The sequence below is a fragment of the Bufo gargarizans genome, chromosome 9 (genome assembly GCF_014858855.1).
Source record: "Bufo gargarizans isolate SCDJY-AF-19 chromosome 9, ASM1485885v1, whole genome shotgun sequence".
NCBI lineage: Eukaryota > Metazoa > Chordata > Amphibia > Anura > Bufonidae > Bufo > Bufo gargarizans.
In genome coordinates this window covers 83,110,070-83,604,869 of record NC_058088.1, presented here as the reverse complement: position 1 = coordinate 83,604,869, position 494,800 = coordinate 83,110,070, and the positions used below count along the sequence as shown (strand labels likewise).

The 494,800-nt window shown below is 43.4% G+C and overlaps 2 protein-coding genes across 2 annotated transcripts; one reads left to right on the top strand and one right to left on the bottom strand.

Annotated features, from left to right (window-relative positions):
- Positions 1-23,833: 23,833 nt before the first annotated feature.
- On the bottom strand, positions 23,834-326,592 carry TRPC5 (transient receptor potential cation channel subfamily C member 5). The gene is made up of 10 exons (XM_044306574.1): positions 326,212-326,592; positions 228,852-229,373; positions 161,141-161,477; positions 127,615-127,754; positions 124,698-125,020; positions 107,052-107,247; positions 39,244-39,450; positions 39,053-39,094; positions 33,309-33,398; positions 23,834-24,541 (listed from the first exon to the last, which is right to left on the bottom strand). The coding sequence occupies exons 1-10, from the start codon at positions 326,587-326,589 to the stop codon at positions 23,834-23,836; spliced, it is 2,943 nt and encodes a 980-aa protein (XP_044162509.1). The 5' UTR covers positions 326,590-326,592.
- Positions 326,593-418,961: 92,369 nt separating this feature from the next.
- LOC122919783 (syncytin-A-like) lies at positions 418,962-420,982 on the top strand. The gene is made up of 2 exons (XM_044268966.1): positions 418,962-419,506; positions 420,458-420,982. Exons 1-2 carry the CDS (start codon positions 419,492-419,494, stop codon positions 420,980-420,982), a joined length of 540 nt encoding a protein of 179 aa, XP_044124901.1. The 5' UTR covers positions 418,962-419,491.
- Positions 420,983-494,800: the final 73,818 nt, after the last annotated feature.

Genomic DNA, 494,800 nt, shown 5'->3' with positions numbered 1-494,800 from the left:
CACTAGGATGACATTCAAACCACCAAATGGGACCCCCCTTTGTAATGATGAGCATTACTATGAGACTCTAAAGATGGAGACCCTGAAAGATCTGCTGGAGACTCGAGGAAGGACGTCTGGTAATAAGATCAAAGTCATGATGATTGAGGAGTTGTGTTAGTTAGACCAGCAACAAGCAGCTGTCCGAGTTGAGAGTCCTTTCATATGGGACACAAAGAAGCAGGTGGAGTGGCGACTTGCCCTTTATGGAGATCACCCCACGGTTGAGCAGGTGAACCAGGTGATGGATCAGGTGCACAGGCTGGAGCTGGAGTGGGAAAGGCAGATGAGCCAGCAGGATAGGGGGGAACAAACTACCCTATGGGGCATTCCAAGCAGTTAAAGAGGAATCGGAAGATATTGACTAGTTCCTTGAGGTATTTGAGCGGCAGTGCGGGAACTTCTGTCAGGAGCCGGATGAGTGGGTCCCTGTGCTAGTGAGTAAGCTTACCGGCCGAGCACGGACCGCCTATGAAAGCATGCCTGCTGAGGACTGCCAGGACTATGAACGAGTAAAGGAGCGGCTGCTCGCCCGCTATGGAATAACCCCTGAGGCGCACAGAGTGAAATTCGTTAGCCTCAGAAGGAAGGTACAGCAGTCCTTGGTGGAGCGGACCCACTGTATGAAGCTGTCTGTGGAAGGCTGGATCTTGGGCAACTGGGCAGAGACTATTTTGGACGTTATCCAGTTAGTACTGCTGGAGCAATTTTAGGAGTTTGCTCCCCCTGCGGTCACCGAGTGGGTGAAAGACCGTAAACCCAAAACTGCAGACGAAGCAGCAGCTCTTGGGGACGAGTACTTGGAATCCTGTTGCAACTGGCACCTTGACAATAATAGGCAAGTACTGAATGTGCCTACTTCAACCCAAACCCCGTTCCAGCCCCGACCCAGTCTGGGAACCCCTTGCTCCCACAGCTGCCAGGCCATCCTACCCTCTCTCAGCTGCCCAAAACCCTTACCGGGCACCGTCTGAGAACAGAGTTGTGCTAGCAAGACCAATTGTCACACCTTGCCCTGTGAATGTGCGGAGGTCTGTCAGACTGGCTGCACATGTCTGACTTCACTGTTTGTTTTAATTTGGGTTTGAGCTGGATCCACCTTCCCTCAGGTGTACTGGGTTTCATTTAGTGAGGCTTTTTATCCCTTTTTTCAAAAGTGGCCTGTGCGGGTTATTGTTCTTTCCTGGGAGCTCTTCATGTGTGGTGGATTGTCTTTTCCAGCTCTGCTCAAGATAAGTCCTCCGTTATTTCCCTTTGTGTGTTTTATCTAGGCCTCTAGGGAGATGCTTGCTTCCTCCTGGTTTGAAGAAGCAGGTTGCCTCTTCCCTTTTCTCTGCTGCTTAGGGTTTGCCCAGGGTGTTTAGGTTTAGGCACGAGGGCATGTGCATATCCACCATAAGGGTATGCACATGGGAACAGCAGTTTAGGGAAAGCTTTAAGGGATCGCTAGGAGGTGACCCCTTTTCTCCCTAGCTTTTGGGCCTAGTCGTTTCTTCTGTTTGTTTTCCTGTGTTTGGTTATTTCCCCGCTTACCTACCTATCGTGACACCAACCCGTCCACACCTGCAAAACTGTTGCTGTTGCGGGTAAGCAGGACATGTGCAGCTACGCTGCACCAACACCTGGGTTCCCAAGAACAACACTCCTTCTGCCCAACCTCCAGTTCTCTTCCTAGAAACCGAGGACTTTGGAACCCTGCATGCAGTGGACCCAGTCCGCGCTGCCTCTGGAGAGAACTGGGAACACCACTGGCAGGAAGTGTGGGTAAATGGCAAGAAAGCTGAGGGGCTATGAGATACAGGTGCTACTATCACCCTTGTTAAGCCTCAACTGGTCCCCCCTGCTGGACAGTTGTCCAAATTCATAGCTGTACGAGTGGCCGGAGGCAACGTACATTGGATTTCCCTTTCCCAAGTTAAAATGGATTGGGGCAACAGGAGCCAACAGGTCCAAGTTGGAGTTATGCAGGAGTTACCAGCTGAAGTGCTTCTGGCCAATGATTTGGGCTACTTAAGAGCAGAGGCAGAGGATCAGAGGGGCACTTGAGAAGGAGAACCAAGTGAGTGAGGCTGCCCCTAACTGCAGCCCTGACAAGTCCCTAGGTAGTGCCCCAGATAGCGGTCCTGACCCGCCTGATAGGCCGTGGGCCACCTCAGCAGAGTTTCGGAAACCCACGCTTGCTGATCCAACCCTAGCAGGGGATCGAGAACGTGCTGGGGCTGAGCCAGCAAAGCCAAGCAATGGTAAAATTATATGGAGCCAGGGGTTGTTATACCGGCTTACAGAGGGCACCAAGCCCATTAAGACCTAACGAGCAGCTGGTCGTGACCCAGCAGTACCGAATTGACCTCATGCGAGTTGGCCATGATATTCCCCTGGCTGGCTACCTTGGAATAAACCATACCAGGGATCAACTGACTCAGAACTTTTATTGGCCTGGGCTATCCGAGGATTTGAAAATGTACCTGCGAACTTGTGATGCCTGCCAGCGGGCAGGCAAGCGAGGCGACAACTCCAGGGCTAAACTGCACCCCTTACCCGTTATTGAGGAGCCCTTTAGCCGCATAGCAGTCGATATTATCGGGCCCCTTGCTAAGCCCAGCCCCACCAGGAAAATGTTCATCCTCACAGTTGTAGACTTTGCTACTAGGTGCCCCTGGGCTGTCCTGTTAAATTAGATCACTGCCAAGTGAGTGAACGATGCACTGTTTAGTATTTTCTCCAGGGTGGGGTTTCCCCGAGAGGTGCTTTCCGACAACGGGTCTCATTTCTGTGCTGAACTGACCCGGCAGGTCTGGGATCTGTGTAAGATCCACAGTCTGCATACATCCCCCTATCACCTCCAGACCAACCTTTATCGGGTGGTGAAGCAGCTCTGTGACACCACCTACCTCTTGGCCAAGTGTTAAGATGAGAGGATTCAACGAACCTTTCATGTGAACATGTTAAAGGCATACAAGAAGAGGGCAGGGGAAGTAGCTGCCATCTGTGCCCCTGAAGCTGACGACACTGAGCAGCTACCACTTCCCGAAATCCTCAAACAGGAGGGATCCCAAGTAGGGATAGAGGGCATACAGATATCAAAGCAGTTAGGGGATATCCGGCAGAGGCAGGTCAGAGAAGTACTAGCCCGACGTAGGGACCTGTTCTTGATGATCCCAGGAGTCACAGATCTTGCCATGCACCATGTAGAAACCCCAGGGCAGCCTCCCCTCATCAAGGCATCTGAGATCCCCTAGGCTTCTCCACTAGTCCTCGTACGACCCGTTTTTGCGTGGACTACTGGAGACTCATTGACCGGACCATGACTGATGCCTACCCCACGCCCCGTATCGATGAGTTGTTAGATCGCATTGCCCGGGGCAAGTTCCTCACCACCTTAGATCTCTGCAAGGGGTACTGGCAGATTCGTCTGGACCCGGAGACTATTTTAAAGTCTGCGTTCATCACCCCCTTTGGCCTGTACCAGTTTAAGGTGATACCGTTTGGAGTGAAGAACGCACCGGCAACGTTCCAGTGGATGATAGGCTCCTAGATGGCCTCCAGGAGTATGCCTGTGCATACCTGGATAACATTGCTATATACCGCAATACCTGGGAGGAACACTTGGACCACTTGGGTATTGTATTGGACCACGTGCAGGCAGCGGGGCTTACCCTCACGCCTGACAAATGTGTAATTGGGGTAGCGGAAGTCCCATACCTCAGGCACAGAGTGGGTGCCAACGTCCAGATCTGGCAAAGATGGAGGCAGTTGCCGGATGGCCCCGCACGAAGACCCAGGTCTTAGTGTTCCTGGGTACCGCTGGCTATTACCGCAAATTTGTTCCCGCGTACAGCTCCATAGCCAAGCCCCTGACTGACCTGACAAAGAAAAATCTGCCTAAACAAGTCCTGTGGTCTCCGGAGTGTCAAGCTGCCTTCCAGAAACTCAAACACGCTCTGGTTACTGCACCCGTACTGACTGCACCTGACCCCACCAAACTGTTTTGTGTTCACACAGATGCCTCTGCTTTTGGACTTGGAGCAGTACTAACCCAAGTGGGGGACGATGGCCATGAGCTCCCGATGATGTACATTAGCTGCAAGCTGTTACCTCGGGAGGTAGGATATGCAGCCGTGGAGGAGGAGTGTCTGGCTCTAGTCTGGACCCTCAAAAAGTTCCAGCCTTATCTGTATAGGCAGTCTTTCATGGTGCTCACTGACCACAACCCTCTTGTATGGCTTCACTGTGTCTCTAGGGACAATGGCCGACTCTTGAGATGGAGCCTTGCCCTGCCACCCTATTACTTCAAGGTTTAGCAGTACCGACCGGGGAAGCAGAACGAAAATGCTGATGGTCTGTCCCAGTAACTGGAGCTCGAGAACTGAACAATGCTGATCTTCCCAGACAGCCCCTAGCCGACCTGTTGGGAACTGTCCGGGTCTGCCGGTCCTTTGGACAAAGGGGGGGGGGGGGGGAGTATTGTTACATCAGGAAAGAAAGTGCCATGGTTGTGTGTCATGAACTGTGCAGAAATCCTATATTCTCTTCCCCTATGCAGAATGAGGCCTGTAACTGTGTCCACCATCCCCTGCTGAGACTTAGCCCAGCAATAACACATTAACAACTGTACTTAAAGAGGACCTTTCACCAGGAAAAAGTATGTAAACTGACTATACCGACGTGTAGAGCGGCGCCCAGGGATCCCCCTGCACTTACTGTTATCCCCGGGCGCCGCTCCGTTCTCCGGTTATAGCCTCCGGTATGTTCCTAGTTAGGCTCCACCCAGGGGAACTTAGGCTCCACCCAGAGGAACCTGCCGGCGTCTCTTTCTCCTATGCTGTAGCGCTGGCCAATCGCAGCGCTCAGCTCATAGCCAGGCTATGAGCTGAGCGCTGCGATTGGCCAGCGCTACAGCATAGAAGAAAGAGACGCCGGCAGGTTCCCCTGGGTGGAGCCTAAGTAGGAACATACCGGAGGCTATAACCGGAGAACGGAGCGGTGCCCGGGGATAACAGTAAGTGCAGGGGGATCCCTGGGCGCCACTCTACACGTCGGTATAGTCAGTTTACATACTTTTTTCTGATGAAAGGTCCTCTTTAAGGTTGTTTACCTGTAAAGCCTTATAAGGGCAATGGAATGTGATAATGTCATGTTACCTGCCATGAGAGAGGCCGGATTCGAAACTGTTATCCCTCACATCTTGGGGAGGGGGATATGAAAACTGTTGTTTTACCTCAATAAATCAGTTTATGTTCTGAGTTACACTTTCCTACCTGTAATTACACTTTCCTACCTGTAATGTAGACTGCTTTAGTGAGACTTCTGGCAATCTTTGTTCTTTACAATGTATTTTAAATCTGGCTTGTATTCAGTCTGCTTGATGCTCAGATGACCGCCCCATGCACAGATGACACCCTCATGCTCGAATGACCCTCTCACACCCCCATTCTGAGATCATGTGTGTGGGGGTGATTTGACATAGCGGAGATGTGAGCATGGGGTGTCTGATTTCAGGTGTCTTATATGGACACTGGGGTGGGGCTTATTTTGTAGGTCTGATGAGAATTTGGGGGTCTTATCTGAGCTGGCACCCCCCCATACTTAAAAAAAAAAATTTACCCCCTCACAGTAGTATTGCCCTTATTGTACAACCTTCATGGTAGTTTTGTACAGCTGTGTGCCCCCTCACAGTAATTATGCCCTCTCACAGTAGTTATGCCCTCTGTGCCCCTTTCACAGTTGTAATGCCCTCTTTGTGCCCCCTTTACAGTAATAATCCCCATTGTGCCCCCTTTATAGTAATAATGCTCATTATATCCCCTTCATAGTAATATTGCCCATTATGCCCCCTTCACAGTAATGGCCATTGTGCCCCCTTAATAGTTGTAATGCCCACTGTGCTAGTAATGCCCTCTGTGCCCCCTCCATAGTAGAAATCCACATTGTGCCCCCTTGACAGTAATAATGCCCACTGTGCCCCCTTGACAGTAATAATGCCCACTGTGCCCCCTTGACAGTAATAATGCCCACTGTGCCCCCTTGACAGTAATAATGCCCACTGTGCCCCCTTGACAGTAATAATGCCCACTGTGCCCCCTTCACAGTAATAATGCCCACTGTGCCCCCTTCACAGTAATAATGCCCACTGTGCCCCCTTCATCGTAGTAATGCCCTCTGGCACAGTGCCCCCTCCATAGTAGAAATGCCAATTGTGCCCCCTCCACATTAGTAATGTCCTCTGTGCCCCCTCCATAGTAATAAAGTCCTCTGTGCCCCCTCTGTATTAAAAACAAAAAAACACAGTAACTACTCACCTTATCTTGCTTCTGAAGCTCAGTCATCTCTCCCCTGCAGGCACAGATCACTCTGCAGCAATGTGTGGGCGGGGCTTATGCTGATTACTGTGCTACAGGCTCAGCGCGATCCGTGTCTGCGGGCTGAATGGTGGAGCAGGGAGAGGTCTTCCTGCTCCACCATTCACAGTGCCACCAGCCTAAAAGAGGGGAGAAGCGCAGGGAGCAGAGCGGTGAGTGACAGGACCCAGCTCCCTGCACTCCAGCAATGAGCACTTCCATTCTGTGTTCGGGCACCTCCTGAGAGCGGCACCCAGGGCGGACCGCCCCCACGCCCCCCCCCAGCACGCCACTGGAGAGTGCTGCTGAGACTAGCACAAAGTAGAGGAATAGCTGTCCTGCTTCCCTGCGAGCCGCATATTATGTAGACAGATGAGAGAAAGAGCTGGCCGGACTCTCCCCTGCGAGCTGCATATAAAGATGCAAGGAGCCGCATGTGGCTCGCGTGCCGCGGGTTGGCCACCCCTGGCCTAGACCGACAGGTGTCTGACTACATGGGGTTAACGGCCAACGTAGATGCTCTGAGAAGAGGAACCCCTGGACAGACCTGGCACAATTTGCCATGGAACTCTTGGTTTGGCCCTTGTCGAGTGTCCTGTCTGAAAGGACGTTTAGTGCAGCAGGGGGGGATCGTGACCGATAAGTGCACTCACCTAGCTCATGACAGTGTGGACTACCTCACATTTCTAAAAATGAATGAGGCATGGATCTCTAAGGAATTCAACACCTGTGACGACCACGTATAATTGAATTTCCTCATGCCAGCCCACACATGTCCGCCAACACCCAGAACAAAGAATGGTCCTTGTCTTTATGTACAGTGGGGCAAAAAAGTATTTAGTCAGCCACCAATTGTGCAAGTTCTCCCACTTCAAAAGATGAGGCCTGTAATTTTCATCATAGGTACACTTCAACTATGAGAGACAGACTAGGGGGAAAGAATACAGGAAATCACATTGTAGGATTTCTAATGAATCGATTGGTAAATTCCTCGGTAAAATAAGTATTTGGTCACCTACAAACAAGCAATATTTCTGGCTCTCACAGACCTGTAACTTCTTCTTTAAGAGGCTCCTCTGTCCTCCACTCGTTACCTGTATTAATGGCACCTGTTTGAACTTATCAGTATAAAAGACACCTGTCCACAACCTCAAACAGTCACACTCAAAACTCCACAATGGCCAAGACCAAAGAGCTGTCGAAGGACACCAGAAACAAAATTGTTGACCTGCACCAGGCTGGGAAGACTGAATCTGCAATAGGCAAGCAGCCTGGTGTGAAGAAATCAACTGTGGGACCAAAGTAACAAAGGCTACCATCAGTAACACACTACGCTGCCAGGGACTCAAATCCATCAGTGCCAGACGTGTCCCCCTGCTTAAGCCAGTACATGTCTGGGCCAGTCTGAAGTTTGCTAGAGAGCATTTGGATGATCCAGAAGAGGATTGGGAGAATGTCATATGGTCAGATGAAACCAAAGTAGAACTTTTTGGTAAAAACTCAACTCGTCGTGTTTGGAGGAGAAAGAATGCTGAGTTGCATCCAAAGAACACCATAACTACTGTGAAGCATGGGGGTGGAAACATCATGCTTTGGGGCTGTTTTTCTGCAAAACCTCCTTACATCAGCAAGGACATGGAAGATGAAACATAGCTGGGTCTTTCAGCATGACAATGGTCCCAAACCGCCCGGGCAATGAAGGAGTGGCTTCGTAAGAAGCATTTCAAGGTCCTAGAGTGGCCTAGCCAGTCTCCAGATCTCAACCCCATTTCAAACTTTTGGAAGGAGTTGAAAGTCTGTGTTGCCTAGCGACAGCCCCAAAACATCACTGCTCTAGAGATCTGCATGGAGGAATGGGCCAAAATATCAGCAACAGTGTGTGAAAACCTTGTGAAGACGTTTGACCAATGTCATTGCCAACAAAGGGTATATAACAAAAAATCTGACAATCTGATTTGTCTGGATTTTTTTTTCTCATTAGGTCTCTCATAGTTGAGGTATATCTGTGATAAAAATTACAGGCCTCTTTCATCTTTTTAAGTGGGCGAACTTGCACAATTGGTGGCTGACTAAATACTTTTTTGCCCCACTGTATATAAGGCCTTTTCTGTCAGGTGAATGCCTAATATTTGGGGCCTGTACTCCACTGGCCTACAGTAAAATTGTCATCCACTGACCGTCTAATATACCTCCAGCCACATAATCACTTGTTCTTTTCTGTCTGGTGAATGCCTAATGTAAAAAGAGAAAAGGTCCAGCTCGGTTAAAATGTTACCTTTATTTTTCAGTGCAGATAAAAGCGAGTTACACTCCAGTCTACATGTTTCGGATCAGAGACAGTAGTGATCCTTACTCATGACATACACATACTGAGGAGGGGGTTAGATATATAGCGCCTCCACTTGAAAGCAGATGGACACACTAACTACAAGCCCCTCCTTCAAATAAAATTGACAACATGTGATAAAAAGCATGGTTAATTAAAACAAGTGAACACACACAAGTCATGGATCAAAAATTCAGTAGTGTAATATCAGGTCATGTTTCCGATTTGAGTCCACTTGGTGTAGTGGATCCCATTTTAAAAATCCAAAAAGACTCACGATTGAAAAGCTTCTTCTTGTAATTACCACCCCTAGGTGGTGGAGTAACCCTTTCCAGGCCTTGCACTATTAAATCCTCTGTGTTGCCACCATGCACCACTGAAAAATGCAGGCTAACTGCAGACACATTCCTGGCATGTAAATGAGGAATGTCAGATGTGCCTGCATAGTCTAACCTTAAGGCCATTGGTGGTGCAACCAATATACTGGAGGGAACAGAGAGTACATAAATACAATACACCACATGAGTGGTGTTACAGTTGATGTATCGTTTGATAGAAAAACTTTGATTCATGGCATAGGAAAAAACTTCCTTGCCAGGTCGCATATAAGAGCAACACGTGCAAATTTTATGCCCACATTTGTAGCTTCCGATAAACCGCAACCACACTGGAGAAGCTTGTGTCTGTCCCCTCAGAATACAAAGAGGGGCAGAGTCTGTTGCCTAGTGTGGGCGCTCTACGGGCTGAGCACAAGATGCCACCCTTCAAGATACTGCGCCATTGGTCATCTGTTGAAAGTACAGGTATTTTCTTACTACATTACAGATCTGCGAGTATTGTACACTAGGGGAATGCCTAATGTTTGGAGCCTGTACTCCCGTGGCCTAAAATAAAAACTTTCTAGGCTCCAGCAGGGCACATTTTTGAAAGTTTCCCTTTAAAGGGAATCTGTCACCTCTACTATGCTACCCTTACTGAGAGTTTCTAAATGTTCATTGTGTTACCCTAAACATATAAATTAAACGTTTAATTTCATTTGCAGACGAATTCAATAAGTATTATGCATTTTTGTACTTCCTGCCTTTTACGCAAATTAACATAAAAGAGTCATATCTTACTTGTGTGAACAGAGAAGACTCATATTTTCAAGCTCTGACTCATCTCAGGTTAATTTGCATATGTATCAAATATTTTTTTCTACGTAATAAAAGCACAAAGAGCTATGGGGACTGGGTATTGCGGATGTGCTAGTGGCCATCTAGCAACCCATGTCCTCAGCTCTATACCCAAAATCCAAGTGACGGGTTACCTTTAAGACGCATAAAAATGGCCCCTGATTAAAATACATATTTTTTGTGGGAATTTTTGCCATTGATCCCCCCTCTGGTATGTCACTGTCCATGTTGTGGGACTATTTGTGCACTTCTAGTAAGTATTATGTGGCTACAAACTCGCGGTCCGCGAACATTTGATCGTCCCTGCCAATGTTTATCCATCACTATTCAGGATGATAATCTCTGACGAGCAGAGCAAAGAGGAGGATGAGGCAGCTCTTTCCCGCAGTCTGTGGAAGCCACCTTGACACCTGGCAGATGGGCCCGACACACGTTTGATCAAATATTTGCACTAAGGGCTTCCATTGACTCATTTATAGTAGGTATTATACCACTTTTATTTAGAATGATCCCCATTTCTTAGCTCTATTGTTTGTATGTATAATGGTGTCCAGCCATTTTCTTTTTTATAATCATGTTTGCTTCATGGATATGCACCTGTGATTCTAAAGGTTTTAGTCTAAATTTTCTTGTAGACGTACTGTGTACGTCATAATGTGGTGTTAGTTACCGCATCATGACGTGCACAGTACGTCATGAGATGAAATGTATACTTGCAGTGACACCGGCATCTAATCGGGTGCTACGGACAGTCCAGGCACCCGGCAGGGGACCAGTCAAAGCCGTCCCTGCCTTTGGATCGCTGCGATTGGTCAGTCACATTTGACTGACCAATCGCAGCGTTTATCAGCGCAGCTCCGATCTCAGTGAGTGTTGAGGAGATCGGGGCTTCGATGCTGTTTACTGTGCCCCGATTTCCCTCCCCTTCAGGATGGCGGAGCAACCAGGAAATAATGAGGGGGCCGACCTCCCCACCCCTCCACTCCCCGCCCCCACAATGATTCAGGATGGCCGATCGATAGTAGACTGTCAGCTGTAACATACAGCTGACAATCTATTGTAACGGCTGACATCTGTGCTGGCACTGAGGTTGTCCGTTTAACCCCTTCCATGCTGCGGTCTCTTCCTGCAAAAAACATGCCCCTGCACAAAACGATCGGCAGAAAAGCAAAAAAATGACGTTCAGAAAATGGAGACCCAAAAACCAAATTTTATTTTCCAAAATGCTTTATTATGTAAAATGGAAACAAAGTAGACATATTTGAGATCATTGCATCCATAACAACCTGTTCTATAAAAATAGCACATGAACTAACTTGTCAGATGAACATTGTAAAAAACAAAAAATAAAAACAGTGCCAAAACATCCATTCTTTGGTTACCTTGCCTCACAAAAAACATGATATAGAGCGATAAAAAATGATATGTACCCCAAAATAGTACCAATAAAACTGTCACCTTATCCTGTGGTTTCCAAACTGGGGTCACTTTTTGATTGTTTCTACTATAGGGTGCATCTGGTGGGCTTCAAATGGGATATGGTGTCTAAAAACCAGTCCTGAAAAATCTGCCTTCCAAAAATCATACGACGTTTCTTTTCTTCTGCGCCCTGCCATGCGCCCATACAGCAGTTTACCACCACATGTGGGGTGCTTCTGTAAACCACAGAATCAGGGTAATAAATAGTTTTGTTTGGCTGTTAACACTCGATATGTTAAATAAAAAAATGGATTAAAAAGTGAAATTTAGAAATGTCATATCCATTTTACTTTAATTCTTGTAGAATACCTAAAGGGTTAACAAAGTTTGTAAAATTTAGTTTTGAGTAACTTGAGGGGTGTACTTTCCAAAATGTGATCATTTATGGGGGGTTTCTACTATATAAGCCCCACAAAGTAACTTCAGACCTGAACTGGTCCTTTTAAAAAGTGGGTTTTGGAAATTTTTGAAAATTTTTTAAGAATTGCTTCTAAAATTCTAAGCCTTCTAACTTCCCCAAAAAATAAAATGACGTTTACAAATTGTCAACATAAAGTGGACATATGGGGAATGTTAAGTAATAAATATTTTATGAGGTATCACTTTCTGTTTTAAAAGCAGAGAAATAGAAATTTTGAAAATTGCTAATTTTTTTTAAATTTGGGATTTTTTTTATAAGTAAAGGTGAAATATAGTGAGTCAAATTTTAAGACCGTCATCAAGTACAATGTGTCACGAGAAAAGAAAATGGCTTGGATAAGTAAAAGTGTTCCAAAGTTATTACCACATAAAGTGATACATGTCAGATTTTCAAAAATAAGCCTGGTCACGAAGGGGCAAAATGGCCCAGTCATTAAGGGGTTTAATAGAGAGGTTTTTCTACCAATTAAAATTAAAATCTAACCACAGGATAATTGCTGGGAACCTAACCGCTTGGACTACCACCAAACATGAGCATGGGTGTCCCGTGTCCTCCATCTGTATGGAGTGGCAGTCGAGCATGTGAGCTGCAAGTCCATTCAAACTTTAGGGGACAGATGGAAATAGCTGACTGCCGCACCATCAGTCCAACAGAGTTTAAATTGAGCAGCAGTGCACACGCCTGACCAATGCTCCATTGAAATCAGACACTGGACCCCCATTCTCATGATCATTGAGGTCCCCAGAAATCCATATTTATTTTTATTTTTTATTTTTTGGGGGGCATTTACCTATAGACACAAAAAAAACAAAGGTAAAACATTGACTAAAAATAGTCACGTAAAAAAATGCTTGTAAAAAAACAAAAACAAACATTAATACCTGCACTTTTTTGTGGTTGTTGATTGCTTGTGCACATTCGTGGCTGATGTATTGTGGTAACCCCATAGACTTCAATGTAGTTGTTAAAACACAGAAAATCTGCACCAAAAACGGTGTAAAATAGTGCAGATTTATGTGCAGTTTTTATGCAGATTTCCTGCTTACAAATTCCCCTAGAAAATACACAGGTGCAGAATAGATTGTAATGCTTCGATTTTAGATTAGGATGCAGATTTCTGTGTGGATTACATCCCCCATTGAAATGCATGGAGACGAGCTGCAACCCATTGCATTCCATGGTGACACTTTGCAACCCCATAGGATAACATGGGGGAAGTGTTTATGCTGCGTATCTGCTGGTGGACCTTTCCGCCACATGTGAAGGCACCCTTAGGAGAACACGCATACCAGTTTGGAGCTGATAATAAAACCATTGTTTCAATCAGAACAGGTTGTACATATAAATGTTTATTGGCAACTTAATGTTACATACTGTATGAAAGAATAAAAATCTTAATTTCAGTAAGCATACATTTTTGAAAAAAAGATAAGCTTTTATTTTGTCTTTAGTGTACAAGTAAATTACAAAATACATGGAAATAAATACATTTTATATACAAAGTATCTCTGCAGGAATAGATATCTGTTCTGTGGTGTATAATCCAAGGTGCACTCTAAGTGAATTCTATTTTGCGTATTTTTAAATGGACATTCATGTTTTGTTACCCGTCTGTGCTGAAGGATTGGCAAGGCATAATAAATTTCTCTCTCCTATCACTCCCTCAGGACGGAAAGAATTAAGAATCCACTTTATTCATTGCTTGGATCCCTAAGTGCAGGCAAGATGCCATTTTGGTGCATATTGCTGCCATTCTATAAAAATGTAAAAAAATTAAACCATTATATTACACAAATACATGTATCATCTCTGCTATGTTAGGCATGTATATATTTATATATTTAAATAGACTTCTTAAATTCCCAGAGATATTATTTTCTGGCATTACCCATGCACGTCTTCAGAGTTTCCTATTGCGTTAAATAAATGAACAGGTTTGGGGAAAAAGGCTTTGCGGCTACTATTTTGCACAGTGCTGCATTGAACATACAATGAGCAAAGCTCTCTAGACGAAAGTAACAATAACAGATAATGACATTTATACAGAAGGCTGCAGGACTCCATATGGAGCTAGTATGGTACTATTCTACCTGGAAGGGGAGGTGTAGTCATGGGTAATGTGCTTTCCTTTCTTCTCGGTCCTGTAAATTGACATGCATGCTATATACAATATGATAAGCAGATGTGGAGTGTGATGTTGTCCGAGTGCAGTACTGGCCTGAATATTCCGCCATGTAAACCCACCTTCAGTCAGCAAACATAACTGATGCAATCGGCTCTGAATATTTGTTATCCCACCAGTTAGTTAAATGATGTAATTGCCATTCATTTGAGATATTAGCGGGTGTGATCTTTTCTAATGTGCTACTGACAACATTTCATTATCTTATTTTATATGCAGGGAAGTAGCACATATAATGAATCTGTTTGTCTAAGGATCACAAAGCAGCTCCCAGGTGTGTGGCTGTTCATCACATCGAGAACACATCATTTCATGTTTTCATTGCACCTCTCAGAGGTGTGATCTGAGCCAATAAATGGGACCTTGTATGCATGCTTATACATCTGCTTCTAGATCTTTGTGTTCTAGATTAATGAGATTTCTTTTTCTATTTAAATCAAAATCATTATTCTAATTTGTATTTAATATTGATTTTCGTTTGCAAAACAACACTAAATACACCGATATATTTTAGGATATTGTAATGTGAGTGCTTCTAAAAAAAAATTTTTTTTCCATGTCACTATCTATATTAGAAACACCCTAAAATCCTGCCCTTTTCACTCTTGCTCTAAGCCTAAAAGTAGGCTAGTAGTGTTCTGTAGAGATTCCATTTCAGCAGTCATTATCGCCACATACAGGATTACAATGAAAGGTGATCATCTGTTATAGAGCACACAGAATCCTCCAATCACAGTAGGTGATGGTCACGGCTTATCTGTTTCCCTTCCTGCACAGGTCGCACTGCATGTCTATAGACCTCAGCAGTTTCAGACTGGGGTACCTAGGGTCTATTGGTAAAATTCATTCAGGGGACCTACTGTACAGCCAGGTGTTACAATATGGTTATGGGGTCAATGCAGAGATTTCAAGAGGGCAGGTCCCTGGGGAAAGAGGAGGGTGGCTATCCTCTCTCTACGTCTAACTCTGTACCTAGAAGTCATCTCAAGCACCTGATACAACTATAATAATAAGCTGGGTATTTTGTTAAATAATCTCTCCAGTTTTTTATATGAACATAGGCTGGTTGAGATGCTGTGCGCTGCCTATGTATACATAGTGCAGTAATTCTACTATGCCATGTGCCACTTGTGCAGGGGGTGGGGGACGAGAGGCTAGGAATGAGCGAAATTGTGTTTCAAATGCGATGTACAAAGTTTGGGTTCCGGTTATCTAAGAATTCGGTTATGGATTCCGCTACCATGGACCATTAATTATGGTCAGTGGTAGCTGAATCCATAACAGAATTCTTAGTTAACCCGAACCTTGTACGCCGAACTTGAAACACATTCACCTATTCCCTTGTGGGACAGTCTGTGCCTGGACCGCAGTGAATATCTCCTGTCTGTTGAGGCTATGCTCCATTGTTGCTGCTGTAAATATTTTTTTCTGATATCCAGATAATCATGTACAGAAAGTAATCTACAATCAGATTTTTTTTGGGAAAAAGCAACACATTTCACTGTCATGTTCTAATTAATAAAAGGTAAATCGAATCCATCACATTTGATATGCTGCCCTCTCTGTGTTAAGAAGACCAGTAATTCAATATCACATATGTTTTATTCTTTTGATACCCTAATTATGAGTTTTCGGATTTCAGACTTCTATGTAAAAGTGTGCAGACACAGCAGGAACATTTCTACACCACGTACGTGATATATAAAAAAAAAAATTACTGTAGCTTGTACAGTATTGTACTGTGGAAATGCGCATATGTCCTAAGAGAAGGTTAGGGAGGAGATTCTCCACTACTTTCTATGTGCAGTGGATAGCAGCTAGTCTCCACCTACCATGCCAAGGAAAACTGTAAACTAGACAATCAGCAAGCCCAGAGCTAAGCTTCAAATGTTAGTCATTTAAGTGCCCAAAGAGAGTAATCTTGAGCACAAGCTTAGTAAATATGTGTAAAAAAAATAGATATGATTTTTCGAATTGCAGTATTGTGTGTATGTGCAAATTAGAATTGGGGAACATACATTGCATGTAAAATACACAGTGGCATAGCTTCAATGGTGGCAGAGCATGAAATTGCTATGGGGTCTGGTGCTGAACGCCTTTTTTCTAAATGTAAAAATACCGCATTTTCCAGCAGCCATCACCAGGGGAAGCCCAGTTTAAACAGATGTATAAATTCCTATTCGCTGAGCTCCCCCTAGTGGTGGCTTCAGACAGCCTGCTTTGTAATAGAATGGTACTCGCAGCTTTTTCCCTTAAGTTCACCTTAAATTTGTACTTTATTTGGCACATGCTCAGTTACCCTGAGTAATATTGTTAATCCTATACAGATTAATGAATGCTTATAATTAGTAGACATTTTAGGTGCAAACAATTCTAAATTACAAGACTAGGTTTGTAGAAGATTTACATACTAGATATAATATTTTACCCCCCCCCAAAAATATAATTTACTCAAGACTAAACTCCATCAACAATGTTTCCCAGTTCATATATAAGATACATCAAAGAGCTTCACCATAGTTGAAGCCAAGGTGATTACCACCTCACGAGGTTTATTATCACCGTTCCAACAGTCTGCCTAACGAGCCAAGGCAGGCATGCTTCACCAAACCTTGTGCTTTTCAATTTTGACTACATTTTGCAGAACAAGTAGTGGTGCTTAATTCACAAGCAATTTTGTAGGAGCTGCTGGTCCTTCTGCTTCTGACAAACATGTTTCAATGGGTACATGATTAATTTAGAACAATTACAATACTTATATATAGTGCATGGTTTCATTGCTTTTTACATACAGTTGGACTGTGATACATGAATAACTGCAAGAGTGATAATCTCATAAACCCAGTTAAAGATTTCTAGAGTCTTATATACAAATACTGACACACTAAGAATAAATTGAGAAACCATTTCAGCTGGTTCACCTGAAATAGCTCTAAAAGCCTCCGAGCGGGTGCTGGGTTTTGGGAGTAGGCCTTGCTAGATAATCTTAATTAATCACCCTTTATTCTTTCTTCTTTAAAGATCAGCTGAAGGGTGACTGGATAATAATTACTAGTGTTTCCCTTGCACTTCACTGGTCATCTCTTTTCTTTTCAAAATACACATTGAGAAGGAAAATTATGGTTTTTACCTAATTTTATGTTTTGGGAAATAAGGCAAGTATGCTATCAATGCCAGGTCAAGCTTGTTAATATGGTACTTAGCACAAATTAATACTTATGTGTACCATACCTATGGTTTGGTCAATGATGCATTTTTAACCACCTCAGCTCCCCTAGCTTAAACCCCCTTAATGACCAGACCACTTTTTACAATTCTGCACTACACTACTTTCACGGTTTATTGCTCGGTCATACAACTTACCACCCAAATGAATTTTACCTCCTTTTCTTCTCACTAATAGAGATTTCATTTGGTGGTATTTCATTGCTGCTGACATTTTTACTTTTTTTGATATTAATCGAAATTGACCGAAATCTTTGCAAAAAAAAGTCATTTTTCACTTTCGGTTGTAAAATTTTTCAATTAAAACTACATTTCTATATAGTTTTTTCTCTAAATTTATTGTTCTACATGTTTTTGATAAAAAAAAAATGCAACAAGTGTATATTTATTGGTTTGGGTAAAAGTTATAGCATTTACAAACTATGGTGCAAAAGTGTGAATTTCCACATTTTGAAGCAGCTCTGACTTTCTGAGCACCTGTCATGTTTCCTGAGGTTCTACAATGCCCAGACAGTAGAAACACCGCACAAATGACCCCATTTTGGAAAGTAGACGCTGAAAGGTATTCGCTGATGGGCATCGTGAGTTCATAGAAGTTTTTATTTTTTGTCACAAGTTAGCGGAAAATGTTTTTGTTTTGTTTTGTTTTTTTACACAAAGTCTCATATTCCACTAACTTGTGACAAAAAATAACATTTTACATGAACTAACCATACCCCTCACGGAATACCTTGGGGTGTCTTCTTTCCAAAATGGGTTTCACATGTGGGGTATTTATACTGCTCTGGCATTTTAGGGGCCCTAAAGCGTGAGAAGTAGTTTGGAATCCAAATTCGTAAAAATGCCCTGTGAAATCCTGAAAGTACTCATTGGAAATTGGGCCCCTTTGCGCATTTTGGCTGCAAAAAAGTGTCACACATGTGGTATCGCCGTACTCAGAAGAAGTAGGGCAATGTGTTTTGGGGTGTATTTTTACATATACCCATGCTGGGTGAGTTAAATATCTCTGTAAAAGACAACTTTTCCCATTTTTTTTTTTTTATACAAAGTTGTAATTTGACAAATATTTCTCTCACCCCAAAACACATTGCCCTACTTCTCCCGAGTACGGCGATACCGCATGTGTGACATCTTTTTGCAGTCAAGATGCGCAAAGGGGCCCAAATTCCAATTAGTACCTTTTAGGAGGGCATTTTTAGGCATTTGGATTCCAGACTTCTTCTCACGCTTTAGGACCCCTAAAATGCCAGGGCAGTATAAATACCCCACAAGTGACCCCATTTTGGAAAGAAGACACCCCAAGGTATTCCGTGAGGGGCATGGCGAGTTCCTAGAATATAGTTTTTTTTTGGCAGAAGTAAGCGGAAAATTATTTTGTAAGAGAAAAAAAATAAATTAAATAATCATTTTCCCCTAACTTGTGCCCAAAAAAAAAATATTCCAAGAACTCGCCATGCCCCTCACGGAATACCTTGGGGTGTCTTCTTTCCAAAATGGGGTCACTTGTGGGGTATTTATACTGCCCTGGCATTTTAGGGGCCCTAAAGCGTGAGAAGTCTGGAATATAAATGTCTAAAAATGCTTACGCATTTGGATTCCGTGAGGGGTATGGTGAGTTCATGTGAGATTTTATTTTTTGTCACAAGTTAGTGGAATATGAGACTTTGTAAAAAAAAAAAAAAAAAAAACAATTTCCGCCAACTTGTGCCAAAAAAATAAAAAATTCTTCTATGAACTCTCAAAAGTGATCTTTTTATAGCGCCGCAGCGATTTTACGGTGTTTTTGCAGTGATCAGAAAAAATAATATTCTGTCACTGCGGTGGGGCGGACTGAACGCAAGTGTGCGCACAAGATCAGGCCTGATCGGGCGAACACTGCGTCTTTTGTAGAGCCTATAGAACATGTCCTATTCTTGCCCGCAATTGCAGACAAGAAAAGGCATTTTCTATATAGTTCTGGCAATGTGCGGATCCGCAGAATGCGGGAAGCACATTGCCGATGTCCGTGTTTTGCGGATCCGTGGAGCCGCAAAACACATACGGACGTCTGAATGGAGCCTTACAGGGGGGTGATCAGGGAGTCTATATGGGGAGATCACCCCCCTGTAAGGCTCCATTCAGACGTCCTTATGTGTTTTGCGGATCCGTGGATCCGCAAAACACATACGGACGTCTGAATGGAGCCTGACAGGGGGGTGATCAGGGAGTCTATATGGGGTGATCAGGGGTTAATAAGTGACAGGGGGGTGTAGTGTAGTGGTGTTTGGTGCTACTTACAGAGCTAACTGTGTCCTCTGGTGGTCGATCCAAGCAAAAGGGACCACCAGAGGATCAGGTAGCAGGTATATCAGACGCTATTAACAAAACAGCGTCTGATATATCTTTCAAGGGTTAAAAAATTGCATCTACAGCCTGCCAGCGAACGATCGCCGCTGGCAGGCTGTAGATAGACTCGTTTACCTGCCGTTTCCTGTGAACGTGCGCGCCTGTGTGCGCGCGTTCAAAGGAAATCTCACATCTCGCGAGATGACGCGCCGGCGCGTCGAGGAGGAACAAACCGGCCGCCTCCGGACCGCAATCCTGCATTAGGTGGTCCGGAGGCGGTTAAAGAGCCTCTGTCAGCAAATTTGTACCTGTGAAACTGGCTGATCTGTTACATGTGCACTTGGCAGCTGTAGGCATCTGTGTTAGTCCCATATTCATATGTGTGCCCGTATTGCAAATGAGCCTCTAGAAGCGATTGGTGCGTTGCCATTACTCCTAGAGTTTTAGCTCTCTGTAACTGCTGCGCCCTCTGCACTTTGACAATGCCAGTTGTGATCACAGTTACACAGCCTTGCGCTGTCAATCAAAGTGCAGAGGGCGCATCAGTTACAGAGAGAGCAGAGCCTCTAGGTGTAATGGCAACGCCCCGTAGATCCTAGAAGTGCATTTGCATATATTAAAACTTCTGCAATGCGGGCACATATGAACATGGGACCAACACAGCGAGTTTCATAGGCACAAATCTGCTGATAGATGCCCTTTATGTTAGATTTAAATTTCTGATAATGAAATGAATTCTGTGTACAACCATTATTATTGTTGACCGAATCCAAGTATCCAAAGTGGACATCGATCCAAATTTCAGGAAAAATTTGATTTGCCTCGCACTCCATGGTAATGAATCTATTTTTCCTGAAATGGCGGTTAAAAAAAAAACATACCTCATTTGCCTGGAGGAGGCAGTCGTGGCTATCTTGAGTGCAGAAACCGTGAGAAATGTCGCTCGGGGGGACGTTTGAGTCACTGTGCTGGCTGGGTGCGGTGACATCCTCAGTGATAACGTCATCACGGCACCATGCAATATTTTGCGCGGTGTCTTCAATCAAGTTGGCCGTGACAGCCTCTCCACGATCAAATGGATTAGGTGAGTATGTCATTTTTTTTAAACTGGATTAGCCCTGGAAAGGGCTTAAATTTAATCTCAGATGCCACGATCAGCAAAGAACATGGCAACTTATGGGTTCAATGATGGAGTAGGGGTGCAATCGCCGTTCCAAGTCATTGCGCCTGCTACATACAAAGGAATGAACCAGCCGAATCGAATTTCTCATAACTTTACTCATCTCTACTTATTATCACTGTGAGTCACTATTTTGTATATACCGTTCTCTGCTGTGTCTTAAATCTATTTGGAGTTTAAAAGCTATAGTAAATTGTGACCAATTTTTTCACCTCTTCATCCTGGGCTCTCCCACTTACAACAATAAGGAAATCTTGTTATCTAACGCCAACAATCATTTCCATGGTCTGAAGGAATCATTCTAACCATATGTTTGTAATTGAGTTTCTCTGGTCTTGTATACGGAGACTGATATAGTAAGAATGCTAAGTGCAAAGATTTTATTCCTTTCCAACTTTAAATTCTCAGCTTCACTATTGGAACTTTGACAAGACTTTGTCCTATTTGAGTTTAACCTGGGCCAAACAGTAGACTACCAATATATGATATGTGAACCATGACAGATAGCTTATACAGAAGCCTTATTTTTTTGCCTACAATCACTACTGTACTTCTTCATTCTTATTTTAGATGTACTGTAAAGGTTTATTGGATAATAAAATAGTAACTCTTTCTAGAAACGGTGTTCATGAGTTCTTGAGTTAACATTTCAAATATTCGCCAGTCATAGCAATACACCATTTATATTCATCATGACCAAGAAATCACCAAAATTAAAAATGCTAGTGGTGCACAGTGTAGGAGCACACTAATTTCCATAAAACATGGATCTACAATACAATTGTAAAGTTGATCCAAGTAGAACAGTATTAGATCTTTTTTGACATATATAAGCAGCTATACAGTCATGTGAAAAAATTAGGACACCCTTTGAAAGCATGTGGTTTTTTGTAACATTTTTAATAAAAGGTTATTTCATCTCCGTTTCAACAATACAGAGAGATTAAAGTAATCCAACTAAACAAAGAAAACTGAAGAAAAGTCTTTTCAAGATCTTCTGTAAATGTCATTCTACAAAAATGCCTATTCTAACTGAGGAAAAAGATAGGACACCCTCACATGTATTCCCTCTTAAATTGGCTCAGATCTCACACAGGTATATCACACCAGGTGCACATAATTAGTAGATCGTTACTCTGCATGTTGAATGAGGCTTGCCCTATTTAAACCTCAGACATTTAGTTTGGTGTGCTCCTGACTGTTGAAGTGAGAGTGAGCACCATGGTGAGAGCAAAAGAGCTGTCAGAGGACTTCAGAAAAAAGATTGTAGCAGCCTATGAGTCTGGGAAGGGATTTAAAAAGATCTCAAAAGATTTTGAAATCAGCCATTCCACTGTCCGGAAGATAGTCTACAAGTGGAGGGCTTTCAAAACAACTGCCAACATGCCCAGGACTGGTCGCCCCAGCAAGTTCACCCCAAGAGCAGACCGCAAGATGCTAAAAGAGGTCTCCAAAAACCCTAAAGTGTCATCTCGAGAACTACAGCAGGCTCTGGCTACTGTTGATGTAGAAGTACATGCCTCTACAATCAGAAAGAGACTGTACAAGTTTAACTTGCATGGGAGGTGTGCAAGGAGGAAACCTTTGCTTTCCAAGAGAAACATCGAGGCCAGACTGACATTTGCCAGAGATAAAGTTGACAAAGACCAGGACTTCTGGAATAATGTTCTTTGGACAGATGAGTCCAAAATTGAATTATTTGGACACAACATCAGAGGACATGTTTGGTGTAAACCAAACACAGCATTCCAAGAAAAGAACCTCATACCAACTGTGAAGCATGGAGGTGGAAGTGTCATGGTTTGGGGCTGCTTTGCTGCAGCAGGACCTGGTCAGCTCACCATCATAGAATCCACGATGAATTCTACTGTGTATCAGAAGGTGCTTGAAGAACATGTGAGACCATCAGTTAGAAAATTAAAGCTGAAGCGGAACTGGACCATGCAACATGACAATGACCCAAAACATACTAGTAAATCAACCAAAGATTGGCTGAAAAAGAAGAAATGGAGAGTCCTGGAATGGCCAAGTCAAAGTCCAGATTTGAATCCCATTGAGATGCTGTGGGGTGACTTGAAAAGGGCTGTACGTGCAAGAAACCCCTCAAACATCTCACAGCTGAAAAAGTTCTGCATTGAGGAGTGGGGTAAAATTTCCTCAGACCGATGTCGAAGACTGGTAGATGGCTACAAGAACCGTCTCACTGCAGTTATTTCAGCCAAAGGAGGTAACACTCGCTATTAGGGGCAAGGGTGTCCTATCTTTTTCCTCAGTTAGAATAGGCATTTTTGTAGAATGACATTTACAGAAGATCTTGAAAAGACTTTTCTTCAGTTTTCTTTGTTTAGTTGGATTACTTTAATCTCTCTGTATTGTTGAAACGGAGATGAAATAACCTTTTATTAAAAATGTTACAAAAAACCACATGCTTTCAAAGGGTGTCCTAATTTTTTCACATGACTGTATATCATTGCCCTTTTCCCTGTGGCCCTCAACTTGCTCATATATTCCTGCAGTGTTGCCCATATTGTAGGATGCTACAGTTGTGGTTTGCAGGATACTGCAGACAGATAAATCATAGGAATACAATGTTATACAGTCACCATTCCATTTATAGTGGCAATCTAATTCAGTTCTAAAGTGCTGGGAGAGGAGGTTAAAAGATTAACAACTCTAATAAGCGAACATTACCTGTTAGCAGCTTGATATACAGTTTTCTGTGCAAACATGTCAAAACCCATATGCTGCTGGTGGAAATCACAATACAAAATTTGAAATGATGCATCAGAAAAGATAGTTTTGGCTAAATATCTGGAGAAATAGCTCTACGGACAAGCTGTTATATTATAGTGCAGCTCGGTTTGCTACACATGTTCTGCATTCCCCATTAGTGTTCTTCAATAGTCAGAAAGCCCTGCGGATGCTGAAAGACTAACATGGACGCTCAGACACAGCTTAGTAAGCTTTGATATAAAAAGCAAACGAAAATGATAAAAAAATATTGCAAAATAGATCGCTGTTAATGGACTTCCACACTCATCGATATGAACGGGAAGGAATTCCTACATTATTGAATGCTCTGTAAAAGGAAATTGTTACAAATCTATAGTTGCTAAATTTTACAGCAGTCCTATATAGTTATCTTATAGTCTTGTTGTGACCTGCTCCTCCTGCCCGTCTTTCCACTTGTTGATGAACAGATCACATGCATCTCCCCATGAGTCAAACACATCCTCTGTTGAGTCTATCAACTTGGCATTAGAAGAGCAGAGGTCGGAAGCACAGTGTAGGGAGCTGGTATGAATAGGGAGGTGATCGTGACTTGGCACGCCAATGCTCTTATCTTGACTCACCTCATTGAGGTTAATTTCACTTTTAGAGCACTCTGGCTCTGGGTCAGTTTGTTTTACTTCCTGCCACACGCAATGAGGCTGGATAAGACCATCAGAGATGGTGTATACTGGTTCACCAGCAGGCTCTGGCATGTGTCCGTTCATCTTAGAAAAGAGTAAGCCCAGTCTTTTAAAGGACTCCTTCTTGGAACTTGAAAGCCTCTGGAGTTTGTTGCCGTTTCGAATAAAGGAACGCTTATTACTAATGCCATTACTTTTAGGAGCCTCATCCATTATTTCAATCCCAGACATTGTTTTAAAGAGAGCTGAGACGTTAAAGTCTTTTTTTTTGTTGGCTACGTTGAAGGACACACTTCTTGCTTTGGGACGTTCTTCTGGCACTTCTTCTTTTTGTGAGATCTCTGTGCTGCTGGTGGAATAGCTTCTTCTTGGAGGCTTCCTGTTGCCCAGAAGATCAAGAACTTCATAGCGGAAGCTGGAGATATCTTGTTTTAGTTCCTGCAGGAAAAGAGCCAATTTAGAAAAAGACATGAAACAATAGGTGTGCATAATATTTTTTAAATATAATTTAGACTTGGGCAGATTCCTAACTGACTGGTTAAATCACATTATTTGCCTGTAAAATAATGGCGAGTCTCCGAAAAAAAAAGCAATATTTGCACATATTACATAAAGTGCTACATTGAAATCCCATGTGAAGATAATGTTGAACTCAAGTACCTACTTCAAGGACCTCTGTGAGATGTTATTTAAGTAAAGCAAGTTCTTCCCGAGAATCGCACATATAGTACTATTTGCACATATCTCCCAGTGCTATGAGAAGCTTCTGCAAGTGTTGTAATGTAATGTGTGCAACAAATAATGGGATTTCGTCTGATAAGGAGAGAATTTCTAAAAATGATTGTATACCTGGATTCCAGGGAGCAAGATATATGACCAATAAATACAGTTGCATGTCATAAGATGTATGGTATATAGACAGGGGAAATTGTACATTTGGTGTGCTGAGATATTGATTAACCGATTTGTCATTGCCTTCAGACAAATGGTGAATGTTAATGACTATTTTATGTCAGAACAATTGGGTCTAAAATAATCCGTATTATGAAGGCCTATACAGATATATGGAAATGAACATTAGGAGAAGCCATCTTGTCTGGGTTTATAAAAAGGGCAAGATGAGTTCAACCTCCTTTTGGACTGAAAATCACTAACTAGGAGATTAGGAATCTGTGTAGAGACCTTTGTTTGTAAAACTGAGAGGGTTTAGTTCGATGCAGTGCTCATTTAAGAGACAATGGATGGAAGTGCTGAGTTTTAGTTTATTCTCGGTGAATAGAAAGAGGATCTAATTTTACTATTTTTTGTAATGTTCATATTAATCATCATGTGAATGGATTTTGGTTTTTATATGATATGTCCTAAAATTGTATGTTTTAGTTTCAAAGATCATTTATTTGAGATAGTAATGTGTTTTTTTAAATAACTAGAAGTGTGGTAATTATATTATCTTCATTTAGTGTTAGAATAAGGTGAATTTCCACCGTAGTTGCAGTGTGTCACAGAATCCTGTAGAGTTAATTAGGTACACCTTCTTAAAAGTTCTCCTGAAGAGGGATTGTGGACATATCAAGCACATGTGAGGAGGCAGTCCTGTTCGGAATGGGGATTTCTCACTAGTAGCATCTCCTCTTTACAGCAGGAACTAATGATGCACCTATATCCCCCTTCTTAAGGTCTCTCTCATTATGTCTTTTTATGATGTTTATAATATCACCCAGGACAATAATTTATCTAAAAGGATGTAATGTATTTTATAGTCACCACTTGTAAGGAAACATCATTTTTCCCTAATGCCTGTGTTTTTCTAATTATTTTTGCATTGACCCCCTGAGGAGCCCGCGAGGGTGAAAAGTGTTGGGATATTTTATTTACCAACTCTATACACCAACATTCATTTTGTTTGGGGCATTATCATTGCTAATTTATACTTTTTCATATTTTTTCTTTTAGGGCTGTCTAGGGGCGGTACGAGGACAGGGAAACCCCACCATTAGGGGTGGTCCCTGGGCTGAGGTTAAACCAGGATTTGACTAGGGAAAGATTCCTCTGATAGTAATACATCAGCATTTTTACCTTAATATCTGTTCAAGGATCCTTTTTCCTCCCCGTCTACGTAGTATATTTACATTAGTTACTTAACCCGTGGTGGATGTTATATATGCAGTAATAGGTGGGCTGCATCTGCTCGCCCATGTTTTTGTTGTTATCTGTCACCAATTTTGGGCCAATTTTTTTTAGCTTGATCAAGAATAAAAGTTATATTTTAAGGGTCCTATTTCCTCTAAGTTTAAGGATTGTGGACATAGGTGTTATAAGCAAATAAGGTATCTTCACAGAGTAAAGTGTCACATAAATCTGTTTTTATCCCAATGAATAGAGGAGTTTTATGGTGTGTGTCTTGATTTAAATAGGTTTGTTTTGTATTTTTATTGACAAAGTGAATGTCTGGTGGTGTGTATACATAAATGTCTTTTAGGATTAGGAGTTTAGTCATTGATGCACATAGATATTTGCGTTCCATTGTTAAGAATTGTTGTTCAAGGTTTTGGTTAAAAATTATCTTGTTGGAGAAATTAAAAGAAAAACACAAACTTTAACATAGAACTCCAGTGCCATCTATTGGTGGGGTGGAAGTAAGACATGAGTTGTGAAATAGGTGGGGGAGTAACACAAGTGATGACACTAGTTATTGATTAACCCGACAAATCCCATTCTTAAATGGGATAAAAAGGCAGCATGAGCTGATCCTCATCATGATCATCATCCAAGGAGCAATCCATCCAAGGAGCAACTCACCACAGCAAGGAGAATAAGGCTACTTTCACACTGGCGTTTCTGGGTCCGCTTGTGAGATCTGTTTCAGGGCTCTGACAAGTGGCCCAAAACGGATCAGTTCAGCCCCAATGCTATCTGAATGGATAAGGATCCGTTCAGAATGCATCAGTTTAGCTCCGTTCCGTCTGACGATGCAGAGCCAAACGGATCCATCCTGACTTACAATGTAAGTCAATGGGGACGGATCCGTTTTTACTGACACAATATGGTGCAATTGAAAATGGATCCGTCCCCTATTGACTTTCAATGTAAGTCTGGATGGATCCGTTTTGACTTTGACTTTTTTTTTATGAATAATGCAAACGGATCCGTTATGAACAGATACAAGCATTTGCTTTATTGGTGCGGATCCGTCTGTACAGATACAAGATGGATCCGCGCCAAATGTTAGTGTGAAAGTAGCCTAAGAGAGGAGGGAATATGACCTGACTATACTACATTCCTGAACCTTGACCCTGATTTCTTGCAGGCCGATTCTTTGGTATAGTAGAGTTCTATTTGTATTTTAGGAAATTAGTTAATTATATCTATATATATATATATATATATATATATATATATATATATATATAAATGAAATATGGAGAAAACCTAACTCAGTTTTAATCTGAAACATCTGTCGGCTGGGAGAAATCAGGTGTAAATCTTTTTTTAAATATTTGTTTCCAGTTATTATTCTGACATGCGATTCATGTATTTATTATCTTTATATTCTCTAGGTTATTGAGTTTTTCTTAATTGCATAGCATTGTTTATTACCATTTTATTGTCACTGATTTCATATTTTATTCTATTTGCACTGAATTATTAATAAATATATATATTTTGTATACCTGTTTCCTTTTGTCTTCAACGCAGCACAGATAAAAGAGCTCTACTTGGCTCTTGTTTTTTTAAAGAAAATAATTTGGAATCTCCTTGATTATGCCCTTTCCGACACATGACGTACTATTACGTCATCGAAGCCACTGCATTCCCGCAATTTGACGTAATAGTACGTCATGGTGATCGGGCGGGCACCGGAGCGGTGCGCGCTCTATCACTGCAGGAGCACCGGCAGTCCCTGATAGCCGGACCCCTGCTGTATCCGCCAGCATTGTTGTAAAAGCCGATGCCGGTGGATGAACTCCTATGCTGCAGTCCGTGCTGACCGCGACATAGAAGGGGTTTGTGTCGGGTGTGGCGGGGACTCGATGTGTCAGAAGGCAGCCTGATTACGTGAAGAGGCTGCCCAATGCCTTGCACAGCATCGACACCTGCCTTCTACGGGTGCCCAGGAGATCCAGCCTCAGAAAAGAAAAAAAAAAAAAAAAGCCCCTTTACCCTTATTTTATAATAAAAAACTGAAAAACCCCCCACACATATTAGGTATCGCTGGGTCCGTAATGACCGTCTCTATAAATATATCACATGATCCACCCTGTCCAATAAACACCATAAAAAAAGTGTAAAAAAAACTGTTCAGCTAAATCTGCCTTCCAAAAATCATATGACGTTCCTTTCCTTCTGCGCCCTGCTGTGTGGCCATACAGCAGTTTATGACCACAAGTGGGGTGTTTCTGTAAACCGCAGAATCAGTGTAATAAATATTGAGTTTTGTTTGGCTGTTAACCCTTACTTTGCTACTGGAAAAAATTGATTAAAATGTAAAATCTGCCAAAAAATTCTAAGCCTTCTAACGTCCCCAAAAAATAAAATGTTATTTTTAAAATGATCTAAACATGAAGTAGACATATGGGAAATGTAAAGTAATAACTATTATATGAGGTATCACTATCTATTATAAAAGTAGAGAAATATAAATTTTTAAATTTGGGAATTTTTCAAAATTTTGGGTAAATTGGGGATTTTTTCACAAATAAGGTTGAAATATATTGACTCAAATTTATGACTTTTATCATGAAGTACAATGTGTCACGAGAAAACAGTCTCAGAATTGCTTGGATAAGTAGAAGTGTTCCAAAGCTTTTACCACATAAAGTCACACATGTCAGATTTGCAAAAAATTGCCTGGGCAAAAGAGCAAAAACTGGCCCGGGGTAGAAGGGGCTATAGATCCTGACTTGTTTACATAAATAAAAGACTGTTTTTCAGAAGCAGTATAAATATTCTGACATTTATGTGGTATTACTATCCATCTTAAGAGCAGAGAAATTCAAATTTAGAAAATAGCTAATTTTTCAAAGTTTTATGTAAATTGTAATTTTTTTTTTAAAAGGTAAAACATATTGACTCAAATTTACCACTAACATGAAGTATAACAAACTCAGAATTAGTGTTGAGCGAATCAAACCATCTGAAGTGAAATTCAATCCAAAGTTTAAGAAAAATTTGATTCCCAACTAATCCAAATTTCCTTGCGCTTCATGGTAACAAATTGTGTTTTTCCTAAAGTGGCAGCTCCACGTGTTACAAAGTGAAAGTAAGAAGCCTGGATCCCCAATAATGCCCTGCAGACAGCCAATCAGCAGGTAGCTAGCCACTGTGATGTCACAGCCATTTAAAAGCTTAATCCCCCGTGGTCTCCACCATTTCACTATGAGCGGAGCATAGGAGAGACGTGAAAAGCGCTAAGGACAGTGTCGCTAAAAGCTTTTAATTGTGGAATATTGGATAGGGAGAGTGCAGGGACAGTGTACGGAGATCATAGGAAGAGCACAGGAAGACTGCAGGGACTGTAATCTGAAGCTGACGTGATCCATAGGAGATGGTACTCTTCTTAGGATCTTCCTACACTGTCCCTGCACTCTCCCTATCCAATATTCCACAATTAAAAGCTTTTAGCGACACTGTCCCTAGCACTTTTCACAGAGAAATCTAATTGAACAGTGTACTCCTTGTTTAATAAACTATTCTATTAGGCCTTGATGCTCAAATTGGGGTGAATAAGCTGTGTAATATAACAGTTACTGGGGTGTCCATCTGCCTGCCTAGAAGAGGTTAAATTAAACAATAAAATAAAAAACATACTAGTCATGAAGAGACAAATGTACTATATTCCTTAAGTCACTCTGTATTTAGATCATTTGAGGATGATACCCATGCTGGCCCCCTATACCTGCGAAACATCAGTCATGAAGACACTGGGGAACATATATCAAAACTGGTGTAATGGAAAACTGGCTTAGTTGCCCATAGCAACCAATCAGATTTCACCTTTCATTTTCCAAAGGGGCTCTGAAGAATGAAATGTGGAATCTGATTGGTTTACATCAGTTTTAATAAATCTCCCCCACCGTGCCCAAATACTGTACCTGCTATTATGTACACCCAATATATCAGGATACTGCAGATCTATACCTGCTACACTTCACTAGGAAGCTGGATCTCTATACATACTGTTATACTGTAAACATATCAAGAATTTACACCACTATAGCTGGTGTACATAACCACCATTAGGGTACTACAGTTCAGTCTCCCGATGCCTGTCCTCATCATGCCCCTTCACCTTCTGGCTCCATCCACACCTCTGTCAGCTCAGTGTTTCCTGATCCATTCTGTCTGTGACCCCAAAGGTGACTGACACCATCTACAGGGATGTGAACCCTATCAGTCACTTCACCTATTGCTGTACTAGACAGCTGGTCTCCCTCCTATCGCTCTCTGCTCCCGCAGTCCTTCTTCAATTCTGATGCTCCCTGGTCTGTTCTTTATAGAGGACTGCTCAGTGGCCTTACACTTCCCATGGCTGCTACATCTCTAAGAGACGCATTGGCTCCCTGCTGTATCCCGCTATCATGCTCTGAGCTGCCAGTGAAGGGTAATAGAGTGTTTGCTAGCTGTCCGCTCCCGATCCATCATTGTACCCAAATGTTTCTGCAACCTGAAAATGCAAATCAAGATATGTCAAATTTCCAGGGAGAGTGCCTGAAATATGGGACTGTCCCACCGCATCTGGAATGGTTGGGAGGTCTGTTAAAGGGGTATTCCCATCTTAGACATTGGGGGCATAACAGTATACGTAGAATGGAGCCTGCAAAGTGCCAGATGGCGCACCATGCATGTGCGGCCACTCTCCATTTCTATGGGACTGCCGAAAATAGCCGAGCACTGGGTCAGCTATTTCCATTAGCCCAATAGAAGTGAATGGAGCCATGGCTTCGCTTGCACAGTCTGCTTCCCATTCATTTCAATGGGACTTCCGAAAATAGCCTATTCCGTCACTCCTATAGAAAGGAATGGAGGGCGGTCACACATGCACGGTGCGCCCTCCAGCACTTTTCGGGCTCCGTTCTATGTATAGGTGCAAGTCCCAGGTGGGACACACACCTATCAGACATTTTGGGCATGTCCTAGAGCAGGGATCAGCATCCTTTGGCACTCCAGCTGCTGTGAAACTACAACTCCCAGCATGAAAACGTACTATTCTTATAACTCTCGCAGAAGTGAAAGGAGAATTTTGGGAGTTGTAGTTTCAGAACAGCTGGAGTGCTGGAGGTTGCTGATTCCTGTCCTAGAGATATGCCCCCCAAAGTCCATGATGGGACAACCCCTCTAATGATTGCTGTATTGTACTGCTAGAGGCCTAGATAAGGCAGCATAGTAACGGTATACACACAGATAAAGTCCTGTGCACTGGGACTGTACTCCATCACTTTATACAAACCTTATTCACATAGTGAAGATGTAAAAATTTTGCATCAGTATTTTGAAATTTAAAGCAGGTGTAGGACCTAACACGGGGAAAATACTGTATAGTGGAGGGAGTTTAATGCCTTTTAAAATATTCTTTGTACCTCACCTAATTATGGTTTGTGAATACCGAGCAAATCTGCAGTATGGGAATAAGGTCTGGTTATTGAATTTCTTAGTGTCTGACCCATTTCAGCTGCCATAAAGCACACATTTGCTGTACAGTTTAAATAATAGTAACGTCTCCAATATGGCTGATCCCAGGGAAGTTTGAAAAAAATATGCAGACCAGAATACATGAATTATTCCCTTTTTGTGGACACTCAAGCGAGATCGACAGTGTGCTTATAATAGTAGTAAGAAGATAACAATGTGAAAAGAGGGCAGGCAGCAGATTTCATAGCTGCATGATCTTTCATCATAGATGGTGAGAAGACCAGCTGTGAGGAGGAACAATTGCTTTCTGCGAGACGTGTGTATCCAAGTGTGACATATGAATGTTTCATGTGCCTGGCACAAACACACGCAGCTACGTATGTACCATATATCCCTGATTAACTGTTCACATGTTGACTGTTAGTGGTTTGCTCTTAAAACATTACTATGTATTTCAGGCCCAGAACCTAATATGAAATTGTGCTGTACTGGCCCAATTACCCATTAAATGGGTTGTCCAGCTCAGAAAACCCATTAGTTAATAGAGCAACCCCTTGTTCAGCATCCTCATCTTTTGCTCAGAGAAGAGAGTGGTTACAAAGAACATCTCTCTCTGGAGGACCTTTCCTATCCTGCATTACACATATATCACATTGATTTCTATGGGCACAATGTAATACTTTATTTCCCCTGTGGTTTGCGCTGCAGGGCAACTGAACACTTACTACCAGGTTTCTCCACAGATTACAGCTGATTACTGTGGTTCCCAGCATGGGGACACTTTGTACAATTCCAAAAAGAAGAAAAGCTTTTGACATCTGGTCTCATGATGCAGTACTGCGTGGTTACTGTGGTGCTTTGCCAGTGGGTTTTTGGGGTCCAGTGCCAAGGGGGCTGTTCGCCTTCTTTATCTTGCTACAAAGGGGCACTGTGGCAGTGGTCGCCACATGGTGCTGTGCCAAATTAGAGTAGGACCCACTTGAAGAAGGCAAACTTGATGTGGTGAGTGGGCCTATGCATTTTGATTCCAAACGTATAGTAAGTGCCTCAATGGAGACGCTTATAAGTTATGCCGCGATCAATGCATGACATGTGGATGTGCAACCCATGTCTTTTCTTTTTGGAATAGGAACACGTTGCAATCAACTTATTATCAATGGACTGTCCTAACAATTAGGTACTGCCCAAAGTAGACAGCCCCTTCAATAAATATTCGATCACTGTTGAGAACTAGCAAGTACTAATCTATTTAGATGTTCGCATGTTAAGGCCACATGCTTTTGGCCGTTGCTGGCCATGGCCCGTTTGGCCATTCACTTGGGGTTCCTCTCTGTGCCTCTGCACCGCAAAAAAATAGATCCAATATACGTGTATCAAGGTGAAGAATGTCACTCTCCATTAATTTCTTTGGAGGTAAAGAAAGTCAGAGGTTGATATATACCTAATAGATTTTTATGACATCCATATTGCCATCAATAACTAACATGGGAATACCCTTTTAAAGGTGTAATAAAGGTTGGTATTTATTTGTAGAAAATATATATATTACACACAAGATACAAAAATGCTTTATTACCTTGAAATTTTCTTCTGTTAACCCTTCATTTGTTTTTGAATTCCTAATCATTGCTGCAACGTATCGTTTGACCAGATTTCTGATAACTTCCTGTAGTGAAAGAAAATATTCTGGAATATTAGAAAGTTGAAAAAAAATAAAGAAAAGCATATACAAACATGTTAAATGCTAACATCTATTTCTATATATTACATTTTAGATTATTTCTTGCTAATATGATGTGAAAAAAGTAAGAAAATGAAATTATATTTGTAAATGGAACAGTTAATGGAGTTATTAGTTGAACTAGTTATTTAAACATAATGGGGCATTTATCATTTCATGTGAACCTGAAAACAGGCATTAAAAAGTTGCAAAGTTTGGCGCACACTTTAGTTATGCAAAACTTTAAGACTCTTTAGGAGTTACATAATTTGCCACTTTTCAAAGTGGCGAACGGTGTGGGGCAGTGTAGCTGGCCTGTTACATTGACTAGACCAGCTCAATTGTAAGTGCCCAGGCTCCTCTGCCTTCTTTTCACTTTACTCCTCCCCAGCCTCTTCCTTTGCCCTATCGATGAGGCAAGAGACTTGGAGGGCGGGCAAAGGCAGAGACTGGGGAGGAGTAAAGTGAAAAGAAGGCAGAGCAGTCTGGGCACCTACACACAGAACGCCGCCCCTGGGCACTTGCGAGTGCTCATTTGCATATGAATTAAACTTCGTTTTTTCCTGCTGGTGCAAGTCTAAAGAAAAGAACAAAGGTACCGTTACAATCCTGTATAGGTGTGCTACAGAGCCATGTAAGCACTGTATATGACCATATGGAGGTGACAGACTCCCTTTAATAACTCTGTCGCTAGCATAAAGAGATTAATACCGGCATGTAAAACGCTGGTCTTGATAAATGTCTCCAATGTAAGATAACTTGTAAAGCACTGTGGTAAATAAACTACAGTATAGTCAATTATAAACTACCGTATTTTTCGCCCCATAAGACGCACTTTTCCCCCCCAAAAAATCGGGGGGAAATGCCCCTGCGTCTTATGGGGCGAATGCTGACAATTTAACATCGCTGGATGCGATGTAGCGTGAGCTGGGGCCGGGGGAGGGACTGGGAGGAGGAGCTGGGGGCCGGGAATAGCGGCGGGGCGGTGCAATCAGTGTAGTATAGCACCGCCCCGCCGCTCCGGTATACTAATATTAAATGTCTTAGTCGATTAAAATGTATTATTTATGCCCCCTCACTCCTATATTGCTAATCGTACCTTAAATCCTATTCCTAGGTGCTGTAATGCAGGCTGGGCGGGCGGCAGCGTAACTCCTTGATGTCACGTGCCTGCGCCGCCTACTTTATGAACTTTATACTTTATGAATGAAGCAGGCGGCGCAGGCAAGTGACGTCAGCGAGTGACGCGCCGGCCGCCCGGCCTGCATTACAGCACCTAGGATGAGGATTTAAGGTTCGATTAGCAATATAGGAGTGAGGGGGCATATCTAATGCAATTTAATTGAATAAGACAATTAATATTAGTATACAGGCGGCGGCGGCGGTGGCAGGGGGGGGTGCGATCTATTGGATGATCGAGCTGATGGCACAGTTAAGGGGGGGGGGGGTCTGTGGATGCCACTGTTATGGGCTGGGGGGCTGTGGATGGCACTGTTATGGGCTGGGGGGCTGTGGATGGCACTGTTATGGGGTGGGGGGTCTGTGGATGGCACATATGTAACAGTGCCACCCACAGATCCCCCCTGTAACAGTGCCATCCACAGATCCCCCCTGTAACAGTGCTATCCACAGATCCCCCCCCTGTAACAGTGCCATCCACAGATCCCCCCCTGTAACAGTGTCCGTCATCCACAGATCCCCCCATAACAGTGTCCGTCATCCACAGATCCCCCCATAACAGTGTCCGTCATCCACAGATCCCCCCATAACAGTGTCCGTCATCCACAGATCCCCCCATAACAGTGTCCGTCATCCACAGATCCCCCATAATAGTGTCCGTCATCCACAGATCCCCCCATAACAGTGTCCGTCATCCACAGATCCCCCCCATAACAGTGTCCGTCATCCACAGATCCCCCCCATAACAGTGTCCGTCATCCACAGATCCCCCCCATAACAGTGTCCGTCATCCACAGATCCCCCCCATAACAGTGTCCGTCATCCACAGATCCCCCCCATAACAGTGTCCGTCATCCACAGATCCCCCCCATAACAGTGTCTGTCATCCACAGATCCCCCATAAAAGTGTCCGTCATCCACAGATCCCCCCATAACAGTGTCTGTCATCCACAGATCCCCATAACAGTGTCCTTCACAGATCCCCAGTAATAGTGCCACCCACAGACCACCATTAGTTCCAAACCCACCAAAAGCACACCTTTTGGTTAAAAATAATTTTTTTCTTATTTTCCTCCCCAAAAACCTAGGTGCGTCTTATGGGCCGGTGCGTCCTATAGGGCGAAAAATACGGTATCTATGCATTTTCAAACTTCCAGTAGTTAGGAATTTTTATTTACTTTCCTCACAGAAGATTTCTGCACAAATTGGTCATAAAATGTGATCTGTTCATTATTTAAGTCACAACAATAGACAATCACAGTCTTCTTAAACTAATAACACACAAAGCATTAAATGTTAGCATGTTTTTATTGAACACACCATGCAAACATTCACAGTGCAGGTAGAAAAAGTATGTGAACCCCCAGACTAATGACATCTCCAAGAGCTAATTGGAGTGAGGTGTCAGCCAACTGGAGTCCGATCAATGAGATGAGATTGGAGGTGTTGGTAACAGCTGCCCTGCCCTATAAAAAACACACACCAGTTCTGGGTTTGCTTTTCACAAGAAGCATTGCCTGATGCGAATGATGCCTCACACAAAAGAGCTCTCAGTAGACCTATGATTAAGAATTGTTGACTTGCATAAAGCTGGAAAGGGTTATAAAAGTATCTCCAAAAGCCTTGCTGTTCATCAGTCCACGGTAAGACAAATTGTCTATAAATGGAGAAAGTTCAGCACTGCTGCTACTCTCCCTAGGGGTGGCCGTCCTGTAAAGATGACTGCAAGAGCACAGGGCAGACTGCTCAATGAGGTGAAGAAGAATCCTAGAGTGTCAGCTAAAGACTTACAAAAGTATCTGGCATATGATAACATCCCTGTTAGCAAATCTACGATACGTAAAACACTAAACAAGAATGGATTTTATGGGAGGATACCACAGAGGAAGCCACTGCTGTCCAAAAAAAAACATTGCTGCACGTTTACAGTTTGCACACGAGCACCTAGGATGTTCCACAGCAGTACTGGCAAAATATTCTGTGGACAGATGAAACCAAAGTTGAGTTGTTTGGAAGAAACACACAACACTATGTGTGGATAAAAAGAGGCACAGCACGCCAACATCAAAGCCTCATCCCAACTCTAAAGTATGGTGGTAGGGGCATCATAGTTTGGGGCTGCTTTGCTGTGTCAGGACCTGGAAGGATTGCTATCATCGAAGGAAAAATTTATTCCCAAGTTTATCAAGACATTTTGAAGGAGAACTTAAGGCCATCTGTCCACCAGCTGAAGCTCAACAGAAGATGGGTGTTGCAACAGGACAACGCCCCAAAGCATAGAAGTAAATCAACAACAGAATGGCTTAAACAGAAGAAAATACGCCTTCTGGAGTGGCCCAGTCAGAGTCCTGACCTCAACCTGATTGAGATGCTGCAGCGTGACCTCAAGAAAACGATTCACACCAGACATCCCAAGAATATTGCTGAACTGAAACAGTTCTGTAAAGAGGAATGGTCAAGAATTACTCCTGACCGTTGTGCACATCTGATCTGCAACTACAGGAAACGTTTGGTTGAAGTTATTGCTGCCAAAGGAGGTTCAACTAGCTATTAAATCCAAGGGTTCACATACTTTTTCCACCTGCACTGTGAATGTTTACATGGTGTGTGCAATAAAAACATGGTAACATTTAATTCTTTGTGTGTTATTAGTTTAAGCAGACTGTGATTGTCTATTGTTGTGACTTAGATGAAGATCAGATCATATTTTATGACCAATTTGTACAGAAATCCATATAATTCCAAAGGGTTCACATACTTTTTCTTGCAACTTTATATAGCGCTGACATATTCCACAGCGCTTTATAGAGATTATCATCATTTGCTGTCCCCAGTGGAGCTCACAATCTACAGTAAGTACCCTATTAGTATGTCTTTGGAGTGTGGGAGAAAACCCGCCAAATATGGGAAGAATATACAAACTCCATGCAGATGTTGTCCTTGGTTGGAATTGAACCTAGGACCCCAGTTCTAAGCATGTTGAATAATAAAACTTTCAATCTACATTAACAAATCTCTGTATATGCTTATCTAGTTAAACACTGATGGTTGAAAGGTTTACAACCCCTTAAAGGGACCCTCCAATCCCATAATGACATTTTTTTAAATCTGCCCACAGTAAGCCACGTTGCATTTTTTTTACCCCCATATACCTGTTTTTCATGTCAGTGCTTTCCTTCCCCTATTCTCAGCATCAGTGCATCCTGGCATGCAACCAGCATGCTCTGAGCTGTAATGTTTTCCAGCACATGTTCTGCTGGCCTGCCATGCTGTTCTCTCTGCAGTAGTTATGCCTCCTACACTTCCATTCTCCATATTAGTTAAGCAAAGTATATCCTGTAAAACATTATATAGCTAAGCAGCAGGCTGGGTTTGATTTAAAAAAAACTCATCAGGAAGCTGATAAAACCAGGAAGTTCTGCCTGTATACATCTTGTGATCTTGATCATGTGTCGTATACCATGGAGACCAGGGTATATGGGCAAATCATCAGTACAGACAAGATGACATCATAACTGCAACATCGGGGAGGATCGAAGTGCCAGCGCTTGAGGCAGTTGGGGACAAAAATAGTTAAGTATACATTCTTGTACTATTTTATCAGTAATGATGGCTCTGGGGACCCTCTAAGCCAGGGATGGCCAACCTGAGGCTCTCCAGCTGTTGCAAAACTACAACTCCCATCATGCCCAGACTGCCAACAGCTATCAGCTTACAGCAGGGCATTGTGGGAGTTGTAGTTTTACAACAGCTGGAGAGCCGCAGGTTGGCCAGCCCTGCTCTAAGCCATAAAATACATGACTATAATATGACTTTATATAACCTTCCAGTTGTACAGAGCCATAATAACATGCCCATAGAAGTCTGTGGGTCCTTGCTGTATTCATATGGAGGCATAGAGAGACTTTTTTTTTTCCGGATGGATTCCAAATAAATCCAACAGAAAAACCATTGTGCTTTGTCCCATTAGACTTGATAATTATGGAGCTATTTGCCACTAGTACGGAGGCACCTTTGGCTTTGTAGTCAGAACCGCAGGTACCTCATGTGCCTTACTGGAAGAAGATAAATATAAAATGTATTTAAAAAAAACATGTAAATGCAATGGAAGGAAATCGTCCACATTGGAATGCTATTTGTGTCTCTGCCTCTCTTGTCAGTTACCTAATAAAATTTGATCGTTTTATTAAATGCAAATTCTAAATTGCATTAACCTGCCTTAAAGAGGCAGAGAGCCAAAAAGGAGTCACCGGCATTTGCAGAAAAGTCAGACATATTTTATTCTGCTTTAAGCACAGAATGCAGGAGCTTTGTGACAGAACGCACTATGAGGGAATGTCTATTCCTGCTTGTCACAAATGTTTTGAGTCAAGCTTTGCCAAAAAGACAGGTCTGTAACAATGTAATGCAGCAGAGCTTACCTGGTAATGCTGATTTTGAATCAGGTTGTCAGCATGCCGCTCCTGCAATAAAAAAAAATGTATATGTGAATTTCCCTAAGCATCCATTTAATCGCTATGCAGTATTGTTTCCAAGGTTCATGGGACTAAATCGAACAAGGTCAGGGATAATATTTTAAATGAATGTGTTATAATAGGGTAATGTGTCTTACAGTAAAGGTTTTTAGATTTTCATGTTGTCGCTGGAGCTCCTCTTCACGTTTCCCTGGGCACAGCTGATAGTGGATCCACTTGCACAGATACCAGATAGATTTTGGGCTGGCGATAATATTAAATGGAGGTGGCAGAGTACCACCTTCATCAAAGTAACTCATCCACAGTTTTGTCCTTGCAAACTTCCATTCAATGTCAGCATGATCCTGCCAAAGAAATGATGTAATTTAATCCAAGGTGACTGCAAAAAGTGCCATCCTTCCATTGCAGCAGACAATGCAATTGGTTGATCTGCCTTACATTCATATATCTAAATGTTACAGTGTTGGAGTGGAGTTCTTTGAACCTACCAGATAAAATGGTTTTGAGGGCCCATCCTTTATTATAAAGAACATTAGTGTAGACATCAAGCTTCCATTGCATCATTAACTTTGCATATGCAAGATATTAATATCAATTAAAATTAAATGTATTATTGTAACGGTCGCGTACACACACACACAGGGGGGAGGATAGTGACCACTGCGCTCCACCCTCACCCCTAGCCCTGCCTACTTGCCTCACGAGTCCTGATGACAGGGGACAACTGGACGGCAGTCCCTAACTAACAGCAAGAATGGCCAGATGGCTGGGAGCCTCCTCTGGTGCTTACTGCTGTGTATGGCGCCATTTGGGCTGGATGCCTTCAGAGGTATCAGAATCTCATCTACACACTGAGAAGCAATGCGTTCCTTACAATGGTCATCTCAAAAGTCCTTTTCAGCTAAGCAAAGTATACAGCTGCCAAACCTTGGATCTGAAGGCTGTGTAATGGTAGCTTTTAGCACCCGCTAGTTTAACCATTTATTAGATGCCCTTAATTGCTTCTGTATCACAGTGCTTCAAAATGATCTAAGTTTTAACATTTTCCATAATCCTAATCTTTTCTTTTTTATAGTGACAAGAGGTAGCTAGGCATAGTTACCTTTCATGAGTCTGAGAGACATGGGTGCAAAACCCTGTGGCCGTTTCCTTTAATGTTTTTGCCATTTTTATGCTTTTTTGGGGTGTTTTTACCATTTTATACATCATGTTACTTTGAAGTTTTAGTACCATTTTTGCAAAAGAAAAATGTTCAAGACGTCCTCTGGGTGTATCATTTTTCCTACAGGCTACTCTGTAGAACTTTCTAAAACAGTAAAAAATGCAAATCAAAGGCGTAACTAGAAAAAATATTTTAAAGGTTTTGAACACCTTGCTGGCAATTTTCCATGTTTGCAGTTCACTCATTTTGGGGTACAAATAATTGCTTTTTATTTGTTTTTTCTTAAAAATACCAGCAGTTTTTATCCTACAGGGTTAAGTTTCAGCCCATCTGATGGCTGTATCTTATTCACACTGAGCTGATGGCTCCATGTGTAGGTTTCATCTCTGAACTCCTGACAGCTCATAAACACTAATTTAAAGGGGTTTTACGAGATCCTTTTACTGATGACTTATCCTCTGGATAGGTCATCAGTATCTAATCGGAGTTTGACACCCAGGACTCCTGCCGATTAGCTGTTTGAGAAGGCATCGACACTCACAGTAGCTCTGCGGCCTTCTCACAGCTTTCTCTAGGTTATGTGACATCACATTCATCGGTCACATGGCAAAGGCGCAGCTCAGCCCCATTGAAGTGATTGGAGCTGAGCTGCAATACCAAGAATAGCCATCATCAAATGTACAGCACAGTGCTTGGTGAGCACAGAGAAGGCCGCAGCCCTACTGAGAGCACAAATGTCTTCTTAAACAGCTGATCGGTGGGGGGTCTCAGGTGTCAGAACCCCACTGACCAGATACTGATGACCTATCCAGAGGGATACAGAGGTGAGATCTTCATTAATAAAATTCATATTTTTACCAGTGCCCCCACAAAATGAGAAAGTATTAAGACTGGCGTTAGAAATGCTGCGGACATGCCATAACTGGCAATAAGTCGTAACAACACTGTTTAAAATGAATAAGGATTATGACCTTTTACAGATCTGCAAAGATCTGATATTTCTACTCGGGATTTCAAATGTCAAAATATACAAGCCAAACCAGTATAAATGCAGATTTATATTAATTAATTACCCCTTATAACAAATAAAACGGAAATGCTCAATAGCTGATTTGACACTTATGGTAGAATGTGGCACTCGTGTCCTGTTAGTCGGGTGCTCTAGTTGTGGGGTTCCACCCCCCTAGAAAGCGAAAATTAAAATAAACTTAGGCACGCCTTGAGAATTGTTTGAAGTATTGTGTTGATTTTTATTTGGTTTTCATATGCAAGGCAACTTATTTGTGTACTCGTGATGTTTTGGTCCTACATGGACCTTTTTCAAACACTAGTTGCCATAGGAAGAAAAAGAGATAAGTGATGTGAGGACGGTGACTTCTCACCATGTGTTTGGTCTCCTCGCCATTTATTTTTTTCTGAGCATGAGCAGACCGCAATGCCGGATCCGGCATTAATGCATTTCAATGGGAAAAAACCCGGCATTCCGGCAAGTGTTCTAGAATTGTGGACGGAGATAAAACCGTAGCATGCTGCGGTATTATCTCCATCCTGAAAAGGCAAAAAGACTGAACTGAAGACATCCTGATGCATCCTGAACAGATCGCTCTCCATTCAGAATCATTAGGATAAAACTGATCAGTTCTTTTCCACTATTGAGCCCTACCACGGAACTCAATGCCGGAAAAGAATAATGCAAATGTGAAAGTACCCTAAGTTGCAATGCATATGAAAACAAAATAAAAATCAACACAATACTTTAAACAATTCTTAAGGAGTGCCTACGTCTATTTTAATTTTCGCTCAATAGCTGATTTGAGTCAGATCCATAATGACACTAAATAATATCAAATCAGGGCACAAATGCTTACAATGCTACATTTTTGCAGTGCAACTAAGTTTGCCACATGGTGGCAGTATAGTCAATCTAATCTCGTCTATACTTTGAAGCTAGAAACAGCAACAGAATTGGAAAAAAAAGTATCACATATTTATTGACTATATTGTATCAATGACTGCAAATGGAGCATACACAGCATCAAGAGGTCTCTAGATTCACTGCCAGACACAAAAATACAAGGATCCCTGCAAACTGTGGGACTGGATAACTCTAGTGATAACCTACAGTATACCATGCAATATATCTTTACTATAGGGCACCTCTTCATATTTTCTTAGTGACCATAACCTCAAATCATCAGGTGACTAACCTGATGTGTCTAAAGAATTAAAGGGCTTCTGTCACCCCCCATTGTGCAATTTTCATTAGCCGAAATTAGCTATTTGCTAATGTCAGCTGAGTGCAATCATTCATGTCCTACCTTTGTCTGTGGCTTATTTCTTGTAAAAATCATACTTTTATCATATGCAAATTTCTTCACTACCAGCAAGTTGGGCGTGGACTTGCTGGTAGCCGCCGCTTCTAGACACGCCCCATCTCCTCTTGATAGACAGGGCCAGCGAGCGCTCTCCTCCTCCCTCTGGCCCCATCTGCTGCTATCAGAGGATCTAATACTATCCTCTGAACTCACTGAACGCTTAAGGGACCCTTCTAAAAGTACTGAACAATCTCCAACATCATATCTTATCGCAACCTCAATATTTAAAGTGTAGTTGTTATTTCACTTTTTTATTGTATACGGATAAAAAAGTGAGTGTAAGTGTTGTTGTTATGTATTTTATTAGGGAAATATGTTAATTTTATTAGAAAGATGTATGGAAGATGGACATGGAAAAGGACCTAGGAATTTTTGTGAACAGCAAACTAAGCTGTAGAAACCAGTGTCAGGCAGCTGCTGCCAAGGCCAATAAGATAATAGGTTGCATCAAAAGGGGCATAGATGCCCGTGATGAGAACATAGTCGTACCACTTTACAAATCACTAGTCAGATCACACATGGAGTACTGTGTACAGTTCTGGGCTCCTGTGAACAAGGCAGACATAGCAGAGCTGGAGAGGGTTCAGAGGAGGGAAACTTAAGTAATAACTGGAATGGGGTGACTACAGTACCATGAAAGATTATCAACATTAGTGTTATCACCCTAATTAAGACGATTAAGGGGAGATCTAATAACCATGTATAAATATATCAGGGGTCAGTACAGAGATCTCTCCCATGATCTATTTATCCCCAGGACTGTGACTGTGACGAGGGGACATCCTCTGCGTCTGGAGGAAAGAAGGTTTCTACACAAACATAGAAGAGGATTCTTTACGGTAAGAGCAGTGAGACTATGGAACTCTCTGCCTGAGGAGGTGGTGATAGTGAGTTCACTAAAAGAGTTCAAGAGGGGCCTGGATGTATTTCTGGAGTGTAATAATATTACATTTCTTAATATTTTTGCCTTTCTTTGGATCAACTTGCAGGATAACAGGCTGAACTGGATGGACAGATGTATTTTATTCAGCCTTATAAAACTATGTTACTATGTTACTGTGAATTCACTAATTACCCCTGTACTGTGACATCACTGAATTCACCCTGTACAGTAAAATCAATGGATTTATTACCCCTGTGCTATGATATCACCGTGTACATTATCCTTCTTTTATGAAGATATGTTGATTATCACTGTTTGTTATCCCTGTTCTAAGATATTATTCCTGTACTGTGACATCACTCTATATTATCCTTGTTCTATGAAAGTATTCCTGTACTGTGACATCACTGTGTATTATCCTTGTTCTATGATAGTATTCCTGTACTGTGACATCACTGTTTATTCTTGTTCTGCGATATTATTCCTGTATTTTGACATCACTGTTTATTATCCTTGTTCTATGATATTATTCCTGTACTGTGACATTACTGCTTATTATCCTTGTTCTTTTACATAAATCCTGTACTGTGACATAACTGTTTATTCTTGTTCTATGATATTATTCCTATATTGCAACATCACTGTTTATTATCCTTTTTCTGTGACATTATTCCTGTACTGTGACATCACAGTTTATTATTCTCGTTCTGTGATATTATTCCTGTATTGTGACATCACTGTTTATTGTCCTTGTTCTGTGATATTATTCCTGTATTGTGACATCACTGTTTATTGTCCTTGTTCTGTGATATTATTCCTGTATTGTGACATCACTGTTTATTGTCCTTGTTCTGTGATATTATTCCTGTATTGTGACATCACTGTTTATTATTCTTTTTCCGGGATATTATTCCTGTACTGTGACATCACTGTTTATTGTCCTTGTTCTGTGATATTATTCCTGTACTGTGACATCACTATTAATTACCTTTGTTCTATTACATAATTCCTGTACTGTGACATCACAGTTTATTATCCATGTTCTGTAATATTATTCCTGTACTGTGACATCACTGTTTATTATCCTTTTTCTGGGATATTATTCCTGTACTGTGACATCACTCTTTATTATCCTTGTTCTATCATAGTGTTCCTGTACTGTGACATCACTCTTTATTATCCTTGTTCTGGAATATCATCCCTGTACCGTATCAACAATGTGACTTCTATTCCTGTGCACTTACTGTACTATATTTTTGTCAATATAGTTATTATTTATTATCATACAGCTATGTTCTATTACCTAGAAAATGATCTGCATCCATGTTTTTACTTTTGTTATTTAACTTGTGGTGAGCGTTCAGCCCCTAGAAGCAATCTCTAAAATCCTGAGATTGTTAATAATCCAAACATTTCAGATGATGCCGGACACTGAAGGCAGTCCTGGGCTCAGAACCCCTCCTCTATTAGCCTGAACACAGAGCCTACTCCTACTTTGTAGACTCTAAATTAGCTCTTTATCGATAAGTGAGTCACCAATGATTGGCTGAGTGCCAGTAGATAGGAATTCCATAAAGTTGTCCTGATGGGATACCCTTTTATGGTTCATTGTGTAAAAAAATATCCATTTTTATTATACAGGCACATGTCATAAAATGTCAACAAAATTCACTGAATATCCATAGTTTTATGCAAAAAATTGCAAGAAATGAAGGAGGAATGTCCCTTCAAAATAGTATGAGCTCATATTCCAGTAGAGTGGCAACATGATGGTCACCTGCTCTTTGACAAGAGAGGCAGTTCTAAACGCTCCATAAAAACCTTACAATAGTTACTTTTGTTGTGGAAATTTTATTAGGATGTGTATTTAATATATTGTGTATTGTCATTATGTCTTTCAGTGTCAGGGTAAACCATTGGCGTGGATATCTTCCTGTGTATGTCCTGTCACAGCTGCTGGGCGCAGAGGTCTCCGTCGGCGAATGGTCCATGTGCTAAGCACTGGGCTGTGGGCAGGGGAGACTGATGTGTTCAGCAGAGCAGTGTTTTGTTGGCTGATGTATGGACGCCGGCTAGGGCCCCCACGCAAGACGCAGATTTATTGGCTTGGTGTGGATGCATTTGTTAAGAGAACAATATATGAAAGGAACGTGCGTTTGTGGTCTCTAGTGCGCCTGATCAGCCGCTGGAGATAATGACGCTGTCCTGTAAATAAACCTGCATGAGGATCATAGTAATTTTATCTGGCATTGATCACTGAGCAAGGCTGGATAACATTAGCTCCAGTGGTAATGGTAGATTATTGTATACATGTGTTTGTTAGCTGGCTATGTTATTCTAAATGCTTGTCTTCCTATGTCATCACTTCCTGTATCCTTGTCTTGGGCCAGCCCCTTTTACACCTTTTGTTAGTAAATAAAAGAGACAGACTGGGCAAGGAGGGGACGGAGTATTAACACAAGGCCAGAAGATTCCTCAGATGAGTCCATGGTAAGTGGACTCAATACAAATAGTAGTGTGGATCTAGTCATACTAGGATGGTTAATGTTGTGTGCCAAGTCAAATCGCCATGTGCCCAGACAAGGTATTGTGCAGGGAGGCGAGCTATCCGTTGTTTTGCATGCAGGGAACACGAGCACATTGCACGATATTGTGACGTTGCTAATGGCAACAGACACAGGTATGTTAAGTACCCCAGAACCACACCTAGAAGTGAAGTGGTTTTTTCAGCAAGGAGGGGTAATGGTCCCAGACATGCTTCTTTGCAAAGGCAGAGAACCCAGGGACAGCCAAGGTCTTTGATCAATGAAGCGGATTTTAAATCACAATATGAACGGTTAAAATGTGAAAATGTGAAGCTCAGAGAGGAAAGAGATCGGTTCCTGGAATTCAGTAGAGTTTAAAAATTTTGTGTGCCAAAGAAGGGTACATTAAGGTCTTCGTAAGCCATTTTAACTCTTAAGACCTAATTTGAATAGAATCCCTTCCCCTAGGAAAAACCTTGTGACCTTGTAATGTTAAATCCTGCTTCTCTGGTAAAATGAATCTGAAACTGTTTGGGGCTGGGCAAATTAACATTTCAATGAATGGGTGGATAGAAATTCTCCTGTACGGTTTCAGGTGAACCCTCCAAGACATTGATTTGTTAATTCAGTCCTATACAATTGAATGTGTTTCTAATGTTTTAGTTTTTGTATTTGAGTTTGGGGTTTTAAGTTAAAATTAACTTTTTACTGAATCTCAATGTATATAACAAGACTATCTGTAACTGAAGTTCTGTATGTTGTTTGTTTTTCTCTCCTGTTTACAGGTCTTCTTCTACTAATCCATTTTAAATTTTTTAGGTTTTTATTGAAGTTTCTTTCAGTTTTTCCTTTATTTACCAACCCATTTTTTGTCTATTATAAATTTTTTCCTTTTTCATATTTTGGCGCTTTTCTCTTTTTCTTTCTTTTTCTCTTTCTTTTCCTGTCTCTTCTCTGTAGATTTGGCTAGGAGTACTGGGGGTCTCATGATATTGTGTGGGAACTACTGTCTGAATTCAAGGGTTGCTGCTGAGTGAGAGGTTTTTGATCAGTCACTGCAAAAAGGGCTTCGTGTGCTGTTCAGCTTGACTATATAGAATCATATCGGCAAAGGAAAGTGAGTTGATGAGCTTTTGTTAAGGAGACAAGGTGATATATATCACCCGGGCATACCAATAGCTGTGTGAGTAACCCCATTCCCCACAGGAGTACTGTGTGTTTGTTTCCTGTGCACCCCTCATACCCACAGAAGGTACTGTGTGTTCTCTGTGCACCCCTTTTTCCACTCCAGGTCAATTGGAAGCCCTATCCTGTGGTCAGGTCACTATTCAGTAGCCAAAACCGAGGCATGTACATCTCATTAGGAGACTCAGAGGGCTGCCGTGTGTCGGTGAGAGTCCTTTTCCTGAGGTCTTACTAGGGTGAACGGAGTCCGTGTGTCAGTGCCAGAAACCCTAGGGCAACTCGGAGGCGAACGAAGGGGAGTAGCAACCGTCCATGGCGTAGGTCGCGGGACAATTCCTTGTGTAGTTTGTGGGAAACTGAAGGATGGACGCACCTACTTTTAGAAGGCTAGAGCATGGGTTTAGGAAAATTTAGGGAACAGAAGGGTACCACTTCTGACTATAGGACAGCCAAGCAGTACATGAAATCCATCTATGGAGGAGGAGTTGTTAAGCCCCTCAAAGATTGGCACCAAGAGACTGTAGGTTCAGAGTGGACCATCCCCAAAGAAGGGACCTTTGAGGTCTGGATTGGGAAAACGTTCATCCGTAAATTCCCCACTAGACTCCAAAGCCATGGTTCCCTCCAGAAAGCAGAACTGTGGCTGCACGAATCCATCGATCTCCAGCAACAGGGCATTCAAAAGTCCCAGACAGTGCAAACTAACACTGTCATGTACTCCCGTCCTGCTAAGACTGCAGAGTCGAAGAGAAGCACTTTTCTCTTTCTCTATCTCTCTCTCTCTCTCATCCCTCCGTCATCTCTCCATCTAACCTTGAGAAGATGCACCATGTTTAATCCAGCTTCTCTTCATCCTGGTTTTAAGGACGATGAGAAGGGGGGAAAGTGGTGCAGAAAACAACGATCTTCAAACTTTCTAACCTCTCAAATGTCAATCAATTTCTAACCTAGTAGGGAATTACGTTAAGAACCATCATGAGTGCCTTTTCTTTGATGGTACTTGGGTCAGATTTTTGCAAAGAAGGTAAAAATCATGGCCGATCCATGGCCTGAATGTTCCGCCGTAACCCTTTTATTCCATCAGGTATGCTCCCAGGCAGCCCCACGGGTTATCACCCGATGTCCACCACCGGGTTCGGGAGTTTCTCCCGGACCCAGACACAATAACCAGTGTTCATTCTAGTCAACCAGGTGATTGTGTCATGCTAAAGAAACATACGAGGACGGGACTAGAGCCTAGATATCTTGGGCCATTCCAGGTGCTGTTGATGACGCCAACCTCTCTGAAGTTCGAGGGATGAGACAACTGGATCCACACCAGTCACTGCAAGAAGCTGCTCAACTAATTTCACTGCAAGCTCTGTGGGAGGATCTGGCAGACGTTCTTCTCTACCTGTTGTGTGATGTTCGTTGTTTTGGTTTCACTTTCTATCTCCTTACCTTCTCCCAGCTGTCACCTATTTGCACTGATTGTCTCCCTTTATATTCCCTCCCATACTGCCTCACTTTGCGGTTTATACTTCTTCCTGGATTCTGTTCACTGCTGGATGCTGCTTCTCCTGATTCCTCAGTAAGTCTGTTTCCTTTATTTGTGTTTTCTTGCTAGCTTGATTGTAGGTGACCCTGACTCCATCCGTATTAAGTGCAGGGAGCCGGTGGTCGTGTCCCCTCCCTATTGTAGGGTTTTCAGGTGTCACATAGTATAAGGTACGAGGACATGCAACTGTCTACCATTAAGACCTTTGCATGGGCATAGCAGTCAGGGAGAGCTCTAGGGGTTTTATAGGGCTCACCCATATGCTCCTTAGTTTGGGATCAAGCCAGTCGGATGTTTATTTATCAGTTCTAGCTTTCTGAAACACCATCCATGACAATGCAGAGTATCACTTTTGTTTATTTGTTACAAGGAGGCATTTGTTGATAGCACATAACGATACATTCCTAGAGGGTAATATTAATATTAGCTCTGGCTCCTGCTCCTCGCTTGTTAATCCTGTATGGGTGTCCGGGCAGCTAGGCGACCCATAGATGTGGGATCCTCCAGTTGTGAGGAAGGTATATGGTTATACCTGGATAGCAGACACCATTGACAAGGGTCAGGCCCATACTGACAGGAGCAGGGCAGAGGCGGAGCTATGACTAGTGAGGGTCAGAATCCTTTTTAAAGCTTTGGGAGGTCTTGGGGCTCACTGGTTTTCCATTGGATCCAGGCAAAGGAAATAGGATATGTACTTATTTTTTTTTGTTTCCATTCCTTCTATACGCCGGAGTGAGAAGTTCCTGATGTCTAATTGAACACCGAACAGACAAGACGCCCTGAAGACCAAACCATGGACCAGATGCAGAGGATCCCAAACCAGCCAGTGAACAACGCGAAATGCCACCTCCTAAGTCACCTCCCGAAGAAAAGAAGCTACGTGTCAAGATTGACTTTCTGTTTTCCATCATCTGTTTTGTTTTATGGATTCAGGACTTTTCGTAGACAAGATCTGTTTTTTTCAAAGAAGAAGATCGAGATTCGTCGAGGGACACTGGGGAGCATATGACAAAGAGGAGGGACTGTTGTGGAAATTTTATTAGGATGTGTATTTAATATATTGTGTATTGTCATCATGTCTCTCAGTGTCAGGGTAAACCATTGGAGTGGATATCTTCACGTGTATGTCCTGTCACAGCCGCTGGGCGCAGAGGTCTCCGCCGGCGAATGGTCCATGTGCTAAGCACTGGGCTGTGGGCCGGGGGAGACTGATGTGTTCAGCAGAGCAGTGTTTTGTTGGCTAATGTATGGACGCCTGCTAGGGCCCCCGTGCAAGACGCGGATTTATTGGCTTGGCGTGGATGCATTTTTTAAGAGAACAATATATGAAAGGAACGTGTGTTTGTTGTCTCTAGTGCGCCTGATCAGCCGCTGGAGATAATGACGTTGTCCTGTAAATACACATGCATGAGGATCATAGTAATTTTATCTGGCATTGATCACTGTAGCTGATGGTGTCTTGTCTTCCTATGTCATCACTTCCTGTATCCTTGTCTTGGGCCAGCCCCTTTTACACCTTTTGTTAGTAAATAAAAGAGACAAACTGAGCAGGGAGGGGAAGGAGTTGCTCAGAATTCAATCAAGATGGTAGCACCTGGGTCTGTCTCTGACTGCAGCTGGGGGAATAGGGATTTACCTTTTTCCTTACACAAACTTTCATGCGAGCTGATTACAACTATTAATATTTCTATAGCACCTCCATATACAGTGCTGCCCATAATTATTCATACCTCTGGCAAATTTTGACTTAAAGTTACTTTTATTCAACCAGCAAGTAATTTATTTTACGGGAAATGACATAGGTGTCTCCCAAAAGATAATAAGACGATGTACAAGAGGCATTATTATGGAAAAAATAAACATTTCTCAGCTTTTATTTACATTTAAACAAATAGTGTCCAGTCCAAAATTATTCATACCCTTCTCAATAATCAAAAGAAAAGCCTTTATTGGCTATTATAGCAATCAAACGCTTCCTATAATTGCAGGCCAGCTTTTTGCATGTCTCCACAGGTATTTTTGCCCATTCATATTTAGCAATGAGCTCAAAATCTTTCAGGTTGAAGGGTCTTCTTGCCATCACCCTGATCTTTAGCTCCCTCCACAGATTCTCAATTGGATTCAAGTCTGGACTCTGGCTGGGCCACTCCAAAACGTTAATGTTGTCTGCTAACCATTTCTTCACCACTTTTGCTGTGTGTTTTGGTCATTGTCATGCTGAAATGTTCACTGGTGCCCAAGGCCAAGTTTTTCTGCAGACTGCCTGATGTTGTCTTTGAGAATCTTCATGTATTGCTCTTTTTTCATGGTGCCGTTTACTGTGATTAGGTTCCCTGGTTCATTGGCTGAAAAACACCCCCAAAGCATTAGGTTCCCACCACCATGTTTGACAGTGGGGATGGTGTTCTTTGGGTTGAAGGCTTCTCCTTTTCTACACCAAATGAAGGAAACATCATTGTGACCAAACAATTTATTCTTGTTGCATCTGACCATAACACAGAAGACCAGAAGTCGTGTTCTTTGTCCAGATGAGCTTTTGCAAAGGCCAAGCGAGCTTTTGTGTGCCTTATCTGGAGAAGTGGCGTCCTCCTTGGTCTGCATCCGTGGAACCCAGCAGTGTGCAGTGTTCGTTGGATTGTCTGCCTTGAGAAATTGCCACCAGCAGAGCCCAGATTCACCAGGATGGCCTTGTTGGTGATCCTTAAATTCTTTTTCACCTCTCTAACTATTCTCCTGGCCAGCACAGGTGTCACTTTTGGCTTCCGATCACGTCCTCTGAGATTTTCCACAGTGTGGAACATCTTGTATTTTTTGCTCAAATGTAAATAAAAGCTGAAAAATGTCCCCCCCCCCCCCCTTCCCCAATAATGCCTCTTGTACATCGTCTTATTATCTTTTGGGAGACACCTATGTTATTTCCCGTCAAAAAATTGCTGGTCGAATAAAAGCAACTTTAAGTCAAATTTTTTTTTCTATTATGGCATATACCTGTAGTTAAATCTACCCATACTTGCTCTGTAAACTATCGGATATATTGTATGTTGCCTCTTAGACAACCACAAAGATCTTTGTCTATGTACATTACACTATTGCCAAATAAGTTCACATGAAGGTGCTGTGATCAGACTGTGCTTCTAGGCACCGTATCAAATACAGAAGAACAAAGAGTATACGCCAAGCCTGGAGTTCAATAAATCAAACAAGTGCATCTGGCCATGAATTTTGTTTGGGTACATTTATTTAATTTATTGAACTGTAAGCAAGCTGCTCTCACTCCCGTCTCTGAATGTAATCTATTGTACTGGATAAACACACATATTATAGGAGTATTAGAGACATTTGCTCATTGACCTTTAGGAACCCAGTTACGTCTCCCTCCAATCTTATACCAAAATGCAAACAGTTCACTACTATTGCTAGATACTCTACCTCCAGGATAAAGTTAATATTTAAAGGGCTTGTCCTACAAATATATATATATATATATATATATATATATATGTATATATATATGTATATATTTACATATCCATGAAAAGCTGTGCAGCACTCCTTTATTTGGTTGAAAGATGGGTGCCAGCGGTAATCCCTCAATTCAGGATGACAAACAAATAAAAATCCGCAGCACTCCGCAGATGAAAAAAAATGTGCTATTTATTCACACATGTCATATAGCAACGTTTCGGTTCTCTCTCAGAACCTTTGGCTGAGAGAGAACCGAAACGTTGGTATATGACATGTGTGAATAAATAGATTTTTTTTTCATCTTTCAAGGAGTGCTGCGGATTTTAATATATATTCTACAATTATCAACCAGGCATCTTGTTTTGAATATTAGTAAATGCATGGAACTAACAATGTTGTATGACCACTGAGTTATTCAATAACATGTAACTGCATAGCTCTATCTGCTGTTTGTACCATTGCTGAGATGTATGCACAAGCACAGTTCTGTCCTCAACTATCATATGCCCTATCTACCGTTAGATGCTGTGACAGTTACAGGGAGAATGCTGCAACAGAAAGAACACGACTCCTGAGAAAGGACATGCCGCCTGGGAAAGGACAGCTTTGGATCCAGGTGAGGTACACGGCGGGTTCTAGTTTTGTTAGAAAGAGATTGATGTCTGATCACAATTTTTTTTTGTGTTAATCGTATCATAACCCCTTTAATGTAAAAAAAAAAAAAAAAAAGACAAAAAAACAACATTTTGTTTTCCTGTCTATAGGACCTTGGACCTTTCTAGCAGAAAATTATGAGCATTTTTTCCCCTTTCTCTCTTATTTTTACTTGGGCGCATGCAATCATCCAGTGTCTCTTTTGTAAGTTGAAAAATATATCATGTTACTTATAGATTTAGGACATTGTATGATTGTAATTAGAGATGAACGAAATTCTAAAAAAATTTATTTGTTGGCTTTTACAAAAACTTTTGCTTCGTAACGAGTTCTTGTATGAGTTATTTCTTTGTAAATAGCGGGTACAATGACTGAGAATGGCCCCCCGTCATTGAACCCCTCAGATGCCACATTCATCACTAATTGCGGCATCTGAGATGAATATTAAAGCTTTTTAGTAAAAATAAATTTAATTAGTGATACCTCCACTTTTCTCTGAAATGGTGGTAAAAATGTAAAAAAATCATACTTACCTTATCCATTTTAGTGTGAAGAGGCTGCCACTGCCATCTTGCTTAAAGAGCCAGTGCTCAATCTTGCGCAGCTTCTAATGACATCATCATGCCGGCCTGTGTGCTTCAAGCAAGATGGCCTCTACGCACTCAAATGGATGAGGTAAGTATGATTTTTTTTTTACATTTTTACCACCATTTCAGGGAAAATCGATTAGTAGAAGTATCACTTACTTAGTTTTTTTTAGCCAGTCAGACCCCACTACAAAATGAGACCCCCCTATACTTTAAAATAAGGTTGTGCACAAATCAAAGTTCAAGTAAGACATGCCATATTCTACTGATCAAAAGGGAAAGAAAAGAAGCATCCACCAAATGCAACTATGAGTTTTGCCTGCAATGTGCATTGTGATTCTGCATTCCCGCCTTCTCACAGGCCACAATAAAGATTGTAATAGGGCTAGGTCTTGGACACTTGTTTTTTTTTTTTTTTTTTTCTTGCAAACATTTTCTATAGCATGGATTTGGGGGGGTACTATTTCTCCTTGGGGAGAGAGTGCCTTAATCGGCGTGAGAGACTTATAGGCCATACATGCTCCTCTGGAATTCTGGGAAGAAAGGGATGCAAGTGAGCTCTTAAGAAGCTCTGCCTCTAATACCACCAGGTCAATGTTTGACCCTTTTTTTTATAGAATTATACTATATATAGTAATTTATGTATTTAATACTTGCTTCGTGTGTAGGATGAATCCTTTAGTACATAATGTCAGCTACTCATGACAAACCCATTCCATATTTACAACACAGGGAATGTGTGTATTGACTGCAAAGTTAATAAAGAGAAAAATTAAGCTTGATTCTTACACAGCGTATAAAGAAACCGCAGTGCAGGTCTCTTACATATAAATGGTGGGCGGGGGAGGGGTAGAAAAGTGATAACCTGAGCTCTAAGCCAGAATATGATCAGAAAATGTCAAAATGTCAACAGGCTGGTGAAGTGGATGTCACCTTTCTACCACAGGTTGAAGATGTGACATCTGAGTGCAGTGCCACGTTGCAAAGTCTCATAAATACAAATTTCTGTACTACTGTACACTAAACAAGCATTAAAGCTAAATTTGCACAACAGAATTGCACAACTCAGAGGTATTTTACAGCCAACAACGATAACAGTTGTAGTACTCCAAGTCTCCCTCTCTAAAGACACTTTACAAGCTCTCCTAATAACCATAGTCATGCTATCCTATTCTTAACCCTTCCTGCAGTTCTAGAGCTGAGGGGTGCAGATTTAAGATCCGGGTGGCCAATATGTATTAAAGTGTGGCAGGTTTTTTAGCTGTGGGTTAGCCCATCTCCCCATACCTGCCATTCTGTCCCCACACGCAGGTACGGGCGCCGGGCTTCTTCACTTCTCCCCGCTGCTGCACGCCGTGCTGGCAGGCACGGGTAGCGGGGTTCTCAGATGTGATCTGCATTCCTGCCACCAGCATCTTTCTCCTATCCCTGAGTTGAGCCTGCACTCCAGCTCAGAGTTCCTTGTGTGTATTTAGGGTGTGTGCAGGCTGCCTCAGAAAGTTAGGAGAGACACGCCCTCTATCTTCCCCTGCCTATGCCTGGCCTGCAGGAAGTATTTAAAGATGCCTCCTTCTACAAGAAGGCGCTTGAGCAACTTAGGTTCCTAGCTAGTCTAGTTTCCTATTTGTGCTAAAGGTGGACTTTGCCTGATTGCTGCCTGCCCTGACCCTGATCCATGTTTATGGACTTTGCCTGACTGCTGCCTGCCCTGACTTCTGCCTTCATACCCTGACTACGCCTCCGTCTGATCAGCCTCCGGCTTCCCAGCATCCACTGGGTGCATTATGTCACCTGGAGGTCAGTCCAGTGGGTTCACTCTCTGGTCCTGATTCCCTTATGTTCCAATTCCCCTCTGAGGTAGCACCTACTCCCCTCGGGAGTCTCTCCTCGCCATTAGGGGAATCATGTGAAGAACGAGGGGTGTGCTTAGACATTGTCCTCAGAGGGAGTTGGTCATGTGGGGCAGTGAGTTCCCACCCGCTGGTCATAACACTCTGTATATAGAAAAGAAAAGAAAGGAGATGATATTGGTGGTGCCAGGGCTGTTAGTACATAATATACTCAACTGGCTAACTGAGAATATGGTCCAAGCTTAGTTAAATAAGGTAAATGTGAACAAGGCTCCAGGTCCAGTTGGATTACACCCAAAGAAAAGAACTCAGTTCATTTATTGTTATGGCCGTGGTTAAAATTTTTAGAGACTGGTACACTGCCAAGTGACTGGTGCAAGGCAAATAGGTCCTTCACAGGTAATCATAGATCAGTATGTTTAAATTCTGTTGTGGGAAAAATGTTTGAAGGACTCTTAAGGGACTACAGTATTTTTGGCCCCATAAGACGCACTTTCTCCCCCTCCCCAAAGTGGGGGGAAATTCCCCTGCGTCTTAAGGGGTGAATACTAATGAGCGCTTTGATTATGGAAGCGCTCATTAGTACCGGAGGACCAGGAAGCGGTGAAGGCTCTTCACCGTATCCTGGTCCTTGGCTGTCGGCTGTGAAGGCTGTGCACAGCGTGAGGGCACTCTGTGACCTCACACTGTGCGCGCCAGTTCACAGCACAGCCGATGAATGAGATGGAAGAAGATCGCAGGTGGTGAGGAGCGGTGGCGTCCAGGAGCAGGAGAGGTAAGTGCTTTATTTATTTTGTGATCTGAGGCTAGGGACTGCTGCTTTATGACTGGGGGCTGAATTATATATGGCTGGGGGCTGATTAACATATGGCTGGGGGCTGATTAACATATGGCTGGGGGCTGATTAACATATGGCTGGGGGCTGATTAACATATGGCTGGGGGCTGATTAACACATGGCTGGGGGCTGATTAACACATGGCTGGGGGCTGATTAACACATGGCTGGGGGCTGATTAACACATGGCTGGGGGCTGATCACATATGGCTGGGGGCTGATCACATATGGCTGGGGGCTAATATGTACCATGAAGGACTGATATGAGGGTCTCATCTGAGATCTGATTAGGGGTCTTCGTTATATTGGCCTCTAAGCTGAGATCTGATCTGAGGTCTTATTAACATTGAGGATCTGATTGGGGCTGTGAGCTGAGGTTTGATTAATATTGGGGGTCTGATTGGGGGTCTGACCTGAGGTGTAATGAAAAATATTTTTTTCCTATTTACCTCCTCTAAAACCTAGGTGCATCTTATGGGGCGAAAAATACGGTATATACAGGAGTATGTTACTGTTAATTAGTTGTCAGACTAACCTGATTAGAGGTGAGTAGAAGCCTGGACAGAGGGCAGCTGTGGATGTAGTGTTTGTGGATTTTGCAAAGGCTTTTGATAATGTCCCTCATAGATGTTTATTAGGTAAAATAAGGTCTATAGGGCCAGAAAGTATAGTTTGTTATTAGATTGAAAACTGGCTGAAGGACTGTGTCCAGAGAGTTGTGGTCAATGATTCCTATTCAGAATGGTCCCGTTATAAGTGGTGTACCCCAAGGTTCAGTGCTGGGTACTCTATTATTTAATTTATTTATTAAGGATATCGATGATGGAATTGATAGCACAGTTTCTATTTTTGCAGATGACACCAAGCTATGCAGTTTAGTTCTGGGCACAGTCCATAGAAAGGATGCTCTGGAGCTGGGAGAGTACAAAGGAGCGCTAATAACCTGATAAGGGGCATGGAGGGTCTTAGTTATGAGGAAAGATTAAAATAATTACATTTATTTAGGCATTACATGACATGTTTAAAGGGGAAAATGATTAACCTATACAAATATATAAATGGGCTGTACAAAAAATAAGCGGAAAAGCTGTTCCATGTAGAATCCCCTCCGCCTGGAGAAGAAAAAGTTCAGTCTCCAGAAGCGTCAAGGATTGTTTACTGTAAGAACATGGTCACAGGAGGAACAGTGGGCAATTTTAAAAAGGGCTTATATGAATTCTTAAAAGTAAATGATAATGCCTATGAAAATATGTAGAAATCCTTTCCTAAAATTTGCGTCCCCTCCTATCCATTGGTTGAACTTGATGGACTTTTTTCAATTGTATTACCCATGTCACTAAGGTGCTTGAGCAATATTCCTTCTCTGCAGCAGCAAAGTCCCTTGCCGTAAATGGGCTGTACCTCATTGATGTTAGGAGAACTTTGGTGTTGAAGTTGTTTCTTAGGCAGATGAAGCCTCAGAGATAACTGTTCTCTGAGCTGGAGCCCTGGTCTGTAGAGACTCTCTCTCTCTCTCACGTCCTTCCTGCAGCTCTCCTCAGACTAGACTTACCGACCAGGAGGCGGACCTTGACAACCGAACCAGTAAACCAATGTTAACTGTGTAACTGCCATTGGGTTTATACAATGCATAAAAATATAACAGCTTTTAATAAAAACAAAATTTACAAGAAATATAACTGCTTTAACCATAAATCACAGCATTTAACTTAACTTTGAATTAACTCTTTCAGCAGTGATTAACCCTTTGCAGTGCCCCACTGGGGTACTGCAGAGCACCACAGACAATGTGTTCGTGTCTGATGGAAGGATCTAACATAATGTGAGCAGGGTCTAAGCTGAGGACCTTTTTGCACTACATACTGTAGCATTGAGTTCGATGTCTAAACAGTATGTAGTGGTTGTCACGGACATGTAAAGATAAATGTCTGTGGTATACAGTATACAAGCCATCCTTATATATTATGGAAATTAGAATCCCTCCCTTAATGCGAGGGAGAAATTCTGGTAAAAAACAGGGCAACTGCAACTCTCTACTGTTGACCTGATGGTCCATCAACAGAATTCAGACCAATGTTCATGGCAGCTTATATTCTGCTACAGTGTAGCAGCCACGGGTAAACAGCCTGTATAAGCTGAGGACAAGGTGGGAAGTTGGACCTTTCCTGAGACTTGCTTGTTTTCATCAGAATTACAACCACTCAAGAAAGGAACAAGTACTTTAGGAAGTAAGTTCATAAAAGGAAAATTATCATCACAATGAGCATGTTTCAATTGAACATGTTATCCTGGCAATAAAAAACGGTCATTATTTTTCCCTTTAACATATTTTTTTCCTTCTAAAGAGACAATTTGTTCTGATAACATTTTGTATTTTTAGCCGTCCTCCTGATTTTGAACAAATAATGAGCACGGGAAGTGTGCCAATAAGAGTATGTCCATATGTTATAATAGATGGCTACTGGAGAATAGAAAAAAAGGTATTATTTGGTTGTTCATGCAAACGAGGTCAGGCAATTAAACGAAGCCAAGCAGAAATGAAGATCTGTTTGATGCTGTGTCTATACGGGCCATGAACTGATCCTGGATGAGGGAATATTGTATACTACGGAAGATGCATGAGCTATGTTTTTCAGGCAAGCCAGTTCAATATAATTACTCTGACTTCCTCTCAGTGTGAAATGTCAATACTAAGGTGATCATTGACTAACACCTTCTCTCTTTACATGCTGCGGACAGGCTGTGTTTTTGTAAGAAGATACCTGCTAGGCTATGAACACCCTGTAAGTATACAACAGATGGTGCTGAGGCCTTCTTCATTTTCACTCATTATAGGGTGCTTCGTAAGACTCTAAGCTAGATTTAATATCTGATCCTATTTTGCATCATGATACCAATTTACACCTCTGGTGAACCTGCATGGCTTTGCACTTGTGTATTACAATCAGAACTGCTCTCTTTAGAAGCAGCACAGATGAAGTTACACCTCTAGGCAGGATTGCCAACCAGAATTTTTCTTTTTTTCTGGACAACTTGTCCTAAAATCATGGACGGCCAACATTTTTTGCGTACATATTGGAAAATCACAATGACAGCTAAAGATTCTAAGTAATACATGTCTATAGCTCAATATACTGATAACACCTCATTACCAGTATTTACTGTGAGCTGTAAAATGATGATAATCACCACCAAAATAATCTCCTCAAGTACCACCGGCAGTGGTGTCGCCAGGGGGGGGCCAGAGGGGGCCACGGCCCCCCCTACATCATACTGTGCCCCCCATGTGCCCCCCAACTAAAATGCCGCCCCCCCCCCCCAAGTGAGCCGCCTCTGCAGCCGGGCACAGGGAGATGAGCGCTTCCATTGTGCTCATCTCCATAGTAATCTGCCTGTGCCAGCGGCGGTGCAGGGGAGGGAGAGGTGTGTCCCTTCCCCTTCCTCTGATAGGCTTCCGGCCTAGTGCCTGCAGCCTATCAGAGGCCGGCGCAGGCGGCGTGATTATGTCATCGCGCCGCCTGAGCCATACAGCGTGGGACACAGGCTGGAAGAGTCCTGCATAGCATCGCTGACATGGAGGTAAGTATAAGTTTATAGTGTTATTGGCACATTGGGGGGCTTATTACAATACTGGCACATGACATGATGGGGGGGGCTTAATACTGGCACATGATGGGGCGGGACTTAATACTTGCACATGATGGGGGGGCTTAATACTGGCACATAATGGGGGGCTTATTACTGGCACGTAATGGGGGGCTTATTACTGGCACGTAATGGGGGGCTTATTACTGGCACGTAATGGGGGGCTTATTACTGGCACGTAATGGGGGGCTTATTACTGGCACGTAATGGGGGCTTATAACTGGCATGTGATGGTGGGCTTATTACTGGCACGTGATGGGGGGCTTATAACTGGCCCGTGATGGGGGCTTATAACTGGTAACTGGCACATTGGGGGGGTCTTGTTACTGGCACGTGATGGGGGGCACTTATTACTGGCAGTGGCACGTTATTGAGGGCACTTATTACTGTCACATTATTAGTGGGCACTATAGGGGCATCCACTGAGGCCACAAAGAAGGGGTGTTTTATATGGGGGGCTCTGTTAAGTAGAATTTTATACTGGGACACATTATGGTGGGTACTATGGGGAAGGGGGGAGAGGAGTACTATGGAGTCATCTACGGGGGGCACTAAGAAGGAGTAATTTATACTTGCAAATTATGGGGGACACTGAGGGCCTCTACTGGGGCATTTTATACTGGTACATTATGGAGGGCACTAGGAGGAAGGGGGAGAGGAGCACTATGGGGGCATGTACTGGGGGCACTATATAGGGGCATTTTATACTGGCACATTATGGGGGACATTAGCTCAACTGGGGGCATAAGGGTGTATTTTTTGCATTGTCACTTTATAAGAAGAATTATTTCTACTGGGGGGCATTATGGTGGGCTTTATTACTCCCCCATGGTATGAGCCCCCTAGTAGCAGCACCAGCCTCTCCCTGCTCTGCTATCCCTCTGCCCCTTCTCCAAATCCTTATTATGAAATCTTTCTCATTAGGATAAAACACAACATCAGCTCCGCCGAGACCCCGGCCAAGTGTGGAAGTGGCGTCCGAGATCCCCAAGGGCCAAGCCAAGTAACTGTAAGTTTTCATGTGAAATATGTTTATGTTATACACATATAGCCTACACTGTGCCCCACAATATACAGTATACCGCTACACTGTGCGACACAATATACAGTATACCTCTACACTGTGCACACAATATACAGGGAGTGCAGAATTATTAGGCAAATGAGTATTTTGACCACATCATCCTCTTTATGCATGTTGTCTTACTCCAAGCTGTATAGGCTCGAAAGCCTACTACCAATTAAGCATATTAGGTGATGTGCATCTCTGTAATGAGAAGGGGTGTGGTCTAATGACATCAACACCCTATATCAGGTGTGCATAATTATTAGGCAACTTCCTTTCCTTTGGCAAAATGGGTGAAAAGAAGAACTTGACAGGCTCAGAAAAGGCAAAAATAGTGAGATATCTTGCAGAGGGATGCAGCACTCTTAAAATTGCAAAGCTTCTGAAGCGTGATCATCGAACAATCAAGCGTTTCATTCAAAATAGTCAACAGGGTCGCAAGAAGCGTGTGGAAAAACCAAGGCGCAAAATAACTGCCCATGAACTGAGAAAAGTCAAGCGTGCAGCTGCCAAGATGCCACTTGCCACCAGTTTGGCCATATTTCAGAGCTGCAACATCACTGGAGTGCCCAAAAGCACAAGGTGTGCAATACTCAGAGACGCCAAGGTAAGAAAGGCTGAAAGACGACCACCACTGAACAAGACACACAAGCTGAAACGTCAAGACTGGGCCAAGAAATATCTCAAGACTGATTTTTCTAAGGTTTTATGGACTGATGAAATGAGAGTGAGTCTTGATGGGCCAGATGGATGGGCCCGTGGCTGGATTGGTAAAGGGCAGAGAGCTCCAGTCCGACTCAGACGCCAGCAAGGTGGAGGTGGAGTACTGGTTTGGGCTGGTATCATCAAAGATGAGCTTGTGGGGCCTTTTCGGGTTGAGGATGGAGTCAAGCTCAACTCCCAGTCCTACTGCCAGTTTCTGGAAGACACCTTCTTCGAGCAGTGGTACAGGAAGAAGTCTGCATCCTTCAAGAAAAACATGATTTTCATGCAGGACAATGCTCCATCACACGCGTCCAAGTACTCCACAGCGTGGCTGGCAAGAAAGGGTATAAAAGAAGAAAATCTAATGACATGGCCTCCTTGTTCGCCTGATCTGAACCTCATTGAGAACCTGTGGTCCATCATCAAATGTGAGATTTACAAGGCGGGAAAACAGTACACCTCTCTGAACAGTGTCTGGGAGGCTGTGGTTGCTGCTGCACGCAATGTTGATGGTGAACAGATGAAAACACTGACAGAATCCATGGATGGCAGGCTTTTGAGTGTCCTTGCAAAGAAAGGTGGCTATATTGGTCACTGATTTGTTTTTGTTTTGTTTTTGAATGTCAGAAATGTATATTTGTGAATGTTGAGATGTTATATTGGTTTCACTGGTAAAAATAAATAATTGAAATGGGTATATATTTGTTTTTTGTTAAGTTGCCTAATAATTATGCACAGTAATAGTCACCTGCACACACAGATATCCCCCTAAAATAGCTAAAACTAAAAACAAACTAAAAACTACTTCCAAAAATATTCAGCTTTGATATTAATGAGTTTTTTGGGTTCATTGAGAACATGGTTGTTGTTCAATAATAAAATTAATCCTCAAAAATACAACTTGCCTAATAATTCTGCACTCTCTGTACAGTATACCTCTACACTGTGCCACACAATATACAGTATACCGCTACACTGTGCCACACAATGTACAGTATACCTCTACACTGTGCCACACAATGTACAGTATACCTCTACACTGTGCCACACAATGTACAGTATACCTCTATACTGTGCCACACAATGTACAGTATACCGCTACACTGTGCCACACAATGTACAGTATGCCGCTACACTGTGCCACACAATGTACAGTATGCCGCTACACTGTGCCACACAATGTACAGTATGCCGCTACACTGTGCCACACAATATACAGTATACTTCTACACATATTGTTGTTATAGCTGCCCCCCCTACTTTTGTCCTGGCCCCCAGTGTGCCCCCCCCAAAATTTGAAAGCTAGAGACGCCACTGACCACCGGCCTAAAAAAAAAATCAGACACGGGGGCGAATGCAAGCAGTTCACCAGAGCGGATGTGTGCCCTGTGAGCTCCACGCCATACACTGCTAACGGACCTCTTTAGCGCTGCCAAGCAGCTCCACTAGACCCACCTGGACCCCCCTCACCTTAACCCCTTAGGGACACAGCCTTATTACACCTTAGGACCAGGCCATTTTTTGCAAATCTGACCACTGTCACTTTAAGTGGTGATAACTTTAAAACGCTTTGACTTATCCAGGCCATTCTGAGATTGTTTTTTCGTCACATATTGTACTTCATGACACTGGTAAAATAAAGTTAAAAAAAATATTTTATTTTGCATAAAAAAATGTCAAATTTACCAAAAATTGGGAAAAATTAGCAAATTTCAAAGTTTCAGTTTCTCTACTTCTATAATACATAGTAATACCCCTAAAAATTGTGATGACTTTACATTCCCCATATGTCTACTTCATGTTTGAATTATTTTGGGAATGATATTTTATTTTTTGGGGATGTTACAAGGCTTAGAAGTTTAGAAGCAATTCTTGAAATTTTTCAGAAATTTACAAAAACCCAATTTTTAGGGACCACTACAGCTCTGAAGTCACTTTGCGAGGCTTACATAATAGAAACCACCCAAAAATGACCCCATTCTATAAACTACACCCCTCAAGGTATTCAAAACTGATTTTACAAACTTTGTTAACCCTTTAGGTGTTGCACAAGAGTTATTGGCAAATGGGGATGAAATTTGAGAATTTCATTTTATTGCCTAATTTTCCATTTTAACCAATTTTTTCCACTAACAAAGCAAGGGTTAACAGCCAAACAAGACTGTATCTTTATTGCCCTGACTCTGCCGTTTACAGAAACACCCCATATGTGGCCGTAAACTACTGTACGGCCACACAGCGGGGCGTAGAGTGAAAGGTGCGCCGTTTGGTTTTTGGAAGGCAGGTTTTGCTGGACTGGTTTTTTGACACCATGTCCCATTTGAAGCCCCCTGATGCACCCCTAGAGTAGAAACTCCATAAAAGTGACCCTATCTAAGAAACTACACCCCTCGAGGTATTCAAAACTGATTTTACAAACTTTGTTAACCCTTTAGGTGTTGCACAAGAGTTATTGGCAAATGGGGATGAAATTTGAGAATTTCATTTTTTTGCCTAATTTTCCATTTTAACCCATTTTTTCCACTAACAAAGCAAGGGTTAACAGCCAAACAAGACTGTATCTTTATTGCCCTGACTCTGCCGTTTACAGAAACACCTCATATGTGGCCATAAACTACTGTACGGCCACACAGCGGGGCGTAGAGTGAAAGGTGCGCCGTTTGGTTTTTGGAAGGCATGTTTTGCTGGACTGGTTTTTTGACACCATGTCCCATTTGAAGCCCCCCTGATACACCCCTAGAGTAGAAACTCCATAAAAGTTACCCCATCTAAGAAACTACACCCCTCAAGGTATTCAAAACTGATTTTACAAACTTTGTTAACCCTTTAGGTGTTGCACAAGATTTAATGGAAAATAGAGATACAATTTCAAAATTTCACTTTTTTGGCAGATTTTCCATTTTAATATTTTTTTTCCAGTTACAAAGCAAGGGTTAACAGCCAAACAAAACTCATTATTTATGGCCCTGATTCTGTAGTTTACAGAAACACCCCATATGTGGTCATAAACTGCTGTATGGGCACACGGCAGGGCGCAGAAGGAAAGGAATGCCATACGGTTTTTGGAAGGCAGATTTTGCTGGACTGGTTTTTTTGACACCATGTCCCTTTTGAAGCCCCCTGATGCACCCCTAGAGTAGAAACTCCATAAAAGTGACCCCATCTAAGAAACTACACCCCTCAAGGTATACAAAACTGATTTTACAAACTTTGTTAACCCTTTAGGTGTTGCACAAGATTTAATGGAAAATAGAGATACAATTTCAAAATTTCACATTTTTGGCACATTTTCCATTTTAATATTTTTTTTCCAGTTACAAAGCAAGGGTTAACAGCCAAACAAAACTCATTATTTATGGCCCTGATTCAGTAGTTTACAGAAACATCCCATATGTGGTCGTAAACTGCTGTACAGGCACACGGCAGGGCGCAGAAGGAAAGGAATGCCATACGGTTTTTGGAAGGCAGATTTTGCTGGACTGTTTTTTTTGACACCATGTCCCATTTGAAGCCCCCCTGATGCACCCCTAGAGTAGAAACTCCAAAAAAGTGACCCCATTTTAGAAACTACGGGATAGGGTGGCAGTTTTGTTGGTACAAGTTTAGGGTACATATGATTTTTGGTTGCTCTATATTACACTTTTTGTGCGGCAAGGTAACAAGAAATTGCTTTTTTGGCACCGTTTTTTTTTTTGTTATTTACACCATTCATCTAACAGGTTAGATCATGTGCTAATTTTATAGAGCAGGTTGTCACGGACGCGGTGATACCCAATATGTATACAATTTTTTTTATTTATGTACGTTTTACACAATAATTTCATTTTTTTTTTTTTTAATGTTTTAGTGTCTCCATAGTCTAAGAGCCATAGTTTTTTTCAATTTTTGGGCGATTATCTTAAGTAGGGTCTCATTTTTTGTGGGATGAGATGACGATTTTATTGGCACTATTTTGGGGTGCACATGACTTTTTGATTGCTTGCTATTACACTTTTTGTGACGGAAGATGACAAAAAATGGCTTTTTTTACACCGTTTTTATTTTTATTTTTTTACGGTGGTCATCTGAGGGGTTAGGTCATGTGATATTTTTATAGAGCCGGTCAATACGGACGCGGCGATACCTAATATGTATACTTTTTTTTATTTATGTAAGTTTTACACAATGATTTCATTTTTGAAACAAAAGAAATCATGTTTTAGTGTTTCCATAGTCTAAGAGCCATAACTTTTTCAGTTTTTGGGCGATTATCTTGGGTAGGGTATGATTTTTGCGGGATGAGATAACGGTTTGATTGTTACAATTTTGGCGTACATGCGACTTTTTTGATCACTTTTATTACCTTTTTTGGGAAGTAAGGTGGGCAAAATTCCAATTTCATCATAGTTTTTAATTTTTTATTTTTATGGCGTTCACCGTTCGGGTAAAAAAACATTACCGTTTTATAGATCAGGTCGTTACGGACGCGGCGATACCAAACATGTGTAGGGAATTTTATTTTTTTCATTTTTAATCAGTGATAAATGTGTTTTTTGATTTTTACTTTATTTTCACTTTTTCCACTTTTTTTTGTTGACCCAGACCCACTTGGTTCTTGAAGATCCAGTGGGTCTGATGTCTGCATAATACAGTACTGTACTCTATATAGGGTACTGCACTGTATTTTACTTACACTGAACAGATCTATGCTTTCAGCACAGATCTGTTCAGAACCATGGACAGCAGGACGCCTGAGAAGGCGTCCTGTTGCCATGGGAACCTTCCCCGTCTGCTCAGTAGTTGCCAGAACTGCGCAGACGGGGAAGGGTAAGGACGGGGCTTGGGGGGGCTGCCTGGAAGCTCTCTCCCTCTCCATTCGGGGGGCTGCAAAGGCACAGCAGCCCCCCGATGGGAGAGGGAGGGAGCTCCCTGAGCTGTTAACCTTTTCCATACAGCGGTCCGTACGGACCGCTGTATGGAAAGGGTTAAACGGCTGACATCGCATCATCGCAGTGATCGAAAATGCACAGGGCGTACATGTACGCCCTGTGTCCTTAAGTACCAGGGCACAAGGGCGTACCTGTACGCCCTGTGTCCTTAAGGGGTTAAAGGGATTCTGTCACTAGGTTTCACCCCTGTCAGCTAAACATATGCTGATGTTCAGGGCCTCATCACGATTCCTAATGTGGGCTTCTAAATGTGATCCGTAGCTTTATTTTGCTAAAAAACAGGTTTTACTAACCTGTCACCCAAAGAAATAAGGTGCCCAAGGGGATGTCAAGGGATGCAAGGTGCCTCTCGCACCCACCGCCGTTCATGCCCAGCACCGCCTTTCCAGACTTCTGCACCGCCTCCTAATCCTCTGTGCCGCCTCTCGCTCTCCCACCCTCCCCCCTCCTCCTGCTGTAAGATCTCGCGCGTGCGCACAGGTCTCTGCCTGATGCGCCGTGTGGACTTCTCGATTTGGCTCCTTAAAGCGAAGTGCGCATGCGCCGGCACTTCGCTCAACCCAGGTATGACCTGCACTCTGGCGCCAGCCTCTCAGAGCCCTGTGCGCACGCGCGAGATCTTACAGCAGGAGGAGGGGGGAGGGAGGGAGAGCGAGAGGAAGCACAGAGGATTAGGAGGCTGTGCAGAAGTCTGGAAAGGCGGCGCTGGGCATGAACGGCGGTGGGTTCGGCCGGCACCTTGCATCCCTTGACATCCCCTTGGGCACCTTATTTCTTTGAGTGACAGGTTAGTAAAACCTGTTTTTTTTTTTAGCAAAATAAGGCTACGAATCACATTTAGAAGCCCACATTAGGAATCCTGATGAGGCGCTGAACATCAGCAGGGGTGAAACCTGGTGACAGAATCCCTTTAAGGACTATGACTAAGTCCAAAAGACACCCGGCGCTGCCGCATCTCATCCTTTATCGCAATCCATTCCCGCCATCTTCTCCTTGCAAGTGGCGTCTTAGATGGCAGACCCCTCCTCCCCAGCAGGAAGTGAAGAGCTGGATTGAGCAACGCTAAGCTCCTTGTCTCCAGAGCCGGCCTCTCCGATACGGGATCCTACATGGCAATCTGAGTTATTCCAGAATATTAGATGCATGTTTAAAGGCGCACCACCTCTTCCACCTCAGACCCACAGACCAGCGCGTTCATGGATCACTAAACAACGTCCTCCACCGACACCACGGCCTATCACCTGAACTCTTACTGGCGTGACCTTGATGGACATATATATGCCCTATCTAAAAGCTTTATTGTATGCCTAACTACACACTAGTTTTTCCTACATAACGTGATTTATTTTTCTTTTTTCTCTTTTTCAAGTATTTTCTTGTTCAGGCACCACTACTTTTAATCCTCTCCAAGAATGAGGATGCACATTACGGTGCTGGGACATATACTTACCTATGAGGGGTCACTGGGGGGAGTCCAATACTCAGATTTCTAATCATAGAACTCCGAGCAGTGATATGGATTACCATGTTGCCTTTCCACTACTGGTCTTGGGATTCTATGTTGCGGGACATTACTGACATGGAAGATGGAAAAAAATTACGAATATTCTAAAAAACGAATATATAGTACTATATTCAATATAGTGCTATATATTCGTAATGACAAATATTCTTCATTGACTTAATGACTCATTGGCTCACATGTAGAGAGGAATAATGTGTTCAGATGGAAAAAAATGACGAATATTTGTCATTACGAATATACAGTATAGCACTATATTCTAAATATTCTCGAATTCTCAAAGTGCCGTTATTCGAGATTAAAATTCGCTATTCGAATATTCGCTCTCAACACTAGTGGCCACGAGATGAAGGTGAATCTCTTTGCTGACTACCTGCTGAGGGAATTTTCTATAGTGTCTGGTCTCTAAATAAACTCTGCAAAATCAAAGGCTATGTATTGCAATACTCCACCTTCCACCATTGCCCTTGTTGAAAGTGAATTTGGCTTTCACACTTGTCCTGCCAAACTTGCCTATCTTGATGTTCATCTCGCACCCCACATCTCTAGTCTGTACAGATCCAACTATACCCCCCTCATGCGGGATATCCAGGCTGACCTTCTTAAATGAAATTCCCCACTGTTCTCATGGATAGGGCAGATTCATTCCATCAAAATGTTTATATTGCCTCATTTACTTTATTTATTCTGATCCATTCCCATCCCGGTTCTCATAATTGACCTCCGGCCACTACATCATGCTTTTTCCACTTTTAAATGGGCAGAAAAGCGCCCACGCATTTAACTCACAACTATGTTCTTGCACAAAAGACTTTTTTTTTTTTTTCTTAACTTAATAAGAGATTATGGAGTGGCCCATTTAGCTCAGCCATTTCTTATTCATAGTCGTCATACACAACCTATCTGGGTAAATGTGGAGACTACCCTCATAGCACCTCACACTTGGCCCATGTTAATATGGGGTTCGAATGCACTCCCAGCTGACCTCAAAACTAGGGCCCTCCTGACCTTTTATGCTATTCAGTTGTGGAGATCAGTACGCTTTAAAGGGGTTCTCTGGGAATTAAGAAAATGAAAATACTTAAATATTACTTTATTATAAATATATTCTTAAATACCTTTCATTATTTATAATGGCTCATTTTGTCTGGGGAGCAATCATCAGGGGAAATAAAATGCCCACCATCCCATTAGTTCACACAAAACTGGTCCTGATCACACATGAGGACAAGTTACTTCACAACACTGAGCTAAACAGCTGCCTCATCCTCAACCTTCTCCTCTTTACTTGTCATGGATTATGATCCTGAATACAGCTGATAAGAACTTTAGCTGAATCTCTGGGGAAATTAGTTCATGAGGAGACATGAAGTACAGAGAGCACATGCAGGACAGGCTGTGGTAATGGATACTGTAAACAAGTGCTGCTGCTCATTAGCCACACCTCACCCTCTTCTCATGTCTCCTAATCTTCTCCATTCCCACAGAGATTCACCTGTATTCAGGATCATGATTCCTGACAAGCAGAGCAGAGAGGAGGATGAGGCAGCACTATGGCTCATTGTGGTGAAGTAACTTGTCCTCCTGTGTGATTAGGACAGGTTTTGTGTGTGCTGATAGGACGGCGGCCATTTTATTTCTCCTAATGATTGCTCCCTAGACAAAACAAGCTATTCTAAGAAATGAAAGGTGTGAATATATTTATTATAAATTAATATTTAAGTTTTTTTTATTCCTGGAGGACCCCTTTAAGTTTGGACTTCAGTCTAAACCATCCCCATTTAGTCCACTGCTACGCAACCCAGACTTTCCCCCAGGTGTGAATGCCAGGGCGTTCTCCTGGTGGTCTGACAGAGGCCTAACGCGCCTACATGACTTCCTGAGTAAAGGGAAGGTGATGTCCTCTGAACAAGTGCGAACCAAATATTCTCCACCTCAATCCGAGGAATATCGGTTATTACAAATCTTGTCATTCTGGCCGACCACAACGAGAACCTCTCAGGACGCCCAGTCCTCTCCTTTTGAACGTTTTATCCTATATTCATTTGAAAGGGTAGGGTTAGTCTCTAGGTTATATAATTTATTGATCAGATGGGAGGAGGACATACATTGCACACTGCCTTTGTGAAAATGGCATAATTGTTGTGAGACTGTAAGTAGGGGAAGTTGGCAGGTCTCTCTTATTGAGACCTCACTTAAAGTCCTTCATAGGACATATATGGTCCCTGAGTGACTCCATCGATTCTACCCCTCGGTCTCACCCCTCTGTTTTCGAGGATGTGATTCAGTAGGCTCAATGTACCATATCTGGTGGGCATGTCCAGCGCATTCTGGACCAATACATGTTCCATCATTACAGACTTTCTGGGCATCTCTTTCCACAAATTACCAGCTACCTGCCTCCTTGGTGACAGACCTGTGGGACTGAGACATGCTTGATTTAAATTGGCGCAACTCTTTTTGCCAGCCGTCCGCATTCATATAGCGTCAAAATGGCGTACTAATACACTTCATATCTCAGAAGTCATACAAAGAATGGACAGAATGGCCATTTATGAGAAGATCACTGAGATTCAAACTGACATGATGGCGGCGTATTCAAAACTTTGGCAGCCTCTGCTGTCCTCCTCCCATACCCTGCATAGGTTAGATTGTTATGCTGTGAATGGGAAATTGTCTGACCACATATAGGGTGCTGGATACCGATATTTAACCAATCTTTCGAGATACCCCACCACGCTGCTGAATTTCATTTTTTTTTTTCCTTTCCTTTATTTTACTGGGACCAATATTGTTATTATTACAATTTTTTGTCTCTGTTTTTGTGTTTATTGCTTTTGTGATACTCTCAATGGACTGCATATTGACTTATGTTTTTGGTCACCCCCTGTGTGGGGCTCACTTGGTAGTGCGGCACTGCAATTTGTATTATTTGTCTGATATACCTTCTAATAAAAATGTTTGAAACTATAAAAATTCACGGACACATCTTTTTTTTTGTCACGGACACAGGAAAAAAGTTGCCTATTTTTAAGGACTATCCATAAATTTCTGTTCGGTTGACAACCCTGTCTCTAGGATTGTGGTTTTCTCTATTTTATTAAATAGTTCAAGTAAAGTTTACCATGAGTGACCTGGCAGTAATGGGGTTGTGCAACGCACAATATTCTACAGTTTTCAAACCAGCACCTGGCTCTGAATACTTTTGTAATCGCATGTCATTAAAAATGTATTGCCACTGAGCTATGCAATAAAATGTATCTGCACAGCAACACCTGCTGTTTGCTCTTTTCCTTATTTCTCCATCCACCTCACTCAGGGGGTCGCACGTACTCAATTTAAATCTCCAACAGCCCACTAGCGTAACTATAGGGCCCCCCATGCCAGTGGTACTGTACTTTTTCCTTTATAAGATGCGGTGCATTTTATAAAGAGAATACTAGTAAGCGCTTACATAGTGGGAGGAGGAGGGGAGAAGCGATGTGAGCGCTGTAATTACCCCTCCTCCTGCTCACTCTTCTCAGGGCCCACGCTGGTGTGTCCTGGCTGTCTGCAGTGTCAGGATGTGCAAAGCGTACTCTGACCTGACGCTGCAGGAGGTCAGATGACTGCAGCGCGGGCCCTTAGAAGAGAAGACAGCCAGGACAGGGAGAGTGGCGGCAGGAGAGGTAAGTTATTTTATTATTTTACAGTCTGATCTGAGGTCTGATATCAAGGTCTAATGGGGGTCTGGAGGTCTGGCAGTTTTTTTTTTTAAGTGGTCTGACTGGGGGTTTGGAGTGGTCTAATGGGGGGTCTGGAGGTCTGACTGGGGGGTCTGGAGAGGTATAATGGAGGTCTGACTTGGGGTCTGGAGTGGTCTAATGGGGGGTCTGGAGGTCTGACTGGGGAGTCTAGAAGTCTGACTGGAGTGGTCTGGAGGTCTGACTGGGGGTCAGATATGGGGGTCTGGTCTGAGGTGTAATGGGGCTCTGGAGGTCTGGTCTGATATGGGGGTCTGGTCCAATATGGGGGTCTGGAGGTCTAATGGGGGTCTTATCTGAGGTCTGATATTGGGTCGGGGGTCTTACATGGAGGTCTAAAGGGGGTCTGATCTGAGGTCTAAAACTGGGGTCTTATATGGCGTCTGACAGAGTTCTAAAGGGGGTTTGGTCTGAGATGGGGGATCTCATTTAGGGTATTATATGGGGGTCTGATCTGAAAGGGGGGAATTTTTTTGTACTAGCGCACAATAAAAAGGGTGTTTTTGTACTGACACACTATCTGTGTGGTACCAGTATTTTCAGGGGGACTGCTTCTGTAGGAAAGTATTGGGGAGCACAGTGGACACAGTATTGGGGGTGGAAGAATGGGGTGTTGAAAGGTGGGAGGATGATGGAAAAGTAAGAAAGTAAGATGTCTGTTTGTTAAACGCTGCAGAGATGAGGCGCGGGCTGAAAGAAGTCACCATGGCGGTCTTGTCTGACAGGAGAAGAAAAGGAAAGACAATGTTTACTGTACATCAGAGAATTTACTGGATGTAAGCGGTACATATGTGGCGCTGTATTACCCTGTATGTTCTGTAGCGCTGTATGTAATGTTTACCAAGTATGTCTTTAACCCCTTAAGGACCAGGCTCATTTTCACCTTAAGGACCAGGCCATTTTTTGCAAATCTGACCAGTGTCACTTTAAGTGCTGATAACTTTAAAACGCTTTTACGTATACAGGCCATTCTGAGATTGTTTTTTCGTCACATATTGTACTTCATGACACTGGTAAAATAAAGTCAAAAAAATTAATTTTTTTGCATAATAAAATACCTAATTTACCAAAAATTTGGAAAAATTAGCAAATTTCAAAGTTTCAGTTTCTCTACTTCTGTAATAAATAGTAATACCCCCAAAAATTGTGATGACTTAACATTCCCCATATGTCTACTTCATGTTTGAATTATTTTGGGAATGATATTTTATTTTTTGGGGATGTTACAAGGCTTAGAAGTTTAGAAGCAAATCTTGAAATTTTTCAGAAATTTACAAAAACCCAATTTTTAGGGACCACTACAGCTCTGAAGTCACTTTGCGAGGCTTACATAATAGAAACCGCCCAAAAATGACCCTATTCTATAAACTACACCCCTCAAGGTATTCAAAACTGATTTTACAAACTCCGTTAACCCTTTAGGTGTTGCACAAGAGTTATTGGCAAATGGGGATGAAATTTGAGAATTTCATTTTTTTGCCTAATTTTTCATTTTAACCCATTTTTTCCACTAACAAAGCAAGGGTTAACAGCCAAACAAGACTGTATCTTTATTGCCCTGACTCTGCCATTTACAGAAACACCCCATATGTGGCTGTAAACTACTGTACGGCCACACAGCGGGGCGTAGAGTGAAAGGTGCGCCGTATGGTTTTTGGAAGCCAGATTTTGCTGGACAGTTTTTTTGACACCATGTCCCATTTGAAGCCCCCTGATGCACCCCTAGAGTAGAAACTCCATAAAAGTGACCCCATCTAAGAAACTACACCCCTCAAGGTATTCAAAACTGATTTTACAAACTTCGTTAACCCTTTAGGTGTTGCACAAGAGTTATTGGCAAATGGGGATGAAATTTGAGAATTTCATTTTTTTGCCTAATTTTCCATTTTAACCCATTTCTTCCACTAACAAAGCAAGGGTTAACAGCCAAACAAGACTGCATCTTTATTGCCCTGACCCTGCCATTTACAGAAACACCCCATATGTGGCCGTAAACTACTGTACGGCCACACAGCGGGGCGTAGAGTGAAAGGTACGCCGTATGGTTTTTGGAAGCCAGATTTTGCTGGACAGTTTTTTTGACACCATGTCCCATTTGAAGCCCCCCTGATGCACCCCTAGAGTAGAAACTCCATAAAAGTGACCCCATCTAAGAAACTACACCCCTCAAGGTATTCAAAACTGATTTTACAAACTTTGTTAACCCTTTAGGTGTTGCACAAGATTTAATGGAAAATAGAGATACAATTTCAAAATTTCACTTTTTGGCAGATTTTCCATTTTAATATTTTTTTTTCCAGTTACAAAGCAAGGGTTAACAGCCAAACAAAACTCATTATTTATGGCCCTGATTCTGTAGTTTACAGAAACACCTCATATCTGGTTGTAAACCGCTGTACGGGCACACGGCAGGGCGCAGAAGGAAGGGAATGCCATACGGTTTTTGGAAGGCAGATTTTGCTGGACTGGTTTTTTGACACCATGTCCCATTTGAAGCCCCCCTGATGCACCCCTAGAGTAGAAACTCCAAAAAAGTGACCCCATTTTAGAAAGTACGGAATAGGGTGGCAGTATTGTTGGTACTAGTTTAGGGTACATATGATTTTTGGTTGCTCTATATTACACTTTTTGTGCGGCAAGGTAACAAGAAATAGCTTTTTTGGCACGTTTTTTTTTTGTTATTTACAACATTCATCTGACAGGTTAGATCACGTGGTAATTTTATAGAGCAGGTTGTCACGGACGCAGCGATACCTAATATGTATACAATTTTTTTTATTTATGTAAGTTTTATACAATAACTTCATTTTTAAAACCAAAAAATTGTTTAGTGTCTCCATAGTCTGAGAGCCATAGTTTTTTCAGTTTTTGGGCAATTATCTTGAGTAGGGTCTAATTTTTTGCGGGATGAGATGACAGTTTGATTGGCACTATTTTGGGGTGCATATGACTTTTTGATCGCTTGCTATTACACTTTTTGTGACATAAGATGGCAAAAAATTGCTTTTTTTTACACATGTTTTTTTTTTTTTTTTTTATGGTGGTCATCTGAGGGGTTAGGTCATGTGATATTTATATAGAGCCGGTCGATACGGACGCGGCAATACCTAATATGTATACTTTATTTTTATTTATGTAGGTTTTACACAATGATCTTATTTTTGAAACCAAAAAAATGATGTTTTAGTGTTTCCATAGTCTAAGAGCCATCGTTTTTTCAGTTTTTGGGCGATTATCTTGAGTAGGGTCTCATTTTTTGCGGGATGAGATGACGGTTTGATTGGTACTATTTTGGCGTACATGCGACTTTTTTGATCACTTTTATTACCTTTTTTGGGAAGTAAGGTGGGCAAAATTTCAATTTTCTCATAGTTTTTATTTTTTTATTTTTATGGCGTTCACTGTGCGTGGAAAGTAACATGACCGTTTTATAGATCAGGTCGTTACGGACGCGGCGATACCTGATATGTGTAGTTTATTATTTTTTCTTTTTTTTGACCCAGACCCACTTAGGTTCTTGAAGATCCAGTGGGGCTGATGTCTGTAAAATACAGTACAGAACCTATATAGGTTTCTGTACTGTATTTTACTTACACTGAACAGATCTATGCTTTCAGCACAGATCTGTTCAGCACTATGGACAGCAGGACGCCTGAGCAGGCGTCCTGTTGCCATGGGAACCTTCCCCGTCTGCCACAACTTCGCAGACGGGGAAGGGTGAGGACTGGGGTGTCGGGGGGCTGTCTGGGGGCTCTCTCCCTCTCCCATCGGGGGGCTGCAAAGGCACAGCAGCCCCCCGATCAGAGAGGGAGGGAGCTCCCTCTTACTGTTAGCCTTTTCCATACAGCGGTCCGTACGGACCGCTGTATGGAAAGGGTTAAACGTCTGACATCGCATCAACGATGTCAGCCGTTTATACCAGGGTGCCAGCAATGTGCTGGCACCCTGGTATACCCACTGTACACCAACGATTACGCAATGGGAGGCGGGCGGGGGATCGCGATCCCGCCTGCCGCACCGCCCGCCTCCCGCAACTGCCCCCACCGCCTGCGACACCCCCCCTGCACCACCCGCCGCCATCAAATCGTGCAGGGGTGCAGGGGGGGTGTACTATATTGATTTTAGGCACTCTAAAGTCAGGGACCGTGGGGATCAGAAACTGCAAAAAGCGCAGCAAACCGCAGGTCTGAATTGACCTGCGGTTTGCTGCGATCGCCGACACGGGGGGGTCACATGACCCCCCCCCTGGCGTTTTAACAGGATGCCGGCTGAATGATTTCAGCCGGCATCCTGTTCAAATTAACCCCTGCGGCGCCGGAATGCCGATTTTAAAGTTAGGACGTACCGGTACGTCCTATGTCCTTAAGGGGTTAAAGGGGTTCTCAGTTTTTTTTTTGTATGAGCGCTGCCTTCTCTGCTCTGTTTACCTGCTCATTACTGTAAATGCTACGGTGAGCAGGTGAACAGAGCAGAGAAAGCACCTCTCATATGAGCGCTGCCCTCTCTTCAAACAGCTGATCGTCAGGGTTGCCGGAGCACCCTGGCCGATCTGATATTGATGACCTATCCTGAGGATAGGTCATCAGTAGTAAAAAGAGGATAACCCCTTTAACCCCTTAAGGACATAGGACGTACCGGTACGCCCTATTTCCCGAGTCCTTAAGGACCGAGGACGTACCGGTACGTCCTGACTTAAAAATGTAACTCCGGCGCTGCGGGGGTTAATCGGAACGGGATTTTGGCTGAAATCATTCAGCCGGCATCCCGTAACAACGCAGGGGGGGGGGTCATTGGACCCCCCCCCCGTATCGGCGATCGCAGAAAACCGCAGGTCAATTCAGACCTGCGGTTTTCTGCGTTTCCGGTCCATTCAGGTGTCCTGTGACCCGATGAACCGGAAAAAGACTGCGATCGGTGGCGTAATTTTACACCACCAATCGCAGTCCGAGGATTTGAGGAGGCGGTGCTGGCCCTGGTGCTGAACACTGCTGTCCAGGGTGCTGATTGGTGCAGGGGAGAGAGGCGCGAGATTCAAACTTCCTGCGCTCCTCTCTCCCCTCCTCTTCCTGTTCTGCACGAGCACCCGGCAGCATCGTACAGCACCAGCTCCTGTGTCCCCCTAATCGCCATCCATCACCCTCCTGCACCCATCGCCACCCAGGTAGGTTAGGGTCAGTGAGGGAGAGGCACCGTTAGGCAGGGAAAGAAGGGAAAAGTAAGTTAGTAAAAAAAAAAAAAAAAAAAGTACTTTTATTCCAAACTTCCATCTATCCATCTAACCCTAACCCCGACCCCCCCTGCCACTTGCCCCCCCACCCCCCACCAGCTCCCCCCCCCCCACCCCCACCAACCCCCACTTTTTTTTTTCTGCGTGCGCTGACTGGCCGGCACTTTTTAGCGTACGTCCACTGTTAGCGCATCGCCCGCCCCACCGCTGATCAGCGTTGTACCGCTGATTAGCAAGTTTTAAGTTTTTTTTTTCCTATCACTTGCCCTTTTTTTCTTGCCTTTTTTAGTACGCGAACACCCGTTGCCCCCACACACACGCACATATAATAAAGTTTGCCACACACGCACACCTACACGCACACACACCTATGGCCCGCCGGGTGTTCTCGGCCGAGGAGGCATACGCCCAGATTGCCTCCGACTCCGAGAGCCCCAGTGAGGATGAGGATGACCCCACATTCCTTTTATCATCCGCATCCTCCTCATCATCATCGGATGACGATGAGCCACCAAGGCGGCGGAGACGCCGCCAGGCGGAGCCAGGGGCCGCACATGCTAGGGATCCTGTGGCCCACCCTAGTACGAGCCGCCCTGGGGTTCGTACTGGTTTCCCGGCCCACCAAATAAGTCCACCGGAGCCCCCTGCCGATGAACTTAGCTGGTGTCCCCCAGTGGACTTTGAGCCTGAGATTCCGGATTTCGCTGGCAATCCTGGAATCCAGATTCCCACAGTGGGGTTTACTGAAATAGAGTTTTTTAGTTTTTTTTTTCAGTAACCCACTGGTGAATTTGATGGTGGAGCAGACGAATCTGTACGCCCAACAGTTCGTCGCTCAAAACCCAGGCTCAGTTTTGGCTAGACCTGGTGGCTGGACGCCGGTCAGTGCAGCCGAAATGAGGACATTTTGGGGCCTCGTGCTGCATATGGGTCTAGTCCAAAAACCCAGTGTCAGGCAATACTGGAGTGGGGATGTCCTGTACCAGACCCCACTGTACAGTATGGTCATGACACGTCACCGGTTTGAGGCCATCCGGAAATGTCTGCATTATTCCGATAATGCAGCATGTCCACCCCGAGGTGATCCTGCCTATGACCGGCTGTATAAGATACGGCCGGTCATCGATCACTTTGGGGCCACATTTCAGCAGGCCTACGTACCTGGAAGGGAGGTCGCGGTTGATGAGTCTCTCGTTGCGTTCAAGGGGAGACTCAGTTTCCGCCAATATATTCCCACAAAGCGGGCGAGGTATGGCGTGAAGCTATACAAAATTTGTGAGAGTACCTCAGGGTACACTTACAAATTTCGTGTGTACGAGGGGCGAGATTCCCGTATTCAACCCCCAGAATGTCCCCCCACTCTGGGTGTTAGCGGGAAACTCGTGTGGGACCTTATGTACCCACTGCTGGATAGTGGTTACCACTTGTACGTGGATAACTTTTATACCAGCATTCCCTTGTTCAGGTCCCTTGCCGCCAGATCCACGTTCGCTTGTGGGACCGTGCGGAAAAATCAACGCGGCCTCCCTGCCTACCCCCTCCAGGTACCTATCCCCAGGGGTGAGACCCGTGCACTTACCAGTGGAAACCTGTTGCTGGTCAGGTATAAGGACAAGAGGGATGTCCTTATGCTGTCCACAATCCACGGTAACAGCACTACCCCAGTCCCTGTGCGAGGTACCGCGGCAACGGTCCTCAAGCCCGATTGTATCGTCGACTACAATCGGTATATGGGAGGAGTTGATCTCTCTGATCAAGTCCTCACGCCATATAACGCCATGCGCAAAACCCGGGCATGGTACAAAAAAGTTGCGGTCTACTTGGTGCAGGTTGCCATGTACAACGCTTTTGTATTATCCCGAAGCGCTGGCAGCACAGGGACATTCCTCCAATTCTATGAGGCAGTCCTCAAGGACCTGATCTTTTCGGACCGGGAAAGAGCAGGCCGGAGTACCTCGGGAACTGGAGGCGCCCGGATCGTCCCTGGCCAACACTTTCCAGGTGTGGTCCCCCATACTGGAAAGAAGGGACGAACCCAAAAAAAGTGCAGAGTGTGTCACAAGAGGGGGATACGGAAGGACACCACTACTCAATGTGACACGTGCCCCGATCATCCGGGCCTCTGCATTATCGATTGCTTCAGGGAGTATCACACTTCCATGGAGTACTAAATTTTTATAATCCCCAACAGTCCACTAGAGAACATAAAACACTATGGCTCTCAGACTTTGGAGACACGAAAACTATTTTTCTTTCCCCAAAAAATATTAGTTTTAGTGCAGGCATCCTCAAACTGCGGCCCTCCAGATGTTGTAAAACTATAACTCCCAGCATGCCCAGACAACCTACAGCCATCATCAGGGCATGGTGGGAATTGTAGTTTTACAACATCTGGAGGGCCGCAGTTTTAGGATGCCTGCTTAGTGTCTCCAAAGTCTGAGAGCCATACATATTGGGCATCGTCGCGTGCGTAAAAGTCGTCGCTATAAAAATAACTTTTTACCAAACGCCTCGGATGAATGGTGTTAAAAATATAAAATAAAAACGGTGCCAAAACACCTATTTTTGGGCAAAATTTAAATTTAAATCCATTTGCCGGTAATAAAGCAAGGGTTAACAGCCAAACAAAACTAAACATTTATTGCCCCAATTCTGTAGTTTGCAGAAACACCCCATATGTGGTCGTAAATGGCTATATAGCCGCACGGCAGGGCATAGAACGAAGGGAACTCCATACGGTTTCTGGAAGGCAGATTTTGATGGACAGTTTTTTTTTTTTTTACACCATGTCCCATTAGAAGCCCCCCCTGATGTAGCCTAGATTAGAAACTCCAAAAAAGTGACCCCATCTAAGAAACTACACCCCTCAAGGTATTCAAAAGTTACTTTACAAACTATGTTAACCCTTTAGGTGTTCCACAAAACTAAATAGCGAATTTAGAAACAATTTTAGAATTTAATTTTTTTGTTACATTGCCTCAAAAAAGAGTAATATAGAGCAACCAAAAATCAAATTTACCCCAAAAATAGTCCCAAAACAACAACCACCTTATCCCGTAGTTTCCTAGATGGGGTCACTTTTATGGAGTTTCTACTCTAGGGGTGCATCAGGGGGCTTGAAAGGGTACATGGTGTAAATAAACCAGTCCAGCAAAATCTGCCTTCCAAAAACCATATGACGTTCCCCTTCTTCTATGTCCTGCCGTTTAGCCAAATAGTAGTTTACCACCACATATGGGGTGTTTCTGCAAACTACAGAATCAGGGCAACCCATTTTGAGTGTTGTTTGGCAGTTAACCCTTGTTTTACTCCTGGAAAAAACTGATTATATTGGAAAATTTTCCAAAAAATAGAAATTTCTAAATTGTTTCTCCATCTGCCATTAACTCTTGTGGAACACCCAAAGGGTTAACAAAGTTTGTAAACCCAGTTTTGAATACCTTGAGGGGTGTACTTTCTTAGATGGAGTCACTTTTTTGAAATTTCTATTCTAGGGGTGCAACAGGGGGCTTCAAATGGGACATGGTATAAACAAAACCAGTCCTGCAAAATCTGCCTTCCAAAACCCATATGGTGTTCCCCTCCTTCTATGTGCTACCGTTCAGGCCAAACAGTAGTTTACGACCACATATGGGGTGTTTTTGCAAACTACAGAATCAGGGCAACCCATTTTGAGTGTTGTTTGGCAGTTAACCCTTGTTTTACTCCTGGAAAAAATTGATTATATTGGAAAATTTTCCAAAAAATAGAAATTTCAAAATTGTTTCTCCATCTGCCATTAACTCTTGTGGAACACCTAAAGGGTTAACAAAGTTTGTAAACCCAGTTTTGAATACCTTGAGGGGTGTAGTTTCTTAGATAGAGTCACCTTTTTGAAATTTCTATTCTAGGGGTGCAACAGGGGGCTTCAAATTGGACATGGTATAAACAAAACCAGTCCTGCAAAATCCGCCTTCCAAAACCCATATGGTGTTCCCCTCCTTCTATGTGCTACCGTTCGGCCAAACAGTAGTTTACGACCACATATGGGGTGTTTTTGCAAACTACAGAATCAGGGCAACCCATTTTGAGTGTTGTTTGGCAGTTAACCCTTATTTTACTCCTGGAAAAAATTGATTATATTGGAAAAATCTCCAAAAAATAGAAATTTCAAAATTGTTTCTCCATCTGCCATTAACTCTTGTGGAAGACCTAAAGGGTTAATAAAGTTTGAAAAAACAGTTTTGAATACCTTGAGGGGTGTAGTTTCTAGAATGGGGTCATTTTTGGGAGGTTTCTATTATCTAAGCCTCACAATATGACTTCAAACCTGAACTGGTCCATAAAAAGTGGGATTTTGAAGATTTCTCAAAAATTTCAAAATTTGCTTCTAAACTTCTAAGCCTTGTAACATCCCCAAAAAATAAAATATCATTCCCAAAATGCTACAAACATGAAGTAGACATATGGGGAATGTAAAGTCATCACAATTTTTGGGGGTATTACTATGTATTACAGAAGTAGAGAAACTGAAACTTTGAAATTTGCTAATTTTTCTAAATTTTTGGTAAAAAATGTATTTTTTTATGCCAAAAAATGTACTTTTTTGACCCAATTTTAGCAGTGTCATGAAGTACAATATGTGACGAAAAAACTATCTCAGAACGGCCTGGGTAAGTCAAAGCTTTTTAAAGTTATGAGCACTTAAAGTGACACTGGTCAGATTAGCAAAAAATGGCCTGGTCCTTAAGGTGAAAATGAGCCTGGTCCTTAAGGGGTTAAAGAGGACCTTTCACTGCTCCTGACATGTCTGTTTTAATAGTTTCATGCATTCCCCATGTAATAACAATTCTGGAGCATCTATTCTTATGGCTCTATGTTGTGCCATTCCTGTGTTATTTCTACTAGAAGTTATGAATGAATTGCTAGCAGTCTGCAGTAAGGGTACAGAGGGGAGGTGACAAGTTGGGGGGTTGTATCTGCACAGACTCACTCTATCCAGTGTTGCCATTTTCAGACTGCGCAGGTACACCCCCCCCCCCGCAACTTGTTACCTCCCTTCTGTACCCTTTTTGCAGACTGCTAGCAATTCATTCATAACTTCCTGTAAAAATAATAAATGATTGGCACAACATAGAGTCATAAGAGTAGATGCTCCAGAATTGTTATTACATGGGGAATGCATGAAGCTATTAAAACAGACATGTCAGAAGCGGTGAAAGCTCCTCTTTAACAGTAGGACTGGAAGGAAGGGGTTAGGTTGAGAATTTGGCATGGGGGGAATTAAATTTTTGCCTCGGGCAGCAGAATAGTTAGGTGCACCAACACTGAGTATGGGGGGGGGGGGGGGGGCAAGCTGAACTCTTGCACTAGGGCCCATGAGCCTTTAGCTATGCCCCTGCAACAGCCATATTTTCTGTTAGAAGCTGTGGCAGTTACAGGGACAGAATGACAGCAGAAAGAACACGGCCCTGAGAAAGGACACCTCAAGCGCTCAGCCTTAAATAAATCTATCAGAACAATTGCAGCAATGAATGGGGAGATCTCTGGATACATGTGAGGTACAGGGCTGGGGCTGGCATTATTAGAAAGAGACTTTCATACTATATGTCTGATTTCCATTTTTTACATCAATCATTGCATTGCATGAAATATCATGGGCCCCACCAATTACTATAATCATGATCAGTTCCTTGCAGATTCCCAGTGAGCCGGTCATTTAGTGGGCCACTTGTCTCTCCTATGTTAAAGAGCAAATTTGCCAAGACTTGTGAAAAATTGTGTCGAAACTGCTGCAATTGTACTGTAGTGTAATTGTACTGTACTGTGTACTTTGCATAGAATCACACTTGAAATAAAGTGGCTCTGTGCAAATTACATTAATACCCTGCCTATTATACAAAAATGGTTGCAAAAAAACACTATTAAAGTGCGTGTAGGACCTCTGGTGACATCGATGTCACATGCCAAGGGTCCTGCAACAGCACCACAGAGAAAGGAGGACACAGCCTAGAGAAAGGTGGAGGAAGTCACTATAGGGACCATTCTGTGTAAGTGAAGCCTTAAAGGGGTTAAGCAATGAATAATGTAAAAAATGAAAATCTGATATCATATAGTACATGACAATCTCTTTCTAGAACCAGCCCTGCACCTCACATAGATCCAGACATCTCCCCATTCATTGCTCTGCTAGAGTGTCTTAGCTCTCCCTATTACAGTTCAGGAGGCAGTTGAAAGATGAAACTGAGCATGTGCGACCTTCCTAATGAGCTGGTCAAAAAAATAAGAAATTAAGGGGCACTATACAGATACATTTTATTGAGTAGCTCAGCGGCTATACAAAATGTTTAATTACATGCAATTACAAAAGTATTCAAATCTAGGTGCTGCTGGTTTGAAAACTGTAGAATATTTTTTGTGGGACAACTGCTTTAAGTACATTACCATGTCTATTTTGTGGTCCGCAAAATACTGATTTGCAAAATATGAATGACATGCGTGCTGCATCCTTTTTTTTTGTGTGGACCCATTGACATTTTGTGCATTAGGCCTAAGAGGGGGTCACCATGGGAGCAGTATATGAGAAAGGGGGTTCCCCGAGGGTGCCAGTATGTGAAAGAGAGGAAGGATCACAGAGAACAATGTGTGATAAAGGGGGGGGGGGGGAATCATAGGGAGCATGTAATAATGGAAGGAATGAGAAATAGTCTATGGGTGGGGGGCATAGGGGGTGGTGAACATGAGAAAGGAGACAGCATGAGGAGCAGTCTTAAGGCTGTTTAAAGGGGCTGCTGTGCTTGAGCGAGTGCTGCGTCCCATCTACTTTGTAGTGGCTGTTCAGAGTAATTACAGCTATGGCTCTCATTCAAGTGAAGTAAATAGCTGTAATTAAACTGCACCACCATTACAATGTAGATGGCATGTCTATGGCATGATGAAAGTGAAAACTGGCAATAGACATGGGCTTGGATAACCTTCATTTTCTCCCTGATTTCACTGTAAGGGCTTGTTCATATCTGCATTGAGCTTTTTGTTTTGATTCATCAGTAGAACAGAAAAAATAAAAAAAATATCCATTAAACAGAATTAATGATGGATTCAAAGAGAACATGATCCATTTATATTCCTTATTAATTGACTTTTGTATGTAAAAAATGCTTAATTCCATCATGTAACCATATGGCTAGGGCTACACTGTGACTTTTTGTAGTGCAACTGTTTGATTTTAATTATTAAATTACAGCACCAGTCCAAATAAGTTCAATGCAATCTTGTGGACTGCAGCTGTCATTCAATAGTTAAAATAGATCAGTCTAAAAACAGTTGCAGTGTAGCCCAAGTCTTATTATTTGCCAAGAAAAAGCCCTGCACGCAGAACATTTTCTTCCACCAAAAATGTTGGAAACCAAAGTAGGCCTATTCATCTGACCAGAAAACGAACTCTTAGGGCTTTTTCACACGAGCAGATCCTGCTCTTTGCCTCTCTGTGACCTCTTTACTACAAAATCACAGTGACAATTTTATCTGTGTGATTTTGTAGTAAAAAGATCACAGAGAGGCAAAGAGCATTATCAATTATGTTAATGCTCCGTGTCTCTGCTGTCCGGAACGGGGCTTGGCAACAGATTACCCGCACGGTAGAGATGGCCTTGCGGTTCGCCCGGCGGTCGTTTTGCAGCGTACATTTGCGTGTTCGCCGAACATGCGAACATATGGCAGTGTCCGCCGGCGACATATTCTTTTGTATTGCGCCGTACTTTGACCCATGACACATCCATCAGGTGGGACAGGGAAGCTAATTGAGACATTTCAGCACATGGACACCCCCCCACCCTATAACAGAACCCATCTGGCAGTCATTTTATATTCTGTATTTTGCCAGTGTAGGAAGAGGTTGCTTTGTAGAGCAGGGACAGGCTGTTAGGGACACCACACGCTAGCTAATAGGGCCACAAAAGTTCTTTTAAGGACTGGTATAGGTGTGCTATCAATAGGAGTGATATACTGAGGGGTGTGATATACTTATAATATACTTTCTAACATAGAAAGTATATTATAGTGTATTTGAATTGTGCAGCAGTTGTGTGTGGTTCTGCTGCTATACCGCAGCTATATGGAGGGACAAGCGCTATTGGGACAACTATTTGCAACGGGTGTGATATACCTGTTGCCCCCAAAAAAACTGATTGAGGGGTGTGATATATCCGTTTCCAGAAAATACTGATTGACGGGTGCGATATACCTCTTGCCCCAAATAAACAGGGTGGTGCGATATAACTGTTGTGGCAATTTTTTTTTATTGAGGGGTGTAATATACCTGCTTCCACAAAATACTGATTAAGGGGTTTGATATACCTGCTTCCAGAAAATACTGATTAAGGGGTTCGATATACCAGTTTCCACCAAATATTGATTGGGGCCTGCAATATACCTGCTTCCACAAAATACTGATTAAGGGCTTGATATGCCTGCTTCCACAAAATACTGATTGAGGGGTACGATATACCTGCTTTCACAAAATACAGATAAAGGCGATTGATATTCCTGCCTCCACCAAATATTGATTGAGGCCTGCAATATGCCTGCTTCCTCAAAATGCTGATTAAGGGGTTTGATATACCTGTTTCCACGAAATATTGATTGAGGCCTGCGATATACCTGCTTCCACAAAATACTGATTAAGGGGTTTGATATACATGTTTTCACCAAATATTGATTGAGGCCTGCGATATACCTGCTTCCACAAAATACTAAATTAAAGGCTGCAATATACCTGCTTTCACAAAATACTGATTAAGGGGTTCGATATAACTGTTTCCACCAAATATTGATTGAGGCCTGCAATATAGCTGCTTCCATAAAATACTGATTAAGAGGTTTGATATGCCTGCTTCCAAAAAATACTGATTGAGGGCTGCGATGTACCTGCTTCCACAACATACTGATATACTGATTAAGGGGATTGATATGCCTGTTTCCACCAAATATTGATTGAGGGCTGTGATATATCGGCTTCCACAACATACTGATATACTGATTAAGGGGATTGATATGCCTGTTTCCACCAAATATTGATTGAAGTCTGCGATATACCTGCTTCCACAAAATACTGATTAAGGGGATTGATATACCTGCTTCCACCAAATATTGATTGAGGCCTGCAATATACCTGCTTCCACAAAATACTGATTAAGGGGTTTGATATACCTGCTTCCACAAAATACTGATTGAAGGCTGCGATATACCTGCTTCCACAAAATACTGATTAAGGGGTTCGATATACCTGTTTCCACCAAATATATTGATTGAGGCCTGTGCTATACCTGTTTCTACAAAATACTGATTAGGGTTTTATCTTCCTGCTTCCACCAAATATTGATTGAGGGCTGCGATATACCTGTTTCCACAAAATACTGATTAAGGGGATTGATATGCCTGTTTTCACCAAATATTGAATGAGGCCTGTGATATACCTGCTTCCACAAAATGCTGATTAAGGGGTTTGATATACCTGTTTCAACAAAATACTGATTGAGGGCTGCGATATACCTGCTTCCACAAAATACTGATTGAGGGGTTTGATATACCTGTTTCTACCAAATATTGATTAAAGCCTGCGATATACCTGCTTCCTCAAAATACTGATTGATGGCAGGGATATACCTGCTTCCAGAAAATACTGATTAAAGGGTTCGATATACCTGTTTCCATCAAATATATTTATTGAGGCCTGTGATATATCTGCTTCCACAAAATACTGATTAAGGGGTTTGATATACCTGCTTCCACTAAATACTGATTAAGGGTTGCAATATATCTGCTTCCATAAAAAACGATTAAGGGGATTGATATACCTGTTTCCACCAAATATTGATTGAGGCCTGCGATATACCTGTTCCACAAATACTGCTCTTCTCTAGGGACTTAGGCACAGGGTCATTTTGAAAATCAAAGGCATAGGAAGAGGCAGATCGTTCCACAGGGATGGTAGGGGTCGGGCAGGTGCACCAGGCCGGAGCCTAAGTGGGAAGTTGTAGAAGGCGCGTGCGATTACTTCAAAGGACACACCAGAGTTGGTTAAGTGTCTCATTCAGCCTTCCGCTTATGCACCTTCCTCATCCTCTGTATTTGTACCCTCCTCACTCTCTGCTGTGTGCACCTCCAAAGACACCACTAACAAAGCCCCTCCACTTGAGTCAGAGGAATTATTTTCCCATCCATTCCTAGACCTTAGCGATGCTCAGCCATTCTTGATATCGGATTAGGAAGAGGAGGTAGCAACGGCCACCACCCAGCAGTCTGACGACAGTACCCACATCAGCCCAAGGAGGGAGGTCCCGCTGTTGCTGCCTACTCCGAGATCTCAAATGTCAGTGGTAGTGAAGGTGACGATGATGACATGTCGATGGACATCATGTGGGTGCCCACAAGAGAGGAAGAGGAGGGGAGTGCAGAGGGAGAGATGTAGATGCAGAGAGGGAGGAGAAGGAGGAGAAGCAGGCAGAGCTTGCAGGACACAGGAGGCAAAAAGCAGACTGCAAATGTATCTGGAGCGAGCAATCTTCCATGCACGGTCACTTCTGGCGCTCCCAGTACGTCGGTACATTACTCCGCAGTGTGGGCTTTTTTTGACTTGTCAGCTGCTGACAATAGTGTTGCCATCTGCAGCCTGTGCTGTCAACACATAAGTCACGTTAAGCCCAACACTCACCTAGGGACGACCACCTTAAGAAGTCACCTGGCATTCGATCACCGAGCCCAGTGGCGACACCACCTGCCCGTCAGAACCAACAAAGGTACACTCCTGGTGCTCCACGTCCTGCCTTTTTCCTTCTCCTCCCCCATTGGTCCTTCACTCCACCTTCCACTGTGCCATCATCTCGTTTATCTGGCAGAAGGTAGACTTCCGTGGCCCAAATGAGAGATGGCCTTGCAGTTTGCCCGGCGGTCGTTTCGTGGAGAACTTTGCTCGTTCGCGATTCGTTGAACATGCAAACATATGGAGATGTCTGCCTGCACCATATTCTGTAACATTGTGAAGAACTTTGACCCAGCCATGACACATCCATCAGGTGGTACAGGACAGCCAATTGAGATGTTTCAGCACATGGAAATAACCCCTACCTTATAAATAAACCTGATCTGGCTTCCATTTTACATTCAGTCTTTTGCCAGTGTAGGGAGAGGTTGCTGTGTGGAGAAGGGACAGAATGTTAGGGACACCAAACGCTAGTTAATAGGGCCACAAAAGTCCTTTTAAGGACTGGTATACAGTCATGTGAAAAAATTAGGACACCCTTTGAAAGCATGTGGTTTTTTGTAACATTTTTAATAAAAGGTTATTTCATCTCCGTTTCAACAATACAGAGAGATTAAAGTAATCCGACTAAACAAAGAAAACTGAAGAAAAGTCTTTTCAAGATCTTCTGTAAATGTCATTCTACAAAAATGCCTATTCTAACTGAGGAAAAAGATAGGACACCCTTGCCCCTAATAGCGAGTGTTACCTCCTTTGGCTGAAATAACTGCAGTGAGACGGTTCTTGTAGCCATCTACCAGTCTTCGACATCGGTCTGAGGAAATTTTACCCCACTCCTCAATGCAGAACTTTTTCAGCTGTGAGATGTTTGAGGGGTTTCTTGCACGTACAGCCCTTTTCAAGTCACCCCACAGCATCTCAATGGGATTCAAATCTGGACTTTGACTTGGCCATTCCAGGACTCTCCATTTCTTCTTTTTCAGCCAATCTTTGGTTGATTTACTAGTATGTTTTGGGTCATTGTCATGTTGCATGGTCCAGTTCCGCTTCAGCTTTAATTTTCTAACTGATGGTCTCACATGTTCTTCAAGCACCTTCTGATACACAGTAGAATTCATCGTGGATTCTATGATGGTGAGCTGACCAGGTCCTGCTGCAGCAAAGCAGCCCCAAACCATGACACTTCCACCTCCATGCTTCACAGTTGGTATGAGGTTATTTTCTTGGAATGCTGTGTTTGGTTTACGCCAAACATGTCCTCTGCTGTTGTGTCCAAATAATTCAATTTTGGACTCATCTGTCCAAAGAACATTATTCCAGAAGTCCTGGTCTTTGTCAACTTTATCTCTGGCAAATGTCAGTCTGGCCTCGATGTTTCTCTTGGAAAGCAAAGGTTTCCTCCTTGCACACCTCCCATGCAAGTTAAACTTGTACAGTCTCTTTCTGATTGTAGAGGCATGTACTTCTACATCAACAGTAGCCAGAGCCTGCTGTAGTTCTTGAGATGACACTTTAGGGTTTTTGGAGACCTCTTTTAGCATCTTGCGGTCTGCTCTTGGGGTGAACTTGCTGGGGCGACCAGTCCTGGGCATGTTGGCAGTTGTTTTGAAAGCCCTCCACTTGTAGACTATCTTCCGGACAGTGGAATGGCTGATTTCAAAATCTTTTGAGATCTTTTTAAATCCCTTCCCAGACTCATAGGCTGCTACAATCTTTTTTCTGAAGTCCTCTGACAGCTCTTTTGCTCTCACCATGGTGCTCACTCTCACTTCAACAGTCAGGAGCACACCAAACTAAATGTCTGAGGTTTAAATAGGGCAAGCCTCATTCAACATGCAGAGTAACGATCTACTAATTATGTGCACCTGGTGTAATATACCTGTGTGAGATCTGAGCCAATTTAAGAGGGAATACATGTGAGGGTGTCCTATCTTTTTCCTCAGTTAGAATAGGCATTTTTGTAGAATGACATTTACAGAAGATCTTGAAAAGACTTTTCTTCAGTTTTCTTTGTTTAGTTGGATTACTTTAATCTCTCTGTATTGTTGAAACGGAGATGAAATAACCTTTTATTAAAAATGTTACAAAAAAACCACATGCTTTCAAAGGGTGTCCTAATTTTTTCACATGACTGTAGGTGTGCTATCGATAGGTGTAACTTACTGAGGGGTGTAATATACTTATAATATACTTTCTAACATAGAAAGTATATTATAGTGCATTTGTATTGTCAGCCGTTGTGTGTGGTTCTGCTGCGATACTGCAGCTACTCAAAGCGCCAAACGCTATTGGAACAAATCAGTTCTGCCCCCGAAAAAAACTGATTGAAGCAGGGATGTTGTATACCAATAATTTACTTTCTATATAGTGCATTTAGGTAGTGCAGCATTTGTTTGCGGTTTTGCTGCGTTACCTCAGCTACACAGAGTGACAAACGCCATTGGAACAACTAATTTCTACTGGTGTGATATACCAGTTGCCACCCAAAAAAACTGATTGAAGCAGGGGTGTGAAATACCAATTATATACTTTCTATTAGGGATGAGCGAACTCGAACTGTATAGTTCGGGTTCGTACCGAATTTTGGGGTGTCCGTGACACGGACCCGAACCCGGACATTTTCGTAAAAGTCCGGGTTCGGGTTCGGTGTTCGTCGCTTTCTTCGCGCTTTTGTGACGCTTTCTTGGCGCTTTTTGAAAGGCTGCAAAGCAGCCAATCAACAAGCGTCATACTACTTGCCCCAAGAGGCCATCACAGCCATGCCTACTATTGGCATGGCTGTGATTGGCCAGAGCACCATGTGACCCAGCCTCTATTTAAGCTGGAGTCACATAGCGCCGCCCGTCACTCTGCTCTGATTAGCGTAGGGAGAGGTTGCGGCTGCGACAGTAGGGCGAGATTAGGCAGATTAACTCCTCCAAAGGACTTGATTAACTGATCGATCTGCAGCTGTGGATCATTGAGCTGCTGATCCTCAATTGCTCACTGTTTTTAGGCTGCACAGACCGTTTGTCAGTCACATTTTTCTGGGGTGATCGGCGGCCATTTTGTGTCTTGTGGTGCGCCAGCACAAGCTGCGACCAAGTGCATTTAACCCTCAATGGTGTGGTTGTTTTTTGGCTAAAGCCTACATCAGGGTGAAGCTGTCACACCAAGTGCATTTAACCAGCAATAGTCTGTTCATTTTTTGGCCATATACAAAATCAGGGGCAAGCTGCGCCTGTCACCAAGTGCATTTAACCCTCAATGGTGTGGTTGTTTTTTGGCTAAAGCCTACATCAGGGTGAAGCTGTCACACCAAGTGCATTTAACCAGCAATAGTCTGTTCATTTTTTGGCCATATACTAAATCAGGGGCAAGCTGCGCCTGTCACCAAGTGCATTTAACCCTCAATGGTGTGGTTGTTTTTTGGCTAAAGCCTACATCAGGGTGAAGCTGTCACACCAAGTGCATTTAACCAGCAATAGTCTGTTTATTTTTTGGCCATATCCCAGTCTAATTCTGTCACTAAATCCATACCGGTCACCCAGCGCCTAAATACTAGGCCTCAAATTTATATCCAGCTAAATCTGTCCCTAGTGCTGTAGCTGGGCGAGTTATTTAGTGTCCGTTCAAGCACATTTCTTGTTCTGGGTTGAAATACAATTCCCAATTTAGCAATTTCATAATTTAGTGGTTTCTGCTATATCAGAGCTATTTGAAATCTATCCCTAAAAGGGTAGATCATATTGAAGGTGCACATAGGGACATTCAGAATAACTTCACACACCCGCTACTGTGCATTTCCAAGTCTAATTCTGTCACTAAACCCATACCTGTCACCCAGCGCCTAAATACTAGGCCTCAAATTTATATCCAGCTAAATCTGTCCTTAGTGCTGTAGCTGGGCGAGTTATTTAGTGTCCGTTCAAGCACATTTCTTGTTCTGGGTTGAAATACAATTCCCAATTTAGCAATTTCATAATTTAGTGGTTTCTGCTATATCAGAGCTATTTGAAATCTATCCCTAAAAGGGTATATAATATTCAAGGTGCACATAGGGTCATTCAGAATAACTTCACACACCCGCTACTGTGCATTTCCAAATCTAATTCTGTCACTAAACCCATACCTGTCACCCAGCGCCTAAATACTAGGCCTCAAATTTATATCCCGCTAAATCTCTCGTTACCGCTGTCCTGTTGTGGCTGGGAAAGTTATTTAGTGTCCGTTCAAGCACATTTCTTGTTCTGGGTTGAAATACAATTCCCAATTTAGCAATTTCATAATTTAGTGGTTTCTGCTATATCAGAGCTATTTGAAATCTATCCCTAAAAGGGTATATAATATTCAAGGTGCACATTGGGTCATTCAGAATAACTTCACACACACCCGCTACTGTGTATTTCCAAGTCTAATTCTGGCACTAAACCCATACCTGTCACCCAGCGCCTAAATACTAGGCCTCAAATTTATATCCCGCTAAATCTGTCCTTAGTGCTGTAGCTGGGCGAGTTATTTAGTGTCCGTTCAAGCACATTTCTTGTTCTGGGTTGAAATACAATTCCCAATTTAGCAATTTCATAATTTAGTGGTTTCTGCTATATCAGAGCTATTTGAAATCTATCCCTAAAAGGGTATATAATATTCAAGGTGCACATTGGGTCATTCAGAATAACTTCACACACACCCGCTACTGTGTATTTCCAAGTCTAATTCTGGCACTAAACCCATACCTGTCACCCAGCGCCTAAATACTAGGCCTCAAATTTATATCCCGCTAAATCTGTCCTTAGTGCTGTAGCTGGGCGAGTTATTTAGTGTCCGTTCAAGCACATTTCTTGTTCTGGGTTGAAATACAATTCCCAATTTAGCAATTTCATAATTTAGTGGTTTCTGCTATATCAGAGCTATTTGAAATCTATCCCTAAAAGGGTATATAATATTCAAGGTGCACATAGGGTCATTCAGAATAACTTCACACACACGCTTCTGTGCATTTCCAAGTCTAATTCTGTCACTAAATCCATACCGGTCACCCAGCGCCTAAATACTAGGCCTCAAATTTATATCCAGCTAAATCTGTCCCTAGTGCTGTAGCTGGGCGAGTTATTTAGTGTCCGTTCAAGCACATTTCTTGTTCTGGGTTGAAATACAATTCCCAATTTAGCAATTTCATAATTTAGTGGTTTCTGCTATATCAGAGCTATTTGAAATCTATCCCTAAAAGGGTATATAATATTCAAGGTGCACATTGGGTCATTCAGAATAACTTCACACACACCCGCTACTGTGTATTTCCAAGTCTAATTCTGGCACTAAACCCATACCTGTCACCCAGCGCCTAAATACTAGGCCTCAAATTTATATCCCGCTAAATCTGTCCTTAGTGCTGTAGCTGGGCGAGTTATTTAGTGTCCGTTCAAGCACATTTCTTGTTCTGGGTTGAAATACAATTCCCAATTTAGCAATTTCATAATTTAGTGGTTTCTGCTATATCAGAGCTATTTGAAATCTATCCCTAAAAGGGTATATAATATTCAAGGTGCACATTGGGTCATTCAGAATAACTTCACACACACCCGCTACTGTGTATTTCCAAGTCTAATTCTGGCACTAAACCCATACCTGTCACCCAGCGCCTAAATACTAGGCCTCAAATTTATATCCCGCTAAATCTGTCCTTAGTGCTGTAGCTGGGCGAGTTATTTAGTGTCCGTTCAAGCACATTTCTTGTTCTGGGTTGAAATACAATTCCCAATTTAGCAATTTCATAATTTAGTGGTTTCTGCTATATCAGAGCTATTTGAAATCTATCCCTAAAAGGGTATATAATATTCAAGGTGCACATAGGGTCATTCAGAATAACTTCACACACCCGCTACTGTGCATTTCCAAATCTAATTCTGTCACTAAACCCATACCTGTCACCCAGCGCCTAAATACTAGGCCTCAAATTTATATCCCGCTAAATCTCTCGTTACCGCTGTCCTGTTGTGGCTGGGAAAGTTATTTAGTGTCCGTCAAAGCACATTTTTTGTTCTGGGTTGAAATACAATTCCCAATTTAGCAATTTCATAATTTAGTGGTTTCTGCTATATCAGAGCTATTTGAAATCTATCCCTAAAAGGGTAGATCATATTGAAGGTGCACATAGGGTCATTCAGAATAACTTCACACACACGCTTCTGTGCATTTCCAAGTCTAATTCTGTCACTAAATCCATACCGGTCACCCAGCGCCTAAATACTAGGCCTCAAATTTATATCCCGCTGAATTTGAATACAATACATTGGGCCAAATAATATATTGTTGTTGTGGTGAACCATAACAATGAGAAAAACATCTAGTAAGGGACGCGGACGTGGACATGGTCGTGGTGGTGTTAGTGGACCCTCTGGTGCTGGGAGAGGACGTGGCCGTTCTGCCACATCCACACGTCCTAGTGTACCAACTACCTCAGGTCCCAGTAGCCGCCAGAATTTACAGCGATATATGGTGGGGCCCAATGCCGTTCTAAGGATGGTAAGGCCTGAGCAGGTACAGGCATTAGTCAATTGGGTGGCCGACAGTGGATCCAGCACGTTCACATTATCTCCCACCCAGTCTTCTGCAGAAAGCGCACAGATGGCGCCTGAAAACCAACCCCATCAGTCTGTCACATCACCCCCATGCATACCAGGGAAACTGTCTCAGCCTCAAGTTATGCAGCAGTCTCTTATGCTGTTTGAAGACTCCGCTGGCAGGGTTTCCCAAGGGCATCCACCTAGCCCTTCCCCAGCGGTGAAAGACATAGAATGCACTGACGCACAACCACTTATGTTTCCTGATGATGAGGACATGGGAATACCACCTCAGCATGTCTCTGATGATGACGAAACACAGGTGCCAACTGCTGCGTCTTTCTGCAGTGTGCAGACTGAACAGGAGGTCAGGGATCAAGACTGGGTGGAAGACGATGCAGGGGACGATGAGGTCCTAGACCCCACATGGAATGAAGGTCGTGCCACTGACTTTCACAGTTCGGAGGAAGAGGCAGTGGTGAGACCGAGCCAACAGCGTAGCAAAAGAGGGAGCAGTGGGCAAAAGCAGAACACCCGCCGCCAAGAGACTCCGCCTGCTACTGACCGCCGCCATCTGGGACCGAGCACCCCAAAGGCAGCTTCAAGGAGTTCCCTGGCATGGCACTTCTTCAAACAATGTGCTGACGACAAGACCCGAGTGGTTTGCACGCTGTGCCATCAGAGCCTGAAGCGAGGCATTAACGTTCTGAACCTGAGCACAACCTGCATGACCAGGCACCTGCATGCAAAGCATGAACTGCAGTGGAGTAAACACCTTAAAACCAAGGAAGTCACTCAGGCTCCCCCTGCTACCTCTTCTGCTGCTGCCGCCTCGGCCTATTCTGCTGCTGCCGCCTCGGCCTCTTCCTCCGCCTCTGGAGGAACGTTGGCACCTGCCGCCCAGCAAACAGGGGATGTACCACCAACACCACCACCACCACCTCCGTCACCAAGCGTCTCAACCATGTCACACGCCAGCGTTCAGCTCTCCATCTCACAAACATTTGATAGAAAGCGTAAATTCCCACCTAGCCACCCTCGATCCCTGGCCCTGAATGCCAGCATTTCTAAACTACTGGCCTATGAAATGCTGTCATTTAGGCTGGTGGACACAGACAGCTTCAAACAGCTCATGTCGCTTGCTGTCCCACAGTATGTTGTTCCCAGCCGGCACTACTTCTCCAAGAGAGCCGTGCCTTCCCTGCACAACCAAGTATCCGATAAAATCAAGTGTGCACTGCGCAACGCCATCTGTGGCAAGGTCCACCTAACCACAGATACGTGGACCAGTAAGCACGGCCAGGGACGCTATATCTCCCTAACTGCACACTGGGTAAATGTAGTGGCAGCTGGGCCCCAGGCGGAGAGCTGTTTGGCGCACGTCCTTCCGCCGCCAAGGATCGCAGGGCAACATTCTTTGCCTCCTGTTGCCACCTCCTCCTTCTCGGCTTCCTCCTCCTCTTCTTCCACCTGCTCATCCAGTCAGCCACACACCTTCACCACCAACTTCAGCACAGCCCGGGGTAAACGTCAGCAGGCCATTCTGAAACTCATATGTTTGGGGGACAGGCCCCACACCGCACAGGAGTTGTGGCGGGGTATAGAACAACAGACCGACGAGTGGTTGCTGCCGGTGAGCCTCAAGCCCGGCCTGGTGGTGTGTGATAATGGGCGAAATCTCGTTGCAGCTCTGGGACTAGCCAATTTGACGCACATCCCTTGCTTGGCGCATGTGCTGAATTTGGTGGTGCAGAAGTTCATTCACAACTACCCCGACATGTCAGAGCTGCTGCATAAAGTGCGGGCCGTCTGTTCGCGCTTCCGGCGTTCACATCCTGCTGCTGCTCGCCTGTCTGCGCTACAGCGTAACTTCGGCCTTCCCGCTCACCGCCTCATATGCGACGTGCCCACCAGGTGGAACTCCACCTTGCACATGCTGGACAGACTGTGCGAGCAGCAGCAGGCCATAGTGGAGTTTCAGCTGCAGCACGCACGGGTCAGTCGCACTACAGAACAGCACCACTTCACCACCAATGACTGGGCCTCCATGCGAGACCTGTGTGCCCTGTTGCGCTGTTTCGAGTACTCCACCAACATGGCCAGTGGCGATGACACCGTTATCAGCGTTACAATACCACTTCTATGTCTCCTTGAGAAAACACTTAGGGCGATGATGGAAGAGGAGGTGGCCCAGGAGGAGGAGGAGGAGGAGGAGGAAGAGGGGTCATTTTTAGCACTTTCAGGCCAGTCTCTTCGAAGTGACTCAGAGGGAGGTTTTTGGCAACAGCAGAGGCCAGGTACAAATGTGGCCAGCCAGGGCCCACTACTGGAGGACGAGGAGGACGAGGATGAGGAGGAGGTGGAGGAGGATGAGGATGAAGCATGGTCACAGCGGGGTGGCACCCAACGCAGCTCGGGTCCATCACTGGTGCGTGGCTGGGGGGAAAGGCAGGACGATGACGATACGCCTCCCACAGAGGACAGCTTGTCCTTATCCCTGGGCAGCCTGGCACACATGAGCGACTACATGCTGCAGTGCCTGCGCAACGACAGCAGAGTTGCCCACATTTTAACCTGTGCGGACTACTGGGTTGCCACCCTGCTGGATCCACGCTACAAAGACAATGTGCCCACCTTACTTCCTGCACTGGAGCGTGATAGGAAGATGCGCGAGTACAAGCGCACGTTGGTAGACGCGCTACTGAGAGCATTCCCAAATGTCACAGGGGAACAAGTGGAAGCCCAAGGCCAAGGCAGAGGAGGAGCAAGAGGTCGCCAAGGCAGCTGTGTCACGGCCAGCTCCTCTGAGGGCAGGGTTAGCATGGCAGAGATGTGGAAAACTTTTGTCAACACGCCACAGCTAACTGCACCACCACCTGATACGCAACGTGTTAGCAGGAGGCAACATTTCACTAACATGGTGGAACAGTACGTGTGCACACCCCTCCACGTACTGACTGATGGTTCGGCCCCATTCAACTTCTGGGTCTCTAAATTGTCCACGTGGCCAGAGCTAGCCTTTTATGCCTTGGAGGTGCTGGCCTGTCCGGCAGCCAGCGTTTTGTCTGAACGTGTATTCAGCACGGCAGGGGGCGTCATTACAGACAAACGCAGCCGCCTGTCTACAGCCAATGTGGACAAGCTGACGTTCATAAAAATGAACCAGGCATGGATCCCACAGGACCTGTCCGTCCCTTGTCCAGATTAGACATTAACTACCTCCCCATAACCATATATTATTGGACTCCAGGGCACTTCCTCATTCAATCCTATTTTTATTTTCATTTTACCATTATATTGCGATGCTACCCAAAGTTGAATGAACCTCTCCTCTGCCTGTGTGCTAGGCCTAAATATATGCCAATGGACTGTTGCAGTGGTGGCTGACATGAAGCCTGATTCTCTGCTATGACATGCAGACTAATTCTCTGCTGACATGAAGCCAGATTGTCTGTTACGGGACCTCTCTCCTCTGCCTGGGTGCTGGGCCTAAATTTATGACAATGGACTGTTGCAGTGGTGGCTGACGTGAAGCCTCATTCTCTGCTATGACATGCAGACTGATTCTCTGCTGACATGAAGCCAGATTGTCTGTTACGGGACCTCTCTCCTCTGCCTGTGTGCTAGGCCTAAATATATGCCAATGGACTGTTGCAGTGGTGGCTGACGTGAAGCCTGATTCTCTGCTATGACATGCAGACTGATTCTCTGCTGACATGAAGCCAGATCCTCTGTTACGGGACCTCTCTCCTCTGCCTGTGTGTGTGCTGGGCCTAAATATATGCCAATGGACTGTTGCAGTGGTGGCTGACGTGAAGCCTCATTCTCTGCTATGACATGCAGACTAATTCTCTGCTGACATGAAGACAGATTCTCTGTTACGGGACCTCCCTCCTCTGCCTGGGTGCTGGGCCTAAATATATGCCAATGGACTGTTGCAGTGGTGGGTGACGTGAAGCCTCATTCTCTGCTATGACATGCAGACTGATTCTCTGCTGACATGAAGCCAGATTGTCTGTTACGGGACCTCTCTCCTCTGCCTGTGTGCTAGGCCTAAATATATGCCAATGGACTGTTGCAGTGGTGGCTGACGTGAAGCCTCATTCTCTGCTATGACATGCAGACTAATTCTCTGCTGACATGAAGCCAGATTGTCTGTTACGGGACCTCTCTCCTCTGCCTGGGTGCTGGGCCTAAATTTATGACAATGGACTGTTGCAGTGGTGGCTGACGTGAAGCCTGATTCTCTGCTATGACATGCAGACTGATTCTCTGCTGACATGAAGCCAGATTGTCTGTTACGGGACCTCTCTGCTCTGCCTGTGTGCTAGGCCTAAATATATGCCAATGGACTGTTGCAGTGGTGGCTGACGTGAAGCCTCATTCTCTGCTATGACATGCAGACTAATTCTCTGCTGACATGAAGCCAGATTGTCTGTTACGGGACCTCTCTCCTCTGCCTGGGTGCTGGGCCTAAATTTATGACAATGGACTGTTGCAGTGGTGGCTGACGTGAAGCCTGATTCTCTGCTATGACATGCAGACTGATTCTCTGCTGACATGAAGCCAGATCCTCTGTTACGGGACCTCTCTCCTCTGCCTGTGTGTGTGCTGGGCCTAAATATATGCCAATGGACTGTTGCAGTGGTGGCTGACGTGAAGCCTCATTCTCTGCTATGACATGCAGACTGATTCTCTGCTGACATGAAGCCAGATTCTCTGTTACGGGACCTCTCTCCTCTGCCTGTGTGTGTGCTGGGCCTAAATATATGCCAATGGACTGTTGCAGTGGTGGCTGACGTGAAGCCTCATTCTCTGCTATGACATGCAGACTAATTCTCTGCTGACATGAAGACAGATTCTCTGTTACGGGACCTCCCTCCTCTGCCTGGGTGCTGGGCCTAAATATATGCCAATGGACTGTTGCAGTGGTGGCTGACGTGAAGCCTCATTCTCTGCTATGACATGCAGACTAATTCTCTGCTGACATGAAGACAGATTCTCTGTTACGGGACCTCTCTCCTCTGCCTGGGTGCCGGGGCCTAAATATCTGAGAATGGACTGTTCCAGTGGTGGGTGACGGGAAGCCAGATTCTCTGCTATGGAACCTCTCTCCAATTGATTTTGGTTAATTTTTATTTATTTAATTTTTAATTTAATTCATTTCCCTATCCACATTTGTTTGCAGGGGATTTACCTACATGTTGCTGCCTTTTGCAGCCCTCTAGCTCTTTCCTGGGCTGTTTTACAGCCTTTTTAGTGCCGAAAAGTTCGGGTCCCCATTGACTTCAATGGGGTTCGGGTTCGGGACGAAGTTCGGATCGGGTTCGGATCCCGAACCCGAACATTTCCGGGATGTTCGGCCGAACTTCTCGAACCCGAACATCCAGGTGTTCGCTCAACTCTACTTTCTATATAGTCCAGTTGGGTAGTGCAGCATTTGTTTGCTGTTTAGCTGCATTACCTCAGCTACATCACAGACATACCTCAGCTACAGATAGTGACAAACAACATTGGAACAAATAATTTCTACTGGTGTGAAATACCAGTTACCCCCTAAAAAAAACTGATTGAAGCAGGGGTGTGATATGCCAATAATATACTTTCTATATAGTGCATTTGGGTAGTGCAGCATTTGTTTGCGGTTTTGCTGCATTACCTCAGCTATAGATAGTGACAAACAACATTGGAACAACGAATTCCCGTGGCCTAAAATAATTTTTTTCTAGGCTCCAACAGGACACATTTCAGAGAATTTCCCTTTAAGACGCATAAAAATGTCCCCTGATTTAGATATGTATTTTTTGTTAGAATTTTTGTAATTGATCCCCCTCTAGTATGTCACTGTCCATGTTGAGAGACTATTTGTACACTTCTACTAAGTATTTGGTGGCTGCAAATATGAGCTGAAGATTTTTCCTCCTCCTACCCCATCCTCCGTCTCCTCCTCGGCTGACTCCTCCTTTTCCACTGCACCCCCCAAGCTCCCCAGAACCTATTCGACATGCCAGGTGAGACGTTGCCATGCTGTGCTGTGGCTGTTGTGCCTGGAAACTAAGAGCCACACCGGTCCTGCACTGCTTTCAGCTCTGCGGTCACAGGCCGATCAGGCTAACCCCGCTCAATTTGACAGTTGGTAAAGTGGTTTGCGACAACGGTGCCAATCTGCTGAGTGCGCTGAAACAGGGCAAAATGATACACGCGCCGTGCATGGCACACGTCCTGAACTTAGTTGTGCAGTGATTCGTTGCCAAATACCCCGGGGTCCAGGAAACTCTCTGGTCCTTTTTTGAAGATCTTACACGGCCATGGCTCACCTTGCTGACGGTCAGCGGCGACACCACCTGCCCGTCAGACGTCTGATTTATGACAGCGCGACGCGCTGGAACTCCACCTTGTATATGCTTGATAGGCTGCTCCAGCAGCAATGTGTCGTTAACGACTACCTGGACAAACTTTGCAGCAGGACAGATTCTGGGAGCTTGGTTTCTTTTCACCACGATAGTGGCTGCTCATGCAGACTTTTGCAGCCATTTGATGAGATCACCAAACTAGTCAGTCGCAGACAGGGCGCCATCAGTGACATCGTACCTTATGCCTTCTTTCTGTAGCGTGCAATGCGTCATGTCATTAATCAAGCCTTCGAGGAGCAGGAGCTGGAAGGTGAGGAAGTCGCAATGCTGAATGAATTCCCGGGGGGGGGCGGCTATTCCATCTAAAACAAGTCAGCAGGAGTCTGAAGAGGAGTCAGAAGAGAATGGTGGCTGTAAGAAGGCAGAGGAGGAGCAAGAAGAGAAGGCTTTGAGGAGGGCTTTACACTTTTCGGGGATCCCTGGTGTTGTACGTGGCTGGGGGGAGGAGACTGAGGACGACAATTCTCCTGGACGATTAGCAGGAGCCAGGGTGCTCCACCGCTTCCAATTTAGTGCAAATGGGGGCCTTCATGCTCCAGTGTTTGAAGAGGGACACCCGTATAAAAAGCATAAAGGGCAAGGACCAGTACTGGGTGGCAACGTACTTAGACCCCCGGTACAAACACAAAATGGCAGACATGTTACCAGCATCACAGAGGCCTTGCTGCGAGAGATGCTGCTTTCTGCTGTTGCGGGAGCTGGCAGAGTAATTTCCACTCACAGCGAAACAGGTACGGGTACCTATCCTACCGCACCTGCAAGAAGAGGGCGGTTTGAAGATGTTTTGGTCACTTCGGATATGAGATCATTCTTGCAGCCAACATATCGACAGCTGCCCCTGGATCCAGCCTCAGGGAACACCTAGACCGACAGGTGTCCAACCACATTGGGTTAACGGCCGATGTGGACGCTCAGAGAAGCGAGGAACCCCTGGACTACTGGGTGTGCAGGCTTGACCTGTGGCCAGAGCTGGCACAATTTGTCATGGAACTCTTGGCTTGCCCCTCATCGAGTGTCCTGTCAGAAAGGATGTTCAGCGCAGCAGGGGGGATCGTGACAGATAAGCGCGCTCGCCTAGCTGGACTACCTCACATTTCTAAAATTAATGAGGCATGGATCTCTAAGTAATTCAACACCTGTGACGATCACGTGTAATTGAATTTCCTCATGCCAGCCCACATATATATGCCACCACCCAGAACAAAGAATGGACCTTGTCTTATGTATATCCAGCAGCATAAAAGGCCTTTTCTGTCACGTAAATGCCAAATTTTTGGGGCCTGTACTCCAGTGGCCTACTGTAAAAATTTTATCCGGTGACCGCTTAATGTACCTCCAGCCACATCATCATAAGTTCTTTTCTGTCACGTAAATGCCTAATTTTTGGGGCCTGTAATCCAGTGGCCTACAGTAAAAAATTTTTCCAGTGACCACCTAATGTACATCCAGCCACATAATCACAAGTTCTTGTCATGCCCCGCCCTGACTATGTGCGGAGGTCGGCCAGAATAGCAGCACGAGTTTAGTGTTTTGTTTTGGAGCCGTGCTGGATCCGCCTCTCATCAGGTGCACTGGGTGGGGTCGTTAGTTTAAATAGCACTCCATCCCAGTGCTCTGAGCGGATTATAGGAATCACTTTGGTCTTGGAAGCTAGGAAGGAAGGTTGTCTGTTCCAGCTCAGAAAGATAAGTGTGGTTTCAAGTTTGGTTGTTTGCTGTCTTGGTTGTTTTGTATCATCTCTCCCATCCAGGTTCTGTGTGAGCAGGCTGCTCCTATTTCCCCTCTTCACCATCTCAGGGAATTTAGGGTGTTTCAGCCCAGGCACGGGGACACATCATACCTACCACTAAGGTATGCATGTGGGCTGAGCAATGCAGGGAGAGAGGTCAGGGATTAGATAGGAGGTGAACCTTCCCTGCCTCTCGCCTAGAGCCTGGTTGGTGGTTTATCTGTGAGTCTGAGTGCACGTCCGCCGTGACATTTCTTTTCTCTGAGTTGAATGCCTAATTTTTGGGGCCTGTACTGGCCTACATTAAACATTTTATCAGGTGACTGCCTAATGTACCTCCAGCCACATGATCACAAGGTCTTTTCTGTCAGGTTAATGCCTAATTTTGGGGGCCTGTACTCCAGTGGCCTACAGTAAAACTTTTATTCAGTGACCGCCTAATGTACCTCCAGCCACATAATCACAAGTTCTTTTCTGTCAGGTGAATGCCTATTTTTTAGGGCATGTACTGGCCTACAGTAAAAAAAAAATCCAGTGACCGCCTAATATACCTCCAGCCACATTATCACAAGTTCTTTTCTGTCAGGTGAATGCCGAATTTTTGGGGCCTGTACTGGCCTACACGAAAATTTTTATCCAGTGACCGCCTAATGTAGCTCCAGCCACATAATCACAAGTTCTTTTTTGTCGGGTGAATGCCTAATTTTTAGGGCCTGTACTTCCATGGCCTAAAATAAAAAAAAATTCTAGGCTCCAGCAGGGCACATTTTTGAGAGTTTCCTTCTAAGACGCATAGAAATGGCCCCTGATTAAAATACATATTTTTTGTGAGAGTTTTTCGCCAATGATCACCCTCTGGTATGTCACTGTCCATGTTGTGGGACTATTTATGCACTTCTAGTAAGTATTTGGTGGCTGCAAATATGACCTGAAGGTTTTTCAGGTTTGCCTGCCATTAAAGTCAAAGGGGCTCGCCGCGAACGCGCGGTTCATGACCATTTGATCGCGGACGCGAACCCCCCCGGCCGATGTTCGTTCATCACTACCGCACGGCATCCTCTCGTGTGAAAGAGCCCTTATATCAGGGGTACTCAACTGGCGGACCGCGGTCTGAATCCGGACAGTGGTTGCCAGCTGTCCGGACCCCTGCATGCACCTGGGTGCCAGCTCTCAGGGGGTCCACAGTCCAGAAGCAATGAGTGCTTCCATCAATACAGATGGAAGCGCTCATTGCTGGAACGCTGGGAGCTGCGGTCCTGTCACTTACCACTCTGCTCCCCGCGCTCCTCCCCTCCTTCAGGCCAGCGGCTCTCTGAATGGTGAAGCAGGAAGACTTCTTCCTGCTTCCTCATTCAGCCTGCAAGCACAGATCTGGTGGCCGGCGTGTGTGGGCGGAGCCTGCAGTCCGGAAATCTGCATAAGCCCCACCCACACCTTGCTGCAGAGTGATCTGTGTCTGCAGGGGAGAGAGGATTGTGAGCTTCAGGAACGGGACAAGGTGAGTAGGTACTGTTTTTTTTTTTTTTTTAACACAGAGGGGGCAAAATAGGCATTTCTACTCTGAAGGGGGCACAATGGGCACTGTGAATGTGAAGGGGGCACAATGGGCACTGTGAATGTGAAGGGGCCCAATGGGCACTGTGAATGTGAAGGGGGCACAATGGGCACTGTGAATGTGAAGGGGGCACAATGGGCACTGTGAATGTGAAGGGGACACACTGGGCATTTCTACTCTGGAGGGGGCACACTGGGCATTTCTACTCTGGAGGGGGCAAACTGGGCATTGCTAATGTGAAGGGGGCACAATGGGCATTTCTACTATGGAGGGGGCACTGTGCACAGAGGGCATTACTACTATGAAGGGGGCACAGAGGGCATTATTACTGTGAAGGGGGCACAATGGGCATTACTAGCACAGAGGGCATTACTACTACTAAGGGGCACAATGGGCATTATTACTTTGAAGGGGGTACAATGGGCGTTACTAGCACTGAGGGCATTACTACTATTAAGGGGGCACAATGGGGATTTCTACTATGGAGGGGCACACTGGGCATTTCTACTCTGGAGGGGGCAAACTGGGCATTGCTAATGTGAAGGGGGCACAATGGGCATTTCTACTATGGAGGGGGCACAGTGCACAGAGGGCATTACTACTATGAAGGGGGCACAGAGGGCATTATTACTGTGAAGGGGGCACAATGGGCATTACTAGCACAGAGGGCATTACTACTACTAAGGGGCACAATGGGCATTATTACTTTGAAGGGGGTACAATGGGCGTTACTAGCACTGAGGGCATTACTACTATTAAGGGGGCACAATGGGGATTTCTACTATGGAGGGGGCACAGAGGGCATTATTACTGTGAAGGGGGCACAGAGGGCTTTATTACTGTGAAGGGGGCACAGTGGGCATTACTAATATTAAGGGGGCACAGTGGGCATTACTACTATTAAGGGAGCACAGTGGGCATTACTACTATTAAGGGGGCACAATGGGCATTATTAATTTGAAGGGGCTACAATGGGCATTACTACTATTAAGGGGCATTATTACTGTGAAGGAGGCACAATGGGAATTATTACTATGAAGGGGGCACAAAGAGGGCATTACAACTGTGAAGGGGCACAGATAGGGCATTACTACTGTGAAAGGGGCAAAGAGAGGGCATTACTACTATAAGGGGGTACTTAGGGTATTCATACTCTGTGGGGAGGAACTAAGGAGGCATCGCAAAGTGTTAGAGGCACTAAGGAGCAGTGTAACGTGTGGGGGCACCAAGGGATCACCCTGCTGTGAAGGTGCACTTAGAGGTATCACACTCTGTGGAGCACTAAAGAGATATCATACTGTCTAAGGGGCATTCAAGGGGCATAATTATTGTTAGGGGGCACTAAAAGGACATTCTTACTGTTTGGTCGGCAGAAAGAAGATTAGGTGGGCTTGGAGGTGTGGATTATTGTAAAAAAAAATATATAATAATGCAGCGCTACACGCCAATGGTGTTTTCCCTCCTTGTATTTTTTTTTGTTTTGCAGCTCGGACCTTCATCCTACGGCAGACTCGGCTATGTGGACCTTTACAAAAACTACTTGAGTACCCCTGCCTTATATGTTCTATTAGAGGAAGCTTGGGTTTCAACCTGTCACATCTGCATCTCTTCCCAACAAATACCAGGCTGGTCCCCATAAAATTGCCAGTAGATCTGCCAAAATGGTGGAAACTGCAGTTGATATTAGATACTGCATTAAAAACTGACCCAAAACACCTTCAGTGATACTTATTTGCATGAGGCATCGCTAAGGTTAGGTTCACATAAGGAGTAGGAGATCTCCACTCTGCAGAAACAGCCTGCCAGAGTTCTCTGGATCCAGCATAGCCAGAAGTACTGAAATGCCCTCTGGCCCTTGATAAGTATAACGGGGTTCATTGGAGATACGGCCACTACATCACTTGGCCAGACAAAAACTGCTGCATGAGTTTTTTTGTCCAGCCAATTCTCAGCATATTTGCCGGGTAGTGGCCAGAACTCCGCCAGACCCCATTTTAGTTAATAGTTAACCTTCCGGCAATACCGGAGTCTGACGAAACAGCCTGCCAGATTTCTTATCGCATATGTGAAACTAGCCTAACTCGGGCAAATCTGGAACAAATAATGCGCACAACTCCATATGAACAAAATGCTAATAAAAAGTCACTTTGGAAAGGGATAGAATGAAATTCATTACTGGCTGTGCTACTGTAAATGTCAGTGCTCACTTCAGATAAATAAAGATGAGATTTAAGCCATTAAGAGAAGCTGCACTAGGCACTGATTTACTAATGGCCCACTGAGGGGCAGTAAGAAAGTTGTATACGTACTGTACTTTGTCTCAAAACTTGTCTAGCACTGTCATCTGTAAAATTCACAAATTTAGGAAAACATTTGTTTTCATTAGTTCATTTCAATATAGATAATTTTCTGCTCATAGTATTATAACGCATCCCACCATGCTACCTACAGATATTACTATCATTGCCACTGGTTAAGACAATGTCATATGGAATATCGAATCCTATCTTAACGTAAAAACCAAAAACTTGTAGATTACATTTAGGCCTCCTGCAGACAAGGCTGTATGGTGGCACATAGAAGAGAATGACAGGGATCTGCCGGTTCTGATGTGTGTATGGTACTCTGTTCGATCATGCTAGGTATGATATTTTTTGCTGTTGGTTTCTACAGAATATGACATAAAAATACTCTATAGGCCCTGATTTATCATACCTTCACTACAGAATTCTGTCGTCAAAAAGTGGCAAAAATAATGCTTTTGCGACTTTTTGCACTCACTTGTGTACCACTCACTCCAGTTTAGTAATGTGGGTGGAAAGTGGTTATGGTTAGCTATGTTGATGAGTTTCACTCCAGATTTATCACTGAGACTTTTTTTTTTTTAAGTCACACTCTCACTCCAGGAGGAGGGTGGAGTAGAAAAACTGGAGGAGCTTCTCTAGACAAAAGTATTAGGTCTAAGGATAATATGAGACATTTGATAAATGTGGTATAAAGTACTCCAACGCAGTCGCAAAACGGACTTCAAATTTATTCAGCAGGAGCAAAAGGAAGGGAAAGTGGTACTCACGGCAATCAGCTGGTAGGAGTTGTTCATCATGGCTATCAACATATTGAGTAACACAACCAAGGATATCACGTTGTATGTTCCAAACATGGTGGCACCGACAAACTCTGTGAACTCATGACGTGCTTTCACATTGGTGACATACAAGTTCAGGAGACCAAACACTGACCAGAACAAGGATTGCAGGGTCTCAAAAAGGCTGTAATATAGGAAAACAAGAAGACATTCATGATTCATGTAAGGTGCTTGCCTGGAGCATCTACGTTATTTATGCTTTGTATGTAGTATAAAATGTGTGTGTTATATATACTGTATATACAGGTGAAACTCGAAAAATTTGAATATCGTGCAAAGTTCATATATTTCAGTAATGCAACTTAAAAGGTGAAACTAACTTATGAAATAGACTCATTACATGCAAAGCGAGATATTTCAAGCCTTTAGGCCTCATGCACACGACCGTTGTTTTGGTCCGCATCCGAGCTGCATTTTTTGCGGCTCGGGTGTGGACCCATTCACTTCAATGGGGCCGCAAAAGATGCGGACAGCACTCTGTGTGCTATCCGCATCCGTTGCTCTGTTCCGTGGCCCCGCAAAAAAATATAGCATGTCCTATTCTTGTCCGTTTTGCGGACAAGAATCCGCATTTCTACAATGGGCCGTCCGTTCTGTTCCGCAAATTGCGAACCGCAAAAAAACTGGAACGGTCGTTTGCATGAGGCCTTATTTGAATGATTATGGCTTACAGTTTATGAAACCCCAAAGTCACAATTTTGAGGTACCCTTTGCTCAGGGGGTATGGATTAATTAGCTGACTAGAGTGTGACACTTTGAGCCTAGAATATTGAACCTTTTCACAAAAGTCAAATTTTAGGCTGCATTAATGCAATTCCTTTTAATTTGCATTACTGAAATAAATGGACTTTTGCACGATATTGTAATTTTTCGAGTTTCACCTTGTATATAAATATATGTGTATGTGTGTGTATATATATATATATATATATATATGTGTTATTTTTTTAAGAGGCTGTCACTCTGAATACTTTTATGATTTAAATTTAAAATGTATTATAGCTATTAAGTTATTCAATGAACTCTCTCTGCATAGCGCCCCCTACTGTTTTCTCTATTTCTAATTTCTCTGTCCTGCTCCCTGAGACAGAAGCACATGCTCAGTTCCATCCTTCAGCTGTCACGAGCTGCAGTAGAAAAGACTCTTTTCCCTGGGAAAGGACATGCCCCCTAGCTTGAAATAAATGTAGCAGAACAATTGGAGCAATGAATGGGGAGATCTCTGGATCCATGTGAGGTACAGGGCTGGTTCTCGGTTTGTTAGAAAGAGCTTTGTATGATTTTCATTTTTACATAAATCATGAGGTAACCTTTAAGTATATTTTACCTCTTAACATATACCAACTGTCCAGGTGATGCCTGCTCTTCCCACATGAATATTTTTTTTTTCATAGGTTAAAACCGATGACTGATAATGACCTATACTTTCAGTACCTGCCCATAGGGTAAGATATCTTCCATGGCCACATGGTCTTATTGGTAAAGTTCTGTTACGCACCATTATAAGAAGGTATACAACATGAACTCAGTGGGAGCAAGAGATTAATGAACTTGTTTGTGGAAAATTTTTTGCTTCACATCCCGATGGACTGAGGTGTACAAATTAATTAAAATGTAGCTCTAAATAAGGAAGCAGGGTCAGACGTGTAGGAACACTCATCTGCCTAATATACATTGCAAGTTCTAACAGGCACAACATGTCCTTCGTTGTGACAGCTCGTAGCTTCCCTAACTCACGTTTCTTTTTTACTGGTTTGAAAGCAAGCTATTTCCAAGGTTGGATTGGCCTTGGAGACTGCCATGGGATAGATCATCAATATGAGATCAGTGAGGGTCAATACCCAACACCCGCACAATCAGCTGTTACCTGCAGCCAAGATTTGAGGACATAAACAATGTATGGAGCCGAAAGAAGTGGACATCTGTCAGTTAAAACCAGATAGCAACACTTCTCCTCCATTCATTCTAATCTGTATTTATTTTCAATAGCAGAATTCTTTATTCTACTTCCTGAACATGATTATGGGGGCGCCATCTTCCCTTAGCTGTTCTTAACAGCATTTAGAAAGGATTAAGAAAATTGTGTTACAGCAGCCCCATGGTCCGTAGACACAATATAAAATATCTATTTAAAATATCTATTTTTGCAGATGACACTAAACTGTGTAAAGTAATTAACACTGAAGAGGACAGTATACTACTACAGAGGGATCTGGATAGATTGCAGGCTTGGACAGAGAAGTGGCAGATGAGGTTTAACACTGAAAAATGTAAGGTTATGCACATGGGAAGGAATAATGCAAGTCACCCGTACATACTAAATGGTAAAACACTCGGTAACACTGACATGGAAAAAGACTTAGGAATTTTAGTGAACAGCAAACTAAGCTGTAGAAACCAGTGTCAGGCAGCTGCTGCCAAGGCCAGTAAGATAATGGGTTGTATCAAAAGGGGCATAGATGCCTGTGATGAGAACATAGTCCTACCACTTTACAAATCACTGGTCAGACCACACATGGAGTACTGTGTACAGTTCTGGGCTCCTGTGAACAAGGCAGACATAGCAGATCTGGAGAGGGTTCAGAGGAGGGCAACTAAAGTAATAACTGGAATGAGGGAACTACAGTACCCTGAAAGATTATCAAAATTAGGGTTATTCAGTTTTAAAAAAAAGACGAAGGGGCAATCTAATAACTATGTATAAATAAATTAGGGGTCAGTACAGAGATCTCTCCCATCATCTATTTATCCCCAGGACTGTGACTGTGACGAGGGGACATCCTCTGTGTCTGGTGGAAAGAAGGTTTGTTCACAAACATAGAAGAGGATTCTCTACGGTAAGAGCAATGAGACTATGGAACTCTCTGCCTGAGGAGGTGGTGATGGTGAGTACAATAAAGGAATCCAAGAGGGGCCTGGATGTATTTCTGGAGTGTAATAATATTACAGGCTATAGCTACTAGAGAGGGGTCGTTGATCCAGGGAGTTATTCTGATTGCCCGATTGGAGTCGGGAAGGAATTTATTTCCCCTAAAGTGGGGAAAACTGGCTTCTACCTCAGTTTTTTTTTTCCTTTCTCTGGATCAACTTGCAGGATAACAGGACAAACTGGATGGTCTTTTTTCAGCCTTATAAACTATGTTACTACTGTATGTAACATAGATATTGACATGGAAAATTTAAAATAATAGGTCATTTACCGACGACGCATTCCCTTTAACTGGTGTTAACCCTGCATGTGTAGCCCAAGGTGTACCTAGGTGAAGGCTCCAAATGTAACATTTCATAACTTCCATACTGTATATAATGTGCAGATATTGAATGGAGTGCATTGCTGTGATTTACGTTACACTGCACGCTGTCTAGGAGACATTACTGCTGACCAGCAGGTAACTTGGTAAAACTGTAGGCTCAGCATCCCCCTGCTTGCCATGGGTGAGTGGCCTGCCATCTTCTCTTAGTCGTCTCTGGAGCTGCCTCGCTAAAGGTTGATATTTTGTGCCGTGTATCTGCTCACTTTGCTCGGAACAGTTTGTGATGGTGCAGATTTGGAAACAAGGTTCACCTGTCAGCACAGACGTTTTCTCCTTGGAAACTGGAAGCTAAAGTGACACAGGTCTGTGGAGACATCCTGCGTCATGTTATTTCGTAGCCATTTAAAGGAGAGAACATAATTTGGCAGGATTCTGCCTGTGTCTGTACAAGCTGAATGAGCGCCGCTTAACCCCTCGTCTATTCATAGAGTGAAATGCTTGTTTATGTTAGCAATCGTTTGTCAAGTGAAAGAATCTATACAAACAAGCAGCCAAGTCGTAGCATCAGAAACCCTCAGAGACGTAGAATTCCTGGCAATTTTATACTTGAATGGGCAACATTAAATTGAGTGTACACATTTAAAATTAACCATAAACTCATAAAATGCACAATAGGTAAAAACAATTCCCAGCATTTTCTCTTTTATTCTCCTTTTTTCCCCCCTTTGAACCCATATTAATTCATATTACAGTAGAATACAAGTATCTAAAAACATCTCTGTGTCCCAAGTGATCAACTATGTCCCCCCTCATCCTCCTCACTGTCCTGTGTCTGGCTGTAAGACACGTGGCTGGAGCAGCAGCCTCCCTGCTGTTCTCTGCTTGCAGTAGGACATAAAGATTATTTAACCTCCATCTATATCGATGGCCACAAGCATGGAGGAAATCACAGGAGATTAAACCCTTGTGGTTTGCCAGAATCATGCCGTAAATGTTCTAGACTGACAAAACAGCATTTAGCATTCAGCTTCAGCGTTATTTTATCACCATGTTATTTTTGGTTTAACATTCTATTCTGCTCATTTGCTTAAAGAGAACCTGTCACCATGAAAATGCAGTGTAAACTACAGGCCGCCTGTTATAGAGCAGGAGGAGCTGAGCAGAATAGTATATCGTTTTATGGGGGGAAAAATCTGTATAACTTGTATTTTGTTCACTTAAATGGGTTATCCCATGAATAATGTAAAAAAAAAGAAAATCAGAGATCATATAATACATGACAATCTCTTTCTAACAGAGCTAGAACCAGCCCTGTACCTCACATGGATCCAGAGATCTCCTCATTCATTGCTCTTACTTGTGCTATGCCTCCCGAACATGCTCGCCCAGCACTAGTTAGTATCAATTTATTATTATTCAAAATTTACAAGGGCCGCCCGAGTTTTTAACTCCGACAACCCCTTTAAGGGCTGTTTCACACGAGCGGATGCAGTGCGTGACATCCGCTGCGTGAATGAGAGCCAAGACCCGCTGCGGACAGCAGAAGCACGGAGCATTAACATGATTGATAATGCTCCGTGCCTCTCTATGATCTCTTTATTACAAAATCACAGTGAGATAAAGTTGTCACTGATTTTGCAGTAAAGAGATCACAGAGAGGCACGGAGCATTATCAGTCATGTTAATGCTCCGTGCTTCTGCTGTCCGCATCGGGTCTTGGCTGTCATTCACGCAGCGGATGTCACGCACGGCATTTACCTTGGACAACACCTTTAAGTGCTACCATTAGTTTAGACGTCTTGACTAGAGTTGAGCGAACACCTGGATGTTCGGGTTCGAGAAGTTCGGCCGAACATCCCGGAAATGTTCGGGTTCGGGATCCGAACCCGATCCGAACTTCGTCCCGAACCCGAACCCCATTGAAGTCAATGGGGACCCGAACTTTTCGGCACTAAAACGGCTGTAAAACAGCCCAGGAAAGGGCTAGAGGGCTGCAAAAGGCAGCAACATGTAGGTAAATCCCCTGCAAACAAATGTGGATAGGGAAATGAATTAAAATAAAAATTAAATAAATAAAAATTAACCAAAATCAATTGGAGAGAGGTTCCATAGCAGAGAATCTGGCTTCCCGTCACCCACCACTGGAACAGTCCATTCTCAGATATTTAGGCCCCGGCACCCAGGCAGAGGAGAGAGGTCCCGTAACAGACAATCTGGCTTCATGTCAGCAGAGAATCAGTCTTCATGTCATAGCAGAGAATCAGGCTTCACGTCAGCCACCACTGCAACAGTCCATTGTCATAAATTTAGGCCCAGCACCCAGGCAGAGGAGAGAGGTCCCGTAACAGAGGATCTGGCTTCATGTCAGCAGAGAATCAGTCTGCATGTCATAGCAGAGAATCAGGCTTCACGTCAGCCACCACTGCAACAGTCCATTGGCATATATTTAGGCCTAGCACCCAGGCAGAGGAGAGAGGTCCCGTAACAGACAATCTGGCTTCATGTCAGCAGAGAATCAGTCTGCATGTCATAGCAGAGAATCAGGCTTCACGTCAGCCACCACTGCAACAATCCATTGGCATATATTTAGGCCTAGCACACAGGCAGAGGAGAGAGGTCCCGTAACAGACAATCTGGCTTCATGTCAGCAGAGAATTAGTCTGCATGTCATAGCAGAGAATGAGGCTTCACGTCAGCCACCACTGCAACAGTCCATTGGCATATATTTAGGCCTAGCACACAGGCAGAGGAGAGAGGTCCCGTAACAGACAATCTGGCTTCATGTCAGCAGAGAATCAGTCTGCATGTCATAGCAGAGAATCAGGCTTCACGTCAGCCACCACTGCAACAGTCCATTGTCATAAATTTAGGCCCAGCACCCAGGCAGAGGAGAGAGGTCCCGTAACAGACAATCTGGCTTCATGTCAGCAGAGAATTAGTCTGCATGTCATAGCAGAGAATGAGGCTTCACGTCAGCCACCACTGCAACAGTCCATTGGCATATATTTAGGCCTAGCACACAGGCAGAGGAGAGAGGTCCCGTAACAGACAATCTGGCTTCATGTCAGCAGAGAATCAGTCTGCATGTCATAGCAGAGAATGAGGCTTCACGTCACCCACCACTGCAACAGTCCATTGGCATATATTTAGGCCTAGCACACAGGCAGAGCAGAGAGGTCCCGTAACAGACAATCTGGCTTCATGTCAGCAGAGAATCAGTCTGCATGTCATAGCAGAGAATGAGGCTTCACGTCACCCACCACTGCAACAGTCCATTGGCATATATTTAGGCCTAGCACACAGGCAGAGCAGAGAGGTCCCGTAACAGACAATCTGGCTTCATGTCAGCAGAGAATCAGTCTGCATGTCATAGCAGAGAATGAGGCTTCACGTCACCCACCACTGCAACAGTCCATTGGCATATATTTAGGCCTAGCACACAGGCAGAGCAGAGAGGTCCCGTAACAGACAATCTGGCTTCATGTCAGCAGAGAATCAGTCTGCATGTCATAGCAGAGAATGAGGCTTCACGTCACCCACCACTGCAACAGTCCATTGGCATATATTTAGGCCTAGCACACAGGCAGAGCAGAGAGGTCCCGTAACAGACAATCTGGGTTCATGTCAGCAGAGAATCAGTCTGCATGTCATAGCAGAGAATGAGGCTTCACGTCACCCACCACTGCAACAGTCCATTTTCATAAATTTAGGCCCAGCACCCAGGCAGAGGAGAGAGGTCCCGTAACAGAGGATCTGGCTTCATGTCAGCAGAGAATCAGTCTGCATGTCATAGCAGAGAATCAGGCTTCACGTCAGCCACCACTGCAACAGTCCATTGTCATAAATTTAGGCCCAGCACCCAGGCAGAGGAGAGAGGTCCCGTAACAGACAATCTGGCTTCATGTCAGCAGAGAATTAGTCTGCATGTCATAGCAGAGAATGAGGCTTCACGTCAGCCACCACTGCAACAGTCCATTGGCATATATTTAGGCCTAGCACACAGGCAGAGGAGAGGTTCATTCAACTTTGGGTAGCCTCGCAATATAATGGTAAAATGAAAATAAAAATAGGATTGAATGAGGAAGTGCCCTGGAGTCCAATAATATATGGTTATGGGGAGGTAGTTAATGTCTAATCTGGACAAGGGACGGACAGGTCCTGTGGGATCCATGCCTGGTTCATTTTTATGAACGTCAGCTTGTCCACATTGGCTGTAGACAGGCGGCTGCGTTTGTCTGTAATGACGCCCCCTGCCGTGCTGAATACACGTTCAGACAAAACGCTGGCTGCCGGGCAGGCCAGCACCTCCAAGGCATAAAAGGCTAGCTCTGGCCACGTGGACAATTTAGAGACCCAGAAGTTGAATGGGGCCGAACCATCAGTCAGTACGTGGAGGGGTGTGCACACGTACTGTTCCACCATGTTAGTGAAATGTTGCCTCCTGCTAACACGTTGCGTATCAGGTGGTGGTGCAGTTAGCTGTGGCGTGTTGACAAAAGTTTTCCACATCTCTGCCATGCTAACCCTGCCCTCAGAGGAGCTGGCCGTGACACAGCTGCCTTGGCGACCTCTTGCTCCTCCTCTGCCTTGGCCTTGGGCTTCCACTTGTTCCCCTGTGACATTTGGGAATGCTCTCAGTAGCGCGTCTACCAACGTGCGCTTGTACTCGCGCATCTTCCTATCACGCTCCAGTGCAGGAAGTAAGGTGGGCACATTGTCTTTGTAGCGTGGATCCAGCAGGGTGGCAACCCAGTAGTCCGCACAGGTTAAAATGTGGGCAACTCTGCTGTCGTTGCGCAGGCACTGCAGTATGTAGTCGCTCATGTGTGCCAGGCTGCCCAGGGGTAAGGACAAGCTGTCCTCTGTGGGAGGCGTATCGTCATCGTCCTGCCTTTCCCCCCAGCCACGCACCAGTGATGGACCCGAGCTGCGTTGGGTGCCACCCCGCTGTGACCATGCTTCATCCTCATCCTCCTCCACCTCCTCCTCATCCTCGTCCTCCTCGTCCTCCAGTAGTGGGCCCTGGCTGGCCACATTTGTACCTGGCCTCTGCTGTTGCCAAAAACCTCCCTCTGAGTCACTTCGAAGAGACTGGCCTGAAAGTGCTAAAAATGACCCCTCTTCCTCCTCCTCCTCCTCCTCCTCCTGGGCCACCTCCTCTTCCATCATCGCCCTAAGTGTTTTCTCAAGGAGACATAGAAGTGGTATTGTAACGCTGATAACGGTGTCATCGCCACTGGCCATGTTGGTGGAGTACTCGAAACAGCGCAACAGGGCACACAGGTCTCGCATGGAGGCCCAGTCATTGGTGGTGAAGTGGTGCTGTTCTGTAGTGCGACTGACCCGTGCGTGCTGCAGCTGAAACTCCACTATGGCCTGCTGCTGCTCGCACAGTCTGTCCAGCATGTGCAAGGTGGAGTTCCACCTGGTGGGCACGTCGCATATGAGGCGGTGAGCGGGAAGGCCGAAGTTACGCTGTAGTGCAGACAGGCGAGCAGCAGCAGGATGTGAACGCCGGAAGCCCGAACAGACGGCCCGCACTTTATGCAGCAGCTCTGACATGTCGGGGTAGTTGTGAATGAACTTCTGCACCACCAAATTCAGCACATGCGCCAAGCAAGGGATGTGCGTCAAATTGGCTAGTCCCAGAGCTGCAACGAGATTTCGCCCATTATCACACACCACCAGGCCGGGCTTGAGGCTCACCGGCAGCAACCACTCGTCGGTCTGTTGTTCAATACCCCGCCACAACTCCTGTGCGGTGTGGGGCCTGTCCCCCAAACATATGAGTTTCAGAATGGCCTGCTGACGTTTACCCCGGGCTGTGCTGAAGTTGGTGGTGAAGGTGTGTGGCTGACTGGATGAGCAGGTGGAAGAAGAGGAGGAGGAAGCCGAGAAGGAGGAGGTGGCAACAGGAGGCAAAGAATGTTGCCCTGCGATCCTTGGCGGCGGAAGGACGTGCGCCAAACAGCTCTCCGCCTGGGGCCCAGCTGCCACTACATTTACCCAGTGTGCAGTTAGGGAGATATAGCGTCCCTGGCCGTGCTTACTGGTCCACGTATCTGTGGTTAGGTGGACCTTGCTACAGATGGCGTTGCGCAGTGCACACTTGATTTTATCGGATACTTGGTTGTGCAGGGAAGGCACGGCTCTCTTGGAGAAGTAGTGCCGGCTGGGAACAACATACTGTGGGACAGCAAGCGACATGAGCTGTTTGAAGCTGTCTGTGTCCACCAGCCTAAATGACAGCATTTCATAGGCCAGTAGTTTAGAAATGCTGGCATTCAGGGCCAGGGATCGAGGGTGGCTAGGTGGGAATTTACGCTTTCTATCAAATGTTTGTGAGATGGAGAGCTGAACGCTGGCGTGTGACATGGTTGAGACGCTTGGTGACGGAGGTGGTGGTGGTGGTGTTGGTGGTACATCCCCTGTTTGCTGGGCGGCAGGTGCCAACGTTCCTCCAGAGGCGGAGGAAGAGGCCGAGGCGGCAGCAGCAGAATAGGCCGAGGCGGCAGCAGCAGAAGAGGTAGCAGGGGGAGCCTGAGTGACTTCCTTGGTTTTAAGGTGTTTACTCCACTGCAGTTCATGCTTTGCATGCAGGTGCCTGGTCATGCAGGTTGTGCTCAGGTTCAGAACGTTAATGCCTCGCTTCAGGCTCTGATGGCACAGCGTGCAAACCACTCGGGTCTTGTCGTCAGCACATTGTTTGAAGAAGTGCCATGCCAGGGAACTCCTTGAAGCTGCCTTTGGGGTGCTCGGTCCCAGATGGCGGCGGTCAGTAGCAGGCGGAGTCTCTTGGCGGCGGGTGTTCTGCTTTTGCCCACTGCTCCCTCTTTTGCTACGCTGTTGGCTCGGTCTCACCACTGCCTCTTCCTCCGAACTGTGAAAGTCAGTGGCACGACCTTCATTCCATGTGGGGTCTAGGACCTCATCGTCCCCTGCATCGTCTTCCACCCAGTCTTGATCCCTGACCTCCTGTTCAGTCTGCACACTGCAGAAAGACGCAGCAGTTGGCACCTGTGTTTCGTCATCATCAGAGACATGCTGAGGTGGTATTCCCATGTCCTCATCATCAGGAAACATAAGTGGTTGTGCGTCAGTGCATTCTATGTCTTTCACCGCTGGGGAAGGGCTAGGTGGATGCCCTTGGGAAACCCTGCCAGCGGAGTCTTCAAACAGCATAAGAGACTGCTGCATAACTTGAGGCTGAGACAGTTTCCCTGGTATGCATGGGGGTGATGTGACAGACTGATGGGGTTGGTTTTCAGGCGCCATCTGTGCGCTTTCTGCAGAAGACTGGGTGGGAGATAATGTGAACGTGCTGGATCCACTGTCGGCCACCCAATTGACTAATGCTTGTACCTGCTCAGGCCTTACCATCCTTAGAACGGCATTGGGCCCCACCATATATCGCTGTAAATTCTGGCGGCTACTGGGACCTGAGGTAGTTGGTACACTAGGACGTGTGGATGTGGCAGAACGGCCACGTCCTCTCCCAGCACCAGAGGGTCCACTAACACCACCACGACCATGTCCACGTCCGCGTCCCTTACTAGATGTTTTTCTCATTGTTATGGTTCACCACAACAACAAATATATTATTTGGCCCAATGTATTGTATTCAAATTCAGCGGAATATAAATTTGAGGCCTAGTATTTAGGCGCTGGGTGACCGGTATGGATTTAGTGACAGAATTAGACTTGGAAATGCACAGAAGCGTGTGTGTGAAGTTATTCTGAATGACCCTATGTGCACCTTGAATATTATATACCCTTTTAGGGATAGATTTCAAATAGCTCTGATATAGCAGGAACCACTAAATTATGAAATTGCTAAATTGGGAATTGTACTTCAACCCAGAACAAAAAATGTGCTTTGACGGACACTAAATAACTTTCCCAGCCACAACAGGACAGCGGTAACGAGAGATTTAGCGGGATATAAATTTGAGGCCTAGTATTTAGGCGCTGGGTGACCGGTATGGATTTAGTGACAGAATTAGACTTGGAAATGCACAGAAGCGTGTGTGTGAAGTTATTCTGAATGACCCTATGTGCACCTTGAATATTATATACCCTTTTAGGGATAGATTTCAAATAGCTCTGATATAGCAGGAACCACTAAATTATGAAATTGCTAAATTGGGAATTGTACTTCAACCCAGAACAAAAAATGTGCTTTGACGGACACTAAATAACTTTCCCAGCCACAACAGGACAGCGGTAACGAGAGATTTAGCGGGATATAAATTTGAGGCCTAGTATTTAGGCGCTGGGTGACCGGTATGGATTTAGTGACAGAATTAGACTTGGAAATGCACAGAAGCGTGTGTGTGAAGTTATTCTGAATGACCCTATGTGCACCTTGAATATTATATACCCTTTTAGGGATAGATTTCAAATAGCTCTGATATAGCAGGAACCACTAAATTATGAAATTGCTAAATTGGGAATTGTACTTCAACCCAGAACAAAAAATGTGCTTTGACGGACACTAAATAACTTTCCCAGCTACAACAGGACAGCGGTAACGAGAGATTTAGCGGGATATAAATTTGAGGCCTAGTATTTAGGCGCTGGGTGACCGGTATGGATTTAGTGACAGAATTAGACTTGGAAATGCACAGAAGCGTGTGTGTGAAGTTATTCTGAATGACCCTATGTGCACCTTGAATATTATATACCCTTTTAGGGATAGATTTCAAATAGCTCTGATATAGCAGGAACCACTAAATTATGAAATTGCTAAATTGGGAATTGTACTTCAACCCAGAACAAAAAATGTGCTTTGACGGACACTAAATAACTTTCCCAGCCACAACAGGACAGCGGTAACGAGAGATTTAGCGGGATATAAATTTGAGGCCTAGTATTTAGGCGCTGGGTGACCGGTATGGATTTAGTGACAGAATTAGACTTGGAAATGCACAGAAGCGTGTGTGTGAAGTTATTCTGAATGACCCTATGTGCACCTTGAATATTATATACCCTTTTAGGGATAGATTTCAAATAGCTCTGATATAGCAGGAACCACTAAATTATGAAATTGCTAAATTGGGAATTGTACTTCAACCCAGAACAAAAAATGTGCTTTGACGGACACTAAATAACTTTCCCAGCTACAACAGGACAGCGGTAACGAGAGATTTAGCGGGATATAAATTTGAGGCCTAGTATTTAGGCGCTGGGTGACCGGTATGGATTTAGTGACAGAATTAGACTTGGAAATGCACAGAAGCGTGTGTGTGAAGTTATTCTGAATGACCCTATGTGCACCTTGAATATTATATACCCTTTTAGGGATAGATTTCAAATAGCTCTGATATAGCAGGAACCACTAAATTATGAAATTGCTAAATTGGGAATTGTATTTCAACCCAGAACAAAAAATGTGCTTTGACGGACACTAAATAACTTTCCCAGCTACAACAGGACAGCGGTAACGAGAGATTTAGCGGGATATAAATTTGAGGCCTAGTATTTAGGCGCTGGGTGACCGGTATGGATTTAGTGACAGAATTAGACTTGGAAATGCACAGAAGCATGTGTGTGAAGTTATTCTGAATGACCCTATGTGCACCTTGAATATTATATACCCTTTTAGGGATAGATTTCAAATAGCTCTGATATAGCAGGAACCACTAAATTATGAAATTGCTAAATTGGGAATTGTACTTCAACCCAGAACAAAAAATGTGCTTTGACGGACACTAAATAACTTTCCCAGCTACAACAGGACAGCGGTAACGAGAGATTTAGCGGGATATAAATTTGAGGCCTAGTATTTAGGCGCTGGGTGACCGGTATGGATTTAGTGACAGAATTAGACTTGGAAATGCACAGTAGCGTGTGTGTGAAGTTATTCTGAATGACCCTATGTGCACCTTGAATATTATATACCCTTTTAGGGATAGATTTCAAATAGCTCTGATATAGCAGGAACCACTAAATTATGAAATTGCTAAATTGGGAATTGTACTTCAACCCAGAACAAAAAATGTGCTTTGACGGACACTAAATAACTTTCCCAGCTACAACAGGACAGCGGTAACGAGAGATTTAGCGGGATATAAATTTGAGGCCTAGTATTTAGGCGCTGGGTGACCGGTATGGATTTAGTGACAGAATTAGACTGGGATATGGCCAAAAAATAACCACACTATTGCTGGTTAAATGCACTTGGTGACGGGCGCAGCTTGCCCCTGATGTAGTATATGGCCAAAAAATGAACAGACTATTGCTGGTTAAATGCACTTGGTGTCACAGCTTGACCAACCACACTACTGAGGGTTAAATGCACTTGGTGACGGGCGCAGCTTGCCCCTGATGTAGTATATGGCCAAAAAATGAACAGACTATTGCTGGTTAAATGCACTTGGTGTGACAGCTTCACCCTGATGTAGGCTTTAGCCAAAAAACAACCACACCATTGAGGGTTAAATGCACTTGGTGACAGGCGCAGCTTGCCCCTGATTTAGTATATGGCCAAAAAATGAACAGACTATTGCTGGTTAAATGCACTTGGTGTGACAGCTTCACCCTGATGTAGGCTTTAGCCAAAAAACAACCACACCATTGAGGGTTAAATGCACTTGGTCGCAGCTTGGATGCACTTGGTCGCAGCACCGCACAAGACACAAAATGGCCGCCGATCACCCCATAAAAAAGTGACTGACAAACGGTCTGGGCAGCCTAAAAACAGTGAGTGAGCATTTGAGTATCAGCAGCTCAATGATGCACAGCTGCAGATCGATCGATTAATCAAGTGAAGTCCTTTGGAGGAGTTAATCTGCCTAATCTCGCCCTACTGTCGCATCCGCAACCTCTCCCTACGCTAATCAGAGCAGAGTGACGGGCGGCGCTATGTGACTCCAGCTTAAATAGAGGCTGGGTCACATGGTGCTCTGGCCAATCACAGCCATGCCAATAGTAGGCATGGCTGTGACGGCCTCTTGGGGCAAGTAGTATGACGCTTGTTGATTGGCTGCTTTGCAGCCTTTCAAAAAGCGCCAAGAAAGCGTCACAAAAGCGCCAAGAAAGCGACGAACACCGAACCCGAACCCGGACTTTTACGAAAATGTCCGGGTTCGGGTCCGTGTCACGGACACCCCAAAATTCGGTACGAACCCGAACTATACAGTTCGAGTTCGCTCATCCCTAGTCTTGACAGAAGACAGTATACAGTAGATAGAGCTCTCCCACAATATTATCTATATTTTTCTTTTATTTTTGTTTTATTTGATGAGGCTTTTATCTCCAAATTATGCTAGTATTATTCACATAGAAATCAATGGGACTGTATGCGTGCCTATGCAATGTTCTGACGTTTCTTTGTACTATAATGGCCGGGCATAGTAGCTATGTGCCACCACTTGTGAGTGCCCACTGTAATATACTGCTCACCCCCATTCTCACTTACAACTGCTACAGGGGTTGTTATAATAATTTCCATTTCTTCCTATAGAATCCTATAACTTAAAGGGGTTTTCTGGTACTTTTATACTGATGGCTTATCCTCGGGATATCTAATTGGTGGGAGTCCAACGCCAGGTTTTCTGCAGGAACCACACAGCTGGATGGAGATGGTCACTGCAGTGCTGTTCCCATTGAAGTGATCTGATATTGATTGCTTATCCTGAGGATAGACCATTATATAAAAATATAGGAGAGCCCCTGAACCTCTGTAAAGCTGCCGTATTCATAGGACTTTTATGACTACTTCTAGATTGCATGTGATGGTTAGCACTGGCTCTACGTGCTTCATCACTCTACGTGCAATATGTTACATTTCAGTTATGGGGATGAATGTTTTCTATCACTGTTTGCAGTACAATTACAATGCATGATTACGGCTAGCCTCCTGTGGAATACGAGCCTCTGAAAATAACTTCTATGCAGCAGACATAGATAATGGCTAGGATGTCATTTCTATTAACATTGTAGTCGTTTGTCAGCCAAACGAGGAGGCTATGAGCAGTTTAGATGCAATAAATCAGCAACTGTCTATAAAAGCTTTGATAAACTGCTTGCTTTCTGCAGGGGTGATGCTGCACAGTTATGAGACACGTGAGATATATGGTGGTGCCGTAGTGGGGAGGGAATATGTAATGCATTGACCTTCACTGCCGATGGAATGATGGTGAAATATTATATTTTATTGCTACTTAATATTTTCCTATGAAGATAACAATCTCCTTTTGCTTACGTTTTGTTTTCATAAATTACAATGCGTTTTTACTTTGTTTCCTGAGAAATTCAGTCCCTGCAATCATGACCAGTGTTCATTATATGATAATTAACGGGACATGTTTACAAAGGAGCATTTGTTTAAATCAATATTCATAGAAAATTTGTATTTCGAATTTTTTTCTTTTTCACCTCACCCTTTGTAAGGGCTCATGCACACGAACGTTTTTGCGTTCCGTATACGGGCCGTATTTTGATTCTTTATATGGTCCATATACGGAACCATTAAATTCATTGGGTCCGCAAAAGATGCAGACAGCACTCTGTGTGCTGTCCGCATACAGTCGCTCTGTTCCGGTATGAGGCATGTCCCATTCTTTTCCGTTTTGTAGACAAGAATAAGCATTTCTATAATTGGCATCCTGTTCCGTTTCGCAAATTGCGGAAGGCACATGGACGGCATCCGTTTTTTGCGGATTCGCAAAATATGGCACGGTCGTGTGCATGAGCCCAAATTCTGTAGCAGTCACCAAAAATGATCAAACCTCCTATATACATAGGTAACTCATTGCCAATGTACTGCTGTGAGGGGAAGATGTTATCTGAAGGGTAATCCTCATCATTAATACTAGAGGTAGAATTGGGATAACAGTATAATGGTCTATTGTTCTCTTGATAGGCCTAGATTAAAGCCTGTATTACACTGCCCAATTTTTCGACAGATAATTGCTAAGGAGTGTTTACATGAATTCGAATCTTTTGACATGTTAAAAGATGATCGTTTGCAGGCAGCAGATGGTGGTGTCTAATAACGATCTGCTGCCGGCAAACCACTATACAGCATGGGGACGAGTGATGGCATAGTGATTGCTCCTCCCCATACTGCGAAGGAGATCGCTGCATGTAATAACAGCAGTCTCCTCCGCTAGAGAGCAGGCGATAGCTGGGAGGGAACGCTTCCCTCCCGACATTAGTCTGCCACATCGGGCTGTGTAATACAGACTTAATAGGCCCACAGAAGAGCACTGCATTGATGTGTAATGTGTGCTCTGATTGATTTACTACTAGGAGGCTTTCTCTGGTCACAGTTTGGCTTGGAAGCTGAAGGCATCTGTGTTGGTCCCATGTTCATATGTGCCTGCATTGCTGAGAAAATGATGTTTTAATATATGCAAATGAGCCTCTAGGAGCAACTTGGGCGTTACCATTACACCTAGAGGCTCTGCTTTCTCTGCAACTGCCGCACCCTCTGTACTTTGATTGTCAAAGCCAAGCATGATGATGTTTACACTGCCTGGCCCTGTCAATCAAAGTAGAGATGGTACGGCAGTGGCAGAGGAAGTGGAGCCTCTGGGAGTAATGACAACGCCCCCGTTGCTCCTAGAGGCTCATTTGCATATATTAAAACTTAATTTTTCTCAACAATGCGGGCACATATGAACATGGGATCAACACAGATGTCTTCGACTGCCAAGTGCACATGTAACAGGTCAGCCAATTTTTTATAGGGACAAATCTGCTTGTAAGTACTGCATGTAATTGTATTTCAAGCATTATAGATGTAATATATGTAAATCAAAATAGTGAAAAATATGAGCCATTCTGCAAATAGCAAGCCGCCTTAGATCTATGTTGACAGAAGAATAAAAATGTAATGACTCTTGGAAATAGATAATGAAAAAAAAAAAACTGAGAAAAATGGTTGGTCCTAAGGGCCCAAACTAGGCTGGTCCTACAGGGGTTAAGCAGCACTGTAGTTATTCACACAGTATTGTAAAAACCATGGAAGTCTTCACAGATAAAACTATGGCTTTTGGATAACTGCCCAATATCTGATATTAGGGGCCACTATGTCCTTGTTTCATGGTGGTGACCTTTAATTTTGTAAATTGTCCGAATGTCTCTAATGTGGAGGAGTAATGATTGATATCTATGTCTTCCTAAAGCTCCATCACCAGTTCACTTCCAGTTGTGTTGGGAATAAATCAAGAGCAGCCAGGAAATGACAGACTAGAGTGGAAGACGTATTGCTAGCGGATATAATACTTGAAACATATCATTTCTTTGTACATATACACACACACAAATAGTAACATAATAAGAAACAACTATGGAGGACAGCAGGTGGTCTTACGTGGAGAAGGCGTTGTTCTGTTTTTCACAGCGTATTCCTTTGCAGTTGTTGGGTTCCTCAGAGGCACTGGTCTCATAATAAAAGTAGAGTTGGTTTAGTCCATTGGCAAAAGCCAAAAGCACCAAGCAATAGATAAAGAGGAATTTGAGAATGTCCAGCAGCATCCGTCCCAATGAAATCTGTAGAGGGCCAAGATGGGAGTTTGCTGTGAACAGTGAGATGAGGCGCAGGGAGCTCAGGATATTGGATATTGCAAAGAGAGCTTCGGCAATTAACGTTGGGTGCCACATATCCCATTCCTCTCTTGGCCTTGAGCCGTTGTACTGAGGGAATAAATACAGGAACAACTTGTAAATTATCCAGGCTGAGTCACACAGAAACTGTCCTACGGCTTGTGCCAAATGGTTAATTGAATCAATGGTAGCGTGGCCCTTCTGCCTGGAGAAATGTCATCCTTTACTTGCACTGAAGGGCCTGCATTTGACTTATCTCCACATGCCCACTTTACAAGGTCAAACAACAAGTAGATTAAAATCTCCACCGGCTCAGTCAGAAATATTACACTTAGAATACAAGCACAGCATCTAGCAAGGAGACAGGCCGTCTGACCCCGGAAGCTATAGGTGGGACATGTTGATCATTATCACCCTCTGCTAATTAAAGTGTTGGCCTTGTTCACACACGAATATGTCATCGTTCTAGTAAAAGGATTAGTTAACTATTAGGAAGATCCTGAATGCGGATCTCATGTTAGTCAAAGCAAAGCTTCAGACAGACAGATGGAAATTTCCATGTTTGCACCATGCTCGAAACTGGTACTTTATTTACCCAATAAAAGTCAGTGGAGACTGAATATATCCACAGCCGCATATTGTGTTTCATATTTACACCCCTACTGGAATGGAGAAAAACACTGTAAAACAGGGGTAACATGGCACCTCAAAATGTATGTAATATGGGCTTAAAGGGCATCTGTCAGCAGGTTTGTACCTATGACACTGGCTGACCTGTGACATATGCACTTGGCAGCTGAAGACATCTGTGTTGGTCCTATGTTCATATGTGCCCGCATTTCTGAGAAAAATGTTGGTTTAATATATGCAAATGAGCCTCTAGGAGCAACGGGGGCATTGTCATTACACCTAGAGGCTCTGCTCTCTCTGCAACTGCTGCCTTTCTGCACTTTGACAGGGTGAGGCAGCGTAAACGTGATCACACATGGCCCTGTCAATGAAAGTGCAGAGGGCACGGCAGTTGCAGAGAGAGCAGAGCCTCTAGATGTAATGGTGACGCCCCCGTTGTTCCTAGTGGCTCATTTGCATATATTAAAACATCATTTTTCTCAGCAGTACGGACACATATGAACATGGGACCAACAAGGATGCCTTCAGCTGCCAAGCGCACATGTAACAGGTCAGACAGTTTCATAGGTAGAAATCTGCTGACAGATGCCCTTTAAACACAGTAGTAAATATGGACAAAATCATCTGTAATGATGTCTGTCTCTTATGAATGAGGCCATGGCACAAGTAATAAACAGTATCTTGTGTCAGAATTTAAAGGGGTATTCTGGTTGTAGCAAGTTATTTCCTATACACAGGATAGGGGATGACTATCAGATCAGTGGGGTCCTATTGTTAATAGAACAATTGAATAGAACATTAGCGGCAGGTGGAGCATGCGCACTGCTGCTCCATTCATCTCTATGGGAGCACAGCGCTCGGCTATTTCTGAAACTCTTATAGAGATGAGTGGAGCGGCAGTGCGCATTCTCCGCCTGCCACTGCGTTCATTTTGGGAGGCCCCAAGCGGTACAGAGTCCCCATTCTTGTGATTGGTGGGGGTCTCAACAGAGAGTTCCTATTCTGTGGATAGAGAATAACCTCTTTAGCTACTGTATCAAGAACGATAGCAACTCGGCAAATAGCCTTGATTATCCTCTCCAACTGTTTGGTGTCTACAGCTCCAATTCTTCTCCATGGCTAGAGACTACAATCAAACCTGGTGTAATCTGATAATGCAGCCATACGCCCTTCCATCTCAACCCTTCTTCTTGATAAAGGGGACCTGTCACCTCTCCTGACATGTCTGTTCTAGTAATTACTTGCCTTCCCCATGTAATAACATTTCTGGAGCATGTATTTTTATGACAATGTTGAGCCATTAATTTATCATTCCTGGCAATTGGACATTATCAGTGGGGGGCAGCACTGATTAGACAGTAGCAGACTGTGCATGGACAACCATCACCCCCCAGGAATAATAGAAGGGTGACACATGATCATTTACTGTGGAATATAATTATGTGCCAATATCAGGACTGGTGACAGGTCCTCCTTAATCTGCAGACGGCACAAGGGGAGGCAGATGGAAGCGGGTAGCATACAACCGCAGGGTCAGACTACACAGGGTTTCCTCGAGCGCTATAATCATGGAGACACATATGTTTGCATAGGAGCTGTATACAAGAAATGGTAGAGTTTTAATCATGGGTATTTGTAAAGTCGCTTAAGCCTCATTCACACGTCCGTGCTGAAATCCATGAGCAGGTGGTCAGTGATGCATCCAGCAAGGATCCGTGTTTGGTCCATGTGTCCGTTTTTTGCTGTCCGTGTTTCACTAACCCTGCACAGCTGAAAAATAATTTTCAAAGCATCTCTTCCTAATGATCCATGAAACACGGATACAACACGGACCCATGGAGTGTGCTAAAACACTGATGTCTGAATACACACATTAAAATGAATGGGGACGTGTGCTGTCCGTGGAACACTGACATGTGAATGAGGCTTTACTGGTTATTTTAGGTGTTTTGGAGTAATAAATATTGTGAAGTTGGACAGACAACCCTACAAAATTACCTGAGAAAGCTTTGGCACTAGATTTTATTTAATAGACAATGCCTTACAATTCTTACCTTCACGTAAGCAACAATTTTAAGCGAGATGGTTGCAAGGTAGAGGGAATTCATTGCAAAATCCATAAGGTTCCACCAGTCGTGCACATATTCGTTGAATCCCCCATCCCACATCTCTTTTATTTCTCCCCAAATAAAACCTGTCAATAAGAAAGTAAAGGAGTCAGATACAAAGATGCAGGTGCAGTGACCCAGCGGATCACTGCTAAAGGTTAATCATTTGCAAAACGTTAAATTTTGAGATTTTTCTCCATGCGCTATGTATTCCATATAGTTGCATATGGACATAGAAACAGTTAACTCTTGCAGTCTTGGTTGGGTTGCTGTGGAGACTGGTAAGTCTGGATCCTCTGGTTAGTGAGTGTTAGCAGAGCAGAGCTAGGGTCAAGACCTACATGTTTGAGCTTCTGCCACTTAGGTCCAAAGAGAAGCCTCATCTAGGAAACACCTGAAAATCTGCCAAAGAACAACTTAACTGAGAGACCACCCCTGAGAGAAACAGAAGGAACATATATAGAAGGTTTGGACCCATAAAGGCCATGCTGGATACAGATAGCAAGGTACCGGAAATTTATAGCAAAAAGACTGTACTGCTTGTGGAAAGTGTATATTGCTTCGCCACCCACCAGGTAGCAGCTTAGTGGTTTCCCTGCAGCGAAGTCCAGATCCTTGTATAGACATTAATGGGTAAAAAACCAGGGGACAGCCAGGATAATGCCCTTGGTCATATCTGCTGGTTGACACTAGTGTTGATCACGAATATTCGAATTTCGAATTTTTATCGCGAATATAGGTACTTCGAAAATTCGCGAATATTTCGAATATAGTTATATATATTCGTAATTTCGAATATTCGATTTTTTTTCCTTTTTTTTTTTTTAAATCAGTACACATGATCCCTTCCTGCTTCTAGCTTGTGGGCCAATAAGAAGGCTGCAATATACTTGACTTTAGGAGTAGTGATGAGCGGCAGGGGTCATTTTCGAAAAAGCGCAATTTTTTTCTTGAAAAAATCGGCAAGGTAATGATTGTGTAATATGCGAATTTTCGTAATTTGCATTTTCGAATTCGAATTTTTATTGCGAATTTTTCAACTTTTAAACAAAGAAGATTATAGCACTATATTAGCTAAATTGCTCTAAATTCGTTTTTTCCAATATTCGCTATATTGCTATATATTCTTGTTTTAGAATATTACAAATATTACAAAAAAGTTATAGCAATATAGTGAGTATTCGAAAAATCGAATATAGAGCAATTTAGCTAATATAGTGCTATAATCTTTGTCTAATAGTTGTAAGTTGAAAAATTCGCAAGAAAAAATTCGAATCCGAAAATTAGAATTACGAAAATTCGCATATTACACAATCATTACTTTGCCGATTTTTTCAAGAAAAAAAATCGCGAATTTTCGAATATTCGGCGAATATTCTAAAAAATATTCGCAAAATATCGCGAATTCGAATATGACCCCTGCCGCTCATCACTAGTTGACACAGTGCTTCCACACCCACTTCCATAACATGGCTTTTTGAAAAAGTCCAACAGACAGCAATGAAATGTTTATACAGTTGTAAAGGAAGAAAGTCACTTTCTTGCATTGGCCATTGAACAAAACATCCCATGATTCACGAAATCTATGCAATTTTATTTTTTATTAAGATCTCTACATTTGCATTAGAACACAATGGGGGTCATTTATCAAACTGGTGTAAATTAGAACTGGCTTAGTTGACCATAGCAACCAGATTCCATCTTTCACTTTTGATTGCTCCTTTGGAAATGAAAAGTGGAGTCTGATTGGTTGCTATGGGCAACTAATTCGGTTCTAATTTACAAATTATCCCAAATGTTTTTTGTATTATCATTTATTAAAAATGTCATGTTCAAAATACCAGACCATTTCTGTATGGAGTGTCAGTGTATAAGTTACAGTTATAAGTAATGCTATTATTCTCTCTTCTCTTGTCACAGAAAATGAGACAAAAGCCTACAGAAAACCTATAAAAGCCAATGGGGGTTACATATCACACCACAATAGCGCAGAAGTCTGCAGGAACTCTGACTACTTTTGAACATTATAAGATCCCTGCTGAATGCAACTCAGGGTTGTAATTTGCAAGTTGAACTTTCAGCCAGAGAGATGTACAGTAAGCACAAAACAACTAAAGCTCTAGTGAAATAGTAGTAGAGAGACAGGGTATCAAAGCAATAGTAAAGGTAAAATGTGTGGAACAACCATGGGAGAAATGAGAGACGTCGCTGCAGGCAATGTAAATAAATTGATCTCTGGACAGCACTATTCTTTATACTGTCCACTCATTTTATGTTACAACCTGCTATTTTAATCTAGTTGTAAAGGCTTTTCTCCTTTCTTTCAAAATCTTACTTCTTTTAATAATGGATTTTTTCTTTTAAATTAACTTACAGTGAGGAACAGAAGTATTTGAACACCCTGCAATTTTGCAAGTTCTCCCACTTAGAAATCATGGAGAGGTCTGAAATTCACATTGTAGGTGCAGTCCCACTCTGAGAGACAGAATAAAAAAAAAAAAATTGGAAATCACATTGTATGATTTTTAAAGGATTTATTTGTCTTGCACGGCTGAACATATGTATTTGAACACCTGAGAAACAGCAAGAATTCTGTCTCTCAAAGACCTCAAAGTCCACCTCTACTCCACTCATTAATCTAACTTAGTAGCACCTGTCTGAGCTCTTTAAAGACACCTGTCCACCCCGCAGTCAGTTAGATGCTAACTACTACCATACAATGTGATTTCCTTAAAAAAAAACAACAACAAAAAAAAAAAAACATTTATTCTGTCTCTCGGGAATGCACTTCACCTACAATGTGAATTTCAAACCCCTCCATGATTTTTAAATCGCAGGGTGTTCAAATACTTCTGTTCCTCACTGTAGTTACAGGAAATACATTGTCTATGTCTACCCTGCACGTCTCTATGCTCATTAAATACATGATATATTAATCTAATGACAAATGGCAATTAGATTACTATTACTAGTGATCTGTAAATAGAAAAATACAGCAAAGTCACAGATAATGTCTCCCTGGCATTCTTTTTGCCTAATATGGAGAATTGAAACTTTTCAATGGCAGGGTATTATTTCCATTACAGCATTGGAGAAAATATGTTAAGATAGATTCAGTGCTTGGTCATAGTTTAGAGTAGTTTACAGTTTAAAAATTAGTATCTGTAGTGGTCTAGGGTGCTAAATGGTTTAAAGACTTTGTACACTTTCAGAGGCAATTTTTGCTTATTAATGCATTTTACTTATTTTTGGCTAAAAATAATCTTTTCAATTAGCCTTTATTAAAGATATTGAGCCGTTCTGTCACAAAGGGTTAACTGTTTTTCTAACTGTGCGAAGTGTCAGCTAATAACTTTTATCTCTAAACTACTAAGAGGACATACACACTTATTTAATCCACATTCTTATCAGTAAGATAAGAACTGAAATTTAAATGGCTTCTGTCACCCCCCAAAAGTCATTTTTCGTTTTTTGGCTACTTCAAATCCTTATACAGCGATTTTTCAATATATAGTGCTCTTAGCCTTTTTCGTTCAGTAGTTTCTTTAAAAAACAGACTTTTATAATATGTAAATTACCTCTCTACCAGAAAGTATAGCGGTTACTTGCTGGTAGCAGCCGCATCCCGCTTTCAAAAAAACGCCCCCTCCTCCTGTTGATTGACAGGGCCAGCGATCGCTCTCGTCCTCTGGCTGGCCCTGTCTGCGTTATAAATCTCGCACCTGCGCCGGGTGTAGATGTGACGTCATCGGCGCAGGTGCATTGAGGAAGGAGCGGCCGAGCAAGCGTCCTCCTCTCAGTGCGCCTGCGCCGACTGAAGACCGGTACGGCGAAGGCGCGAGATTTATAACGCAGACAGGGCCAGCCAGAGGACGAGAGAGATCGCTGGCCCTGTCAATCAACAGGAGGAGGGGGCGTTTTTTTTAAAGCAGGATGTGGCTGCTACCAGCAAGTAACCGCTATACTTGCTGATAGAGAAGTAATTTACATATTATAAAAGTCCGTTTTTTAAAGAACCTAGTGAACGAAAAAGGCTAAGAGCACTATATATTGAAAAATCGCTGTATAAGGATTTTAAGTAGCCAAAAAATGAAAAAATTACTTTTGGGGGGTGACAGAAGCCCTTTAATGAGTGTTTATAATGTGAGAGCAGAGATAAGGAGCCGTCAGCTCCCCAACTGACAGAAAAGAGAGAAAATCCAGATCTTGTTTCTAGAGCATGCCAGCTCTGTACAGAAAAAGGGTTCCATATTTTTAATAAAGACCAAATGAAAACATTATGTTAGCTCAAAATAAGTGCAATGCAATAATAATAAAAAAAATGCCCCCACAGGTATGCATAGCCTTTAATGGTACCATCCATGAGAATTTAGGATAATTATGGATTAGCGCCCCTGTGTCAGGATAACACGACTACGTCACACACAGGGATAATGCAGCCCTAAAACTGCCCGGACTCACTATCCATTCCTACTTACATGGTTACCCTAGGCAGTGACCCCACAACTGGACAACAGTCCCTATACTGCAAAATGTGAAGGGGTAACACACAATCAGGGACAAACAAACAGATGAACAATAAAAGAGTAGTTGTATGGAAAAAGGGTCAAATGCCAGTGGGACAGTGCAGTACAAGATATGCCAGAGGCAAACGAGAAAACCAGACATGCCAAAAAGGCAGAACCAGGAGGTCGATACAATACCAAATTGCCAGAAGCCAAAAACTAAGTCACAATACCAAAATCCAGAAATCAAAGCCAAAGTAGTATTCAATACTTGCAAGGGAACAGCAGGGGAGCCAGAGGAAAATAAATTCACTTGCACCTGCACATGCAGGTACCAGCCTTTTATACTGAAGAAAGGCAGCTTACGCCAGATGGAGCTGCCGACCGAGCGCCCTGGCACCTCCTTATTAGCCTGGGGGTCGGACGTCAGCACAGGCCCTGGTTCCCCCGGCAGCCAGACACTGCAGCCGGACGTAGGCAGCAGAGGCCAGGAGAACTGTGACAGCCTGGAGATCTAGGGTGGTTTCAGCTACCATCTAATGCTTTTTGCTGTCCTAGAATAGAGAAAAGGTTATTGATGTTATCTCTTACAGTCTAGGGCAGTAAAGCATAATAATATTAATTATTAAATCCTCAATAGTCTAGGTTTTCAAAGGTCACTAACTTTTAACACAACTTAGCATTTAATAATAGTACAAACCACTATAAAAACTTTGTAATATATCTTATCAGCGAGAAATGTCTAGTTCTCCAGTTATCAGCTTCTCCCACTTGCCAAACACTTTTCTCTCTGAAATTTGTCCTCAATCTGCCTCGAGAGGGAGCAGCTCACAGAATTATCTGATTTCACATGTCAATATCAGACTATGGAGACAGAAGGGGCGGAGTGAGGAAGAGATAGGCGAGCCAGAGAAACTGTACCAATTAAATACAGTTTATGTCTCAGCCTGATGTGCTTTATTCATATCAGCACAGGTCAGTTCTTCCCTATAATGCCCTACTTGATCCTGGGACTGCTTCTAAGTGACTGTGAGAAAGATAGGAAGCAGATTCTCCTCTATTTTGTTTGTGGTGGATGGGAGCTAGTCTCCATTCACCAGATCTGGAAGAACTGTAAACAAGAGATACAGCATACAGATCAATAAAAATAAATAAAAATGCCAGATACAAGTTATTACACACACTGTACTATTGAATAATGCAAAGTTTGCTTAAATGTTAGGTATGTTTTAAACTAGTTAATGATAAAAACGTTGGTGGTCTAAGGTGAAGAAGAGGTTTTTTTTTCATAATAAAGCTTTACATCAGAGATGTTTCTTTTTCTGCTACAGGGGTCTAAATCTTCCACTTTGCTTTAACAGCACCACTATAGGGGTATAACTGCATACAGCTTTTACCAATGTTAAATTAAATAGAATGTATAAATCTACATGCAGCAAGTCCCCTCTACTGGTGGTAACAATCAGTTTATGATTTACTGTACTTCTCTAACTGTAGGGGTCAGTTGGCTGAAGGGGAGGGTTTCCTGGTATTAGGAAATCTCCTGCCTCCACTGCACCCCTGGTGTTGGCACAAATACTCTCTGGAGAGCGGTTTAATATTTTAGCATTATGTAATTGAAATTGTTAGAATTACTAAAATAATACAGAAAGCAGTCTTGCCCATCAAGGGCACTACATCAGATTCTGCAAATTTGTAGAAAACAGCAACAGGTGGTTTGCAGGATCCTGATGCATCTACCTGATCGAATCCCCTTTGTAATGTCATTGCAGGCTCAGTGACACTTGCTTCTGCAGTTATTCACATAGTTGTTTGCAGAAAAGAAGGATTTCATTGCTTATCTTTCAAAATTTTCCATGCAGTTAGACCAGATTTTTCCAGATACATTATACTTAGTTTTACAATATTATAGTTTACATGGATGTAAATCACTAATATAAAACCTATTACATTACAGTACATTTTATGTAATCAACAGTCCTTTTAGCAGCCATTTAATTATTGTCACTATGACACTAACTTTGATATATATTAGTCCAGCTTTTATTCTTTGTGATATTCTATGAATTATAGTGAATCCCGTTTTATGGAAACAAGGATTAATCAATGTGTCTCTTTATCATTCATTTAAAGCAACAGACACGACAAATATTGGGTTAAAATCGTTGTATACAACAAATCAGGGCCATGTGAACCATGTATGTGCACATGCCACCCTGGCTCACCACAAAGTCATAAACATGCCCCCACATCAATGAATGTATCACAATATAAAGTGCATGAAATCCATCACCATCAACAATGATTAAAAGGCTGGAATACTTATCATAGAGGTAGCATAGTGGGGGTATGTGTGGTGGTCAGGAAAGAAGCCCAACGCGTATCGCCAGACTTGCTGGCTTCCTCAGGAGTGCCACTCCTGTATACAACGATTTTAACCCATTTTTTGTCGTGTCTGTTGCTTTAAATAAATGTGATATATTTTAGATGTGCGGCTCCTGTCTCAGTATTCTTTTTCTCTTTTTTTCACATTGTGTATTGCATACTGTGAGCCGGCACTCTTACTTTATCTGGATGTGCCCCTGTTCTTTGAATTGCATCTCTTTATCATTCAGTTATGTAAGATCTCTGAATGCAGTAAGTGAATGAGAACATAGTCTGAAAACTTGTTCAGATCTCTGTATTTAGGTTAGACCATACTCTGGATGACATTCTGATACATTTACCTACAATGAAACTTAACCCCTTAAGGACACAGCCTTATTTCACCTTAAGGACCAGGCCATTTTTTGCAAATCTGACCAGTATCACTTTAACCTCCTCAGTACCGCCGCACGCAGGGATGCGTCTTTGCGGCGGCCCTGTAATTCCTCCTGGACGCGCCGGGGCGTCATCTCGCGAGACGCGAGATTTCGTTCAGAGCCGGCCCGCGCATGCGCATCGCGGGCCGGCAAAAGTTAAAGGCCAATTTCGTCATCAGCCTGCCAGCCAATGATCGTCGCTGGCAGGCTGATTATTTTAAAAAAATCTAATCAGAAGCCATCTAACACATTATATTTATAAATATAATGTGTTAAATGGCTGCTGTGCTCCTCTGCTGGTTCTTTTCGTCGGTTGGTTCCAGCAGAGGAGCAGGCTTCACAGTGAGTACACCCAACACTACACTTAGCCCCCAGATCACCCTCCATCACCCCAATTAAACCCCTTGAACGCCCCTGTCAATCACCTAGTGAAAGGGAAAAAAGTGATCAGTGTAAACTGTCACTTTTTTTTTCCCACTGGTATTGACTGATAGGTTTAGGATAGTTTAGGCCCCTTTGTTAGGTAGTTAGCGATCGTTTAGCGCCCCCAGCCCACCGCACCGCAGTCACTGATTCGCTGATTAGCGTATCACTAATCAGCATTTGTACTTTTATAGTATCTGTAAGTGATCAGAACTGATTACAGTCAGATCTATAATAGTATTAGTGTCACCTTAGCTCGCCCTCCACCTAAAACGCAGTGTTTGCCCGATCAGGCCTGATCGGTCGCACACACATGCGTTCACCCACGCCCGCCCCGCCGCAGTGACAAAAAATTTATTTATTTTTTTATCACTGCACAATCACTTTACAAGCGCTGCGGCGATAAAAAAAAAAATCAGTTTTGATATTTTTTATCAACCGCAGCGGCCTCCGGTACTTCGCTAGCCTCCCATTTGTAAGACAGGCTTGCTTTTTTTCTTGGGTAGTCTCAGGGAATACCCCCTAAATTTAGTAGTCCAAATGGCAAATAAGAGGTATTCTTCTGAAGAGGCCTACAGGCTTCTGACACAGTCGGATGAGGAATGGGAAACCTCATCTGACAAATCCAGCGGGTCAGAATATGAACCTGTAGAAAGCAGTAGCAGTCTGACCCAAAGTTCGGACGAGGAGGTTGAGGTCCCTGATACCACCAGGCGTGTTGCTAGACCACAGGTTGTGCAGGATCCGCTTCAAGGGCAGCAGAGTGGGGCTGGCGCTGTCAGATTACGTGGTGAGGCATACACCAGCAGCGCAGCCCATCCTGGACCTAGTACCAGCACTGCCATAGAACATGGTGAAGTGGCGAGCACCAGAAGGGCAGTTGAAGCTGGTACGGTGGCACGTGCAGTAGTTCCCCCGTCGCAGCCACCGCACAGACAGGCCCGTAGAGCCCCTAAAGTCCCTGAGGTGTTGGCAAACCCTGATTGGCAGCCCCCAACTTCAGCCGCACCAGTAGTTCCCCCTTTCACCGCCCAGTCTGGAGTTCGGGTTGAGACAGCTCAGATCGATTCGGCACTGGGGTTTTTTGAGCTGTTCTTGACTGCGGAGTGGTTGGACTTAGTTGTGGCAGAAACAAATCGATATGCCACTCAATTTATAGCCACCAACCCGGGAAGCTTTTATGCCCAGTCTTTCCGGTGGAAACCCGTCCAAGTTTCCGAAATTCAAACTTTTCTGGGCCTTCTCCTCAACATGGGCCTAACAAAAAAAGCATGAATTGCAGTCATATTGGTCCACAAACCCAATTCATCACATGCCCATGTTCTCTGCTGCCATGTCCAGGACACAATTTGAGACCATCCTGCGTTTCCTGCACTTTAGCGACAACATCACCTCCCGTCCCAGAGGCCACCCAGCTTTTGACCGGCTCCACAAAATTCGGCCCCTCATAGACCACTTTAACACCAAATTTGCACATTTGTATACCCCTGAGCAAAACATCTGCGTAGACGAGTCCCTTATACATTTTACCGGGCGCCTTGGCTTCAAGCAATACATCCCAAGCAAGCGCGCCCGGTATGGGGTCAAATTGTATAAGCTCTGTGAAAGGGCCACAGGCTATACCCACAAATTTCGGATCTATGAGGGTAAAGATCAGTCCCTGGAGCCGGTCGGTTGCCCTGACTACCTGGGGAGCAGTGGGAAGACAGTCTGGGACTTGGTGTCACTCTTATTTGGCAAGGGGTACCATCTTTATGTGGACAATTTCTACACAAGTGTGGCCCTCTTCAGGCATTTGTTCCTAGAACAGATTGGCTGCTGTGGCACCGCGCAACCTAGTCACCGGGGCTTCCCCCAACGGCTCATTACCACCCGTCTTGCAAGGGGGGAGAGGGCTGCCTTGTGTAACCAAGAACTGCTCGCGGTGAAATGGAGAGACAAGCGTGACGTTTACATGCTCTCCTCCATTCACGCAGAAACGACAATCCAAATTGAACGAGCAACCAGTGTCATTAAAAAGGCCCTCTGTGTCCACGACTATAATTCGCTCATGGGAGGGGTGGACCTCAATGACCAGATGTTGGCTCCCTATTTACTTTCCCGCAGAACCAGACGCTGGTATAAGAAGGTGTCTGTATATTTGATTCAATTGGCTGTATATAATAGTAAGGTGTCTATTATTGCCCCGATTCTGTAGTTTGCAGAAACACCCCATATGTGGCGGTAAACTACTGTACGGGCACACAGTAGGGCGTAGAGGGAAAGGTGCCCCTTTTGGTTTTTGGAAGGCAGATTTTGCTAGACAGTTTTTTTTGACACCATGTCCCATTTGAAGCCCCCCTGATGCACCCCTAGAGTAGAAACTCCCAAAAAGTGACCCCATTTTAGAAACTACGGGATGGGGTGGCAGTTTTGTTGGTACTAGTTTAGGGTACATATGATTTTTGGTTGCTCTAGATTACACTTTTTGTGAGGCAAGGTAACAAGAAATAGCTTTTTTGGCACCGTTTTTTATTTTTTTTTATTTACAACATTCATCTGACAGGTTAGATCATGTTTTTACTTTTATAGAGCAGGTTGTCACGGACGCGGCAATACCTAATATGTATACAATGATTTCATTTTTGAAAAAAAATAATGATTTAGTGTCTCCATAGTCTGAGAGCCATAGTTTTTTTCAGTTTTTGGGCGATTATCTTAGGTAGGGTCTCATTTTTTGTGGGATGAGATGATGGTTTGATTGGCACAGGACCGCGGGGATCAGAAACTGCAGAAAGCGCAGCAAACTGCAGGTCCCCCCCCCCCCGCGCATTTAGCCGAGGTGCCTGCTCAATGATTTGAGAAGGCACCTTGTTCCGATCACCACCCGCCGGGCGGCGATGATCGGAACAACACATGACGTACCGGTACGTCATGTGTCCTCAAGGACTCGGGAAACATGCCGTACCGGTATGTCATATGTCCTTAAGGGGTTAAAGGAGTTCTCCAGCTTTGAAACAATTTGGCAGGGGTCAAGTGTGCCTCTGCAGCCAATGGCCAGTGGTTAACTGTAGTGGCAAATATGACCCCTGCCCACTTCAGAAGTTGACAAGCAGGGACCCAGAGTGCGGTGATGTCCCAATGTAGGAGGGGGGGAGGTACATAGAATGACAACAGAAGGAAAATGACCAGAAACTAGGCCTCACGGCTAGGGAAAGGGAAAAGGCCACCACCTAGCCCAGAATCCTAGCCCTGACTCCTGTCAGTATGAATAGACCCTGAAGGAAGGATTATTCATACACCGTAAACCTAGGCCCTAGTAAGCCTGAATATCCCTAGGAGTAGTGACAGGGTCTGAGACCACTGGTTCCTTCCCAGATGAACAAACCAGCGTCTCCCTGAGGCCTAGTAAACAACGAGCAAATGGGAACAACAAAATACAAAGGGAAGTACACTTATCTTCAATAGAAAATGGATGAGCAGGAACTCAGATGAGGACCACACACCAGATTTTCCAACTTCAGGCAGATAATATCAACCGCATGGTATGAAGTGTGAGTCCAGACTAAATAGAGGAGCAGTAATGACCACAAGCTACACCTGTGGAGCAGGAACTGAGCTCTGGTGGGAGGGGTATCTGCTGAAAATTGTTTCAAAGCTGGACAACCCCTTTAAATAACTTTTCATTATACAAAAATGAATAATACAGAACATTTCTGTAAGCCAATGAAAAGCACACACTGGCAAAAGATATGACCCTTAAAGGGGTTGTATGAGACCAGAAAAACCTGGGTACTTTCTTGCAAAAACATACCCCATCCTCCGCATAGACTGTTTAAATATTGCAGCTGAACCTCATTCCAGGAAATGTTTTATTTAGTATTTAAAGAGAACCCATCAGCAGGAAAATACAATGTAACCTGCATGCAGCAGGTTATAGAGCAGGAGGAGCTGAGCAGATTGATGTATATTTTTGTGGGAAAACATTCAGTAAAACATGTATTTTATTCATTTATATTCCTACTTATTTTGGGCTTTGAAGCCCAGGAGGCGGTCCTATCAGTGATTGACAGGTATCTCTGTATGCACAGTCATAGAGGGAAGGCTGTCAATCACTGATAGGACCGACTCCTCGACTTCAAAGCCCAGAATGAGCAGGAATTTAAATGAATTAGATACAAGTCATACTGAATCTTTTCCCACAGAAGTATATATCAATCTGCTCAGCTACTTTTGCTCTATTACATGCTGATGCCAGGTTATATTGCATTTTCACGGTGACAGATTCCCTTTAAGATATTGTCTTGCTATTCAGTCTCTGAAGCCTAGCTGTTTTTAAAAGGATTAGCTAGAAGTAGACATGGTGGTCCGCTGAATACCATGGTTTTGACTACAGAGACCACCAGCAATCAGTTGGTATAATTTGAGAAAGCTGCAGTTGGTCAATTCTCCTACAGAGCCTGTCCATGTAATATATAGACAGACTGGGTACGCCATCTAATCTTTAGTAATGGTTCCCATCTTTGCTTCATAAGGGTCCATTCACACGTCCGTAGTGTATTGCAGATCCGCAATACACCCGGCCAGTACCCACATAGAACTGCCTATTCTTGTCCGCAATTGCGGACAAGAATAGGACATGTTCTATCTTTTTTCCGACGCCGTGGACCGGAAGATCGGCGGCACGCTCCGGAAATGCGGATACGGACAGCACACTCTGTGCTGTCCACATCCATTTCTGCCCCATAGAGAATGAATGGGTGCGGCGATCTGACTTCGTGAGCAAGGAGGAGATTCCTGGATTGCTGGGCTCCTTCACAGGGGGGCTTGGCTGGGCTCCAGAACGGTTAGTACAGCCCCTTGGGCTCCTTACCAGACTGATTTACATATATATAAAATCATTTTTTATACCTAATAAAACCACTCAGAGTTATGGGACAGGTATATTGCAGACATGCTAGCGGCGATCTAGCCGTGCATGTCCGCATCTCTATAGGGTAAAAAGAGGTGACAGAATCCCTTTAATTTATGTTTCGATCTCAACTCTTGAGTGAACAACGAATCTCAGCAATTTGAGCCGCTGATGGTAAAACTGTCATCGTGGTATTGATTGAACATTCTGACAAAGAATCAGTCACTTGTCACTTTATGAGAAGCTAATTCAAAAGCAACAACTTAATGACTGCACTTCCTGTTCAAAAAGTATCTGCCACAAGAAAACAGTGAAATTAAACATAATTATCAAAGTATGGCTTCTTGGAGATACTTTAAATTGGGTAAACCACATTAAAAAAATGAAAGAAAAAAAATGCATCAAAGGAGGTTTTTGGTACTAATATTGATAACCTATCCTTAGGTTACTGCAGCACAGTTCTGTACACTGTCTAGTGGTAGTACCTGGTTACTGCAGCACAGTTCTATACACTGTCTAGTGGTAGTGCCTGGTTACTGCAGCACAGTTCAGTACATTGTGTTGTGGCCATGCCTGGTTACTGCAGCACAGTTCTGTACACTGTCTAGTGTCTGTGCCTGGTTACTGAAGCACAGTTCTGTACACTGTCTAGTGGCCATGCCAGGTTACTGCTGCACAGTTCAGTACATTATGTTGTGGCCATGCCTGGTTACTGCAGCACAGTTCAGTACATTGTGTTGTGGCCATGCCTGGTTACTGCAGCACAGTTCTGTACACTATCTAGTGACCATGCCTGGTTACTGCAGCACAGTTCTGTACACTATCTAGTGACCATGTCTGGTTATTGCAGCACAGTTCTGTACACTGTCTAGTGCAGTGATGGCGAACCTTTTACAGACCGAGTGCCCAAACTGCAACCCAAAACCCACTTATTTATCGCATAGTGCCAACACGGCAATGTAACCTGAATACTACAGTCCAATATAGTATATCTTCCATGTACTTTATCATTTAGCTATAACAGCCTGCCTGCATTCAGTGCTCTGCCTGTGCTGTTCATGGTGTGCCCTGTACTGATGAATGGCAGGAAAACTCTAAGGCATATTGGTACACCATAGATTTTTCCAGGGTGCGGGTGCCCACAGAGAGGGCTCTGAGTGCCGCCTCTGGCACCCGTGCCATAGGTTCGCCATCACTGGTCTAGTGTCAGTGCCTGGTTACTGAAGCACAGTTTTGTACACTGTCTAGTGGCCGTGCCAGGTTACTGCAGCACAGTTCTGTATATTGTGTTGTGGCCGTGCTAGGTTACTGCAGAGCTGTTGTTATTCACTTGAAGGGGAACAGTGTTGCAGTAACCGGGCACGGCCACTACACTGTGTATGGAGCTATGATGTTCCAATTCCTGGGTCTGGCACTCAGTGGCTCCTTCAAACAGCAAGGTGTCAGAGTTGTACTCCTGCCAATTTAATAGTGGATATCCCAGAAAACCTATTTATAGTTAGTAAAGGACCATCTTTGCTAACTTTGTCTAAAATCATTTTCCTTTTTATTCCCCTTATACAAAATCTTTTCAAATAAGTTTTTTTTTTTTGGTAGACTTCAGCCAATGACTCTTAGTGCCACTGTTTTCCTGGCTATAAATAAGCTTCATCACACTCCCATCATTATCATTAATTGGAAAATTTATCAAACTGTGCAGTACACCGCCCTACAGGGTGAGGCGAATGGTGAGGTCACAGGGGTAGTTACTAACCGAGGGTGGTTATAGTACTCACAGTCTTTTATATACCCTGGGCAGACGTACAGCAGTGATGGAGAGGCTGGCACAGGGGTCCTCTGGGGCACTCTCTGTGTATAGGTACCAGGCCTGATGGTAGGTGAGGTGCCCTGGATGTTGCAGGTTTTGTTTAATGTGCCTGTGGCAAGATCCCTTTAAATTCGTCACGCCAGTGCCAGTAACGGTGGCACACCGATTTATGGTAGGAATAATTGAGGAACACGATGTTGTGGTGAACCAAAACTTCTGTTTACTGAAGGAGTTAACTATGTACAGTCTTTGGTCAAAGTTCCATATATAAGAGGTAGTAACACGCAGGCTTTACATCAATTGGCAGGCACAATGTTCTTGCAAGATACTCAGAGGGTTAAACACTTACAGATCAGGCTGCCCTTTCCTCAGAATCCTGTCTGTCTTTATCCCAAGGCCCGTATGCCCTATTGCTGGATTTATCCTTGGTTAGGGAAAACTTCCTCAGGTATATGTCTCCTTGCTTTAAATATTTTGTTCTTCCCTTCAGCTCTCAGGTTGGCTGGAATAATGGCTCTGCTCTGTACTCTTATAGGAACTTCAGGTTTCTCAGGAGGCAGTTTCTTCTCCTGGTGGCAAGCTAGAAGCCTGGGGTATCTAGCTGCATATCAGAAGCTGATCCCCAGCTATCCTCTGGCTAGGGTGCAACACTTGGCTTCTGAAAATACTCTCTCCTTTCTCTGGTCTGGACCTGACTATATATATATTAGGGGTTCCCTAGCTCCCTCTACTGTCTAGGAGGAGGAACTACACCCTAACAGGCCTGATACAAGAGATACACAGGAAAAATCACATAAAACATCACATAAAATACAATGGACCTGTTCCACAGGAGGTGGAGAACAACGTGGCCCAATTGACCCTTGTGTAGTGCCCACATTTACATAGTGGGACACTACAACTGTCATCCCTCAATATGTACAGTATAATGCTGGATCGGTAGGAATATTTAGAAAAACATTATTTTTTCTATGATACTCCACTATCTCTTTCCAAAACCTCAATACAAGACCGTAACATATACAGTACATCATATCGGCCTTATTCACCCCCCCATTTAGGATATATGGCATATTGTGCGCAGCAGAATTTTTTTATTTTACACAGTCTTACTAATGGCAGAGGTTATTATTAGAAGGGCAGAGAAAGAGGCTTGGTCAACTACAATTTTTTTTGTAAAAGAAAAAATTTAAGTAAAAACTAAAATTGTTTTTTCTTCACTGAACTCTGAATAAGAAAGTGGGAGGATGTGGTAGGTTTGGGTTATAGGTTAAAGGGGTTGTGCAGCAATTTATATTCAGGGCTGGCCTTAGGTGTTCAGGTACCCTGTGTGAGCTAATCTTGTAGCGCCCCCCCCCCCCGTTTCACCTAAACATACACAAAGAGGAAAACAATCTTTGTAACAAATAGTTTTTCACACAATCTCGGGCCGGCCTGTTGTAAGAGACCGACTGCGAGCTTTGTCCAGTGGTGGATCCAGAGCCTGGTCTCGGGAGGGGCACTTCCAGAATATTTTCTGTCCGCCGCCACAAAACAATGGTGCTTAGAGAACAGATTACACAGTGTATAACAAACATATTTCACATGAAAACTTACAGTTACTTGGCTTGGCCCTTGGGGATCTCGGAAACCACTTCAACACTTTGGCCGGGGGCTCGGTGGAGCTGACGTTGTGTTTTATCCTAATAAGAAAGATTTCATAATAAGGATTTGGAGAAGGAGCAGAGGGATATCAGAGCAGGGAGAGGCTGGTGCTGCTACTAGGGGTTTTATACCATGGGGGAGTAATAAAACCCACCATAATGCCCCCCCAGTAGAAATAATTCTCCTTATAATGTGACAGTGCAAAAAATGCCCCCTTGTAATGCCCCCAGTTGAGCTAATGTCTCCATAGTGCCCCCATAATGTGCCAGTATAAAATACCCCTATACAGTGCCCCCATAGTGCTCCTCTCCCCCCTTCCTTCTAGTGCCCCCCATAATGTACCAGTATAAAATGCCTCAGTAGATGCCCTCAGTGTCCCCCTTAATTTGCAAGTATAAAATACCCCTTCTTAGTGCCCCCCGTAGATGGCCCCATAGTACTCTTCTCCCCCCTTCCCCACAGTGCCCACCATAATGTGTCCCAGTATAAAATGTTACTGTACAGAGCCCCCATATAAAATACCCCTTCTTTGTGGCCTCAGTAGATGCCCCTATAGTGCCCCCAATAATGTGCCAGTAACAAGAGCAACCCCCCAATCATGTGCCAGTAATAACGGCTTCCGCCATCATGTGCCAGTAATAACGGCCCCCCCATCATGTGCCAGTAATAACAGCCCCCCATCATGTGCCAGTAATAACAGCCCCCCATCATGTGCCAGTAATAACAGCCCCCCATCATGTGCCAGTAATAACAGCCCCATCATGTGCCAGTAATAACAGCCCCCCATCATGTGCCAGTAATAGCCCCCCATCATGTGCCAGTAATAACAGCCCCCCAATGTGCCAGTAATAACAGCCCCCCAATGTGCCAGTAATAACAGCCCCCCCAATGTGCCAGTGATAACAGCCCCCATCATGTGCCAGTAATAACAGCCCCCATCATGTGCCAGTAATAACAGCCCCCCAATGTGCCAGTAATAACAGCCCCCCCAATGTGCCAGTAATAACAGCCCCCCAATGTGCCAGTAATAACAGCCCCCCCATGTGCCAGTAATAACAGCCCCCCCAATGTGCCAGTAATAACAGCCCCCCCAATGTGCCAGTAATAACAGCCCCCCAATGTGCCAGTAATAACAGCCCCCCCAATGTGCCAGTAATAACAGCCCCCCAATGTGCCAGTAAAAGTATTGCATATATAAAAAACAAAACAAAAAAACACTTATACTTACCTCAGTGTCAGCGATGCAGGCCTCTTCCGACCTGTATCCCGCGCTGTACAGCTCAGGCGGCGCAATGATGTCATCGCGCCGCCTGCACCAGCCTCTGATAGGCTGCCGGCCTAGTGCCTGCAGCCTATCAGAGGAAGAGAAAAGGACACACCTCTCCCTCCTCTGCCTCAGCACAGCCATCTGTATCGCTGTCCTGAGGACGGCGATACAGATGACTATGGAGATGAGCGCTTCCACAATAGAAGCGTTCATCTCCCTGGGCCCCCCGCCGCCGCCCCCTATCGCGCCGCCAGCTCGGGTGGAGTGCAATTGCCCCGTTGCCCCCCCTGGATCCGCCAGTGGCTGTGTCATGGCGCCCTGTGCGGCCGCACAGCTCGCAAACCCCAAAGGCCGGTGTAACGTTACATTACCCTACTTCGTGAGATTTCCCTACCTCGTAACTTCCGGTCGCACCGGAAATGACGTGAGGAGGCGTGCCGGAGTTGTGCCGATGTGCACATGCGCAAAACGACGGTTTAGGGCAATCTCACAGCGGAGTTCAGCTGGATACCAGTACACTGCGCATTCGCCGGAGAGCCTCACCAGCCTTAGGGTAGGGAAAAATTACGGCCCAGTGCGCAAGCGCGGATAACTACAGAACATCCATCCGATCTCCGCGCCTGCGCAGTGTCGGGGTAGGGAGATCTGATGGCCATTTTTTCTGTTAAATAAATACATACATATATATATATATATATATATTTATTTATTTAACAGAAAAAATGGCCATCAGATCTCCCTACCGCCACACTGCGCAGGCGCAGTCAATGGGTCCGTGAAAAAACACGGAGGCACACAAGATTGTCATCCGCGCCCGTGATCTGTGTCCGTTTTTTTCCTATCATTTTCAAGGCAAACTTGACAGATTTTTTTTTCACTTTTCTGGTCTGGTGATCCTCCAAAAATCGGCTAACTACAGAACATCCATCCGATCTCCGGATATATATTTATTTAACAGAAAAAATGGCCATCAGATCTCCCTACCCCCACACTGCGCAGGCGCGGATATCGGATGGATGTTCTGTAGTTAGCCGCGCTTGCGCACTGGCCGTAATTTTCCCTACCCTAAGGCCTCATGCACACAACAGTATTTTTTCACGGTCCGCAAAACGGGGTTCCGTTGTTCCGTGATCCGTGTCCGTTTTTTCTTCCGTGTGTCTTCCTTGATTTTTGGAGGATCACCAGACCATAAAAATGGGGGAAAAAAATCTCTCAAGTTTGCCTTGAAAATGATACGAAAAAACGGACACGGATCACGGACACAGATGACAATCTTGTGTGCCTCCGTGTTTTTTCACGGACCCATTGACTTGAATGGGTCCGCGAACCGTTGTCCGTCAAAAAAATAGGACAGGTCATATTTTTTTGACGGACAGGAAACACGGATCACGGACGCGGATGACAAACGGTGCATTTTCTGAGTTTTCAACTGACCCATTGAAAGTCAACGGGTCCGCAGAAAATCATGGAAAACGGAACAACGGACACGGATACACACAACGGTCGTGTGCATGAGGCCTAAGGGAGCATTCACATGACCGTGTTTTTCTTCCGTGTCCGTTCCACAATTTTTGCGGACAATGCACGGACCCATTCATTTATATTGATGACCTATCTTCAGGATAGGTCATCAATATCTGATCGGCGGGTGTCTGACATATGGGACCCTTGCCGATCAGCTATTTGAAGAGGAACAAGTACTTGTAACTCCACTATGCTGCCGCTCCACAGTAGACGATGTGTAGTGTAATGACCAGGAAGTGGTGCTCGCATGGAGCGCTGTCTCCTCATCAAACAGCTGATCGGCGAGGGTCCCATAGGATAGGTCATCAATAAAAATTGCTGCACAACCCCTTTAATATATAGATTCATGTGGTAAAATGATTCTTCCCTCTTATTTCTGGGATATATAATAAAATAATAAAACTAAAAGAGCGTAAAAGCGAGATAATAAAACACAACAGAACAAATTTTCACTTATCTCAAAACTATACAGTAAGTGCTAACAAAAGTGCAGCAGCTATTATGTATGTATTGTGTAATCAGAAATCTGTGGTATTCCTACATAACACCCACCATGGGTCATTATTACCAGATGGCTATCATAGCGTTTATTTCATTTCAGCTAGCTTATCAAGAAATATTGATTTGTTGCCGTAGGGCTGCACACTTCACCAGGTAAGACAGTGTATGTATTTTATATCTTTCATTAAAAAAAAAAAAGAACTGAAATGTAAACTGAATATTCCCATTTCTTCAAATTTTATCATAAAGAGACTGAAACCCTAGAAATCAATTAAGCAGCAGCCGGCTCAGAGCATGTCCTCTATAAATGCACCAGATGGAGAGATATGCGGAGACGTTTGATGGGAGGAATTATAAAAATTAAAGAGCTTATTCCAATTGATTTTTTAATAGTTTTTTATGTTGCTAAATTAATTCATTTGATAAAGTGTAATGTGTATGGTTCATTTTCTCTCAACTTTAATGAGATTTGGGGAATTCTCTCTGCTTACTTCCTCTGTATCATGACACCCTCAGCCCTTGTAATGTGCAATGTGGGGCCCCATAACTACACTAAATGACCAAAACATTGTGAATACCTTACCATATAACCTTTATGTGAGCTAGTTGGACATCCCATTCCAAATCATTAATAAGGAGCCAAATCCCCTTCTGTGGTTATGACAGTGTCACTTTTTGGGGAAATCTTTCCACAAGAACTTGGAGTGTTTTTGCGGAAATTTGTGTACATTCAGCCAATACAGAATTTTTGAGCTCAGGAACTGGTATTGAACAAAGAAAGTCTTGCTCATAATCTCTGTTCCAATTTATCCCAAAGATGTTTGATGGGTTGGGGTTAGGCCTCGTTCCTCCTAGCAAGCTTGTCAAAACGTATTCATGGACCTTGCTTAGTGCACAGGGGCACAATCATGCTGGAACAAGAGGAGGCCATCCTCAAACTTCCCAAAAAGTCAGAGGCATATAATTGTGTAAAATGTCCTTGTATGTTGTATTGACCCTCCTCTGGAAAAGAGGGGCTTAGCCCGAACCATATAAATATCTGTATACACTTATCTCTCATATTAAATTTTCAGTTTCAATATGCAGGCCGGTAAGTAGTCTTCTCTGGGTATCCACCAAACCCATATCTGCCCATCAGACTGCCAGAGAGTTAAACAGCATTCTTCACTCCAGAGAACACTTTTCCTCTACTCCATAGTTTATGGTTTATACCTCTTCAGCCAACGCTTGGTATTCCTTATTATGTTCTAAGGCGTGTGACCAACTGCTCAACCATGGAAACCCATATTCAGAAGCTCCTAACACACCATTCGTGGGCTGATGTCACTTCCCTAAGCAATATGTATGAAAGTTTACATGTATGTTCATGAAATAGGAACACACCTATTTTCCCCTGGTCTGCAATGGTAAGCCATTGCATTCTATGGCAGAAGTGATCTAATGATTGCCTGTTCAAGTCCCCCAAGTGTTAAAAAATAAAGGTAAGAACATAAAGTTTTGAAAAACACAAAAAAAGCATAAAGAATTTCAAATTCAAATTACTCCCTCTTTCCCATTGTACATATAAAAATTTAAAAGTAAGCATAATAGGTATCGCCACGTCCCAGAATGTCCAAACTATAAAAAATTAACTATACATACTTCATACACAGCTCTATAGAAATATGAAAAAGTTATGGGTGTCAGAACATGGCAATGCAAAGAAAACTTTTTTTTTTATTAAATATTAAAACATGACAAAAAGTATATAAATTGTCAACACTGTAATAATTTATTTTCAGCTTCCAAATATATTGTACGGTACATTAAATAGTGCCATTCAAAAGTACAACTTGTCCCGCAAAAAAGAAGCCCTCATCCGGCTGCTATGTGAATAGAAAAAAGGTTGGGCTTCGAAGACAGGGAGTAAAAAAAAAAATATGGAAAACAGTTGTGGCAGGATGGGGTTAAATAGGTTTTTTGCTACTAGCTGCACTTCATATTTTAAGTTACTTGTCTGACTGCCCCCCTACTAGAAATATCTAAATGTATCCAAAGAAAATCATAGTCCATGATAACATTTACAGCATCTACAGTAAATCAGAAAGTCTGTGTAAAAGCTAAGATTTTGTGACGTGTAAGCGCCTCTGACTACTCGGTTTGCTGAGAAGTTGTCAGCACCCCTCATCACTATTGCCAGTGTCAATGAAGGGGCACTAGATGGCAGAGAGATGAGGTCATTTCTGTACACAGAGATCAGCCTTGGCAAATATATCCACATTAATAAGTGTTTTTGACATTGGAAGGCAAATAAATAGAAATGCTAGCTTGGAGGAGTGCACCGAGAAAAATAAACATATGCACATCAATCATGAGCGACAAACACACAGCGACAGCGCAGCCTCCCCGCGGTGCTGAGATATGGATAGAGATTTATTAACAGCTACATCAATGACCATGGGAAAAATCAACCCTTTTAGCCTCCTAAAAGTAAAAAGGTAAAATGGAAAAATGTTGGCACATGGACGGCAAGAACATGAACCTCTCCTGACAAGTCTAAAACAGACTTGTCTGGAGAGGTTCATGTCCTTGAGGCCATGTGCCAACATTTTTCCATTTTACCCCATGTAATATCAATTCTGGAGCATCTATTCTTTTGACTCCATGTTGGCAATTTCTTTATTATTCCTGTTAGAAGTTATGAATGAATTGCTAGCAGTCTGCAATAGAGGCCCAGATGGGTGTTACCAGTTGGGGATATGTGTCCCTGCACACTCTGACACTAGCAGCACTGATTGTATAGTGTCAGACTGTGCAGGGACATACCTCCAACTGGTAAAACCAATCTGGATCTTTGCTGCAAACTGCAAGTAATTCATTCATAACTTCACTGCAGCCATCCTCCTTATCCAGTCTAACGTGGCATCGCCGGTACATCAGATAGTCTAGCTTAGGATCCAAGGACTGTACATTCATGCACATTGATATGATATGCTGTATGTGACCTGAATTTCATACTTATGGTATTCTGCAATGTATTAGCATATTGCCATGTGCTTATTTGCTATAATAAGCATATTTCTCTCTTTCTGTTCTCAGTTTCACCCTATCCTTGTAATAAAAGTTCAAGGTAATGTTACTCCTGTGTGAATGAGTTGCTAGTAGGGAGTTTAGCTGCCAGTCAAATTCTGCCTCCCTCACACATAGGGAGAATAGAACAGCCATACTAAAAATAGGTGTACTGTGCACTGTATGTTTTTAAGGGGCACTCCCTTGCGGGCATGCTTAGATGGGCATTTTCTGCAGGCACTGAACATGTAGGCACTCTCTGAAATGTACTGTATATAGTGGCCCCAGAAGGTGGGCACTGTTTATGGGGCACTATGGCAGGCACAGTCTATATGGACACTATAGTATTTGACTGATCATTTTTTTGGCACGTCAGGCACTAGGAAGGGAACACAAACCTTCACACATCCAAAGATCAATCAATATATTGCAATTATAGATGAGTAAAGTTTTGAAAAATTCAATTTGGCAACTTTGCTTATGTTAGCCAAGAAACTAAATTTGTTACAAATTAATTAGTCATGAACTGCTATAAATCAGGTATGCCCAGGCCGCTCTGCCTTAGATAGAAGACCACACTGTATAGTCCTTCTTCATTGTTAATGGCTGCACAGCATCTTTAAACAGGGGCTGTTGCTTGTATAGGGTTTGGCTGGTTAGGTGGGGGACAATATGCATATAATTGCTGTTCTGGCCTGCAATCTTCTGCAGTTTGATAGTAAACACAGGATATTAATCAGCTTTGGCATACCCACTTCTCCAACTCGAGCATTCTCCTGCCCTACAGATGGGACCCCTTCTTCTGCCATCTGCTTTTCCTCCTTTTCCACATCATCTAATATCAATGAGAATATGTCATCAGGAACGTCCAGCTCCTCCTCTCTCTACCTCTTGCTGACTTTTCTAGGATATGGAGACTTTGAAGGATGATTTGGAAGAAGTAAAGTCAGCAAATGATGAGGATGGTCATCATTAAGAACTGTCCCACCTAAGGAGTACAGACTGGCATGCTGGCAGTGGAATAATAAATGCTCCCATCTTATTTACAGCTGAATTACATTTACAGCTGATGTAGGAATAAGTAATGATGCAGGAATAAATAAGTAAAACTGATGCAGAATAGGTCTCCCTGCAGTCTCCCTGCACTGTCGGCCAGTACAGGCCCCAAAAATTTGTTGTTAGCAGTCGTTAACAGCACATTGCTGTTGGAGCAGCCTATCAAGCATATACATTGTGGAGTTCCAGCGCAACGGGCTGTCACAAATCAGACGTCTGACGGGCAGGTGGTGTCGCCGCTGAACGTCAGCAAGGCGAGCCATGGCCGTGTAAGATCTTCTAAAATTGCCAAAGATTTTACTGGCCTGTGCAAGACATCCTGGACCCCGGGGTATTTGTCCACAAATCGCTGCATGACTAAGTTCAGGACGTATGCCATGCACGGCTCGTTTGTCATTTTGCCCTGTTTCAGCACGCTCAGCAGATTGGCACCATTGTCACACACAACTTTACCAACTGTCAAATTGAGCGGGTTAGCCACTGATCGGCCTTTGACCACAGAGCTGAAAGCAGTGCAGAATCGGTGTGGCTCTTGACTTCCAGGCACAACAGCTGCAGCACAGCATGGCAATGTCTCACCTGGCACGTCGAATAGCTTCTGGGGATCTTGGGGGCGCAGCGGAAGAGGCTGTAGCAGTGGAAAAGTAGGAGTCAGCCGAGGAGGAGACGGAGGATGGAGTAGGAGGAGGAGGAGAAGAAGAAGAGTGGCGGTAACACCAAATCCACACGGGAGCCACGTGTTACATGCTTGACGGCACTCAGAAGGTTCACCCAGTGGGCAGTAAAAGTGATTTACCTTCCCTGCCCGTGTTTGCTAGACCACGTGTCTGTGGTCAGATGTATCTTGGCACCGACATTGTGAGCCTGAGATACAGTACAGACCAAAAGTTTGGACACACCTTCTCATTCAAAGAGTTTTCTTTATTTTCATGACTATGAAAATTGTAGATTCACACTGAAGGCATCAAAACTATGAATTAACACATGTGGAATTATATACATAACAAAAAAAGTGTGAAACAACAGAAAATATGTCATTCTAGGTTCTTCAAAGTAGCCACCTTTTGCTTTGATTACTGCTTTGCACACTCTTGGCATTCTCTTGATGAGCTTAAAGAGGGAGTTACCTGAAATGGTTTTCACTTCACAGGTGTGCCCTGTCAGGTTTAATAAGTGGGATTTCTTGCCTTCAGGCCTTCATGGTAGAATATCTGCTAGGAAACCACTGCTAAGGACAGGCAACAAGCAGAAGAGACTTGTTTGGGCTAAAGAACACAAGGAATGGACATTAGACCAGTGGAAATCTGTGCTTTGGTCTGATGAGTCCAAATTTGAGATCTTTGTTTCCAACCACCGTGTCTTTGTGCGACGCAGAAAAGGTGAACGGATGGACACTATATGCCTGTTTCCACCGTGAAGCATGGAGGAGGAGGTGTGATGGTGTGGGGGTGCTTTGCTGGTGACACTGTTGGGGATTTATTCAAAATTGAAGGCATACTGAACCAGCATGGCTACCACAGCATCTTGCAGCGGCATGCTATTCCATCCGGTTTGCGTTTAGTTGGACCATCATTTATTTTTCAACAGGACAATGACCCCAAACACACCTTCAGGCTGTGTAAGGGCTATTTGACCATGAAGGAGAGTGATGGGGTGCTGCACCAGATGACCTGGCCTCCACAGTCACCGGACCTGAACCCAATCGAGATGGTTTGGGGTGAGCTGGACCGCAGAGTGAAGGCAAAAGGGCCAACAAGTGCTAAGCATCTCTGGGAACTCCTTCAAGACTGTTGGAAGACCATTTCAGGTGACTACCTCTTGAAGCTCATCAAGAGAATGCCAAGAGTGTGCAAAGCAGTAATCAAAGCAAAAGGTGGCTACTTTGAAGAACCTAGAATGACATATTTTCTGTTGTTTCACACTTTTTTTTGTTATGTATATAATTCCACATGTGTTAATTCATAGTTTTGATGCCTTCAGTGTGAATCTACAATTTCCATAGTCATAAAAATAAAGAAAACTCTTTGAATGAGAAGGTGTGTCCAAACTTTTGGTCTGTACTGTATATTCACTTGCCGCTGAACGTGGCCATATAGCTCTGGGATGCCTTCTAGGAGAAATATTTCCTTCCGGGGACCTTCCATTGCGGTGTGCCAATGGCCACAAATTTCCGAGTCCACCAGTTTATATGGCAGTAGTTGGTTGGCTAGCAGTTCCGACAAGCCAGCAGTCAGCCATTGGGCAAGAGGGTTATCCGGCGTCATCAACTTTTACGCTTGAACATTTGGGCCACGGAAGCCTGCCTCCTGCCAGATGAACACGGTGACGGTATGGTGGAAGGTGGAGTGGAGGACAAATGGGAGAAGAGGGGAGAAGAGGCAGGACGTGGAGCGGTGTTGGGAGGCCAGGTGGCTTCTTATGGTGGTCATCCCTAGGTGAGTGTTAGGCTTACCACGAATTTCCTGTTGACAGCACAGGCTGCAGATGGCAACACTATTGTCAGAAGCTGACACGTTAAAAAAAGCCCACACTGCGGAACCATATGTCGGCGTCCTGGGAGCGCCAGAAGTGACCGTGCATGGTGGATGGCTCGATCCAGATACATTTGCAGTCTGCTTTTTGCCTCTTGTGCACTGCGAGCTCTGCCTGCTTCTCCTCCTTCTACTCCCTCTCTGCTGCTATGTCTCTCCCTCTGAACTCCCCTCCTCTGCCTCTTTTGTGGGCACTAACGTGACGTCCATCGACATGTAATCATTGTCACCTTCACCACCATGGACATTTGAGATCTCGGAGTAGGCAGCAACAGCGGGTACCTCCCTCCTTGGGCCGATGTGGGTACTGTCGTCAGACCGCTGGGTGCCGGCCGTTGCTACCTCCTCTTCCTCATCCGATGTCAAGAATGGCTGCTCATTGGTAAGGTCTGGGAATGGATGGGAAAATAGTTCCTCTGACTCGAGTGGAGGGGCTATGGTGGTGGTGTCTTTGGGGGTGCACCCAGCAGAGAGTGAGGAGGGTGCAGATACAGAGGATGAGGAGAGTGCAGAAGCGGAAGGCTTCCCACTTAGACTCCGGCCTGGTGCACCCATCTGACCCCTACCACCCCTGTGGAACGGCCTGCCTCTTCCTCTGCCTGTCATTTTCAAAATGACCTTGTGCCTATTGCCTAAGTCCCTAGAGAAGAGCAGTATTTGTGGAAGCAGGTATATCGCAAGCCTCAATCAATATTTTGTGGATGCAAGTATATCAAACCCCTTAATCAGTATTTTGTGGAAGCAGGAATATTGCAGGCCTCAATCAATATTTAGTGGAAACAGGTATATCAATCCCCTTAATCAGTATTTTGTGGAAGCAGGTATCTGGCAGGCTTGAATCACTATTTATTGGAAACAGGTATATCAAACCCCTTAATCACTATTTTGTGGAAGCAGGTATATCGCAGCCCTCAATCAGTATTTTGTGGAATCAGGTATCCCACAGGCCTCAATCAATATTTAGTGGAAGCAGGTATCTAAATCCCCTTAATCAGTATTTTGTAGAAGCAGGTATATCGTAGCCCTCAATCAATATTTGGTGGAAGCAGGTATATCAAACCCCTAAATCAGTATTTTGTGGAAGCAGGTATATCGCACCCCTTAATCAAAATTTGGTGGAAGCAGGTATATCAAACCCCTTAATCAGTATTTTGTGGAAGCAGGTATATCACACCCCTACATTTTTTTTTTTTTGCAACAACAGTTCTATCACACCACTCTGTTTATTTGGGGCAACAGGTATATCGCAGCCCTCAATCAGTATTTTGTGGAAGAAGGTATATCACACCCCTCAATCAGTTTCTTTGGGGGCAACAGGTATATCACATATCACACCTGTTGCAATTAGTTGTTCCAATAGCATTTGTCCCTCTGTATATTCTATGTTAGAAAGTATATTATATCACACCCCTCGGTATACTACACCTATTGATAGCACACCTATACCAGTCCATAAAATGACTTTTGTGGCCCTATTAGCTAGCGTTTGGTGTCTCTAACAGCCTGTCTCTGCTTTACAAAGCAACCTCTCCCTACACTGGTAAAACACAGAATGTAAAATGGCTGCCAGATCTGGTTCTGTTATAGGGTGGGGGGGGGGGGGGGTGTCCATATGCTGAAACGTCTAATTTGGCTGTTCTGTCCCACCTGGTCAAAGTTTGGCGCAATGCTAAAAAATATGGTGCCGGCGGACATCACCATATGTTTAGAGAATCGCAAACGCGCAAAGTTCGCTGCAAAATGACCGCCAGGCAAACCGCAAGGCCATCTCTAATGATAAACCACATGCAGACCATTACAAAAAGGATTTGCAAGGGGTTCATCTCCTCCACCCACTTCTTTTTCCTAGATGGTTTCCATATCCTATTATTGTCTGGTGTTATATTTTGCATTACAATGGATTCATTTTAGATGTATTGGATATTTTAAACATGATGCGTTTTTGGATATTACAATATGCATTATTATATAGTAGTAGTACCTCCATAGATATACTGTTTTGAAGGGAGGGTTTGAGAAATGCACATATGGTGTTTGGTCCTCAGTGCATCTGAATGTGCATGGTAGTGCTTTTTAATGTCTTAAAAAGAGTTGTCCTATTACAACAACATATCCCCTACTCACGGAATAGGGCTATGTGTCTGATCAGCAGGGGTCCGATCACTGGGGCCCCCACTGATCACTAAAATGGGGGCCTGTGTACTTCATTTGACTGTATCAACAGACTTGCACGTGTGCTGTCACACCATTCAACTCTATGAGAGTGCTGATTAGCTGAGAGCGTTTGGCTCTCTCCGGCAGCCCTAAAGAGTTGAATGAGTTGTTTTAATAAGTTTAATAAGTTTGCATTGTGTCTTTATGTGATTTAATAAAATATTGTCTTTGTATTCATCATGTGAGCTAGCTGGATTTTGTAGTTACTGCATATTACACACCGCCTGCTTCTCTTTGTTCCTGGTTAGCCACTTTTAAATTTTTTCCATGGCAATCACCATGCGATAACTACTATGCGTATGGCCACCCTAAGGTTACTTTAGTTACTTTTAGTGTTTTGCGGTCTGTTTTTCACGGATCCATTGCTCCATTTTTGTTTACGTTGTGTTTGTTTTTCCGTTCCGTTTTTCCATATGGCATATACAGTAATTGGTAATTAAATAGAAAAAAATGGTCTGGACATAAAATTTTCAATAGAAGGTTCCGCTTTTCCGTATGTGCTCCGTTTTTTTTTGCAGACCTATTGACTTAAATGGAGCAACAGAACGTGATTTGCGGGCAATAATAGGACATGATCTATCTTTCAACGGAACAGAAAAACGGAAATACGGAAATGTAATGCATACAGAGTACATTCCGTTTTTTTGCGGAACCATTGAAATTAATGGTTTCGTATACGGACCGTATATGGAACGAAAAAAACGTCCCGTAAACGGAAAAAAAAATGGTCGTGTGAAAGAGGCCTTAAAGGAGCTTTCCGAGACTTCATAACTGATGACCTATCTTCTGGATAGATTATCAGCAGGGCCGTCTTTAATGCAGGGCAAAAGGGGCAGCTGCCCTGGGTCCAGTTGCTCCTGGGGGGCCCAAGGCAGCTGCCTCTTGAGCCCCGCTGGCCACTGGGGATGTGGGGGGCGGCGGCAGGGCACAGGGAGATGAGCACTTCCATTGTGGAAGTGCTCATCTCCATAGTCATCTGTATCGCCGTCCTATCAGAGGCTGATGATGTCATCGTGCCGCCTGAGCTGTACAGAGCCGAAAGAGACCTGTATCACATCGCTGCCAGCCTGATGGAGGTAAGTATAAGTGTTACTACTTCTGGCACATAATTAGGGGGCATCAATGGGGGCACCTGTTACTGGCACATGATTGGGGGCATCTATGGGGCACTTGTTATTGGCACATCATTGGTGGGCATCTATGGGGGCAGTTGTTACTGGCACATGATTGGGGGGCATCTATGGCGGTACTTGTTAATGGCACATGATTGGGGGACATCTATGGCGGTACTTGTTACTAACACATGATTGGGGGCATTTATGGGGGTACTTGTTACTGGCACATGATTGGGGGGCATCTATGGGGGCACTTGTTACTGGCACATGATTGGGGGGCATCTATGGGGAACTTGTTACTAGCACATTATTGGGGGGCATCTATGGGAGCACATCTTACTGGCACATTATTGGGGGGCACCTATGGGGCACTTCTTATTGGCACATTATTGGTGGCACTATGAGGGCACTTCTTACTTGCAAATTATTGGGGGCACTGTGGAGGCATCTACTGAGGCCACAAAGAAGGGGTATTTTATATGGGGGAAGGGGGGAGAGGAACACTATGGTGGCTTCTATTGAGTGATGTACCATGTGATAAGTGCAGTGACGTCACCAAAGGTCCTTTTCCTCCCAGGTCATCAAAGAAGAAGAATGAAGATGAGCTGGGCTTAAGTTAAACAATGAGCTGAGTTAAACAATTTTTTTAACCCCTCCATTTTTTTAACCCCTCCATCCCCATCCCAATCGTCACCTAGCAAACATGCATGAAAATCGCACCACGATTTTCACGCAGCCCCATTCACTGTGAAAAACGCACAATATAGAGCATGCTGCGATTTTCACGCAACGCACAAGTGATGCATGAAAATCACCGCTCATGTGCACAGCCCCATAGAAATGAATGGGTCCGGATTCAGTGCGGGTGCAATGCGTTCACGCCCGTGTGAAAGAGGCCTTAGCGAACAAGTGGATGAGGTGAGTTTAATTTTTTTTTTAAATTTAACCCCTCCATCCCTAATTTACTTAACATTCTGTATTAAGAATGCTATTATGGTTATAAGGGAAAATAATAACATTTACACAATACCTAACCCAAACCCGAACTTCTGTGAAGAAGTCTGGGTTCGGGTCTGGGTACCAAACATGCTGATTTTTCTCACGCGCGTGCAAAATGCATTAAAACGCTTTGCACTCGCGCGGAAAAATCACGCATTTTATGCAACACACCCGCATCCTATCCAGCCCTCTCACGCGACGCCAGTGTGAAAGAGGCCTTAGGGTATGGTTGATATGATATGGTTGTGCCCTGGTTTTTGCTGCATTTTTCTGTGTTTTTGATGCAGTTGTTATTGCACCCAACCTCAGTATCTGAATACATTCTTATTTTATTTTGTTATCTTTTAATAACAGCAAACTCGTCAAACAGGGGCGATGTGCATTATTAATGAGAAGTTGAGGAAAGCATCACAATCTTGACCCATATCCTTACTTAGTCCTGGTTGGTATAATTTCAGAAGAAGTGTTTCACAAAGACGTATTCTCTGTAAAATCGGTCCTCCTTTCATTACATAAATGGCAATAACTTGTTAAATGTGTTCTCTTGATATTTCTATACTGTACTGCAGTCTAAAATACAACCACTAATGTTTTCAGCACTTAGCATGATGCCCCAGAACACTTTAATAAATATGGTTCAGAGATCAGACATACATATAGCACAACCAGCCGATATAGGACTGCTCTTGCACAGGTGGGGCATTGGCTTAAGACTGTAATAACCTTTTATCAGTATTTATTTTAGATTTGCATTTACAGCATATTCATCTAAGAAAAATAAATTTTGGTCCCAGAAGGACCTGCCGTCCCATGAAAATCTACAGATAACTAAATACATGGTGATATCAGGTGATATAAAATATTGAGCTTAACTCTACTTCATCTGTGATAAACACTTACAGAGGATCCATCTCCTCTCCTGGTAAGCGCAGCGCAACTTTGAAAAAACTTTGCAAATTTTTGTGCAAAACAGGCATGCACCCAAATGTATGACTTTTTTTCCACCACAAAACTGGTATACTGAGGTTAATAAATCTTCCCTGTGGACATTTGTGTTATTATCGCATTAGTACAGACCTTATAAGTAAACATAGAAACTATTGTAAGTTTCGTCTCTACTTTCCAAAAATTCAGATTCCATCTGAGTCCGAATCTTTTGCGACAAAATTTTGACAAATCTTTTAAAATGGTACCTGCCACCAAAAAAGGATCATTTTTGGACCATGTTTTAATTTAAAAGTAAAATGCAACTGTTATTGGGTACTGTAAGACCTATATGTCTTTGGGTAAACGGACATTAATAATGCTGTATTGAAATTAAAGAGCTTAACGGGGGTTGGATACAGTCCTAGAAGAGTGTCATACTCAAATTTTCAGGGCAATTTCGGAACTTTTGATTCAGCTGATGAAGGCTGGACGGGCCGATACGCGTCCTTAATATGTATCTGTATTGATGAAATAAAGAAAGAGATGTTTTGAAGACGAAGAGCATCCACTGTTTTTTGTTGTTGCTATATTTCCATTGGAGTGATTCCTTTCCCGTGCCGACAAACTGGAAGTCAGGTGCTGACCATTTGCCAAAAAAGAAGTGACCTATCCATTCTTGATGCAGAATCAGCATCCAAAGTTCCCATTGAAAAAAAAGGCAAGATGAAAAAACATGTCAAAACCGCATAAAAAAACTGTCAAAACTACGTCTGAAAAAAACTGAATCCTGAAGAAGATTCCACATCAGTTGTTTTTCAGCAAACAAAAAACTCAGTGTGAACATAACCAAAGATTACACATACTGAAGTACTAGTCGGCACCGATGTTTCGCCCAACATTTCAAATCAGCAATTTCTCTAGTCACAAGACCATTGAGCTTGGCTGAATGTGCAGAACAACCATAGTAAAAATACAATCGGACCATTTTACATTCCTCTTTAAAAGTGGAGGTCTAATGCCCCAATAGATATTGATAAATAAAAACAGCAAACTAAGGCCTGTTTTACACTTCTGTTGTGGCCTCATGCACACGGCGTTGCCTGGCCATAATGAGGCCCGCATACAGCGGGTCCGCAATACAGGGGCACCGGCCGTGTGCACCCCACACCACGGATTGCGGACCCATTCACTACGGCGTGCTTCCGTGGTGTTTCTGTCCGTGCCTCCGCACCGCAAAAAAATGTAACTTTTTTTTTTTACGGTGCGGATGGATCATGGACCCATTAAAGTTAAAATAGCCTGGATCCATCAAGGCTGCTGCACAGATGGGGCCTGTGCATTGGGGGCCGCAAATTGCAGTCCCAAATGCACGGCCGTGTGCATGAGGCTTGTGGCTTAAATAGATTTGTGCCATTTAATACATCTGGATGCATCCGTTTCGGCCAGATACGTTTGTATTAAATCTGAACTGAATTGGATCCAGTATGGAAATTAATGTAAGTCAATGGGCGCCGGATCCTCTGTTTTCGTTAACCAGACAAACGTATCCGGCACCATTGAATTACGTCGATTTTTATGCTGGATCTGGTTTGTTCCGTTTCGCAGACCGGACACAAAACTGCAGCTTCCACAACATAATGGTACGGAATGCATCCTGATCAGTTTTGTCCCCATTGACAATGAATAGTGACAAAATTGATCCGTTCTGGCCCAGTTTTGAGATCCTCGTCCGGATCTCAAAACCGGAAAGCCACAATGCAAATGTAAAACAGACCTAATGCCCATGGTATATAGATGGTCATCTCTTGTGTATATCTGGGAAAACAAACAGGTTCTCTGTGACTATAACATTCATGGCCTATCATTAGGACAGCCATCTACAGTCATTGGAGTGTCCGACTTCCAGGAAGCTTTCTTTGTGCTCATGCTGCTGTACAAGCCTCTATGCCTATGTGAACATGATGGGAGCAGGAGTCCAGTGTTCCTTCATTATACTCATCACTGGTATCTTGGTGGTTGGACCATTACTCATCAAACATTGATGATCTATCCTAAGTAAAGACTATCCATGGTATAGAGAACCTCTTCCCACTGTTCAACGATATCCAGATGTTCTTTATTACTTACATGGTGAGCGCCTTGAAACAAAATGGCAAGTTATTTCTAATTTTAATCAATGTCTTACAATAGATTTTAAAAATTCAACAGGTGGAACTTACCTAGAACCCATGGTAATATCATCCACTCAACCACAGTGGGGGGAGGTCCTTGCATATGCAAGTCAGTCCTAACTATGTGTTGGGATGCCAAAAGCAAGAGGAATAGGAAGGTGAGATATGAGGCTGTGTGGCAGATAAACTTGATGAATGGCTTTTTAATGAACAGTCCCAGCCTGCTCTTAGGTGCGATCATATATGCTATAGAAAGCACAGGAAAAAGCAGTCCAATGGTGATGCAGGTCAACAGCTTCACTGCCCAGTGCTTCCGGCGCCAACCTGGGAATCCATCGTACCACAGTGTAGCCAGTAACTGCTGACAGTTTGGCTGGGCCACAAACTGCAAAAAGAAAAAGAAACACATTAGAACAGATCCATCAGGGACACTAGAATTAAATATCACATCTCTTCATACTAATGTTATAGTTTTACATGTAGATGTAGTAAGACGAAGAATAAGTAAACACCTGACCGCAAACATCATCTGCCTCTATAAGCAGTAGAAGGCCCTTAGAAAACTGATCCGTCCCCATTGACTTGCATTGAGGGTCAAGCCTCTTGCTCCTCATCCCAGGACGGAAAGCAAACTACAACATGTTGCGGTTTGCTCTCCGGTCTGGGAAGGCAACTAAACGGAACGGAATGCCTTTTGGATCATTCCGTTCTGTTCAGTTCATTTTTTTTCCCCATTGGTAATGAATGGGGACAAAACTGAAGCGTTTTTTTTCCGGTATTGAGCCCCCTATGACGGATCTCAATACCAGAAAACGAAAACACTAGTGTGAAAGTAGCTTTAAAAGGGTTGTCAAGGGTATAATCTATTTTTCTTTCAAAAGTCAAGATATGGTTTAAAATAAAAAAATAAATAAAAAAAACAATACTCACACTCCAATCCAATAGTCTTCGCTGGTCTCTTGAGACTTCTGTGCAGCTGATCATGTGCCATTCAATCATTGGCATCAATGATCTAGTGTTGATGAGACCACTATGGCCAGTGATCAGCTGAGGCAATCATGTGGTTAGATGGCATGGGATCAGCTACATAGATGTATACAAAGACCAGTGGGGACCGTTAAATTGGTGGGGTTGGATTGGCGGGTAATAAAGCTGGTGAGTATTGTTTTTTTTTTTTAAAGCATTCTTTGCCTTTTGGCAATTTTGACAACCCCTTTTTTTTTATATATTGTCACATCATCCACCATATCGATGCAATACTGGTGCCAGGTAATTTTGTATTACATAATGTAACCCATTATTAATCTTCTTAAAACTAAAAATGAATCATCTACCACTAGGTCGGACTGGGGTTCCTTGGGCCCACCAGAAGAAATTATTCTCAGGCCCAACGCCCATGTCACCAGTAAAATCGAATTTTTGATTCAACGAAATAGACCCCAGTGGCAAGTTATTGGCTCCAAAGGCAGTTTTAAATGTTTTTTTCCTGAACTTCTGGGTCAAACTATGATATCACAGCCTGGGCCTGCCAGAGGACTCTCAATGATCTCTCATGCATTTGCCCTTATAATACAGGTTGCCCCTTTGCTCAGGAGCCTAAGGGTGCCCCAAAAGGTCCCTGTGCCACCTATGATGAAAACTGTACTCACTATAAATGACATGTGATAGTTGGGGCCCTGTTAGATATTTTGTAACTGCGTCTCTAACCCAGCCATATTACTTTGTAGGTTTGTCTTATATGGAACTAATTCCAATGGAAATGAGAATTGTTGGAATGTTTGGATTTGGTTACTCATTTTCAACATTTGGATCTGCAAGGCTGATATCAATGAGCTGGTCACAAAAGTATTTCTTAAGGCTGAAATCTTTCAGCATGTGTTTGTCTGATTCAGTGTTTGGACTATTTAGATGTCAAAGTTAAAGTAATTTGTAGGAAAACGTGTGGCTGCCACCTCTGCGGTAATGTGACTTGAGATCACACATTGAGGAGGATATGTTCACAGGAGCTTTCTATCCTGTTTAGTCACAGCTTTTCACACCTTGCGCAGACGCAGCATTTTACTCAAGAGTAAACCATTTACCGAGTGTTAAGCATATGAGATAGATGAATACATTAACCACTTTACTGCCAATAAATTAAAGCCTAAACCTAGGTTGTTTTTTATCACATATTCCCTAAAGCACAATTTAAATAATTCACTTTATTGATTTCGTTTATGACGGCACAGCACTATGGTGTTGCGCTTCGGTGTTGGTCGGGTACCTTGTGGCATTGCAAGTGCTGTGCGACTATTAGGCCCCTTTCACACGGGCGAGTATTCCACGCGGGTTCAATGCGAGTTGAACAAATTGCACCCGCACTGAATCCGGACCCATTCATTTCTATGGGGCTGTGCACATGAGCTGTGATTTTCACGCATCACTTGTGCGTTGCGTGAAAATCGCAGCAAGCTCTATATTGTGCGTTTATCGCGCAACGCAGGCCCCATAGAAGTGTATGGGGCTGCGTGAAAATCGTAAGCATCCGCAAGCAAGTGCGGATGCGGTGCGATTTTCACGCACGGTTGCTAGGAGACGATCGGGATGGAGACCCGATCATTATTATTTTCCCTTATAACATGGTTATAAGGAAAAAAATAGCATTCTGAATACAGAATGCATAGTACAATAGCGCTGGAGGGGTAAAAAAAAAAAAAAAAAAAAACTTAACTCACCTTAATCCACTTGCTCGCCGGCTTCTCTTCTGCCTTCTTTTTTGCCGGGCACAGGAATAGGACCTTTGATGACGTCACTCCGTCATCACATGGTCCATCACTTGATCTTTTACCATGGTGATGTATCATGTGATGGACCATGTGATGACCGGAGTGACATCACCACAGGTCCTTTTCCTGCACACAGCAAAAAAGAAGACAGAAGAGAAGCTGGGCTGCGCGAGCAAGTGGATTAAGGTGAGTTAAATTATTTTTTTAACCCCTCCAGCGCTATTGTACTATGCATTCTGTATTAAGAATGCTATTATTTTCCCTTATAACCATGTTATGAAGGAAAATAATATACTCTACCCAGCACCTAACCGAAACCTGAACTTCTGTGAAGAAGTTCGGGTTTGGGTACCAAACATGCCGATTTTTCTCAAGTGAGTGCAAAACGCATTACAATGTTTTGCACTTGCGCGGAAAAATCACACATTTTCCCGCAACTCACCTGCCTCTTATCCGGGCAAAAAACATGACGCCCGTGTGAAAGAGGCCTTAAACAATGCAGATCGGCTAAATAGTCTCATTAGTTTAATTAGGGCCCGCTGCAGTCTGCATGGTTACATGGTATCAGACCACAGCGTGGCCACAAGGCAACTGCAACACAACTGCACTGTGTGGTCATACCCCTTATGTGGTTGTGTGACTAGCTGTCGACTTTGCTAACCTATGTATCTTTGGCCATTGATTTGCTTATCTGTCTACATCCAGAGCATCTAAAAATTACAGGTAGTCTCACTGATGAAGGCTTGAGTAGAAACCATTTGGAAGTATTTCCTATAGGAACTAATCAAATGACAGCTCTCATCTCAAAAACAGTGATGTGATTGGTTGATATAGCAACCCATTCAGGAACTGGTGTACATAAAGGATCGGAAGAGGGTCATGGCAAAAACAAAACTTAGGCCATTCTGAGATGCTGCTTGACACACCACACCTCTAACCACCTATGATTTGAGGTCAATGCTGGCTCCATTTCCATTACTTGTTTGATAACATTTCAGCTTCTATGGAGATCACATTCTTGTGCCCATGTTTACACCTATGAAAATGGGAAGAAGATCAACATAGTATGGACAACCTCTCTCCTGATGCCCCACAGCAACCACATGGGCTAACTCTATGGTGCATATTCCCTTGTCTTCAGCCATCAGTTTCTTCTGTGTCATATTTCTCCAAGTCTATTAAAGTTCATGCACATGACCATGATCCGCCCTGGAAACATGGGCCATGTGTTGGCCACATCTGCCGGACTGTCTTTCACTCCCCTGATCTGAACTGACTTTTTTGTATCATAGTAATTTATCATACAGCCAGTTTATGATAGTGGGGCTATAACAGTGTGATAATATCATCATGTTAGTACCTTGCAGTAGCCCCTCGATCAGATATGAACTGACTAAATTACTACGATACAGTAAAGGTGGGTTCACAAGGGCCAAGGAGCAGCCGATTGTTGGGGAGTAAGCTTTCCTTCCTGACAGTTGTCTGCTCCTTCAGTGAAGTAGAAAGCTGCACTTACATGCAGCGATCTCCTTCACAGTAATGAGAACGAGGGATCGCTAATGCGATTGTTTATCCTTATAGAGCTGCATTGATTCTGGGCAGCAGATCGCTGTTTAGACCACTCAATCTGCTGCCTAGAAAAGATAATTTACATGCCTGCACGAACAACAGGATCATCAGATGAACTAACATTTTGCTCAATTATCTGGTGATCGGTGGAACATTTAGACGGGCAGATTGTTGGGAACGAGCATTTGCATGAGTGTTCGTTCCCGAGAATCTACCCAAATATTGGGCCATGTAAATCCACCTTAAATTCAGGTCAGGGGAGCTGTAGTTTGTACGTGAGATTGGGCAGACATACGGACCATGTTTCCCAGGCTGATCAAGGTCAGCCCTTATATATGGTACTGTTTACCTAATTACTCTACAAAAAAAAACAAAAAAACTATCTTTTAGCTGGACGAGCCTGTAATTTTAATCCCTTAATCTTAACAGGTAGGAAAAAGGAGCCCTGTCTGCCCACTTCATATCAATTTATACAAAAAATACCAAAAAGAATTGAATAGTCAAGTCTGCCCATGGAGCAATAATTGAGACAAAAGAATACATGGAAATAAAAAGGAATGATCGGATACAGTAATGGCTCAGTCTGTGGGGAGTTTATTTGTACTTTTCTCCATATGTATTTCCAGCTATGTGTGGCATTTAAAACTAGTTATGCTGTTCTTTACTGAAATTCAGCATCTAATCAGATGTACATATAAAAAAAAAAACACGTGACAACGTCGGTAGTTCATAGGACCAAGGAACTGGACTTCACCCATAGCAACCGTCTTTCCTACATATGTGCAAACAATTTATCTTGGTGCTTAAATATGCCTAGGACTTCTAGTAGGCCTGAACAATCAGATGGTCACAACCGATATGAAACATGTATCAACACTGGCAGATGATAATGTGCTGGTTTGAACTCACTGATAGATGATGATAGCCACGGATGGTGGAGCTGGGAGTCTGGCAGAGGAGTGGGTGAGAGACGTAATGGCAATGGTTAAGAATGGAAGAATGACAGTAAACAGATATAAAGATATTATGAAAAAAAAACAAACAAAAAAACTGACCCTGCTCTGAAATATGACCCAGTAAGACGGCCAAGACAAATCAAAAACTCAGCAAAACAGGCAAACTTCTGTGCTGACAGCAATGAAAGCCCAGAGGACCACAAGACCCAGGATACCCTGATAGAACACAATAGACAAGAACAAGGTACCAAATCTGCCCGGACAATTTATAAATATCACAACATTTTTTACAGTTTGCATATCAACCTCTTTAATATTTTACCCAATAAGGCATGCCGCAATTTATTTGTCTGCCAGATTCTTACAGGAAGTGTAGTCAATACCAAGAACTGGTACATGATTTACTCATCGCACCTGACCTGCTTTCTGTTCCTTTCTGTCTTTTTCACCAGATAGAATAGCACAGTCTACTATGTTATTCTGTCTGATGAACATTCCTAGAAAGAAAACAGGTCAAATGGAGTCCAAAGATGAATTCTTTGAAATCATTAAAGTAAATGTACCCATCGCGGCATATATTTAAATACCATTTTCTAGTATTCAGACCATTTTCGAGTATTCAAATGGAACCCCCTGCAGAGGGCTAAAACTCAATGTGAATGCAGCATTATATATTAATAGGATTGGTTCTTGACGTTACTGTTATAGTCAAAATATGGAATGACCAACCCAAAGAGGTAGTAAAGGCAGATAGTATGGCAACATATAAAAAGGGATAAGATGCTTATTTTAGGGCTGTGATGGCTAACCTCCGGTAAAACTATGACTCCCAAAATGCACACTTGCTTGGCTGTTCTCAGAACTCGATAGAAATTAATGGAGCATGCTACGAGTCGTAGTTTCACCACAGCTGGAGTGCCGGAGGTTAGCCATTACAGTTTTAGGGCATTGAGGGCTATAAGTAATGACTAATATATATTTAATTTGCCTCTGTTCATTTATGGGATTAAGGGGCTGAAGACTGGGACCCCAATCAATTCCAAAAACAGGGGTCCTGCGCCCCCAACCTAAGGGAGTGGCAGGTTGAGCATGCATACTAGAGATTAGAGAAGTTCTCTAAAATTTTATTTGGCTGCTTTGCTGAATTTTACAAAAAAAAAATCACTTTGTGACAAATCACTTTGGCACGATGCGCATTTCTTTGTAGCTGGTGCAATGACAGGGGACGGCGATTGCTTTACCACCTGTCATTGAACAAAATCTCATCACTGCCATACGTCACCACGCACAATATTTTACAGGGATCTTTAAACGGAATCTGTCACCTGCTTTTGCCATTTTAAGCTGTCACCATCGCTATGTTCACTAAAGTACCTTATTTCCAGCAGTTTTCTTTTTACTTTATTTCGTTTTGTCCTTTTGATATAAAACTTTTTATGATATGCTAATTAGGCTCTAAGGTGCCCTGAGGGGCGTTCTTTTTCTTCTCCGGTGCCCAGTGATGCCCCCCTGCAGTGCCCAAGAACGCCTCCTGATCATCAAATAATCTCCCACAGCCCGGCAAACGGTTCCGCCCCTCCCCACGTCATGGTCTATCTTCTAGCAATGCCCTGTCCTTCTTCCTGTCGGCGGCCAGAAAACTCGCACAGGTGCAGTACCGCTTGCGGCCTGTGCCTGCGCGATTATCAAGCTCCTGAGGGCAACAGCCTCAAAAGTCTCACTGGGCATGCGCTGAGCCCAGTGATGTAACCTGAGCGCTGTTGCCCTGAGGAGCTCTATGATGGTGCAGGCCGCAGGCGGTACTGCGCCTGCACGAGTTTTCTGGCCGCCGACAGGAAGAAGGACGAGGCATTGCTAGAAGATAGACCATGACGTGGGGAGGGGCGGAACCGTTTGCCGGGCTGTGGGAGGTTATTTGATGTATAGGGGGCGTTCTTGTGCACTGCAGGGGGCGTCACTGGGCACCGGAGAGTGAAAAAAATGCCCCTCTGGGCACCTTGGGCCCTAATTAGCATAACATAAAAAGCAGTTTTATATCAAAAGGACAAAACAAAATAAAGTAAAAAGAAGACTGCTGGAAATAAGGTACTTTAGTGAACATGGCGATGGTGACAGCTTAAAATGGTAAAAGCAGGTGACAGATTCCCTTTAAGCAAGATGAAATGGATTAGGTAAGTAAGTTTTTTTATTTTTACCGCCATTCCAGGGGAAATCGATTCATTACCACGAAGCACGAGGAAATATGGCTTCACGGCAAATCAAATTTTCTTCAAATTCGGATGGAAGTCCACTTTGTGAACTTCGATTCGCTCAACACTCATGCATACGACTGCTCTATGATATTCTGTGTGACTTCCGGAGATAGTTGAGCACTTTACTGGTACCATCCACCAAAGAGTCTCAAAACTCTTGGAACAACTGACAACTATTGACTCTCTAATGGTAAGCCAACAAGATCTGCGGATTGCAGCCATAAATTGGAAGTTTGGATTTTACTGGGACCTTACATAAACCATTTTGTCCTTGTGGCAGGTCTTCTTCATAAACCTTTTATAGAAAAAAAAAACACCTGATGTAAGAGTGTCCTTCAGAGACCAATGTGTGTAACAAAACTGCAAAGAGCTGATTCTCCTGGCACGGAATGGAAAATTCATTGGTCAGCGCATATAAATAACTTCACCTCCTTCCACTCACTTTATCTGCAGTGTGTGCATTTGTCCTCGGACCTTGAGAAAAATATCCAAAATCAGCAGCGTGGCAAGAGTGATGTTAGCTTTATTAATGTATTCCGTTATTGCTATTCAATACGCATTACCTTAAATCTGTACTGCTATCAGCTTCCATGTGCCGCATCGTCAGTTTAAACCTCGGTTTCTGCCAGCGCTCAGGACTGAAAGCAGCAGGCTCCGCAATATCATTTTCTAATAAGTTCCAGACACACATCATCCATCATTTTAATTGTCCTTTTTTCTATTTTGCTTCTGCAGATATTAATTTCAGAACTGGGACTCATCTATTCTATTTTTAATTTACTATTAATCTATAGCATTTACGAGACGCAAAATGGATATTTTAGGGTCTGGTGATAATGTGGATGTGAGGTGCTCCAGTATGGGAACATGCATGGGAAAACGTGAAGGAAAGATTGGGATATTTCTCAAGCTTCAATTCCAATCAGTGAGTGCCCTTCTACATTATGACAGCAGGGAGCAAGGTGACATGTAGGGCTCTTAAACACATACATTTGGATCTGGCATTTTTTGTAACCATTTAAAGAAAACACTAGAATATGTGCGTTTTTTTTTTTTGCTGTTGTTTTTGTAGCATTTTTTGCACACAGTGGGTATCATTTACCATGCTCTATGCCAAAAAACTGGCATTACAAAGTAGAAAAACTCAGGTTTGTGAATTTTTAAATGTTGTTTGTGCAAATATATTTTTATGCATTATACACTGCTCGTTTCCCTGGTTATGACCACCCTGCAATCCATCAGTGGTGGCCGAGTATAATAACAGCGTGTGGGAAGCTTATTGCCACTGTGGTGCGTCACTATTTTGGGTGCCTCACCATTTTTCCTAATATAGGGATCGTAGAGCGGAGGTACCAGAAGGAAGGAGAAGCAGATGAGATCAACTGTGGTTGGGCTTAGCAGTGCAGAGCCTTGTTCACATTGAGAGTCTACGTATAGTATAGTATACGTGAGATCTTTAAAGGATATGGACACAAATTAAAAAAATTACACTAATTTATTTTGTGGAGAAAATCATTTCTCCAATTGGTTCTATTTATCTATCTTTTTTTGTTTTTGCTCTACAGCCTGCTGTGCTTCCTATGCACAGCAGGCTGCTCTCAATGAGTTTACAGAGAATCCGTCATCTGACAGATTTTCTGTAACTCCTGTGTGCACACAGGAGCGCGCACTCCCCTCTATAGAAGCCTTTCTTCAGGATGGCCAGCAAGGCACCTTGTTCCATTTTGTGGGACATATGCCTTTTTGATCACCTAGTGTAGCACTTTTTGTGATGTAAGTTGATGTAAGGTGATGTGATGTAATGGCTTTTTTTTTACAACATTTTTATTTTTTATGGTGTTTATAGGACGGGGTGGATCATGTGATATATTTATAGAGCCAGCCGTCATGGATGCAGCAATGCCAGATATGTCTATTTAATTTTTATTTTTCTAGTTTTAACATTTTAAAAAATTGCTTAATTGGGGAATTTTTTTTTTACATGTCACTTTTTTTTTCCAAATTTTATTTTACACTTTGTGTCCCCCATAAGGTCATACAAGGCATTCACATTTATTTATTTTTTTTTCACTATTGATTTCTTCTGTAACTGGGGCTGACATAGTAGCCCCAGTTACAGGGGAAATACACCCCCCAGAGAGGCTGTACAGCATAAGGCCTCTTTCACACGACCGTATGGCTTTTTCAGTGTTTTGCGGTCCATTTTTCATGGATCCGTTGTTCCATTTTTTGTTTCTGTTGTGTTTCCGTTTCTGTTCCGTTTTTCCATATGGCATATACAGTATACAGTAATTAAATAGAAAAAATTGGTCTGGGCATAACATTTTCAATAGATGGTTGCGCAAAAAACGGAATGAATTTCCGTATGTGTTCATTTTTTTTGCTGACCCATTGACTTAAATGGAGCCATGGAACGTAATTTGCAGGCAATAATAGGACATGTTCTATCTTTCAACGGAATGGAAAAATGGAAATACGGAAACGGAATGCATACGGAGTACATTCCGTTTTTTTGCGGAACCATTGAAATGAATGGTTCCATATAGGGACTGTATATGGACCGTATAGGGAATGCAAAAAAATGGCCGGTCATGAGCAGGAGGCCTAATACAGCGCTGTACCGCCTCAGTGCAAGGCTGATTGAGGTCTGTGAAAGACCCGACAGCTCTTACACTCTCCCGGCCCTGGAGGCTTTCAGAAAATTGAAACACAAAAACATGATTTGTTTTTCTAAAAAATGTTATTGCGTAAATCCCCCCCAAAAATAGACATATTAGGTATCGCCGCGTCGTTACTACCTGCTCTATAAAAATATCCCATTATCTACTCTGCCAGGTGAACATTGTAAAAAGCAAAAAATAAAAGCTGTGCCAGAACAGACATTTTTTGGCTACCTTGCCTCACAAAAAGAGTAATATACAGGTGAAACTCGAAAAATTTGAATATCGTGCAAAAGTCTATTTATTTCAGTAACGCAAATTAAAAAAAATTGCATTAATGCAGCTTAAAATTAGAATTTTCTGATAAGGTTCAGTATTCTAGGCTCAAAGTGTCACACTCTAGTCAGCTAATTAAACCATACACCCTGAGCAAGGGTACCTCAAAATTGTGACTTCAGGGTTTCATAAGCTGTAAGCCATAATCATACAAATTATACCAAATAAAGGCTTGAAATATATACACTTTGCATGTAATGAGTCTATCTCATATGTTAGTTTCACCTTTTAAGTTGCATTAATGAAATAAATGAACTTTGCACGATATTCTAATTTTTCGAGTTTCACCTATATATTTACACTCGCCTAAAGAATTATTAGGAACACCATACTAATACGGTGTTGGACCCCCTTTTGCCTTCAGAACTGCCTTAATTCTACGTGGCATTGATTCAACAAGGTGCTGATAGCATTCTTTAGAAATGTTGGCCCATATTGATAGGATATCATCTTGCAGTTGATGGAGATTTGAGGGATGCACATCCAGGGCACGGCTCTATTGGGTTGAGATCTGGTGACTGTGGGGCCATTTTAGTACAGTGAACTCACTGTCATGTTCAAGAAACCAATTTGAAATGATTTGAGCTTTGTGACATGGTGCATTATCCTGCTAGAAGTAGCCATCAGAGGATGGGTACATGGTGGTTATGAAGGGATGGACATGGTCAGAAACAATGCTCAGGTAGCCCGTGGCATTTAAACGATGGCCAATTGGCACTAAGGGGCCTAAAGTGTGCCCAGAAAACATCCCCCACACCATTACACCACCACCAGCCTGCACAGTGGTAACAAGGCATGATGAATACAGGTTCTCATTCTGTTTACGCCAAATTCGGACTCTACCATTTGAATGTCTCAACAGAAATTGAGACTCATCAGACCAGGCAACATTGTTCCAGTCTTCAACAGTCCAATTTTGGTGAGCTTGTGCAAATTGTAGCCTCTTTTTCCTATTTGCAGTGGAGATGAGTGGTACCCGGTGGGGTCTTCTGCTGTTGTAGCCCACCTTTCTTTCCCATTCTGACATTCAGTTTGGAGTTCAGGAGATTGTCTTGACCAGGACCACAACCCTACATGCATTGAAGCAACTGCCATGTGATTGGTTGACTAGATAATCGCATTAATGAGAAATAGAACAGGTGTTCCTAATAATTCTTTAGGTGATTGTATATATACAGGGAGTGCAGAATTATTAGGCAAGTTGTATTTTTGAGGATTAATGTTATTATTGAACAACAACCATGTTCTCAATGAACCCAAAAAACTCATTAATATCAAAGCTGAATATTTTTGGAAGTAGTTTTTAGTTTGTTTTTAGTTTTAGCTATTTTAGGGGGATATCTGTGTGTGCAGGTGACTATTACTGTGCATAATTATTAGGCAACTTAACAAAAAACAAATATATGCCCATTTCAATTATTTATTTTTACCAGTGAAACCAATATAACATCTCAACATTCACAAATATACATTTCTGACATTCAAAAACAAAACAAAAACAAATCAGTGACCAATATAGTCACCTTTCTTTGCAAGGACACTCAAAAGCCTGCCATCCATGGATTCTGTCAGTGTTTTCATCTGTTCACCATCAACATTGCGTGCAGCAGCAACCACAGCCTCCCAGACACTGTTCAGAGAGGTGTACTGTTTTCCCTCCTTGTAAATCTCACATTTGATGATGGACCACAGGTTCTCAATGGGGTTCAGATCAGGTGAACAAGGAGGCCATGTCATTAGATTTTCTTCTTTTATACCCTTTCTTGCCAGCCACGCTGTGGAGTACTTGGACGCGTGTGATGGAGCATTGTCCTGCATGAAAATCATGTTTTTCTTGAAGGATGCAGACTTCTTCCTGTACCACTGCTTGAAGAAGGTGTCTTCCAGAAACTGGCAGTAGGACTGGGAGTTGAGCTTGACTCCATCCTCAACCCGAAAAAGCCCCACAAGCTCATCTTTGATGATACCAGCCCAAACCAGTACTCCACCTCCACCTTGCTGGCGTCTGAGTCGGACTGGAGCTCTCTGCCCTTTACCAATCCAGCCACGGGCCCATCCATCTGGCCCATCAAGACTCGCTCTCATTTCATCAGTCCATAAAACCTTAGAAAAATCAGTCTTGAGATATTTCTTGGCCCAGTCTTGACGTTTCAGCTTGTGTGTCTTGTTCAGTGGTGGTCGTCTTTCAGCCTTTCTTACCTTGGCCATGTCTCTGAGTATTGCACACCTTGTGCTTTTGGGCACTCCAGTGATGTTGCAGCTCTGAAATATGGCTAAACTGGTGGCAAGTGGCATCTTGGCAGCTGCACGCTTGACTTTTCTCAGTTCATGGGCAGTTATTTTGCGCCTTGGTTTTTCCACACGCTTCTTGCGACCCTGTTGACTATTTTGAATGAAACGCTTGATTGTTCGATGATCACGCTTCAGAAGCTTTGCAATTTTAAGAGTGCTGCATCCCTCTGCAAGATATCTCACTATTTTTGACTTTTCAGAGCCTGTCAAGTCCTTCTTTTGACCCATTTTGCCAAAGGAAAGAATTAATAATTATGCACACATGATATAGGGTGTTGATGTCATTAGACCACACCCCTTCTCATTACAGAGATGCACATCACCTAATATGCTTAATTGGTAGTAGGCTTTCGAGCCTATACAGCTTGGAGTAAGACAACATGCATAAAGAGGATGATGTGGTCAAAATACTCATTTGCCTAATAATTCTGCACTCCCTGTATATAACAATGGCAGCACATCAGGCCAAATATCAATATAGAGGTGCAGGCCATTGGATCCGGCAACAAATCCAGGACAATATAAGAATTTAAATATGGCAGCACTCTCACAAAAAATTTGTGAAAAGAAAAACACTTTATTCACCCCTGTGGTCGCAACTAGGGATGAGCGAACTATTGCTTCAAGTTTGGCGTACAAGGTTCAGGTTCGGGTTATGTAAGAATTCTGTTATCGATTCTTCTACCACAAACCATAACTAAGGGTCTGCAATTTTGCGGAAGGGGTGTGGACCCGTTAATTTTTAATGGGGCCGCTAAAGATGCGGACAGCACCACCATGTGCTGTCTGTATTCGCACTTCTGTTCCGCAGCCCCGCAAAAACAATAGAGCCTGTCCTATTCTTGTCCGCAGCCACGGACAAGAATATGCATTTCTATCATAGTGCCAGCTTAACGCACACGGCCGGTGTCCGTGTTTTACGGACCGCAAAACAGTTGCGGACGTGTGAATGGACCCTTATGGTCGGTGGTAGCGGAATCCATAACAGAATTCTTAGATAACCTGAACCTTGTACACCGAACTTGAAACACAAGTTCACTCAACACTAGTCGCAACGTTTTAGCTCATTGTTTGAAAAAAGACTCTGTGAATGAGCTGAAAACATTGCGACCACAGGGGTGAATAAAGTGTTTGAGAGTGTGGACATTTTTTTCTTTTATATGTATATTTATCAAACTGGTGTAAAGTACAACTGGCTTAGTTGCCCCTGGCAACCAATCAGATTTCACCTTTCATTTTCCACAGTTTCATTGAAAAATGAAAGGAGGAATCTGATTGGTTGCTGTGGGCAACCAAGTCAGTTCTACTTTACACCAGTTTTGATAAATCTCCCCCTCACTATGTACTACTATGTGTACATAGCATTGTGTGTTGTCACACTGTACTATACTGTATTCAGAAGAAAGCGCAGGTAGTGAGAGCTGTCAGTAATGAGATCTATATCCTGCTTATAATGCCATGGTTCTGACTGTAGATCACTGTACTAACGTTAGCAGCAGAAATATCTATTGTCTCTGCAAATAATGGACTTTCTACAGAATGGAAAGTGAGAAATAGATCTGCTGATTACAGGCTGTAGCATACTATAAGACTCACCATGTTGTGGATTGGAATGAAATCTTACAAGTTCCAGCAGCCTATATGTAAGTGGCTGCTAGCTGTGCTGTGTAACAGGATGTGGGGGCGGGGCAGCAGAGCTTGTGCTGGTGCATGTGAAATCCACAGGAACACCCACAGATTCTCAGCACTGAACAAATATCATATCAGAGCATTTCTGAGGGCATGTGAAGCAAAGCTGATACCAGTAAACAAACAAGTAAATTTTATTATGTGCTGCATTACAGTGAGATATGGAGTTATTGATTTTTAGTGCACAAAGGTGTCCATAGCCTTTAAAACCTCCTCTACTGATCTGGTGCTGTATTACACTGCAGATTTTCCATAAAAAGATCTGTGCATAATACACACTGTATGCATATACCCTAAAAGAGTTTGTAACCTGCAATATTCTAATTTATTGAAACAACACAGAGAAAAATTGTATCATCAACTTAAAGAGGACCTTTCACCGCTCCTGACATGCCTGTTTTAATATCTTCATGCATTCTCCATGTAATAACAATTCTGGAGCATCTATTCTTATGGCTCTATGTTGTGCCATCCCTTTATTATTTCTACTAGAAGTTATGAATGAATTGCTATTAGCCTTCAGTAAGGGTACAGAGGGGAGGTAACCAGTTGGGGGTATGTATCTGCGCAGATTGAAAATGACAGCACTGATTGGATAGAGTGAGTCTGTGCAGGTACACCCTCCTAACTTGTTACCACCCCTTTGTACCCTTACTGAAGGCTAATGGTAATTCATCCATAACTTCTAGCAGGAATAATAAAGGAATGGCACAACATAGATCCATAAGAATAGATGCTCCAGAATTGTTATTACATGGGGAATGCATGAAGCTATTAAAACAGGAATATCAGGAGCGGTGAAAGATTGTCTTTAAGTCTAGTCCTGTGACACCGGAGGCTTCCACCTAGCAGAGTTGCCAGTGACATCCCCGTCACTAATCTAAAACAGGCTAGGACAGCGCTAAAGCATACCCATTTGTGCTGGTGATGTCACCGGCAACACTGCTAGGGGGGAAGTCTCCGACTAGCAGTGTAAAAATGTAAACCAAAAATCCCCTGCGGTGCGCGATACAGCACTAGCCAAGGGAGAGCTTCGGAGCATAAAATACTCTGGGGGGCTGCCTGGGTGAAGAAGAGGATATGTCCGGGTTCAGGTCTGAACCCGGGCAACCCCTTTAAGGTAGTGATTTACAGGTTGCTATGTATATGTACATAGGAGCCTGTCAGTCACTGCAGAGAGGGGTGGGGGGAGCACTCCCCTCATAAATACACCAGACTGATAACTACTTGAGTCTGCTGTATTGTTTTAGTGCTTCTTTTAGCCTAAAGGCACAAAGTTACGGACCTGTAGCTGTAATACACTGACCTTACATAGGGCATGCTATTCAGCTGACAGATCCGCTTTAAAGGGGGTCTGTCACCATTATATGACCATATAGAATACTTACATTGTCCTGTAGCACACCTATAATTCATATGCAAATGAGCACTCGCCCAGGCTGCTCTGCCTTCTTTTAGCGTTACTCCTCCCAAGCCTCTTCCTTTGCCCACCCTCCTATTCCCTTGCATCATCCCTTCACTGGGCCGGGCATGCACACTGCGATGCCAATTGTGGACACGACATCGATTTAACTAATGAGCGTGCATAGGCCTGGCGAAGCTGGACCTAGGGATGACACAAGGGAATTAGTTACCAATCACATTCCATCTTTCATTTTTCACAGCTCCGTTGGATTGATTGATCTGATCCTTTTCACCAGTCTTGATAAATCTCCCTATGTAAATCATCATCTATTGTCATGCCTCAGCTGGGACAGTGCCCAGCAAAAATTGAAATTGTTGGCACCTATGTTGGTTTAAAGGGGTTGTACCATTCAGGAGGAAACTGCCAACCCCTGGGGTCTGCCTGAAGTTAGGCTTACCTGACAGATCTTGTGCTCCACTCCGGTTCTTCTGGCCAGGCTCCATTTACCTGGCTGCAGCGGTGACATCAAATCAACATTACATGACTGCTGCAGTCAATCATTAACCTCAGCAGGCACCTGACTATGCTGGTAATTGGCTACAGCGGCCACATGTTGATGTGATGTCACCACAGCAGCCAGGTAAATAGAGCCCAGCTGGGTGACCTGGAGTGGTGGCAGGTATTTAACTGTTCTTTATTTCAGAAGGATCCCAGGGGTTGCAATATTTTTCTGAATATTTATTGTATATGTTTTATCCTTCTGATGGTGTATATAATATATTTCAAAACTAAATAAAAAAAATGGTCTATGATCAAGTTGAATTTAGATTTTATAGTAAGACATGAACATAAATGAAGGAAGAAGGCCAAGTTAGGCCTCTTTCACACTTGCATTGTCCGGATCCGGCGTGTACTCCACTTGCCGGAATTACACGCCGGATCCGGAAAAACGCAAGTGTACTGAAAGCATTTGAAGACGGATCCGTCTTCAAAATGCGTTCAGTGTTACTATGGCACCCAGGACGCTATTAAAGTCCTGGTTGCCATAGTAGTAGTGGGGAGCGGGGGAGCAGTATACTTACAGTCCATGCGGCTCCCGGGGCGCTCCAGAATGACGTCAGAGCGCCCCATGCGCATGGATGACGTGCCATGCGATCACGTCATCAATGCGCTTGGGGTGCCCTGACGTCACTCTGGAGCGCCCCGGGAGCCGCACGGATGGTAAGTATGCTGCTCCCCGCTCCCCACTACACTTTACCATGGCTGCCAGGACTTTAGCGTCCCGGCAGCCATGGTAACCATTGAGAAAAAGCTAAACGTCGCATCCGGCAATGCGCCGAAACGACGTTTAGCTTAAGGCCGGATCCGGATCAATGCCTTTCAATGGGCATTCATTCCGGATCCGGCCTTGCGGCAAGTGTTCCGGATTTTTGGCCGGAGCAAAAAGCGCACCATGCTGCGCTATTTGCTGCGGCCAAAAAACATTCCGTTCCGGAACGGAAGACATCCTGATTAGAGATGAGCGAACTTCTGTTTTAAGTTCGGCGTCTAAAGTTCGGGGGCGGGTTAGCGGAGAATCCCGATCTGGAACCGGATATGGATTCCGACTTCCGTTGTGGTCCGTGGTAGCGGAATCAATAATCGGCCATTATTGATTCCGCTACCACGGACCACAACGGAAGTCGGAATCCATATCCGGTTCCAGATCGGGATTCTCCGCTAACCCGCCCCCGAACTTTAGACGCCGAACTTAAAACAGAAGTTCGCTCATCTCTAATCCTGATGCATCCTGAAGGACGGACTGTCCATTCAGAATGCATTAGGATAAAACTGATCAGGATTCTTCCGGCATAGAGCCCCGACGTCGGAACTCTATGCCGGAAGAAAAGAACGCAAGTGTGAAAGAGCCCTAAGGTAAAAGAACAGTAGGCTAATCCTGCCAGTCCAGGACATGTAGACAAGGCAGTATGGGATTAAGGACGAAAATGTAATTCAACCTGGTGACATTAAATCCTTTCCCAGCAGAACAATGCAGAGTAGAACTATCTACCTCTTAAAAACTGTGATCTATGCACAGGTTCTAAGCCTATGAGGATATCAACACAGAAGAAGAGGTAATACTGAGTTGGATACATTATTCATTTAAAACTTTGTTCAAGAGTAGAAAACACTAAAAAGTCGGAGATGCAGTACTTTTAGTCCGGCGGCCTTTCGCCGTGCACTGCCGTGCTGCGCCGTAGCTCCGCCCCGTACACATTATAGTCAATTAAATAGCGGCAGGACGGATCCGACAGGGTGAACAGCCTGTCGGATCCGTCCTGCCGCTAGTGTGAAAGTAGCCTTAGCAGAGTGGAAAGGTAGCCGGGTATAACATGCTCTGTGTTTGGCAGGAATGTTTCAGTATTCTATTTCCACAATGTTTCTTTTCTCTTAAAATACTACAATATTGAGGACCTACCCTCAGGATTGGTCATCAGCAGATCGGCTGGGTCCAACTCCCAACACCGGTACCAATCAGCTGTTTGAATAGGCTGCGGCGCTCGTCAAAATTACCTGTGAGTTGTCTCTTCAGTGTAATTACAACTGTTCTGTCCCATTCAGAGATGGCGCACATGTAATTTTGAAGAGGAAACGGCGCTCGTACGAGTGCCGCTATATCTTCAAACATCGGATCGGCGGGGGTGCCGAACGTCAGATCCCCACCAATCTGATGACTGATCCTGAGGATAGTTTATCATTTTTGCAGCACTGCGCAACACCTTTAAATACCAATATTTCATTAACAATAAAGTACAACAACATGCATATCATGCAAAGCACTTCCCTTGCACATTATATCTCCATCTACTGTATGTAGCACAAATTCATACTTTGAACATGCCGATATGACATATAATGCAATGTAGATCTCCCCAGAATGGATCTAATTATCATGTCTCTTCAGGAAACATTTTTCTTGCTAAAGCTATGATTTACTAAAATGGCTCGGAGAGCTGACGGAAAGCAATTCTCTCTGTGTTGTTTCCTTTTTAAGGGTAATTTCTACATTGTAACATACTTAAAAAACATGCATTTTGTCTCCACTCTGTATCATATGCCTTTCCATAATACATAATGCACAAAAGCAGTAAGAGATAATACAGGCAATGATATCGCACAGTAAAGGGACTCTTGAGAATGAATCATGCACACAGTGATGTGACAGTACAGGAATAATGCACACTGCCATCTGAAACAGTGAAGATACAGCACAATAATATGTGAGAATGTAGAATCTATGCTCTTTTCCCTCTGGTATCAGCACTCCTCCCCATTTGGTCTAGGTGCTTTTAATTAGCAGGAGTCTGCATAAGGCCTCATTCACACGACCGTTTTTCCAAACCGCGGATCAGCAAAACATGGTCTGCAATTTGCGGAACGGCACGGACAGCCTGTAATATAACTGCCTATTCTTGTCCGCAAAGCACGGAACCACGGAACGGAGCAACGGATGCGGACAGCACACAGAGTGCTGTCCGCATCTTTTGCGACCCCATTGAAGTGAATGGGTCTGCATCCGAGCCGCCAAAACTGCGGCTCGGGTGCGTACCAAAACAACGGCCGTGTGCATAAGGCCTAAGGCCCCTTTCACACGGGCGTTGCAGGAAAATGTGCGGGTGCATTGCGGGAACACCCGCGATTTTTCAGCGCAAGTGCAAAACATTGTCATGCGTTTTGCACTCGCGTGAGAAAAATCACGTGTGTTTGGTACCCAAACCTGAACTTCTTCACAGAAGTTCAGGCTTAGGATCGATGTTCTGTAGATTGTATTATTTTCCCTTATAACATGGTTATAAGGGAAAATAATAGCATTCTGAATACAGAATGCATAGTAAAATTGCGCTGGAAGGGTTAAAAAAAAAAAAAAAAAAAATGTAACTCACCTTAGTCCACTTGATCGCGAAGCCCGGCATCTCCTTGTGTCTCCTTTGTTGAATAGGACCTGGGGTGAGCATTAATTACATGAACAGGACCTGTGGTGATGTCACTCCGGTCATCACATGATCCATCACATGATCTTTTACCATGGTGATGGATCATGTGATGACTGTGACGTCACCAAAGGTCCTTGTTACTGCACAAAGCTCAGATGAGCACAGAAGGAGATGCCGGGCTACGCGAGCAAGTGGATTAAGGTGAGTTAAATTTTTATTTATTTTTTTAACCCTTCCAGCGCAATTTTACTATGCATTCTGTATTCAGAATGCTATTATTTTCCCTTATAACCATGTTATAAGGGAAAATAATAATGATCGGGTCTCCAACCCGATCGTCTCCTAGCAACCGTGCGTGAAAATCGCACGGCATCCGTACTTGCTTGCGGATGCTTGCGATTTTCACGCAACCCCATTCACTTCTATGGGGCCTGCGTTGCGTGGATTATCGCACCGCAACGCACAATATAGAGCATGCTGCGATTTTCATGCAACGCATAAGTGATGCGTGAAAATCACCGCTCATGCGAACAGCCCCATAGAAATGAATGGGTCAGTATTCAGTGTGGGTGCAATGCGTTCAACTCACGCATCGCATCCGCGCGGAATACTCGTCCGTGTGAAAGGGGCCTAAGGGTTTAAATTCCTACCTCTCAGTTGGAGTTCCTGAGAGTATGTGATAAGGTGAGTTCCACACCTGTTCACATGGTGCAGTACTGCACAGCGGCCATTGTTTACACAATCGTATTTCTTTTTCAGTTTTATGCGGGCCGTTTTTCCCGGATCAGTTTCTAAGTTTCTCAAACAGCTGATCGGCGGGGGTCCCGGGTGTCGGACCCCCGCCGATCAGATGCTGATGATCTACCCAGAGGATAGATCATCAGTTTAAACAAACTGCAGAACCACTTTAAAGCTTCATTATGACTTTTTTCCTTTTAAATCACTGTTGCCTTACTAGTACGTATTGCGACATCACGGTTCACATATTATTGTAAAATATAAGAAAAAGAACTGGATCGCACATCCTCATACTATGCTTTTATCTAATAACTGCTTCTCAGCATAATTAACCTCGCTTCTCAGCGCAATTAATCGTATACCTACCCCTATGCTGCATGCCGTACATGAGGCATTAGCATACAATTTGATCAAAAAGCATAGGCCCACTCACCGCGACAAGGTTGCCTCTTTGAATAGGACCCTATTCTAAATTTGGCGCAGCACTGCACGGCGACCACCGACGCCGTAGCACCAGCAGGCAGCGGGACACGGAAGAGAACTGGCAGGTCGCAGCTGAGCAGGGCGCAAAGGTAGGTAGCAAGTGGAGCGGCGGCAGAGAGCAGAGTACGGCACCAGCTTGCTCAAGTTCTCTGCTCAGCCTCAGCGTCCTCTCGGTAAAGCTAGTAGAGGCGTAGCAGAGGCACTGCAGGACAGGATCACCTCAGCCCCCAGCCATATCCAGCTGGCACTGCACTCCTGGACACACTCACAGCCTCACCTACCTGACCAGGCTGGCAGCATCAGGTCAGGAGAAGTTGAGAAACAGAAGTGAAGTAAGAAGAAGTCATATTTTGAGCAGCAGTGCAGGAGGAACGAAGGGGTAAGAATGTGCACTGAAGCACCGTGGGGCAGGTGTTTTTAAATAAATCAATATATACAATGGTCTAGCTGCCCTAAGAAGAACATATATATAGTTGCCCTTAACCCCATATGTACCGCAGTTAGGCTGGCCATTCAGACCACCCTAAAAAAACGGACTGTAAAACCCCACCTCCTGCTCTGTTAAGCCACGCCCCTGATCCAGTTAGGTCATGCCCCCTCCCACTCCACAGCAGATGGGGTAAAATGAACCTCAGATCAGCTGCAGGGGTGGGAGGGAGGGTGACTTTCTTCCCCCAGCTCAGTGCTGCTGTCTGAGTGTAAGGGTGGGTTCACATCTGCATTATGGATGCCGCTATGGCTTTCTGTTATAACATGGTTATAATGGAAAATAACTGATTCCATGAGACGGAAGGAAGCATCTGTTACACTGCCCATAGACTTGTATTATGACGGAATGCAAAACGGAAGCCTTTAAAAGGCATTCCGTCTTAATAGAAGTTTATGGGAATCATAACGGATCCGTCTGGTTCCTGTTATGCAAGACTGAAAAAAAAAGTCCTGTCGACAGGACTCTTTTCTCCGTTCTGCATAACGGAAAAAGGACGGATCTTGTGTCTTTATTTTCCAAAAAATGGTCCTCAAATGACCATTTGAGGACCATTTTTGGGAAAATAAAGACACAAGATTGAAGCAAGCAAGGCTGCTGGGAATTATTTTGTTTGGACTTTGTGGTGGGGTTCCCCCTTTCCCTTGCAGCCAAGACAGGATCGGGAGCTGTTGATTTTGATTACTATCCAAAGGATAGGTCATCAGTAAAAATATCTTGGAAAACCTTTTTAAGTCTAGTGCAGACATTTGGTCTAAAATGTACTAGATATACTCTTGAAATACAGGTCTACCCATAGTGTCTCTGTGACAATCTAAACCTGGAGATAGATTTATGTGATTTAGTGTTTGTAGTCAGAGACCTATATGTACATGTATTGTAATGTAAATTTCACACAGAATTTTTCATACACTTGGCAGACATACTTTTGGTAACCAGCGCCAATCAACTTTAATTACCTGGGGAAGTTGTGATCAGTCATACATTTCCTCTTCAAAAGAAATCTAATAGTATGTATTGGCTTGGCTTTTTAAAGGGTTGTCCAGTTGAGAAAACCCATTTTAATATAAGGCTTGTTTCACACTCAAGGTATAGTTCCGGAAGGCTGTTCCAAACTGGCCTAATTCAGAGGTAATAGAGGGGGAACCTCTTTTTAGGATCCTCATCTCTTGTCAGAGGTCATAGAGCAGGCATGTCCAAACTGCGGCCCTCCAGCTGTTGCAAAACTACAACTCCCAGCATGCCTGGATAGCTTACAGCTATTAGGGCATGCTGGGAGTTGTAGTTTTGCAACAGCTGGAGGGCCGCAGTTTGGACATGCCTGTCATAGAGAGATCATTAAGATCTAGCATCTCTATTGCTCTGGAGGACCTTTCCTGTTACATAGACAATCCATTGAGTAATGTGTCATTTCTCCTGTGCTGAAGCTTAAAGGGTTTCTACCACCAGATTTAGTCCTATTTAGCTGACTGACACGAGCGATGTGCTAGTGTCAGCAGTCCATAACAGTGTTCTTACTTATCATCTGTCTGCTGCCGTTCACCTTAAAAACGTACTTTTATAGATATGCTAATGAGCCCTAGGTGCTATGTGGGCGTCATTAGCACCTAGAGGGCTCCGTCCACTAACCATTCCAGCCGCCCATCGCGTCCCTCCAGCCCGCCCCGCTCCTGTTGATTGACTTGATACTTCTCAGTATCTCGTACCAATTCCCGCGCCTGCGCCGTGCGCTTCTGTATTCTCCCGGCGCCGGCTTACTCACTGCGCCTGTGCCAACTACAGTGAGGAAGCCAGGAGCGCGGCATTCATCACTGCGCCTGCGCCGAATACAGAAGCGCACAGCGCAGGCGCGGGATTTGGTACGAGATACTGAGAAGTTTCAAGTCAATCAACAGGAGCGGGGCGGGCTGGAGGGATGCGATGGGCGGCTGAAATGGTTAGTGGACGGGGCACTCTATTTGCTAATGATGCCCACATTAGCACCTAGGGACTCATTAGCATATCTATAAAAGGACGTTTTTAAGGTGAACGGCAGCAGACAGATGATAAGTAAGAACACTGTTATGGACTGCTGACACTAGCACATCGCTCGTGTCAGTCAGCTAAATAGGACCAAATCTGGTGGTAGAAACCCTTTAAGAGAAACACTTACTGCCAGATTTCTTTACAAATTACAGCTGATTAGCATGGATCCTATCGGGGGGCACCTTGTGACCACAATATTGCCAACAGACCCTTCTATCAATTTGGGATTGTCCATACCTAGATGTCCATGTAATGCATAAACTGGCTAGGTGGGTTCAGCCCCTGTAAAGGAAATAATAATGGAGCGATCAAAATTATTATTACTATTATCATTAGCACCAGTAGAGCTGTTCTGAGATTTGATTGGTCCCCCACCTAGTTTTCATACCTCTTACACACTAGGGTCTATCTACAGTATTTCACAGAGTGAAGGTACCCATTAAATAATCCATTGCTATAGCTTATTCTTTGCCATCAGTTTGGTCTGTGATGGAGATTGATTGGACATCATTTACGGTCATCCCTGTGATTACCCAAATAACCCCCCGCGTAGTCTCAATTGTCTCTGTTTTATGACCCTACAGTGACCTTCTACATCAGACAACATTGATATGTCGACTAGTCCCATTGGAGTAAGCGGATAACATTGTCAGAATCAGACAGGCATTCATAAAATGTCATATAAATGCAATGGACCAGTAAAAGATGCCAATCAAAACTGTCTGTTAACACAAAACCATTTTCATGATGATTCTCCAACTCTACAACCCAACCATTTTCCTTTTTCCCCTATGACAACTCTCAACCTATTTTCAGGTTCCATCAGGAGAAATGGATCCAGCTGGGCAGGAAATACTTGGATTTTTTTTCTTTACTGTATTACAAGGCTGTGTGGGCCATACCACAGCAGTTATAATATAACTGGGAACAGTTCAAATAAACTGAACACAAAGCCAATCGTATGTGAAGTCCCAGACATATATGTTGTGATCCATCAGTCAACCCTAAATGTCAGGCAGAAACATTACTTATGAGGTCTATGAAGGTTTTTTGGATTGCCGTGGTAATAAGCAGCTGAGGCCCTCCAGGTCATTTTGGAGCTCATTAAGATGATGATACTTGGGATTTGTATTAGTTCTGTATTGAGAAGATCCCCGACACAAATACTTAAAACTATTCACATGGCTATATTTGTTATGTAGTCTGCATTAAATATGTCAAATGCTATATTATGACTTCATTCTCCCTGTAGGGAGCCTAAAATATAGGTCAGTAATATGGATGTATATTTAGTGCATCTCCATTTGTACAAGTGGACTGAGTAACAAGTCGTAGCACTGTCTAGAGTTTTAAATAGTATTTTATGTTTCTTTTTACTAATACTAATAGTATTAGATCCAAATAAAAAATATGTAGGTGGTCATTTACTATGCTGAAATATGCCTAAATTAGGCATATTTCAGGCAGAGATTCCGCCTCTATCTGCAACTTCACCCCGCTCACGCCAGGTGTAAAATTGTGGGCGTGGAGTGGGCAGGGAAGGGCACAGGCCCGTTTCATTCATCATTTTCTACGCCTATATTAGGAGTAGGAAAAGGTCTAAGGCCTCTTTCACACGGGCGTCAGTTTTTTTGCCCGGATAAGAGCCGGGTGCGTTGCGGGAAAATGCGCGATTTTCCCGCGCGAGTGCAAAACATTGTCATGCGTTTTGCACTCGCGTGAGAAAAATTGCGCATGTTTGATACCCAAACCCGAACTTCTTCACAGAAGTTCGGGCTTGGGATTGATGTTCTGAAGATTGTATTATTTTCCCTTATAACATGGTTATAAGGGAAAATAATAGCATTCTGACTACAGAATGCATAGTATAATAGTGCTGGAAGGGTTAAAAAAAATAAAAAAGTTAACTCACCTTATCATCTTGTTCGCGTAGTTCGTTCCCGGTCTGTTCTTTGCTAGCTGTGGGCTTGGGCTAAAGGACCTTTGATGACGTCAGATCACATGCTCCATCACCATGGTGATGGACCATGTGATTGGAGCATGTGATCTGACGTCACCACAGGTCATTTAGCCCAAGCCCACAGCTAGCAAAGAACAGACCGGGAACGAACTACGCGAACAAGAGGATAAGGTGAGTTAACTTTTTTATTTTTTTAACCCTTCCAGCACTATTATACTATGTATTCTGTAGTCAGAATGCTATTATTTTCCCTTATAACCATGTTATAAGGGAAAATAATACAGTGAATAGACTGTCACCTAGAACCCATGCGTGAAAATCGCACCGCATCCGCACTTGCTTGCGGATGCTTGCGATTTTCACGCAACCCCATTCACTTCTATGGGGCCTGCGTTGCGTGGATTATCGCACCGCAACGCACAAAGAGGAGCATGCTGCTTGAAAATCACCGCTCATGTGAACAGCCCCATAGAAATGAATGGGTCAGGATTCAGTGCGGGTGCAATGCGTTCAACTCACGCATCACACCCGCGCGGAATACTCGCTCATGTGAAAGGGGCCTAAATGTAAGACAGATAAGAAGCTGTCTTAAATTTTGAACTGGCGCTGGATGCGACAAAGTTATGGAGAGGCCAGTTCCTCTTCATAACTTCGGCGGATCCACCACCAGCGCCGGTCTTAATAAATGTGCCCCATAGTGTATACAATAGTAGTATAATTGTATATGTGGGACACTTGCTCCTCTAAATGGAGCAGGACTTGTGATCGCAGCATGATGACATCACCACTTTGGGAGTGCAGGTCCTGCTGCATTCAATGAGGAGCAAGTGCCCCACACATGCAAGTGGATAAGACATTTTTCTTTATAACCCCTTAAAGTCCTATTTTTACCCAGTGCACTCCCGTCTAAACGGACATTAAAAATTCCTGTTTCATTAAGTTTCATGGGGTCCATCTAGCTGTGAAAATGGCCAAAAATAGGACATGACCTATTTTTTGATGGCTGCTATTCACAGCCATGTGAATAGTCCGTTGACTTCATTTGATTCTAAATGGTAAACGTCCATTTTTCCCATTCGTGTGAATGTAGCCTAACCTTGTCAATAATATTGCAGGGGTAAGGCATGTCTGCCTCTAAATTTCTACCACAGCTGTTACTGTAAAGTCAAAGCGGCTCTGTCACCTGTATTAACCCTACCAGGCATATATATATATATATATATATATATATATATATATATATTTATATTGATAAAGCTGACAAAAACAGTACCTTTCTTTCTGCTGCCAGTAGTCCTGTGGTTGAGAAAAATTTACTTATGCAAATGAAGTATTCGAGCACCAGGAGATGGGCTTATGCGGTTCAATCACTGCTCCAGTGATGCCCCTGGTGCTCCATAATGACACCCCTCTGCTGTAGTTCACACCCCCTGCCTTTATATTTACAGCGCTAGACCATCCTCAGGATAGGTCATCAATATCAGATCGGAGGGGGTCTGATACCAGACCAACACCCCTGCTAATCAGCTGTTTGAAAAGAAAGCGGTGCTCCATGCAGGCACTACTTCCTCCTCATCTCCCCTGTAGAGTGGGTGTAGTGTAATTAAAAGTATTATTTAATTTATTAATTTATTAAATGTATTTATTAATGATATTGAGGATGGTATTAATAGCACCATATCTATTTTTGCAGATGACACCAAGCTGTGTAGAACTATACAGTCTATGGAAGATGTCCATAAACTACAAGCTGACTTGAACACTCTGAGTGATTGGGCATCAACTTGGCAAATGAGGTTCAATGTGGACAAATGTAAAGTTCTGCATCTTGGTAGTAATAATCTCTGTGCTTCATATGTCCTAGGTGATGTGACACTGGGAGAGTCACTTATAGAGAAGGATTTGGGTGTCCTTGTGGATCGTAGATTAAATTACAGCATACACTGTCAATCAGCTGCTTCTAAGGCCACTAGGATATTGTCATGCATTAAACGAGGCATGGACTCGCGGGGCAGGGATGTAATACTACCACTTTACAAAGGGTTGGTGCGGCCTCATCTGGAATATGCAGTCCAGTTCTGGGCACCAGTACATAGAAAGGACGCACTACAGCTGGAAAAAGTACAGAGGAGAGCGACTAAACTGATAAGGGGCATGGAGGGTCTTTGTTATGAAGAAAGATTAAAATAATTAAATTTAGTCTTGAGAAGAGACGTCTAAGGAGGGACATGATTAACCTGTACAAGTATATAAATGGGCCATACAAAAAATACGGCGAAAAGCTGTTCTATGTAAAATGTGCTCAAAAGACAAGGTGGCACTGCATCCGACTGAAGAAGAAAAAGTTCAGTCTCCAGAAGCGTCAAAGCTTCTTTACTGTAAAACCGTGAATCTGTGGAATAGACTTCCTCAGGACGTGGTCACAGCAGGAACAGTGGACAGTTTCAAAAAGGGTTTAGACGAATTCTTAAAAGTAAAAAACATTAATGCTTACGAAAACATGTAGAAATCTGAGTCTCACTTCCTTCTGGGATTAACGTCCCACCTATCACTTGGTTAAACTTGATACACATGTGTCTTATTTCAACCATATTAACTATGTAACTATGTAAGTACTCCCTCCACTCAAGTGAATGGAGTGAGCACTTGTTATTAAGCTGCACTTCTGAGACGATGGGCAGTGTAATGTAGAGGAAACAGCGCTTGCATGGAGCATCGCCTCCTCTTCAAACAGCTGATTGCCAGGAGTGCCAGGTGTTGTACCCCCACTGATCTGATATTGATGATCTATCCTGAGGATAGGTCGTCAATATAAAACCTTTCCACAACTCCATTTTCTAAGAGTGCACAGCATAAGGTGTTTAAAATTATAACCCAATAATTAATACATATAACCACCTTCATGCAATTTTGCCTCAAACAGCTGTTATTTCCATAATTGGATGAAAATTCTAATTTGTGACTAAAATGCTTACTCTAGCAAAGTCCTTATGATAAATAAAATATTTTAAACAAAAAAACTGTAAGGTGTGAGGAGTTCATACATACCACACATTCACATTCAATGCTGCATGTGTTAAAGTAATGCAGAAACTACAGGTGTTCACCAACCAACGTTTGCATGCAAGTATTGGGAATTATATAGTATGGCATTTTACACCCCCTATAAAATAGTAATCTTAATGATAAATTCCTAAATGGAATACAATGTGTTATGTAAGGCCGCTTTCAGATGGATATATTATGGGTGCACCAGAAACTCCTGTAGATCATCAGAAAATTAGTGCCACAAGCCTGGATCTGATAGACCGTGGGAGGACCTCCCACCTGGACCAGGTGTTGCATCCAAAATGTGCCCAAAAAAAACCCCAGTATTACACCCATCTGAAAAGTGGCTGAATACAGTTTTTTTTTCTACTATGTTCATTGAAACTATTATTTATGCTGACAATAAGCGAAAATTTATTTTCTGACTGATGAAAATCTTTTGTATTAGATGTTCCTGTCTAGTGATAATCGTTATCACTATTACTGTAGCATGTAACGGGTATCACTAGAGAAACTGCCTGCATATTTTACTCTATAGATCAGGTATGGAAAAGTTAGAGAAAATGTAAAATTTTAACTTTATTGATGCTTATTTGTTTGTGGTGCGACTTATTTGGTGCTGTGGTCCGCACACTGGTGCTCATCTTCACACTCCTTTTCTGGAAAAAAAAAACACCCCTCGGATGTGACAGAGAGCAAGTATGCCCTCTGATTGATAGGGGAAGGGGTATTGATAACATGCGCAGTCCATATTATCCTCCCCCTGTGTTCACTTTCAGTTACATAGGAAGAGAAAATATGTCTCTCTTGAGATCACAGCCAACTATGGGTGGAGGGCTGCTTTATCTGGGCATATTTCAGGCTGTGTAGCAGCTGCAGATGTGAGCCTGGTCTTACTTTAAAACTGTCAGCCTAGCTGCTCTACATCAAGAGATTGAGTCTTTAGAAATTGGGGGGCTTGTATATTCAAAACAGCCAAAGATCCATCTATCAGTAGCAAGGATGTATGAGATATGTCCTAGGCAGAGAAAGGTTTAAAGGTATATTCACATAAGCAGATTTGTTGCAGAATTTTTTTGTGACTGTCCCTTTTATATGAACGGACCTTGTCATAATGTGCCTTCTACATAAAAAAATGTTTTGATATAATATTTTTAGCCACAGACATCTATGCAACAAACCTCCCAAACAATGTAAACATACCCTAAGATGTTGTTGACCTCAAACATGTAGAACGAGGAACTTGCGTGTATGGGAGGATGATCACATTTTGTTGTGAATGATCAATTTCAATCTTTATTCTTCCATCATTCCTTTTCGCTTGACCTTTACAAGTAATTGTTACATGTAATTACACTGTAACAGCAGGTACGAATCTGCAAACAACGGTTTCAGATCATTATCATAGCACAGAACCGGTTCATCCTTTCCTTCTGGCGGCTGCTCGATGAAGATGTTTTCAGGTGGTGGTGTTGACTTATCATACTACATGACACTGAGCAAACTATTCCGAAGCATGAGACGTCTTTATTAGAAGGAGTTCTGTAATGAGGCTGTTTCAAGTGAATCATGCAAGCAAGGAATAGATAGAAATCGCGCAGTCAGAGGACTGAGTGGGTGTACAAATCATGTAAACATAGAGCACTCCCAGCATCCACTAATACTTTGTATCATACAGGTTACATCATTACCCTGTGGTTAAGCTTTACAGACTACAGATGGCAATCTAGGGCAGACACAGTTGGCTGCAGTCATTTATTTATCACCCGTCTGTAGAGATGATGTTACACACTTAAGATCAAGGCAGAAAACAGAGATTGCTAATGCAGAAGACGATGGCTTCAAGTAATCAGGCAATATGCTATAGATTTTTTATAAGGATTACTAAGTATAAAGGGAAAATGTGCTAGCAGTTGCCAGTTGATCCTCCAGTCAACAGGGGGTGCTCACTTGGACCTCTATCACAAAGTCAGTGTTTGGTCAGTGATTTTCATCAGTGAAAAACCAGGTGCAGGTCAAAAACACAGAAGAGGTGCAAATCTTACCATTATACCTTATCTTTGAGTAGGCCTTGTGGCACACTGAGCATGAGTGCTTGTTTTGTGTTCTGGGGACTCGGAGCTCCCCCTTATTCAAAAAAATAACTGTCCCTTCCCTCCCTCTCCATCTTCCCCCACATCCTAAACCAGACCACGGCCATAAACTTCTTAGTCCCTGACCCAGATGTGACAACGATCACTGGCCTCCAGGACACTTTATATAAACATGCCTGTATAGTATATCTATAAAGAATAAATCAAGGCAACTGGACGTACTGTAGATTTCTTGAAAACGTTTCACTCGTTCTTCCAACAAGCTTTCTCAATTCTGAGTGACTGTACAAAAAGGTAACTTAATCAACATCTGGTAATTATACCCAGCATTGGGTCAAAGGTGTTGATTCCATTATCCTAATTGGAGTCAGTAGGTGATAAAGACTTCACAAAAAAAGGTGTCAAGACAGCATTGTATGTGGCAGACAATAGATGTCTAACCCCCCCCCCCCCCACGTCTATTCAAGCTTGGCTTCTACAACAACTACATCAGCGTATGGCTCAGCATAGAAGAGCCAAAACCTCTGGTCAAGATTCAGCCGTGTACTTACATCTAAAAGGAACAGGTCACACCTTTGAAGACAGTCAAGTACGTGTTTTGGATAAGGAGGCCTATTGGTACAAACGAGGCATGAAGGAGGCCATCTACGTAAAAATGGAGAAGCCAAGCTTGAATAGAGGTGGGGGGGGGGGGGTTAAACATCTATTGTCTGCCACATACAATGCTGTCTTGACACCTTTTTCTGGGAAGTCTTTATCACCTACTGACTCCAATTAGGATAATGGAATCAACACCTTTGACCCAATGCTGGGTATAATTACCAGATGTTGATTCAGTTACATTTTTGTACAGTCACTCAGAATTGAGGAAGCTCGTTGGAAGAACGAGTGAAACGTTTTCAAGAAATCTACAGTACGTCCAGCCTTGATTTATTCTTTACAGATATACCTTGACCTGGATAAATGAGAACCTTCACAGACATATGCCTGTATAGTGGACAGCTTCAAAGGGGTTTATTACTTTATGATAGCGGCACGCTTTTGGAGGGTGGGGGCAAGCTGCTCTCCATACCTCGCTGTCATTGAGAAAATCCCAAAATCTTACTCGGGTCATAACTCAAAAATACAGCTAAATATAGATGATTGAAGTACGCCATTTTAACGGTCAGGAGGTGACGGTGCCACACATACCAAAAACCACCCACTTATGTTAAATCCTGGCTCAGAAAATCAGTTCTTCTGATTGGGGTCACGTGGACACCCCGTGTTTGGAACCCCTGTGACCCCAATACTGAGAGCTGAAAAATGAGCCCACAATTATCGGGCGGGCATTCTCCTGTGTAGAGTTATGGGCAGAAATCCATTTTAGACCAGATTTCAGCATGACTGACCGGTCATAAAAGTCACAGACAACCCATATGTCACGCCCTAAAGGCGGGTTTACAGACTGCCTGGACCAATTTTTATAAATTGGACAGAGCAGATTGTACTGAGTTCCCCATTTTTTAGGCCAATCTGATAGAATGAGGATCTGTGTCTTTCTGTCTCGCCTCAGGACCTGATAGCTGCAAGTCTCTGTGTGAGTAAAGTAGGCGTCAGTTTTCTTTCATCCCTTTTATTTTAAAAACTGTTCTGTGTATATTTCTATGTTTCTGTTTTTTACATCTTTCAATTTTTATTAAAACCAATTATTTAACCTAGCACGAGCAATATTTTTTAAGGCAATTAGAGTTCCTAATTTTCAGCTACCTGTTTGCTTTAAAATGCGAATCTCAGAAGTTTAGTAGTTGTTAGAAGGAACCGGCAACAATTTGATCTCCGGTGCAATCTGGTAGATTATAGGAAGCAGAGTGATCAAATTCGATAGTATGTACTTGTCCCAATTGACCGCTGGTATCTGATCCTGGTCTGATTAGGTATTGCGACCTGAGGAAACGGGCAAGATCCTGACAGTCCTCACTCCTGGTTTTGGCTCACAATCACTGATGGAAATCACTGACCGAACACTGTCTGAAAACGGTCTTATGGGAGCAGCGTTAAAGGTACTCTTCATCTCCTACTTACTAAGGGTTATTTGGCTCAGTATATGTTTGGCAATGACATGATATTCATCTTGTTATCACTGGTGATTTTATAGTTTGTACCTTGTAATAATTATGTCCTGGCCTTAATAGCAATCATCTCTCCAGGCACTGACTCTCTGCTGAGCGTGTAATGGGTTAATACACAGCGCCAATCTGAGGAGACATAGCTGAAGAGTGAGGGCAGCGGTCTGAGCCAATGATGGGTGGGGGGGTCTTAGACTCCCTGTGTACATTGTAGCTAAACTATAGTCACAAATTGTACCTCAGTTAAAGGGGTTATCCCATGAATAATGTAAAAAGTGAAGGCGTAGGTCTCTCCATAACTTCGGCGCAACCAGCGCCAGTTCTGAATGTAAGACAGCTTCCGAGCTGTCTTACATTTAGACCTTTTTCTATGCCTAAAACAGGCGTAAAAAATGGTGAATGAGAGGGGCCTACTGGCCCTTCCCCGCCCACAATTTTAGATCTGGTGTGAGCGGGGCAAAGTTGCAGATAGCTGTGCAACTAACCGTTGCACCGCCATCTGCACCTGATATATGCCTAATTTAGGTGTATTTTAGCATAGTAAATTACTCCTATAGGTATTTTGTCAGCAGTTTTGACTATGCTAAACTGCTGACAGCACAAGGTAGGGGCTGGGGAGAGCAGTACAAACATTCCTTTTGTTGAGCTTTTATTATCAGTAGTAGTGTGAATATAAAGTTTTATTCTGGCACAATGATCTTGGGCTATTATCTGATGTAATATATGAGTAGAAGTGCTGATAAGAAGTCCAGATTGTCCATTTTTATTTTCCTACTGATTCCCATACCTCCACTGTCACTGTTTAAAGCTGCACTAAAATATGTTAGAAAAGTACATGATGTAATTTGTAGTGAATGTAATCTATGAATGTAAAGTTATTTGTAAAGTCTGATTGCTGGTCACTGGTAAGAAGATTACATTCACTACAGGTGACATCATGTACCTTTCTAACAGGTCAAAGAATAAAAAAATTGTGAGTTCTTCTTTTAAGAATAAAACATAATATTTACATTACTCCTGATGATAAAAGCTGAACAAAAGCTATGTTTGTGCTGCTCTCTCTGGCCCCTAACTGGTGCTTAGCAGTTTAGTATGGTCAAAACTCCTGAGAGATTCCTTTTAAATGAGTAAATGATGGCTGCCTTCAGCTACCACTAGAGGGATCTTCGCAGTTTGCTGCCTACTCTTTATACATTAAAGGGGTTATCGGGGCATTAATATTGATGACCTACCCTCAGAATAAATCATCAACACCCGGGAACCCCAGCCGATCAGCTGTTAGAAGAGGCCAGGCACTCCGTGAGCGGCACAAACTACAAACTCTTCCTAGGCCATGTGACATCAAAGTACTTCGGTCACATGGACAAGTTGCAGCGAAGTCCCAATTAAGTCAATGGGGATGAGTTTCAATACCAAGCACAATGTAGCAAAGCACAGCCGCTATGCAATGTATGGTGCTATGCTTGGTAAGCGCCTGGGAGACCACTGTCTCTCTCCGGAGCTCCGATGACTGCTAGAGCTTCCCGAAACAGCTGATTGGCAGGGGTGCCGGACTCGGACCCCCGCTGATGTGATAAAGATTCCTATTTTTCCCAGGATAACCCCATTAAACTCAATGTTAACACAGTAAGTAGTAAGCTCTTGCACATTAACTTAACCAACAAATGACTTTCTCTATCATAGTAATACTGTTAAATAACTGGGTTGGTTTTTGGTGACTTTTTTTATTTTTTTTTCCCCATCAAATTAGCCCAATTTGTATGCTATATGTGCAAAGTTCACAGAAATCACTGTGTTGAACTGTATATGATTTGCCACTTATCCTTCAGCTAATTAACTTTTCAATTTGGGCTTCCTTGATTATCCGTGATGCTTTTTCTATAAAGTGAGCTGTCTGCTCTATGCGGGCGTCTTTCTAAGTGCCATCAGTGGAGGTGTGCGGTTTTTAATTGATAATAAGGCTTTTCATATTTAGTATTTGTTTCATTTGTAATAAAAGTTAAAGGGGTTCTCGAGGTCACATATGTTGCTAACCTATCCTTAGGATAGGTCATCACTATCAGATTGGTGGGGAGTTGACACCTGACACCCCCGATGATCAGTTGTTTTGGGCTGCTTTGGAACTAACAGTCACACTGCGAAGTGAACTGAAGCTTAGCTCCCATTGACTTTAATGGCATGGCCACTACTCAGTGTACAAGGTGTCAGAACCCCACAGATATAATATTGATGACCAATCTTGAGGATAGGTTATCAATTGCTGTAGCCTGGAGAACTAACCTGGCACCATGAAAATGCAATGTAGGCTACACGCAGCAGGTTATAGAGCAGGAGGAGCTGAGCAGATTGATATCTAGTTCTGTGGGAAAAGGTTCAGTATTATTTGTATTTTATACATTTAACTTCCTGCTCATTCTGGGCTTTGAAGTCCAGGAGGCGGTCCTATCAGTGACTGACAGCTCTATCTGTATACACAGTCATAGAGGGAAGGCTGTCAGTCACTGATTGAAGTCCAGGAGGCGGTCCTATCAGTGATTGACAGCTCTATCTGTATACACAGTCATAGAGGGAAGGCTGTCAGTCACTGATTAAAGTCCAGGAGGCGGTCCTATCAGTGATTGACAGCTCTCTCTGTATACACAGTCATAGAGGGAAGGCTGTCAGTCACTGATTAAAGTCCAGGAGGCGGTCCTATCAGTGATTGACAGCTCTCTCTGTATACACAGTCATAGAGGGAAGGCTGTCAATCACTGATAGGACTGGCTCCTTGACCTCAAATCCCAGAATTTAAATGAATGATAAACAAGTTTTACTGAATCTTTTCCTACAAAACTATAGATCAATCTGCTCAGCTCCTCCTGCTCTATAACCTGGTGCCCGCAGCTTAGACACTATGTTCAATGTGACAGGTTCGCTTTAAGCCATGTGAGATAAATGGGAATTTATTTTCCTCAGTCGCATATTGCGTTGATTTATAGAATAATAGAATTATTATTCTGAGCCACACATCAATAGTTCACAAAAATATCACATGGAAGAGAAAAGTTGGAGAAAATGTGGGACCATTTATAAGTAATGATGATTTAAGCAAATTTTATGTAATATGATTATGAGGAGGGGGAAGCGAGAGGACAAAATTGTCAATTACCAAAATTTAAATTGTCAGTAAAGTAGAACTGACAACCATATTTCTCAATATATTCACGCCAGACAATTGGCATAAATGCATAGATAAATCTCCTGCTTCCCATCTATTACAGAGCTGAGGTTCAGAGCCTGGCCCTACCTCTCCCAGCCCTCATAGCAGTTTGTTGGTCTGCCTCTATTAAAGCTACGCCCCCAAGAGGAAGCGAGGTGAAACACACGTCGGGGTTGGTGTTCCCTCCAGGTCTTTGGTCTGTATTCGTTCTCCCTGCTATTTTGCACAACTGTCTACAATTTTTGCAGTGCTCTATATTATATGTCTCAGTTGTTAGGGTTCACTCGGGGGTATTTCCTGTTGGTACTTTTCTGATTGTTATGACGTATGGGTACTGTCTTCACTGAGGTATGTAATACTATTAGGCCCCATTCACACGTCCGCAATTTCGTTCCACATTTTGCGGAACGGAATTGCGGACCCATTCATTTCTATGGGGCCGCACGATGTGCTGTCCGGATACGGAATTACGGACCCGCACTTCCGGGTCCGCAATTCCGTTCCCAAAAAAAATAGGACATGTCCTATTCTTGTCCGCAATTGCTGACAAGAATAGGCATATTCTATTAGTGCCGGCAATGTGTGGTCTGCAAAATGCGGAACGCACATTGCCGGTGTCCGTGTTTTGCGGATCCGTGTATCCGCATAGCACGCTACGGACGTGTGAATGGACCCTTAGCAGGGTTTGGAAGACTAATTTCAACTTTAACTAAACTAAGGACAATGTTTGTCAAATTCTGTATATAGTATATTGCACATCCTTTGAAGATTTATAAATGACTGATCTTGTGTACCTGTGGGGGAGTAGTTCTGTCACAGCATTTCATGCACTGCTGCTATTTTAATTATGATATTTATTATGTGCTGTATGAATTTCTATTAATAAACTATGACTTTACATGATATGTGTGTCTTCAAATGTTTGGTGAGTCTACTGAAGATACGCCATGATCAAAGGGACCCCCCCACAGAGGAAACATCTCACTTCTGTGGATAGGTGACATGTCATTCCGGGAATTGAAAAAAAGCTGCACTAAAGATGCTGGTGGTTACCAATACCACCCCAATGAGACCCCCCTCCCCCCAATTAACTCTACATTTGTCAGGCAGCAACTCCTCTGCTACTAGTTTGTCTGAGATTATTTAGGTCTTCAGCGCAAGATGGCAGAAATAGGGCAAAAAGGCTTCTTTCACATATCAGTGAATCACGGACATGTGCTCTCCATGGCCTTCACGGACACCACACCTACCAACTGACTTTAATGTGTTTATTTACACAACGGTAGTTTTCCTCGGACCTCGGGTCCATGGTGCCAACACGGAGCCATGCGCTATTTTGTTCATGACTGCAGGACCCTCACACACTTTAACCACTTCAGCCCCGCTAGGTGAAACCCCCTTCATGACCAGGCCACTTTTTACACTTCGGCACTACACTCCTTTCACCGTTTATCGCTCGGTCATGCAACTTACCACCCAAATGAATTTTACCTCCTTTTCTTTTCACTAATAGAGCTTTCATTTGGTGGTATTTTATTGCTGCTGACATTTTTTGTTATTAATCAAAATGTAACGATTTTTTTGCAAAAAAATGACATTTTTCACTTTCAGCTGTGAAATTTTGCAAAAAAAACGACATCCATATATAAATTTTTCACTAAATTTATAGTTCTACATGTCTTTGATAAAAAAAAAATGTTTGGGCAAAAAAAAAATGGTTTGGGTAAAAGTTATAGCATTTACAAACTATGGTACAAAAATGTGAATTTCCGCTTTTTGAAACGGCTCTGATTTTCTGAGCACCTGTCATGTTTCCTGAGGTTCTACAATGCCCAAACAGTATAACTACCCCACAAATGACCCCATTTCGGAAAGTAGACACCCTAAGGTATTCGCTGATGGGCATAGTGAGTTCATAGAACTTTTTATTTTTTGTCACAAGTTAGCGGAAAATGATGATGATTTTTTTATTTTATTTTTTTCTTACAAAGTCTCATATTCCACTAACTTGCGACAAAAAATAAAAAATTCTAGGAACTCACCATGCCCCTCACAGAATACCTTGGGGTGTCTTCTTTCCAAAATGGGGTCACTTGTGGGGTAGTTATACTGCCCTGGCAATTTAGGGGCCCAAATGTGTGAGAAGTACTTTGCAATCAAAATGTGTAAGAAATGACCGGTGAAATCCGAAAGGTGCACTTTGGAATATGCGCCCCTTTGCCCACCTTGGCATCAAAAAAGTGTCACACATCTGGTATCGCCGTACTCAGGAGAAGTTGGGGAATGTGTTTTGGGGTGTCATTTTACATATACCCATGCTGGGTGAGAGAAATATCTTGGCAAACGACAACTTTTCCCATTTTTTTATACAAAGTTGGCATTTGACCAAGATATTTTTCTCACCCAGCATGGGTATATGTAAAATGACACCCCAAAATACATTCCCCAACTTCTCCTGAGTACGGCGATACCATATGTGTCACACTTTTTTGCTGCCAAGGTGGGCAAAGGGGCACATATTCCAAAGTGCACCTTTCGGATTTTGCAGGCCATTTTTTACACATTTTGATTGCAAAGTTCTTCTCACACATATGGGCCCCTAAATTGCCAGGGCAGTATAACTACGCCACAAGTGACCCCATTTTGGAAAGAAGACACCCTAAGGTATTCTGTGAGGGGCACTGCAAGTTCCTAGAATTTATTTTTTTTGTCACAAGTTAGCGGAAAATGATGATGTTTTTTTTTTTTTTTTTTTTCTTACAAAGTCTCATATTCCACTAACTTGCGACAAAAAATAAAAAATTCTAGGAACTCACCATGCCCCTCACAGAATACCTTGGGGTGTCTTCTTTCCAAAATGGGGTCACTTGTGGGGTTGTTATACTGCCCTGGCAATTTAGGGGCCCATATGTGTGAGAAGTACTTTGCAATCAAAATGTGTAAAAAATGGCCTGCAAAATCCGAAAGGTGCACTTTGGAATATGTGCCCCTTTGCCCACCTTGGCATCAAAAAAGTGTCACACATCTGGTATCGCCGTACTCAGGAGAAGTTGGGGAATGTGTTTTGGGGTGCCATTTTACATATACCCATGCTGGGTGAGAGAAATATGTTGGCAAAAGACAACTTTTCCCATTTTTTTATACAAAGTTGGCATTTGACCAAGATATTTATCTCACCCAGCATGGGTATATGTAAAATGACACCCCAAAACACATTCCCCAACTTCTTCTGAGTACGGCGATACCAGATGTGTCACACTTTTTTGCAGCCTAGATGCGCAAAGGTGCCCAAATTCCTTTTAGGAGGGCATTTTTAGACATTTGGATCCCAGACTTCTTCTCACGCTTTAGGGCCCCTAAAAAGCCAGGGCAGTATAAATACCCCACATGTGACCCCACTTTGGAAAGAAGACACCCCAAGGTATCCAATGAGGGGCCTGGCAAGTTCATAGAATTTTATTTTTTTCGCATAAGTTAGCGGAAATTGATTTTTTTTTGTTTTTTCTCACAAAGTCTCACTTTCTGCTAACTTAGGACAAAAATTTCAATCTTTCATGGACTCAATATGCCCCTCAGCAAATACCTTGGGGTGTCTTCTTTCCAAAATGGGGTCAGTTGTGGGGTGTTTGTACTGCCCTGGCATTTGAGGGTCTCCGCAATCATTACATGTATGGCCAGCATTAGGAGTTTCTGCTATCCTCCTTATATTGAGCATACAGGTAATGAGATTTTTTTTTCCGTTCAGCCTCTGGGCTGAAAGAAAAAAATGAACGGCACAGATTTCTTCATTCGCATCGATCAATGTGGATGAAAAAATCTCTGCCCAAAAAAAAAAATGGAGGGGAAAGGCGTCTGCCAGGACATAGGAGCTCCGCCCTACATCCATACCCACTTAGCTCGTATGCCCTGGCAAACCAGATTTCTCCATTCGCATCAATCGATGTGGATGAATAAATCATTGCCGGGATTTTTTTTTTTATATATATATATATATATATATATATACAAAGTACTTGCCAAAGCATAGGAACGCCGCCTTCTCCTCAGCTCGTATGCCTCGGCAAACGTATCTGTCACTGCAGAGGAGAAAATCCCGTCTTGCAGCGCCGCATACACCGACTTGCGTGTAATCTGACAGCAGCGCAATGCTTCTGTCAGAATGCACATCGGTGCTGCAGCTAGTAGATCGGTTGGTCCACCTGGAAGGTAAAAAGACAAAAAAAAAAAAAAAAAAAAAAAAACCAGGCCACAACACAATAATTTTATTAACTTTGGAACAGAACATGTAACTTTAACTTTTGGAACTAAACATTAACCTGTTTGCTTACCTGTTTTTTTTTTTTGTTTTTTTACCTTTATAGAACAAACCTCTCCTTCCCCATGGGTCAATGTGCAAAGCGCAAATCGCCCAAAGATGTGGCGAAGTGCGTTATGCACTTTGTCCCATGTGAAAGGAGACGTTTGCAGCAGCTGTGAGTGAATGGGCCCTAATAGCCCTGTGTGCCTATCCTGGTGAGATGTGATCCCTATGCTAGGTGTACCTGTGTGTGGTACTTTCGGAAACACTCCCCTAAGCATAGGGCAGGGTGGTCCGGACAGTCAGGACAGAAATAGCGGGTGTCACGCCTTATTCCACTCCTGCTACAGACACGACATTTTTTTCGGGGTGGTGGTCGGTTTGAGGTACCAGCAACGACACTGGGGAAGTGTCGCTCGTGTAGACGGCTAACTACACTGGTGGATGGGGCCACGGAACCTCCTGGATACAGGAGGTTCGTGATGATCTCTTCCTGAAATTTGAGGAAGGATCCAGTTCTCCCAGCCTTACTGTAGAGAACAAAACTATTGTACAGAGCCAATTGAATTAAATATACAGACACCTTCTTATACCAGCGTCTGGTGCGTCGGGAAACTAAATACGGAGCCAACATCTGGTCATTGAAGTCGACCCCTCCCATGTGGAGGTTATAGTCGTGGACTGAGAGGGGCTTTTCAATGACACGGGTTGCTCGCTCAATTTGTATTGTCGTGTCTGCGTGAATGGAGGAGAGCATGTAAACGTCACGCTTGTCTCTCCATTTCACCGCGAGCAGTTCTTCGTTACACAGTGCGGCCCTCTGCCCCCTTGCAAGACGGGTGGTAACGAGCCGTTGGGGGAAGCCCGCGCGACTAGTTCGCGCGGTACCACAGGCGCCAATCCGTTCTAGAAACAAATGCCTAAAGAGGGCCACACTTGTGTAGAAATTGTCCACATAAAGATGGTACCCCTTGCCGAATAAGGGTGACACCAAGTCCCAAACTGTCTTCCCACTGCTCCCCAGGTAGTCAGGGCAACCGACCGGCTCCAGGGTCTGATCTTTTCCCTCATAGACCCGAAATTTGTGGGTATAGCCTGTGGCCCTTTCACAGAGCTTATACAATTTGACCCCATACCGGGCGCGCTTGCTTGGGATGTATTGTTTGAAGCCAAGGCGCCCGGTAAAATGTATCAGGGACTCGTCTATGCAGATGTTTTGCTCAGGGGTATACAAATCTGCAAATTTCTGGTTGAAATGGTCTATGAGGGGCCGAATTTTGTGGAGCCGGTCAAAAGCAGGGTGGCCCCTGGGACGGGAGGCGGTGTTGTCGCTAAAGTGCAGGAAACGCAGGATGACCTCAAATCGTGTCCTGGACATAGCAGCAGAGAACATGGGCATGTACGGCATACATATTAGGACATCGTCAGACATCATCCACAACTCCATCCTCCGTCAGGCAAAACTCCATCAGCCCTCAGACATCAGACAAAACTCCGTCCTCCGTCAGGCAAAACTCCATCAGACATCAGACAAAACTCCGTCTTCTGTCAGACAAAACTCCATCTGCCCTCAGACATCAGACAAAACTCCGTCCTCCGTCACCCAAAACTCCATCAGACCTCAGACATCAGACAAAACTCCGTCCTCCATCAGGCAAAACTCCATCAGACCTCAGACATCAGACACAACTCCGTCCTCCGTCACCCAAAACTCCATCAGACCTCAGACATCAGACAAAACTCCGTCCTCCATCAGGCAAAACTCCATCAGACCTCAGACATCAGACACAACTCCGTCCTCCGTCACCCAAAACTCCATCAGACCTCAGACATCAGACAAAACTCCGTCCTCCGTCACCCAAAACTCCATCAGACCTCAGACATCAGACAAAACTCCGTCCTCCATCAGGCAAAACTCCATCAGACCTCAGACATCAGACACAACTCCGTCCTCCGTCACCCAAAACTCCATCAGACCTCAGACATCAGACAAAACTCCGTCCTCCGTCACCCAAAACTCCATCAGACCTCAGACATCAGACAAAACTCCGTCCTCCGTCACCCAAAACTCCATCAGACCTCAGACATCAGACAAAACTCCGTCCTCCGTCACCCAAAACTCCATCAGACCTCAGACATCAGACAAAACTCCGTCCTCCGTCACCCAAAACTCCATCAGACCTCAGACATCAGACAAAACTCCGTCCTCCGTCAGGCAAAACTCCATCAGACCTCAGACATCAGCTAAAACTCTGTCCTCCCTCAGACATCAGCCAAAACTCTGTCCTCCCTAACTCAAAATACGCCCTACTACACACACTCTTCACCTGACAGAGCTGCTAGCTGCTGGAGAGGCAAAGGACCTGTGATGACGTCATGACCATGTGACGAGTCACGTGTGTGGGAGGGGTCAGATGTGCACAGCAGCTGGTAGAGTGTACAGAACAGTAGCCATCAAATAGAGCTCTGTACTAGAGATGTGTGTGTAACCTGCATGTAGCAGAGCTGTGTACTGTGTTACAGAGATGTATGTGTAACCTGCATGTAGCAGAGCTGTGTACTGTGTAGCAGATCTGTATGTGTAACCTGCAGGTAGCAGAGCTGTGTACTGTGTTACAGAGATGTACGTGTAACCTGCAGGTAGCAGAGCTGTGTACTATGTAGCAGATCTGTATGTGTAACCTGCATGTAGCAGAGCTGTGTACTGTGTAGCAGAGCTGTATGTGTAACCTGCATGTAGCAGAGCTGTGAACTGTGTAGCAGAGCTGTATGTGTAACCTGCATGTAGCAGAACTGTGTACTGTGTTACAGGGATGTATGTGCAACCTGCAGGTAGCAGTGCTGTGTACTGTGTAGCAGAGATGTGTACTGTGTTACAGAGATGTGTGTGTAACCTGCATGTAGCAGAGCTGTGTACTGTGTATATAGAGCAGTGTGTGTAACAGCATGTAGCAGAGCTGTGTACTGTGTTACAGAGATGTGTGTGTAACCTGCATGTAGCAGAGCTGTGTACTGTGTAGCAGAGCTGTATGTGTAATCTGCATGTAGCAGAGCTGTGTACTGTGTTACAGGGATGTATGTGCAACCTGCAGGTAGCAGAGCTGTGTACTGTGTATATAGAGCAGTTTGTCTAACTGCATGTAGCAGAGCTGTGTACTGTGTTACAGAGATGTGTGTGTAACCTGGGAACTATAAAAAAGTGTAAAAAAAACCCATAAATATTCAGATCACCCCCCTTTTCCCAAAATTAAAATAAAAGACACATCATGGGTTTCGCAATGTGTAAAAACGCCCATTTTATAAAAATATATTCCCCATACGGCAAACAGCAAAACAGAAAAAAAAAGAGTCCAAATGTCCGATTCGCCGTTTTTGGTCACTTCATTTGCTACAAAAATGTAAATAAAAAGTGATCAAAAAGTCTTAAACACCCCAGAATGGTATCAGTAAAAAGTTTAGATTGCCCCGCAAAAAATGAGTCCCCATCCAGCTCTGTACACATAATTACAAAAAAGTTATGGGGCTCAAAATATGGCGACAAAAAAAATCGGATATTTTAATTTTTTTATCACTATTAAAACGCAAGAAAAACTATACATATAAGGTATCGCCGGATTCGATCTGACCTGTAGAATAAAAGTAACCAGTCAGTTTTATCGCACATCGAATGTTGTAAATAAAAATCACGTAAAACTGTGGTGGAATTGCTTTTTTTTTTTCAACAGGAAGAATGGGCAGTTTTACCATCTGAGAAAATAAAGAGCCTCATCCATAACTACCACAAAAGACTTCAAACTGTCATTGATGTTAAAGGGGGCAATACATGGTATTCATAACTGGGGCGTGTAAACTTCTGATCAGGGTCATTTGGGGAGTTTGTGTTGTGATTATGATTTATAAAGAGTAAACACAGTTGTTTGACATAAATGGCTTCACCCGACCACTAACCACGAGCGAGAGAAAAGTGTCCGTGTTATCATTCATATTCTCTGAACAATGGTTAAAGGGGTATTCTCATCTTAATGGATCACCGGTAAATCTGTTAATGATTTGACAGTGATAATTTTTCTAAATACATTTTATTACCCAATTCCCATCCTTTTTTAGAAAATAAGTCCCCTCTTACCTGATGTTGTCTTTGGTCTCCCCTGGTCACGGCCACCTCTCCTGTCGAATCCAGCCGGGCCACGCTTGCGCAGAAGACGGAAAATTCTCTCCCGGCTGGGCCGCGCAATGTCCTGAACGCGCATGCCGCCGCACATGCGCCATGATGACTTCTTCCTGGCCAGTATAGTACAGAGGCGCGAATGCGCACGCCGACTCTGTACTATACAGGCCAGGAATAAGTCACCATGGCACATGCGCGGCGCTGTGCGCGTTCAGGACATTGCGCGGCGCGGCCGGGAGAGAATCTTCAGTCTTCTGCGCAAGCGCGGCCCGGCCGGGAGAAGAATACAGGAAGTGAACGTCACGCTCAAGGAAGGTAAGTATGAAAAAGGGAAGATGAGAATACCCCATTAAGAAATCATAAATTCTGCAAGGGTATGTAAACTTATCAGCACAACTGTAAGTAGCTGTGTGATATAAATCTGTGGAATATGGGAAGCACAAGAGGATGTGCACCTTAAATCCCATCTTTGTAAGGCCTCTTGCACATGGTCGCTGTGTGCCTGTGGTCGTATTGTGGACCACATACGGCGGTTCCGCAATACACAGGGCACCAGCCGTGTGCATCCCGCATCCGTGATGTCGACCCATTCACTCGAACGGAACAGAAACACGGATCGGATCCCCACAGAAGCACTACAGAGTGCTTCCGTGGTGTTTCTGGCCATGCCTCCGCACAGCAAAAAAGTAGAACATATTCACGGACCTATTCAAGTTGAATGGGTCTGGATCTGTCCCGGCTGCTGCACGCACATTGCCCGTGCATTGGGGAGTGCAAATTGCTGTCCCCAATGCACGGAATGGACCAACAACGTTCATGTGCAAGAGGCCTAACACTTGTGATCTGTGTGAAGCGGCATATATGCATTCATGTTGCATGTATTTATTAATTAGGGTTACCAATTCTGAGTAACTCGGAGTGACAGGAGCTCTATTTTGAGCTCTATAACTTTTTTGTAATTATGTGTACAGAGCTGGATGGGGGCTCATTTTTTGCGGGGCAATCTGAACTTTTCACTGATACCATTCTGGGGTGTTTAAGACTTTTTGATCACTTTTTATTTACATTTTTGTAGCAAATGAAGCGACCAAAAACGGCGAATAGGACATTTGGACTCTTTTTTTTTCTTCTGTTTTGCCGTTTGCCGTATGGGGAATATATTTTTATACAATGGGTGTTTTTACACAGCACTGCTACATGCAGGTTACACATACAGCTCTGCTACACAGTACACAGCTCTGCTACATGCAGGTTACACATACAGCTCTGCTACACAGTACACAGCTCTGCTACATGCAGGTTACACATACAGCACTGCTACACAGTACACAGCTCTGCTACATGCAGGTTACACATACAGCTCCGCTACACAGTACACAGCTCTGCTACATGCAGGTTACACATACAGATCTGCTACACAGTACACAGCTCTGCTACCTGCAGGTTACACATACATCTCTGTAACACAGTACACAGCTCTGCTACATGCAGGTTACACATACAGCTCTGCTACACAGTACACAGCACTGCTACATGCAGGTTACACATACAGCACTGCTACACAGTACACAGCTCTGCTACATGCAGGTTACACATACAGCTCTGCTACACAGTACACAGCTCTGCTACCTGCAGGTTACACATACAGATTTGCTACACAGTACACAGCTCTGCTACCTGCAGGTTACACATACATCTCTGTAACACAGTACACAGCTCTGCTACATGCAGGTTACACATACAGATCTACTACACAGTACACAGCTCTGCTACCTGCAGGTTACACATACAGATCTGCTACACAGTACACAGCTCTGCTACCTGCAGGTTACACATACAGATCTGCTACCTGCAGGTTACACATACATCTCTGTAACACAGTACACAGCTCTGCTACATGCAGGTTACACATACAGCTCTGCTACACAGTACACAGCTCTGCTACATGCAGGTTACACATACAGCTCTGCTACACAGTACACAGCTCTGCTACATGCAGGTTAGACATACAGCACTGCTACACAGTACACAGCTCTGCTACATGCAGGTTACACATACAGCTCCGCTACACAGTACACAGCTCTGCTACATGCAGGTTACACATACAGATCTGCTACACAGTACACAGCTCTTCTACCTGCAGGTTACACATACATCTCTGTAACACAGTACACAGCTCTGCTACATGCAGGTTACACATACAGCTCTGCTACACAGTACACAGCACTGCTACATGCAGGTTACACATACAGCACTGCTACACAGTACACAGCTCTGCTACATGCAGGTTACACATACAGCTCTGCTACACAGTACACAGCTCTGCTACCTGCAGGTTACACATACAGATTTGCTACACAGTACACAGCTCTGCTACCTGCAGGTTACACATACATCTCTGTAACACAGTACACAGCTCTGCTACATGCAGGTTACACATACAGATCTACTACACAGTACACAGCTCTGCTACCTGCAGGTTACACATACAGATCTGCTACACAGTACACAGCTCTGCTACCTGCAGGTTACACATACAGATCTGCTACCTGCAGGTTACACATACATCTCTGTAACACAGTACACAGCTCTGCTACATGCAGGTTACACATACATCTCTGTAACACAGTACACAGCTCTGCTACCTGCAGGTTACACATACAGATCTGCTACCTGCAGGTTACACATACATCTCTGTAACACAGTACACAGCTCTGCTACATGCAGGTTACACATACATCTCTGTAACACAGTACACAGCTCTGCTACATGCAGGTTACACACACATCTCTAGTACAGAGCTCTATTTGATGGCTACTGTTCTGTACACTCTACCAGCTGCTGTGCACATCTGACCCCTCCCACACACGTGACTCGTCACATGGTCATGACGTCATCACAGGTCCTTTGCCTCTCCAGCAGCTAGCAGCTCCGTCAGGTGAAGAGTGTGTGTAGTAGGGCGTATTTTGAGTTAGGGAGGACAGAGTTTTAGCTGATGTCTGAGGTCTGATGGAGTTTTGCCTGACGGAGGACAGAGTTTTGTCTGATGTCTGAGGTCTGATGGAGTTTTGCCTGACGGAGGACAGAGTTTTGTCTGATGTCTGAGGTCTGATGGAGTTTTGGGTGACGGAGGACGGAGTTTTGTCTGATGTCTGAGGTCTGATGGAGTTTTGGGTGACGGAGGACAGAGTTTTGTCTGATGTTTGAGGTCTGATGGAGTTTTGGGTGACGGAGGACGGAGTTTTGTGTGATGTCTGAGGTCTGATGGAGTTTTGGGTGACGGAGGACGGAGTTTTGTCTGATGTCTGAGGTCTGATGGAGTTTTGGGTGACGGAGGACGGAGTTTTGTCTGATGTCTGAGGTCTGATGGAGTTTTGCCTGACGGAGGACGGAGTTTTGTCTGATGTCTGAGGGCTGATGGAGTTTTGGGTGACGGAGGACGGAGTTTTGTCTGATTTCTGAGGTCTGATGGAGTTTTGCCTGATGGAGGACGGAGTTTTGTCTGATGTCTGAGGTCTGATGGAGTTTTGGGTGACGGAGGGCGGAGTTTTGTCTGATGTCTGATGGAGTTTTGCCTGACGGAGGACGGAGTTTTGTCTGATGTCTGAGGGCTGATTGAGTTTTGCCTGACGGAGGATGGAGTTGTGGATGATGTCTGACGATGTCCTAATATGTATGCCGTAGGCATGTGATGAATCGGGTTCGTGGACCAATATGACCGCAATTCATGCTTTTTTGTCAGGCCCATGTTGAGGAGGAGGCCCAGAAAAGTTTTAAATTCGGAAACTTGGACTGGTTTCCACCGGAAAGGCTGGGCATAAAAGCTTCCCGGGTTAGCGGTGATAAATTGTGTGGCATACCTGTTTGTCTCTGCCACGACTAAGTCTAAAAGCTCCGCAGTCAAGAACAGCTCAAAAAATCCCAGGGCCGAATCGATCTGAGCTGTCTCAACCCGAACTCCAGACTGGGCGGTGAAAGGGAAAACTACGGGTGCGGCTGAAGTTGGGGACTGCCAATCAGGGTTTGCCAGCACCTCTGGGATTCTAGGGGCTCTACGGGCACGTCTTTGCGGTGGCTGCGACGGGGTCACTACTGCACGTGCCACCGTACCAGCTTCAACTGCCCTTCTGGTGCTCGCTACTTCACCAGGTTGTACGGCAGTGCTGGTACTAGGTCCAGGAAGGGCTGGGCTGCTGGTGTATGCCTCACCACGTAATCCGACAGCACCAGCCCCACTCTGCTGCTCTTGAAGCGGATCCTGCGCAACCTGTGGTCTAGCGACACGGGGCCGGGTACGCCTGGTGCTATCAGGGACCTCAGCCTCCTCGTCCGAACTTTGGGTCAGAGAGCCACTGCTTTCTACAGGTTCGTATTCTGACCCGCTGGATTCATCAGATGAGGGTTCCCACTCCTCATCCGACTGGGTCAGAAGCCTGTAGGCCTCTTCAGAAGAATACCCCCTGTTAGACATGTGGGCAACTAAATTTCGGGGTATTCCCTGAGACTACCCAAGAAAAAAAAAGCAAGCCTGTCTTACAAATGGGAGGCTAGCGAAGTACCGGAGGCTGCTGCGGTTGATAAAAAATATCAAAACTGATTTTTTTTATCGCCGCAGTGCGTGTAAAGTGAATGTGCAGCGATCAAAAAAAAAAATTTTTTTTTGTCACTGCGGTGGGGCGGGCGTGGGTGTACGCACGTGTGGGCGACCGATCAGGCCTGATCGGGCAAACACTGCGTTTTGGGTGGAGGGAGAACTAAAGTGACACTAGTACAAATATAGATCTGACTGTGATCAGTTTTGATCACTTCCAGATACTATAAAAGTACAAATGCTGATTAGCGATACGCTAATCAGCGAATAACGGACTGCGGTGCGGTGGGCTGGGCGCTAACCGATCCCTAAACTACCTAACCAAGGGGCCTAAACTATACTGAAACCTAACGGTCAATACCAGTGAAAAAAAAAAAGTGACAGTTTGCACTGATCACTTTTTTCCTTTCACTAGTGATTGACAGGGGGGATAAAAGGGGTGATCAAAGGGTTAATTGGGGTGATCTGGGGGCTAAGTGTGGTGTAGTGGGTACTCACAGTAATGATGTGCTCCTCTGCTCCTCTGCTGGAACCAACCGACCAAAAGAAGGAGCAGAGGAGCACAGCAGCCATATAACCCCATCATATTTACTAATATGTGGGGTTAAATGGCTGCTGATTGGTTTTTTTGAAAATCAGCAGCCTGCCAGCCAATGATCGTGGCCGGCAGGCTGCTGACGAAATACTCTGCAGTGAAATGCCGGCCCGCGATGCGCATGCGCGGGCCGGCTGTGACGTAATCTCGCGTCTCGCGAGAAGACGCGCCGATGCGTCCAGGAGGAACTAATCAACCACCTCCCGGACGCATCGGTGCGTACAGCAGTCGGGAGGTGGTTAAAGGGAATGTGTCATCAGAAAATGACCTAATGTTTAAATCACGTTTTTGTGCTATACATATTTTTTTGTATTTTAGAATTTTTAGTTTATTTATTTATTTTTTCATTTTCCACATCACAGTCTATATTTTAAAATTGTATATAATCCTGCAATACTCACACTGGCCACTAGGTCTAATAATAGATAATGATTTCCTTTTCTGTACAGGTAACTAGTTAGTAGCTATTATCATCATTATTACCACAGACAGGATTACAATGATAAGCAACACCTAGAAGGCTACTTTCACATTAGCGTTTTCAATTCCGCTATTGAGATCTGTCATTGGATCTCAATAGCGGAAGAAAACGCTTCAGTTTTGTCCCCATTCATTGTCAATAGGGACAACACTGAACTAAACGGAATGCACCAAAATGGATTCCATTCCGTTTGGTTGCGCTCCCATAGCGGACAGAATAACGCTGCAAGCAACGTTTTTCTATCCGCGATGTGGTGCGGAGCAAGACGGATCCGTCCTGACACACAATGTAAGTCAATGGGGACGGATCCGTTTTCTCTGACACAATAGAAAACTGGTCCGTCCCCCATTGACTTTCAATGGTGTTCAAGACGGATCCGTCATGGCTATAGAAGACATAATACAATCGGATCCGTTCATGACGGATGCATGCGGTTGTATTATTGTAACATCCATGACGGATCCGCAAAAAACGCTAATGTGAAAGTAGCCTAACAAGTGTACAGACCAGGCTCTTCTTTTGGACTTCTAGGTTGCTGTAAATATTTCAGGGGAAAACCTGGACATAGATTAGAGAAATAACCATACCCAATACTTTTTAGGTGCGAAGTAATTACCTGTGGTTTGCTCTTGATTTAAAATGCTCTCATAAATTTTTCTTATTCAGAAAATTAATTAAATATTATGACAGTAATATGCCACAGGAAAATTCCTGATTTACTTTAAGTGCGTCATAACATAAGAGTTTTCACACTCGTTAATTAACTCCTAAATTATTGTCTCAAGGCCTGTATTCCTCCTGTGGTACTGTAGCCATGCCATGTTGTATATGATAGAAGAATAAAAAATGTCTCCTTACTGTATAATCTATGGCCCAGAGAAGATCTGACTAGTGTTCCAATGTTCACTATCAGTTCTATTATCTGTGTCTATGGCAGCCTTATATACAGTACAGACCAAAAGTTTGGACACACCTTCTCATTCAAAGAGTTTTCTTTATTTTCATGACTATGAAAATTGTAGATTCACACTGAAGGCATCAAAACTATGAATTAACAAATGTGTGGAATTATATACATAACAAAAAAGTGTGAAACCACTGAAAATATGTCATATTCTAGGTTCTTCAAAGTAGCCACCTTTTGCTTTGATTACTGCTTTGCACACTCTTGGCATTCTCTTGATGAGCTTCAAGAGGTAGTCACCTGAAATGGTTTTGACTTCACAGGTGTGCCCTGTCGGGTTTAATAAGTGGGATTTCTTGCCTTATAAATGGGGTTGGGACCATCAGTTGCGTTGTGAAGTCAGGTGGATACACAGCTGATAGTCCTACTGAATAGACTGTTAGAATTTGTAAAGAAAAACGAGTGGCCATGATTACTTTAAGAAATGAAGGTCAGTCAGTCAGCCGAAAAATTGGGAAAACTTTTAAAGTAAGGGCTATTTGACCATGAAGGAGAGTGATGGGGTGCTGCGCCAGATGACCTGGCCTCCACAGTCACCGGACCCGAACCCAATCAAGCAGAGTGAAGGCAAAAGGGACAACAAGTGCTAAGCATCTCTGGGAACTCCTTCAAGACTGTTGGAAGACTATTTCAGGTGACTACCTTTTGAAGCTCATCAAGAGAATGTTAAGAGTGTTGAAAGCAGTAATCAAAGCAAAAGGTGGCTACTTTGAAGAACCTAGAATATGACATATTTTCAGTTGTTTCACAGTTGTTTGTTATGTATATAATTCCACATGTGTTAATTCATAGTTTTAATGCCTTCAGTGTGAATCTACAATTTTCATAGTCATGGAATAAAGAAAACTCTTTGAATGAGAAGGTGTGTCCAAACTTTTGGTCTGTACTGTATGTATAGCTAAACAGATTTATTACACCTAGAGAATATTAGTGGCTCAAACTATTATAACCGAAGATGGGACGGTGCACTCCCCACGACACACCCTTTGTCGTATATGTCAAAATTCTGGGAAAAAATAGGAGAGAGGGGCACTCGATTATCTGGTTCTAGATGGATCCATACAATATAGCTAAGTGAGGTAGATGTGGCAGATTTATAAAAAAAATATATTAAAAGCATATAAATTATCTAGTCACTTATCAGCAATATCCCCTATAGTTAACAATACCAATAAGGATACAACCACAGAAATAGGAACATAAAATAGGCGTAAGTAGTGAATGGTCTATATACGACTTATGAAATTCAGCATAAAGTTCAATATAGTGGCTGCTTGAATACTTGTATATTTATATATTTATCAAAAGAAATGACACATTTGGTTAGTAGTCATTTGATGTGGTACCAGCTGGTCTAAAGTCCACCATACATGTTCCACGGAACAATCGTGGAACACTAATCTCCAATTGAGAGGAGAGAGAGGGGCAATAGTATTCAGTAGTTAATTTCACTTATCCTGCGGTATCTCAAAGATTGGTTATTACACCATTACACCACCTGATGTATCAAATAACAACTTAGACAATCGGGTACTTTACCGCTCCTGTGGCCTGTCCGCTCTGTTTGATAGTTGGCTTCTGAATGTGTGTGTCCCACGTGGCGTCCCATAAGTCGCACATAGACCATTCACTACTTACGCCTATTTTAAGTCCCTATTTCTGTGGTTGTATCCTTATCCTTATTAGTATTGTTAACTTTAGGGGATATTGCTGATAAGTTACTAGATAATTTATATGCTTTTAATATATTTTTAATAAATCTGCCGCATCTACCTCACTTAGCTTTATTGTATGGATCCATCTAGAACCAGATAATCGAGTGCCCCTCTCTCCTATTTTTCCCCCCAAGATTTATTACACCCTTAGGCCTCTTTCACACTACCGTTTTTTTTTTCAGTTTTGCGGGCCGTTTTTTGCGTTCCGTATACGGTCGTATATGGAACCATTCATTTCAATGGTTCCGCAAAAAAAACTGAATGTACTCCGTATGCATTCCGTTTCCGTATTTCCGTTTTTCCGTTCCGTTGAAAGATAGAACATGTCCTATTATTGCCAGCAAATCATGTTCCGTGGCTCCATTCAAGTCAGTGGGTCCGCAAAAAAAACTGAACACATACGGAAATGCATCTGTATATCTTCCGTATCCGTTCCATTTTTGCGGAACCATCTATTGAAAATGTTATGCCCAGCCCAATTCTTTCTATGTAATTACTGTATACTGTATATGCCATACGGAAAAAACGGAACGGAAACACAACGGAAAAGTTATTTGTAAGTATAAATACTGTGTTGTATTGTATTTTCATATTGGGGTGCTAAATCCATTTGAGACAAGAGTGTCGAAAGCAGGGGCGTACATAGAAATCATTGGGCCCCATAGCAAAAATCTGAATTGGGCCCCCTAACCCCACCCACTACCCACCTGTGGCCCATTCCACTACTAATTAAACAGTTAGGAATAAATAACTTAAAAACTAACTAAAATAATATTTTCCCGTAAGGTTTTTCTCTGGAAATTATTAACGTATTTTGAAGTAGACATGGTTCCATGCGTATGTAACCTACTACTGACAATATAAATCCTTAAAGGGGTATTCTCGTTTCTAACTATTCCCTATCCACAGGATGTGTACACTGCCCAAATATCTCCAGAATTTCCATAGAAATTTTTAAAACGGCCGTGCACATGTGCAACTGGCCCCTCAGTTTATTTCAGGCTTCAGAGAGTACAGCGCCTCCATTTTCATGGATAGGGGATAACTTGAAAGAACCTGAATAACCATGGGATGTCCAACCTGCAGCCGTCCAGCTACTGCAAAACTACAACTTCCATCATGCAACAGCTGTAGGAGCGCAGGTTGGACATCCCTAACTTAAAGTACACATAAACTAAATGAAGTTTATTAGAACCTATTATAAGCGCCATAAGATTACTTTCTCCCATACTTTCGTACACTGCTGATATGACAGTGGTGTACAGAAGTACAGATTTCACTAGGGCTGCAGCAAGTGATATACAGCACACATCACTGCTCCTGCCTGTCTGCTAAAGCCTGGAACAGGGGGCACAGGCAGGAAGAGTGATTTATATGAGAGCATCGTTCCTCCTGCTTATGCCCACTCTGCACAGCACCCCCCCCCCCCCATAAACTCTTCTTAATTTCTTAATGCTAATGCAACAGAGTTCATTGGGGGGGGGGGGGGTGGCTGCTGGGGCATCGTTGTCTATATAAGCATCAACAGCAAGCAGCGTTCATGGGGGGGGGGGGGCTGTTTGAGGCACACTGTTCTCTATATGATAAAATTATGTAGAGGCCAGTGTGCCCCCCCCCCCCCCCCCTTCCTCATTAACTTTTTTTTTTTTTACTTTTGACAGTGCACAGCTGCACATTACTTACTTTGTCCATAACTGTGGAGACTCTCTGGAGACATTATCAGTCTGTGGGGATTGGAGTTCGTCTCTGGGTGGTTAGTGTGGAGGAAGACAAGTCCAGCATCCCGCCCGCTCAGTCCTGTCTCTGTCTACTGAGCTAGGCTAGCCAATCAGCAGCAGGCTATTAACGCTGCTAAATGCTGATTGGCCAGTTCAACACCCAGCAGACAGACAGAGGAAAGCGCACTGGCATAGGCTGGCTGGGGACTGTCTGTCACTGCAGGAGCCGGCAGGAAGATTGATAAAATATGTAAGGGGAGGGGGGCCCTGAGCTCAGGAGAAGTGATAGTGGAGTCACAGCAGCTATGTTAGTGTAATTAGGGGCTGGGCCTCCCCCCCCCCCCTTCACGGGCCCCATAGCAGCTGCGTGGTCTGCCTCTATTGTAGGTACGCCACTGGACGAAAGCCCGATTGTCTTAAAGGGCATCTGTCAGCAGATTTGTTCCTATGACACTGGCTGATCTGTTACATGTGCACTTGGCAGCTGAAGGCATCTGTGAAAAAGATGTTCTTCATTCATCGTGGGACATGCATATATTTTTTTACCTTGTTAACACTACTGTAAGAGAGGCACTAAGGGTGCATAACTACTGTGTGTAAATACTAAGGGACATAACTATTGTGTTGGAGCACTATGGGAAGCAAAATACTGTGTGGGGGCATTCTACTGTGAAAGGGGCACTAATGGGGCATAACTACTTTGTGTGAGTACTAAGGGGCCTAACTACTGTGTGGGTGGCACTAAGGTGGCATACCTAGTGTGCTGAGGCACAAAGGGGGCATAATACTGTGCAAGGGCACAAAGGGTGACGGTCCTAATGTGCATGCTAGCACAGAATCAGTTGAGAAGACTTACTAATCAGAATGTGCCAGAGTTTTAGCCCAGTTTTCACCCAAAAAACTGAACCGCATGTATTGTTTTAGATACTTTTTTTCCCCACCTTGTCCGACATGGGACCATGGCTTAAAGGGACATGAAGCTGAGGTTAGTGGAAACGGGCAGGGCTAAAGCAGCATCAGTGTGCACAAAAATTTGACGCAAACTTTTGACACCAACTGGTATAAACTTGAAATAGGCAAATAGGCATTCTAAAGATGCACTTAATATTGCATCCAATGTCAACCACTTTATAAACGGGTTGTGCAAGATAATAAAAAATCTCAGACAAGCCCTCAGTTGCCAAAAATAAAATAAGTCTTTTAATAACCCCCCCTTCCCCCTTTCTCTAGTACTTTTCTCTGCTGCTGCTTGTTTACAAACTTTAGCAGTGATGTGTAGGTGTTCGGCTGCTGCAGCTAATCGCTATCCTCAGTACCAGACTGCTGGGGACAGTGATTGGCTGCAGAATTCATATGCAGTATACTGACACATCATCGCTGCAGCTTGCAATCCAGCAGCAGCAGCAGGAGGACTGGACCAGTGGCCCTGAGAATGGCACTGGAGAAAGGGATGAGTATTACATGATTTTTTTTAGCAACCGAATACTTCTGTACATACAACATCTGATATGACAATCATATTTTTTTTTTCAGATTCATGTAGAATCATGTGGAACAGAAGATGGCTTGTGCAACTGTATAGCATCCTTATTATTATTGTACAGATAGGAGCCCTAAAGAATCTACTGTATATAAGAATACAAGAACTGTATATAAGAACTGTTACAGCTGCTAATAGTTGTCATTCTGCATCTTTTTCAAAGGACCAATTTCACTAAGAAAGAGCTGGGTGGAATATTTATGATGTCATGCAAAAGGAAAACTTACAAGATAAGTTTTTTTTTTTTTTACAAGGAAAAACTAAATTGAAGTTGTTCCTCAGTACAATTAGTCAAATGCCGTAGTTTTATACCGATCCCTTATTATCACATACTGTGACCCTTATCTGTACGATGTGATCATGTCATGTGCTATGACTGTAGGCGTGTGGTCAGCAATGTCACACATAGCACAGAGGTAACCTATTATGTTGCCGTCCAAACACATTCCTTAGTCACCTGTATTATCATTAGTGTTGATCGCGAATATTCTAATCGCAAATTTTTATCTCGAATATTGGCACTTTGAGAATTTGCGAATAACCAGACTATAGTGCTGTATCTTCGTAATCGCAAATATTCTAGATTTTTTTCATCAGTACCCATGATCCCTCACTGCTTCTTGCTTGTGGGCAAATGATAAGGCTGCAATATCTTTGACCTTAGGAGTATTGTTAATCGTGAATTTTTATCGCAAATTTTCCGATTGCTGAATTCGCAAATATATGACGAATATTTGCCCAAATATTCGCGAAATATCGTGAATTTGAATATTGCCTCTGCCTCTCATTGCTGATTATTATAGGAAATGAAGGGGTTACCTAATAAGTAGTGAGAAAATGAGTATGCATTTTATGAAATAAGAGATTTTCAGTCGCCTAAATTAATCTTTCATGCGTGCCATGCATAAATGTATAACAATTATGTCCCTTCTGTCTGCTAAATAAATAATTAGCCACTAGTAGTGTTGTGAAATTCATAGCATGCTTTTATTTGACATATATCAGCTCCCGATTTCTGCCGAGGTTCAAGAGCGACCTGATCTTCCACTAGAGAATTAAACAGCCAGGAAGGGAGCAGACGTACATGGAAAATAAAAATTGTTTATGAAAATTAAAAACTTCTTTATATATGTATCATTTAAAGGGAGGCTCAAGCCACTTTGACTTTTGGGGAATTGCCATATGAACAATTTTCTAATATACCATTAATAGTAGAAGGGATAGCTTACTAGTTATGGCTCTGTATGCTGGCACACGTAGTCCCTACAGATCCATATTGCTTATAAAATCAGAGGCACACTGAGGTACAGAATTCCGATAATTACACAGACCCTCACTGACTTGAAGAGGTTGTCTCATCTCAGGCATTGGTGGCATAGCTCTAGAATAGGCTACCAATGTCCCAGAGGTGGGACCCGCACCTAGCTCTAGAATAGGGCCGCAAAAGTGAAGCGCAGTCATCCTCCATTCACCGCTATGGGAGTTCTGAAAATAGCTGCGCGCGCTGCTCAGCTACTTTTAGAACTCCCATAGAAGTGAATGGATAGTACGCAGCACATGTGGTGCTCTCACCTTTTCTTTAGGGGCCCTGTTCTGGATATAGAAGTGGTTCCCACAGGTGCGAACTGCACCCATCTAACAGTTGTGGCAAATTCTAGCGTATGCAACTAATAACTGAGATGAAACCTCTTTAACTCCTTAATATATAATGCTGTACATGTACAGCATTATGTGCCCGAAATTGTATGGAGTCGGCTGCTGCGTTGAGCCCACTACTGTATCATACAGCAGGCCCCCAGCCGCAGTGATGTGGAATGGTGATCCCAATGAACCTCATCATTTAACGCCTCAGATACTGCCGTGAAATTGTAGGGCTCCGATCGGTTAGCCTGGCAGCCTTGACGCTTCTGCCATGTTAATCTGCCTGCTGAACCATGCACGAGGCATAGATCAGCAAAGACAGTGTAAAAATCCTATTCACCCTAATAGATCTTTATTAGGGTGAAAAAGACAAGGGATCAAAGATCCCAGGCTCTAGCCCCCCTAAGGGGGGCTAATAGTCAATAAACAAAAAGTCAATAAAAAAAAAAACACACCACAATCTTAAAAGTTTAAATCACCTCCCATTCCCAATATTACAAATTAAAATATATAAACAATAAAAAAAAAAACATATCAGGTATCCAAAAATGTCAACTAATAAAATAAAAAAAATAAAAATCCTGCGTGGTAAACGCTATAACGGAAAAGAAAAACATGCGATTCAGCATTTTTTAGTCATCTTGTTCCCTCCAAAAATTTGAAAAACAGTGATCCAAAAGTCGTACATACCACAAAAATAGTACCAATACAAGCTACAGTTCGTTATACAAAAAACAAGCTCTGATACCGTTCTGTCGACCAAAGTCTTAAGGGGTTAAGGGTGCCTTCATATGTGGATGTGGTTAATTTTGTTTAAAAAAAATTCTGCGACTGAAAAACATTTCCATTTATCTGAATGGGGCTTGTAGAATTGCACGTGCTTGCTGCCAAAACCACTCCATTTAGATGAATGGAACCGATTTTTGCATAAATCTGCCACATGTGAGGGCATTATTATAATGGAGTATGTTGAGATTTGGTCTAGATTTTCATCAGAATAGCACAAACGCAGGTTACACTATTATTACTGACACCATCCAGGCTGTATTTAATGTTCATGAGCACACTATAAATTGGCAATCATGCCCCCCCAGGTGCTTATGCTGATCATCACTGCATCTAATTCTTTATTACTTTTATGTAAAAAGAACAACACTGAGGACCCCCTACAGATTTGCTTTGCATCAGTTTGTGTATTAGGCCGATGCAAACGAGTCCTGATTGACATGTTTAGCGTTGATCGGCGCTCGTCCTATCCGAACATTAGGTGGTCTAATAGAGCCCTAAGACTCCTCTGTCAGTTGAGCTGTCACATATTTTCAATGCATGTCAGTTTTGTATTGGACATTTTGTTTTACAGTGTCTTTTGTAAGAAATATATGGACCCAATAAAAACTCAAAATACATCCTCTATAAGCCAGTTTTTTCATTACAGTAAGAATCTAGACTCAAATGTAACCAGAAGGTTTAAAGGGTCACAGTACTTTGGATGTAAAAAATCTTTCGAGACCACACTCCCAGATCAATATGGTTAGAATTCCAAGAAATTTTATTGCAGGCTGACTTGGTGTAAGGAGGATGTCCTATGTCACTGCACATCGACCATTACAACCTAGGGATCAGGTTAGCCTTCAAACAATACAATGAACATTTTCTCCATTCAGGCAACATCTAAAGTGGATATTGGTGGTGGAGGCCCAATCCAAAAGATGCTTAGTTGGGGTGGATCAATATATAAATGTAAAAAAGATAAGAAAAAAAACAGTGCTCAGAGACAGCAGAAAGCTAGGATTCCATAAAGTGTAGTTTTTGGACCAATATGAAGAATGACTTATTCCAAGAGAAACGTAACCTGAGGGTAATAAGCGATCCAGGAAAAGGGGTAAGTCAACATGTCATCTTCTACCCCCCTTAAGTGGACTAAATCTCCCTTATATTGGTCCGATAACTGCAGTTCTTAGCGATCCTACCTTTCTGCTTTCTCTTTGTTTCTTTTTTACATTTATACATTAAAAACTTTTGATCTGTGTAGGCCTGAGTGCTGAGCCCCATACCGTTTGTGAGCACAAGGAGAGAGAAGCTCCCTCATAGCACGCTCTCTACTCACTGAAGGAGATGGAAGCTAGAGGAGCCCATAGGTTTTCCGTTGAGTCTATATCGCTTCCTCCCCTGCAGTGAAGAGAGAGCGTGCTATGCGACCACTCCCCTCTCCTCGTGATCAGTGGGGGTCTCAGCACTCAGATCCCCACCAATCCAAACTTTTGATATGGTGCTATGCAGGGCTTTTTTTTGTGGCGGAACGCACCGGAACGGCGTTCCGCCACCTTTTGACATCGCAGCCTGCCATGCTCCAGCATCGCAGGCTGCGATGTATCAGCGGGGAGGGACTGGGAGGAGGAGCTGGGGGCCGGTGCGTTCACTGTGCTCCGGCCCCGCCGCTCCAGTACAGTTATAAAATGTGTAATTCAATTAATAATGATTCATGCTGCCCCCTCTGTAGTATAACATTCAATATATCCTACTCACAGGGCTACTGTTATATCGTAATGCAGGCTGGCCGGGCAGACGAGCGGCAGCGTGACTGACGTCACGTGCCTACTTTATGAATGAAGCAGGCGGCGCAGGCACGTGACGTCAGTCAGTGACGCTGCCGCTCGTCTGCCCGGCCGGCCTGCATTACGATATAACAGTGGCCCTGTGAGTAGGATATATTGAATGTTATACTACAGAGGGGGCAGCATGAATCATTATTAATTGATACTGGATAACTGTACTGGAGCGGCAATGGGGGTCTGTGGATGACACTGTTAAGGGGGGGGGGGTCTGTGGATGGCACTTTTATGGGGTGGGGGGGTCTGTGGATGGCACTGTTATGGGGTGTGGGGGTCTGTGGATGGCACTGTTAAGGGAGGGGGTCTGTGGATGGCACTGTTAAGGGGGGGTCTGTGGATGGACTGTTATGGGGTGGGGGGTCTGTGGATGGCACTGTTATGGGGTGGGGGGGTCTGTGTATGGCACTGTTACAGGATGGGGGGGTCTGTGTATGGCACTGTTATAGGATGGGGGATGCCATCCACAGATCCCCCATGACAGTGCCATCCACAGATCCTCCACCCCATAACAGTGCCATCCCCATCTGGGGGGTTTCTTTGCTGGGCTGAACTTTTATAGCCCCCCAAATTTTACTTGCATCCCTGTTCTCTAAAGGGGTGGTTTTAGGGGGCGGTCCGAGGGGTGGGTAGGGGCGTAGCCAGGGGAGGGGTGGGGAGTTCCACCACCTTTTCTCTGAGAAAGAAAGCCCTGGTCCTATGACATATCAAAACTTTTGTGAAAACTCAGTGACCCTTTAAAGCTTGTGTAATATCGCCAGTATCTCTAAAATCAAATGCATGGAACAGACTGGTAGGCACAACCAATAGAGCAAAAAATCCAGCACTTAAGATAAAAGATAAACTTTATACCAACATGTTAAACTCCAGCAGCATATAGGTCAGTAGCTTTTCTGTTTTACACCTTGAGGTCTTTGACCACAGCCATTATGTCTGATCCTTACTAATGGAGTGAAATACATTTTACAAGAACATTATGTCATGGTAATAATCAAAAGAAAATCTAAGACACTTAATATATTTTTTTTAATATAGTCTGGAAAGTGATACATTTCTAAGGATCAATGGCTCCATCAAAATAAACCGATGCTGCAGTATAATTGGGCTCTACAGCAGGATAATGAATGGAAAAAAAACTTCCACAAAAAGTCTATATCCGAATGGAGCAGAAAAAAGAAATAACATTATGGACTGGCCTCTCCACAATTCTGGCTGCCATATTGCAGCCCCCACAGTGATCAGCTGATTCATGCAGATCTGCCTCTTGATACCTCAGGCAAACTGATGACTTAAGGCTCCTTAAAGGGGTTATGCCCTAAAATGCCTCACCATACCGCTGGGCCCCTCACACTGATAGTACTCACCCTACTCCCTGGCACCCGCTTCTGATGCCCGCACGGCTGCCGCTGCATCTCTCCGTTGCACAGGTGAAAACATCCGGTGTCGAAGGATAGCCAATAGCAGGCCTCGATAGGTACGAGCCTCTCTAGTGTCACCCGTCATGGGGAGATGCCGCGACGGCCGTGCAGGGACCAGGAGTGATGCAGGTGCTGGGGAGAGAGGTAGGTACTATCTGTGTGAAGGGCCCGAGCATATGTTGAGGCATTTCTGGAGTTGGATATCCCCTTTAACACTGCCCGATCATTGCTAACAAGTATTTGTAGAAATGTTCATTAGAGATTATCTGCCGGTGTAAAGGTGCCGTCTATCACCCGACGAATGAGCAAAACGTTCGTTCATCGGGTTATTGGGTGAATCATTGCTTTTGGCAGCAGATCATTGTGTCTGTATGGGGACGAGCAATGGCATGAGCAATGTCTTCACCCTACACTTTGGATGAGATAGCTGTATGTAAATACAGCGGTCTCCTTCACCGACGAGCAAGCGATTGTTGGGAAGGAATGGTCCCTTTCTGTCAATCATCTGCTCAATTGAGCAATGTAAAGGGGACTTTAGCCAGGGTAAGCCTTTTTTGGTCAGAAACTTCCCCTGCAGGAGCGTTACGGATGGATTGCTCAAGTCCGCCAGCTAGAACCTGCTCTTAGGCCTCTTTCACACGGGCGTCATGTTTTTGGCCAGGATAAGATGCGGTGCGTCGCGGGAAAATACACAATTTTTCCGCACGAGTGCAAAACATTGTAATCAATTTTGCATGCGCGTGAGAAAAATCACCATGTTTAGTACCCAAACCCGAACTTCTTCACAGAAGTTTGTGTTAGGTATTGTGTAGACTGTATTATTTTCCCTTATAACATGGTTACAGAATGCATAGTACAATAGGGCTGAAGGAGTAAAAAAAAATATAAAAAAACTTAACTCACCTTAATCCACTTGTTCGCGCAGCATGGCTTCTCTTCTGTCTTCATCTTTGCTGTGCATAGGAAAAGGACCTGTGGTGAAGTCACTGCGCTCATCACATGGTCCGTCACATGACCCATCACCACGGTAAAAGATCATGTTATGGACCATGTGATGAGCGCAGTGACGTCATCAAAGGTCCTATTCCTTAAAGATGAAGACAGAAGAAAAGTCGGGCTGCGCGAACAAGTGGATTAAGGTTAGTTAAATTATTATAATTTTCTTTTTAACCACCTACGGACCGCCTAACGCAGGATCACGTTCCGGAGGCGCCTGTGAACACGCGCACACAGGCACTGCAGGTAAGCAAGTGGATCTACAGCCTGTAGATGCGATTTTTTTAACCCCTAACAGGTATATCAGACACTGTTTTGATAACAGCGTCTAATATACCTGCTACCTGGTCCTCTGGTGGTCCCTTTTGCTTGGATCGACCACCAGAGGACACAGGCAGCTCTGTAATAAGTAGCACCAAGCACCACACTACACTACACTACACCCCCCCCTGTCACTTATTAACCCCATATCACCCCATATAGACTCCCTGATCACCCCCCTGTAAGGCTCCATTCAGACGTCCGTATGTGTTTTACGTGCTTTATGCATCCATGGATCGGATCCGCAAAACACATACGGACGTCTGAATGGAGCCTTACAGGGGGGTGATCAATGACAGGGTGGTGATCACCCCATATAGACTCCCTGATCATCCCCCTGTCATTGATCACCCCCCTGTCATTGATCACCCCCCTGTAAGGCTCCATTCAGACGTTCGTATGTGTTTTATGGATCCACGGATCCATTGATCGGATCCGCAAAACACATACGGACGTCTGAATGGAGCCTTACAGGGAGGGTGATCACCCCATATAGACTCCTCGATCACCCCCCTGTCATTGATCACCCCGCTGTAAGGCTCCATTCAGACGTCCGTATGTGTTTTACGGATCCACGGATACATGGATCGGATCTGCAAAACACATACGGACGTCTGAATGGAGCCTTACAGGGGGGTGATCAATGACAGGGTGGTGATCACCCCATATAGACTCCCTGATCACCCCCCTGTCATTGATCTCCCCCCTGTCATTGATCACCCCCCTGTAAGGCTCCATTCAGACGTCCGTATGTGTTTTACAGATCCACGGATCCATGGTTCGGATCCGCAAAACACATATGGACCTTTGAATGGAGCCTTACAGGGGGGTGATCAATGACAGGGTGGTGATCACCCCACATAGACTCCCTGATCACCCCCCTGTCATTGATCACCCCCCTTGTAAGGCTCCATTCAGACGTCCGTATGTGTTTTGCGGATCCGATTCATGGATCCGTGGATCCGCAAAACACATATGGACCTCTGAATGGAGCCTTACAGGGGGGTGATCAATGACAGGGGGGTGATCATCCCCCCTGTAAGGCTCCATTCAGAGGTCCGTATGTGTTTTGCGGATCCGATCCATGGATCCGTGGATCCGCAAAACACATACGGACCTCTGAATGGAGCCTTACAGGGGGTTGATCAATGACAGGGGGTGATCAGGGAGTCTATATGGGGTGATCACCCCCCTGTAAGGCTCCATTAAGACATTTTTTTGGCACAAGTTAGCGGAAATGGATTTTTCTTTTTTTTTTTTTTTTTTTTTTTTTCTTACAAAGTCTCATATTCCACTAACTTGTGACAAAAAATAAAATGTCACATGAACTCACCATACCCCTCACGGAATCCAAATACATAAAAAAAAATTGAAATTTATTTTCCAGACTTCTACTCATGCTTTAGTGTCCCTAAAATGCGAGGGCAGTATAAATACCCCACATGTGACCCCATTTCGCAAAGAAGACACCCCAAGGTATTCGCTGAGGGGCATATTGAGTCCATGAAAGATTGAACTTTTTGTCCCAAATTAGCTGAAAGGGAGACTTTGTGAGAAAGAAAAAAATATTTCTGCTAATTTGTGCCCAAAAAAAAACAACTTCTATGAACTCACCATGCCCCTCATTGAATACCTTGGGGTGTCTTCTTACCAAAATGGGGTCACATGTGGGGTATTTATACTGCCCTGGTATTTTAGGGGCCCTAAAGCGTGAGAAGAAGTCTGGGATCCAAATGTCTAAAAATGCCCTCCTAAAAGGAATTTGGGCCCCTTTGCGCACCTAGGCTGCAAAAAAGTGTCACACATGTGGTATCGCCATACTCGAAAGAAGTAGGGCAATGTGTTTTGGGGTGTCTTTTTACATATACCCATGCTGGGCGAGAGAAATATCTCTCAAAAAGACAATTTTTCCAATTTTTTTATACAAAGTTGTCATTTGACAGAGATATTTATCTCACCCAGCATGGGTATATGTAAAAAGACACCCCAAAACACATTGCCCAACTTCTCCTGAGTACGGCGATACCACATGTGTGACACTTTTTTGCAGCCTAGGTGGGCAAAGGAGCCCACATTCTAAAGAGCACCTTTAGGATTTCACAGGGCATTTTTTTCACATTTTGATTTCAAACTACTTCTCATGCATTAGGGCCCCTAAAATGCCAGGGCAGTATAACTACCCCACAAGTGACCCCATTTTGGAAATAAGACACCCCAAGGTATTTTGTGATAGGCATAGTGAGTTCATGGAAGTTTTTATTTTTTGTCACAAGTTAGTGGAATATGAGACTTTGTAAGGAAAAAAATAAAATAAAAAAATCATAATTTTCCGCTAACTTGTGACAAAAAATAAAAAGTTCTATGAACTCACTATGCCCAGCAGTGAATACCTTAGGGTGTCTACTTTCCGAAATGGGGTCATTTGTGGGTTTTTTCTACTGTCTGGGCATTGTAGAACCTCAGGAAACATGACAGGTGCTCAGAAAGTCAGAGCTGCTTCAAAAAGCAGAAATTCACATTTTTGTACCATAGTTTGTAAACGCTAAAACTTTTACCCAAACCATTTTTTTTTATCAAAGACATGTAGAACAATAAATTTAGAGTAAAATTTATATAGAAATGTAGTTAAAAAAAAAAATTACAACAGAAAGTGAAAAATGTCATTTTTTTGCAAAAATTGCGGTAAATTTCGATTAAAGTAAAAATGTCAGCAGCAATGAAATACCACCAAATGAAAGCTCTATTAGTGAGAAGAAAAGGAGGTAAAATTCATTTGGGTGGTGAGTTGCATGACCGAGCAATAAACCGTGAAAGTAGTGTAGTGCAGAATTGTAAAAAGTGGTCTGGTCATTAAGGGGGTTTAAGCTAGGGGAGCTGAGGTGGTTAACCCCTCCAGCCCTATTATGCTAAGCATTCTGTATTAGGAATGCTATTATTTTCCCTTATAACCATGTTATAAGGGAAAATAATAATGATCGGGTCCCCATCCCAATCGTCTCCTAGCAACCACGCGTGAAAATCGCACTGCATCCGCACTTGCTTGCGGATGCTTGCGATTTTCACGCAGCCCCATTCACTTCTATCGGTCCAGAGTTGCGTGAAAACGCACAAAGAGGAGCATGCTGCGATTTTCACGCAACGCACAAGTGATGCGTGAAAATCACCGCTCATGTGCCCAGCCCCATAGAAATGAATGGGTTCGGATTCAGTGCGGGTGCAATACGTTCACCTCACGCATTGCACCCGCACGGAAATCTCACCCATGTGAAAGGGGCCTTATAGACAAAAACCCTATGATGACCAGTTACCCTAATATGTCATATGGACAGATTATTAATTTAACTGTTCTTGAATGTGTCTATGTATTTGGCACAGGATGCTATTACATATACTTTGAATTCCATGTTTCCTTAAGATGTGTAATGATTGTGCTCTAATATGTAAAATATGGAAGGAAAAACACTTATAGATAGCAATTAAGCATCATTTTAATTTCACTTAATAAGGAAGTTCATCACTGAATACAATTCTACAAGTAACCGGTAGGGATAATTTACATATGACGTTGAGTTTCTTGGCACATGCTTTCTTTAGACATCTTGCAGTGATCCAGAACTGCATCCATAATTCTGTATGGTGTTAAACTAACAAGCGGTCATCACCTACAGGTTTGATGTCTGTACATACCATGGTCTGTTGATTTGAATTCTTGGAGATGTATTCTTTACATCAGAACCTGGACAGCAGCCTGGCATTAAAAAAATGAAGTCCCATGTTCTGGGTAACAGTGTGTGTTGTATTATAGGAGCTCATATAGTAAAAGTTCGCTGTACTTTCACACAATTTAATTTCATTTACTTTCATAGAGAATGGTGTACTTAGCAAATTTCTGAATCACTACATTTAAAAAATATGCCTGCATCCACCTGAAAATAGCTGTAAAGTCATGGCCGCTACAGGTATCAATTCCTCCTAATTTGCCGTCCACTGCCTTTTGTCAGGCAGATCTGTTCCTGCTGACTCAGAAGATGGCTAATAGGAAGTAGGGACTCCTTCTGCACTGCTTTTGAGCAACACAGGAGCCTCTTGACTTTCTTAAGTGTGATTTATCCGTCCTTATCTATTTTGTGAGCTCTGGAGCTGAATACAAACATAATGGGAAGTAAGGGAAAAGATGTCACAGTAGCACAGTGTGGGCAAAAGGAAGATGCCACTTGCTTTTGAGAGAAATGCATCCAGCTGTGCAGATGAAACAGGGAATAATATGGTTGAAAAAAAATATTAGGGAAGTCCAAATATAACAGTTTCTTCACAGTTATGATTGTACAAAGAAGCACAGCCATTTTGAAAACTTTTGTTTTGAAAACTCAGGTACATTTTAAGGGTTAATCTGGTGTTATAGTGTCAAGTTATTCTAGTAGCAACATGCAGAATGAAGAATTCAGCTCTAGCTGACAATGCAAACTCTAGTACAAGATCATTACAAAAATTAAGCAAAATATTTGTAACGTAACTGAACTATGTGTAGATGATATCTAGATGAACAATGTAAAATTATGCTGACAGGTGAACCTTAGGGGTGGCTGAGGCAATTTTTGACCATTTATTAACATTTAATGCACTGCAAATATGAAATAACTGTGTGAACAATATAGGTTCACCTCACCTCTTTCTGATGATACTTTATTGCTACCTTTAGCTTTGCCAGGTCATGACACTTCTGAGGATCCAGCTCCTCGCTCTGGTCATCCCTATGGTTAAGTATAATTTCCAGTTCTCGAGAGCTCCTTGCTTGGTCAAGCAGATCCTTGGCAAACCTCTTACATTGCTGAGACAGTTCTTCGTATTCAGCCTTGAACTCATTTTCCACCTTGCTGAGCTCTTTCAGCTCCCACCCAAGGCGGAAAGCTGTCAGTATAGGGTCCTCGCTGGATAAGGCAATCAAAGATGGGCTAGCCAGAGCTTTGTAGATGTTTAGTCTAGACCTGGAGTGTCTGAGGCTGTCAACTTCTGAGCTGGAGACACATTCCACACAGTTGCAACGTATCTGGTGTGGGCGAGGTATTGTCACCCTTCTTTGGACTAAAAGTTTTATAATTTCATAGTTATTAGTGTGAGCTGCCAACATAATGGGCGTAATGTCTGGAGTGAATTCTGAAAATTGTGTGTCCATCATTAATGTTGGTACCTAGAAAGAAAAAGAAGAATCAATAACGGTAAATCTGTTTTTAAAGCCATATCATATTCTACAATGTTGCAAAGGTATGTAAGGTAAAACGTTTGTATGAGCAGATTACATAAACATAGAGATAAAAAAGAGACCCTCTGAAGATAGAGACTGATGTAAATACTGATATAGTAAGATTAATTAAACATAATCAAATCTTGGTTATCTGTTCCCTTTAGGCACCGAGTCATATATTCTACAGGACTTATAAGAATATATCTAGTCTGCAATATCTGGTATATACTATATGTAGAGGTTCTTATGTATGCAAAAAAAATCTTTGGCTTCCCTTGCAGAGCAACCTTAATTGCTTCCAGATGGTATGTTGTAAAGACATATAGATCTGTGTGGTATAATACCATTGGTTAATTTAAAATGATAGTGTTAAGGGGTGGAGGGTAACTCCTGGGAATTTTTATTATAATAAAGGAATCTTTTGGCAGCTTGGGTCAGAAGAGGAAGACTCAAATACCACCACTAGTCATGTCTTCTCATTCTTTTTGGAGCATTGCAGACAACATGGTTAGAGCTCTTGTGTAGGGATCATACAAACATTTTACCATGGTGATATATACTATGTATAGCACTTCAAGTGCATTGGTAATACATGCATATTCTATAACTGTTTGGAGGGATTCCTTGATTATGAGATATATGATCTAGCTGTACATGGTGCAGACTGAGACTAGTAGATAGGAAACTATTTGATCCAAATTAATCTTTAAGAGTTATAATTATTTCCAAGGGTATTGACTGGAATTTTTATGGGCCATAATGAGTCCTGTGAACTTATGGTGGAAGTACTCACTGGTATGCAAATCACAGGTGGATGAACTTAAAGGCTATGGACATCCTTGGGATTTTTTTTAAAATTATTATTATTATTATTATTATTATTGAATTCTACTTATTTTGGGCTACAATTATATATATTTTATTATCAAACCAATAAGCTATAAGGAGTGCTTATAAGCTGTTAGAAAAGTACAGATATGAGCTACAGATCCAGCTGACAGAGCCTACTAGTCTGCAAATGCACTGCAACTGAAAGCTATAGAACAACATCTGTTGATTATTTCTAACAAATAACTATTTAAAATTATTTTTAGTCCAGAATGAGCAGAACGCAATAATAATAATAATAATAAAAATTGCCCCCCAAAGGTGTCCATAGCCTGTAATACTATACAGTTTGGTGAACATTTTATGCAGCCATTCGGTTCTTCATAAAGTTCAATGAATCCTATATATAGAACTATTTCAGAAGATACCACTTGTTTATTTCTGGACAAAATAGTATTCCTCAACATATTGATATGTGATAAGCTAGATACAAGAACAATTATCAATGTCTACTTTTGATGGAGTAATGGAGACACATTTTCACCACTTGCTGCCCTTTAGTAGGAGATATGCTTGGGTGCATAATAGACTTGATAGCATGGCTCTATCCTGCCTGCCTTGTACTGTGTAAGATACTTCATTCAGGCAGTCGCCTTGTATTTTTTATTGAAGTAATAGATTACAAAGATCTCATTTCCTAGTCCCAGTCATTTATGAAAGGTTTTCTAAAGCTTGCAGACTGAAACTCAGGCAAGACATTTCAGCCTCTTGCTTTACAGCTAAATATGTAATGACATAGTTAGACATCTGTGCGCAATATATTAACGGACATGTAATGACCTGAGACTTAATCCATATTGTATTAACTGTGTTTCCTGGCATAAACAAATCAACAACCTGCTCTGTACCAGAAAAGTCATTACAGAATGTTACAAAGCAGGGGCGGGTGGTCAAAATATTATAGTCTAAAAATGGTAATCTATTCTGAAAATTGTTTCTCACTAATTCAAGGAGTTTCCACCAAAAACTGTTAACAAATATTTAACAATTATTGTCTCACGCACACAGTGAAGCATGCAGAGTCCCACGTAGAGATGAGCAATTTTCCTGAAAGACGATTCGGATCCAATTCTAATGAATCAGTTGGCAGACTTAATCCGGGTGCAAATAAATTCTACCTGAATCAAAAGTGATCAGGTTGCCCTGAAAGTCGCGTATGACACACTGAGGACTAGGACTATATCCAACCCCTTTCAAGCTCTTTAATACCAAGACAGCATTAGTAACGTCAAAGTGACAGCAACATACAGTATATGGCTATAGATAAATGGATGGAAGCTAGTGGTAACAAACAGCCTTTTTAAAAACACACTGCACTGTCTTTTTTTGTTGTTAAAATAGCCCAAAAATTCTCTCTCTTTTATGGCAGATGACTTCTTCTATGTCTTCTGACCTATAAAATAGTGGCCACCCTTTGGAGACATTTGTCTGAATCAAATTGCAAAATATAGGGACTTGGTTGCAATACAAATTTTTGGGAAATTCAAGATGAATTTGATTAGTTAGGAATGGATTTGCTCATCTGTAGTCCAATACCTCCATATTATTTAGTTGTAGGCACTCTTTGCCTGCTGTTTTATGCTTTCATATTATGATCTACAAGCAATACCTCAGTATGTGATGGGACATGCTGCTATTTAAAAAAAAATAAAAAATCACAAAGATGTACAGTGTGGGCCCATAGATTTCTCTGAGGACTGTAAACCTAGTTGTATAATATGGTCAGTGGAACACATTATCTGGGCCCAAACCCCATATCATCAATAAAGTGTAATAGGTTTTTATTAAAGAAAAGTAGACCCTAGTGGCAAGTGATTGGCTTCAAAGGCAGCTCCGAATGTTTTTTTTTCTCCTGGACCTTAGGTCCCACCAGATCCTCTGGTACTATGAAAGGCCAGTTTGACACTGAATACAATCATGTGCAAGAGTTCTAAGGCACATTTATTTTTATGGAGAAGGCACAAGCAGAGAACTTCTTAAAAAACAGCTTCTTCTAGACTCGCAACATTCTTGCATTCTAGTTATCTCCAAAGTGAGAGAAGTCCTTTAATACTTGCTGCAGATTTCACTGGGACCCTCCTCAATTAAAATATTTTTTTTTTAATGAAAGGGCAAACACAGATCCATAGAAACACACAATCCACACAAACTTCCAAATCCATAGAAGCACTATGTCCTGCATCTTGACATGATTTCCCTCGAGAAGCTTGTCATTGATTGTATTTGTTCCTTGCATCAGGTTAGCAGGTGATAATCAATCTGGTGCAATGTCATATGTGAATCAAAAGAAGTCATATATTCAGGGCAGGGTTCTTTTAGTCTCAATTATTTTTCTGAAACTCTGAAAACTGGTGAGTATTCAGTGGAGGATTTCGCTTCAATTTTTGAGTGGAGGTAAAAGTTCCTAATGTCTTGCATTCGTAAGAATGTATTCCCTTATTTAATATATCTTTATGATATCATTCATCAGGTTAACAAACTGTAATACAGAGGTCCCTTAAGTTACAATGAACTCAGGATACATTTCCAACAGACAATGTTTTTTTCTGGGCCATCGTATGTTGAAACTAGACTCAAGATGCAATTCCTCAGACTCAGATCCAACCGATCAACATGGCCATTTCACTAGTAAGACACCTTTATTGGTTGCAAACAGGCAGCACTCCTAGGCAATTGAAAAAGTAAAAATGTATTCACCCATGTGAATGCAACGTTTCGGCTCACCATTAGAGCCTTTCTCAAGTACAGTATATATACTGTATATATATATATATATATATATATATATATATATATATATATTTATAGGACAAAAATTGGACTGCACTCCAAAGGACTTTCCAATCAGTCAATATGCTTTATTCACCCATAAAGTGGCTTTCTCAAGGCTCATGTATGAGCCGAAACGTCGCTTTGTGCCACTTTATGGGTGAATAAAGCATATTGACTCATTGGAAAGTCTTTTGGAGTGCAGTCCAATTTTTGTCCTATACAAGTGAGTAACCACCTATTGCCATACTTGGGTCTTGCACCCTCCCTTTTTTGCTTTTTTCTCTTGGATGGTGCTGCTGGTGTTTTTTCTTATATTTATATATATATATATATATATATATATATACTGTATATATAGAGAGAGAGAGAGACAGAGAGAGAGACAGAGAGAGAGCAACTGGAGAGCATACATTTATTCTGAATTCCCAAGATATCATCCCAAATATACAAACTAAAATTAGGTTTAAAGACATAAACACAAAGCTAAGGCCGTATTCTTTGCAGACGAATGCAGACAGCACATGGATGACATTTCTGTACTGTCTGTTTTTTTGCAGACCTCATAGAAATTAATAGGAAGAGTGTCCGACCTGTTAAAAAATGCAGATTGGACATGAATCCGAAATATGGTTGTGTGCATGAGGCATAATACAGATAATGAACTCCTTACAACTTCCAGTCAGAAATACCTGCAGGAAGCTGTAAAGCACTTTTTATGTAGATAACAATTAAAAAATTATAATAAAGAAATAATAACGGAGGTGCCCTCATCTGGCATCCACAGCAGTGTCATCCTGGGACAGGTAGTACTGTACTTTACTGTAGATAGGTGCTACTAGACAGCCTGTCATACTGATGTTATACCACTGAAATGTCCATACAGATTGGTTTAATCTTCCACCTGCTACAGATTGGCATTGTTAGAAAAAATTAAACTTTAGGTGATTCTGTTGTTTCCCACGGCAGCCTGTAGTCTGTCAATACAGTGGGTTCTACAGGCTGTTATAAAACGTAAACCATCCTGGAGGACATTAGCGGGAGATGAATGCAGTACAGTATGTGTTTACACATGCCGGGTCAGACACACGCGGTTTTGGCAACAGTTAATTTCCACTGAACACCAATATTTTTGGCATCAATCAGTCATTGCTTCACAAAAATATTTTGTCTGCAGAATTTAAAATGACCTCTCAAAGTCACAGAAATCAGGCAAAATTGGATTGCCATGACAACCAACAATCATAGTAAACTAGAAATTCAGGACAGTCTGAGGAAAGAAATAGACAGAAGCAAATGTTGATCAAAGCGCACGCTGTCACTGTTTGGCTCTACTTCGGGTTCTGGATAATTGTTTCTTAAAAATTGCTTAAGCTTTTTTTTTTTTTTTTTATTAATAATGTTGGCTGGTGATTAAACTGAGTTAATGATTAATAGAATATTCCATCACACATCATGTTAGAATATGGTTTCTCATACAAAAACATGCTTTGTTTTATAGGAAAAAATTCAGCAACTAGGGCATCCTAAAATCACAAAATGCAGTACATAGATATAGAAGGTGCAGAGGTAACAGCCGCATTTGGGCCCTTGGGCCTAATGAGGCTCAGAGGCCCCAGTGTCTCATAACCCGGCAGTAGCAGGGGCAGACTGAGAACTTAAAGTGGCCCTGGAAAAAAACTAAATGTGGCCTCCATGTTGTAGGCAGATGCAAATTGACAAAGGGTGGGGCAACACAAGTAGGCAGGGTCAGCAATACCAGTACAAAATACCACCCCACCAGAACCATATACCACAGTACAGCTCAATATACTACCCCAGAAGCTGCCCTCCTGTAGTGTCCAGCTCCAGCTACCATGTTATTTCCTCCTCCAGTTGTCTCTAATTAAGATATGGAGCAGAAGATTAGGATATGATATGTGGGCCACAGCAACAACCCAGCCTTACCCTCAGAATCCTGCCTGGTCTTCCCTTAGTAATGACCCTTAGGGTCCATTCACACGACCGTATTTCTGGGTCTTCATCCGTTCTGCAAAAAATTCATTTCAAAGGGACCACAAAAGATGCGGACAGCACACTGTGTGCTGTTCACATCTGTAGTTTTTTTCCACAACCCTGCAAAAAAGATAGAGTATGTCCTATTCTTGTCCGCAATCAAGGACAAGGATAGGCATTTCTTTGATAGGGCTGGCCGCGGACTGCAAAATATTTAGTCATGTGAATGCACCCGGTAGTAAGCTCCCCAAGTGGCCAAGGGTAAAAAAAAATCTGAGCACCATTCCAAGTCCTCAGCTGTGGTGCAGGCCACAAGCCTCTGTCAGCCTGTTGCCTTAAAACTCCACAGTCCTGTGGCTTATGAGGGTGAACAGTGGGGCAGAGAGTCATAGGCTCACTGTTTTAGTATTCAATTGAACAATTAAATTTAGAAGGGCATCTGCAGCCACCGGCCAGGTACATTAGTCCCTTATGCTCCTAGTGTTACCACGGAGAGCATCAAATCATTATATACCCGGCCAGCAGGAGGGCTAAGGCGGCCCCCTCGGCATCAGCCCATCAGGAAATTTCTCTGGAAGTTCGAAGGCCAGTTCACCCCTGTGCAATAGTGTTACATATGGCACTCATCCAGGATATAGGGGGCCCTGTTGGATTTTGCCTTACATCTCTGGCCAATTGGACAGAATATAATGATAATTTCCGATTAACTTTACAAATATGTTCAATACAGAGTCAGTGAATTTTTGGTCGGTTGTTCTATGAAGTACAGTACATTTGAGAATCTAAGCTCACACTCTGTGTGCCTCCAATTTCTGCAGTTTGTAGCCTGAACTAAACAATGATAGCTAAAAATATATGTTGTTTGTCCCAAAAATCTGAGGAATAGTATATTAAGTATGGAAGCAGGAGTTATTTATTCAGTATCTACATCAATATTTTCTATTAATGATATTACTATAGATGAGCAAAGTTTTGGAAAATTCAATTTAGCTGCTTTGCTCAATTTTACAAAAAAGTAGATAGCGCAGCTCCCCATCATTTTGCCCCTCAGATGCCTCGTTCATATATGATCGCGGCATCTGAGAGTAATAATACAGTGTAAAATTAACATTAAAAAAATTAAATCATACTTACTGCCTCCACTTGCTCACAACGGGCCATCTTGCTTGAAGATCTTGCATGAGATGACGTTATCACGCCGGCTGGCATGGTGACGTCATATGTCCCCACACATGGGATTTCAGCCGAGATCGTTAATCAAGATTTAGGCGGCCGGCCTGTCGTGAGCAAATGGGGGAGCTAAGTATAATTTTTTTTTTTTTTTAAGAGGCAAATCAAATTTATCCTGAAATTTGGATCAAATTCCACTTTGTTAGATTCGATTCACTCATCTCTAGATATCACTGTGGGAATCTCTATTTGACATTGCTATGTGCATTTTTTACTGTACTGTACTGCGTGTTTTATATTATTCACGTATGTACAGTTAGGTCTATATATAGTTGGACAGAGACAACATTTTTCAAATTTTTGTTCTGTACATTACCACAATTGATTTTGAACAAAACAATTCAGATGCAGTTGAAGTTCAGACTTTCGGCTTTAATTCAGTGGGTTGAATAAATTGATTGCATAAAAATGTGAGGAACTAAAGCATTTTTTAAACTCAATCCCTTCATTTCAGGGGCTTAAAAGTAATTGGACAAAATACAAACCGGATTCCCAAAAAGTTGGGACACTAAACAAATTGTGAATAAAAACTGAATGCAATGATGTGGAGATGGCAAATGTCAATATTTTATTTGTAATAGAACGTAGATGACAGATCAAACGTTTAATCCGAGTAAATGTATCATTCTAAAGGAAAAATACGTTGATTTAAATTTTCACGGTATCAACAAATCCCCAAAAAGTTGGGACAAGTAGCAATAAGAGGCTGGAAAATGTAAATTTGAGCATAACGAAGAGCTGGAGGACCAATTAACACTAATTAGGTCAATTGGCAACATGATTGGGTATAAAAAGAGCTTCTCAGAGTGGCAGTGTCTCTCAGAAGCCAAGATGGGTAGAGGATCACCAATTCCCACAATGTTGCGCAGAAAGATAGTGGAGCAATATCAGAAAGGTGTTACCCAGCGAAAAATTGCAAGGACTTTGCATCTATCATTATCAACTGTGCATAACATCATCCGAAGATTCAGAGAATCTGGAACAATCTCTGTGCGTAAGGGTCAAGGCCGTAAAACCATACTGGATGCCCGTGATCTCCGGGCCCTTAAACGACACTGCACCACAAACAGGAATGCTACTGTAAAGGAAATCACAGAATGGGCTCAGGAATACTTCCAGAAACCATTGTCAGTGAACACAATCCACCGTGCCATCCGCCGTTGCCAGCTGAAACTCTACAGTGCAAAGAAGAAGCCATTTCTAAGCAAGATCCACAAGCTCAGGCGTTTTCACTGGGACAGGGATCATTTAAAATGGAGTGTGGCAAAATGGAAGACTGTTCTGTGGTCAGACGAGTCACGATTCGAAGTTATTTTTGGAAATCTGGGACACCATGTCATCCGGACCAAAGAGGACAAGGACAACCCAAGTTGTTATCAACGCTCAGTTCAGAAGCCTGCATCTCTGATGGTATGGGGTTGCATGAGTGCGTGTGGCATGGGCAGCTTGCATGTCTGGAAAGGCACCATCAATGCAGAAAAATATATTCAGGTTCTAGAACAACATATGCTCCCATCCAGACGTCATCTCTTTCAGGGAAGACCCTGCATTTTTCAATAAGATAATGCCAGACCACATTCTGCATCAATCACAACATCATGGCTGCGTAGGTGAAGGATCCGGGTACTGAAATGGCCAGTCTGCAGTCCAGATCTTTCACCTATAGAGAACATTTGGCGCATCATAAAGAGGAAGGTGCAACAAAGAAGGCCCAAGATTATTGAACAGTTAGAGGCCTGTATTAGACAAGAATGGGAGAGCATTCCTATTTCTGAGCTTGAAAAACTGGTCTCCTCGGTCCCCAGACGTCTGTTGAGTGTTGTAAGAAGAAGGGGAGATGCCACACAGTGGTGAAAATGGCCTTGTCCCAACTTTTTGGGGATTTGTTGACACCATGAAATTCTGATTCAACATATTTTTCCCTTAAAATGGTACATTTTCTCAGTTTAAACTTTTGTTCCGTGATTTTTGTTCTATTCTGAATAAAATATTAGAAGTTGGCACCTCCACATCATTGCATTCAGTTTTTATTCACGATTTGTATAGTGTCCCAACTTTTTTGGAATCCGGTTTGTAAATAATTGTAAATAAAATGTTATTTTCTAATACTTGGTTGAAAACCCTTTGTTGGCAATGACTGCCTGAAGTCTTGAACTCATGGACATCACTAGACGCTGTGTTTCCTCATTTTAAATGCTCGGCCAGGCCTTTACTGCAGCGGTTTTCAGTTGCTGTTTATTTGTGGGCCTTTCTGTCTGAAGTTTAGTCTTTAACAAGTGAAATGCTCTATTGGGTTCAGATCAGGTGACTGACTTGGCCATTCAAGAATATTGCACTTCTTTACTTTAAAAAACTCCTGGGTTGCTTTGGTGTTATGTTTTGGGTCATTGTCCATCTGTATTATGAAACACCGATCAATCATATCATGATTATAAAAATAATGACTGATGTCGGGATAAAAAAGGTATATAAAGGGGGGAAAAAAGGTCTTCAAAATGGTGGCAATAAGGTTAGAGGACTCATGTATGGTATATAATATTAAGAATGGTGATTAAAAACCTCTATAAATGAAAATAAAATGTGAATAAAAACAATCCCGTTATAAACTATATGATCCTAAATAAAGTCATTATATGTTGCTTGTCTTCTCACTATAAAATGAATAAATAAATAATAGTTATTTAAGTTTGAAGATCCAATACATTTCCCGTCTTCTGATATATTGGATCTCTCACTCTGATGCGTTGGAATTTGTTCTATCAGGGTAATCTTAAACCCTACTGGGCTCCCTCCATGGTAATCTGCGGCGTGTTTTGAGACGCTGTGTTTGAGATATTGTTTCTCTATGTTGGATCTGTTCTTATTTAGTCTGTTTCTGATTGTCTGTATAGTATATCTAACATAAATTAAATTGCACGGACATTCCAGTACATAAATGACATGGGTTGAGTTGCATTCAAATTTCGCAGAGATCGGATAGGAGGTCCCATCACTCTTGTTCAGAAAAGATGCTGTTTGGCAGATCATTGGGCAGCATAGGCATCTTGATTGCCTACATCTCCAAATGCCATTTTGTCGTTTGTTGCTAGCATTGTCCCTATTGCTTCTGGCTTACCTGAGTTTACTCGGAGCTAATATATTTTTCAGGGTGCGTGCTTCTATATGTTCATTTAGGTGCCGTCAGTATTATTTTATTGAGGATGGGATTCTTCTTCAGGATATGCCAGTGTTTGTTTAAAATAGATCTGACCGTATTATGTCTCTGATTATAGGTGGTGATAAAGTTGCAGTGGTAGTTCTCAATTTTGCTGTCTTGTTTTTGCTTCGGCTCGAGGCATTCCAGCTGTGTTAGACTAGCCGCCTTCACCTGTGCAGCAGTAATGAACCTCAAACCCTTTGAGAAAAATGCTTTGAAAAAAACTTCAATCCAACAAAAACATCATCATCTGTAACAGGGATAAAGGGGGTGCAATAGTTATCAAGGACAGAGAGGACTACATCAAAGAGGCCACAAGTATCCTATATGACAAGGAATATTACATTCCACTCCATAATGACCCCTCCATACAGGACAAAGAAGAATTCCTCACACTAATAAAAACCCAAGCCATTTACTAGATAAGAAAAGGAGTACATTCTAATAAAATAATGAACCTTTTCCACTTTCTACCATCTCCCAAAGATTCGTAAAGATCTAAAATCCTGAAGAAGGATCCCATCCTCAAAAAAATAATACAGACTGCACCTAAATTAACATATAAAAGAGCACCCACCCTGAAAAATATATTGGCTCCGAGTAAACTCAGGGAAGCCAGAAGCAATAAGGACAATGCCAGCAACGAACGACAAAATGGTAGTTGGAGAGGAGGGCAATCAAGATGCCTATGCTGCCCAATGATCTGCCAAACATCGTCTTTTCTCAACAAGAGTGATGGGACCTCCTATCCGATCTCTGCGAAACTTGACTGCAACTCAACTCATGTAATTTACGTACTGGAATGTCTGTGCAATTTAATTTATGTTAGACGTACTATACAGACAATCAGAAACAGACAAAATAAGCACAGATCCAACATAAAGAAACAATATCTCAAACACAACGTCTCAAGACACGCTGCAGATTACCACGGAGGGAGCCCAGTACGGTCTAAGATTACCCCAATAGAACAAATTCCAACACATCAAACCAAAGAGATCCAATATCTCAGAAGACAGGAAATGTATTGGATCTTCAAACTTTAACCCCTTAAGGACTCAGCCCTTATTCACCTTAAGGACTTGGCCATTTTTTGCAAATCTGACCAGTGTCCCTTTAAGTGCTGATAACTTTAAAACGCTTTGACTTATCCAGGCCATTCTGAGATTGTTTTTTCGTCACATATTGTACTTCATGACACTGGTAAAATGAAGTAAAAAAAAAATAATAATTTTTATTTATAAAAAATTACCAAATTTACCAAAAATGTGTAAAAAATTGCAAATTTCTAAGTTTCAATTTCTCTACTTTTATAATACATAGTATTACCTCCAAAAACAGTTATTACTTTACATTCCCCATATGTCTACTTCATGTTTGGATCATTTTTTGGGGATGTTACAAGGCTTAGAAGTTTAAAAGCAAATCTTGAACTTTTTCAAAAACCCAATTTTTAGGGACCAATTCAGGTCTGAAGTCACTTTGCGAGGCTTACATAATAGAAACCACCCAAAAATTACCCCATTATAGAAACTACACCCCTCAAGGTATTCAAAACTGCTTTTACAAACGTCGTTAACCCTTTAGGTGTTCCACAAGAATTAATAGAAAATAAAGATACAATTTTAAAATTTAACTTTTTTGGCAGATTTTCAATTTTAATAATGTTTTTCCAGTTACAAAGCAAGGGTTAACAGCCAAACCAAACTCAATATTTATGGCCCTGATTCTGTAGTTTACAGACACACCCCATATGTGGTCGTAAACCGCTGTATGGGCACACGGTAGGGCGCAGAAGGAAAGGAATGCCATACGGTTTTTGGAAGGCTGGTTTTGCTGGACTGTTTTTTTTTTTACACCATGTCCCATTTGAAGCCCCCCTGATGCACCCCTAGAGTAGAAACTCCATAAAAGTGACCCCTATCTAAGAAACTACACCCCTCAAGGTATTCAAAACAGATTTTCCAAACGTTGTTAACCCTTTAGGTGTTCCACAAGAATTAATGGAAAATAGAGATACAATTTCAAAATTTCACTTTTTTGGCAGATTTTCTATTTTAATAATTTTTTTCCAGTTACAAAGCAAGGGTTAACAGCCAAACAAAACTCAATATTTATGGCCCTGATTCTGTAGTTTACAGAAACACCCCATATGTGGTCGTAAACCGCTGTATGGGCACACGGCAGGGCGCAGAAGGAAAGGAATGCCATATGGTTTTTGGAAAGCAGATTTTGCTGGACTGGTTTTTTTGACACCATGTCCTATTTGAAGCCCCCCTGATGCACTCCTAGAGTAGAAACTCCAAAAAAATGACCCCATTTTAGAAACTACGGGATAGGGTGGAAGTTTTGTTGGTACTAGTTTAGGGTACATATGATTTTTGGTTGCTCTATATTACACTTTTTGTGAGGCAAGGTGACAAGAAATAGCTGTTTTGGCACAGTTTTTATTTTTTGTTATTTACAACATTCATCTGACAGGTTAGATCATGTGATATTTTTATAGACCAGGTTGTCACGGACGCGACGATACCTAATATATATATTTTTTTATTTTTTATTTATGTAAGTTTTACACAATGATTTATTTTTTTAAACAAAGTGTTTTCATAGTCTGAGAGCCATAATTTTTTCAGTTTTTGGGAGATTACCTTGGGTAGGGTATGATTTTTGCGGGATGAGATGACGATTTTATTGGCACTATTTTGGGGTGCGTGTGACTTTTTGATTGCTTGCTATTACACTTTTTGTGATGTAAGGTGACAAAAAATTGTTTATTTAGAACAGTTTTTATTTTTATTTTTTACGGTGTTCATCTGAGGGGTTAGGTCATGTGATACTTTTATAGAACCGGTCAATACGGACCAAGGCGATACCTATTATGTATACCTTTTTTTATTTATGTAAGTTTTACACAAAAATATAATTTTTGAAACAAAAAAATGATGTTTTAGTGTCTCCATATTCTGAGCCATAGTTTTTTTTATTTTTTGGGTGATTGTCTCAGGTAGGGGCTCATTTTTTGCAGGATGAGGTGACGGTTAGATTGGTACTATTTTGGTGGGCAAAGGCCTTTTTGATCGGTGCTGTATGGTGCTGTTGTACTTTTTGTGATGTAAGGTGACAAAAAAATGGTTTATTTAGCACAGTTTTTTTTTTTTTTTTTTTTGGTGTTCATCTGAGGGGTTAGGTCATGTGATGTGTTTACAGAGCTGGTCGATATGGACGCCGGTCGATACAGATACCCAGTATGTATACTTTTTTTTCCCCTACTTTTTACCAATTTTTTTTAACTTTATTTGGGGAAAATTATGTTTTTGTTTATTTTTACTTGAAACTTTTAATTTTTTGGGGAGAAAACTTTATTTTTTCAACTTTTTCTTTACTTTATTTTTTGTCCCACTTTGGGATTTTCAACTTTTGGGGGTCTAATCCCTTTTACAATGCATTCCAATACTTCTGTATTGGAATGCATTGGCTGTATGAGTAATACTGTGTATTACTCATAAAGCTTCTGGGGCCTGTGATATCCAGGGGGCTGGATCTCACAGGCTCGTCACCGTAAGGCAGCGCGATGCCTTCCTTAGACATCGAGCTGCCTTCCATGCCATCGGGTCCCCCCTACAGCCGCATGGGGACCTGATGGAACCGCTGCCCACAACCGCCGGATAAGGTAAAAGCCACAAACCGCAGGTCTGAATTGACCTGCGGTTTGCAGCGATTGCCGACACGGGGGGGTCACAGGACCCCCCCTGCATTGTTGAATGATTTCAGCGGACATCCTGTTGCGATTAACCCCCGCCACGCCGCAATCGCGATTTAAACTTATGACGTACCGGTGCGCCCTGAGTCCTTAAGGACTCGGTAAATAGGACGTACCGGTACGCCCTAAGTCCTTAAGGGGTTAAAGTTTAAATCCGTATGGTTTCAATCAACGAGGCATTGAAATCAACTTCTAAACCCCTTGGTCTACCCGTAATAACATTCAAGTTAATACCAAAAACATACATACATGTCCCCTAATCAAATAAATACCAAACACACTTGGTGAATAACTAGTATTTATTCATTTATTTTATTCATTCATTCATTTTATAGTGAGAAGACCAGCAACATGTAATGAGTTTATTCACGATCATATTGTTTAAAACGGGATTGTTTTTATTTACATTTTATTTTCATTAAAAGAGGTTTTAAATCACCATTCAAAATATATCTTCTTATCCATACATGAGTCCTCTAACCTTATTGCCACCATTTTCAAGACCTCCCCCCCTTTTTTTTATACTCTAAGGGATTAGCTCTATCTCTGGGGGGTTTGGTCACAGACATCTGGCTAAAAACTGGGTTGCAGTACAAACAGTGCATTTATTTTTGCACACAAGCAATTCCAGACCAATTAAACAATAAACAAACACCTGCCCGCTGGGCTCTAACTAAACATACGATACAATCCCTGACTCACATATACAGTGCTGGTCAGATACAGTGTCAGATCTGGCTTTCTATGCCAAGCGACTGCCAGTCCCCAGTCTGTAACACGGTCAGTCCAGGCTATTTCCCAGCCTCATGGTTTCACAGCCAAACCCAGCTGAAAACACACATCCAGACCCTAACCTGTCCTCTGGTTGTAACCACACCCCCAAATGACAGTCTGGGATAGGCTTTTACTCCCCAGTAACGATTGTGCCACCTGGTGCTGCCTCAGACCTGCTGATTGACGGGAAGAGATGGAAAAATCTGCCACACACCTCTCCTAATAGCCGAGAGCGCTAGTCAAGGAGAGGGCCTTCGTCTTTTTCTCTCGCGCATCAGCCTTCACTCGGTCATGTTCTTCGGCATATCGGGCCCAGATCACTTTTTCTTCCACCCGGGGCTGGACAAGCTTCTGGTTTCTTTTTAGTTTTTCACACAAGTTTGTTAGAAGCGCCCCATACTTGGGCCTCCTGTTCCAGCTGCTCCTTGCTGTGCTCTGCTGGAGCATATATAGGAGTATTACCATTCTCCTTTGGACACCTGGTGGGGGTTCCACCCAGGGTTCTTTTAAACACTTTATCTGTGTCTACCGCAGTTTTCTGTGCTTCTTTGGAGCCTTTGCTCTCCAGCTGGATATCAAGCCCTTCAGCTCACGCATTTCTGTCTGAGTCTCCTCCTTTGACTCTTCTGCTGCCTTCTTCCATTGTTCTGGGAAGACTTCTGGTCCCTTTTCTAGCGGCTCTAGGGACCTTGTGGAGAGAGAAAGATCATCTTCCTGTTTGCAGCTGTACCGACAAGTCAGGTCATCTACCACTGCCTGGGTATGGGTCTCAGACACTAGGTGGACGTCTCCCCACTCAACTCTTGTCACATCAGGTATCAGTCATTATTTTATAATCATGATATAGTTGTTTTTATAATCATGTTTATAATGACGGTATAATCGTTTTTACAAATCAAGTGTACCATCTAGAATTTCCTTATCAAATTTATTTCATCTTCGTCTTACCATGCTTACACCTCCATTTAATTTATTTCACATTTATTTCATCACATCTTCATCTCACCATGATCATACTTCATAATAATTTTAATGTTCATTGTATATTGTATTCATGTTTATTATGTCTCAGGATATACTTATATTTACCTTTCTTATATCTCATGATTGTTTTTATACTGAATATTTCCCTCATGTATTTTATTCATCACCATGTATTATATAACTATTTACTTCTTCATCAGGTACTCCCCCTAATCTAGGTGCCCCCGTGTTTGCATCTATCCACTCTGGATATCCACATCCATTTTAGATATTTCCAATTTCCCCCTATGTCACCTTCACTATTATCCAAATCTTAGCAAACGGTGTAAGCGCAAGCCGTAGACTCGGCGATGTGCAACGTGACAAATCCTGCGCTGCTGGCCGCCTTTCAGTCCAGCATCCAGGACGCACCATGGCAACAATCACGGGATTGGAACTACAGCGATCACGTGATTCAGGCCAGTCCTACTTCAAAGAGCACCACTCTTCCACCCAACATTCAGGGTCTCTATAGAAACGGTCACGTGATTGGGAACACCGCGATCATGTGACCCAGGCCTGCTCTTCACTGCCCCTTAGTAAAATATTCATGAATGGAGACATAAAAACGGTCACATGATCGAGAACCCCGTGATCACGTGACCCAGGTCCCAACAACGCAACTGATGGTCCCAACCCCATTTATAAGGCAAGAAATCCCACTTATTAAACCTGACAGGGCACACCTGTGAAGTGAAAACCATTTCAGGTGACTACCTCTTAAAGCTCATCAAGAGAATGCCAAGAGTGTGCAAAGCAGTAATCAAAGCAAAATATTTTCCATTGTTTCACACTTTTTTGTTATGTATATAATTCCACATGTGTTAATTCATAGTTTTGATGCCTTCAGTGTGAATCTACAATTTTCATAGTCATGAAACTAAAGAAAACTCTTTGAATGAGAAGGTGTGTCTAAACTTTTGGTCTGTACTGTATATGTAAATGAGAATACTTTGATGTGTATACATACTTTTAACAGATGTTTATGCTAATGTGACAACACCTGTGGGTGGTCCCACAAGACAGAAACCACCCACAGATGAGTTTTTTTGGCGTTTTTTTTACTGTTTATATACCTGCACCATATGATCATTTATACAAGCTAAACTGATGAAGGGGATCATAATTCCCCGAAACGCGTTGTTTTTTTTACCTTGTATGATTTTGAAAGATTCTATAACACAAGACTGTCTTGACCGGGTTTTAAAGCGCCGAAGCAGGATTTTAATTTCTTCATTATATAACTATAACTTGAATATGTTTTAGTAAACAGGTAATAAAAACTGAATTTGTGTCAGTGTCCAAATATATATACCTAACTGTATGTGCCATGCCATAACTTTGTCCACTATTTCCATGGCATCACTTGGTGCAGTTCCTCTTTACTTGTGAAAATCATAGGTAATAAATCATAGGTATTAAGACTTAGAGCAAACTGTTCCCTGTGCCGTAAGTACATCACTCAAATAAGTGAACACCATGTGATACTACAGCAGTAACGTAGGGATTAAGAAAAATTGTTGCAAATGACAGATGTGTTCACCTTTAACCTTCCTTGAATTGAATTTAGAGATGAGCGAATTTTACATGATCGCAGCATCTGAGTGTAAAAACAGTGTGAAATGAACATTTAAAAAAATTAAATCAAACTTACTGCGTCCATTTGCTTGCGACGGGCCGGCCGCCACCATCTCGCTTTAAGATCTGGCGCAGTGCGAGATTACGTCATCACGCCAGCCGACATTGTGACATCATACGTCACCATGCACAGGATTTCAGCCGAGATCTTCAATCAAGATGGCGGCTGACAGGCCCATAGCCAGCAAATGGAGGAGGTAAGAATGAATTTTTTTGTTTTATACTATTTCAGGTTAAATTAATTCGTTTACATGAAGCACGAGGACATTCGGCTTTGAGGTGAATCGAATTTATCCTTAAATTCGGATCGAATTCCACTTCGTGGGATTCGATTCGCTCATCTCTAATTGCATTCAAGGGATTTTCTAGATGTTTAATATTGATGACCAATCCTCAGGAAAGGTCATCAATATCAGAATAGCAGGGGTCCCACTCCCAGCACCCTCCTCCGATCAGCTGTTTGAAGAGAAGGCCGCGCTTGTACGAGCACTGCCTTGTTTCCATTGTTTACTTGTTCACTGTCGCAACCACAGCGGTGAACAGGTTTAATTATAAGCCATCCCATTTACTTCAATGGGACAGCTCCTTTCTATTCAAATGTATACTACAGAGCCGTCCCATAGAAGTGAGTGGAGATGTAATTACACCTGCTAACTGCTGTGGTTGCGACGGCGAGCAGGTCAACAGTGAAGAGTAGTTAGCACTCGTATGAGCACAGCCTTCTCTTCAAACAGCTGACCAGAAGGGGTGCCGGACCCCGCCAATCTGATATTGATGACCTATCCTGAGAATGGGTCATCAATATTAAAAAAGCGGACAACCCCTTTAAGTGCTTGTTTGGTTCTTTTGAATACAGATTTATATGGAATGAGTTATTGTTAATTATATATAATGTATATTAAATTTGTTATAAGTTTTAGGCAAGGATGAATCTGTATTTCTGGATTTGCTCTTTTTGATGTTAACCCAATGTTTAAATGGGTAATCCTATGAAAAATATTGTTTGTAGTTAAATCCAGCCCAACATTATAAACCTTTTTGTATTGGCATATAAAAAAATGCCAATACTCCTAGACATTCCAAGATTAATGTTAGAATAGCGCCCCCTGCTGTATTGAACAGCCATCCTGTGTCCACCTCAGCAATTACAGTAACACTGTCTTGCTCTTTTATCACTTGCTCTGAGCAGACATCTCCACAAATCTAAGGGAGTACGACAGGGCATGTGCGTCCACTTCTCTACATTTACTGAGGTGGACACAATAAGGTTTTTCATTCAGGAGGCTCCACTCTAATATTATTCCTGGAATATCTAGGAATAAAAATCATTTTATTAATAAGTGTAAAAACAAAAAATGTTTAAAAACAACAGGCATAAAAGAAACCGTAATATAGACAAGCCTACATTACTACTAGACAGTTGACTTTGAAGTGAGCAGTGAGCATATATAGCTCTTTTATGATGTGAGGTTCTTTATGTTCCTTTCTGCTGGGTTTGTATGCTTCCTTGAGCTAGAAATGACTGAGAAGAGGCAGAAGAAGTTGATCTGTTATGACAATGTATTCTATGGCATTACGCTAAATGGAAAAGAAACACTGAATAAATAAGCCGATATCCCTGGTACTTTTCAATGTGAAGGCGGCCAAGTGCAGTCAAATTAATCCCTCTGTTGATGGAAAGTTCAGAAGCGCATCGATATAAGGATGCTACAACATAAGCTTTTTCTTGTGGCTACTTGGAAACAATACGAAGGCTCTACCTTAAGACTGCAGTTTGGTTGCAATCAGCGGAAGAAATGCTGATGGCCACCAGGGTGCCTAATTTATTCTTTATTCTGTCTTCTCTTTACAAAATGACTGGGAGTAAAGGGGGAATTGCTGCAGACATTATCAAGCGTTATTTCTGTATTGAACACTAGGGAAACGCTGTTTTATAGATGTAGGATTGTTAGATATACTCTACAGTTAAAAATATTTTTTACTCAAGTGAGAATTCCCACAGCATGCCATTTCGTGTGTTAAGATTAGAGGTGAGTAAAAACATTGGGCACATTTTCTAAAATCTGCCAAATTTATCACAGTGCTGTATACTCGTGCTGTATGATAAATGTAGTGAATCTTTAGATACTTTTGGAGGCGATTTATCAAACTGGTGTAAAGGAAAACTGGCTTAGTTGCCCAGGAGCTTTAAAAATTAAAAGTGGAATCTGACTGGTTGTTATGGGCAACTAAGCCAGTTTTCCTTTACTCCAGTTCTGATAAATCTATCCCATTTCATTTGCACCATCTATTGGTTGGTTTACATTTTTTGGGGAAAAATGATTCACCAAATGTTGGCACATGTTATATTTAACTTAAGCTACTCCCTCTTCCAATAAGTCACTCCCAATTGTTATACAAGATGGTTAAAGTGTCTAAAAAACTTTAAAGGGGTTTCTGTTCTCCAGATATTGACACCCAGTACCCCCACCAGTCAGCCTTCTCATTACAGAATAGAGATCTGACTGGTAAGGCTGTGTTGTTATGACCAAGGACATGTAACTTGTCTGAAACGCGTCAACAATGTACCTGGTGCTGTTTCCCCATATGTGTGTATTGATGTGAGTATGTTATAAAGATACATTTGGATTTTAAATCTGTGCTGGATCTACTCCTTGGTTGTTCCTGTGTACACATCTGCATTCGAAGCTCAGGAGTCTCCATCATTGGAGTCTCAGCTACAGGCCTCCATCATTGAAAAAAACAGGACAAAATAGAACAGAATTCTCAATGGACTGCGCGCCAATGGTGTCACTTGTGTGCCGGATCCGGTACTTCCACCGTACACCATATTCTGCTAGAACAGAGCTGAATAATGGAAATCAGTAGTAGAGATGTGAACAGAGTCTAACAGCTTACATACTAGTCATGTTTTAAAGATCTTTATATGGTTGGATACCAACTCACAGGGTGGCCACCTACACTTGGTACCTAACAGATAATTATTTCATGAAAAGCAGATCATTGGAATTTGCTGCAAAGAGATCCTACGATTTCTACGTTTTATATATATTTGACAAATGTTTAAAACAGAAAGAACTAGACACGTCCTACCTTTTTTTTTTTTCAATTTCGACTCTCCTTACCTGTTTTCACCATGTAAATAAATAACTCTGGTTTGTTTCTATCCTATATTATTATTATTATTTATTTTAAAGCGCAATTAAGTTTATGGTGATATACACATACATAATATAAAATTACAAATACAATAAACTATTAACAGACTGATATAGAGGGTAAGAGGACCCTGCCCACAAGAGCGTGCAATCTACAAGGGATGGAGGGAGAACACAGTGGGTGAGCGGCTCACCTGGCTGTGTGGTGGCAGCATGCCTAGGTGATAGGCCTTCCTAAAGAGGTGGGTTTTCAGGTTACTTTTGAAAGTTTGAATGTTGGGGGAGAGTCTGATGTGCTGGGGAACTGAGTATCAGAGTAGGGGAGAGGAACGTGAGAAATATTTTAGTTGACTGTGTAAAGAACAGACGAGAGAAGAACAAAGAAGAAGATCCTGTGAAGATCAGAGATTATGTGTTGGGATGTATCTGGAAAGCAGGTCAGGGATGTAAGGAGGGGACAGATTGTGGATAGCCTTATATATAGTTGTTAGTGTTTTAAACTGAATTCTTGGGCAATGAGAAGCCAGTGAAAGGATTGGATGAGGTCAGAGGCAGCAGAGAAACAAGGGGAGAGGTGGATTAACTGGGCAGCAGAGTTAAGAATAGATTGGAGGGGTGCTAGAGTTCTAGATGGGAGGCTACAGAAGAGAATGTTGCAGTAGTCCAGGCAGGAGATGCTGAGGTAATGCACTAGCATTTCAATTGAATCAAGGGTGAGGAAGTAGCAAATACGAGAGATGTTCTTGAGTTGAAACTGGCAATTCAAGGTAAGGGTTTGGATGTGTGGCAGAATCAAATTTTATACCCAGTCAGTGGACCTATAAGACTGGAGAAGGCATGGTGCTGTTAACTGTAATGGATAGGTCTGGTATGGGTACTGAGTGACACGGGGGAAAGATGATGAATTCAGTTTTCTCCATGTTGAGTTTTAGGAAGCGGGAGGATAACAATAAAGATATACCTGACAGGCATGCTGGGATTCTGGACATCTGTACTAGAGAGGTACATTTAGGTGTCATCAGCATAGAGGTGGTATTGGAAGCCATGGGACTCTATGAGCTGTCAGGCTGAATGTATACATGAGTGAAAGTAGGGGACCCAGGACAGAGCCTTAAGGAACATTCAACTGAATGGGGGCATGAAGAGGAGGTGGTGTATGAATGGGAAACTCTGAAAGTTGGGGAGAAAAGAGGAGATCCAGGAGAGGGTCAGGTCTTTGATGCTGAGGGGAGAGAGCGTTTCTAACAGGAGAGAATAGTCAACAGTGTTAAAAGCAGAGAACGGGTCAAGGAGGAGGCGTACAGAGTTATGATGATTAGTTCTGGAAGGTAGCAGATTGTTGGCGACTTTGGTTAAGGCAGTTTCAGTGGAGTGATTAGGTCTAAAGCTAGATTGCAGCTGATCAAGAAGTGAGTTGGATAAGAGGTGGACATGTTGCTCTAGGAGTTTTGATGCAAATGGAAGAAGTGAAATGGGGTAATAGCTGGATAAAGAGGATGGTTTCAAGGAGGGCTTCTTAAGTATGGGAGTGATGGTTCAAAGTTTTAAAAAGGAAGCAAAGAAACTTGTGTTTAGCAATATTTTGAAGAGGTGGGTTATGGCAGGGATAGCTATAGTGGTAAGGTTGGTGATGAGTTGGGATGACATTGGGTCAAGGGCACAGCTAGTGAGGTGTGAGTTGGATGTAGCACTTCCTGTTGCTGTATCCAACCAAATCCATGATGCACTTCTCCTATCTCTGCCACAGTTCCAATACTGCCCAGCTAGTTACATAGACACTACCCTAGCACTGCTCCTAACAATGCCCAGCTATTTTATAGCTCCTCCCCCCAGCTAGTTACATAGACAGTCTCATATCACTACACTGCCATGGACATAGTATCACAGGAAACTAGAAAAGCTACAATTTCTGGGGCAATTGTGTGAAGTATTCTTGCATCCACCAGTAGTCTACAACTGGAGTGGGCGGAGTAACTGGGTGGAGTCGCTTGAGTAACTGTTGTGTGATTGGAGTGGCTGGAGAAACTGTGGAAAGGTTGGACTGGGCAGAGTAACTTTATGGAGTGGGCAGCGTAACTGTGTGGAGTGTTTGGAGTGAATAAAGATAGTAAACATTACACTAACCAATTGATTGATCAAATTAAAAAAGTGCACATGGCAAGCTTGATAGAGTGAGAAATGCATTTCAACTTTTATTTCTTTATATAGCACATTTAATTGCAATGTTGCCCAAAGTGCTTCACAGTTACATTAAAACATACATTTATAAAAACATTAGCAGCCGATTTGTGTAGGTGGGCTTGAAAATGAGGGAGTGGTGGCAGTTTAGAAATCATGTCCTGATTTCTCAGCTCACACTCTAGCTTTTGTCACTCTGCTGGCTGCTCACACACCTGGGTTTCTTTGGCAACTCACTCTACAGCAAAGGCAGAGAAGAGCGGTTAAAAACAAACTGCTTTAACTTGCTCAATTCACTGGCGGTTGCCATCTTTAAATGGTTGTAGTTTAAAAATTAGTAGTAATTAGGAGTAATAAAGAAATACATTGCAAAATTACAACTTCCTTCATAAATGATTACTTTAATGGATGTTGATGCAAATCGGAAAACCTCTTTATGCCTTCAGAAGAATGTGCTAAGAAACTGAATAGGCGATCCCTCTCAGCCTATCAAACAAGTGAGAGTGATCTTTCACATACAACTAATTTTCCTTCATGCTGTCCTATTGGAAGTTTCTTATTAAAGGGGTTTGCCAAGTTTTTAAGTTATCACCTGCCGGAGTCAGCTATCTCTGATAGTCCCATAGAAAATAAGTGCAGTGGAGGGGTGAATGTCTGACCATCCCTACCATCTTATTGGTGGAACAGAACTCCCGTTGTCAAGACTGGTGGGGGTCACAGTGGTTGGACTTCCAATAATCAGTTATCCTCTACCCTGTGGCACTTGGCACAACCCCTTTAAGGTATGAGACAGATGCCTAATTTCAATATATCTACCTCTTTGAGAGAAACAGGGAATTACTTTCTATGATGTGGCTAGGCTCTAAAAGAGAGATTGTGCTACATACATATATATGAAGACAATATACTCTAGGTGCCTAAGTAACTGATCTTATTTATAGAAATACAGTTTTTCTTACAGAATACTGGCAAAAAATGCTGCATTTTTTTGTATTCTATATAAAAAATGTATCCTGACTAAAGTGACATGTTGACATTCTGCATCAGTTTTCTTTCTGTAGAAATACAGTAATTGGGATCTATCAAGTCATCATTTTTTTCTTTTTTTTAAACCAGAGATCTACACCAGCAAGGAGCATTTTCAGAAGCAAGAGTCTCAGTATGCACTGAAATTATTACAAGGCATGTTCCTCTTAATATTTTTGGAGAACCATACACCAGTCAGCGTTACTATTAAGAGTGGTGACAGAAACAATAGTCTTAATACACTCACGTCAGAGTGTTTTATAGCTTTTTTTGTGATTTGGCTGAATACAGGTCATACAGGTCATGTTAAAAGCATTGGAAGGCAGTTTGTGAAGGATGAGCAGCACTTCGGTTTATTTTTAATATAATTTAGGGAGAGGAATGTTTAAATATTTTTGTAATATACTTTATTAGAGAGAGGTGTATCTTTGTACTAGGAAAAATGGTGTAAAGAGTCTTCTTAGCAAAGATTTAACTGAGCATTTTTAAAGGGTTTTTTGTCATCACAGACAATGAAGGCATATCACTAGGATATGCCCCCATTGTCTGATAGGTGCAGGTCCCACCTCTGGGACCCTCACCTACACGGAGAACGGAGCGGGCAAAGTATTGTAGGGCGCACTGCGCCTGCGCTGCCGCCCTCCATTCATTTCTATGGGGCCATGGAAAATAGCCGAGAGCTGGCTTGGCTATTTCCATCAGACTCATAGAAATTAATGGGAGAGGGGGCCACGCATGCACAGTGCGCTCCCATTCACTTGTATGGGAGCAGTGGGGAGCAGATCTTGGTGGTGGCCGGACCTCTGGAAACCCAGGGTCCTCCAACTACAACTCTCCCCACTTCGTTCTCGTTGTAGGTGCGGGTCCCAGAGGTGGGACTCGCACCTAGCAGACAATGGGGGCATATCCTAGTGATATGCCCCCATTGTCTGCGATGGGAATACCCCTTTAATGAGAGTCTGTCTTTGGTTCTAATGAGCGCCGAAGATGCCTATGTGTAACATGCAGAGGTTTGTCACTAGCCTAGTCCCTGACTATGCACATTTGCCATAACTATTACTGCCCATCAGCCTGCCTATCTGACTTGTTACCCAAGGGAGACTTCGGTGCTCAGTAGAATGCTGAAGACTGAACACAGACTTTCATTAGCAACACTCAGAGCTTTGCTAAGAAGGCTCTTTATACCTGTTTTTTTTTTTTATTCAAATAAACATCTTAATAAAGTGTATTATAAAAATCTTTAACATCCCTGTGCATATGCAATACTAAAAATAAACTAAAATTACAGCTACACTTTAACTGGTGTTTCTGACTTCCAGTCTGTCCCCCAACATGCCTGTTCTGGGGTTCTGTTATTAGCAAATATGATTCATAATATACTGTAATATAAAATATTTACGTCATTTCAGATGCATTAACTTTGAAGAGTAGACAAATTGACAGGTTACAGCTGGCGGGCAGTTTTATGGTTGAACAGTTTCCTGAGTAATTGGATGTTACATGGATATATGGCTTTCATGACAAGGCATCTACTGTATAGTCAATCACAGATGTATATAACTTAAATAAATAGATGAGGGGGCACACTCAAAAGGAAAACACTACTGGATGATGTAAATTTAATTTAATAAAATTATTATAAAAACAAACCCCTAAAATACACATAAAACATATACATCAAAATATCTGAATATGAAATATGCAGCAATCAATGCATAAGAATATAACAAAAACACCAATGTCCTGCTTGGATTTGTAGATATAAATGTAGTGATCCCTGCAGTATAATTACATATCTACCCCACAAGGTAATTTGGTTGAAAATCGGTGAACGGCACTGTGGCCCTTTGAAGTTGATATTAAAAAGCCCACATTATGCTGCTGCTATGGTGCCGTGATTTTAAGTAATGTTCCAATTAGGAATAGAATTGGGAATAGAATGTAGGTGCCTTTTTCCTTGAATATCAGGATTCAGTGTCCTTAGATATATAAATCCACTTAGGCTGCTAGTGGTGGCTTGGATTAGAAATCAAAGTCCGATACTTTGTTTTATGCAGAGCTGCGTATATAACCTCCCAAGTTACTTACTGGTTCTTGCCGCTGTGACTTCTTATCCTTACCCCTTCTTGCTGCGAGACTGCAGCGCTGGTATCCCAGGTGGCCGTACACGGCCGACTGTGGCGTCCCACGTGACCTGGTCTCTGGGGTTCCGGGTAGACGCTTGTCTATGACGTCACTGTTTGTGCGGCTGTAACTTTGATATTGGAGGTGAACCGATGATGTTTATAGACCGCTAGTATTTTTCAGCGATGTTTGGCGATCTGGCTGATGTTGAGGTTCCTTTCTTTGTTGGTTAGAATCCGCGCTCACTCTGATATGCCAGACGCGTTTCGAGGTATTACACCTCTTCCTCAGTGGCCACCGAGTGAGTGGATTCTCACTCCTTAAATACCGTATAGTCCCACCCATCAATCAACTCTCATATGTGTAATCTAATGAGTGGGATGAATTTGATTGCTGTTTTTCTTCCATCAAGATATAAAATAGCAAAATTTAAATTCACATTAAATAGCAATATAAATATAATTTGAAACATATTAAACACTTATATGAGTGATCTGCATGATCAAGACCTGATTTTCGAAAAAAACGCATTGAAACCGCATCAATGTGAATTGTGTCTCACATGCGGTTTTTGTATTTTTATATTCAGCAGGATATAATAATCCCTTTTGGAGTCAATGGACCCAAAGACGCATCCACCAATGTTGTCATTTGGTGCGTCTTTGTGCTTCCTCGTTATCAGTACCTATTTTTGAAGGGTAGCATGTGGGGGAAGCTGCCTGGTGGGGAGGGGAGACCACAGTGTCTATAATTGACTAATCTGTGGTGTCTCATCCCCACCAAGCAGCCCACCCCCTTTCACAGGAATCCGAATACCTCCATCTCCGCATTTAGCCCCCTTGGGATGATGGTATCGTACTCAAAAATTCTGCGGGATTCCTGTCTTGACATGTGAGCAATATGGTTTCCTCCTCTCCACAATTTTTTGACCCTTTCTATAGCTGTAAATTTGAGGCTGATTGGATCACAATTGTGTTGAATCTTAAAATGTTTCGATAGGGAGTGTGTTTCTAAACCTTTCTTTATATTTGCCACATGTTCAGCTACTCTCTTTTTGAGTGTCCTTTTAGTTCTCCCTATATATTGTTTTTTACATCCACATTCCAGCAGGTATATCACGTCTGTAGAGTCGCAGGTCAAACATTCTTGTATTTCTACACTGAATGTATTTACTGTGGATGTTACCCTACTTGTTTTTTTGGGGAAGCTAGTGATTTTGCAGTTGGAGCATCTCCCACACTTGAAGAATCCATTGGTTGTCAGCCAATTTTTTTGTTTGTGTTGTTGTTGACTATCCATTTTAATTTTGACAGTTGGTGCTACTTTGCCTGCTAAGTTGTTCGCTCTTGTATATGTTATTTTTGGCACATCACTTAACAGTGGGCCAATTAATTTATCATTTAGCAGGTGTTCCCAATGTTTTCGGATGGTTCTTTCTATCATTTTATGTTGGGAACTAAACGGGATAATGATTCTTATTTCTTCATCTCGTATTTGTGATGGACCTATCTCAAAGAAGCTCTTCCTTTCCATCTTTTTTACTTTCTCTAGAGATTTTTCTATAATCTGAATTGGATAGTCTCTTTCCACAAATTGTTGTTTCAAGCCAGTGGCTTCTTCATCAAACTTGCTATCAACCGTGCAGTTTCGCTTTAATCTGCGAAACTGGCTGGTTGGTATATTGATCAGCCATCGGGGAAGATGGCAACTAGCAAATCTGATGAAGCTATTTTTAGCCACTGGCTTGAAAAAAGTACTGCACTGTAGCTGACTACCCTTGATCCATATTTCTAAATCCAGGAATTCAACTTTTTCTTTACTGGTGATTGGACTGAATATTAAATTGTTATCATTTTTGTTTATATCACTGAGGAATTGATTGAGGGACTCAGCTGTATTGCACCAAATGAACAGGATGTCGTCAATGTACCGCCGCCACAGCACCAGATCCGTCCCCAGCCTGGGCAAGATGACTTCCTTCTCCCATTGTGCCAAAAAAAGGTTGGCATAGCTGGGGGCGAATCTGGTGCCCATGGCGGTGCCGGTACACTGCAGATAAAACTCCTGCTCAAAAGCAAAATAATTGTGAGTGAGGATATATCTTACTCCATCCAATAGAAACCCTAATTGCTCCATAGAGAGTCCTCCTCCTGACAATTGTTGGTGCAATGCCTGAATCCCCCTGGTATGTTCAATAATTGTATAGAGAGATCCGACATCAAGTGTCCCCAAGATCCACCCATCCGTCCAAGTGACCTCTTCCAAAGTTTTAATGATGTCTGTAGTGTCACGAATATACGATGGCACTTGTTTGACATAAGGTTGAAGCCACTGATCTATATATTTGGACAGATTACATGATATAGATTGAATGCCCGACACAATCGGGCGACCTGGCGGTGTATCCAGGCTTTTGTGGATCGCCCCCAGCTATGCCAACCTTTTTTTGGCACAATGGGAGAAGGAAGTCATCTTGCCCAGGCTGGGGACGGATCTGGTGCTGTGGCGGCGGTACATTGACGACATCTTGTTCATTTGGTGCAATACAGCTGAGTCCCTCAATCTATTCCTCAGTGATATAAACAAAAATGATAACAATTTAATATTCAGTCCAATCACCAGTAAAGAAAAAGTTGAATTCCTGGATTTAGAAATATGGATCAAGGGTAGTCAGCTACAGTGCAGTACTTTTTTCAAGCCAGTGGCTAAAAATAGCTTCATCAGATTTGCTAGTTGCCATCTTCCCCGATGGCTGATCAATATACCAACCAGCCAGTTTCGCAGATTAAAGCGAAACTGCACGGTTGATAGCAAGTTTGATGAAGAAGCCACTGGCTTGAAACAACAATTTGTGGAAAGAGACTATCCAATTCAGATTATAGAAAAATCTCTAGAGAAAGTAAAAAAGATGGAAAGGAAGAGCTTCTTTGAGATAGGTCCATCACAAATACGAGATGAAGAAATAAGAATCATTCTCCCGTTTAGTTCCCAACATAAAATGATAGAAAGAACCATCCGAAAACATTGGGAACACCTGCTAAATGATAAATTAATTGGCCCACTGTTAAGTGATGTGCCAAAAATAACATATACAAGAGCGAACAACTTAGCAGGCAAAGTAGCACCAACTGTCAAAATTAAAATGGATAGTCAACAACAACACAAACAAAAAAATTGGCTGACAACCAATGGATTCTTCAAGTGTGGGAGATGCTCCAACTGCAAAATCACTAGCTTCCCCAAAAAAACAAGTAGGGTAACATCCACAGTAAATACATTCAGTGTAGAAATACAAGAATGTTTGACCTGCGACTCTACAGACGTGATATACCTGCTGGAATGTGGATGTAAAAAACAATATATAGGGAGAACTAAAAGGACACTCAAAAAGAGAGTAGCTGAACATGTGGCAAATATAAAGAAAGGTTTAGAAACACACTCCCTATCGAAACATTTTAAGATTCAACACAATTGTGATCCAATCAGCCTCAAATTTACAGCTATAGAAAGGGTCAAAAAATTGTGGAGAGGAGGAAACCATATTGCTCACATGTCAAGACAGGAATCCCGCAGAATTTTTGAGTACGATACCATCATCCCAAGGGGGCTAAATGCGGAGATGGAGGTATTCGGATTCCTGTGAAAGGGGGTGGGCTGCTTGGTGGGGATGAGACACCACAGATTAGTCAATTATAGACACTGTGGTCTCCCCTCCCCACCAGGCAGCTTCCCCCACATGCTACCCTTCAAAAATAGGTACTGATAACGAGGAAGCACAAAGACGCACCAAATGACAACATTGGTGGATGCGTCTTTGGGTCCATTGACTCCAAAAGGGATTATTATATCCTGCTGAATATAAAAATACAAAAACCGCATGTGAGACACAATTCACATTGATGCGGTTTCAATGCGTTTTTTTCGAAAATCAGGTCTTGATCATGCAGATCACTCATATAAGTGTTTAATATGTTTCAAATTATATTTATATTGCTATTTAATGTGAATTTAAATTTTGCTATTTTATATCTTGATGGAAGAAAAACAGCAATCAAATTCATCCCACTCATTAGATTACACATATGAGAGTTGATTGATGGGTGGGACTATACGGTATTTAAGGAGTGAGAATCCACTCACTCGGTGGCCACTGAGGAAGAGGTGTAATACCTCGAAACGCGTCTGGCATATCAGAGTGAGCGCGGATTCTAACCAACAAAGAAAGGAACCTCAACATCAGCCAGATCGCCAAACATCGCTGAAAAATACTAGCGGTCTATAAACATCATCGGTTCACCTCCAATATCAAAGTTACAGCCGCACAAACAGTGACGTCATAGACAAGCGTCTACCCGGAACCCCAGAGACCAGGTCACGTGGGACGCCACAGTCGGCCGTGTACGGCCACCTGGGATACCAGCGCTGCAGTCTCGCAGCAAGAAGGGGTAAGGATAAGAAGTCACAGCGGCAAGAACCAGTAAGTAACTTGGGAGGTTATATACGCAGCTCTGCATAAAACAAAGTATCGGACTTTGATTTCTAATCCAAGCCACCACTAGCAGCCTAAGTGGATTTATATATCTAAGGACACTGAATCCTGATATTCAAGGAAAAAGGCACCTACATTCTATTCCCAATTCTATTCCTAATTGGAACATTACTTAAAATCACGGCACCATAGCAGCAGCATAATGTGGGCTTTTTAATATCAACTTCAAAGGGCCACAGTGCCGTTCACCGATTTTCAACCAAATTACCTTGTGGGGTAGATATGTAATTATACTGCAGGGATCACTACATTTATATCTACAAATCCAAGCAGGACATTGGTGTTTTTGTTATATTCTTATGCATTGATTGCTGCATATTTCATATTCAGATATTTTGATGTATATGTTTTATGTGTATTTTAGGGGTTTGTTTTTATAATAATTTTATTAAATTAAATTTACATCATCCAGTAGTGTTTTCCTTTTGAGTGTGCCCCCTCATCTATTTATTTACGGTATATCAATTTTCTGGTCTTGAGGGTAAGGCCGGAGGGTGAGCACCTTTCCATACAAAATAGCAGTGAGCCGCTGTATTTTTCTATTTGTATTTTTCTATTTCTTCAGATGTATATAACTATTTAGCTAACTTTTTTTTAAGAATAACTAAAGCTGCAATAAAGCCTCACATTGAAGTTTATATTACCAAGAAATAAAGTGCTGTTTTTAGAAAATAAAAAAATTAGAAAAGATAAATAGATTGCATCCAGAGCGGCATGCTTTGGTCTGCCCCTAAATATTATTAGTATGATTTTATGGTTTATAAGCCCTTGTGGTATCATATTTAAGTATAAGTTTCATTCTATTTGTTTTGTGCATTTATTATTATGATTTAACCTTGGGGTCATTGTGGGATACCGCCCACCTCCCCTTTGACCCTGTTTGTTTGCATGTGTTCATCTGTGTATATACCCAGTATGTTTGTCTAATCTGTTATGCAACATTATTAGCCTGGTGAAGGGGAATTTGTCCCCGAAACGCGTAGTGAGCTTGCAATAAATATTTCTGAAGATACGACATACGCACCTGGTTGGTTCCTTGCGCCGAGGGATGTTCTTTCTTTCTACTTCACATTAATCCTCATCTGAGGACATCTGCATCCGTGGCTGCATACCTACCTATCCATTGGGGATTGGTTTCATCCCGTCACGTCTACATTAGTGTTGTGCCTACATTTGCACAACTGCTCAAGGTGAGCCTCCGATATTGGAGTGTTTTTCTATTTCCCATACGTTTTCACCCTATGTGCGCCCTATGTTTTTTAGTTTTTTGTGCATGCAGTGAATATCACGCCTATTTAATTGTTTGAAAGAGATGACACTTCCTGGGTTTGACCTTAAGACCATGAGCATGGAGCCTTAACATTTGCCGTAATCTTCTCAAATGTTTTTCAAACGTAGGGGCATGGACTACTACATCATCTAGATAGATCAGAATCAACTCAAAGTTCAGTTCACCCAGACAGTGTTCTATTAGGCGTTGAAATGTACCCAGAGCATTCGTCAACCCAAAGGGAATTCTGTTGAACTCGTACAGCCCCATGGGTAGGATAAAGGCTGTCTTCTGTCTATCTTTCTCTGCCACAGGTATTTGCCAGTAACCGTTCGCTGAGCGTTGAGAAATACTTGGCCCGCTGTAATGTCGTCAATGACTCTTCAATCCGAGGCAGGGGAAAAGCATCCTTTACTGTGGCAGCGTTTAACTTCCGATAATCCACACAGAAACGCAAGGACCTATCCTTCTTCTGCACCAAGACCACTGGGGCGGCCCACGGGCTTTGGCTCTCCTTTACCACTCCACTGTCTAACATATGTGACAGCATCGTTTTCACTTCTTTGTAGAGAGTAGGCGGGATCTGCGGGTGTCTTTCTCGAATTGGGGGACTGTCCCCAGTCAGTATTTCATGTTCTATAGCCGTTGTGCACCCGAAGTCCTCTTCACACCGGGAAAAGGTAGATTGAAACTCCCATAGTACTGCTTCAATCTTCTCCCTTTGTTCAGCGGTGAATTGGTTTGCATCAATCTCCATTTGCTCCAAGATCCACTGGCCATTCCACTCTGGAGTGGGATCCTCCATCGAGTTCTGGCCCACTGCCAGGGTCCAGTCGTCATTTTCAACAGCCCGTAGGGCGAATAAGCTACCCGCGAGTGGTTCTCCTTGCAGCACATATAACCACTTTTTTACCAGCATGGAAGATAACTTCATGGTCGTCTATATTGACATACCGGACTAACACATGGCCATCCATTACTGTAACAATGGTCCTGGCGACCACTGGGCTCCGTCTGGCTTCTGAAATGCCTAGAGGCTCTATCAGCACCCCTATCCCATTAACTTTCTGCTGGCTTCCGACAGACATCTGTATCATCTTCTCCTGTCGCAGAGGTACAGTACAGGCTCCTCCATATGGGGCATACACTGCTCCCACCGGCTTATCTTCAGGGGTGCTTTTGCAGATACCGCACGTTCGGATCAACCTCTGGAATGCCCTTTGGGTAGGCTTGTGGGAAGTCGTTTTATTCCAATAGCTCGGACCCTCCTTTGTAAACATGAGCTGGTCCAGTTCCCGCAGGATGTTCATCCCCAATACAATGGGAGCTCCACACCGAGCCAGTTTCTCTACAAGCACCACCCACTTCTTGCCGACATCTTGTCCTCATAGCTTCATCCTCATCAATGCCACTCTGAACACGGGCATAGCTGTCTGATTTACCACCATCAGCTTGATCACAGTGCCCTTGTCAGGCCTCATCAGGTGGCCGAAGTGTTTTTCAAAGAACTCCACTGGCATTGTGGTTACATCTGATCCTGTGTCTATAAGACATCAGACCATCTGCATATTTAGGTAAGGTCTTTCGGTTACTAGGTCCCGGGCGTCGTTAGGGGTACCCTGGCAACTGGCCTCACCCACGGTGTGCCCCACTACCACGAGGGGTTCCTGTTTAACGGCAGCTGTTCTGAATGCAGGACCCTTTGTGGGCATTGACGGGAAATATGTCCTCTTTCTCGGCAGATCCAGCACTACAGCCCCCTCGTCTTCCGGTCCCTTGAAGGACCACACAACTGTGCCTCTGTGGATGGTGCCAGGCCAGCCTAGTGCATGGTCCAGTCTCTCACTCTAGCCCCTTGAGTTAATCGATATCGAGGGGGACCCATGGGGGCTGCACTCGTTTGCCAGTAATCAGGCTGAACTGGGGCCATTGATGGAACCCGTAACTGTGACATCTGTCTCTCAATTTCTCCCAGGGAAGCACTAAGTGCCTTTACTGTCTCTCGCAGATTCCACCTCCCTTCCCCATCAGAGGAAGTACTTTGACTTCCTGCAGCCTGCATCCTCACGGTGTAAGCTCCATACGCTTCTTCTTTGTCTCGGGCCACAGCCTCAGCTTGTATCTTCTGAAACTGCAATGTAGCATCCACCAGGATACGCTCCCTGAAAGCCTGACGAAGAGGAGGGCTGCGCAATCCAAGAACAAACTGATCCCGGAGGATTTGATCTCCATTTCCAAGCATGTTAGCACCACTGGCCTCTTTCTTCTGTATATGGGTCAGGATCTCTTAGAGGGCGTTAGCAAACTGGAGATAGTCTCATCTATACGCTGGAAGTGAGTGAAAAAGCGGGACCTAAGGGTGCCAGTACCAGTCGTTTCTCCGTAAATAGACTCGAGTATTGAGAATATAGCATCCAGTGTCTTCCTTTCCTCCTCCGGACGTAGCATTACAGTGCGTCCAGCATCCCCTTCCAGGGTGTTCAGCACCACATCTGATTGTAGATCTGGAGCCAAATTGTACAACCTGAGGGTGCATTTAAGATGTGCAGCCCAGTCTTCTAACAGCATATTTTGGCCGTCAAACCTCACTAGCTGGTTCAATATTGCTCCTGTGGGCAAACACATGGTCGGAGGTACTCCCACAGCAGGAGGGGTAATGGGGAGCCGCCTCGTAACCGGTTGGGTTCTGTATGGCGGTCAATGTACCCTGCTTGCAGCGCCAAATGAAAGAGGACCGAGGGCTAGTCCCAGATATTCAGAGGGTACACGATGCCACACAGACACAGACAGCGGTTCTGTTACAACACTTACGTTTACTGAACAGTTATAATGAACAATTAGCTGAGCATACACAAACAGAATGATAACAGAGCATAAACGCACAGTAAGGATAATACTAACACTAACCCAGTACTTGCATAATTTCCCCCAATGTCCATAAAGCAGCCTGGCTGCGCCTGAATGTTCCTAAGCAAGCATTAACGTTGGGGTGCAACCTAAGTATTGCACAATACTATTTTTAATCCAAAGAAGGTGAAGTCTGTATCCTGCAGCTTTTACATATGTCCCAAAGTGTCCTTGGAACAGTGCAATGTGATGTGACGCGGCGAAACCACAGTTACAGTTCTTCGCAGTCTCTTGGTGCTTTTTCCTTGATCCCCTGGTTAACTCCAGCATGAACCGGACCACATGTTTCCTGGGGCCAAAGCCACAAGTGTCTTGCTTGGTGCTGGTGTACATCTCCCCTGTGAACAGCCAAATGTTTCTAAATTCTATTCAATGCCTGTGGGAACAAAGCGCTCACTACACCCCTCGATAAATTTCTTGAGGGGTATCGTTTCCAACATGTCTCCCCAAAACCATTCCAGCAAAATCTGCCCTTCAAAAGCCATATGGTGCTCTGTCACTTGTTTTACAATCACTGCAGAATCAAGGTAATCAATTGAAGATTGTTTGCTGTTAAGTTTTGCTTTGTTACATCCTAAAAAAAAGAAATTTACATTTACAAAATGATTGCAATATAAAGTAGACTTATTGTTAAAGTTATTTAACAACTTTTTGGTCAGGTATCTAAAAAGCAAATTTTAGTGAAGTAAGATGTATCATAAAAACACAAGTTCAGAATCGCTTGGATAAGTAAAAGCATTTCAAAGTTATTAACACATAAAATTCCGCGTCAGATTAGCAAAACTAGACCGTGTCAGAAAAGTGAAAACTGGCTGTGTCTTGAAGCTGTTAAAAAGAAAATATCTAAGGTTTTATTTAGTGCTTTATACTTTCCACAATGACATTGTGACTTGTAATTTATTGAATAGGAAGGAGAAAGTGTTGCGTACCTGGCATGCTGCGCATCGCCTAAGTCAGCTCAGCCCCATTTACGCACATTGCTTTACAAGTAAATTGCTAATGTAATTATAGACGGATTGAACATTTCTGTGTACGCAGAAAGCAAAAAAAAATCAGAATACGTGCAGCCCCATGAGTGCTTAGGAGTTGATTTTTTAGCATAAGTGATGTTTGTATTCTATTATCTAGTGATGACTGATTCGTTTTATTTTTATAACACAGGATTTTCAAATGTAATTTTGAAACGCAGTTGGGAATTTTCTCAAAGGATTTTTTTTTCTGTTTCGCACAGTTTTCATGATGCATACATTAACCCTTTAATGCCTAACAAAAAAAGCAATGGCAAGAATAAAATAAATGTGATGCGCAACTTATGTTACAAGGTATATAGTGTGATGATTTTGTCAGTATTAAGAAAGGGAGGCAATTGTATACCTGCTGGTCTGTTTTTTAATGCCCTACATTAACAGCATCTTATATGGAAAGTTGTGAATAACGGGTTAATGTATTACTAACACCTCTCAGTCTGGCAGTATTTTGGAGGCTCTGTTCATGTGTCTCCATAAAATGTGCCATCATTAAATATTAATATGTTATTATGCTTTCATAAGGCGAAATATCAAAACTTGGTGTGGAAGAAAGAACAGGTCCATAAAACAGCTGCTATGAATGTAATAAACATTAGGGGAAATACTGCAGATAGGGCTTTGAACACAGTTATGTTATTCTTCTTTAGATTTTTTGCAGGTGACATGTGAACATTCCAGGCTTATATGATATAACTAGTGCTGAGCGAATAGAAGAATCCGAAGTGGAATTAGATCTGAAGTTTAGGAAAAATTAGATTTGCCACGAATGTGAATTTCCTTGCACTTATTGGTAACAAATTATATATTTTTTTCTAAAATGGCTGTTGCACGTGTTACAAAGTAAAAGTAAGAAGCCCAAGAAAGTGAAATGACCCATGATGACATGCAGCCAGTCAATCGGCATGTAGTCTTCCCCTGTGATGTCACAGCCCTATAAAACCCTCATCCCGCACAGTCTCTGCCATTTCACTGTGAGTTGACCTTAGGGAGAGATCGTGACAAGTGCTAATGCACTACGGACAGTGTTGCTTAAAACTATTAAAGGGGTTGTCCGAGTTATGAAAAAAAATTATATAGCACTGAAAATCTGATATATAACTGAGCTGAGCAAGTTTTATGCAAAAAATATATATATATATTTCCTCATTTCCCTAGTTCTTTTCTGGCCCTTTGTTTACATGCAATAAAAACAATATCTGCCCCTCCCCCTGCTCTGCTAAGGGAGTGGATACAAGAGCTGCCCTGAGTGACATCTCTGCCTGCTGGGAGACTCTGCAGCATGTTGTATGTGTAGGACTACAAGTCCCAGCTGTATAATGACACTGCTAAGGAAGTGGATACAAGAGCTGCCCTGCGTGCGGGGAGACTCTGCAGCATGTTGTATGTGTAGGACTACATGTCCCATCTGTATAATGACACTGCTAATACACACAGGATCTCCCCCCTACCATATTGTGCAATGCTCTCTCTAGTATATCAACTCCAGTGCCCAGCATTATCTCTTTACTGCCTGCAAAGCTGTGCAGCTGAAGGGGTTAAGAATCCTAGCAGAGAGTAGATCGCAGTGAAGGGGGGGCGTGGCCAGCACAGTGACGTCTCGTTTACAGGCTTGTAAACGACCTTTATCAGAGCAGAGAGAGAAGCTGACATCACAGGTCATGTGACCCTCAGTGATATCTGAGAAACCAGTCACCGGAGATAAAGTGAGTGAATTGGAATCTGTTACATTTGCCTAGTTAGGAACATAGAAAGAACAAAAAAAATTACTCGGACAACCCCTTTAATTGAAGAATACTGGATAGGGGGAGTGCAAGGACAGTGCAAGGACAGTGTAGGGAGATTGTAGGGAGAGTTTTTAGAGACTGTAGGAAGAGCATAGGGAGACAGCAGGGACAGTGCAGGTTGAGTGTCATTGCTGCATGCATCTAGTTGAACTGTTGCCACATTCCAGTTTAATTTGTTAATTCATACATAGAACTACTGTGCCTCAGTATTAAAGGGCAGTATAATATATATCGCTGTGTGCATCTTGTTGAACTACTGCCACATTTTCAGTTAATCTGTTATTTTATACATATAATTAATGTGCCTCAGTATTAAAGGCAGTCTAAGGCCTCATGCACACGACCGTTGTGTGCATCCGTGGCCGTTGTGCCATTTTCAGTTTTTTTTCGCGGACCCATTGACTTTCAATGGGTCCATGGAAAAAGCGGAAAATGCACCGTTTTGCAGCCGCATCCGTGATCCGTGTTTCCTGTCCGTCGAAAAAATAGGACCTGTCCTATTTTTTTGACGGACAGCGGTTCACGGACCTATTCAAGTCAATGGGTACGTGAAAAAACACAGATGCACACAAGATTGGCATCTGCGTCCGTGGTTCGTGGCCGTAGGCTACTTTTACACAGATGGATCCGCAGATCCGTCTGCATAAAAGCTTTTTCAGAGCTGAGTTTTCACTTCGTGAAAACACAGATCCAACAGTATATTCTAACACAGAGGCGTTCCCATGGTGATGGGGACGCTTCAGGTTAGAATATACTAAAAGAACTGTGTACATGACTGCCCCTTGCTGCCTGGCAGGTGCTGCCAGGCAGCAGGGGGCAGCAGGGGGCAGGCCCCCCCTGTAGTTAACACATTGGTGGCCAGTGCGGCCGGCCCCCCCTCCCTCCCCTGTAGTTAACTTATTGGTAGCCAGTGCGGCCGCCCCCCCTCCCCTGTAGTTAACTCTTTGTTGTCCAGTGCGGCTGGCCCCCCTCCCTCCCCTGTAGTTAACTCGTTGGTGGCCAGTGGACCCTCTCCCCTTACTCCCTCTCCTAATTAAAATCTCCCCCCCTATCATTTGTGGCAGCGGAGAGTACAGATCGGAGTCCCAGTTTAATAGCTGGGGCTCCGATCGGTAACCATGGCAACCAGGATGCTACTGCAGTCCCGGTTGCCATGGTTACTTAGCAATTTGTAGAAGCATTATACTTACCTGCGAGCTGCGATGTCTGTGACCGGCCGGGAGCTCCTCCTACTGGTAAGTGACAGATCACTAAGCAATGAGCCGCACAGACCTGTCACTTACCAGTAGGAGGAGCTCCCGGCCGGTCACAGACATCGCAGCAGCCATCAGGTAAGTATAATGCTTCTACAATATGCTAAGTAACCATGGCAACCGGGACTGCAGTAGCGTCCTGGTTGCCATGGTTACCGATCGGACCCCAGCGATTAAACTGGACTCCGATACTCTCCGCTGCCACCAATGATAGGGGGTGAGATTTTAATTAGGAGGGGGAGGGAGGGCCCACTGGCCACCAACGAGTTAACTTCAGGGGAGGGAGGGAGGCCGGCCGCACTGGACAACAAAGAGTTAACTACAGGGGAGGGAAGGGGGGTCCCACTGGCCACCAATGAGTTAACTACAGGGGAGGGAGAGGGGCCGGAACTGGACAACAAAGAGTTAACTACAGGGGGGAGGGGGGGCCGGCCGCACTGGCCACCAATGAGTTAATAAACAGGGGGGGGGGCTGCCCCCTGCTGCCTGGCAGCACTTGCCAGGCAGCAGAGGGCAGTCATGTTCTTTTAGTATATTCTAACCTGAAGCGTCCCCATCACCATGGGAACGCCTCTGTGTTAGAATATACTGTCGGATTTGAGTTTCACGATCTAACTCATATCCGACAGTATATTCTAACATAGAGGCGTTCCCATGGTGATGGGGACGCTTCAAGTTAAAATATACCATCGGATTGGAGAAAACTCAGATCCGATGGGGGGATATTGTGTCAACGTCAAACGGATCCGTCCCCATTGACTTGCATTGTAATTCAGGACGGATCCATTTGGCTCCGCACGGCCAGGCGGACACCAAAACGACATTTTTTTCATGTCACGGATAATGGACCTACGGACCCCATTTTTGCGGACCTTAAAAAAACCGGTTGTGTGCATAAGGCCTAATACTGTATATCGCCACATTTATTTTGTTCAAATGCTGCCATATTCTTAGTTAATCTGTTACATTACTAATACAGTTACTATACACTATGGCCAACAGAAAGTTGCCTAGGCCCTGCAAAAGAAATGGGCAGTGGCAAAAATGTTGCTGTATCTGGCACAAGTAGCAGTAGAAGGGGGATGGTAGAGGCCCTGTCAACAGGCCAGAGCTGCCACTGTGAACAATCCAGCTATACTCGAATGGTTGACTCGCTCTTCAACATCATCTCAAGTGACAACAAACACACAAAGCCAGGAATCAGTGGGGTCATCTGACACCATGCTTAGTTGCATGACCGAGGAACTTCCTCTGTGCCCTCACCTGTCCTAAACCTGCCTCTTGCTTTTGCTGCTACTTTTGCTAGCCAGGTAATAAGGGCCGGTTCTGCTCCACTTTCCAGCAAGTATGAGCTTTACAAGGACAGTAAGCAGTTACAAGCCAGCACAGACTTGGGAGGAGAAGTCTGCTGCGGACTCCTCTTGGCATGCAACTACCGATGATAACAGTCAGGTGGGAGCACATGTTGCGAGCGGACAGAAACATGCACAAGAGACAGGTGAGGGTGACACAAGCGACGACTAGAGATGAGCGAATCGAAGTTGACAAATTGGAATTCAATCCGAATTTCAGGAAAAACTTGATTCGCACAGAATCAGAATTTCCTGACGCTTCGTGGTAACGAATCACATTTTGTCCTAAAATGGCTTCTGCATGTGTTAGGACATGGAACAACGAACACAGGGAACAAGGGCAGCCAATCAATTCAGCGGCCAGAAAACCCTGTGAAAGAAACATAGAATGTGTCGGCAGATAAAAACCATTTGGCCCATCTAGTCTGCCCAATATACTGAATACTATGGATAGTCCCTGGCCCTATCTTATATGAAGGATGGCCTTATGCCTATTCCATGCATGCTTAAACTCCTTCACTGTATTTGCAGCTACCACTTCTGCAGGAAGGCTATTCCATGCATCCACTACTCTCTCAGTAAAGTAATACTTCCTGATATTACTTTGAAACCTTTGCCCCTCTAATTTAAAACTATGTCCTCTGGTAGCAGTTTTTCTTCTTTTAAATATTCTCTCCTCTTTTACCTTGTTGATTCCCTTTATGTATTTAAAAGTTTCTATCATATCCCCTCTGTCTCGTCTTTCTTCCAAGCTATACATGTTAAGGTCCTTTAATATTTCCTGGTAAGTTTTATCCTGTAATCCATGTACTAGTTTAGTAGCTCTTCTCTGAACTCTCTTCAAAGTATCAATATCCTTCTGGAGATATGGTCTCCAGTACTGCGCACAATACTCCAAATGAGGTCTCACAAGTGCTCTGTAGAGCAGCATGAGCACCTCCCTCTTTCTACTGGTAATGCCTCTCCCTATACACCCAAGCATTCTGCTAGCATTTCCTGTTGCTCTATGACATTGTCTGCCTACCTTTAAAGGGAACCTGTCACCGGGATTTTGGGTATAGAGCTGAGGACATGGGTTGCTAGATGGCCGCTAGCACATCCCCAATACCCAGTCCCCATAGCTCTGTGTGCTTTTATTGTGTAAAAAAAAGATTTAATACATATGCAAATTAACATAAAAGAGTCATATCTTACTTGTGTGAACAGAGAAGAGTCATATTTTCAAGCTCTCACTCATCTCAGGTTAATTTGCATATGTATAAAATCTTTTTTTTTACACAATAAAAGCACACAGAGCTATGGGGACTGGGTATTGCGGATGTGCTAGCGGCCATCTAGCAACCCATGTCATCAGCTCTATACCCAAAATCCCGGTGACAGGTTCCCTTTAAGTTTTCTGAAATAATGACCCCTAAATCCCTTTCCTCAGATACTTAGGTTAGGACTGTATCACTGATTCTATATTCTGCTCTTGGGTTTTTACGCCCCCGGTGCATTATCTTGCACTTGTCAACATTAAATTTTAGTTGCCAGATTTTTGACCATTCCTCTAGTTTTCCTAAATCCTTTTTCATTTGGTGTATCCCTCCAAGAACATTGTCTGTCCCTCAGCCACTGCCTAATCCATTCAACAATATGGGAGTCCAAGCCCAAAGACTGCAATTTATTGATAAGCCTTCTATGTGGTATAGTATCAAAACCTTACTAAAGTCTAGATAAGCGATGTCTACTGCACCTCCGCCATCTATTATTTTAGTCACCCAATCAAAAAAAAGATCAATAAGATTAGTTTGGCATAATCTCCCTGAATTAAACCCATGCTGTTTTTCATCTTTCAATCCATGGGATTTTAGATGTTCTACAATCCTCTCCTTAAGTATGGTTTCCATTAATTTCCCCACTATTTATGTCAGGCTTACTGGCCTATAGTTGCCCGATTCCTCCCTACTACCTTTCTTGTGAATGGGCACAACATTTACTAATTTCCAATCTTCTGGGACGACTCCTGTTACCAGTGATTGGTTAAATAAATCTGTTAATGGTTTTGCTAGTTCACAGTTGAGCTCTTTTAATAGCTTTGGGTGTATCCCATCAGGCCCCTGTGACTTATTTGTATTAATTTTAGACAGCTGACTTAGAACCTCTTCCTCTGTAAAGACACATGCATCAAAAGATTAATTAGTCTTCCTTCCTAACTGAGGTCCCTTTCCTTCATTTTCCTTTGTAAAAACTGAACAGAAGTATTCATTGAGGCAGTCAGCTAGTCTTTATCTTCTTCCATATACCTTCCTTCTTTTGTTTTTAATTTGGTAATTCCTTGTTTTAGTTTTCTTTTTTAATTTATGTATCTGAAGAATGTCTTATCGCCTTTTTTCCCTGACTGAGCTAATTTCTCTTCTGCCTGTGCTTTAGAAGCTCTTATAACTTGTTTGGCCTCTCTCTGCCTAATCTTATAAATTTGCCTGTCATCCTCTTATTTTTTTGTTTTGTTTTTTTATAATTACTAAATGCTATCTTTTTGTTTTTAATGATTTTGGCCACTTCTGCTGAGTACCACAGTGGTCTCTTCTTTTTTTGCTTTTACTGACAAGCCTAATGCAATTATCTGTTGCCTTCAATAGTGCCACTTTTAAGTAGTCCGATTTCTCCTGGACTTCATGGAAACTGTTCCAATCTGATAGGGACTCGTATAGCACTAATCTAATTTTAGAAAAGTCAGTTTTTCTAAAATCTAAAACTTTTGTTTTTGTGTGGTGTGAATCAGTCACTGTACTTATAGTAAACCACACTGACTGGTGATCACTGATGTCACAGCCCTATAAATAGCCTCAGCCATCTTGTATTTAGCCATTTTCCAGTGTACTTAGTGGAGGGAAAGACATTAGCAGGCGCTAGGAAAACTTTTATTTTGCTGAATAGAAGTTCAGGGAAAGATCATTAGAAGTGTAGGGAAAGGATAGGGAGTAGGGATGAGCGAACTCGAACTGTATAGTTCGGGTTCGTACCGAATTTTGGGGTGTCCGTGACACGGACCCGAACCCGGACATTTTCGTAAAAGTCCGGGTTCGGGTTCGGTGTTCGTCGCTTTCTTCGCGCTTTTGTGACGCTTTCTTGGCGCTTTTTGAAAGGCTGCAAAGCAGCCAATCAACAAGCGTCATACTACTTGCCCCAAGAGGCCATCACAGCCATGCCTACTATTGGCATGGCTGTGATTGGCCAGAGCACCATGTGACCCAGCCTCTATTTAAGCTGGAGTCACATAGCGCCGCCCGTCACTCTGCTCTGATTAGCGTAGGGAGAGGTTGCGGCTGCGACAGTAGGGCGAGATTAGGCAGATTAACTCCTCCAAAGGACTTGATTAACTGATCGATCTGCAGCTGTGGATCATTGAGCTGCTGATCCTCAATTGCTCACTGTTTTTAGGCTGCCCAGACCGTTTGTCAGTCACATTTTTCTGGGGTGATCGGCGGCCATTTTGTGTCTTGTGGTGCGCCAGCACAAGCTGCGACCAAGTGCATTTAACCCTCAATGGTGTGGTTGTTTTTTGGCTAAAGCCTACATCAGGGTGAAGCTGTCACACCAAGTGCATTTAACCAGCAATAGTCTGTTTATTTTTTGGCCATATCCCAGTCTAATTCTGTCACTAAATCCATACCGGTCACCCAGCGCCTAAATACTAGGCCTCAAATTTATATCCCGCTAAATCTGTCCTTAGTGCTGTAGCTGGGCGAGTTATTTAGTGTCCGTTCAAGCACATTTCTTGTTCTGGGTTGAAATACAATTCCCAATTTAGCAATTTCATAATTTAGTGGTTTCTGCTATATCAGAGCTATTTGAAATCTATCCCTAAAAGGGTATATAATATTCAAGGTGCACATTGGGTCATTCAGAATAACTTCACACACACCCGCTACTGTGTATTTCCAAGTCTAATTCTGGCACTAAACCCATACCTGTCACCCAGCGCCTAAATACTAGGCCTCAAATTTATATCCCGCTAAATCTGTCCCTAGTGCTGTAGCTGGGCGAGTTATTTAGTGTCCGTTCAAGCACATTTCTTGTTCTGGGTTGAAATACAATTCCCAATTTAGCAATTTCATAATTTAGTGGTTTCTGCTATATCAGAGCTATTTGAAATCTATCCCTAAAAGGGTATATAATATTCAAGGTGCACATTGGGTCATTCAGAATAACTTCACACACACCCGCTACTGTGTATTTCCAAGTCTAATTCTGGCACTAAACCCATACCTGTCACCCAGCGCCTAAATACTAGGCCTCAAATTTATATCCCGCTAAATCTGTCCTTAGTGCTGTAGCTGGGCGAGTTATTTAGTGTCCGTTCAAGCACATTTCTTGTTCTGGGTTGAAATACAATTCCCAATTTAGCAATTTCATAATTTAGTGGTTTCTGCTATATCAGAGCTATTTGAAATCTATCCCTAAAAGGGTATATAATATTCAAGGTGCACATTGGGTCATTCAGAATAACTTCACACACACCCGCTACTGTGTATTTCCAAGTCTAATTCTGGCACTAAACCCATACCTGTCACCCAGCGCCTAAATACTAGGCCTCAAATTTATATCCAGCTAAATCTGTCCCTAGTGCTGTAGCTGGGCGAGTTATTTAGTGTCCGTTCAAGCACATTTCTTGTTCTGGGTTGAAATACAATTCCCAATTTAGCAATTTCATAATTTAGTGGTTTCTGCTATATCAGAGCTATTTGAAATCTATCCCTAAAAGGGTATATAATATTCAAGGTGCACATTGGGTCATTCAGAATAACTTCACACACACCCGCTACTGTGTATTTCCAAGTCTAATTCTGGCACTAAACCCATACCTGTCACCCAGCGCCTAAATACTAGGCCTCAAATTTATATCCCGCTAAATCTGTCCCTAGTGCTGTAGCTGGGCGAGTTATTTAGTGTCCGTTCAAGCACATTTCTTGTTCTGGGTTGAAATACAATTCCCAATTTAGCAATTTCATAATTTAGTGGTTTCTGCTATATCAGAGCTATTTGAAATCTATCCCTAAAAGGGTATATAATATTCAAGGTGCACATTGGGTCATTCAGAATAACTTCACACACACCCGCTACTGTGTATTTCCAAGTCTAATTCTGGCACTAAACCCATACCTGTCACCCAGCGCCTAAATACTAGGCCTCAAATTTATATCCCGCTAAATCTGTCCTTAGTGCTGTAGCTGGGCGAGTTATTTAGTGTCCGTTCAAGCACATTTCTTGTTCTGGGTTGAAATACAATTCCCAATTTAGCAATTTCATAATTTAGTGGTTTCTGCTATATCAGAGCTATTTGAAATCTATCCCTAAAAGGGTATATAATATTCAAGGTGCACATTGGGTCATTCAGAATAACTTCACACACACCCGCTACTGTGTATTTCCAAGTCTAATTCTGGCACTAAACCCATACCTGTCACCCAGCGCCTAAATACTAGGCCTCAAATTTATATCCCGCTAAATCTGTCCTTAGTGCTGTAGCTGGGCGAGTTATTTAGTGTCCGTTCAAGCACATTTCTTGTTCTGGGTTGAAATACAATTCCCAATTTAGCAATTTCATAATTTAGTGGTTTCTGCTATATCAGAGCTATTTGAAATCTATCCCTAAAAGGGTATATAATATTCAAGGTGCACATTGGGTCATTCAGAATAACTTCACACACACCCGCTACTGTGTATTTCCAAGTCTAATTCTGGCACTAAACCCATACCTGTCACCCAGCGCCTAAATACTAGGCCTCAAATTTATATCCAGCTAAATCTGTCCCTAGTGCTGTAGCTGGGCGAGTTATTTAGTGTCCGTTCAAGCACATTTCTTGTTCTGGGTTGAAATACAATTCCCAATTTAGCAATTTCATAATTTAGTGGTTTCTGCTATATCAGAGCTATTTGAAATCTATCCCTAAAAGGGTATATAATATTCAAGGTGCACATTGGGTCATTCAGAATAACTTCACACACACCCGCTACTGTGTATTTCCAAGTCTAATTCTGGCACTAAACCCATACCTGTCACCCAGCGCCTAAATACTAGGCCTCAAATTTATATCCCGCTAAATCTGTCCCTAGTGCTGTAGCTGGGCGAGTTATTTAGTGTCCGTTCAAGCACATTTCTTGTTCTGGGTTGAAATACAATTCCCAATTTAGCAATTTCATAATTTAGTGGTTTCTGCTATATCAGAGCTATTTGAAATCTATCCCTAAAAGGTTATATAATATTCAAGGTGCACATTGGGTCATTCAGAATAACTTCACACACACCCGCTACTGTGTATTTCCAAGTCTAATTCTGGCACTAAACCCATACCTGTCACCCAGCGCCTAAATACTAGGCCTCAAATTTATATCCCGCTAAATCTGTCCTTAGTGCTGTAGCTGGGCGAGTTATTTAGTGTCCGTTCAAGCACATTTCTTGTTCTGGGTTGAAATACAATTCCCAATTTAGCAATTTCATAATTTAGTGGTTTCTGCTATATCAGAGCTATTTGAAATCTATCCCTAAAAGGGTATATAATATTCAAGGTGCACATTGGGTCATTCAGAATAACTTCACACACACCCGCTACTGTGTATTTCCAAGTCTAATTCTGGCACTAAACCCATACCTGTCACCCAGCGCCTAAATACTAGGCCTCAAATTTATATCCCGCTAAATCTGTCCTTAGTGCTGTAGCTGGGCGAGTTATTTAGTGTCCGTTCAAGCACATTTCTTGTTCTGGGTTGAAATACAATTCCCAATTTAGCAATTTCATAATTTAGTGGTTTCTGCTATATCAGAGCTATTTGAAATCTATCCCTAAAAGGGTATATAATATTCAAGGTGCACATTGGGTCATTCAGAATAACTTCACACACACCCGCTACTGTGTATTTCCAAGTCTAATTCTGGCACTAAACCCATACCTGTCACCCAGCGCCTAAATACTAGGCCTCAAATTTATATCCAGCTAAATCTGTCCCTAGTGCTGTAGCTGGGCGAGTTATTTAGTGTCCGTTCAAGCACATTTCTTGTTCTGGGTTGAAATACAATTCCCAATTTAGCAATTTCATAATTTAGTGGTTTCTGCTATATCAGAGCTATTTGAAATCTATCCCTAAAAGGGTATATAATATTCAAGGTGCACATTGGGTCATTCAGAATAACTTCACACACACCCGCTACTGTGTATTTCCAAGTCTAATTCTGGCACTAAACCCATACCTGTCACCCAGCGCCTAAATACTAGGCCTCAAATTTATATCCCGCTAAATCTGTCCCTAGTGCTGTAGCTGGGCGAGTTATTTAGTGTCCGTTCAAGCACATTTCTTGTTCTGGGTTGAAATACAATTCCCAATTTAGCAATTTCATAATTTAGTGGTTTCTGCTATATCAGAGCTATTTGAAATCTATCCCTAAAAGGGTATATAATATTCAAGGTGCACATTGGGTCATTCAGAATAACTTCACACACACCCGCTACTGTGTATTTCCAAGTCTAATTCTGGCACTAAACCCATACCTGTCACCCAGCGCCTAAATACTAGGCCTCAAATTTATATCCCGCTAAATCTGTCCTTAGTGCTGTAGCTGGGCGAGTTATTTAGTGTCCGTTCAAGCACATTTCTTGTTCTGGGTTGAAATACAATTCCCAATTTAGCAATTTCATAATTTAGTGGTTTCTGCTATATCAGAGCTATTTGAAATCTATCCCTAAAAGGGTATATAATATTCAAGGTGCACATTGGGTCATTCAGAATAACTTCACACACACCCGCTACTGTGTATTTCCAAGTCTAATTCTGGCACTAAACCCATACCTGTCACCCAGCGCCTAAATACTAGGCCTCAAATTTATATCCCGCTAAATCTGTCCTTAGTGCTGTAGCTGGGCGAGTTATTTAGTGTCCGTTCAAGCACATTTCTTGTTCTGGGTTGAAATACAATTCCCAATTTAGCAATTTCATAATTTAGTGGTTTCTGCTATATCAGAGCTATTTGAAATCTATCCCTAAAAGGGTATATAATATTCAAGGTGCACATTGGGTCATTCAGAATAACTTCACACACACCCGCTACTGTGTATTTCCAAGTCTAATTCTGGCACTAAACCCATACCTGTCACCCAGCGCCTAAATACTAGGCCTCAAATTTATATCCCGCTAAATCTGTCCCTAGTGCTGTAGCTGGGCGAGTTATTTAGTGTCCGTTCAAGCACATTTCTTGTTCTGGGTTGAAATACAATTCCCAATTTAGCAATTTCATAATTTAGTGGTTTCTGCTATATCAGAGCTATTTGAAATCTATCCCTAAAAGGGTATATAATATTCAAGGTGCACATAGGGTCATTCAGAATAACTTCACACACCCGCTACTGTGCATTTCCAAATCTAATTCTGTCACTAAACCCATACCTGTCACCCAGCGCCTAAATACTAGGCCTCAAATTTATATCCCGCTAAATCTCTCGTTACCGCTGTCCTGTTGTGGCTGGGAAAGTTATTTAGTGTCCGTCAAAGCACATTTTTTGTTCTGGGTTGAAATACAATTCCCAATTTAGCAATTTCATAATTTAGTCGTTTCTGCTATATCAGAGCTATTTGAAATCTATCCCTAAAAGGGTAGATCATATTGAAGGTGCACATAGGGTCATTCAGAATAACTTCACACACACGCTTCTGTGCATTTCCAAGTCTAATTCTGTCACTAAATCCATACCGGTCACCCAGCGCCTAAATACTAGGCCTCAAATTTATATCCCGCTGAATTTGAATACAATACATTGGGCCAAATAATATATTTGTTGTTGTGGTGAACCATAACAATGAGAAAAACATCTAGTAAGGGACGCGGACGTGGACATGGTCGTGGTGGTGTTAGTGGACCCTCTGGTGCTGGGAGAGGACGTGGCCGTTCTGCCACATCCACACGTCCTAGTGTACCAACTACCTCAGGTCCCAGTAGCCGCCAGAATTTACAGCGATATATGGTGGGGCCCAATGCCGTTCTAAGGATGGTAAGGCCTGAGCAGGTACAGGCATTAGTCAATTGGGTGGCCGACAGTGGATCCAGCACGTTCACATTATCTCCCACCCAGTCTTCTGCAGAAAGCGCACAGATGGCGCCTGAAAACCAACCCCATCAGTCTGTCACATCACCCCCATGCATACCAGGGAAACTGTCTCAGCCTCAAGTTATGCAGCAGTCTCTTATGCTGTTTGAAGACTCCGCTGGCAGGGTTTCCCAAGGGCATCCACCTAGCCCTTCCCCAGCGGTGAAAGACATAGAATGCACTGACGCACAACCACTTATGTTTCCTGATGATGAGGACATGGGAATACCACCTCAGCATGTCTCTGATGATGACGAAACACAGGTGCCAACTGCTGCGTCTTTCTGCAGTGTGCAGACTGAACAGGAGGTCAGGGATCAAGACTGGGTGGAAGACGATGCAGGGGACGATGAGGTCCTAGACCCCACATGGAATGAAGGTCGTGCCACTGACTTTCACAGTTCGGAGGAAGAGGCAGTGGTGAGACCGAGCCAACAGCGTAGCAAAAGAGGGAGCAGTGGGCAAAAGCAGAACACCCGCCGCCAAGAGACTCCGCCTGCTACTGACCGCCGCCATCTGGGACCGAGCACCCCAAAGGCAGCTTCAAGGAGTTCCCTGGCATGGCACTTCTTCAAACAATGTGCTGACGACAAGACCCGAGTGGTTTGCACGCTGTGCCATCAGAGCCTGAAGCGAGGCATTAACGTTCTGAACCTGAGCACAACCTGCATGACCAGGCACCTGCATGCAAAGCATGAACTGCAGTGGAGTAAACACCTTAAAACCAAGGAAGTCACTCAGGCTCCCCCTGCTACCTCTTCTGCTGCTGCCGCCTCGGCCTATTCTGCTGCTGCCGCCTCGGCCTCTTCCTCCGCCTCTGGAGGAACGTTGGCACCTGCCGCCCAGCAAACAGGGGATGTACCACCAACACCACCACCACCACCTCCGTCACCAAGCGTCTCAACCATGTCACACGCCAGCGTTCAGCTCTCCATCTCACAAACATTTGATAGAAAGCGTAAATTCCCACCTAGCCACCCTCGATCCCTGGCCCTGAATGCCAGCATTTCTAAACTACTGGCCTATGAAATGCTGTCATTTAGGCTGGTGGACACAGACAGCTTCAAACAGCTCATGTCGCTTGCTGTCCCACAGTATGTTGTTCCCAGCCGGCACTACTTCTCCAAGAGAGCCGTGCCTTCCCTGCACAACCAAGTATCCGATAAAATCAAGTGTGCACTGCGCAACGCCATCTGTGGCAAGGTCCACCTAACCACAGATACGTGGACCAGTAAGCACGGCCAGGGACGCTATATCTCCCTAACTGCACACTGGGTAAATGTAGTGGCAGCTGGGCCCCAGGCGGAGAGCTGTTTGGCGCACGTCCTTCCGCCGCCAAGGATCGCAGGGCAACATTCTTTGCCTCCTGTTGCCACCTCCTCCTTCTCGGCTTCCTCCTCCTCTTCTTCCACCTGCTCATCCAGTCAGCCACACACCTTCACCACCAACTTCAGCACAGCCCGGGGTAAACGTCAGCAGGCCATTCTGAAACTCATATGTTTGGGGGACAGGCCCCACACCGCACAGGAGTTGTGGCGGGGTATAGAACAACAGACCGACGAGTGGTTGCTGCCGGTGAGCCTCAAGCCCGGCCTGGTGGTGTGTGATAATGGGCGAAATCTCGTTGCAGCTCTGGGACTAGCCAATTTGACGCACATCCCTTGCTTGGCGCATGTGCTGAATTTGGTGGTGCAGAAGTTCATTCACAACTACCCCGACATGTCAGAGCTGCTGCATAAAGTGCGGGCCGTCTGTTCGCGCTTCCGGCGTTCACATCCTGCTGCTGCTCGCCTGTCTGCGCTACAGCGTAACTTCGGCCTTCCCGCTCACCGCCTCATATGCGACGTGCCCACCAGGTGGAACTCCACCTTGCACATGCTGGACAGACTGTGCGAGCAGCAGCAGGCCATAGTGGAGTTTCAGCTGCAGCACGCACGGGTCAGTCGCACTACAGAACAGCACCACTTCACCACCAATGACTGGGCCTCCATGCGAGACCTGTGTGCCCTGTTGCGCTGTTTCGAGTACTCCACCAACATGGCCAGTGGCGATGACACCGTTATCAGCGTTACAATACCACTTCTATGTCTCCTTGAGAAAACACTTAGGGCGATGATGGAAGAGGAGGTGGCCCAGGAGGAGGAGGAGGAGGAGGAGGAAGAGGGGTCATTTTTAGCACTTTCAGGCCAGTCTCTTCGAAGTGACTCAGAGGGAGGTTTTTGGCAACAGCAGAGGCCAGGTACAAATGTGGCCAGCCAGGGCCCACTACTGGAGGACGAGGAGGACGAGGATGAGGAGGAGGTGGAGGAGGATGAGGATGAAGCATGGTCACAGCGGGGTGGCACCCAACGCAGCTCGGGTCCATCACTGGTGCGTGGCTGGGGGGAAAGGCAGGACGATGACGATACGCCTCCCACAGAGGACAGCTTGTCCTTACCCCTGGGCAGCCTGGCACACATGAGCGACTACATGCTGCAGTGCCTGCGCAACGACAGCAGAGTTGCCCACATTTTAACCTGTGCGGACTACTGGGTTGCCACCCTGCTGGATCCACGCTACAAAGACAATGTGCCCACCTTACTTCCTGCACTGGAGCGTGATAGGAAGATGCGCGAGTACAAGCGCACGTTGGTAGACGCGCTACTGAGAGCATTCCCAAATGTCACAGGGGAACAAGTGGAAGCCCAAGGCCAAGGCAGAGGAGGAGCAAGAGGTCGCCAAGGCAGCTGTGTCACGGCCAGCTCCTCTGAGGGCAGGGTTAGCATGGCAGAGATGTGGAAAACTTTTGTCAACACGCCACAGCTAACTGCACCACCACCTGATACGCAACGTGTTAGCAGGAGGCAACATTTCACTAACATGGTGGAACAGTACGTGTGCACACCCCTCCACGTACTGACTGATGGTTCGGCCCCATTCAACTTCTGGGTCTCTAAATTGTCCACGTGGCCAGAGCTAGCCTTTTATGCCTTGGAGGTGCTGGCCTGCCCGGCAGCCAGCGTTTTGTCTGAACGTGTATTCAGCACGGCAGGGGGCGTCATTACAGACAAACGCAGCCGCCTGTCTACAGCCAATGTGGACAAGCTGACGTTCATAAAAATGAACCAGGCATGGATCCCACAGGACCTGTCCGTCCCTTGTCCAGATTAGACATTAACTACCTCCCCATAACCATATATTATTGGACTCCAGGGCACTTCCTCATTCAATCCTATTTTTATTTTCATTTTACCATTATATTGCGAGGCTACCCAAAGTTGAATGAACCTCTCCTCTGCCTGTGTGCTAGGCCTAAATATATGCCAATGGACTGTTGCAGTGGTGGCTGACGTGAAGCCTCATTCTCTGCTATGACATGCAGACTGATTCTCTGCTGACATGAAGACAGATTCTCTGTTACGGGACCTCTCTGCTCTGCCTGTGTGCTAGGCCTAAATATATGCCAATGGACTGTTGCAGTGGTGGCTGACGTGAAGCCTCATTCTCTGCTATGACATGCAGACTGATTCTCTGCTGACATGAAGCCAGATTGTCTGTTACGGGACCTCTCTGCTCTGCCTGTGTGCTAGGCCTAAATATATGCCAATGGACTGTTGCAGTGGTGGCTGACGTGAAGCCTGATTCTCTGCTATGACATGCAGACTGAGTCTCTGCTGACATGAAGCCAGATTGTCTGTTACGGGACCTCTCTGCTCTGCCTGTGTGCTAGGCCTAAATATATGCCAATGGACTGTTGCAGTGGTGGGTGACGTGAAGCCTCATTCTCTGCTATGACATGCAGACTGATTCTCTGCTGACATGAAGACAGATTCTCTGTTACGGGACCTCCCTCCTCTGCCTGGGTGCTGGGCCTAAATATATGCCAATGGACTGTTGCAGTGGTGGCTGACATGAAGCCTGATTCTCTGCTATGACATGCAGACTAATTCTCTGCTGACATGAAGCCAGATTGTCTGTTACGGGACCTCTCTCCTCTGCCTGGGTGCTGGGCCTAAATTTATGACAATGGACTGTTGCAGTGGTGGCTGACGTGAAGCCTGATTCTCTGCTATGACATGCAGACTGATTCTCTGCTGACATGAAGCCAGATTGTCTGTTACGGGACCTCTCTGCTCTGCCTGTGTGCTAGGCCTAAATATATGCCAATGGACTGTTGCAGTGGTGGCTGACGTGAAGCCTCATTCTCTGCTATGACATGCAGACTGATTCTCTGCTGACATGAAGCCAGATTGTCTGTTACGGGACCTCTCTGCTCTGCCTGTGTGCTAGGCCTAAATATATGCCAATGGACTGTTGCAGTGGTGGGTGACGTGAAGCCTCATTCTCTGCTATGACATGCAGACTGATTCTCTGCTGACATGAAGACAGATTCTCTGTTACGGGACCTCCCTCCTCTGCCTGGGTGCTGGGCCTAAATATATGCCAATGGACTGTTGCAGTGGTGGCTGACATGAAGCCTGATTCTCTGCTATGACATGCAGACTAATTCTCTGCTGACATGAAGCCAGATTGTCTGTTACGGGACCTCTCTCCTCTGCCTGGGTGCTGGGCCTAAATTTATGACAATGGACTGTTGCAGTGGTGGCTGACGTGAAGCCTGATTCTCTGCTATGACATGCAGACTGATTCTCTGCTGACATGAAGCCAGATTGTCTGTTACGGGACCTCTCTGCTCTGCCTGTGTGCTAGGCCTAAATATATGCCAATGGACTGTTGCAGTGGTGGCTGACGTGAAGCCTCATTCTCTGCTATGACATGCAGACTGATTCTCTGCTGACATGAAGCCAGATTGTCTGTTACGGGACCTCTCTGCTCTGCCTGTGTGCTAGGCCTAAATATATGCCAATGGACTGTTGCAGTGGTGGGTGACGTGAAGCCTCATTCTCTGCTATGACATGCAGACTGATTCTCTGCTGACATGAAGCCAGATTGTCTGTTACGGGACCTCTCTCCTCTGCCTGTGTGTGTGCTGGGCCTAAATATATGCCAATGGACTGTTGCAGTGGTGGCTGACGTGAAGCCTGATTCTCTGCTATGACATGCAGACTGATTCTCTGCTGACATGAAGCCAGATTGTCTGTTACGGGACCTCTCTCCTCTGCCTGTGTGTGTGCTGGGCCTAAATATATGCCAATGGACTGTTGCAGTGGTGGCTGACGTGAAGCCTCATTCTCTGCTATGACATGCAGACTAATTCTCTGCTGACATGAAGACAGATTCTCTGTTACGGGACCTCTCTCCTCTGCCTGGGTGCCGGGGCCTAAATATCTGAGAATGGACTGTTCCAGTGGTGGGTGACGGGAAGCCAGATTCTCTGCTATGGAACCTCTCTCCAATTGATTTTGGTTAATTTTTATTTATTTAATTTTTATTTTAATTCATTTCCCTATCCACATTTGTTTGCAGGGGATTTACCTACATGTTGCTGCCTTTTGCAGCCCTCTAGCTCTTTCCTGGGCTGTTTTACAGCCTTTTTAGTGCCGAAAAGTTCGGGTCCCCATTGACTTCAATGGGGTTCGGGTTCGGGACGAAGTTCGGATCGGGTTCGGATCCCGAACCCGAACATTTCCGGGATGTTCGGCCGAACTTCTCGAACCCGAACATCCAGGTGTTCGCTCAACTCTAATAGGGAGGAATTATTCCACAGTGTTGAAGCAGAACAGGGCTCAATAAGGGAATGTGTACAGCCTGGGTAATAGAAACAATCCTATTACATCTTGCTGCACTGAGTGGGGATCCAAATTGCCATTATACTGCTGCTTTCTTGTTGGGATGCAAGTGCTGTGTGATACAACCATTAACAGGGTGTATTACTACGAAATATTTCTATGTCTTATTATCCCTTGTGCGGTGCAGTTATGTGTTTTAAAGCCTTTTTTGGCGTGTATTAGTGGGGAAAAAATAAATAAAGGCTTATTTGCCATTCCGCGGTGCAGTTATATGTTCTAAAGCCTTTTTTGGTGTGTACTTATTAGCCATTGTGCAGTGAAGTGAGAAAATGTAAGCCTTTTATGGCGTGTATTAGTGATAAACAAAAAGTATTATTTGCCGTTCAGTGGTGCAGTTATATGTTCTAAAGCCTTTTTTGGGGTGTATTAGTGGAAAAAAGGGCTTATTTGCCGGTCAGTGGTGCAGTTATATGTTCTAAAGCATGTATTAGTGGGAAAAAAAGGGCTTATTAGCCATTGTGTGGTGAAGTGAAAAAATTATAGCCTTTTTGGGAGTGTATTAATTTCCTTTTTATTTATTTATTTGATCTAACAGTATGTCAGACGTGCCAGGCCCTGCACAGGGAAGAGGCAGAGGCCTGAATGTTTCTGGTGCAGGCACATGTCGCCACAGAGTAAGGGGGCGTGGGAGCAGGGGTCACTTCGAGAGGCCTGATCTCCCGGTGTCATCTAGTGGTCGTGGCTTGACCAGCAACCCAGCGGCACTTGAATGGTTGATTCGGTCATTCACTTCATCCCAAGTGACATCAGACACCCCCAACCAACAGTTGGTGGGTTCATCAGACACAACCCTTAGTTGGCATGGCCCGGGAGCAGGCCCTGTGCCCTCACCTGTCCTCAACCTGCCTCTGTCCTTTTTTGTTCCCTCAGCCAGAGAAGTATTATATGCTGTGGGCTCAGCTCCACTATACAGCGAGGACGAACTACTAGAGGACAGTCAGCAGCTACTGCCCAGCCAATATCTGGAGGAGACATCCGCTGCTTCCACCGGTAGGCAGGCAAGTAGTGATGGGGAGAGTGGCGTGGGAGCTGGTGTTGCTTTATCATTATAGGGAGAAGAGGGTGGCCGATTGCCTGTGAGGCAGTAGCGGAGCCAGCAATTCGCATGCGTGGCCGGGAGTCAGCAGGGTAGCAGCAGTGGAAGGTCGGGAGCCAAACGTGCCCAGGGAAGACCTCCCGCTTTGCAGGAGCCTATCTGGCCGGAAAGTAGTGGTGCAGGGGTTCACGGAGGCAATGGTGGTAGCAGTCAGTCAGTGCAGAGTGTTGGGGGTAAAATCACCTACTTGGCGTGGCAGTTTTTGTTAAGCTGCCGGAGGAGGTGAACATGGCCATTTGCCAAATCTGTGGGCAGAAGGCGACGCGTGGCCAGGAGACAATGTTGGCGCCACGGCCCTGCATCAACATATGCAGCGTCACCATAAAGTGGCCTGGGAGAGCCGTGGCTCCAATGTGGTGGTCCAGCCTGCCGCACAACCGCATCATTACCCAGTGGCATGTACCCGATTTCAGGCAGTCAAGGGTCCACCACCTCAGCCAAAGGGAGATGTCTATCCTTCCCATAATCTACCGGTCCTGATGCTTCTGCTCCTCGCCCTCTTACTTCTTGTCAGTCATTCCGTCAGCAATCGATCACCGAAGCGATTGCCAAGAGACAACAGTATGCGTGTACTCATCCAATGACGCAGAAGCTGAACGTGCTCCTGGCCAAGTTGCTGATGCTGCAGTCCCTCCCTTTCCAAGCAGTGGACTCTGCACCTTTCAGAGAACTGATGGCTTGTGCCTAGCCGAGGTGGAAAATCCCAAGCCGTCATTTATTTGCCAAAAAATGTTGTATTATTTGTCTGGATGTCTTGTTGTACCCTTGCTACCAGTCCAAAATGGGGGCCTATCACGGCGCAGTGTGGTAAATACACTCCACACTAAATACAGAAGGGAAGAGAAAAGGTATTAGGCCTGGAACCTAGGGAAATGGTCACACCTAGTGAGTCCCTACGCAGACCCCTGACTGCTATTAGTATGAACAGACTTAGATGGTAGGAATGTTCATACGCAGTAACCTAAGCCCAATCTCACCCTGACAGGGCCCTGCAGATAGTATCAGGACACGGATGACCTATTCCTTCCCAGATGAAGGAATTGGAGACCCCCTGAAGCCTAATATCAGGAGGTAGGGGAAACAACAAACAACTAAAAAGATTAACTTAACTTCCAGAAGTATGCGGACGATCAGGAACTCAGAGAGAACCAACACCAGGACTTCCACAAACAAGAATCTATCATGGGTGAGGCCAGAATCTATGATGGGTGAGGCCAGATTAAATAGAGCAGAAGGAATGACCACTTAAGCTACAACTGAGAAAAGAGGTGCGGTCATCCCCAGCAACAACACAGAAATTTGAAATCAAAGAGGCTGTCAATCACATGCAGCCAGTCTCCTCAATCTTCTAGTCCCTGCCACAGGCAGGACCGTGACAGGGCCTTTTTTTTTTACACTTGCTGAGAGGGAGGACAAACTGAACTACTATAGAGGCATCCTATGTAGTCAGTTGGCCGCTGCCTATCTGCGCCATCGTCCATCCTTTCGCAGGTCTGACTGGGGGGGCCCTCTGATCTCTTGTTCCACTGCCATTGCTGCTGTGGCGGGGTGGGGGGGTAGGAGCAGTAACAGCTCCATCAGCAGCAGCTTTAGTCTAGAGTCGATGATGAACAGCTTTCTTAACCGGCCTAGTGAAGAAACTACTCACCAGCAGCAGCAGCTAGACCTGGAGCAGAATCTGAACCAGCAGGTGATGGCATACTTGGACAGCCAAACTGGATTTGTGGCCGCAACGGGACGAGTTTGCCCTGGAAAAGTTGTCCAGCCCGGCCAGTAGTGTGGCATCAGGGCGGGTGTTTAGTGCGGCAGGGGCCATAGTTACCCCAAGGAGAACTCGCCTGTTCACCCAAAATGTGGAGAAACTGACCTTTGTCAAGATGAATCAGTGGTGGATCCGCCAGGATTTCCACCCACCAATGTCTGATACATTTGATTAGATCATCCATGCTGCCTCACCCAAACCTTGACAAAAAATTTCGGTTTCTTCTGGCTACCTGCCTCAGCTACTTCTCTGATGCTGCCACCCGCCTGATGCCACACATCTGATGCCAAGTGCTCCTTCTTACACCCACCATCGTCAGCAGGTACTGTTATTGCCACCCACCTCCCCACTCTGTCACCGGGCCATCTCTCCTGATGCTGCTGCCACCTCCACACTCTGTCATTGTGCCACTCAGTGGCCTCCTCATGCTGCTGTTAACTTAATTTTATGTCACCTTGCCACTCTGTGGCCTCCTTATGCTGCTGCTGCCACCTCCACACTATATCACCTTGCCACTCTGTGGTATCCTCCTGATGCTGCTGCTGCCACCTCCACACAATGTCCCCTTGCAAGTCTGTGGTCTCCTCATGCTGCTGCTGCCACCTCCTCACTAGGCCACTCTGTGGACTTCTCAAGCTGTTCTCCCACCCTCCCCACTACATGACTAGGTCACTTTTTTTGCCTTTTTGGACTGGTTGACATCAACCTTTATTTGACCCTTCTTCTGATCTGTCAGAAGGAAGGAAAAATGAGAAGCACAACGGATCCTGTCTGTGTAGCAGCTGTAAGCCATGTGTGGTCCCATCAGAATTGGCTTATGATTTGGTAGCCAAAAGCCAAAAGCGTATCATCTCTGTTTTGGATCCACTACTGTTTTTTTGGGCATTAGCAATACTGATGGATTATTGAGCAAATGCTGACTGAGTGAAGGTGTATGCTCCACAGACAGGATCCGTTTTTTGGGGGGTTATTGTTCTGACGGATCAGAGGAAGGGCAAAATAATCAGTGTTGTCAACACAAACTTACTGCTGACACCCTCTCCACTCTATAAGTTAAATCCACGGCACTCCAAAAGTTTTTGCAAGATAAATTGTCTCATTTAATTCTTAGGAAACAGAATGTTATTAATGTACATCCAGTGCAAATTCATTTACATATAGTAAGTATTTATGCCATATCAGATAGATAATTCCCGAACGTTTCGGTCTGTGCGACCTTCTTCAGCGGGGTCTGAAGGCAGAATGAATAGGCGTGCGCTATGTGTGTCAGCTGTATGTGATATGTGTGAATGTGGAGGAAAAAATGTATCAAATTGAACAAAAGAGAAAAAAGGGAGAATGCAAAAGTGAAATAAAAAAGATCACAAAATAGTTGTGTTAAAGCCGACTGCAGGGAGCGTAAAGGCCCCTTTCACACGGGCGAGTATTCCACGCGGATGCGATGCGTGAGTTAAACACATTGCACCCGCACTGAATCCTGACCCATTCATTTCTATGGGGCTGTTCACATGAGCAGTGATTTTCATGCATCACTTATGCATTGCGTGAAAATCGCAGCATGCTCTATTTTGTGCGATTTTCACGTAACGCAGGCCCATAGAAATTAATGGGGTTGCGTGAAAATCGCAAGCATCCGCAAGCAAGTGCTCCACGCACGGTTGTTAGGAGACGATCGGGATGGAGACCCGATCATTATTATTTTCCCTTATAACATGGTTATAAGGGAAAATAATAGCATTCTGATCACAGAATGCATAGTAAAATAGCGCTGGAGGGGTTAAAAAAATAAATAAAATAATTTAACTCACCTTAATCCACTTGATCGCAAAGCCGGCATCTCCTTCTATCTTTCATGTGTGGAGGAACAGGACCTGTGGTGACGTCACTCCGGTCATTACATTATCCATCACCATGGTAAAAGATCATGTGATGGATCATGTGATGACCGGAGTGACGTCACCACAGGTCCTGTTCCTCCACACATCTAAGATGAAGACAGAAGGAGATGCCGGCTTCGCGATCAAGTGGACTAAGGTGAGTTAAATTTTTATTTTATTTTTTAACCCCTCCAGCGCTATTTTACTATGCATTCTGTATTCAGAATGCTATTATTTTCCCTTATAACCATGTTATAAGGGAAAATAATACAATCTACAGAACACCGATCCCAAGCCCAAACTTCTGTGAAGTTCGGGTTTGGGTACCAAACATGCGCGATTTTTCTCACGCGAGTGCAAAACGCATTACAATGTTTTGCACTCGCGCGGAAAGATCGCGTGTGTTCCCGCAACGCACCCGCACATTTTCCCGCAATGCCCGTGTGAAAGAGGCCTAAATATGTGTGTGTCAAAGATAAAAAGTTGAAAAAAAAGGTTTTTTAGTGACCAATAAAATGCAATGTATTATGTAAACCCTAGAATAAAGTAAAAAAGGGGGTTACAAAAACATGAGAAGTGAAAAAAAAAAATGGGAACAGATTATAAGGTTTCTGTCATGAAAAATAAGGTTATGTAGCTGACTGACATTAGCGACTTTTAAAATAAGACTTTTGAAATATGTTAATGAGCCTCTAGGTGCTATTAGGGCGTCGCTTCAGCACCTAGAGGCTTTGTCTACGCAACCTTTGGCACGCCCAGGTCCAGTTGATTGACTTTCAAGTTCTCCTCATTGTTCCGTAAATCCAGCACCTGCGCCATCCTGTTTAGCATTCAGCGCAGGCGCAGTGAGTGAAGGACACGCTCCTGCTGCCGGCTTCCTCACTGCGCCTGCACCGAAGGAAGGAAGCCGGCAGCAGGAGCGCATCCTTCACTCACTGCACCAAATACTAAATGGGACGGCGCAGGCACAGGATTTACGGTAAACTGAGAAGAACTCAAAGTCAATCAACTGGACCTGGGCATACCAAAAGCTGCGTAGACCGAGCCTCTAGGTGCTGAAGCAACGCCCTAATAGCAACTAGAGCAGGGGTGTCAAACTCAAATTAATCGGGGGCCGCATCAGCAGTTTGGCCACCGTCAAAGGGCCGGTTGTATCGGACTTATGGGGGGGAATCTGTGGTGACACTTATGGGGGGGGGATCTGTGGTGACACTTATGGGGGGGGATCTGTGGTGACACTTATGGGGGGGGGATCTGTGGTGACACTTATGGGGGGGGATCTGTGGTGACACTTATGGGGGGGATCTGTGGTGACACTTATGGGGGGGATCTGTGGTGACACTTATGGGGGGGGATCTGTGGTGACACTTATGGGGGGGGATCTGTGGTGACACTTATGGGGGGGATCTGTGGTGACACTTATGGGGGGGGATCTGTGGTGACACTTATGGGGGGGGATCTGTGGTGACACTTATGGGGGGGGGATCTGTGGTGACACTTATGGGGGGGATCTGTGGTGACACTTATGGGGGGGATCTGTGGTGACACTTATGGGGGGGATCTGTGGTGACACTTATGGGGGGATCTGTGGTGACACTTATGGGGGGATCTGTGGTGACACTTATGGGGGGATCTGTGGTGACACTTATGGGGGGATCTGTGGTGACACTTATGGGGGGATCTGTGGTGACACTTATGGGGGGATCTGTGGTGACACTTATGGGGGGATCTGTGGGTACTTACAACTACAAGTGCTCGCCGAGACTGAGAGGAGGGAGGAGGCAGGAGGCAGGCCGGGAGGACAGGCGCTGGCAGCTTGAGTCATACGTCATGCGCCCACGCCGCCTGCTTCATTCATAAAGTGGGCGGCGCAGGCGCGTGACGTATGACTCACACTGCCAGCGCCCAGCCTGCCTCCTCCCTCCTCTCAGTCTCGGCGAGCGCTTGTAGTTTTATTATCACTTCCTGCAGGGGCCGCCTGCAGGAAGTGATAATAAAAGGTGAAGGCCGGCGGCCGGCCACATGCCACATGACAAGGTCTGGCGGGCCTTGTGTTTGACACCCGTGACCTAGAGGCTCATAAGCATATTAAAAAAATCTTTATTTTAAGAGAACGGCAGCAGGCAGGGAGTTATAAAGCATACTGTTATGTACTCCTGACATTAGCACATTACTAATGTCAGTCAGCTACATAACGTTATTTCTCATGACAGAAACCCTTTAAGGGCTCATGCACACAACCGTATACCCTCTGAGACATACGGTCCGCTCCTGTGCGCATGATGTATGCCGCTCCAGGACATATGGCCCGCTCACGGACCGTATGTCTCAGAGGGCATATGGTTGTGTGCATGAGCTCTAAGTTTGATAAACACATATACATTAATTACAAAGATAATCCATATAAAAACCGAATTCAAGAAAACACAATAAAATAGTGACAAAAAAGCAGGTAACCACCAGCCGGATCTGTAATAAAATTAGAAATAAAAATAAAATGGGTACTTGTCAGAGATCAAGAAAAAAGCTGCCACGGAAGGCCAAGGCTAAAACTTTAAAGAACGTATGCAATCCAGCACAAGGAATAAAAAGGTCTAGATAGACATCAACATTTTTTTCTTTCTTCCATGCTGATAGGTCCACAGCTGAAGACTGTACAGGTGTAGGCTCAACCATAACAGGAGTGTGAAAAATTATCCAGATGTTAAGACTGGGTAGTTTTATAACAAAAATGAACATACAAATATAAAAATGTAAAACATTTACTGAAAAAAGTCTGATAAAATAGAGGGGCGATTGCCCAAAGAAGATCATAGGCGGATTAGTACAGAAAAAAGAAAAAAAAAGGGGATGGAAACGCAAAATAAAATGGGAAAAAATAAGTACCGGTAAATATACAGAAAAGGAAACAAGAAGAAAGCTCTTCAAAGATAATATGCAAAAGACAACTTTTCATTCAAACCCACAAGAGTCACTGTATTCAGAGTATAAATCCATTTGGTCTCCCTCTGTGATAGCATTTTTTTCCAATTGCCCCCTTGTTGTGAAATGAAAATCCAAACAATACCAATAAATCTGAGATCACCCCTACAGTTATGGTATTGATGAAAGTGTTTGGGAATAGTTTTTAATGTGGAAATGTCCACCGTATCCTTTGCTGCCTCTACTTCCAAAAATGTTTGCGGATGCAGAGTTTGAACTCTCGTGATGCAAGTCCTACATAGATCAAATTACAGGGACAATGGACATAATATATTATGCCAGATGTGGAACAAGCTATCGTATGAGTGATTGCAAATTCTCTTGACCCATCCGAACTCCTAAAGTGGGTTGCTCCGTCAACATTCTTACATGCAACACAGCGATTGCAAGGTTTACATTCCCAAGGTGATCTAGAGGGACCAACGGTATTCCCAATAGATGAGGTAGAATACTGACTTTTAACAAGTTTGTCCTTAAGGTTTTGGGATTGTCTAAAAGTGATTGGTGAAGTAACAGGTAAAGATCATGCAAGGACAGGATCAGCCGTTAGAAGGTCCAAAAACTTACTAATTTCCTCATTTCAAAATGCAGAGGAGTATAGGTAGAGATGAAATGTGGGATGTCTGATTCATAAGTTTTTCTGGTCTGTGAAAACAAGACAGTTTCTCTGTTGGAATACTTAGCTCGGGTATATCCAGCCCTGATATCTCATTTGTTGTATCCACGTGTCAGAAATCTCTGTTGTAGATCCACCGCCTGATTTTAAAAAAACTCTAAATTGGAGCAGATTTTTCTGGCAGATAAAAATTGTCCAGCACGAATACTATTAATTAGAGATTTCAAATGTGAAGAACTAGCATGTAACAGCGCATTGACAGATGTTTCCTTTCTAAAAAGATCAGAAACCACAGTCCCATCACCTGCCACCCAGAACTCGACATCAAGAAATTCAATCTTCCGTGTGTCCGCCTTATAGGTAAGTTCATAATGATTCAGACCTTCTATAAAGGTATGGAGTTTCTTCAGCGAGCCCTGCCAGATGAAAATCCCGTCATCTATGAATCGGCACCACAGTTGCACCTTCTCAATTAGTGGTGCAGGTTCCATAAGAAAGATCTGTCTTTCCCAAAGCCCCAGGAAAATGCTGGCATACGAGGGTGCACAGGCTGCCCCCATTGCCACGCCTTGGAGCTGTAGGAAAGAGCGATCTTTAAAAGTAAAAAATAAATTGCTGTACGGCAAAATCCAAAAGAGTCAATAGGAACTCACCAAGATCCGAATCCAAGTCAGAGGTCAACAAGAAGTGGCGACAAGTTGCCATCCTATCAGAGTGCCAAATTGAAGTGCGTAAAGACTCCACATGGCAAGTTACAAGAACCACATTGGCATCAAGATGGATCCCATTCATCTTCTTTAAAATGTAATTTGTGTCTTTTATATAGGAGGGTATGATTTCCACCAAAGGACGTAGAAAAAAATCAATATACCTGCAAACCGGTTGACATAAGCCATTAGTCCCAGACACAATTGGACGGCCTGGTGGGTGACGAGCTTGTTTGTGGATCTTGGGTAATAAGTAAAAGGAGGTGACAGTGGGATGTTCAGGAAATAGGCCATCATATTGACGGTGTGTAATCAGACCGTTAGTAAGTTCCTGATCTAAAGTCGGGGATATGTCCGACCTAAATTCAGACGTAGAGTTGAATGTCAGTTGTTCATATATATTCGGGTCACGTAATTGCCGAAAGGTATTTTTTTTTCCCCTGAAGGCATCCATACCTACAGGTGTGATGTCACACAGGAACCGTTCTTGGATTAACTTTCATCAGCTTTCCCACACGCACGCCAGCTACCAGCCGGAGCGGCGCGTGCAGGAGAGGGGGAGCAAACTGACTATCACGATCACAAAAAGTATTTTGGATCTTACGTGCATCTTACTAACAAGAAACACTGGAAATATTGAGGCAACTGGCAGCACACAATCACAGGTGAGAACGCTGCATATACAAATCACACTTAACAAAGTTGTTGCATTTTGATGAATCTATTATAGTTTCACAGGGAGTGTCTTCTCTCACAGCGCAGGGTCCATTTAACCCAATTTCTTAATTCTGCAGACAAACAGGTCTACTCCCTGGTGTAACTTTCAAGTTAGCTAGTGGCAGCTCATGCATGACTCGTGCCTTTGCTCAGGCCCTTTGAGGAGGCCACTTTATTTGTCATTCCACAGAACTACGGGATGAATGATGTCACTCCACTATTTCGCATCCTGGAGGGGATGCTGACAAATCTGGTTGACGAGGGGACAGAAGAAGTGATACCTCCATTTCATGGCCACCTCTGCCCTGAGGAGGATGAACTGGCATAGGAAGAGTACACAAATGCCCAGGAATTTTATAGACAACTAGGTGGTTTATCTGACCAAGCAACAGGAGAGGAGCAGGAGGAGCATAAGGAGCTGGAGAGCACCAATCAAGAAAATGCAGATGACCCCAACAGACCATGGCAGTATTCAGTGGAGATGGAGGCAGGGAGGCCCTCCAAGTCCCTTGCGAAAATAGTCAGATGTATGCTGTTATGTTTGTGTAGCGACATCTGCATTGTAAGGATTCGTTAGAGAGATGACTACTGGCTATTCACATTGTTAGACCCTCGCTACCGGTCAAAAGTGGGGGCATTTTTTTTACCCTCTGAGAGGGATGCAAAAATGGACTACTATAGAGACATGCTGTGTAGTCAGTTGTTCACTGCCAATGAGCACCATTGCCCATCCTTAGGAAGGTACGACTGGGGGAACCTCTGCGCTCAAGCTCTACTGACATGACCGTGGGGTGGGAGCAGCACCAGCTCCATATGCAGCAACTTCAGTCTGGAGTCTCTGATGAGAAGTTTTCTTCAGCACTCTACTCAAGAAACCACCCAGCAGCAGCAGGACATGCAGCAGAACCTCAACCAGCAGTTGGTGGCATACATGGACTGCACCCTGTCATCCCCTGGACTACTGGGCATGCAAACTTGAAGTGTGGCCGCAAGTGCCCACGTTTCCTGCCCAATCAGTAGTGTGGCATCAGAGTGTTCAGTGCGGCAGTTACCCCTAAGAGAACTCGCCTTTCATCCCTAAATGTTGAGAGACAAACCTTCTTAAAGGTGAATCACACGTGGATCAACCAGAATTTCTAGATGCTAATGCCTGATGCAACAAAATAGATTATTCTGCCTCTAATGATCATACTGTGGTGTGCTGTCTCACTGGAATATTCAGCAAAATGGGTCATTACTTCTGGTCACGTGCTGCTGCCACCATTCTGATTCTGCCACCCGCCTGCTGCCTCTACTGCCATTCCTACAATGGGGCTTCTTGGCCTACTGATATGTACATGTAAAAAGGATATACTTGCCACTGGGTCTTTCTATCACACTGCTATTTTTGGGCTCTGCTACTACTGTGCTGTATGCCACTGCTGCCCCCCCCCCCACTGTGTCATGGGGCGACTGTTGTCACTGTCAATGCTCCTGCTTCCCCCCCTCTCCACTCTGTCATGGGGCCACTATTGTCCCTGTTACTGCCGGAGCTGTTGGACTTCATTGCCACTATTGCCCTGTTTGTCCGTGTTGACATGAATGTTTATTTTTCCATTCTTCTTAAATGTCAGATCGGGGGGGGGGGGGGGGGGAGAACCCTGTATTTTGAACATCCGTAAGTAGGGATCACCAAACCTTCGGGTTCACGGGGTTCGGCCGAACTTCAGGTCAAAGTTCGGGTTCGGGACCTGAACTTGACCTGAACTTGACCCCGAACCTGAAGAAGAGATACAAATATTTCCAATACATTTTATCTCTGTTTTAGACCCACTCCTGGTTTTGGCTTACAATTACTGATCAAATACTGACCGTCTGAAAGAGGCTTTATGGATGCTCAAAATACAGACTTTTTTTTCTGATCTTTTGATGGCTCAGAAGAACGTAAGAATAAACAGTTATGTGAACACAGCCTTACTGCCACTACTGCTTCCCCCCCCCCCCCCCACTCTGTCGTGAGGTCACTATTGTCACTGGTGCTGCCAGTGCTGCTTCTCCCTCCCCTTTCTGTCATGGGGCCATGCACAGTAAATCTACAACTAACAGAAGGGATTAAAAAGCATGTGTTTTTTGACTGCCACAACATGCATTAAAAGAACAGTTTTTTCTCAACTTCTTTATTGATGCTGCCTCCATTTCTTTATTTTGTTCCACTAAGGAGCCATTTAGACACAGCTCCTGCAGGGGCATGTACGGGTTTGGGGTTTTACTGAAGGGTGCTGTATGCTTTTCTTTTTGATTAACATAAAGCTATGAATCTTGGGGCACTGCACAATGATGTAGAAGGCAAAACATTACACCTGCAATACTGACAGCACAGTACCTACAGAATGTATTAACTATAAACGTAATGCCCTTGGCGATACACTCTCCCTGCAGTTTAACTTCCAAGCCATCACACTGAGATTTGGCCACCAAGTGGGATGAATATAATTAGGCAGAATAACAAATCAAATTTATTGCTGAAGTTTGGCGAATTGGTCGAATTGAATTTTTCTCATCTCTAAATATAACATATAATGTTGTTAACGTAAATTGTGTGAAATAAGGCAACCTACTTGAATAGCCCTACTGCATTAACCGGTATAAGATCAGCTCAAGGATATAGTGCATGGAACAAGGAAAAAATACAATGTTTAACCTTCAAGCGAACCCACCAGCATGAAAATGCAGTGCACTGTGTATGAGGTTATAGAACAGACAAAGCTGATATATAGTTTTATAGGAATGATTCAGCAATACTTGTTATTTATTAATTATAAATTCTGCTCATTCTGAGTTTAGGGATGAAAGCCTGGACCATTTCTAGGTGCATAGCAGAAGGAAATTAAGTATCACAGTGACTATTACGTGTCCTGGGATTGACAGCGTGCCACTTTTGACCTCAGTGGCAGTGGTGTCATGAACAAGAAACCTGGACTGCTATGGACTAGAACCATATCATCTTTTGGATTCCACAAAAGTCAGGTATGAATATAGAGCCCCAGTGGTGACCACTTCAATCCTGCTTTTGCTGTAGAGCAACACACCACCCCAGCTGCTGATGTGATGATCTGGGGAGCCATCGCATACAACAGTCGGTCACCACTAGCAGTGATATGAGGGACACTAACAGCTTAGCGGTATGTGCAGGACATCCTGCAGCCACATGTGTTGTCTCTCATGGCAGGGCTTCCAATTGGCATTTTTCAACAGGATAATGCTCGTCCTCACATCCCAAGAATGTCTCCTCCAGATTACAACACTTCCTTGGCTTTCCTGGTGGCCAGATTTATTGCCAATCAATCATTTATGGGACTAGCTGGGATCTGACAAAGGCGGCAACGTTGTATTAATGAACCATCAGACATATAGGAATATGTGTTTGGACCTTTTGAGCGACAAAATTTGTTAACGTATCCTTACATCTTTCATCTCGGAAAATAGATTGATTTCAGTAGATGAGTATAGGTTCCTCATACCAAACCATCCCCAGATTCCCACTTTTTATGCCCTTACAAAGATACATAAAGGATATCCCCCTCTAAAAGGTCGACCTATAGTCTCAAGGGTTGATTCCGTTGCGCATAACATCAGTGTCTATATAGATGAAATTTTACATACTTTCGTCTCGTCCTTACCATCATACATAAGAGACAAAACTGACCTTAAAATTGAAAATATATCTATTGATGACAGGGTCCTTTTGGCCTCTACACACATGGGGACCCTGTATACCAGTATACCGCATTGCTGGGGCATTATTGCTGTTAGACATTTCCTTAAGACCAGAGGCATGCAATACCAAATGCATAGTGATTTTGTCATTGAGGCTTTGGACTTTATCTTGTCACATAACTATTTTATGTTCGATACCCGCTTCTTCCACCAGCTCAGGGATACAGCTATGGGGAGCACTTGTGCCCCCAGTTATGCTAATTTATTCCTGGGCTGGTGGGAGGACACTGTGCTCTTTCAGGAGGAACATGATGAGTGGACCCCCAGAATTCTTTTCTGGGGGGAGATATATTAATGATGTTTTCTTGTTATGGGATGGTACTGAGGAATCTTTTAAACACTTTGTTGAACAACTAAACCGCAATACAGTAGGTCTCAAATTTACATCGGAAATGAATAAGGACAGTATTCCCTTTTTAGATATCCGCATCACAAAACAACAAGGTGAACTTAAGACTGAAACTTACCAGAAACCAACAGTGATAACCAGCCTCCTGCGGTGGGGTAGCTACCACCCTGTCAGTCTTAAGAGGGGTATCCCCAAAGGACAATATCTTCGCATTAGAAGGAACTGTTCTACATATAAATCATGCATGTCCCAGGCTAGAGACATGTGTGAGAGGTTTTCCGAACGGGTATACTCCTCTTTTGTACTTTAGGAGGCTTTTAATTTTTCCAGATGAATCAACCAACATTCTCTTTTAGCCCCCAGTTTACAGGAGGGTAGAAATCAAACTAGAGGAGTCATAAAAATTATTGGAACATATGATGATTAGAATCATAAAGTTCTGGGTATACTGAGGAGATACTGGAAAATCGGATTCTGATATTAAAGACACTGTACCACCTTTCCTTTCAATTACATACAGACGTGGTAGATCCCTTAAGGATCGGCTAGTACATAGCCACTACCAAAGACCCATTAAAACTGGTACTTGGCTTGATAGCAGACCTCTTGGGAAATTTAAGTGTGGTAGGGACTGTGTTTGTTGTCCATTTATCCTTAGTATCACCACCGGCAAGATGTATCTAATGTGAGATTTAGCAAACTGTAAAACAGAGGGTGTTATTTATCTCTGCACGTGTAATTGTCTATTAAACTACATATGTGGGTAAAACCAAGCATGAGCTTAGACGAAGAGTTGGCGAACAGATAGGAGACATTAATAATGGTAGGGACAAACCTATTTCATTAAATGTTCCACAGGTCCACAATGGTGACATTGGAACCTTAAAGAGGACCTTTCACTAGTATACAAACTAAAAACTAACTATACCTGTGGGCAGAGCGGCGCCCAGGGGTCCCCCTGCACTTACTAGTATGCCTGGGCGGCTAGTAAGCCAGGCTATGAGCTGTGCGCTGTGATTGGCCAGCACTGCAGCAAGGGACACGCCTCCTACAAAAAAAATCAGTCCAGACGGAGCTGAGACACCGGAGCCTATACCGGGCGAACGGAGCGGCGCCCAGGCATACTAGTAAGTGCAGGGGGACCCCTGGGCGCCGCTCTGCCCACAGGTAGAGTTAGTTTTTAGTTTGTACACTAGTGAAAGGTCCTCTTTAAATTTCCAGGTAATCGAAGTGGTGCGACAATCATTAAGGGGGGGGGAGGGGTGATTGGGACAAACAAATCCTGCAGAAACGGGGAGTCCACTTGGCTTAAATGAACAAATCTTGTTCAGTTGCTTTTTATAATCTTGTCACGGGCTTCATTTATATTTTTGGGCTGTTTATTGTCTATTTAGTCCAATTATATTTGGTACCCTTCCACTAGGTTGTGGAATTTGGTCTCCTGTCATTTACCGAATCGTGATTGATTCAATTGTTACTTTGCCTAATTATATGGGCATGCATTGGCACATTATCGTGTCTTGTGCTCATGTATAGCTCATAATTCTGTTCATCCATACATCATTTTGGCATTCCCTTGCTCCTGGATGTTTAGCCCTATGGTTTAATATTCATTAGTTATTACAGAGCGGCCATTTCTATCTGGATGCCGTATCGTCCTTTACACCTATCACACAATAGTTCCCTGATGAACCAAATTTATCGATATACTGGGGAAACACATCGGGACAGAGAACATTAAAGGACATCAATTTCTCAACCTTCAGGGCTTTCTTAGGTAATAAAGAGGGTTTCGCCACCGATAAGTGGTGCTGCCCCTTTCGGGGCAGGTGCTCCGCTATTAGGCAGGGGTGGTCCCAGGGACATAACAGGGATAAATGTTTCCTTTAGTCCTGACCTCACTACTAAACCTTCTCTACCGTGTCACCTGTGGTCATCAAATCTGTAAGTCAGAAATTTTGACTCTTATTTATTGACACTGATAGCCATCTGGATATCTCTGCATACCAGTGTCAAGATACTCGGATTTAGGGTCCATTCACGCGTCCGTGGTGTGTTGCGGACCCGCAAATTGCAGATGCGGACAAGAATAGGACATGTTCTATCTTTTGAGGAGCTGCGGACCGGAAGTTCAGGGCCGAAACCCGGAAGTTCGGGCCCATAGAGAATGAATAAGTCCGCACCCGTTCCGCAAAATTGCGGAACGGGTGTTGACCCTTTTGGAGACGTGTGAATGGACCCTTATCAGTATTCTGATGATAAGCTCCTTAGGATGTGATAAATTGCAATTATTTTATCCATTTTGCTTTCTATTATTTGGGATGAATTTTGCTTTCTTATTAAATTATAATTAAAAGTTAAAGGGAACCTGTCATCAACTTTATGCTGCCCATATTAACAGCAGAATAAAGTAGAGACAGGTGAGTTGATTTCAGCGGTCTGTCATTTATAAGTTAAAAATAAGTCGTTGCCGAGAACCAACATCACAATCATTGCAGACTGGGCATGGAAAAGAGTCCCGGCCACCTGAGAAGAGTCCTGGTTATTCATGAATTCCTGCTCTCCTGCCACCTGCTGATGGCTGACAGTCTTCTACCTAGTTTTCTCTGTTTCTCTCTAGCAGAGAACTGCCAATGAATAACCAGGACTCTTCTCAGGTAGATTTGACTCTTTTCAAGGCCCAGGCTGCAATGATTATGATGCTGGTTCTCAGCAACCACTTACTTTTAGCTCATGAGTGACACACCGCTGAAATCAGCATTTCTGTCACTAATTTATACTGCCCTCAGTGAGATCAGAATAAAGTTGATGACAGGTTTCCTTTAAGCTTTAGAGAGAAAAATGCCAGCTTGCAGTGATATTAGTGATTATATTTTTCTCCCAGTATCAATGCTTTTCAGTGATATATGACTAGCTGGGATGGCAGCTTTGGCTACTTACAAGTGTGCAGGATCTACAGGCCCAGTTGCAACATCGGTGGGCAAATGTACTGCAGCATACTATTAGTGATGAGTGGCAGGGGTCATATTCGAATTTGTGATATTTCGCTAATATTTTGTAGAATATTTGTCGAATATTTGCGAATTAGTATATTCTACATTCTTTTTCTTTTACAAAAAAATCGGCAAGGTAATGATCGCGTAATATGCGAATATTACGCAATCGATACAGGCGTGGGTCAAAAACGAAAATATAACACTATAGAATATAGTGCTATATATTAGTTTTTTAGAATATTCGTCATTTTTTCCATCTGAACATGATTCCTCCCTGCTTCTTGCTTGTGAGCCAATGAGTCATTGGCCCACAAGCAACTTAGGCAGGGAGGAATCATGACTTCAGATGGAAAAAATGACGAATATTCTAAAAAATGATTATTCAATATAGTGCTATATATTTGTTTTTTTAGAATATTCGTCATTTTCTTCCATCTGAAGTCATGATTCCTCCCTGTTTAAGTTGCTTGTGGGCCAATGACTCATTGGCCCACAAGCAAGAAGCAGGGGGGATTGTGTTCAGAAGGAAAAAAAATGATGAATATTTGATATAGCGAATACCGGTATATAGCACTATATTCTAAATATTCGCAAATTCCTCAAGTGGGGATATTTGAGATAAAAATGAGCTTTTCGAATATTCGTGCTCAACACTACATACTATATGGAACTTGTATGCCTCCATGCTCAACAGTATCTCATTGTATATCCAGGCTTGAGGCGCCCCAACAGGGTACTAGAGCCTCCATTCAGTTGTACAGTTTGTCCTAATAAATGTATCCTTTTACTCTAATATTGTAATCACATATATCATCATTACATTTCATTCGATTCCAGCAGCTCCTTTTGGGTAATTTTCATAGTGACGGGTTAACTGCAAGTTTGTGTGCAAGTTTGTTGGGGGGGTAGACATTGTGTATATACTTTAAAGGCAGCCTGGCATGTTGAACATGGTGTTTGAGCTGTAAGCACAGTTATAGAGCAGCCTTCCCTCTATCACTGTGTATAGAGGGAAGTATTTAAATCACTGATAGGAACACCTCCTGGACTTCAAAGCCCAGAATGAACAGGAATTGAAATTAATATTACTGAATCTTTTGCATAAAACTATATAACAATCTGCTCAGCTCCTCCTGCTCTATAACAAAGTGCTTGTCGATTACATTGCATTTTCAAACTGACAGGTTCTCCACACAGCTATCCACACCTTCACAACCTATATTTTTTGTATTGCCTCAATTTATCTAAAATCACAAATGAAGCAATTTTGCAAATATGGTAGTTTCGAACAAGAAATTATTTTCATTTTTCGTCAATAAGTCTAATTCTTCCACCTGCCCCCTACTTGCTATCCTACCAAATGTACACTCACAAGAAATAAGGAAGGGATAGAATAATCATACCATGCAGAGATTTTTTGTGGCTATAGAGATATGCCCCTAGTTGCATCATGTATCATGAGGACTACAGTTGCAGGACACTTGGATGACCTCTTCACACTTTATGCTGTCAACCGCATCACATATCCACATGACTGCAGCTGACTGCAAAGTCCCTCTTCCTCACACACCTTACCGGGTCCTCACGCTAGCCTCGTCCTGTGGTCCTAATGAACTGAGCTCAGAGGGGAAGACTGAAGAGCGTCAGCACCAGAAACCCCTTTGGTTGCAGCTGCGGTTTTTCCGTTTTTTTGCTTTGTATTGATTGCATTTGCCACCAGTGGCGTACATAGAGAAGTAAGGGCCGCATAGCAAGGATCAAACCAGGCAGACAGAAGGATTTCTACCTAAACCCTTTTCAATGACCCTTGGGACATTTTTCCACTGCCTCATTTGCTAAAAGATGTTCCTTTGGAGAGTAGAGTCCTGTAACTAAAGACTGGATTTTACGTATATATGTGAAAATATGTTTAACTGCCTGAATATACGCTTAAAAGAAATTTTATTATTCATAGATTAAAATCGTGGCGAGCTTGCCACATGTAGAATTCGTCAGGCTAAGCAACGAAATGAGTGAATGTATTGAAATTCGTTTTGGATCTATCACTCCCAAATTGGTTGCTAGATTCAATTTGTGTCTAAATAAACTTGACCTGAATCAAAAGTGTCATGACTGCAATGTGATGACCTAAGGGGTTGACTGTCACTGCCACAGGCTACGTGGATACATTGTTGCAACTGGTTACTGAAGCTGCCACTAATGTTTTTGCTGGTACCCCTGATACATCATTAGGAATCCAAGCACCTCTAGTGAGCATATGGGAGTGCATCTGTGAATTTATCAGAAGAGGCATCCATAACAGACCATACTGATATTCCAGCTCTGCACGTTTTACAAGCCTGGTCTGAGTGGCTATACCCATACAATTGTGGAGTGAGCCACCCATCCAGGCTTAGCCTGACTAATTCTACATGTGGCAAGCTCGCCACGATTTTAATCTATGAATAATAAAATTTCTTTTAAGCGTATATTCAGGCAGTTAAACAGAGTAGAGTCCTGACCAAGTTTTCACCTCCAGTAGAAGAGGAGAAAATCCCAACTAAGACTGGGCCGCCTCTTGCCCTGAGCCCCATAGCAGTCGCATGGTCTTCCGCTATGGTAGTTACGCACCTGTATGCCACTATTAAAACGCACTAAGCAACCTGGTGATAGGTTTGCTTTACGCAACTCTTAACATGCTTCGCATTTCTTTTCTCCATGGATGTAAAACTCTAGATTGCAATAATAATAGTTATTTAATGCAGACCGCTAATGAGAAAAACTATATGTAAGCTGCTCTTCATCCTCCCAGTGGAAATAAAAGTACTGCCTGAACATAAAATGTATAATTTTGCTTGATGGCAGTCTGAGATTCATAGGACAAATTACAAATGTCAAGAAGATAGGTTTAAGTTAAGCTTTCCCGAAGAGGCCAGGGTATTCTTATCCCTCTAATTCATTTTTTCCGAACTGGGTTTTGAAAATCTGTTAGAACTATTTAATACAAAGTGTTAGAGTCTCTGTATTCAGAGACGTATAAAAGGCTCCCCTCATGAGGAAGATATGGAGCAGGCAGAAAAGCCTATCAGCAGAGAACTATGGAATCCATCTTCCATTTTATCTTGTAAGCGCAGGGTCGGGATGTTCTCTATACATTGCTGCTTTCTTTGCTGATGTGAAAATCCCCTCCAATCATTCTGGATTATTAGACATGGTTTATTGGTAGCATAAATTCTATTTTTAGTAAACTGCACCATAAAAATAGGATTAGCATTTGCTTGTACGTTCTGTAGCTGGTTTTGACTATCCTGTACTTGTCTCTGTAAGGTCTAGTGTAGAGAACTAAATGCTAGGGAGCTAACTGCCCCTCTGTACCAGTCTGTTAATAGTTTTATTATTATCTATCGTATTTGTATTTTTTATATTAATTGTAACCCATCTTGATGTAACGCACCAGGGAATAAATGGTGCTTTCAAATCTAATATATAAAGCTGAGTGTATGTGTGTGTGTCCGCTAAAGGAATCCGCACTATCGCATTTACAATCACACAATTCGGTACACGTGTACATCAGGTGTCTGGGAAGGTTTTAGACCAGGTCTTAGCTCTCTAGGACGTACCATTCCTGAGATATTCCCCAAAAATGCAATAGCCAATATAAGCTTAGTCACATGACCCTTATCAGCCAATAGAAGCTCGCAGGTCCTCCAGTCTCCACATACACAGTTTTACTCCAGGTTTCCATAACAACCCAGCCATTTATCTTTACTGCTGTAGGAGAGCTTTAAAGGAAATCTGTCACAAGGATAATTGCTATTGAAGTAAAGCCATGGCCTAATAGAACTTAGTACCTTATTTCAAGATGTACCTTTGTTCCAGCAATAGATGTTTTTATCCTCTGAAAATCCAGTTTATTTGGTATGTAAATGAGCCAGTAAGGTGCCCAGAGGGGCGTCACTCTTGCAGGAAGGATCATAGACATGCCCCCTGCCACAATGTGTCCACCCTCAAAATACATAAAACCACGCCCCCAGGTCCCACTAAGCCATGCCCTAATCTGGTTAGGCCATGCCCCCTGCCACTCCTGAGCCGACGGGGATTGAAAAAATGAAGGTAAAAATCTACTTCTGTCAGCTGCAGGGGTGGGAGGAAGGGTGACTTTCTCCCTGCAGCTTACACTCACAGTGCTGCTGTCCTAGAGTGAGCTGTTCAAAAGGACACGCCTCCGATCTGGTTAGGCCATTCCTCAGCTGACTGAGATTGAAAAAATTAAGTTAAAAATCAACTTCTAGGTCCATCTAATCCATGCCCCAATCTGGTTAGGCCTCGCCCCCTCCACTCCTCAGCTGACGGGGATTGAAAAAATGAAAGTAAAAATCAACTTCTGTCATCTGCAGGGGTCGGAGGGAGGGTGACTTTCTCCCTGGAGCTCACACCCAGACAGCACAGTGCTGCTGTCTTAGAGTGAGCTGTTCAAAAGAACATGCCCCCATTCCAATAAAGGCCACTGTTAAGGGGGTGGGCCCCTGTGGAGGTCACTGTCAAGGGGGTGGTATGCTGTGAAAGTCACTGTTAAAGGGGAAGGCTGCTGTAAAGGTCAAAGTTAAGGGGGTGGGCTGCTGTGGTGGTCTAATTTTAAGGGACGGGGCACTGTGGGGGGGGTCAGTATTAAGGGGTGGGGCTGTGGAGGTCACTATTTTGGGGGTGGGGTGCTGTAGATGTCACTGTTATAGTGGATATTGTTGATATCTTTTAACGACACACACACAAACATTAAATGAAATAGATTAAATATACCCGAGCGAAGCCGGGTCCTTCTGCTAGTTAATAATAATAATACTTTTCATTCAGGCTAAAGAAAACTGTCTTTGCAGGAACCTGGCCCTGTCAGTCAAAAAGGTGAGGAGCTGGTAAAGAAAGCAGTAGAAGCAAAAGGGTGCACAGAGTGGCTTGGGCACACCCTCTGTGCACTTAACTGCTCATTGGCTTATAGATTAAAAGTACTTTTTCTCCACAATGAAGTAATGGATGGCTAAGTGAAAGTTATTTATTACATTCACCTGAGCTAGCCCTACAAGACACTGGGGGTCATTTACTAAAGACTGGCATTCCACAGGCCAGGCTTAGTGAAAACCCCACTGGCAGAAGATTTGAACAATTTATAAAGAGGCACACGATGTTAGGTCTGCAGTTCATGCCCACCACTCTCCTGCGGTCCCTTGTGGCTTGGATGCCTCACCACTCATCATGCCATCATGTCCTTTCAGTGTTGCAGCCTCCATCATCCTGCGTTAGGGAGCACATACTCCTGTCTAGCCTTTTAAAGGACCAGTGTATGCGCTTACTAAACCTTCTCCAGCCAATCGCTGCCTGTGGCAGTGACAGTCAACCCCTTAGGTCATCACATTGCAGTCATGACACTTTTGATTCAGGTCAAGTTTATTTAGACACAAATTGAATCTAGCAACCAATTTGGGAGTGATAGATCCAAAACGAATTTCAATACATTCACTCATTTCTAATTTTCACCACTTTTTTCATGGTGAGTAAATTCACAATATATGGTCAAGCTTTAGGCACCTCTCTGCAATTAAAGGTTATGAACACCTTTGGGGGCAATTTTTTTATGAATGGATTTTACTCATTTTGGGCTAAAAATCTTTTAACCGATGTTGGTCTATAGAGTTAAAGGAGTTTTCTGAGACTTAAATATTGATGATCTATCCTGAGCGGTGTACTGTGTAGGTCGGGGAGCTCACTGGAGTGCCTGTGCCTTCTCAAAACGCTGATCGGCGGTGGTCCCGGGTGTCGGACCCCCACCTATCCAGAGGATTAGGTCATCAGTTTTTTAAAATATCGGAAAACTCTATTAAATTTTGTCTATCTGCAGAGTGTCTTGCTTTCAGTTTCACACTGGACCCCTCAGGTTGCTGCTCTGACGGCTCGAAATGTAGCCTTTGTTGCTGAACTCCTGACAGCTCATAAACACTCATTATAGTTACAATCTTATAGAACTGATAAAAATAGCTTAAATTAGTGTTTATGTGCTGCCAGGAATTCAGAGATAAGGACTATATAGCCAGCCATCAGAGCAGCACCCTGATGGGTTCAGTGTGAAATTGTAAACAATATACTCAGCAGGTAGACCAAAATGTAACCCTGTGGAACAATGTTTTAATAAAGACCAATTGCAAAAAAAAATATTTCGGCCAAAATAAAAAAAAGCAATCATAAAAATATTACCCTAATGGTGTTTATAGCCTTTAAAACTACTAACTAGAAATGTAAGAATTTCAAAGCACTGTGAACATTGCAGACGGCCGCCAAAGTGCCAAATATGTATCGTCTTTCCATGTGATAGCACATTCATGGAAAATTGCATATTTTTACATACCAGATGCTCACAAAATCAATGAATTTAAAATATTCTAATATTAATATTATGAAGTACAGAACACTTTAAACATGCTTGTGTGCAACTAGCATATTAAGTTTTTATTAACTCTCTGTATTCTATAGGTGCCACTTATTACTATTTCTTCGACCAGGGATTATTTATTTTTACTATAAGAACGTTGGATGATATTTTATATTCTGCTGCTTTTTGATAGGGTTGGAAGCTCAGAAGCCCGCAGAGCTAAAATGATAATTTTTTTTTGTCTTGTCTTTGTCGGAACTCTATAAAAGTTCTGAGCTGTCATTGATTTCTGTTTAGGTGAACGGACTGCAGGAGGATGTGCCTAATTTATGATGAGGTGTTCTCTTCGTCATAAATTTGGCGCATCCTCTGGCTAAGCAGAAAATATCAAGACAAGTGCAAACAGTGCCTATCTTGATAAATCTGGCCCATCGTATCTCTCAGTGGGGAATAACAACATAGTGACATTGTGCTATAATATGGGTATTGTCAGGGGCAGATTGGACATAGATCTTACAGGCTATGCCCAGTAGGCCGCCCAAGCTATCCCCTCTGCTGCTGACAGACCGCACGTACTCTCCTGAATTAAACTACTGTGGTCTGCATCTCACATCCTAAGCCCCCTGCTCCATATCTTAATCAGAGACAACAGAAGGAGGAGACAGAAACTGGCAGCTATTAATGGCCACCACAAAGGGACAGCTTTTGGGGCAACATACTGTGCTGCACTGTACATGTGTCTGATGGGACAGTATTTTGCCCCACCTTCTGTCAATTTGGACCCCGCTACAACTTGGGGACCACCCTTAGTTTTTTTTTTTTCAGGGCCAGTTTTAGTTCCCAGTCTGCCCCTGGGTATTCTGATATATATATATATATATATATATATATATATATATATATATATATACATAGCTTTAATTATTGCTACTCATGCTGCTGTTTTAATTTTCTTACACTAGGTGGCAGGGGCCCTATAGTATTTTGCTCTTGGGCCCTATTAATAATTGTTATGCCCCTCAGTCTATGTAAGTTAGGCTACATGTGTTTTGCGATCCGCAAAAAAAGAAAAAAAACGGATGACATCCGTTTGCCATCCGTTTTTATTTTTTTTGCGGATCCATTGTAAGAATGCCTAAAACGGACAAGAATAGGACATGTTCTATTTATTTATTTTTTTGCGGAGCTACGGAACGGACATACTGATGCGGACAACACCATTTTTTGCGGACCCATTGAAATGAATAGTTCCGCATCCTATCCGCAAAAAAAAAAAAAAACGGACAAGGAAACAAACAACGTTTGTGTGCATGTAGCCTTATTGAAAGTGGTAAGCATGAAGAACTCATCTTCAGTGGAGGAGGACCACATACAAGCACGGCCATCTTTAGGGCCAACCTTCGGTAATATGGCGGAACTGTGATTTAGTGTCCTCCGGATTAAAAAATAAAATAATTAGTGGACCTGATGCTTTGCTTCCAACATTGTTACATAAATTAACTGTGTTAGGGCACCCATAGGTGTGTATCAGTCCTTGCTATTCTTCGATCTGCTACTGAAAGAAAAATATTGGTGCAGATTCCAGCACATGCCATGTTATGGAGGTAGTGCCTCTAGGGGAGAACATCTCTGCATATAGCCTCATGCACACGACCGTTGTTTCATTCCATGTCTGTTGTTCCATTTTTCATGAATTTCTGCAGACCCATTGACTTTCAATGGGTCCGTTAAAAACTCGGCTAATGCACCGTTTGTCATCCGCGTCCGTGATCCGTGGTTTCAGTCCGTCAAAAAAATATAACCTGTCCTATTTTTTTCACGGAAAATGGTTCACGGACCCATTCAAGTGAATAGGTCCGTGAAAAAACGTGGAGGCACACAAGATTGTCATCCGCGTTTGCATCTGTTTTTTTTCCTATCATTTGCATGGCAAATTTGACTTAGACTTTTTTTACTTTCCTTCATGTCTGGTGATCCTCCAAAAATAAAGGAAGACACACGGAAACAAAAACGGAAATGGATCATGGAAAAACGGAACCCCATTTTGCGGAACGGAACACAACAACGGTCGTGTGCATGAGGCCTATGGCATATGCTGTGTAGTCTCTTTGTGCCTATGTGCAATGTGCCTGAGGAAAGATGCACTGCGGCTGCATTGGTAAAACATTGTGTTAATTGTTGCAGTATTGTTATGGTTCTTGTTACATTTTTTCCTCTAAAGAATTTTCTCCCCACTGTTTTTATGTTTTCCTGTTTAAGTCAAGTGGGAAATAAATGAACAAGAGGTTAATGGTAAAATGTGAATGAAATGTAAACACTTTTACAAATCTAATTCACACTAACATATAGCTGACTTTTAACTGCAAAAAAAATGGTAAGAATGCAAAAATTGTTTACTTACTTTCACACGGGCATCCTGGATTTTCTCCGGATGCATCGCGGGAAAACCGCGCCAGTATGCACGCAATTGCAGTCAGTGCAATGCGTTTTGCACGCGCGTGAGAAAAAAATGAATTTGGTACAGAGACCCGAACCCGGACTTCTTTACTGAAGTTCGGGTTTGGGTTAGGTATTCTATTCATTTTATTATTTTCCCTTATAACATGGTTAGAAAGGAAAATAATAGCATTCTTAATACAGAATGCTTACTAAAATGTGGATTGAGGGGTTAAAAAAAATATTAATTAACTCACCTCATCCAATTGATCGCGCAGCCGGCATTGTCTTCTTGCTACTTCTTTCAGGACCTGCAAAAGGACCTTTGATGACGTCAGCAGGACCATTCAGCAGGACCTGCGCTAACGTCACTGCTCTCACCACGTGGTGAGCGCGATTACGTCATCAAATGTTCTTTTGCAGGTCCTGAAAGAAGTAGCAAGAAGACGATGCCGGCTGCGTGATCAATTGGATGAGGTAAGTTACTTTTTTTATTTTTTAACTCCTCAATCCACATTTTAGCATTTAGTATTAAAAATGCTATTATTTTCCTTTATAACCATGTAAGGCTACTTTCACACTTGCGTTCGGTGCGGATCCGTCTGGTGTCTGCACAGATGGATCCGCACCTATAATGCAAACGCTTAGATCCGTTCAGAACGGATCCGTTTGCATTACCATGAACGCCTGCTGAGCGGAGCGGAGGCCAAACGCTGCCAGACTGATGTATTCTGAGCGGATCCGCATCCACTCAGAATGCATTAGGGCTGGACGGATGCGTTCGGGGCCGCTTGTGAGAGCCTTCAAACGGAACTCACAAGCGGAGCCCCGAACGCAAGTGTGAAAGTAGCCTTATAAGGGAAAATAATACAGTAAATTGACTTTTATCAATTTACTAACATCATCTCCTAGCAACCATGCGTGAAAATTGCGGATTTGTGGATGCTATGCGGTTTTCACGCATTCCCATTCATTTCTATAGGGCCTACGTTGTGTGAAAAACGCAGAATATAGAACATGCTGTGATTTTCACGCAACGCACAAGTGATACGTGAAAATCACTGCTCATCTGAACAACCCCAATAAAGTGAATAGGTCTGGATTCAGTGCGGGTGCAATGCCTTCACCTCATTGCATTGCACCCGCGTGGAATTCTCGCCCGTGTGAAAGGGCCCTTAGGGAGGGAGAGGAGTTTTTTTTATTTTTATTAAATGAGTTGTCTGGTTTCCTATCTTCCTATCTTCCTATCCTCAGGATATGTCATCAGTATCAGACCGTCAGGGGTCTGTGTCCTGGCACCCCGACAATCAGCTGATTGAAGAGACGGCAGCGCTCATATGAGTGCTGTGTTTACATGCTTGCCGTGGACATTGCAGCTTCTGTGCGGTGTAATTCTAAATGCTTCATCCCATTCAAATAGATGGGACAAAGCAGGTGTCATTACACTGCCCAGACGCTGCAACGTCGAATGGGATGGGGCAGTTATAATTACACTGCCTGGCTGCTGCAATGCCGACGATGAGCAGGAAAACAGTGAAGAGAGCTCAGCACTCATTAAAGTGAGCCTGTCACCAACATTTCACCTTCTGCACTGCTTACATAACGCTGTAGTGTAGCAGAAAAAACATGATTTTAATGGTTTTAATGATATGCAAATGAGGGCTCGCAAGTTCCCAGGCCCCTCTGCCTTCTGTGTGCATAACTCCTCCCTAATCCTTCGTCTGGCCCGCCCTGTAATCCCCTTGCTTCATCCTGTTGACTGGCCTGGGCACTTATTGCCCCAGGGCACTTGGGAGACCTAATTTGCATATAATAAAAACTTTTTTGGGTGAAGAAAAGAACAAAGGTATCATTTAAATCATGTTTATTTGTGCTACAGCGTTATGTAAGCAGACAACCTTTAAAGAGTTGATTCATGCAGGTACCTCCATCAATCTGATATTGATGACCTATTCTGAGGATAGGTCATCAATATGGGAAACCAGACAACCCCTTTATTACATATTATACAAACTTATATAGGCACTAGAGCCCGAATAATACAGTGGACAGTTCCCAAATTACACAAATTGCTATACAGGACTGACATGCAGTACCGTCATACTGTATCCAGAAAGCACTCCATACGTCATATACAAGTAATATTCCATAAACAGTTACAAGGCAAGTCACAGTGCAGTGTCTTCCCAATAGCTGTATATAGGTAACCAGAAATAATGATGATGATAGGACTGGTAGTCCCTGATCTTCTTCTGAAGACTTTGCAACCTTTCCAAGATGATCACAGATGTGGAAAAGTCCCAGAAATTTCAGACTAGAAACCACCCACATGCAAAAAGTCTCACAATCATCTCTGCAATTTCTGAACTGAGGAATGCATATCGTCCAATGTTGGGCCAAACCTGTATATGTGTGAAGGTGCTGTAAACTGTTAATCCTTCCACAAGCATCGTCTATAGCCATAAACAGAGAATACCTTGCTAAAACTTATGACCTTGTGATCCTGGACAGTGTATGAATGTCCCCTCAAGCTTCCCCTCAGGGATTGTTCTTTCAACAAGAATTATATTTCTCCTAGAGCTAAACTGGCATCTGTCCCCTTCACAGGAAGAGCTAAACTGTGCAGTGGCTGATGCAATACTCACTAAAATGCTCTTCCCTCAGAGGGGAAAGCTAATTCCCTCTGCAGGGTCAGGACATAATGAAACAGTGCCACCTACAGACAGCTTTTGGGAACACACAAAATGCATAATACAAAATGTGAACAGATGAAATAACACAATATAGAGAGAGAAAAGTCCAGCTCACCAATAATCCACAGTGCACGGACAAGCCAAGGCTGGCTCAATATCAAAACTTGAAACAAAAGAAATGTCCAGCACGTAGTAGGTTAAAACGCTGCATCATCTTTATTCCATCGTAGATACAATCAGTCTACAAAGCAGTAGTCGTCTCCCCTCCCATCACCTCCCGTCAGACCGACATGTTTCAAACCGTAAAGGTTCTTAATCATGATCACCTTTATGGTTCGAAACATGTCGGTCTGATGGGAGGTGATGGGAGGTGACAACTACTGCTTTGTATACTGATTGTATCTACGATGCAATAAAGATGATGCAGCGTTTTAACCTACTACGTGCTGGACGTTTCTTCTGTTTCAAGATCAAATAACATCAAATCAAGAACAATTTGCAAGTGCCCTGTTCTGGGGTACTGCAATTGTAATTTAGCCCTGAAGCAAATATGTTGAGCTATAATTAACTCCTATAGAAATTGTATGGAGCAGCTGCACTCCTTAGGCTACTTTCACACTGGCGTTTTGGCTTTCCGTTTGTGAGATTCGTTCACGGCTCTCACAAGCGGTCCAAAACGGATCAGTTTGGCCCTAATGCATTCTGAATGGAAAAGGTTCCGCTCAGAATGCATCAGTTTGCCTCCGTTCCGTCTCCATTCCGTTTTGGAGGCAGACATCTGACGAAACTGAGCCAATGACACAATAGAAAACGGATCTGGTCTCCATTGACTTTTAATGGTGTTCAAGACGGATCCGTCTTGCCTATGTTAAAGATAATACAAACGGATTCATTCTGAACGGATACAAGCGGTTGTATTATCTGAACTGATCCGTCTATGCAGATCCATGACAGATCGGCACCAAACGCGAGTGTGAAAGCAGCCTTACTATGCTTGTGTTGTGGAGGATGACAATGGACTGAGGACCCCAGTACTTGTGACTGGTAGGGGTCCCTAGCGATCTAACAATTATTATTTATCCATTAGATCAGGCATGGCCAACCTGCGGCTCTCCAGCTGTTGTAAAACTACAACTCCCACCATGCCCTTCTGTAGGCTGCTAGCTGTAGGCAGTCTGGGCATGCTTGGAGTTGTAGTTTTGCAACAGCTGGAGAGCCTCAGGTTGGCCATCCCTGCATTAGATAGAAGAAACTGCGCTTGGTGGAAAATCCCTTTGAATAAACAGTGGTGTGTGGTTTGCTGCACTGCATCCCTCATTCTCATTAACTAGAGTTCAGACCATAGAACGCCATTATAATTAAGAATAATGGCAACATTCTCCTCTTTTGCATCTGGCAGTAGGTTTTATATTTATTGACTATGCATGAGACGTGTTTATATAGATGGAAGACTATGTCTATGCTCTGTAGATCCGTCTCATTGCTAATGTTTTAAGAAGCAAGCGTAATCTTATCGGTATCAGTGGAAAAATAACACATCATAAGTAATCAGCCTCTCCTGCAGCAGCTAACTTATTTATCTCATAGAGGATAGATATAATTTAATGACTCCTTCTAAATTATCCCCACAGACATAATCTCTGGATTCTCCTGCTATGCGATCCAAAAAATTAAAGTTGTTTTAATGCAATCTCTGAAATTAATTAGCATAACTTTCTGAATGCATAGGAAATATTAATTAACCTTGTAAAAGAGGCATTGTAGGGATTTATCTGCTTTATTTATAGCTCTTAGGCCTCATGCACACGGACGTTTTTTTTCACGGTCCGCAAAACGGGGTTCCGTTGGTCCGTGATCCGTGACCGTTTTTCCGTCCGTGGGTCTTCCTTGATTTTTGGAGGATCCACGGACATGAAAAAAAAGTCATTTTGGTGTCCGCCTGGCCGTGCGGAGCCAAACGGATCCGTCCTGAATTACAATGCAAGTCAATGGGGACGGATCCGTTTGATGTTGACACAATATGGTGCCATTTCAAACGGATCCGTCCCCATTGACTTTCAATGTAAAGTCTGGAGTTCTGTTATACCATCGGATTGGAGTTTTCTCCAATCCGATGGTATATTTTAACTTGTAGCGTCCCCATCACCATGGGAACGCCTCTATGTTAGAATATACTGTCGGATATGAGCTACATCGTGAAACTCATTTCCGACAGTATATTCTAACACAGAGGCGTTCCCATGGTGATGGGGACGCTTCAGGTTAGAATATACAAAAAAACTGTGTACATGACTGTCCCCTGCTGCCTGGCAGGTGCTGCCAGGCAGCAGGGGGCAGACCCCCCCCCCCCCTGTTTTTAACTCATTGGTGGCCAGTGGGCCCCCCCTCCCCTGTTGTTAACTCGTTGGTGGCCAGTGTGCGCACCCCCCTCCCTCCCTCCCTCTATTGTTTTAATACATTGGGGCCAGTGTGCGCGCGCCCCCCCAACCCCCCCTCCCTCCCTCTATTGTTTTAATACATTGGGGCCAGTGTGCGCACCCCCCCAACCCCCCCCCCCCTCCCCCCTCCCTCCCTCTATTGTAATCATCATCGGTGGCAGCGGAGTAGAAGATTTTCATACTTACCTGGCTGCTGGCTGCTGCGATGTCTGCGTCCGGCCGGGAGCTCCTCCTACTGGTAAGTGACAGGTCTGTGCGGCGCATTGCTGTCACTTACCAGTAGGAGGAGCTCCCGGCCGGACGCAGACATCGCAGCAGCCAGCAGCCAGGTAAGTATGAAAATCTTCCACTCCGCTGCCACCGATGATGATGATGATGATGTGCGCGCGCACACTGGCCCCAATGTATTAAAACAATAGAGGGAGGGAGGGAGGGGGGGTTGGGGGGGCGCGCGCACACTGGCCCCAATGTATTAAAACAATAGAGGGAGGGAGGGAGGGAGGGGGGGGTTGGGGGGGCGCGCGCACACTGGCCCCAATGTATTAAAACAATAGAGGGAGGGAGGGGGGGTTGGGGGGGCGCGCGCACACTGGCCCCAATGTATTAAAACAATAGAGGGAGGGAGGGAGGGGGGTGCGCACACTGGCCACCAACGAGTTAACAACAGGGGGGGGGGGCCGCACAATGATATTCAAACTGGGGGGGGGGGGGGGGTCTGCCCCCTGCTGCCTGGCAGCCCTGATCTCTTACAGGGGGATATGATGGGGTTAATTGTACTATCATATCCCCCTGTAAGAGATCGGGTGCTGCCAGGCAGCAGGGGGCAGTCTTGTACAAAGTTTGCAGTGTATTCTAACTAGAAGCGTCCCCATCACCATGGGAACGCTTCTGTGTTAGAATATACTGTCGGAAATGAGTTTTCACGAAGTGAAAACTTAGATCAGAAAAAGCTTTTATGCAGACGGATCTTCAGATCCGTCTGTATGAAAGCAACCTACGGCCACGGATCACGGACACGGATGCCAATCTTGTGTGCATCCGTGTTCTTTCACGGACCCATTGACTTGAATGGGCCCGTGAACCGTTGGCCGTGAAAAAAATAGGACAGGTCATATTTTTTTCACGGCCAGGAAACACGGCTCACGGATGCGGCTGCCAAACGGTGCATTTTCCGATTTTTCCACGGACCCATTGAAAGTCAATGGGTCCGTGAAAAAAAACGGAAAACGGCACAACGGCCACGGATGCACACAACGGTCGTGTGCATGAGGCCTTCTACTAATGTTTTCCAATTTTAGGATGAAGACACAAGTGCAATGTGAAATGGGTGTGCTTTATCTTCAATTATGGCTTCTTCCATTCAATGCACTTTATTTTCAGCTGGAATTTATTAGTGCAAAAACTTTGGTAATCATTCATATCCTATATAGTAATCTGTTGGTGACTAGCCTCCTTAGATAAGCCATGTTATGGCATGGGGCAGGGGTACTCAACTAGTTTTATCAAAGGTCCACATACCTCGGTCTGCAGTCAGGTAAAGGTCCGAGCTGAATGCCAACAGTAAAGATGAAGGCCCCCGTTAGTGCCCCCAGTAAGAATAATGCTGACTGGAAGCTCAGGATAGGACCTGCACTCCAGTGTGATGACGTCTCGCAGGTCCTATCCTGAGCTTCCAGTCAGCAGCGAGTGTTTCCTACAGCGCGAGCAAATGGAGGAGGTACGTTTTTTTTTATTAATACAAGTGGCAGTGGAGGTAAAGGCTGTACTAATGAGCGTTCTGCAATGGAAGCACTCATTAGTAACAGTCCATACAGGAAAATACTGGAAGGCCACTAAAATACCAGCCTTGCTGGTAAGCTACTGGCCGGGTGGCAAAGCTAGCCACAGAACAGACATATGTATTTTTGTTCCACATCCAAGCCCCATTCTTGGTGGATTGGATGCAGACCCCTTTATTTCAATAGGGCCACAAAAGATGCAGACAGTACACAGTGTGCTCTCTCATCTTTTGCAGCCCCATTGAAATCAAGGGGTCCGCATCGAATTCACCAAGAATGGGGCTTGGATATGGAACAAAAATACCGTGGTATGAATGGAGCCTTATCTTTATTTCACCAGTAGGCTACTTTCACATTAGCGTCTTTGCTGGATCCGGCAGGGCTCAGTAAAAACACTTCCGTTACTTATAATACAACCATCTGCATCCATTATAAACGTATCCAGTTGTATTATCTTTAACATACCCAAGACGGATCCGTCATGAACTCCATTGAAGGTCAATGGGAGATGGATTCGTTTTCTAGTGTGTCAAAGAAAACAGATCCATCCACATTGACTTGCATTGTGTGTCATGCCGGATCAGTTTTGCTCTGCATCCCATGACAGAAAGAAAACCGCTGCAATCTGCAGTATGGGAACGCAACCAAATGGAACGGACTGTATTTTGGAGCATTTCGTTCTGTTCAGTTACGTTTTGTCCCCATTGACAATGAATGGGGACAAAACGGAAGCGTTTTTCTCTGCTAGTGTGAAAGCAGCCTTACAGAGAGAGGCACAGGCAAGATGAGAACACACCACTGACACTGTGGAGTCCTTTCCTGAGGTCAGTGATGGGTTCCCGCCCTGTCTGTACACCTCAGTACCCTTCACACACCCCAAGTTAATTTTACCTTGAGTTTTTAAATTCCGGTAGGCTGTGGAGTGGGAGGGGCACGGTCTAACAGATCTGGTGCGTGGCTTAGCGGCGTTTTATAGTACCTCTTTTGAGGTTGGCAGTGGCAGTGGTGATGTCTTCTCCAGCACCACGTAAGTGTCCTTTGGAGCTTGAAGCTACCTTACGTGCTGCTTCTGCAGGAGAGGAGGGACTGAGCGCTTAGAGAAACAGCTTCCTCCACGTGCAGGCGGCGGATGAAAGCTCTAAGAGAGACAAGTCCCGGCGCCTGCATGTGGAGGGACCTGTCTCTTTCAGCCCACTCCTCCTCTTCCATCCAGCGCCTAAATGGGGAGGAGCTTGTGCCACAGCTCTTTCCGTTGCACTGAGAGATTAGTAAGCAGCCTAAAGTGCTGCTTCCTTTAGAAGGAATGGCAGGGGTCCGGACAGCTGGCATCCACGGTCCGTATTTGGACCATGGTCCACCAGTTGAGTACCCCTGGCATAGGGTCTCTAACAGGCATTACAGCTAGGCTTGAGTGAATCAAGCTTGAGATCACGGATCCGAAGTCGATTCGTTCTAACACTTCGTTTTGATACTGTATGGAGACCTGTCTTCATACAGCATTAAAATGTATTGCCTCCATGGAGGCAAAATTAATTTCAGCCGAAGTCACGCAAAACTTCAGTGAATGAATTCGGTATTCATTTCTGCACTCTAAGACTTCGGATTGCTATTTTTAAATGTTTTTAGAGACGAAGAAGTGATTACCGAATTCATTCACCGAAGTCTTGCGCACCAGAAGTCCTCCACAGAGGCAATACATTTTAATGCTGTACAGAGACCGGTCTCCATGCAGCATTAAAATGAAGTGCTAACGAACTGACTTTGGATCTATGATCGAAGCTTGATTTGCTCAACACTTATGAGCAGGGCTCTCACTCCTAGTGTTTCAGTTGTATATTAGCTACCAGGGGCAGATTGGCCATAGACCTTACAGAGAAATTTCCTGGCGGGCCGATGCCCAGGGGGCTGCCTGGGTGTCACGGCCACGGTTATGGTCGTGACTCCTTGGGAGCCGCATACAGTTGCCCGCGGCTGTGGTTGTTGTTTCAACCGCAGCTGAGGCATATTGTAGTTGGCCTCAGTGCGGTTGCCGCGGACAAAAGCTATGTGTGCGGTTCCCGGGGAGTTGTGTGCGTGTGTGGATGCACTTTGTTTGTATGTCTGGTGTGCACTTGTTGTTGTTTGGTGCACACGGACATCGTCCTTTCACTGTGGCTGCCCGTGGCAACGTTTGGTATTATGTACATGTGGTGGCGGTGTCTCGGCCTTCGGGCTGTCTCCCAGGACGGCTGCCACCCATGTTGTTGCCAGCGGCAACAGCCACAGGGTGATCAGGTTGGTCACTTCACCTGTATGTGTGTTTTCCCTTCTGTGTGCTGGAAGGGTTAACTTCCTTCCCAGTGTGTGTTTTGTGTCACTGGGTGTGGTTGACCGGTGGGTGTGGCCACTTTGCCCTATAAAGCCTGTGTCTGGAGCACAGCTCAGTAGGTTGCTTTCAGTCATACTTGGCTGAAGCAGCCTCCTGTGGATTCCATCCTTCTTGTAAGGGCCACCCTTCCGGTCATAAGTTTAAATCCTTTGTTACACGGTGTTATCTAGGTGTGTGTGGGGTTTTGTGTTATTGCACCTTATGGTTCCCTGGTTCCCTGTGTGATGTATGGTGTGTGCTGTTGTCTTCTCTGTTGTTGTAGACAGACAGCACTTTTGCATGGGTTCCGGGCGGTGTGTTTGTGGCAGGTAGGTGAGGTTGACGTTCCACATACCTGCCACTGCCATAAGTGGTATTGGATTCCCTTTATTTCCAGCTTGGCCTTTCTAGGCTCCTGTTCCTCCGTGTTCTGGAGGAACAGGTAGTCTATCCAGCTCCTAGCCTAGGGACCTGCGGAGGGATAGTAGGGACCCGAGGTTCCTGCGCATGGGTCCTCCTACCCTAAAGGTCGGCCCATGCAGGTTAGGAGTTAGGGTCAGATCAGGGAGACTTTAGGAGGTGACCTGCTCCCTGATCCTGTGGTCTTGCAGCGACCAAACATCTCCGGGTACCGCACGGCTGGGGGTTTCCCCCACCGCCAGTCGTGACACTGGGCCCTCCTCACCGCCAGTTAGTGGAAGTTTTTGTGGATGTATTTTGTTTCTGCTGGCGGTATTTTGTTATGGACTGTGGTATTTGGCTCTGTTGGGGTGGTATAATGTGCCGCAATATGGTACTGCTGGCCCTGCCTTTCAACAATTTGGACCAGACTACAAAACGGGGCCACTTTTAGTATATTTTTTCCAGGGCCACTTTAAGTTCCCAGTCCGTCCCTGTTAGATAGTTACGTTGTGATGTCTTTTGTTTCGTACATAAATCTTCTGAATTTTTAAAACGCTGAGGAATATGGTGGCGCTATATAAATAAAGATTATTATTATTAATAATTACAGCTGTGTATAGCAGAGGTGATACATTACATTAAGTAATTGATGGTATGGATGCCAGTTCACCTTAATAGGACCACTTTTGTGCCGAGATAAAATACTGTAGTTAGAGATGATTGAATCGATTTTAAATTAATTGAATTTATTGCAAATGTCCCAAAAATTTGGATTCTAGCGAAATGTTTCCAATTTGTTTCGGGGCAAATTAGTTCAAATGGTGGCCACCATTATACAGGTTGATAAACAGAGAAGAAGCATCTGCTACCAAAACGGATACTATTTGGACAATTTTTTATTTGACAGTGCAGTGTGTTATTAAAAAGTCTGTCCTTCTGTCTGGTCTAGTATAAGCTTTTTAATTTTGTGACAATGTCAATGGTGTTTTCTGATATTTAATAGGTCTGGATAGGTCATCAATGTGAAAATCTTGGACATCCCCTTTAATAAATCTTCTCCATTCATTCAGGTGCTAGGCCAGCAAGTATATAACATGGATATCTCTGTAGTATTATCACCCTTATTTGTGAGATTATGAACGATCCAAGTCAACAGTTCTTTCCCTGTCTTATTTGAATACAAATATGCTCAGGCAATAATTAAAACTTACATAAATCCCTCCATGGTAAAAGAAACAAGTCTAGAAATACACTTGTCCTAGGCTGTTCCTCCACAGTATGTAGCAGAAGTCTACCAGGGAGTGATAGCAGCCTCAGGAGAAATTCTTCTCAGTCAGATGAGCACGGCTCTGATGGAATTTTTTGGCGTAGAAAACTCATCCCCATGTAGTGTGTATGACTGTAAAAACAGCTAATGCATGGGAAAGCTAATAATATCCGTCATGGACAAATGATTTTGTAAGGAACAGAGAATACTGTTGCTTTATTAACATTTAACAATTCTGCGGTTTTCAGCAAATCAGTTAAACCTTAGTGAGGCATGGAAGCTGATCCTATCATTTGATTTTTATGATACGTGGGAATGAAGCAATAGTACCATTAGAGATGAGCGAATCAAATCCCATGAAGTGGAATTCGATCCGAATTTCAGAATAAATTTGATTCGCCCAGAAGCCGAATTTCCTCGTGCTTGATTTATCGTTAAATAGTATAAAAGATAAAAAATAAAAATAAAACTTATCTCCTCCATTTGCTCGCAACAGGCCACCAGCCTCCATCCTGCTTAAAGTTCTCGGCCGAAATATCGTGCAGCTCGAGATTACATCATCACGCCGGCCGGTGTGATGACGTCATACATCACCACGCAAGCCAGCGTGGTGACGTAATCTTGCACCGCACAGGATGCCGCCCAAGATTTTACAGCAAGATGGCGACGGCCGGCCCATCGTGAGCAAATGGAGGAGGTAAGTTTGATTTAAAAAAATGGGTAGTTAATTTTACACTTAGATGCCGCGATCATGTATGAACGCGGCATCTAAGGGGTAAAATGACGGGGTCGGCACTATCGCAGCTCCCTGTCATTGCACCTGCTACTTACAAAAAAATGTGTTTTGTGACGGAGCAATTCGTCACGTAGCAAATTTTTGGGTGAAATTTGGCGAATCATCCGAATCAAACTTTTAAGAAGTTAGCTCATCTCTAAGTACCATACATAGACAGCAGGTCACTGACTCTGCATCTACAAATCCTCGTTATGGCGCTAGTGCTATCCTATGGAGCTCTCTGTATTACCGTATTTTGAAATGGTGGTACAGTATTTTTACTGATAAGTATTAACAAGGCATAATTCTCCAATGAAGTCATCTGTAGCCCGAGGAGAAGTATAGTTTCCACATCTGTAGACCTAAGGCATCCATACACCTTTAATAGCTGTCAGCTAAGTGCTCTCCCGTGTGCCCCATACATAGTTAGTTAAGCCAAGCGTGTGTGTGTTTTCAGTGGGGAGAAAGGAGAAAGCCGCTGCCAGATGCCTCTGGCGGTTGCTTATTCCTTGGAAGAATAAAAGGATCGGGTGTTAAAATTCAAAGTGCACAATACTTGTTTCTCCTGACATCATCTATTGGGGTATAGGTAGGAGGCCCCAAAACACATTTATAAACAGTAGATTCGACAGACAATAGCTTAATGTGTGTGGGGCCTTTAAGGTGTTTCCACTTTAAGTTCATTAACATGGCACAGGATTTCTTGTACAGTGGATCAGTAGTGAAGATGCAGGGGAAAAATATTATTTGTCTGCTGTTTATTTCTATATCTGCAAATTACAGCTAAGAATGATATAATGGTTATCTAACATTGAAGGAGTCATCCCATGAAGGCAAGCCATGACCATTTGCCGTATTAGGGCATCACAGAGGAGGTTCTCCCATGGGCCCCCTTCTATGAACTGTCCTGGAAGACTTAAGCCACCTATGTATTACAAGGACAGCTGTTGATCTGAATGGTCACCATTAATGATGCGCAGATTGATTCGACTGGTTCGGAATTCGTACTGAATTTCCCCAAATGTTCAGATTCTAAGTAATCCAAATTTTTTGTGATTCATTTCGGGGGAGAGAGAGGGAGAGAGAGAGAGAATACTAGTGTCTCTCTCATATCTGGTTCAGGTAGAATCGATTTGTATCCAAATCAAACATTTTGAAAAATTCACCTAATCAGCCCCGAAACAAATTTGAACAAATTTGCTCATGTCTAGTCGTGCATTACTACATTCCCACTACCATGGGCACTACAGGAAAAATGCTTAATTGGCCATGGTTTCCGCTGACAAAATCGGCTTTAAATGAATCAAATCTCCCCAAAACATATATTACATAGTAATATACAGGTCCTTCTCAAAAAATTAGCATATTGTGATAAAGTTCATTATTTTCTGTAATGTACTGATAAACATTAGACTTTCATATATTTTAGATTCATTACACACCAACTGAAGTAGTTCAAGCCTTTTATTGTTTTAAAGGGGTTGTCCCACTTTGCTTTTTTAATCTTATCAGCAGTAGATGTCCTGATAACTTCCTGGTTCTCAGGCAGTTGAGTGAAGGCCACGCCTCCTCATGACTCACCCTGCGTGCTCGTTCATGTGTATGAGGTCATCCACATGGAGCCGTATGTGAGGTCCCGCCCCCCCCCCAGTATAATAAACATTGAGTGCGGCCCCCCCCCCCCCAGTATAATATACATTTAGTGCGCCCCCCCCCCCCAGTATAATATACATTCAGTGCGGCCGCCCCCCCCCCAGTATAATATACATTCAGTGCGGCCACCCCCCCCCCAGTATAATATACATTCAGTGCGGCCACCCCCCCCCCAGTATAATATACATTCAGTGCGGCCACCCCCCCCCCCCAGTATAATATACATTCAGTGCGGCCACCCCCCCCAGTATAATATACATTCAGTGCGGCCACCCCCCCCCAGTATAATATACATTCAGTGCGGACCCCCCCAGTATAATATACATTGGTGGCGCAGTGGGAAGTGCCAATGAGGGTTAAAAAAATAAATAAAAAATTAACTCACCTCCTCCAATTGTTCGCGCAGCTGCCGGTCTCCTGTTCTATCTTTAGGACCTGTGAAAGGACCTTTGGTGACATCACTGTGGTCATCACATGGTACATCATATGATCCATCACCATGGTAATGGACCATGTGATTAGCTCAGTGACGTCACCAAAGGTCCTTTCACAGGTCCTAAAGATAGAACAGGAGACCGGCAGCTGCGCGAACAATTGGAGGAGGTGAGTTAATTTTTTATTTATTTTTTTAACCCTCATTGGCACTTCCCACTGCGCCACCAATGTATATTATACTGGGGGGGTCCGCACTGAATGTATATTATACTGGGGGGGGGTGGCCGCACTGAATGTATATTATACTGGGGGGGGTGGCCGCACTGAATGTATATTATACTGGGGGGGGGGGGTGGCCGCACTGAATGTATATTATACTGGGGGGGGGGGGGGGTGGCCGCACTGAATGTATATTATACTGGGGGGGGGGGGGGCGCACTGCGCCACCAATGTTAATACAAATGCAGGAGGTGGGTGCCGGAGTGAAATAGCCGGCACCCGACCTCTATGATAGGGGGCTGCGATCAGCGGCAGTTAACCCCTAAGGTCCCGCTCCCTGTCATAGAGGTCGGGTGCCGGCTATTTGATTCCGGCACCCGCCTGCTGTATTTGCGCATGCGCGGGCGTGCGCGTACTTGTAGGAATGGAGAGGCGGCCCGAGTACTTGTTCAGCCGTTGTGCGCAGGCGCGGCACAGCGATGCGGCCGGACGAAAGAGGCCGTATCCATGGGATACAGAAAACAACAAAGGAATCGCTTTACATGATTTTTTGAATGAAAGGTAGCTTTTGGATAATAACATGGATAGGAAGATATGTTGTGTGGGGGTAAATAGATTAGATAAAACCTATTTTATGAAGTGGGACAACCCCTTTAATATTGATGATTTTGGCATACAGCTCATGAAAACACAAAATTCCTATCTCAAAAAATTAGCATATCATGAAAAGGTTCTCTAAACGAGCTATTAACCTAATCATCTGAATCAACTAATTAACTCTAAACACCTGCAAAAGATTCCTGAGGCTTTTAAAAACTCCCAGCCTGGTTCATTACTCAAAACCGCAATCATGGGTAAGACTGCCGACCTGACTGCTGTCCAGAAGGCCATCATTGACACCCTCAAGCAAGAGGGTAAGACACAGAAAGAAATTTCTGAACGAATAGGCTGTTCCCAGAGTGCTGTATCAAGGCACCTCAGTGGGAAGTCTGTGGGAAGGAAAAAGTGTGGCAGAAAACGCTGCACAACGAGAACAGGTGACCGGACCCTGAGGAAGATTGTGGAGAAGGACCGATTCCAGACCTTGGGGGACCTGCGGAAGCAGTGGACTGAGTCTGGAGTAGAAACATCCAGAGCCACTGTGTACAGGCGTGTGCAGGAAATGGGCTACAGGTGCCGCATTCCCCAGGTCAAGCCACTTTTGAACCAGAAACAGCGGCAGAAGTGCCTGACCTGGGCTACAGAGAAGCAGCACTGGACTGTTGCATGTCATTCGGAAATCAAGGTGCCAGAGTCTGGAGGAAGACTGGGGAGAGGGAAATGCCAAAATGCCTGAAGTCCAGTGTCAAGTCCCCACAGTCAGTGATGGTCTGGGGTGCCATGTCAGCTGCTGGTGTTGGTCCACTGTGTTTTATCAAGGGCAGGGTCAATGCAGCTAGCTATCAGGAGATTTTGGAGCACTTCATGCTTCCATCTGCTGAAAAGCTTTATGGAGATGAAGATTTCATTTTTCAGCACGACCTGGCACCTGCTCACAGCGCCAAAACCACTGGTAAATGGTTACTGACCATGGTATTACTGTGCTCAATTGGCCTGCCAACTCTCCTGACCTGAACCCCATAGAGAATCTGTGGGATATTGGGAAGAGAAAGTTGAGAGACGCAAGACCCAACACTCTGGATGAGCTTAAGGCCGCTATCGAAGCATCCTGGGCCTCCATAACACCTCAGCAGTGCCACAGGCTGATTGCCTCCATGCCACGCCGCATTGAAGCAGTCATTTCTGCAAAAGGATTCCCGACCAAGTATTGAGTGCATAACTGAACATAATTATTTGAAGGTTGACTTTTTTTGTATTAAAAACACTTTTTTCTTTTATTGGTCGGATGAAATATGCTAATTTTTTGAGATAGGAAATTTGGGTTTTCATGAGCTGTATGCCAAAATCATCAATATTAAAACAATAAAAGGCTTGAACTACTTCAGTTGGTGTGTAATGAATCCAAAATATATGAAAGTCTAATGTTTATCAGTACATTACAGAAAATAATGAACTTTATCACAATATGCTAATTTTTTGAGAAGGACCTGTATTAGAAGGCTACCAATCTCCCAAAAAATTTAAAAAAGGTAAAATCTTACCCACCTCCCTGCCCACTCACACTGTCGCAAGGTGGACATATTTAGCACATTGTGTCCTTATAATAAATAATACATGTGATCCCAAATCTACAAAAAACTATTCATATTTGCTCAACCACTGTCAGAAGAAACTCTATGAAAACCATTTAAACATATGTTGAATTTAGTGTCATGTTTGATAATTTTACCCACCTGCTTTTCTCCACTGGGTCTTCTGTAACTTAGAAGTAGCTCCACAGCTCCCACCACTTCCTTCCTTATTGCATACAAAAGAGCATCTCCCACATATACACTGTGGCTGAGCAAAAGCTCCATGATCTCTAAGTTTTCGTTCTCTATGGCTATGAGAAGAGCGCTTCGGCCAAGTGGATCCATGCAGTTGATGTTGATGTTGTAGTAGATTTCGGCTTCCTCCAAGGCATGCTTGACACTGGCATAGTCTCCCTTTTCCACAGCAATGAGGTAGGCCTTTTCTTCCAGTGACAACTCTGCCTCTGCCCGCACAATCTGAAGTGGAATCCGATCTCTGTAGGGTGAGTAATTCACCTTTTTGTAGTAAAGCTGGGCCATTGTTCATAGTGACATTACAACCTGAAAGAGAAGAACATTATAATCTTGTAAAAAATAATAGCAATAGTAATAATAATAATTAATGTTGAAAGAATCGGGTTCGGACTGCTGTATCCGAACATGATTCATTTGTAAACTTCGTTAACAATAAAGCCTCCATCTTACCGTAAAATGTATGGGCTCCACAGAAGTCCTGGCAAACTTGAGGCAAATATCGTGAGACTTGCTTCGTCTCGCATCTATGCGTCACACTTTGTTTATTCGTATAAATTACAGTGTCAAAATCCGAAGCTGAACCCGGTTTCATTAATGAGGCAGGAAGGTGAGTTCATCTTTGGATTTTGACACTGTAATTTATGCGAATAAATGAAGCAAATCTTGCAATATTTGCTTCAAGTTCGCATAGACCTCCACTGAGCACATACCTTTTATGGTAGGATGGAGGCTATATTGTTAACGAAGGTTACAAACTAATTGGGTTCAGATACAGGAATCCAAATCCGATTAGCTAAACGCTAATAATAATATGTAAGATGAGGGTGGTACAGTCTTCATGTGGTAATATGATGATTAACTTTTGACTAAAAATTGCTTCATAGGCATTTCTAAAAACGCAGCTTTCATTTGGTGATGTAGACCATAAAAACACATTTAAGAAGATATAAATATACAGAATATTTTCTTTTTCCCATGTTGCTAATTACCTTGTCTTCTAGATATGTATGATACCAGTTTACACAGGATATGCCATGCCTGATAGGCCACCTAACAGGAAAACTAGGGTCCCTTGCCAGAAGCTACATCTAGTAGAGGATTGACTGAAGAGATGTTACATGTCTCTCTTCATAAAGTTCCATAGCAGATGTCTCTAAGAGAATTATTGCCAGAATAGAGTTCTCCTCTAGATGCAGTTGATTACCCTATCCCAAAAAAGGACCAGGAGAAGCTGGAACCAGTGGCGTACATAGAGAAGTAAGGGCCCCATAGCAAGGATCAAACCAGGCCCCCCACACAGGACAGAAGGGTTTCTGCCTAAACCCTTTTCAATGACCTTTGGGCCATTTTTCCCACTGCTTCATTTGCTAAGACTAGAGCTACACAACAACATTTGTCGCGCAACATTTTGTCGTACTAATGTCGCACGACAACTTTTATAATGATAGTCTATGGTGTCACACTGCGACATGAGACATGCTGCAACTGTGACACGTCAGGAAAAAAAGGAAATGGATTTTTCTGCGACTGTCGGGTGGACAGTCGCAGACTGAGGGTGGAGTCCTGACCAAGGGTGGAGTCCTGACCAAGTTTTTACCTCAAGTAGAATAGGAGATAATCCCTACTAAGACTGGGCCGCCTCTTGCCCTCGGCCCTATAGCAGTCACATGATCTGCCGCTATGGTAGTTACGCCCCTGGCTGGAACCCTGTACTGATCTAAGTCTTCACTATAGTTGTGCCTATGGAGAGCACACCTCTAACCAGAAGTCAGCATCTATCTTGGCATGTTAACATAATTTTATTGATAACATTTCCACACATGGCAATTTTGCACTAGGAAGCATGATTCTCTTGATTCTCCTTTTTCTTCCTATAAAAGTCTATAGGAGTTAGGATAACGTGCAGGCACTGATGTTTGACTGTTTCTTTCATTATGTTATCTGTCATTTAACTGGAAAAAATGCAAAGCATGCTGTATTGTTTTTCTGGAATTTTTAATAGAACGGGGCCTTCTAACAGAGCTTTCGATGTAGGTGTAAACTAGGCCTAAAAAGTCTTCTTTGTAGTAAAACATAAAATGCATTGAGACGGTAAAAAAATGAACTGACCCTCGTAAAAGAAAATTCTATGTCATCTGTCATCTAATTTGCGTTATGTGTTACAAATGAGCTTTCAGTATCACAGAATGTTATTTTGTGGCATACAGTATTTTGTAACACAAAATGACTTTTGCGACATGTAGTATTATGTTGTATAAAATGGTAACCTGTGTAATTAGTCCATCCTTTATTTGACTGAACAAGGGTCCATTTTTGGACCGCTAAAATATAGAAAAATAAAGCCTGCAGGAAAGGGAGGGAAAACGCAACAATATAAAGGAAGGCATGCATTGATGATACTCTGGTGAGTTTAGATACTGAATTAAAAATACTATTTATTATCATTTATGGATTACATTAGTTTGATAAATCATGTACTAGTTTATTTCTGCAATGGGTTGAATTGGTGCTACAGTAGGGCCCCACTCCATAAATCATAATCCAAAAGAGATCTTCGCACTGTACTCTGCAAAGGCAATCCGATTTGTAAAGTTTCGGTCTGAACACACAAGGAGCTTGGAATCTGTGCAGAACATTATTAGATGGACCAGTGTCCTGTGTCATATTCCAATCTGCCAAAGCAAAGTAGCTATTTTGTTTTGACACAAACACTAAGGGCCACATTTATTAAGACCGGCATTTTAGATGTCAGTCTTAATAAGCCCTATAGCTGGCGGTGGATCGGCAAAATTATGTAGCGATGCCGGCCTCTACAGAACTTGCTGTCTTACATTTAGATCATTTCTACACCTAAACCAGGCGTAGAAAATGATGAATGAGACGTCCCCTTCCCCGCCCACACCAGTCCTACTTTTTTAGATCTGGCATGAGCGGGGAAGAAGTTGCAAATTGTGCCCCACCATGGCATGCAACAGAATCTGTACCAGATATATGCCACAAAAGCTGTGTATATCTGGTCATAAATGACCCCCTAAGTTCTGTTTCACAACTATGACTGCTACCTGGTCAATCATATGTTGGGAGTTTTGTTTCCCAAAACACTGAACTAATCATAATTATTGGTAAAAGAAATTGTGTGTGGCTCAGTAGTTGCATCACTAGGACTAGATAAGATTAAAATCAACCAAAGACAACATCTGTATGGAGTTTGTGTTTTCTCTCTATGTTTGCGTGGATTTCCTCTAGGTACTTTACTTTCCTCACACACCCCAAAAATCACTGTATGCTCGAGGCCCAACCCCCATATCATCAATCCTCTGGTACTCTGGTGGGCCAGGCCAACGGTGATTGTAAGTCCAAATGGCGTCTGTCAGGCATTGTTGATATCTGTCATGCAAATTATCAGTCCGGAAGTCTGTAAATTTTGATGTTCAACCAACAGATTTGACTTTGTACTAATCCTAAGGGTGTTTTTCCTGGAAGTCCCCTGGTTTTCACCATTTAACCCTTGTACAAGGATCTAGACTTTGCTGCAAGGGAACTACCAGGAGTAGTCCATATATGAATGACAGCTGACCGATGGGTGTGCAGGTCCCAGAGGGGTCAGGCAAAATCAGTCAGGGACAAGCTCAGGACAGAGAGGCAAAGTATATGCAATATGGTAAATGGTCAAAGGTCAGGGTAGGTAGTGAAGGGTCAATACGGAAGTCAGACAAAGATCAGATCAGACAGCGGATGGTCACAATACAAGAAATGGACAGAAAGTCAGTATATAGGCAGACAACAAATATCACACACAGTAGCATGATACTAGCAGTCTAGGAACTTTTTGTTCAGGTATCATCACCCAAGGTAGCCAGGCATAGATTGGAGATTTCTGAGAAAGAAAATCAGTTCCATTCACCTGACTGGGGCTTGCAGAAATCCATGTGCTTGATGCCCCATTCAAATGTCGCGGAACGTGCTGCAACAAAATCTGCAGCGTGAGTGTACCCTAAAACAGCGGCGGCCGATGTAACAGAAATATTTTAGGTATCTACTACACTTGATATTCATTGTATATTGTAATCTGTCAGATTGTTATGAAAGAGTTATACGTCTTGTTAATGCAAGAATGCAGACCTCAAACTGTCCTTAGAATAATATTAATGTGTAATAAAAAATACTACTTGCTAAAAAAAAAACTTTAGAAAAAGATAAATAGTTCATTTGCTTTTTGTTGTACTTCTGTATACAACCTGTGAACAGTTAATACATAGTGTAGGGGATCAGCTCTCTTTCGGGGGTCATTCTCACAGATATCTTCAGGACACCAAGTTTAAGATTCAAACACGGTGCTTTATTGCGGCACATCCGCATAAACATAAACAATAATACAAAATAACAAACACTTGCCCGGCTGGGCGCTAACTAAACAAATAGATCCCTGAACCACCTAAGTCCCTGTTCACACCCTGTGAACACGTGCGGCTTTCTGAGCCAATGTCCCACAGCCTCCTGGCTGTACAGAGCACAGTACGCCCACTGTCTCCAGTCCAGTGTCTCTTGGGGAATCGTGGTCACTCAGCCCTCCTGGCTTGGCCGACACTGACAGAGCCTCCAGGCCTCTGGCCACAGGAACCCCCCCCCCCCCCCCCCTTTTCTGACACTCTGGGAGGTGCCTTATGCCAGGCTGATTACCTCCAGCTTCTCTCACCTGTGGTGGAACAGGGGTGTGGACCGCACTATCCACCCCTTCCTTACCTCCAACCTGCGTGAGACCTGTCACTGTCTCACAATAGTTGGCAGCTTGGTGCCACAATGATTGGCACTGTTGCCTTTCAGCATGGGGGGCCTGGATTTACATGCAACCAAAGGCAACATCTGCATGGAGTTTGTATGCTCTTCCAGGGTTCCTGTGGGTGTTCTAGTTTCATCCCATGCACCACATGATGGTTAATTTGGAATTTAGATTGTGGGAAATTGATGGGTACTGGGACCAATGTGAGAGATGGCAATCTAGTGAGTAAATGGTGATTCACCAGTTATCGCCTTCCTATAAACCTCACCTCATCTTTTTAATTACATAGAGGTTAATTAATCTGGAAAGTAGCATTAATAACTCAGGTTCCTAAAGCAAATCCATAGTACAAAGTGTCCTCAGAAATCCTATCTGTGATTAATACTATATGCAATAATAAATGATTTCCACATCTTGTTAACCCCTACAGACTTGAATGAAGAGAGCTTTGGATGTAGCCACTATTTTTTTTTAAAAGCACCTGCTCACCAAACTTGTAGCAGTTCCTCCACCATGTGTCCAAATCCCACTCTGACCATGAGGTAAACGTATAATATCCATTGAACAACAGCATGTGCAGCTCGAAACGCATATGCAGATTTTCACTAGTCACTGACTATGTGTTTTCGATACATTTCAATGGATATTATAATAAAGTAAGCCTAGTACCTTTGACCAAATGCTGAATTGCTTCTATGAATGCCACTATTTGTCAGGCCTGAGGAAATGAGGGTGAGAAGAATGCCAAATGAGTGGTCAATCTTAGAGATTTTAAGATGGGTAAAAAAACATTAAATTCCATCAGAATACACGTCAATCATGAAAATGACCAAAGTACCACAACAGGTGTAGTTTTCAGATTTTTTTTTTTACTAATACGCAGGTGATACAATAATTGTCAATGCCTCTGGAATTTCTCAGGGGTCCTGTTGGAGGTACTTGAGGACTTGGATTAGACCAATGGTCTATATCACCAGGAAGAAGACCAGTTGTACTAAAATTCACCCATAATTAGGATCTCTCTTCATATGCTCCCCTCAGATGGGCAGGTGGTGATCAGCAGATGACTTGACAGCATAGTCCTGTCCAAACATGCACAATAAAAAAAGAAAGCCACAGCATTCACTGATGTAAAGAAATTCTATTTATTAAGCATATGAAACGCCCGTAGCTTTCTGGATCGGTTAGAGTTGCTTTCTTCTTCTTTTTTTATTGTGCATAACTTTACATTTCTATTATACAGTACATGCTGCAAAAAGCTTTATCCTTTATCCAATTTGTGAGGATATATAAAGACATAAAGTAAAGTACAACTGTCTCGATCCACTATTAACCTAAAATATATTAATCAGCAGATGGGATGATGGGAGTTACATTTTTAGCAACAGCAGTAAAAATGCCGAAGACTGTCTAACTCCAAATTACTGCACTCTAACATCCAATTATAAACATTCAATCCCATTTGGATGTTGCCAGCTGTTCTTTCCTTGTCTTATTTATGAGACTGTAGCATTGGCCTTGATGTGCTTCCAAAGCTAATTAGTGATACAAGGTATGCTGGCAGATCACACTGTTACCTAAGTGTGCAGCTCTGGCCACCAGCCCAATAGGAACTTCTGTGGTCAGCAAGTAGATGTGACGATGAGCTTACATGGGCATTTCACAAAGCAAAACATTGCTTTGGAAAATAGCCCATTTTTTTTATTCCATCCTCATATTTTGGCAAATGCTGGAGAGCAGCATGATAATCAGTGTTTCCAATGAGACAGTTAGTCTTCCTTATAAATACACTGTGTGGCGTGGGAGTAATTTATTGTACACATCTACTACCATGAATGATGGAGAAGACCGTAATGTATTAATTGAAGTGTCTCTCAAGTACAGTCCTCAGAGACCTAAGTCAAGATGACAAATGTCAGATCACATTCTCGTGCTGTGCAAGGAAATCCTTTGTGGGCTATACTTTTTTTATGGTAAGCTGCTGATTACAGAAAAGCTAGGTCGAGCTGGGTTTTGAGTCAGGTTTATAGATAAAGGCGTATATACAACATAGTCAATAAAATCCCTACAGAGCAAACATAGAAAAAGATAGAGTAGTCTAGTCTAGCAACGGATAGTTGTTTCCTTCAAAACACTCAATAAAAGCCAAAATCAAACTGTCACCAATCGGAGACTTGTTGAAATGGGACAACCCTTTTTATCCCATTAGTTTTTATTCTGCTCTGCCTGTTGACTTGCATGGCAGATAGATTTGTCATTGTCTTCCACAGTTTGGAATATATGTAGAAGAATCAACAATTCATACATAAAAGTCAAGCATCTAATATGGTCCGTGAGTTCAGGAAACAAAGACGGATTGTCTAACTAGGACAAAATGTACTTTATCTGCATTTCACTAAACACAAAGGCATGACATGAAGGGGAGGTGAAACGAGAGAGAAAGGAGGAAATAATGAAAGAGACAGCCCGTTTGAAGAGATAAAACAAAATTACTGGATGTGGTTAAACAACCTAAAAACATGTCTGCAATACGGAATTATTTTAATCGTCAGTGGAAACAGCTGCGGTTTGGTGCACACACTGCTTATGTGATGCAATTCTGCTGTACCGGCTCCCAGCGGAATCTGTAACAGCACTGAGAACTGATGTATTGGTTATTATGGGTCCTCTTGAAACAAATCACATCTGATTCCTACCTCATCCTTTTATCCTCTAGTTTATCAGACGTTCATAAACCTCTTACTATGTCTCTAACAGGAGAAACTGTTTAACCCCTTAACTGCCTGGTTTTATTGCATACAACATTAAAATAGAATAGATGTTGCATTCATTCTGTAATGGGGAATGGAACCGAATAAAAAAGCAATCTGAAATCATTAGGAGGGACATGAAGGAAACTATTGCAATCCCATGGATGATGGTAATCGCCATTATCTACAAATATTTTATTTAAATGAGCAGTGCCGACAGACTGCTGAAAGTAACTTATTTTAATATTGTTGGCCAATAGATTGCATGGTTTTCTGATAAATTATTACAGTCTGTAGGGAGCTGTATAATCCTTGCCTGAAAATATTATGCATGGTGATACATTATGGTAGGACATGTACAGACTATGCATTTTATGGGGGGGGTGGGGGTCTAATTGTATGAACTAGACATATTGGAAAATGTATCAAAACTGTTTTTGTATACACCAGTCTTGGTGTAGCTTGCAATGGAGTGAGATGCGCCTGGCACAGAGTGACGCAACAGGTCATTGTCTGCTCACTCTGACAGGTAATAATGGCAGCAGTTGGTGTTTCTATGGGTTCAGCTCTCCTTGAAAGTAGATGCCCAGGAACTGCATAGAAATAGGTTTAGAGTTAAGTACCCATCCGTATCGAGGTCACCTTGTTGCTGGTGGATGGGCCCAGATACTTTTTGATCAAAAACTATATCTGCCAAGAACCTTTAAATGCATATTAGATGAGGTACAGTATTAGTTGGTATGTAGGTCATACAGTTAGTTTGAAGAATGCTGCTATGCCTCTGTGACTCTAAACCAAATAATATTTTTGTGTGTCCATCCTTTGCCTTCAAAAGATCAGTTTTTCTAGGTGCACTTGCACACAGTTTTTAAAGAAGGTTGGGAAGGTTGTTCCAAACTTCATGGAGAACTAACCACAGATCTTCTGTGGATGTAGGCTTGCTCAAATCCTTCTGTCTTTTCATGTAATCCAAGACAGACTCAATGTTGTTGATATCAGGGCTCTGTGGGGGCCATATTATCACTATTAGGGCTCCTTGTTCTCTCTTAGGCTTAAAGAGGACCTTTCACCTGTAAAAACAATGTGAACTAAGTATGCTGACATGGAGAGCGGTGCCCGGGGATCTCACTGCATTTACTATTATCCCCGGGCGCCGCTCCGTTCTCCCGTTATGCTCTCCGGTACCTTTGCTCTGTAAGTTATAGTAGGCGGGTCTTCCCTTGTCCTGTGGGCGTCTCCTTCTCCTAGGATGCAGCGCTGGCCAATCGCAGCGCACAGCTCACAGCCTGGGAGTTTTTTTTTCTCCCAGGCTGTGAGCTGTGCGCTGCGATTGGCCAGCGCTGCAGCCTAGGAGAAGGAGACATCCTTGGGACAAGGGCAGACACCGCCTACTATAACTTACAGAGCAAAGGTACCGGAGGGCATAACGGAAGAACGGAGCGGCGCCAGGGGATAATAGTAAGTGCAGTGAGATCCCCGGGCGCCGCTCTACATGTCAGCATACTTAGTTCACATTGTTTTTACAAGTGAAAGGTCCTCTTTAAGATAAATACAATGCCTGTATGTTTCGGGCTGTCTTTATGCTGCAGAATAAATTTGGAACCAATCAGATGCCTCCTTGATCGTATTTCCTGACAGATGAGTATCTGTATTTCTCAGCATTAAGGTCCCCATTAATCCTGACCAAATTCCCAACTCCATTTGCTCATATGCAGCCTCAAACTTTTAAAGAACCTCCACCTTGCTTCACTGTTGCTTGCAGACACTCATAGTAACTCACCTAGTTCCTATGTTATTGTGCATAGCTGAGTCACTTTACCTTGTTTTCGTGTCGACACAATTTTTACATGAAGACCACTTCTGGCCAGACTTCTCTGAATAGTAGATGCATGTACCTGGGTCCCACTGGTTTCTGCCAGTTCTGAGCTGATGGCACTGCTGGACATCTTCCGATTTTGAAGTCAAGTGAGCATGATGTGTCTTTCATTTGCTGCACACATTTCCTTGGCTAACCACTGCATCTATGACCCTCAACACTGCTAATTTCTAAGTGTCTTCCATAGCCTCACCTTTGTAGCAGAGTTTGGCTGTTCCTCATGTTTTAAGCCTTCAACACAGATGTTTCTATTTCAGTTAATGACTGTGTTTTAACCTACATATGAAAACAAGGATCATTACTACCTGCTTGGCACAATTCCTTAATCATACACCTGACTATAGTCCTGTGAAATTCCTCAATTTGTTCAAGTGTACCTAGAAGAATATATGCTTATATGCTGTTTTGAAGTGAAAAAGGGGTCACACCAAAGGATTTGATTCAAAGTTCTCTTTTGTTCATTCACTTTGCATATTTCTGAAAGCTTTCTTATTTTGCAGCATTTTTCCCTCACCTGCCTAAAACTTTTGTGCTGGTTTCACCACTTTAGACAGAAGCCAATAATAAACCCTTACGTTCTCTGTGCTTGAAACCCTATTAAGGTAAGTATAGTGGTGGATTTTGAAGAGGGGTATAATTTTACAATAATAACATACAGTTAGGTTTTTAGCTGACTGGTGACAATTCTTAGTACATATAGGAACCATGCAGATTATAACCAACAAATAGAATAATACTGCAGTGATGACAAATATTTTGACACAGGCCCACTTACAATGTGGAAATATGTATTTGACAGCATTTTTAAGGGTAATATGTCCTCATATTCCACTCATTGTGTATATGCTTTTTAACTGTTGATAATGCTAACTTTGGAACTCATTATGTTATTTTAATTATACGGTGCAAAAATACTATTTAGTGCTTTACAATTATCTGCAGATTTTTCATTTGTGTTATTCAGTGCCACAGTGGAGCTCACAGCTTGTTTTACTGCCACAAGAAAATATAAAAAAAAACTACTTTCATTGTATTGTATTGGAAGAGAAAATGCTGCATGGTGAAATGCTGGAGGGAAATGCCACAAAGGGCATTGCATCTATGAATGTGCTAACATTTCATGGCACCTGTAGATTTGCAGAGAAGAAAGAATGAGAACCTGAATTTGAATCACCCATAGAAAAACACTTAGTTTTAGTTCCTGATTGTCCAAGTGTGCATCAGCCTGACTGACCTTTGCCAGTTCCTTGTAACTTGTAACAGGTTCCTATTCAACTTTCTCCAAACATTGACAAAGGTAAGGTACATCAGGAGCAGCAGCGTTGGCACATCATCCATCCTGATACTCCTCATCAACCCTTAGATACCAGTGAAGACGGTCTAGAAGAACCAAAATGTCCAGTATATTTACTATGGTACCTGTATTGTACTAACAAATTAATAATTCACCATACATGTCATTGATCAGGATGATTTTCATTGATGATCATTTGTTCTGTGTGATGTCATCATATCTTTTAGATACGTTGGTTCTTTAACTGGCGCCTATCTCTATATACAGTGTGTCGGACACACTTTGTTGGATGCTATTGGACTTACTGGAAACCTCTATGGAGAAATGTAATGGTTAGAACATGAGTTTACCTTGAGTCCTCAACCTAATTTAGTCAAAGCTAACCATGCAGAAATTTCAACAGTCCACACTTCAGTATCTTGCACAGTTCTGTAGACTAAATGTTTGTAATGTAACAATGTAAGATCAATACAAACTGGAATTCACAGATTGAATATTTACTTCTGTCATCTTGTACTTCTAATGAAAGAACTTCAGGAAATATACAAGGGGTCATGTCCTGCAAGTGGTTATGTGGTGGGTGGTGGTTATTGTAGATTTAGGGTTTCACAAGTACATTCCACTACTCTTTATAACAAGAGTCCTTTAACAGAGATACTTCTAGATTTTTTTGCTGCCTGCGGCACACACTGCTCTCCCCCAGTTTGGTGGACAATGCAGAGATGGCCTGTATACAGTATCTGCTGAGATTTGTTGTCTGATGAAAGTGAAAAGTTCTCACTTTGCCTCATGGATGGATGTTAGATTTATTTGTAGGGGATTTAGTAATAGCCAATAAGAAGCTACCCATTTATGAAAAACAATCGGGGGTCATTTATTAAGACCAACGGTTTAGACACCAATCTTAATAAGGCCCTGTGTTGGTTGTGGATTCGACGAAGTTATGTAGAGAAGCCAGCCTCTACATAACTTCGGCAGATCCACCACCGCTTCTAAATCTATGCCAGCTGGCATAGATTTTGACCATTTTCCATGGTTAAAAATGGCGTAGAAAATTATGAATGATACAGGCCTGCTGGCCCATTCCCTTTCACCACCAACTTTTTTAGACCTGGTGTGAGCGGGGTAAAATCACAGACTGCGGTGCAAAGAACCAATCTGCGCCAGAAATACACCTAATATAGACGTATTTTGTTAGTAAATAACCCCCTTGGTGTTTAGAATATCAGTTGCTGAAAGTAGAGAATATAGGTTTGTAGACGTATCTACAGTATGCTAGGTTTGGCCATCAATGTACATGCGCATGTATTGCTAATATTGGCTGATTATGTTGTCCTAAAGGTTTTTTCAGGCCCATTTTGTATTGCCAGCCTATTCTCAGGATAGGCCATCAATTTCTGATCATCAGGGGTCTGACACCCTGCACTCCCAGTGATCAGCTGTTCTGAAGTAGCTCTAGAGACAGGCATTAGTGTCAAAACTGAAGCTCCTTCCATTGTGCGTAGTAAATGGAGCTGGAAACTGCAGCACTGCTCAAACTGAAGTTACCAACTCTGTCCACTATACACAATGGATGGAGCTGTAGTTCCAGCACCGACAGCTAGCAAGACAGCTGATCGGTGGGGTTGCATGGTGTCGGACCCCTGCCGATCAGATATTGATGGCCTAACCTGAGGTTAAGACATCAATGTAAAAGGTCCAGAAAACTCCTTTAATTCTTCCACAGTATGCATAGACCCACTATTACTGAAAACATCATTTATGGACAATTTCTAATCGTATATGTGTTACTTATCTGTAGTCTCAGATGTAATTTAAAAGATTAAATTATTTGAGCTTATGTGCACAGATTCAGTTCTGCTATGCGCAGCTGTCACCCAGACTTCCTTTCCTATCTAAACTATTTTTTCCTCAATCAGCAAATGCTTTCTATCTGTGATGGGCAAGTTAATATTCCTGATTTTCAAATGTATCATCTCATAGATTTATTGTGTCCATTGCAGAGGCTATTGTTATTTGCGTATCCATTTTAGTAATGTGAATTTGATGACCATGCCTGCATTTGTTCTGAATTTTAACACACAAATCAAAGTCATTGAACCCCGTCTGGAAGCTAATCAGAAAATCATCCCTAAATACTAATAAGATGTCTTTATTAAATGAGCTTGCATAGCAATGAATTTCTATTTCATTTTTACAACATCTCTGCCAAAATGTTACTCTCTGCATCCATAAATCTATAATATGCACAATGCATTATTTATTACAGCACAATACAGAGAAATGAATGATAATAGGGAAGGAGAAGTATGCAGAAGGCAAAACTCTCATCATGAAATATCTCAGTGCAAAGAGCCATACATCACATTTCTTCCTAACAGTTTGGCATATGGGACTTTTTATATATTTGTCATTATGAACCTTGTAGGCAAAGGGATGTGTGTTTTTCTGCTGCCTGGGAGGAGCAGAGGACGGCAGTGGTAGTGCCTCTGGCTGCAACAGGTATTTACATAAATCACAGTGGCAGTCGTCACACCGATGCTCCGTATCGCCGGGCAGTGACAGAAGGGTGCACCCTTTCTTCCCTCTAGGCACACCTGATGGTGGGGATCCTGCCTAATGGTAGTGGGGGTGCCCTTATGCATTCGGTACAGGCGCAAGGCAGGAGATTTAGGTTCTGTGACTGGCGAATGGTGCTGGAGTCAGTAACCACTACAGTTCTAGAAAACAGACAAGTCTCTCTTTACTAAAGTGCAGAATGGGATTTGTAGCACATTTAACAGTATCAAATACAGTTCCCAGACAGCAATGTACACATATTGGGACAGCCACACAATTGTAACATTTTTGGCTCTATACACCACCACAATGGATTTGAAATGAAACTAAATAGACTGTAAACTTTAATTTGAGGGTATTTACATCCAAATCAGGTGAACGGTGTAGGAATTACAACAGTTTGCATATGTGCCTTCCACTTGTTAAGGAACCAAAAGTAATGGGACAATTAGCTTCTCAGCTGTTCCATGGCCAGGTGTGTGTTATTCCCTCATTATCCCAATTACAATGAGCAGATAAAAGGTCCAGAGTTCCTTTCAAGAGTGCTATTTGCATTTGGAATCTGTTGCTGTCAACTCTCAAGATGAGATCCAAAGAGCTGTCACTATCAGTAAAGCAAGCCATCATTAGGCTGAAAAAACAAAACAAGCCCATCAGAGAGATAGCAAAAACATTAGGCATGGCCAAAACAACTGTTTGGAACATTCTTAAAAAGAAGGAACGCACTGGTGAGCTCAGCAACACCAAAAGACCCAGAAGACTACGGAAAACAACTGTGGTAGATGACCGAAGTATTCTTTCCCTGGTGAAGAAAACACCCTTCACAACATTTGGCCAGATCAAGAACATTCTCTAGGAGGTAGGTGTATGTGTGTCAAAGTCAACAATCAAGAGAAGACTTCACCAGAGTGAATACAGAGGGTTCACCACAAGATGTAAACCATTGGTGAGCCTCAAAAACAGGAAGGCAGGATTAGAGTTTGCCAAACAACATCTAAAAAAGCCTTCACAGTTCTGGAACAACATCCTATGGACACATGAGACCATGATCAACTTGTACCAGGGAAGTGATGGGAAGAGAAGAATATGGAGATGGAAAGGAACTGCTCATGATCCTAAGCATACCACCTCATCAGTGAAGCATGGTGGTGGTCGTGTCATTGTGTGGGCATGTATGGCTGCTAATGGAACTGGTTCTCTTGTATTTATTGATGATGTGACTGCTGACAAAAGCAGCAGGATGAATTCTGAAGTGTTTCGGGCAATATTATCTGCTCAGCCAAATGCTTCAGAACTCATTGGACGGCGCTTCACAGTGCAGATGGACAATGACCCAAAGCATACTGCAAAAGCAACCAAAGAGTTTTTTAAGGGAAAAAAGTGGAATGTTATGCAATGGCCAAGTCAATCACCTGACCAAAATCCGATTGAGCATGCATTTTACTTGCTGAAGACAAAACTGAAGGTAGAATGCCCCAAAAACAAGCAGGAACTGAAGACAGTTGCAGTAGAGGCCTGGCAGAGTATCACCAGGGATGAAACCCAGCATCTGGTGATGTCTATGTATTCCAGACTTCAGGCTGTAATTGACTGCAAAGGATTTGCAACCAAGTATTAAAAAGTGAAAGTTTGATTTATGATTATTACTCTGTCCCATTACTTTTGGTTCCTTAACAAGTGGGAGGCACATATGCAAACTGTTGTAATTCCTACACTGTTCACTTGATTTAGATGTAAATACCCTAAAATTAAAGCTGACAGTCTGCAGTTAAAGCACATCTTGTTTGTTTCTTTTCAAATACATTGTGGTAGTGTATAGAGCCAAAAATGTTAGCATTGTGTCGATGTCCCAATATGTATGGACCTGACTGTATAAGCAATGGTGGTGGTTGTAGTATTCCTTCTCGCTATCTTTCCAAAGTCTTTGTCTGCAAATTGTAAGGTTGGAAATAAGCTTTACGATAAGATAAAACTGGCCAGGACCGTGCCAAAGTGCGGAAGGGTGTATTAGCAATGTCCTTCTCACTGCAGTAAAGTCTTTATCAGCCATAAACAGCAATTACCCTACTGACTCCTATGGTTGGTTCATGCAGATTCTGAACCTTCTAGTTCTTTCTTTCTCTCTCTCTCTGGAGTACTTTAAAGTAGAGATGGCTTTCTTGATGCAAATATCTCAGAGAGAATGATTATCTGGTACTCAGACCTAGTTTCTCCAAAGACTGAGCACATGTAGCTATTCTCTCTTCCTTGGCTAACAATAGACTCACCCTAAACTAGGGACAGACCTAGGTCCATATCCTAGCCTCCTAACAGGGCAAAGTCAGGACTGTTAACCCTGATTTATCCATACAAAATGATGCAGGAATAATACATCAAATAACATCAAATAATATTAAATAACAAAAACAACTTTGCAAGTATCATATTTTTTATATGTCATAGTGACATATCAAAGGTTTTGATCGGTGGGGTTCTGAGTGCTGAGACCCCTGCTGATCACTAGAATGAGGAGTTGAAAGTGCTCAGTGGAGCCCTGATTATCCTCGATGCTCAACACAGAAATGAAGACGGGTTCAATAAAAATTACTATGAGGCCATCTTCACAACCCTGCTGAGAAGTGAGGAGAAGCTGTTCTCTGCTGAGCACTTCTAGCTCCTCGTTCTAGTAATTGGCAGGGGTCTCAGTTCTTGGATGCTCACCAAACAGCTTTGATATGTCACTATTAGTGTTGAGCGCAAATATTCGAATAGCAAATTTTTATCTCGAATATCGCAACTTCGAGAATTCATGAATATTTCTAATATAGTATTATATATTGGTTATAGCGAATATTCATAATTTTTTCCCATCTGAACACATGATTCCTCCCTGCTTCTTGCTTGTGGGCCAATGAGTCATTGGCCCACAAGCAACTTAAGCAGGGAGGGATCATGACTTTAGATGGGAAAAATGACGAATATTCTAAAAAACTAATATATTGCATTATATCAAATATATTTTTTTTTTTAGAATATCCATCTTTTTTTTTTTCAATCTGTAGAGTTGTTCCACTTTGGCATACCCCTCCCCGACAAGCGTTTCTGTCACCATGGGAACGCCTGGGTGTTAGAATATACCATCGGATCTGAGTTTTCATGATCTCAGTGAGATCGTGAAAAATCTGATCCGATGGTATATTCTAACCCCCAGGCGTTCCCATGGTGATGGGGACGCTTGCCTGGGGTTTAGAATATACCTTCGGATCTGGGTTTTCACAATCCCAGTGAGATCGTGAAAACTCAGATCTGATGGTATATTCTAAACCCCAGGCATTCCCATGGTGACGGGGACGCTTGTTGGGGAGGAGTATGCCGAAGTGGAAAAACTGTACAGATTGGAAAAAAAAACGAATATTCTAAAAAATGAATATATTCGATATAGTGCTATATATTTGTTTTTTAATATATTCGTAATATTGTACAACAAGAATATATAGCACTATAGCGAATATTCAAAAAAAACTCATATAGAGCAATTTAGCTAATATAGTGCTACAGGGAGTGCAGAATTATTAGGCAAGTTGTATTTTTGAGGATTAATTTTATTATTGAACAACAACCATGTTCTCAATGAACCCAAAAAACTCATTAATATCAAAGCTGAATATTTTTGGAAGTAGTTTTTAGTTTGTTTTTAGTTTTAGCTATTTTAGGGGGATATCTGTGTGTGCAGGTGACTATTACTGTACATAATTATTAGGCAACTTAACAAAAAACAAATATATACCCATTTCAATTATTTATTTTTACCAGTGAAACCAATATAACATCTCAACATTCACAAATATACATTTCTGACATTCAAAAACAAAACAAAAACAAATCAGTGACCAATATAGCCACCTTTCTTTGCAAGGACACTCAAAAGCCTGCCATCCATGGATTCTGTCAGTGTTTTGATCTGTTCACCATCAACATTGCGTGCAGCAGCAACCACAGCCTCCCAGACACTGTTCAGAGAGGTGTACTGTTTTCCCTCCTTGTAAATCTCACATTTGATGATGGACCACAGGTTCTCAATGGGGTTCAGATCAGGTGAACAAGGAGGCCATGTCATTAGATTTTCTTCTTTTATACCCTTTCTTGCCAGCCACGTTGTGGAGTACTTGGACGCGTGTGATGGAGCATTGTCCTGCATAAAAATCATGTTTTTCTTACCTTGCAGACTTCTTCCTGTACCACTGCTTGAAGAAGGTGTCTTCCAGAAACTGGCAGTAGGACTGGGAGTTGAGCTTGACTCCATCCTCAACCCAAAAAGGCCCCACAAGCTCATCTTTGATGATACCAGCCCAAACCAGTACTCCACCTCCACCTTGCTGGCGTCTGAGTCGGACTGGAGCTCTCTGCCCTTTACCAATCCAGCCATCTGGCCCATCAAGACTCACTCTCATTTCATCAGTCCATAAAACCTTAGAAAAATCAGTCTTGAGATATTTCTTGGCCCAGTCTTGACGTTTCAGCTTGTGTGTCTTGTTCAGTGGTGGTCGTCTTTCAGCCTTTCTTACCTTGGCCATGTCTCTGAGTATTGCACACCTTGTGCTTTTGGGCACTCCAGTGATGTTGCAGCTCTGAAATATGGCCAAACTGGTGGCAAGTGGCATCTTGGCAGCTGCACGCTTGACTTTTCTCAGTTCATGGGCAGTTATTGTGCGCCTTGGTTTTTCCACACGCTTCTTGCGACCCTGTTGACTATTTTGAATGAAACGCTTGATTGTTCGATGATCACGCTTCAGAAGCTTTGCAATTTTAAGAGTGCTGCATCCCTCTGCAAGATATCTCACTATTTTTGACTTTTCTGAGCCTGTCAAGTCCTTCTTTTGACCCATTTTGCCAAAGGAAAGGAAGTTGCCTAATAATTATGCACACCTGATATAGGGTGTTGATGTCATTAGACCACACCCCTTCTCATTACAGAGATGCACATCACCTAATATGCTTAATTGGTAGTAGGCTTTCGAGCCTATACAGCTTGGAGTAAGACAACATGCATAAAGAGGATGATGTGGTCAAAATACTCATTTGCCTAATAATTCTGCACGTAGTGTATAATCCTCTTTGTGTAATAGTTGTAAAAAAAAGATTATAGCACTATATTAGCTAAATTGCTCTATATTCGTTTTTTTTCAGAATATTCGCTATATTGCTATATATTCTTGTTTTAGAATATTACAAAATATTTTGAAAAACGAATATAGCACTATATTAGCTATATTGCTCTATATATTTGTTTTTTAGAATATTCGTAATTTTTTTCCATCTGAAGTCATGATTCCTCCCTGCTTAAGTAACTTAAGCAGGGAGGAATCATGACTTCAGATGGAAATAAAATGACGAATATTTAAAAAAACTAATATATAGCACTATATTCTATAGTGTTATATATTAGTTTTTGACCCAAGCTTGTTTTGATCTCATAATATTCGCATATTACGTGATCATTACCGTGCCGATTCTTCGAGTAAAAAAAGTAGAATATAACGAATGTTCGAATTCACGAATATTCGACGAAAATTCTACACAATATTCGCGAACTATCACAAATTAGAATATGACACCTGCCGCTCATCGCTAGTCACTATGACAGTGAACATTTTCTAGAAAGTGCAATTACGCTTTAAGCCTAACACCTTCTGCCATAAAAGCAGCTGTGTTACCAGGATCAACCCTATTAAACCAGACGTACTTGCTGGTAGAGCTCATCATGCAGATTAAAACAATACCTTTCTTTTGTCTGTATGCTAAACATCTACAGAGAAATCTATGTTTTTATTCATGTGCCAACGAGAAGTTGGAGCACCAGGAGACGGGGCTTAATTCTTTGAACACTGATTTGTAACACCTCCTTTGCTCTGCACACTCTCTTGTCACACAATATATGATCATAGACACCACAATATATGATCATAGACACCAGTATTATGTATTACCGTACCTTATATGCATAGAAAAAATATGCTTTTCTATGAGGTAATAATATAGCTTTGTGATAAGTGCTTGGTTTTACATATAAAGATCCCAGGTTTGAATCCTGGCAAAGACTTTTATTTTTTTTCCGATTTTTTTTTTCTTCCACATTTAATCCATAATAAAAGTGTATATCCTTATCATAATGTTTTTTAGGCTTAAAAAGCTAATGAATATTGCTGATTTCTTTATAAACACTATTATCAATATAGTAAGGCCTTTATTAATTATAGTATAGCCTTTTGTGAGGAATATGGATTATTTTATTTCAGCCATGTTCCCACAATAGCCATCTTATATCAGATAGCAGAGATAATGAACTCCACAGGGGGGCCCTGCTTCAAAGCCCAGCCAAAAGGCAGAGAACTTCTTGCAGGCCACCTTTGTTTACAATTTGTCACCTCCATTCAGCCAGCCACGAACCCAGCTAATGGAACAGGAAAAACCTCTCTGCAGGGGGGTCTAAGCCATTCCCCAGTTCAGTGAACATTATCAGACTTTCTGGAACCGGCGATTCATAAGGAATTATTAATCGCCCATCCATCACAGGCATAAACCAGATACATATTTGGGTCCCTGTGGCCACAATGAACAGGCCCGTGGTCAAAGTTTGGTGGTGGGATGCCAGGGAGAGGAGATATATATACAATATCTCCCCACAGAAACCAAATAATGGTACCATGCTTGGACTCTACTGGTAGCTGGAACCCAGGCAGATCCATTGGTCTCAGAACCACCTCCCTGCAACATTCTGGTCTGGAGCCATGATCCCTAATCGGTTTTGTGGCTGCCAGCCCAGCAGAGGGGGAGTGCCCTCTCCCAGCGGCCGGGAGGGGAGGGGTTGGCTACAGGTTAAAAGGCTTGTGCCAGCAAGCGGGCGTGTCTTTCTCTGAAGGGAGGTCACATCGTGCCATGTGTTTAGAGGGACCTGCAACCAGCTGACATCACTGCTTCCCATGTGACCACAGCTAAGAACTCATCACAACCCAAAGGACTCCTATACCTTGTAAACTGACTTTTGTTCTGCTTAACCCTGTTTGTACCACGCCATCTGTATTTGTAACCTCAGACCACTGTCTATTTTCTTTGTGTGTATAGTGTTAATTCTAGTGAGCCCTTAAGGCGATTAAATATATATATATAATCCTGTGCTGTCTTGTATCTCGATTACGAATCCCCATGTCCGTGTTTCGGCCTAGTTAGACGCTACTGCGGGTTGGTTTCTTGCCCTATATAATCCCGTTAGCGGACCGGGCTTATATGAAACAAGAAACTGGTGGCAGTATACCCGGGCTGAGAATGTGCTGTTTCACTGGGGCAGTGAAAAAGCTCTCTCAGCTTGTTGTTTTTTTTTTGGTGCCTGGCTATGAGGCAGAAGCTGTGAGTTCAAATCCTGTCACAAACTTTTTCAGAAATAGAGGCTAAACTTAATTTAAACATATATATATATATATATATATATATATATATACATGTTTTTAGCCATAATATGCTCTTTGGAACTTAGCACTCCCCGCTCATCCCCCACCCCTTGGTGTTTTTAAATCAGAGTAACAATGGAGCTGGACCCTCCGTGTTAGAGTAGGTCCCACCTGATAAGAAGCTACCTTGTCGTCTGGTAGGTGGGCCCGACATATTTTTGATCAATAATATGCGCTAAGAGCTTCTTCAGTAAGTATTGGCGTCATGTATTTGACCCTGTTCACACATTCACCTGTTCACTCAGTCTTAGTGCATTTAGTGGTGTGCTGCAACTTTTTTTGTTTGCTGTATTATTGCCGGGTAGCTTGCACCTGCTATTTGTCTCAGGAGGTGCTGTTCCGTTTTTTGGTTATATATATATATATATATATATATATATATATATATACGGTATGTATATATATATATAATTATTTTTTACAATTACAAAAAAAATATAAAATATATAAATCTAATTTAACCTCTATTTCTGAAAAAGATTGTGACAGGAGTTGAACTCACAGCTTCTGCATCACAGCCCAGAACCTTAACCACTACACTATATAGCTGCATAGCCAGTAAGTATTTCTATACAGTAGAAGTCTCATATTTTATTTTTTGTGACTGGCTATGCAGCTATATAGTGTAGTGGTTAAAGTTCTGGGCTGTGATACAGAAGCTTTTTTTCAAATCATGTCACAAACTTTTTCAGAAATAGAGGCTAAACTTAGTTTAAACATATATATATATATATATATATATATATATATATATATATGTGTGTGTTTTTAGCCATAATATATTTACAGATATTATTATATTATATTATGTAAATATATTTTGGCTATACCAGCAATAGTAGTTTCCTACATATTATGCATTCATATATATCAGAGGTATGATTTTAGCATATATATATATATATATATATATATATATACAGTACAGACCAAAAGTTTGGACACACCTTCTCATTCAAAGAGTTTTCTTTATTCCATGACTATGGAAATTGTAGATTCACACTGAAGCCATCAAAACTATGAATTAACACATGTGGAATTATATACATAACAAACAAGTGTGAAACAACTGAAAATATGTCATATTCTAGGTTCTTCAAAGTAGCCACCTTTTGCTTTGATTACTGCTTTGCACACTCTTGGCATTCTCTTGATGAGCTTCAAGAGGTAGTCACCTGAAATGGTTTTCACTTCACAGGTGTGCCCTGTCAGGTTTATTAAGTGGGATTTCTTGCCTTATAAATGGGGTTGGGACCATCAGTTGCGTTGTGGAGAAGTCAGGTGGATACACAGCTGATAGTCCTACTGAATAGACTGTTAAAATTTGTATTATGGCAAGAAAAAAGCAGCTAAGTAAAGAAAAACGAGTGGCCATCATTACTTTAAGAAATTACGGTCAGTCAGTCCGAAAAATTGGGAAAACTTTGAAAGTGTCCCCAAGTGCAGTCACAAAAACCATCAAGCGCTACAAAGAAACTGGCTCACATGCGGACTGCCCCAGGAAAGGAAGACCAAGAGTCACCTCTGCTGCGGAGGATAAGTTCATCCGAGTCACCAGCCTCAGAAATCGCAGGTTAACAGCAGCTCAGATTAGAGACCAGGTCAATGCAACACAGAGTTCTAGCAGCAGACACATCTCTAGAACAACTGTTAAGAGGAGACTGTGTGAATCAGGCCTTTATGGTAGAATATATGCTAGGAAACCACTGCTAAGGACAGGCAACAAGCAGAAGAGACTTGTTTGGGCTAAAGAACACAAGGAATGGACATTAGACCAGTGGAAATCTGTGCTTTGGTCTGAGGAGTCCAAATTTGAGATCTTTGGTTCCAACCACCGTATCTTTGTGCGACGCAGAAAAGGTAAATGGATGGACTCTACATGCCTGGTTCGCACTGTGAAGCATGGAGGAGGAGGTGTGATGGTGTGGGAGTGCTTTGCTGGTGACAATGTTGGGGATTTATTCAAAATTGAAGGCATACTGAACCAGCATGGCTACCACAGCATCTTGCAGCGGCATGCTATTCCATCCGGTTTGCATTTAGTTGGACCATCATTTATTTTTCAACAGGACAATGACCCCAAACACACCTCCAGGCTGTGTAAGGGCTATTTGACCATAAAGGATAGTGATGGGGTGCTGCGCCAGATGACCTGGCCTCCACAGTCACCGGACCTGAACCCAATCGAGATGGTTTGGGGTGACCTGGACCGCAGAGTGAAGGCAAACGGGCCAACAAGTGCTAAGCATCTCTGGGAACTCCTTCAAGACTGTTGGAAGACCATTTCAGGTGACTACCTCTTGAAGCTCATCAAGAGAATGCCAAGAGTGTGCAAAGCAGTAATCAAAGCAAAAGGTGGCTACTTTGAAGAACCTAGAATATGACATATTTTCAGTTGTTTGACACTTTTTTGTTATGTATATAATTCCACATGTGTTAATTCATAGTTTTGATGCCTTCAGTGTGAATCTACAATTTTCATAGTCATGAAAATAAAGAAAACACTGAATAAGAAGGTGTGTCCAAACTTATGGTCTGTACTGTATATATATATTTATTAATTTTTGTAATTACACATTTATTTTGTGCCATACATTTTTTACAATTACTACAAATATCTAAATCTAATTTAACCTCTATTTCTGAAAAAGTTTGTGATGGGATTTGAACTCACAGCTTCTGCATCATAGCCCAGAACTTTAACCACTGCACTATATAGCTGCATAGCCAGGTATAAAAAAAAACAAACAAAAAAAAACAAGCTGAGAGCGCTTTTTCAATATGAGACTTCTACTGTATAGGTCTCAGTAGAAGTACAGTACAGTAGAAGTCTCATAATTTTTTAAATTTTATTTATTTATTTATTTTACGTAACTGGCTATGGTGGTTAAGTACTTTGCCTCTAATGCAAAAGGATGTGAGTTTCTAATGCAGAAACTTTTCTGAAACACAGGCTAAATTAGATTTAAATACACTGGGGTGTCCCCAAGCACTGACTCCATATATGGACATAGCTATATATGGAGTCAGAGCAGGGACTCCTAAGCCACGGACTCACACTGAGGGATTCCCTCACTGTACAGCGATCTTCTGCATAGAAATAGAGGCTAAATTAGATTTAAATACACTCACCTGAGCATCGCGCTCGAGCACACATGGTGTTCGGCTGAACTCCGCGATATGCCCAATGCCCAGCATAGCGATGCTCAAGCCGAACTAGTGTTCAGCCAAACATGCTCGCTCAACACTAATCACTATGCCATGTTTTAAAAAAAAAACTTCATGTAAATATTTAGGTTACTGCACTACCTCATGCGCAGGCAAAGATCACGGTAGGATGCGGAGATAGTAAAGTGCATCATAAATTATTGAAAGTAAAATATCTACAGATGACACATTTCAGGAAAAAAAATCTTGTCAGATCAGAGAAGACCTGTAGACATTATTCATTTTTTTTTTCAAAAAACTATCTGTGAGGCATCATCTTATCTTGACATGAAACTTGCCCACATATGTGGTATGCAGTAGATTGGATAGCTATATGAGGTTTCTTCTAACATTGGATCCAGCTTGAACATGCCAAACCAACAATTCTCCAGTGTATACAGCTCTTTTGGCCAAAACCACCTCTCATCTGTGTTATACTGTGCATATTTGTCCACCCCTACCAAATGCAGAAGCCGTACAGCAGTATAAAAATATGGACCATGAGGATGCCATCAGTTGCTTTACAGTAGATGGTCCATGGCCATAATTTTTCTGCATGAATTAGCTCAATCCAACTGGAGTAATCCACCTGCTAATCCACAGCATGACAAACTGCAGATCTGCTGCAGAAATCCAAGGGTCATTTTAGGCGCATTTGGTGCCCCATCCAGTCTACAATTACATGAATAGGCGTGCGCACGTGGTGTGACGGGTGTGCCTGGGCACACCCTAATCAAGCCTCAAAATTGAGGTTCTGTCACCTCCATGCTGCTGCACTGCCATCTGCCGTATCATTTGTCCTGATCCGATCCTTCACTATGCGAGTGAAAGCGCAGCATAGAGAAGGACGGACTTGCTCCTCCTCCAGACCTCCCCTGTAACTACGCAGGCACAGTAAGGGAAGGACGCTCGTTGGCTGCTGGCTTCCTCACTGCGCCGAATACTGAACGGCACGAGATTTACATGGCCAGCGGGAGGAGAGGAGCGTTGCCTGGCCCTGTCAATCAAGATAAGAAGGGAGGGAAAAGAGGTGGGCAAACGGAGCCACTAGGAGCAGGTGCTGCTTCTAGAGGCTAATTAGCATATTATAAAATTTTGTTTTTCTCAATAAAGACTTTAGGCAGTGAGATGGCACTAATATAGTTATGTTCAGCTGACATTAGCACATCTCTAAGGTCAGCCAGCTTAATACCCATTTTTCAGTTAACAGAAACCCTTTAAATAAGATCATTGAATTAAGTCGCTTAGCTGATGCTAAAATAAAAGCAAGGGGCCTTATTTGTGAATTAAATTCTTTCAAGTTTATCTTTGCTCTGCACATGATGCACCCTATTCTCCAAATGGTGGTAAAAGTTAGCAAGAATCTGCAAGTATTAAATCTCAATTTGCTTACTGCAATAACTTACTTACTGCCGAAAATAATCTCTATTCCCCCAGTTTGGAAGAGAAAACCTTCTGTCCTTCTTGATGAAGCAGCAGCACAGTCTCAGTATCACTAGGAAACAAAAGAGGAGCAGGAGAGGATAACTTCATCTTACCCACTACTGGATTCATTGATAACTGGTATTGACCAGCGATTTGAACAGGAGTCGTGGGATATTGTAACTGCAGTAGGAAAACTGCTAATCTTGGAGATTCCTAAAGGTGACATAGAAATCCTTGCCAACAAATTTAAGGTGTCAGTGGATGAATTGGAAGCAGAAGCCACACTGCTAAGGGAGTATGATGGACCTACTCCGAAAGGTTGCACCACAAATACCATCAAAGAGTGGCTTGATTGGTTTAAAGAATCAGATCGATACAACACATTTAATGCTTTTTATAAGTGTGTTCAGTGCTTTACAGTGTTACCTGTGACAAGCTGCTCCTATTGTGAAAGCGCCTTTTTTTAAAACTGACACATGTAAAAACCAAACTGAGGAGTACAATGTCCTAAGAACGCCTGGATGCACTCATGATACCATATATATTGAGCAAGAATTGGCTTGGTCGGCTACTTATAACGAGGTCATTGAAGAATTTAAGTCCATAACACCTTCTGTGAGACGTCTTCTTCTCTAGAGCATAAAAATGAGGAAAAATTCTCATGTACCATGCACTTTGTGTAAAAATGTTTACTTAGATTTGTTACAGTTATAACTGTTTTTTTTAAGTAATAACTGTTTTTTTTTTTATGTTAAATGTTTGTTTACATTGCTAAATGCTTATTTAATAAAAAAAAAGTTTTAATACGGTTTTTAAATGTTTGTTTATATTGATAATTATGAGTGCGGGTCTGTATGTATGTATGCCGAGTGTATTTGTGTATATATATGTGTGTATATAATATATATATACATACATACACTCGCACGCGTGTGTTTGTGCTTTAGGGTGCACACCCTAATGCAATATGCTGCGCACGCCTATGATTGCATGGTGGATTTCTCTGATGTGTATTTAAATTGTAAGAACGTGGCCTTCCAAGATAGGATGAACCAATATCGAACCATGGATTCAGAGCTAGGATAAACCAATATACTAGCTTTTCAGATACAGATAACATTTACACTCTTGGTTTCGTGTCCTTGAATTTTTTCATTCAGGCTCTTATCCCCAAGGATCTGCATATAGAGCAAACATTAAGGCCTTGTGGACTCATAAGGGACCTCTCTGCAAAATAGCCTGGCGCTTACTCTTGGGGGAGCCCGTTTGAAACCAATGAGTCCACTAAACTATAAGCCAAACTATTACCAGTACCAACTATTGGTGGCATATTCTTGTCTGCATAGTGGTTTGTACTGTTAGGATACCAGGTGAGCACTGTGATCAGCATCAAGGACCAGTGGCACTATAACTGTAACTTGGCATCGTTGGTTAGGTCAGCACCTTGTGAGAATTGGAGAGCAGAATTAGTAGCATTTTCAGTGTAGTATGTTTTTTATGTCATTATTATTTTATGAATTTAAACACTAATTTATTTATTACATCACTTTTAGCTATTCCCTAGGTTAGAAGTTATTGGAGACTCCACAGTCAGCGGGTGCTGTGTGTTCCAGCACAAATTGAGCTCTTGGCAAAAGTAAATGCAAAGGGCCCTCCATACGACAGCTCTTCCCTCTCAATGTTGGCTGCATATGAAGCCCCCTCCAGTCTACAGCCAATGTGTTCAATTTACATGGCATTTTAGGAACACATTGGAATAGAGAAGGTCTTTGTTTGTCTCCTGTAACAAGACAACAAGTAAAGAATTCTGTTCTGTGCACATTCCAATTTAGTAACTAGCTATGTGCTATTCCCATGATCTGTTCAGTCAGAAACATTACAAATTCCTACACAAGACTACCAGACCGCATGAAGTCAACAATATGCCTCATTCGCAAAATTCATAGAAAAAAATCCATGTATTAAAAACAAGTGCAGGGAAATGGCGGCATCAACCGGAAGGGGGAACAATGGCAACAATTCATACCAATCCAACAAAATAAATTCAAAGTGCAAGGGCAAAAAATGATAATACAAAACGTAAAGGACAGTCAATTACCTATAGTGTGCCTCCTCCAGGATGGGGCCAACCCCGACGCGCGTCTCGGCGAACATTCGTCTTGGTTCGAAGGTTCATCGAGATGCACGTCGGGGTTGGCGCCATCCCGGAGGAGGCACACTATAGGTAATTGACTGTCCTTTACATTTTGTATTATCATTTTTTTCGCTTGCACTTGGAATTTATTTTGTTGGATTGGTATGAATTGTTGCCCTTGTGCCCCCTTCTGGTTGATGCCGCCATTTCCCTGCACTTGTTTTTAATACATGGATTTTATCTTGGTAATTTTGCAAATAAAGTAAACTGTTGACTTCATGCAGTCTAGTAGTCTTTTATAGGAATTTGTATTGTTTTTTTTCCATAGGCATATGTGTATTGAGCAATACATGGTAGTCACGTAACGTGAGAATTCTTAATTTTATCATTAAGGGTTGAGCCTCTATTTTTCGTTTCAGTCAGAAACATGCAGAAATATTAAACATGCAGGCTTATACATGGCTGTGGGCTTTTTAATTTTTAGCTTTTATTTTCTGTCTCTGTTAATGGTTGAATATCATAGCAGTTGTGATTCCCAGGCTGACTATGGTTTGCAGCCGATTAGAAATCCAGCACTAATATATTCATTTGCCGTTTTAGTTTTAAATCACAGCCTTTTTAAAATCAAATATTTATTTAAATTAGTTGCTCTACAGGGGCCTACAGACAGATCTTATTTATATGACCAGTTTGCTTGGCCCGGTTATATTAAATTATATATTTTATAACTGTTTTTGAACACATTGCTTAGATCAATAGCTTTTGAGATCAGTCAGTTTTCCAGGGAGTGTCCTGATCTAAAAGTCATGCCATATCACAAAGTGGGCATGGCAATTTGAGAATATGGACAGTGTGGGTTTACTGATAAACCTGTTTAATTGGGGTAAACCATGCCTCAAGTCAAACAGAATATAACAGAAGACATGTTTTAAAGATGAATGAAACTGGAAACGAAAACATTAAATAAATTGTGAATCCGTGGCAGTTCGGGTTCGGACGAACTTGAGGTCAAAGTTCAGGTTCGGGATCGAACTTGACCCCGAACCCCATTGAAGTCAATGGGGACCTAAACTTTACTTTATTATTTTCGGTTATAACATGGTTATAGCGGAAAATAATAGCATTCGTAATACAGAATGCAAAAGAATATGGCAATTTAGGGGTTCAAAAAAACTGACTCAGCTCATCCACTTGATCGCGCTGCCGCAGTGTCTTCTATCTTCTTTCAGCAGGACCTGCAAAAAGACCTGCAATGACGTCATGGCGCTCAACACGTAAATTGCCATACTCTTTTGCATTCTGTCTTAAGAAGGTTATTATTTTTCGCTATAACCATGTTATAACAGAAAATAATAAAATGACCTGAACACCGAACCCGAACCCGGACTTCAGTAAAAAAGTCCAGGTTCAGGTACCCAAACTCGCAAAGTTCGGTACGAACCCGAACTTTGCAGTTCGGGTTCTCTCATCCCTAATTATCTACAAATGGACAGAATTTAGGACAGTTGCCACTCTCGCTAGGAGTGGGCATCCTGCTAAAGGAAATGTGTCATCAGAAAATGACCTATTGTTTAAATCACGTTTTATTATGTTTAACATATTTTTAAAGAATTTGTGGTGGTTATTTGTAATTTTGCATGTCAATATCTATATTCAGACAGCACAATCTGCTATCAGCAAATGTTGATTAAGGTGACTGCACCAACGATCCTATTACCTAATTAACTAGTGTAATATGCAGCACCTGTACATCAGCAGATTATTGCTAATGAGCATTCAAATGAGGTTTAGGAAAGCTATCTGTTGCCAGCAAATGTTAGACATGATGATTTGCATATATTTTACCCAGAAATCCACAGAAGCGTTTTCTGGCCTACAATAGTTGTCATGTGTATCAACTGGTCTCCATAATAGAAAGACCCCAAACCAGAGGTTCCCCTAAGGCCTTGCAGCTAAAAATATTGTTCTCATCTACTTTTTTCCTGATTAAGGGCTTTTATCCTGAAATAATTACTTGCAGATATGAGGCTGACTTAGCTATTTTTCTTGCTTTGCTACATAAGCATATTTAAAAGGCAAGAAGGCATCTCTGACAATTTGCTGTGTGAAAATAATGCAGTACTCATATAGCTGCCATATTCTTCTTATTGTTTATCTACTTTCTGTGCAGCTCTCTCCTGTTCACCGAAGCATACTTCATCTGTAGCATCATTTGCCATCATATGAACCAGAGAGACCTCATAATAATATTCAACTGCATGTGAGACAATTGCAACATCCCATAAAACTTCAACCACATCTCTCAATGAAACATGCAAGCTAGTTCTTTTTCTAGAAGAACAAGACAACCAGAATGCCTCATGAGAAACTTGTCTTACTTGGTTGACCTGCCTTGTGGGGTTCTCTTTTGAGTGCTCTTTATTGCTAGGGAGACCAAAAAATATGAATGAGTATTGTATGCCTGGTGACACTCAGCTTCTTCTGTATGCTGCACTTCACTTTGTAGTCTGACTCTAGGTTATGCCAGGGAACTTTCCTCCTGGCTCCTGAGGCTTCAAGCTTTGGCCTCCATGGCCAGCAGAGCTTAAGGTTCCCTGGCTGGAGTGGGCACATCCAGCAAAGACGTGCCCCTACATACCCTTTCCCTAGTTGGGGGTAAACTAGACTGACTAGAACTTTTGCCCCACCCTTCCTGCAGGAAGTAGGACTCGCCCACCTCTCTCCAAAGGTAGGGGGGTTATAATGGAATGGAAGGTTCCATTGTATCTAAATATAGCTCTGCCATGTCTGTTGCCACCTGCTGGTGAACCACGCACATTACATGAACAGTTACATAACATTAGAAATGCACAGTGTGGAGGACCTGGAATAAATGCATAAAATAACATGAGGAGACTAGTAGTTAATATATGTAATGACTATTGTAGGCTAGACAACATTCTTCTGGATTTCTGGGTAAATATATGCAAACTTTCATGCCTAACATCTACCAGTGTCAGATAGGTTTAGGAAAGCTAATTCAAATATCTTTCCCAGCAACCTAGAGGGGCATTGCCTGGTCTACAATACTGCATACATGTACTCGGTGTACCAGGCGCATTGCCTGGCCTACAATACTGCGCATGTGGCATTCCATGGGCTCCCCATAATGAGAAAGAGTACCTAGACAACACATAGATATAGTTGAGCAACACACATTTGTGTACTAATCAGTCTCTCTCTCATGTTATATAAGAATTGTGGCAAAATTATGGTGCATTAGGCCTTGAAAAAAAGTGTACAAACCAGGCAGATTGTAGGTGCAGACACATTAGTAAATCTGTGTCTTATTGATTACCATTGAGTCAGGGGCATCAAGCACCATCCTTTTTTTATATTCCATATGTAATTGACATATAGTGACTGGGTGTAACAGTTCCCCTGCTTACCGCCGAAGTCCCGGGCGCCGTGTTCAGCGGTGATCTGCTTCAAGTGCTTCCCCATTCACAGCTGCACTCCTGGGCTCTGTCTGTGTAAATACTGTTGTTCTGGGATCCGGTCCACAGTTTCCTTTCAGCCCTGGCCACAGTATGCTTGTTCCCTGCAGCATTTCCTTAAGGGACAGTGCGCATCACTTCCTATGCTTTATGGGTTAGATCATGTGACTTTGATGACCAATCCTAGCCCTCCTGCACATATATAAGTTGCTCAGCCCCCTTCCCAGATGCCTCAGCATCAAGGTCCTTGTGTCCTGCTAAGGTTGCTGTGATCTCCGCTTGTGGTCCTGTGTACCTGACTCATGCTTGTGATTGCCTTGACTCTCCTGTTGCCGATCCGGATTGCCTGACCTGTACCTGTGCAGCCTGCCTGGACCTACTGCTTATTCGACATCGCCTCTGCTTCATGCTTCGGACCTGCACTGTTCCTCCTGGTTACAACTTGGCCTTCTGACTATGTCTGTACCTCTGGTACCTTGCTCAGGTACCTTCTGATCCGCCTAGACCAGCTGCCTTGTGTGCCAATCCTCCTCAAGAGGTAGCGACCTGGTGTTCCCCTCGAAAAGTATCAGGGATACTGTTTATACCCACCGGTTTGTGACACTGTTGTAGTGAAAGGGAGCTGATTAAATTACCAGCTTGTCACTTTACTTGGATTGGGCCTTCATTCTGCAGCATGCCATCAAGCACAATTCGAACTGAGAAAGTAAATATATGGTGACGTTAGAAAAAGATCGTTCAGTGCCAACATATGTGAAGGGAAAGCTAGATTTTAACTTATGGTGCAGACTGGTGTCAATGGAAAATGTTTTCCACTAGTGTTGAGCGAACCCGAACTGTAAAGTTCGGGTCCGTACCGAACGTTATGATATTTGGTACCTGGACCGGAACCCGAACTTTGCCGGAAAAAATCGAGTTTAGTGTTCGGGCATTCAATGTAGCTTGTTGAAAGGCTGCAGGGCAGCCAATCAACAAGCTTTTAAGCTGTGTGCCCTTAGAAGCCCTCACAGCCATGCCTACTAATGGCATGACTGTGATTGGCCGGTGCATCATGTGACCCAGCCTCTATGTAAGCTGGTTCACGTGTAGCACCGCCCACCAGCTCTCAGTAGTGAAGGGACAGAAAGCAGGCAGCTGAAGTGAGGGACTGTGTTAGTGCGATTGTTTGTGGGTGCAATACACCTGACACAGAAAGATAATCATAAATATGGCTGTTAATTCTGTGGGTCACCTACAGCAATTTTTTTTGTGTGGGTGCAATGCAACATTGTACTTTGTACCCCTGACACACAAATATAATAGTTAATCCGTCTGTTAGTTAGGTACACGTTATATACCCATTTATTGCCTGAAGTACACCTGCACTGAATATTAGACAGGGACATTGATATAGTTAATCCGTCTGTTAGTTAGGTGCACGTCATATACTCATTTATTGCGTGAAGTACACCTGTACTGCATACGTGACGTGGAAAATAATATATCTGTCTGTTAGTTCAGTGGGTGACGTGGCCCTGGTCGTGTTGCTGCTGGGGTTGGTGGAGCTCCTGTTGCAGGGAGAGGACGTGGTCGATCTGTGCCAGCTACACACGCAAATGAAACACCTTCGTCAGGTGCACGTAGGCGACAGAACTTCAGCATTATTTTGTTAGCCTGAATACCAGTGTACGAATGGTGAGGCCAGAACAAGTAGAGGCGGTAGTAGATTGGGTGGCTGACAGTGCCTCCAGTTCCTTCACAATGTCTCCCACCCCATCCCCTTCTGAAAGCGCAGAATTGACACCTGAAGCCCATGGGCATCTGTCTTTCACCTCACCCCGTTGCAAATCAGCCAAGCAGTCTGAGCCCCAAGTCATGCAGCAGTCTCTTATGCTTTTTGATGACTCTGCTGTCAGGGTTTCCGAGGGCTGTCCACATAGCCCTGCACCAGAAGTGGAAGCTGATGCCCAACTGATGCCCAACCACTTATGTTTTAGGATGTGGACATGGGAGGACCACTGCAGCAGATCTCTGATGATGACGAAACACAGGTGCCAAATGTGGTGGCTTTCTGCAGTGTGCAGACTGGCAAGGAGGGAAGGAGTGAAGAGTGGGTGGAAGATGATGTAGAGGATGATGAGGTTCTAGACCCCACATGGAATCAAGGTCATGCAAGTGACGTGTGCAGCTCGGAGGAAGAGGTGGTGGTCACACAGAGCCAGCAAAAGAGGGAGCAGGGTGCAAAAGCAGAGTGGCTGTCCCCTAGCCAGTACGCCTTCTACTGCCCACCGTACCAAGGGACTGAGCACACCAAAGCCAGATCCAAAGAGGTTCCTGGCATGGCAGTTCTTCAGAAAATGTGCTGACGACAAAACACGAGTGGTTTGCACGCTGTGCAATCAGAGCCTTAAACGAGGCATAAATGTTCTAAACCTGAGCACTACCTGCATGACTAGGCATCTAAATGCAAAGCAAGAGCTGCAGTGAAGTAAACACCTCAAAAACCATAAAAGATCCCAGGCTCCTCCTGGTCCCTCTTCTGCTGCAGTCTCGGCCCCTTCCTCCCCCTCTGGAGTGACAGTGGCACCTGCCACCCGCAAACAGAGGATGTGACAGCAACGCCACTACTTTTCCAGACAAGCCATCCCCGCCCTGCACAACCAAGTGGTGGACAAAATTAGGTGTGCACTGTGCAACGCCATCTATGGTAAGGTCCACATAACCACCGATATGTGGTCCAGTAAGCACAGGCAGGGACGTTATATCTCCCTAACTGCACACTGAGTAAATGCGGTGGCGGCTGGGCCTGAGGCAGATAGCAGTTTTTAGCGCATCTTCTTCCGCCACCAAGGATTGCAGGCTGTTTTGAAACTTATCTGTTTGGGGGGAAAAAAACACACTGCGCAGGAGCTGTAGACGGGCATTGAACAACAGACCGATGAGTGGTTGGTGTCACTAAGCCTCAAGCCCAGCCTGGTGGTGTGCGATAATGGGCAAAATCTCATAGCAGCTCTGGGCCTAGCCAGTTTGACGCACATCCCTTGCCTGGCATATGTGCTGAATTTGATGGTTCAGAGGTTCCTGAAAAATTCCCCCGATATGTCAGAGCTGCTGCAGACAGTGCGGTCCATCTGTGCTCGCTTTCGGTGTTCTCACCCTGCTGCTGCTCGCCTGTCTGCGCTGCAGCGTAACTTCGGCCTTCCTGCTCACCGCCTCATATGCAACGTACCCACAAGGTGGAACTCCACCTTGCACATGCTGGAGAGACTGTGCGAGCAGCAGCAGGTGATAGTGGAGTTTCAGCTGCAGCACAACTGGGTGAGTCGCTCTGCGGAACAGCAACACTTCACCACCAACGAGTGGGCCTCCATGCAGGACGCGTGTGCCGTGTTGAGCTGTTTCAATGTCCACCAACATGGCCAGTGCCGATGACGCAGTCCTCAGCGTTAATACACTGTATTAGTGTTGGGTACAAATATTCGAATCACAAATGTTAATCGCGAATATTGGCACTTCGAGAATTTGCAAATATTTAGAATATAGTGATATATATTCGTAATTTCAAATATTCTAGATTTTTTTTCAACATTAGTGCCGATTAGCACAATCGCGAATATCTTGGATCACTCTAACTGCATATAAAGCTATTTTTAATGTTCTGGCGTGCCAACCATTTTCTCCAGTCTCAGGAAACTTCTAGCAGCTTGGAAAATGAAGCAAAAGTGACCCATGCCTGTATTTCACGCGCATTACGTGAATATTGCATTGCTGATTTTTCACAATCAAGAAAATAATCGCGAATTCGAGAATATATGACGAATATTCGCCCAAATATTCATGAAATATTGCGAATTCGAATATAGCCCTTCCGCTCATCACTAATTACTATCCCACTTCTATATCTCCTTAAAAAACGCTTCTGGCGATGATGGAAGAGGATGTGGCACAGGAGGAGGAAGAGGGATAATTTCCATGGTTAACAGGCCAGTCATTCACAAGAGGCTCAGAGTGGGAATTCCTGCACCAACAGAGGCCAGGTATACAATTGTCCAGCCACGGCACAGTTCTGGAGGATGAGGAGGAGGCGGATGATGAGGATGAGGAACAGTGTTCACAGCAGGGTGGCACAAAATGCAGCTCATGGGCATCACTGGAGCATGGCTGGGGGGATACAGAGGACACAAACGATACACCTCCCACAAAGGACAGCTCGTCGTTGCCTCTGGGCAGCCTGGCACACATGAGCGACTACATGCTGCAGTGCCTGCTCAACGACAGTAGAGTTGCGCACATTCTAACTATTACTGGGTGGTCACCCTGCTGGATCCCCGCTACAAGGACAACGTGCCATCCCTAATTCCATCACTGGAGCATAATCGAAAGATGCGCGAGTACAAGCGCACGCTGGTAGACACGCTGCTGATGGCATTCCCACCTGACACCGGGGGCTCAGTGGAAGCACAAGGCGAAGGCAGACGAGGAAGAAGTCGCCAACACCACGGCAGGGGGGGTAATCACAGACAAGCGCAGCCGCCTGTCCACAGCTAATGTGGACAAGCTCTTGTTCATTAAAATGAACCAGGCATGGATCCCACAGGACTTGTCTGTACCTTGTGCAGAATAGACAAGCACACTTTCTCTTTGTTTTCTTATTTATACTTCCCAATGTTTTATGGTCTTCCCAAATTTATTTTAAAAAAATATATACAAAAATAGTGTTGACTACCTCCTCCACCACCGCTTCCACCTACACCGCCACGTCCACCACCTCCTCCACTTCCTACTCCACTTTGACCTCCGCCTCCTAGTTCAAGATAATTTTTTTATAATTTTAAATTCTATGATATTTTAATTAATTTCCCAATCCACATTTGTTTCCGAAGCAATTGTCCTGCTCTTACTCCTATCCTATTTTGCTTCTGTTTGCAGCCCTCTAGCCCTTTCTTTGACTTTTTAGAGCCATTTTAGTGCCCCAAAGTTCGGGTTCTCATTGACTGTTCGGCTTAGGGGTCAAGTTCAGGTCCCGAACCCGAACTTTGTGGCGAAGTTTAGCTGAACCCGTTCTGAACGGATGCAGACTGTTGTATTATCTGAATCCATGACGGATCCGCACCAAACGCGAGTATGAAAGTAGCCATTTTTTTTTAAAATCTTAGAGTCTTTTCACCTGTGAATGAAAAATCTTATCTTATCTATCTGTTGTGCTGCCAAGGCCGCTGTCTTTGCTGTGCTCAGTTTGGCTGCAGGCTGTTCCGCTCAGGTCACAACTGGATGTGTTCCTGTTCAGCTGCATATACAGTATATGCAGAACTGGTAGGTGGAGACTTTCTCCCATCCACTGCACACAGAAAGTAGAATGGGATATTTTGTTCACTGAGAAGCCGCACCAGGATCATGGAGGACTTTTAGAAAAGTACCAATCTGTATAATGTGAATAAAACACCTGGTCTGAGATAGAAACTGTTTATTTAGTTGTAGGTCTCTTTGGTATCTCTCCTGAAGTCCTGTCTCAATCATCTTGTGTTCATTTCTCCCCATCCCCTTCCATAGATTTGTATGGAAGGGGTTGTTTTAGAAAATAGGGTAAGGGGAAGAAACATCTGATAATGCTAAAACAAGGTATTTTTCTCTGATAAGATATATTACAACGTTTCTTATACTATTGATTTTTGCAAAGTTGTGTGAAAAGTAAGTTATTATTGAAATTCCTGCTCTTGTGCTTAGGAGTCCAATAGGCGGTCCTACTCACTGGTTGACATTTATCTCTGTATTCACACTTATACAAAGAAGGCTGTCAGTCATTAAAGGGGTTGTCCCTTGCCCCCAAAAAGTATAATAATGAATAATCAAAAAATCATATATGCCCAAAAATGGTACCAATAAAAACGTCAACTCTTCCTCCAAAAAACGAGCCCCTGCACAAGAGGATCGACAGAAAAATAAAATAAAATATGGCATTCAGAAAATGGAGACAGAAAAACACAATTGCTTTTTATTATGTAAAACTGAAACAAACAAACAAAGAAAGTAGACATATTTGATAGCATCGCATACGTCAGTGTTTCCCAACCAGTGTGCCTCCAGCTGTTGCAAACTTTGGCTGTCCGGGCATGCTGGGAGTTGTAGTTTTGCAACAGATGGAGGCACACTGGTTGGGAAACACTGGCATATGTAACAAGCTGCTCTATAAAAATAGCACATGATCTAACCTGTCAGATGAACGTTGTAAAAAAACTAAAAATAAAACAGTGCCTAAACATCCGGTCTTTTGTTACCTTGCCTCACAAAAAGCATAATATAGAGCGATTAAAAATCATATGTACACCAAAATAGTACCAATAAAACTGTCCCGATTGTTTCTACTTTAGGGTGCATCTGGGGGGCGTCAAATGGGACATGGTGTCTAAAAACCAGCCCAGCAAGTCTGCCTTCCAAAAACCATACGGCGTTCCTTTTCTTCTGCGCCCTGACATGCGCTCACACAGCAGTTTACCACCACATCTGGGGTGTTTCTGTAAGCCGCAGAATCAGAGTAATACATTTTGAGTTTTGTTTAGCTGTTAACACTCAATGTGTTAAAGAACAAAATGGATTAAAATGGAAAATCTGGCAAAAAAAGTGAAATGTAGAAATTTCATGTCTATTTTTCTTTAATGCTTGGGTTAATAAAGTTTGTAAAATCAGTTTTGAGTAACTTGAGGGGTGTAGTTTCCAAAATGGGATAATTTATGGGAGGTTTCTACTGTGTAAGCCCCACAAAGTGACTTCAGACCTAAACTGGTCTTCAAAAAGTGGGTTTTTGAAATTTTCTTAAAAATTTTAAGAATTGCTTTTACAATTCTAAGCCTTTCTAACGTCCCCAAAAAATAAAATGACATTTACAAAATGATGCCAACATAAAGTGGACATATGGGGAATGTTAAGTAATAAATATTTTATGAAGTATCTCTTTCTGTTTTAAAAGCAGAGAAATTGAAATTTTGAAAATTGCGAATTTTTGGAGCATTCCGTTCTGTTCCGTTATGTTTGACAATAAATGGGGACAAAACTGAAGCATTTTTCTCCGGCATTGAGATCCTATGACGGATCTCAATACCGGAAAATATTAACGCTAGTGTGAAAGTAGCCTTACATGAATTCTGATTCAGAAACCAGCTGGTTAAACGCTGTCAATTTCAGCAGTTTTATTCAGACTATGATTTTTTTTTCCAAATGAAAACAATATGAACAACAAAATCGATGCTAAGAGAGTAACAAGTAAGTGGAGCCGTTGTCATTGTCTGCCAAGACATGCTGTAGTGCCATTGTGCAGTGAGATTTAGAGTATTATTGACTGAATGAATAAAGGAGGAAATCAGAATGGGCATTCAGCTTTCCCTGAATCTGCAGACTACATTGATCTTAAAACGGTACCACTTAATACAAAATACCTTTCGGTGTGTTGTGCGACAAACTACAGAATTCATTTTTTTGCTAATATTTTATTTTAAAAGTCAGATTTAAACGGGAGATGCCATGATTGATGTAAAAAATGAAAATCAGACATATATTACATGACAATCTCGTTCTATCAAAACTAGAACCGGACTCGAACAGTAGAAGTAGAAGTGGCTGGTGGCAGTCATAGGACTTAGAACTTAGCATGTGTGACCATGCTTATGCAGCTCATTAGGTGGATGTGCACATTACTATACAGATTAAGGCTCCATTCACACATCCACAATTCCGTTCCGCATTTTGCGGAATGGAATTGCGGAACCATACATTTATATGGGGCCGCACGACGTGCGGCCCCGACCTGGAAATGGGGACCCACACTTCCGGGTCCGCAATTCCGATCCTGAAAAAAATAGAACATGTCCTATTCTTGGACATGGCATATTCTCTTAGTGCCGGCAATGTGCGGTCTGCAAAATGCGGAACGCACATTGCTGCTGTCCGTGTTTTGCAGATGTGTGAATGGACCCTAAGCATCAGGAGGTGTCATTATAATCAAGTATTTCGCAACTGGAGCTTTTCTGTAACAGAAAGAAAATTACAAAAGTAACTCGTTTTTCATACGGAATTATATTAAAATAACATTTAAAGCGGCTCTGTCACCTGGATCAACCCTACCAGGCATATAGTCTGGTAGTGTTGCTGACACTGATTAAAATGATACCTGTCTAATGTCTGTCGGTGGTATTTTTGCAGAGAAAAATAAACGTTTTAAATTATGCAAATGAACTATTCAAGCACCAGGAGGCTCCTGCGATGCCCTTGGTGCTCCATAATGACGCCCCTCTGTTTCTCATAAAGCCCCCCTGCCTTTAGATTGACAGCACTAGACTGCACTCATGTCCAGAATGACGCTTGCGCACAACATCTTCAGCCTCATCCCGACAAGCAAAGATGTTGAGTGCACGTATTTTAGGGACTTCAATCCAATTTATTAGGAGTTGTGTGACATTTCACATGTTACAGACATTCTTTAAGTCAAGGCTGTGTTCACATCTCCGGCAGGTTGTTGCGGCAGAGAGCAGGTTGTTTTGGCAGGACAAAAACTGTTACATACAACGTTTTTTGGTCTGGTCTACAGCCGGCATTTGGGCCAGATCAGGCAGCTAGATCAGTTGCCAACAACAATGTGATTGCAGCCAAAACATAGTTTTTACCGAATGCCAAACATCACCTTAATAAATTTGACCCACTTGCTCTATATAGTTCAGATTATTATTTTTCTATATAAATAAATCATACAAATGCATATTTCTATCAGTTCTATCAGCATAGTATATAAAGAATTGTCCTTTTGGCTTATTTGTGACTGGATGCTGTTCTCGTGGTCTTAAAACGTACGTAAAATAGTGGCTTGTAGTGCTGGAGCCCTGGATTCAAATCTCACCAAGGATCACAAATTGTGTATTTGCATTGGTTTCTTCCCACACTTGAAAAAAAAATAAACAGTATGAACATAAAGGTGTAGCCACCATTATCTTGACTCCAGGTGAGCCAGGCTGGTCACTTTAATGTCATTTGGTGTATTCCTGTAATGTCATTTTGTTGCGCTGTCAGTCAAGATAAGATTGGCTACATTCGTTCTTGTAAACTCTCCTGCAATATAGAGACTCCTTTAAAAGGGGATTCCAGGAAGGGTTGGCAAATCAAACAGGTCCTAGTGAAGCCGCCTGGAAACACTGGACCATGACAAAATATCACATTGAGCGTTATCTAGAAGAGGTTCTGCCTTCACCCTCTGCTTATTTCACTGGGTTCTCAGTAGTGTTGATCACGAATATTCGATTTTGAATTTTTATCGCAAATATTTCGAATATAGTGATATATATTCGTAATTTCAAATATTCAATTTTTTTTTTAATCAGTACACATGATCCCTCCCTGCTTCTAGCTTGTGGGCCAATGAGAAGGCTGCAGTATATTTGACTTTAGGAGTAGTGTTGTTTGCGAATTTTCGTAATGCGAATTTTGTAGTGCAAATTTTTATTGCAAATTTTTCAACTTACAACTATTAGAAAAAGAAGATTATAGCACTAAATTAGCTAAAATTGCTCTATATTCTTTTTTTTCTTGAATTTTCGCTATATTGCTATAACTTAGTTTTTTAGACATTAGACAAGAATATATAGCAATATAGCGAATATTTAAAAAAAAAAACGAATATAGAGCAATTTAGCTAAGATAGTACTATAATCTTCATTGTCTAATAGTTGTAATTTTTTTCTCATCTGAAGTTGAAAAATTTGCATTACGAAAATTGGCCATTACGAAAATTGGCATATTACACGATCATTACCTTGCTGATTTTTCGAGTAAAAAAATCATAGAATATAACGAAAATATTGCGAATTTGAAAATGACCCCTGCCGCTCATCACTAGCTCTCAGTACAAAATTAGTACATCAAGTTGTAACCTTCACACCTCAAATTTATTTAACTTTTATCCAAGGTCCATGTTATTTGGGTACAACTCGAGACCTGTGGTTCTTATCTGATATTTCATCTGATAGCACTTCTGTAGAGTCCTGACATTTTTAGAACTACTTGGGTAACACCTAAAGTTCTTTTAAAACCCAGCATTACTTCTCAAAACTGAGCTATCTGCTAATAATAAATCTTCAAGGCCTTGAAGCCACCAAGAATGCCTACAAGAAGTCTGGTAGATGGAGATGGTGCTTTTGAACAGATCTAGTTGAATATTTTTAATGCTTCTAAGTTGAGCTAGAAGCTCCATGTGGCTCCAGATAGGTATCATTGCCTTATCTTGTGAAGAAAAGCTTCTAAGTGTTTGCTTTGTTTGTCGTTGTGCTTGCCTATGGCCAGACACCGGATCTATTATTCTGGCGCTATTTGAAGACTGTTAAAATCCTTTTTTTGTTTGTTTTGTGTCAGTGGGGTGGTTTGGGTAGGTCAGATGATTTTCTGACCTCTGTAAAGCACTAAAGTTGAGTTCTGTAGAGGAAACTAAGAATGAAATGAAGGTTCTGATGAATTTATACTGAGAGGTCTCTTTTATGTGGCAGATTACCTGCTCAAAATTAAATGGCATCATGATTGATAAGATCATAATAATAAACAAATTTACAGTGTTTAGTAATGGTATGATATAAATATTGCTCTACGGTTGAAGGGTGAATATGATCTATCTATCTATCTATCTATTTATCTATCTATCCATCTATCTATCTATCTTATATCTGTCTGACTCATGTCTGTCTGTCTCATATCTGTCCATATTTTATTAATATTACCATCTTTCTTAGGATTTATAATTACACTTTTCATTTCAATTCCTCAACATATTAAATGCTTGTCTTGTTGTCAGTGAATGGAAACATTAGGAGACCCAGTGTTGCAGACAAGACTTATAGGGGTATCCCATGCCTATCAAAAAATAAAAGTGCTTCAACTCACCTCTAGGGATGAGTGGCAGGGGCTATCTTCCAATTTGCGATATTTCCCGAATATTTGGGTGAGTATTCATCATATATTCGTGAATTAGCGATTACTTTCTTGATTGCGAAAAATTGGCAATGCAATATTCGCGTAATGCGCGCGAAATACAGGCGTGGGTCACTTTTGCTACATTTTCCAAGCTGCTAGAAGTTTCCTGAGACTGGAGAAAATGGTTGGCACGGCAGAACATTAAAAATGGCTTTAAATGCAGTTAGAGTGCTCCAATATATTCGCGATTGCGCTAATCGGCACTAATAATGTGAATATTTTAGCGCAATATGTAAAACTTCACATTTTAGCAGGTCTGCATGTATGTATGGACAGCAGAACCTTTCATACTACCTAACACACTGCACTGCAACAGCTACACTATATCAGAATATAACCTACACTGACTATCTCCCACTAACTATCTGTATTATATATATCAGCTAACTAACTATCTATCTGATATAATGAGTGGAAAGCACAGAGCACAGCAATGACACCGCTGTCTTTCTCTCAGAACTTTAAAAAGCTGTAGAAAATGGCTGCTGGGGAGGTTCTTATATAGTAAGGGGTAGGCAACTTTCCTATTGGTTGCTAAGGATGTTGCTAAGCTCAGACAAAGACATTGCAGCCTTCTCATTGGCCCACAAGCAAAAAGGAGGTTACTGATGAAAAAAATCTAGAATATTAGAAATTACAAATATATATCACTATAGTCTAAATACTCGCGAATTCTCGAAGCGTCGGTATTCGCGCCCAACACTACTCACCTCTTTGATCTCCCGCTGCTCTTCCAGTGATACCAGGGTCTCTGCTATGAATCACTTTTTCTACCCCTGTCTCGAAGGAAATGGCTGTAAATGCCACTCAACCAATCACTGGCTGTGGTGATGACTCCCCTCAGGCATTGATTGGCTGAGCTGAAATCCCAGTCATTTTCTGCTGTGTCGAGACAGGAAGTGCAGTGCAGCGGGTACCCTGGCACTATCAATATGGCAGCAGCAGGAAATCGGTGAGGTGAGTATAAGTGCTTTTATTTTGTAATTCATATACTCACCTCCCCAATCTCCTGCTGCTGCCATACTGATGCATCTCACTTCCTTGTTCCTGTCTCGACACAGCAGGAAATGGCTGGGATATCAGCTCAGTCAATCAATGCTTGAGGCAAGTCATGACCACAGCCAGTCATTGACTTTTTAACTATTTGCTCCCTTGGGGAACTCTTTTTGATAGACCTGGATTACCTCTTTAACACTGTTTAGAGTGTATCAGTATGGGTCATAGCAGATAGCCCGCAGTCCATAACAGGAGTGAGAATTGTGCTGTCACTATGTTTAACAAAAGTTTAGAAAGACCAATGCCCAGCTGGCAGACCCTGTTCCTGCCTTGCAGTCCATTATATCCTGAGAAGAGCAGCTTTACAGGCTACACAGTGCATTGCACCTGCACCTTTGTGGCCCCTCTGTCGCATAACACGACAGTAATATAAATGTCACATGGGAGCTCCTACTACAGATTTTGCATTGCGGTTCAGAAGCTGGATGCAACTGATCTCTCTGGCAGTGAAGGGGCAAAAGTTCTCCTACCTGATCACACCTAACAGGAGATTGCATCCAGCATTGCTTATGTTACCTCTCCTAGCCCACAGTGAGTAGAGGCAGTAGACAGATACAGTATAATCTACCGTCAGATCCAGTCAGGAAATAATGTTCAGAAAATACAACTGTATAATTGAAACATGTACCAGTGGCCAGGGGCAAACTCTGGAACTTAAAGTGGCCCTACAAAAAAGGCGGGTTCAAATTGATAGAAGACGGGCCAACATAAGATTGGACAACAGAAGTAGGTGGGGAAGCAATAACTTAGTGCAGCACAAAATACCACCTCTGCAGAACCAAATACCACAATGAGCACAAAATGCTTGCTCAGCAGAATCAAATGCCGCAGAGCAGCACATGATACTGCCTCCCTTGCCGCAGTATTCAACTGTATAACAGTCCTGACGATACAGGTGAACTCAGGAGGGCACCGGTGGCTGCTAGCCAGGTGCTTAAATCTCTTATATATATAAAAATTAGTTTCTGTCTGTCTGTCTGTCTGGATGCCTGTCTGTCTGTTCTTCATGCGCAACCAAACGACTGAACCGATCTTCCCCAAATTCGGCACACAGGTACATCAGGTGTCCTGGAAGGTTTTAGACAAATCTTAGAGCCTTGGTGAGCGCACCCCGAAACGCGCGTCGGGGTGCGCTCATCCAAGGCTCTAAGGTTTGTCCCCTATTACATGTTTAACTGGTGGTTACATGCCGGTTGTTGTTACATGTGCTCCAGATGGATTAGCGCATGTAGGTGTCTTATATATATTTATATCGACATCCTATACTATTTTTAATAACTGTTGCAACTCGCTTTGTAAGATATCACCTGTATTATTATTACCATACATGCTCTCCTTTGGCCTGCTGTGGAGATTTCTTATCTCCACACTAATAGTATTGTCAAGCCATTAGGAGGAGTGTATGAAGGGAGTACATTTATCCAGTGTATCCTTGGTGTGCTGCTGATTCGCAGAGCTACTGCATTACTGGAATTTATAATATATTAACTATTGTTTATTTTGTTGTCTTTTATGATGATATTTAATAAAAATCTATTATCAATATATATATATATGTGTTCTTGTCTGTTGGGTTTATTGAGTATTTGCTCACACATAATCCCTCATCTTTTTGATGATTGTTTTGGTTATGCTCATTTACTATGTATTATTCATGCTACTAGAATGTAAAACCTAGCATAAAAAGCAAAGGAATCAAGGAATAGCGAGAAAATATTTTCTATTGTGAATTATCATAGTGGTGGGGGCAAATAATAGCTCACTAAGTAGTTAATCTCACTATCATAATTTACAATACAGAAGCCTTAATAGCCTGAAAACACAATTAGTAAGTAAACAGGTGCTGGAGCGGAAAAAAAGGAATAGCGGCTGAAAATATAATTGAATCACAGTCAGGTAATGGTCTCTGCAGGCAGCGTCTGGCAAGTACTGGTTACAAGACTTACGTGAAATAAACATTCACTTCAGTGCAACCATCGTGCTGAATATAGTAACAAAGACACCAAGACATCAATAGCAGATCCTTTACAGGGGTTGTCCAACCCTTTACTAGTGATAGTCTATCCTCAGCATTGGCCATCACTATCCGATTTGCAGGGGTCAACAAGCCACTTCACCATTGATCAGCTGTTCTACATTAGCCCCAGTGCCAGAACCACACAGTTCTGTCCGTTTGTACAATGGGCAGAGCTGGTTACTGCAGTGCTACTCTCAATGGGAGCAACACTGCAATAAGTAGCTCCTTCCACTGCACAACAGATAGAGCTGTGAAGTTCCTGTGCCAGAGCTACTGTAGAACAGCTAATCAATGGAGTATGGGGTGTCAGACACTGGCCAATCAGATAGTAATGGTCTATTTTGAGGATAGGACATCACTAGTAAGGGGTTGGTTTAGGTCCTGTAAACTTGAAGGTGGGAACTACAAGGATCAGATTTGTCTTTCCAATGCGCCTCAAAGATGTTCTATTGGATTGAGATCTGGAGAATTTAGAGGCCAAGTCAACCCCTTAAACCTTTTGTCAAGTTCCTAAAACCACTCCTGGCCAATATTTGCAGTGTGTTTAGATTAATTATTTTGCTGAAAGAGGTCACTTGCCAATACCATTACCATGAAGGGGTGTACAGGTTATACAACAATGATTACAATGAAACATGTCTAAGCAACTCCCACATGAATGCCAGGATTCTATACATTGTAGAACATTTCCCAGAACATCACACTGCCTTCTTTCTATATGCAATCCTGGTGCCATGTTTTCCCTAGGTAAGAGACATAGATACAACCCAGCCAACCACATGATGTAAAAGAAACCATGATTCATCAGACCAGGCAACAATTTTTCATTGCTCTGGGCTTCTGTACCATTCTGAAGCTACTCTGCCCATTGTAGATGCTTTTGGTTGCAAAAATGATCAGCATGGGCACTCTGACTAGTCTGCGACTGCTTAACATGAGACCTTTCTGATATAGTCAGCATTACCCTTTTCAGCAATTTGTGTGAGATCTGACCAGATGGTCTACACTTCATTCATGAGCATCAGTGAGCCTTGACCACCAATTGTCCTTCCTTGGACCATTTTTGGTAGGTACATTTTAGAGAATCTTTGACCCAGACGTCTAGCCATTAAAGGCAGTAGTTGCATTTGGGCCTCGTTCACACTGTGTTTGACACAGAAAATTTGGTGCAAATTCCATGCTAAAAATCCAATGATGGCTACACAAAATCCGCATTCCATTGATTTCAATGTCCTTTTTTTCAATGTTATTTCTTGGCTTGGTCACAATTACAAACACCAGGCCACATATTTGCACAAAATTGCAGCAAAAATAAATAGGTTTTGATAAATTTACATGGGCATATTACATTTCAGTTTGAAAGCCAAAAATTCTTAAAAAAAACAGGGTTAAACCATATCATAATAAACCATGGACAAAATGTAGAATGGTTTTACTGGTTTTACTGATTTCCACTGACTAGTTGTACTTTTTCTAATGGAACAAATAATTTTCCACATGCTGTATTGGGATGCTGGAAAATATTAATGGGTGGCACTGAGGAAAAATACACAATTGTGCCATGGTTTATGGGTTTTCTCATTGTGCACTAGAAATGACGTTTCTTACTGATGACTAAGTCTAGTATAACCGAAATACTTCTCAATACCAATGAGAAAATCATATGTGAGTACTAACTCAATGTAACCGATAAACAATAACACACATGTACGTAAATAACAAGATATTTTATTAATTAGTCACATAAAGGACAATAGACAATGATAAATATGATAAGTAATGCAGTAATGTGGCAACACTGCGGATCAGCGCCACACCAAGGTTCCACAGAGTGGATCTATCCACTAAGCGCACGTCACCTGCTAGTCTGAGTAAGCCTAATGGCTAAAGCGAGATGAAGTCTCATACACAGGCCAGATGGAGACGTGGGCTTTAAGTGGTGGTACAGTTGTTACCATGCCAGTCGCATCATAGGTAAATGGGTGCAGCGTGTGGATAATGTATCCACAACAACGAGCTTAGAGAGATGCAACATGCACCCAACACATAAATACTCGCAACTGGCATGGAAAACATACATAAGATAATAAACATAAGATAATAATGAAGGGGAACCAAACCTTGGGACCTTGGTGAGCGCACCCCTGACGCGCGTTTTGCACAGCTTCTTCAGAAGTCTGTACGATTACAGCAATACCAGACTTACAGTACATTGTTTTTATGTTTTATTTTAAAAAAACTTTGAAGAAAACATTTCTTTGTATTGCTATTTTTTAACATGTAACTTTTTAAAAATCTGTAGAGCTTTTTGAGGGATCTTTTTTGTGAGGTGAGCTGTAGTTTTTTATCATACCATTTTGGGGTCTATATGACTCTTTGATCACTTTGTATTCTATTTTTTGGGAAGACTAAAATAAAATGTTGATTCTGGCATTTGGGTTTCTTTTTGTGTTATACAGGTCCTTCTAAAAAAATTAGCATATTGTGATAAAGTTCATTATTTTCTGTAATGTACTGATAAATATTAGACTTTCATATATTTTAGATTCATTACACACCAACTGAAGTAGTTCAAGCCTTTTATTGTTTTAATATTGATGATTTTGGCATACAGCTCATGAAAACCCAAAATTCATATCTCAAAAAATTAGCATATCATGAAAAGGATCTCTAAACGAGCTATTAACCTAATCATCTGAATCAACTAATTAACTCTAAACACCTGCAAAACATTCCTGAGGCTTTTAAAAACTCCCAGCCTGGTTCATTACTCAAAACCGCAATCATGGGTAAGACTGCCGACCTGACTGCTGTCCAGAAGGCCATCATTGACACCCTCAAGCAAGAGGGTAAGACACAGAAAGAAATTTCTGAACGAATAGGCTGTTCCCAGAGTGCTGTATCAAGGCACCTCAGTGGGAAGTCTGTGGGAAGGAAAAAGTGTGGCAGAAAACGCTGCACAACGAGAAGAGGTGACCGGACCCTGAGGAAGATTGTGGAGAAGGACCGATTCCAGACCTTGGGGGACCTGCGGAAGCAGTGGACTGAGTCTGGAGTAGAAACATCCAGAGCCACCGTGTATAGGCGTGTGCAGTAAATGGGCTACAGGTGCCGCATTCCCCAGGTCAAGCCACTTTTGAACCAGAAACAGCGGCAGAAGCGCCTGACCTGGGCTACAGAGAAGCAGCACTGGACTGTTGCATGTCATTCGGAAATCAAGGTGCCAGAGTCTGGAGGAAGACTGGGGAGAGGGAAATGCCAAAATGCCTGAAGTCCAGTGTCAAGTACCCACAGTCAGTGATGGTCTGGGGTGCCATGTCAGCTGCTGGTGTTGGTCCACTGTGTTTTATCAAGGGCAGGGTCAATGCAGCTAGCTATCAGGAGATTTTGGAGCACTTCATGCTTCCATCTGCTGAAAAGCTTTATGGAGATGAAGATTTCATTTTTCAGCACAACCTGGCACCTGCTCACAGTGCCAAAACCACTGGTAAATGGTTTACTGACCATGGTATTACTGTGCTCAATTGGCCTGCCAACTCTCCTGACCTGAACCCCATAGAGAATCTGTGGGATATTGGGAAGAGAAAGTTGAGAGACGCAAGACCCAACACTCTGGATGAGCTTAAGGCCGCTATGGAAGCATCCTGGGCCTCCATAACACCTCAGCAGTGCCACAGGCTGATTGCCTCCATGCCACGCCGCATTGAAGCAGTCATTTCTGCAAAAGGATTCCCGACCAAGTATTGAGTGCATAACTGAACATAATTATTTGAAGGTTGACTTTTTTTGTATTAAAAACACTTTTCTTTTATTGGTCGGATGAAATATGCTAATTGTTTTAGATAGGAATTTGGGGTTTTCATGAGCTGTATGCCAAAATCATCAATATTAAAACAATAAAAGGCTTGAACTTCTTCAGTTGGTGTGTAATGAATCTAAAATATATGAAAGTCTAATGTTTATCAGTACATTACAGAAAATAATGAACTTTATCACAATATGCTAATTTTTTTAGAAGGACCTGTAAATACTTTTATGTTTTAAGAATTCAGGCAATTTTGGATGTGGAGGTACCCATGATATTTTTTTTTATTATTATTTTTATTTGTAAAATGGAGTAGGAGGTGGCTTGAACTTCTTTTTGCTTTTTTTAAATATTTTTAAAAACTTTTATTTATTTATTTTTACTTAATTTTTGGTGAATCACAGTCACTGCTCTTAGGTGTCACAGGCTATGGGACCCACTCAGCTACTGAGCCTGCACTATCTTTAACCCTTTTAACTAGGCCAATGTCCAAGAGCCGTAACAGGGATCAATCAGATCAGTAACTGACAGCTATGTCGGTAAACACACTTAGGGCTCATTCAGGCGGCCGTAAGTGTCTTGTAGTCCGCAAATTGTGGACCGCAAAACATGTATAATGGCCCTGTGCATTTGGCATTTTGTGGACCGCACATGGTCAGCCCTATGATAGAAATGCCTATTCTTGTCCTCGATTGCAGACAAGAATAGGACATGCTCTATATTTTTGCGGGGCCGTGAAACAGATCTAAGGATGTGGACAACACACAGTGGGCTTTCTACATCTTTTGCGGCCCCATTGGGATGAATGGGTCGACATCCGTTCCGCAAAATTGCAGAACGGATGCGGACACATTCATACGGTTGTCTGAATGAGCCCTTACACAGAGAATACTATAAATCACTGATAACATCTCCCCTGTAAACAATGAAGCAAGAAATATATAAATTACAGGTTTTGCTAAATTGTTTCCCACAAATATATATATGGGTATATCAATCTGCTCAGCTACCCCGCTCTATAACTATAATTATCACAGTAAATTCAATGATCAAATATCTTAATGTCTGCTACATGGTTCTAAATGGTAGGTGCCCCTCAATCTTTAACGTGGCAGCTCTTGCTTTAAATATCCATGGTATGGATCACAGGAAAACAATCCCTCCATACATTCCCTGCCCATATGTTTCATTACTCTATTTTGAAAAATGACTTCTTGCTTCAGTAGTTCATTGTTTGCAGATCTGGGTTCTTATTGTCTGCTGTTTACTTTGTTAATGAGAAAGAGATAATTAGCCATGTAGAGATTAGTATGCGTGTTTATTAACTCGATTTCCATCTATTTAGTATCATCATTAGACCATTTGTATTCAAAGATATTCTGCATTAGCATTTATAAGAGTAGTTTCTTACACAAGCTAATAGGTTCTGGCTACACAACGATTTTGCGCATGGCACGTGTCACACGCCCAAGTATCACAGTGTAGCAGGGCTGCCATAGGAATGGAGGGGGTTACAGCACGACTCGCAGGTTTGCCGTGACCGCAACACAGGAGTCGCAAAAAATCTGACGCTGCTTGGAGTTTTTGCGATTCATGTGCCGCCAATGTGCGAGTCTCGAAGTGACCCCATTCATTTCTATGGCAGCCCTGCTACACTGTGATACCGGGGGGCGTAACACGTGCCCTAACCTCAAAGTGGAAGCACTCTCATATGTTTCCAGACCTAGCTTGGCCACATTCACATGTTTACATGCCGTTATGCTGAAATCTAATTTTCTAAAGCAGGTCCAGAAAATCCAGCTATAGTTTTGAGAAAACTTGTGATTTGCAAGTTTAGCATTCTGGTCCGGTTATCTAAGAATTCTGTAATGGATTCCGTTACCACGGACCATAACGGAATTCTATGATGGCATGCACCACGGAAGCCTATAAGAGGCCAGCATAGAATTCCGTTACGGTCCGTGGTAACAGAATTTATTACAGAATTCTTAGATAACCCAAACGCCGAACTTGCAAATCGCAAGTTCGCTCAACACTATCCAGCTGGAATTTTTCCTTTTTTTTTTGCGGAAAATGACATTCCAGAAATGAATGCAAAATGAGGGTCTCTAAATGCCTTTTTTACCTTTTGCAGTCAAGAGGGAAAACACAATGATGAAACAGATAATGAATTCAGCAGTTTTTATTCAACCAAAAAGGCCCTTAAAGGGATTGCCCATCCCTTTACAAGTGATAGCCTATCATGGGGTCAAACTCCCTATACCATCGCCCATCAGCTGTTCTGCAGTAGCTCAGAGCCGAAACTACACAGCTCCTTCCATTGTGCATTGGACAGAGCTGGTTACTGCTGTACAAGTGCAATTGAAAATAGTAAATAGATAAAACTGTTTTTATGTATTCCAGAAGATCAGCCACCCCCTCCCTCCTCCTCAAAATCCTGGCTAAACTACTGTATGAGAGTATTAGCTGCAGCAGGAGCCTCCCCCCACTGGTCAAAGAATGGTCGGCCCTCCACCCTTGGTTAAGTCCCGATTCTCATTCATCTGTCAGGCAAAAAAAAATGGAGGCGATCTGAAGAAAATGAACCCCTTTATTCTCTGCAAGTTTTTTTTGCTCAACAAACATCCTGCATCCTGACAGTGTGGACAAGATTGTCCTAGTTACTTTTATCATTCATTTCTGTGTTTAACGTTCCTTCAACTCTCTTTCCGTGTGAATTTGTGCATTTATTTTGCATCCAAGTTAAAAACACAACTTCTTCTTAAAATGACGTCAGTACCCCAAGCTAAGAAAAGGAAAAATTTCCCATTATGTCGGTTTTCCAGCAAGTGACATTGATCAACTGTGTGACAAGGCAGGTTTCCTATGGTGATAAGTAAATAATAAGGATCTGCCCGCTGCTGCAGGTCATCATTATTATTTTATGGACTTATAAACTGGTCCCTCAGGGAGCCCTTAAAAGCAGAGACTTATATATATATACGTATATATACACGTATGAAAGAAAAGATTAATCAATCTAACTATAGATACAACCACACCCTCCACCAGGGACTTCCTCCATTATATAATATAAAGTTCTGAAATACTGTCTAGAAACTAGTCTAGAGAGGTAAAATAGAGGCCAGACAGTGTTTTTCTCCCTGAACAAGGTGGTCTGGTTTATTCCCTCCCAGCTTCATGAGAAGTTTGGAAAAATTTAATCAGCCACCATGACAAATGCTAAGCACCAACTTTCATCTATGGTGATCCAACCATAGAGTAGCCTGGGACCAGTAGTCTGTACATTGTCCAGCATGGCCTGGCATATTATTATCAAATTCTTTTGATGGCTAATGGAACATTTAAGCAACTGTCCCATACATATATTATTTAGAGGTGCTCCAAATAATAGCTACTCAGCAAATATCCCATGGAAGTTCTAAAGAGATCTGACCATATTTTTAAGTGAGTAGCAAATGAAAAGACATATTCCCATCTTGGAAATCTATACCATATTCACAAGCCATAAATGCCAGGTCCCACTTCTGAGAGCTCAACCTATCCTAAGAACATTTGAAGAAGATGGGTCGGCACTGCGGTTTGCACGTGGTGCACGCGTCTAGGGAAGGCGTCCCACTAGTATATAGCGAAGAAGGACCAGCACTCACTTTCTTGATGATATAAAGAGACGTTTATTCAAGTCATAATAGCATCATCAGTGACTAGTTTCGGCTCAAGCCTGAGCCTTTTTCAAACTGCAATGATGATGATGCTATTATGCCTTGAATAAACGTCTCTTCATATCATCAAGAAAGAGAGTGCCGGTCCTTCTTCCCCCTATCCTAAGAACAGTGAACATGATGATCCCCTCCCACTCCCGTTCCAATATTTACCAGGTACCTGCTGATCTCTATTTCCTGGCCTCATCTTGGCACAGGAAATGCTTACTCAGACAATCACTGGTTGAGGCGGGTCACTGCTGCGGCAAGTCATTGGCTGATGAGATATTTCATGTCGGTTGAGATGGGACCAGAAAGTAGAGATCAGAGGAGACCCGGTAAGCATCGGAATGTGAGTGGCAGGGGAATTGGAGAGATATCATGTCTTTTATATTTTTTATTTCAAGATTTTTTTTTTCTGCTTGAAAACCCCTTTAAAGGTCCCAGAGGTAAGGCAAGCAGGCATTTAAGGTATCATGTACATGTGTCATAAAGGTCAGAAAAAGGAAGTCTGATATTCTAGGAATTGCCACCATCCACAAGTTCATTAGAGCCAAGAGCTTGCTGGAGTTTATTCCAAGACTCTCTGCTGCCGCACTATGCTGTATGGAAAAATGGTGGTTTTATCAGGCTAGACCAGGGGTCCACAACCTTTTTTGGGCCGCATTGTTACATCGCTTTATTTCAAGGTGAGGCAAATAAAAAAATATGTCGATCAGCACTATTTTGCATCAGCCTATTCCACAAGCCAAGTGATTGGGGAGGAAAGATCACTATCACAGTCATTCCTCCCTCATTCAGTTCTATTAATTATCGGTAGCCCATTCCTGATTACACAGGGAGATGTACTGATGATAGCCGCACATCTTTCATCCTGATAAAATATGCAAATCAGCCAACAAACAAGTGATTCCTTGTTTATCAGTTGATCGGCAACGCGATTATATAGGCCACTGTAACGGGGAGCCAGCGACGCACTTCATCCTTGCGGCGCCGCCGGCATCCCGCATCTGTGCAGGAGCGAGGACACGGCCTCCTAGCTCCAAGAGGTACTGAGCGCCGATCGCAATTTATCAGCGCTCAGATAGTTTGGGCTCGACTTGGGTCACGTGACGCTTGCCATGTCATGTGACCCACCTGTTCTGCTATTTAAACAGGCAGCCTGCTGGCCACAGGTTGCCTGTGAATGGTCTTGCTAACCTCACCAGCATTTTCTCATTGTGCCTTCTGTGTGTTTGGATCTCGGCCCTGTTTTTGACCTCGACCTTGTGACCTCCCTGGAATTGACGTGACCTCTTGGCTTCAGACTGCAGATTGTGTTTTGACTTTGTTATCGGATTGCCCCCTGTGTACCTGCGTGACCTCCTGGCTTTGACTTTGGCTTGTCTGACTCTGTTACGGTACTTCTGTTATCTTCTTAGGCCTCTGCACATATCTAAGCGAGGGACTGCCGCCAAGTTGTACGCCGTCAGTTAGGACGGGCCGTGCAAGTAGGCAGGGACAGAGGTGGGGTGGAGTTTAGGGCTGCACTTATCCCTACCACATTATGCTGTGCCCCCAAGATGCCTGGTGATCATGTGATCGTGAGTCCACACTGCAGAACGCTCATTGAGGAGAAGGCAGAAGTTTGATAAACCTGCCTTCTCCACGGGTCTCCTGCTGTCACTTACAGCCGGGGGCCCGACCTGCTCCTGCTAGAGTGCAGCAGCTGTAATCTAACGCAGTGCGGCGCTTTAGGCAGAAACACAGCTGATTGCAGGACAGGGTCTGCAAACCAAGGCTCTGGGGGCCGCATGTGGCCGGAGGACCGCGGGTTGTGTGCTCCCGGGTTAGACAAACTTGCAGTATTTATTCTGTTATTTTTTATTTATTTATTTTTTTCTTGGAAAACTGGGTGATAAATAATATTACTGCCACCACAGGTCCCACAGGGGCTGTCACCTGGATTTTTACAGACTTGAAGAATACAAATGACGTAGTCGGATTTCCTGGGGATTTTACATTCTGGAGGGAAATGCTCTTAATATATAGGTCCCGAATGATAAGCTTCAATAGAGAACATCAGTTGCAGTTGTCGGTAGTTTAGCACCATTTAATATACTAATGTGGGACATCATATATCATGATATTATTTACACATATAGCAAAACTCTAGATGTACATTTTATAAATAGCTTTTTTCTTCATGTTTGCAACTATTTTAATGATTCCTCATAAAAAAATTAAGAAAATGTCCTTTCAGGGGCAAAACTGTAAGGCCTCATTCACACAAACGATACGGATTGTGTCAGGATCTGTTCAGGAAAAAACGGATGGTTTTGCAGGCAAGTTTAGTCAGTTTTATCTGCAATTGCTTTCAATGTTTCAGTTTTTCCTGCGTGGGTGCAATCTGTTTTTTATGTATTTTTCACTCGCGGGGAAAAAAACTGAAGAATAACAATCTACATCTCCTAGCAACCATCAGTGAAAAATGTCTTGCATCCGGATACCTTTCGTTTTTTATGCAAGCCCCATTTACTTCTATGGAGCCAAGAATATAGAACATGCTGCGATTTGTCCTGATAGCAGAAATGATGCGTGAAAAACGACGCTCATGTGCACAGACCCAATGAAAAGAATGGGACAGGATTCAGTCTAGATGCTGTGCATTCATTTCACACGTCGCATCCAGAAGGAAAACTCGCTCATGTGAAAGAGGCCTAAGGGATGCAAAGATTGCAGTCACATCTAGCACTCAATACCTGAAGGAGCCAAAGTGGACACCAGCAGTGTCATAATTTGGAGGACCCATTACAGATTTAGCATTGGGCCTCTGAAGTATACATATTTACAGACCAGGGACATTAAGGTAAGCCCAAATCTGAGACTTTTCTACTAATGACCTATCCTATTAATCTTAAAGGAGTTGACACATCCTCAAGATAGATCATCAATATCACATTGTGCAGCCACAACATGTTCTATTATTTTGCGGTGCGGAGGGACGGACAGAAACACCAAAAAATACGGAGTGCTTCCGTGCCTCCATTCAGCACCGCAGCTCCGGATTTCAGACCCATTGCGGACCCACTGTTTGCAGGCCGCAATACGGCCACGGCCGGGCAACGGCTAGCTGCATGAGGCCTTATATCTTATGTCTGTGGAGGCTCAAATCCTGGTTTTTGCTCACGATCATTGATGGAAATCACTGACCAAAACACTGATGTGTGAATGAGGCTTTATCCTGAGGTTCGTCACCAATGTTACTCCACTGCACCACCATTGTAAATACAGTATAGCATATAACGGTTTAAAAGATTAAACAACCATTTTGGGTGGCCAAAGACTAGAAATGTAATGCAGCTAATGATATATTGTAAACCACCAAATGCCTTATTAAAATCATTTTGGAGCTAAAGGAATGGTACACAATTATATTTCCAAATGTTACACTCAGTCCAAACAGTGACAACTTCTATATGTTGATGGCCTGACCAGCAACCCCGACAATCAGTTGTTAGAGGTCACGGAGCTCGGGTAAGTGCCTCAGCCTCTTCTTAGGCCTGTGACATTAAGCCATCAGTCTCCTGCAGCTGCTATACAATAAAAAGGGCAGACACTTATCCAAGCACTGCGGTTCCTTCAAACAGCTGTAAGGCGGGAGTGCCAGGAGCCATATCCCCACCAGTCCAATATGGGCGACATACCTTAACGATAGGAAATCAATAATTAAAGGGGTTGTCCGGGCTTTTAATATTGATGAACTATCCTCAGGATAGGTGATCAATATCAGATTGTCAGGGGTCCGACACTCAGCACCCCCACCGATCAGCTGTATGGAGAGACTGCACGCACAATGCGCGAGTGCAGTCTCTCTTCCTGTTCGCTGCTGTCTATAGCAAAGATCATAGACAGCAGCAGCAGACAGGAAGAGAGAAGGGAGACGGCACATGCGCACTGAGTGTGCTGTCCAGGGGTGGATTGGCCATAGACCCTACAGGAAAAAATTCCGGTGGGCCGATACCCCATTGGCCGCCCTTATCCTCCTCTCTGCCGCTGACCGGATACATAATGAGCTCTAAACAGTAATTAATGCTGTGAGAATCAAGTAGTCATGTACCCGACCAGCGACCACACAGGACCTGCTGAATTCAGCTGATGTGACCCGCGTCTCTACTCCTAAGCCCCCTTCTCCATAGACAACTGGAGGAGGAGGAGAGAAGATGGTAGCTATTGATGGCCACCATAGAGGACAGCTTTTAGGGCAGTATATTGGGCGAAAATGTGTTATTTGGTTCTGCTGGATATTATTTTGCACCATGGTATTGTTTCGCTGCCTACTTGTGTTGCCCCGCCTTATGTTAATTTGGACCTGCCTACAACATGGGGCCACTTTTCGTTTTTTTTCCAGCGCCACTTTAAGTTTCCAGTCTACCCCTGGCGCTATCACCTCACACAGCTGATAGGTGGAGGTGCCGGTGCAAGGATTTTTGCCGCCCTAGGCAAGATAAAAATTGCCGCCCCCCCCCCTTATCAGATGATCTGCCCATATCATGACATCACATATGTTCCACCCCTTTCTCAGCATTTAAATTAAAAGAACAGCTATGTTTCCCTTAGGGTTAATCAAGCTTCTTGTCTCCCTGACAGCCGCTAGAGGTGCTTCCGCGATTCTCACTGTGAAAATTACAGTGGGAAGACATGGAACATAGTTTTGAATGCGTGCGCGTGCGCATTCGCAGCTGAGAGGAGGATCGGGGAGAAGAGTTCCCAGTGCCGGCGCTGGAGAAAGGTAAGTGGCTGAAGGGGTTGCAATCCCTTCAGCCCAGTGGGAGGGGGACACGAGGGTGCCCCACTCCTAACAACTATATGGTGCCAGGAAAATGAGTTTGTTTTCCTGGCACTATAGTGTCCTTTACCACCAGTACTGCACAGTGTCTGTTCTCTGCAGGAACAGGCTATAGACACCAGTACCACTACATTGAACTGTACTGGTTCTAGGACTCTAGTGTCCTTTTAATGTGAGGTAAATTAGTTTACAATGTAATATTAATAACTGGACAATTAAATAATAAAGATATTGCATTGTCTACTTACCACCAGGACAATAAGATGATCTGGTCTCTGGCTGCAGTCTGGCTCTTGGTCTGGCTCTGGGGACTCCCTTGTCACTCTCTTCTCCCCCCTCCCTCCCTTGTCACTCTCTTCTCCCCCCTCCCTTGTCACTCTCTTCTCCCCCCTCCCTCCCTTGTCACTCTCTTCTCCCCCCTCCCTCCCTTGTCACTCTCTTCTCCCCCCTCCCTCCCTTGTCACTCTCTTCTCCCCCTCCCTCCCTTGTCATTTTCTTCTCCCCCCTTCCTCCCTTTTCACTCTCTTCTCCCCCTCCCTCCCTTGTCACTCTCTTCTCCCCCCTCCCTCCCTTGTCACTCTCTTCTCCCCCCTCCCTCCCTTGTCACTCTCTTCTCCCCCCTCCCTCCCTTGTCACTCTCTTCTCCCCCCTCCCTTGTCACTCTCTTCTCCCCCCTCCCTCCCTTGTCACTCTCTTCTCCCCCCTCCCTCCCTTGTCACTCTTTTCTCCCCCCTCCCTTGTCACTCTCTTCTCCCCCCTCCCTCCCTTGTCACTCTCTTCTCCCCCCTCCCTCCCTTGTCACTCTCTTCTCCCCCCTCCCTCCCTTGTCACTCTCTTCTCCCCCTCCCTCCCTTGTCATTTTCTTCTCCCCCCTTCCTCCCTTGTCACTCTCTTCTCCCCCTCCCTCCCTTGTCACTCTCTTCTCCCCCCTCCCTCCCTTGTCACTCTCTTCTCCCCCCTCCCTCCCTTGTCACTCTCTTCTCTCCCCTCCCTCCCTTGTCACTCTCTTCTCTCCCCTCCCTCCCTTGTCACTCTCTTCTCCCCCTCTCCCTTGTCACTCTTATCACCCCTCCCTTGTCACTCTTATCCCCCCTCCCTTGTCACTCTCTTCTCCCCCTCTCCCTTGTCACTCTCTTCTCCCCCTCTCCCTTGTCACTCTCTTCTCCCCCTCTCCCTTGTCACTCTTATCACCCCTCCCTTGTCACTCTTATCCCCCCTCCCTTGTCACTCTCTTTCTCACCCAGCCCCTTGTCACTCTCTCTCCCTCCCTTGTCACTCTCATTCCCCCCTTCCTTGTCACTCTCATTCGCCCCTCCCTTGTCACTCTCATTCCGCCCCCTCCCTTGTCACTCTCATTCCCCCCCTTGTCACTCTCATTTCCTATCCCCCCCTTCCTTGTCACTCTCATTCCCCCCCCTTGTCACTCTCATTTCCTATCCCCCCCTTCCTTGTCACTCTCATTCCCCCCCCTTGTCACTCTCACCCCCCCCCCCCCCACCTCTAGTGTAGTGTGGCTGAGCTCCGTTCGGTCCCCGGTACAGGAGCATTTGTTTTCTGTCCCCAGCCGGACTGAAAGGAAGTGCACACTAAGTGAGCACTTCCTGTCAGTCCAGCCAGGTACAGGAAACAAAAGCTCCTGTACCGCGGACCGAACAGAGCTCAGCCACACTACACTAGAGGTGCTTCCCTTCTGTCAGTCCCTCTCTTCAGGCTGTGCCCGGGTGGTGCACAATCATAGACGCGCCAGCCCAGGCAGTGCGGCAGCTGCCCGGTGTGAGGGAGGTCCGGCCGCCGTACTAGAAAAAAAAAAAAACTTGCGGCAGGACCGGCCCGGCCGCCACTTAACCTTACAGGTGGCGCCGGCCCTAGCCGGAGGTCAGACCCCCGCCGATCTGATATTGATGACCTATCCTGAAGATAGGTCATCAATATTAAAAGCCTGCACAACCCCTTTAATTCCCCCCCAAAAAAAACATTTTACCTGGAAAAAGAAAGACAATAGAATATAAAACTACATTTTCAGCAAATGTTTGTTCTGCAGTCCCGTAGTAAACTAGAAAGGCATTGCTATGACTGGTAAAGCACAAACAACTCTGGTATTTCACTTCAACATATTTTTAGAAAAATCTCTAGTGGAAAGATCACAGGTCTTTAATGCAGTCCTGTAATGTCCAGGTTCTTCTATAAAAGGGTCATCACCACCTTGGAAAAAAACATTGTGTGGCAGTCTCCTCCTTTTTTTGCAATTGTAAGACACTAATTATATAGCTACAATATAGTAAAAGGTCACAAGCCGAATGCCGAAATGCTGAAATAATAATGATGCCATACAATGTCACCTCTCCTGACATGTCTGTTTTAGTAGCTACTTGCATTCCCCATGTATTAGGTGTTCTGGAGCATCTATTCTTATGACTCTATGTTGTGCCATTCCTTTATTAATACTTCTAGAAGTTATGTATGACTTGATAGCAGTTTGCAATGAAGATCCAGATGGGTCTTACCACTTGCGGGTGTGTCCCTGCACAGTCTGACATCCAATCAGCGGTTCCAGTGCCAGACTCTGCAGGGACACCCCCCCCCCCCCCCCCTAACTGGTATCATCTGTCTGGACCTTTATTGCAGACTGTTAGTAATTCATTCATAATTTCTAGAAGGGATAATAAAGGAATGGCTTGCCTCCTACTCTTCAGGTGCATTCGCAAGTGACCAAGACATGTGAATACACTCTGATTTCTGAAATTCATGAATGTTCTGACGACGATAACAAATACTGTTTCCCGCATGGTTATAACAATTTGATGACACGTTGCTGTGTCTCGTTTCTGAATAGTTGATTTGTCCATTTGTTGGAACAGATATCCAGATGTTTAAAGGTCATGTAAAGGACAGTTCTGAAGGCAAAGCTCATATGGCCAATTAAATTAATTGAAATTAAAAAAGAGCCAGTGCTGGTTATAAGCACCTGATACTGTAACTAATAGCGTAAATGAGGAATTGTATTTCCTGCCCCCCTCCCCCCATGCTCTGTACCGATCACTGCACAGTGTTCCAGATTATTACATGGCTCATAAGGGTTAATTATTTCCCCTACTGAAGCGACTTATAATTATGCATCCTGCAAACAGACCCAATAGATCAATAGCTGTTCTTTTTCTGTCTTAATAGGGTCATTAGTGTTTTTTTTTTTTACAATCTGGCCTTCAGTCAGGAAAAGCACATATTGGATATCTGATTATTGGTGCCATTTGTAAGTTACATACGAAATCTCTAGAATTGGTTTCAATTTTGCATCCCGTATTACTGTAATGAATGCTATTCTTTCTGTTGTCTAAAGGGAACTGAATTATGGGGAATAAGAAGACTGGGTAATATAAGGGGAGGCAATGTCTCATATTGCTATCTCTGTGAAGAATCTTTTTCCTAGTCCTTGAAGGATAGTCCAATCATTGGGGAAGATGTTGTTCCAAATCACCCTGCATATTGATTTCATTCTCACTCTTCCCAAGATTTATGAGGTTGATGCAACCTGCCATTAACTCCAATTGCAGACATGTATCCCTGTAGAGTGGTTATTCATATTGTCTATGGTCCTTACAATTAAACATTGGTTGCTCTTGTAGCTCTCGGCCACCTCTGTGCTGCTTACCTTGCCCGGTGGCCCGGACCCACTTCCCACTGTCTGCTCTGTCGGTTCTGTTCCTCCGTGTAGCCTGCTTCTTGCCGGCAGGAGGAGACTTCTTCTCCTCCACCTGCAGGGCACACGCGTGCACACCCTAATCTTCACCAGTCAATGGCTGGCAACCCTGGAGTAAATTAGGGACCTTCCCGTGCAGGAGCTTGCCTGAGCAATAGGTTTTCTAGCATGGTAATATCCTGCAAAGATGTCTGTTCAGTTGTCTGCCCATTTCCCGACTTCTGCCCGCTTACCTGATTCTGACCCTCCACTGTTATACCTGATCTCTCCCTGACCTCTGAATTGACATTTGCTACCTTCCCTGACCTGGAACAGTTTTCTGTGTGGTATGTAATCTGCCTATCCTGATCTTGGGTTGTCCTTGACTATGATTTTGCCTGACCCCTTAGTACTCTGCACCAGTGTTTCTGACCCCCGTGGCTCAGTAGTCAGAGACTACTCCAGGAGGTAGTGGCCTGGTGGTTCTCCTGCAGCAAAGTCCAGATCCCTGTACAGGGGCTAAAAGTTGAATACCAGAGGACTGCCAGGATAAATCTGTTGGTTGACACAGTGGTTCCACACCCAGTGCTGTAACAGTTGCTTGTCTACCCTCTAAGCTCTATAAGCTTTCTTTTCCATTTTTTTCCTGATTATTGATCTGTAAACCATATACCATTACAAAGGGTTGTCTCATGAAGATACCCTCTTTCCATATGCACCCAACAGAACATAAGCACCCTACCCAACAATACATTGGTTTAGGTGCGAAAGCACACTTGGCAGACTCCCTTTAATTCTCTGCAGATGGTGATTCATGTCTGTCTACATTATATATAGGCATATTTATAGTAAGAAACCCAGACACAGTTGATTGATGTTAGTGGATACCAGCATTTATTGCTGTATCTGCCAATAGTCTAATGTGTACAGGGGCCAAAATTTATAATGTCAGACAGAGGGGAAAAAAACAATATTGGATTCTTTTTTGCTTATGTTTTCTTCAAGATACACAGCGTCAGAGGTGTCTGGCAGCCACTTTACTTTCTTCTCCATAACAAATAAAGGGGCTTTCTGAGATTTTGACAATAATGGCCAATCCTCAGGATAGGTCATCAGTAGCTGATTGGTGGAGATCCGATTCCTGGGACTCCTGCCGATCAGCTGTTTGAAGAGGCTGTGGCAGTCCTGAAAGCACTGCAGCCTCTTCTTAGGCCTGTGATGTCACTTCCATTGGTCACATGGCCTAGGCGCAGCTCAGTCCCATTAAAGTAAATGGGCCTGAGCTGTAATACCAAGCACAGCCATTATGCAATGTTCGGTGCTGTGCTTGGTGAGCCGCGAGGAGGCTGCAGCACTCACCAGAGTGCCATGGCCTCTTCAAACGGCAGGGGTCCCAGGTGTCAGACCTCCACTGATCAGATATTGATGACCTATCCTGAGGATAGGCCATCAATATCAAAATTTTGGACAATCCCTTTAACAACTATCGATGACGAGGGCTATAACGTACAGTATGATTATTTGTTACCTTATGGAAAGGGCAAGCTTTATATAAAGTTGTTCCTGCTGAAAAGTCTTGTAACAATGTTATCGTCATCTACCTGTTGTGTTCAGGGCCAGGAGCATCTATGTCAAGATTCTGGGTGCTTACTACTAATCACTGATCCTCCAGACCTACGGGATTTACCAAGACTCCAGGCAGATGTAGAGAGCCCTACCCACATACATTTTTAATGTGTTCATGCATATGTTTATGGGATTCATCATCCTTTGTATCGAATAGCATAGTTGACTACACTTCCAATACGGTACAAATATCGATGTCTGAATTTTTTTGGGCCCCTGTACACATTAGACTATTGGCAGAAATGTCTGACATGCACATCAGGAGAGTTTGCACGTCTAAGGGAAGATACATGAGTTATGTGAGCAGATTCTAACAGGAACCAAACGTGCTTGTGTGAAAGAGTCCATACATTTCTATTACAGGCGTAAACGCTTTTTAATGCAAAAATACCCTGAGTTGGTATGTAAACTACAATAACAAAGATGGAAGATCCTCATACCACAATAACCTCTACACTTCAATTCTGCTCGATCATTTTGTACCAGACACATTGGAATAAAAGATGATGTCTGGACATAAAATATGATTTACTGATAGCCTCTCGCTTTGAACGATACCTTTAACTAGTATCCTGACCATTATATTGAAAAATGAGGGGCTATCCACAAATTCATAAAACCTTGCATTTGTGCCTGCAGAGCCTATAGTTTAGGAGCTGAAAGGGATAAAGATTACCTTGTGTCCATGAATTGATACTGAAATGTATCTGTGAGTAAAAGTCTAAAGGTCAGCGCTGTTCTGTTAAACTGCTCACAATGACACCCAACATTTATAGTTACATCTTTCAATTTATACTGCCAACAGCTAAGCTTTTCACAGGCCGTAATCCTTGAGTATTAAAAGAAAAGCAGCTACTTTTGTTGGAAAGAATTTCTTTTCTCGGTTTTTCTCGGTAACCCTCCCCCAAAACCAGTGCAAATTTAATCCTTGCTATAAACATTGTTATGCTGAGCTTTGATACATAGATTTAATGTCTTGGTACAATGCACATCAAAATTGTTGAAAAAATGTCACCACTGGCATTTGTTATACTTTTTGTGTCTGTTTAATTTTAGGTCTGATAAAAATGTAGGTCTGAAAATGATGTAGTTACTCATTGCACATAGTGAACAATGACAATAATCTGTACTTTGTGGACCTTCATGCGTTTATGTTGTCCTTGCTTCTTCAGCCAGTCTCTATATAGTATTCCTGACACAGCTCTTCAGCAGCTGACTTTGTAGCCCTTCATGGAGATAGTCGTTGGCAACTACATGCATCTCAAGAGCGATAGTGCTCTGCTAGTGGTGTCTCGACATGTTCAGGTTGCAAAGTCTAGGCATACTTTGGACAAGGAGAGAAATCAGCCAATGATCACTCCCTTAGGCCTCTTGCACACAAACGTTAGTACTGTTCTATCAGGGGGCAGCTGTTCTGTTCTGCAAAAAACGGAATACACACGGACTTCATCCATATTTTTTGCGGATCTGTTTTTTGCGGACCCCAAAATACTGAAAAAGCCATTCGGTCGTGTGCACGAGGCCTTATGCTCAGTGGCTGTAGGTCATTATTATTAAGTGCTGATTGATAGCTCTTTCAGGGGGTATGAGCTCCAACATGACCAAAAGAGAATAAATACAACTAAATAAGTGCAAGGTGTTACAGAGATTGTTTTCTGAGTGTTTTAAATACTGATTGATGGGGATCCGACTTTCAGCACTTCAGCCAATCATCTGTTTGAAGAAGCCATGGTGCTCTGGCCATGGCCGTCTCACAGCCTAGCAAGCACAACACCGTCCATTGGCCAGTGGCTGTGCGTCACAGTGCTGCTCACTCTGACAGTTGTGGCTGTGTTGACTGGCTGCCTACCCTCTCGCATACTGGCTACGGGTTTTCCTGTGCATGCTGGTTGCTTGGGGCTATATACTGGCTGCGGTGTTGCGTGCGAACTGTTGCCTGTGTGTGTCTCCCCACATCCATATCTCTGTGGTTCCTGTCTCGGGTGCTTGGCAGGCTGGCTGCATGTGGTTTAAGTACTGGCTGTGGAAGTTCCCATGTATGCTGGTTCTGTGATGCATGCTGGCTGCAGCCTTGTGTGTGAACATGGTCTAAGTATGGATGTATTAGTTTGTTGTATCTGTGCGGTTCTGTCACTCCTTGTTGTGTAGGCTGGCTGCCTGTAACCTCATACTGGCTGTCACAAACCAGCAGGTATGAACCCACTGTGCCACGTGTCCTACCTCCTCTAAGGGAGTTGTCTAAGTGAACCCCTCGATCTTCACAGTACCCCTGATGGTGGGTATAGACTTTCCCGAGGGGAACACCAGGTCGCTACTAGTGTTGATCGAGCATGCTCGGCCGAACACCAGTTTAGCTTGAGCATCGCGATACTCGGCACCTCGCAGTGTTCGGCCGAATAACACGTGTGCTCGAGCGCGATGCTCGAGTCTCCTCCCCGCACGTTTGTTGGCTGCTATGCAGCCAATAATCATGCAGGTAAGTACTGCCACTCACTGTAATGGCGTAGCCATGTTGGTTACTGGCATTACAGTGATTGGCTGGCTGGAAAGGGTCATCGGGTGCTATAAAGCACCCGATGACACGTGGCTCGGCTCAGTCTTAGTCAGGGAGAGCTGTGTTGTAGAAGGGACAGATAGTGCAGGGAATTGATTCAATAGAATTTTATTTTTTTTGTTAGGCAGGATTGGTGTTAGAGACCAGACTGAGCTGTGGCTCTCGCCACTCAACCTACAACCAGGCATGGTTGTGTCTGATAATGGCCGTAACTTGGTGGCAGTTTTGGAGCTCGGCAAGCTCACACACATACCATGACTAGCCCACATGTTAAACTTAGTGGTTCAGCAGTTTCTCAAAACCTACCCCAATTTGCCTCAGCTACTGGTGAAAGTGCGCCGAGTGTGTGCCCATTTCCGAAAGTCATCTACAGGTGTCACCGGTCTGGCAGCACTGCAGCAGCGCTTGCAATTGCCAGCTCACCGACTGTTGTGCGATGTGAGCACGCGCTGGAACTTCACGTTCCACATGTTGGCCAGGCTTTGTGAGCAGCAGAGGGCAGTAGTGGAATACCATCTACAACATGGTCGTCGCCTTTTCAGTCAGCTGCCGCTCTTCACAAGCGACGAGTGGGCATGTATGTCTGACCTCTGTGAGGTTTTACACAACTTTGAGGAATCAACACAAATGGTGAGCGGCGATGAAGGTGGATGAAGGCGGATGCTTTGCATGTGAAAATGGGGGAAGACACAGGGTGATAGCCAGACCACCCTCATTTTGTCTTCTCAGCGCGAATTGGATGAGGAGGAGCAGGAGACGATTGCCTCCGCTACAGAGGGTAGTACCCATAGCAGGTTTATTCCATCGGTTCAGCGTGGATGGGCAGAAGAGGAGGAAGAGGATGAGGAGATTGAGAGTCATCCTCTTGATGAGGACAGCGAAATATTGTCTGTTGGGACTCTGGCACACATGGCTGACTTTATCTTATGCTGCCTTTCCCATGACCCTCGAGTTGTAGGCATTTTGGCCAACACCGATTACTGGTTGTTCACCCTTCTCAACTCCCGCTACAAAGAGATCTTCTCATTCCTCATTCCTGTGGTGGAGAGGACTAGCAAAATGGTGCAATACCAGAAGGTCCTTGTGGAAAAATTGCTCCAAACATTTCCAGCTGACAACGCTTGCAGCAGAGTACGTAGTTCCTTGGGCAACCGAAGAGGGGAGACGAGGGGAACACACAGCAGTTTCAACAGAGGCAAGGCAACACTCTGCAAGGCCTGGAACAGTTTAATGACACCCCGCCAGCACACTCACCCTGATGTGCAGCCTACTGTCACAAGGAGGGAAAATTTGGGAAGATGGTGAAGTAGCAGACCATGTCTGAGTTCTCAATGATTCCTCTGTGCCTTACAACTATTGGATGTCCAAGCTGGACACGTGGCACGAACTGGCACTCTACGCCTTGGAGGTGCTGGCCTGCCCTGCCGCCAGCGTTTTGTCAGAGCAGGTATTTAGTGCTGCTGGGGGCATAATAACTGATAAGCTCTTCCGCCTGTCAACTGAAAATGATTGTATTGTTTGTATTGTGGTTCTTGTTACTCCTGGTTCTGGTGGGGTTAACATTCCCTGGTCTGGGCCTGAGCGTGGTTTATCAGGTGCCTTCATTATGCAACTATTTCTATCTGTGAGCTGTGGGTTATTGTCTCTTTCCATCTTGAGCCTTGGAAGGTGAAACACTTTTGCTGCTGATCTGGGGGTTATGCCATCTAACCCTTCTTTGTGGTGTTGCCTGGTTAAGCATTGGTGATGTTGTCCTCGCATTCATGTCTGTCTGCTCTGTTTGACTGTGTCTTAACATGTTCTGTTGGCATCTGTCCTTGTTGGAGGCTTGCCTAGCCTGTATTATGTTTTACCTATGTACCCATGTCCATGTCTAGCCTGGTATTCTGTGTCCAGGTCCTTGATAGCCTGGCACTGCGTAACTGCTTCTGATCGTGTCTTGTTCATAATTAGCCTCGCAGTGCTTAACTACTTCTGTTCCTGTCCTGTTTATAATTAGCCTTCGGTGAGAGGGTGTAGCATGGTCCTTGTCTGCCTAGTCTTGTAGCCTGGTCATGTTGGTTCTCCGGAGGGAGGACTTCTTAGTCCATGTTAACAACCCTGGCTAGGACCGCTATGTAGCAGTGTCTACATAGGGTCCAGTTATCTCCCAGTTCTGTGTTTTGTCTGGTTCCCGTTTTGTCTTGTCTGTACAGTGTCCTGTGTTTTGGTCGGGTTCATGTTCCTGGTTCTAGTCTAGTTTCATGTTGTCTGGACCACTGGTGCTTGCACCAGCATCTGTCTCTGCAGGTGAGTAGCCAAGTGCACGGGACCAACCTGGAGGTGCGGCCTGGTAAGCCCTCGGCCAAGTTCATGCCCACCACCCGGGGCACTGTGAAGAATGGGGCTCACTTAGTTTCCACCCTCTGGTGTTGGGCCCAACTCAAACCGGTGCACTTAGTCCAGTGGTAGTTTCTGCCACTATACCATTGCCTACGTGTCCAATGGTTACTTTCATGTTCGTTTATTGCATATGTATTAATGTGTACTGTCCTTGGTATCACAGCTGAGCCCCATTCACTTGAGTGGGAATGAGCTGCATTTAGGCCACATAACCGATGAAGGTGAGGCTACTGGTTTAAGAAGAGGACGCAGCCTCTTCAAACAGCTGATCAGAAGTGGTCCCAGGAGTGATACCACCACTAATCTGATATTGATTAGCATAAAATACTCAGACACCCCTCTTAAATTGAAAATCAGCTGAAAACTAAACCTTGTAAGAAAGCTGAAAATTCTAGTTGGCTGATAGGAAACAATGGGTTACAAGTAGGGATGAGCGAACTCGAACTGTATAGTTCGGGTTCGTACCGAATTTTGGGGTGTCCGTGACACGGACCCGAACCCGGACATTTTCGTAAAAGTCCGGGTTCGGGTTCGGTGTTCGTCGCTTTCTTGGCGCTTTTGTGACGCTTTCTTGGCGCTTTTTGAAAGGCTGCAAAGCAGCCAATCAACAAGCGTCATACTACTTGCCCCAAGAGGCCGTCACAGCCATGCCTACTATTGGCATGGCTGTGATTGGCCAGAGCACCATGTGACCCAGCCTCTATTTAAGCTGGAGTCACATAGCGCCGCCCGTCACTCTGCTCTGATTAGCGTAGGGAGAGGTTGCGGATGCGACAGTAGGGCGAGATTAGGCAGATTAACTCCTCCAAAGGACTTCACTTGATTAATCGATCGATCTGCAGCTGTGCATCATTGAGCTGCTGAAATTCAAATGCTCACTCACTGTTTTTAGGCTGCCCAGACCGTTTGTCAGTCACTTTTTTCTGGGGTGATCGGCGGCCATTTTGTGTCTTGTGCGGTGCTGCGACCAAGTGCATCCAAGCTGCGACCAAGTGCATTTAACCCTCAATGGTGTGGTTGTTTTTTGGCTAAAGCCTACATCAGGGTGAAGCTGTCACACCAAGTGCATTTAACCAGCAATAGTCTGTTCATTTTTTTGGCCATATACTAAATCAGGGGCAAGCTGCGCCTGTCACCAAGTGCATTTAACCCTCAATGGTGTGGTTGTTTTTTGGCTAAAGCCTACATCAGGGTGAAGCTGTCACACCAAGTGCATTTAACCAGCAATATTCTGTTCATTTTTTGGCCATATACTACATCAGGGGCAAGCTGCGCCCGTCACCAAGTGCATTTAACCCTCAGTAGTGTGGTGCGTCAAGCTGTGACACCAAGTGCATTTAACCAGCAATAGTCTGTTCATTTTTTGGCCATATACTAAATCAGGGGCAAGCTGCGCCCGTCACCAAGTGCATTTAACCAGCAATAGTGTGGTTATTTTTTGGCCATATCCCAGTCTAATTCTGTCACTAAATCCATACCGGTCACCCAGCGCCTAAATACTAGGCCTCAAATTTATATCCCGCTAAATCTCTCGTTACCGCTGTCCTGTTGTGGCTGGGAAAGTTATTTAGTGTCCGCCAAAGCACATTTTTTGTTCTGGGTTGAAGTACAATTCCCAATTTAGCAATTTCATAATTTAGTGGTTCCTGCTATATCAGAGCTATTTGAAATCTATCCCTAAAAGGGTATATAATATTCAAGGTGCACATTGGGTCATTCAGAATAACTTCACACACACCCGCTACTGTGTATTTCCAAGTCTAATTCTGTCACTAAACCCATACCTGTCACCCAGCGCCTAAATACTAGGCCTCAAATTTATATCCTGCTAAATCTCTCGTTACCGCTGTCCTGTTGTGGCTGGGAAAGTTATTTAGTGTCCGTCAAAGCACATTTTTTGTTCTGGGTTGAAATACAATTCCCAATTTAGCAATTTCATAATTTAGTGGTTCCTGCTATATCAGAGCTATTTGAAATCTATCCCTAAAAGGGTATATAATATTCAAGGTGCACATTGGGTCATTCAGAATAACTTCACACACACCCGCTACTGTGTATTTCCAAGTCTAATTCTGTCACTAAACCCATACCTGTCACCCAGCGCCTAAATACTAGGCCTCAAATTTATATCCTGCTAAATCTCTCGTTACCGCTGTCCTGTTGTGGCTGGGAAAGTTATTTAGTGTCCGTCAAAGCACATTTTTTGTTCTGGGTTGAAATACAATTCCCAATTTAGCAATTTCATAATTTAGTGGTTTCTGCTATATCAGAGCTATTTGAAATCTATCCCTAAAAGGGTATATAATATTCAAGGTGCACATTGGGTCATTCAGAATAACTTCACACACACCCGCTACTGTGTATTTCTAAGTCTAATTCTGTCACTAAACCCATACCTGTCACCCAGCGCCTAAATACTAGGCCTCAAATTTATATCCTGCTAAATCTCTCGTTAACGCTGTCCTGTTGTGGCTGGGAAAGTTATTTAGTGTCCGTCAAAGCACATTTTTTGTTCTGGGTTTAAATACAATTCCCAATTTAACAATTTCATAATTTAGTGGTTTCTGCTATATCAGAGCTATTTGAAATCTATCCCTAAAAGGGTATATAATATTCAAGGTGCACATTGGGTCATTCAGAATAACTTCACACACACCCGCTACTGTGTATTTCCAAGTCTAATTCTGTCACTAAACCCATACCTGTCACCCAGCGCCTAAATACTAGGCCTCAAATTTATATCCTGCTAAATCTCTCGTTAACGCTGTCCTGTTGTGGCTGGGAAAGTTATTTAGTGTCCGTCAAAGCACATTTTTTGTTCTGGGTTTAAATACAATTCCCAATTTAACAATTTCATAATTTAGTGGTTTCTGCTATATCAGAGCTATTTGAAATCTATCCCTAAAAGGGTATATAATATTCAAGGTGCACATTGGGTCATTCAGAATAACTTCACACACACCCGCTACTGTGTATTTCCAAGTCTAATTCTGTCACTAAACCCATACCTGTCACCCAGCGCCTAAATACTAGGCCTCAAATTTATATCCTGCTAAATCTCTCGTTAACGCTGTCCTGTTGTGGCTGGGAAAGTTATTTAGTGTCCGTCAAAGCACATTTTTTGTTCTGGGTTTAAATACAATTCCCAATTTAACAATTTCATAATTTAGTGGTTTCTGCTATATCAGAGCTATTTGAAATCTATCCCTAAAAGGGTATATAATATTCAAGGTGCACATTGGGTCATTCAGAATAACTTCACACACACACGCTTCTGTGCATTTCCAAGTCTAATTCTGTCACTAAATCCATACCGGTCACCCAGCGCCTAAATACTAGGCCTCAAATTTATATCCCGCTGAATTTGAATACAATACATTGGGCCAAATAATATATTTGTTGTTGTGGTGAACCATAACAATGAGAAAAACATCTAGTAAGGGACGCGGACGTGGACATGGTCGTGGTGGTGTTAGTGGACCCTCTGGTGCTGGGAGAGGACGTGGCCGTTCTGCCACATCCACACGTCCTAGTGTACCAACTACCTCAGGTCCCAGTAGCCGCCAGAATTTACAGCGATATATGGTGGGGCCCAATGCCGTTCTAAGGATGGTAAGGCCTGAGCAGGTACAGGCATTAGTCAATTGGGTGGCCGACAGTGGATCCAGCACGTTCACATTATCTCCCACCCAGTCTTCTGCAGAAAGCACACAGATGGCGCCTGAAAACCAACCCCATCAGTCTGTCACATCACCCCCATGCATACCAGGGAAACTGTCTCAGCCTCAAGTTATGCAGCAGTCTCTTATGCTGTTTGAAGACTCCGCTGGCAGGGTTTCCCAAGGGCATCCACCTAGCCCTTCCCCAGCGGTGAAAGACATAGAATGCACTGACGCACAACCACTTATGTTTCCTGATGATGAGGACATGGGAATACCACCTCAGCATGTCTCTGATGATGACGAAACACAGGTGCCAACTGCTGCGTCTTTCTGCAGTGTGCAGACTGAACAGGAGGTCAGGGATCAAGACTGGGTGGAAGACGATGGAGGGGACGATGAGGTCCTAGACCCCACATGGAATGAAGGTCGTGCCACTGACTTTCACAGTTCGGAGGAAGAGGCAGTGGTGAGACCGAGCCAACAGCGTAGCAAAAGAGGGAGCAGTGGGCAAAAGCAGAACACCCGCCGCCAAGAGACTCCGCCTGCTACTGACCGCCGCCATCTGGGACCGAGCACCCCAAAGGCAGCTTCAAGGAGTTCCCTGGCATGGCACTTCTTCAAACAATGTGCTGACGACAAGACCCGAGTGGTTTGCACGCTGTGCCATCAGAGCCTGAAGCGAGGCATTAACGTTCTGAACCTGAGCACAACCTGCATGACCAGGCACCTGCATGCAAAGCATGAACTGCAGTGGAGTAAACACCTTAAAACCAAGGAAGTCACTCAGGCTCCCCCTGCTACCTCTTCTGCTGCTGCCGCCTCGGCCTATTCTGCTGCTGCCGCCTCGGCCTCTTCCTCCGCCTCTGGAGGAACGTTGGCACCTGCCGCCCAGCAAACAGGGGATGTACCACCAACACCACCACCACCACCTCCGTCACCAAGCGTCTCAACCATGTCACACGCCAGCGTTCAGCTCTCCATCTCACAAACATTTGATAGAAAGCGTAAATTCCCACCTAGCCACCCTCGATCCCTGGCCCTGAATGCCAGCATTTCTAAACTACTGGCCTATGAAATGCTGTCATTTAGGCTGGTGGACACAGACAGCTTCAAACAGCTCATGTCGCTTGCTGTCCCACAGTATGTTGTTCCCAGCTGGCACTACTTCTCCAAGAGAGCCGTGCCTTCCCTGCACAACCAAGTATCCGATAAAATCAAGTGTGCACTGCGCAACGCCATCTGTGGCAAGGTCCACCTAACCACAGATACGTGGACCAGTAAGCACGGCCAGGGACGCTATATCTCCCTAACTGCACACTGGGTAAATGTAGTGGCAGCTGGGCCCCAGGCGGAGAGCTGTTTGGCGCACGTCCTTCCGCCGCCAAGGATCGCAGGGCAACATTCTTTGCCTCCTGTTGCCACCTCCTCCTTCTCGGCTTCCTCCTCCTCTTCTTCCACCTGCTCATCCAGTCAGCCACACACCTTCACCACCAACTTCAGCACAGCCCGGGGTAAACGTCAGCAGGCCATTCTGAAACTCATATGTTTGGGGGACAGGCCCCACACCGCACAGGAGTTGTGGCGGGGTATTGAACAACAGACCGACGAGTGGTTGCTGCCGGTGAGCCTCAAGCCCGGCCTGGTGGTGTGTGATAATGGGCGAAATCTCGTTGCAGCTCTGGGACTAGCCAATTTGACGCACATCCCTTGCTTGGCGCATGTGCTGAATTTGGTGGTGCAGAAGTTCATTCACAACTACCCCGACATGTCAGAGCTGCTGCATAAAGTGCGGGCCGTCTGTTCGCGCTTCCGGCGTTCACATCCTGCTGCTGCTCGCCTGTCTGCGCTACAGCGTAACTTCGGCCTTCCCGCTCACCGCCTCATATGCGACGTGCCCACCAGGTGGAACTCCACCTTGCACATGCTGGACAGACTGTGCGAGCAGCAGCAGGCCATAGTGGAGTTTCAGCTGCAGCACGCACGGGTCAGTCGCACTACAGAACAGCACCACTTCACCACCAATGACTGGGCCTCCATGCGAGACCTGTGTGCCCTGTTGCGCTGTTTCGAGTACTCCACCAACATGGCCAGTGGTGATGACACCGTTATCAGCGTTACAATACCACTTCTATGTCTCCTTGAGAAAACTCTTAGGGCGATGATTGAAGAGGAGGTGGCCCAGGAGGAGGAGGAGGAGGAGGAGGAAGAGGGGTCATTTTTAGCACTTTCAGGCCAGTCTCTTCGAAGTGACTCAGAGGGAGGTTTTTGGCAACAGCAGAGGCCAGGTACAAATGTGGCCAGCCAGGGCCCACTACTGGAGGACGAGGAGGACGAGGATGAGGAGGAGGTGGAGGAGGATGAGGATGAAGCATGGTCACAGCGGGGTGGCACCCAACGCAGCTCGGGTCCATCACTGGTGCGTGGCTGGGGGGAAAGGCAGGACAATGACGATACGCCTCCCACAGAGGACAGCTTGTCCTTACCCCTGGGCAGCCTGGCACACATGAGCGACTACATGCTGCAGTGCCTGCGCAACGACAGCAGAGTTGCCCACATTTTAACCTGTGCGGACTACTGGGTTGCCACCCTGCTGGATCCACGCTACAAAGACAATGTGCCCACCTTACTTCCTGCACTGGAGCGTGATAGGAAGATGCGCGAGTACAAGCGCACGTTGGTAGACGCGCTACTGAGAGCATTCCCAAATGTCACAGGGGAACAAGTGGAAGCCCAAGGCCAAGGCAGAGGAGGAGCAAGAGGTCGCCAAGGCAGCTGTGTCACGGCCAGCTCCTCTGAGGGCAGGGTTAGCATGGCAGAGATGTGGAAAACTTTTGTCAACACGCCACAGCTAACTGCACCACCACCTGATACGCAACGTGTTAGCAGGAGGCAACATTTCACTAACATGGTGGAACAGTACGTGTGCACACCCCTCCACGTACTGACTGATGGTTCGGCCCCATTCAACTTCTGGGTCTCTAAATTGTCCACGTGGCCAGAGCTAGCCTTTTATGCCTTGGAGGTGCTGGCCTGCCCGGCAGCCAGCGTTTTGTCTGAACGTGTATTCAGCACGGCAGGGGGCGTCATTACAGACAAACGCAGCCGCCTGTCTACAGCCAATGTGGACAAGCTGACGTTCATAAAAATGAACCAGGCATGGATCCCACAGGACCTGTCCGTCCCTTGTCCAGATTAGACATTAACTACCTCCCCATAACCATATATTATTGGACTCCAGGGCACTTCCTCATTCAATCCTATTTTTATTTTCATTTTACCATTATATTGCGAGGCTACCCAAAGTTGAATGAACCTCTCCTCTGCCTGTGTGCTAGGCCTAAATATATGCCAATGGACTGTTGCAGTGGTGGCTGACATGAAGCCTGATTCTCTGCTATGACATGCAGACTAATTCTCTGCTGACATAAAGCCAGATTGTCTGTTACGGGACCTCTCTGCTCTGCCTGTGTGCTAGGCCTAAATATATGCCAATGGACTGTTGCAGTGGTGGGTGACGTGAAGCCTCATTCTCTGCTATGACATGCAGACTGATTCTCTGCTGACATGAAGCCAGATCGTCTGTTACGGGACCTCTCTGCTCTGCCTGTGTGCTAGGCCTAAATATATGCCAATGGACTGTTGCAGTGGTGGGTGACGTGAAGCCTCATTCTCTGCTATGACATGCAGACTGATTCTCTGCTGACATGAAGCCAGATTGTCTGTTACGGGACCTCTCTGCTCTGCCTGTGTGCTAGGCCTAAATATATGCCAATGGACTGTTGCAGTGGTGGGTGACGTGAAGCCTCATTCTCTGCTATGACATGCAGACTGATTCTCTGCTGTCATGAAGCCAGATTGTCTGTTACGGGACCTCTCTGCTCTGCCTGTGTGCTAGGCCTAAATATATGCCAATGGACTGTTGCAGTGGTGGGTGACGTGAAGCCTCATTCTCTGCTATGACATGCAGACTGATTCTCTGCTGACATGAAGCCAGATTGTCTGTTACGGGACCTCTCTGCTCTGCCTGTGTGCTAGGCCTAAATATATGCCAATGGACTGTTGCAGTGGTGGGTGACGTGAAGCCTCATTCTCTGCTATGACATGCAGACTGATTCTCTGCTGTCATGAAGCCAGATTGTCTGTTACGGGACCTCTCTGCTCTGCCTGTGTGCTAGGCCTAAATATATGCCAATGGACTGTTGCAGTGGTGGGTGACGTGAAGCCTCATTCTCTGCTATGACATGCAGACTGATTCTCTGCTGACATGAAGCCAGATTGTCTGTTACGGGACCTCTCTGCTCTGCCTGTGTGCTAGGCCTAAATATATGCCAATGGACTGTTGCAGTGGTGGGTGACGTGAAGCCTCATTCTCTGCTATGACATGCAGACTGATTCTCTGCTGTCATGAAGCCAGATTGTCTGTTACGGGACCTCTCTGCTCTGCCTGTGTGCTAGGTCTAAATATATGCCAATGGACTGTTGCAGTGGTGGGTGACGTGAAGCCTCATTCTCTGCTATGACATGCAGACTGATTCTCTGCTGACATGAAGCCAGATTGTCTGTTACGGGACCTCTCTGCTCTGCCTGTGTGCTAGGCCTAAATATATGCCAATGGACTGTTGCAGTGGTGGGTGACGTGAAGCCTCATTCTCTGCTATGACATGCAGACTGATTCTCTGCTGTCATGAAGCCAGATTGTCTGTTACGGGACCTCTCTGCTCTGCCTGTGTGCTAGGCCTAAATATATGCCAATGGACTGTTGCAGTGGTGGGTGACGTGAAGCCTCATTCTCTGCTATGACATGCAGACTGATTCTCTGCTGTCATGAAGCCAGATTGTCTGTTACGGGACCTCTCTGCTCTGCCTGTGTGCTAGGCCTAAATATATGCCAATGGACTGTTGCAGTGGTGGGTGACGTGAAGCCTCATTCTCTGCTATGACATGCAGACTGATTCTCTGCTGACATGAAGCCAGATCGTCTGTTACGGGACCTCTCTCCTCTGCCTGGGTGCTGGGCCTAAATTTATGACAATGGACTGTTGCAGTGGTGGCTGACGTGAAGCCTGATTCTCTGCTATGACATGCAGACTGATTCTCTGCTGACATGAAGCCAGATCCTCTGTTACGGGACCTCTCTCCTCTGCCTGGGTGCTGGGCCTAAATTTATGAAAATGGACTCTTACAGTGGTGGGTGACGTGAAGCCTGATTCTCTGCTATGACATGAAGACTGATTCTCTGCTGACATGAAGCCAGATTGTCTGTTACGGGACCTCTCTCCTCTGCCTGGGTGCCGGGGCCTAAATATCTGAGAATGGACTGTTCCAGTGGTGGGTGACGGGAAGCCAGATTCTCTGCTATGGAACCTCTCTCCAATTGATTTTGGTTAATTTTTATTTATTTAATTTTTATTTTAATTAATTTCCCTATCCACATTTGTTTGCAGGGGATTTACCTACATGTTGCTGCCTTTTGCAGCCCTCTAGCCCTTTCCTGGGCTGTTTTACAGCCGTTTTAGTGCCGAAAAGTTCGGGTCCCCATTGACTTCAATGGGGTTCGGGTTCGGGACGAAGTTCGGATCGGGTTCGGATCCCGAACCCGAACATTTCCGGGATGTTCGGCCGAACTTCTCGAACCCGAACATCCAGGTGTTCGCTCAACTCTAGTTACAAGGACATATCCTAAGCACCTTGCAAAGTAAAGTGATGTAGATTCAGTGAAGTAATCCTATTAGGCTTTTGAGCCCTCACCACTCCATTTACATACAGAGTGACCAAAGGTAAAGGGGGGCTGTTTTGGTGACTGTTATGAGTCATGTTTAACTTATGTAAATCAAGCCTGTAAGTAAAATCTATGAACAGATTTCCTCTCTCCGGGTAATAATTAAATTAGCTCCTCGACAAGCGCCTTCAGGAACCTAATGCTCTGTGTCCAGTAGCACAGATGTTAGATGCAACCCATTCAGTGCTTCTGAAAATGGCTGGAGACATCTATAAGGTCAAAGGAAAATGTCTCAGGCTCTGTGTTTTTAGTTTTGAGAAACTTTAGAATTGAATTCTGGTTTCAATTACGAATGTTTCATATTAATGTTTGGTATGCCTAGATTGGTGAAAAATATGTTTGGAAAGATGCCGGTCATATCTTACTAGGGGGTTCCTGGGAAAATATGATATAGGTCATAAATATGTCTTGCAAGTGTATTTCCTTGGATATGATTAGCCATTTTTTTCACTTGACCAGGTGGAAGGTTAAGAGCCATCAAAGATGTCATATCAAACTTCTAAACTTCCAGCTCCCCTCCGTAGGTCTCATTATTTAATAAGAGGTCTGTTATTCTTCTATTTTATCCCTTTTCATTTCTCAAATTAACCTACAACCTTTTCCAAAAGGAAAAGTACGGCTTAGCTCTATTAACGATTTGCACAACATTTTGCGACAGTTGACCTTCTGGAAGCTAGAGAGTTATGTGGGGCAACATGTACTTGTGCACTAAAGTGTTAGCATCTTGTTGGCCATAACAATGAGTGTCGGTATCGTTTTATGTGGATATGTGGGCTGGTTTTAGGGTGTGCTTAAAGGGGTTCTCCGGGAATGATTCAAAATGGCCACCAGCAACCCATCTTAGAATTTGAGCAGGACTGAATGCCACCACTTGCAGAGCTGCCTAGTGTGGTGAGTGGGCGAGGCCTCACTACACATTGCACTACTCTACAATAGATGGTAATGATGAGATTCTGCCTATGATATGCCATCAAGCCTGAGCAGTCTGACAGGAACACAGCAAGTGCCACAGTGCAGTGAGGCCCCATTCCTCAACCCCTAGGCAGCTCTGCAAGTGGAGACAACTAGTCCTGCTCACATTCTAGGAGAGGTTGCTGGTAGCAATTTTGAATCATTCCCAGCAAACCCATTTAACTCATTCTTTGCCTTATGCCAAAAGTATATGTGAGAGTGAGTGTGAAGAGTGGATTAAGCCCTTCCAGTTGCATCTTAGTCATGTGTGCAGTGAGTGGTGTAGTTGACAGTGACAAGTTCTTTTTAAAGGGGTTCTTTGGTGCTTGCACTTTGTACTGCATATCAGTCCCATTTAGGTGAATAGAGGAAACTGCAGTATCAGGCATGGCCGCCTATATGGATGAGCCAATATAGCTGTGTTAATAGTGGAAATGATGCAGTGCTTACAGGAGACTTAAGCCCATTCATTGTGTTGATCAGTGACTAGAGTTGAGCGAACACCTGGATGTTCGGGTTCGAGAAGTTCGGCCGAACTTCCCGAAAATGTTCGGGTTCGGGATCCGAACCCGATCCGAACTTCGTCCCGAACCCGAACCCCATTGAAGTCAATGGGGACCCGAACTTTTCGGCACTAAAACGGCTGTAAAACAGCCCAGGAAAGGGCTAGAGGGCTGCAAAAGGCAGCAACATGTAGGTAAATCCCCTGCAAACAAATGTGGATAGGGAAATGAATTAAAATAAAAATTAAATAAATAAAAATTAACCAAAATCAATTGGAGAGAGGTCCCATAGCAGAGAATCTGGCTTCCCGTCACCCACCACTGGAACAGTCCATTCTCAGATATTTAGGCCCCGGCACTAAGGCAGAGGAGAGAGGTCCCGTAACAGACAATCTGGCTTCATGTCAGCAGAGAATCAGTCTTCATGTCATAGCAGAGAATCAGGCTTCACGTCACCCACCACTGCAACAGTCCATTTTCATAAATTTAGGCCCAGCACCCAGACAGAGGAGAGAGGTCCCGTAACAGACAATCTGGCTTCATGTCAGCAGAGAATCAGTCTTCATGTCATAGCAGAGAATCAGTCTTCATGTCATAGCAGAGAATCAGGCTTCACGTCACCCACCACTGTAAGAGTCCATTTTCATAAATTTAGGCCCAGCACCCAGGCAGAGGAGAGAGGTCCCGTAACAGACAATCTGGCTTCATGTCAGCAGAGAATCAGTCTTCATGCCATAGCAGAGAATCAGGCTTCACGTCACCCACCACTGTAAGAGTCCATTTTCATAAATTTAGGCCCAGCACCCAGGCAGAGGAGAGAGGTCCCGTAACAGACAATCTGGCTTCATGTCAGCTGAGAATCAGTCTTCATGTCATAGCAGAGAATCAGGCATCACGTCACCCACCACTGCAACAGTCCATTTTCATAAATTTAGGCCCAGCACCCAGGCAGAGGAGAGAGGTCCCGTAACAGACAATCTGGCTTCATGTCAGCAGAGAATTAGTCTGCATGTCATAGCAGAGAATCAGGCTTCACGTCAGCCACCAATGCAACAGTCCATTGTCAGATATTTAGGCCCAGCACCCAGGCAGAGGAGAGAGGTCCCGTAACAGACAATCTGGCTTCATGTCAGCAGAGAATTAGTCTGCATGTCATAGCAGAGAATGAGGCTTCACGTCAGCCACCACTGCAACAGTCCATTGGCATATATTTAGGCCCAGCACCCAGTCAGAGGAGAGAGGTCCCGTAACAGAGGATCTGGCTTCATGTCAGCAGAGAATCAGTCTGCATGTCATAGCAGAAAATCAGGCTTCACGTCAGCCACCACTGCAACAGTCCATTGTCAGATATTTAGGCCCAGCACCCAGGCAGAGGAGAGAGGTCCCGTAACAGAGAATCTGTCTTTATGTCAGCAGAGAATTAGTCTGCATGTCATAGCAGAGAATCAGGCTTCACGTCACCCAACATTGGAACAGTCCATTGGCATATATTTAGGCCCCGGCACCCAGACAGAGGAGAGGTTCATTCAACTTTGGGTAGCCTCGCAATATAATGGTAAAATGAAAATAAAAATAGGATTGAATGAGGAAGTGCCCTGGAGTCCAATAATATATGGTTAAGGGGAGGTAGTTAATGTCTAATCTGGACAAGGGACGGACAGGTCCTGTGGGATCCATGCCTGGTTCATTTTTATGAACGTCAGCTTGTCCACATTGGCTGTAGACAGGCGGCTGCGTTTGTCTGTAATGACGCCCCCTGCCGTGCTGAATACACGTTCAGACAAAACGCTGGCCGCCGGGCAGGCCAGCAACTCCAAGGCATAAAAGGCTAGCTCTGGCCACGTGGACAATTTAGAGACCCAGAAGTTGAATGGGGCCGAACCATCAGTCAGTACGTGGAGGGGTGTGCACACGTACTGTTCCACCATGTTAGTGAAATGTTGCCTCCTGCTAACACGTTGCGTATCAGGTGGTGGTGCAGTTAGCTGTGGCGTGTTGACAAAAGTTTTCCACATCTCTGCCATGCTAACCCTGCCCTCAGAGGAGCTGGCCGTGACACAGCTGCCTTGGCGACCTCTTGCTCCTCCTCTGCCTTGGCCTTGGGCTTCCACTTGTTCCCCTGTGACATTTGGGAATGCTCTCAGTAGCGCGTCTACCAACGTGCGCTTGTACTCGCGCATCTTCCTATCACGCTCCAGTGCAGGAAGTAAGGTGGGCACATTGTCTTTGTAGCGTGGATCCAGCAGGGTGGCAACCCAGTAGTCCGCACAGGTTAAAATGTGGGCAACTCTGCTGTCGTTGCGCAGGCACTGCAGCATGTAGTCGCTCATGTGTGCCAGGCTGCCCAGGGGTAAGGACAAGCTGTCCTCTGTGGGAGGCGTATCGTCATTGTCCTGCCTTTCCCCCCAGCCACGCACCAGTGATGGACCCGAGCTGCGTTGGGTGCCACCCCGCTGTGACCATGCTTCATCCTCATCCTCCTCCACCTCCTCCTCATCCTCGTCCTCCTCGTCCTCCAGTAGTGGGCCCTGGCTGGCCACATTTGTACCTGGCCTCTGCTGTTGCCAAAAACCTCCCTCTGAGTCACTTCGAAGAGACTGGCCTGAAAGTGCTAAAAATGACCCCTCTTCCTCCTCCTCCTCCTGGGCCACCTCCTCTTCCATCATCGCCCTAAGTGTTTTCTCAAGGAGACATAGAAGTGGTATTGTAACGCTGATAACGACGTCATCGCCACTGGCCATGTTGGTGGAGTACTCGAAACAGCGCAACAGGGCACACAGGTCTCGCATGGAGGCCCAGTCATTGGTGGTGAAGTGGTGCTGTTCTGTAGTGCGACTGACCCGTGCGTGCTGCAGCTGAAACTCCACTATGGCCTGCTGCTGCTCGCACAGTCTGTCCAGCATGTGCAAGGTGGAGTTCCACCTGGTGGGCACGTCGCATATGAGGCGGTGAGCGGGAAGGCCGAAGTTACGCTGTAGCGCAGACAGGCGAGCAGCAGCAGGATGTGAACGCCGGAAGCGCGAACAGACGGCCCGCACTTTATGCAGCAGCTCTGACATGTCGGGGTAGTTGTGAATGAACTTCTGCACCACCAAATTCAGCACATGCGCCAAGCAAGGGATGTGCGTCAAATTGGCTAGTCCCAGAGCTGCAACGAGATTTCGCCCATTATCACACACCACCAGGCCGGGCTTGAGGCTCACCGGCAGCAACCACTCGTCGGTCTGTTGTTCTATACCCCGCCACAACTCCTGTGCGGTGTGGGGCCTGTCCCCCAAACATATGAGTTTCAGAATGGCCTGCTGACGTTTACCCCGGGCTGTGCTGAAGTTGGTGGTGAAGGTGTGTGGCTGACTGGATGAGCAGGTGGAAGAAGAGGAGGAGGAAGCCGAGAAGGAGGAGGTGGCAACAGGAGGCAAAGAATGTTGCCCTGCGATCCTTGGCGGCGGAAGGACGTGCGCTAAACAGCTCTCCGCCTGGGGCCCAGCTGCCACTACATTTACCCAGTGTGCAGTTAGGGAGATATAGCGTCCCTGGCCGTGCTTACTGGTCCACGTATCTGTGGTTAGGTGGACCTTGCTACAGATGGCGTTGCTCAGTGCACACTTGATTTTATCGGATACTTGGTTGTGCAGGGAAGGCACGGCTCTCTTGGAGAAGTAGTGGCGGCTGGGAACAACATACTGTGGGACAGCAAGCGACATGAGCTGTTTGAAGCTGTCTGTGTCCACCAGCCTAAATGACAGCATTTCATAGGCCAGTAGTTTAGAAATGCTGGCATTCAGGGCCAGGGATCGAGGGTGGCTAGGTGGGAACTTACGCTTTCTCTCAAATGTTTGTGAGATGGAGAGCTGAACGCTGCCGTGTGACATGGTTGAGACGCTTGGTGACGGAGGTGGTGGTGGTGTTGGTGGTACATCCCCTGTTTGCTGGGCAGCAGGTGCCAACGTTCCTCCAGAGGCAGAGGAAGAGGCCGAGGCGGCAGCAGCAGAAGAGGTAGCAGGGGGAGCCTGAGTGACTTCCTTGGTTTTAAGGTGTTTACTCCACTGCAGTTCATGCTTTGCATGCAGGTGCCTGGTCATGCAGGTTGTGCTCAGGTTCAGAACGTTAATGCCTCGCTTCAGGCTCTGATGGCACAGCGTGCAAACCACTCGGGTCTTGTCGTCAGCACATTGTTTGAAGAAGTGCCATGCCAGGGAACTCCTTGAAGCTGCCTTTGGGGTGCTCGGTCCCAGATGGCGGCGGTCAGTAGCAGGCGGAGTCTCTTGGCGGCGGGTGTTCTGCTTTTGCCCACTGCTCCCTCTTTTGCTACGCTGTTGGCTCGGTCTCACCACTGCCTCTTCCTCCGAACTGTGAAAGTCAGTGGCACGACCTTCATTCCATGTGGGGTCTAGGACCTCATCGTCCCCTGCATCGTCTTCCACCCAGTCTTGATCCCTGACCTCCTGTTCAGTCTGCACACTGCAGAAAGACGCAGCAGTTGGCACCTGTGTTTCGTCATCATCAGAGACATGCTGAGGTGGTATTCCCATGTCCTCATCATCAGGAAACATAAGTGGTTGTGCGTCAGTGCATTCTATGTCTTTCACCGCTGGGGAAGGGCTAGGTGGATGCCCTTGGGGAACCCTGCCAGCGGAGTCTTCAAACAGCATAAGAGACTGCAGTATAACTTGAGGCTGAGACAGTTTCCCTGGTATGCATGGGGGTGATGTGACAGACTGATGGGGTTGGTTTTCAGGCACCATCTGTGCGCTTTCTGCAGAAGACTGGGTGGGAGATAATGTGAACGTGCTGGATCCACTGTCGGCCACCCAATTGACTAATGCCTGTACCTGCTCAGGCCTTACCATCCTTAGAACGGCATTGGGCCCCACCATATATCGCTGTAAATTCTGGCGGCTACTGGGACCTGAGGTAGTTGGTACACTAGGACGTGTGGATGTGGCAGAACGGCCACGTCCTCTCCCAGCACCAGAGGGTCCACTAACACCACCACGACCATGTCCACGTCCGCGTCCCTTACTAGATGTTTTCCTCATTGTTATGGTTCACCACAACAACAAAAATATTATTTGGCCCAATGTATTGTATTCAAATTCAGCGGGATATAAATTTGAGGCCTAGTATTTAGGCGCTGGGTGACCGGTATGGATTTACTGACAGAATTAGACTTGGAAATGCACAGTAGCGTGTGTGTGAAGTTATTCTGAATGACCCTATGTGCACCTTGAATATTATATACCCTTTTAGGGATAGATTTCAAATAGCTCTGATATAGCAGAAACCACTAAATTATGAAATTGCTAAATTCGGAATTGTATTTCAACCCAGAACAAAAAATGTGCTTTGACGGACACTAAATAACTTGCCCATCCACAACAGTACAGCGGTAACGACAGATGTAGCGGGATATAAATTTGAGGCCTAGTATTTAGGCGCTGGGTGACCGGTATGGATTTACTGACAGAATTAGACTTGGAAATGCACAGTAGCGTGTGTGTGAAGTTATTCTGAATGACCCTATGTGCACCTTGAATATTATATACCCTTTTAGGGATAGATTTCAAATAGCTCTGATATAGCAGAAACCACTAAATTATGAAATTGCTAAATTGGGAATTGTATTTCAACCCAGAACAAAAAATGTGCTTTGGCGGACACTAAATAACTTGCCCATCCACAACAGGACAGCGGTAACGACAGATTTAGCGGGATATAAATTTGAGGCCTAGTATTTAGGCGCTGGGTGACCGGTATGGATTTAGTGACAGAATTAGACTTGGAAATGCACAGTAGCGTGTGTGTGAAGTTATTCTGAATGACCCTATGTGCACCTTGAATATTATATACCCTTTTAGGGATAGATTTCAAATAGCTCTGATATAGCAGAAACCACTAAATTACGAAATTGCTAAATTGGGAATTGTATTTCAACCCAGAACAAAAAATGTGCTTTGACGGACACTAAATAACTTGCCCAGCCACAACAGTACAGCGGTAACGACAGATTTAGTGGGATATAAATTTGAGGCCTAGTATTTAGGCGCTGGGTGACCGGTATGGATTTACTAACAGAATTAGACTTGGAAATGCACAGTAGCGTGTGTGTGAAGTTATTCTGAATGACCCTATGTGCACCTTGAATATTATATACCCTTTTAGGGATAGATTTCAAATAGCTCTGATATAGCAGAAACCACTAAATTATGAAATTGCTAAATTGGGAATTGTATTTCAACCCTGAACAAAAAATGTGCTTTGACGGACACTAAATAACTTGCCCAGCCACAACAGTACAGCGGTAACGACAGATTTAGCGGGATATAAATTTGAGGCCTAGTATTTAGGCGCTGGGTGACCGGTATGGATTTAGTGACAGAATTAGACTGGGATATGGCCAAAAAATAACCACACTATTGCTGGTTAAATGCACTTGATGTGACAGCTTGACCAACCACACTAATGAGGGTTAAATGCACTTGGTGACGGGCGCAGCTTGCCCCTGATGTAGTATATGGCCAAAAATGAACAGACTATTGCTGGTTAAATGCACTTGGTGTGACAGCTTCACCCTGATGTAGGCTTTAGCCAAAAAACAACCACACCATTGAGGGTTAAATGCACTTGGTGACAGGCGCAGCTTGCCCCTGATGTAGTATATGACCAAAAAATGAACAGACTATTGCTGGTTAAATGCACTTGGTGTGACAGCTTGACCAACCACACTACTGAGGGTTAAATGCACTTGGTGACGGGCGCAGCTTGCCCCTGATGTAGTATATGGCCAAAAAATGAACAGACTATTGCTGGTTAAATGCACTTGGTGTGACAGCTTGACCAACCACACTACTGAGGGTTAAATGCACTTGGTGACGGGCGCAGCTTGCCCCTGATGTAGTATATGGCCAAAAAATGAACAGACTATTGCTGGTTAAATGCACTTGGTGACGGGCGCAGCTTGCCCCTGATTTAGTATATGGCCAAAAAATTAACAGACTATTGCTGGTTAAATGCACTTGGTGTGACAGCTTCACCCTGATGTAGGCTTTAGCCAAAAAACAACCACACCATTGAGGGTTAAATGCACTTGGTGACAGGCGCAGCTTGCCCCTGATGTAGTATATGGCGAAAAAATGAACAGACTATTGCTGGTTAAATGCACTTGGTGACGGGCGCAGCTTGCCCCTGATTTAGTATATGGCCAAAAAATAAACAGACTATTGCTGGTTAAATGCACTTGGTGTGACAGCTTCACCCTGATGTAGGCTTTAGGCAAAAAACAACCACACCATTGAGGGTTAAATGCACTTGGTGACAGGCGCAGCTTGCCCCTGATGTAGTATATGGCCAAAAAATAAACGGACTATTGCTGGTTAAATGCACTTGGTGACGGGCGCAGCTTGCCCCTGATTTAGTATATGGCCAAAAAATAAACAGACTATTGCTGGTTAAATGCACTTGGTGTGACAGCTTCACCCTGATGTAGGCTTTAGCCAAAAAACAACCACACCATTGAGGGTTAAATGCACTTGGTGACAGGCGCAGCTTGCCCCTGATGTAGTATATGGCCAAAAAATAAACAGACTATTGCTGGTTAAATGCACTTGGTGTGACAGCTTCACCCTGATGTAGGCTTTAGCCAAAAAACAACCACACCATTGAGGGTTAAATGCACTTGGTCGCAGCTTGGATGCACTTGGTCGCAGCACCGCACAAGACACAAAATGGCCGCCGATCACCCCAGAAAAAAGTGACTGACAAACGGTCTGGGCAGCCTAAAAACAGTGAGCAATTGAATTTCAGCAGCTCAATGATGCACAGCTGCAGATCGATCGATTAATCAAGTCCTTTGGAGGAGTTAATCTGCCTAATCTCGCCCTACTGTCGCAGCCGCAACCTCTCCCTACGCTAATCAGAGCAGAGTGACGGGCGGCGCTATGTGACTCCAGCTTAAATAGAGGCTGGGTCACATGGTGCTCTGGCCAATCACAGCCATGCCAATAGTAGGCATGGCTGTGACGGCCTCTTGGGGCAAGTAGTATGACGCTTGTTGATTGGCTGCTTTGCAGCCTTTCAAAAAGCGCCAAGAAAGCGTCACAAAAGCGCCAAGAAAGCGACGAACACCGAACCCGAACCCGGACTTTTACGAAAATGTCCGGGTTCGGGTCCGTGTCACGGACACCCCAAAATTCGGTACGAACCCAAACTATACAGTTCGAGTTCGCTCATCCCTATCAGTGACCCTACATTTAGAGCCCTTTAGAAAATCAGCTATTTGCTAGTGTGAGAGACAAAATTAAGATTTCTCCTGTAGTACACATTTGTCTCCACTAGATGGCAAAAACTCAATTAGGAGCCTCATGTACATTTTCTTTGTCCTAAGTTCATTAGTGAAAGAAAGGAGGAGTTAAGTTGCTATCTTTCGAATGTGCCAATCAACTCAGGAATGGAGTTAGTAAACCAACCCTTTTTGTCACAGAGCCAATGAACTTTCATCTAGGACTACCCTTTTTGTCTACCTCATGTTGCCTATATAAGTGTATGTAACTGTAATAAAGACAGATATCTTTCCATGATACCAGCCTGCATTGGTCTCAGAGAGAAAGCTGTATGAGCTCATACTTATAATTCTAATTGATTTGGAGCCACACAAAAGAAGAAGTTGTGTCGTAGATTTTGCGACAACAATTTGGCGCCCAACGTGGGGCAGACAGCTTGCGTAACTTCCGATTCAAACGCCAGGAGAGGACTTGCGTAAAACCATCAGACGAGGCATAAACTGCAGTAAAGGTAAGAAGCTTTTATTCTTACAACCTCCTCTGTGTCTTTTGCCCAGGTGTTTTCTCAAGAGTTGAATTGGTGTTATCGCGATATAAGGGTTCAAATTATAGCTGATCTGTCCGTTAGAAAGAACCTGTTGAAATATTCCTTCTTTGTGTGGTGGAACATGCTGAAACTAAACGGAAGTTGTTAGACAGCTGAGTCGGATATCCTGTGACGTAGAATTGGATCCCAGCCAAGTTCTGACGAGAGCGTTTGGAGATTCATGAGTAGTGACTAGGGGTCCTCATGAGTGTGCAGGATTAACACTGATTGCATAGTAATAAGCAATTGGAGGTTATTAAGTTGGTGCCCTGTACAAGAGAGATTGTGGGTTCAATACTATTATATCATTTGAGCTTTGTGCAACTGCGTTTGAGTTAGTGGGTTCGGTGGCGATTACTTATAGTAATCGGATACCGTTTGAGCTTTGTGCAACTACGCTTAAGTTTGCGGGTTTGATAAGTAGATATTGTTAAGTTGGTGCCCTACAATAATGGGAAATTCTAATGTTGCAGGACAGAGTGAAAAAATGTTAACAGCAGCTCAGTTGATGAGAGAAAGAGAAGGAAAAGTTTCAGTAACCAAGTTAAAATCATTCATGCAGGCAATTGGTATGCATGAAACTGGAAGATTAAATGAAAGTTTATGGAAAAATATATTGCAAGAAAAGAAAGGTTGGCTGAGAGATAATAATAGGCTGGTGCAAGCAGAGTTATGGTGGAAGTTGTCTGCAGATGTGACTGATGGAAAGTTGAAAGAAATTGAGAAGAATGGTCAATATTGGTATAGTAAGATGGAGGATTTGGATGTGATAAGGAACAAAGAACAGGACAGTTTGCCATGCGGCATCCCTTCCCCCACCACATCTGTTGTAAGTAATCCTGGGTTTTGTGGTCCAACAAACAATCCATGTGTCAGTCCCTCCTCTACACCATGTGCTGGAATGTGCTCATCAGGACCACCCACTGTGCTTTCTGCTTCCTCTATCCCTTCTCCATCCCCCAAAACTGTTTCCTTTGAACAACAACCCCCTCCTTATGGGGGGTGGGAGTGTGTGTGCAAACACAAGAATGCTGAGAGGAATAACATGTGTGCTGTTTGTGGATCTCAAAGACAGGACACAATTCCTATCATAGGTCCCAGCACTGGATTATATCCAGTGATGTCTTCCAATAACCCTTCCCAACTGTATGTCCCAACAGTTAAAAATGTACCTGCAGTAATTGCCCCTATGATGCCTACTAGAAATATTCCAGACCAGTCTACCCAATCTAGGATTGCACCCACTTTAAGTCCATTTTCAGACTTGAGTGGATTTCTATCACAGGAAAGTATGGGATATCCAACATCAATGTTGGATATGCAAAATCTCATGCACCCAGTTTCCCCTATTATACCATCTCCGCCAAATCCACCCCGACCAAATATATCCTATCGTACGCCCAGGTACCTAACCCCTGGAGCTGCTCCTCTCAGAGGTCCAAATGACATCCCTGATGAACCTGTGTATCGCCCTTGGTCCCCTAGTGAGATGCTGGCCATGATGAGTAGAATCCCCAATCCAGAGGACTTACCCATGCCGTTCTGTAGAGAGTTAGCGAAGATAAGGAAAGCGTTCTCATGTTGCTGGAGAGATCTAGAAGATTTAGTCCAGTGTAAAGCTGGTGACTCCTTCTCTCAGATTATAGCCTCTGCAGTGGGATCTTATGAGGGAGATGATACTACTTTGTTGTCCGGTGAGCGATACATAGTAAGACTCACGGAATGGGGGAGAAAAAGATTAGGTGATCAGTCTGTTACGTTGTCGGATATGCATCAGGATAAAATGGAAAGTGTGGAGAAATTTTACACTAGACTCCAGCAGAGATGGGTGGATTTGGGCTTTGAGTATACTTCAGACATGCATGAGAGGATTTTGAGTGCTGCTTTTGTGGATGGTGTTAGGGAAAGCATTCGCAAAGGTCTGGTATCAGCTAGGCCTGAATGGAGAACTATACAGCCCTCCATTTTGTTACAAGTAGCAAAGGGGGTAGAAGCTGAATTGAACAAAAGACCTAAGGCGGGTGTGGCCGCATACCAGCACTTTCCCCAAAAAGGGGGAAGGAAACCATATTATAATTCCATAAGATGTTTTAACTGCGGCGGGGTGGGGCACTTTGCACGTCGTTGCCGATCTCCACGCCCATGGGAGGAGGAAGAGGAGGAGAATGCTCAGCAGCATCCCCAAGTGCGACGCCCATAGGAAGTTGGCAATCCAGAGTCAAATGCTGTGCCCCTATTAAAAATTCAAACCTTAGGGCCTGCCCCAGTTGTCTCCTTGGCAATTAATGGGGGGGAGCCCATCCCCTTTTTGATTGACACTGGAGCAGCCAAAACTGTTATTCGCAGCAAACATGTAAAAAGATCCCTCATGTCTAAAGATAGTATTCCATGTGTAGGAGTAGACGGGAATGAGATTCCTACTCCTCTCACAAAGCCAATACAAATTGCATTTGCCCCAAACCAACAAATGCTAAGTCGCCTCTTAGTCAGTGACACCGCCCCTGTTAATTTGCTAGGAGCAGATTTGTTGCAGAGAATATATGCGCAGATAACATATCTTCCTGATTGTACTGTGAAGTTGCAAGGCAAACTAGGAGAAGAGGATATATGTCTCTTAGCAGCCTGTGATTATAATCCATTTCACATGTACGTGTCTACACTCTCTGAAGAGGGCATGTCCCTTCTGCTGCAACAATTACCTGCACATCTGTGGGCCTGCGGACCTACAGATGTTGGCCATTTATCTGTCCCTCCAATGATGATAGAACGTAAACCTGATGCTCCTTTACCTCGGAAGGCACAATATCCCCTTAGTATACAACAAACGGATGCCATCACCAAAATAGTACATGATTTTGTCAGTAATGGGGTACTAATTGAAACCACCTCTCCATGTAACACTCCCTTGTACCCCATTAAGAAAAGGGGGGAAAAAGGTCAGCCGGTGCAGTATAGAATGGTACATGATCTTAGGGCTGTTAATGAGGCTACAGTTTTTAATACCCCTGTGGTACCAAACCCACATACGTTGTTGGCACAGATTCCCCACAGTGCTACCCATTTCACTGTGGTGGATCTTGCAAATGCATTTTTCTCAGTTCCGTTACATCCAGATTGCAGATATCTTTTTGCTTTCACACATGACAGGAAGCAATACACCTGGACGGTCTTACCACAAGGTGCCCATAATTCCCCCAGTATGTACAGTACTGCCTTAGCCCAGGTTTTAGCAGATTGGCCCATTCCATCTGAAGTTGTCTTACTTCAATATATAGATGACTTACTTCTTTGCTGCCCGGGAGAGGAGGTGTGTAAACAAACCTCGGTGTCTCTTCTCACCTTCCTGGCTGCAAATGGCTGTAAAGCTTCCCGCAAGAAGCTTCAATTCTGTTGTACCACTGTCACCTTTCTAGGGCACTGTATATCTGCTGGGATTAGACATCTCACCCCAGACCGTATAACTGCAGTTGAACAAATTCCTTTGCCTACTACTGTGGGGGCTCTGAGAATTTATTTGGGTCTAGTCTCATACTGTAGGCCTTGGATCAGAAATGCCTCTGCTCTTTTGCAACCCTTGTATGATTGTCTCACCTCTCTTCCTTTTTCATTGACAGATAAGGCCGTGGAGAACTTTCATACATTAAAATTAGTCATCAGTTCGACACCAGCATTGGGTCTACCGGACTACAATAAGGATTTCAGACTTTATTGCACTGAATGTCTTGGCCATGCTTCAGCTGTTCTCACACAAGCTAGGGCTGGCCAACAGCGTCCAGTGGCGTATTACTCTGCCAGACTTGATCCAGTGGCTAGAGGAGCGCCATCTTGTGTCCGTGCGGTAGTGGCTGTACAACTCATGCTTGACAAGAGCTCTGAGATTGTGCTCAATTATCCAATCACTGTTTTTGTCCCTCATGACATCTCGGCCATTCTCACACAAGTACAGCCTAAACACCTGTCCACTGCCAGACACCTTAGACTAGAATGTGCACTACTTATGCCACCAAATGTCACCAACAAAAGGTGCACAACTTTGAATCCAGCTACTCTGCTGCCTCTGGAGGGGGGAGGGAGTAGTGGTATGAGTCATCTAGCCGAATATCTTCCTGACCTGGAAGATAAACACGACTGTCTCCAATTAATGTCCCAAGAGACAGCAGGGTTTGATCACGTGGTAGATACTCCCTTAGGAAACCCAGATTTAGAGCTCTTTGTGGATGGATCGCGGTATGGTGTCCAGGGGAAGTTTTATACTGGGTATGCAGTTGTCACTCAGCACGATACGATCAAAGCGGAATCACTGCCCTCTCACATGTCTGCACAGGAAGCTGAACTTAAGGCTTTGGAAGAGGCCTGCAGGTATGCGGAGGGAAAAACTGCAAACATCTATACAGATTCCAGGTATGCTTTTGGGATCACCCATGATTATGGTCCAATTTGGAAGGCTAGAGACTTCCTTACAGCAAATGGCAAGCCAATTAAAAATGGCAAAGGGGTGAAAGCCCTAATGGATGCTCTGCTGTTGCCAGCGAGGGTGGCCATTATGAAAATTAAAGGCCATTCGTCAGGAAAAACTCTTGAAGCTCGAGGAAATCATCGAGCTGATCTGGCAGCAAAAGCTGCTGCACAGAAACCCAGAGATGATCCTGTAGGGATAGCAGCAGTACAAGAGCAAATTTCCCTGCCTGTCAACTATGAAACATTTAAAACCTTACAGTCTCAAGCAACCAAAGAGGAAAAGGCAGTATGGATAGAGAAAGGAGTTGTGGTGACCCCAAAAGGAACATGGCAACTTAGAGGAAAGCTGTGTTTGCCCCGTGCTTTATTCCCAGTCACAGCCCAGGCCACTCATGGGAATACTCACCTGTCCAAAACTGCCATGACTGCTCTTGTTAATAGTCACTGGTATGCCCCAGGATTCAGTGTAACTGCAGCCAAATTCACTCAGGCTTGTATGATTTGTGCACATCACAACATAGGAAGGACGGTAAAAACACCTTTGAGGCACACTCCCAGGCCCGATTTCCCCTTCCAAAGACTGCAAATAGATTACATCCAACTACCCAAAGTGGGGACCCTAGAATACATCTTGGTATGTGTAGATCTGTTTTCAGGGTGGCCAGAGGCCTACCCTGTGGCCAAAGCCACTGCACAAAACACAGCCAAGAAACTTCTGAATGAGATAGTTTGCCGGTATGGGGTCCCAGAGACAATTGAGAGTGACCGAGGTTCTCACTTTACAGGGGAGGTCATGCGTAATATTATGGGAGCCCTGGGTATTGAACAAGCCTTCCATACTGCGTATCACCCACAAAGCAGCGGTAGAGTAGAGCGACTCAACGGCACAATTAAATCAAAAATACAGAAGGCCATGGCTGAACTGAAAAAGCCATGGACAGAGTGTCTACCCTTGGCACTTTTCTCCATCCGGTATACACCTAACCGGAAGACAGGCCTGAGTCCATATGAAGTACTCTTTGGGAATGCCCCTAGACTAGGACTCTATTTTCCACAGCAACTCCAGATGCAGCATAATAGTCTTTCAAAGTACGTTATCTGTCTTACAAACAGACTGTCTAATGTGTATTCCCAAGTTTTTGCTTCTCTTCCAGATCCAGACAGCATAGAGGCAACTCATTCTCTACAACCAGGAGATTGGGTAGTGGTGAAACGACACGTGCGGAAAGTTCTAGAACCACGATTTGAGGGTCCACATCAAGTACTGTTAACCACCGCCACTGCTGTCAAGTTGGAAGGAAAGCCTAATTGGGTCCACGCATCACACTGCAAAAAAGTACCAGAACCTCAAGTGCTGGAATGACTGCAAGGGCCGTAATATCTTTTCATTTTTTTTTTTTACTATTCGTTTTATATTGTACAGGGGAACATGCACAGTCAGATCAAGTCCCAAATTCCATATTTAGAACAATATTAACACAAGGGAATCAGAATACAATTACATCTCCTACAGATTCACCCATGATTGACAAAATGGCCTTAGAGACAGGGTTTTCAGACACAAATGTATGGCTAGAATGGATCCGCTATACGGTTCTTTCCCAGAAGCGATCCAATTGCATAGCATGTGCTGCAGCTCGACCTCATTTGGGTACGGTACCTTTCCCTTTGAGTGAGGTTGCCGATCCTGAGGGTTTCAAGTGTATCCTTAAGATGTACACTGAAACCATTCCCAGTAATGACACCTCCCGCTGCAGGACATTAGAATTACTCTATCCTATTGTTCATGATAAAGATCATATGGGTTTCGGTATAACGCCATACCCTGGAAATTATACCTGTTTCAATCGTAACCATACAGGCAAAGACATTGGTGTTTTCCCTCTAGGATATTGTTCCTATAACATCTATCTAAATGAGACAAGTAGTGACTCTGATGCTTACCCTGACAAATGGTTTGTCCACCAAGGTTATCAACATTCGGATATCTGGTGGTTGTGTGGAGACATGAAGCTCCGACCCAGGATACGAATGGAATGGATTGGCCAATGTACCTCGATTAAGGTGCTGATGCCATTTGTTCTATTTTCGACTCTTGAGTGGGAGCAAGTCAGTACGCAAGCCAATGTCCGGTCAAGGCTAAGGAGGTCACTCCCTACATCTTTTGATTCTCATGTATACATAGATGCTATAGGAGTCCCTAGAGGAGTTCCTGATGAATTCAAGGCTAGAAACCAGATAGCTGCTGGTTTCAAATCAATACTTCCCACAATTGGCGTAAATAAAAATGTAGGATGGATTAACTATTTGTATTATAATCAACAGAGATTCGTGAATTATACCCGAGATGCAGTAAAAGGAATATCGGAACAACTGAGCTCTTCATCGGTGATGGCGTTACAGAATCGACTGGCCCTCGACATGATCCTAGCGGAAAAAGGAGGCGTCTGCAAGATGATCGGAAGTTCCTGCTGCACCTTCATTCCGAACAACACTGCCCCTGACGGAAGCATCACAAAGGCTTTGAATGGACTGACTTCGTTATCAAATGAACTAGAGGAAAACTCTGGAATCAACAACCCCATTAATTCATGGCTAGAACAGTGGTTTGGGAACTGGTCTAATGTGTTAGCCAATATGTTAATGACACTGGTGGTAGTACTTGTAGTATTGGCATTAATAGGGTGTTGCGTGATTCCTTGTTTTAGGAAAATTGTTTTTAAAATGTTCAACTCAACCACACCTGCAACAACCATGTACATGCATTGTGAAACTGACAAACCTAAAGATTATTTGGAGAACCTCTTTGAGGAACGCGATTCCATCCTAAAACAAATGAAATCTTGTTGATAGTTGCGGAATAAATAGAACCAGATGAAGGCAAACCCGAAAGGGAGTTGGGGGGATCTGGTGAAGCAATAAGGAAAGTCCAGCTCTTCGCCGTTTAGGGCGCTGGGAGAGTACCTCACATTGCTTATTCATCTTGTATCTATTTACCGCAAAAAGGAGGGATTTGTGAGAGACAAAATTAAGATTTCTCCTGTAGTACACATTTGTCTCCACTAGATGGCAAAAACTCAATTAGGAGCCTCATGTACATTTTCTTTGTCCTAAGTTCATTAGTAAAAGAAAGGAGGAGTTAAGTTGCTATCTTTCGAATGTGCCAATCAACTCAGGAATGGAGTTAGTAAACCAACCCTTTTTGTCACAGAGCCAATGAACTTTCATCTAGGACTACCCTTTTTGTCTACCTCATGTTGCCTATATAAGTGTATGTAACTGTAATAAAGACAGATATCTTTCCATGATACCAGCCTGCATTGGTCTCAGAGAGAAAGCTGTATGAGCTCATACTTATAATTCTAATTGATTTGGAGCCACACAAAAGAAGAAGTTGTGTCGTAGATTTTGCGACAACACTAGCAAGCATAGGAATACTCTTTAGTGAATATCTGGCAGTGAAAAGTTGCTGCCAAAATGCTCGATTATCAGGTAAGTCTACTTGCACACTGGCGTTTTGGCTTTCTGTTTGTGATATCCGTTCAGGGCTCTCACAAGCGGTCCAAATGGATCAGTTTTGCCCTAATGCAATCTGAATGGAAAAGGATCCGCTCAGAATGCCTCAGTTTGCCTCTGATCAGTCTCCATTCTGTTCTGGAGGCGGACACCATAACGCTGCCTGCAGCGTTTTGTTGTCCACTTGACGAAACTGAGCCAAACGGTTTTCTCTGACACAATCTGACACAATCTGGCACAATAGAAAACTGGTCCATCTCCTATTGACTTTCAGAGGACTTCATGACAGATCCATCTTAGCTATGTTACAGATAATACAAACGGATCCATTCATGACAGATCCATGCGGTTGTATTATTGTAACGGATCCGTTTTTGCAAATCCATGACGTATACGCCCAAAACGCGAGTGTGAAAGTAGCCTAATATGCTCGTTTGTGGGGACAATTTATCAGGCGATTGTCAGGAAGGAAGCTTTCCTACCTGGCAATCATCTGTTCATCAGTGAAAAAGAGTATGGGAAGGAGGGATCACTAATGCCATCGTTCATCCTCAAACAGACTCATTGTTTGCCGGCAGCAGAGTGATGTTTAGACGGCGCAATCTGCTGCCAGCAAACAACAATTTAGGTGACCGTATGAAAGATACAATTACCCAATGAACAAGCTTGCGCAAAAGGGTTCAAAATCTGTGGATCGGTTTAAAAATGTTTTATATAATGAAGACATATCCATAAAAAGCAGTTTTCATAAGGCCGTCACTCTTTGCTAAACAATAACAGGTTATTTTTGCAGCATCTCGATTATTAAGAATTGCTTGATTTTAATTCTGACTTTTAATTAAGGCTTACTATAAATAGAAACTATTGCTTATATTGATTCTTGCTAGAGTGTAATATATTTATGTCTCTAGAGAATGAGACTTCACAAACAGGAAATGGACTATTACAATTTTTCTTCCTGACTTCTGCACCTTTAATATCCAATATGGATGCTTGAATGATGCATGTTAAAGCAGGTACTGCTTGATGATTGTATACAGCAGATATCTGTCTAATGTTAGAAAATGATTTTGACATAAGGTCCTTCTAGATAATATCAATGCACATAATCATCTATTTACTGTGGGCTGAGGAGATTTAAATATGTATGCCGTATGTCATATGATACATCTCATTACTGTCCAAAAGGTCAAATAATTCGAGACTGGCATCAACAAACTGTTCAAACTGAGACCAATGAGGATATTAAATCTTTGTATTGGGGGGTTTAAGTGCAAAATCTGTATTGGGCTCCCAACTTACAATGTGCCATTTATAATATGAGTGCCTCCTAATCTGGCAGAGATCTCTTGAACTGTAACCTCTGCAAGACTGCAACCATTATATATTACTGTAGAAGAAAAACTATGCCCTTGATAGTGAACCTTGCGAAAAACGTTCTGTGCATTCGGCTTACACTGACACTAAGGTTGGAAACAAATAAAATAAATAAAGTAGCATTTTGTCTCTTATTCCTTCTCCCAACCTCTTTTGCTAAAATGATAGGTTAGACAGTGTCCTGCAACAGAAACCTTCTCCCATTGCTTTGTCGACCTAGGAAGACTAAGGCTTCGTTCACATCACAGTTCAGCCTTTCCATTCTCCTGCTCCATTTAGGAGCAGGAGAACGGAAAGGATGGATTCGGCACATAATTGAGCCGAATGGAACCTAAGGACCCCATAGACTATAATGGGGTCCGTGAGGTTTCCGCTCAGAAGATAATTTTGGAGCGGAGATGAAAGTAGTGCATGCAGGAGCTCCCGGCCGTTCACAGACATCGCAGCAGCAAGCAGGTAAGTATGAATCTTCTACTGTTGTACTATTGCTAAGTAACCATGGCAACCAGGACTGCAGTAGCGTCCTGGTTGCCATGGTTACCGATCGGAGCCCCAGCGATTAAACTGGGACTCCGATCGGAACTCCGCTGCCACCAATGATGGGGGGGGGGGGATGGGAGGCCGCACACTGCCACCAATGTTGTTACTGCTATAGAGGGAGGGGGGGGCCGATGGTGGTTGGCACACTGTGCCACCAACGATTTAATACAATAGAGGGAGGGAGGGAGGGGGGGCGATGGTGGGCGCACACTGTGCCACCAACGATTTATTACAATAGAGGGAGGGAGGGGGGGGCGATGGTGGGCGCACACTGTGCCACCAACGATTTCTACCATTAGAGGGAGGAAGGGGGGGCCCGATGGGGGGCGCACACTGTGCCACCAACGATATTCAAACTGGGGAGGGGGGGGTCTGCCCCCTGCTGCCTGGCAGCCCTGATCTCTTACAGGGGAATATGATAGTACAATTAACCCCTTTAGGTGCCGCACCTGAAGGGGTTAATTGTGCTATCATATCCCCCTGTAAGAGATCGGGTGCTGCCAGGCAGCAGGGGGCAGTCTTGTACAAAGTTTGTAGTGTATTCTAACCTGAAGCGTCCCCATCACCATGGGAATGCCTCTGTGTTAGAATATACTGTCGGATCTGAGGTTCACGAAGTAGCTCATATCCGACAGTATATTCTAACATAGAGGCGTTCCCATGGTGATGGGGACGCTTCAAGTTAAAATATACCATCGGATTGGAGAAAACTCCAATCCGATGGTATAAAAGAACTCCAGACTTTACATTGAAAGTCAATGGGGACGGATCCGTTTGAAATGGCACCATATTGTGTCAACATCAAACGGATCCGTCCCCATTGACTTGCATTGTAATTCAGGACGGATCCGTTTGGCTCCGCACGGCCAGGCGGACACCAAAACGACTTTTTTTTCATGTCCGTGGATCCTCCAAAAATCAAGGAAGACCCACGGACGAAAAAACGGTCACGGATCACGGACCCACGGACCCCGTTTTTGCGGACCGTGTGCATGAGGCCTTAAGAAGGTTTTGAAAGGAAAAACACGTAAATAATTAAGTTTTTTTCTCCCAAGAAAGTCTGAATGACTTTCTTTCAGTAACCAAGTGAACCTATTATAAATCAAATGAATTCATCAAGATCTGTAAAGAATAGGGATGGACCAATAAATTATTATAAATCGATTTGTCTCATCAACAAGAGTTCAACAATCACTTAATTGAGAGGGCCAGATGTCTTGCCAGTCCCTGACAATCTCACACAAGGTCAGAGGCTCTGCTTCCCATACCTGATCAGCAACCACGCATGAGCCACTACACTTCTGGGTAGATTCTCCGCCTGCAAGGACAGCCTCTCACGGGTCTCGTTGATGAGAGGAATCTATTTGTAACAATTGATTCTCTCATCCCTAGTAACGATCCTTAGGCCAGAAATGAAAAGTATGCTGTGGATTAGTAAAAAAAAAAATCTATGATCTGCCATTTTAAGGGATTGTCCACCTTTTTATTAAGTGCTGGCCTATCCTGGACTGAACTTGGGACTGCAGTGCTGCTCCCATTGACTTCAATGGGAGCTCAGCTTATCGGGAAGGGGGGGCGGAGGGTGCAGGGTGACGGATAGTGTTGAGCGCGAATATTCCAATATCAAATTTTTTTCGCGAATATCGGCACTTCGCTAATTCGCGAATATTTCGAATATAGTGATATAAATTCGATATTTCGAATATTAGGTATTTTTTTAGTTTTTTTTAAATTGTTATATTTTTTTATTTTCCACTTCCCTAAAGTTGTTCTTACCTGTCCTTTGGATTCCTGGCTTCCTGGCTGCTCCAGTCAGTGCCCGTTGCCGCTTCTGCCGACTTCCGTGCTCATGAAGCGTCACCATGGGAACGTCTCCATATACTAGAATGTACTGTCGGATTTGAGAATTACGTTGAAATCGCAATTCGATTATTTAAAGTTATAATAATCGAATTTTGATTTTTAACTTAGCACTGCTATATGCCATATTCGTTAATTCTAGCTTAATATGGAATATAGCAGTGCTAAGTTAAAAATCGAAATTCAATTATTATAACTTGAATTAATCAAATTGCGATTTCAACTTGGACCTGGTTTACTATGGTTGGCTTGGTAGATTTAGCAAATATGACGAATGTATTCGTCATATTCCACAAAACGAAGATAACAAAGTATTCTGCATCTTCGTTTTAGCTACCTATTCATCAACTTCTCTAATTCTAGCAATCATATAGGAAAGTTTACTATAGAGACAGCTAAGTTTAATTCGCTATGCGATTATATTACTTTGCTTTTTTTTATATAAATAGAATAATTATAATAATTATCAGGTATTATAATTATTCTATTTTTTTTTTTTTTAAAAGCAGTCATATAATCGCATAGCGAATTAAACTTAGCTGTCTCTATAGTAAACTTTCCTATATGATTGCTAGAATTAGCGAAGTTGATGAATAGGTAGCTAAAACGAAGATGCAGAATACTTCGTTATCTTCGTTTTGTGTATTCGTCATATTCACTAATTCTACCAAGCCAACCATAGTAAACCAGGTCCAAGTTGAAATCGCAATTCGATTAATTCAAGTTATAATAATCAAATTTCGATTTTAACTTAGCACTGCTATATTCCATATAAGGCTAGAATTAACGAATATGGAATATAGCAGTGTTAAGTTAAAATCGAAATTCAATTATTATAACTTGAATTAATCGCATTGCTATTTCAATAGGAGAGTAGCCATTAAGTTAAAATCGCAATACGCGATTATTTAAATCGCATATTAATCGCGATAACAAGAATAATGACGAATATTCGATTTCGACGAATATAAAATGAATATTCTATCGAATATTCGCGAATTTCGTCGAAATCGAATATGGCACCTGCCGCTCATCACTAGTGACGGAATCTACAGATCAGCTAGCGATTGCTTTTCCTGCATATAGGCCATCACTTAATTAAATGTGGACAACACCTTAAGGGTCCATTCACACGTCCGCAGTGTTTTGCGGATTCGCAAATTGCGTATCTGCAAAACACCGGGCTGGCACCCCAATAGAAATACCTAATCTTGTCCGCATCTGCAGACAAAAATAGGACATTTTTTATTTTTTCGGGAGCCGCGGACCAGAAGTTCGGGGTTTCGGACCAGAAATGCGGATGCAGACAGCACACTGTGTGCATCTTTTCCGTCCACATTGAAAATGAATGGGTCGGCAATTGCGGAACGGATGTGGACATCTGTATGGAGCCTTAAACTCAGTCTTCTTCATTTCTTGGTTTATGGCCCCATGGAGACGTAGTACAACTATCATCAAGTATAATGTACATTTTATGACACAACCTTTGTAAGTAGTTTCTTTTCTGCAGTTTCAGTAGTGAGGGATAGGTTTTGCAGAGCACATGATCAGGTATGTTTACAGTGTTTGCCGAACTACTCAAGAAGGCTTTGATTATGTCCTAGTGCAGATTGGAAGGCTTGATGACAAGGGGAAAATTACTTACTACATGTCTGATTGCAACGCTCATATTCTTCTCCTGATTCCCTTTCTCTTAAAGTTAGATTTATTTTTAAAATGCTTTTTATGGCAACGTCCCTACAATACTCCAATTTGCTAGCAGTGTCTTCCCAAATGTACCATCTCACAACAATCGATCACTAAATAGGTGAGCCATTGATTTTGCCGTCATCAGTGACTGCCAGTCCTTGAGCACCTTGCATCCCTTAGTTTAGAATAAGTTCCTGGGCTATGGTATGCTATAATTTTTGAGACACAGAATGTAGTTCCAGCAGTTTCTTTTTACAGTACTGTAACATGACCCTCCTATTGGTCACTTAAAGGACATCTGTCAGCAGATTTGTACCTATGACACTGGCTGACCTGTTACATGTGCACTTGGGAGCTGAAGACATCTGTGTTGGTCCCATGTTCATATGTGCCTGCAATGCTGAGAAAAATTGTGTTTTAATATATGCAAATTAGCCTCTATGAGCAACGGGGGCGTTACTGGTACACCTAAAGCCTCTGCTCTCTCTGCAACTGCTGCGCCCTCTGCAGTTTGACTGGTAAGGCAAGGTGTGATGATGTTTTTACTGCCTGACCCTGTCAATCATATCAGCAGTTGCAGAGATAGCACAGCCCCCGTTGCTCCTAGAGGCTCATTTGTATATATGAAAACATAATTTTTCTTAGCAATTTGGGCACATATGAACATGGGACCAACACAGATGTCTTCAGCTGCCAAGCGCACATGCAACAGGTCAGCCAGTTTCATAGGTACAAATCTGCTGACAGATGTCCTTTAAAGGGGTTCTATACCTTTTTCTTACTGATGATCTATCCTCTGGATAGGTCATCAGCATTTGATCGACTGGAGTCTGACACCCAGGACCCCAGCCAATCAGTTGTTTGAGAAGGCAGCAGCGATCTCAGTAGCGCCACGGTCTTTGCGCTGCTTCCTGCAAGCCAGTGATGTCATGACAATGACACGTGGCCTGAGCGCAGCTCAGCCTCATTGAAGTGAATGAGGCTGAGCTTCTCCCAGGCCATTGAAATAGTTATGACGTCACTGGCCTCCAACAGTTGACCGGCGGGGATCCCAGGTGTCGGACTCCCACCAATCAGATGCTGATGACCTTGTTTTCAGTGAAAGACACTTGAACACTATTATGAGGCAGGATGAACTTGAGAAAGCCATCATTCAAATCCAAGGTGACCTTCTCTAATATAGAAAGAAACATATGGAGCTGCAAATCCTTCGGGTGAACTTAAGAACCTCGACAACACAGGAAGGCAGAAAGATCAACCGCTACAATGAAAACTGCATATATTGCTTGTAGTAAATTACCTTTCACAGCAGAACATCAAGATAATCTGCTTTTAACCCATTTTCAGCCTAGGCGGCCTGGAAGAAATAACCACACAAATGATGGAATGCAAAAAACACTGCTTTCTGATACAAAATAAACTGGCTTGTGGAGTCACCTAGGTCATAACAGACCCCTGAAGCTTCTCTGCAAGATTTTCAGCTGATAATTCCAGTTTATATCTACTGTGAAGGCTGAATACTATTTTGGTCGAATGCACAAAAGCTGCCATTATGAGACCTGACATAGATAGTCATTAGGTAGAAAAGATGACATGGAGCATTTAATTTTGCCCCAAACTACAAAAATGATTCTGGTTTCAAGATAATAGTATTAAAACTTCATACTGTAATCTTGGTGTTCTTGTTTATTAGGCTTTTAAGAAGTAATGTCTGTAGAGAAAAGCTGGTGAAAGACTTTCAATAGTTTGCACAAGTGCAATGGAAGCACAATTGACAGCATAAATGACTGCTACAGGTTTTTTTTTAGAGTAGCACTACTGTATGTTTTATCATGCACTATTCTCAACAGCTTTAGAGGGATAAAAGAAAGTGATGACTAAATTTAGCAAATTTCCCAAAATTAATTTTGGGTCCGATTTAGTTAAATCAGCCATCAGACTAGGACCGAATTGAAAGTACCTGTATTGCCCTAAAAACTCAGGTATGACACTGTGGTCTCCTACGACAGCATCCAACCCCTTTCAAGCTCTTTAAAGGGCATTTGTCAGCAGATTTGTACCTATGAAACTGGCTGACCTGTTACATGTGCACTTGGCAGATGAAGGTGCAGTGGGTCAGGATATGGGTGGTTAATAGTCTATAGCTTGTTCGTGACGCCAATTGCAGCATGCGCAGGGTACTATCACAGGGCCCTCCCAAGGTGTTCTAACGCATGTCCCAGGTTAGGAATGCCAGAGTGGTGTAATGGCCTATAATGTCTCTATAGGTGGTGATAATTGTGTTAACAGTGTCTCCTACCTGGTTACTGCTCCTCGCTTACTTGCAATAAATTTGAGTGCAGTGATAGTAGGAGTAATAGAGGAATTTTGCAGCAGAAATGATGTCCAGACCTTTAGATGAAGTTCAAACTTTTCTTTACTGATGATAGCTTAAATATGGCCTAGATTTTAGGGCCTGTACTGGCCGACAGTTACATATTTATCCTGTGACCGCCTAATGGACCTCCAGCCACAGAATCCAAAATTCTTTGCTGTCAGGTGAATGCCTATTGCCTAATTTTTGGGGCCTGTACTGGCCTACACGAATTTTTTTTTATCTCTAGCCACATAATCACACCCTTCTCTCACTCCTCTGCCTCTCATTATGGTGGCGTATGAACCGCATTCACCATAAGAACCTTCTGACTGTGCCCCCCACCCTGCACTGTGCCCCCTTATACCCTGCATTGTGCCCTCTTACCATACCCTGTGCAGTGCCCCTAGTCATTCCCTCTTATACCCTTTTATCCAGACGGTATGGCGTTGTTATCCAGTCACTGTACAGAGGTGTTATCCGGTCAATGTATGGCGGTGGTATCCAATAACTGGATGGCCATAACTGTATCCCTTTCCCTGCCAACGCCATCCTTTTTTAGACCTGGAAATGAGCATAAAAAAAGCTGCAGATTGCGGTGCTAAGGACCATTGCGCCACAATCTGTGTCAGAAATACGCCTAACAAAGACATAGATATTTCTATATAATAAATGACCACCTAATTGTATTATTATTCGGGGTTGGGCTAATATCTTTATGTTATATAGATTCTAGTGAGTTATACTGTGCCCTGTATTTCCCAGTAGAAAAAAATTCCTTGGGAAACACAGACCTCACCCCTGACCACCAGGACCAGGTAGCGCTCTGTCAGTACATGGCGGCCTCCCCTCTGCGCCATACTGCTCTGATGTGTACTGGTCCTTTTTCTGACACTAGGGCTGGGTTCACATACTATTTTTGCAATCCATTTAATGCATACCAAAAATGTATGCAATGTTTTTTTAAATAAAAATTTTAATAAAAAAAAATAAATACAAAAATGTATGCGTTAACAGATGCCTCAGACTGACGCCATACAGTGGCCTCCGTTCACCATACAGTTCCATGGTAGAAAAAAAATTACGTTAACATATGCATTTTTTTCATGGACACATTTTTGAGAATTTTCCTTTAAGACGCAAAAAATGTCCCCTGATTAAAATACATCTTTTTTGTGGGAATTTTTGCCAATGATCCCCCTCTGGTATATTACTGTCCATGTTGTGCATTCAGAGCCCTCTCTGTGGAAAAAGTCTATGGTGTACCAATATGCCTTAGAATTTTCTGCCATTGATCAGGGTGCGCTATGAACAGCACAGGCAGCGCATTGAATGTAGGCAGGCTATTATAGCTAAATGATACTTGTCCCAGCCGATGTTTGTCCATCACTAATTACTAATGCTGTCTTTGCGTAAAAAAGATTGAATAAGGTTGGATGCAGTCCTAGGAGACTCTAGAGCAGGCATGTCCAAACTGCGGCCCTCCAGCTGTTGCAAAACTACAACTCCCAGCATGCCTGGATATCTTACAGCTATTGGGGCATGCTGGGAGTTGTAGTTTTGCAACAGCTGGAGGGCCGCAGTTTGGACATGCCTGCTCTAGAGTGTCCTACATGACTTTTCAGGGCAATAGGGGCACTTTCGATTTAGGCCAAATTTATTTGGACTTCATTGAATCTACCGGACAATTTGACTGAATTAGACCCAGAACAAATTTTGAGAAATTCGCTCATCTCTAATTGCACTCATTTCTTTGATATACTATAGAGCAGTGATGGCGAACCTATGGCACGGGTGCCAGAGGCGGCACTCAGAGCCCTCCTCTGTGGGCACCCACACCCTGGAAAACGTCTATGTTGTACCAATATGCCTTAGACTTCTCCTGTCAGTCATCAGCGCAGGGCGCACCATGAACAGCACAGGCAGCGCTGTAGGCAGACTATTGTAGCTAAATGATAAAGTACATGGAAGATATACTATACTGGACTGTAGTATTCAAGGTAAATTGCCGTGTTGACACTTTGCGATAAATAAGTGGGTTTATGTTGCAGTTTGGGCACTCAGTCTGTAAAAGGTTCGCCATCACTGCTATAGAGTATTGTTGTATAAGGAGAAGACAGATGTCTAAAATGAGATCTGATTTACAATCGTTTGATGGCACCTACATCTGCTGCATTATAAATACGGTACTTTTTATTTCTACCATAAGCCAAAAACTGAACCAACTGCCTTTAGGTTTTGTAATTTACACTCTGTAGATTGGATGCAGTCCTAGGAGACACTAGAGTGTCCTACACAACTTTTCAGGGCAATAGGAGCACTTTCAAAATTAGACCCAATTTATTTGGATTGCATTGAATCTAACTGCCACTTTAGGCTACTTTCACACTAGCGTTCGGAGCGGGTCCGTCTGATGTTTCATCAGACGGATCCGCTCCTATAATGCAGACGTTTGCATCCCTTCAGAACGGATCCGTCTGCATTATAACTTAGAAAAATTTCTAAGTGTGAAAGTAGCCTGAGCGGATCCGTTCAGACTTTACATTGAAAGTCAATGGGGGACGGATCCGCTTGAAGATTGAGCCATATGGTGTCATCTTCAAGCGGATCCGTCCCCATTGACTTCCATTATAAGTTGGAACGGATCCGCTCGCCTCCGCGCGGCCAGGCGGACACCCGAACGCTGCTTGCAGCGTTCAGGTGTCCGCTCACTGAGCGGAGCGGAGGCTGAGCGCTGGCAGACGGATGCATTCTCAGTGGATCTGCCTCCACTCAGAATGCATTAGGGCCAGAAGGCTGCGTTCAGGGCCGCTTGTGAGCCCCTTCAAACGGAGCTCACGAGCGGACACCTGAACGTAGGTGTGAAAGCAGCCTTTACTGAATCGGACCCAGAACAAATTTTGGGAATTTTGCTCATCTCTAATTGTTCACATTCCTGTGATACATTATAGAGTAATGTTGTATTAGGAGAAGATAGATCTCTGAAATGAGATCCAATTTGCAATTGTTTGCTGGCACTACATCTGCTGAATTACAATTACTTTTTATTTTTTACCATAAACCAAAAATTGAACCAACCGCCTTTAGGATTTGTAACTTACACTCTATAGATTGCATTGAAGGAATGACAAGATCATTTTCTGCTTCAGGTTTACGGTCCAAAGAATCTCTCAGTGACACATTTTAGGGCAGGATGGATCTCACACATAAAGAGATTTAACTTAGGTCTGAGTCAGAGAGCTGGATTTAAGCCTTCCTGACTTTTCTCCGAGGAGCAATGTAACTTTCTTTGTCGCACAGAAATAAAAATGTGCAGGGTTCCCTGATTCTTTATTGGAGCACAATGAGCTTTCTCTGTTTGCCTGGTATTTCCGAGCAGAGTAGAGCAATGTTATCTGCAGGTGGATCATTCGACCCTATTAAAAGCTTAGGTCTAGTAAAATAAAAGTATTATTTAAAGGGGACCTGTCACAATGAACATGGTGTCTGAGCTGCAGGCAGCATGTTGTAGAGCAGGAGGAGCTGAGCAGATTGATATATAGTTTTATGGGGGGAAAAATTCAGCAAAACTTGCAATTTATTCATGTAAATTCCTGCTCATTCTGGACTTTGAAGTCCATGAGGCGGTCCTATCAGTGATTGACAGCGGTCTCTGTATACACAGTCATAGAGGGAAGGCTGTCAATCACTGATAGGATCGGCTACTGGATTTAAAATCCCAGAATGAGTAGGAATTTAAATCAATAAATTACAAGTTTCACTGAATCTTTTCCCATAAAACTACTGTATATATCAATCTGCTCAGCTCCTCCTGCTCTATAACATGGTGCCATGGTCAAAATGACAGGTTCTCTTTAAATAACTTTCCTTACTATCAAGAATTATATCAATGACATGAACTAGCTTTATAGGATATAGCCCAGCGCATTACTAATTTACAGATATGGCAGATGGAAGAAGAGGTGTAAAGAATGTATACTTCTGCAGACAATGGATCATTGGCTGCCTTGTGCTATTTGTATGTCAGATTAGATGCTATGCACTAGATGGTCTCATTTGGCTATAAGTGCAGCCTCAGGCATACTATAGATGCCAACATTTTAAAATATACAGTATTTCAGAGACACCATACTGATAAATGTATGCACCCAAGTGATTTGAATGCATGAATTTTTCAGAGGATCCTGGAACATTACACTCCTCAATTAATAACTTACAACCATCTGAGAATAAATAGAGACTTGAAAAACATTATCCTACATAGGGCTAAGTACATTTAAAGGGGCTTGCTTTGTAGACTGCACAGACTACTATGTATAGAGAAGAAAAACCAGGAGGGGCAGATACTTGTGGCCTATAAAAGTGGCAAGTCATGGCGATTGTAGCATTTTTTGTGACATTTGATGATACTTTTCAAAGTAGTCTAAGTTTACCGGCTAAAAGTGAAATTGGACCTGAATTATGGCACATTTCCTACGTGTGACTTCTGCAAAAATCACAACTCCACGCTGTGCAACCCCCGGATGTACTTTTATACATATAGGTGTTACTGTTAACCACATTGCAAATCACATCAAATCTATTATTAAGGAGCGCCATTTTATAACTTTGGCGCAGGCACACAAAGCAGAGACAGACTTAATGGAAATTTGTCACCCAGTTTTTTTATTTTTTATGCCAGTTAAAACCAGATAGCGACATTTCCATTTTGTCTAATGTCTATTTCCTGATTGCAGATTTTTTCATTCTATTTCCTGAACATGATTATGGGGGCGGCCATCTTGTCTGAGCTGTTCTTCACAGTATTTAGAAAGCATTTAGAGAACTTCTTTACGGCAGCCCCATGGGCAATAGACACAATGGTCTGGAAAGGTCCCTATTGACGTCTATGGAAGAGTGTTGTAGGCATGTGACCAGAGGTCATTGTACAAGGAAAGAATAGGTGAGCTCTGATAAATACCTATTCTGAATGGTGGATCCTGTCTTAGGCCTCTTTCACACTTGCGTTGTCCGGATCCGGCGTGTACTCCACTTGCCGGAATTACACGCCGGATCTGGAAAAACGGAAGTGTACTGAAAGAATTTGAAGACGGATCCGTCTTCAAAATGCTTTCAGTGTTACTATGGCAGCCAGGACGCTATTAAAGTCCTGGTTGCCATAGTAGTAGTGGGGAGCGGGGGAGCGGTATACTTACAGTCTATGCGGCTCCCGGGGCGCTCCAGAATGACGTCAGAGTTCCCCATGTGCATGGATGACGTGCCATGTGATCACGTCATCCATGCGCGTGGGGCGCCCTGACGTCACTCTGGAGCGCCCGGGGAGCCGCACGGACGGTAGGTATGCTGCTCCCCCACTCCCCGCTACACTTTACCATGGCTGCCAGGACTTTAGCGTCCTGGCAGCCATGGTAACCATTCAGAAAAAGCTAAACGTCGGATCCGGTAATGCGCCGAAACGACGTTTAGCTTAAGGCCGGATCTGGATCAATGCCTTTCAATGGGCATTAATTCCGGATCCGGCCTTGCGGCAAGTCTTCAGAATTTTTGGCCAGAGCAAAAAGCGCAGCATGCTGCGGTATTTTCTCCGGCCAAAAAACATTCCGTTCCGGAACTGAAGACATCCTGATGCATCCTGAACGGATTTCACTCCATTCAGAATGCATTAGGATAAAACTGATCAGGATTCTTCCGGCATAGAGCCCCGACGACGGAACTCTATGCCGGAAGAAAAGAACGCAAGTGTGAAAGAGCCCTTATCTGTAATTCTAATCCTGCCTGTAATGATATCACCTCTGTGTATAGATAACCAGGTAACTGCAGTAAAGTGATCTATTAAAAAATATTGGTGTCTATTATTAGGCTTGGTGGTCAGTGCAAAAACTGAAGGATTTTATGGTTTCTGTTTAAATATTGATATTGACATAGAAAATAAAAAATAAGGCTACTTTCACACTAGCGGCAGGACGGATCCGACAGGCTGTTCACCCTGTCGGATCCGTCCTGCCGCTATTTTGCTGTGTCGCCGGACCGTCGCTCTGTTCCCATTGACTATAATGGATACAGGGGTGGAGCTCCGGCGCAGCGCAGCAGTGCACGGCGAAAGGCTGCCGGACTAAAAGTACTGCATGTCCGACTTTTTAGTCCATCAGCCTCTCACCGCGAACTGCTGTGCTGCTCCGGAGCTCCGCCCCGTCCCCATTATAGTCAATAGGGACGTAGCGGCAGTACAACGGCACGGCGAAATAGCGGCAGGACGGATCCGACAGGTTGAACAGCCTGTCGGATCCGTCCTGCCGCTAGTGGGAAAGTAGCCTAACATGACCAAAAATTATTTAAACCCTTCCCAACATGTGGCCTGCTAGGGGAGTCGGCGCCAAAGCAACTGGGTGCCTGCTCTTTTACACAGTAGACACCTGGACCTAATGTTCGCGACTAGAGATGAGCAAATTTCTCAAAAATTTGATTCGGCCAGTTCGCCAAATTTTCCGAAAAGACTTTATTCGATCCGAATTTACGTGCGGTGAATCGAGTGAAAAAACAGCTGTGCCTTGCAGTAACACGCATAGGGAGTCTGCCATGGTAGTGAAACATTACTGTGAGTCAGTATGACACGCAGATGACAAGCGTCGCTCTTAGAATCACTGCACACTGCACAGGATGGACGATGGCGCAGATAGGCAGCAACCTACTGACTACATAGCATGTCTCAATAGTAGTTCAGTTTGTCCTCGCTCTCAGCGGGTGTAAAAAAAGGCCCCCATTTTGGACCGGTAGCAAGGGTCCAACAAGGTGGAGAGCCAGAGGTCACCCCTCCGCCGAATGGTGACAATTCAGCTGTCACTACCCAAGCAAGTGAGCATGCAGCGGGCCATTTGCGCAAGTGACTCGGAGGGACTCTCTGACTATCTCCACTGAATAATGCCACGGTGTGCCTGAGTCATCTGCCTCATCTTCCTCATCTCCCTCTTGCTCCTCCGGCTGCTCCTGCTCCTGCTCCTCCTCTCCTGTCACCTGTGTATAAAACCCACCCATTTCGCTACACATTGCTTACATAGTAACATAGTAGTAGTAACATAGTACATAAGGCCGAAAAAAGACATTTGTCCATCCAGTTCAGCCTGTTATCCTGCAAGTTGATCCAGAGGAAGGCAAGAAAAAAACCTGTGAGGTGGAAGGCAATTTTCCCCACTTTAGGGGAATAAAAAATTCCTTGCCGACTCCAATCAGGCAATCAGAATAACTCCCTGGATCAACGACCCCTCTCTAGTAGCTATAACCTGTAATAGTATTACACTCCAGAAATACATCCAGGCCCCTCTTGAATTCCTTTATTTTACTCACCATCACCACCTCCTCAGGCAGAGAGTTCCATAGTCTCACTGCTCTTACCGTAAAGAATCCTCTTCTATGTTTGTGTACAAACCTTCTTTCCTCCAGACGCAGAGGATGTCCCCTCGTCACAGTCACAGTCCTGAGGATAAATAGCTGATGGGAGAGATCTCTGTACTGATCCCTGATATTTATACATATTAATTAGATCTCCCCTCAGTCGTCTTTTTTCTAAAGTGAATAGCCCTAATTTTAATAATCTTTCAGGGTACTGTAGTCTCCCCATTCCAGTTATTACTTTAGTTGCCCTCATCTGAACCCTCTCCAGCTCTGCTATGTCTGCCTTGAGTACACAGTACTCCATGTGTGGTCTGACTAGCGATTTGTAAAGTGGTAGGACTATGTTCTCATCACGGGAATCTATGCCCCTTCTGATGCAACCGATTATCTTATTGGCCTTGGAAGCAGCTGCCTGACACTGGTTTTTGCAGCTTAGTTTGCTGTTTATTAAAATTCCTAGATCCTTTTCCATGTCAGTGTTACCGAGTGTTTTACCATTTAGTATGTACGGGTGACTTGCATTTTCCTTCCCATGTGCATAACTTTACATTTATCAGTGTTAAACCTCATCTGCCACTTATCTGCCCAAGCCTCCAATCTATCCAGATCCCTCTGTAGTAGTATACTGTCCTCTTCAGTGTAAATTACTTTACACAGTTTAATGTCATCTGCGAAAATTGATACTTTACTATGCAAGCCTTCTACAAGATCATTAATAAATATATTGAAGAGAATAGGGCCCAATACTGACCCCTGAGGTATCCCACTAGTGACAGTGACCCAATCTGAGTGTGTACTGTTAATAACCACCCTCTGTTTTCTATCACTGAGCCAGTTACTTACCCACATACAGACATTTTTCCCCAGTCCAAGCATTCTCATTTTATTTACTAACCTTTTATGTGGTAAAGTGTCAAATGCTTTGGAGAAGTCCAGATATATGACATCCACTGATTCGCCGCTGTCAAGTCTAGAACTTACCTCCTCATAGAAACTCATTAAATTAGTTTGACATGACCGATCCCTCACGAAACCATGCTGATATGGCGTTATTTGCTTATTTCTGTTGAGATGCTCTAATATAGCATCTCTCAGAAAACCTTCAAACTGTTTACCCACAACAGATGTTAAACTTACCGGCCTATAGTTTCCAGGCTCTGTTTTTGGACCCTTTTTGAATATTGGCGCCACATTTGCCATGCGCCAATCCTGTGGGACATTCCCTGTCAGTATAGAATCTGCAAATATCAGACATAAGGGTCTGGCTATGACATTACTTAATTCCTTTAGGATACGGGGGTGTATGCCATCTGGTCCTGGCCCAGACTTCAGGAACTGCTTGACAACCAAATTGAACACATGCCCCATGCAGGGCCGCAGCGACGCCACTATGTTCTCCCCATTGTCGGTCACCATGGTTCCGATTTTGAGTTGTCACGTAGAAAGCCAGGATTCGATTTCTTGATGAAAGATGTGGAGCAGTTCCTCCCCTGTGTGACTCAGTTCGCCCAGGCAAATGAGGTGTAGAACAGCGTGACACTGCTGTGCTCTGCACATGTGGTATGCTGGAGGAGCACTGTGAATTGTCCCTGCAGTGGAGGCTGAGGACACGGTGGAGGATGAGGAGGCAGAGGCGAACATTGTCGCAGGACCAACGTCGTGAGGTGGAGGAGAAAGCGGCATCACCTGGCCAAGTTTCTGGTTTGGCTGGACAGGAACCACATTTCCCCAGTGGGCCGTAAAGGACATATATTGTCCTTGACCTTAGTTTTTTTAAAATCAGATAATTTTTATTAGATTTTTCGGAAAATCACAAAAAAACTAAGGAAAAGAGTCTGCACAATATACATGCAACTGTTGAAGACAAAAATACCATAGCATTACAGGATCAGACAAATAGTTACTGTCATGAGTATCCCAAGTAACATCAACCATGGTGTAAGACGTAGATAAAATCACGTAATCTAGTTACAGAGTATACCTGGTACAGAACCGGATCTCCCATCTAATAATGTATAAAACAATGGACCCTCCCACCCAACCCAACTAAAGCCCACTACCCCCCACACCCCCACCCAAGCGATGGAGTGGATCCGAACTCCAAAATTGGTTGTCCTATTAACATATCAAAGGCATAGCCATTGGTGTACTCCTCCTATCTGTTTAGCAGACCTCTTCACACTTGACCTACATAGCACTACACACCGTCATACAGCATACGTCCAGAGCTAAATAGGATAGAGGAGATAAAAAGTTCACATACACAGAAGCAGTGTCTCTACCTACCCCATAGTCCAACTACGAGGAGAGGCTAAACCGGGCACTGTATCCTACATTTCTCCCAGTTATCCCATATTTTGTCAAACTTCACAACACAGTTTCTTTTAACATACACACCTTTCTCTAAGCATAGTATATCTGACATTCTATTGAGGAATTCCCCCCTAGTCAGAGATTGAGGTCTAAGCCAAAATCTAGCTACTAGTTTCCTAGCTTGAAATAGCAGACTCTATACACCCAGACGGTGATGCCGATCTTTGATGTCTACTATCCCGACCACACATGCTCTCGGTCCAGGCGGAACCGCAATATTATATGCGTCTTTTATTAGGGTCAGAACCGTGGACCAAAAGTTCCAGAGCTCTGCACAATCCCAGAACGTGTGTAGCAAGGATGCAGGTCCCCTGCCACATCTAGGACAATCCGCATCTTCCCGAACACCTATCCGGCATAGAAACTCTGGAGTCCTATACACCCGGTGTAATAAAAACAGCTGGGACATACGCTGCCCCTCACAAACTGACAGTTTCGGACAGCGCTAAACGTGACTTCCACTGCTCTTCTGAGATTGGCCCGACCTCCTTCCCCCATTTAGATTTGACCGCTAAAACCTCCTGTTTCAGTGATTTCACATACAAGTAGAGGATATCAGACCACTCGAGGAACTGGTTGTAAGAAGTTGCTGAAACAGCGGGACCATAGTGCATTTCAACAACACGGATTTAGCCTGTGTCTGAAAGGCATGACGAAGTTGTAGAAATTGATAGAAAGCCGTGTGTGGGAGACCAAATTCAATTCTCAACTGCTCAAAGGACTTAAAAACGTCAGCACTCTGTAGTTGACATAAATATCTCACTCCTTTGCGCACCCAGGATGAAAAGCCATCTAATTGGAACAGTTCAGGAAGGTGCGGATTCCTCCAAATAGGGGAAAACTGCGTAAACCCCTTTACTGATAACAGTGCCCGGCATTTTTCCAAACCTTGTGCATCATAAAAAGTGTGGGATGCCCCGACAGCTTACCAACAATTCCACTATTTTCCAATAAAGCCACCGGAGAACTGTGCCCAATAATGTGTGCCACCAATCTGGCAGAGGCAACGTCTCCAGGAGTCCTCCCCCATCCCCTCAACTGTTGCAACTGGGCCGAGATGTAATAAAGCCATGCATTCGGTACTGCTAGCCCTCCCTCCTCTTTCCCTCTCTGCAGAGTGTCCAGTCTAATCCGTGCCTTTTTATGGCGCCAGATCAAATCCCTAAACAACCTATAAGTTTTTATGAATATCCTGCGAGGAATCCATACCGGGGAATTATGGATTATATACATGAGTTTGGGCATGAGAATCATTTTAAGAAGGTTACTCCTCCCAATTTCACATAGCGGCAATTTGCACCAAGCCTTTATTTTATCCAGCATTGCGATTAAGAGCGGCTCCACATTCAGTTTAATATAACTGTTAGGATTTGCTGTAACCATTATCCCCAGATATTTGACCTGATGCACAATTTGCAACGGACAAGAGTTTAGGATAAGAGTTATAGCAGATTCATCTAACGGTAGAAAAGTGGACTTATCCCAGTTGATACAGAGACCAGACCTATCACCAAACTCCTGTATAAGTGTCATAACAGGACCTAGAGACTGTTTCACATTACCCAAATAAATTAACATATCATCAGCATACAGGGACACCCTCTCCTCCCAAGTCCCACAGGGAAACCCAACAATTTTTTCAGATGAGCGCAACAAGCAGGAAAGCGGCTCAATTGCAATAGCAAACAGAAGGGGGGATAATGGGCATCCCTGACGGGTTCCTCTTCCCAATCTGAATGACTTTGATGTTCCCCCATTCGCCCGTATCCTAGCAGTGGGGCCATTGTATAACAACTGAACCCAGGAGATAAAGGTCGTCCCAAACCCCATCACTCGCAACACCACCCACAAATAACACCATTCAACACTATCAAAGGCTTTAGCCGCGTCCAATGATAGGATGGCTCGCCCACTGACAGACTCAACTCTTCTCTGAGTATTAAGAAAAAGGCGTCTAAGATTCACCAAAGTAGATTTGTCCGGCATGAAACCCGCCTGATCACTATGAATAATAGTGGAAATGACAGATTGTAGACGATTCGCTAACACTTTCGCCAGAATCTTAATATCAGAGGTTAACAATGAAATTGGTCTGTATGAGTCAGGGGATTTGGGATCCTTACCAAGTTTGGGCAGGACCACTACTATAGCCTCTTTCATAGAAGCGGGAAGGTTTCCTGTTTGAAGGGAATCATCAAAAACTGACATCAAGCGGGGCATTAGAACACTACTATACTTTTTAAAAAATTCTATCGGCAGTCCATCTATCCCTGTAGCCTTCTCGTTGGGAAATGATTGTACGGCCAATTCAATCTCCTTGAGTGTTAAAGGTCCTTCCAACTATGCTGCACTTGTCGCTGAAAGTCTCGGAATTTCAATCTCTGCAAGATATTTAGTTATATTAGTAGAATCCACCTTCAATTTAGACCTATACAAGGATTCATAATAGGTGTGAAAAACTGACAAAATCTCCTCATCCGCCGGTCCTTGACCTTAGTTACAGCTCCACACGTCGGCACTGCCGTGCACTTTGGCAGACACTGACAGGCTCAAGGACTGTCCCACTTTCTATTCTACATATTTGTGCAGGGTTGGTACTGCCTTTTTGGCAAATAAATGACAGCGTGGGACTCTCCACCTTGGCTCGGCACAAGCCATCAGTTCTCTGAAAGGTGCAGAGTCCACCACTTGGAAAGAGAGGGAATGAAGCAACAGTAACTTGGCCAGGAGCACATTCAGCTTCTGCGCCGTTGGATGAGTTCACGAAGGCCCGGACTGGTCCACCAGCAAGCCGGTGAAATCCTCGGTGGGCCCCTTGCCTGTCTGCTTATACTAGTCAGCTGCCTGCTGACAAGCATTGTTGTAATAAACAGCGCAGCATTTACCATAGGCACAGTGTGTATGTAGCAAGCAGCCAGATGATCTGGACTGTCATCCAGCTGCTTGTCCTCTTCTATAGCTGGCACAGTGCTGCGGAGCCGATCTTACTCAACTGCTGGCCCCGCCTCCTGAGATCTGCTTTCACTACGTGCATCCGTCATCTAGCTGTCACTGCACAGTGAGAGACAGCGCTCCTGCTGCCTGTCCGTGTTCCAGAGGTTGAGCAGAGCACGGGAGTTCAGTGTGGGAGAATGTGATGACAGGGTAGGAGAAGAGAAGCAGGAGGCTCTTTTTCAAATAAAGCTACAAAAAAGCTCCAGGCAAGCCAGTCCCCAAGTCCCTAAAGTAATGGGAGAAAAAGACAATTTACTGAGAGATAAAAATAAATAAAAATGCTCATGTTTTTACTGTTCCCCACTCTCAAAATTACAACTCCCAGCATGCCCTATCAGATGCAGACCTTCAGGACCTGCTGAGAGTTGTAGTTTGCCTCACTGCAAAATGCAAACTGCTGTGGCTTCTGCTGCTATATACGCTGCATTGAATGTAGCTAAGCCATGAAAGAACACTGCATCAAAAGTGGATATGTCTGTTCTTGGGACAGTTGGGGGTTTAACCTCTTCAGGACAGGACCATTTTCAGTTTTTTTATAGTTTTTTTTTACTCGCAGCCCTCCCAGAGCCATAACGTTTATTTTTCCATTCACATAGCTGTATGACAGCTTGTTTTTTGCGGGATAAGTTGTACTGTTTAACGGCACCATTTACGGCTGCATATAATGTAGTGGGAAATGGGAACTTTTTTTAAATGACATAGAATTATAAAAAAAAAAATAAGTTCCACAACAGTTTTATGAGTTTTGTTTTCACAGCATTTTCTATGCGGTAAAACTGACTTGTTACTTTCATTCTCTGGGTCAGTATGATTACATCTATACCACATATGCTTAGATTTAAAGGGAACCTGTCATCAACTTTATGCTGCCCCTACTGAACGCAGCATAAAGTAGACACAGGTGAGTTGATTTCAGTCATTAAAAGTTAAAAGTAAGTGGTTGCCAAGAACAAACATCACAATCATTGCAGACTGGGCCTGGAAAAGAGTCCCGGCCACCTGAGAAGAGTCCTGGTTATCCATGAATTCCTGCTCTCCTGCCACCTGCTGAAGACTGACCGGCTTCTACCTGGTTTTCTCCCTTTCTCTCTAGGACAGAACTGCCAATCATCAGCAGATGGGTGGGGAGTGCAGGAGATTATGTATAACCAGGACTCTTCTCAGGTAGATTTGACTCTTTTCCAGGCCTGGGCTGCAATGATTATGATGCTGGTTCTCAGCAACCACTTACTATTAGCTCATGAGTAGAGATGAGCGAACTTCTGTTTTAAGTTCGGCGTCTAAAGTTCGGGGGCGGGTTAGCGGAGAATCCCGATCTGGAACCGGATATGGATTCCGACTTCCGTTGTGGTCCGTGGTAGCGGAATCAATAATCGGCCATTATTGATTCCGCTACCACGGACCACAACGGAAGTCGGAATCCATATCCGGTTCCAGATCGGGATTCTCCGCTAACCCGCCCCCGAACTTTAGACGCCGAACTTAAAACAGAAGTTCGCTCATCTCTACTCATGAGTGACACACTGCTGAAATCAGCATTTCTGTCACTAATTTATGCTGCTCTCAGTTAGGTCAGTATAAAGTTGATGACAGGTTCCCTTTAATACTAACAAAAAACTTTGAAAAAACTTTTTTTTTTCTTTCCATTGCCATGTTGGCATCAATAACCTTTTTGTTTTTATGTCTATGGAGCTGAGTTAGGGCTCATTTTTTGCTGGACAATATAGTTTTTACTGATACCATGTTGGAGTGTGTACAACAGTTTGCTCACTTTTTATTAAATTTTCTTTAAACTTTTTTTTTTAACACTTTTTAATAATTCCCCTATGGAACTTAAACAAGAAATTATTAGATTGTTTCTGACATAGACTCCAATTCATTAGCATTGGAGTCTATCAGAGTTTCAGGCAGGGTCTTCTTGGGAACATAACTGCTGCTTCCTCGGATCATTCAGAAGAACCGAGCACCATCTGGTACCCCGATCCCCACTAGGTTTTTGAGCTCCCAGATGTTGTAATCACATTTGACCATGGCATCTGAGGAGTTAAAAGTGTGTGACTGACGTTAGTGTCAACTGCATACATTAGCCCTCGGTGTCTGCTGTTTAAAATAGCAAGCACTTAAGTGGCTCTAGCACCTGCTGCGCTTGCGAGTGGGCGCCATCTTTAAATATCCAACTCACAATGTACTGTATATTTAAAGGGTTTTCTGAGATATTTAACTGATGACCTATCCTGCGTCTCCACCCTGTTGCGAAGTACAGCTCATTACAATACAGAGTGCCAAAATATCGGGGGGCCACAGCGGACAAACGGTGGGGGCGGGGGGGCAGTGGGGCCACTGTACAAGGTAATACCATAATTAGCCTATGTGAAAACTGATGAAAGGTCCTCTTTAACAAAAAACTGCCACAGCGCCGAGTAGGTGATTTTACCCCCAACACTCCGCACTTACCGCCGCTGCCTCCATGTACTTTCCGGCTAGGTAGGCTCCTGCGAAGTGGGAGGTCTAACCCGGGCACGTTTGGCTCCCGACCTTTCACTGCTACTACCCTGCTGACTTCCGACCACACTACCGACTTGCTGGCTTCGCCTCTGTCCTACGTGCAAGCTGCCACCCTCTTCTCCCGATGATGATGAAGCCCCTTCGTCACCCGCCTCCCAATTGCGATTGGCTACATCATTATCAAGTACTGTCTGCATGTCACTGATGTCCTTCTCAACGGTCTCTGAGCCAGGAGCCTGACCGCTAGCAACACCAGCTCCCACGCCACTCTCCTGATCACTACTTGCCCGCCTACTGGAGAAAGTGGTGGATGTCTCCTCCAGATCTTGGCTGGGCAGTGGCTGCTGATTGTCCTCTAGTAGCTCGTCCTCGCTGTATAGTGGAGCTGAGCCCACAGCATACAATACTTCTCTGGCTGAGGGAACAAAAAAGGACAGAGGCAGGTTGAGGACGTGAGGGCACAGGGTCTGCTCCTGGGCCATGCCAACTAAGGGTTGTGTCTGACAAACCCACCGACTCTTGGCTGGGGGTGTCTGATGTCACTTGGGAAGAAGTGGATGACCGAGTCAACCATTCAAGTACCGCTGGATTGCTGGTCAAGACACGACCGCTAGATAACACTGGGAGCTCAGGCCTCTCAAAGTGACCCCTGCTGTCATACCCCCTTACTCTGCTGTGACCTGTAACTGTACCAGAAACATTTAGGCTTCTGCCCCTCCCCTGTGAAGGGCCTGGCACTTCTCTGTCTGACATACTGTTAGATCAAATAGGTAAATAAAAAGGAAATTAATACACCTCAAAAAAGGCTGTAATTTTGTCACTTCACCACACAACGTCAAATTATACTTTTTTTGCCACTAATACACGGCAAAAAGTCTTTAAAATATGTAACTGCACCGCTTAATGGAAAATAATATTTTTTTGCCACTAATGCACGCCAAAAAGGGCTGTAATTTTCTCACTTCACCACACAATGGCTAATAAGCCCTTTTTTCCCACTTACACATACCAAAAAAGGCTTTAGAACATAGAACTGCATCGGTGAATGGCAAATAATCCTTCTATTCCCCACTAATACGCAAAAAAGAAGGCTTTAGAACATATACTGTAAGGCCTCTTTTACAAGGGCGAGATGGATTTGGGCCGGATAAGATGCGGGTGCGTCACGGGAAAATGCGCGTTTTTCCGCACGAGTGCAAAACATTTAAATGTGTTTTGCACGCACGTGAGAAAAATCGGCATGTTTGGTACCCAGACCTGAACCCGGACTTCTTCACAGAAGTTCGGGTTTGGGTTAGGTGTTGTGTAGATTTTATTATTTTCCCTTATAACCATGTTATAATAGCATTCTTAATACAGCTTAGTAAAATAGGGATGGAGGGGTTAAAAAAATATAATTTAATTCACCCTTATCCACTTGTTCGTGCAGCCCGACTTCTCTTCTTCTTCTTTTTTCAGGAAAAGGACCTGTGGTGTCGTCACTACGCTCATCACATGGTCAGTCACATGATCCATCACCATGGTGATGGTTAATGTGATGGACCATGTGATGAGCGCAGTGACGTCACCACGGGTCCTTTTCCTCCTGGACAGCAAAGAAGACAGAAGACAAGCCAGGCTGCGCGAACAAGTGGATGAGGTGAGTTAAATTATTATATATTCTTTTTAACCCCTCCAGCCCTATTTTACTTAGCATTCTGTATTAAGAATGCTATTATTTTACCTTATAACCATGTTATAAGGGAAAATAATAATGATCGGGTTCCCATCCCGATCATCTCCTAGCAACCATGCATGAAAATCGCACCGCATCCGCCCTTGCTTGCAGATGCTTATGATTTTCACGCAGCCCCATTCACTTCTATGAGGCCTGCGTTGCGTGAAAAATGCACAAAATAGAGCATGCTGCGATTTTCACGCAACGCAAAAGTGATATGTGAAAATCACTGCTCATGTGCACAGCCCCATAGAAATGAATGGGCTCGGATTCAGTGCGGGTGCAATGCGTTCACCTCACGCATTGCACCCGTGTGGAAATCTCGCCCGTGTGAAAGGGGCCTAACTGCACCGCTGAACAGCAAATAATACATTTTTTCGCCACTAATACACACCAAAAAAAGGGCTGTAATTTTCTCACTTCACCACACAACGGCTAATAAGCCCTTTTTTCCCACTAATACACACCAAAAATGGCTTTAGAACATATAAATGCAATGCACGAGGGCTAATAAGACGTAGAAATATTTCCTAGTAATACACCCTGTTAATTTCTGTATCACAGAGCACTTGCATCCCAATTAAGAGAACGGTTTGCTGGAATTACAGAGGTATCATCTATTGCAAACCTGAAAGCAGCACTATAATAGCAATTTGTATCCCCAGTCAGTGCAGCAAGGTGTAATAGGATTGGACCCTGTTCTCCTTTTATAGTGTGGAGTTCACAGAAGTTCGGGTTTGGGTTAGGTGTTGTGTAGACTGTATTATTTTCCCTTATAACATGGTTATAAGGGAAAATAATAGAATTCTTAATATAGAATTCATAGTACAATAGGGCTGGAGGGGTTAAAATAAAAATCACCTTAATCTACTTGTTTGCGCAGCCCGGCTTCTCTTCTGTCTTCTTCTTTGAGGAATAGGACCTTTGATGACGTCACTGCGCTCATCACATGGTGCATCACATCTTTTACTATGGTGATGGATCATGTGACGGACCATGTGATGAGCGCAGTGATGTCACCACTGCACAGCAAAGATGAAGACAGAAGAGAAGCCGGGCTGCGGAAACAAGTGGATTAAGGTGAGTTACATTTTTTTAAATGTATTTTTTAACCCCTCCAGCCCTATTGTACTATGCATTCTGTATTAAGAATGCTATTATTTTCCCTTATAACCATGTTATAAGGGAAAATAATAATGATCGGGTCCCCATCCCGATCGTCTCCTAGCAACCGTGCGTAAAAATTGCACCGCATCCGCACTTGCTTGCGGATGCTTGCGATTTTCACGCTGCCCCATTCACTTCTATGGGACCTGCGTTGCGTGGAAAACACACAAAGAGGAGCAGGCTGCGATTTTCACGCAACGCACAAGTGATCCCTCTTGTGGACAGTCACCATATTGATTGATTTACTTCATCCTATTCCAAATCTCCTATGATACATTGTCGGAGTTATTTATTTATAGACATTGTGGAGTATATATTTTATCAATTCAACTTTTATTTTTATTTTCATCTTTTTAATTATCAATAAATTTATCGTATGTACTATTATAGAGTATCCATAATTGGCTCCAGGTATTAGGTGTGCCCAACCAAATATTATCATCTAACCTTTAGCCAACTAAAAGGCAATATAAACTAGACAGCCTAAAGATACACCAGATACATTACCAGATTAGGCTCCTTTCACATTAGCGTTCGCTGGTCCGCTCGTGAGCTCCGTTTGAAGGAGCTCACGAGCGGACCCGAACGCAGCCGTCCAGCCCTGATGCAGTCTGAATGGAGCGGATCCGCTCAGACTGCATCAGTCTGGCAGTGTTCAGCCTCCGCTCCGCTCGCCTCCGCACGGACAGGCGGACAGCTGAACGCTGCTTGCAGCGTTCGGGTGTCCGCCTGGCCGTGCGGAGGCGTGCGGATCCGTGCGGATCCGTCCAGACTTACAATGTAAGTCAATGGGGACGGATCCGTTTGAAGATGCCACAATGTGGCTCAATCTTCAAGCGGATCCGTCCCCCATTGACTTTACATTGAAAAGCTTTTTTTTTGCCATTTTAATGCAGACGGATCCGTTCTGAACGGAGCTTCCGTCTGCATTATTATGAGCGGATCCGTTCAGAACGGATCCGCCCGAACGCTAGTGTGAAAGTAGCCTTAGTAGTGTTATAGTGTAAAATTCACTAGGCTGACCAGAAGTCTATATTGAGTATCTTTGACAATCACTTACCTGAACGTTTCTAGAGCAGTAATAATTTGTTACCCAAGTGGGAGCAACATGCCCAAGACAAATTTTCTCAGTACAAATGTCTATTTTGTATTTTCTTTGTATATCATGTGTTTTAATACAGCATTTGATACTGATTGAGGAATGACACAATTTCATATAATTATTTAGCTTTTCAGCCTTAAAGGGGTTTCCTGGGATATTTTTATTGATAACCTATCCTTCCTTCATGGTTTACCTGCTCACTGTCAGCATGCAGCCTTCTCTTCATCTAGCTGATCGGCAGCAGTGCCAGGTGTCGGACCCCCCTCCCGATCTGATATTGATGACCTATCCTGAGCATAGGTCATCAATAAAAAAAATCTTGGAAAAACCCTTTAAGGCCCTATTACTCTGAGTGATTTTCATCCCAGTTAATGGGAAAACGCATCCATAGGAACTCCCAGTAATCAATAGAGCTGATTGAAGAAGGAATGACTGCAATAGCAAAAGTTCCTCCCCCATATACTTTACATCGGTTTGTGTAATATGCTGATGCAAATGAACGCTGATCAACCCGCATTTATCTTAACCAAACATTGGGCAATTCGCGGTCCGCAGCACGGGCACGGGCAGCACACGTTCGTGTGCAAGAGGCCTTATACTTTCTCTCCATCCACGCCTGATTTTGGCTTCCAAACCTGCATCAAAAAACCTGACCCAAATAGTTCCAACATGCTCCACAGTGCCAAACAGCAGAGTTTACTCAGGTTGGTCCAAACGGGGCGTGCAATCTAATGTCCCCATTTCAGGCACACACAAACACTAGGGCAGATTTCATGGGAAGCCAAATAATTGATCAGTACGTATTTAATGCGTTGAAAGAAACCGTACTGCTCAGAGTAAACCCACACACATAGAAGACATACATACTCCATGTAGATTCTCAAAGTACATGTAGATGGGTCCGCAGGCAGGAGTTTCACTCACAGGAAGATTCTATGGAGAGTCCACGATATCACCAGTGCATCTCCTATATCAATCCCGATACCGACCAGCAAAAAATGTTCTGTCCTTCGGGAGAAACAGAACATAGTGCAATACCCAGGGTGTTTAATATTCAGTAAGATTTATTGTACTTACAAACATCCATTGGTAAAAAGCGTATATAGATGCCCGACCCGGGTTTCGCCTTAGCTTCATCTGGGGCATTACAAACGAATCAGCCGAAGCTGTGTTTTTATCCCTCCCAACTCTGATGTCATATCCGGTTTCCCGAATCAGGATTCATATATAATCGTATAAATTCATATCGATAAAACACTTGATTATTTAAAATGTTTTATCGATATAAATAATCGAGTGTTTTAGGAGAGAAAAAAAATTTGCTGGTCGGTATCGGGATTGATATTGGAGATGCACTGGTGATATCGTGGAATCTCCATAGAATCTTCCTGTCAGTGAAACTCCTGCCTGTGGAAGCCTAGCGCGGACCCATCTACATGTACTTTGGTTGCCTTTCTGGAGAAGGGACTTACTCCTTTTTTTGAGACTGCTGCTTTAACCGCTCCTGATATCGCACAGAAACTTTCTTTGTGTCCATGTAGATGCTGCCCTTGGTCAGATTTGAATCCAGGTCCTCAATGCTGCAGCCTAACTACTAACTGTATCATATGCAATTACCACTCAAGGTTTAGTAAGTGTTGCTTCTTATCTGCCTTTGAATCCCTAATAGAGCTGGATAGGTTAAAGGGTTTGGAATTTATATCAAGGCTAAATTGGTAAGTGATAATTAGCTAAAACAATGTGAACTAGCAAACGCAAAGTTCATATAATTCATTCAGTGCACACAACACTAATGCGCAGACAGAGATGACATGAAGAATTGCCACCGATCCTCATTACTGATAATTAGGCGGCATCTGCCTCTCAGTTCATCTACGCTTATCTGAACATCAGGCAATGATCAATATCTCTTCTTCTCTCTCATTGTGCTACTGACTGACAATATATCTCAATATACTACGTGCCAATCCTACATTTACATTATGTTGTATTTGTGTTAATACCAATAACAATTCTACAATATCTTTTCCTATCCTGCATTGTGCCGTTCCACTGTTAATCCTCCGAGAAACTGATGAATAAATTGACAGATGGATGTTGCCAGTTAGCTAGTCTGACTGAAGTCCCTACCTGGAAGTGTAAAAAATAAATAAAAAGTTTAATTATTAAAGCTGATTAGTGAAGGTGCGGGGTACATTAGGAGCTAAATAAAAGGTTAGGCTATGGTCACATCACGTTTTTGCCATCCGTTTTTACTTATATGTTGGGGGGGGGGGGATAAAAAAGTGCTGCACCCTATGTTTATCTATCCTGCAGCGTCCAGTAGAAAAAACGTATAGGTTAACATATACATTTTTCTTTCAAACTCTATGATGAAGGATGCCACTGTATGTATACATGGAACGGATGGAAAAAATGGGACATGAACTCGGCCTTACCCTTTAAGTTTTATTTATTTTATGATAGGTGTAAATCAGAGGATTAATTACTGCAGCAGAACTGTCCACACTGGTCAATGTGACCCCTGGGACAGATCTTCTGCAGGTCCACAGCATTAGATCTCTGTCTCACAGCTCAACTTCTCCCTTTGTTATTAACAGGGAGCAGAGCTGAGCAATTTTAGTCATGTCCCATCCTTCACTCGAGGTCGTCTATCTGGAGCATCCAGCACATGCCACAGGTGCCATGTGAAAGAATATATATGCAACTACAGTGAGCAGAGCTGAGGCTCCTGTCTGACCCTAACAGCTCCGAGTACAGTCACCCTGCTGCAGCAAACAGCCCATCCTCCTGTCAGCTCCTCTCTCCTCAGCTCTATCATGCAGAGCGCTTCTGCTTCCTTCTGCCCTCTCACACAGCCTAGGAATAGTGAAGGCAGTGCTGGGGGTTAACAAGCAAACAGAAGGGCAGGAAGACCCAGAGGAGGGTCAGCATGTGGGACATCACTGCTGATAAAAGTAGATGCAGGGCTGGTACTTTACCGTGGTGCTACTAGCTGTGGGAGCAAACTTCCACCAAAGACATCACAGAGGGGCGGGCACATCAGGCAGTGAGCTGCTTCCTGATTGGAGGAATCGGCTGCTCACTCTCCCTCCTTCCAGCCTGCTGTTGTCAGCGCAGCACTAGTGCTGTGTATAATGCCAAATGAAAATCTAAAACTGTAATGGCACTGGGGCGTTTGGGGTGGTAATGGGCTCCTCATTAACACTGGGCCCAGGGCTGCAGACCCAAACGCCCCATTGCCAGTATTTATCTCTCTACTGTTAACTAATGCAGCGTGTATTCAGGTCGGAAAGGGGGTGGAGCCATGCAGCCTGGCCGGGCCCCCTAACCTCACGGGCCCCATGGCCAGTGCGTGGTCTGCCTATATTGACGGTACGCCACTGAGTGCAGGCATGAGATTGTCAAGGCCAGGCAAAATGTCCAACCTTGTCCATCAAGCGGCAGGGACAGCCCCTAGCAGGCGAAGAACTCTTGTTGATGAGACAATTTCGCTCATCGCTTAGGACCTCCTACACACTCTAAGACTGTCCATACAAAGCTGTTAGTGCCAGACTGTAGGGGCCCATCCCTGTGATTAGAGGTATGGTAACAGCCAGTTGTCTATATATTAAGAAATGTTCAGGACAGGTCATCAATATCTGATCGGTGATGGTCCCGACTGCCTGAACCTCTGCTGATCTGCTGTTTGAAGAGAATACAGCACTGCGTTCTCTTCAAATAGCTGATGGGGAGGGGTTCCAGCAGTCGGACCCTCACTGATCTGATATTGATGACCTGTCCTGAGGATAGGCCATCAATATAGGGAAAGCAGAAAACCCCTTTAACTAAAACAGACACGGAAGAAGTGGTGACAGGCTCACAAGGTGTATGTATGGTACTGCACATGGAAGGGTTTCAGTGCCAGCAGAAAAGACCCTGCACCTCACTGCTTCCACTGGCGCCTTAGATTGATTGTCAAAGTCATATGACGAACACAGAAACTACAGTAGGTAGAAGTTCTGCAGTCATCCGTAAAGTTACATAGGCCAATCTACAGATAGTTTATGTGCTGCATTGACTGCCATGATATGTTTCCTTAGGAAAGCCACAAAGTATCCCAACATATGTTGTCCTTTTGGTGCAAGGTTAAAATCCACTATATACCATATGATACTAAAATATTAACTAAAAAGTTTTAAGTTCATTTGAAACGTTTTCTATTCAATGATCATCTATATCCTATAGCACGGCTAAATACTGGGGCATATTGTGGAAACATGTGTCAGCAATAGCTACATATGATGGGATTTTATTTTAATTAATGCGCAGAAGGTATCATATTTAAAGCACGACTTAATTGCCAGAACTTGGCTTTGCCCCAATTGGGATGTTGCACTTTTTTTCTGAGAAAACAAATTATTTTAGAGCAATCTAGTCTTGGAATCCAGGCTGGTTACGGAATGCAGTCCTAGGTAGTAAGAAGTGGAGCAATGAACTAGTTTGATAGAGCTGCATGTATCACTGGTCGGAATGTAGTGTGTCATTTGCATCAGTGGTAATAATAATCATAGACAAGTATAAATCAATGAAATAGAAAACAAGGCTGATATACTTGCTGTTGGCGAGTTTTTGGGTTTCCTTGAACCTTATGGTTCTTATTTCTTTGTCTGATTTATTTAAAGGGAATGTGTCTATAGAAAAAATCTAGCTTTTATGTTGACATATTTTTATGTCATTTTAAATGTTCATGTCACTAGCTATACAGTATATATTTTTTAAATCCTATAAATCCAGTTTTTACACTGGCCACTAAGCCTAATAATAATTTCCACTGCCTAGTCTGTAAAGTCACTTTTCAACAGTCTTCTCATTATCATCCCAGGCACAACTACAATGAGAGATAACAACTACATGTATATAGATAACACAGGACCCACCATTTACAATAGGTGATGTTCTAGCTTATCTGTTCTTTCCCTGTACAATGCACAGAGCGTGCCTAGAAAACTGCCATACAAGTCAATGAGGTCCCCTTCTGTCCCTTGTGTCTATGGCCCATGGTGGCTGCTGTAAAGCACAAATCTAAATGCTGTTAACAGCTTAGGCAAGATGGATGTCCAAATAATAATCTATGGTAGAGAATTTTAAAACAAAAACATGCGCCCAAGGGCATATGTACCTTAGAGGAAACCAACTTTGCTGTTATGGGACCCATGATAAAGTGGGGCCCAGGTCAGGACAGCCCTTCCTCTTTTCCCAATGGGAGTTACGATATTGAACTAGTCTACCTTATCCCCAGGCAATAAGCCTTCACAGCCATAAGCATTGGGCTAACATGTATCCAGATGGTCAAATGTGGTGGCATGAAACGGCAAAGCAATGGACACTTCATGGACCTCTATTCACCACTTTTAACATCTCTTACCCATAACCATACCCATAAGGCTGGGGTTATATGGCGATCTTGTCTGCAACATGTCATGTGACCAAAGACTGGCAGACTGCCACCACTGAACGGAACGAGGTCACAGAATCCCAGAATCAGTGTTTGGACATTTTGATATTCTGGGGTTGCAGCAAGTCAGGCTACTTTCACACTTGTGGCAGAGTATGCCAACTGATGGCATTAGTAAGACTGATCACGATCCTGATTAGTCTTAAAAATGCCTGATCAGTCTTAAAAATGCATTGAAATGCCGGATCTGTCTTTCCGGTGTCATCCGGCAAAACAGAGCCAGCATTTATTCTTTTCACCTTTTTTGGTCTGAGCATGCGCAGACCTGAAGGACGGATACGGCATTCAGGTATTTTGAACGGCATTAATACATTCCTATGGAAAAAAATGCTGGATCCGGCATTCAGGCAGGTCTTCAGTTTTTTTCACTGGTGATAAAACCGTAGCATGCTGCGGTTTTATCTTTTGCCTGATCAGTCAAAATGACTGAACTGAAGACATCCTGATGCATCCTGAACGGATTACTCTCCATTCAGAATCCATGGGGATATGCATGATCAGTTCTTTTCCGGTATAGAGCCCCTAGGACGGAACTCCATGCCAGAAAAGAAAAACGCTAGTGTGAAAGTTCCCTTATTGTACTTTGGTCCGATTCAGTATAATGGATGCACTGTTACAAAATGATATTGGGTCCAGTGACCCAATATGACCCTGATCTCCATGTAGCCCCAGCCTAAAAACGTGGAATGGTAATTACTTGGTGTTCTTAAAGGTCCCACAAAAAATATTCTACAGTTTTCAAAACCAGCACCTGAATACTTTTGTAATTGTATGTAATTCAAAATTTAGAATAGCCACTGAGTTATTCAATAAAAATGTATCTGTATAGTGCCACCTGCTGTTTGTTTTTTTCTTATTTTTGACCTGCTCACTGAGAAGGCTGCACATGCTCAGTTTCATTATTTAGCTTTCTCCTGAGCTGTGATGGGTAGATCATGGACACGCCCCCTGAGCTGCAGCAGAAAAGACCCTCCCCTGAGCTGCCATCTTGATATAAATCTAGCAGAGCAATGAATGGGGAGATCTCTGGATCCATGGGAGGTAGAGGGCTGGTTCTAGCTGTATTAGAAAGAGACTGTCATATACTACATGATCTCTAATTTTTTACAATAGTCATAGGATAACCCTTTTTAAGTTCTATTGGTGGATCTTAAGCTTTATTTGTGTTGCCTCCCCCCCCCAGTAAAATGAAAACAAAATAACAGAAACAGACATATTTTTCTATTTAGTTTATGTGACTGAACAAAAAGGAAACTCAAATACGGTTCAGTATTTACCGAGATAAACTTTGTGGATGTGGGATGCATCAGGCGCAAAAGGTGACTACTGAGCCTTATTAATATGAAGAAATGATGTAGAAATGCAAGAATAACATTTAGTTTCGCACCTAATTGACTTGATAAATGATTCATTAGTTTTATATGAAAGATAATTGACATTACTGTCCACATTTTATACATAAGAAATGGACAGAGAGAAGGCCTTGATGTGCGGAAATTAAAATAACTTCCATTTATTCCGTTTGATAAAAATTCCCCTTTGAACCCGCCCTTATGCCCCGCACTCAGTAACCACAAAAGCAATCATGAAATCCCACACAATCCTAATGATGCAGAACCAGACAGGGCTGGTAGCGTACTCTTGTTTGTACATTTGTTATGCTACTTAGTTATTCTTATGAAGTTATTTCCCTTCCACATTGTCACCATGACACATAGTCATTCATTACTCTGCAAAGTGTACATGGCAGATTCCATTACAGCAGAGCAGGCTATAAAATACAGTGGATGACAGTTTCATATAAGGAGCAGACATCATATAAGGAATTGCATACTTAACAAGGTCTTAATATATTAGCAGATTCCCGTGGCTGAGTATTCCACCGTTATGTATGCAGCAGTACAGTATATATTCTGTCTATGGACTGGACTGACAGGATGTTATAAAACAGATCTGCTGGTAAGCTGAAAAATGTAAAATGTCTTCACCCATGCATATTACTGAAACATGTCTTATTGTCAATATCTAAAGGGAACAATTCCAGATATAAAAGTATACGTCATATCAAACATATTTTGCTAAAATGACTGAAAATCAATAAGTAAAAAATGTAAAAATCAAAGTCTGGATTCACCCCAAAAAATTTAGATCAGGTTTTTGTGTTTTTTGGTCATTTTAGGTTGCTATAATTGCAGCTATCAGAGGTTTTTGGCAGTCAGCAGAATATTAGGAAATAATCTATACACAATGGGTCGGATTTATCAATGATCCTGCGCCAGTTTTCCAGACCCAGTCTGACCTAATCATCTAGCAGCCATCACAATTTGCCCTTGGTATAGTCAGATTCTTACACTTTCTCATTTTTCCGCCTTCCAGCACATTAACTCTTCATTCATATATCTCACCCCCTGAGAGGTATCACTGTCACAAGATAATCATGGCTAATTCCCTTCAACTGTCAGTGATGTTTCTGTAATGGCCATATTAATTTTATCCAAATTTATAAATTATTCTACAATACTGCAGTTTTTGCACTGGCTACTAATCCTAATTGTAGGCTGAAAATTCCTGATCTGTAGGAAACGATTTTCAGCAGTCAGCTTATTATCATCACAGGCAGGACTACAATGACAGGTGGCTCCTCTGGGTAACGTAAGTTAATACCATTCACAATAGTTGATTTCACAACTTGTCTACCTCTTTCCCTCTACAATGACCTCTGCACAGGTTACAGTATATGACTATAAAACTCTCCATTAGAAGGCAATGAGTCCTCTCCTGCTATTGTGACTGTGGTCCATATGGTTTATGAAAAGCATCTCTCTCAATGCCGTTAATAGCAGCTTAGTCAAGATGACTGCCCCCATAATCAAGTGCAGAAGATGAAATAAAAATGTGCAATCAAAAAATGTATGTCTATAGAAGAGTGTAGGTCAACACCCCTAGACCTCACCCATTCCCTTAAAAGGGTTATCCAGCCCATAATATTGATGACCTATGCTGAGGATAGTTCATTAATATCTACTTAGCGGGGTCCGACACTAGGGAATCTCACGAATCGGCTGTGAGATAAGGAGGTGGCTCTTCATGCGAGCGCCGTTTCCTCGTCAATACACTACGCCTCGTTTCAGTGTAGCAGTGGCATAGCGTAATTACAAGTACTCGCTTCATTCACTTGAATGGAGTGGGTACTTGTATTACACCACACTTCTGAGATGAAGTGCGGTGTAATGAAGAGGAAGTGGTGCTCGCATGGAGCACCTCTTCAAATAGCTGATCGGAGAGGATTCCGAGTGTCAGACCCCCGCCGATCTGATATTGATGACCTATCCTGAGGATAGGTCATCAATATTATGCGCTGGATAACCCCTTTAAAACCTTTTCTACAGACCTCACAGCATGGCCAGACTCGCGATGCTAATCATACTTACCTGAGCCCCACTGCTGGGTTCCGGCACCGTTGCTGCCCCCCGGGGTCTACAGGTCCCGGGGATCCCTGTGTTAGCATCCAATTTGATGCCAGGTCTCATTAACGCTGCAGACAATGACCACAGGTCCGGCCACACTGTAGGGTCTTTACAAAAGGTACACAAAGGTGAATAACCCCTTTAAATGTAGCAGCCAAGATTAGAACAAATGTCTACTGGAAAGTTAAAGGGGTACTGCACTTTCATTTAACTGATGATCTATTCTCTGGATAGATCATCAGCTTCTGATCGGCGGGGGTCCGACACCCGGGACCCCCGCCGATCAGCTGTTTGAGAAGGCAGCAGCACTCCAGCAGCGCCGCGGCCTTCTCACTGTTTACCGCCGGGCCGCTCTGTTCACTTGAATGGAGCTTAGCCGCGCCCACGCTAGTTGATACTAGTCGTGACGTCAGTGGGCGGGCGGCCCGGCGGTAAGCTGTGAGAAGGCCGCGGCGCTGCTGCTGGAGCGCTGCTGCCTTCTCAAACAGCTGATCGGCGAGGGTCCCGGGTGTCGGACCCCCGCCGATCAGAAGCTGATGATCTATCCAGAGGATAGATCATCAGTTAAATGAAAGTGCAGAATCCCTTTAAGTTTCTTTGAGGAAAGTTCCATTTTGATGAAAAAGTTAATACTGGCAAACACAAAAGAGCTGTTTTATGTAACTCAGTAAAACTGTAACTACAGTATTTAGATGCCTATTTGTGATTTTGATGGATAGTGTAATTAGTTTCTTATGAGAATAAATTGCTACTGCTCTTCATGTCACTTTAGACTCGTGAATAGAAAAATGGTTGAAAAAAAAAAGGCTTGTAAATGAAAGAAGCATCATTACTGCTATTTGGCTTGGCAAAGGTTCCTTTTAAAATAATCCATGACTGCAGTGCTTTGAATAGGCTCCCTCCATTGTACAAACACATTTGGAGATGTATACACTTCCACATGCTGTAACTAGCCACATGGCGTTATATCTCAAGTGTTTGCTGACTCTAAATTAAGATCAGTGAAATTGGCTCCAAACCAATTTCCCAATTCCTAATTTTTTTGTTCGATCCAAATTTATCCACGGCGAATTCCATAAAAAACGGCTATTTCCTGGCTGCAGAGAGCCATTATAGTGGTGTAGAACACTGTGCCTTGCAGTAACACGCATAGGGAGTCTGCTTTCGTAGTGAAATAATACTGTGAGTCCGTGAGACACGCAGATGACAGGCGTCGCTCTTAGAATAACTGCACACTTCACTTATTTGGGCAGTCATGGGGCCAACACTGACAAAATAACTCAAGTGTGAACTCAGCCTTACAGGTCGATGTTAGCGCCAAGAAGAAGCGCACTCCTTTTACACCGTCGTCAGCAGATTCCACATAGATGTCTACAGAACCTGTTCTATTAAATGCTTATACAAGTAGAGCCCCCCTGACAGAGTGGAGACGGTGTCAGCAGTAAGTTTGTGTTGATGTCACTGATTATTTTGCCCTTCCTCTGATCCGTCAGAACAATAACCCACAAAAAACAGATCCTGTCTGTTGAGCATCTGCCTTCACTCGGTCAGCAATTGGTCAATAATCCATCAGTATTGCTAATGCCAAAAAAAACAGCCGCTAGCTAACACTGGGAGCTCGAGCCTCTGGAAGTGACCCCTGCTGCCACGGCCCCTTACTCTGCTGTGACCTCTGCCTGCGCCAGAAACATTTAGGCCTCTGCCCCCCCCCCCCCCCCCCCCCCCCCGTGCAGGGCCTGGCACTTCTCTGTCTGACATACTGTTAGATCAAATAAATAAAAAGGAAATTAAAACATCCCAAAAAAGTCAGCAATTTTCTCACTTCACCACACAACGGCTAATAAGCTCTTTCGTTTTTACACTAATACACACAAAAAAGGGCTTTAGAACATATAACTGCACCGCTGAACGGCAAATATATTTATCTTTTTCCACTAATACACGACAAAAAGGGCTGTCATTTTCGCACTTCACCACACAACGGCTAATAAGCCCTTTTTTCCCCACTAATACAAGCCAAAAATGCTTTAGAACATATAACTGGACCGCACAAGGGTTAACAAGATGTAGAAATATTTCCTTGTACTAACCCCTGTAAATGCCTGTATCACACAGCACTTGCACCCTAATAAGAACAGTTTGCTGGAATTACAGAGCTGTATAATGGCAATTTGGGTCCCCAGCCAGTGCAGTAAGGTGTAATAGGATTGTTCCTATTACCCAGGATGTAACCTCCCCTACTGAACCCTGTTCAACATAAATGCTGTGGAATGATCCCTCCCTATCCTTTCCCTACACCTTGAATGATCTTTCCCTGCACTTGTAAATTGTTCTTTTAGCACAATAAAGTCTTTCCTAGCACTGTCCCTAGCGCCTGCTGACGTCTCTCCCTGGAGAGTACACTGGAAAATGGATGAATCCAAGATGCCTGAGGCTATTTATAGGGCTGTGACCTCACAGGGCTGGCTGGCTGCTGATTTGCTGCATGCATGGCATTATGGGTGATCCCTCCTTCCCAGAGTTCCTTTCTCCATGTCCTCAAACATGCCGCAGCCATTTTAGGAAAAAATGCTATTCGTTACCACGAAGCTTGAAGAAATTCGGATTCGGTGCAAAACAAATTTTTCCTGAAATTCGGATCGAATTCCACTACGTCAGCTTCAATTCGCTCGTCTCTAGTTTCTATATATACCTCTCAGATGAATTATCCAAACTTGGGTTACCAGGTATTTGTAAATAAAATGATAGATATGCTCTTCAAAAGACTTCAAGGAACAATAAATGTAGGAAATACAAAAAAATATATAAAAAATCTTAGCAAATTTTTACACAATATCCTCCTCTTCTTTGATCCTGTTCTGTCCAACTGTGGGAAAGATAAATAATTCTTCTATATATGGCCCAAGAGCGCATCTGGGCCGCCCACTCGTCCTTGTCATGAATGTGTGTCTAATGGCTCTGTCTGGAATAGGGAACAAGAAACGTTAACCCTAACCCTCTTGATTGCAAGGGTTGCCTGACCCCCAAGCTAAAATCAATTAATGCCTGTAATGCATGTAACATAAAAAGGAAGCCAATCACCTATCCACCAATGCTCCGTTCCAGTGCTGAATGTCCCATTCCCGCAATTTCGGTCCCCTGAGGACTGGAAGTGTGACCCCCTGTCCATTGGCACATACACTGCTGAGGTTGTCCAAGTTATTTTTATTGATGACCTTTCCTCAGGATAGGTACCGTATTTTTCGCCCTATAAGACGCACCAAGGTTTTTGAGAAGGAAAATAAGAAAAAAATATTTTTAACCTTTTGGTGGGTTTTGAATTAGTGGTGGTCTGTGCATGACACTATTATGGGGGATCTGTGGATGACGCACTGTCATGTGGGGGGTCTGTGGATGGCACTGTTATGGGGATCTGTGGATGGCACTGTTATGGGGGATCTGTGGATGGCACTGTTATGGGGGATCTGTGGATGGCACTGTTATGGGGGATCTGTGGATGGTACTGCTATGGGGTGGGAGATCTGTGGATGGCATTGTTATGGGGTGGGGGATCTGTGGATGGAACTGTTATGGGGGGGATCTGTGGATGACACTGCTATGTCATCCACAGATCCCCCTCATAACAGTGTCCCCCAATACACTGGCCCTCTGCTCACCAAAGTATTTATAAACATGAATCCTTATCTTGTTATTAAGTTTAACTAAAGCGGTGCTCTCCCATGTTCCCCTGTATCCCCACAGCACGTACGAACAAGCTTCCATAGCAGACAGAGCGGACGGCAGCAGTAACGTCACTTACTGACGTTGCACGTCTGCTCCGCCTGCTTCATTCACAAAGTGTGAGGTGCAGGTGCGCAACTTCAGTAAGTGACGTTACTGCTGCCGTCCACTCTGCCTGCTATGAAAGTTTGTTCGTAAGTGCTGTACGGATACAGGGGATACAGGGGATACAGGGGAACAGGAGAGAGCGCAGTGTTAGTTAAACTTAATAACAGGATAAGGATTACCGTCTAGAAATACTTTGGTGAGCGGCGGGGCCTGGTGTAAGAGTACAGTGACTGCACCGGGCCCCGCCCCTAGTTCCGGACTCCAGCCCCTCCTCTCTCCCCGCTCATACATCACAGTCTGCAATGCTGCAGCGTCGCAGACTGCGATGTAAAATGGAAGCATTCGCCCCATAAGACGCAAGGGCATTTTCTCCCCACTTTTGGGGGGGGGGGGGTAAAGTGCGTCTTATGGGTCGAAAAATGCGGTACTCAATATCAGATCAGTGGGGGGGTTTGACTCCCTTCAACCAGCTGATAGGCAAGGGTGCCGGGTGTCGTACCCGCGCCAATCTGATATTGGTGACCTATTCTGAGGATAGGACGTCAATAAAAATAACTTGGACAACCCCTTTAATAGAATCTGTGATGAGGCCACTAATGGAGCTCCCAACACAAATATGAACATAGCCTTAGATCGGTGTACAAAAGGCAAGTCTTAATAAATCTCCCCAATGAGTCGGTTGCAGGAGAAAGGAATACGTGTAAGGATTTGAGCATTAATTTCTCTAATTGTTCTGCTAGATTTATATCAAGCTGGCAGCTCCCTTCTGCTGCAGCTTTCTCCCTATCACAGCTCAGGAGGCAGATGAAGGATGAAACTGAGCATGTGCGTCCACGTTGCTGAGTAAAATAGAGAAAAGAACAAACAGCAGGTGGGACGATACAGTTAGATTTTATTGAATAACTCAATGGTTATGCAATTACTAATTAACTATTCAGATCCAGGTGCTGGTTTGAAAGCTGCAGAATACTTTTTGTCAGACGACCCCATTGGTGGGGTTACATGGTTTAGAAAACTCATTTTCAAATTTCATATGGGGAATTCTGAGTTAATATTGAGGATTCCACATGGCTGACCCTCATTTATTGCCTTTGGATTTCATGGCTTGTTCATCGGTTTTAATAGGAGCCACATAGTGCTGATTTTCCCTGTTATGGCACTGCAGAGGAATTTTACAAATGATACCAGGAACCTAATCATTTAGGGTCTCAGTGATGATTGATCAGATTATTGTTGACCAACCATTCGAAAGAAAAAAAGGGACTGTTCAAAGTGTACAACCCTTATAACTAGATCCATCATCTACCTTTCTCCATTTGGAGAACCAGTAAGTGTGACTGAAAGGTTCAGACCGTAGAGGACGGAGGCTACATGCAGCTTTGCAAGGAGGGCACAATGGCCCTCTGTGACTTCAGGGCAGTTGTGATATACTGTCGGATGATTATATTTCTTTTACTGCTGTTCCGGTGACTGTTGAGTCCTTTCACAAGCAGATTAACCTAAAACAGCTAGCCACGACTAACAGGCGCAACGAAAGATGACATTGTGTTAATGCACATTGAAAACCTCTTCTCTACAAATACAATTATTGCTAGCAGTTTAACTAATTGAACTGCAAACTGCTAATTAGCATTCCACCCAGCCTGGTAAATGCTGTTTCCTTTACCCGTTTCATCATTTGGTGGCTCGGAGGAGAAGCACGTTCTCAAATTAGTATTGACTGAAATACAAATGAACTAATCAGGCCTATGGTCGAAACCGCTCTGCAGAATAAATAATAAAAATACAGTGTAATTGCTTTAATAAAATATAACCACACCAGCGATACAAGGCATTGCATGCAAATAGTCACATCTCGGTGCCAATGTACATTTTTAGTAATGAATACAATTAATTAGCTACCGTTTGCTTCTCTCTATCCTCTGAAACAATTAAATAGTAAATAAGTGCCTTTTATTTCTTTATTCACAATGAAGTTCTTATCAACATTGATTTTTAGTGACAACTTTGCAAAACTGAATTTGCCATAGGTTCATAGGATGCTGCTATACCCATGCTCTCAAGGACATACATTCCATGCATGTAGTCTATGCAATTGCTATGGGGCCCTTGGAGAGAGTTAGCCCCATACCTTATGTTCCTGCAAAGCTGAGCTCCTGTGCCGGAATCCCTTTCTCCAGGGGAACCATATAATAGGCAAACAGGAGGAGGAGGAGGATTGGGCATGGAAACAAATATCAGGACCTTCTGCCTTGGGTAGTAAAACTCTCAACACACCCATTTTGAATTGCTATGGGTTCCCTTCTCTTTTATGTATGCCATAGATTTGATATGCATTTATGTAATTTTTTTTATACTTTTCTACTAAAATTACATGGAAAAAAAAAATGCAATTGTGTGCTCATGATTTTATAATAATATTGGTTTACAATAAAGTGGATTAAAATGTATCACATATAAGGCCTCATGCACACAGTCTTGTCCGTATTTCAGCACGGAATCAATGGACACATTCCCTGTGTATTCTCTATTTTTCTCACTACCTTGCACAGGACAGTATTTTGCGTTCAGTATACTGGCCGTTTTTTTGTTCAGTATGCGGTACATATACTGAACCATTCATTTCAATGGTTCAGCAAAAAAAACTGAAGTGTCTCCATGTGCATTCCGTTTCAGTATTTCCGTATTTCAGTACCGTGAAAAAATAGAACATGTCTTATTCTACTGAGGAAAAGGCAAGTAGCCTCAAAACGCGTCTAGTCCAGCTAACTGCGGTACCAGATTCAACAGGAGTATATGTGCGCACAGAAAAACTCAGCTAAAAAGAAAGAAGAATTACATAAAGGACCTGCGAATACAAAGTACTTTGCCTATATCGGCATAGGACCTGGATCACCTCTGACACGTCATCAAGGACACTCCCACCGGATGACATAAGCAGAAGGTCCTTGAACGCTTGACTGCTCAGGACACACGTGTTTCCAGCGTCTCCAGCGTCCACACGAATAATCAATTGCCCGCACCTCTTGGACTGCAATATACGTGAGTAGGCATTGTATGCCACAGATATTTATAAAGCAGAGAGAAGTTAGCAGTGAGTAACTTTAGTGCTATATCAGGCACAGAAACTTTGTACTCATACTAGTGTGGACTTGTGGGATTATATCAAACGTGATACACAGATACAAGTGTTATACACACTGGACATCTTTCTTCCTCATTTCTACCTCAAATATTGGGATTTTGACTGTCAATCAGATATATTGCTGCTACTTCTAGAGACTTTAGCTGCTACAATTCTTACTATCTACCGATTGCTGCTATATATTTTTATCATTGACTGCTGCTATTTTATCAATTCATTGATTATTTGCTGTGCTATATTGCTGTATACTATTTTAAGAATGCCATTTTATTATATGTGTCTTTCAACATTTGGGTTATAATACCGGTGTGCTGAATGAAATCTCTAGTATACACTCTAGAAAGTGGTTGTGCCTATTCATTCCTTGTATTTTATTCTATAACTTTCTATACTGGGTAGGTGACCCAGAGAATAGAGCACCCACTGTTATCTCCCATTGAGGTGTTTGAGCCTTCCATTTCTTCTCTTCTATGTCCTATTCTTGTCCGCAAATCACGGTGCTTGGCTCCATTCAAGTCAATGGGTCCGCAAAAAAAACTGAACACATACAGAAATGCATCCGTATGTCTTCCGTATCTGTTCCGTTTTCGCTTAACCATCTATTAAAAATATTATGCCCAGCCCAATTTTTTCTATGTAATTACTGTATACTGTACATGGCATATGGAAAAACGGAACGGAAAAGCGGAAAGTAAACGGAATCACAATGGAAACAAAAAACGGAACAACGGATCCGTAAAAAAACGGACCACAAAACACTGAAAAAGCCATACGGTCGTGTGCATGAGCCCTAAGGGAAAGGGCTATTCTCGTCCAAAACACAGATAAGAATAGGACAAGTTCTATAATTTATGGTCACACGCATCCGCCAAAAATATGGATGTGTATGGCCCCATAGAAATGAATTGGTCAGTGTGCTAGCCACATAAAATGTGGATGGCACATGGAAGAAAAATACAGCCCCAAGAAAAATTCTATTTGTATAAAATATAGTTTACTATACTTGAAATATGTAGCACATAACACTATATTATATTTAAAGAATTATAACAATAAAATAAAATCAATGCATATGATCTACTAATAAAATTAGCATAAGAGTAATGTTACATGTGCCATTTTTGTGGGTGGGTGGTGGGAAGTAACCACATATTATTAGAAAGGTTTTTTCCCTTTGGTTTTCTAATACAGTGTATTTGACAATTTTTTTTCTCTCTTTATGAATTGATTTATTTCAATTGTCGAATACATTTTAACAGATTGTGTTACTTAACAGATGTTACATCCCATTATTTAGTATTTTTTTTATCATTAAAGTGTCTGCCAAAATAAGCAAGCCCAACTAATTTGAACTCATTACCTGGCAGTTTTGATAAAATAAAATGACAAGGTTGGCCATTCATTTAAATATATTTTTCTGGAGCAATTCCTGCAGGGAAAATATTTGGCTGATCAAAATTTTCCACCAGCAACATCAGCGATCACTGGGGAGCTCTCTTTATAGAAGGGTTGTCTTCAAGAGAAATAATAACATGTTAAGGAAAAAGTATGTTGCAATATGAACATATTAAATTACACTACAGCCTTTTTTGTGGTGTTTTTAAAGCATTTTTCCATAGTCGCCCCCAAAAAAGGTATGCTAAAAATGCTTGTAAAATCTACATAAAAATCATGGCTTTTTTTTTTTTTACAAGGCTAAAAGATTGCATAAGGAGGAAGCCAAAGGGTACATTGACATTCTGCAGAAGAAACATTGCTGTGTGAAGCCACCCATACAATATTACTATTAGTAGTAGTAGCAGCCAAATAATTATTACTTGTATATTGTTATCTAATATATAAAGCTGAGTGTGTGTGTGTGTTTATGTCTGCTAAAGAAATCCGAACCATTGCATTTACAATCACGAAATTTGGCACACAGGTACATCAGGTGTCCGGGAAGGTTTTAGACAAGGTCTCAGCTCTAGGACGTACCATTCCTGAGATATTCCCCTCAAAATGTATTAGCCAATAGAAGCTTGGTCACATGACCTTTATCAGTCAATAGAAGCTCGCAGGTCCTCCAGTCTCCACATACACAGTTTTACTCCAGGTTTCGTTAACAAACCAGCCATTGATCTTCACTGCTGTAGGAGAGCTTTAAAACAAATCTGTCACCAGGATAATTGCTTAGTACCTTATTTCAAGATGTGCCTTTGCTCCAGCAATACATGTTTTTATCCTCTGAAAATCCAGTTTATTTAGTATGCAAATGAGCCAGTAAGGTGCCCACAGGGGCATCACTCTTGCAGGAAGGATCCCAGACATGCCCCCTGCCACAATGTGTCCACCCTCAAAAGACTTAAATCCCCGCCCCCAGGCCAGACAGGGATTGAAAAAATGAAGGTAAAAATCAACTTCTGTCAGCTGCAGGGGCGGGAGGGAGGGTGACTTTCTCCCTGCAGCTTACACTCAGACACCACAGTGCTGCTATCTTAGAGTGCGCTGTTCAAAAGGACACGCCCCCGATCCGGTTAGGCCACACCCCTTCCACTCCTCAGCTGACTGAGATAGAAAAAATGAAGTTAAAAATCAACTTCTAGGTCCCTCTAAGCCATGCCCATATCTTCTTAGACCACGCCCCCTCCACTCCTGAGCCAACGGGGATTGAAAAACTGAAGGTAAAAATCTACTTCTGTCAGCTGCAGGGGTGGGAGGAAGGGTGACTTTCTCCCTGCAGCTCACACTCAGACAGTACAGTGCTGCTGTCTTAGAGTGAGCTGTTCACTAGCAGCAGGACGAATCCGACAGGCTGTTCACCCAACGGAACAGCCTGTCAGAGGTCTGTGCTGCTAGTGTGAAAGAAGCCTAATTAGTCACACAGATTATCTTACACTGAATCAAGTTGTGCTGGTCATCTGCAGAACCTACACAAGGTGAGCACAAGCAATTTTCTTTGCCTTTCACCTGCTAGGTGGTAATACTGCACTTACTTGGACCCTTCTATTCTTTCCCCTTTGCATCTCTGGACCTGGCACATTGGGGTTCAATTTCTAAAAGCAACATAGAATGTAACAATCTCTCTTTTGAGATTAGGGGATAGTATATCTCCTAGAGGAGAGAGCACCATAGATGCCTTTACGTCTGGTGGCATTAGAGGCAGAGCTTGTTAAGAGCTCATTTGCATCCTTTTCTTCTCTTTTGAAATGCACAGCAGCAGAAGACTTCATGCACATGGACAGAAAATGGCTACAATTAGTACAATTGGCCTTTATTTTAAATGGATTCACTCAGGCCTTTTTTTGTCAAATTCTAGACTATGCACATGCTCCATCAAGCATGTTCCATCAGATGATGTATATATGGAGCATTCCATCCATCTTAGCATTGCTATACATCGTACAATAGAATGCAGGTGGAAAAAGAATAGTAAAATAACACGTAATTTCTACATATTCAGACAATTTTAAATGAAAAAGAAAATTAGATTGAAAACAAAATTAAACTGAAATTGAAGCTTCCTATTACAGTTATTCATTAGGGAATATTTTCAATTAATAGGTGCAAATGTTTCTGTAATCACGGGGCTTGCAATGCTGCATCAGAATATTTTTGAGTGTCTGCTTTCCAGTGTTTCTCCATTTCTGGTGATGTAAGTCAGTACAAAAAAGTTGACTTCAGTTTCTGAAAAATGAGACCCATACCTGATTGGTTGCTGGTGCTAACTGCACTCCTTTCCCTTTACAATAGATTTGATAATTCCTCCTCAGTTTTCTAACCTTTAAAAGTTTCAATTTTAGGAACAATTTCAGAAGCTTAATTAAGTCAACAAGGTTGTGCCAAGTTTTAAAGGGAGCCTGTCAGCATGAAAATGCTGTGTAATCTGCAGGCAGCATGTTATAGAGCAGGAGGAGCTGAGCAGACTGATATATAGTTTTGTGGGAAAATAATCAGTATAACTTATCATTTATTTATTTAAATTCCTGCTCAATCTGGGCTTTGAAGTCCAGGAGCTGGTCCTATCAGTGATCGACAGCCTTCCCTCTATGAGAACCGTCTCCTGGACTTCAAAGCTCAGAATGAGCAAGGATATAAATGAATGAAATTCTAGTTTTACGTAAACTTTTCCCACAAAGCTATACATCAATCTGCTCAGCTCTTCCTGCTCTATAACATACTGCCTTCAGCTCAATACAATGTTCAATGTGGCAGGTTCCTTTTAAATTTATCCTTTTCCCACTGGGAACAAGAAAGTAATCTGGGTGGGTCTCACTAGGGGGACAACCACTGACCATAAGAACTGCGGTCCTGTAAACGGAGCAGCAGTCCACAATGCACGTGCCTTTCATCTTAAAGTGAGCGCACACTCGACCACCGCTCCATTCACACAAGTCCCCCATTCTCCTGATTGTGGGAGTCTCACTGGTCACACAGATTTTATCCTCTACCCTGTGGATAGAAATCCTCTCTCTATAACGCTGGGTTCAGACCTGAGCGCACTTGAACGTACGCTCTGTATGCGCGATTGTACGGGCGTTTGCAATCGCGCATACAGAGACAAGCAAACGCCCATTGTCGCGCGTTCCCGCTGAAGTCTATGTACGGGAACGCGCGACAAGACGCCCCAAAGAAGCTCCTGTACTTCTTGGGGTGTCGGGCGTTTTACAGCGCGAACGTACGCGCTGTAAAACGCTCAGGTGAGAACCATTCCCATAGGCAATCATTGGTTCTTGCCTGTTGAGCGTTTTACAGCGCGTAGGAACAGGCTGTAAAACGCTCAGGTGAGAACCCAGCCTTAAGCTCCAAACAGGATATATGTGCAGCAGCCGTTCTAATGGGTCAAACCCTTTATAGAGTGTCCCCTGCAGAATCAATTGGCCTATGTGTTTTCTATGGATAAGTGCATACCGGTATCATATCATACCAGAGGTGATCAGACTGGTATATCAGTCCTGAAGCTTATGGTAAACTGCAGTAGTACATTTGCTCATGTCCTGTGTAACTAGCCCAGTGCATTCATGTAAATCACTATGACATTTACTTACATATAAAATGGTCAATGGATTGCTATTTAGATGATACAAAAAAAATTCACCTGTCTGTCAAATTGTAATCTATTGAACTGATCCTATTTTCTTGAGTTTAGATGCATAGGTTATTTCTCTAGACAAAGAGGTGATAGAGCATTGGCTAGATTATCTATACTGATATCAAGATTTTCTTTCCAGGCTCTGATTATAAAGAATATGGAGATTTGAGTTGGTGGTTCACTAAGGGACATCATTACAATGCAGGTAGTAAGCCATAGACGTGGGCATAACTACCAGGGTAGCAGGTACAGCAGCCTAACAACTAAGAGGGCCCATATATATATAAGATGTAAAATTTTGTACAACCCCATGCTAAGTTTTACTATGGAGCCCCAAGGTTACTTCTTCTGTTTGCATGATCCGTTCTGCACTGCATTACTTTTTTCTTGTGCTGAGAGATCACTACGTTATTCATGTAATGTGTGCAATATATTTACATGTGACAGTGCTGTTTGTAAATCCCAGTGTTGCAACATTATTATTAGAGATAAGCGAATCAAATCCCACAAAGTAAATTCGATTCACCTTGAAGCAGAATTTCCTCGAGCTTCGTGTTAGCGAATCGATTTAACCTGAAATAGTGTAAAAAATAAAAATAATCATACTTACCTCCTCTAGTTGCTCTCAACGGGCCGCCTGCCGCCATCTTGATTGAAGATCTCGGCTGAAATCCCTTGCGTAGTGACGTATGATGTCACCACGCTGGCAGGCGTGATAACGTCATCTCGGGCCGTGCGAAATTTCATGTCAGATCTTCGAGCAAGATGGTGGCGGCTGGCCCGTCGCGAGCAAATGGAGGCGGTAAGTTTGATTTAGTTTTTTTTTATGTTCATTTTACACAGTTTTTACACTCAGATGCCACCGTCATGTATGAACGCGGCATCTGAGGTGTACAATGATGGGGGGGTGGCGCTATCGCAGCTCCCTGTAATTGCATCCGCTACTTACAAAAAAAAATTTGCTTTGTGACGAAGTAATTCGTCACAAAGCAAATTTTTGGGTAAAGGTCGGTGAAGCAGCCAAATCGAACTTTTTAAAGATTCGCTCATCTCTAATTATTATTCTTGCACTGTGACATCACTGTGTGTGTTATGCCAATATTGTGACATCAGTGTGTGCGCTATTCCCTTTCTGTGACTTCACTGTGCACCTTACACAAATATTATGACGCTGTGTACATTAATCCTCTACTATTCATTCACTATGTATCTTATCACTGTACTATGATAGTACAGTGATAAGATACTATGTACTATCTTATCACTGTACTATTTAGCCTGGTAAATTAGGGGTAGATCAATCCTACATTTTTGTTGTTGAAAGTGGTCATGCAGGAACAGGGCCTCATTCCAAGTTTTGCTTTGGGACCCCATGGGTACTTGATATACCTCTAGGTATAGACAAAAAATGTTTAATAGCCGGCTCTCAGAGCTTACCTAATAAACAGTAGATATTTAGTAATTCATTGTGAACACAGTACAGTATAAATAAAGAATCACAGTTAGTAATGTATTGATCAGTTAGGTGGCTTTTTTTTGTTGTTGCATATATTGCAATAACATCCCTATTGGGATATGTATAAATAGGGTTAATAATGGGCATAAGGTGATAAATAATACATCCCTCAACATTATAATTACACCACCAAGAAGGATAAGCAATAAGGTTTGGCAGATCGAGGAGGTAGCAGGTGTCACTAAGATCTGCACGTGATCAAATTTTCAAGCACCTAGCTCCAACCTGTGTCATGAAGGAGGAGCATAAAAGCCAGATAGAAAGCTTTTTTTTAGCCACATGAAACCTCAAAAATTGGATCAAGTCATGTGGTATGATTGTGCGATGCCTAATGTTTGTTGACATGCAAGTTATCATCACAAACTGAGAGGATCAACTCATTATGGTGGACATGAATAGAGGTCTGTCCTCTTCAGTGATGATTCATGCTTTTGTATTGGATGCAGTGATAGCCGGAGATTGGTCTGGAGACCACATGGTCAACGCAAGCGTCCTTCACAAGGGAATGTCAAACCAGTCTTACTCTCTGGATCATGATGTGGGTTTGGTATAATGTGCAGTAGCCAGACCACTCTAGTCTTTATTCCATGTACACTAACAGCTCAGCATTTTGTTGATTTGGTTGTGGAACCGGTAGTACGGCCATTTCTCCAAAGAGTCCCAGGAGCCGTTTTTCAACAGGACAACACCAGGCCACATGATGGTTATGCTACTATGAGCAGCCTGCATGGCCTATATGTGCTTACATGGCCTGCAGAGTTTCTGGACTTGTCTCTTATGAAGAACATCTGGGAAATCACTGATCAGCTATTACAAAGGGAGCTGCCAGCGGCGGATCTTGATGACTTGCATGCCCAAGTGCATTCAGTGTAGCAGAACATTCTTCAGACAACCATTAATAACCTCAGTGATAGCATGCCAAGGAGCGTAAGTGCGTGTATTTCTGCGTGTGGTGCTCATACTCGATACAGAATGTTTTGAATATTTAGTTTCCATATTGTTATCATTTGCTTATCATTAACATCAATCGATCCTATGATTTCTGTATTTCTACAACTTTTCTTTCTTGGCGTTTCAATTTTAATGTTGAGGAGTGTATATATAATGATTTCCAAATATATAAAAAATGCATCAGTAGAGAATAAAACATATCAATAAATAAAAATAAATAAATAGTTTCTCTCTTTTAGGGATGAGGATTTGAACTAAAGGTCTCAGCAGGCCAGTTGGCAGCACTGGACATGCACCATAGTCTACAATGGATTACAAACAAGCAGATGATCTTCAGATAATTCATACCAAAACCAATCCTTCTACTGATCCCCCTAAGTAATAAAAGCAGAAGTACATCACTTGGCAGGTACGCACCCAATGTATCATTAATCATCCAATGTTTATAGTGTACCTGATGTTTTTGAAGTTCAGCAGTATCTGGTAGCCTATGATGTAGGCTGTAAACCTCATATATATTGAGGATATCTGTGGATGTCATAGTCGGGGACTATTCCAAATACTTTTACTGCTGGGAGATACTGGTACATATTGATATTTACATATTTAACCCCTTAAACTGCAGTGTATTTTCATTTACAGTAATGCCTCTGGCAGGACCAGTGTAAGGTATCCAGTTGCCATGGTAACCATCGGTACGCTGCCACAGCAGAACAGTCGCCCGTTGGGAGGGGGGAAGGATGGAGCTCCCTCCCTGTTAACCCCTTACATACAGTGGTCCCTACGGATCGTGGCATGGAAGGGGTTAAACGGCCGATTGGGGCACAGTAAACACGGGGCAGCGCAGCCCCGATCTCTTCAACACTCACTGAGGAGATTGGAGCTGCGCTGCTGAATGCTGTAAATTGGAAATTGGTCAGTCAAATCTGACTGACTGACCAATCGCTACGATCCAAAGGCACGGACCGCTGTGATTGGTCCCCTGCAGGGTGCCCGGACAGCTCAGCAGACCGTAGCACCCGTTTAGATGCAGGTGTCACCGCAAGTATACTTTTGGTGACACTTTGATCTCATAAAGTACTGTGCACGTCATTAGTCACTAAGGGGTTACTCATTTTAATTCTTTATTGATATAAGTTTTGTTCTCTGCTGTTTTCATTTTGAATGTAGTTTGAATTCATTATATATACACCCAGTGTTATAGTATTACACAGTATAACTGTATTTTTTACTTTATAAGACACACCTGATCATAAGATGTACCTAAGCTTCTCATCAGACCTCAGATCAGACACCCAATCTTCAACAGACCTCAGATCCAACAATAAAATAAAACAACTTACTTACCTCTCCTGCACTGGACAGCGCACTCTTTCTGTGCTCACCACTATCTGTAAAGAATAAATCAAGGCAACTGGACATACTGTAGATTTCTTGAAAACGTTTCACTCGTTCTTCCAACAAGCTTTCTCAATTCTCAGAATGAGTGAAACGTTTTCAAGAAATCTACCTTACGTTCAGTTGTCTTGATTTATTCTTTACAGATATACCATGACCTGGATAAATAAGAACCTTCACAGACATTGTGCTCACCACTGCCTGGTCTTCTGCTGACATCACACTTTACTGTGACCCAACGTTGCACAGCGATACAATTAACACACCCTGCGCCTCCTGCATACTAATAAGTTCCATTCATTTGAATGGGGCTTGCAGAAGTCTATGTGCTTCCTGCCAAAACAACCTGTTACAACTGTGGGTAGGGACAGGCAAGGACAGTGAGCCCCAAGACTAGAACCCAGCCCACTTACCCTACCTACGTGCAGTACAAGCCCTAGATAGCTAGACTGCAACTGGTCGATGGTCCTTATGCTATTTAAGTGCAGAGACAGATTCCAGAGTCGTACTTAAATGGGTCAGAACTAGACAAGCTTCGTAGTACCAAAATGAGATACAGAAAGTGGTCAGCACACAAGCCAAGATCAAAACCAGACAAGCAACACCATACCAACTGAGAGACAGAGAGTGGTCAGATGTCAAGCCGGGGTCAGAGGAACAAGCAATCCAATAATCACAGGAACAGGAACCAGGAACACAACTAGTAAATCAGAGACTATCACTGGCACTGGTGTATGGCCAGGAGGGGGTTTAAATAGAGCACGGAGTCCCAGGATCAAAATCTGATAAGTCATGACTCCATTCTCCATTAGTCAGTACACTAACACACAGGAATAGATCAGCTGAGCAATCAGCCCACTGCTAGTCTCCTCCAGCACACACCCACTGTTGGGAGAAAGAGCATTGTATCCTGTTGCTAAGGATGCTGTCACGTCACCAGGGGGCGTGGCTTAGCAGCACGTCTCTTCCGGCACAGCTGTGCCAAGGCTGAGGATCGTGTCGCTGGAGCCCGGACAGGTAAGCAAGTTACACAGCACCATCCAAATAAATGGAAATTATTTCCAGTCGCAGAAATTTCTGTAACAAAACGTACCACGTGTGAAAGCACCCTAAGATCAGATCAGCCAACAAACAAACAAACATTTGCTTATTTGTTGGATGATTGTTGCCCTGTTTATACTGTACAATGATCAGGAATGAGCGTTCTTATGAACACATGTTTGGCCAATAATCTGCCCATGTAAAAGGGCCTTTAGGACTTCCCTCTTAAGAGGAAGTATATAGTCATCAAATAGGAGGGTCATGAATAGGCCAACAACAATGGACCAAGTCGATTGATGCTCATCTACAATAACGATTGTTCAGGCATTTCCTCCCTTACAATTTCCATTAAACACAACAGGCAGACATCTGTTTACACAATGGGATAGGCTGAGGCCAAATAATGATTTTTATGCTAGCAGGAAAGATTCAATCAGCGTCAAACAAATAAATTATCGTTCATCATTTGATCGCTGGATATGTTTATGCTCGGGCAATGATCGCGAACGATCGCTGTGAGCGATTATCACCTGCTGAAAAAGGCCCTTAAGCAATCACATTTATGTTACTGAAAATATAGGTAGCACTGAACTCTACAACTCTGGTGTTGTATACTATTTTAAAGATTGATCAATTGATAGATAGGCAACAAGCCCAGAGAGGAGTGCGACAGGTAGGAGATTAGGAGTGGCAGAGCCGACGATGCTGATAGCGGTCCCAATGCTTATAATGTCCCTCTCCCTCGCTCCCAGGGTGGTTACATTGAAAAAAGGGGTCACAGAATGAAAGATGTAGTTCTCTCTCCCAGGACACATCCAGGTTGTGGCCTCCTGCTTGGCAGAAGGAAGGGTTCTCTTGGTGTCAGAGTGTAGTTTAAGGACAGGAGACCAGATAAGGCTCGAGGTGATGCAGGTTAACATTAACCAGAACTCTTTACCGAAGAGCAATTTCTAAACAATCATCCACATAAAAATGGAGTAACAGTTCTTGAACGGTTACAAACATTGCGAAGGCTGAATTAATGGGTTAATTCCAGGAGGTCCCTGCAGAAATGTACTTTCAGATAAACTGTTCTATACTTCCCAGTTCAGCTAAAGGGCATGTGACAAGCCCAATCTGTCTGCGTTTTCTTCAGTAGGGTGGACTCTTCGCCAGTCAGCAAGGATTCGAACTGTGGCCGGGATTCTTTACAATATACCTGAAGGAGAGCTAAAATCTTGTATGACTAGGGGCCAGAAGCCTTTCCAATATACCTAGACAAGCGTTGTAAAGTCTATAACCTTTTGCATTACATTCACAGAGTCCCACACACCCCTTTTGTTATGACTGCTCAACCATCTCTGGGATGCCTCCTGGCCTTATCTTTGAGTTCCCGTGCGTAGACTGTAGCGGCTACATACAGGACTGTAAAGCTAGAAGCTGCTTACACTTCAACTAGCTGACTCAGGATAACTCACTAACAGGAAAGTGTCAGGTTAGGGCCTGTCCTAAGGTGAGGGCCTGCCCCTTCCTGGAGACTATATCCAGGGGGTGGAAATTAACCCTATAATTCAGCCTTACAGTAAGTGCAAACAGAATTAGGCGCCTTTCAGATTACATATCTGTCACTGTCTTTGATCCTTTAGCAGTGGCTCACTGGGTCACTGCAGATAGAGAGATGGAGTTTTTTCATTTTGTCGATAAAGTGATGAGAATGTCTGTAAAGTAATGCAGAAAATGTTGGCGCCATAAAGGCAATTAAAATATATAAATGGCACATTGTTCAATCAGACCTGCAAAGAATGCGGATCCACAAAGTATTCAATCACGGGGCAGAATTCCCATTATTGCTGCATTTTTGCAAGTCAAATATTATTGACCAAGAGTCTATATTAGCCAGTTACAGAATATGTTTTTATTTTGCAAGGTAATATAATATTGCAATGACTTGGAGTCACAACTAGACAAGCTTGTTCTATAGAATCGAAGCAAAGTACAAGCTTTACCATTATTTTCATTGGACATTTTAAAAACTAGGAGGATGTATAGAAGAATGTACTTTCATCACCACTGTGTCTGATGTACATGTCCAGGGAGGATGAGGTAATCAATTATATCAACCACAGAAGGTATTAGCAATCCACTGGAGACAATCCGATGCGACCACAGCAAATTACAATAAATAGGGCACTTAATTCCTGTCCATCTGTACACCTCCATAGCAGAGAGCATTCACAGGTCGGAAATGCTATATTAGGCATACATCTTATACCTTTTTGTAATCATTGAAACTATAATTATAAATATAGAATCAGAATGACAAATATTCAGTCCAATACCACAGAGGAATAAATATTAAAAATTTTTAAGAGAATGATACATTATTGGAAGATCAATGGTCTCCCAAAGTGGAATGAGCTGTAATTGTTGAGTATAAATATAATAAATGTCACGTTATGTGGCACAGTGTGTTGGATATGTAGTACCTACCGTATGCACCAATGTTGACATGTAGTAATAACAAGGCGCAGTATAGAGGACAGGGTCTCATACATGAAAGTGCAGTGCCTGACCCTAAAGACTAGAAAAAGTAGCAGAACCTAATTACTGATCACACGGCTCCCCTTACTGTATATTATGATGTGATGCCATATGGGACATTTCATCCTATAGACATCTCATACTTGTGTTGACATTCTCCCACGTTGCAGGGGTTCTATAGAAACCTTAGGCCAGTAGTGGCAATCAGAGATGGCCTTGCGGTTCGCCTGGAGGTTGTTTCGCTGCAAACTTTGCTCATTCACTTTGACCCATGACACATCCATCAGGTGGGACAGGACAGCCAATTGAGACGTTTCAGCATATGGACAAACCCCCTACCCTATAAATAAACCCGATCTGGCAGCCATTTTACATTCTGTTTTTTGCCAGTGTAGGGAGAGGTTGCCGTGTGGAGCAGGGACAGACTGTTAGAGACACCAAAGCTAGCTAATAGGGCCACAAAAGTCCCTTTAAGGACTGGTATAGGTGTGCAATCGATAGGTGTGACATACAGAGGGGTGTGATATACTTATAATATACTTTCTAACATAGAAAGTATATTATAGTGCATTTGTATTGTGCAGCAGTTGTGTTCGGTTCTGCTGCAATACTGCAGCTATACAGAGGGACAAATGCTATTGGAACAAATAATTTCTACTAGTGTGAGATACCTGTTTCCCCCCCCAAAAAAAATGATTGAGGGGTATGATATACCTATAGTATACCTTCTAATGTAGAAAGTATATTATAGTGCATTTGTATTGTGCAGCAGTTGTGTGCGGTTCTGCTGAGATACCGCAGCTATTCGAATAACTAATTGCAACTGGTGTGATATACCTGTTGCCCCCCAAAAAACTGATTAAGGGGTGTGATATACCTGCTTCCACAAAATACTGATTGTGGGGTGTCATACACCGGCTTCCAGAAAATATTTATTGAGGGGTGTAATACACCGGCTTCCACCAAATATTGATTAAGGGGTTTGATTTACCGGCTTCCAGCAAATACTTAATATTGGGTTCTATATACCCGTTTATACAAAATACTGATAGAGGGTATTGATATACCGGCTTCCACCAAATATTGATTGAGGCCTGCGATACACCAGCTTCCACAAAATATTTATTAAGGGATTTGATTTACCGTCTTCCAGCAAATACTCATTATTGGGTTCTATATACCTGTTTGCACAAAATACTGATAGAGGGGATTGATATATCAGCTTCCACAAAATATTGATTGAGGCCTGCAATATACATGCTTCCACAAATACTGCTCTTCTATAGGGACTTTGTCACAGGGTCATTTTGAAAATGACAGGCAGAGGAAGAGGCAGGCCATTCCGCAGGGCTGGTAGGAGTCGGGCAGGTGTGCAAGGCCGGAGCCTAAGTGGGAAGTTGGAGAAGGTGCAAGCGATTACGTCAAAGGACGCACCAGAGTTGGTTGAGTGGCTCACTCAGCCTTCCTCTTCTGCACCCTCCTCATTCTCTGTATCTGCACCCTCCTCACTCTCTGCTGTGTGCACCCCCAAAGACAACACCACCACCACCATAGCCTCTCCACTCGAGTCAGAGGAATTATTTTCCCATCCATTCCAAGACCTTACTGATGCGCAGCCATTCTTGGCATCGGATGAGGAAGAGGAGGTTGCATCGGCCGCCACCCAGCGGTCTGACGACAGTACCCAGATCAGCCCAAGGAGGGTGGTCCCTACTGTTGCTGCCTACTCCGAGATCTCTAATGTCAGTGGTGGTGAAGGTGACGATGATGACTTGTCGATGGACGTCACGTGGGTCCCCACAAGAGAGGAAGAGGAGGGGAGTTCAGAGGGAGAAACGGAGCACCAGATAGGGAGGAGAAGGAGGAGAAGCAGGCAGAAATCGCAGTGCACAGGAGGCAAAAAGCAGACTGCAAATGTATCTGGAGCAAGCCATCCACCATGCAAGGTCACATCTGGTGCTCCCAGGACGCCGACACATGGCTCCGCAATGTGGGCTTTTTTTAACGTGTCAGCTGCTGACAATAGTGTTGACATCTGCAGCCTGTGCTGTCAACGCATAAGTCGCAGTAAGCTCAACACTCACCTAGGGACGACCGCCTTAAGAAGGCACCTGGCCTCCCATCACCGAGCCCAGTGGGAGCAACACCGTCAGAACCCACAAAGACACACTCCCGGCGCTCCACGTCCTGCCTCTTCTCCTTCTCCTCTCTCCTCCCATTTGTCCTCCACTCCACCTTCCACCGTGCCATCGTCGCGTTCATCTGGCAAAAGGCAGGCTTCCATGGCCCAAATGTTTGAACGTAAAAAGTTGATGACGCCGGATAACCCTCTTGCCCAACGGTTGAACGCCGGCTCGTCGGAACTGCTAGCCTGCCAACTACTGCCATATAAACTGGTGGACTCAGAGGCCTTTAGAAAATTTGTGGCCATTGGCACACCCCAATGGAAGGTCCCCAGAAGGAAATATTTCTCCCAGAACGGCATCCCAGAGCTATATGGCCATGTTCAGTGGCAAGTGAATGTATCTCTGGCACACAGTGTCGGTGCCAAGATACATCTGACCACAGACACATGGTCTAGCAAACACAGGCAGGGAAGGTACATATCTTTTACTGCCCACTGGCTGTCACGCATGCAACCCATGGCACCCGTGTGGATTTGGTGTTACCGCCACGGATTGCATGCAGGCCTGTCTCTTCTTCTCCTCCTTCTACTCCATCCTCCGTCTCCTCCTCGGCTGACTTTTCCACTGCTACCGCCTCTCCCGCTGCACCCCCCAAGCTCCCCAGAACCTATTCGACGTGCCAGGTGAGACGTTGCCATGCTGTGGTGCGGCTGTTGAGCCTGGAAGCCACACCGGTCCTGCACTGCTTTAAGCTCTGCGGTCACAGTCCAATCAGTGGCTAACCCCGCTCAATTTGACCGTTGGTAAAGTGGTGTGCGACAACAGTGCCAATCTGCTGAGAGCGATGAAACAGGGCAAAATGACACACGTGCCGTGCATGGCATACGTCCTGAACTTAGTCGTGCAGCGATTCGTTGCCAAATACCCCGGGGTCTAGGACGTCTTGCGGCAGGCAAGGAAAATCTCTGTCTATTTTAGAAGATCTTACACAGCCATGGCTTGCCTTGCTGACGTTCAGCAGAGACACCACTTGCCCGTCAGACGTCTGATTTGTGACTGCCCAACGCGCTGGAACTTTACCTTGTATATGCTTGATAGGCTGCTCCAGCAGAAATGTGCAGTTAATGACTACCTGTATGAACTCTGCATCAGGACTGGTTCTGGGGAGCTTGTTTCTTTTTCACAGTGCCAGTGGCTGCTCATGCGCGACACATGCAGACTTCTGCGGCCATTTGATGAGATCACCAAACTGGTCAGTCGCAGCCAGGGCGCCATCAGTGACATCGTAACTTACGCCTTCTTTCTGTAGCGTGCATTGCGTCCTGTCATTGATCAAGCCGTTGATGAGCAGGAAGATAAGGAAGTCGCAATGCTGAATGAATTCCCAGTGGGGGCTACTCCATCTGAGACAAGTCAGCATTGGTCTGAAGAGGAGTCAGAGGAGGATGGTGACTGGGGGGAGGAGGAGGAGCAAGAAGAACAGGCGTTAAACTTTTCTGGAATCCCTGGTGTTGTCTGTGGATGGGGGAAGGAGACCGAGGATGACATTCTCCTGGGCGATGAGCAGGAGCCAGGCTGCTCTACTGCTTCCAATTTAGTGCAAATGGGGGCCTTCATGCTCCAGTGTTTGAAGAGGGACCCCTGTATAAAAAGCATAAAGGGCAAGGATCAGTACTGTGTGGCAACGTACTTAGACCCCCGGTACCAACACAAAATGGCAGACATGTTACCAGCATCACAGAGGGCTGTCAGAATGCAGCATTTCCTGTCTTATGTAAATACAGCGGCATAAAAGGCCTTTTCTGTCTGGTGAATGCCTAATGTTTGGGGCCACGGAGGAATTCAACTCCTGTGATGACCACGTGTTATCGAATTTCAACTATCATCATTTGGGGTTTTTTCAAGAAGGGGATTTCGTTAGCCATGTTTTTAATCCAATTTTATATTTTTAGTTATTTTATACATATGTATTTGACATGTATTTGTACTGGCCTGCAGTAAAATTTATATCCAATGACCGTCTAATATACCTCCAGCCACTTAATCACTTGTTCTTTTCTGTACATTGAATGAATAATTTTTGGGGCCTGTACTACACTGGCCTGCAGTAAAATTGTCATCCAATGACCGTCTAATATACCTCCAGCCACATAATCACTTGATGTTTTCTGTCCGGTGAATGAATAATTTTTGGGGCCTGTAGTCCACTGGCGTGCAGTAAAATTGATATCCATCGACCGTCTAATATACCTCGAGCCACATAGTCACTTGATCTTTTATGTACGTTGAGTGCATAATTTTTGTGGCCTGTAATCTAACCGGCCAACAGTAAAATATTTATACGGTGACCGCCTAATGTACCTCCAGCCACATTATCAATTGTTCTTTTCTGTACGGTTAATGAATAATTTTTGGGGCCTGTAGTCCCTGGCCTGCAGTAGAAATTGATATCCATTGACAGTCTAATATGCCTCCAGCCACATAATCGCTTGAAGTTTTCTGTCCGGTGCCTGTATTTGGGGCCTGTACTCCCATGGTCTAAAATAACATTTTTCTAGGCTTCAGCAGGGCACATATGTGGCAGTTTCCTTTTAAGATGCATAAAAATGGCCCCTGATTAAAATACAATTTTTTTGTGAGAATTTTTGCCATTGATCCCCCTCTGGTATGTCACTGTCCATGTTGTGGGACGATTTGTGCACTTCTAGTAAGTATTTGGTGGCTGCAAATATGACCTGAAGGTTTTTCAGGTTCGCCTGCCATTAAAGTGAATGGGGCCCGCCGCGAACTTGCGGTTCGCGAACATTTGATCACGTTTGCGAATTGTCCCGGCCGATGTTCGTCCATCACTATAAAGTACATGGAAGATATACTATATTGGACGGTAGTATTCAGGTTAAATTGCCGTGTTGGCACTTTGCGATAAATAAGTGGATTTTGGGTTGCTGTTTGGGCACTCGGCCCCTAATCGTTTCGCCACCACTGCCTTAGGCCATACACATTCAAAAAAAGCAATCTCCCCTATATAAATACACGTTCAGCTGGGCCGAACATGTATGAATATTCAGTAGGGAGGGGGGAAGAAAATTGCTGCCAGACAAGACACTTCTTATCTACTAGGAAAACAAAAGGAATCGGCAAAAATTTTAATTTTGCACGATCCTTCTCTTCCATCATCTGTTGAGGGAGAATCAGGAGCTCCCCACATTTATAAGAATGTCGGTTGTACCCGCTATTCACTGGTTTAGCTGACAATAAAGTAATGTGTATAGACATGGGGACATCCAACAACACTGCTGGGGCCTAACCAGGCCCAAAGCATCTGCTAATAAAGACTTGTGAAACATGAGGCAAAAAGAGCATCTACAATACTAGTATAAAATATTACACATAGCTTTGGTAAATTAGATTATTTCAGCATTGGACTGAATTGCCTTGGGCCCACCAGAGGAAAATATTCTGATAGTCTACACCCTGTATACAGGACATATGCATGTTCACTTTCTAGTAATTTTTATCACTGCATATTCAGGACTTTAATAAGGTTTACTAGATATCTGGTGGTTATTAGTCAGCAGCTCCAAATTACCTTCTGCCCTAGGGACTATGTTGGGCCCACTAGACGATCTTCTGGTGGGCCAGTCCGACCCTGCATGTAGCAAATGTTATCAACTTACAAAAAAATTCACATTCTATGACACTGTATTAATAACGATGATGTATAAATGAAAAGTCAAAGTCATAGTGATGAAAAATAAAGGTTAATCGCCTAAAAGAAAAACTTGATGTTGAAGTGTAAGAACGGTTTACACAGAGGGATCTGTTCATCAGTGTGCCCTCAGTAAACATCCTATTAGAGCATGTGGTCATGGAGGGGAGGCCACCAAACAGATTGGCACTCTATTATATTCAAAAACTGAAATATCAGATGACCTAACTGGGCAAACAGCAGTGGCATCCCTATAGTATCATACTGTTGTCCAAACCAGACAATTCCTTTAAATCAATTTTACATCACCTAGGTGCAAACTAAACTACAAGGTAACACTTGGCCTAGCAGCAGAGGATATTGGGCTCTAACTTTCGATTTTGTCACGTAATGTATGTCAATGTATAAAAAAATGGATTCCCTGCTTTAAAACAGTATGAATAGTGAATTACATAATCTTCCTGACACAGGCTTGCATGCTATATGTTAGGCCCTATACCAGATAATATTATTAATCATGATCGCACTGTATGTATCCTACAAAATGACAGTTCTAATAATCAGAATGAACTTGTCAATGATTTTAATGTTCGGAAACTGGAAAGAAATATTCTGCCGTGAAGTTTGTGTTCAGGAAGATGTGCACCACCGTGTATGTTGTGTCTGTGTGCAGAGCGTGGATATGAAGCACAATGCTGTTTGGAGGCTTACAGGGTCCATACTGGACGAAACCATGTAATATGGCTCCAGAGAAGGATAGGACAACTGCGGTCCTAGCTGCTGCTGCATTTATAGGAGGGTTTATACTGTACCTGTTGCAAATACTCAGGCATATGGATGATGCAGCTGCCTTATGTGCTATTTATGATTTTCAATGGAAACAACACAGATTTTAGATTAGTAACTGGTGCAGACCAATACCCTAAATCTGCTCCCAGCACTACATGCCCACCTTTCATCATGACAGCAGGCATGCTTACAGATCATGCAAGGACTAAAGGTTCATATTCTAGCCGCATTCAACATAATAGAGAAAATGACTTATTGTCAGTAAACACGAGGCATTCCAGAGGAGCAATTTGCCAGACCTGCCGTCGTCTAGCTATTACAAAAGCAAAGGAGCCATCTAAGCTTGCAATCAGATCTCACTCAATACGCAGGACACTACGCAGATCCCAACAACGGCGCTGCAGAAAATGTGCGCCTGTAAACATGAGCTGTCACTTAACGTATATCGTTCCGACTGTGCGTTGTATCACCGCAGCCAGCGAGTGTGCATATATACAGCGGTGTCATGTAAGTGGCTTCTGCGCAATAAACCTGACATTAAAGAGGTCAAAGATCACACAGGCTTAGAAACAGCACACAAAATAGAAAATTCCAGCATTGGAAAAAAAAAATAAACTAGGTCACACAAAACCTAAAGTAATAAATTCAAGATTCCACCAATGCAGTAGACATAATTCTGCGAATCACTATGTGGATTAAACATCAGGTCCCTTTAATTGCCTTAACTCCGGCTTTTGCGCTCTGGTGGGTATTAATACTTAAGCTGTTGTCGAGAACACTACAGTTTATGGTGCATCCTGTCTGGCTTAAATGATAGGAAGAGCCAAGCCATAACAGTAAAATGTAGCATTTATTGTATCATTATTATTATATATTTTTTAAGACAAAAATTGTTAATGCAGCATGATTAGGTTAGCACCGCTTAGATTGCCTGCTTGAGGCCCCTTGGCAAGCAGTATTATAACGGAGAACAATAGATGGACTTACCTAGGCTGACACTTATGGTCTACATGATCAGAGACCCCCTTGTGTACGCTGCATCCACTTCTGTATTACATCCTCTTGTCTACCTAAGAAGAAGCCCAGTAAGTCCAATGAGTCACACATATTCCTATTCTCTCCCAAACTTCCCCATGGTATTAGAAAAGGGGCAGTAATACATAGACACCGCGGGTAATAACGACAAGACTTTCTTCTTCTATCTTCTCTAGAGCGACCCGAGGAACCAGTAACCTCTTTTCCATTTGGAGATTATATACAGCAGCAACATCATGGTTTTTTTGATTCAACAGAAACCTGAAGATAAAAGCATCTTCCACTGGAAAAACAGGGGAGAGTTTAGAATATCCCTACCATAACTCATTGCTGTATCGCACAATGCCATAAATGATTTCCTCCATCGTAATTTCCCAAATCGATGAGAAGATGTCTCCTGGAAAGGTCTACCTATGGACGAAGGCTGTGGATGCTATTTTATGATGCCTGTATGTATGTGTGTTCCAAGGAGCAGAAGCAGCAGTCAGTGAGATGCACGCACCTCCCTCTATCCTCTCCCTCCCACCCCATCTTTCCCTCTGTCAGCCTCTGCCTAACACCTTGCACACGCATACACACATGCAACAAATGCAGATACACGCTGAAGAGCCTCCATGACCTCTGTCCTGCTGTCTGTTCTGCTTACAAGATGACCCCACCGTGAGCAGTCAAGTCATCTCCTTCTTCCATTGTCAGCCCGTCTATTATTATGCGGCAGTGTTAAATAGGACAGCGCAGTGGAGCTGAGTTAGTCATTTGGTAGAATGGATTTCAAGCGATGTCTTGAAGACGATCTGTCTGTCGATTTTCGTGGGACTGCAGGACTGGAAACGATCATTTTGTATCTGATCCAGTCTGCTACGTCTCAATGCACTGTATCTATTTTTATTATAATACAGGCAATTTTTTTCATAAAAACAGGAAACAGTCCCAGCAAATAGCAAAAGGATATTACCAAATATCCTGATCGATGCGATGTCACATCAGAAGCCATGTTAAGCCATCAACTTTAACCAGTAAGCTTTCGGACTGGGATGCAGGTTACTATAGCAATGGCAGCTGATGATGCATTTAAAGTAATTAAATATATTGTGGGCAGCCTGCAGAAAGCCTCCAGAACTTTGTAATATATTATAGGACATTAAGAGGTTCATCTGGATTTTCATTCATCTTCATCGCAACAAGCGGCAAACATGAAACAGATTTTTACTCTCTCTTCTGTCATCAAATTCTACAAATCTCTAACGTCCCAATCCCTAGAGAAAAAAAAAAAGATGCCTGTGTTCTCATCCATTTGCAAGAGATTGCACACTGTCAGTTCGCAGCTTAAGGGTGCAATCACACAACTGTATGTATTTTGCGCTCTGAAAATCGCAGATCCGCAAAATACGGATAAGGTGAATGTGGCATCTCCATTTTTTTGCAGCTCCCCTGACTTCAGTGGTCTGCGGTCCACATTTTGCAGAGCGGACATACGGATGCGGACAGCACACAGACAGCATCCTGCATCCGAATGTCCGTTCTGCAAAAGATAGAACATGTCCTATACTTTGCTGCAAAATGTGGACCACAAACCCACTGAAATCAATGGGTCCGGAACAAAATGTGGACACCACAAGGACTGCATCCCTTATTTTGAGGACCTGTGATTTATGGACTGCAAAACGGATACAGTTGTGTGAATGCAAACTAAGACTGTGCAAAACCATTGTTGTCTTTTACTATAAATGTTATAGGGTATGCGGTTATATTCATGTAAGGCTATGGTGATAGCCTTAAAGTAGTTGTGCAAGTTTTTATATTTTTTTCTTGCATCCCCTTCACCCCAACCAGACCTGTCAATAGAAGCTTACTGACCTTCTTCCTGATTCTGGCCTGGGTTGCTCCATTGGGCTCCCTTGCTGTAAACATCCAGTCTGACTCTGGCTGTAGCCAACTGCTGGCCGCAGGGGTGACCTCCTCTCCATGCATCAGTCGACCATTTGTCATAATGCAAGTCACCGCCATGGCCAGTGATTAGCTACAGCCATGTCAAACTGGATGTTTACAGCAAGGTAGGGCAGCAGAGCAGCCAAGGCATGGAAAATAATGAGTGGGGAGAAAGTCCCCGGATCCAGGTAAGGCTGAGCAGTGATGGCCAGTTCGCATTGTTCGACCACGAACATATGCGGGCTGCCATCTTTTTTCACAAGTCCGGCGAGGCACAGGTAAGCCCTTACCTGTGCCTGAGCCAATCTGAAAACAAAAACGGTCTGCGGGAGCTAGCAGTTCCGAGAACAGCCACTGGGGGCCTTCATCGGGCTGTTCTCGGAACGGCCTGCTCCCGGTGACCGCATTTGTTTTCAGACCGACTCGCGGCACAGGTAAGGGCTTACCTGTGCCTCGCCGGACTTGTGAAAAAAGATGGCAGCCCGCATATGTTCGTGGTCGAACAATGCGAACTGGCAGTTACTGAGGCTGAGTTCTCACTTCAGTTACATAGTAACATAGAAACATAGTTTATAAGGCCGAAAAAAGACATCTGTCCATCCAGTTCGGTCTGTTATCCTGCAAGTTGATCCAGAGGAAGGCAAAAAACAAAAAAAACTGAGGTAGAAGCCAATTTTCCCCACTTAAGGGGAAAAAAAAATTCCTTCCCGACTCCAATCAGGCAATTAGAATAACTCCCTGGATCAACGAAACCCTCTCTAGTAGCTATAGCCTGTAATATTATAACACTCCAGAAATACATCTAGGCCCCTCTTGAATTTCTTTATTGTACTCACCATCGCCACCTCCTCAGGCAGAGAGTTCCATAGTCTCACTGCTCTTACCGTAAAGAATCCTCTTCTATGTTTGTGTGCAAACCTTCTTTCCTCCAGACGCAGAGGATGTCCCCTCGTCACAGTCACAGTCCTGGGGATAAATAGCTGATGGGATAGATATCTGTACTGACCCCTGATAGATTTATACATAGTTATTAGATCTCCCCTCAGTCGTCTTTTTTCGAAAGTGATTAACCCTAATTTTGATAATCTTTCAGGGTACGGTAGTCCACCCATTCCAGTTATTACTTTAGTTGTCCACCTCTGATTCCTCTCCATCTCTGCTATGCCTGCCTTGTTCACAGGAGCCCAGAACTGTACACAGTACTCCATGTGTGGTCTGACTAGTGATTTGTAAAGTGGTAGGACTATGTTCTCATCACGGGCATCTATGCCCCTTTTGATGCAACCCATTATCTTATTGGCCTTGGCAGCAGCTGCCTGACACTGGTTTCTACAGCTTAGTTTGCTGTTCACTAAAATTACTAGGTCCTTTTCCATGTCAGTGTTACCCAGTGTTTTACCATTTAGTATGTCACGATTAGGGGGGGGGGGGGGGGGACTCCACCCTGAACAAAGTAGGGAAGTGGAACAGTAACTGGGCCTGGAAACTTGGGAATAAACAGGTCTCCTCCTAGAATACCCTAATCCGGGCCCTGACTACCTATTAATATGAATAGACCTTGAAGGTAGGAATATTCCTAAGCAGTATACCTAGGCCCTAATTTCGCTATAAGGCCCTGGAATAAGTATAGGACCAGAGACAACCCATTCGTCTCCAGATAGACGAATGGAAGTCTATGTCTCAGGCCCAGATACAACAACAGGGAATATAACAAATACAAACAAACGCGACACTTAACTTCTGTAGACATGGAAGAACAGGAACACCAGAGAGGATCTCACACCAGCTCAGCCAAACCCAAAATGAAGCTATCAACTGCATAGTCAGAAGGGTGTGGTGAGACTATAAAGGGCACTAATGACCACTGAGCAACAGCTGAGAAAAGGGAAGTGGTCATTAACCCTATCAACACTGAATCAAGATAAATCAAGGAGGCTGTTTGACTGCACGTGGAGGAATCTATCTCCTTGATTTCCTGACATCAGTCACCTGAGGGACCGTGACAGTACCCCCCATTCTACGGGTGACCTCCGGGCACCCAGGACCGACCTTATCAGGGTGGGTTCTGTGAAAGGCCTTCACTTGACGATGGTCCGTAACCCTTCCAGTGGACGATATACTGGAGGGATCTACGGAGAACTTGGGAGTCCACAATCCTGCTGATTTTAAATTCTAAATTACCGTCCACCATGACAGGAGCGGGAGGCAAGGAGGACGGCTTAACAGGTTTGACACATTTCTTCAACAACGACTTATAAAATACAGACACTAAAAATAGGGAAAATTTATGTTCCATGTAAATGGTTGAAACATCCAAATCAGGTCTAAACTCAGTCAAACTCAGAGTCCTATAGACTTATGGGGAAAGCAAATCATGCATGGTAAAGGTAGACAACTTTTTGACTATAACTAGGGATGAGCGAACTCGAACTGTATAGTTCGGGTTCGTACCGAATTTTGGGGTGTCCGTGACACGGACCCGAACCCGGACATTTTCGTAAAAGTCCGGGTTCGGGTTCGGTGTTCGTCGCTTTCTTGGCGCTTTTGTGACGCTTTCTTGGCGCTTTTTGAAAGGCTGCAAAGCAGCCAATCAACAAGCGTCATACTACTTGCCCCAAGAGGCCGTCACAGCCATGCCTACTATTGGCATGGCTGTGATTGGCCAGAGCACCATGTGACCCAGCCTCTATTTAAGCTGGAGTCACATAGCGCCGCCCGTCACTCTGCTCTGATTAGCGTAGGGAGAGGTTGCGGATACGACAGTAGGGCGAGATTAGGCAGATTAACTCCTCCAAAGGACTTCACTTGATTAATCGATCGATCTGCAGCTGTGCATCATTGAGCTGCTGAAATTCAAATGCTCACTCACTGTTTTTAGGCTGCCCAGACCGTTTGTCAGTCACTTTTTTCTGGGGTGATCGGCGGCCATTTTGTGTCTTGTGCGGTGCTGCGACCAAGTGCATCCAAGCTGCGACCAAGTGCATTTAACCCTCAATGGTGTGGTTGTTTTTTGGCTAAAGCCTACATCAGGGTGAAGCTGTCACACCAAGTGCATTTAACCAGCAATAGTCTGTTCATTTTTTGGCCATATACTAAATCAGGGGCAAGCTGCGCCTGTCACCAAGTGCATTTAACCCTCAATGGTGTGGTTGTTTTTTGGCTAAAGCCTACATCAGGGTGAAGCTGTCACACCAAGTGCATTTAACCAGCAATAGTCTGTTTATTTTTTGGCCATATACTACATCAGGGGCAAGCTGCGCCCGTCACCAAGTGCATTTAACCCTCAGTAGTGTGGTTCGTCAAGCTGTGACACCAAGTGCATTTAACCAGCAATAGTCTGTTCATTTTTTGGCCATATACTACATCAGGGGCAAGCTGCGCCCGTCACCAAGTGCATTTAACCCTCAGTAGTGTGGTTGGTCAAGCTATCACACCAAGTGCATTTAACCAGCAATAGTCTGTTCATTTTTTGGCCATATACTAAATCAGGGGCAAGCTGCGCCCGTCACCAAGTGCATTTAACCAGCAATAGTCTGTTCATTTTTTGGCCATATACTACATCAGGGGCAAGCTGCGCCCGTCACCAAGTGCATTTAACCCTCAGTAGTGTGGTTGGTCAAGCTATCACACCAAGTGCATTTAACCAGCAATAGTCTGTTCATTTTTTGGCCATATACTAAATCAGGGGCAAGCTGCGCCCGTCACCAAGTGCATTTAACCAGCAATAGTGTGGTTATTTTTTGGCCATATCCCAGTCTAATTCTGTCACTAAATCCATACCGGTCACCCAGCGCCTAAATACTAGGCCTCAAATTTATATGCTGCTAAATCTCTCGTTACCGCTGTCCTGTTGTGGCTGGGAAAGTTATTTAGTGTCCGTCAAAGCACATTTTTTGTTCTGGGTTGAAGTACAATTCCCAATTTAGCAATTTCATAATTTAGTGGTTCCTGCTATATCAGAGCTATTTGAAATCTATCCCTAAAAGGGTATATAATATTCAAGGTGCACATAGGGTCATTCAGAATAACTTCACACACACGCTACTGTGCATTTCCAAGTCTAATTCTGTCACTAAATCCATACCGGTCACCCAGCGCCTAAATACTAGGCCTCAAATTTATATCCCGCTAAATCTCTCGTTACCGCTGTCCTGTTGTGGCTGGGAAAGTTATTTAGTGTCCGTCAAAGCACATTTTTTGTTCTGGGTTGAAATACAATTCCCAATTTAGCAATTTCATAATTTAGTGGTTTCTGCTGTATCAGAGCTATTTGAAATCTATCCCTAAAAGGGTATATAATATTCAAGGTGCACATAGGGTCATTCAGAATAACTTCACACACACGCTACTGTGCATTTCCAAGTCTAATTCTGTCACTAAATCCATACCGGTCACCCAGCGCCTAAATACTAGGCCTCAAATTTATATCCCGCTAAATCTCTCGTTACCGCTGTCCTGTTGTGGCTGGGAAAGTTATTTAGTGTCCGTCAAAGCACATTTTTTGTTCTGGGTTGAAGTACAATTCCCAATTTAGCAATTTCATAATTTAGTGGTTCCTGCTATATCAGAGCTATTTGAAATCTATCCCTAAAAGGGTATATAATATTCAAGGTGCACATAGGGTCATTAAGAATAACTTCACACACACGCTACTGTGCATTTCCAAGTCTAATTCTGTCGCTAAATCCATACCGGTCACCCAGCGCCTAAATACTAGGCCTCAAATTTATATCCCGCTAAATCTCTCGTTACCGCTGTACTGTTGTGGCTGGGAAAGTTATTTAGTGTCCGTCAAAGCACATTTTTTGTTCTGGGTTGAAGTACAATTCCCAATTTAGCAATTTCATAATTTAGTGGTTCCTGCTATATCAGAGCTATTTGAAATCTATCCCTAAAAGGGTATATAATATTCAAGGTGCACATAGGGTCATTCAGAATAACTTCACACACACGCTACCGTGCATTTCCAAGTCTAATTCTGTCACTAAATCCATACCGGTCACCCAGCGCCTAAATACTAGGCCTCAAATTTATATCCCGCTAAATCTCTCGTTACCGCTGTACTGTTGTGGCTGGGAAAGTTATTTAGTGTCCGTCAAAGCACATTTTTTGTTCTGGGTTGAAGTACAATTCCCAATTTAGCAATTTCATAATTTAGTGGTTCCTGCTATATCAGAGCTATTTGAAATCTATCCCTAAAAGGGTATATAATATTCAAGGTGCACATAGGGTCATTCAGAATAACTTCACACACACGCTACTGTGCATTTCCAAGTCTAATTCTGTCACTAAATCCATACCGGTCACCCAGCGCCTAAATACTAGGCCTCAAATTTATATCCCGCTAAATCTCTCGTTACCGCTGTACTGTTGTGGCTGGGAAAGTTATTTAGTGTCCGTCAAAGCACATTTTTTGTTCTGGGTTGAAGTACAATTCCCAATTTAGCAATTTCATAATTTAGTGGTTTCTGCTATATCAGAGCTATTTGAAATCTATCCCTAAAAGGGTATATAATATTCAAGGTGCACATAGGGTCATTCAGAATAACTTCACACACACGCTACTGTGCATTTCCAAGTCTAATTCTGTTAGTAAATCCATACTAACCACCCAGTCTTCTGCAGAAAGCGCACAGATGGCGCCTGAAAACCAACCCCATCAGTCTGTCACATCACCCCCATGCATACCAGGGAAACTGTCTCAGCCTCAAGTTATGCAGCAGTCTCTTATGCTGTTTGAAGACTCCGCTGGCAGGGTTTCTCAAGGGCATCCACCTAGCCCTTCCCCAGCGGTGAAAGATATAGAATGCACTGACGCACAACCACTTATGTTTCCTGATGATGAGGACATGGGAATACCACCTCAGCATGTCTCTGATGATGACGAAACACATGTGCCAACTGCTGCGTCTTTCTGCAGTGTGCAGACTGAACAGGAGGTCAGGGATCAAGACTGGGTGGAAGACGATGCAGGGGATGATGAGGTCCTAGACCCCACATGGAATGAAGGTCGTGCCACTGACTTTCACAGTTCGGAGGAAGAGGCAGTGGTGAGACCGAGCCAACAGCGTAGCAAAAGAGGGAGCAGTGGGCAAAAGCAGAACACCCGCCGCCAAGAGACTCCGCCTGCTACTGCCCGCCGCCATCTGGGACCGAGCACCCCAAAGGCAGCTTCAAGGAGTTCCCTGGCATGGCACTTCTTCAAACAATGTGCTGACGACAAGACCCGAGTGGTTTGCACGCTGTGCCATCAGAGCCTTAAGCGAGGCATTAACGTTCTGAACCTGAGCACAACCTGCATGACCAGGCACCTGCATGCAAAGCATGAACTGCAGTGGAGTAAACACTTTAAAACCAAGGAAGTCACTCAGGCTCCCCCTGCTACCTCTTCTGCTGCTGCCGCCTCGGCCTCTTCTGCTGCTGCCGCCTTGGCCTCTTCCTCCGCCTCTGGAGGAACGTTGGCACCTGCCGCCCAGCAAACAGGGGATGTACCACCAACACCACCACCACCACCTCCGTCACCAAGCGTCTCAACCATGTCACACGGCAGCGTTCAGCTCTCCATCTCACAAACATTTGAGAGAAAGCGTAAATTCCCACCTAGCCACCCTCGATCCCTGGCCCTGAATGCCAGCATTTCTAATCTACTGGCCTATGAAATGCTGTCATTTAGGCTGGTGGACACAGACAGCTTCAAACAGCTCATGTCGCTTGCTGTCCCACAGTATGTTGTTCCCAGCCGCCACTACTTCTCCAAGAGAGCCGTGCCTTCCCTGCACAACCAAGTATCCGATAAAATCAAGTGTGCACTGCGCAACGCCATCTGTGGCAAGGTCCACCTAACCACAGATACGTGGACCAGTAAGCACGGCCAGGGACGCTATATCTCCCTAACTGCACACTGGGTAAATGTAGTGGCAGCTGGGCTTCAGGCGGAGAGCTGTTTGGCGCACGTCCTTCCGCCGCCAAGGATCGCAGGGCAACATTCTTTGCCTCCTGTTGCCACCTCCTCCTTCTCGGCTTCCTCCTCCTCTTCTTCCACCTGCTCATCCAGTCAGCCACACACCTTCACCACCAACTTCAGCACAGCCCGGGGTAAACGTCAGCAGGCCATTCTGAAACTCATATGTTTGGGGGACAGGCCCCACACCGCACAGGAGTTGTGGCGGGGTATTGAACAACAGACCGACGAGTGGTTGCTGCCGGTGAGCCTCAAGCCCGGCCTGGTGGTGTGTGATAGTGTTGAGCGCGAATATTCGAATTACGAATTTTTTTCTCGAATATCGCAATTTCGAGATTTCGCGAATATTTAGAATATCGTTCTATATATTCGCGAATTCGAATATTCGTATTTTTTTTTTTTTATTATAATATTTTTTTTCTTTCCCACTTCTCTAAAGTTGTTCTTACCTGTCCTTTGGATTCCTGGCTTCCTGGCTGCTCCAGTCAGTGGCGTTTTCAACTTACTGCTATATTCCATATTAGCTAAATTACAATCTAATCTATATGTGTATTTTACGAAATTTCGCAAGTTGCGATGCGAGTAATATAACACGAAATAATCGCATGAAGATTTCAATTTAGCACTGCTATATTCCATATTCTAGCCTAATATGGAATATAGCTGTGCTAAGTTAGCACTGCTGTATTCCATACTAGGCTAGAATATGGAATATAGCAGTGCTAAGTTGAAATCTTCATGCGATTATTTCGTGTTATATTACTCGCATCGCAACTTGCGAAATTTGCAAATGTTCTTAATATTGCTCTAACTTCGTCTTTTAGAATATTACGAATATTCTAAAAGACGAAGTTAGAGCAATATTACGAAATTTCGTAAAATACACATATAGATTGTAATTTAGCTTATATAGTGCTATAATCCCTTTTTTTTCCTCTAATTTTTTTTGCCTCTTCTGAACTTAAGTTTTGTAAAATATGTACACTGTTAAAAAATATTACTATAGCAGTATATTAGCTTAAATACAATCTATGTGTATTTTACGAAATTTCGTAATATTGCTCTAACTTCGTCTTTTAGAAATTTCGTAATATTGCTCTAACTTC

Excerpts from the sequence above, each read along its gene's own strand:
- TRPC5 (XM_044306574.1), bottom strand. The coding sequence starts at position 326,589 with ATGGCCCAGCTTTACTACAAAAAGGTGAATTACTCACCCTACAGAGAT. Across the intron at positions 125,021-127,614 it reads AAATTGTTGCTTACGTGAAG|TACAACGGCTCAAGGCCAAG; the intron begins GTAAGAATTGTA and ends TTATTCCCTCAG. Across the intron at positions 107,248-124,697 it reads CAGAACAACGCCTTCTCCAC|CCTTTTTGAGACCCTGCAAT; the intron begins GTAAGACCACCT and ends CCTATATTACAG.